Source organism: Talpa europaea, assembly GCF_964194135.1.
Source record: "Talpa europaea genome assembly, chromosome: 4".
Classification (NCBI taxonomy): domain Eukaryota; kingdom Metazoa; phylum Chordata; class Mammalia; order Eulipotyphla; family Talpidae; genus Talpa; species Talpa europaea.
In genome coordinates, this window is record NC_140070.1 from 109,620,037 (window position 1) to 110,196,752 (window position 576,716).

The following is a 576,716-nucleotide window of genomic DNA, read 5'->3' on the forward strand; positions in this document are numbered from 1 at the left end:
TGCTTCTCAGCACTTTAAGAAGCAACTATCATAAACCACAGGATGTTGAGAGAGTAGAGAGAAACAGATGCAAATGCAGCCTTTTCTTATGCTTCACCCTGACTCATGATTAACTGTAGAAAAATCTGGTGTATGGCACCAGATCCGATACATTCAAAGTTGGATGAGTGTCATCCATTCAGCAGTTGAAGCGGATATCTGGATCAAGGTTATGACTACTGTCCACAGTCAACACGCCAGTTATGGAAATAACAAATATCGAGAGTTTATAGCCTTTTAACTTATTTTACCTACTTATACCCTAATCATTAAAAGGAGCCTAAGGGCAGAAGAGAGTGAGACAAGCTCCATTCAGAAGGAACACAGAATTTCCAAAGTAAACTAACTACATATTCTGTCCCTTAAGCTGGATGCCCATTATAGCTCAGCCCTGTGCCCTTTTTAGTATCTTCCTCTTTGAGCCTGCTTCACTAATCTGGTTCAATGCCAGAGTATGTGGAGCTGACCATGCCATTGTAGGTTGCTTCTGCATTAAATCTTTCAGAGCTGGTATATTTGACAAAGTGAATAGCCATGCTATGTCTGTACTGCTTATCAAATTGACAGAAGGTTTAGAGTCTTAAAACTGGGACCTGGATTTTCCCAGACAGCTGAGATATTTAAACATCAGCAATCTTAAGATTCACAGTAAAGTAGAAATAATGGAATAATCTACTTCTGGATATAAAAGTGACTTTCCAGAAGGTCAGAAGGCATGTGTAGTCTTTTGTATTTGCTGGGTGGCCTGGGTACTGTCTGGCATGACTTGATTATCTAACCAGATATTCGAGAAGATTCTATTGCAGGAGAGGAAGTTTTGTACAAACCTCAAAGGCAAATCCTGCTTCTTGCTGATGGCTCCTTGCAAGGAAAAAAGCAAATTTGATACATATTCCTGTCGTTCTGGTAAATATTCTTCCACATAGCTGTGGAGTTACGCAGTCATGGTCTGAATCATGCTGCTACCACTTACTAGATGTATGATTGAGCAAGCTATTTTTTTCCTCAGTGCCTCAGGTTCCTTTTTTCTACAATGGGGGTAATAGGGGCACCTCTCTAGCATGGCTGAATTCAGTCTCTCTGGAACTGTGACTGGCTCAGATTAAGTGCTCAGGGAATGTTAACTGTTCTTGTTTGCTGGTGATAAAATGGAGAGGGCTGGCAAGAAAATTTCCACCAATAACAGGTTTATGTCTTTTCCTTAAATTGGCAAAGTTCTATTGACATAGATGGAGAGCATCAATAAAATTAACGAAGCATGGACTCGAGTAATAAGAGTAATAGTCAGCATACTTTCAAAACAGTGGATTGAAATGAAACTCTTTTATTTCAGCGAAGAAACTAGTGTATCTGTGAGTGGGCTATGTGTCAGGCATACGTAATTGTGATCCCATCACACTTTGCTTCCCCTCACCCTGTTGCTGCTATTTGCATTTCATAATGAAACTGAAGCTCCAGTGAGCAGCAAGATGAAAATTCAAGTGTGACATCTCTAACAGCCTCCCCTTCCACGGACTCCATACACTCCATTCATTCTTCCTCCCCTTCTTGTTCCAAGACTCAGTTTCCTTCCCAGGTGTTGCAATGCCCTCCCTTGGGGATCCTAGTAGGGTCTCCCTGACACAGGTGGGTTTTCTGGAACTGCTATGAGAGGTGGCAGTTTGGTATGGGGGTTTTACCAACCTTAGCCAAATAGCTGACTAATGTTCAATAGTGAATGACTAACTAATGACTCACTGTGTGGGTCCCACAATAAAAACATTTCAGAAGTTGTAGAGAAGCAATCAGGAGGTGAAAGGTAGAACTGTGGCCAATTGTGTGTCTGTGTATGTGTGTGTTGTCTTTGACATTGTGCTTTTGCCTTCCTATTATGTTCCAGTAATAAACATTAGCATTCACATGGTTTGCTCAGCCTGCTATGGTGATTGCTCTAAGATTCAGCACCGAGTTTGGAAAAGGAAGATTCCCACTCTCGAGTCACAGGGAAGGTAGAAGTTTGAGGGGGCAATTGCTGGTTGGAAGCTGTTTGGCAGCCTGGAGCTGAGAGTAGCACTAACCTGAGTTCAAATATTTGCTCTGGTTTTTAATAACTGCATGACCTTGGATAATTTACATAACTTCTTAAACCTCCTTTCTTCCTGTGTAAAAGGAGAATTCCCATATTTTTGTTCCCTGAGGTGGTCCGTGAGGGAATAGAGTCATAGATTAGATAGTGCCAGGCAAATGGTGGTGATGACTAAGGAAGCTGATTTAATTGGACAAGGTAATATTCATAAGCAGCAACATGCAGCCTGCTCATCTGCTTAGTGGTGCCCTACCGCTCTCCTGAGCACATACCTTTACTTGTGCCCTTTAGAAACTGAATCACACACAAATATAGCAGCAGTGTGCGCACCCCTTGAGCAAACACTTTCGTCAGCCCAATTCAGCTCCACATCTGTGAGAATATGTGTAACCTTCAACGTTGCCTACAACATGAACTTGAAATCTGAGGGTAGAGGTGAGGGTTAGGTTTATATAGTGGCTTCATGTCATCATTCAAATGTTGCAGACGCTATCTCCTCAGAGGGAACCCACCTGATGACCAAGTTTCAAATACTTCTTACCCAACCAAACCCTGCCAGCTTTTCTCTATCCCCTTTATGCTCTCCCACCCCTCCTTTCTTTCCTTCCTTCCAAAATATACTTTGTTTTTAAAAGCAGTTTTAAGTCTGCAGCACAATTGAGCAGAAAATGCAGAGATGTTTCCAAATAGCCCCTGCCCACACTCACACATAACCTTCCCCAGTACCAACATCCCCCCAGAGTTTTATTTTTACAATGAAACTATATGACACATCATCGTCACCCGAAGTTCATAGAATACGTTAGTGTTCATTCTTGTTGTCATACATTCTGTGGGTTTGGACAAACGTATAATGCATGTTTCTGCCACTGGAGTGCCCGTTGGCATAATTTCACTGCCCTAAAAATCTCCTGTGCTCACCCTATTCATCTCAAACCCCTGTCCTCGTGGGCGGCTGTGGATTTTTTTACTGTCTCTATAGTTTTGTATTTTCTAAAATGTCATATAGTTGTATATTTCATTTTTAAAAGCTTTTATCACCATTTGTGCATATTTATACGTGTATTTATTTGTTGTTTTTTCCACTAGAATGTCAGCTACACGGAGATGGGATCAATATTTGACTTTTTTTTTTAAAGATTTATTTTTATTTATTTATACAAGCACTGGGTACAGTCAGAAGCGTGGGAGGGTGAGAGAATTCACCAGAGCCAGAGCGGGGAGCAGAGCAGGCAGAAGGACCGAAGTACACTGCTGAGGGCAGTAGCGGGAGGCAGGAGAGGTCTGTGCACCATGTGGGACCCTCCTCCGGTGGCCAGGGAGCAACCGGGGATTGAACCGGCGCTCCAGAGGCTGCGGGCAGCCTCACAACCCAGCGCTCAATCGCTGTGCCACCGGGGAGGCCCAATATTTGACTTTTTAAATGCAGTATCATCACTGCTAGAATATGCCCATCTCAGATTAGCTCTCAATTAATATGTATTTGTTTAGTAAATGAGTTAAATCTTTTCCCCATCAAAATTATGCTCATCCTTCTACTAATATTAGAAAGTGGTAATTGGAGATTCTTATATGCTACATAAACATTACATACTTATATATTTACATAGTAATAATATTGGTTGTCATTTGTACTATCTCCTAGATACCAGGCCCTGTGCTATATATTTTAATTGTATTATTGAAATTTATTCTCTTAATTACCTTCTGAGATAGGTACAGTTTAATAGATAATAGAGGTAATATATAAGCAATTTACAGGAAAGAAAATGAAATTCAAATATATTAACTTATCCAAGGTGACAGAGTTAGTAAATAGCAAAGTTATGCTTAAATTCAGGTTATAAGATTCCCATGTTGCCATTCTTTTTTTTTTTTTTGAAGACTTATACAAGAATTGGGGTACAGGCCAGTAGCACGGGAGGGTGAGAGAATTCACCAGAGACAGAGCAGGGAGCAGAACAGGCAGGAGGACCAAGAACACTGCTGAGGGGAGCAGCAGACTAGACAGGTGAGGTCTGCTGTGCCCTGTGAGTATCTCCCTGGCCGGCCGGAAATCTAACCCAGGCTGCAGAGGCTGCGGACAGCCCCAAAGCGCTGCACTCAACCTGCTGTGCCACCCAGGAGGTCCCCACATTGCCATTCTTAAACAGGACATCATGTTGGAATTTAGAACTGGAGGAAGTTAGCTCTTCCACTCCAGTCCTTAGATGTGGAACATCAAGTGACTTCAGTTTATGCTGATCCATTTCACATTTCTTGAGCATCTGCTGCTCACTGTGCCAGGTGCTCCAGGGCATCACCTGGATATTCTTAGAAATGCAGGGTCTCAGGCTCTACTTTTATTACTGCACTAAATAAATCCAGGGTTATTTGTATGCATGAGATATGGATGTCTGAGAAATGCTGCTATGCAGGGATGCCAAGAGTGAAAGCTCCCATGCCCTCAGCTAATGCATCAACCAGGGTCTCAGCATAATGAGAAGCTTGTACTTTGGAGGGGGAAACAGTGGTCCCTATACAGCACTTATCCCATTTCATAGCACTTTTAGATATTTGGAATTATAAATTACATGAGTAATGAACTACTTTTAGCCTTTAGAAAGACTAAAGGTAGCTGAGTGTGAACAAGCCAGCCTCTTGGTCCCAAACAGTGTGAACTATTCTCTTTCACAAAGTCACTGGAAAGGCAACTTGTTTTTCTTGCTGTGATTCCGTGGCGGTGTTGATATCTGGAGGACAGTGGAATGTCAGGCTTTGGTAATTGTAGTTGGTTAGATTTCTGCAATCCAGTTTAGACACTGTATCTGCAGTTGTGCAGGAATGAGAGTTGCTAGGGAGGGCTAATGTTTTATTACAAATCACAGAAGTGCTATTGCATTTCCACCAGGGAAGTTGTGGGTGGTCAATTTTAACACAACTGAAGGCTGCAATGTTCTTACAATAGGGAAAAATATATTGCGTGTTTCCTAATATCTCTGTTCCAAACAATCTCAACCTTTACTTCACATTATGAGCATTGAATTTAGCTACACCAGGTATGTCCTCTACCCCAGCATTGTTTGCATCAAAATGCCAAATCTCCATCCAGCTGAGGCTCCTGTCTTCTTGTAAGTTGTATTTGAGTCAGAGGATGAATTCAGCACTTTAATCAGTGCGTTTGTTTTCTGCTTTGTCATACACATAACTGGCAAGTCTGGCCAGGGTGCTGTTTGCAGAGGAAATCTTCCTGTGTCTGGAATGCAGAGCGGCCAGTTTCTCAGATTTCTCTTCTCTTTCCCCTCACTCCAGTCACCCTTTCCGTTTGTTCTCAGTTCAATGCAGACTATAATTATGTATATTTCCTTTCATGCCACTTATAATTGTATAACATTTCTGCATCCAGGATGAATGCAATTCATCCAATTTTCTCCCTTTTTCTCTTTGTAACTCAAGCTGTTGCCTTGTTCTTTCTCATTGATTCTCCTACCATAACACAATCAGATGAAAATACAATATGCTGCACCTGACTTATCCATTTAAATCACCTGCCACAGTGCTATTAGGCGCTGACAATTTCTTAGTCACCAGTCGATGGCGTATTGTATAAGCACTGCAATAGTAGGCCTGGATTTGTTTTTTTCTGAAATATGCTGTGGTTTGATGCCTGAACAATTCAACAAAACATAAGAATTCATGATGATTAGCAATATATTTTCTCCCAGCATCTTTCTTATTGTTTAAATCCTAGCAGTTCCTCCCTGTTGGAGTGGAGGCAGGACACAGCCCTTACTGGTGCTCTTAGGCTCAAGATCCTGGACTGGGTACATTATATGTCCATTCTTACTTTTCTGTGTAGTTTTGCTTGATCCTTCCAGGGCATTTTGATTTTACTATATACATGTTATATATTTTAGAGGCAAGGGCATTGGAATTTATAGATGCAAAATGATTTTCAAGGTTTCACAACGGGTCAGTGATATACTAGAAATTTGTTTGGCTCTGGCTAGTATCCATCCCCTCTCCACATACTACTTCTCTCTTTGAAAAAAATTTTCAATGTAATTTAAAAAATATAAATTTAAATTCCAGAAAGTTCAGTACACGCCTTGCTATCTGAAACTATTAATTAGATAATTACTAAATAAGATAATTAATAAAATACCTTTTATTTTATTCTAAGTGGTCACCGCCACACTGTGGTGTGTAATGATTTTTTTATATAAAAATCATTGTTTTCTGCTATTTGTGAACAAATGATTAACATGGGCCCAAGTGTAGTTAAGAATCTTTTAGTTTATCATTAGCTCTTACAGTCTTATAATTCATATGGTCATCATCCTGTGTCAGTGAATACTCCTGCTGAGCAAGACAAAAAGCCCAGGTACTAACCTTGGTGTCTGCTGTGTTTTCCAGGGAAGCCACAGGAGCCCTGGAGACTCAGCTCATTTTTTTAATAATACGAGGTAATACACATGCTATTTAACTCACAGAATTGTTGTACTAATCGAAAAGAAAAATGACTATGACATGCTTTGGAAACCACCAGAACACATACAAATGTATCCAGGTTAATTAGTCCCACTCTATGAGTGGATGTTAGACGTTGCGCCAGGGAAGGCTGCTATGACTTTCCAGCCTTTAACGAACTTAAAATGAAGAAAAAAAAAATGAAGTAAAAAATAAATAAAATCTTAAAACTCCAAAAAAAAAAAAATGAAGTCACTTAGCTGGGCTTGACTTTATAATAAATTATAATAATTGCTCTAGCTGTTCCTTTAGAACCATCCACTGGTTCTCAAGTGAACTAAGCATCCTGAGAAAAAACTATCAATTATCTGAAATTTAGTAATTCACATTTCAAGAGTTTTTAATGAATTTTACTTTGCTGTCTCTTGCATGCAACTTGCTAAAATGTAACAGTGGGAAATACCTTCTCTCCTACCAAAACTAAGCTGGAGTTCCACCATCTACTACAGCAAAGATTTAATAAGTGTGGTCCCTGCTCCTGCAGGTTCAGCATCACCTGAGAACTTGTTAGTCATGCAAATTCTTGACACCATTGCAGGCCTAATGAGTCTGAGATTCTGTGGCTAGAACTCAGTTCTCCCTGTTTTAGCAAGTCCTCAACGAGTGTTAGCAGGCAGACTGAGTGGTATGCCAGGACCCCCAAACTTGAACCTTCCCTTTTTATGGAGATGCCCCCATTACAGGAGATTATACTACATGTTCCAGTGTAAGAGCTACTGCTCTCCTGAGACCTCAAGGTGCACACCAGAGGTTATGAACTATACGGGTAACAGAAGTAGGAAAGGACACAGGTATGGTGGGGTGGGGGTGGGGTCTGGGCAAAAGATTATAAAGAGTGGGAGGAGGGTCCTGGGTTGAACTGGAGAACTGCCTCTGCTTCCTGGGAGCTGTTGCTGATTGTTTCAGCTGCTGGTTGCCACTAGGGATGAGAATGAGATCTAGATATAATTTTCCAAAAGATAAGAATTATCTTGCAAACATATAGTGAACACATGTCAAAAATGGATTTAACTCATTAGTGGGAAATTAACAAGATGATAAAGCTATTCAAAGAACAAAATGAGAGGTTGGCATATTTATATAGTCAATAGAAGAAAAGAATACTGAATTAGATTAAGCTAGTTTGAAAAGTGATTAATAGCTTATGCAACTTTCACACTAATTCCTACCCTGTTATTTTTTTCCTATGGGGCAAAAACAAAACAAAACAAAACAAAACAAAACAATTTTGCAATGAATCAATCCTCTACCGGTCAACATCTAAACTTTAAAGAGTCTTGTCCCTAATGAACAGTAAAAATTGAATCAAACACTACTGTATCCCTAGAGCCCAGCGCCTAGATTGTCTAGGACTAAGAATTTGTGTAAATCTTAGACAGGCTTGTCAGACAATGCTCTATTAGGCATGAAAAAGCATGTAGGAATCTCTTTTGCATTGTTTACAAAAGAGGTTTGGATAATTTTTATTAACAAATATGGGAGATGTTCCAATCTTAAAAGGGAAATGAGAACTGGGACTTACATGTGAAATTTTCTCATTAGAAATACAATCTAAATAAAAAGTGCTTTGAGGACTGATAACTGTGGATTACAATCTCACCACCAAGGTATAAACCATTATTGAATTTGCAAACCCCAAAACCATCCTATTCAGCATTTGATGTCATACACTCCATTCATTTTCACATAGTGTCCCGTTAAGCACTCTGTTTTTCATTACTAAACCCTATTTTGAAAGCAGATCTAACAGGGAAGTCTCTTATTCAAATGTTCTTACCAGATATTCCAGGCCTCAGCTTCCCTTGTGTTCTTCAGAAAATTTCAGCAGCTTTGCTTTCTTTTACAATTCTAACCTAGGAGACAAGCTGCTTACCCTATCAGTATTTAAGGAATTCAAGGCAAGATTGAGAATGAAAGAAGTGTTTAGGCAAAGTCAGACTAAAGCCATTTAAATCCTTATTGCAACATCCTTAGGAATAGGGAGGTGATCGAGGATTTTCAAAAAGAGGATTTTTCTTCCTGCTTGTTTCCTTGTCGTTCTAGAACCTCTACCCATTGACCTTTCAAGCCTATGCTCAGCTTTGAGTTCCAAAATAGACTTTTAAAATTGCACAAGAGGAAATAGTCTTAAAACCTAATGCAGGATTTTTGTGAGATTTTTTTTTTCAGTTTAAAAATATGGATTTTGCATATCAAGAATCAAAGTTTGATGGCCAAATAGTTTAGAATTCTTTCATTCATTTATTCATTCACTCATCCTACCATTATTTATTGAATATATAAAGTGTACCAGGCACTGGGCATACAGTAATGAAAAGAACAAAGTGTTTTCATGATGGAATTTAAGTTCTTGATACTGGAGTCGCACAGTAAGTACCCCACAAATAAACATAGGTCAGGTGGTAATAAATGCCTTGAGGTAAAAGGGCAGAGAGACAGAGACAAAGAGTGTCACAAAGGGGATAGAGTTGCTGTTTAATATGTGGTTGTGAGGGAAGGTAGGGCTCTCCAATAGGATAACTGATCAGTCCTGAAGGCAGTGAGGGCAACATCAGACAGATGTCTGGGCAGGTAGATATCTGAGCAAAGGAAACAGCCTGTGCAGGGGCCCAGCTCAAGAGCTAACAGGAGCCCAGTGTCAGAGAGAACGAAGGAAGGACACGCCACATAGCTTCACAGCACAATGTCAGCACTTTGGCATTTACTCTGAGTAAAGGGGAAGCTAGTGGAGGATTTTGTAGAGCAAGGACTCATGATCTGTAGTTTACATTTTAAAGTTCTGAATATAGTGCCTGGTCTATATTCAGGAAACAGGGACCAGTGTAGAGGCAATTACATGATACACCTGAGTGAAGCACAATGGTCGTGGTGGAGGGCGAGGAATTATCAGCTTCTGGATGTATTTCAAGTAGTGAGTCAAACCCATTAAAAACACAAAGGAGACATAATTCTGACTAAATGGCAGAAAGGGGCAATTAGAGGAGCTCTGAGTTGAGCTGACAAGCAGAGTCTCCAAGAAATTCCCAGGACCCTTTCACTTTGCTTCAGGCCAAGTTCTGGATATCAGAGGGAAGAGAAGAGCTCTTGGATAACTTTGAAAGGATACTGGAGCAGTGGGGGGTTGTTCTGCAGGGGGTGGCTGCACACCCGTGAAGAAGTGCACGATGGTGCATGGTGCTAGGATGGCAGAAGAGCATAGCTGCATGAGGAGTTTGAGAAGATGTGCAACAGAGCCACTTCCCAGTCTCAGATATGCACTGAGTGGTGAGGACCCCCAAATTTCCCATACCCGAGGGAAGGAAACAATGGTGGAAGGAAAGAAATCCTGCAGACCGAAAGAATCTGTGAACAGGAGAAGTCAAGCACAATGTATAAATATGCATTGCCTAGGATCCATGACAGGATTGGATATGCTGGGAGAAGCAAAGAAAGATTGATCTGAACCAAGATCCAGGGGAAGGCAACAATGACAGGGACAGTTCATGAGGACAGAATCTCCTATCCCAAACAGGAGAACTTATCCTAACAGAGCTTTGCAGAAACTAAGCAGTCTTTCACAACATCGAGATAATACAGATAAACAGCCACACCAAACTGTTACTAGGGTTTAGTCCATGGAAGAGTGCACATAATTCTGGAGTCTTGAATTAGGGAGGGGTGCCAGGTATCCAGGGTTATTTGCCCTAGTAGAGGTTCTTTTCTTTGACTAGTCTATTTTTATTGTCTACATAGCCTATAGCAAAATATATAGAGTGAGAAATGTAGTCACTTCATTGATGTTATAAATTTTCCTAGCTAAATCCTTGAGATTAGGTACCCTTTTATTTGTGGTAGAAGCATCTAGGCCAGCTTCCCTCCAACCCTTCCCATATACCCATCCTCACTCAAGGTCTTACATGCTCTCTGTGTAAAAGGATTTGTGCAGAGAATCTTTAGAATTCCTTAAACCTTAAGGGTATTGGGCTTTCTGGTTACTGAAATTAAACATTTTTAACCACACTATACACATTCTGATCACTTGCCCCAGCATCCAGAACAGTGCCTTGTTCATATGCATTCTAAATGTCTTTTTTACCTTATGAGTAAATGATAAAAAGAAGGGTGAGTGCTCACTATGGGGCCTTGTACAAGGCCAAGGGCATCTTCAACCATGACCTGAATACCCTGGGTGATGGGGTTGGAACTGGGCACCATGGCCAGTTTATCCCATAAATTTGTCACCAAAGTGCTATCACCTTCCTACTTGGTGGTTCAGTCAAGTAGAAAATGCATTAAGTACATTTCAGCCCTTCCTATCCCTTCTATTTTCCTTTACTCTCAGCTATTCTAACACATTAGTACTGAGAGCTGAATGGGCCTGAAGTAAGACTCCACAGTGGTTGCAAATTGAGTCTCTATTTTTTTTTTTAATGTGATAAGGATCTAACCAGTCATCCAAAGGCCTGTCTAGAAACTTCCCAACCACAGGATCATTCTCACAGGGGACAGATGATACTCTTCATAGACAAAAGCTATTGCACTGACCTGGTTGTATCTGAGAAGGAATTGGGTTCTGCCCTGATCTGTATAGATGCCACTTTCTGTACTGATTTTATCTCCCCAAATGAAGTAGAACCCTTGGGTGTGAACCGGAGTATTTTCTAATACTACGTAGAAACAGATATGAATAGAAAATGGAGAGAGGAGATTCCACTGAACTTAGAAGGCAAAGCATCTGGAAGAGATGTGTAGATGGGCCGGTGTATTATTAGGAGATACAACTGAGGGGGCCGTTGAGGGAGAGAGCTTTCAAAGCACGGGAAAAAGGAAGGAGGCAGAGCAGAGATACATAGGGAATCCCAAGCAATCAAGTGACCATGACTTAGATTGAGGTCCTTATCAAGCCAGAACCATAAGTCAATGGTGTCATTTTTAGAAAGGTTTAAGATCTGAGGCCAAGAAATGTGTATTTCACAAAGCTAGTAATTCAAGAAAATGTGGCAAGGTCCATGTGATCACCTGCTGGATGTGTGGTCCTGAAATAGTGGAACAAGAGTAATTGTAACCCAAACCTCCCTCCATCTTTGGTCTTTGTGCAGAAGGAAGGGATTTATTTTAAAGACGGGTGTGAAAATGATTTTTGACAAATTTCAAGCAGTATTTCACTTCTGTGGACTTTTTGATTCAGAGTGAAAAGGTGTCTACATTATCCAATTTCTATTGCTGGAAAGAAAGTATTTTGCTGCTGAAAAAAAATCTCACATTTGGGCCTCCCCGGTGGTGCAGCGGTTAAGCGCTGGGTTGCGAAGCTGCCTGCAGCCTCTGCAGCCGGTTTGATCCCCGGCTGCTCCCCGGCCACCGGAGGAGGGTCCCACATGGCGAGCAGACCTCTCCTGCCGCCCGCTGCTCCCCTCAGCAGTGTACTTAGGTCCTTCTGCCTGCTCTGCTCCCCGCTCTGGCTCTGGTGAATTCTCTCACCCTCCTGCGCTTCTGACTGTACCCAGTGCATGTATAAACCAAACAAACAAACAAATAATAAATAAATAAATAAGACATGCCTCTAGAAAATTAAAAAAAAAAAATCTCACATTTTAAAGAAATATTCTGAACTCTGACATATTAACACAAATTTTAGTTAAGAATAAAGGAATTATAAGGATTTAAATTTTTGAGAAATATATATATATATATATATATATATATATATATATATATATATTTCCTGAGTGAACTAAGTCATGTATAACATCCCAGCAGTGAGCAAGCCTTTTGGGCTCACTTCTTTTTTTCTTTGTGTTCTCTCTCTCTATTTTCTCTATATTCTTTTTTGATACACCCCCCTGGTTCTATACATAAACTAGTCCCAGAATAAATCACCAGGGTGTCTGGACTTGACATTCATTCCATACTGTTTGCATGAATCGGATAACTGTAGCTCGAGTTTTAGATCAAGTATAGAGGTAGGATGGAAAGAGGAAAGGCCATGTTGATGAAAGTACCAGGGTCAGAATCCTCACTTTACTACTTGATGGTTTACTAACTTTGGGCAATTTTTAAAAACTCTCCCAAGATGACTTTTTTCATCTGTGTAGTCACACAAACAATGTGAAGCTCCAGATTGCAGAGATTGAAAAAGCGAGTTTCTCTCATTGAACCTGGCATATGATAGTGCTGAACAAGGTTTCTTTCTCTGGCCTCCTCTCCTTTGTACACCCCACTCTTCCCATAAAATGCAATCCTGGCTTGCTCCATCCTTTTTCTCAACACTCCCGTTTTCACTGAATACCACCACCCACTGTGTGACCTTGAGAAAATAATTTCTATCTTCTGTGCTTCTGTCACTCTCTCTTTAAAGTGAGGGGACTAAAAGTGATTGCTTAGGGGCCTTACATCTATCACTGTCATTCAGCGAGTTTGGGGGATCTCACCTCCTTCCTGGCTCAGCTTTTCCAGGGCCTGCCATTCCTCCCTCCCTGCAGCTCTTGAAGGCTGTTCCCTCCGGTGTAACCTGCATAACAGGCGCTCTGTATCAGACACTCTGGGCCTCTGATAAGACTTAGACTTTGAAACAGGCTAATAGAATTTGCTGAGAGCTACACATGGAGCCGTGTTTTTCCTCTTGTTAGCTTACTTTCTTTTTCGTTTTGAAAAGCTGGGATTTGCAAGTCTCTGAGAATTTTATATATCCTGGCAATTTGACACAATGTGTCTGTGTATGTGGTTTTACCTACTCTTGGAGCAACTGTTAGGGCAACTACAGTGGATGTATATGTTTTAAACTCAACAGTTGAATGGCAAAGCTTTGAAAATAAGCTAATAAAATAGGAAATTCTCCTTTATACCTGGACGACACAAATGTCCAGAGACCTCAATCATACCGCTTTTTGTCTCAGAAGCTGGATATTAAAGAATCTGGTATCAGATCTGAGAAGTGATCATACATACATATAACTGCTAGTAAGTGAAATGATAATATGTTTCATTCTTTTCATCTCGGGAACATTATGAATTACTTCTTTACTTTCTGCATAAAGAAAAATCTCAAGAATTCGCAGAGGCTTTTATGCAGTGGAAATAGTCCTGAACTCAAATCAGAAGATTTAGGTATCAATACTACCTTCAGCTTTCTAGTTGTGTAGACTTGAGTGAATTATCTTTCTGACCTCGAATATCCATATGTATAAAGTAGGCAAATAATCCCTTATTCTAGGGTGTTAATTGATAAAAAGAATTGATCAATATAAAATAACACTGTAAAGTCTAAAGTCCAAGAATTGACTTTCTTAAAAAATAAGTTACTTTCTTTCATAATAATACGTTATTATTATTATTATTATTATATACTATCAGTTAATATGTCACTGTTTTTAAAAAGTGCTGGAAAATCCAAAGAAATCATAGATGCCCAAAGAAAATCAGGAACATTCTCTGATGCAATAACTAAATTAAATAGGCAAAAGGGTGGGGGGCGGGGAGGGATGAGTTTGTTTCTTGTTTTTTTCAGTCATCTACTATGAAGGCAGTGCCTAAGGTTTCTAGGATAGAGATCCTTTTTCTTTCCTCACATTTGCAAAGGTACCTTGAGATGATTTTGAGCAGAGCTGCAATTTATGTGTCACCTACCAATACTATTGTCCTGAACATCACAATAATGAACATAACCGTATTCCACTTCCCAAGACTGTTCCATTGCCAGCATCTTAGCCTCTGCCAGGGTCCTCGTCTCCAAGCTGCCATACTCCAGAACTTAATGGGTTAGCTCTTGGGGCAGTTGGGCCCTCCAGGAACTACTAAAGCACTAACCAGCATCCACTCTGATTGATTGATGCTCCTGTAGGACTAATTGGTAACCACTCTGAATACCACTCTTAACTAAGTCTTATATTGAAAATTGAGTGACTCCACTATTACAAGAAGGTAATATCTTTTCACTGAGAGAAGTGCTAAATGGAGAGAATATGAACAGTATTTTCCCTTTGAATGCTTTGCTGGCATTAATCTTAAAAGATATAAAGTGATTCTGAAATTGACTTAAGACCTGAGTTTTTCAATTAGGATTTGAGTCTCCAGAATTTAGACAAGATATTTTGTGTAGGAATATATGTGTGTAATATATACATTATATATGTATGTGTACATATATATATATATAATTGATCCAGACAATTACCTACATCAATTGGAATCTTGAGGCAGACAGAGTTACCTACATTGAATTCCTGGGTGAATGTGTGCATGTATGCGTGTGTGTGTATATGTATATGTATATAATATATGATATATAGTGGATATATAAATATTCATAAACATAAATTCATGAACATAAATTATATGTTCATGTGAAATGTGTACTATAATAATATATAAATATGTACTATAATAATATATAATATAATACATGATAACAATCCACAATAGACATATACATATATATGTATGAATATGGGTTATTAGTCCACATTATTCTGAGAAGACCCTCGCAAAAGGTCAGTGACTCCAAAAGGCTTAAGAATCATTGTTTTACAAATGGCCAACAGGCATATGAAAAAATGTTCAACATCACTTGCCATCAGGGAAATGCAAATCAAAACTACCATGAGATACCATCTTACACCAGTGAGAATGGCACATATTAAAAAAACTAGCAACAACAAATGCTGGCGAGGGTGTGGAGAAAAAGGAACTCTTCTGCACTGTTGGTGGGAGTGCAAACTGGTCCAACCACTGTGGAGAGCTGTGTGGAGATTTCTGGACCTACTAAACATAGAGCTTCCATATGATCCAGCAATTCCACTCCTAGGTATTTACCCAAAGGACACAGAAACATCGATTCCAAAGAACACCTGCACCCCTATGTTTATAGCAGCACTGTTTACAATAGCTAAGCTTTGGAAACAACCCAAATGCCCAAAAATAGATGACTGGATCAAGAAGATGTGGTACATATATACCATGGAATATTACTCAGCATTCAAAAAAGATAAACACATGCAATTTGCAGCAACATGGATGGCGCTGGAAGGGATCATGCTCAGCGAAATAAGCCAAAAAGAAAAAGAAAAATACCGGATGGTCTCACTCATAGCAGGAATCTAGAAAACTTAAATAAGGGACCAGGAAAATGAATAAGAAAGTGAAAATCAAAATCAACAAAAAACTATGAACCAGAGACACTTTTAGGGGGGCGGGGGCGGGAGGGGAGGGATTGGGGTCAGAATGGGGGGGCTGCAATTGTATGGGGAATATAACAATAAAATTTATAAAAAAAAAAAAAGAATCATTGTTTTAGACTCTTTCTAAAATAATAATTTTTTTAGATTTATAGAAGAAAGCCACAGGGGGAAACATGTACAGTGTATACTAATAAGCAACATAGTTGTTAACTTTAATAGAAAGATCTTTCATAAGAGTTTAATGATTTAAAAATAAGTGAAAATGAGTTTAGTCTGCATCCAGGCATTTCTACTTTTCCAATAGAAACAAATGGATCTTGATAGGGTTTCAAATATATTTACCAATGTTTCTCTACTAAAGTAAGGAGATAAAATTTACTCTCTGATACTTCATTTTGAGAAAAATAGAGATCTAGTTGCTGACTTTCCACTCTCTATTAAGTTCAGGTGAAGTTATATTGCAATAGATAATGTGTTACAGGCATTTAAGCTCTTTCTGGTGATATTTAAATCAATTTTTAAGCACCATTTTTGATTTAATTATTATAATAATAATGTCAATAATAACAGCTGATTGCACAACTACTATTTACTAAGACTTTACTATGTAACCACACAATATACTGGTCCTTTATTTACATTATTTTATTTAATTTTCTAACCAGTGAGATGGATATTACCATGTAGATGAGGGAGTTGGGGTTCAGAGATACAAACTTTTATAACTTTACAAAACCAGTAAGTGGTAGACCCAGGAATTCAGTGTAGGTAACTCTGTCTGCCTCAAGATTCCAATTGATGTAGGTAATTGTCTGGATCAATTTTAGGGGATTTTACATGTTATTTTTCACTCATGCCTGTCTCATCTGAGTGTTCTAACTCCTCCTCATAACAAGTGATCACTACTGCATAGCACTGATTTTCTTCTCCGTCATTCATTTTTTATGATACTATTTCACACATACATTTGGTATTTTTATGTCCAATAGCCATGATAATAATGATTTTTTTCTTTGCAATATTCAACTTTTGAATTTTTATGACATAGACGCAATAAAATATATATCTTCATATATTATTATAGATACTATTATATGCTCTCTTCACTAGTACTTAGAAATGTACTTAGATTTCATATCAATATATAGAAATATCTTCAAGTCAATGTAAGTAATCATGGATTTCATCAGCCACGCTGGTCTCTCAGATGTAATATTCCGTTTCTGTAATGACAGTCATTCCCCTCCCCTACATTCAAACAAGGCCATTGACTGTGGGCTCCAGTCTTCCCACTACAGTTATTGTTTTGCTGGGTGGTGGTGAGGGTGTATGTACAGGAAGTTCATGGAAGGCAGAGAATGCAGGCAACCCCTCCACAGAAAGTGGGGAGCTGAAGAGTGGGTCCTGGAGTCCCCTGAATTCATCAGGCCCAGTATCCTTGGGCTAAACTGGTGAGAGAGGTGCCAGCATCACTGCTGCCATCTGGAAGTCCTCACCAGCCTCTGGGCTGCACTCCCCTAGGACAATTAGAGGGGCAGGAAATAGCCAACAGGTGGGGCTAAACCACATCTGAGAGTTGGGTTTGATCTGAGAATTGCCCCCTAACCCCCACTCCTGAAGCTGCTGGCTGGAAAAAAGGCACTTTTCATTGTCCATTGTAGAAAATAGAGGATTTGGAGTTGTATAGACGAGGGTTGTATCCTCTTACTCTCAAGGTTATTGTGAAGTCTAAATGGCATAGGAGAGCAAGTACACATAATCCAGAGGCCCAGCATTTGTGTGTGTTAGATACTTTATACAAGTTATTTGGCACTGACCTAGAGTGAACTGACTTAGCCTGCAATTTGTTGCTTAAATATTGAATTAACTTTCGCTATTACCATTCTTACTTTATTGAGCGCAGAGTGACCTTTCTCACTTGATGTTGCTTCCAACAGAATAAGCCTGTGTCTATAATGAGAATTAATCTATAAACAATTGAATCACATTTTGCCTTTCACCGAGGCGCCAGCTTCAACCAGGCATCCAAAGAAGACCTGGCATAAACTGTCGAAAAGCCAGTGTTGTATTCTGGGAGATGTCTGGGGATGAGGATGACATTCTGTGGAGGAGCACAGTTTGGTTGGCAGCTTTACAGAAATTGGTCAATAGAGGAAAAGCAACATTGAGTAATAGCTTAAGAGAGCAAGACCTGAGGCAGTGCCTTGGTCAAGCAGAGGTAGCAGAGAAAGGAAAGAAACTAGAAGTTGACAGTGAGATAGAGCAGACAGTGAAAGACAGCCTGGCACAACCTAGATGGGGAGGGAGGCATTGTCGGAATCTGTCTAAACATTTTGATGACAAGGTCAGGGATGGAAGATGAATATAGGAACTATGCAAACATTCCAGTGTTAGCAAAAGAAGCCAAACCCTATATTTGGGAGCAATGGTAAGGTAACCCATTAGGTAAAAAGAGCTTCAAACTCTGAACCCACACGTTGGAATTGGCTTCTGGACACAAGGTAACCCTGACTGGGATTGAGACCTCAGGATGCAGATCTTTAGGCCTTTCTGGGACTTCATTTCCCAGAAGGATCCCTGAGACAGAAATTCTTAAAATTTTATCTTCAGGGACTGGAACAAGAAGGGAGTGCAAATAATATTCGTCATCTAAAGATAGGTGGAATTTTACAGGAGGTAAAAGAAAATTAGGTACAGTAAAGAAAAGAGGGGAGGGATGAAAATAGGGTGGGGAGCATAATGGACTATGGTAGAGGACGATGGATGCTTTGGTGGTGGGTATGCTGTGGTGACGACACCTGAAGGTGAGACCTATTCTTGCAAATTACTAACAATGATGTAAACCAATGGTACTTCAATAAAAAATGTAGAAAAAAGAAGAAAGGTAGAATTTTTCCCTATGTGAAAATCTAGAGTCAAGAGAAAACGAGGGATTGGAAGGATTAACAAAGGTATCAAGGAAACAACATACTATGGCTAATCTGCCAGTACTTTTTTCCCCATCTCTTCTAAAAGGCAACATAGAAATATTAGAGGAGATGGATGTGTGGGACAAGGCTGATTCCAGATCCCTGAAATGGTTTCTTATTGAATTCAGAGACACCTTAGCGATTCAGCCCCATGATTCCATGGTACAATAGTTTGATGTTTCTACGTATTTTCAAAGATTATGGCTCAGATTTTCTTTTTCAAGCGAACCTTATTCTTCAGAGCAGCATGCTTTCTGAAGCTACTTAGACCAAATTTTTCCCAGGACTTAAATTACCAGAGAAAAAGATAAAATGATGATTTCAGAACCTGATTTTAAAAGACCTATAAAACAAGCTCAGTTTGAAATTCAAGGTTAGGAAATAACATCTTTGTAAGAAGGTGTCTAGAGCAAGGACCCTGGTAGTGATGCCTCCACCTGCCCCAGTGTGGGCACAGCCAGAGGAAGTTCAGGTGTCCTGGCTCTGGCCAGGCTGACCCTGCAGCTGTAAGATTAGAGGTGCTGAAAGGTAAAGGCAGAGGATCCAAACATTTAGGGTTATATTTTTTTCTGATCCATTTTAAAAAGAGCCATATTTGGCACTTGCAAGCTCAAAACTGCCCTAATCTGTTTCTGTTGTTACCTGTGACTTAATACCCAATCTTGACTTTTGAGAATGTTCTTACCATTTCAGAACTGCTGAAAAACCCCATGAAAGCAAACCCAATTGACTTCAATGGGAGTCTCATTCTCATTGCTAAAATTATCCTTTTAGGACCAATGATATTTTCTCTAGAAAAGGAAAAGGATCACATTGTGAAGCTGCCTGGAAAAGTATAAATTATTTCAAGCAATATATCATTAAACGATCAGTATGTGTCAGCTTATGTCCTGTGTACCGTCTACTTTTTTCACACTACACAGTTAAGTCTTCATTTAATATCCTTGACAGATTCTTGGAATGGCAACTTTAAGCAAAACTACATAGAACAAAACCAATTTAACATTGTCTAATTGATGTACGCAAGAGTTAAGTTCCCAAAGCATATTTCTGATGACAAAAACATTACCAAACTTCTAAACAAAGACAACCCTACCCCAACACTCCTGATAATAAGCAATAGTTTGTATTCATTCATTTTCTAACCCACTTATTCCCATTCAGATTCAGGGTGACCCGAGCCCACCCTGGCCCCTCTGGGCTCAAGGTAGAGGCAGCTCTGCTCAGCTCTCCCAACCTTGAGTGTGGGAGGAAACCAGGATGCTAGGAGAAAAACCATGCAGATATGGGGAAAGTGTGCAGACTCCATACTCACAGTGGCCCCTGGCTGGGAATCTTTTTTTTTTAACCTCATCTACCTTACACAAAATTACATTGAATGAAATAACATTATTCTAGGACGTGATGTGGAGAATGTGCTAGAAGATGAGAGTCCTGTTCACCAATGACTGGGAAAGAACTCAAAGATGCATGTTGTTTGAGGAAATGTAAAAGCTGATGACAAACTGAGTATCATTTAATGATGTGTAGATTTAGAAATGGGAGAAATTAACATGACCCACAGTAGTCAGGTACCACTTGATGCAAGTGATGAAATGTCAGCCCTTGAAGGAAAAAAGGTGTTTGGGAAGATGGAGAAACAGACAGAATCTCATTTAGGTCAGGCTTCATATAATGAGAGGACAGTGAAGGAGAAATGAAACCAGAAAATGATAGTGAGCAACACAGAGTGTGGAATGTGCATATTTGTGTCAGGACTGGGAATGAAGAAAGGACAGAGCGAGGCATGGCCTGGGCGTACCCTTTGGGAGAAATTAACATGACCCAGGTGGGGGTCAAAAGAAGCTTGGGGGCCTCCCCTGGTGGCACAGCGGTTGAGCGCTGGGCTGCAAAGCTGCCTGCAGCATCTGCAGCGCCAGTTCAATCCCCGGCCAACAGCAAGGGTCCCACATGGTGCAACAGACCTCTCCTGTCTCTCCCGCTGCTCCCCTCAGCAGTGTATTTCCTTGGCCTGCTTGTTCTGTTCCCCGCTCTGGCTCTGGTGAATTCTCTCACCCTCCAATGCTTCTGACTGTACCCAGTGCTTGTATAAGTAAATAAATAAATCTTTAAAAAAAAAAAAAGAAGCTTGGAAGGATGGCAGAGGTCTCTGAACTCACGTCAGGCATCTGACACTCACTTATCTATGCTCACAAGGATGGTAGGAAAAGGGTTTTCTTGTATAAGCTATGGAAGCATTTCCTGTCCCGTCTTCTAATCTTCAGCCATTAGCTGTGCAGTGACCTTGCCTTAAAGTTATTCAAGCCATCTTGGCTCCAGACCCCCAAGTCTGCTTCACCTCTAACATGGCATTTAAAGTCTCATTTTTTGGTTTTGTTTTGCTTAAAATGCTTAGTGGCTAGAGGCTTCATCCTTGTCAGAGATCAGTTCATCCTTTTCAATTCTATATTAAACTGAGAAATAGATACAAACTTTAAAAAGATAATTTTCTCCCTGTTAAGGCCAATTATTCCCATTCGTATTTATGGTATGCACTTTGGAAGGAGACAAAAAAAATACAACATAAAATTGTGTTTTATATTAATAGTCTAAAACAGATCTGCTAGAAGTCTATATATAACTTTCTAGAGATTCTAAATACACAGCCATAATTATTTTTAAAAGTTTAAAGCTATTTTTATTTTTTATTTTTTTTAAACATTTATTTATTTATTTATATAAGCACTGGGTACAGTCAGAAGCACAGGAGGGTGAGAGAATTTACCAGAGCCAGAGCGGAGAAGAGAACAGGCAGACTGAGGAAGTACACTGCTGAGGGGAGCAGCGGGCGGCAGCAGAGGTCTGCACACCACGTGGGACCCTCGCCTGGCAGCCAGGGATCGAACTGGCGCTGCAGAGGCTGCGGGCATCTTCGCAACCCAGCGCTCAACCGCTGCACCACCAGGGAGGCCCTAAAGCTATTTTTAAATCTGTCATAATTTGAGTAATTTCAAAATAAAAAGGCAACGCTTAATGCAAAGTTCAATTATATTGAACTCAGTTTAGCATCTGCACTGAACTGTTAGACCTAGCTCCCATAGTCTGGGGTTCGGAAGGAAAGTATTTTACTGCACCTAGAGTGATTTTGTTTTCCTACATATCCTGAGCAGGTCCAATGTAGCAGAATATTGTCATTGTTAAGCATTAAATCCATCAGAATGCTTGACTACTCCCAAAAAGAATAAGGCATTCGTAGTTTAAGGCATTTCGTATCTACTCATCATCTTTTAGCTAATTCAACGTGATGGTATTTTAGAGGTAAATGCAATCATCACATTGATGGATTAAAAATTCACCATGCCATTTAGATTCTGAAAGATGTAGGAAAATTTTGAATTATAGTTTCCTCAGATGGGTTAAGACGCCACCATGCCATTTGGATTCTGACGGGTGGAAAATTTTGAATTTGTCTAAGATGTTTTCATTTACATTTTAACGAGATCCTCAAAGGCAGTAACAACATATACAACATTTATCTTTTTTTCTACTTGTGAAAGAAATATAAGTTTATTGAAGAAATTGTGTATAATCCAGAAAAGTGATAAGAAGGAATTAAACTATTTACTCCATTCATAAACTTTGTTTTTGAATATGAGCCCTGTGTGTCAGTTGTGGGTACCAAAAATTTAAGCAGGACAGAGTGGAAGTTTTTGAGGAATTAATTATCTCTCAGATAAGTGAACTAACAATTGAAGTGTGGGACAGGGGCAGATGGTACAGAGCCATGTGCCATGGAGGGATAGGACAGAGCCCTTGATGAAAGGAGATGCCATTCTTGTCTCTTTAAAAAGATGCAGTGCGGGCCTCCCCGGTGGCGCAGCGGTTGAGCGCTGGGTTGCGAAGCTGCCTGCGGCCTCTGCGGCGCCGGTTCGATCCCCGGCTGCTCCCCGGCCACCGGAGGAGGATCCCACATGGCGCGCAGACCTCTCCTGCCGCCCGCTGCTCCCCTCAGCACTGTACTTCAGTCCCTCTGCCTGCTCTGCTCCCCACTCTGGCTCTGGTGAATTCTCTCACCCTCCCACGCTTCTGACTGTACCCAGCGCATGTATAAACAAAACAAACAAACAAATATAATAAATAAATAAAAAAACATGCCTCTATAAAAAAAAAAAAGTTTAAAAAGATGCAGTGCAACATATTTTAATACACTTTGGATCATATACTTTTCCACTGACTTTACTCATTAGTAATAAATTGTGTTTTTGGCTCACATCATTGAAATTCTTCTATATATTGTTTAGCGACAGGACAATTATCTATGTAATTACAGCCTCATAATAAAAGCAGTCCCTTTTGGTTGAATATTTGTGCCTGATTTTTCTCCATTATATAAAGAGAACACTTTAATCAACATTTTTTTAAATTTTTTTTTATAGAGGCATGTTTTATTTATTTATTTGTTTGTTTGTTTGTTTGTTTGTTTGTTTGTTTTGTTTATACATGCATTGGGTACAGTCAGAAGCGCGGGAGGGTGAGAGAACTCACCAGAGCCAGAGCAGGTTGCAGAGCAGGCAGAAGGACCGAAGTACACTGCTGAGGGGAGCAGCGGGTGGCAGGAGAGGTCTGCGCGCCATGTGGGACCCTCCTCTGGTGGCCGGGGAGCAGCCGGGGATCGAACTGGCACTGCAGAGGCTGCGGGCAGCCTCGCAACCCAGCGCTCAACCCCTGCGCCACCGGGGAGGCCCCCTTTAATCAACATTTTAGACACATCTCTGAACATTTCCTTAGTATTAAATGTACTGTGCATTTCCAATAACAACCCAACACCAATTCAACATTAACCAACATGTTATGAGTGTCATTTAAAGTTCCTTATTGGGAAGCATTTTTTTGAAAAGTCTCTCATACGGGACATTGACTAATTGCCCTCAACAGCGTGAATGGATTGACTTCCATAGTCTAAGACCCTCGTATTTGAATTTTAGTGCACATTCCCGTAGCAAAGTCTGCTCTGTGATTCTGTGCTCTATGATAAGATTTTTAAAAATCTTGAGTTGACCTTCAGGGAAAACTGAAAGCAGTTTTTGTCTCAGAAAATAGTGTGCACTGACTTAGGTGCCTTTGTAGTGAGTGTGGTGTAATAACATATACCTGAAAAGGGTGGTCCTTATCTGTAAATCATATACAAGGTAGCATACAATGTTGACTCAATTAAAAACAAAAAAACAAAAAAGAACATGTGCTGAATTAAATGTCAGAAGGCTCAGTTCAGGCCTCCCTCTCTCCCAAGACAGTATAGTCCTCGAGGTCAGGGAGCGCAAGCTGTCATCTCTGCATCTCTCTATTGCTTATGAGAATGCCTAGCAAATGGCACTCAGTTCAATCAAATGGAATGAATGAATGTTAACACTGATGCTCTTAGAAAAATGAAATATGATTCATAACAATGATGACACAATTCTTACAGGTCCTGAGCCTCCCCAGGAGGAGATATTTATTTTCAAAGGGATAGAAGAGGGTATACCCCAACAATTATCTCTACTCCTTTGCTTGGGGTCATGTAGATACAATTTACTTTTTAGTCTCTTAAACATATCTTGAAGGAACAAACTTTGAATGAATCAGGGTTGTCTGTAAAAATTTGTCCTTTTTTGTATTTTTAAATTTAATTTCTTGATATTTTATTTTAATTATTGGGTTACATTTTTGATTTCCCATATGTGCACATGTTCCACTCACCCTCCATCAGACTGTCCCTGTCAATACCTTATACCTTCCTTCATTCCTTCATTCTCTTCCCTTCCTAGATCCTTTCTACCCCCTCCCACTCCCACACCTGTTCCTCTGGTAACCATTATATTCTTTCACTGAATTCAAGATTTATTCCTACTGTATTTTACCTGTGTATGTTTTTTTGGTTATTTGTATTCTGCAGATGAGTTAAATCATCCAGTATCTATCTTTCATTTTCTAGCTTATGTCACTTAAACATGTTTGTATATTCAAGAGTTGTTTTTCAGTGTTATTGACACCAAATTTTGTGGGGATATAGAGCATCCTAACTCCCCTTCCTTGAAACAGGCTTAGTGCCACACTGCACAATAGCCTTTTCCCAAATAGTAGAAATTTTTCTCAAAAGGAAGACACATCATAGATGGAAGTAACAATGAAACGAACTCTACAGGTCATTGTCTAGTATAGAAACCTTAATGATGACCATCAAGTACCTTAAAAGAAAAGTGAAAGGAAAAGATATCATAGACTTGAAGAAGTCTTGGAATAAAGATTTGGTGATAGACATTTTACAAATCAGGCAGCGTAGGAGGTCTTCGATTTATATTTTTAAATATGAGCAGATGGGCTGAGCATTCTTATAGAAAGTGGATGTGTGTGTCTAAGTGGTGAAAATGTAGTTCATGAAGGCTGTTCCTTTGCAGGTGGGAATAATATGAGCTTACTCACTTTGCAGTGATAGAAGAGCTAAAATCAAATCTCCAAAATGTTTCACATATGGTGACCCAGTTTTTATTTTCTTAATAATTGTCCGGAGAGTTGTTTTTTCATTACATCTGACATTCTGAGTGAAAAAGGTAGTATTTTTAAATGAAATGAATGTCAAGCATAGAAAGATCAGACATATCTTAGCAGAACAATATCTAATGTGTGACACTAACAACACTGGATGTCACGGGAATGGGGATTTAAGGGGATGGACAGGGAGGAGATACACCCAGCTCACAAACCTACTTTGTGAGGTAAAACTACTGCAGAATTAAGAATAAGGGCAACTAATAAATAAGTTCCTCCTAGGTGCATAGGTGTACACATTGTTGTTTTTGTTTGCCCTTGAAAGACAGTACAGGATTAAGAATGCAGACTCTGGAGCCTGAAGACCATAAGTTCAAATCCTGACTCTGCTACTATTTAACTGTGTGACCTTGAGCAATTCACTTAACCTTCTGTACCTTCACAATAAAATGGAGGAACTGGGAAGGAGAATACTAGTACCTATGAGCAGGGATGTTTGGGAGTATTAAATTAGTTAAAATATATACATTCAGTACTGAGAACAGTGCCTGGCACATTGTAATTGCTATATAAACATGGTGATTGCCTATGCTATTACTTATTTGCTATTATTTGGGAAACTAGAGTCTGACTTTCTTTTGTAGACTAATGTACCAAAAAGATATTTTTGTTTCCATAGAGAACGTGACCATCCTTCATGATGAGGTGACTGTGCAATGGTGTAGGCCTCACATCTCACCCCATTATCACCATCTTTTCAACCAGACTTTGTTATCTTCCTTCACCTTTCTTTGAAACAGATATTTGCTTACATTTATTGCTTATTATTACAGAAAAATGACCATTTTTTTTAAAAAGGAAACATCCTTCTAGCTCTTCATCAAACAACCTCCATTAGTATTTTAATATTTATTGGATAAATTCATGTTCATTCAACCTGCAAACTGTTTCAACTCAGGCAACTACAATTTGCCAATACTATGCCTGTACCATGAGGTTCGAAAGATGAATCAAACAGTTGCTACCATATAGATCTAGTGCCATTCAGACATTAAAATCTATAATTTTATAAACTTCAATCATTTCAGTCATATCCCCTAAGTTGTAATGGAGATACATTTAAGATGCTTAGTTTTAAAATGAGTTCCTCTATGCCATATGGCAAAATTTCCTCTTCCTTTGTTCTCTGCTCCAGCTTCAGATCCAGCATTTCCAAAATGCACACAGTATTCCAGGTAAACCTGGCAGGATCAGGTTTCCATTTTGCTACAGATACTCTTCGTAAGGATTTTCCTGCTGGACTTGACTGCAGCAGTACAATGGGCCAAATGTGCAGGGAACCAAGCACAGAACTATTTGTTCATTTAAAAAAAAACTATTTTTTTCGTCTACTAAGGACAGCAATATATGTTCGTAGTTCAAAAATAGGAAAGCATAAAATAGAATAAAGAAACAAAAACCATTTATAGTCTCAGCACCAGAAAGAACACAGCTAACATTCATATTTTGATGTATTTCTTCTCCTATGTCTGCTAACAGATTTGGGACTAAGCTGTTAATTTGTTTCTCAAACTTAATATTATTAAAATGTGGGTTCTTTCCCTGTGTCATTAAGCATTCTTAAAGGATTCATCTGATGGATTTAATTATGATTTATTTAATCATCCTCTTTTTACAGAGGCTATTCTATTTCAAATAACTCACACGCTAGCCTGGCTTCCCCTGAGTACTTAATAAAACATCATTCTTGAGCCACCTGGTAATTCTTTATCTCGGGTTCTTTTCCAATCAGCCATTTTTCTTTATCATTTGTGTGCTATGGAAAATGTACAAGACTTAGGATACTGCTTCCATTTGATAAGTCACCTCGGCCGACTTACTTTCAGCTCTCTCCCCTGTGAGATGGGGTCTCTCTCCCTTTCTAACAACATAGTTTCTGTGCAGATGAAATGAGATTGTGAATGTGTAATTGTCCTATAAATTATAAAACCAGTTCCTTCCCCTGTACATGACTTTTCTAACCCGAAGGCAAGATTGATTTTTTTTTTTTTTTCCGGAGAGAGAGTTGCTGAAAAAGAGCATTGTCCAACTACTGGCCTCCCAGAGGATTTGTTAATGTTTAACTCCAAATCACTTCCTTCCCACGGTGACCTGGTTTACCTGACTATTTAAAAATAAGGTTACTTGAATGGTGAAAGTACAATTCTCATGTGCCCATGAGGAAGAGCTATGGTATTGATGAAGGAACACCTTGGTTATTTATTTCCAATTATATTTCCTTTACTTATCATAGTGTATAGCTCAAAATAGTAACAATAATATTAACATAATTACAATGTATTAAGTAACTCCATGACAGGTGCTTCAAATATCAGTTTAAACCTTAATAATCTTACAAATTATATATATATATATATATATATATATATATATATATATATATATATGGGGTGTGTGTGTGTGTGTGTGTGTGTGTATGGGGTAATAGACTACCATTAGGCCATGTCATTTGGAAAAGAGACCCCAAGTAGCTCTTAAATATATAGGTATAAATTAGAGAGAAGTTAGGCTTAAGGGGTGATACCAAAGACAAACCTAATGACTAGGTGGAACAAAAGAAAAAGAAACCATACAGACAAGACTCTAGCATTGTCGCCCTCTAGTGGGAGGCAGAGAGCATGACTTCTCTGACAGCCTTGGGCAGGTGCTGGTGTAAGCCCTCTTCCCAGGGCACGAAGGTGGTGGCAAAGGGAATAAATGTCCTCCACCCCAAACCTGAATATACTAGGACAGGATCAAGACCATGGAAGCATTTTTTTTCTATTAATTGTTTCTGTACCTCTAATAAGGTATAGTTGGCATATTATAAATGGCACACAAAATGTATAACTTGATTAAGTCTTGGCATGAAACATCATCACAATAAAATTAATGAATATAACAATCATACCTGTTTTCCATTTTTTACTCCTCCATCTCCTTTATACCTCTTCTCCATCTCTAGATGACCCTGTCTTCCTTCTCATTGATTAGCTTATCTTTCCCAGAATTTCATGAAAATGGAGTCATAGAGTAATTATTCTGTCTAGCTTATTTCATTCAGTATAATTATTTTGAGATTTCAAGCATGTTGGATGTATCGATAGCTCAATTTTTATTGCTGAATAGTATGCCACTGTGTGGATATACCAACCTTGTTTATCTATTCATCTGTGGATGGAGGTTTGACTATTCCATTGTTGCGTGCTAGGCTTCCCCAGAACTTAATGTCTTAAAGCAAACATTCATTATCTCAGTGAGCCAGGAATTTGGGGGTAGCTTAGCAGGGTAGTTTTGATGCATGTTCTTTCAAGAGAGTGCTGTTGAGATATTGGCCACAATTATCTGTGCTTCAGTAGGAGTGGAGGAGTCACTTTCAAAGAAAATTTTCATCCACTGACCCAAGTACTGTGCCTTATTCTGCAATGTATTGTTAAAAGTGTGTGCTGTAGTAGGTTGAGCTCTGATCATGGACATCCTTAAGTTTCAGGCTAAGTGATTCAAACATTTGCACCTTCCCTTCACCTTTTCCAATGTTAAGCTATGGGAATCAGTTGTTATGAGAGTCTGGTTTCAATGACAGGAGTTGGCTTATATGTTAGTGGAATTAATACTACCAAGTGGGCAGTGCTATTCCAGGAGTTACTGGATTTTATTTTCTTGCTCTTTAAACAAAAATTTCTATGGAAAGGGATCAGAATGATAGATTTTCATGAGAGAGAAATCCAACCATGCTTTTTAAAAATTCTTAAATCTTAGAGACGTACCACTTCATTATGTATTTTGGGCTTTACAGATCTAGTAAGGATTGCTGTGTGTGGTACAGACAGGTTACTGTCCCCTCTTGGAGTTTTGGTTTCTCCTTGTTGAAAATAAACAGTGTTGCCTTGCTAACTTCTGCATTCCTTTCAGATATTAGAATTAGGTATTAGAAAAAGCAGATAGAATTATGAATTTCAGAGGTATCACCAAAATACAAGAGTCCTATATATTTGACACCTCAATGTGATGCCTTCCCAAAACAGAATGATGGAGTCAATCTGAATGGAAAGATATTTCCTGACTCCTGTGATCCTCGCAAGGGTGTGACTAGACAGGGGCCTTTGCTTCAGATGACCTTTGGGCTGGAAAGCCTGGGAAAGTGGAGAAATAGGATAATCCTTTTACTGTACTTCCGCTCCTAACCTGAAGAGGACTAAGTGACATTCAATGAGTATGGAAGTGGAAGGGCATGATGTCAGCTGCAACTAATGTTGCTGGCACACCAGCAGTGTTGATTTTCTTAAATTCAGACCCTTTAAAACATCTTCTTGCCCTGTTAATTTTGTAATCTTTACAAATCATAACTTTGTTGAGTTTTATTTTATCTGGTGGGTATTATAAAAAATGGGCATTATGGTAATCAAGTTTCTTCAGAGAAACACGAAATACATACACATACATATATACCTTTTATTCTAGTCAAGCCTTCAACTGGTTGAGTGAGACCCACCCACATTTCCAAAAGCAATCTGTTTTTAGTCAGTCTACCAATTTAAATATTTGTCTCATCTAAAATGTCCTTACAGAAACACCCAGAATTATAAATACCCCAAATCTTGGTGCCCTATGGCCCAGCCAAGGTGACATATAAAATTAAAAAGTAACCATTACGAATGTATATTAAATATCCTTCTTTTCTGTACAAGGCACCACCTCCTTCCCAAGACTTTCTTTAAGGCCAATCCGGAGGTATGTTCTATAAGCATTTGAGAATAAGAACCCTGTCCTAAAATGAGGGAACATCGTCCCAAAATTAGCTTCCTATATCTGACCAGCAATGCAGAATGGCTCTCCTTAGTACCTTTATTCATTGTTTCAGACCTTTACTGGTATTTTTCTAAATACTATCTCTTCTTCCTTAGAGCCATTCCATCATCCTTCACTCTCTTCTCTCTTCCTTCGTCTCACATTTATTTCATACATATTCTATGCAAAATAATTCCAATGATTAGAAAAAAACTATAAGGATGACAATGCACTGGCCCCTCTTTTTTTTCCTCTGTAGGCTTCTAAAATGTTCTATAAAGTGGCATTGAGAAGAAAGTGAGTCTCTCTGCATTTTTAATTTTACAGAAAAAACAAGAAGTGTTGGTGTTAGTTGTGAATGGTTACTGTGTGCTCTTGTAGATCCGTAAAGGTGTTCTAGTAGAGGATTTCCAAAATAATCTAAGAGGCCAATTTTTATTATTATATTACTGTGTATTTAGACACAATGAGTGGTATTTGTGGGTACATAATTTCAGCAGAGTCCTTAGATTTAAATAAAATGGTTAAATACTATACCAGCAAACTTTGTATTCCTTTGGGTTTTGCTGGTTTCTGTAAAAGTTTGGCTGTTCTTCTCTGGCACATTCTCCTTTACTATGTCCTTCTGGTAAGTGTTAGGAGCCATCATTCTTTCCTAAATTACCTACAAACTTATCAGCACCATTAAACAACAATAGATACATAGAACTTGAATTTGTGTGTCATCATGTGGACTTCCCCTTACAAGAGTTTCTCAAATGGGCCTAAGGAAGATGAACTGGGTACTCAGAGAATAAAATCTAATTAAGACCAAGAATCATTTAGAGAAGGTTGTCCATTTTATGTTCTTGGAAGAATAGAAGGTAAAGAAAACATTTTATGTAATTAAAAAAAAAAAAACCCTGGGCCTCCCTGGTGGCACAAGGGGTTAAGACGCAGCCTGTGAAGCTGTCTGCAGCTTCTGCAGCAGGAGTTCAATCCCTGACCAGCCAGTGAGCAACCCGCATGGCACAGCAGACCTCTCCTGCCTCACCGCTGCTCCCCTCAGCAGTGTATTTCAGTCAATCTGCCTGATCTGTTCCCCTCTCTGTCTCTGGTGAATCCTCTCACCCCTGCACTTCTGGCCTATACCCCAACTCTTGTATGCATAAATAAATAAAATCTGTTTTAAAAAAGAAAAAAAATACAAAAAGAAAATCTCAAAACAAAGCTCTTAAAAAAAAATCCCTTTCAAGAAGAAAAGAAGATCAAGGAAAGAAGGAAGGAAAATAAAACTTGTAATTATTAATAACTTCCATCCAGGATCTAGATTTCTATATGTGAGGCTTCAGATGAATCCCAGTTTCCTAACTCATCCCCAATATTCTGGCTTATTTATTTGTTCAGTAAATTGCCCATTGTATACTAGACACTGGATATTTCAGAGATAGATAAGGAAGTTTGCTAAGAATAGTTGGAATATAAAGAAAACAGCTCTAAACACCTGCTGTTTTGCTGGAGAAGGGTAAAGCGGAAAGTTCCTTTACTTTGCTAAGACAGGGCACACCCAACTGCCCTGAACCCAGATTTCAGATGAGCAAATAGAAGTGAACCAGTGGTCGATTTTTCATTGTCTCCAAGAATACCATCAAGTACAGAGAGGGAGCAGCTTCTCTACATTTAAGCAATTTTGTTTGTTTCTGATTGTTTACTGAGTTTGTTTTCTTAAACAAAATTAAAAGAAATAAAAATCAGATGATCCAAGTTCAGTCCTTCCATTCACAGAGAGTAAAAAGATGCATTTCAGCTTCACACCAGCCTGTGGCACAGGGTGTGGGAGGCAGTGCCAGGGGTAGCTGACCCAGCAATGGGTCCAGGGTAACACAGATAGATGGCGGGAGCAGCCAAGAGCCACTCACAGTCCTGGATGAACAATTCACATTTTAAGATGGTTGGGGCTGGAGGGCAAGGTCAAGGATCACTGAGGTTCTGAGAGAATCAAGAGTTGCCCTGGGCAAAGAATCAAAAGCCAAGATGCCCTCTAGCTTGTTAAGAGACCAGGGTCTACCCTGGCCCCTGTATCCCATCCCCTAGCCAACACCCTCCTCATCTTCATCTTGTGCTCTGGGTCCCACTCTCCAAGAGGCCCAGGTCAAAGGGGAGTCGCTGGCTGACCTCGGGGCTTCCTGCTGGCCTCCTCAGGTAGAGAAGACAAAAGATGGTACCTTGAGATTCAGGGGAACCTGAGGGGCCCGAAGAATTCCGGGCCTCAGGGCAGACCACCAGGTGAGAACCCCAGAGCTTCCAGATTGCTGCAGGGGCAGCCTCCTGGAGGCTGCTGGTCTGGCCTCGGGGGTGGAAGAAGCAACTCGCCTTGCTTTCGTGTTAAGGATCAATCAAGTACAGGAAACGGGTATAAGCTAACCCACTTTGGGGTGGGGGGGCAAGTTTGGAACAGGGGCAAATTCCCTATTCAGAATGGGAAAAGGGCAGATTGCTTTTAATAGGCCCCGAGAGCCCTAGTAAGTGTGTCTCCTCCAATAAGAGAGGTACCGAAAGCCTTAGCCTTCCCGGCGGGGCCCGGGGGCAGGCCTGGACCCTCGTGCCATGCCGAGGCTTCACCTGCGGCTGCAGCCAGCTCGCGTGCAGGCGCTCACCCTGGCAGCGATCCCGGAGCTGCGTGAGTCAGTTTTGCGCTGAACCTCGCATAATGGAGGAAGGTGCTATTTTGGGATAACAGGCATATGATCAGCTCTTTTTTGGGCAGATTTCACAGGCAGCGATGTTTGCAGAAAGAGTGACTTACCAGAATCCCTCCCTTTCTGCCGGAGCACAGAGAAACAATTTCACGAAGTCATTGTTGCCTCTCCTGCAGAAAGGGTTTCACATTTGACAATGACAGTCCATTAATTGTGTTAACAACAATAATAGCTTCGGAGCAGTTTAATGGCAGCTGTTTATGTGTGGTTAATAAGCTACATCCTTTTTTTCAATGGTAGAAATAAAAGCGGAGACTAATTTGGAAGGTGTGGAGAAGCTCTGAAGCGTCAGAAGGTTAATGGAATCATGGAACCCTAAATGTATAGACCTCCCGGTCTGTTTCCACTCCCTTCCCCATATTACTACGTCATTTGCTTTCCTAGTCCTCCAAGGATGCACTCCAAAGGGACAGCTTCCAGCTTACAATCATTAAGAGGGGATAAGCTAAGATTACAAGCAGTTTTATTTACCTTTTCTTAGATATATTGGCGATGCTTATAGTAATCATCTCTTCTTTTGTTAATAAGCCCAAAGCAATAAAAATATTTATTAAAAATGTGAAAATGTTGTGTTTGTGTCGGGGGGAGGGTATCTTCATTTCTAAGATGTGAACTTTGTGGACCTACATTTAACTCGATGTAGAAAATCTGGCGCTTCAAATACAGTGGGTATTAATCTTATTTCCAGATGGTCTACACTCTGGTGTGGTTTCTGTTTCATAAATTTAGCCAAGCATATTGGGAAAATCTTTTGGACCCAGGCCTGAATTAGTCTGAGAGATCAAAGGTGATTATAATCAAGTCCCTACCGTCAGAGATATTTTAAATCTCTGTATTCCAAAGAGGTTGCTCCATCCTTCCCTGTCTTTTGTTCTCTTCCCTGACAATGTCATCAATCACATGATTTGGACCATCTCTTTTGCGTGGCCTATCCTCCCAAATAATTATCTAAAATTTTTCTTTTCTTTCTTTCTTTCTTTTTTGATAAATGTAAGATTCACATACCTAAATGTCAGCTGGAGCTCTCCCCTTAGATTTTTCACAGGCAATTCTAATTCAGCGTGTTTTAACCGCTTATGTTCCTCCCTCTCTGTTGAAAATAAAAGCAAATAAACACAACCAACCGGAGGCTTGACTTTCATCCCTGTCTTGGCAAATGGTGCCTCTGTCCTCCTGGTTGCCAGCCTGAATCCTGATCATCATATTCTGCCTCTTTCCTTTTTCATCACCATTTATATCAACTTGGTTATTACACCCTCTGCACTTCTGATTCTTAGCCACCCTTAGATCTATCTCCTGCTCATGAGGCTCAGTCTAGGCCTGCTCAGTTTAAGGTCTTACTGTTTCCCTTCTGGAAACCATCATAGCAGTTCCACTGGCTTCACATCCTTTGTCTTGTCCCTCCTCTGTCATGTTTTCACACATCTTACTAAAATATTACTATGATTTGTATTGTCCTGATAATAGCTTTCCAGTAACTCCCTAATATCTGTGGAATAAAGTCCAATTTCATTTATGCAGCATATATTGAATGCATGTAACAAAGAAAGTGACCGCTCTCGTGTCAGACAGACCTGAATTCAAACCTAATGGTAGGGTAGACTCTAGTGGAAGGTCATGGATGCTCTGGTGGTGGGTGTGGTGTGGTGGCATACAGCTGTGTGACCCTCTGAATCATATACAATGTTGGAAACCAGTGATACCTCAGTAAAAGAAGAAAAATAAGGAAGAAACAAACAAAACAAATCCTAGTTCTGCCCCTTACCAGCTGTGTGACCTTGAGTTGCTTTGTTAGGGGGAAAGGATGTTCTGGCTGCCCTATAACAGCTTCTCTGTGTCTCCACCTCCCTCTCCACAACAGGAGAATAATAAAGGCAGCTCCCTGTGGTCAGCCTCCCTTCCTTTCCCCAATAGCTGCTTCTCTTCTAATTTTGAACATTATGTTTCTCTCACTTGAAGTAAGATGGGACCAGATGACCTGCTTAGCCAGAAGTGTGTGTCCCTTCTGGGTAGAAGCCTGCAGGTATCAGACTCTTCAACCCACTTTTTCCACTATACAAGTGAAAACACGTATTTGTATGAAAATGCCATAAATGAAGGAGACTGAATGCTACTTGTTAGAAACAACATCTGTGCTGGAGAAAGGCTAGATGCTGAAGAAGCAAGGGAAGGTTCTTCTTAAGGCATTGGGAGGGAGTTCAGCCCCTTGGATTTTGGACTTCTGGAACTGTTGTTTTAAGCCCCTAGGTGTTTGTAGTTTGTTACAAGGGCCTTAGGAAACAAAACAAGAGGATAGGTATGTTAAGTAGGTATGTTAAGAGGGATAGGTATGTTTTCCCCTTCCTCAGGCAGATTTCTTTCCAGCTGTGCTTTTAATTATTCACTAAGAATGTTTTTCAGTCTTTGTTATATGAAAATAAAGGCATTTTCTTTTCCTTCTTTTCTCCTTTTTTCCTCTGGTTATGGTGGGGGATTTCTTACAGCCCTCAATTCCTTGAAAATGTTTTCAGTTCTATCAAAAGGATTTTTTTCCCCACTGAAACTGAGGTACAATATCCACATTCACACTCATATTCCAGGGGAAACCTGGAGAAAATCGTAATAGAAAAACAACAAGGTTTCAAGCTTTATCTCTCTTTTGAGCTTCTGAGATACTTCTGGGACCCAGAGTAACACTGTTTATTCTCTGAAAAAGTCATCTTGGCCTTGTGGATTTCACAGAGTGGTGGTGAGGATCGGATCAGAAAAGAATTGTAAACTTTGTGAGCTTTTCAGTCTGTGAGGTGCTACAGGAGATGGTGGTACTGGAGATTTTGTTGTTGATTAGTATGTACAAAATATCAATACACACAAAACATGAAATCTAAGAGTCATGCTAGGAGCCTTCTAGGACGCGTGCTCAGGCTGCTTTTACACTATGCTTTGCTGCCATCTTGTGGCATTTCTGGTAATTATCAGCATTGTTGGTTTTAATAAAGTTTAATATTTAATAGTTTTAGCAATACTTATTCTAATTGGAAACTCAGATATTAACAAAAGGTAATTTTTATCTTAGGAGAAAATTAAGAATTCAACTTTGAAATCAGTCTAGAATCACCTATTTGGTAGAGACAAAAGTATGGGGAGGTCCCACAATGGTAAGAAAAGGAGATGAGATTAAGAGCAGTGTACTTTTTCACAAGAGTTCATATTCTTTTTTTTTAACACTAATATTTTTATTTTTATTCATTAATTTAGTGAGCACTGTTGAGTTCTTTCCATCTGTAACATCACAAACCAAGGGATAAAACAGATCTGGTACAAGGCAAGGTTTTGCACTTTCACTACTATTATTCAACATAGTATTGTAAGTCCTAGCTAGACCAATTAGATAAAAGAAGGATATAAAAGAATCCAAAATGAGAAAGAAAAAGTAAAGCTATCACTATCTGCAGACACATGATAATATGCATAAAAAGCCCTAAAAACTGCACTTAAAAAAAGCCTAATTGAAACAATAAATCAGTCAGCAATGTGGCAGGTTTACATACAAAAAAATTATAACTCAAAAATCATTTGCCTTCCTGTATGTGAACAAAGAACTAGAAGAGAAAGAAATGAAGAAAACAACCTCATTTGCAATCCTATCAAAAAGAATGAAATACATTGTACTACTATTCATCATAGACAAAACATGCAATTAATCCAAGAGCCTGACAACAGATTATTCAATAAAGGAGACATGGTATATGCACACAATGAAATACTACTTAGCTGAAAAAAATTTGCCATTTGAGACTCATGGATGGGCGTAGAGGGTATTTTGCTAAGTAAAGTAAGACATACAGAACAAGAAAGACCAATACTGCATGGATTCACTCACATGTGGAAGATAAAGAAAGAAAGAAAATGAACAATCAAAAACAACACAGACTTTGCATTACAAGAACAAAATGGGGCCTCCCTTCCCTGGTGGCACAAGGGGTTAAGACACAACCTATGAACCTCACCGAAGCCACTTCAGCAAGAGTTCGATCCCCAGCCAGGGAGCTACCCACATGGCACAGCAGACCTCTCCTGACTCGCCTGCTGTTCCGCTCAGCAGTGTATTTCAGTTAGTCTACCTGTTCTGCTCCCCACTCTGTCTCTGGTGAATCCTCTCACCCACTGCACCTCTGTCCTATACCCCAGTTCTTATATATACAAATAAATAAATCTTAAAAAAAATGATAATTACCAGAGGGGAGTGGGTAAATTGGATAAAGGAGAGTCAATTGTATGATGGTGGATGGAAACTAGAATTTCAGTAGGGATCATAAAATAGTATGTACAGATATTGAATTATAATGCTGTATACCTGAAACCCTTATAATACTTTAAGCCAGTGTTACTTCAATACAAATTTTAAAAAATAAAGGCTTTCTTAATGTTTTACCAAAAAAAAAAAAAGAAATACCTAGAAGTAAACCTAATATAGGAGATGAAGAACCTATACAAAGAAAATTATAAGCTGTTATAAAAAGAAATAGAAGACACACAAAAAATGGAAAAATATTTTCTAATCATGGAATGGATGAATGAACATTATCTAAATTACCATCTTACCCAAAGCAATATGAGATTCAATGCAATCCCTATCAAAGCTCCAATAGCATTCTTCAAAGACTAGAACAAATATTACTGACATGCATATGGAACCATAGAAGGTCCTGAATAGCCAAAGTAATCCTGACAAAAAAGAGGACTAATGTCAGTGTTAGAAATATAAGAAAAGCTATAATAATCAAAATTATATGATGTTAGAACAAAAACAGACACACAAACCAATTGCATAGAATTGAGAGCCCAGAAATAAACCCACACCTATATGGACACTAAATCTAAGACAAAGCAGCCAAGAGTATACATTGGAGGAAGGAAACCCTCTTCAATAAATGGTTCTGGGAAAACTGGACATGCAAAAGAATGAGATTAGATCACTGTCTCACACCATACATAAAAATTAACATGGATAAAAAGACTAGAGGTAATAGCTGAAACCATAAAATATATACAAAATACATAAACAACATATAATAGCCGTGCACTCAGTGGGCAGTTGCTGGGTCATTGCAGGCCCCTGTCCTGAGTTTCACAGTTTTCAGTAGACAAGTCCCAGTGGGTTAAGGCATGGAAGCTCATGGATGAGGGGAGTGTGATATTGTAACCTTAACCTTCAAGTAAACTCTGATCCATTTCTTTTTACTGTGATTCATTTCTCTCCAGAATGTTCTATAACTCTTTACCATCTCTCTTTCCATGCCACCAGGCTGATCTAGATTGCTGAAGATAGCATGGAACCCTGACTTAGAGCCAGATGTGCCTCTTTACTCCTGGCCTTCTCTCTGTTCCCTAATTGAGAGCTACACGGGGGTTTGTCTTTGTGGTTTGATGTCCCAAGAGCTCACATTATTAAGTGACTGCTATGCTATAAATATGTTCTTCTCTAATGTTTAACTTCATTTCTGCAATGATGTTTCTGAACATCAAAAGACAGAAACATTTTATAAAAATTCCTAGCCAGTGGCAGGCTCACTGCTGTATTCTTGCTGCATCAGGTCTCAACTTGAAATAGCCTATTTTGTGCACAGTGCTCTATGTGATAATGAACTGTGATCACTGGTTTCTCTCATACTTGGATTGTTGCAAGTGTGGAGATGGTCTGGAGACCACAAAAGCCAACTATTTTTAAGTCTGTTACAGTAAGTCAATGATTCCATTCCATTGCCATCTTGTTTGATTTCATTTAATGGCATCTTGTCTGATACATCACAAAACACCTGCTGTTCCAACTGCTGACTTGTGTTGGAAAGTCTTGCTAAGAACACTGATACCCCAAAACACAAAGTGAATCTGGAAGAGTACATTTCCCAAGGTATGTTGAGTCACCTGAACTTCCAGAATTCTAATAAGATTATACAAACTTGTTTTCATTGTCCTGATTTGTTACCTACAGGTACCAATTTTTTTGGTATATTCATCATTTATTCTATAAATAATGATCAGGTATCCTCTAAATTCAAGGAACTTTAGGTGACATAGAGACAAAGAGAATTTCATCTATCTGATATACCTTACTGCACATAATAGTTCTCTCATTTATTCACTCATTCAAAGTTTCTTCTAAACTACATGTGATCACCAACTCTATAGAAAGTGGTCCCAGGAATCATCAAAACTTTTAAAGATGTTAAAGGTATAAAAATAGTAAATAAAATTCTTTTCACCAAACTCACCATGTGGAATTTCTCATTAACTTCTGTTCTTCTCTACCCTCCTCCAAAGCACAGGGTTCATTCTTTGTGTTGTATATCCTCTGGGTTGACAACTGTACAGTGATGTCTATCCACCCATGTAACACAGATTACATCCTCTCTGTCCTACCTATTCATCCCTTCCTCTCCAAACCTGGTCCCCACTTACCCTTTCACTATCTCTATAGTGTTTCTTCTCCAGAACGTCATGGACTTTAATTTATATAGTGTGGAGTCTTCAGTTTGGTGTTTTTAATAATATGCATTTCAGTCTCTTCCATGTCCTTTCCTGGCTAGGTATCTTCATTTCTTTTTAGTGCTGAATCATATTCTGTTTGTCTGGATGTACCACTGTTTATTTAGTCATCTATCTACAGAAAGTCTACACTACTTCTAAGCTTCAGCAGTTATGAATGAAACTGCTATACACATTTGTTTGTAAGCCTTTGTGTGAATATAAGCTTTCAATTGTTGGCATGAGTATGTTTAGTTTTGTAAGAAACTGCCACTTTTTCAAAGTGCCTGTACTACTTTACATTCTCATCAGTAATGAATGCTTGTTCCTGGTTTTCCACAATCTCACTAGCATTTGATGTTAATGTTTTGGATTTTGGCCATTCTCATAGGTGTTAAGTGGCACTTCGTTGTTATTTTAATTTACAATTCCTAATAACAGAGGATGGTAAAAATCTTTATGTGCTTATTTTTCCATCTAGATATCTTCTTTGATTAGGTATCTGTTTAGGTCTTTTTGCCCATGTTTTATTTTTTTTTAAAGATTTATTTATTTATTTATACAAGCACTGGGTACAGTCAGAAGTGTGGGAGGGTGAGAGAATTCATCAGAGCTAGAGCAGGGAACAGAACAGGCAGACCGATGAAATACACTGCTGAGGGAGCAATGGGCGCAGCAGGAGAGGTCTGTGCACCATGTGGGACCGTTGCCAGCTGCCGGGGATTGAACCAGCGCTGCAGAGGCTGTGGGCAGCTTTGCAGCCCAGCGCTCATCCGTTGCGCCACTGGGGAGGCCCTGCCCAATTTTTAATTGAGTGGTTCATTTTCTTATTTTTTTGAAGATTTATTTATTTGTGCATACAAGAGCTGGGGTACAGGCCAGGGATGTGGGGGGATGAGAGGATTCACCAGAGACAGTGGGGAACAGAACAGGCAGACTGACTGAAGTACACTGCTGAGGGGAGCAGCGGGCGAGTCAAGAGAGGTCTGCCTCGCCATGTGGATTGCTCTCTGGCCGGGCCGGGGATCGAATTCGTGCTGCAGAGGCTGCAGATTGCTTCATAGTGCAGTACTTAACCCCTTGCACAACCAGGGAGGCCCTCCTTTTCTTATTACTGAGTTTTGAGATTGTCTTTTAACATGTGAGTCTTTTATTTTTTTAAGATTTATTTATTTATTTATACAAGCACTGGGTATAGTCAGAAGCGTGGGAGGGTGAGAGAATTCACCAGAGCCAGAGCAGGGAACAGAACAGGCAGACTGACGAAATACACTGTTGAGGGTAGCAGCGGGCGTGGCAGGAGAGGTCTGTTGCGCCATGTGGAACCTTCGCCAGCGGCCGGGGATTGAACCACGCTGCAGAGTCTGCGGGCAGCTTTGCAGGCCAGCGTTCAACCACTGAGCCACCAGGGAAGGCCCAACATATGAGTCTTTTGCAAATATTTTCTTAGTATGTGACTTGTCTTCTTATTTCCATGGCTTTGTCATTCATAGAGCAGGAATTCTAATTTTTTAATTTTAATGCAGTTCTATTATCAGTTGTTTCTTTCATAGATTCTTTCTTTCGTGGATTCTGACTTTCATGTTGTATCTAAAACTATGACCTAGCCATACCCCACGTCATTTAGGCTTTCTATGTTATCTTCCAGGAGTTTTATAATTTTATATTTTATATTCATGTCTAAAATCCATTTAAGTTAATTTTTGTAAAGGATTGTGGTCTGTATCTGGATTTATGTATTTATTTTCTGCATTGAAAATCCCATTGTTCCACTGCCATTTATTAAAAAGACTATCTTTGATTTATTGTATTGCTTTTGTTCCTTTGTCAAAGATCAGTTGACTATATTTATGTAGGTCTATTTCTGGGCTCTCTATTCTGTTCCATTAATCTACTTGCCCATTCTTTTCCCAATAACACACTGTCTTGAAGTTGTATAGTGAGTGCTGAAATTAAGTAGTGTCAGTTCTCTGACTTTGTTTTTCTCCTTTAATATTTTGTTAGCTATTCTTGGTCTTTTACTTCTCTACATAAACTTAAGATTTAGTTTGTTGATAGCCACAAAATAACTTGCTGGAATTTTGATAGGATTGCATTAAATCAGGAAAAACTCACATCCTGACGATATGTGTCCTCATTGCCTTTCATCAGAGTTTTGTAAGCTGTATCCTTCTACATCTTCTGTTATATTCATACCCATTTTTATTTGCAAATACAAATTAGAATGTGTTCTTATATTTCAAATTCCATATACTCATTACTGGCATAAACATTGATTTTATAAATTAACTTTGCTAAAATCACTTCTTACTGTTAGGAGGTTTTTTGGTTATTTTTAAAATGATTTTCTACATAAGCATCATATAATCTATGATCAAAGACAGGTTTCTTTCTTTCTTCCCAATTCATATGCCTTTTATTGGTTTCTTTCTTTTCTGTTTCTTTTATCTTTTTTTTAATCTTTCTTTTTTTAAATTTAAATTTTATTTTTATATTCCCCATACAATTACAACCCCCATATTTTGACCCCAAGCCCTCCTTTCCCCGCCCCCCACCCCCCATAGAGTGTCTCTGGTTCATAGTTGTTTGTTGATTTTGATATTTTCTTTCTTATAGTTATTCTTTTTCCTGGTCCCTTATTTAAGTTTTCTAGATTCCTGCTGTGAGTGAGACCATCCGGTATTTTTCTTTTTTCTTTCTGGCAATTTTCTCTGAGCATGATCCCTTCCAGCTCCATCCATGTTGCTGCAAATTGCATGTGTTTATCTTTTTTGAATGCTGAGTAATATTCCATGGTGTATATGTACCACATCTTATTGATCCAGTCATCTATTTTTGGGCATTTGGGTTGTTTCCAAAGCTTAGCTATTGTAAACAGTGCTGCTATAAACATAGGAGTGCAGGTGCTCTTTGGGATTGATGTTTCTGTGTCCTTTGGGTAAATACCTAGGAGTGGAATTGCTGCATCATATGGAAGCTCTATGTTTAGTAGGTCAAGAAATCTCCACACAGCTCTCCATAGTGGTTGGATCAGTTTGCACTCCCACCAGCAGTGCAGGAGAGTTCCTTTTTCTCCACAACCTCCCCAACATTTGTTGTTGCTAGTTTTTTTAATATGTGCCATTCTCACTGGTGTAAGATGGTATCTCATTGTAGCTTTGATTTGTTGTTGTTGTTGTTTAGTTAGGCCTTCCAGTGTGATGTTGAAAATCAGTGGTGAAAGGATATCCTTACTTTGTTATTCCTCTTCATGGAAAGCTTGAAGCTTCACATCAATGAGTATGATATCAACTGTAGGATTTTATAGATATTTATTCAATGAGGGAAGTTCTACTCTATTTTGAGTTTGCTTAGATCGTTTTTTTTTTGCCATAAATGCATATTGGTTTTTGTCAAATGATTTCTTTGTGTCTATTGATATGATGGTGTGATTTTTTTTCTATTTTTAGCCTGTTATTATGATGGATGACATTAGTTTATTTCTAAATGTTGAATGAGACTTTCATAGTTCAACTGCAATTGCATGGTTCAAATGTTGACCAGTCTGGGATAGAGTCCACTTGGTCATGGTGCATCATGTTTTTATGCTTCATAGGATTCACTTTACTAATATTTTGTTGAGAGATTTTTCACCTATGTTCATGAGAGAGATTGGTCTGTATTTTTGTTCTTGTTATGTCTTTGTTTGATTTTGCTATTGGAGTAATGGTGGCCTCCTAGAATGAATTAGAAAGTATTCTCTCTTTCTATCTTCTGGAAGAGACTGTCAAGAAATGGCATAATTTCTTCCTTAAATGTTTCATAAAATTCTCCAGTGAACCTATGTGAGCCTCATGCTTTCTCTTTTGATTTAATGTTTCAATGCATATATAGTTATATATATCATGTGTATATGTGTATAAATATATTAATATGTAATACACATACTTATTCAGATTGAATAGTTCTCCTTCTGTGAGTTATGGCCAATTTTATCTTTCAAGGAATTGCTCCATTTCATATATGTTATCATATGTGTAGCATAGGTGGCTCATCATATTTCTTAATTATCTTTTTATGTCCTTTAGATCTGCAGTGATGTCCTCTTCATTTCTGATATTAACAATTAATGTCCTCTCTCTCTCCTTTTTTTGTTAGCTCAGTTATGGGCTTATTTTCAAAGAGCCAGCTTTGGGTTTTGTTACTTATCAAATGAACACAGGGAAAGTGGACACAGGGCAGTACCTTCAGAAAGGTTCTTTCCAGTCTAGAGGGAGACTTAAGCATGTAGACACCAGAGAAACCACAGCGTTCCTCACTCAGGACATAGATGGATTGACATTTGGACTCATCCATGATACAGTTTAATAAACTAGAAGTGATCCCAAGGACATTCTTGGATAAGGAAAGAAAATTAGCACAGTCTCAAAACTTCAAAATATTTTCAAATGAAGCAAGTTCAGGCTCATGATTCACTTTGTAATTTCTAAATTCAAGAATTCCTGAAAATCATCATTGCTTACATTTGCATCATACTTATTTGGTGGCGTAACCTGATCTGAATTGACATGATGTTGCTTGTAATCTTTATTTAGTCTATTTGTGAGAACAGTTGAAGATTTTCCTGCAGAAGTATCAGCGTTGCTATTATCTGCGCTGCCCCAACAAACAGACATTTGCTAACATTGTATACAATGACTGTATTACTTAAAAAATACCACATTGAGCTCCCACACCTAACTGACAATACATACCTAGCACCCAGTGCTTCAGATATGAGATTGTGAATCTGAGGTAATTGTGGATGATTTAATATTACGGAAACTATGGCTATAAAGCTAGATAAAGAAGTGTGCTGTCCCTTGACTGCTAAATTGAAGATACTGGAAGTTCTACTTTAGGCTATCAAGAACCATTATAGGGTTTTGAAGAAAGGAGTGAAATATTCGACAATGTGAGCACATGCTATTTTGAATTTATTTCCTCTTACAATTTCAAAGCCTGGGATATTTTCCTTTGAGTAAGATAATGATGTCAGATAAAATGCCTTTTGAAAATAGATATTTACATCTATTGTTTGTTTCTTTGTGAAGGTGTGTGGGAGAAATAGGTTTAGAGAAAGCAATTTCAGATTGTGTTTGCAGCTTGCTAAGTGTCATACTGTATAAATATGGTCAGGGTTTGATGTCCTCAAATGACTTAGCTTTGAAGCTGCAAAAATTGCTTCCTGAAAGAAAAAATAAACCAGGAAGCCACAGGAAACAGTAATTTAATTCGCTTTTGTTCACATTCCTTTAAATATAATTTTATTCTAACTATGTTAGTAAAATTAATTGAAAAATTAAAGATGTCTGTGAAAACTGTGTGTGTGTGTGTGAGAGAGAGAGAGAGAGAGAAAGAGAGAGAGAGAGAGAGAGAGAGAGAGAGAGATACTTAGTATGTTTTTAAACTATACCTTTGGAAACATGGAGCAAAGGCTTGGGGATTAGAAAATTTACCCATCTTACTTTTTTTAAATAGCTGAATAACTTGTTGGTCTCCTATCCTTCCAATATATGTAATAATTGATTCTGGGACCCCAGGAAGAAAAGTACACTTTATTTTCATTTTTTAAAATGTCATTTGTGGTATTGGAAACAGGTAGATTTCTGTAATAAAACTGTAATTGGTACATTTTTCAAAAAGAGTGCTTAATAGTTGCTTTAGGGATATTTATTGCTAAATCTACTCCCTAGAAGTAGCATTTCAATTCCTACATGTGTGTGCAGGGAATGAGAAATTCTATCTAATTCATATCTTAGGCTTCCCAGACAATTCCTATGTTTGACTTCATAGGGACTTTAAATAACAGCATGTTTCCAAATATTTTATGGCTTTCATTGGAGTCCAGGGATGAAATGTATTTTTTGATGTTGCAATCTCAAGAGTTATGGTCTGAATATTTGACATTTTTATAAGTTAAAACAATGACTTATGAAAATACAAAAGATGCTGATATTTTATAAAACAAATACTTTTTTCTGCTTTTGAAAGTATTCATCATTAACTGTAGAAAAATTAAAAATGCAGAAACACAGGAACAGAAATTGATGATGATGATGATGATGTGCCACATGCACTGTCCTCCATGTTTTATGTTCATAACTTCAACTAAATATTGCCCTGTGATATATTATCGTTCCTGTTTTATCTAAATAGAAATGGAGGCTAGAAAAGGTAAGTAACTTGCATCAAGTCATCACCTACCAGTAAGTGGTAGAAATCTTGCCCAGGAAATGCAGTTCCAGAATTAGTTGTCTGAGCACCAATGTTTCTCTTCTCAATCACTAATAACAACCAAGAAATATCCAGTGATATATTTCGTGTATATGTTTTCAGTCTCAGCCCAACCCCAAGTGTGTGTGTGTGTCTTTTAAAACATAATTAACATCCTAGTGCAGGCTATATTTTTCACCTTCAGTGTTAGTTTTGATAGATAAACCTATTAACTAATAAAATGACTGAGGTGTAATCTTGGTTCTTGCAACCTAGACAGTAGCCCTAATGCTGAGTGACTAGATAATACCTTGGATTTAAAACAAAAAGCAAAAAATAAAGAACACTCTACAAACAAGTGGGCATCATGTTAACACCTCTTCTTAAGCAAAAGCTACTGATATTCTCCAGCTTGAGGTGTCACTGACGGCATTCAGCATGTGGTAGAAAATGGAAGGCACACTGATTTTCCAGGCTTTACCTTTATAGCCTTCTTTTTCCAAATATATGAATCTGAAACATTGTTAATAAACTTAAAGTTTTAGAATTTACCTCTAAGAGAGTTATTTACATTTATAGGTTTTAAAATTTAAATGTAGGAATGGCCTGATTTAAAAAGTACTATTCCCTGTTCAGCAAAGTGCAGATCTGTGGAGGAGACAAGACACTCTTGTTTGTGGACATTTGTAAGTGTTAAACTTTGCCCTAAGCATTTTCCTTTTCTTTTCTTCCCCCATATTTAGTTGCTACAACAACTCTGCAAGGGAGACTGGAAGTATATGCACAAAAATATATAAACTTTCATCAGCCTCAGTTTGCAAATGAGAAATATGAAGTTTAAGTTAAAACACGGTCCCTGAACACACAGAGTTGGTAACTAGTAGTGCTGGGATTTGAACTTGGGACTGTACGGCTCTGATGTCTTAAACACTTCCCGTGATGTCATCTAAGAGTCAAATAGCCATAATTTTTAGGACCCAGAATGGATTATCATCCAAATAGGAGAGGCAATTAAAATGGAAAGGAAAAAGTTGGGGGTGATCACATTTTGGACCAATTTTGTAGTTGTACATTGTCTTGCTGAAGTCTAGTTTTTTACTTATATAGTTTTTTTTAAGTGGGATATAAAATTCACCCTTTCAAAATGTACAGTTGAGTGAATCTTGTGTATTGATGAATCTATGCAATCATTTAATTCCATAACATTTTCATCAGCTCCCAAAAGAACCTCCAAATCTGTTAGCAATCACTTCTTTTTTTAAAAAAATATATATTTATTTAGGTATACAAGAGGTGGGGTACAGGCCAGAGGTTTGAAGGGTGAGAAGATTCACCACAGACAGAGTGGGAAACAGAACAGGCAGATAGCCTGAAATACACTGCTGAGAGGAGCAGTGGGTGAGACAAGAGGTTTGCTTCACCATGGGGGTAACTCCCTGGCCTGTGGGGAATCAAACTTGTGCTACAGAGGCTGCTGTGGATTGCTTCATAGTCCTGTGCTTAACCCCTTGTGCCACCAAGGGGGCCCAAGCGATCACTTCTTAGAGTTTTGATGAAGCAAAAAATCTTCAAAGCCTTTCTTCTAAAATTTTCTTAGATTAGTTCCTCAAACAAAATGGTTCCTAATTAGTTATATAGATTGAGGAGAAACATTGTAAAAGTCATCTCAAATAACAGATGATGGATGATACTGTGGTAGAATATATATTTAAGTATAAAAACAATGACTGAAGGCAAAGTTTTCCCAATTTAAATCAATGTCAATACAATTTCCACCAGCACCATCATCATTCCCACCATTTATTGAGTATTCACTTTCTGACTGACATTATCCTCAGATATTCTATTTCATTTAATTCAGATAACAATCCTACAGGTCATCATTAATATCACTCTAGCGTACAATTGAGAAACACTGAGGTTTGGAGAAGCCAAGTGACCTATTGAGTGTTAGGGCTGAGAAGTAAACCCCGGTCTGGTTTGATTTGAAACCACGAGCAGTGATCTCCACCAAGTAGAGAGAAATGGACCCAAAGAGAACATATGTGCACATGTGTAGGAGTGAAAATGTAGCCCTCAAGTTATACAAGCATGTCAAGGAATAAAAAAAAAGGACATAGATGTAAAATGAAAATAACATTTGAATCCAAACAGAGAATTCACACAAGCCCAGGATTCTGAAGCAGGTTATCCAGAGCTAACTCGTGCCAGCATTCCCAGCGCTGACGTGGCCATGAAATCAGATACTTAGAATGTACTTGCATAGGGCTATGGAAACTAGATCTTTGTGATCCCTTCATTTTCGTTTAATTTTAAAATTTGTCTACCATGCCAAAAATGGAAACAATTAGATAGTCGTATGACTCCATTAGATTGATTCTGTAGAAACTTCTCCAAGTTTTTGTCTTTTGGTGTTTCAGGATCATTGTGTTAGGCTAGTCAAAGGTTCAAAAGGCTACTTTTGTCCTGACTTGAGTTTCTTCTTATTTTAAGACTTCCCTTATTTTTGTCATACCTGAAACCGTCTGACAAGATTTTCAGGAATACAATACTTGACTTTTGTACATAACTGTCATTTAAGATTATAAATTCAATGAATTAGGTGAATTAGATGTTCAAGTCCATCTTGATAGAAGCATTTAACTTCTGAAACTTTGGGTGAAATTTTCAATTCAATAGGCATTTATTAACCATTGTTAATGTGTTAGGCAGAATCTGTATATAGAGGAAAGTGGGAATGGTGCTATTTCATGATGAGTGAAACTCAGAATTGTCATGGGAGTGAATAAATTGTTGAAGAGTGTGTGTGTGTGTGTGGTGTGTGTGTTAGAGGTGACTAGTGGGAGGTGTCTCAGCTTTTCCTAACTCCTCCTACCTCCTACTTTAGACACAATAGCACCTGTACTTCTCTCATTTCATTTTCTTGCACCTATCATTTTGCAATTGTTTGTATGACTAATGGATGAATTTTCAACTAGTTTTTTGGTTCCTTTATTCTGTCAGACATAAAGGTTTAAGCTATACAAATCCAAGATAGCTGTGTGAAAGTTTATGCTAAGAAATATGCACAGGTAAGCTCCAGAGGGGGAAGCTAACCTAAAGGAAAGGGTTCTTGGTGGAAGTGGCCCTGAACCCACTTTTTGGAGGATGAAATATGTATTCACTGGAAGAAGAAAGTAGACAAGATATCCAGGTAAGAGGAACAAGTGTTTCCAGAACATACGTACAGTGGCTCAAGTATATGAGTGACGTTAAGTTCATGTTCTGTCATCTCCCATGTTTTTCAAGGTGGAAGAAGACAGGAAAATCATGAAGGGTCTTTTGATCAAGCTTAAATTTATCTTGAATACTATCAGGTTTCTGAAGACCATAATCTGTCAGGGATTTGAGTTTGGGAGTTATTATTTAGCAGTGTGAGGTTTGATTGAAGATAATGGAACTATTTTTCATAAGGATAATATAATAATAGCCAAGAAGAGATGAAGTACTAAAAGAAGATTAAGAGAGAGATTAAAAAATAGTGTCTCTGATATTATTCTGACTCTGAATGATTGGAGATAGCTAGAAAAAGGAGTCCACATGGCTTACACATTTTTGAATTTGGAAACTGCATAGGTGATACAGTCTTTTACTAACATGTGCAACTCAGTAGGCTTGGGGGAAGAAAGGTGTGTCTAGTTGTAGATTTGTCATTTTGTAATAATAACCTGTGGATCATTGAAGTAGAACTTTCTAGGAGAACTTGGACATAAGTGATTAAACCTATGGAAGGATTGCTTAATAGACACAAATCCAGGATTCATCAATAGTGTAAGAAATTTAATATAAAAGGGGATGCCCAAGAAGAGTCTAAAAGGATTAGAAGCTGCAACTCTCAGAAACAGAACTTCTTGGGAAGATGGACAAAAAGAAAACTGTGAAGTTAAAATATAGAAGAGGGAAAACTTAGAGGGAAATGGATAGTGTCTCTGACAAGGAGGGAGAGTGTCATGAAATAAAAAGTCATCAATAATATTAATACATGTGAATACTGTTTTATGTTTAAATTGGACAAAATGTGTCCAGAACAGTCTAGTTCATGGTGCTTTTACAAGAACTTCAGTGGGATTATAAGGGCAAAAGGCAGTGTCCACAGATTTAAGAAAGAACAGAAAGTGCTGAAATGGAGATAGTGTGTTCAGTATTTGTATGTTTATGAAAAGAAGGAAAGTAAGGACAGCTGGAAAACACAGTCAAAGCATTGGTCAGAAGGCTTGAAAATTCCACAAGGGCCTCCTGCCTGGTATAGGGGAATGGCTTTAAAATACATTCCGCAAGGCTCAAAGATGTGTGTCTGTGTCTATTTGTGAATGTATTTGTATGTAGAATAAGTATTCTAAAGTATTCTCTCAGAGTATTCACTCTTCAGATTACCACATTTCCTTCAAACCTTCAATAAGACTGTAACCATTGGCTCCAGTTAGCAATTTCTCTCCTCCCCCCACTGTCCAGAATGTAGATCCATGACCATGTGTGTTAAGACAGTTAGAGCTCACCATGATGAGAGCCAACCAAAGACATTAAACTAAGGCCCTCTCCCATGCCTTATTAAAAGTGGAAACTAATAAAAACCTCATAGTTTACTGGAAAAGCAATACTTATTTTTATTATTTTTAGGTCTTTAAACAAATGGCTGCTCCTTGTTGGAAAGTCAATAATTTTCAGAGAAAACATTCCAAAGAAGAATGAAATACTTTATGATCATTTACATATATTTTATAAAGTGAGTTCAAATGCTGTGTTATCAAAACCAGAAGCAACTGCATAGCACCTTGTGGAGAGTGTTCTACTAGGAGACAGTGCACTGACAGGTACAGCTCAGCCACTGTGACCCGTGTGACTCTAAGGGAATTCACTGGCCCCTTTGTGCCTTCTTTTCTTTGAAATGATTGGCTCAATGTTGATAATCTTAGTTTTGATTTACATTGAAACTTTATTCAATTTATTTATTCATCTCTAAAAAAATTAGAGATACCTGAGTTTGTAGGTAAATGGGTTAATAATCTCTTGGAAGTTAGTTATGTGCAGGCAGAATAAAATAAATCCTATGGTAGAAGGACTACAGTGTACTCTGGGTGCTCAGAGGAAGTTGTGATTGATTTGGGGTAGGAGAGGGGAGACATGAGAGAAAATTTCCCAGAGAGAGAACAGTGATATTTGTGGTAGGTTTTAAAGAATGTGTGGGATTTTTAAGGTCAGAGAAGTGTTCAGGTGACACAAGTGAGAACACCCATTTGGAACTGTGCCCCTATTTTAGTAATTAGTTTTGACTAATAAGCAAATGCTGCTTCTTTGAAATACATCAGTATTAGCTATCTTAGATTGATTGACTTCATGTTTCTCACAATAAACAATTCAAACAATTCATATTTGGCTATGATTAGGTAAAAACATTTTCTTCTATTTGACTCAGATAACTCATTTTTAAAGTTTTCTTGTAAATGAATGACAAGTCCTGTATTTATTCCAAAGAATGTGCTAAAGTGTTAATAGAAGAGAATGGAAATCATCCAACCAAAGCTGAAAATCCTAAATATTATCAATTTGAAGATTTTGATCTGGGGGTGGGAAAACTGGAATAAAATATGTGGAAGACTTAGTCACTAACTTGATCTCAATAGATCTTATCAGAAAAGAACTATAAAATGGCATTACTGCCTAACCCCACCTTTTCTTTTTTCTTAAGTGTGGTAAGAGAAGATGCTCGAATGGTGAGTGAGAATCATTACCTTGCAGCTAATAGTGATGCCATAGAACATAGAGTTAAACAGAGAACCTGAATTCTGGGTGCTGGTTCTTCTCAGAAGCAGAGTTTGGTTTTGAGTGGAGAAAGTACCTTGTAAATGTGGTTAGTAAGTAAGGTAATAGCATTTTTTAAGCACTGGACATTGTGTATTTCAATCAGATTCACCCCTTTCAGTTCATCTTACGTGTCTTAGTCTATGTGAACTGTTTTGCAACTGCTTACCTCCCCCTGAAAAGATAGAGTGAACCACTTCTTCGTACTTTCACTGAGCTCTGCAGTGCTATCAGGATGACAAAGCTGTATTTTTCTTACTATATATATATATATATATATATTTCTCTTCTTTTATTGGTGTTTTAGAGCAAGAACTGAATTTTAGTTTCTAAATATTTGTGCAGAGAGTGAACAGATGAGGGAGTGGATGGGTTAGTTGCGCTGAAAAAATATACCTCTTTTCAGTGACCATGGTGGGCTTTGTTAAATAATAATTTACTCCAATGTCCAAATTCATTAAAAAATTGATTTACTATAATTTAACTTACTTTCCACATCCTCTTTAGTGATAAATATTGGTCATTTAAAATAGGGTTTATTTTAATAGGAAAATGACATGCATAACCCATTCTCCAGAGAATATAAGATCTCAAATAAATGACAAAAATGTTTAAATTTACTCATCATTGGAAACATGAAAATTAAAATGACATTTCAGTAAAACAGAAATTGTGAAAGTAGGACAGTACATTCTGACAGTAGGGAAACAAACAGCCTTATACATTGCTGGTAAGAATCTAAACAATACAAACCTTCTAAAGGGAAATTTGGCAATCCCTAACACACTTTTGACCCAGCAGTCCCATTCCAACCTGAAGATTTACCTCCAGCAACAAAAAGTACTGCATATACATTATTTACTGTAGCAATTTTTTAACACAAAAATATTGGAGATAGTTTAAAGGCTACTACATAGGACAGTGTGTGCTCTTTTGTGCAAAAGAAACATGGAAAAGGTGACTGGGAAAGTAGTAGAAAGAGGAGGAATGGGAACAGGCCTGGGGGTGTTGATGAGGGAATAATAATAATTGGAGTTGACATTTTGTAAAACTTTAACTCTTAGAAGCACAAAATGTTTTACATATCCAAAATCTAAATAAATAAAGATTAAATAAATAAATTCACCAGTATGGAATACAAGCAATAATAAGTGAAACTAACTGAATTACAAATGAAAACTAAACCACATGAAGAGGGTGGAACAGAAAAGAACTAACCTAAGGCCCTTTGGAAAGTAACATTTTTACTACTGTAAGACTAAAGATAAAAACAACAATATATACACAATGTACTCTAGTAATAAAGCTGTTTCTCACAGAAATATTGATTAAAATTGTGTCATTACTTTAAACATCTGCTAAGATTGTATAAATACAGGAATACATTATAAATGATAAGAGTCAGGCTTCACTGTCAGAGAAAGAAGTTACAAATAAGGAAAGGACACTGGCTAAAATGTAACCTGTGGTGTGGGGCTGGAATCACAGGTACTACTAGCTCTCTCTATCTATAGAGGGAAAGAGATATGAAATAACTATGACATATTTGTATGTGGGGGGGTCCATACATAAGTATGTCTTTAGTTCTCTGCACTGAGAGAGCTGAGAAACAGACTCAGCCCAGTGACAGTGAGCACACTCAGCACCCACTTGCTTCCTATTACTCTCCAATATAAACCAATAGGAATCGTTAGAGATTTAGTTGATGTTTCCAAGGGTTGGAACAGGGGAAATAAAAGATATATCTGAAACATCTTGTGATGCCCTAAATTAAGGAACTGCTAAAAAAAATAATGGAGACCAGAAGGACCTCCCCGTGGCTAAAGCTGTGGGACAGTCTGAGCCACAAAATAAATAATGCTATGATGAAATAATACTGAATTATAACCCATGGAATAAATATCCATGAGTCCATACCTATATAAGCAAATAATTTATTTAAAATATACATGGAGGAGAAAGTACAACTCTTGTAGAAGAATTTCCATTACTGCAGAAAGAAGGAAATATAAAAATCCACTGCTGAAAAATAGCACTGTAATAATTATTGTAAGCAAGAGTCACTAATGGATACTAAAATCAGTAGATAAAAGTTTGTAACAGAATATTAGCACAGTCTCAAAGTTTTTTCCTCAGGATATTTTTCAACTATAAATGAAAAAAAAATTAACTTTATAGTATAGCAAACTAGCAGACGCTACTTTCATCAGGTGAGTAAGGTTAATATCACTAGTTGATATTATGTCTCCCCTTGTTAATCCTGTATTGAGAAGGATCCAAAATCACATCTGACATTCTTGCCAAGATGAATAACCTTCAACTAATCATTAGCAAACATCATATCACCTAAAATGAAAGACATTGCACAAAATATTTGATCAATATTTATTAGAAATGTCCAGGTTCTGAAAGACATGGAGAAGTGAAGAGACTAACAAAAATTGAAGATGAGGGAGACACACTAAATGCAATGTGGATCTTCATTGGCTCCTGGAAGAGAAAAAGGATATTAGGAGAAAATACTAGTGGAAAACCAATAAAGGTCTAATTTATTTAATTGCAGGCTACCTGTATAAGTGTTCTGGATTTGGTAATTGTATTCTGGTGATGTTTGTTATTAACATTACGAGCTGGGTGATGATTATACATGGCTCAACTTTTCTTTAATTCTAAATTCATTTTAAAATAAAATGTGAGAAGAAAAATAAGAACGACAACAAGTAAAAAAAGAACAAAGGGGAGAAGATAATCAAAAAAAATGTTTTTTTAAAAAATCTCAGTGTTACTTGGACCATGTATGTTGTTAATAAAATAAGCTCTCCAGGGTCTCTTTCATAAGGATACTAATCCCATTCATGGTGGTGCTGCTTCCCAGTGGCCCCACCTCCTAATACTTTGGAAGTTAAGTCTGTCATATAATAATTTGGAGGAGGATACAAACATTCAGAATGAGATTTGAAGGCATTTCTTTTATTTTAAGATTTATTTATTTATTTATACAAGAACTGGGGTACATGTCAGAAGTGTGGGAGGGTGAGAGAATTCACCACAGACAGAGCAGGGAGCAGAACAGGCAGCAGCAGGCGAGGCAGGAGAGGCAGGAGAGGTCCGTCCCACCATGTGGGTCTCTCCCTGGTTGGGGGGAAATCGAACCGGTGCTGCAGAGGTTGAGGACAGCTTCGCAGCGCAGTGCTCAACCACTGCACCACCCGGGAGGCCCAGAGATTTGAAGGCTTTTCTAAGATATGAGATACAGGTCTGTTGTCCCTCCCTGGTTGTAGTGGGCTAAACATATAACATAAAACTGACATACTATGTTTATTATCATGCTGATCTTGATCTTTGATTTATGTGTTGGTTTCATTGTGAAAATTTGATTTCATTGTGAAAATAAAACTGCTTTCTATTTGATAGACATCTTTTCATTATATATTCATTAGAAAATTTCAGGCCTGGCAAAATTCCAAGTATATTATTACTGAGTTAATATAGGCTTCCAAGCAGATAAATACACTAATTAATTGCACAGCTAATGCCAATAGTCAACAGATTCCTATGTTTAATGTGAACAGAAAATATCTTAAGTCATTATTTAAAAATCATAGCATCCCTCGTACAATTATTAATTTCTACATACTGTAAGTTTTTGTAAAAAGGAAAAATTTAGATACTAGAAATCCAAACAAGTCCACCAATCATTATGTATCAGATATTCCATATTTTCTCAGAAAGTGATAAATTCTTTCATTTTGAAACGACACTAGTGAGTCATTTGCTAGAGTTGATCCATGATCATTTAGAACACCTAATTTGAAAATTCTTTATTTGAGACAGATAACATACTTTAAAATTGGTCGTTAAAATAATGAACTTGAATTTAAGATAAAGATTATGCTTGCTGGGCCTCCCCGGTGGTGCAGCGGTTGAGCGCTGGGTTGCGGGGCTGCCCGCAGCCCCTCAGCGCTGGTTTGATCCCTGGCTGCTCCCCGGCCACTGGAGGAGGGTCCCGCATGGTGCGCAGACCTCTCCTGCCACCCACTGCTCCCCTCAGCAGTGTACTTCGGTCCTTCTGCCTGCTCTGCTCCCCGCTCTGGCTCTGGTGAATTCTCTCACCCTCCCGTGCTTCTGACTGTACCCAGTGCTTGTATAAATAAATAAATAAATCTTAAAAAAAAAGTGCAAAAAAGTTTAAAAAAAAAGATTATGCTTGCTAGTAAAAATTTGATTTTGACTTATGGAATTATATACAGAAAGTTGAAAATTGGAAAGTTTTATAAAACCTAAAATGTGCCACTTTCCTACCATCCATTGGACTCCTGGCTACTATTTGTTCTCTTGCTTTGTATTGGTTTTGTATGTTGTGATTCATGTAAAAATGTGTTCTCCTTCAGTAAGTTACTTAAGTAAATTAAGATACATTGGGAAAACTAAATCTCTGTGCCTAAGCATGTAATAATACTTTTTAAGTCTTGGTAAATATTAGAACCTTTACTTTTTATTTTTTTTATTTTATTTTATTTTTTTTGATTTATTTAAATTTTATTTTTTTTTTAATTTCTTTTTTTTTTAATTGTTATATTCCCCATACAATTGCAGCCCCCCCATTCTGACCCCAATCTCTCCCCTCCCACCCCCGCCCCCCTAAAAGTGTCTCTGAGAACCTTTACTTTTTAAAAACGAAGTCTTTGTATGAAAAGTTTCGGGATCAATTCTCTTTTATACTTACTTTGATCAAGTGTCTATAACAGATAGTAAGAAAATATTTTGCATCAAAAGGTGAGATGCTGTCTTTGATTTAATGTGAACTCATGTGAGAACTTTGGTGACAACAAACAACCTGTAACTGATCACTTGGTTTGTTTTTCAAGAACTGTGATGATCCATTTTCTTTGAGATGAAAAGTAGCTGACTACAGGAATCACTGTGACAGCCATTTACATCAGACAGTGGGTCATTTGAAAATTGTGACAGAACTGACATTTCTTGCCTGCCTTCTAAGAATTGACAATTCTGTTGAGGAGGCAGATGATTCACATATCAAATAAATTGTTAGATCTTCAAGAAACACTTAGAACTCATAGAAGTTGGTAGTAGCTCCTCATCTATTGCAAATAATTAGACTCTTCAATGCACTTTACTTGGTTCACCTCATTGAATTCTTCCAGCAACCTCACTAGGTAGGCAGATGCTCATTATAAACATGAAAGTTGATACTCAGGACATCACATGTGTTTTAAAATCCCACAAGAAGCTGCTCACTCAGCTCAATTTCCCTGAGGGAACTAGGGCCTTATCCTATTCCTGCACTACTTCCCAAGGAATGGTGTTTGTCTTCAAGAAACTTCTGTAGGTACTGGGATCCAGAGCAGGAGAGGGCTACCTGGAAGCCCTCTGCCTTTGCTGCAGCATGAAAGACTATATTTAGATGTTTTCCTTTAGCTAATTGTCTCATTCTCCATGGGGAATTTCTATGGGTAGAATCCTCAGATGAGCCAAGTTTCTCACTAATTCCCGCGGAGAACGGAAAGACAAAGGTTCTGGCTTAGGTTGCTGTGGGGCCTCAGAACCTCCCTGGTGATGACAGTGCCATGGTTTTACCCCGATCTTCAAGGACCTGGAGCCCAATAAGTTTTAGCAACCCCATTCAACAATGGGACTAAGTGGGAGCTGCAGGGATGCTCTGGTCATATCTTCTTGAGACCTGAAACCAGGGTAAATGGCAAGGCCTGGAGTTCAATTCTAAGGGAATTAAGAGGATGTGGAACCAGGGGTGGCTGAAGATTTAAAAGGCCCTTCAAATGTTCTGGCTTTCTTTCACCACCTTTGAGAGTAAAAGGGAAGAGACTTCTGAAAGCATATTTTTTCAGGTAACTTCAACCTTAAGTTTCAACCTTTAGGGAACATCACAGGAACTGTGAAGGTTTAGCCTGTAAAGGAGAAAAAGGAGGGCCTCCCGGGTGGCGCAGCGGTTGAGCGCTGGGTTGCGAAGCTGCCCGCAGCCTGTGCAGCGCTGGTTCGATCCCTGGCTGCTCCCCGGCCACCGGAGGAGGGTCCCACATGGCGCGCAGACCTCTCCTGCCGCCCGCTGCTCCCCTCAGCAGTGTACTTCGGTCCTTCTGCCTGCTCTGCTCCCCGCTCTGGCTCTGGTGAATTCTCTCACCCTCCCTCGCTTCTGACTGTACCCAGTGCATGTATAAACAAACAAACAAACAAACAAACAAATAAATAAAACATGCCTCTATAAAAAAAAAAAAGAGAAAAAGGAAAGGGGTTACGAAAACCTCCCCTTGCCAGGAAGAGCTAACCAGCTAGTCCTAGATGAAGTTAATTTTTGACTCCATGTCAAGAGAAAATGTCTAATAGTTTTTATGCAAGAACTATCAGGGGAGCTGGTAAGTTCTCTATCATCTGCACTGTTCAGGCAGAAATGTGGACATTAGTATATTTATTGGAAAGTGAAAGTGTTTCAAAATCATATAGGATAATGATATTATCTAAGTGATAATGGTTGACACTATTATAGCCCTTATTTTCTATCAAATATTTCTTAACTCTCAACTACGGGTGTATAAGTTAGATAACTATTATTAACTCTCTTTCAGATATGAGGAAACTGAGGCACAGAGAGGTTAAGTAGTTTGTTCAAGATCACACAGTAGTTTGGATTTTTTTTTTTAGAGATTTATTCATTTATGCATACAAGAGCTGGGGTACAGGCCAGAGATACGGAGGGGTGAGAGGATTCACCAGACACAAAGTGGGGAACAGAACAGGCAGATTGACTGAAATACACTGCTGAGGGGAGAGCTGGTGAGACAGGAGAGGTCTGCTGCCCCATGTGGGCACCTCCCCAGCTGGGGTTTGAACTCGTGCTACAGAGGCAGTGGATTGCTTCATAGTGCGGTGCTTAACCCCTTGTGCCACCAGGGAGGCCCAGTAGTTGGAATTTGAACATAGACTGCTTGTCTCCAGGGTCAGGAGACCACTTGCTGTATTGCTTTGTTCTCTAGCATCCCATCTATCACTGAGAGTCCACGTATGGTGGAGGCTGGGCCCCATGGCCAACTTTTTTTGTAGACAGCATTCATTAGATTTGCAAAAATGCATCCGTGACATCCGAAAGTAAATAAACAAAAGGAACCACAGAGAAGCTCAACGGACATCTTTAGGACAGGCTGGCAGAGGCAGAGCTTACCAGAATACAGCCCCAGAGTGAAGCACTGTCATTTTCAGATTTCCCGCCTCATCTGCCGCTCCCTCTCGCCCTGGCCGTCACTTCTGGCCTCCATTCCCCTTGCACCTGTCTTCCCACTGCACCTGGGCTGAGCTTTTCCAGGAGACTGAAAGGCGTTCGGACAATCCCGAAGCTGCCTATTCTCTATCCACACCCTCTTCCCCGCCGTGATTTATGGAGGAGCAAAGTGACGCCGAGGGTGGTAAGTGACTTACCCAAGGTCACAGAGCCCGATTCCGAAAATCGAGGCGTCTAAGCTGCCACATCAGAGCTCCGTCCACGCCTAGGCACACCTTCGCCCCCACTGCCCGCACCCAGGAGCTTTCTTTCTTCCACATCCCCGCCTTCCCACCCCCACCCCCGGGTTCCCTAGAGTCGCTTCTGACGCTCGGCAGCCTCCAGGGTCCAGCCCTTCCTGCGGGCGCTTTCCTTCCGCCGGATTCCCACGCCGGAGTCGCCCTTGGACCGCGCGCAGCCCGCGGGAGCGCTGCCTTCCGGGCTAGCTCGGAGGTGCCGCGCGTCCCCCCCGAGGAGCTGCTTTATGCGACCCTCAAGCCCGGACGGTGGGGTGACTGAGGGCGGCAGGAGTCCAGGGTTCACCGCCCGACGTAGAAAGCAGGAGCTGAGGGGTTGCTCCAGCGCCTAGTCCAGAAGGTCAGGTGCCAGCGCGGGAACCCGCCCGCGCCCCTCGGCGCGCAGGCACCTGGAAGGGGGCATCGACCCCTGGCGACGTCCTCTGAGTAGCGGGTCCCCTCATCCTCCCGCCCAAAGACCAGTCTTCGCTTTCGGAAAGTCCCAAAGTGTCATCTTTGAGCCTCCTGGGGGGTGGCCGCGCCTCGGGCTCCCTGGGGGGCTGCCCCCAGCCGAGCGGCACTTTCTTCCTCTCCTCCCTGGCGCGGCCACAGCGCCCGCGGCACTTCTGTCCCGCGCCCCGGCTACCGCCTGGTCGATGTGCAAACTGCTCTCGGTCTGGGACCCGCGCACCATGGACTCGGGACCCGGTTTACGAAGACAGGCCTCCTTTTGGTTGGACAATTAGCGGAGGTGGGCGGGGAGTTGACGAACCCCACACAAGCGCTTCTCCATGAAGATTCTTGAGCTTTCTTTGAAGAAAGGAGTGCATATGCTGCAGTGTCTCTGTGGAACGAGCCTGAGGTCCAGCAACAGCCTAAGTGGTGAGAAAATGTCTTTACCCCAGTCCTGAAACACTGCAAATGCCCCACCCCACCCCGTGCCCTTCTGGCCCCCTCCGAGCCTTCCTGCTCTTTATTCAGTGCTGTAAGTGGTGGAAGGTAGGGTTAGGGCAAAATCCTGGCTCTGGTTGTGGCTTGGGGTGATTCGATTTGGGGTTTGTGCGTGTGCGCGCTCGTGTGTGTGTGTGTGTGTGTGTGTGTGTGTGAGAGAGAGAGAGAGAGAGAGAGAGAGAGAGAGAGAGAGAGAGAGAGAGAGAGAGAGAGAGAGAGAGAGAGAATGCGTGTGAATATCAAAAGTCACCAGAGGCTTTATAGATAGCTTTAGCTCTCTCCGAGCTCCTAAAACTGGAACTTGCCGGTCTCTTTTAGAGGGGTTCTTAAAGTGACCTCCTTTCGCACTTCCTCGCGGCTCTCTCCTTGTGACTTGTGAAGGTGGCATGAGAATTGGAGTAGGTGTCTACTCTGAGAAGTTGCTGGTGCAGTCAACTGGAGAGGGGACTTTTAAACAGGTGACTGGTGAGGCAGGTTTTATTTATTTATCTATTTATTTACTTACTTATTTGCTTTGTCTGGAAGGTAGACAGAAGGCCTTTGCAGAGGACGTTTCTTTTTTCCCCCTTAGAGATCAAGCAATTTCTGTCCTCGGTACTGAAACAGGAAAGTCCCAATTAGCCTTGGGTTTAACCAACCAGGTCCCTTAGGAAATGTTCAGGAAGGGAAAGAAAGAACATCAGACCCTTTTTATGACCTGCAATATTGAGAAAAATGGTTACAAATTTTAATAAAAAATATCATACTGAAACCAAGTAAATGTGATTCTTTTCTGCTGGTGCCTTACAAATGGTGTGCTGATTCGCCACACTTTCTATCGTTCAATTCTATCTTTTTAAAAGTGTTATTATGCCTATTTATCTTGAAAGAATCCAGCTTTTGTGTCCCTTGGTTTTCGCTTTACAAAATGGAGTTAGGGTGTGAGGAGAAAGGATAGCTACGTCTGATTCGTCTAAACAAGTGTGTTTTGTAAATTATTTTTTATCCAGAAATTTCAAATAACTTTAATGCTTAAATATTTGCCAATATTATAATAGCTCTCAGGTTTAAAATTTAATATATTATTTTGGATGATCTGAATTATTTATGTACCTATTTTCACTCTATTCTGGAGTTTCTGGAAAATGATGTTTGGAAAGATTAGAAGATATATATAGATATATATATATACACTCTGTCTATATATATATTAATCCTTTCAAAAATTCAACTTTCTGGTTACTCACCACCACTCTAAATGAAAAATAAAGCTACTTTTAAAACTAGATAGATAATTTAACTATATGTGAAATATAAAAAAAAAAGCATGCACTTTTAAAATGAAATCAGCTATGAGATATGTTTTCATTCAATTTAAAGATTATTAGACTTTATGCAACCATATTTATATCTAACCATTACATTCTAAATGCAAATGCTTTTTGCTGAAGTTTTATACTTTAAAATATGTACTTCAGGAAGCCAATACAGATATATCTTAACATTAACATCCTCAGGTTATAACTTGAATGTGTATTTCCCAGAAGTGAGAATTTTTAAGGAGTGTATGATGTATAGTAGAAACAGTATAGTTCCTTGTATAAAAATAGTTAACATGATCAATTTACATGCAAAGTCAGTTTCCCAAACATTAACAGATCCAAATAGAGGTGATAACATATGTGATATGGCACCATATGTTATTGAAGGTAACAAACTTAGGGTCAGAACACCTAGTTATAAAGCAGTCTCAATAAAATAACTAAAAATCTGTTAAATCAGTATTTTCATTTGAAAAATGAAATAATGACATCTCTAGCCTGGTTGTCTTATTTAATTCTAGGTTTAGCATGTGAGCCTATGAAAACTGTTGCACTTTGTTTATATATGCCTTTTTACTTAGTGGAATACTTGGTTATTTTCAGGAAATATACTCTTGTAAAATGGTATATAACAAGGAGTAAAGACAAAGTTTCTTCAAACCCTTGCCACAGACAGAGATACCATATAGTGCTCCTAAGAGATTATTTCTGGAAACTGTTTTATCTTCATTTAAATTGTGACTTTAAAGGGAGGAGGTGCTCAGTGGACTATGGTGGAAGATTATTGGTGTTTTGTGATGGCTTTGGTAATATCCATTTGTAGAGGTATGAGCCCGCACCCCTAAAACATATACTATTGTAAATCAAACCTACCTCAGTAGGCATAATTTGAAAAAATAAAGTAAGTTGTGCTTTCTTAGTTTATGATTTTGGATAACTTACATATCTTTGCTTTTCCTAAATTTATTGCATAAATGTAAAATACTATGCTAATAGTACATATCTCAAAGTTTGTTTTAAAAGTTAAATGAAGTAATCATAACTAAAATTTTATTGAACTCTCACTATAGACTCAGCATTGTGCTAAAAGTTTGAGTGCATGATACACAACATACTTAACATTTTAAATATTAATATTATGTTCCATTTTAAAATAATTTATTTCATGGACATTAGCATAACATCACAGCAATTTTGCTTGAGATTTGTTGTGCTCAGTGTATGTATCTTACATTGCAAATTGAAGTGAAGAGATTAGAAATATTTTAATGGAGTAAGTTTTTAAAAACAAAATTATAGTATGCTATCTTAATTTTTCAAACTTACCTAAAGAGAAATACAATGATATTTTGTAGTGTGTCACCATAGAGTGAATGATTTGATGCCAGCTACTCCTTCCCCGTTATTTTACAGGTGAGGGAAGTGAGAGCAATAGCAGAGAAGTGACAATAAATAATATATTAAATTTGTTACAAGAGATTAGGAGCACCTCCTAATAGATTACTCAGTTTCTGGAATTATAAACATTTCAGCATTTTGTTTAGATTTTGTTCAATAAATGATGTTAAGAAAATATAAAATTTTCTTTACAATTTTTATGTTTCTACAATGGACCATGGTGGAGGACTATGGGTGCCTTGGTGGTAGGAGAGCTACAGTGACCACACCTTGGGGGAGAAAACCTTATTGTAAAAATATTAACAAGAATGTAAAAAATGGTACTTCTTCAATAAAAAATAAATAAGTAAACAAAAACAAAACAACGTTCAGCTTTTAGTATAATTAAAGTATTCTGTTGCTTCTGCAATATCAAACATTATTATCTTATCTAATATACCCATTACATTACTTAATAAAACCTTTGGACTTGGATGTACATGGCCGAGCCACCAAATAGAATACAATTTTAGACAAGTTGAAGTGGCTTGTTTAAGGCTATTTCCCAGTCTCTTCTGATCCTTCCTTTTTGCCATTTCTCAAAATAAAATTACTTTTTTAGACTGTGAAGCCTATCTATAAAAGAAAAAAGGGAGTTTAAAATTCTAAACAATTCTGCTCCTATGACATTTGTATTAATCTGATAAAATACCACGTTTTAGGCTCAAAAGGAGAGTAAAACAGGTTAATCTTTCTCTAGTGCTGGGCCCCTTACAAAGAAACATCAACTCACAAAAGAGTAGGGATTAAAACTGTGGTTTAATAGCCTTTCCCATTCCTTTCAATATGTAGTAAAGAGGACAACGAAAGTGTAGTATCAGAGAAGGGTGTAAGGTTCTAACTTTTTCATCACTTCATTAGGAAAGCTTATTCTGGTGTTGTAAAAGGCTTCTTGTCCTTACAACCAGGTTTCTGAGAAAACTGCTAGGTCTCACCCGGACAGAGCAGGGCACGTGTGAGGAATAGGTCCCTAGGATGGGAACAATGGCAGTGTGTGCGCATGCGTACAACCAGAGACAGGCGCTCTGTGCTTGTCTTATTACTCGAAGCTTTTCGTGAAAATCTGTCATGGGAATCTCCTCCTTCTTTACAATCACGACTCTTCGGTAATATTCAGGCAATTAGGAGTTACTCAACCCAGTCGCACAGAGGATTGTCATCTGTCTAGAGATTGAGTGAGGCGATCATAAGTTACAAGTGGCCCTGATGTGGGAATAAAACACCCCAGGCAAAAATAATTTACCAACCATATAAAAACACGGAACTAAGACTCAGGCACAGAATTACTTTCAAGTACAGTACTGGCATATAAATTAAAACTGCCCACATGCAGTTAACTTTACGACAATCAAGTGATTTGATAAAGAATGTTCAGTAGCAAAGTAGTTATTGTTTTAAGCTTATATTATCATTTAATCTCTTTACATTTTCTTCAAAGATGTAGGTTACAGGTACCCTCCAAAACTGTGACAAATGACAATAATGCATTTATAAATTGAGGCGCTCTTAGATTCAAATTCATTCTTCAGAAATCTAGTATATCAAAAAGTAAATGACAAATTCCACCTCTTAACCATGTATTCTGATGTTTACATTTTAGATTTTTTTAAAATATGGATGATTTTGGTAAGTAACTATCTTTCATTGATGTATTCATAGCAATTATTATTGTGGTGAAATCTTTCTTTGAGCTGATTTTTATGACATAAGCTTAAAATTCTTAACTATTTTAATGCTGCTCTCATAGCTAAAATAAATATGAATTATACAATACACAAAATGTCCATCCCTTTCTTATTATTTGTTTTCAAAGGGGTTTTTGTTGTTTTACATGAGAGTTTCAATATTATGTAAGAAAATTTGAAAACTAAGTGCTTATTATTAGTTCAATAGTCTTAAAGTACTTTTTAAAAATGGCTCTGTGCTTCCAATGTGCCAATATAGTCATCAATAATACTTTTACCTAATATTTTGGACGTTCTTCTCAGGAATATTGAAAGATGGCATTGCTCCATTCCTTTGAAGAATGGCCACATGTCTGGCATCAGCAAATGCGATGTAAGCAGAAGTGACATTCTTCACTCCTATCTTGAAATTTCAGTAGCTAAATCACAATTCACTACAGGTTCTGTCTATGACTTTCAAGATAGCGGTTCCTCCTTCAGCCTGTGTCCCCATGTATCTATCCTCAACAGCGTCCAAAAATGGGAACCATGATGGACATTAAACACAAATGAGAAGTTAAAACTTTTTTTGTTAAGTATTTATGTTTTAAGGCCTATCTGGCCTATCTTGACTGATGTAATAAGATTACAATCAGTAAAATGGAAGGTTATTAAATTTATTGCTCTAATTTCTCAGTGATATCATCTCTAGTATATAGTGAATAGGTACCTTTCATTATCTTTGAGTAATTAGTTTAGCATACCAAAGTATGAGGTGTGTCATCACCCTTCTAGTTAGTTGGCTTATGTCTTGAGCTTAGAGGGTACCTTATTTCTTAAATGATGTTTCTTTCTCCCAAAGTTGTGATGAAATCTCCACTGATGTTTGTGATTATTCTTTCAAAGTTGTAATTTAGTTGCAAGTCCTTTAAAGACTCAGTTGCTCCTTCAATTTACCCTGAGATACAGAAATTATCTTTTGATGCATCTAAGTATATCCTGGAAAAAAACAATTTGCTACCTGAAAAGTAGCATGGTGCCTTTCATTCATCACTATGGCAGTTTTGTCTGACAATGGAAACAACAATTAAGATTGTTGTTCTTCTCCCAGCTTATGAACTAGGAGCTGTTGCATGGGAAGAAAATCAGAGCAGTTCTTCATGGTAAAGGGATTAGGCTGAATATTCTTGTTTGGGTCATGGACCTGCAGTCCCTTTGCCTGGCTCTGAGTTAAGTAGAGCAGGAGAGAGGAGATAAGTCATATTTTCCCTAAGCCTAGGATACTTGTATCATGCCAACTAGGCCTCCATATTTGGCCTCTCCCTTCTTTCTGCCCTTCTCCATCTGAGGCTATAAAGTTAAAGAACTATGTCTCTGGTTTCACAGATTACCATTTTTCAAGCACTGCAGCAAACACTTATTTTTTTTATTTATTGAGGACTGATTACATGATAAAGTCTATGTTAGTCACTAGAGAACCATCAGGGAGATATATATGTACGAGCAAAAGGTATACTACTATAAGGGATATGCTACATGCCCAAAGTTTAGTACTCAGAAGTCTCTGTTTCAGTTTACAACCTCTTGCCTGGGCTAATGTTCTAGGGAAATGATCACCCCAAGAAGGAATGATTAATTCTTCCTAAGATTCATGTTAATCTTTTAGATTGTGAAAAGTATTTAGAAGTCAAAAGATAATATTGAGGTTGGATAGGTGGGGCTCTAGTGGAAACTATTAGTATCTCTGGATTATTTGCTGGCAGAATTCTTTTGAATTAAAATAGATGAAATAGAAGAAAGCAATATTTGCAAAAGCAATTACCCTATTACTCAATTCAGGTGTACCCAAGATTGTGCATATTCAGATACTCTCCCTTTTTATCTGTTACACCTTTCTTCTGCCCCTACTTCAACTTAAGGCCACTTATTCAAAGTGAGATATATCTAAAAAGATCCAAGTTCTATTCTTTGCTATCAGAATTAGATAAATATATCCAGGATATAGATAGTTCTGTTTTCTCAATTTCCTTGGACTATTGTAAAATAATGAAACTTTTCATTGGACAACTTAGTGTATGAAATTGCTGTCTTTATGTCATGTCATTTCATTGCACAATGTTAAAGAATGCCATATATGAGTATTTCTCCTTATGCCATTTAATGTTGCATTTGCATTCCCTAAGGTGCCAATCAGAAAGATTCTGTGAATCTGCAAGACAATCTCCCTTGCTGAAATGATCTTTTTTGTTTATACATAAGCTTCTAGTACCATCCTACCCCCTCCACTCATTACTGTTTATAGAAACGATAGCATTGCAGTTGGTGTCACTGATTGCCCACGTTGTTGCTTCAATGAAGCCAGCTGGGATTCGATTGCATGGTCTTTAAATAAAACTTAGTGTCACAAAATGAATCTCTTTTATGAGGGGAGGGGGGTTGTTGTGAGCTGGATCATTCTTTGAGACACTAATTATTTGCTTAACGTGGAAGAAGTTGAGAATCAGTGAATCGCCGTGTTGACTCATTGTCTGACCTTGATACTAAAGAACTTGTGAGTAGATAGTACAAGTGTTTAGAAAGCCATTCTCAAAATGATAGTGATGAACCTTTAACCCCAACCCACTCTGACACTCTGAAAATAACTTACTGACTGGAGATGGTGGAGCCTATTGTTCCAGCTAGTCAAAGACTGAAGACAGCATTGTGACCAGGACTCCCATGCAGTATTTTTCTGTGACAGCCTGGTGACAGACTTTCGGTCACAGGTGACATAAGAATGACCAGGATTTGTTTAAAAAAAAAAGAGTCAGGGCCTCCCCGGTGGCACAGCGGTTGAGCGCTGGGTTGCGAAGCTGCCCGCAGCCTCTGCAGTGCTGGTTCGATCCCCGGCTGCTCCCCAGACACCAGAAGAGGGTCCCACATGGCGTGCAGACCTCTCCTGTCACCTGCTGCTCCCCTCAGCATGTGTACTTCAGTCCTTCTGCCTGCTCTGCTCCCCGCTCTGGCTCTGGTGAATTCTCTCACCCTCCTGCGCGCTTCTGACTGTACCCAGTGCTTGTATAAATAAATAAAAATAAATCTTTAAAAAAAAAAGAGTCAAATGTTGGCAGAGCATGACCTAAAGCCACTACAATGTGGCAAACTGAGGAGGTCTTTCACTACTTTTGTCTCTTGACTTTTGAACTTCACTGTTGGAAAAACAAGACAGGCTTTGTCTTTATAGTTATTAACATACTAATTAGGGAACTAAGGTTTAAATTTATATGTCTATGCACATTTATTTTCTCTGAAAACTTTTAAATTTATAAGTTTATCTCCATCTAAAATGTTGTTGTGCTTATGTGTATATGTGTACATGTGTGTGTGGTTGGGGGTTAAAATGCATGCACTTTGTTTATGTCAGGAAACTTTAGGGGGATTAATGCCAAAATGGAAAAATACTTGCTTTTATTTCAACTTTTATGAAAATGTTTTCCTTTTATCATAAAAAACTAGTGAGATATATATATATATATCAGATTATACAATTATCTGCTTGTAGCAGAAAACTTTGAAAATAAGCAGTTTCTACAGAATAAGAAAATTGCTTGTAAAACCCACATAATACTTTCCATTTTTTGAATTTTTAAAACAAAATTTATCACAGAAGTTATGTTTTGTTTACTTATTCTCATTTGAGCGTAAGCAGTTATCCTAAATATGGAAATATATTCTCCTATTGAAATATACGGAAAATAGGGCCTCCCCGGTGGCGCTGCGGTTGAGCGCTGGGTTGCAAAGCTGCCCGTAGCCTCCTCGGCGCCGGTTCGATCCCCGGCTGCTCCCCCGCCACCGGAGGAGGGACCCGCATGGCGCGCAGACCTCTCCTGCCGCCCGCTGCTCCCCTCAGCAGTGTACTTCGGTCCTTCTGCCTGCTCTGCTCTCTGCTCTGGCTCTGGTGAATTCTCTCACCCTTCCATGCTTCTGACTGTACCCAGTGTTTGTATGAATAAATAAATTAATTAATTAAAAAAAATGATGTTTAGAAAAAAAATGTTTAAAAAAAAAAAAAGAAATATACGGAGAATACCTTTTTCCCAGAAAGAATGACAAAAAGCTGTTAATAGTGGTTAGTCGGAAACAGAGACTCAGGACAGTGAGAAAAAGAGACATTTTCTTTATAGCTATTTTGCATTTCTGGAATGTTTCTAATGATTTTATATATATATATATATTGATTTCATTTACTTATATATGTAAACTAGGGAGAAGCTAGGTGGGAAATTGTGGACCATTTGTCTTTTTTTGAGCAGTTCTAACAGATATGTCACTTTAAAAGAGATTCTTAAACATTATTTTAAGTTACTTTGTAAAGTGACATCAGGCCACATTCATTTTTTATGCCTTTAAATTTTGCTTTTTAATTTTTAATGAATATCCTTGTGTAGACCTCTTTATGTGTGGTGGTCTTGAAGAATGGCAGTCAGTAATAACTCTTTTGTCTCTTCCTTTCCTCTATCTCCTCCTTTAATCTTGAGCTCAAAATATTGAGAAAATGGACAAAGTTGTCAAATGGATAGCAATCAAATTTATCTGCTTTCTTACTGGATTACTGGAATATGAAATCAGAGAATGGTCTCACTTGAATTTAATACCTTTATCTCCAAACTAAATCTTGATATATAAAGCCTCTAGAGGGAAGATATTGGGTCTACAGGGCAGACCTTCCTGTGAGAATTCCAGCCTCATCCCAACTGAGCCCCAATAGTGGAGTCATCCTACAAATCTGGTGTTTCTTTAAGATATCTTCCAGTTTGCTTCACTCTGAACCACTGCAATGTAAGAGCTCTGCCACGCTCCTCTTCCAATCTTAAGGAAAACCAGGCTATGGTTTTACAGAATAATTTACTATATATGTTATCCAAGGAAAGAAGAAGTGTGTAACAGGGCAGAGAATGGAAATTTGAAGACTGGAGTTAGATATCACTACCCCTAGGGTCCATAGGTCATGTCATTCCCTAGGAGAGCCTCCAGGCATCTCTCCGCAATCCATAGTCTGTCTCCACAGAGTGTCTTCTTTCCCCTCTTTGTTAGGCATTGCTTCTCCAGTTCCTGTTCCAGAGAGACAGTGAAGTTATTCTTGTCTCATCCCAAGGCTCATTGCTTTTCTTACTGCAGGATGGCTGAGAGTGTAGTACCCATGTCTTTTAAAGGAAACACTCACTCCCAACACACGGTATGGTCTGGCCACTCCTGGTCAGAATAAAAAAATCATGGTAGTAGGTACATTTCTAAAGGCTTAGATTTTTACATTTTTTAAATATTTATTTATTTATTTACTTATTTATTGTGTGGAAGTACTAGGATGTAGGCCAGAGGTGTGGGGGAAGGGTAAAAGGATTCACCAGAGAAAGAGTGGGGAGCAGAACAGGCAGAGCTACCAAAATACACTGCTGAGGGAGCAGCAGGCAAGACAGGAGAGGTCTGCTGTGCCATTTGTGGGTCAGCTCCGTGGCCATGAATTGAACTCAAGCTGTTGTGGTGATAGCGCTGAGACTTAACCCCTAGGCCACCATAGGGGCCCTTGGATTTTTACACTTTGAATAATACCAGATGAGGGATGTTATGTGTACATTCCAGTAGTATTGCACTTTTCTCTTCCTCAATTAAATACCTTTCTTTAGTTCCTACTCCCTGAAATAAATTAGCTTCTTCTAGTGTAAACATGCAATGCATTATGCATAGTGCATCCTCTCTGTCTCTTAAATTATATCATTTTTATTGAGGTAGCATTGGTTTACAACATTATATATGACTATAGGGGGCAGGAATGGACCACAGTGCAGGTTTTCTATGACCCCATGCAGACGGGGTAAAGGAGGAGAGAGTCCTGGAGACCTCAGTGAGTTTTCAGGCTTTTATTGGGATTTACCAGGTATATGGCAGGTAGTGGTGCTGGGGGGCTGGGAGGCTGGCATTCCTCCCAGCGCCCCAGCAAATCCTCACTCTATCTGGGCTCTCTGGCATTCTCTCTGCTTCTCTTCTTCTCTCGGCTTCTGTTCGTTCTTGGTTTCTGCTGGCGTCCCTGAGACGCCTCCCTTATAAACTCAGTCTCTCAGGCCAGGTGTACCCACTTCAGGTGCCCGCCATCAGGCATGCATTCAGGACCACAGGGTTCCCTCATCTATCCTAATGGTGGGAGGGCAGAAATGCCTGATACTTTTTTACCTTACCCTACACCTTATTGTTATTACGACAACATAGGTCTTAGGAATCAAACATAAAACCTGTGTTGTAAACTTCTAATGTGAAGGCACTGATTATTGTATTTTACATGGAACATAAATGATTCAAAGTGTAGAAATATAATATTTGTGTGCTAGCTACAACTCTAAGAATTGAATACATGCCTTTATTTGGTAGATGAAGAAACTGCAACTCAGGAATCTTGAGCCAATTGTTCAAAAGTGGCTAGATCATTAATTACATGCTTTTAAACTCTTGTTAACCTAGTATTTAGATACTAATGTCCTGGGTTGGAATCTGGCTATTTTGTTCACTCAATGCATATCACCTCGTGAGCTCCAAAATCCTCATCTATAAAGTGGGTCTGTTCATCCTTGCCCTTGTCTAAATGAAATTTGAAGTCTGAATGAAATAGTGGCAGTGAAAAGCAGCAAAATCTAGGAAGCATAAAACATCTACAACTCATTTATTATTATTGTAATTATATTTGATGCATTTATGACACAAGGCTATATGAGAGATAAGATAAAGTTTTGTTTTATGTTATCTTGGAGAGGAGATTCAAGGAAGAAACAAGTGTTATCAGCATGAAAATTACAAATTCTTTGGAATAAAATTTTATCTTTCAATAGCTATCACATCTTGTTGCACATACACATACACATGCACATCTGGTGTGCCCTATTGTAATGTTGCCAGAAAAATATTTTGTTTTCATCAACAATTTACAATCAGTTTAATTCTGGGCATCTACAGACTTTTTGTCCACAAGACAGAATAAATGAGCTATCTTTAGGGATAGTAACCACATTAATGAACATCAGCTTCTAATCAAAGTAATTTAGCACAGACGAGGAAATAGTAAAATTTCATATGACACCAGTGACCAGACATATTCCAGACGCTATTAAGTTCCCTAACGTGCTTGATATTGAACTTATGAAGAGAGATTTAAATCCTGCCCCAGTTTTTTCACAGCATGGCAAGGGAGCAAAGATATAAGCAAAAACGCCTCTTCAAGTGTAGGTGCTAGACTCAGGGTAGGAACAGTTTATCATGGAAGCAGAGAAAGATGAGAACATCTCCTACTTCTCCATGTTGTGTGCATTGTGTGTGCACGTGTGTGCATGTTTCTGTGGTGTGAGTGTGTAGTCAGGGAAGCTTATGGGGAAGACTGCCATCCGAGATGAATTTTGATGAATAAATAGGAATGTACCTTGCACAGACAATAATAAGAAAGGGCACTTGGAGAGAGGGGAAAATCATGCTTTAAGGCATGGGACCAAGAAAGAGCATGTGCTTCAGCTACATTCTTTCCTTCCTTTAGTCATTTATCAATGGTCTATTCTTTGCCAGTTGCCTCTTCTAATTGTTGAGGATTCAAAGGTGAGTAAAAACATCTATATTGAGAGCTTAATTTCTAGCACACATATAATATCATGTGGTGGTAAGTGCTATGGAGAGAAATAAACACATTAAGGGGCCAGAGAGTGAAAGAAAGAGCTCTTTGGATATAGCAGTCTTTTCTGAGAGAATGGCTTTTTGGTGGAGACTAAAGGAAGTGAGGGAGCAAGCGTAAATACCAAGGGAAAACTTGCTCCAGTGGGAAGGAATAGCAAATGCAAAGATCCCCAAGCAGAAATAAGTTTGGCATGTTTAAGGAAGAACAAGAGTGCATGGCAGAAGCAAAGTGTGGGGGAAATGGTAGGAAAGCAGATTGTTTATGGACTTCTAGACTGTCGCAAATACCTTGGAATGTATTTTGAGGATGATGGGAAGTCTCGAAAAGGGTTTTGAACAGGAGTGTGATAAGCCATTTACATTTTAAATGGATCATTCTGGCTGCAGTATGAAAATAGACTATCAGAGAGACTATTTAGGGGCTTATAATGGTATTTCTGGTGATAGGGTTGGAATAGAGTCATGTGTTAAGTGATAAAATATGGAATATATTTTGAGGTAGAGCTAACAGGATTTGCTAATCTATTGAAAGACCGAGGTCAGTGGTTACTTCAGTAATTAGTCCTGAATCACCAGGTGAAGAGAGAGCTCTTGCATTGACCTGGCAAACAAACACAAGTGTTCTGTTTCAAATATATTAAATTTGATGTAGAACAGAGTAGAGACATTGAATAAAAAGATAAACGTCTAGAATTTAGAGGAGTCCAGAACTGGAGGTTTTTAAAATATGATTCATCAGCTGAACCCCAGAACTGCACTTAGTCACATAAGAAGTCAGTGGCAATATGAAATATAAGAGATTTAAGACTCAGCTTGAGGTATTACTTTATTTAGCTATTAGGACTTAACTCCTTCCAAAGAGACTCAGAATGAGTAGCTTGAGAAATGGAGCTCTTTAAAGAGAGTATGATAACAGAGAAGGTAGGAGAAGAAAGTGTCAAGGAAGAGTGACCCGGTCACATGCTGATGAGAGTCCAGTTATATACAGACTGAGAATGGCTATTTAGCTTGGGAAATGTAGCAGGCAGTTTCAATGGAGTGGTGGGTATAAAAATCTGATTGGAATACATTCAAGAGACTAGAAGGTGAGATATTAGAGATAATGAGTGTAGAAAAATCTTCCTAGCTGTTTTGCAGTGAAGTTGTGTGGAGAAATAAGAAAATGTAGGGTCATGGGAGCATTGTTTTCATAAGAAATATGACCTATTTCTATGCTGATGAGAATGATTAATGAGATGAAAGAAAACTGTTGTTGAAGGAGAGAGAACGGTGTTAATTCAAGAGTAAGTGGCTTCCCATGCTTAATAAATTTCAAGTTTGAACCAGCTCTATCATGGTCACATTACACTCTTGCCTGGAAAAATAATTCCCTTGTCATAAAGATCCCATGTGTTTGCATTGTTAAAAAAAAAAAAAAAAACTCCCCCTCCCTGCCTGCCCCAGGTGAGAATTGTATAGAGGTAGGTTTGGTAATATAATGTATTGCAGTGGTGGCAAGAGTCCATCGCTTGGGGTGGGAGAAGATGAGGCTGGAAATATCTACTTTTCATACAACTTTAATCTCATAGCTTTGGCATCTTTTAGTTTTGGATTTGCACTCTCAAGAAGGATTTTAGTGTTAGTGACTGGAGGCTGCTAATGATTTTTGGAGCCCCTGTGGCTTCTCTGGGGGTTATTAATGGAAGTGTCTGGATTTCACTGTTTGTCATTAGAAACACTTAAGAGTGTAAATACATAGTTACCCATTGAGAACTAATGTTCATGTGTTTTCCTCTTTTGTAAGAATGTCTTATAGGAATACACATAAATAACCACAAAATCAAGCTTAAACATGTTCTAAAAATTGGGTCAATGAGGATGATTAAGATTTATATCTGATATACTGCAACTTAGAACCAAACCAGATGCTCAGATACTTGGTTATTTAGGAGATACGATGTGGGGTCTAAAGACCTGTGTTCTAGTGTTGGCCTATGATTTATAAACTGTGAATTTTGTTAAGCTTTATGTTTGCATATGAAAGTGAGCATATTAATTTATTCTGACTTCCATTCTAGAGTTAAGAAGATTAAATGAGTGAAATACATTTCGTAATTGGTAAAGACTTACATATATCTGCAAGGATACATTGTGTATACAAATGCATACATTTGTATATATTTGTATATATGTATGTTTGTATATACATACATGCACATACAGTTGTTGATATGAATTTTGAGAAAAAGATATTTGTAAACAGTTTCACAATATGTGACATAAATATCTTGGAAAAATGACCTTCACATCTCATCACCATTTGTGATGCAAAGTAAAACTGACTAAATATATGTATATATAGACATTATATGTATATATATATACAAATATGTATGTAGGTGTTTATATATACAAATATGTATATATATATACATATTTATACAAATATGTATGTAGGTGTTTAGTTCAGTATTATTTTCTTAGGTTCCCTCAGATATTAGGATGATGTTTGGAAGAAATTATGTGTTAGTCTGCACCCCAAAATACTTCCCACAACATTTTTCAAATATGATGATTAGCCCTAGAACTTCACTGGTGCCTTTTTCTGAGCTACAGCTGTGTTTTGATCTGATTTCTTGCCACAAATTTGGGCAAGATATCACAAATGATAGAGGAAATTAGATTATAGATTATCGAAAATAGGTTGTATTGGTGCGTTCTATACTTGGAGATACTTGCAGGTGGGAAAGAGATTATTGCCACCTTACAGGGCATCAATGTTGGAAGCGGTGGCACAGAATGAAGGAAAGATGACTTGGAGTCCATGGAGATCAACGAGAAACCTAGAGGGGCTACGTGGTGCAGTAACATGCAGCCCTGATCCAAAGATAGTCTCACATTTATTAATATTGAATATAAAGGTGGGGCAAGAATATAGGGAGTGGGCCTCCTCAGTGGTGCAGCGGTTGGGTGCTGGGTTGTGAAACTGCCCGCAGCCTGTGCAGCACCGGTTCAATTCCCAGCTGCTCCCCGGCCACTGGAGGAGGGTCCCACATGTTGCGCAGACCTCTCCTGCTGCCCGCTGCTCCCCTCAGCAGTGTACTTCGGTCCTTCTGCCTGTTCTGCTCCCTGCTCTGGCTCTGGTGAATTCTCTCTCACCCTCCCGCGCTTCTGACTGTACCCAGTGCTTGTATAAATAAATAAATAAATCTTTAAAAAAAAAAAAAAAGAACATAGGGTGTGTACATGCTTGGGGTAAGCAATTATTGGGGATGTAAGCTAGGGTGGAGTGACTGGGGCTATTGCCTGGGGGGCTCCATTGTTCTTGCTGGTCAAAGCATGTTATCTCTATTATCTGCCTGCTGTTTTCAGCAGATACTGGCTTCCCAGCATGTTCCTCATACCAGGACTTTTGCCATTGGTGAGAGATCCCCTGCATGACCCTATATCTGGCTGACAAGCAAGAACTCTGGGCACCAAGACAGTATCTCTGAGAACAAGGGGATTGGGGATCCCACGGATTATATCCAGGTTTGAATAACATGCTTTCCAAAAGATATTATTGTACTAGGGTACATGCAGATGATGACTAACATGTTAGTAGGATTTTAAGTCATAACTTATAAGGAGCAAATAAAGGCTGTAAAGATAGTTTAAAGAGAAGATTGAAGTAAAATTTGGTATTCTGGTGAATTCAAGGAAGTAGAAGTAGGGTTGATAGAGTGAGTTTGAACACATTTCTAGACTTAACAAGAAGTACAATTGTTAGGGGGAAGTAATGTCCTAAGTTAATCCCATACAGGCTTTGTGGACTCCACCCCCACTCCAGACTAAAGCCATCAAGACTCTGGGAAAGACAAATCCCATCACCACCAAGGGAGGGTGGCTGGGACCTGAGGGTGGAGTTGGGCAGCCAGGTTGGATATAAAAAACCAAACACGTGGGCCTTGGTCTCTCTGGCTCGCTCTCTGGCTCGCGATCGCTCGTCTCCTGGCTTCACCGCTCCTGGCTGGTGGCCAACTCTGAGAGCGCCATTTTGGGATTCCTGATCGGCGGATCAGGTAGGACTCATTTAAAACTTTGTCTCCCACTTTTCTCCCTGAGCTGTACATTTCCTCATTTCCCCTTCCCTTGTAAATAAACCTTTTATTAACTTTCACGTGTGCCTGCAGTAGAGCATTGATAAGTCCTTTTAAGCGCGCAGGTGAGGACCCACAGTCAGGCACCCCGTTTTGTATCGGGGTTGCTCTACAACACAATGGTTACAACTCGAGAGAACAATGAATTTCTAGTTCCTGTCATTGTAGAAGCAGGTGTTGTATGATTGTCAGGATCTTGCAGTGATACTGCATATGCCATAGACAACCTATGAAGCTTTTCTAGCTTTAATACTCTGTCAAATCTAAGACTTTCTGTAAGGAAGAGCTAGTGAATTTTCAGAGCTTTAATGGAGATATGGGAGAAGACCACTAAGGAAGACAGAGAAGTTAGAATGGTGAGTTATACTAAACAACAGGAAGATTGTAAGTTGTGTTCAGAAGGTGTCTAGGGATACAAAATTTGCCATTTCAGCTCTCCAATTTTGAGGTAAATACTGCATGCATCTTGTTCTGTTGCTCTATTCTGAACTAGGAAATCAGAAGAGAATCTTTGGTGTGAAGTTCAATCTCTTCTAATTGATAGAAAAATTGTCAACTTCTGAGATTTCTTTATATCTTCATTTGATAGGAAATTTACTATAAAATAATAAAACCCTTCAGTACATAACTCTGAATAAGTGGATAAATTAAGTGAAAGAGGCAACAATTTAATTTATAGGCCACTTAAACAGTAAGTCCACTTGACATACTTAACAGCAAATTGTGCTCCAAAGCTGAGTTAATGTTTTATACTTTAACTCATAGATTGATGTTTATGGAAGGAATCTTGGAGATAATTTAGATCTTTTATAGCTGAGATTCCAGGGGGGATCTGCTAAAAGGCACATAGTCTTAGAAGACTAATACTCTGGACTCCTGCCACCTCTTGTCCAAGGGCCACCTCTTGTCCATTTGTCTCTTAAACATGTAATTCACATAATCACATGTTGAGATGTTTATTTTTCAGTTTTCACAGTGATAATTTTAACTCACAGCATTATTTATAAATTCTACTGTCCTGTATATGAATGAGAGCAGTCTTTTAGAACTTATTTCCTGCACTTAATGATATGTAAGGAGCAAATATGACCTAACACAGTCACCTGAAACCATACATTCATGCACCTCCTGTAAAATTTTGCTCTATGCATTACCTATATGATTTTTCTTTAAATAAACACATTTTAAATAATAATTTAGCCCTATCCTAGCAAGTACAGATATAAAATCATAAGTTTTGTATGCTGGATTTTTTTTCTAGTATAATAGCTACTCTAATATAATTGTAATCGCATAAAGGTTTCATCTGGATGTTTTCTAAAATAATTTTGCCTACTATGCTTTGGTATATACTAAAGTGAGACTATTTTAACAAGCTCTCTAAAATAATGAATGAGAGTCATATCTTCCTCTCTACCCTACCCATCCCACTACTGATAACTCAGTAATTTAGAGAAAAGCATCAAGCCCTACACTTGTTTAGTCAGTGATAGACGCTGATAGATAGATAGATAGATAGATAGATAGATAGATAGATAGATAGATAGATAGACAAAATAGACAGACAGATAGATAAACCATGTTTATTTAGACATTTTTTATCTCCATGGAAATGGAGGAAATAGGAAAAAAATGAAGAAATAATTTGTTAGAAAATGAATGAAGTTATATTCATACATTAACTAACTAGACTAACATTAACTAACTTTCCTGAATGGAAAAGGTGATTAAGAAAGTTTATGTGAATTGTAATCAGGGAAATGCGAATCAAAACTACAATGAGATACCATCTTACACCAGTGAGAATGGCACGTATTAAAAACACTAGCAACAACAAATGTTGGCAAGGTTGTGGAGAAAAAGGAACTCTCCTGCACTGCTGGTGGGAGTGCAAACTGGTCCAACCACTATGGAGAGCTGTGTGGAGATTTCTTGAACTACTAAATACAGAGCTTCCATATGATGCAGCAATTCCACTCCTAAGATTTACCCAAAGTACACAAAAACATCAATTCCTAAGAGCACCTGCACCCCTATGTTTATAGCAGCACTATTTACAATAGCTAAGCTTTGGAAACAACCCAAATGCCCAAAAATAGATGACTGGATCAAGAAGATGTGGTACATATACGCCATGTAATATTACTCAGCATTCAAAAAAGATAAACACATGCAATTTGCAGCAACATGGATGGTGCTGGAAGGAATCATGCTCAGTGAAATAAGCCAGAAAGAAAAAGAAAAATACCGGATGGTCTCACTCATAGCAGGAATCTAGAAAACTTAAATAGGGGACCAGGAAAAAGAATAACTATAAGAAAGAAAATATCAAAATCAACACACAACTATGAACCAGAGACACTCTATGGGGGGGGCGGGGAGTGGGGAAAGGAGAGCTTGGGGTAAAAATAAGGGGATTGTAATTGTATTTAAAATTTAAATTAAAAAAAAAAGAAAGTATGTGAAATAAGTATGTCGTTCTTGTTGAAATATTGGTCCATTTTTTTTAACAAACTCCCTAAATAAAAATGTAAGATATATATGAAGTTTGCTTAAAGAATTTTTCTCCCTGTAGTACCACCAAAAGTTTGACAAAAATAAAAATAAGCACAGTTTTCTGTGTTCAGTTGAGAAATTGAATCTGTGTTTTTTAATCTAATGGATGACACTCCTATTTGGTTACAGATGATGCTTAGGACAATCTATCTCATAGACCTACTTTTTGTGTTTGAGATTAATTTACTAATGGAGACAGATCCAGCACTTGAAGGAGAGACAAAAAGCCCCACAGTGTCTGTGTCAGAATTTTTACTCATTGCCTGGGATTAAGCATAAAGTCTTGAAGAACATTGGGACTCTTTTAAGCAGAAAAGAAAAGGAAATGGATACTAGGCAATTAAATGGGTCTTCTATAGAAATGATTGTTTCAGAGAAAAGAACAGATTAGTGAAAAAGGTTTTATGTAATGTATAATTTTAGATTCACATAGAAAAACTGGAGATTTCATAAAGACAATTTATATATACTTATATATGATGTATTTTTTGATGATCTATAACTCACTAAGGCTTTTTGTTTTTTCTGTTATTTTTTATTTTTATGATATTATTAGTGAGATGAGATAAAAAAATCAGATAATGTCTCTGAAGTGAGCTTGCCCTAGGAAATTATCAGTTATATAAAATGACTTTTTACCAGCTTTTCTAGAATAAAGGGAAACCAAAGCGCAAGCAAGCATTGTGAGCTGCTGCATTTACAGGTAGAGTGGTGTAAAGAGATTTCTATGATGCATAAATTAAAGCATCCCATCATAAGGCTAACAGGTCCAAAATAGCCCCAAATTGGTCTTTCATGTGACTTTATTTCTATCTCTAACCTGCAGTTGTTGATTTCTGACAAATTAATTTGTCATGAAATCAGTCGAGTTAGTATATGGAAGCATAGAGCATTGGTTCAGAGGTTATTTCCAAAACTCATACGTATTTGCCTGAAGAGGAAAAATTGTCATGTGATTTTTTTTCCTTCCAAACAAGTCTTAGAAATCAGATCAGTCTATAAATTTGGTTTCTTGGCAATTTACTTCATTCCAGCAGCAAAATAAGGGATTTATTTAATTAAGGTTCACAAAACACACATCTGTTTCTAGTAGTTATTCATTGTTTATTTTGATGATATGTTCGTGTTATTAATGTTGCATGGGTTAATGCTTTCTGTATTTGGGTAAAATTAAAGAGAAAGAGCATCATAATCTCTATATCATATCCAATGTGTTATTATAAAGATAGAGTTAATGGACTGAGAGATTTTATTTCATACTGAGTGTGATGAATGGATGTCTCTTCTGTCCAACTAGTTTTGTTTAGAGACAGGAAAAAGAGTATGAGTGTGATTGAAAGGCACAGTTCAAAACTAGTTCAACAAAATTTGGATAACTATTTTCATATGTGATTATTAGTGATGAATGAAATGTTTCTGTATTAGGAAAAATTCCCTAGATTGTTTCAGAATCTCACAATTGTAGTGCCCACTGGCCTGTGTCAAACTATGTGTAGAACCAATAGAAGTGTTGTTTTTTTTTAAGATTTATTTATTTTTGTGTAGAAAACGGTGGTGTAGGCCAGAGGTGCAGGGGTAAGAAGATTCGCCAGAGACAGAGTAGGGTGCATAACAGGCAGGGCTACTGAAATACACTGCTGAGGGGAGCAGTGGGTAAGACAGGAGAGGTCTGCTGTGCCATACGTGGGTTAGCTGCCGGCCAGGATCGAACTCAGGCTCTCGTGGTGATAGTGCTGAGACTTAACTCCTAGGCCACCAGGAAGGCCCCAGATGTGTTGCTTTTATCAGGAGGTAATTAGTGGGCAGATTTCACTAGAAGGATGTTGCAGATTCAGAATATAAATAGGCTCAGGAAAACATGTGAGCTGAAAGCTCATAGTTAAGTATTTGGGGAAGTAAGATATAGGGACTATACTTGGACTATTATATCAGAGATTTTTGTTTCAAAGTACAACTTTGTTTTTTCATTTTTTACCTTACATGTCCAAAACACTGGCTGTGTAATATTCTGACATTCATTCATTCACTTATTCAACAGAATATTTATTGAGTAGCTTGCCTTATGATGTTGTTCTGGGTAGTGGAGCAATAGCAATGAGCAAATTAAAATGCTTAGCCTAATGTTCCTGCATTCTTATAGAAGCAAATGGTTGTCATGAAATTTTCATGACTTAACCAAATTATCATGATTTCTATGTAGATGTAAGAAAAAGGATAAAACTAGAAGCAGGCTTTAGTGTATTTCAACCCAAGATGTTACACACAATATACAATAAGATTTAAACATCCTTAATTTTAAATTTACCATTGTTATAAACAAAACACTTTAAGCAGAATATATTATATCCTAAAGCACGTGATTGTGCATATATTATAACACTCCTCAACACTCCTGAGCTATGAATTGAGCAGAAGATGTAAATAATGCAGTGTCCAAGTGTGAATATTTTCAGCGAGAAGCAGGTCCAAATAGGTGAACTTGAGTAATAGGATAGTGGTACCCAGAACTGAAGCTGACGACTAACCTATACATGAGAATTAAGACAGTTAAGTTGGTATTTAATGTCTTGGTCTTATCTTGGGGGAACAAATTAACAAATAAGCTGGATTTACTAAATGAATAGTCAGATATTAGAAACTGATCAAGTGAGTATGATCTCAACCAAGGTTTCCAGCCAGTACCTGAAAGAGCTCCCACAGTCTATCTGTTAGTTGCCGTAGTTCCTAAAAGGAGGGAACAAAAATCAGTGTTTCTTGATCATCTAACAGGTGAGAAGAGTGACTGAGAAGTCTATGCGGGAGAACTGTGATGAACAGGGAGTTCCAGCACTTTCCAATGGGATGTGGGGCAGCCACTGTCTAGCTCCAGCCAATTGGTTCTCAGCAGGAAGGCAGACTCAGTATTGAGAGATTTTCTAGAAATTAAAAAAAAAAAAAAACACAGAAATGAAGGAAATCCAGGCATTTTAGGAGAAATCTCATATATTTAATAATCTTGGGAACCAAATCTAAAACATGAAGCACACTTGTAAACACTGTGAGTCCTCAGCATTTTGTCAATTGCATATCTTGCTGTTTTCCCCACATCAGACTGACATTTTAAAAATACAAATCAGATCATGTTTTTATAATGTTTGTACAAACTGTGGCTTCCTATTCCACTCAGAATAAAACTAAAAACTCCTAGTATATCTTATAAGACCCAGAACTAAGCCCCTTGCCTACTTTTGAATGCTCATCTCATCCCATCCTTCCCCTTGCTGTATTTCCCAGACATATTCTTCTTTTTCCCAACGTCCTTGGATATGCCAAACTTTCCCTACATTAGTTGATGTTATAGGTGATGTGTTGAGGACATACAATTACCTCAGGTTAGATGTAGTTCTATTTTTAATGCGCCTGTGCTTTAATTTCAATAGTACTTATGCAAAGAATACTTGTTTACATAAGTATTTGAAACAGGATTAGTAATTTCTTAGTTTTGTTTCTTAACTGAGGATATTTGACCTTTATATTTAATAAATTTCTGCCTGCTAGAAATCCTAAAATGTTCACTTTTATTGCATGTCACCCTAAATTTGTTTTCTTTTTTCATTGGAAATTAATAGGGTATCATTACTGAAAAAGACATTGAGATGACTTGTGAAATAGTTGCTGGAATTGAGAGCAGAGAAATTTCTCATTGCACATTTGCTATTTATTCTTACTGTGAATGAGTTGTTGCAACAGTGGCATGCTCAGAGCTGGGATTTCTATAATACATCTGCCTGCAAAATAAATACCTTTTAACCACTGAAGCATGAAAACTTTTGAGCTTTTAGAAGTCAGATCTTTATTCCATTTTTGACTATTTGAGCTATCACAAACAATTGCTTAGTCTATGCTTTGTGATTTCATCTGATCTTTACTTGAGTGAAACAATCATAATCAAAAGCCAGAACTATTGGTTCCAAAGTTTTGTGGCACTAATCATGTATAAAGTCATCAACCAGATGCCCCAGCTGATGTCTACCTGCAAATATGTAAACAAACACATAAACAGACATGCATACGTATATACATATACACACATTCACACATACATAAGTAGATATGGATGAATATATCTTTGTGTGTATACATATAAAATTTAATTAGACAAGTCCTGCCCCACCCTTTGCCTAATTTGCAAAATAGTATAGAAGAAGATCTGACTGTTTCAATTCCCAGAAGAACCAAAGCATATGGGAAGAGAGGTTTTAGACCAGTCTTAAACATGTAGGTTTAAAATAAAAATACAAATAAGAAAATGAAACTGTCTTTAGTAAATGAATTACTTTCTTCAAACTGGACTTTGGTCTGGGGAAGGGCTGCAGTTCTGGGGACACCATTCATAATGTTTTCCTGAACTGTGTTCAGAAGATGCCATTTATATGCACACAAAATGAGCAGTGTTCCCTGGAGCTGTGCAAGGTGGGCCCCTCCATGCTGTCCTGGACATCCACCCAGAGAAACCTGTGCTTTTCCCACTCTAGCTCTCACAGCCAGCCATCTGTTTTGGTAATTGTTTAAATGAGAATTCCCTTTCACAGAAATATTCAGCTCCTGAAAGCTAATTCCTATACAAAATGCATATTTCTCATCATAGCATAATAAAGGTATAACAACTGACTGTTTTGCTTTTTTTGTGGGGAGATGTGAGGTGTTCAACATACAACATACTTTTTTTTTTTTCATATGTGAGCCTGGATTGAAAAGTCTGTGTGCTGTTTCAGATTCTACATGTACAAGAGTTTCAAGAGCAAATCCTAAGTCAACAGAAACAGATGTCTCCTTTTTTATGAGCGTGGGATGATCTCCTTTGGGTGAAAGGAGCACCTGATGGGTGGTTATTCTTTCGTGTGGCAATTAGAATTTTTGCACATCAGTGGTGATATTAGAGAGTGCTCTCTTGGGGACACACTTGCTCTCACTGTATCAACCAAGATGCCCTTTCTCTTCAACTCAGCAAGACCAAAATAGAGTTTTCCATCGCTACTTAAGTGGGCTACTGTAGATATTCTTCATTTCTATCAGGGGTGTAATCAGTCCCAAATTTCCAAGTCTTGAATTCTTGGACATTGCTTTAATGCTTCAGTTTATTTTTCTTTGCCATTGGTAATCACATATCATTAATATTTTTTCCTTACAATGTATATTATGCTACAAGTGACTTCTCAAGAATGCAATTTTCTCCCTCATACCTATAGGATAAATGTCAAAATCTTAAGCTTTGGACTTATTAATAATCACAATAATTCTTATTTTGTCTTTCTATTTTGCATAACCCATGTGATTGCACATCGATTACTTCCCTGACTTTACCACATATAAAACTCATTTCCCTCCTAGGTTACTGTTTATGTATATATTTTTTCTTCTTGTAATGCTCTTCAAGTTCCACTCAGTTAATCCAAATACTGTCTTTCTTTCAAACTGTCCTCCATCTACACTTCGACTTGTTGACAATTGACATGGGAATGATCACTCCTTGGTGTGAATTCTCATTATTTACATATATAGCTCCTCACACTGATTCATCCCTGTATTTGAAGACTAGTTTTCTCCTTATATTAGTTATGCTTATTAATTGAATAAATATTTACAAAATACTTATTTGTGAATTCTCATTTTAGCATCTTAAGGAGGTAAAACCATATCAGACATAATTCTACCCATGGAGGGCCACATCAAGTAAGAAAAATAAGATGATTAAAACTGTTTTGTTTTTAAGGGCAAAGAATTTACATATAAAGGGATGTAGGAGCTTCTGAGTATAGATAGGCTAAACTGGAACTACACTTAGTAGGGCAGTTTAGGTGCCACTGAACAAAAATAAATCTCTGGCCAGAGAATTATCATTTATTGACTAATATAAAACTAGTTTATCTTAAATAAAGTGGGTAGGATTGCCTTGGCTGATATATATTGATTAAGATCTGTCTCTGAATTGGGGGGATCATGGTAAATCTTATCAAAACAAAATGGCTGCTGTTCAATGGATACTGAAAAGAAAAAAGTGTTTACTACATATCAGGATAAAATATATTTTTAAACCATTTAAGCCATTAATGCTTTTTCTAATTTCAAATAAAAGGGTTTTTTTTTGAAGTTATGTTAATGTACCTTTATATAAAATAAATTTATTTTGGAAAATGCATATAAGATCATTACTCAGTCAACCCTAGAGTTCTTTGAAGTGAAATTTCTGTTATATATAGTGATCTGAGCAAGACACAAAATGAATAAAAATAGTTTTGTCAGCATTATAGTTATTTCACATTGGGGGAGTATTAAATCCAGCGTGTTCTTTAAGAAAAATTAATTAAGCATATGGAGCATTAACCAGTCCTGTTCTCTTCCCTGCTTTATGATTAGATCTAACCAATTATAATACTGTCTCATTTGATTTAATTTTAAGGAGTTATTGGAGTAATTAATCTGTGTTAGCTCAACATATCAACAATAAAAACACATTGATCAATCTCTAGCAATTGGCAAATGTCAAAAGTTAATGAAGAAAGGGAAAGACAAATATTGTACAGCTTTACCCATATGAGGTATATAGAGAAATCAAACAATGAAGAAACTAAATAAAATTAAAATAAAATTTTATACTATAAAACCAAATTAGTGTTTATCAAAAGAGAAGGTGGAAGGTGTGGGTGAATAGGGAAAAGCGGGTCAATTTATAATGATGCACACTTAAAAGTTATGTAAGGTTGTAATGCAGTGTTACTTCAACAAAAAAAGCATGTTAAAAATTTAAAAGATAATGTAGTTAAGCTGATTTTGATTCCCTTATAAGTTTAACCTCCCTCTCTCTCTTTTTTTTTTTTAGATAGAATAACATTATATATGGTGTAAGACTGCATGATTTTCTGTGATTCATATTGCTAATCATGGACTCTCATACTAATATCCAATACTTTAATTGTATTCAGAGACTGGAAGGAATTATTGTTGAGATTTAAGGTATTATTATACCACGTAGAATGTTAGGACCTATAGTCCTGATTTTGTGAGGGAAAAAAATGAATATTTTGAACAAGGATGAGAAAAATAGTGAGGTTCCTTTTCAAAATCTCATGATTATCTAGTTTTGCATCATCAATATCTTTTTTTAAAAAAAAATATTTAAACAAGAACTGGGGTGCAGACCAGAGATGGGGGAGAGTGAAAGAATTCACCAGAGACAGAGCAGGGAGCAGAACAAGCAGAAGGACCGAAAACACTACTGAGGGGAGCAGCGGGCGAGACAGAAGAGGTTTGCTGCGCCATGTGGGTAGCTCCCTGGTCTCCAGGAATCCGAACTGGCACTGCAGAGGCTGTGGACAGCTTCACAGCACTGTACTCAACCTGCTGTACCACCAGGGAGGCTCATAAACATCTTTTTTTAATTAATGATGTACCATTATTGTACATCCTTCTCTGTTTTTCACAGTATAGGTTTTCTCCCTCAGGTTCCCTGGGGTGACCACCATAGTTTTCCCACCAGCGAAGCACCCATAGTCCTACACCATGATGTATTGTGCTCTCCTCCCCCACTCTTGTTTCCCCTTCCACTCTCCCCCTGCCTCCCCACCCCCTCCTGTATGGTCAGATCTATGGTCAGCTTTCAAGAGTTGATTTTAAAGTTCGTCTTTTTCTGATCCTTTGTCTGTTTTCTCTATATTCCAGACATTAGTGAGACCATCCAGTATTTATCTTTCTCCTTCTAACTCACTTTACTTAGGATAATCCCTTTTGGTTCCATCCACATTTCTACAAATGGCATAAGTTTATCTTTTTGGATTGCTGAGGAGTATTCCATTCTGTGTATATTGCATATCTTCTTGAGCCACTCATCTGTCCTGGGGCATTTAAGTTGTTTCCATATCTTGGCTATTGTGAATGGTGCTGTTATAAGCAGGAGTGCATCTTTCCTTTTGAATTAGTGTTTTTGTGTTCTTTGGGTAGATAACTAGGAGTGGTATTGCTGGGTTGTGTGGTAGATCTATTTTCAGTCTTCTGAGGAATCTCCACACTTCTATCCATAAAGGCTGGACCAGTCTACATTCCCACCAGCAGTTTAATCTACACTGAGATTATTACATTTGGGTCATCATTTAATTATTTGATTCCCTTTTTTTAACTCTATCTTCACAGAAAATAGTTCTACATTCTGGTGTTAGCTGAAAATAACCCTTTAACTTACATGCTATGCCTAGTCAGTACCCATAATTTTTATTCTTTTTTTTTAAGATTTATTTATTCATGCATACAAGAACCGGGGTACAGGCCAGATGTGTGGGAGGATGAGAGGATTCACCAGACAGAGCAAGGAGCAAAACAGGCAGACTGACTGAAATACACTGCTGAGGGGAGCAATGGGTGAGATAGGAGTGGTCTGCCATGCCATGCGGGTGTCTCCGCAGCAGGCCGGGATCAAACCCGCACTGCAGAGGCTGTGGACAGCTTCACAGCGCTGTGCTCAACCACCTGCACCCATAATTTTTATTCTTTAGTCCTACCCATCTTTTTATAAATATCAAGCAGCTTGATATTCTGTGGAATGGGGAGTGTAATTTAAATTTTGCACACCTCAAAACTGAATATATGGGAGGCATTCAATCAGTTAAAGTGGACTGAATGAATTAGTCAGCATTATTATGAGAATATACCACATGATTATGTTTAACCAGACTAGGTTAATAAGCTTTTTTTTTTATTTTATTTATTTTTTTTTTTCTATAGAGGCATGCTTTTATTTATTTATTTATTATATTTGTTTGTTTGTTTTGTTTATACATGCACTGGGTACAGTCAGAAGCGCGGGAGGGTGAGAGAATTCACCAGAGCCAGAGTGGGGAGCAGAGCAGGCAGAAGGACTGAAGTACACTGCTGAGGGGAGCAGCGGGTGGCAGGAGAGGTCTGCGCACCATGTGGGATCCTCCTCCGGTGGCTGGGGAGCAGCTGGGGATCGAACCGGCGCCGCAGAGGCCGCGGGCAGCTTCGCAACCCAGCGCTCAACCGCTGCGCCACCGGGGAGGCCCCAATAAGCTTATTTTTTTTTTTGTCTCCCCATTTCCCTCACACCCATCATTCAGGAGCAAAAATTAAGTCTGCATATGTTTTGTTTTATTAGGGAAGATGGGAGAGTTTATAGACTTAATTTATTATTTTGTTTGAAAAAAGACACTAGGTAATGCTTACAATCTCTCACGTATTTTGAGCTGAACAACTGAACTAGCTAAAGAAGTTGACTAAATCTGTTACTAAGATTCCTTGTGACTTTCTTTATTGGACCTCATACCCCTATAACATCTGACCCAGATGGACACTGCAATTTGGGGGAGGTGGGCATCTGTTCTGCCTGGGGACCTTCCTAATGCTCTGTCTTTAGAATAGCTGCTGCTGCCTGCCGGGAGGGTGATGGGGTTAGACTCTAAGCATAAACTACACTAATGTAGTCTCCTGTTGCCTTGAAAGAGACTTGGAATTAGAATAATTGCCATTATTGTGAGGAACAGGAAGTGGGCTCAGACATTGCCTGTTTAAAAGGGAATGTTCTCCCTACATCTAGCAAGAGGCATCAACATGCATATCTTGGGATTTATTCTGTTTTCATAATAACTTACCAGAGAAAATATGGCCTGAGTAGGTTCTGAGTAGAGAAATTTATGGTATTAAGTATATAACATAACAACAAGATGATGCCAAGAACCTGTATGATCACTGTAATTTGAGAAAATGTTTCTTTTGCATTTAATGCAAGTCAACAGTCATACTGAAACAGTGAATTCTGAAGAGCAACTACATATATACTGTGAAATTAGTGAAAAGGAGTCTAAATTTGAATTTTCTAAACTTCCTTTATCTTTTAATTAGTATTCACCTTTTAATTACTTCAAGTATGCTGCCACATAATCTAAATTTGAAAATTTGCTTCCATCACAAGAAGACTGCAAGTCACTAATAAGGAATAAGGATATTTATGTGAAGAATGAAGAGATCTCTTTGAAAGCTATACTTAGGGAGTGGTGATGGATGTCAGAATTTGTAAATCAGAAATCTATAAATCTGATTTCATAAATCTGTACATTTGTCTAATACTTCACCTTTATGGAGTATTTTAACAGATCTTCTTTCCTTCAATTGCCAAAGCACTATTATGGAGTAGGGAGAGAGTACAGTGTTCTAGTATATAGTGGAGTGACACCAGGGCCTGGATTCAAATCCTGGCTTTATCACTTACTGGCTACAAGAATACAGGTCAGTAACTTAACCCGAGTTAACAAGACTCAGATTCCTCATTGTTAAAAATGAGAGATCGGCAGTACCTTCTTCCTGGATTGTTGTAATGAGTGAAGGAGATAAACATGGTACTTGGAAAGTAGAAAATACTCAGTATATTTTTCATGAGAGCTTAGATACAGCAAAAATGATAGGTTTAAAAGTCAGAAGACTTGTCCGTGAGTAGAAATGGGGCCCAGGCTTACTGCCTATCAAGAAAACTTAAATTTTACCAATTTGGGACAGAACAAAATATAGAACTTTGATCTACATTTTTCATAAGCCAGTGTGTTTATTGGTGTCATAAGACTGCAACCTCTGAGTGCCTATGTGGAAACACATTGTCTCAAGAATTGAGGAAGGTATCTAATTAAAGATATAAAATATAGTCATTTAGATTCTGATGAGGAAGCACCAAAACTTCTGTTTGTGAGAACTTTCTATTCAGTCATGAATATGAAAGATAATTGATTAAACAGTTTGTTAAACTATTTATATCAATACATGGCTTCAAGTGAAGTTGATGCTTAATTATCCATGCTCAGTTGTCTACTATGAATAATTCTTTGCTAATTTTCACAGTAGATCAAATTACCTCATATATTCTTCAGAGCCCATCTTGACTCTCGCACAGTCTTCACCCCCCATCATTTACATGGGGATCTGAATAACTGTATACTTCTAGAAACTTGAAATACAATATAAATGAACATGCTCGAAATAAATATAATTATGTTACATAATTATTAGGAATAAAGTATCTTGTATACTGTTAATCATTTCAGCTGTTCTATCATTGTTTGTACTCGTCTTTGTTAATACAAATAACTAAAAGTTGTTAGTGAACTATAATAGAATTTTGTCCATTTTTTAAAGCCTTTTAGGTCAAATAGCTTCTGTTTGTGGGTACATATCCCCTCTCCACTCTCTTTCCTCCATGTTCTACCTGGAAGGTTGGATGTGAAGCCTTCCAGGAACTCCCATATACTCTTGCTGCCTTTCAGGTTTGTTGGTGGAATCCTTGGAAGGAGATGGGGGAGGGAGAGCGAGATCAGAGCATTTATTTTTCCAGCTCCTTTCTGTGGAGCAACCTCTGGTAAGCCAAGAAATGCCATTATTCCTTTCTGAGTAACCTGTATTGTAGAACTTTCTTTCCTCCTGGATTCAAGTAATCATTTCCTTGACCCTTCATGCTATTGTAGCTCTGCTGGCACTAGTCCTCAGTTCCCACATGCTCCTTATAGCTTCCCTATACTTTGATTTCCTGGTAATTTCCTGGAATTCAAATTTTTTTGAATTCCTGGTAATTTTCCCTTTTGTAAGTAAACTATCCTCAAGTTATTCGAATTTAAGGGTGCCTTATGTTTCCTTTTGGAATCTAACATGGTACCAACCTTCATCATTTAAGCTGGTTTCTGACACATGCTTGTGTGTGGGGTGCAGTCCTGTTACCCCTCCATTTAGGGTTAGTTTATGACTACATTTTGGTTTTAGAATAAAGATCATTGAACCCCACTTACAGTTTGGTTATAATCATATTTTTCTTCTTTGTTCTCACTAACCTCTTCCAGATACCTTCTATTCTAACAAAACTAAACCACCCAGCACCTCTCCAGTCTTCAGTGAGTTACTTTGAGAAAAATCACTCTGTTCTCAGATCTTAAATTTAAGCTTCTTTCCAACAGTTTTACAGGATAGTGGTACTTGTGGTGATAACTGCATGAAAAGTCACAGTGAGAATTAATACCAGCAATGCAAGGAACATGTCACAGATGGCTTTGTGGACTTTGAACTTAATACCATGGATTCATTCATTCATTAAATATTTAACAAGTACTTCCTGTGTGTTATGATAAACTAGGAGCAATTCATTAAACATCATGTTGAATGGCAGTGAGAGTCAGGCTTTTGAAGTCAGAAAATTGGGGTTCATATCTGCATTCTACCACTTTTTAGATGAGGACCGCTGAGCATCACTATTTCATCTCAAAGAAAATATTTTCCTCGGGGCCTCCCCTGGTGGCGCAATGGTTGAGCACAGTGGTTGAGCAGCCTCTGCAGTGCCAGTTCTATCCCCGGCCATCTGCGATGGTCCCACATGGCGCGCAGATCTCTCCTGCAGCACCCGCTGCTCCCCTCAGCAGTGTATTTCGTCAGTCTGCCTGTTCTGTTCCCCGTTCTGGCTCTGGTGAATTCTTTCACCCTCCCGTGCTTCTGACTGTACCCAGTGCTTATATGAATAAATAAATCTTTTAAAAAAAATAAAATATTTTCCTCACAGGTCACTATGAGGAATAAAAGAGATAGGATTGAATAGAGCCTTTTAGTAAATGGATGGGGGGAGGGGAAGAAGCATCAAAATTTAAGCTACCATTATTACTTTTATACTTTCCTACACTTTAACATATAGATCTTCGCATGTGAGTCATGAAGCCAATGTTTAGACCATGCATGGAAAGCCTTGTCAAATCAGTGACCTCAGATCTGCCTCAAACATGGTTCAGTATTAGCTGTCATCTCCTCAAGAGCTCTGGGCTCTCACGGAGATTAAATTTCTCAGCTGTTTGATTCCATTTCTCAGTTGTCACCTGAACAATTTCATCACTGATTTTTAACCCTCTCATTCCATTATCACTAAAAATCATGACATGAACATATTAAGTCTAGAAGAACTGAGCTTATCCTAGTGATACTGTAATCCATAATCACTCAGGCTCTTTCTATTTATTTTACCTTTACAAATGCTCATCAATGGATAAAAACATGTTTGAATATGCACTTTTCTCATATTTTCTGCATTTGTTTCTATATTTCTGAAAATAAGCTGGTATTCTATATCCACTAAGATTTACAGCCATGTTCTTTATACCCCCTTATAAGTCTCCTTGACATCTGCACAACTCAGTGTGTTTATAGATGCATCACTGAGCAGTGTCCCAGATTGTCAATGCCATGCTTGCCAGAGCATCATGCTTCCAGCCCAAGTTTTTTGATTAGATCAATTCCATGTTTTGTTCTATTTTTGTTTATAAAATCAATGGCTGAAAAACTTTAATTCTCATTGTATTCAATAGTATTTCTTTGGTTACATATACAGAACTTCATTTTGAATTTACTTAAGTAATGAGAGAATTTTTAAAAGGATACCAGGATTGCTCACAGAGCAAAAGAGTTTCTTGAATGAAGCTATAAAAGAGATCCCAGGGGATCTCTTGGGCAAAGGATTCCGGTCTTGGACATCCGGTCTTTCTCTCTCTTTCTCCTTTTCATGCTGTTTGGGCAGGGTTGTAGCCTGCTGTAGCTGTGAACCTGAAAAACAAAACAATATGGGTATTTTACCCCACCACTTCAAAATATGAAAATATAAGATGGAGTTATCATTTCACTCATGTTCCTCACCATGCACCAATCACTCTTAGAGAGAAAATGGGTCCTGTGATTGGCTAAATATGGGTTTTGTGCCTCCTTCTGTGGCGGGAAGGCCAGTGTCTTGATTAGAGCTTTATAAGAATAATTTGCCCCTAAAAAGAGATGGATGTTGCTGCTGGAAATAGGAGAAGAGATTCTGAACTGACAAAAACAACAGATGTCTAATGCATAAAAGGAAACTATTTTTTTAATTTTTAATTTCTACATAATTAAACAAAACCTGTTTTACCTTATTGCAGAGTAAATCCATCCAAAAATATTTATTTAGTACTTTTTATGTGTCAGATTGTAAAAATACATATTTGATGTTTCCTACCCTTAAAAAAGTTTTCAATAAATTACACTATGTATTAGCCTGGTTTTCTTCTGTGTGCCATACAGCAATCACAAACCTCAGCGGTCTACAAGGATAAATCATGATTCTTAAGTGCATTCTGTGAGTGCCACGGGTTAGGTGTGCCAAGGCTGCTGTCACTGCTCCAGGTACCTTTTCATTCTGGACCACACACTGAAAGAGCAACCTCTACGTGAGACATGATAATCTCATGGTGGTGGCAAAACAAGAAAGTTTAAGCTAGACCACACAGTTACATTGGAAACTTCTACTCAGTCAAAAGGAACATCTGTTCACAATTCTTTTGACCCATGTGTATCATGTGGCCAAAGCCAAAATCAATGAGGCAGAATCATTTTCTTCTCCCAGAATGTATGACATTCTCCACATGTGTATGCCAATGTGCAGAGATGCCCTAATCCTGTTACAGAGAGGGAACAAATGATTGAGAAAACCCAAATGACTGCACTTCACAAAGCAATATCGCATTTTCATTCTTATTCATTTGGCATGTGTTTGAAAAAGTTGAATATTGATAAATAATTAATAATTATCATTACTTTCCTTTAGGGTAAATGGAGATTAGAGGTAGTCCATCTTCCTACTGTCACATATGTATTTAGTTTCCTGGATTTACCCATCTATGTTTAGAACTTTTGAATACTATTATAACTTTAGTTACCCACTAATAATCATTTACTTGGTATGATAGAGAATTTCCAGTGCTGTCAGCTGGTCTGGAAAACTTTGCAGAAGTAAGGCATGGTAATAAATCAGTACAAGTGTGCATTGCTCAGTCTCAGACATCCTTTAGGTTAAGTCAGACCTCTGTGGTTTGAATGGCGAAGTGTGATGGAGAATGTCTCTCCCATGCTAAGTTTCAGGTGTCTGCCAAACACACTCTGCCTCCTTAATTTCCTCTGTTCAGTCAAACTAATATTCATTTGTTAAACATGTAGTAAGAGTAGTATTACAGAGATGGGTAAACGTAGACCCTGCAGTCAAAGAAATGCATCAGTAAAGTGAAAGCATGTAAATTGATGGCATTTTTTTTCAACTATAGAAATAGCATTAAAGAGAGAATAACTAAATCTCTCTGGAACGTGGCATGAGAGAGCAGGTGTGGAGATAGGGAGACACTTCCTGAAGCAGGTAATAGTTGCAGTAAATTGTGAACTATGAACAGGAAGTATTTAGGTAGAAATCGAATTTATGTTTATGAAGTGACAAATAGTGGACATAGTGAGTGAAAAATCAAAATCACAGATATAGAGATAATGTTTGTTTGCTTGTTTATTTGTTTGTTTTTAATACCCTTATAGGAATCAAGGATATTTCATGGAAGGAAGGAAAGAGATAGAATTGAGGCGACAAACAGATGAGAGCAAGAGAGTGTAGAGAAAACAAGATCATTCCCCATATTGGAGTAAAGAGAGTATTATTTTTTTCTCCTAGCCTTTTCTTCTTTGAAACAGCTGGAGTTCTTCGGGAGTTTCAGGTTATTGGTTTTGTGGGGAGTCCCTGGGAGATTTTAAGTCTTCAAGCTTTTTTTTTGAGAGATCCTTGAGCTGTGGGCTTTTGGGGACCTTAGGACTCTAGGAAATAGAATAAATCAGAGAGAGGAAAGAGCAGATAACGATATTCAATGACATCCAGATTCCATGTGAAAGGGAAAGAAACATTTCTTTTAAGTCTAACTATTTGAGTTTCCACAACAGTATAGGAGGAGAGAAGCGATGGGCAGATACATCCCATATAGGAAGCCAGTGGGTGCAATGTCTAGAAATTTAAAAACATTAATCAAGTCAAATGAAATCCATGTGCTTTTTATTATCCGTATGTGCAGGGGATTCTAAACATTGGCGGTGATAATACACTCTTCCCCTAAAAAAAATCTGTAGCTGCTCCCTGTTTAGTTTTTTTTTTTTTTTCATTGCATTTATTTTTATTGAGGTAACTGATTGACAACACTGTATATGCGTCAGCGGTATATGTTTCCACCTCTTCACATGCGTGTTACCACACCACACCCACCATCAGGGACCCTATCCTCCTCCTAATGTACTTTTTAGAAAAGGGAAAAAGTGTGGTCCTTCAAGCTGACATATTATGTATGTCAGTTTAAAAGGAGTACACTTTAAAAGTAACTCATCAAAATCAGTGAAATAAATACAAACGGTAGTATGTACTTCCCCCCTTTCTTAAAAGTACATTAATGTATTTGTGTTTTGTTGTATTATTTTTATATTATTACTGGATTGATTATTCATAGGGGTCAACAAAATAAAGTTTTTGCTCTTGATAAATTTGTCTTTATTGCTATCATCACTAAAAATAGTTCTGTGACATGTAATAATCTTCTCAGTGTTTTCAGATGGGCTATTTACATCACTAGCTGGCTCCGGAAGTAAGGACTAGAAGAACTCAGGAAAGCGCCATCCTGGAGATGTTGTTTTGTGTGTATGTGTGTGTGTGTGTGAGAGAGAGAGAGAGAGAGAGAGAGAGATGCCTTTCCCCCAGGGTCTGTCTCTGCAGCGTGAGCAGGACACTTATGGAAGCTTGACAGCCTCCCTTCTACAAGTGCCAAGGAAACTGTGAGCTACCCTTGATGGGTCCCACAATCAAGTAGGGAGAAAGTGAAAATAATCATGTAAAATAATATAACAAAATATACAGCGCTGGAGCCATGTGACGAGGAGGAGGTCCTTTAAAGAGGTGGTCTGGCAAGGAAACCAGGGGTGAGCACATAGGGAGGAAGAGCAGTCAAACAGAAGTTTTGGCTTCTGCAGCAAAGGCGCAAAAATAATGGACTTCTTTTGCCCAAAAGATGGATAAAGGTCAAGTGCTAGAGTAAAATGAACAACAGGAGAAAGAGATTTGTTGTCTCTTGTGGAAGGAAGTTGACCTTATAGAGCCTAGAGGAATAATAGATACACTCTCCGGGTAATGACAAATAAGTCAAGAGTCCTCAAACCCCACCATTCTAATGATCTAGTCAATAGAATCTAATGTTAGAATTTCAAAACATTTTAAGGCATTTATGCAAATTCTCATATACCATCTTTAGTTAAAACATCTTCAGTGTTAAATTTGAAAAAAAATCCTTTCTTACCCTTTAACTTCTTAAAGATTTGAATGACAATAAATTTAATATCACTAACAATTTTATTTTCTAATTAGGTATTTCATTATTTGGGCATTTGATTATTTCACTGACTTCTTAAACAATTATGCAATATCTGTTTTCTTTTACCTAAAGGGAGGAAATTAGAATTATACTTTTCAGTCCACTTTATCAATTTGGTTTAATGAAAATATATCTCATTTTATCCTAAAATAACTTTTCTCTTTATATCCAATTCTAGTTTCTATTGTATTTCTACAGGAATAGATAAATGGCAGGTATATACATATATCTTTGCAAAATATATACTGTGTTGTGAAAGTATGTGGGTTTTTATTTTTTTTTAATTGTATCATGTTAAGGTAGGTATGTGTTTTTAATTTAAATAAATGGTATTATTTATTTCCTCCTGTGTATACTAAGGAGACACTTAGTATTAAAGAATTTTAATAGAATGAGAGTGCATAGAGACAAGAGAAAAAAAAGATAGCCCAAATAAAACACCCCAAATTACCCATCCCCTCATGGGTAAATGCCCAGCCAGACAGGATCAGTCTGAAGCCCAAAAGTTTGTCACAAGTCTAAGGCACTTTCTGGGGGCAGTGGGGAGGGGGCAGCCATAGGAAGAGGCTTCTGAAGCAGATCCCAGAAAGGGTAGACAAAAAGAACAGAAAGTACAAATCAAAGTAATGACTGCTATTATCAGCCTCCCCATGTGTCTCTTCCAAGTGTCTCTTCATGTCTCTCCCACATGTGTCTCCTTCCATGTCCCTCAAAGTCCGTGATGCAGTCCAAAGCTGAGGAATAAGCAGGTCTTATTCAACATGTGTCTCTCCTGCTTTCCATGTTAAATAGTTTGGCCTGGGGGCTCAGCTCTGCCCTTAGTTAAGTGTGAGTGGGGAATATAGCACCTCCCTTAACAATGGAAATGTGTCAAAGAGACTCTTCATAGCCAATGCTGGGACAATTTGAGGAAAATGACAAATAATGATAGTAATAGAATTTAATCCATAAGAGAAAGTAAATGTATTAATCTCATACTCATAAAAAATTATCAAACCAACAAATAAATGAGAGAGAAGGGATTACTCTTCTTGTGGAAGGTGTTCAACTAATACAGAGGGGAGAGGGAAACAGAAATACCGACTCAGATGAGGTGCCTGAAGGATGCTAACACCAGCGGTGAATGTTCAAAGAAACAAAATATTTGTGTAACTTCAAAGTATCTTCTCCAAGATATTTATTAACTCCAAACAGAGATTTTAACTTCACATTATAAAACTCCAGAAGACGTCACTTTAACCAAGTGATCAAAGTTCACCTTGCTGGTACTGAGACACGCTGACATCTCTGACATCCTTAACAACTTGACATGATGCTCTGACAAGGATACCCCATAAATTTTTATTTCCTTCTCTCCCCAACAAATGCCTAATCTCAGCCTCACCATGCAAAACCAGCAGACAGACCTAAATGTGGGACAGTTTATAAGATTACTGATCAATATTCCTAAAAAATGCCAAGATCATAGAGGAACTGTTACAGATGGGAGGAGATTAAGGAAAAATAACAACTAAATGCAACTTGGGGCCCTAAATAGGATTCTGGGGAAAAAAAGGACATTAGTGGGTAATTTGGTAAAATTTGAAAAAGTTTTGCAGTCCAGTGAATAATATGGCACTGCTGTTAATTGACTGGCTTTTTCAGTTGTAGGGTGGGTGTTTAAGCTGTTAACCTTAGGGGCTGCTGGATGAGCCTTATTTGCGAACTCTACTGATTTTTCAACTTTCCTATTAGTCTAAATTAATTTGAAATAAAAAGTGAAAATGATGATGTTATCTTTGGATCCACCAGAGAGAAAACCTACTCATGGATGCCTTATGTAGTGGCAGGAGGACACAGCAGGTTCTCTATGACACAAGCAGACAGACTGGGTAAAAGAGGAGTCCTGGAGCCCTCAGTGGCTTTTGCAGGCTTTTATTGGGATTTACCAGGTACACCGCAGGCAGGGGTTCTGGGGGGCTGGGGAGGCGGGACGCTAGCAGGCCTCCCAGCCCCCAGCAAGTCTTCACTCTTTCTGGACTCTGCAGCATTCTCTGGTGGCCTTGTTTTCTGTTTCTCTCTGCTGTCTTTTGGTTCTTCTCTCTGTTCCTCTGCTCTTGTGGTTCTGCTGGCATCCCCGTGATGCTGCCCTTATACTTAGTCTCTCAGCCCAGGTGTACCCACTTATGCATGCCCACACCCCACTCCAGGTGCCCGCCATCAGGAATGCATTCAGGATTGCATGGATCCATCATCAGTCCTAATAGTGGGAGGGCAGAAAAGCCTGATACTTTTTATTTACCCTACACATTATCTCTCACATGCTCCTATAAAAGACCTTTAAATCTCTTTGGTAAGATCTGCTCACTGTCCAGACACACTCACACTTGGTGTGTCCAGTGAACACAACCTCAGCTTTCAGTAGGCTGAAAGCAAAGAACTGCCCTGCAAACTCTTAGAATTTTTTATTCAAATGCATTTTCAGAGGAAACTTTGCAACGGGTTTTGTAAGGATATTAACTAGAGAATCAAAAGAGCTATTTTCCAATTTGAGCTCTGCCATTCCCTAGCAATGAGGTGTTAGGCATGTGGTAGTTCTTTTAGAAAAATATATAATCATCAAAGACCTTTCAACTTAAATAATTTACAATCTTGCAACCCTCTTTTACACTAGAAAAACAGAGACCTTCTCTGTGGTTGTAGCTGTGTTTCCCGACACAATGTGGGAAGCAGCTAACATGTAAACCTTCCTGCTTAATGAGGTAATTGCTACCTTACCGTCCCTGTTTTTCCCTTTGGTACAAGCTGCAGGTGTCTTGCTCACCGGCTTGGCTTACAATCTGACCAAAGTATCACTTTGCTGCCACCCTGTGACCAACTCTGGTACTGTAGGGCCAGGAAACAGTTTCAAAGTGAAAACAGATGCAGGAATAATAGACTCATAGACTTTAAAGGTGGATGATACCCAGATTCACCTAAGCAAACTCCTTTGTTAATAATGAAATTGATGCCCAGAGAAGAACATTGACCTTCCTGCGCTGCTTAGGGATCAGTGGTAGAACCAAGAGCAGAACCTAGGCCAGTAGGTTGAAATTAATCTTATATATAATGACAACTAGATAAAGCTTCCAAGTCTTTGAATTTGACTAACTAGAAAAATTCTAAAACCTGTTGTAGCACATCCATACATATATGCACATAGTGAGCATATGTGTACATGTATGTATATACCTATCTGTGTCTTCCTTTTTTTCTATTTGAAAATGTTTCAATTAGGTAAAACAACTAAAAATATATAAATAGAAAGTCACTATCTATTCCTGTGCAGGCTTCTAAAAGCGTTGATATTTTAACCTAAAAAGGCAGAGCATGACTAAGAATCTATGGCAGTTCTTTTGTGTTGCATCTTTATTTTTTCACCACTTCACTTGGGGCTAATGTAACTTCTTTGCTGGTATAAATATCTGTCCACAAACTATATTTGAGGGAACTACTGCGGGTCCTGAATTAATGGCCTTTTGCTCAACATCATTTTATTATAACACTAATGAGAAAGAAAAAAATCCTGTTGAAGGAAAATGTTATTTAAGGATCTGCTTCAGCATATAGTTCTTTACTTAACTTTCAGTCTTAGTTTCCAAGAATATATTGATCTTCAGTGAAGACATTATACCAGTGAAGAGAACGGGGCCAGGATTTGAAAAAAAAAAAACTCTGATTTCAAGTCCTGCGCATTATATTCATGTTGTCTTATTCAAACCACTGCTTTGCTCCTCTAGCCCTCCATTTCCTCATCTGCAAAAAGAAATGCCTTACAGAGGAGTTTTGTGAAAATTAAGAAATGTAAGGTAAAATTAGTTATAAACTGTTAGGTTCAATAAATATGCTTAATATTTTATTGTAATCATGGGACCAAATTGAGTTGAGGCAAAGAAATTCATCATGTTAGTGGGTGGCTGCAGGGTGCCCCAGGACCCCCAATCTTGCACGCTCTAAAGGGGTCTGGCTATCCACATGTACAATGACAAAGAATATTCCTAGTGTGAAAGAACTTTAATACAATTAGTGTGCACAGAGAGAGGAAAAAAGGAACAGTAATAGTTTCCCAATAAAACACCCCCAAATGCCCATCCCCTTGTGTGTAAGTGCCCAAACAAACAGAGTTGGCCCAAAGCAGGGTCACTGAGGCCTGAAAATTCACCACAAGTCTAAGGTACCTTCTGGAGGGGAACCACTGGAAAGGGGCAGAAGGGGGCCAGTCAAGTCTGGGGCAAAAGAAACAAAATCAAAGTACAAATTAAGGTAATGCTGCCATTTTCTGTCTCCCTGTGTATCTCTCACCCACATGTGTCCTCCAAGTCCCCCAAGTCCCCAGTGCAAGTTCAAAGCGGAGAAGCTAGCAAGGCCTTCTCCCATATCTCTCTGTGAGCCCACATGCCTCCTGGATTATGGCCACTCAAGTCCTGGACACTTAAGTCCACCCCTCATTAAGATGGAAAATGCCCTTATTAAGTGGGGCAGGGAACATGGTATCTCCCCTAATAATCAAGGCTCTAGAAAGCCCTCAGCATCTGCCGTTCCTCTCCTGGGGAGTTGGCAAACTTTGGTAACTGTCAGAACATTTAGGCTCACTTTTTTTAATTAATTAATTAATTTTTTTTTCTTACATAGTTGTAGTCTCCATAGTTCTCCCCCCCACCATATCACCTGTGAACCATCACCATATTGTCTTGTGTTCTCACCTTCCCTATTTTGCCCCCTCCCCCGCTCCTTTGCCACATGCCTCAGTTCTATGATCAGCTGCTAGTTTTGATGTTTTCTTTACCTTTTGTTTAGTGTCTCTATATCCCACTATAAGTGAGACCATCCTGTATTTTCCTCCTGACTGATTATGGCTAGCATAATCCCTTCCAGCTCCATCCATATTGCTGCAAATGGCATCAGTCTGTCTTTTTTGACTGCTAAATAATATTCCATGGGTGTGTGTGTGTGTGTGTGTATGTATATATATGCATATATATGCATACATATATATGCACCCAGCAGGGTGCATGAGTGAATTTATCATTAGCTTATTTTATCTCTGAGGGCACATATGTTTTTAAGTGACTGGGGAATATTCAAGACCAGCCACATAATCTGTGATCCCGTATGATGACACAGAGGGCTCACCACATAGTTGTGCTCAACACTGAAGTTTATTGTGAGGAAAATGTCCATCGAAGGAGGCAGAGATGGTGGACAACTTAGAATCCATGCCCAGGCTTCTCATGTGGCTCCTCTCCCAGGAAGAGATACACAAAGTTCAGTCCTTTCTCCAGCAGAAAAGAGATGCAGTGACCCACTGCCACATTTCTGCCCAGAGAAGTTTGGGCAGGACGCAGTATTTAGGACCAGACATTTGAGATTCAACACCCAGGCATTTCAATGTGGTACTGGTCTTGAAGGCACCCTCTTGCCTGTTAATCTACTGAAATTCTAGACTCACAGAAGGGGGTTGGTGTTCAACTTAAATCCCAATGCGTATAGGAGCAACTAAGCTCAGTGAACCAGCATTTTCAGTTAGAAAACAGAGGGCACATTCCAAAAGCCAGAATCCCAGATTTCCAACCATGCAAGCCAGCCTTTTTGGGGACAGAAGCCTCAGGTCTGTTCCATTTACTGTTTTCTATGTAATGCCCAATTTCCAGCCTCTTCCTGATGTTTTCAGATTCTAAGCATGGAGTAAATCCTGGGTTTATTTTATCTATGTTGTCATAGAACTTCATGTCACATGATGTATGTACTTATTCTCTGTATACTTATTCTGTATACTTATTCTTAGCTGTATCATTTTATTGTTTATATAATTATATGCATCATTTATATATTCATATGATTTTTCACAATAAGTACTTCTTGAAGTAGTTAAGTTTTTCAGTGGATTCACACACTGAGGAAAACTTTTTTAGGGCTTCTTAAGCAGCTAATTTGGATTTACTTTAACAGGAAACCCTATAACATAAAAATTCTCCCGTAATCTTTAGTGAATAATTAGGACTCCCTGCCCCCAGCTCTACTGAGCTAAAATTGACATAAAATGTTATATGAGTTTAAGCTGTCCAATGTGTTGATTTGTAATGCTTATACATGGCAAAATGACTAGCATCATATCATTACTCACATTTCCATCTTGCCACATAATTACTATTTATTTTCTTGTGATGAAAACATTTAAGGTGTTCTCTCAGGAACATTTTTGCACACAACACTAATGATAAAGGACTGATCACAAAAATCTACAAAGAGCTCATGAGACTCAACAAAAACAAAGAAAATAATCCTGTCAAAAAATGGACAGAAGAGCTAAAAAGAAACTTCTCTGAAGACGAAGTGCAAATGGACAACAGGCATATGAAAAAATGTTCAACATCACTTGTAATCAGGGAAATGCAAATCAAAACTACCATGAGATACCATCTTACACCAGTGAGAATGGCACATATTAAAAAAACTAGCAACAACAAATGTTGGCGAGGATGTGGAGAAAAAGGAACGCTCCTGCACTGTTGGTAGGAGTGCAAACTGGTCCAACCACTATGGAGAGCTGTGTGGAGATTTCTGGACCTACTAAACATAGAGCTTCCATATGATCCAGCAATTCCACTCCTAGGTATTTACCCAAAGGACACAGAAACATCAATTCCAAAGAGCACCTGCACCCCTATGTTTATAGCAGCACTGTTTACAATAGCTAACCTTTGGAAACAACCCAAATGCCCAAAAATAGATGACTGGATTAAGAAGATGTGGTACATATACACCATGGAATATTACTCAGCATTCAAAAAAAGATAAACACATGCAATTTGCAGCAACATGGATGGAGCTGGAAGGGATCATGCTGAGTGAAATAAGCCAGAAAGAAAAAGAAAAATACCAGATGGTCTCACTTATAGCAGGAATCTAGAAAACTTAAATAAGGGACCAGGAAAAAGAATAACTATAAAAAAGTGAAAATCAAAATCAACAAACAACTATGAACCAGAGATACTCTATGGGGGGTGGGGAGCGGGGAGGGGAGGGATTAGGGTCAAAATAAGGGGTCACAATTGTATGGGGAATATAAAAATAAAATTTATAATAAAAAAAGATGTTCTCTCAGGATATAAAATCAAATTATTAATTATAGTCACTAGGCTGCAAGTTAGATCCCTAAGATTTATTCATCTTATAACTGTTTGTACTCTCCAACTGAGATTTTATCTGTGCAAATTTAGATGACAGAAGAACATTTATAGTAATACACAGCCACAGAAATGTCATTATATCATGTTAATTAGGTATTGTACTAAACGGTACTTGTGTAACCTATGTGCTTTCTAGTAAGGAAGCACCTATCATGGAGATTTTAGACCTTTTCTCATTAACTTCAGATCTATGAAAATAAATTAGAAACTTTGTTCCCCTATTTTATGCTTAAGTGTTACTAGGTCAGTTACAGGGCATTTCTCATAGCTAGACCTCTCAGAGGCATAGTCACACTACTTCACACCTCTCTCGTGTGTATGTGTGTGTGTGTGTGTGTTGAGGTCGGTTTACAACACTGTGATTTAGACACATAGAATCACACCTCCTTAGATGTACGTGCTCACACCACACCCACCACCAAGGTACACACAGTCCTTCACCATTATCCATGGTGCCCCCCACTTTCTTTGCCTACCCTCTTCATCTGTAGCCTCAATTCCACAGTTAGATTTATAGGATTTGTTGTTGGTTTGGTGTTGTCTGTCCCTTTATTTTCACTTTCTGTCCCTTCGATTTCACATGAGTGAAATCATCTGGCATTTGTCTTTCTCCTTCTGACTTTTTTTTCTTAGTCATCCCCTCTACTTCCATCCTTGTTGCAAATGACAAATAGCAAGAATTATCTATTTTTATTATTTTTGTAGCTGAGAAGTGTTCCATTGTGCATATGTGTAAATGATATTTTTCTAAGCCACTTGTCTGTCCTTGGCATTTAGGTTGTTTCCATAGCTTGGCTGGTGTAAAAAGTGCTGCAATGAATGTAGAAGTGCATATATCCCTTCAAATTTGTGTTTTTACATTCTTTCAACCTATAATTAGGAGCTCTCACTCTTTTCTTAATACTTTCAAATGGTCTTGCACTACCCTCTTCCCAGTCATATGTATAAAACAGAAATCCTTTCTGCCAAAGGAAACTACCCAATACAGCAGATGCATAATATCAATAGCTGCACTGGCTGAAGTGAGTAAGGGGCTGAACCCTGACCCTGAGGCTCTTCCTTCCCTTCTGTCATCCTTTCAAGTGACTCATTATCATACCTAGAGCTTCTAGAAGCTTGGCTCCTGGAGTACCTTCTTGCTTAGAGCTAGCCACCATGTCAGCCTGAAAAGATGTCTAATGTTCCTGAAATGAAATGGACAAATGGTGTGTGCAATCTCAGGATGTGTGATGTCTGCTGAATAACTAAGTAAGCATGAAGAGTCCAATCTCTACATTTAATAATATTTAAATAATAATTGGGTTTTTTTTTAAGCATCACACATGTACACGCATTTCTATTTAAGGTTAGATAGTTGGAAAAGTGAATTCAGATATAATCCCAATTATTTACCTCCTAGGGGTGAAAACAAAATTTCTTAAAGAAAAAAGAAGCCACATGGTATAAAAATATTGTTTAGGATTTGGTATATATCATTTTTTAATTTCCTTTATAAATAAAATATTCAAATCACTACAAAGCTTTCTCGTGATTTTTTTTTTATTTTACCTTAAGAAATTTTATATTATTTGGGAATGTCCTATAGTGCTGATCATTTTTTACATCATAATGCAGTGTTTTCAATTTGCCAATATTAATTTGGCAAATCTGTTCCAGAAAAAATATATTTTTTATGATTTCAAATCAGTATATTATGAATTTGACATGTGCCTTTGGGTCATGATTTGGAATGTCTTCAAATCTTAAAACAAGTCATTGTCAAAATAATTCAAGGTTCATTTGAACAAATATAACAAATGTTTTACAATGTTCATTCAAAGAAAATCCCATTGTTTGTCTGATTGCATTTTTCATGTAAGATTTAGCCTGCAGAAAACTGTATCCCTAGTGGTGTATATTTTATCATACTAAATAAACATTAGGTTCCTTGAGGTAAAGACCATGGCTTATTGGTTTTTAAATTGTCTTCCCCACATGTCACTTAGCACAAGTTCTAGAACTTACCAAGTGTTTGATAAAGTCATGCACTTTGGAGTTGTAGGTATGTATTTTGAAATATTTTTTGAAGTAATTTTAGACTTGCATGAAAAGTTACAATGATAGTTCAGAATCCAGTATACCTAACTCCTCATACAGTAACATCTTAGTACCCAGGTGCATCTGTCAAAATGAAGAAACGGATGTTTGTGTACTACTATTAGCTAAACTCCAGACTTTATTTGGATTTCAACTCTTAATGTCTTCATTCTGTACTTTGGTTGAAAGGAAAGGTTCGTTACCAACACCATATTATGGGACATACATAGAAGTTAAAATACTTGGCTTCCTATTCCGAACCAAGTGACTTTGGGAAATTCATTTAATCTTTCTGAACCCTGTAATCCTTCCCTTACCATTTCAAAATGCTCTTATAAGAAACATGTTAGGGCCTCCCCTGGTGGCGCAGTGGTTGAGCGCCGGGCTGTGAAGTTGTCCACAGCCTCTGCAGCGCTGGTTCGATCCCCGGCCACCGGTGAGGATCCCACATGGCGCGACAGACCTCTCCTGCCATGCCCGCTGCTCTCCTCAGCAGTGTACTTCATCAGTCTGCCTGTTCTGTTCCCCTCTGTGGCTCTGGTGAATTCTCTCACCCTCCCGCACTTTTGACTGTACCCAGTGCTTGAAGAAAGAAAGAGAGAGAGAGAAAGAGAGAGAGAAAGAAAGAGAGAAAGAGAGAAAGAAAGAAACAAGTTAAATAATAGAAAGGAAAGAAGTTGCCAATTATAAAGCACTTCTTAAATTTGCATTCACCCATCTTCTGGTGGGTATTTTTTAGGGTAAAAAAGGACTAGTTTTCAAATGGACAGGGGAGACAAAAATGTATTTCTTCCACATTCCCTGTGTCTTTTAATGTTAGAGTCAACAAACTTTACTGAGTATTAATACTGAGTATTGTGCTGGTCATTTGATGGTAGAAGAAAAATTATATTAGAACTTGAAAGACATAGGCCTTGAAACCAGAGTCTAGAATCCAGGGGGAGAAAACTAAGGTGTACAACAAGATTATCAGGGACTTAGTAAAGGGATGTCTGGAGTCCCCAAGGGCAGATTACACATTATGGTTCACATATTTCTCCTGTTGAGCGTGACTCCACCATTGATCTAAGGGCCATAGGTCTATGTGGCATATGCTTGAGTGGATTCCCAAAGACCCAGTGCACAGGTCTTATATACTCCATCTCCCAGCATTGAGTTTCATGTCATCATGCAGGCCATCTTCATATTTGTGTCTTACTATTGAGCAAAATCTGTGAAAAAGTTTTAATCCAGAAAGTGATGATTTCTTCCAGTTAATCATGTCATCTACTTACAAACCCTCTCTCCCCACCCAGCGTTCACAGATGCTACATTGGTAGCTTGGGCTTTTACGTCTCTGGCTATTTCTCATGGGCTTAAAATCCTTTCTTCCCACCTTTGTAGCTTGCTTCAGAGCAAAATGGTAGAAAATGTATATTCTAAGGGTCTCATGAATTGCTTGCTCAATCTACAATTTCCAACTGAAACATCTTATCCCAATCAGCTTTGCAGAAAACTTTTGCTGAAATCTCTTCCCAGGGTGGAAAATAGAACACTATAAACACAGTACTGTCTTTGAAAGGATGGAGAACAGAACATGTTCTCTCCCCTGAGGGTGCTTTCATGCAGCAAGGACTTTCCTGGTAACCAATCAGAGCTGCCCTGGGGAAAGGCATCCTTACAGTGAGGCAAACACAGCAGGGCACAGGTGCCTGGCAGACACTTGGATCCTTGGAGAGGTGAGCATGGCTGGTAGAACAGGAAATGTTGCATTTATTACAGTCAAGGCCACACTACTCACCTGTATTGATTCCCAAACTGCTGTTGACCCCAGCATTTTCAGAACACCCATTGCTGGGTTGTACTGTCTCAGGAAACTGAATGCATTTCATTGTGAGCTTAAGCAAATATAAGGTGAATGGAAGCCTAAGGTAAAGCTGGGTCAGGTATGTTTATGCTTCTGTCCCTCCACTTATTGAAAGTTGTTAAGTTCAAGGGTTAAACATCTTCCAAGAACTTGAAGAAAGTCCATTCCTTAGATGGTGTTGTGTGATCAAGAGTGTGTTTATTGCTGACCAACATACTGGAGGTTTAGCTGGTGATGTAAGCCAGTACTACCTAGAATACCCCAAGTAGGACTCAAGTCAACTCGTTTTCTTTTAAGATTTATTTATGCATATAAGAACTGGGTACAGGCATGGAGGAGTGAGAGGATTCACCAGAGACAGAGTGGGGAACAGAACAGGCGGATTGACTGAAATACACTGCTGAGGGTAGCAGCGGACAAGGCAGGAGAGGTCTGCTGTGCCATGTGGGTCACCTCCTGGCTGGGGATTGAACTCGTGCTGCAGTGGCTGTGGACAGCTTCACAGGTTGTGTCTTAACCCCTTGTGCCATCAGGGAGGCCCCTCAAGTCAACTCTTGTGTTCTATAGACCTCCTTTTCACATACAGATGATTTTACTTTTATGTCAAGAGACGAAGTCCTTCTCTGGTCAGAAGGTACTAGATGAGGTTGCTAACCAGTGACCCAGCAGATCTACTTGATTCAGTGGATATTCTGAGCTTCATTGTCATTTGTGTAGCTCAATTATGAAATTGGGGCAAAGCTCAAGACAGAACATTCAGGCAGGTTTCTGAATTTAGAAAGAACCCTCTCTTCCTGCCTAATTTGAAGATGAACAGGGATGTTTGTATGATATAAGACAGTGATACAGCAAGCTCAATTTTGGAAAGGAATACAGTCAAGCAAGGAAGAAGAAATTGGACCATGCTTTATATTTTGCCTACATACCTAAAGATTTAATGTTTTCAGGTCCTTAAGAGTCAGAGCAGATTTGATGCCTATTAATGATCCACTTCTTGTTTCATAGATGGCAATCTTCTGGCTTTGTCCTTACATGATGGGAGGGACAGGAGAACTCTCTGGAGTCATTTTTGTAAGAGTATTAATCCTATTTATGAGGGGTTACCCTCATGACTAATTGCCTCTCAGAAGTCCAATCTCCAAATACCAACACACTGAGGAATAGTTTTCAATATATGAATTCGGGGTGACAAACATTTAGTCTATAGCAATTAGGCAGGATAATATAAAGAAATACATATCCAAATATAATGAAATAATAGAATGCCAAAGAAATTGTAGTGAAATTATAAAACTCAAAGGTAAAAGAGGTCTTAGGAACTACCAGAGAGAAAAAAGGCTGATCTATTGGAAAAGAACAAAAATTCAGTAAAGAGAAGACTTCTCAAAAATAGGAGCTAGAAGAAAGTAGACCAACAAGTTCTGAGTAAATCACAGCAAGGTTAGTGTATGTAGCCAGAAGGGTCATGCACTGAACAACTCTGGAAAGGGAGGGTTTGCCACTCACTCACATGTCTGCTTGTATAGTGCTCCCTGGAATTGGCTGATGTGCAGGAAACAAAATTTTGTATCCAAAAAAAGATAAGTAAATTTTAGCAGATTTGCACAATGCAATATTATAGAATCATGAAATGAATAAATTAGGGCTATGTTACCACATGAGTCATAGAAACAGATTGTTGAGTAATAAAAGCAAATTGCAAAAAAAATAACTGCAGTATAGTGCATGTGATACCACACCAGATCTTGAATAGTCTTTGCAGGAGGGGTAGGGGGGGCTTTCTAGTAACCTCCTAAGCTTAGTAACTTCCTGAAACCCCCACCATTAGTTATCTCAGTTTATTTGATACCTGAACACCAGAAACCTGGCTTTTTAAATAGCCCTTCCATGCTCACAAGCCATGATCACACCAAGTAAATTAAAAGAACTGCAGACTGGTTTTAATTCTCATATTTTGTCAATAATGATCTTTTTAAAATTTTCCTGTTACCAAGGATGATCTGTGTCTTGCTGTCAAATGAATTCTCATAGTCCTTTCCTACTTTCAGCTCTTTCCTCCCCAAAGCCCAACAGTATCTTCAAATTCTGCCTCCTGGCATTTAAAATGGAATAATACAAAGAGAGTTGTTGGACAGCCAGGAGGTATGGAGTTTATTCTTGGCCATTCCCTAGAAGTTATATGTGACTAATGAAAGGCTTTCTGTTTCTGAGTAATGGACAGCTCCTGGAGAGTTGGTGGGACACACCTACAGAGTGGGGGCAATGCAAAACCCAGTACCATGTGTATTTTAAGAGAATCCCAGATCAGTCTGCAGGGCTTCCAGCGATGGAATGGAGTGAGTGGAGACTGAAAAAACCTTATGCCTGAGGCTGCATTTAGAGAGGAGGAGAGTATTGAATATTGTCGGAAGTGCATTCCAGGTAAAGAATAGATCGTGCACCCAGGTTCAGAGGTGCATGGAACATGCAGAGCAAGCTGCAACCTAGAGGGAGGTTTAAGTGAGGTTCTGGAAGCTGAGGGAAAAACAGAATTAACATAGAGTTTGGATTTATACTCTATTTGAAATTAAGACCATTGTGTACATTGGCTAAATGGTCTTTTCACTATCAGAATTTGACATAAGACTGTGCCAGCTTGGTAACTCTTGATACTTAATCCACTGAACTGTGTTATATTGAGTTTTCTTTTTTCTAATTTTAGAAGCCAGATTTTCTTTAGATATTAAGTAAATGAACCTTGACTCCTGTGAAGAGTGAAACATCTTTTCTATTCAGTTTGGTTTATTTGGATGAGCCATAAAAGGAGTGCTTATTACAACTGTGTACTCTTCTCATCAAAAGTTGGGATGTTCATTTATCTGCTGTCTTATATCTCATTTTGCCTGTGATATCTGTTGAGTGTTTCTTGGTGTCCTGTGTTCAGTCTTACCTGCATTGTATTTTGCCTATAGCTTTTGGAATTTCCTTTGTGAATAAAATAGGAATATAGTGTCAGTCTTCACTTTGCTCTTCAACAGGGTACTGCAGTCCTACTGGTGCGCAGTAGAACACCCCAATATAACACATACTATGATGTGATGCTTTTGTCATTTAGTGTCAAAGAACGAGTGAAAAAGATGTTGCTATAGAGTGACATTGAGAGTTCTCATTTTATAGAACCAAGTCTTTCATTCTTACTTGATATACTTTTATTCGTGGGAAAAGTATTTTGGTGTAGTAGAAAAATGAGATTTGGGATTTGGGAATGAGAACACCTAGGCTGTGGTCTTGGGTGTGTCTGGAATGTACTTGACTGTTTCTATCTTGTAATACAGTGTACCAGCTAGAGTTTAATCAAGAAGCAGAAACAACATGGTGATTTGAAAAGCATAAGTTTAATATAAGAATTATTAAATATAATGTGATTGATGTAACAGAGAATTGGCTAGTAAGAAATAAAGAAGTTCTGTAGAATTTGGAACTAGTATATAAAAGGAGCAGTTCCTATCCATAGGGCTAATGAAGAGTGCCACGGATAAACTCCTACCCCCAAACTAGGCTGAGATCCAGGCCTCTTTGGAGAAACATGGCCAAGGTTCATTGGATGATGCACAAGTCACTGAAGTATATCACATTGGAACTTGGTAGAACTCTGTCTCTATGATACCGGACTTGCTGAAAAATTACTGGAGTTAGTGTTGAGCAATCTGATTGCTTCTGAGCACTGCTGGTCACCAGAGGGTGCAAGAATTAGGAGCCAGAGAATGCCTCCTCTATAGGAATGGGGGATCTGCACTTTACAGAAGGCTAATGCTGGAGAAAGCAGAGGTACTGCAGTAGCTAAATATGCATCATGAGGCAGGCCTGGGGACTCCTAGGCCGCTGTTTCTGTCTCCAAGGTGGTCTCAGGATAACTGTTGTGATAACATCAGCACATATACTTTGCTGACGCAAATATTTTTGACGTATGGTCACAATGTCCTCTTCTCTGTTCCCTCTTTCCCCCCAGAACTTACCCCTCATACCATTATCTCATGATCAGGTTTTACTAGCCTGTATGCTTTCTGCTCAAGTAGCAGAGTCTTGCCTTGCAAACCCTCTCCACTACTGTTGTGTCCCTCATCTAGTTTCTGCTGCAAAGCATCAGCAAAGTTCCTGTCACAATAGCTGAACACTGTCAGATTCATCGAAAGTCAGGGTGTCAGGAGATTGCTCACCTGCAAGGCAGGATAAGGTTTGGGGTGCATGGTATCTACATGGGGAGAATGCATGTCAACATGGGCCAACGTTGGGACCAGGACCACAGGTTCACTAAGGAACTGTATGTACCTTATGGACACATGACTCAGGCAGAGCATCCCTGGATCCCCCTTATATACTAACTGTTGGCTGCTATGCAGTAAGAATAAGAAGAAAACCAACATAATGGCACACTGGAAGTATGAAGACTTCCCCCTTCCTCTCGCGCCCTCTGCTGACAGAGCTTAACATGATGCTTGTTGTAAAGGAAGAAATGAAAGAATTCAAGTCTATTACGACACAGCTGATAATAAAAATGGATTTGAGCTGAAATACAATAAATTGATAACTTGCATAGATGAGGCAATATCTGCAAAGGTATTAGGAGGGTTGAATGATTTTTGAATTTAAAAGCACTACATGATGTCTCAATACAAAAATTTATTGTTGCTATATTTATGATTTGCTGTAATTAAACATGATGCTGACATAAATTTATAGGCCTAAAGTGGGATTGGGTAAATTGCACTGAAGAAAATCTGCCATTTTAGGTTTTAAGGGATTTATTTCAAAATTATATTTGAGCAATGTTCATCTGAACTTAAACTTAATGGAACCTTTTAAGCTAAAATAGACTGCATGTTGGTGGTGATTAGTTAGTATAAAAATAATATTTGCTGAAATATAATTATATGTCAGGCATTACAAATATTGCTCTTGCTAATATTAATATTGTTAGCCTCGTTTTTTTAAAAATGAGGAGCTGATGTAAAGTCATTTATTAGGACTATACAGATAGAAGGAGTTAAACCAGGATTCAAATTGAGTGCATGTGACTGGGCACCAGAGCATAGGCTCCCCAGGACCAGTCCAGGGTCAAAATTTTGTTACGTATTTATTTTGGACTTTTGGTGTCTCTGCACTGCTGACCAGTCTGGTATGGTGTTCCCCACTCTGCCTTTTTTTCAGGTGACTATTTCCTTTTGCACCTGCATGGTCCAACTCAAGAATATGGCTCTATGAATAAGAAGCAGATAAACAAAATGATTTAGAATCAGTTGCTTCACGCTACCATCAGAACATGATTTAGTACTGAGTGCAGAATAAACTGGATGGGGCACATTCAGGAAAAGCAGTCAGTCCTTCAAAGCATTGGTAGATTTCTGCAATCCACCTCACTAAGATGTGTTTTAGCCTAAAAATATGACTTGATCAAAAACTTGGTTAACTGTGGGAACTTAGTTGTTATAGTGCTTACCTGGAAATTATCCCTGTGTTCATCAGTAGCGGAACAGATAAATGTGATATATTTATTCAATATATAGAGTGAAATACTTTAAAAAAGTGGAAATCAATGATGTGCTGCTACACGCAACAGCATGAATGACTATTGAGCACAAAAGAGTATAAAGTTTTGGCCTCCCTGGTGACTAATGGGTCAAGTCTCACCGCTGTCACCTGTCACCGCTACAGTTAGAGCTTGATCCCCAACCAGGACTCTCCTGTCTCCCTGACTGCTCCCCTCAGGAGTGTATTTCAGTCAGTCTGCCTGTTCTGCTTCCCACTCTGTCTATGGCAAATCCTCACTCCCCACACCTCTGGCTTATACCCCGGATCTTCTACACTAAAATAAAATAAATAAATAAAGAGAATAAAGTTCAAAAACAGGTAAAATTAAGTTATGGTGTTAAAAGTGGGAGTGATAACATTGGGTGGTAATTCCTGGGAAAGAACAAACGGGGGAGGCTTTGGGGGTGCTGTTAACATTAAGTAATTGATTGGGGCCATAGTTATACAGAATTAGATATTTACAGATTTCATAGAACAGATATGATTTATATATGTTTATATTTCAATAAGTGATAAAATGATAAAACATCTGAATTTTTTAAAAAATTGAAAGTAGGGCCTCCCTGGTGGCGCAGCAGGTTGAGCGCAGTGCTCTGAAGCTGTCCTCAGCCTCTGCAGTAAGGGTTCGATTCCGGGCCAACCAGGGAGACTCCCACATGGTGTGGCAGACCTCTCCTATCATGCCCACTGCTCTGTCTCTGGTGAATTCTCTCACCCTCCTGTGCCTCTAGCCTGTACCCAAGCTTTTGTATAAAAATAAATAAATCCTTAAAAAAATTAAAAAGTAGAAAGTAAAAAATGTCTTTGAATGTTAGTCATTGAAGGAAGTTTACTATAGGCTTTTAAACAGTAAGAAACAGTGCTTAGGTTACACTGTTGAGAGGAGACAAAATAAGAATCCAAGCTTGAATACATTACAATATTCTCATCTACAAAACAGATGTCTAGAAATTACTAGAAGAATAATTTCTGTTTTCTTGGTTTCCAGTCCCTCTCTTGGGGAAGACAAAGCATAAGTCATCAATCTAAAGACTGATTAGGTTAAATCATTTAATTGATTGAGGAGAAATTCCTAGAATACTACAAAATTAAGTATGGCAGTGAGATCACATCTGGTCTAAGGAGACAGGATTATTGCTGGAAAAAAGTTTTGTTTAAGCAAAAGCCACAAAGATGAATAAAGTTTGTTAATAGTAAGAGGAAAAGATGTGTGATATGGGCAGTGGTGAGAAAGCTGAATTATGGAGGTCAATTAAATACAGGAAGAGTTGGACAGCAGAAAAGAAGAATAAGTTGGTGTTGAATAGCTGAAGTGATGACCTCAGAGAGGGCACATGATGTGGAACTGTGTTTCTAGGTGGGGTGGGAGAGATTATTCAGGCTAAGGATGAGAGATCTAAGAGCCATTTTTGGGTGGTTATATGTGTTGATACTGGCAGCACTGAGAAAGATGGTAGGGAAGGAGCAGAAAAGGAAGATCTCTGCTTTGCTGGCTGCTGTTGATGTGATTTCCTCTGCCTCCAGCACCTAGATGAGTATCCTTTAAGATAAAACATGACATTCTGCCAGATCATCCCTGATTTAACACAATTTGATGCAGGTTGTGATTCCCTTAGCTACATAATATCTAGTGACTCAACACCCGATTGGTCCTCAATAAACTCTTGCTGAATGTGATACTTCCAAGAGGCATCTATTAGAAATGGACACATCCAGCCCACTGAACTCTGCATTTAACCTGAAACTATCATTATGTTCCAGTTATTCTGGCAAATTGACTTATCTATTCTAAAATCAATTTTATCTACAGAAGAGCAATCCATGTTTTTCATCTTGCATACAGCAACCTAGTTTAGAAAAATGGTCTTTAACACAGTTGTGCTAAAAAGGCAAAATTATGCCTTCTTCCACAGTCACTTAATGTTTGTACTTCTGTTCAGTGTCTGGCTATCGTCTCACTTTTCTGGAGATAAACCTGCAACGTCAAATAGGATGCACGGATTCCAGACAGATGCCTCCGATGTCTGGGATCAAGACAATTTATATCACTTGGCTGTCACAAAGAATGCTTCTTCTGACACTACGGAGCAATTTGTTTAATGACACAATTGCTAGGCTGTGGAACAGATGACTGTCTCCTTTGTCACCAGAATTTCTGGGACTCTGCAGAGAGTCAAGCAGTTGTGACATGATTGGTGTGTGGGTAATTCTGCAGCCCTGGTGTCTAAGTGGGGATGAGGGCATGGCTCTGGGGCGGCAGTCTGCTGTTCTTAGCATTGGTAGGAGGCTGTTTTCTAGTGGATAGGTGCAAGTCTTCTTGCCTGGCTAAGCACTTGACATTGGAGTTTCTAAGTGCAATTTGCAAGTAACAGAGTTTGGGGGTTCTTTCACCCTTGTGTGCACAGTGCCACTGTGTTGTGTATGGAGTCCCATGAATGGATGAAAGAGAGCCCCTGCCTTCCAGGATGTATCAGCAAAGATACAGAGTTCAGATGAGCTAAAGTAGAAAGATGGAAAAATGACTACTTGTATGTAAGGATGTGACTAGACTGAAGGACTCAGGGGAGGGGGCATCAGTTTGAATTTTCTAGAGTAAATCGGTTAAGCTTCTGGGTGTTTCCAGAAGCTGGGCTATGAAAATCTAATAACAGTCTAATATGCAGAAGCAAGAGCAATCTTCCTCCTAAATTGCTTAATTTCTGCAGGCAATGCAGAGAACAGTAGGGTGTCTACCTGGATGAGGCAGTATGCCAGAGAGTCAACTTCCTAAATTCCAGTCCCAGAAACTGTGATTAAATTGGTGAAGGTGAGGCTCAAGAAGCTGCACCAGAACAAGTATTGCAACTGATTTCAATGTAAATGGCCCCTATGCCATGTCTTTGACAATCGTTGGTGTCAAATATAAGAAGGTAACTGGTTTTTGTAAAATAAGCAGTACCTCTGAGTAACAAAGAGATTTCTTCAGGTAAGATAAAAGGAGGAGTAGTAATTAGTGCTCTACTTTAAAGCCTGTGTAGAATTAGCGCTCAGATACTATGTACATTTTAATTTGAATTTAATCTGCATAATTAGCGCTCCTTTTTCTTATTTGTACTTCTGACTGCCACACTTCTTTCATTTAAAGAAAGGAAGGTAGAGTTGTCCTTCACCCTAAATTTTTCCTGAGGACAGATTCATTGTACAGATATTTCTACTGCTACTCAGAGAATGCCGAGGCTGGAGAATTCATAAATTCAGGCTTCGCTTCAGTGACTGGAAGGTGTTCAAGTCATTTTTTTTCCCAAGCCATTTTAAAATACAGTTCTCTTAAAACGTGTTTTGAGAGCTAAATTGAAACAGTAGTTTGCAGAACAAAGCATTTTCCACGGAGGCCACGAGGTGGCACTGCCCCACCACTCCCGGACTCTCCTGCCGGCGAGCTGGCCTGAGACTGTGGGTCTATTACCAGCAGAGAGAATCCGGGGAGACCCGGTCAGCCTCATGGAACAGACTTGTTTGAATTATTCTTAGAACATTACGGATGCCAATATATTGTTCTCTTTCCCCACTTGTTCCAGACTAAATGTTGAAGGTCACGTTATACTGTTCCTAACGATGTGAAGATCAATTGAGCAATTGAGTATATAGAGAAAACAAAAAACACCCCACACAAAGGAGGGAGGGGGGGGGCAGGTGGGGGTGGAGAGAGAAAGAGATAAGAATGCAATGAATTCTGAGAGTGAAAACAGAAATTCTTCCAATAAACACACTGAAGAGAGGAGGGAAGGGAATTCATATTAGATGCAACTGAACTCAAATCTTTCTGCCACTCTTCCCAAGGTCAACTCTCAAGGTTAGACTAGAGAGCACTAGGAGAATGTGATGGAGTTTGCTACTTTCAATGGCATGTGATGGCATGCCATTTTCAATTCCACGGTTGGGCTAAAGGACCCGAACAGCCAGACAGAGGGTCCTTTTCCTATTTTCTCTTCACAATCAGTTCATGCCAATGCCTACGTTCCAGTTAGCTGGAGGAAGTAGGTAGTAAGATCCAGTCTTACTACTTCATAAAGTCCTGAAGCACTAGTGCAACTGGGGAACTCCCTGGTCACCAAATTAGAGGTCAAATCTGTGAGTCCGTGGAGGAGCCTGGTACCTGGCGCTGTGCCACACTGCACCCCTAGAACCTGTGCTTCTCAGCCATCTTGTCGAGCCGCTTCTCGCTGCCACCTGGTCTTGCTGTTCTAATAATTCCCAGAAATTGGTCTTATACGTACTTGGGTCATAGAGCAGATCTTGACCGTTAGGGGGCGTTTTCATCCAGACTTATTTCATGCGAAGCAAATATCTGTGAGAAAGAAGAGTAAATAAAACAAAGCCGACAGCAAAATGAAGACTTTACTGAGATACAAATGACCTTTAAAGCAAATTTTGTTTTCTAAGTTTATAAAGACTGTTGGGGAAAATTTTGACCTCAGTCCCAAAGCAAAATATTATTTGAAATGTTGAGCCCCAATAAAATGATCTAGGTGCCCTTCCAAGAGCAGAAGTTGATTATGTCACATCTGCTTTTCAAAATCTTCAATGGCCTGAATGATAAAATTAAACAATAAGCTAAATATTCAAAGTTGTCCATCAAATTTTCCAGTGCTATTTCTTTCTGCTGTCCTGTTTTTATTCATGGTTTTATGAAATATATTTTATACAGTAACATCTAAATTTTTGGAGATTTTTGTATGAGATAAAGACTATTCCATTCTGCTAACTTCCTAGGTTCAAGTCCCAGGAACTCTGATTAAATTGATGTAGGTGGGGCACAAAGACCTGCACTTTATAAAACACCAGTCATGCCACATTGAGTGAAATCTGGATTTAAGAGCAACTGTAAAACATGTGCACAGAGCAGTCCTTGAGTAACTATAGTGTTTACTCATTTTACAAAGAATGAATTTCATTGCAGGTATTTGAATTTCTGGGTAATGTCTTAGCTAAAATTCAATCTTCCCAAATAAAACTCATCTTTTCAGTTTACCGATAGATCCCATTAGTAATGGAGAACATGTGGCTTCTGACCTTCTATCTGATCATAATAATTGATTATTTAGGTAAGATTCATCTCATTTACCTGGCACCATTATTTTGATATCAACAATGAAATTCAAATTTTGGTCTCTGTAATATCCAGTAAATCAAAACAAGATTTCATTTTTAATGCACAATTAAGGAGAGGTAGCTGCAAAGTTTTGTATTATCTTTCTCAGAGAAAAATAAATTGTATTAGGCTAATCAAATATAGAGAATAAAATTCTTATACATCTATGGACTTCTGAACAGGGAAATTCTTTAATACTTGGAGTTACTCACCTGAAAGCCCAGGCAATCTTTGTGAGGTAATTGGTACCTGTATATCCTTGTTCCACAAGTTTCTGGCTTGAGAATTGCTAAGAATGCACTTGTTAAACAATTGTGTTTCCTAAAGTAGATTTTTTCCTGCTATCCTTTGCACAAGAGGAAGAAAATAATACAGCCTGAATCTAAGGGATGAATCTAAGTGCTGTCATTTCCTGTTTAAAGAGGCCTTTTCACACTGGAAATGAACAAAGCTCTCAGCTTATTGTCCATCTTTTCATTCTCAAAAGGATGTAACTGAGTAAAGAGCTTCTCTCTGACGCTCCCTGGCTCTGGGGTTTTGACAACAGGATATCTGAAAAATGTGCAGAAAAAGAATGTGCAGCTTCAGTGGGAGAGGTTTCACTGGAAAGAAAATAGAGGCCTAGAAGAGACTGAATTGAGATGAGAGAGTGAGTAAATGAGTGACTGAATGGAGGCTAAGACCCCAGTTTACTTACCACCTAGTTAACCCCTTTCTACTCACTACATCCTCCTTCCGCTTCTCTCAGTCAGCTATGCATTCATTCATGCCTTAATTTACTCAACATTTACTCAAGAAATGCAAAGAAACTTTTCCTGGCATCTATGATAAATGCTTGTGCTTTAATGTACAGTATCCCATCTAACTGAATCTTCAGAGATTAATAATTAAGCAACTAAAGCCCAGAGAAGTGAAATAATCTGCTTACTTTTGCATAGCTAGTTAAGGGGAAATTTCAGGTATTGGGATTCAAATCCCCAAATACAATTCTCTGTTTGCTATGCCATTGATCACTATAACCTTGCTAATATTCAGAGCATTGTTCCCACTGGGAAACACATGGTATTTATTGTGTCTGGATAGAGATGCTTTATCTGGAGCATTTTCTATAATGTCTTAGGAATGTAAGATGTGATTTCTACTATCAGTGAGCTTAAACTTAATTTGACAGAAATGCTATATACATTAAATGTTAAGTAAAACCATAAGCCATATGTCATTATCTAATTAGTTTGTAAGATTTTATGGGATGAAGCAATACCCTCAGTCTCACGACGGATGCTCATAGGGACTGATGAGCGAGGTTGCGTGGCTGGTGAGAGCCACCACTTGTTTCATTTTCAATTTGTTGAGTGATTAACACATATTAGAAGAGTAAATAGAGCTGGGTTTTCAAATGTAGCAGATGTTGAAAACCTCTTACCATCTGCGGAACAGATTTAAATGGATGCTGCCCTGTACCCTCTTTCTTTTCAATTTATAGAGATTCCAGGAGAGAAAAATTAAAAGACACTTAAAAACTAGGTAAAAGAAGAAGTTTAATGAAGGAAACTCTTGAAGTTATCGACATACCAACAATCAACTTGTGATCTAAGCCCTCACAGAGTGTCTGTGGGCGGTGTTGCCACGCTCAGTGAGTGGTGCTATGCTGTCCTTTTAGTCCCAAAACCCAGAGATCACCCTTGACTCACTCTGTTCTCCCACCCAAGCCCCATCTGACTAAGCATCTATGGTTCCATGGCCCCCTATTTAATTTTACTGCTTTCACCCAGACTCTGTTGGAAAATACTCCAAACCAGTCCACCCTGGTGCTAGGTGCCCCTACCACTTGATATTTTCCCAGAGGACAGTCAGAATGCTCTTCCAAATGCAATTTTCCCCCATTTTACCCTACTAATCATTTAAAACCTTTTAATAGATGTCCTATTGCTTCTTTGCAAAGATGATCTTCCCCAAAGGGTCTACAAGGACAACTCTTTTCCAGGCTTTAAGGAAAATGTGTACTCTGTTCTCAAACCAGAGTCACCCCACAGTTCCTCTTGCTTGAAAGAGTCTTCCCTTAGGTACCTAGGAATTTAGCTTAACTTTGGCTTCTTAGCCCAGTCATCCCTGGCTCCTTTCCTGTTAGGATACTTCTGTACAATCGTGTGCCTTTTTTTTTCCTGGAGGAAAACTCATTTAACCTTTGTGATCATTTGATTCCCACGTTCCTTTCCTATCACTAGACTGTAAGCACAATTGAGGCAAGAATCAGATCTGGTTTTGTTTATCATTGTGTCCTCATGTCCAGCACAGTGCTCAGCACATAGAGAGGAGTTACTATTTGTTGAGTGAATGATCCAAGAAAATGGGAATCTTCTGATTCCAGAAAGTGAGCGTGGAAGTGTAGCTTAAAAAGGACCTTTATCAGAAACTATAATACACTGAAAAAAGTTTGAAGTTCTTTCCATCTCTACCAGGAATGGGTAAAACTCTACATTATGTGGGACATAAATAAATTTGAGGGTGAATTACTAATGGAGATTCTAAAATCAACATAATGATTTTTACAGTGACAAAATGTGTATTAATGGGAGGGAGTGAAGTCTGGATCATTGGACCCCTGACAGATCTAGTGTAGCTAACAAAATCACTCATTTTAAATAAAAACCTCTAAGCAGTTTTAAACTCGGCTAAAATCTGAAATCAGCTTCCCTATACAAGCATCCCTAAGACAGGCCCACAATCCCATGTTGACTATGCTGTGTCTTGGATGGTACTTAAGATACACCAGAAAGAACACCCACCCTTGTGAGTAGGCCCAGGTATGTATACACATGTCTTATAGTTCAGGACAAAGTGGTGGGAGGGCTGCCCGCAGGCCATGATTTATAGGCCCACACTCTTGGTTTAGATTCAGCTGTGTGGAGGTGCTTCTTTCAGGTAAACTTCCAACCCTTTGAAATCAAAGTGTTACATAAAGCCAGAGAGGCCCAAGCTGCTCTGAAATGTCACAGCACAGGCTAAATTCCTTGGACTACCACAAATGCTGTGAGGAGGCCCTGCTTACACATGAGCTGCTTTTGCTAGAGTTTTCTGGAATCATCTATCTTTGAAATATGTCTATCTTTGAATGTTTCCATCACAACATCTGCTTAATTAGGGCAGCAAAGCTCTCTCTTCTCTGGGTACTCAGCTCTGACTTTTCCTCCTCTGAGCTTGGAGAAGACTTTCTGGGGACCTGACTCCCTGGCACCTGAGAGTCTAGAGATGGGGAGTCCCTGCTTCTGCCTCCTGACTGATGAGGAGAGCCAAATCTGATCTGCTAGTTTCCTGAGCCCGGCTTCCTCTGTATTGGTCACACATTTGAGGAATAGGCCCTTTGCAGCAGTTTTTACCTTCCCAAAGCAATTTATCAGGTGTAAGTGTGAGCCTCAGGTTGCAGATGTGCAGACTTATCATCCTCAATGACTTTTAAATCTGAAGAGAGTAAGACTAGGAAGTCCTGAACCATCATTATATTGTCACCGAAGTGAAGAAGGGTGAACGTTTGGAATCGTATCTAGTTAGAGTCAGAGATGCTCTTTGACATTTGTTTTAAAGAATGGTAGGGTCTTGTCAGTGGGAGAAATGAGTGCAATATTCATAGTATTGTCCAGTTTGAAGGGCCTGTCGGGTAATTGGGAACTATAGCTACAAGTAACAGGTTAGTTATGCATATTTGAGAAAAAGTTCAATTTATCATGACAAATGAGATTTTTTTGGTTGTTGTTGTCACTTGAGATGATAGGCCTGCCAAAGAAGAACAGAATTCAGTGAATCCATTTATTTTGGGACTAAAGAAAGAAGGAGAAGCAGACAATGGAGCTGAGCAAGAGATGGACAAAAAGTAGGAGGCAGTGTCTGAAGTTCAAAGAGGCTGGAGAGGTTATGGAGGAGAGGTTACTCAATAATATTTCAAGGTTATGGTGAGTTGAAGAAATAGGTAAATTTGGAATGAGGGTTATAGTAGGAAATAATTCTCTCATTCTTCTTATAAATTCCATTAGATTCTCTTTAAATTTTCAGGCTAAAGGGCAGAGCTACTACCCATCTTGTTCTTTATGCAGGTAGCATATTTCTCTTTTATCTTCTTCTTTTCGCAGATGTCTTTTAACAACAACAGTATTTCTATTTTATGAATGATATAGAGACTGGGACTGTCACTGTTTTTATTGTAATCTTTGCGTTTGTATCAGCCTGTTCCTTCAGACACTAGCTTAGCTGATAACTTCTATTTCTTCTTCCTTTTCCCAGAGAGTTTTCCTTCTCCCTTTGCTTACTAACTACAACCCTTTCCCTCCAACATTTCTTTCTCCAAAAGACTGTCTAATCAATCTGAGATGTAATATACAAAGATGCAATTCAGATTATATCACTCTCACCCTTAAATTCCTCTACAGCCTCCCATTTTTTTTAAAGATTTATTTATTTATGCATACAAGAACTGGGGTACAGGCCAGAGGCGTGGGGGTATGTGAGAGGATTCACTAGAGACAGAGTGGGGAACAGAACAGGCAGATTGACTGAAGTACACTGCTGAGGGGAGCAGCGGGCATGTCAGGAGAGATCTGCTGCACCATGTGGGTTGCTCCCTGGCTGGCTGGGGATCAAATTTGTGCTGCAGAGGCTGCGGATAGCTTCATAGGTTGTGTCCTAACCCCTTGCACTACCAGGGAGGCCCTATAGCCTCCCTTTTTTAAAGAGGTAGTCCTTGGCAAAGCATAAAGTGAAAACTAAAGGAGCACTTTTTGAGTACATTAGTTAATCTCTGTGTTCCTCAGCACTTACCCAGTTTGTGGAGGTCCCCAACTTTGTGTCCTCCAACAGCATCTTCATGTAGTCGGTGGTCAAAAGATATGGGCTGCATCCTGATCTCTTCTGGGAAATGTCATCTGAAGCATACCTAAATGGAGACATTTCAACCTGCAGGTGAAGAAACCATCATTCAGGCAAGCCACTCAGAAAAAGACATAAACTTAAAAGTGGTGGGAAGTGCAATTATTTTGGGAAAGTAATCTAATATCATTTCACCTAATCCAGTGGTTCTCCGAGACAACTGCACACAAGTCCACCTGGGGAGTTTTTTTAAACCCACCAATGTCAGACCCTTCTAAGCTACTTAGCTAAGTTCATGGTCACTCAAGTCAACAGGGGTTCTCCAGGGGGCCTCCCTGGTGGTGCAGGGGCCAAAGACATAATGCTATCAAACAACTGCCAGGCATTGCAGCACAAGTTTGATCCCAGTCAGCCAGGGAGCTGACCCATATGGCACAGCAAACCTCTCCTGTCTTGCCCGCTGCTCCCCTTAGCAGTGTATTTCAGTAAATTGTCCTGTTCTGCTCCCCAGTCTGTCTCTGGTGAATCCTCTCACCCCCCCATGCCTCTGGCCTATACCCCAGTTCTTGTATGCATAAATAAATAAATCTTAAAAAAAAGACAGAGGTTCTCCACATGTGGATCCCACATCAACAGCATCAGCAATAGCACCTAGAAACATGTTACAACCACAAACTGTTGGCCCTCCCAGGCCTTCTGGATCAGAAATCTGGGAGGGGGGTGCAGTCATCTGTGTTTTACCAAACCCCCCAAGTAAGTCTGTTCTGATCTGTATAAATGTTTAAGAATCACCGATTTTCAGCACTAAATCAATACATCTCTTCCAAGCGGCAAAGTTAGACACAAAAGAAGGTGAGTGTGTCCTTCCAACACCACTCTATAACAAAGCATAGCATTTTGGGCACCTTGGGCCTCTGTTTCTTGTTTACCTGGATCACCATCTAGAATGAGAGTGGGCTTCTTGAACGTGGGAGCTATGGCTACATCTTCCTTGAGGTCATATTGTTCTCTTTCCCTCAGAACCTTAGCACCTGGCACAGGGCCCAGCACAAAGTAGGTGTTCAATAAAAGCAAGAAGAAAACTTTGAGGATTTCTTGAGCTAATTGGAAATAATGCACTAGTTTAGTTTGTTCTTTCCTTTAAATTGTATTGTTTTAAAAATACTTTTTAAAGTAAATTTTCTTTTTTAAAATACCAGTGAATTATAAAACTCAGATGTTATTTATCATTTGTGCTTCCAAAAACACAGAAGGGGACCTCCCTGGTGGCACAGGCAGTTGAGCGCCACACTGTGAAGCTGTCTACAGCCTCTGCAGTGCGGGTTTGATTCCGGCCAGCCGGCGAGAATCCCACATGGCGCAGCAGACCTCTCCTGTCTCTCCTGCTGCTCCCCTCAGCAGTGTATTTCATCAGTCTGCCTGTTCTGTTCCCTGCTCTGTCTCTGGTGAATCCTCTCACCCTCCCACGCATCTGGCCTGTACCCCGGTTCTTGTATAAAAATAAATAAAGTCTAAAAAAAAAACCACACAGAAGGGATTGGGAAGATTAGCATGGTAGCACAATGAAAGTTATTCTACATGAAAAAATTATAGAAGCAGATCATATCAGTGAAGACCAAACATAACAAGGAAAGTAAATGCTTATTTTGATTAAGACTTGGTATACTTTAGCAATAATACAATAGTTTATTTCATTTTTCAGAGTAACTTACCTTTTAGAAAGGAGAATTTCTGTTATGGAAAGACCCAAAGACATAAGCCTGAAAGTTATACCAAAATGGTGCAATGACTTTCTGAAAATATGCAAGTGGAGGAGACGACTGATCTTGGAGATTGTTACAATGAGAAGCCTTAGGAAACCAGAAGGCCAGGGCTCTCTCAGAGACTTTTGCTAAGATTTTTCTCTCTTCTAAGTAAGTGACTTTTAATTTCACAGTCAAAATTCTCACTGCTTTTAAAAAATAATAATAATTAAAAATTCATTTTTCCTTTAGCATTCAAAGAAATCAAGTAAGTTTGTGCTTGAAATGAGAAAGCAATTTGAGATAACTCCAGGATAATCCCTTGCCCTGCAGCTTTCGTGAATTTCTTCTGAAGCTTTCAATTTGTAGGTTAGAGATAAAAAACATAGATCATAGAACACTGTAACAGCTAACTCCCATTTCCACTGAGGAAACCGAGACTAAGAGAGGGGTAGGAGTTATCCATAGCATCCTGCATGGATGTAATCCTTTTGAGAATGATACATAGGCCATTTTTCTTAATTCTTTCTTCTGTGTTCCTTGGACCCTTCAGTAGCTAAGATGTTACCCTGGAAAAATTGCTTTCAGATGAGGAAAGCAGTTGACTGAGGGTACTGTTGCCCCTACTAAATGGAGAGAGGAGCCATTGTGAGTGAGTTTACCGTCCTGGTTTGGATAGTCTGAAGACTTTTTTTTAATTCAAACTTTATTTTATTTTATATATTTTTATATCATTTTTCATTTTTGCACAATATGCATTTTCATCTTGGTTATATTTCCCATACAATTCCCACCCCCCTTATTTTTACCCTTATCCCTCCTCCCCAGTGTGCAGTGGAGTAGCAGGAAATGCTTTGAGATGGGCTTGCCATGAAACCAAGTCCAGCTAGGATCTAGGTAGTAGTGATTAGTCATTGTGACTCCTTAAAAATCTCTCCACAACCCCTTCTCTATCCCTATAGGCTTTATTTTTTTAAAGATTCATTTATTTATGCATACAAGAATTGGGGTACAGGCTAGAGATGCAGGGGGACATGGTGAGAGTATTCACAACAGACAGAGTGGGAAACAGAACAGGCAAATACACCAAAATACACTGCTGAGGGGAGCAGCAGGCAAGACAGGAGAGGTCTGCTGTGCCATGTGAGTAGCTTCTGGTCAACTGGGGATTGAACTCGAGTTGCAGAGGGTACGGATAGCTTCACAGTGCTGTGCTTAACCCCTTATGCCACGAGGGAGTCCTTATTCCTATAGGCTTTAACTGTAATCAAGTAGAACAAATCAAAACTCAAAAGGTCAACTCCACATTAAGATTGAATTATAGAAGTCATGATTCCTTTTCTCCTGCCAAAGTCGTGCACACAGGTACACACGTGTGTGCAGGTCTACATGCATGCACACACATGTACAGTCACAAGCTGGTGCCTATGACTGTGTGTGGCATGTTGGTGAGACATGGAAAAGCTGGGTTTGGACTTCTGGGGTTTAATTCCACTTCTACCCTTTACTTGCTTTGAGACTTTGGAGAGTTATTTAATTGTCCCATACTTTATTTTCCTCATTCCATAAAAACGTGTCTTCCAGTTTTCAAGGTTAAATCTTAGTCTCTACTGAACAGAGACCAGTCAAGGTTTAGCTTCCAGCATTGTCGCCTGCACAGGCCCTTCCAAGTCCCTGTGAGGGGCCCCGGGAATGTGTTCTCATGTTCAAATGTTTTTGTAAATTTGCAAAAGTAGGATATTTTGACTACAGTTGGTAAAGGTGTCTAGTTTTTTCTTAGCCATTTCCTTCTCCTGTTGAATGACAGTGGCAGGTGCACTGCCATTTTAGGTGCTGTTAAGAGAAAGTTGAGCTGGTGATAAAATTTAATTTGGGGGCAGTAGAATTATTATCATTAATGTGTGCAGTCCTTTGACTAAATCACTGTCATTCATGCCGATGTTGAAATGGCCAAAATGCTGCAGTTACCCCCTGTGCTGACTCACGGTGGGGGGTGACACAAAGACACAGGGGACAGAGATTGTACATAGCATGTGGACTTGTTTCAGGTAAGGAGCAGTGTATATAAATTCATAAATGAAATACTGTTTATAAATGAATGGCACAGTGTAATTTTTGTTATTTTTTTAATGAAGTAGCATTATATTACATCCTTGCTAATATTTTGACAGGAGAGAATTTCTCCTCTCAGGTGTGGTAGCTCTTCCACCACCACGGCACCCCTAGTCCTCCCCAGAGTCCACTGTGCTGCTGCCCCATCCCATCACCAATGGCACAGTTTAAAGGTAAAGCACCTCCTCCACCTCCCCAACATTTCAACTTGTCCAATTTTTTTCAATTTAATTTAGCAAACATTTCTTGAACTTGTCTGTGTGGAAAACAGTGGGAGAAATAAAAATTAGTTGGTATAACAAAAGGAAAAACAACGTAAGAAAATAATTTTTAAGAATTTAATTTGTAACGCATTCTAATGGTTTTGGTAAAAATCATCATGGCACAGTGAACAGAGCACTGAATATCATCTGGAGACCTGAGTTGTATTTCTCAATCACTTCAGCCTTTTAAACCTCAATTTGTTCTATTTATCAATTTGTCTCAAAAGAATGTTTGTGAGAATCAAGCGAAAGGATTTGTGAGTTAACATGATACTCACTGTAAAATATTACAACTCAGGTTTTTCTTTTGTTTGTTGTTGTTTTAATGTTGAAAGTCCTAATATCTTTTCCCAATCAGAAGACTCGGTAATGTCTTCTGATAAACTTAAGTCTATAAAATGAATGCAGTGTGAGACAGAAGAGGTCTGCTGTGTTATATTTAGGTTAGTTCCCTGTTCGGGGATCGAACTCAGGTGATAGTCTTGATAGCATGATAGCACTAAGACTTAACCCTACACACCAGGGAGGCCCATAATTAGCGAACTTGTTAAATTGACATTTTAAATTGTAATATTTTACCTACAGATTATAAATCTTTTTTCCTGTATATACAATCATGTTGCCTGCAACCCAAATTTTAAAGGTTATCACACATAGGTTATTCAGGGTACTGCAGAAGAACTAGGGAAGTAATCATTGTCCTTGAGGGAAATTAGAATATTCTAATCTTTAGGAAGTTGCTTGGATGAGGCTGAATTTACACTAGGCCTGGTTAACAGGTCTAAAGACCCTTTAAAGAAGAAAGGACTTCTAGAGGAAAGGCAAAATGCTTGCAATTAATTTGGTATTATTTATGAAAATATCTCTGGATATTGAGTCATTTCCACTGTATTGGAAACCTGTATTTCATATGCAGCCCTGATCCATTTAATTACTTGAAATTCACTGGGTGCCTCACTGTAATTATAGTTATGATCACTTAAGTGACTTTCAATTTGAAAACCACCCCACCACAAACAAATACACGTACTCACATACACACATTTCCAAACAGGTTTTTTTTTTTTTTTTTTTCAGATTTCCATGCTCAAATTAGTTTTCAAAGATATAGAGTTTAAAGTCATTTCCTTCTCATATCTTGCCTGGAAAAAATGAACAAGCAAAACTGCTTTCCCCTTGAATAACATTAAGAATGGTAGAACTGATATCTATGCAAGTTAAAGAATGTATAAATGTATGAGTGAAATAGAAACAGAAGCAAACAAACAAATACTTGGAATTGGCTTTCTTATTTTAAGTAGGGAGTGTTTAGTTCAGGGGATCATGTTATAGCAATGGAGGTTTTAATATACATATTTTCTCCCCTGGAACTGTTAGGAAAGACTTCTTGGAAGAAGTGGGCTTTGAAAGAAGTAGATAGTGTGATATGAATGGGTGAAAAGGAATGAGAGGCTGTCGAGGTGGAGGGGTATATGTAAGCAAGATTGTGCTTTGGAAGAAGGATGCTTTCTGGGGAGAGGAAAGGATAATAGGTTACTACACAGAGCTTTGTAGACCAAAGGTAGTCCAGGGCTTTATAGGTTAAGTGTTTCATCCACGGCCTCCTTGGTAGCCCAAGGGGTTAAGCACAGCACTGTGAACTTATCTGCAGCCTCTGCAGCATGAGTTAGAACCCCGGCCAGCCAGGGAGCAGCCCACATGGCGCAGCAGACCTCTCCTGACTCACCCGCTGCTCCCCTCAGCAGTGTACTTCAGTTAATCTGCCTTCTGTTCTGTTCTCCACTCTGTCTCTGGCGAATCCTCTCACCTCTGCACCTCTAGCCTATACTCCAGTTCTTGTATGCATAAATAAATAAATAAATATTTTTTAAAATGTGCGTCATCCATCATCTCATAACAGTCCAGGAAGGTAAGCAGGAAACATGTTCTTATTCCATTTTACAGGTAATGCAAGGGCATATCAGTGATGGTGATGACACATGAAGAAGGGCTAGGTGTTCTGTAGACCTGGTTCTTTGCATTTTCCTATCTCATTTCTCTGATTAATGTAAACGGACTATTACCCTGAAGGAAATTATAATTCTTTGAGTGCAAAAGGGTCATGAGAAAAACAGGACTTCAGGATTATTGTCTGATAGGAAAGAAGGCCTATAAAAATAACAAATGGCATTAAAGGAGAGTTTCTTGGCCTCTCTTCTAGCTGTATCCCTGCTGCCGGTTCCTAGGAGGTCAGAAAATATTGAATGGAATGAGTGAGCAAACTATAAGAAACAGTTTTAAAAAGTAAATGAGGAATCTTATTATTTCTTTTGCAGTTATTTCATCATGATAATAATGAAAATGTGTTATTTTCTGGTAGTGACATTGATCACCATCTATTACAGATCTCAAAGTATTAAATGTTTCCCTTTGCAATTTTTTACCTCCAATATATCTTCGTTCTGATGCCCACTGAAGATGGGAATCTTGATCTTCTTATATATTGTATTAATAAGAACAATATAAAACTATTGTTTATCATCTTTGATTAGAATGAACATTCTTCAAATTCCATGGAAAAACAATCCACTGAAAAGCCCCCAGTGTTCTAACTAAAACTTAACGAACTAATGTTGAGTAAGTTACATGATGCTTCCGCTGGGATGGACCTCACAGCATTCCCCTCACTTACTTGCTTCTCATACTCAGTGGCACAAAAGGTTCTCTGCATAGAGTCCCTGTGACCACTTGCACATCGCTATTTCTTCATTCAAGTCTTATTTCTTCTTTAAAAATAACACATAATGCCCTCCTCTCCCCCCCGGTAGCACAGGGGCTAAAATCTCAGCACTATCAAGCTATAGCCAGCCACTGTGGCATGAGTTCAATCCCTGGCCAGGGAGATAACCCACATAGCACAACAGACCTCTCCTGTCTCCCAGCTGCTCCCCTCAGTAGTGCATTTCAGTAGATCCTCCTGTCCTGTTCCCCACTCTGTCTCTAGTGAATCGTCTCACCCCTGCACCTCTGGCCTAGACCAGGTGCCGAAAGAATAACATGACTCTACAGACAGGCTGCTCAGTGGAAGAGGTGCTAGGTTAAGTCTAAGATCCCATTAGGGAAACCAGCACCAGGGGGAGATGCATTTTCTCTTAATGTTATGGAAGACATTTTTACAGTCATGGTTCACCAAAGGTAAAGGAGGGCCTCAGGAGGGAGTGCCAGTTAGCAGTGGAGAGCTTCAAGAAATGCTTGTCACTTGATCCTTGGTTTTCCAAACCCAGGACCCTGTGATTGTATCAGAATTGTTTTCTGTTCAACAAGATTTATATTTTGAACCAATTAGCTTGGTTTGCCATTAAGTGACTTTGAAAGTCACTGATTTAACCATAATCGCAAGCTTGGATGTAACCCAGGTGGATGCAAGGTAATTGGTGGTGGTGGTTTCACCCAAAATAAATAGGAGTCAAAGACTCCTATTGGTTTGAGAACGTGGTCATGGCCCCTCTTTTTAAGGCATCACGTTGAAGGAGAATATTCTCTTTATTCCTAAAATAACTTTGAGTTGCTCAGAATATAAATTTTGTTGCCCATTCAGGCTTTAATATAATTTTTCAAATCAGTCAATTAGTAGGAACTTATTACATGCTTCCTATGGCAACAGAGTGTCTAGGAGCTACTGAACAGTTACTATCTTCCAGGTATTGCTCTAGGCTATTTATGTTCAGTAATGCTGAGGCGAGAAGGGGAGGAGGGCAGGAGGGACTGCCTTACAGGTGAGCTCAGGCCAGATGGCCAGCGCCCCAGGACCCACCCCATGGGGCTGTGGAGCTCTTCTCTCTGTGTCCAATGCTTTGCTGGGTACTATGGCAATAAATGCATCACCAGGCATTTTCCAATTAATATTAGACTTGGGAAGCTTTCTTCACTGGCCAGGCTGAACAATTTCCTTCTATTCTTCCTTATCAACTCTGGTTTCCCCATTTTACCTCAACTCTTGCCATCACTTGAAATTTCCCCTTGTGATAGACCCTATCATTGCTTGGAATATCCTGATGTTCCCATCTTGACTCTCTCTCTCTCTCTCTCTCTCTCTCTCTCTCTCTCACTATTGCAAAATCTGACATTGTCACCAAGTTGAGGGTATATGGGGTGCCTGGATTTGGAGTTATTCCATCATCTCCTGAAGCATTGCTCCATTATGAGAACAAGAGATGCCAGGTTTTAGGTCCTTTAGATGTTGATAACATCCCAAGTAGTTTTTTTTTTCTTTTTTCTCATTGTATTTCTAAGATATGAAATATTTTATAATTTTAAGAGGGAACTTATTCTGAATTATCTTTGTGTCAAATCAGGCATGTAAGTATCAATATTGTTATCAGAGTAGTTGTTTTCAGTCATAGTCATTTGTTCCTCTTATTTTCATACATGTGAACTTGTTTTCTCTATTACACCTTCCTCCCTGTGTCCTTCTTCCCAACACACATTTAATTGGGACACCTGCTTCTAAATGAGGGCAGTAGATTCCCTGCCTTCTAGGAAATTGCAGAGGAGCTAAGACATGGGGAAGACACATATCAATAAAGCACAAGGTAGGAATCTCTCTTTGATAAGAGAAAGTCAGAAAGTGACCTTGACATTCAGAAAGGGAGGGAGAATCTTGAAGGTCTAAGATGTTTTCTGTGGCTCATGTATGCACTCTGGTCTCAAAAATAGAAAAAATTAACAGGAATATTTTTTTCTGATGCCATTAGGCTAGAAACTAGTCCCCCACACCTGCTGTTCTTCTGCTGACTACAGTAAATGGACTGTCTCTCTGACTTTTGGAGAGGACATAGAAGGTTTCTGCTCCCAGTTGCCAAGTCAGTGACATGGATGCTCTGTCCAGGCAGAATGAGGAGGAGCACTTTAACAGCTGCTCAGATCTCCTCTTCAAAACAAAATGTCTTTTCTCATTGTGGTCCTTACACCTCCTTTCACAAATACATACTGTTGGAGTACTAACTGAAATGATGTCAGAACCACTATACCATTATTCTTATTTTTCTCAAATGAAGGAACTGTCTGCCATATTGATTGGGATTAACTTTGGATTGTCCTCTATATTGTTTCTTGCTCTACCCATATAACACAAATTATAGACAGAAAATCCCCTGATGATTTAAAATGTTGTGTTTTTATGTTTATTGGATATTGACTAGAGACTGTTACATTTATTCTAATCTATTCTTATAGCTACACTCAAATGTTACTGAAAATTCCAGATGATGGCATCATGATAAAAACAGCTACTGTTTATTCAGCACATATTCTGTGGTATCAACCATGAAATTAATTTAATGAATTTTCTCACTCCTTAAAATCATATTGGTAGGTATACCTATTCCCATTTCTATGGTCTCTACCAAACTAAAAGGCAATAAATAAACAATTAACCTAAGTATCTATACCTATTTAGTTAAGTAACTAAAATGGAAATCAGAATTCTAATTACAATTCAAACATTCTCCTACTCTTGAGACATTTGGTTGCTTTGAATCTGGATACTTCTTATGTAAGTGTCTCTCTTTCAGACATAGCTAAGGTTAAAGTAAATGTGTGCATTCTCTCCAGCTCTTAATATAGTTACAGGGGTGTTACCATCTTTCTTTTGTAGCACACTTTTTATCTCCTTCAATTCTGAAGTAATTTAGGAAGTGAAGAATATACATACGCTATACATATTGGATTGCCTTCCTTTAAAATAGGGTCATCTCTGGAGTAAAATGAAACATCATCTCAACAGCTACACAAAATTTTTAAATTTAAAACCCAATATATTTTCAAAGGTAACATTAAAAATAATGCAGTATTACTATTGGTTTAGTTGCTATAACAAAAATATCATAGCTTGTAACTGGATAGCTTATGAACAATAGCAATATATTTCTCACAATTCTTATTAGTAATAGATGGTGCCTTTTAGTTATGACAATAGTGGTGGAAGGAAAGGATTAGGAAGTGTTCTGAGGTCTCTTATAATCCCAAAGGTAACACCTTCAAATACCATCACATTGGATATTAGGTTTCAGCATATAAATTTGGGGGGGAGGGCACAAACATTCAGTTCATAGCACCTATATGGCCTGTATAGCTTCCTGTCTCATCTTTTATTCTATACCTTAATTTGTACTTTTTTAAAGATAAACAAAGATGAAGTATTTTTTTCCTAGGAAGATACCATGGGGTTCAGCACTCAACAAGGTAACAAGGTATATTTCCTCTCCTGCTTTTGCTAAGAGTAGCAACCTCAGGTGATGGCTGAGGTCCTAATCCCACCTATGTCTTTTGAATCATAGATCCTCAGAGCTAAAGCAGACTATAGAGTACATCAGGCTGCCTTCCTTTTATTGATGAGGGGACAGGGGCTCAGAAAGGAGAAGAAAGGCCCAGGGTCTGAAAGCAAATGAATAGTAGTATTAGGACTAAACCTAGATCTTATACAGCTAGTCCTAAGCGGTTTTCCTTGTATGACCTTGGGAGAATTTATGGACAGCCTTACCTGTTCTTCTGCTTTTAAAAACAGACAACTGTGGCCACCTGGGATTTTCAATAACATTTACAGAGAACAGTTGAGTGGATGTGAGTAAATGGAACACGTTAGAATACAGACGCTTGGAACTCTGTCTCATATACTATTTATACCCACTTAAGAAAGTTGTAGTAAGGGGCCTCCCCTGGTGGCGCAGTGGTTGAGCACAAGGCTGTGAGGCTGCCCGCAGCCTCTGCAGCACCGGTTCGATCCCAGGCCACTGGTGAGGGTCCCACAAAAAAAAAAAAAAAGTTGTAGTAAGACATTTATATCCCTATCTAATTTTAATGTAGGTTGAAATTTAATTTAATGTAATTTCATTTTAATGTACAAAAAATTGAATCTTATTACTACCAACTATGTTGTACCATGAGTATCTCATTCATTTTTATTAAAAAATGCAATAGTATAAAATGTATCTATTAAATTGCAGTAGTCATTTTGAAAACTTTCTATAGCTCTCTGTTGCCTTCAAGAGGAGGCACGGATTCCATTGCAATACATCCCATTCTCTAGCAGTGTGTCACCAAACATACTTGGGGAATTGATTTCTACAACATGTCTTCATATTTCTTATTTTTTGATCCCAGTAAACTATCAGTGCTTCAAATCCTGTTCACTCATTTTTTGCTTTATTTGATCAGTTTAGTCTTACTAATCATGAGTTGGCACATGAGATATACTAAGTGCAAGGTGCACATGGTCCCCAACCTGGATGATTCTGATGTTTGACATTTCTGTGCTTCTCTACTCACTGCCCCAGGTCTTTATTAGCACCTTTTCCCAGAGATCACATCCAACTTATCCTCCTTGAGTAAGTTGTTCTCATGTCATTCCCTGAGGAAATATTGCGTGGTCCCTTCCAGTTGAAAAGAGTGGTGTTCTTTCCCGAGCATCTCAGAACAGAGTCCACCTCTCATTAGCAAGTGTTTCCTTCTGACTGTTATCACAAAACATATTGGGTTCATTCACTAGACAGTACATTCTTTGAGGTAATAAGCAATGTGTTATTTTCCTGATGTCCTCCATGTGCCAAGCATTTAGGCAGGTGGTACGTGCCCAGAGTTGATAAATAAAAACATAGGTATAGAGTGAGGTAGAAGGAAAGGAGAATAAATATCTTGATAGAAAACTTGGAAATAGGGCCTCCCCGGTGGCGCAGCGGTTGAGCGCTGGGTTGCGAAGCTGCCCACAGCCTCTGCAGCGCCAGTTCGATCCCCGGCCACCTGAGAGGGTTCCACATGGCGCGCAGGCCTCTCCTGCCGCCCGCTGCTCCCCTCAGCAGTGTACTTCGGTCCTTCTGCCTGTTCTGTTCCCTGCTCTGGCTCTGGTGAATTCTCTCACCCTCCTGTGCTTCTGACTGTACCCAGTGCTTGTATAAATAAATAAATATTAAAAAAAAAAAACAAAACTTGGAAATAGCAGATTAAGAAGTGGTGTATATACACAATGGAATGCTACTCAGCTATTAAAAAAAGGAAAGAATCTTGCCATTTGTGACATTATGGGTGGAACTAAAGGGGTTTATGCTTAGGGAAACCCCTTAGTGTAAACAGGTAAACAGAACAGACAAATACTGGATAATTCCACTCATTTGTATCAAGAAACAAAACAAATGACAGACAAAACTAAATCAAAAAACAAACCCTAGACATGACTATGGAATTGAGGCTACCAGGGTGTGGGTGGGGAGTAAAGGAAGGAGGGAACCCTGTAGTCTGTGGTAGAAGATTATCTGTGCTTTGGTGGTGGATATGGTGTGGTAACATACATCTGAGGAAGTGTGAATCTATACCACTAAATCATATGCATTGTTGTAAACTAACAGTACCTCAATTAAAAAAGATACAAATTAAATAAAACTAAAATTTAATACAAATTAAATTAAATAAAAGTAAAGTAAAAAGATCAGTTTCCTCCCTTCATCAGTCTCTTGCCTAACATTAATTTTTTTTTTTAAAGCATACACACACACACACACACACACACAGAGACATAATTATACATACTGGAGGAGGGTTGTAGAGAAAAAACATGGCCACTTAGCAGTCTTTTCTCTTCCAACATGTGGTTCAAATTACATGTGTTCAAACCATAAACTCATTCAGGGCCTCCCAGGCTATCCACCAGCCACTGCGGCATGATTTCCATTCCCAGCCAAGAAGGTCACCCATATATGCCACAGCAGATCTCTCCTGTCTCACCCGCTGCTCCCCTCAGCAGTGTATTTCAGTAGATCTGCCTGTTCTGCTCCCCACTGTGTCTCTGGTGAATCCTTTCACCCCTCCCCACCACACCTCTGACCTACACCCCAGTTCTTGCATGCATAAATGAATAAAAATAAATCTTAAAACACACACACACTCACTCACACATTCATTTCTTCACTGAATTTCCTCTAAGCTTTGGTTGTCTTTAAAGACGATTTGCAAGCTGTGTACTCCAGCAATGAGTTGCAAGTTTTACATGCAATTTAATGTTTGCAGCCAAGAAGCACAAGGGGTGAGCTAATTAAACAAATTATTTATGTGACTATAAGTTGCTGCAGCATCTGATATATATATTAAAAGCAATGACATGACTGTCATGAAATTACCTGGTAGAGAAGAACCTGAGGCAAGGTTAGTGTCCCACCTTTCAGCTCACATGTATTCTTAGCATGCTGCACCAGATGTTTTGTGAGTGGCAGTACCTGGTGAAGAAAATTCTCACTAGCATCACAGTGAATTCTGTACTTTGATGATATTTCTATGATTGCAAAAAAAATTATGTGTCTTTTATCCTATGCAACAAATCAGTAAGAGAAATTCCCATGTTATAAAGAATACTGTTTTATTTGAAAATAGATGTTCACTGAAGAGGATGAGGGTAAGGGGAGTGAGGCAAGACAGAAGAAATGCCTACTTATTATGTTATGAGGGGGGCATTTGGGAGGAAGCATTCATATTTTTAGTGCAGATTTTATAATTCATTTGACTTTATCTGAATCAGGTAAATTTCAAGAGGGGAAATGAGGAAAACATAGAGATGGAAACAAAGAATTTCAAAGCTGGAATATAATTTTTTCTCAAATATGACCTTCGCTTATTCCCTCAGCAGTCAGAGCTTCTATATATGTGCATGTAAATCAATCATATAATAATAACATAAAACTATCATACTGGGTAGTTGTGAGGGTTGAATGGAAACCATGCTATACAAATTAGTTTTTATATTTACATTCTTAAAAAGAAATAAATTCTGAAATATGTGATTCATTAAAAAATTAAATCATATAGCATACATCACTGATGTCAGAATCTGGGAGACTGAGATACTGGGACAATTTTGGCTTAGGTCATTAGTAACTGTGTAACCTAAGATTAAGTCCATCTCAGTCTTCAATTTTCTAATCTTTAAAATGAGGGTTCTGGGGGCCTCCCTGGAGGCACAAGGGGTTAAGACTCAGCACTATGAAGATATCCACAGCCACTGCAGCACAAATTTGATCCCCAGCCAGGGAGGTGACCCACATGGTGCAGCAGACCTCTCCTGTCTTGCCTACTGCTCCCCTCGGCAGTGTATTTCAGTCAATCTGCCTGATCTGTTCCCCACTCTGTCTCTGGTGAATCCTTTCACCCCTCACATCTCTGGTCTGCATCCCCACTCTTGTATGAATAAATAAATAAATCTTTAAAAAAAATGAGGGTTCTGGCCTGGATGATTCTTAAGATTCCTTCCTGTACTTAAGTTCAGTGATTCTATGTCTAAATCTTTGTAGTAAAAATCTACTACTTTCATTTTCCAAATGATCCTAAGGAACATAAAGATTAAACTGTTTGCTCAAATAGCAATTATGAATTAAAATGCAAAACCTCAGAACTTAGTGACTTAATGCTGCAGTAAGTTGCTTCTAGATACATACTTATCCTGGGCTCCCTGAGGCCGAATATTCTGAAAAGAAAATCAGAGGTTGGCGTTTTATGTATACTGCCGGTGCATTTCTTTTAACTCTCACATTTTACTGCCTTAGCTAATCTGTACACACTTTAAATACACAGATTTTGCAACAGGGGGCTCTCTAACAAAGACAAAAATTAATGAGACACACATGGCGGTCTGATTTTGCTTCAGAAGCTGCATAAGTCTTGCTTGCAATTTTCAAGAAAGTAGAAGGTAGATGCTGTGCTATTACATGCTATTACAGGACTCAGGGTTATAAACTCATGGGGATGTCAGTATCAAGGATTATTTTTTGATGATTGCTGGGCAACAATGCAATATTGGATGGCTGGTATTCTGTCTGACAAGGCAGCTATACAGCAAATCACAGTATAGCAACTCATACCTGCCATCATCCTCTCCTTGGTGAATTTCGGGTTGAGCAATAAAGAAAGAGAGTAAGAAGATTTGTTCAATGGATCAGAAGAAACTGTCAGATGTGGAAGAGGTCAGTAGGACCCATGTAGTAGAGTGGAAAAGACATCCTTTGGGAATTCAACAGAATTAAGTGCTAGTTTCATCACTTATGAGAATCCTGGCTAATTGAATTTACTCCTCTTTCAATGTTTTGTTCTGAAACAGTATAATAATAATAATCTCAGGCTTCCCTGGTGGCCCAGGGGTTAATGTCTCAGAGCTATCAAGCTCACACCAACCACTGCAACCTGAGTTCGATACCTGGTCAGGGAGCTGACCCACATGGTGCTGTAGACCTCTCCTGTCTCACCCACTGCTCACCTCAGCAGTGTATTTCAGTGGATCTGCCTGTTCTGCTCCCCACTCTATGGTGAATCCTCTCACCCCCTGCATCTCTGGCCTACACTCCAGGTCTTGTATGCATAAATACATAAAATAAATCTTTAAAATAATAATAATAATAATAATCTCCATCATGCTCATCCTACAGGATTTTTGTGAGGATAGAATGCTTAAAAGCACAGAGGTTAGTCACACAACTTTCCATGTAAAACACCTCTTAGTGGTATTCTTGTTCACTCCCCAATTTTGAAGATAATACCGTGGACATAGTAAGTTAACAATTGTCAAATAGGAAATGAGATGGCTGCCTTTTAAAATTCCTATCTTTGGGCCTCCCCGGTGGCGCAGCGGTCGAGCGCTGGGTTGCGAAGCTGCCCGCAGCCTCTGCGGCGCCGGTTCGATTCCCGGCTGCTCCCTGGCCACCGGAGGAGGGTCCCACGTGGCGCGCAGACCTCTCCTGCCGCCCGCTGCTCCCCTCAGCAGTGTACTTCGGTCCTTCTGCCTGCTCTGCATCCTGCTCTGGCTCTGGTGAATTCTCTCACTCTCCAGTGCTTCTGGCTGTACCCAGTGCTTGTATAAATAAATAAATTAATTAATTTTAAAAAAGAAAGTAATCTTCATTTATATAAAAAATAAAAAAATAAAATTCCTATCTTTATGCTGTGACAAATGTCAGTCAACATCTAATCTCTCTCCCTATTCTTCATTGTACCTTGGAACATTTAGTTGATGCCTTGTTTTATAAGATTTTTTCTCGGTTTAATAGTAAGTTTTTTCAAATTGTTTCTACCCCAAAGTTGTGATTCTCTAGTTTCTTTCTAAAAAATGAAATCAGATACTATATTAAAAGCTGTGAATATGTGCATAGATTAATATCCTTATTTCTACCATATATTGAATCTCCAGATTTCTTAATGATTACTGGGAGTAGAAATTGTAGATTTTATAACAGACAACTTATAACAGCTGACAAAAGTGTTCCCTTTTCACACTTTTCAGTGAGAACCCCACAGCCTTCCTACAGAAAATCTTATGTGTAGGGAGCCATTATAGAGCTCCTGATACTATTCTTTGCCCTCCTAATTATTTTCTTTGGTTCTCTGTTCACCTCTCAGTTCATTAGCTTTTATTTACTTTAAAGTCTCTTACCTCAATATGAATCTTTCCTACACAGGAGCCCAGAAGGGTCAAAGACCACAATCCACTGTGGTTTTAGCTAACACCTAGGCATTTTATACTGGTTATTGGTGGGGGGGAGGGCGGGGGAGTGGGGGTTTACAGGTGACTCTCCTCATTTATATTTTAATAGGTTTGTTTATTTTCTTTTCCTTGATCTAGAATGTCACATCTCAGAGGAATATTATCATTTAACATTTCAACCTTTTGACTGTTTAAGCCCTCTCATTAGCTGTGCAGCCTCTGCTACACACACAAGAGCCATGTAAAAATATTAACCCTGTGCTTTCTTCACAGGGTGATCTGAGATGCTTTCCTTGAATCTTGCTCTGTTCTACTATCACTTTTTCCTATTAGCAATCAGTTTCACCATTCATCCTTATCTTTTTACTTTCTAAAAGAAAAAAAGTGCCAATAATTACCTTGGAAGCAACCTAGAATGGCTGATGTTCCTCCATGCCAGCATTGGTGACCATTTGGTGACCATTTCATAGAATACCTATCTCACTTCCTGGTCTTGACTTAGATTCTCTGATGATGGGAAATTCATTTCCCTATTTTGGGAAGCAGTCTATTCCATGGTTTGTCGCGTCTCCACATATGTGTATATGTACCTATGTGTATACAAATGTGTGTGTATGTGTGTACCTGCTTAAGGGAATCTAAGTTTGCCTCAGGACAAACAGATAACTTTTATTATTCAAGTACTTTTATATATTATATATATAAAAATATATATACATACTTATATGTATATAAAAGATTTATATATATTTTATATACATTTTATATGTATATAAAAGATTTTGTGTATTATACACGTAAGATTTTATATATTTATATTTTCTATTTATATATTATATATTACATATATCATATATCATATATTTATATATTACATATTACATATATCATATATTTATATATTATATATTTATATATTATATAAGAACCTTTCAGACCCTTAAAGACTGACATTACTTTCCTCATTTTCTCTTTCCCTGCCTCTAGTTATTATTAAACTAGACCTTCAAATGGGGCTGTGATCACCATGGTACAAACAGTATGGATGTCCATGGTTCTATGACTTAGATTCTGAATGGCCTTAACTTGTGGGTTAGCCTAACTTAAAAAAACAAAAAACAAAAAACAAAAAACATTTTAAGAATATCATCTAAGAACGGTCATGAAAATAGCCTTGGATTTGAAGCTAAAATAGATTTTTCATTGTTGCCCTGACTAACCTGTACTTTAGACCATTAATTAACATTTCTGACCTTCAGTTTTCTCATTGTAACATGTATATAATAATGTTGGCCTTATTAAGATTTTGTGAGAATTAATTAAAACAATCTATGTAGAGGCAGTACTACTGAGCCTGGTACATTACAGGTGCCTAATAAATGTTAGTTTCTGTTCTCATTCCACCCCAACCTTCCTTTCACTCAAACAGTTTTTTTTTTTTTTTTTAATAAAGAGGCATGTGTTTTTAGTTATTTATTCGTTTGTTTTGTTTATACATGCACTGGGTACAGTCAGAAGCGCGGGAGGGTGAGAGAATTCACCAGAGCCAGAGCGGGGAGCAGAGCAGGCAGAAGGACCGAAGTACACTGCTGAGGGGAGCAGCGGGCGGCAGGAGAGGTCTGCGCACCATGTGGGACCCTCCTCCGGTGGCCTGGGAGCAGCCGGGGATCGAACCAGCAGCCAGAGGCTGCGGGCAGCTTCGCAACCCAGCGCTCAACCCCTGCGCCACCGGGGAGGCCCTCGCTCAAACAGTTTTAAACTATATTTTGAACATGGAGTTTTCAGTTGACATTTTTGCATCAGTCAAATTAAAGGCCTAAGATTTGGCTGAAATTATAAAAGGACCTTAGGAAAACCCAATGACTTATTAATGAAAACAAACTGTGAGCTCTTCATAGTTTGCATTGCAGGAGAAAATCTTATAGTAAGTACTAATTCATCTCAGAAATACACCACGGAGGCTAATAATTTCTGCTATTTCCATGGTGCCACAGATTATGTATTTTGGCCTAAGGACTGACATAAAATTTTCCCATTAATTATCGGCTTCACAAAAGAGACTAGGCAGGAACATCAGTATAAAATAATACTGGAGAGGCCAATGTGTAACAAAGGACATTACAACAGGAAGGGTAATTTACACCCTAGGTGGTATCTAACACCACCTAGATAACATGATTAGATTCATATTCTGGAGTCCACAACTCCACATCAGTATCTTAGGTGCTCCTATCGTTTTTTTTTTTTTTTTTTTTCTTTTCTGTATAGTTTTTGTCCTGTTTCTGTTTAGTAGAAAATCTCTCCCCTTGACCATCTTAAACATGGATGAGTTCCTCAAAACCCAGGTACAAGACAGAAATGCACATCCTCTTTTTAAAGTTTTAAATACACCTAACTAGGCCCATTTTCACAGTGTCCATGCAAAGACAAAAATATGAATTTATTATCATTTTAGTAATATAGTTTGAGTGTCAGTCATGTGGTAGGTATTGTGAGAGACTGCTATTTAAACAAGATCTGTTCCCTAAAAGTTTGGAATCTAAAATTAGAAATAAGAGCAAGTAGAAATGGTCCACAGAGAAAGCAGCTCACCAAAGATGGGTGACAGCCTGACCTTAGTGTCACCAAACCATTTCAAAGTCATTTTGATCAGATTCTGAGATTTAAAAAAATCTGCTACTCACTTTATTTGCTGTCTGTGTTCTTTTTTTTGCCTTCCTTTTTGTTATATTTATTTTCTTCATTGAATGTGATCGAGGCATTGTGTGTGTGTGTGTGCGCGTGTGAAAGTGTATGTGTGTGTGTGTGTGAGAATTTGGTGATTCAAATCAAATCAATGTAAACTTTTAAGAAGGGGAATGTGTGTGAGAGAGAGGCAGAGACAAGAGACAGAGGGACCAGAACATAACAGGCCTAAAAACCAGAGAAGGGATTTGTCGGTCAGAAATCTGGGTGCCATGTGCCCTTTCAGCTTATCATATTTTAAAAATGGATTGAATGTGGGAAGATAATTTTAAAGGTTACTGCTAATGTGAAGAGATTGGATTGGAAATGCGGAAGTTGTTCTGGGATTAACTGATTTTGTTTCTCGATGTAAGTTTAAATGTCTTTTTTTTACTTTAATAAAGATGGATTAATTAATTCAAGTATTTAATTAATTGCTTAATTAATTGACTAATTAATTGATTCAAGTATTTATTGAGTATCTGCTATATGCTTAATGATATTTTAGGTACTGGTGATAGGAAATTTTTTTTTAAAGACTAGAGAATTTTACTCACATGAAGAGTAATGGACTTCATTTTATCCAACTTATTATTTTATAATTGAAGAACTGAATATCCGTAGGTTATGTGACTTATGCACAATCACCCAGGTATCAGAAATGATCCAGAAGTAGAGCCCAAGTAATATAGTAAAAGTAAAATCTACTAACGGGAAGTACTTTTCATAGAGAACATTGGCTAGTGGTGACTTGCTGGCGAAAGCTCTTTTCAGCAAGGTGTTTGTATTTGTCTTTTTCCCTCTTTTCTTGGTGGTAGGAAATCAAATAAAATGATGACTCTCTCTCTTTATAGGTTATACAGTTTAATAGCCATCTTCTAGCTGTTTCTTTTCTAGAAGAAGGGATACCACTGGATCAGTGACAATGAAAATTAGAGAAAGGCTGACATAATGAGGCAGGTTTTCTAATATCCTTAACCCAGCTGGAAAGGAAACTAACCAAATATTAGTGCTGTCTTCCAAGCCAAACCAATGTAAATATTTAGGGAAGGGGAATAGAAAAAAATACAAATTTTTGGGGTCAAATTTACATTTATAAATTATAAATTTCTCAAATTCCTGTTTTGATTTAGTTTCCCTATAGTTTTTTTTATGAAGTTTAACTCAAATTACTGAACTGAGGAGAGTTTCAGAGGCCATCTTCTCATGGTAAAGACAGGGAAAGCCACATCCTATCTCCCTGGCCCAGAAAGAGAAAAAGCTGCAGAGGGAAAAGATTTGAGACACATGGGTCCCCTTCTTTTCAACATCAAATGATATCTTTTTAAGATTTATTTATTTATGCACACAAAAATTGGGGTACAGGCCAGAAGTATGGGGTGGGGGTGAGCAGATTCACCAGAGACAGAGTGGGGAACAGAAGAGGCAGATCTACTGAAATACACTGCTGAGGGGAGTCAGGAGAGGTCTGCTGTGCCATGTGGGTCAACTCCCTGACTGGGGATCAAACTCCTACTGCAGTGGCTGCGGGCAGCTCTATAGTGCTGCTTCTCAACCCCTTGTGCCACCAGGGAGACCCTCAAGTGATATCGTTAAGGTTTCTTGAAACCCTGTGAAATCCTGCTGGGAGAGCTCTAGAGGTTGATGAACAAAAGGGCATCTGACATTCCCGTTTTTTCTCTGTATGACCTAAGTTAGAACATCAGACACATTGAGGTCAATAGGACTGTATTAAGCTCATTAAGCTCAGAGATCTTCACTCACATTTATGTGACATGGGGAGGTATATGTCACTTGTTGGAGTCTCATTTTGTCTGTTTATTGCTTTATTCTCATCTCCTTAACTTTCCTCATGAGGTTATTTATCATCTTACTGAGATGCTTACTAAGATAATACATGGGAAGATGATTTCCAAACAGTAAAGGATTAAATGTAAATGATAATTATACTTTACATGCATTTTAACATAGAAGATAAAAAGCAATGGGAAACAAATGACATGGGTTACATTTGAATTTTACCAATTTGGAGCTGGGTGACCTTGATTAAACAACCTAACTTTTCTTTGCCCCAGACTCTTCGTTTTCAAAATGAGAATGATGACAGAAATTACCTCCTAGGACTGTATAATAAGGATTCAATTTGTCAATATTTGTAAAGGACATAGACCTGGGCAGGAAGATTAGCATTAGCTCACCTTAGTTTTATCTTTTCTTACCAAAACAGATATTGTCCAAAACATTGATAATTTCTCAACTTGAGCAGTAAAGATACTGCTCTGTCATAAAGATGAATTAAAGCTATTTTCTTTCCTGTTTTGAGAGATGACCAAACAAATATATAACATGTAGTAGTAATTCAGTTGTTGAATAAAGCACCAAAAGTGAATTTGGTGTATAAAGGAATTTGTAAATTATTAGAAAGTAACTGTTCGTATTGCTTTTGCCAACCTATTTTAACTGACAATCTGGCAGAGAAAAGCAAATGAAAGTACAGCAACTGTTTGGGATAAAATCCATGGAGAAAATGTCTTCTGCTTGTCAAGCTCGCAGTGTCAGAGCCCAGTGAGCTCACATTGACCAAGCTCTGCGTGAAGGGCCTGATCTCGGCGGGATGAGGTATGGGCAGAGCTGGCCTCCTCTGTGTTCCCAACAGACCTGGACATTGACAATATTCCATTAATGAAAGTTGGTTTGTCATTACAATATCATGATTAATCATTCATTTCAAGTAGATCTCTGGCCTTTGTTAAATACATTATGTCCATGAATGAACGATGATATGTATGAATCATAGGGTATGTTTTCCTGTTTGGAGAAGTCTGAATTTTAAAGCTCGGGGTGAGATGGGCCTTGATTTGAATGGATATTTTCCTGTTTGTTCTAAAGTTTTACATTATTATCACATCATTCTTGAGTCTTAAAGTAGCTCAGTTAGGTAGGTACTGGTAGTATCATTATCATTGATCTATTTTGAAAATAGGTTTTAGACATATTGAATAACTTGTCCAGTAGCACACAGCTAGTGGTGATTAAGACAACAACAAATACATGGCAGGAACTATGAGCTTGTTGAAGGTAAGGAAGAAGAGATGGAATGTAGACAGTCCCACTGGTAACTGAAACAAAACTTTGAAGACAATTTGTGATCAACACAAGGTTTCTGGTGAATGTGTACAAGAGCCCTAATAATTTAATTTGGGAGTTGGAAGATTTGGCATATGAGTAAGGGAAAGAAAAGTGAATGTATTTTTTTTCCTTTTAAAATAAGGAGATGATTAGTTTTTTATTAGTGTTTTATTAGTTTGACTGGAGGCCAGAAATATAATTATATAATTACAGTTTTGATGTGTATATGGCAACTTTCTCCAAAGTAATTAAATCTGCTTCCATCATGATATTTTAGAATTGCAAAGGGAAATTCCCAAGTTGTTCAAAGAAATACTGAAAATCAAAGTATTGTTATCCCTGAGATATTATCCTTTAAAATAATCTGATTTTTAAAAACTAAATCCTAAGTAGGTTGATTTGACCTCATTGACCCCCAAAGGCAAAGATATTGGAAAAATCCTAGTAACCATGGAGGGAAACTTATGGAAATTTTAACGACTCTGGAAAGAAAGTTATGGATTTCTGGATATAAAAAAAATTAGCTTAAAACTATTTTTTAGTTCTGTACATGGCTTCTGAGCTTAAGAGCTAGGTGCATAGGTTCTAGATTACTTCTCCAATTTCTCTATATTTACCTCTTCTCATTGGGGAAATGGAGTAAATGATGCAGATGATGACTAAAAAGGACTAAACAGCCAAAAAGCACTCTGACTAGCTGCAGGAGAACAAGGAAAAACATAAAGTCTTTGTTGTCTAATTGAATTGAATACACCACATTCTTTTAATAGACATCTAAAGACAGGACTAATGTTCTCAGAAAGCTGGCATTTATTGCTTTTGTTTTATTCCTTAAATGCCTAACTTGACACAGTCTTTGAAGACAGAGAGAAGAACTTCAAACAGCAACTGCTCTCTGCTTTTCATGTCTTCCCCCATTATTTTCTTCTATACTGTGTCACTACATTCGTTACCTTCTGTATCAAAAATTTCATTTTTCATAAACCTACAGAAAAAAAAGTCAACAGTTCCAAAGATTACAGTGCATGTCTCTTCAGGTCATTTTTTCTTTCTTTTTTTTTTTTTTTAGCTGGTGAGTAGGATAGGATTGCAATTTGGGGGAATATGACAGTGAGTTTATTTTTCCTTTTATACTATTTTCTTTACAGTATATATATGTCTATTATATATCTACATTTATATATCTATCTCATCTCAAACTTTTACACCTGAAGAACTTGTTAAAAACTCAAATTCCTAGGCTCTACTCATAGAGATTCTGTTTCAGGTTCTGAAAATCCATCAGGAATCTGAATTTGAAAAAAAAAAAATCATCTCAGAAAAAATCATGCATTTTTTTTTTAAATTATCATCATCTCTTCATTCATTTGGCATTTTCCAGTTTTCAAAATGCTTGCGCATACAATCAGTTCTGTGTGGTAGATGGAAATGATTATCCCCATTTGGAGGATAAAAAAGAGATTCAGAGTTCAGTGTGATTACCTCAAGGCCTCACTATATCCCCCTACCCTTTATCCATTTCTCTGGATTCCTTGCCTTAACTGACCTTTTCTGTTTGGGTATTGAAATACAAAAGGCAAGGAGCACTTAAAGCCAGGCAGCCAGATCTGTGCCTGCCTTCTTCAAGAATGCTAGTCAAGGAAGGAAAGCAATTTATTTATAGAATGTGAATATTCCCTGATTGATAGTGTTAGCAATTGATTTAATTTTAAGTAATTCCCCTTGTCCCATCCATGCACTTTTGAAATTCTTCACTTTTGGAAAAGACCAGTGTGTGTGTGTGTGTGTGTGTGTGTGTGTGTGTGTGTGTGTGTATCTTTTTTGGCTCTCCTGTTCTATATTGTTAGAATCCCAGGTTCACTGTCCTTATTCAGCCACAATGATCTGCTGGAAGGGATGTGTCCTCCCCATCTGCAGTAGGCATTTCCCTGCCTCTGAGGTATCTCCCCTGTGTAATCTTCCTAATTGTCTGCCCTATGAGCACTGTCAGTGTTATGCCTGGAGGCAGCATGCAATGTCCAAGCCTCCAGCACAGTAGGATGACTCTGTGTAGATATAGGACTTGGTCTAAACAACCTACCAGACTGCAATCCTTCTCATTGCTAAGTGAATTTCTGCTAGGCTCACAGGCTTGTGTCCACATCTAGAAAGTTCTTGGGGCATCTCCAATCTTCACATTCATTCTCAGTAGCTTCCAGTGTTTGCTTTTTTTTTTTTTTTGCCTTTCATTAGGGTATTTCCATCCTATACCTGTCTCTACTTGGAAATCATCCTTTTAACCTTATGACCCTACCCTTGAAGTTTAGTGAAGTGTCCCTGAAGGGAAGGAATTAGGTTATTTCAATACAAGTTGAAGAGATCTGTAAATGTAAGGAATGAACAGTCACTTCCAGGCCTTAGTGTGAATGGAAGGTGATTACTCCTTTCATGTTTCCAAAACCTTTCATGCTGCATTTTAACTTGGAAGACAGTATCTTCAGTGCTGAGTTTTCAGTAACATCCAGCTGTCATCATAAATACTCCTGGAGACCTTACTGCAATTTAGGGTGTTAGTTGACTGTCCTTGTCACTGTCACTCTCACACCACCTCTATTCTCCAATCTGTGCAGGGTGCTCACTTAGCCCCTCATTGAGCCTGCTAGGCAGTTTTCCAGACAGAACCAAGAAATCTGGGTTCCAAGGATGCCGAAACACTTGCCCCAAAATAAGCTGATGGTGGGGCCCAACATAGGACCCAAGAGGCCATTGTTACTTTCCCCAGTGCCCACTGCCTTCCTCCCTAAACAGAATCCTAAGTGCTTCAGCTTATTCCAGGGAAGGTGGACAGCTTCCTCTCAGCATGCCTCACCCCCTCCAATCCCACCCCGTCCCTTCTTTGTGCACCCAGATTCCTTTAACCGGTTGGTAGTTGTGTTTTCTCTTTTCCCTGGGGGGAGGGACGGGACAGAGCAGACCCGAGCTGCAGTTCCCTCACTCTGCCTCTGAGAATTTCTCATCCAAACCTCAATCACGTAGGATTGCGTAGAGAGGAGAAAAGGGGAGAGACAGAAGACAGAGAAGGGGGAGAGGGGTGACGGGAGGGAGGGAGGAGAAGGGACTCTGGGAGCAGAGGGCGCGAGGGAGGGCAGGAGGACCCGAGTGCGCTGCGCTACCCTAGCTCCAGAAGCCGGGCCCCCAGCCTGGCCCCACCTGGGCGCTCCCGAGCTCCTGGGCAGGTGGGCTGGCGCTGAAGGAGGCACCACGTCGACCGCCGGCTCTACGTCCCACCCGCCTTCTCGGAGGCTGTCTTCCCTGTTTGGAGTTCCCTGCGGAGCGGGCGCTCCAGTCGAGCGAGTCGACCCGGCGGCGGCGGCGACGGTGGTGGAGGTGCCCGGGAGCCGGTGCGGCTCGGCGCGCCCCGCGCCTCTGCCCATGAATGGGACTCCGCCCTGAGCGCCCCCTCCGGGGCGGGGAGGCGGTGGCGCGGCGACGGGGGGCGCCCCAGTAGCCAGCCATTCGGAGCGGCCACCCGCGTAGCAAGTTGGGCGAGTTGACGGCAGCCCGCACCTGCTTCCCGGCCCTGGCTCCAGAGTCAGCGTCCGGCCCCGAGGGCCCGGGTTGCGCACTCGGCTGCCTCCCGCCGTCGCCCCGGGCGGCCTAGGGGCCCCGCCCGCGCCCCGGCGCCAGACCATGGTGGGCAGCTCCGGCCGAGAGCCACAGCCTCCTCGGACCGACGTCTGCAGCCAGCACCCGCCCCGCCCGAGCCGAAGCGCGGGTGTTTGCAGCGCGCGGGTGACTTGCGTCCTCGGCCGGGATGGGCCGCGCAGAACTGAGTGATCGGCCTTGCGTCGGGCGGGCGATCCCCATCTGATCTGCCGCCTGCGACCTGTCGACTGCCGGGCCGCGCGAGCCTGGGGGGCCCGGGCAGCGCGGCGATGACCTGATCCCGAGCCCGCCAGGGCGCCCCTCCTTCCCTCGCTCGCTCTGAGCCTGTGCGGAGACCGGCGCGGCGCGGCGGCCCCGGGCGCACCATGGCGGGGAGCTCCAGTTAAAGGCGTGTGGGCGCCGAGCTGGAGAGGACACCTTCGGCATCGCTGCCTTTTGAGGGGGCTTATTTAAACTACTGAGTCATTCCAGATTTAGGATTCCCTAAATAATCACCAACTGTGCCCGTCTCGTGCCAGAAAGCCAGCGGGAAGAGAAAGAGCGCCCGCTCTGGGACCGCGCGTATCCTTGGCGCTCGCCTCTCGCGGGTTTCTCCCCGAGGGGTGCTTGGCCCTCGAGGATCTCCCTCCCTCCCTCCCCCACACTCTCCCTCTCCCCCCCCCCCCCCGGACCTTGCATCCCGCTCTCTTTGCAGCGCTACTGGCGGGGAGTCGCGCTCGCCGCAGCTGGAAACAGCTGCCCCCGCCCGGCTCCCCAGCTCCGACTCCTGCTAACCGCTCCCACTTCGCGCCTCTCGGAATTCCAGAACTCGGGCGGCGGGCCCCGGGAGAGCCGCAGCCGGTGCGATGCATTCCGTAGACCTCACTCAGCCGGGACGGAACTCCTAATCTCCAGAACTGCGGGCTGCAGGGAGTTAAATTGCTGCCTTCCTCTCCTTCTGTCTAGCGGTTGGTGGCTTATTTTCTAAAGGAACGTTTCATTCACTTTTTAGTATTTTCTACCGGGGGCACGCTACCCGCCTCGGTTGAGACTCTGCTTTGTAAACGGGTTTTCTATGTATGTGTAGATATACTTTGGACACCTGACAACGCTTGCGCCTCTCCACCGGGGGCACGGCTTGTTGTTCTGGACATCCTTCTACCCCTTCCACTTGGTACTCCGAGCGCTGTGTGACCCAACTCCCCATTGCCCCTGGACGCGGATCGCCTTGGGGTGCAAGAGTCTAGTTAGCTGGAAGGCCTGGGACCGCCCCGCCCCCAAACGCCAGCGGTTGGGGAAGTTTACATCTGGATTTTCACACATTTTGTCGCCACTGCCCAGACTCTGAGTAACCTTGTGGGCGCCGGGTTTTCGGTACTGCAGCCTCCTCAAATATTAGCACTGCCTCCCGGCGCCTGCCCTATCCCTTCAGGCCGCCGAGGTCCTGCCCTCGCCCCGGCTGAGCACGATACCGAGGGCGCAGTGGAGCCCGGGGCCCCGGGCCCGCGCTGAGCAGCTATGGCTGCGGCGATAGCCAGCTCCTTGATCCGACAGAAGCGACAGGCGAGGGAGTCCAACAGCGACCGGGTGTCGGCCTCCAAGCGCCGCTCCAGCCCCAGCAAAGACGGGCGCTCCCTGTGCGAGAGGCACGTCCTCGGGGTATTCAGCAAAGTGCGCTTCTGCAGCGGTCGCAAGAGGCCAGTGAGGCGGAGACCAGGTCAGTAGAAGCCCAGGCCATGGGGTCCTCAGAGATCGACTCCTCCCTCCCCTCTTCAAAGTACCTGGGGGCACCCGTGCGAGGGAAGGAGAAACTCCCTCTTCCATTCTGGGCCACCTTCTCCCCTAATTTTCAGACATCTCTCACTCAGTAATCTTCTATCAGTTAATAGCTTTTTGTCCCATATTCAGGAAAACACAACACCTTGATGAATCCACGTTTTGTGTAGGATGTATGTTACTTGTATAGGTGTTCTTGGTTCCAAATAGCCTGTAGAGTCCTTGACCACCTCATTCAGCCTCAATAGTTCTCTCTCTTTCCAATCCATCCATCCATCCGTGGATTTCTTATACTGCCTACTCGGGACCTAACTATGAACATTTTTTTTTTCTATCCCTCGTATCATTTATCATAGTTTTGGACACATACATTTCGTAGACACCAGAGGAACTTAAATTTTTCTCTTTTTCTAACTCTTGCTCCAGCAACACATGATATGCATCTTTCAGACATTGGATCAATTTCTCACCTCTCCATTTCCCCATATGCTCTTTCACTTCTTTCTACATATAATGCCCTAGTCTCAGTCTTCAACAATTGTCATGGTTTCCAAGGACTCTGCTCATTAACTTTTCTTTCCTTTGTACACTCACGCTTCCTTTTGGGACATTAAGAGACTGATAGTATCTGCAGTTTGGGACCAAGGAATGTAATAAGAACTTCAAACTTTTCAGAGATTTTCCTGGCAAGGCTTAGATGAAGCTGATTCTCTTCCCTAAACTCTACTGGTTCATCTTTGATGTTTTTCTGTTTGCAAAGGGAAATTGGCTACCATGAGTTTCAGAGTGATTATTCCCAGCTCAAGCCAGGTCAGTGTCCCAGCTTGAGAGAATGAAAGCAGTACTGCTGAGATCTGTGCTTCACCAGACTATCAGTCCTCTGGATGGACCAGCAGGGTCATTTACACTCTGTAGATCCTCTATCCTTACTGTGGATAATTTGAAGGAAATACTGTCTAGAAAGAAAGTCTACTTTGTGATCAGTGGGTTGAGATTGTTGATTTTGCAACCCTGGCTGTTATCTTTCTGGGTTCCAGGAATGAGGTGTGTGGGTTAGAGTCATTGGGTGAGGAAAACGTGGGAATTCTGGATAAGGAAGCTCAGAATTAGTTTAGAAATTTGAGATTAAGCCTTACAAAGAAGTCATATCATCTCATTTTTCCATTGGGTTTTTGTGACTTTGTTCACTCTGTAATGTTCTAATTTTCTTATTCTGTGATGTTCAGGAAAAACTAAATTCAGGAATAATAAAAAAATAATTATGATCCCAAGGCAGGAGTCACTAAAGTCTCTGTTATCTTACATGTTATTAGCATAACTTGTGCATTTCATAAAGTGAAGATTTATGCAGAAACTATAGTTATTTAATAAAACAGTAAATAATTCATTTTAGGGGAAAATAGAAATGTCATGTATTATTGTACAGAGATCATTTGGAGGCCATCTCCTCTCAGGACTTGTGTGGTCTACAGGAAACATCAAGGCTCTGAATTAAACGTGACTCTTAATCCCCAGTCTCTGAAATGTCTTCTTGTGCTGCAGTTGGTTAAATTATATGATTCTGTGACTAGATACTACTCAGGTCCTCAATTAAAAGCAAGGCAATACAAATAACAGGAAGAATATATTTGTGAATGGATAAGATAAACCCACCTGATCTTTGTTGAAGCTGATTTGGAGATAGGGAAAGCTTGGAGTGAGTGCATTGCTTCCTGCGGGCCTTTCCTTAGCACCTCATTAGAAAACAGATTTTATTGTTTTCTTCAGTGTTCATTTAATCTACTCTGCTTTTTCATCTATTTTGTATATATACCTCTTTGCAGAAAGGATCCTGATGGGTAACTTCCCTTAGCGAAAGTGTCAAAGTAACAATCTGGCAGGACATGACAGGACTTGTTAAGACATGCCCAGTGCAAGGGCAACACCTGTATATCTGTACACTGTGGACTTGAGTTTGTTCTGATGCTCAGCTTAAAAGAATAAAAGTGTGGGGTATTGAAAAGCTTTTAGGAAGATGATAGCATGCTATTATCATTACTAACAAAGCCAAATAATTAATCGGTTGATTTGCTGTCAGCAACCATGATTCACATAGCATGGGATGAGCCTATTTATAGAGAGATAGCACCTTCCACATCTCAATTCCAGAGAGGATTCTTTAGCTGGATTGGGAGGAAGTTGCAAAACATCAAAAAGAAAAAACTATTTGAGAGAATCTGTTTTATAAGCGCTTTGATGTTATGTTCGCTTAATATTTGAGTTACTCTTAAAAATCACTGGCCCTTCTTTGGTGTAATCCTTGTGAACTACAAGCTGGATCACACTTGGTGAAGTGGTGACATAATTCCTTGTACTGATAAAGAATTACCACCACCAAGACACATTCCCCCATTGACCAGACTTTTCAGTGGAGTGAGGCTGAGACAGTAAAGCTAAGCCAAGTATTGGATGGGAAGAAGGTCACGGTTATATTCTGATTTCAGGGCTGACACATTGAGTGTCTCTCAATTTCTTGTGTTAGCTCACCAAGTGCCGAGGTGTATAATGTTGAAACTTTATAAACACAATGGGAATATAGAAATTACAGGGTAATGGACTCAGGTTTCAAAAACCCTGATATTTCAGAGTGAAAATGTAAGAACTAGTAAGGCAAGACCTCGCATCCTGCCAGTCCAGGGCTGTGATGCAAATCAGATGCTTTTTGAACCTCATCCCTGGAGCACAGTGTCATGGCTTACCCTGGGATTGTGCAGTGAAATCTTTACTTGGGTGAGAAATCCTAGAACTAGAGCAAGTGGGTGATTCATGCAAGCTTGCACAGCTCGACTGTGGCAAAACTGGGACCAGCACTAGACTCAACGGATTTTTCATGCCTGTGCTTGTCACAACAGAACACTGGAAAGAGTAGAATGAAGAACGGGGTATTTTGTCAAAGGATAGAAATGATTTCTTTATTTATAGCATTTGATATTGGTATTATTATTCTTAATATTTTATAACTAGAATAGGAGTAAATGAATGGAGGTAACTGGTTGAAGGAGGTTAGTAGAGGCTGAGTCAAGCAATTGGAGTTCTAAAATTACTGATTTATAGCAAGCATACGTTATAGGAATAAATCCAATAGTGAGGACATAGAGACAGCACAGGAATAGTTGGTCCCTTAGGGGTTATATAGCTCTGGATATGAAATACTGGAGATGTTGAACTGATAAGTTGACTGAGGTCATTGAACCATAAGAAAACCTTGAGAATATTTCTGTTGGAGTACCTTCTCATGAGGAAAGGAGCATTCTTAGTGGCATTATTTGAGTTATTAGGTGTGAAATACCTGCATGAGCCAGGCCTTCTAGAGTATTTGCTTAAATATTGATGTCACTTAATTTGCTATAGCTAAGCTGTTTGTATATACATGTGCATTACATGGCTTCTTTATTTCCAACATTTGTTTTAGTCTGAATAGAAATACCTGTATCAATGATTGACTCCAAAATAATTTATGTTTTGACTCAGAAGTTACTGCAGGTAATGGATATCATTCCTGATCAAGAAAGGAAAGGTGTTAATAGAATCTTTGGATGTTGAGGTAGCTGTGAACCTTGGAAGTCATATCGTAACTCTCACTTTTCAAATAAGAGCCTCTCTGGAAACTGCAGATTAATTAGATAAGTCAAAATCTATGTACTTCAAGTTATTTTGCGTCATTATTTTTCTGTATAATTTAATTCCTTCCAACAAACCAGAAAATTTAAAAAAATCAGCAATTAAACATAATTTCTCTTCTAAAAGATATTAGTTTTCATAACTTAAGTATTTGGTTTTACATGCCCCTCTCTTTTTCAAAATGATGTAGTATATTTACACTGACTGGATAAAATAAACCAGTGAAGTGATTTTAATTTTATATACTATTGTTGCTTTTCATTTGTCTTTTTTTTTTCAGAGTACTATTTCTGCTGTTATAAATTGTGGTTATTAAGAACATTTTAGTATTTTTCCACCTCATTTTGGTAGATGGATAGTATTTAATAACACATGCATTCAACATTTTACTATTAAGCATACCCTTTTAGGTAGATGAAGAAAACATCACAGAAAATACAAACTTCAAGAAGATAATGGTCAAAAAAAGGGAAAATGTTTAATCATGTGGTTTTTGGATTATTAATTAGAATGATAAATTGAAATAATTTTGATTAATATATTGATCAAGAACAGATAGATCCATATGCTAGGTATATTATACCTTTATAGTAATTACTTTTTTTGTATTTTTTCTTCTAAAAATTTGGCTCATGTCTACAAATCAGCCTAATTAAATGATATTTGGTGTGATGTCTGTGAAACAAAAAAAAAAAAGTTTTTTTTCTTCAGAAACTCACCCTAGGGTTTAAACTAATATTTTATACCTGTGATTTTTTTTTAGTTCCATTTCTCTACAGCAGTGCATTCTCATCAACAAATTATGTTTCCATTGTAAGAACATTTTATAATAGCAGATACTGTGATCTCTTGATTTTTTTTTCCCATCCCACAGAGATCTCATCAAGTCATAACTCAGGATTAAGTCTTTAACGTTTTAATGAAGTTGGTATTCATGAACAGAACAAGAAAAATTAATTCCAGGGAACGAGGCAGTCTCTGTAGTAGAGGAATATTTTGGAAGAGCTTTAGAAACTAAAGCTTTGTTTCATAAAATTACATTTAAAAGGAAATACTGGACTTACTGGTAATATGGCGTCCCATTGCTTTAATTTTCACAGAGAGCACATTTATGTGTGAATTTCACAGGATAGATTTGGTTTGGGAAATTTGTTAGTAGGGATGCATTCTTTTTCTTGTCTCTTTTCCTTGAATGCTTCATTATAATTTATGTCTTCCATCTAGAGTTAGTATAGGTTTTGTGAGGACTGTCCAAAACATACTTGCTAGGTCTAGGGGACCCGTTGATATGCTCCATTTTGGAAACAGTTTATAGGTACACTAGTACCTATTGAACTAGTGAACCCCACTTGCCCAAAGAAAGATGCAGCACATCTAAAAGTCTCTGATTCTAAGGTCACCTACTAGGCATAGTTACAAAGTGTCTATAAACTAATCACCTACAAGAGTAAATTTTAATAATAATGCGTAAATCGACTATGTGATGACAGGATTTGCGGAATTTCTTCACAACTTTGCCCTGTACTCTGTGCTCGCTGACATAGTTAATTCCATCTTAGAAATTAAAAAAAAAAAACAAAAAAAAAACTAAGCTTCACGGTAGCAGAGACACCTGATCAGGTTCCTCGAGTCAGAAAATGGCTTTGTAGTCACATGCACCAGCACCCACACTGTGGGTAGCCTGTGTTTATCTTCCACCATGTTGAGCTAAGAAGGCTGAATCTAAATAACTCAGTTTGATTTGAAACTGGGAAACTCTTGTGGGGGGAGGAGGAGGATTGCTTCACGAAAATGTGAAGTCTGATGACACGCTTAGCTTTTCTCTGTGTGGGAGGAGAGCCAAGTGGGAAGGCTGCTGGAGATCTTCAGGTCAGCACCAAGAGGCCTGTGGTTATGCGGTTCTGTGTAATGCCAGGGTTCCGGCTGGGATGTCCCTTTGTGTGTGTCAGGAGCCTCAGCCAGGAGCCTCAGTGACATCAAGGGATGCCACCTGGGGCACCTAAGAGCAGGCTGGGAGCTGTGTGTCCCAGGGGACAGACTTCCTTGACTGTAAACATAAACAACTGCTTCAGATGTTTTCAAATTTCAAGAGGTTGATACCAATATAAGGAGAGTCCTATATGATTTAATCTTTCTTTCTTTTTTTTTTTTAAAGTTGCTGTTTAAGTGACAGTGTAACGGAGCCATTAAGTACATGGACTTTGTGGGATGTGGATTTAAATTCTGAATATATTATTTGTAAGAACATTAGGCAAGTTTCTTCTTAATATCTTTAAGTCTCAGTTTGCTGATTTGTAAAGTGAAACTATTATTAAGATGGTGGAACCAGAGAAACATTTGCTGACTAAAGCAAGTTGAGTTCTGAAGGATGAGGCAAACAAAGAGGGAAAGATGAGGCAGGCAAAGAGGAAGAAAAGAACAAATTGCAAAGACTGAGGTAAAAGGGGGAACATTGCTTTTAAAGAAACTGACATGACAGTGGAGTAATGAGAGCAAGGGGAAGGGGGAACAGGAGACATTAGGAAACTTGACAAAGTCTGAGTTGTGCCTTGGAAATCCTTGGCGTGATTCTGTATTTTAATCTAGTATCTAAAGAAGAATCAAAGTAGGGAATGATAGAATGTGACTTGCATTTTCAAATGGGCATCTTGACTTTGGAGTAGATAATGGATTGCGAGAGTGCCAGAATGGAAGTAAAGGAAGTTAGGACATTAGTCTGGGTCAGTAATTCTCAAAATGTGCAGAGGCCTTGGGAACTCCTTGCACACTTTTAGTGGGTCCACAGATCAAAACTATTTTCATAATAATACTATTTGCCCTTTTCACTCATTTTGTCACAAGTATCCTTTGGAGTTTTGCAGAGACTATGTGATATGTTTGCAATCATCTGAAAAGCTATTATAATTTCCTCTCTTTTTAGCCACATACCTGTATGAGGCCAGGTTATCTTTATATACTTCAAACACAACAGCATGTCACAAGAGATTAATATAGAAGCAGGCTTGGGACTCTAGCTGATTTCTGTTAGGCCAGGCATTAAAAAGATTTGGAAACACATAAACTACTTTTTCACTCATCTTTTTGTTTGTTTTGGAAAATATAGTTATGTTTCATGCTATTTATGTTAATATATAATGGGCATTTTGTAACGTTTAACAAAATTTTGAAAACTTATTGCAATTTCTAGACATAGTAAACATTAAAAGATATAAGCCACACAAACAAAAGTTTTTGTGGGCCACTCAGTGATTTACAAAAATGTTAAAGGATTCTAAGGCCAAAAAGTTTGAGAAATGCTAGTTTAGGTTATAGATAATGTTGACATGAAATATTATGGCCATGGCCATGGATGTGAAACAAGTAGATGGAGGCAGAATGAGCAGAACTTGATAATAGGTAGACATGAGTCAAGAGGTGTGCCTTGACGGTTCCTGGCTGAACAATCCAATAGTGAGGGGCACTTGTGCTGAGATGGAGGCAAGCTAGGGAAGATGAAGTGTTGATACAGAGCATATCATTTAATTCTCAAATTACAGTGCACTGTAGAATGCTAAGGTAGCGGTAATATTTATTGTTTAATAGTTTCATTATATGAAGATGGGTATAAATTTATATCCCTATCTGTATAAGGCTATCTGCTTTATTCATAAACTCTTAAGGAAATATTTTAGAATTCTCATCTTTCCCTGTTGATCTAGAACCTCTATCTATAACGGGCAATTCTGAAAGCAAATATGTTTTAGGCTGAGAAAAATATTTAGGAAGATAGAAAAACCTTGATAATTTCTCTAGACTTATAAAATGGAAGCAAAATATTTGCTGTTTCACAGGATTTCAAAGACATTTGACCTGGTTCAATCCTGAATGTGCCCTGAATATAGATCTAAGATGTGTGGCACCTGGGTGAATTTCATGTGTTAGTTTGCATCAAGTTCATTGGTCTTTGCATAACTGAGTAATTGTGAAAAGACAACCTTGGTAAAGTCCTACTTGTTTGTCTGCCTATCATTAGTCATTTGATTTCTTGTGATATTTACACATGCCCAATCTCCCTGACTTCATCTTAATTCTATTACGCCTCTTAATTGGATTTTAAGTGTATATGATCTTTTAGAAATGACTTTTCAGGGGTCAATAGAGAGGGCTCCAATACCTAAGACCAAATTTGGTTCCATCTAGTGAAAGAATGACATGGGACAAATAGGATCTGCACATCAAATCACAAAATATTAGAGTTTAGAGATTATACAGGCCGTGGTTCTCAGCCCTAGCTGCAAAATGAAAACAACTGGGACTTTTAAAAATGTGAAAATGCCACATACCCAGAAAATCCAATTTATGATGTCTACTCTGGGCCCCATCTATCCGTCATCTGTTTTTTTGTTAGTTTGTTTTTAACCCCTTAGATGATTCTAATGTGATGCCAGAAATGAGAACCACCAACCTGTTCCAATCCAAAGATTTCATACTTTGTGGCCCTGAAAAAATAATTATATTATTCATTAATGCCTTTAGAAATATGTTTATGATACTTAGAAACAGCATCATCAATTTTAATTATATAGATGATCCTTTCTTTGGCTTACTGTTGAATTTTTCAAGTGTTCAATGGCATCTAAAACCTTATCTGCATTATACGTTTGCCTGCCTCGTCTTCCTGACTATAATGTGCGTTTCAAAGGACAGGACGGATTCTTAACACTTAGCATTCTGCCTGTGTCACTGCAGTTCTTCAGTCAACTTTAAATACATGAGTAAATGATACATTGACTCATCGAATCTTATCTATAAGTAGAGATATTCTTAAATCAGTATCTCGAGTTCTCACATAGGGATGATGAGGTAGAGCAAACCTGAGGCTTCTCAAGTTCACGAGACTAACAAAAAGAAGTTTCTGTGTTTAAACTCAGGTTTGTTTTCCCTAGTCTTGCTTTTTTCTTTTCACTCTGCCACCCCTGGAAATGGGCCTCAGTTTCTTCCCTTGAAAAACAAAGGTGGTATATTAAAGGATAGTGTAATGGCAGGACAGGACACTGAGCAGGTTATCTATGATCCAAGCAGACGAGGTAAGAAGAGTCCTGGAGCCCTCAGTGGCTTTTCAGGCTTTTATTGGGATTTTACTGGGTACACAGCAGGCAGGGGTGCTCGGGGCTGGGAGACTGGCAGGCCTCTCATCCCCCAGCAAGTCTTCACTCTTTCTGGGCTCTCCAGTGTTCTCTGGTGGTCTCTGCTTCTCTTTCGCTCTTGTTCTCTCTCAAGGGCGTCCCCATGATGCTGCCCTAATAAGCCCAGCCTTAGCCCAGGTGGATCCCATCTACATATGCCCACACCCTACTCCAGGTGCCCGCAATCAGACATGCATTCAGTACCACAAGGATCCATCATCAATCCTAATCACAGGAGGGCAGAAAAGCCTGATACTTTTTCACTTACCCTACAGATAGCTAAGGGCTCTTTTAGCTTGAACAGCCATTGGAGAGCTCACTTTCCCCCAGGAGAAATTTCCGTGGCTGGCCACATTGACCACTTTGAATACCCATCATTCCCTGGTTCTGACTTAGACAGGAAGTGTAAAAACCTGTTTTCCTAATGTGTTAATTTGGATGTTCCTAACTGCACCCCATGTTTTAATTACCTACACCGTGCTCACATCTCTTTGTTTAAAATATCAATCTTTATTTCTTTCGACCCCAATTTAGGTCAGAATCTGTCCATTCAATAGGAATTAAATCCAGTGCACTGTAGTGTTTCAGACTTTTTTTTTTTTTTAACTAAGGTCAAAAAGGGGATTGAAATGAAGTGTGAAAGATTCAGGAGGAAAAAAATGTGAACTGATACGAGTTATTATAAAAAGAAAAAAAAATTAAACATCCATCAGAGACATTCTTTTAAACTGCTCAGTACTCATGTTTATTTATAAAATTACATCCTAAAAATGTTTCAAATAAATCATTTTAAACAGAAGTTGGTGTTATATACTTTCACCTGCTCTAAGACTTCTTTTCTGGAGCCAAGGAGAGATGAAATAGAGGATTTCTGGAAAGCCCCTTCTTCTTAGCAGCATGAAACAAAAATACCCATTCTGAGTTTTGCTATGGGTGACTTGAATTCAAAAGATGACCCAGATCACCTTCCTTGTGCCCTAGAATCAGATAATACTCCTCACATAATTAAGAACCAGGGGCAAAATTTAAATAATTACCAAAATTAGTTGCCTTGTTATAATACATGTCAGATTCTGTTTTTAGACAAATAGCTCTAGATATACTGTCCACATAATATCCATACAATATGTGATAGTATGTCAAAGAGAAGACTTTCAGAAACTATAGACACCCTGATTCACCTAGAGAGGGTTAACCAGCAGGAAAAGTTGGTCAGTGAGTAATTAATAAAAAAAGATTAGGGCCTCCCTGGTGGTGCAGGAAGTTGAGCACCGCGCTGTGAAGCTATCCGCAGCCTTTGCTTTGCTGGTTCGATCCCGGCCGGCCTGCAAAAATCCCAAATGGCATGACAGACCTCTCCTGTCTTGCCCACTGCTCCCCTCAGCAGTGTATTTCAGTCTGCCTGTTCTGTTCCCCACTCTGTCTCTGGTGACCCTCCCGTGCATCTGGCCTGTACCCCGGTTCTTGTATAAATAAATAAATCTTTAAAAAAAATTAAAAATGATTATAAACAAGTAGAATCTCAGATTTAAGAAAACCCAATTTCTCACTATGAGAGAGTGAGAGAGTTGCATTGTTGTTTTGCTTTAATGCTTGAAATCAGGTTTATGTTAGGTTTTTGTAACCAGAGAGACTAGCCCTGAGGTAAAGGGTAAGTGGCACATGAGGTGGTGGCCCGAAAGCTTAGAATTCTAGGGAAGGAAATCCTCTTCATGTGGGATATCCCTCCGAGAGACTGGAGATTTACTTAACCTTCAGAACTGAAGAAAGAGGTCTCTAATAAGTCCTGAGACCATTATCCTCCAAAGATGGGGAAAATAGTTGGCAGCTTCTTGGTTGGGCCGCCTCCATATTCTGCTGCTCTGGTTTCTCTACCACTCTCTCTCTACCTACAGACCCTGAGAAAAGCAGTGCCCTAAAGAAGCTCACTTTGAAATCTTACTTTATGTCATTTTTTCCACAACTCTTCTTCAGGGTGTTCCTGAGCAGCATTTCTGGTTTACTACCTGACCTAAGTTATCTGACTCTTGGCGCTTTCATTGAAAAACAACCCTGTCTGTTCTTTCTCATGCCAAGCAGCCAATTTGGTCTGATGCTGTTTTGCACTGAGCTGACACACCTGCAAGGGGGAGAGGGGATAGCATACTCCATGCACCTGTGTTCATTATTTGAATCCTGACAATTGCCTGAAGACTTGATTAAAGACTTTTGTTGGAATTGGCATTTTAAGGCTTTGTCTTATGCCATTACATATTCGAACTTGAGGATGAATGTCTGTGACTTTAGCCTTGGGAGTCCCCTCCTAGTGGAGTATCGGACTTAAAGTCTTGGTGGGCTTAAATTGGAAATCATCAAACCTCATTAGGAGCACCCACTTTACAGAAGAGGTTGCTGAGACTCTCAGGTGAGGTTAGTTATATCATCCAACTGTGGAAGGCCAAGTTAGGGCTGGAACTCAGGCATCTGCCACTGCCTGACCATCTCCCCAAAGTTGTTGCCCGTGGGATGGTGCCTACTGCTGGTAACAAGATCTACCTGATCTTTGTCTTGTGTCATTTTCATGTGGGTAGTTGCTTTCAAATATCTAGAGTAAATTTTTATTGCCAGACACCTATTGAATATATGCTTGTCATGTGCTTGGGAACAGGATACAGTAATAATGAGGAAGTCCCAGTTCTTTTCCTGTAGGGAAGTATATAATTAAGATTTATAAATGCTGGCCAGATTTGTATTACTGTGTTCCAAGTTGTAGTTTTGCTGTGTTCTTTTTGAATGTCTACATTCCAAGAAAAATAGCAATTCATTAATTAAAAAAATTAGCCACAATCTATCTTTTAAAAATGCAGTGTGGGTTCAAGGGCTGACTCGGGAACATGCTGTTTTATTTATACATATCATCAAATGAATAGGTTGCACAGTCAAGGTCAGTTCTCACCCCTCCTCACATAGTCCCATAGTGCACCCAACCTTGTGGACAGTCCTAGTACATTTACTGCATCTATCCAGGTCTGTTCCTTTAGTTTATAGTTGTTGTTTTGTATTTTTTTTTTCTCATAAGGGATGCCATTTACCTCTATGCCTACTTTTTACTTATCCAGACATGGTTCCTCATTTATCCACCCTACCGATTGTTTTTGTGCCCATTTTTGGAAGCTCAGCTCACTTCCCATCTCTTTCCCAGATCCTCTTAGATACTCCTAGGTAGAATGAATCATGCCCGCTTTAGGCTGCATTGGATTTTGTGTCTGTGATTGTGGTACAGTCTGTTTTGTCATGTAGTTACAGTGTAAGTATCCATCTCTGCACTTAGAGTGTGAGTTCCTGTAGGAAAAGGAGCCTGTCATTGCAATGCTTTCTCCATAGTAGGTGGTCAGAAGAACACATCAAGATGAAATGCATTTCACTGGTGACAAACGGGCTTATGGCACACCAGTTAATTACTACTCAGGTTCCACATTTCACAAATGTGCAAATGCTGAGCAAGAAAAGGAATTTATATTTCAGACTAATATTAATTTCCTTTCATTTGACATTAAGATATACAAATATTAATCCATTTTCATTTGATATATAGCTAGTAGATAAAAACTTAGAATCTCATTCCTTACCTTCCTTCCTAACACAACTCTCAATTGCTACCCCTGCTTCACTCAGTGTATACTTTTTTCTTTCTCAGCAGAATAAGCTACTGAAAAGGGTCAGTCTTAATGGGAATGCAAAAGGAGGGAGTTTCTTTATATTAATTTATATCTCTGCCCCAGAAACCAAGGGGAAGTGGGTGGTACTGCTAATTTGGAAAAGGATCATTTTCTCTTTTGACTGGCTTTAGTTTCTTAATATTGAATTAATGAGGAATAACCTTTGCCGTTGATTTCAAATTCAATCATGTCTGGTCCTTACATTTGCAATTGAGACCAACAAGTCATTTTAGTGTTAAATACCCTTGAGGGAACATATTCACTCTAGTTTTACTTTCCTTCCTGGAGCTCCAAGTGATGGGGGAATACGATATTGATTTGGGCTAATGAAAAAGATTCTCTCTGTCAATTCTTTATTACCTCGTTGGCTTTTCTTTCGTCTTCTCTTATTCTTAAAGCTATTGATAGGAGCATTAAGTAACTCTTCCATGTATGCTGCAATTCTCTGTAGTAATTCTTTTGCTTGGGTGGATGCCCAGCTTCTTTCCTTAGGAAGCTATGAGTAAAAGAAGACTCCGATACAGTCTGAGGTAACATAGTGTCATCAAAATGAACTGGACTTTGACCTTGGGACAGTCCTTTTTCTTTTCAGCTAAATTTCCTCATTTTCAGAGCAAAGTGGTTATATTTGATGGTTCTTGAGATTCTTTTCTGTTTAATCATTCTTGATGTATACTTCCAGTTTTAATTCTTTAGCCAACAAGTGGTAGGATTTCAGTATATTTGTATGTTATCAGATATAAGAAAATAGTATAATATAATGTTGGGTAGAAAATTCTAAAAGATTTGACATAGATATTAAATGGAACATATTTAGTTGATCTTTTTTATATTATTCGTTTGTTCTTAGATCCATTATGTTAGCTGACTACAACTGAACTGTATTTCTAAATTTTGGTTGTATTTAGCTTTTAGCATTTCTTTGGATATTCAAGATAGACTAATCTGTAAGTTTAGATTTTAGCATGAAGGGATTTATTAAGATTGTGGAACCAGATTTTGTTTTAATGGAAAATACATTTATTCATTTATTAATGCAGCCTCATTGAGAACATAACAATACAAAATAGATAAGAAAACGAACTGTGATGTTGAGTGAAAGTTTAAGACTTATTTCTGAGAAAGATAATACATGAAATGTCATGTATTATAGTATTAAATTAAATTATAGTATTAAATTCATTATAGTATTAAATTAATGAAAATGTGTTAAGTAGAGGATGCCATAGGAATTGGAATGATGGTAGAGAAGAAAGTCATGTCTTAATTATCAAGCTTATAGATTTCCCAGACCTTGTATATGTTATATCTTTTTTGACATGTTTTCCACAAAAATTTCACCAAAAAAGGAAGGAAGAAACCACCATTTATATAATGTCAGACTTAACAGTCATCACATATACATAATAATGGACAGTTGGTGAAATTTAATTGAGCTCATTACTGGTAAAGTTATAAGATTTAGAAAGGAAAGACATATTGTTGCCTAAAATGAGAGTGAGAATTTCTGTGAGTTAGCATTGTATCACTAATATCTGTTCTCATAAGTATTATCGGTATTTGGCCTTTTTCTTTAGTTCTTTCCCCTTATTTATCTGTGCAGTATGGTTATAATATACATAGGGGAATTTCAGTTTTATTTTATTTTATTTTTTTAAAGTTTTTTTTTTTTTTTATACAAGCACTAGGTACAGTCAGAAGTGCGGGAGGGTGAGAGAATTCACCAGAGCCAGAGCGGGAAGCAGAGCAGGCAGAAGGACCGAAGTACACTGCTGAGGGGAGCAGCGGGCAGCAGGAGAGGTCTGCGGGCCATGTGGGACCCTCCTCCGGTGGCCGGGGAGCAGCCGGGGATCGAACTGGCGCTGCAGAGGCTGCCGGCAGCTTCGCAACCCAGCGCTCAACTGCTGCGCCACCGGGGAGGCCCAAATTTCAGTTTTAATCTTTTGAACATTGATCATGTTATTTCACTGTAAAAAGTTTGTCCTGCTCACTCATGAAGTATAGCACAAAATCAATTTTAATCCTTCCTGAAAAGGACTTTTATTGTTTTGAAGAAAATGACTTAAGAATCATTAAAGGCTGTCTCACAGTGTTAACTGAATATGAGGAATCTCTAGAGAAACAATTTGGAGGGTTCTTATAGGATTGTATCTATCTAAATGTGAATTGACAGTGAAAATAGGATTCTCTAAAGTCATTGGTGACTAACTTACTGTTTGATTAGTGCACAGGGCTAATGAAGTTATCTTTTTGAGGTTAGTTCTTATGTTGAATATGGTAATTGATCTATTTAATGTTGAAAGACAAAGTCTAATGTAATGCTTAACACAAAAATGTCATAGAAAATATATTTGCTGAATAAATAATTTCACCAAATGTCATCAGCCTAACTAAACCAGTAAAGGTAGTTAATTTATTTGTAATTATAAGAATAAATACCAATAATTTCTCCTGGTCAATAGCAAGAATGGGGTCACTCAGTGAGGCTCAAAGGGCATTGAATTAAAATTAAAATTTTACTATTTAACATTATAATGATAGACTCTCAGGGTTATAGGAAACTACAAAAATCATCTAACTTGTTTGATATTTGAATACCATTTGGTATTTGAATACCATTATTCATTTATTTACATTTTCACACAATTACTTGGCACATATCTTCTGTCTTTATACTCTTAGTTAGCACTGTGCTGTGGAACAATAGAAATAAAAAGATGCAGGTCTCTCTCTTAAGGAGATTATAAATTAGTGGAAGGTACAAAGCACCAGGAATTTTATGTGTAGTCCAGCTTTTTACTTGAACAGTTGAAGTCAAGACCTTACTATCTCCAGTGGCTCACCATTTTATATATTATTAACTGATTGTTAAGTGATTTCTTTTTTCAATGTCGCTCTAAAAGCTGTCTCCTGGATGCTTCTTAATTCTAGTCTTTTGAATTGAAAAACAGAAAAAAGCTCTAATCCTATGTATATAATCCTCTCTCTCTCTCTCTCTCTATATATATATATATATATATATATATATATATATACACACACACATGCACACACTTAGGGATGAATACATATACATATAAATATGTTGTATATATAGCTTTTTAGATTAGTACATCTCAAGCTAACATGCATTTGAAATCTATGGAGAATCTTGTTAAATGTAGTGTCTAGAGTGGTGAGGTGTTTGTTGACTGTCCTGATTACCTGCCACTGAACAAGTTCTAGTTTCCACTATCGTCGTAAGCATTGCTTAGTATCAAACATGATAATCCCAGTGTTGTCTGAAAATCCCAGAATAAATAACCTTAGTAATTAACCTGATAGAGAGGGTTACTTTATTCCTGCAATATTTTGTTAACTGTTCTTGCAACTGCTGTTTATAATAAACCTTAGGAAAAGGATTTTATAATTTCACAGTGGGAATTTTCTTATATATTTTTTAAGATTTATTTTTTATTTATGCAATAGCTGGGATACAGGCCAGAGGTGTGGGAGGGTTAGAGGATTCACCAGAGACAGAGTGGGGAGCAGAACAGGCAGACAGACCGAAAGCACTTCTGAGGGGAGCAGCAGGCAAGAAAAGAGAGAGGTCTGCCGCACCATGTGGGACTCTCCCTGGCAGACCCGGAATCGAACCTGCACTGCAGAGGGTGTGGACAGCTTCACAGTACTGCACTCAACCCGCTGAGCCATGAGGGAGGCCCCTCTGTAGAAACTCTTACCATAATCCTGCTAGCACTTTATTCAAATTGTTTCTTAATTTTTGTTCTTTGGAAAAACTTTGAACTTTTTGGCAACTCCCTGAAAGCAGTCATTCATGTGAATATTAGGGTTTGGTGTTTGCTAAATGATTACCTTTAATAGAGGTATTTCTGTTATTCTCTTTGTTGTGTTTGTTTTTCTCCTTTGCTATGATTTTTCCTTGGGAGAAGCTCATTTTCATTGACTTCTCTGGTCTTGTAGTTCTGACGCCCATATTGTTATCTGTATTCTATTTAGATTTCCAACTACAAGCTAGATTACCTCCATGTGTTTCCACTGGTAGCATAAATATAACCTGCCTCATCTTGAATTTATAATTGTCCTCCAGATCTCAGCCTGCTTTGTATCTTGAGTTTCCCATCTCAGCGAATGGCACAACTTATGATACACAAATGGGCACTTAGCAAATACTGGTATCTTTCTGACCCCGACCTCCATGTCACTCTTTTGGGACTCCCACTTATTTTTGACTCATTTCTTCTTTATCCTCATGTCCAGTCGTGTACCTCATTGATTTAATCTCTGCAGTTTTCTCCCTTTATTCATCAGGCACTAACTGAGGACTTTCTGGGAATTATAAAACATAGTAAGGTGAATTAGGTCCAGTCACTAACATAAATAGACAAGTTTTGTTCCATATTATTTATCTCTTTTTCATCTGTCTTGTCACTGGCATGATTTAGGGCTTGTTACAATCTGGAATATTGTTAATGCTCCCACCTAATATCTCAACCTCCTTTTTCTTGAATTCTTGATTGTTCTTCATACAGAATTTAAAAAAAAAAAAAAAGATTGTGTTTCTTCTCCATACATATCTATGGAAAATTTCCCAGTTGCTTTCAAAAGCATCTTTAAATGGTCTAAACATGACTATGATTTCCTGAGATCTGTTTTGTGTGTCTCTTTATCCTCTTTAGCGCATTTATCCACAGCCCCCGTGCTCTGAGTGTGGCATTTGAGCCAGGCCAGGGAGGATGAGAAGGATTTCAATAGGAGTAAATGTGGGCGGTAAGCACAGGAACAAATGAATAGAGATGGGAGACAGTATGGCTGCATGTCAGCAGTTACCGAGAGTCAAAAATACATGGCCCAAAAAGGCTTTCTCCCACTCCTTGGTTTTGATAGTTTCCACGTGGTTTGCAAACATTCAAATGTCCTGTGAAAGGCAAGCTCACAGACATCTGAATGTTTTCTTCATAAACCAAGGGAATTAAGGCAGGATTATGAGTCAGCCTACCACGGAGCTCTTACCTGATACACCTGGATTACCGCAGTGCCTTACTTGGTTTAAATTTGAGAAACTTAGAATATGATATTTAACTAGAAGTAATTCTTTTTGCCTGCGTAGTATGGATGATGTTTCCAGTCAGACACATAGTTTACTTATTCATTTGTTCCTTGGGTTGAATTTTCTGCTATCAGCTTGTCTAATTGTAGCTTGTGCCTCATACTCCTGGTTTATAACCTCTCATCAGAAAGAAAGGTGCATGTTGATAGGTGACTCTTAGACTTAATACACTTACAAGAGAATGACTATTTTTAACCCTTCGTATCAAGTAAAATTTTAAATTGACTTAAGTAGAATCAAAGTAAAGTGGAATTGATCTAAAGTTTTGTGGGTTTTTTTTTTTTTTTGCTTCCTTCCACTTTATGAAATCAATTCAACACTAAGCACTAGGAATACTCAGTTTCCTTTTTAAAATCTAGTATTAAAAAAAAGGATGTGCTCACTTTGAAGAGATAACATTAAAATATATGTAAACAGCTCCCTATCATCCCCTTGAGAAACTGTTCAGACCAGATGGTCTTGGATCCCAGGGGGAACTATGGAATAGATATTGTTAAATTAAGTCTTTTAACATTATGAGATTGTCTTCGTTTCTTTTTTTTTTCTTGGTTGTCTCTGTTTCTTTTTTTATTTCTTTTTTTAACATCCGTATAAGGAAATAAGTAAGAAGTTTTGATACTAGCTTATATTTTGTAAGATAGTTTTTGCTCAAGTTTTCTCTTTCATGTTTCATTAAATAATTGAATATTTTTTAAATGTGTTTCCCAAAATTGACTATTTATGCATAATATTTCATAATTGTACAACATATAGAAAGCTGTTTTAAAAATGTAAAATGTCTGAAAATTAAAATTATACCTTTAATTAAAAAGTGTTATTTAAAAATTTTTAGTTTTCCTTCAGTATTCTCTTTATATCCAACTCTTATTCCAAATATCACTAAGTGAAAGTGAGAAATTATATATTTGTAAGTCACATATTTCCCTTAATTGACTGTAGTCTTTCTTAAGGCATGGGTTCTATATGTAATGCTCACAGAAGCTAGTATAGTACTGGCACATCATTATTTTTTAGCAGACAAGGCAAGTAACTAATATACTTCAATTTCTCTAACTTCACACATTTAAACAAAATGCAGTATAAATCCTGATGCTGTTCACTATAGCATTTCATTTCTTGTAGTTAAGATCCCATTACATTGATTTGGACTGTCTTTGTCTTTGCTTATTTTCATTGACACATTTTATGTACTTTTAATTACATAAAATAATTAAGAATAGCTACAAACTTTAAAGGCATGCCATTTCTGTTTTGTTACTCTGCTTATTGAAAATAACTTCTGACTTATTAGAAAAATGAAGTAAAACATAAAATAAAATCTAATTTTAGAAATGTATCAAAGTTTATCCAAGCAGATCTTGGCTTTATAAATTAGATTATTATATTTTTAAGGATTTATTTTATTTATGAATGCAAGAGCTGGGGTATAGGCCAGAGGTGTGTGTGTGTGGGGTGGGGTGGGGTTGAGACAGTTCACCAGAGACCAGGTGGATTGACTGAAATACACTGCTGAGAGAAGCAGCAGGTGAGACAGGAGAGGTCTGCTGTGCCATGTGGGTCAGCTCCCTGGCTGGGGATGGAACTTGTGCTCCAGTGACTGTGGATAACTTCATAGTGCTGAGGCTTAACCCCTTGCGTCATCAAGGAGGCCCAGCTTATTAATTATTAATTTTAATAATTTTCCTTCTTCAAACCTGGAAAAAAATGACATTCCTGGATGTCTAATCATCTAACATAATAGTAAGGTAGACTTTTAGTTCAGGTGAGCCTTAAAATTCTAAGCTTCTCAGTAACTCCAGGTAGGCTTCCACTTGTCACATCTATTCTATGAAATCACAAAAAGGGCAACGATGAGTTGTCATTTGACTTCTTCTTGTGTGATACCATCATAAATATTCACCAGCTCCTCTGTAGGGCTTTCCCACATGCATGTGTGCCAGAGCACCTTCTGATTCAGGAATAATAATGGTATCTGATTATGATCGTAGGGTTTGCAGTGTGCTGTCCTCATCCTATGTGTGAGACTATATTCTTTCTCAAATACAATACAGCTCCCTTCTAGTAATTGTGCTTGTTCATATACATATCATTGTTACTCACAGTATTCTCTGATGTCATGTAAGTTAGGCTACTACAACCATCTGCAGTATTTAGAGATAAGGGAACAGCAGACAAGTTAGGTCAACCTTATGGAGACAATGAAGTATATAAAGTCACTAACACTTTGCCAAGTGCTCAGTACATTTTATTTCTTGTTTGGCCTCAGCTTATGATTCTAATGCTTTTGACTCTTTTCATTATATGAGGTTTGTCTTTCTCAGTAGTCTCTAATTGGGTAGATCAAAAATAGTTTTCTTTCTAACCTTAACCAGTTGGTCATTTTCAATTTTCGTTCTTTACATGTTTATTTCTGTTCATGCGTTGCTGTCTGTGTAGAAGGAAAAAGAGAAACAAACACACACATACAAACACACACATACATATAACCGCTCTAATATTAATCATATCAGAATCTCTTTAACTTTAGCACTTATTTTATTCTGAATATTAGTAGATGATCAGACTTTACATCTACAATATACTCAAGAAATGAGAGAGGTAATTTTTGATGAGATTTGAGTGTTGTTTTGGAGGGCAAGGTGTATAAACATTGCATCCTTAAGTCATAAACCAGTCAGAACTTATAATAGATGAAATCTGTGTAGGGAAAACATAAAAAAAATGAGAAAGGACTCAAAAGTAATTTCAATAAACCATATTTAAGATGTGTTCCTAAAATAGGCTGAATCTAGAGCACAGGAAAGTGTGTGTACCTATGGAGTATATATCTACCTACTGCTAAAGGTAAATATCTGAGTAAATGGACATCAAGAATATACAAAGCTGTGAAATCCTCATGTAACAGTATATATTTAAGTCAGTTTGGAACCATAGAGTCAGCACTGGAGAGATAGAAATCATGTTTGTGTTTATACATTGTCACTAACTAGTTATAAGTTGTATACCCCATATCGCAAGCTTACCATGTAGTAATAATTTGGCTGAGTAACATTTATTTTACCTTTCTGAGCCCCAGTTACCTAACTATTAAAATAATTTATTAATGACTTTTTAAAGTCTTTGATAGGGGGCCTTTGTCCTAGATTCCACTGTGGCTTTTTTCCAGGCTTGTCTGTCTCTATGGGGCAAAGGGTTGATGGTCACCTGGAACCTGCAATTCCTCATTCTTTATCACAATCTAGGTGCCTGGGCCCTAGAATTCTCTACACAAGAGCAATGAGGCCCCTTGCAGGACTGTTTGGTCTCTTCCTAGCATCTTTATACCCTAGAGCAAATTGCTTTGAAGGAGGTAGACCTAAAGGTCTACCTGAGCTGAGGGGCAAGTTGTCCAGTGGTGCCCTCTTTGGCAAAAAAGACAGGATTAACAGGCTTCTAGGCTTTTAGGAAGGTGTAGCTTTCAATTAGCAAACCCAAGTGTATGTTATTAAGCATATAACTTTTTTTCTTTTGTCCTGGGCCATAAAGATATTATGGATGTGTTGCAATATTGCCTTAAAAGTATGTTTCATGAAACAATATGATATATCTATGCTAAATTGTTATTTAAATTACCAAAAATACTATATAAATTTAGCATTTGTTATTATGTCAGAATATAAAAATATGTGGTAATATTAGCCTGATGGAAGTTAGCTGTTAACAGTTTGTACAATCCCAGTACATAGTACTCAGGACATTGTAGGAACTCACTGCCACCAAAATGTTGAAATTCATTGAACACAACAAGCCTTTTCATCACTGTCTTTGCATGTAAAATCTATTTCTTCTCTCTTCTTTCCTGAATCTCTCTATCCATCAGCACCTATCTTTCTCTTTCTGTTTTTCTTTCTTTCATCTGTCTGTCTATCTTCATCATGATCATGATCATTTTCTATCAATCTATTGCTGCTCTGTTCAGATGAAGACAAACATAGACAGTAAGTGACTTACTAAGCATGAGAACGAGAGTATTGGAAATCAAGTCAAGTTCTCCCAACCCTTAAAGCTGTCCTCTGCTCTTCTAGCCTGCCTTAGGGACATGTAGGTAACTGGCCTTCTATCTGGGCAGATGGTGTTCTGAAAGGCAGGCCTGGCGCTTGGCAGTGAGAAACCTGGGTGACTCAGTGATAAAGCTGGGTAGCTACTCAGTAGATATTCAGTGTAGTTTACTGTGTTTCTTTTTTAATTTTTTCAAAATTCTTACATACGTACTGGAAATCTCCAGTGATTAACTTAACACTGCTAGTCAATCTCTCCTTTTGAAATTCTGTTTATGCCCAACTTTCTGATTTCTCTGTATTCTCTTTCATAAGTTTATGTTCTTTTATTCCATCTTTAGAGATTCTCAAGTATCAGTTCTGGGTCCTAAATACTCACAATATATTTTCATGGCTTTACTTCCCTGAAGTCAGCCACACTGAGATCCTCAATAAAGACCTCTCTTTTGAGAAACATATGCAACCTATATATCCAACTTATACTTGGTGCCTCAAAATGAAAATATCCCAAGCTGAATTTGTAGATTTACTCCCAAACCTGTTCCTCTTCTCAAAATAGTGGTACTAATATCATCTTGTTTAAATCAGAAACTGTGGAATCATCCCTTTACATGTTAAGATAGGTCTGATCACAAAGGTTTATCTGGGTTAAAAACGGGCGAGGAAGACCAGCTGGACTTGTTTTAAGATTGCGTGTTCATCCTCTGATTTATTACCACACCTTCATGTGATCATACAAAGGGTACACCCAAGAGAAAAAATTCAAGTTGACAAGCGTGCTCCCTGCTGCCTCCCTAGTACCTCACACTCAGTGGTCAGTGTAGCTCAGAAGGGAAAGGCATGCTCATTAGGTCAGAGAAGTATAAACTCTGGGTTTTGTCTTTCATGCCATGCTGGGAAGAATATCCTATTTTGGGGGAAATACGTCAGTTAAGGATCTACTCTATTTTCTTTTAAGAAAATTCTGGCTGTGCCATGGATTCATACTTCCACTTTCTATTTTTACTGCCCTCCCACGCATCTCCTTCTTTGCCCACACACAATTAATAACTAAGTCAAGACAATTCTATATTCTAAACTATTTTCTGTCACTAGAACATTCTTTAATCCAAGTTTGTCATCTTGTCATCAATCTCCTGTTGCTATTTCCTGACTTGTCTTCTTATCTGTCCTTTTATGAATCTTCTTTCTTGCAAACTCTATTGAGCTTTTTAGATATGGGTTAGATTATATCACCCTCTTGCTTAGAACTTTTCAATGTCTTTTCATTATTCCTTGTAAATGTTAAAAGTTTGAAACATAGGAATTCTTCCCATAGTATAATTTTCATAATGCAAATTTTGTAATTACATATTGGATTGATACAGTTGGGAATAAGGTGATATAAATTATATAATTATGAACTCTTCTTGTTACATAATTATAATTTATATTGGCTGATTACTTACTCTAGGTTAGTAACAGCAAAGAAGGGAAAATATATTGCTTGGGAAAGCCAGCTGCTTTTTTGTACCAACTTTGTACTTTTTTTTTTTATAGTAATGAACTTTGTTATTGCTACAGGCAATACATAGAAGACCACACTAATAATTGGTACAAAAAAGATTTGTACAATGATGTGTAGGCTTTTATAGCTACTTAGTTGAAGTTCTACACCATTGCTAGAGATGCAAAGGGCTGGCCAGCTTGGGTAGAGATGGACTGCTGTATCAGTGGTTGGATTTGGGCAAATTGCAACAAAAATTGTTAATTTAGATTGCTCCTTCTGTGTATCCACATGGCTTCTGTTTTTTCAGTTCAGAGTTTACTAATGACTATCGCTTTCATATTGATTCTTCTGCCTGGTCTATAACATTCTGAATGCTCTGGTTTCTTCCATAGTCTTAGTTTCTAAATTGCAACGACAATTTTAATAGTTCAGACTCATCCAAGTTCTTTTTGTCCTTCAACTTCTTTCCTTATACTGTTCCCCTTTTGTGGAATGTTATTACTTTTCATTTCCCATGGTTTCTGTCCCATCTGCTCTATCTAGCTAATTCTGTTTTATTCATTAGCACCCATCTTTAATGTTCTGTCTTGATAGAAGCCATTTTTACTTCTGTCTTACCCCTTTAGACAGTATTACAGAACTACCTTAAACTGCATGATTTATAAACAGCAGATCTTTTTGTCTGAATGGATGAAGGCTGGGGAATCTGACGTCATGGTGTTGACAGATTCTTACTGATGACCATCTTCTTACACTGAACTCACATGGTGGAAGGGGTGAGGGATCTCTCTAGAACCTCTTTTACAAGGAAACTAATCCCATTTATGAGAACTCTGTTTCTCATAATCTAGTCACCTCCTGAAGATCCCACTTTCTAATACCATCACTCTGGAGGTTTGAATTTCAGCATATGAATTTTGGGAGGACATAAGCATTTAGCCCCACAGCAATTCCTAGAGACTAGATAAGATCTATTCTCCATAGTGGCCAGGACTCCTTCAGAGCCCTTCACATATTATACTTAATTATACAGTTATTTAACTAAGTTATCTTCTTCCCACTAGAAGGTCAACTTCACAAGGTCACTCACCATGACTGTCTCGTTCAATTTGTGTTTCTTGGCATAGTTCCTTGGGCAGTGTGTTGGAGGAAGGAAGGATCAATGTCAGGATTAAAGGAAAGAAAGCTGGTAGGCAAGAAGGAAGGCAGCATGCTTAGGATGTACATTTTGCCCTGCATCTCCTTTGATATGTGTTTTTCAGGATATATGTGATCTTTTGTGACCTCTACCTTGTTATTCCAAGAATTCATATTATGGGTCACTGGGATTGTTATTGCTTTATGTAGCAGGTATTTAGTTTCTGTGTGAAGAAATATCTCTATGAAGATGTGTAACCATCTGTACCTGTGCTCTCCTATATGGTACCCACTAGCTAATGTAGTTTTTGAGCACTTGAAAATCACTAGTTCAAATTGAGATGTATTGTAATTGTAAGATACATATCAGATGGGAAGATTTAGCATAAGGGAAAAGAATGCCAACTATCTTGTTTTATTGATTATGTATTTTGGATATCGTTAAATGAAATTGTTATCCAAATAATCTCAATCATTTATTTTCCTTCTTAAATGTGTTTGACTCCTATGTGACTTGCATTATATTGACTTTGGGTAGCACCATTGTAGAACATGGCGTTCTTTCCCTGGGTCCCAAACCCTGAGGGAGAGGGAAGTCAGTTCTGAAATGATGTAATTGCCTCCAATTATGTTGTGCTATGACATCAAAGTGGTTCTACTGTAGTAGACTAGACAGATAGGTTTTCCCCAGGTTATTTTTACAACTTCACTGTCACAGATAGAATTTCTGGAGAGAAACACCATTTTTGAAATAACATCATTGTTGCCCTCTCATAAATGTTCTATAGTTGAGATTACTTTTCTTTTATGGATTTCTGGCCTGATAGCTACTATCTCTATCTCCTCTGCTAGATTCTGGAATTTGGTTTAGGGTGATTTCACTTAAGCAAATGAAAGTTAATAAAGTTTCAGGCTTTGAAATAGCCTGAGAGTTTTCATGATGTGAAAAAGAATGAAGTTCAACCATAAATTATCTCGCAAACAATATTAAGTGCCAGAACTCTGAATTCCAAGAATATGCCAGTCCATTAAGCAAACATATGACATATGCTTTGCCTAAAGGTTTATCTGCAGCACAGTCAATTGTAATTCTTAATAATGAGACAAGAAACGGAAGCTTGGGCACCTGGAACTGAAACTACACATCACCCACTTAATTATTAGTGGATATTAATTATTATTGTTGAAAGTTGGAACTGATTTAGTGTTCTTACAGATTTCTGGCACAGCCCTTAATTTAAATCTTGTTATTAGTTTCTAGTTACTTCCCCTGCCCCAAGTACTGAGCTGTGAAAAGTCTCTGATGTCTACCACTGTGGTGTTTAAATCTGTTCAAATCCTGGTATTCCATGGTGCCCAATAACTAAAACATAATAAAATATTCATCAAAAGTACCACTAGTATTATCTTAAAACCGTAGAAAAAAAAGATATAAAAAAGATCTTTAGGACCCAACTCCTTTAATCTTACATGAGAAATTAGAGGATTCCAGTAACTTGCCAAAGTGGCAGAGGTAAGACTAGAACTTAAATTTTCCTCTAGTGTTATTTCTAATAACGCCTGATGGTCGTGTATTGGTGCCAAGTGTAGTGACTAGAAATATGTGTGTGTGTCTATATCTCTCTCTATAAAACATGTATATATATATATTCATATAGTTAAAATGAATAACCAAGGCAGAATCCATAGTGTGTAAAATTTAAGAAAAATTCACAATTATTTTTTGAGTGTGTGTCTGTGTGTGTGAGAGAGAGAGAAAGAGAGAGAGAGGTGTGATACATGGGAAATAAACACTTTGAAAACTTCATTGCTTTGTTGAACTAAGCTAAAAGACATTCCCCTCAAAGACCTAAAGCTTTTTTAGTATCCTTCATGTTCTTAAACTTCTTCCTTTATCATTGTGGATATTCCTTTGTATGTTGCAGATATCAGCAACAAATGGGCATCTTTGACATTTTGCCTAGGTTATCCCTAGAATATATGTTTTAATTGGATCATTGGAATTACATAGATCATTAGAATTACATAGATTTGTATCTCTGATTCTGTGGAGTTTGGGAAAGAAGATTAATGAATCAATAGCAAAGAACAAGTAAATGTTATTTACTTAAATGAAAAATGTAAAACTTTGCTAGTCAGAGAATGTTCTTTGAAGGTATTGAATTGGATCCCCAGAAATTAAATCCCTGCTCTATTGCTTATGGAAATTTTCAATTTAAGTTGAATGAAATTATGTTTATCAATAATCTGGAATTTATCTATTTAGCTTCCAACTGCAGAAATTGTTACTATTCTTATCTTTGCATTTTAAAAATAGCCATTTTAGTAAGTATGAGAGTCAGATTTTGATAAATCTATTATATCATAAAAGTAATTTTTTTTGCACTGGGGCTTCATTTCCTTAATTGTACAATAAAATATAATAAAGCTTAGCTTTCCCAACTGATGTTTTGCAATATGTATTTGTTTATATATATTATTATCCTTAAAGCAATCAAATAAATTATTTGAAATTTGGTTTTCCTTGAAGATTTAAAGTTTGGGAATATTTAACTAACGACTTCCCTCTTATCTCCTTGTATTGGCCCTGGTAGACTCTTAGTTACTGAATGAAGAGCTGCAGGTATTTAGAAGGGGTCAGGTAGGTGTGTTTGTGACTCAGTCCTTCAAGATATTATTTTATTATTTTCCTTTTTGATTGTACATTTCTAACTAAAATGATAATTTTGAATATTATACAGTTTTAATGTTACCTGTATAATCTACAATTTGCTAAAGACAGGAGGCAAAAAAAATTGATATTGAAATGATAAGACTTTGACTATTGTAATCTGAGTTGTTGCAAAAGGGCTCTGCCTCTCACTAAAAATAGGTGGATCTGATAGAGAGAATACAGCAGTACCAAAAGTTCAAATGCATCGTTGAGCTCAAAACCAAAGATGGAAACTCCTCAAGTGCCAGAAATCTAGAGGAAATTTATATTCAAAGAGAGGAACAGGGACAGATTTCAGGTGCTTCAAGAAGTATTATCAGAACGAGGCATAGGCTTTGCTAGTTAGGCACTGGCTTTAGTCCTCATGTCAGCACAGGAGATGAGGCCTAGGCCTGTATATGCAGGCAGGCAGGCACCTGTAGCAGAGATGTTGCTTTCTTTGAGAAATAGTGATTAAGAAAAACTTTCCACCTGCCAAGGAAAACTGAAAGCAACTAGATACCATATCTGCAAAGAGTTGCTCATGAGGAATTGGAAATCCAAACCCAGACCACTTCCCGGTCCGACGACACACTTTTAAATAATAGTAGTATCTCCTCGTTTGTTCTAGAAGTTCCAGTCTGAGAAGTTAAGGTTAAAACTTCTCTGAAGTTGGAGAAATTCACAAAGTCATCATAGACAATACAAACCCTTCTTTTTGGTTTCAGAGACCAGCAATTCAATGTGGGTGCTTACCGTTCTTCAGGGATCTGAGAGCCTTCCAGTCCTCACATGTACAATACAACACAACACAATAAGAATACCTTTTCCAACTGATGGCTTGCAATCCTCTGGGAAAGATCACATCTGTTCATATTTATTATTACTCTTAAAGCATTCAGATTAGTTATTAAAATTTTTTTCCCTTAAGATTTAAAACACAAAACATGCCCCTATAAAGACAATGTCATAATCTAGAAATAGAAACAAAAGCATGAAAAATGGCAAATTGAATAATTCACACTCCCAAATTCTAGATAATAGGTGTATCTAGAATAAATTTTACAATAAGAATATTTTAAGTGTTTAGTAGTTAAAAGAAGCAGAAACCATAAGGTAGGAACAGAATAGTTTGAGAACAAATAGATTTGAAAACATCTAAGAATAACTACATAGTAATTGCAAGATTAGGAAAAAAATAATCTAAGCATGTATTCGAACTAGGTTGTACACAACAGGAGAGAAAATGACTGAATTGGAAATGAAATTAGATAAATCACTCAGAATGCTTCTCTGAGAGATTGAGAGGTTGGAAATATTGAGTGAGGATTAAAGAGATAGATAGTATATGAATTTGATAGGAATATGGGAAATGAAGAGAGACAATGCAGGCTAAGAGCATTTGCAGAACTGAAAAATTCACATGACCGTATTCCATCAAGTTCTAAAATCAATTCCCACCTGCAAATGTTGTAGTAAGACCATAAAGCTTAGCTTTCCCAACTGATGTTTTGCAATATGTATTTGTTTATATATATTATTATCCTTAAAGCAATCAAATAAATTATTTGAAATTTGGTTTTCCTTGAAGATTTAAAGTTTGGGAATATTTAACTAACGACTTCCCTCTTATCTCCTTGTATTGGCCCTGGTAGACTCTTAGTTACTGAATGAAGAGCTGCAGGTAAGACCACATTACAGTGAAGACATAATATCTTAAAAGTGGCCAGAGAGAAAAGATAGATTACAAAGGAATGATAGGTAGATTCACAGTAGACTTGTCATCTGTAATAATGTGAGCTAGAAGACAGTGAGGAACATGAAGGCTACATCTTACATTCAGAAATATGTTTTGATCTGGTCAGGACAGTAATGGATTGGCATTAAGTAGATGACTAGAATGTTTTGCTCATGTAAAAAGATTTGAAGCAATTATGGAAAATGTTAATATTTATTAAATGTAGATGGTTCAGTTCATGGATATTTGGGAGCAACATATAATGACATTCTTCACTATGGGTTCTAGAGTTCATGTACTGGGCTCAAAGATCCTCAAAGCTCTTTACATATAAAATGTGGACCTTGGGCAGTTACATCACTTTGTACCTCAATCTCATCATCTGTAGAATGAGAGAAAAGAAAAACAAACCCACAACTTCATAGAGCTTTTGCAAAGATTGAGTGAATAAGCATTAAGCATAGAAATCATTTAATTGATCCTGGTTCATGGTAAGCACTTACTGAGGGTTATTGTTTTCTCTATATTTTTATGTTTGAAATATTTCTTGTTAAAAAGAGAGTTCAAAGAAATGACAGTTAATGAGTAGTAGAAATATTAAAAAAAACTGCAAATTGTAATCAAGGTAATTTTCACCAAATTATCAATTAAAATCACTGATCAAAATTCTTATATGACACATCAAAAAGTTTTTAGAGCCTCACTATCAAAATTAAAATAGAAAATATCATGAACATTCTAATTTGGTTTCCCGCTTATGACAATAAAGATGGTCCACATGCAGAATGGGTTTTGTGTAGAGGCATACTTGCAAAGAGCTTCTAATTTATTCCCTTATCTTGTCATTTAGAAACAAAACACAGAGATTCTAAAATTAAACCAGTTTTTTATAACATACAAGTACAAGACTTTGAAACAAGTGAAAAAGCAATTTTCTCAAATTTTGGTTCTGACACATAGATAAAATTTAACATACATACTAATGTTTAGCTGTTTTTCTAAGCAAACATATGAGACATTAAAATTTTATTTGTTGATAAATCATGCCTTTTCCTTAGTAGCTATATCACATATAAATAAGAAACTATTGAAGATTTTTACAACCACGGGTGTTAAAGTCAAGCTGGTCTCCTCTGCAAGGTTGGGGAGAATCATTAGCTATGGGTGGATCAATCCCTGCTTCGGTGAAGCCTAAAGTATGCTTCTTAGAATTGATCATGAGAGGAGAAGAAGGCTTCCTCCACTCTCCCCACCTCCCATCTGTGGCTGTCTGGAATTATAGTGGCCACCCTGTAGAGTATTATCTGAAGCCACCAGCTCATTTCTTGGCCCATGTATTTTTTCATCTGTGTCTGTAATGACCTCTCGCTCTCAGTCACAGTGGTAGTTCATGTATTTCTGTTTCAATTGTCTCGAGCATCACCCAAAGTGAATTAGAGGTACAGCTCACGCCACACTGATGTCACAAGTGTGCATCCACATTTGATAAACATTTCACTTCTTTTGGGTCTTGGAATATCATGTAACAAGTTAATTGCATTATTATAGTTTATGGAGACTTTAAGTGAGATTTAAACCATATTAACATATAGTTTTGACATGTTATCTATTAATTTCTTTCTCCATGTTCAATCCTATCTCACTGAAAAGAGCATGTAGGTATCTTTTTCTACTTGAGTTCTTTTGGTTTCTGGAATATGTGATCTGAAGCCCCTGAACTGTTCTAGTACTTTCATTTTATAGATGAAAGCTGAAGCCCAGAGACAGGAAACTAATTCATTGAACCAATATACGTATTTGCTTCCTATGTTGTGTTAGTAGGCACTATGCTAAGTACTAGGATATTGTGATGAATAGAACTAACATGACCTCACCTTCTTGCCACAGTCTAGAGAGAAAAGAGGTCTTAAACAAATAAAGAAAAATAGGTATCTAGTTACAAATTGGGATAAGTATTATGAAAGGGAAAAATATAGTGTGCTGACAGATTTATATTGGGGACCTAGGTAAGACTTCTCTGTAATGATATTTAAGCTAAGATTTGAATTTATTTTAGGAAAAAAATCAATCCAGGCAGAGGGAAATGCATGTGCAAAGATTTGGGTTCTGAAGGGAAGCTTTAGTGAGTCAGGGAGAGAGTAAATTGAGATGATGATGGAATGGTAGGCAGGAGCCAGATGGTGCAAAACTCTCCAGGCCATGCTAAGGGGCTGACATTTTATTGTAAATGAAATGGGAAGCTATTAAAGAGTTTAAGCAGGAGAGTGACATGATCCAATTTATATCTTAAAATATTACCTCTACTGCAGTATGGTTTGGAAGGGAAAAAAGGATAAAAGTGTTAGTGAGAAATGAAGCTGTTGTATAAATCTAACCAGGAGCTGTCACTGGCCTGGACAAAGGTAGTTGTCGTGGGGATGGAAAGAAGTAAACAGTTGGGATCAATCTGAAATTTCCGCGTCCACCTGACCTGCACTTCACACTGCACCCCACTGCTGGAACTTGCCACCGAGTTGAATCTGATCGATGTGCTCTTGGAACTCTCCCCTGTTCTTTTGCAGAAAGTGCTATTACCTCTTCAACTCACTCTGGTTGACTCTGCACATTTTTCTTGGTGGATGCTATAAAAAAGATGATAGAAAAGATCACATTTTACAACAATCACATTTTACCTTCTGGTGATTTAGATTTGTGGCATGTGAGGAATTCCCCTGCCTTGCCAGCTTGGAGGAGCAGGTCTCCTCTGAGACAAAGGACAATTTTAGGATAGGTCCTACTTTGAACAGCAACTCTGATGTCAGGAAACTGTGATGCCACATAATGTGTACTGTTCATTTATTTCTGGTGCCAAAGGATGTGTCTGTGAAAAAGAGGCTTTAAGATGAACTGAGAAAATTTTTCTGTGCCAAGTGAGGATGCCACCATCACACAAGATTTTCTGTATGAATAAAGGCGGCTATACCCCCGCTCCCTTTTTTGCACCAGGAGGTCAAAGGCCATGTCTTCAACTCTACTTTAACATTTGCTGTTTATTCCTGGCCCCTTGCGTAATGGATTTCTACTGGGTTTGTGGGCTGATCACAGTTAAGGAAGAAGAAGGGAGGATCAACTTGTTACATTTCAAGAGACTGCTGATGATTGACAATGAGAAATTTAAAGAGAAGAGGGATCTGGCTTAGACACTTAATGTTTATTAGCTCTGTGATTTAAAGCACGTGACTTAAGCTCTATAAGATTCAGTTTCCTATATATAAAAAAAAAAGGCCCCATGATGGTGGCTGCCTTAAATTATTTCCTTGAGAATTCAGAGATAATCCACATAAAGCATCTGGCCTGTGGAAAACACAGTTGTTACCTGTGAATGACAAATTTGGAGAATTTGCCTACTGTTCCTGCTTCTAACCCTTTTTCCTCCTCCTCTTTAATTCAGCATGAAAGTTAAATCTACTATAGGAGCATGACTTCTTTCTGGTCATACAACACACTCTGATGCATATGCTTAATTCCTTAGAACAGCCTTCAGAAGCAGGTCCTAGTATTCCAACAGTGTCATAAGAAGCAAATTTTGTATTTTGTATATGAATGAAGAAATGAAGTTGCTTTGTAGATACTGTACAGCTAGTTTAGAAGAAGGCCAGAATACCTCTGGGAGGTATGAGATGGCTTTTATTTTAAGGGGTACAGCACAGAAGAATCGTGGTATGTGAGAACCCCAGACTGCAGGAATTAGAAGGTGAGCTGCCATGGGTTTTCCTATTCCTGGTGTTCTTCTTTATCTGCACAATGAACCTGGGTTTAGATCATCCTGGGTGACTTTTCTGGTTCTAAAATCTTAATATTCTAGAATGATATGGTTTGTGCTCCTTATTTGCCAGAGCTTTTTCTTGAGCAGCCTGGCAGGCAGTGTTCATTTCCGGTCTGTTTTCCAGGGTGATAGTCTAAGAAAGACCAGGGAGGTTAAGCAGAGTCAAACTCCCCTTCATAAGCAAACATCTTTATAGTGAAGATATAATTTGGCTTCGTGAAATCTTCTCCCATACCTTCCATGGTATTCTACACTTAAGCAAACCTTTCCTTAGAAGCCTATTGATAGATTTGGATTTAGGGCCAAAGAGGTTGCAGTTTTCTAGAGCTGAGGGAGTCTACTCGTCCTATCATCGACCAAGTGCAGTCAGTCCTCAGGTGGATGCCTTCTCTTCTCTCTCATTGCCACTGCCCACCTATGGTCTTTATTGTATGTGACAGCTCCCTAAGTGGTTTCATGGCCAAAGTCTCACCCCCTCTAATTCACCCTTCTCCATTGCCCCCCAATTTGACTTTCTAAAACACTGCCCTCAGAACTTAGTGTGACTTAAAATCCTACCCTGTTTCCCTATTGCCTACAGCATGTGGTATCTAATGCTTTTCTTGTCTGAAGTGGGTGCAGCAAGCTGATCCTTCAGCATGTAGAAGGCAACCATCTTAATTTCTGTTTATATTTAGTATTCATCTCATTTAAATATTTCAAGTTTGATTAGTTATTTACACATCATTTATGGAGTAGTGCATACATGCAATTTCTAAATAATAAAGATACACAAATGGAGACTTTAGCTTTTATTTTATTTTTGCTAATAGGGATGTATAATTAAGAATTTGGACATTATTGATTTAAAGATTAAGTAAAATTGCTAGCTTTTCTTAAGAAGGCTCAAAAGTCCTGCACCTATATTTTCCTTCTGGAGTTCCTCAGCCACTGTGTGCACCCCTTTATTTTCCTACACCCTGCACACACCCATCTACTTGCCTAGATTTTGCATATGCTCAAAATGTGTTTCCCACTGGGCTTTTGCTCCCGCTGATGCCGCTTAATGCAAAATTTCCCTGCCTGTTCAAGACTAAGTCTAAAATGTTGCCTCATCATCTTGCCCCAGAACTCGACATCCCAGTAAAATTAGCATCTCCATGCTGTGATTACATGGCACTTTGTTGCTTCATGGCAGTGCTTTTCATGCTCACTGCTCAAAAGATGAATTGTGTATGTGTCTCCCTGAATAGGCCGTGGGTGCCTTCAGGCAGGAATTGCATCTTACTCATCTTTGTACCCAGTATGTTGAAGTCAATACATGGTGTTTGAGTTATTTTAAATTTTCATGAACATGTTATAGAGAAGAATCTGAGAGGGAAGGGGCCAATGGTACAAGGAGTAAAATTGGCTCAGTACAAAAAATCCTGTGCTCCTAACTCAGACTGCTTCAGTAAAGACTCTGGAAAAGCATGTATTTTCTTTTCATTTAGCTTTGAGGTAGCATTAAGGTTATGGATTGCCTGTCTCAAGGTCACTTGAGTCCCATTGAAGTGTTAGGCAACTCGTTGTTTGGAGACTGTGTAGCTTATGGAGGATGACACTGTGTGTGTCAGATTGTGTTCAGTGTGTGGGGGTGGGGGGAAGAGGTTGAACATGAAAAAAAGTGCACTGTAGGTTGGAAGCATTATATTTAAACAACTTCCTGGAAAAGAGTAGTTCCTGGTGATAATGAATGAAAGATCATATATATAACTTATTTCCTTCTTTCTTTCCATAAATGAACCCTTCTCCCTACCCTTTGCCTGGCACTGTAGTAGGTACTGGAACAGTGATGAAAGTTCAAGGACCCCAGCCTTGAGGAGCTTATAGTTCAGCACCAGAGAGAGACATGTTAGCAAACAATTGTAACAGAGTCAGAAGTTCTCTCTTGTGCACAAGAAAGCTCTGTGAGGGAGTGATTAATTTTGCCTCAGGGTTTCAGGGAAAGGCTTCTGGAAGAAAGCTGAGCATAGAAGTTTGGAGAGTTCTGAGCACAAGTGGAAGGCAGGAGTTGTGCTTTTCAGGCAGAGGGAACTGCAAAATCAAGTAATTAGAGCAAGGGTTTGGCAAAATTTCTCTATAAAGGATTTGCTGGTAAGTGTTTTAGACTTTGCAGGCTGTAGGACTCTTTTGCAACTACTTTTCTATAATGTTGTAGCACAAAAGTAGCCATGGGCAAAGTGTGAATGAATTGGCATGGCTGCGTTCCAATAAAACTTTGTTTACAAAATTGGCAGTGACCAGCATATAATTTGCCAACCCCTGGTCTAGAAGAAGGATCTTCAGGGAGCCTTTATTCTGATGGTGCCTAATCTTGTCAAGTATTTGGATTACTTTGCATTTACTGTCGCCTGTGCCCAGAAAGCTCTCCTTTATGCTCTTCCTTTAGATTTTCTCAATGGCATACTCCTGTTTATTCGGGTCTCTGTGAAGTCACCATTGAACCTTTCTGTCCACTGCATATGTGCATTCCCCATATGCTCCATCTGTTTTCACCGCTGTGGTTTTCATCACAGCATTACACTAAATCTCTGTTATGTAGACATTGTTTATCTGTTTACTTTCTGTCTTTCCTACTGTAATTGTCACATCTTATTATCTATTCTATTCAGTGGTGTGTTAGAGCTGATTGTGCACCATTCTCCCCAACTCTAAGTCTGTTCTCAATCATGTCAAGTGGTAGTTTTATATCATCCATGGTAGGGATATTTATACTAAAGAAATCAGCCTCAAGGGAAATTTTTTTTTTTTTGAGACCTTGTGCCTAGAAGAAAATCAGCCACAAAGTCTGATGCATAATAAGTACTTGTTTTGGAAAAATATGTGTCATTACTACCTGTTGATTGAGAGAACAGATATGCACTTAACAGACAGCCCTCTTGCAATTATTAGCACTTTACAAGAATTCCCATGGCCTTCACTAGGTCACTACTGAAGATGAAGGAATCAGGACAGAACACTATACTACTCTCTTTATCCCTACAAAACTGATTCTTTTATATCATCACAACATGGCTCTGGTTTTATGCATTCAGTTCCACACTCCTTCCTGTGTGTCCACTGAAGTCTACTGAGTGAATGAGGGGCCTCGGGCTTGCTTGCTTCTCTTTTACTAAACAACATGCATTTTTAATGAATTCCCATAGCTCAGTGTGTTTTAATTTTTTCAGTGTGTTCAAAGCCTTGATAAGTTCTAGCCTCTTTCAAATGTCTTACTATATCCCGTTTATGATCTGTCTGAGACTTTGATTTATGGTATGTAAATAGGCCCTAGTCTATACTTTAGAGCTGTGATTGGTTAGAAATGTATCTGTTTATGAACAACTTCCAACCCTAATAGTCTAATTTTGAAATCTGTATCAGTATGAGGCCCCAGAAGCACTTGACAAGAATCACATTTAACAGCCTCTTCAATCTCAGTTCCTTTAAGTGAGCAACATTAAACCTTAATACTGCAGGCCCATTTGTAAACCCACAGAGACTGATTAAAAAATCCCATCAAATTACTCTGAAATCCACATTTAACATTTACAAAGAACTTTGCATTTTCAGGATGCCTGCTAAACAGTCTTTTAAATTCCCTGTCCTAAGCAGGCACTAAAAAACAGCAAAGTGAGCTTGTATTTTGTCAGCCATCTGGCTTATCCCATAGCTTTTCCAGGACACCTGGGTTGGAGATGACTTTGGATGGTCATGCAGAATACCTTCGCCTTCAGAGACATCCACGTCCTTCATAGCTGTTCTGATCTGTAGCTTTTCTGCTTCTCCCTGTTTGCATTTGTCCAGTGAAAGAAAATTCACTCTTTAAGCAATCTGTACAATTTATAGGAAGTTCTTTTTTATCTTCATCTCTGTAACTTTTACCCAGTAGTTCTATCTCTGCGGAGTTACTCAGATTAAATTGGCTTCTTACTTCTGTCTGATCTCAAGAAAGTGGGGACAGTTCTTACGTCCCCTGAGTCCTCTCTTCTCCAGGCTGCATATCGACTGTTTGTTCAGCCATTCTTCTTTTGACAGGCCTTTGTGCCCTCTTTATTTAGCTACCTTTTCTCTGGACATGTTCTGGTTTTCAGTGTCCTTAAAGTAATTGAATAATGCTGGGGAGTGGCTAGGACCATAGACTTTTAAGTTAGAGCTGCCCCTTCATTTATTCCTTCTGTGACCTTGGGTAAATGGTATACCTTGTTTGATTGCCATCATCTCATCTGAAAATTGAGCAAAAGTATACTTTCAGTTGTTGTGAGTACTAAATAAAACACAGTAAGATAATCAGGTGACTGCCTAGTACAAAGCAGATGAGTTCAAAATATGGTCAGTGCCACTGTAATAAGTATTATTATTCTCTGGGTGTGGCTTCTGTGACAATGTTTGGATCACTATTACATTTTTCATTTTAGATTGTAGTTTACGTGGGGACATTAGACTGGCCTAAGAAAAGCACAATCCAATCCTATGTTAATGCCATGTATATGTGTGTGTGTATACACACGCACACTTGTATGCTTTTTATAATTTTCTATAACCCCATTAATCCAATAACTGATGCACAGCTTGGCATTCTTGCCCTTCCTTTACATTCCTTCCCCTACCTGCCAACCCCCCAACTTATGTGACATATGGATTATATCTTGACTCTTTGGAAAGGAAAGAATGATGATCATTCAGTATATAGGAGAGGAATTCTTGTCCTCATTAATCCATCTGTTCACAGGGTAACCTTAGACAAGACATTTGAGCCTCAGGTCTTTTTTTTTTTTTTTTTTTTTTTAATCTCTGACAATGACGAAAGAAGGTATTTTCATGGAGGAAGGTGTTAGAATCCCAGGCCCTTAGCAGTTCTAAAATTCATTTTCCCCCTGCAATTTAGTATTCATCCTCAAATGTGTGATCAGGTCCCCTCAGCTCTGACTGTCTTCTGGGTTTCCATTGTGTATCTAACTGATTCATAGTGCTACACGAACTAAAGCTGTTTTGCGTGGCTTTGCATTCAAACCTTCTGTTAAAATTGCCATGTCGTCCTCAAGGGAAGCAGTGTTGAACTTGAGTTCCTGTGCTTAATCTTCTTATCCATCCTCTTTGAAAATAACATATCTTAGTTTTGTGGATATAATGATTGTTTTCAATTTACACTAATTTTAGAATGGTTTTAAATTCACAGAAATGTTAAGGATTTCTCATATACCTGACAACCAGTTTCCTATATTAATATTTTATATTATTTTGGTATATTTGTGATAATCAATAAATCAGTGTTGATATTCTGTGATTACCTAAAGTCCACTTTATTCAGATGGCTCTACTTTTATTTTTTCAGCTCCAGGATTCTATTTAGCAGTCATGTCTCTTAAGATTTCTCTTCTTGGCTGTGACACTTTCTCAGACTTTTCTTATTTTTGATGGCAACAGTTTTGAGGCTGCTAGTCAGCTACTTTATAGAATGTCATTTAGTTGAGATTTGTCTGCTGTTTTTCATGATTAGATTGGGATTCTAGGTTTTGGGGAAGAGGATCTTAAAGTGCTGTTCCTATCACATATCCGAAGTATATAGTTTGAGCATGATGGAAAACTATTGATGTTAACACTGATCACCTGGCCCAGGAAGTGTTTTGTCAGATTCTTCCACTGTGAAGTCACCCCACCCGTTTTCATATTGTCCTCTTTGCTCAGAAGTGACTGTGTACATGCAACAGAATTTTATTTTGTGTTCACCTAACTGTCCAAGGCGAGTATTTCTGATGACTGTTGTCTTTTTTCCACCTGTTATTCAAGGGCTCAGTGTTCTTCCTTTTATTGACATCCCTAGGGCTTTGCCATCTAAATCCAGCCAGTGCTAAGGAAAAGAGAATGTGGAGGAGAATGTTTGCTTTTAAATCCTTGGCCTGAAAATGGCACATATCACTTCCACTTACATTCCATATGACACTCATTCATCTGCCAAACCTAACTGCAAGGGAGGCTAGGACATATGGTCCAACTGGATGCCCAGGAAAAAGAGGAAATGGATTTGGGAGGAAAGCTAGTGGTATTTGTCATACTCCTTTAGAGAATAAAATATAAAAAACCAAGCACTACCCCCTATTATTAATAATAGAGCATTACTTCATTAAAAAATGAAAACAAAATGGAACAATGTGATCATAGAATCAAAGAGAGTCCTATAAATTGAAAAAGAAAGCTTAATAAAAAACTTCCCCACTGATCATATTTTTCTTATTTCACTGTTGACCTGTGAACATTTGTGAGAATAAGCCTGTAAGCATTTGAGAACCTCTGCCATATATTATGTTGATACCAGACTGTGCATTATTCCTAGAGTTGGCCATGCTGATTTTGCCTCCATTCATTGTTTGTCTGGAATGCCCTTCCTTTTGTTTCTTTGCCTATAAAAGTGACAGATGATTTGTCTTCACCCAGCCTTGAAACAGAAGTATGTCCTTGCTCCTTGGTGCCATAATGCCACTGTGTATTTAGTCCTCATTTAACAGCTATCCCACACTAGTATTACATATAAATATTTTTCATCCCTACACTGGTGCTCCCTAAGGACAACACAGACTTTATTCGTCTCTTAGATACCAGGCATAGTCTACAAATATAAGCATGTTTTTCAAATGTACACAGAATGCTCAATATGTCAACAAGTGTTCTCATTTTGGAAACACATTTCTTTACAATACAACAATTATAAAAGTGAGTCTTATTTATGATAGCCAGAACTTCATGGAAGGAATCTGTAGTCCATCTTGGAAAGATTGGCAGGTTTGATTGCTGGTAATAAGGGTAATGACCTGTTAGGAAGGCTATGCTGCTTTCTATGTTTGTCAAGCAGATGGGCAGAACTCCTTTGAAATAAACATAGTGCAAAACCTGTGTGTTCATAAATCATCACTTTATTAAAACTCAGACTTGGAACTCATACTCTGAGAGAACTCCACTGCTCTTGGGCAGTGGGGCATGGTATAAATGCTTGATGCTCATTATCCTGAACAGGAGTTAGCAACCTGAATTCACAGGGACCCAACAGGGAGATAGCTTCACCATAGCAAAAGAACTGTTTAATTACAGCTACAGAAAGAGGAGCATAAAAAAAAGCAATCAATTATTTGCAGGTATTAATGACTCAGCTGCTCTGCATCTCTTTACCAAAGAAAATATGACAACTTAGTTACTTTATCAAGATTAGAAATAAAATATGAATTAAAAGACACTTGTCCCTTCCTTCTATCCTTTTATATCTCGTCCTCTTAGCCCAGTGTTTACTTTCAAGACTTTACAAGTTCAAATAATATTTTACTAAAGCATAATTAGGCATTCTGTTCTCAGAATGCTCACTGTGCCTCACTTACATACTTCTTTGAAAAATTAGACTTTAATTAAGATTTATATTTTTAAGGGATTTTCAATTCAGATTATTTTATCTACTTTTAAATTCTCAATGACAATAATTATTATAGAAATTATTTTTCCCACAATGCAGATGGAAAAATTAAACCTTACATGTTAAATGACTTTCTCAGGACCACACAGCAATAGGGGATCAAAGCTGGGTCTCCGACTATATCTAGAGGCAAGTGTGCCAGACCAGCACCTGCTTGCCCACAGTTAGCCCTCACAGCAGAAACACTTGTGTTCTTTTTATCCCCCTCGATTATGTAACCCTTGTAACACAGCCAAACCTTCATAGAAGAGGTGATCTTCAGCTGGACTTGGATTGGTTCGTAGGGTTTGATAGATGGTGATAGGGCTACACACTTGTTTTGTTTTGTTTTGTTTTTCATAATGTGGTTAGCTAGCCACATGCTCCTCTCACTGTCCCTGTTATGTTCGATTGGGTGGGCCTATGGAGGCAGTGATCAGAGATAGAGCCATTCCATAATATCTGCCACCACTCAGAGCAGTGGAGTCTGATGTGCTCAGAGTCAACAGAGACTCATAAAAGGAACTGTGGATCACTAAGTTTACTAGATATTATTTAGAAGGAAATCAACTCATAAATTAAATTGAATTTTTAATTTACAAATATAATACATAATTATTAACCAGAATGTCAAATTTCCTCATGTGTGTAGTAAGTACGTGTGTGTGTGTGTGTGTGGACACTGACTTGTGTAGTACTAGACTCTTCAGCGTCAAAGTAATTGCTGAAGATGACCTCTGTTTTCACATATTTTTCAGGGACATCTCATGGCCATGGGGGTTATACTTTTGCCTTTTTTCCCTCACTTAAGTCATTCTTCTGATCTAACTTGATCAGAATTTCAAAACCCAGGATTTTCTGATGGATAATTGAGTAGAAGAAATTTAGCAGAAATAGAAATCTTCCAAGTCCTGTTGATGACTGCTGGAAGCTTAGGACTTACAGTGACAGTTTGTTCTAAAGAAGTGATTCTGGAATAGGAATGGACCCTTAAACTTGGTGGCACCTTGCGGTCAGACACTGCATGCACCAGGGGAAAAAAAAATTCACATTTTAGCATGCTTCTGCATTTTCCTAATCATAATTAGCTTTTCCTTTTTTACGTATGCTTTACTGCAGCAAATTATTATAGCTTTGCTTTTATTTTTTATTTTTTTTAAGGTTTATTTATTTATTTATACAAGCACTGGGTACAGTCAGAAGTGCGGGAGGGTGAGAGAATTCCCCAGAGCCAGAGCAGGGAGCAGAACAGGCAGACTGACGAAATACACTGCTGAGGGGAGCAGCGGGCGGCAGGAGAGGTCTGTGCGCCATGTGGGCCCCTTTCTGGTGGCGGGGGATCGAACCGGTGCTGCAGAGGCTGAGGGCAGCTTCACAGCCCTGCGCTCAACCGCTGCACCATCAGGGGAGGCCCAGCTTTGCTTTTAGAAGAAAAAAAAAAAAGTAAAGATATATTACTGAAATGTCCCCTTCCCAAACACTTATTTTACTGTGTAAGCTATTGGCATGTATGTATTTACTTAGAGAATGTTTTTGACAATTTGCAAATTTGCATTTTTTTTTAAAAGATTTATGTATTCATGCATACAAGAACCAGGGTATAGGCCAGGGTGAGAGGACCCACCAGAGTCAGAGTTGGGAACAGAACAGGCAGACCAACTGAAATACACTACTGAGGGGAGCAGCGGTGGAGACAGGAGAGGTCCGTGCGTCATGTGGGCATCTTCCTGGCTGGCTGGGATCGAACCCACACTGCAGAGGCTGCAGACAGTTTCACAACGCTGCGTTCAACTGCCTGTTCCACCAGGGAGGCCCCAAATTTGCATTTTTTATGAACAAAATAAAAATTGGAATAATCATTTCATTTTGTTTTGCAGAACCCCAGCTGAAAGGAATTGTGACAAGGTTATTCAGCCAGCAGGGATATTTCCTGCAGATGCACCCAGATGGTACCATTGATGGGACCAAGGACGAAAACAGTGACTACAGTAAGGAATATTAGGTTCTTGCAATTCATTTACAATCAAGTGTATGGCCCAGAGTATCTTAGACTTAAAGCCTGACCGACCACAATTACTTTTAAACTATTTAACTGCTTGTAAGCTAGTATAAATTTTTTTAATCCTTCTTGCTCTGATTCCCTATGTCAAAGGATAGTAAGGGACAGAGTTTTTATACCAAATGGGAAGGTAAGGAGGCGCAAAGGAGTTTCAGTTTGTCAATCAACAAGAATATCCTCTCATTCTATTGTCTATGTTCAGATGATAATAAGTATTCATTGGAACAAAGGAGGACTTCAAGCACAAGATGCTCGAAAATCTTTAATTTTTAATCCTAGAACCAAATAGCAAACACCTTAGAATAATTCTCAATTTTCATAAATTCTAGATGTTCCAAATTACTTTTTAAGGTAAACCATTGAATACATACATATGCATATTATGTTATTTTCTTTTGATTGAAGACAAAGTTTTAAAAGAAAAACATTGAAATAATTAAAATTTATTTTATACAGTATATTTGAATAGAACAGAATAATAAAGATTTGTAGACTTGAAATTTTGTTTATAATTTTTTGAAAAAAATCAAATATTAAAAGATTATTAATAACACCTCTGGCATCATCAAATTGACAAGTTTAATAACTAAACAAAATCATCATGGTGTGACAGAGTACATTTGTGTTTCAGAAAAAAATGGAAACAAATCTTAGAACTAAGAATGTATCTCAGAGCTAAGAAGAGCTAAGAATAGTATCTTTCAATTTCTTAATAATCATATAGAGACATCAAGGGGAAAATTAATATTCTAAAATTATGTAGGGTGTCATATTGTTTTTTAAAGTTTGTCTGGATTCATTGCTAGAATTTCAGTTTTGAATATATAGTAAAAGTTCACTAAATATATGTCCAGTTGAGTTATCTTCTGAGAAATGTGATTTATGTGATCAGAGTGACAATCTTCCAAACTGCATAGGTAACCTAAGATATCTGATATTTTGTGATGAAATATCTTTTAAATTAAAAATGAAGATTTGAGGAAATAGCTATAATCCCTTAAGTGTGAAAATGTTCTTGTCCACCCCTTTCTAAATTAGTTTTTGTTCACTTAATATTACACATTACAAAATACAAATTACAATGAAGAAAAGATCTTATTATGGAGAATTTCATCCCAGTTTTCTTGCTCTTAGTTGTAAAGTAGTTGATTAGCTTATTGTGGTTATTGTTGGCTTGTGTTTGTGTGAATGCATTCTTTAAATGATTCAAGTTTTTAACTCAGCACAGAAGGATAAGGATGCTTTTCTTCCCATGTAGGATTTTCATCTAACTACATCTGTACTTGAATGTAGGTTTAGCAAAGGTACAAGTATAGATGGAAAGAATCAGGGGGACTGTATAGCTGTGTCACTCATACTCCTGGGCTGTGATGTCAGAAGCTTCCCAGGTATTATGTGAAAGTGGTCACCAAACAGAGGCCAGGGAGAGACCAACAAAAGGGGCACATCACTTCTGATTGGTAAGTTATAGTTCTAATGAATAAGGGAATTTACTTATGAGAACTTGCTTTGGGTAGCCTCAAAGCATGTGTTTTTCTGTACCTCTCCCTTCTCTCTACCCCTGCCAAGTTTCAAAACTTTTATGGAGGATTTAACTGTGTCCAGTCATGTATGCAGTCCAGAGAGTGTCAAGGCTTTATCCTTGGAGGAGCCTTTGGGACTGTACATTCCAAGTGGAAGTGGATAAGAAGCCTCCAATTGCTGAGGCTTAAGGCTGTACCTCACATTCCAAGAGTCGAGACTATAATGCACGTTCCAAGGGGAGGGAATGAGAAGCCTCTGATTACCTGGTTCCAGCTCTTCAGTCAGCAGTCCCTCATGTTCTTTTGATTGCCTCCCTCAATGCATACTAATTCTGAGTTATTGATTGATATAAATTTATTTTTGTGTAAGATGAAGTGATTGTAATATTAACATCTATCTATCTATCTCTATATATATACGTACACACATTGATGAAGATAGATTTAATTCTCCAACAAGTCAAATAACCATACTCAGTTCATAGGATGCAACTGTAATCCAGATTCCTGTCCTACAGGTGTGTGACATTTATCATGGGTTGGGGGGGTGGGTAGGAGGTGGAGGCACAAGTGTGGAGTCAATTAACACAAATCCTTCCTTTACTATTTTTAGAAAAATAAGTAAAAGTGCTTTCTCTGCTGATGCTGGTTCAATGTCTAGTGTAAACCCATACCCACACATGAATACACATATTTATACACATTTACTTATAAATGTATAGTAAGCATATATCTACTAGCACAATCACATGATGGATAACACAGATACACTGAGATGATACATTTTAAGTGTTTTTAGAAAATGACTGAATTCACGAAATTAAGATATCTAATTTTTTATGAAGAGAAACTACTGCACACACTTTTTGATTAATTGATATTAAAAATAGTTTAGAAGAACAAAATGTGGAGAATAAGATAAATTCATCTGTGCACTTAAAACCAGTTTCTGGTTTAAAATTTTGTTAAAAATATGAATGAAGGGCCTCCCCTGGTGGCACAGCAGTTGAGCGCTGGGCTGTGAAGCTGCCCTCAGCCTCTGCAGTGCCAGTTCGATCCCCGGCTGCCAGCGAGGGTCCCACATGACGTGACAGACCTCTCCTGCCATGCCTACTGCTCCCCTCAGCAGTGTATTTTGTCAGTCTGCCTGTTCTGTTCCCTACTCTGGCTCTGGTGAATTCTCTCACCCTCCTGTGCTTCTGACTATACCCAGTGCTTGTATAAATAAATAAATAAATCTTTAAAAAAATATATATGAATGCATCTGAGTCCCCACCTGAGTTCTACCTCTAATGGAATTCTGTTTTTTTTAACCAGATATAATAACTACCCTGATTTTTGCATTTTTATTTCCATGAAGTTTTAAAACATATTTTTACATGCATGTATATTAAAATCACTCATAATATTGTGTTTCTTGTTTCAGAACTTTTTGTGAGAGCATGTACTTTTCCTCCCAATATTATGGTTTTGAGATGCATGTATATAGGGTGATACGTTTACTTTATAGTGTTTATATTCATTTTTGTAAAGTATCCCATTGAAGGAATATAACCAAATACATTTATCTATTCTCTTTTTGGTGAATAATTATAATTTCTATTTCAAGTCAATTAAAAACAGTACAATTAAAATATTTCTTATAGTTTTTTTAAAAAACTTTTTTTATTTATGCATGCAAGAGCTGGGGTACAGGCCAGACGTGCAGGGGGGGTGAGAAGATTTACCAGAGACAGAATGGGGAACAGAACAGGCTGACTGACTGAAATACACTGCTGAGGGGAGCAGCGGGCGAGATAGGAGAGGTCTGCTGGGCCATATGGGTAGCTCTCTGGCCAGTCAGTCAGGGATTGAACTCATGCTGCAGAGGCTGAAGATTGCTTCATAGTGTGGTCCTTAACCCCCTGTGCCACCAGGGAGGCCCATTTCTAAATAGATTTTGAAGAGGCCTTCCCTCACCATAAATTCATCAGTGTATTTTTACATAAAATTTTTAAATAAAAAATATAACCTTCCAAAGTTGCATATCTCACCTTGGCATTCTCTATTCTGATACTCCAGTGTTTTTCTACTCATACCTTCTTCAACCCCTGACATATATTTTGTTGCTTTTTTTTTTTTTTTAACTTTTGATCTTCTTCCCAGAGAATGTAGTTTCCATGAGTGAGGAAACTGTTTTGAAGTATCTTGAGGTATCTTTATAACCTTAGGCTGGTCTCTAATGGTTTTATCTAGTGTGTACTTCATGAAAATTGAACAAATGAATAATTGCTTATGTATATGTGCAAAAGTTTCTCCAGGTCTTTGGTTCCTGGACTCAAAGCTATGAGAGTGTGGGTGGGTGTTTCCCTACACCAACAAACACATTTTGGATACCAGCAGAGTATCTAAGAACTCAATTTAGCTTAATTCTGATACTAGTTAATAAAGGATAGTGTTAGATCCCATAGAAAAGACTTGTGTCCTAAGACCACTCTCCTCTTCAAAGGCTAGTTGAAAGTCCAGGCTGTTCTCTGTGCTTCGGACTGATGGATTACAGTTTGGGAGTTCACAGGACCCCTCCCACAGATTTGATTAATTTGCTAGAGTACTTACAAAACTCAGCAAATCCACCTATCACTAGATAATTGGGCTTATTACAAGGATATTATTCAGCCAGGTAGTGTTAGATGCATAAGGGTTGGGGTGCAGAGACTCTATGTTTACTCTGGAGGTTCCATCTTCCCCAAATCTACCATATTTACCAAGTGGGATGCTCTCTGACACCCTTCCTTTTTGGACTTTTATGGAAGCCTCAGTTACATAGGTATGGTTGATTAAATTATTGGCTATTGGCAGTTGAACTCAACCTATAGACCTTTCTCCCCTCCCCTGATAATGTGGAATGGGACTGGAAAATTCCAACACTCCAATCATTTGGTTGGCTCCACTGGTAGCCAACTTCCATCTACAAAAGTCACTACATTCATGTAACATAGAAACTTTTTTCAGTCTCAATACTTAGAAAATTCCAAGGCTTTGGAGCTGTGAACCAGGAAATGTGGGTAAAAAACAAATATGTGTGAGAAATATATTTTCTCATCTGAGCAAACACTGAGATAGATACATAGAGAGAGATAGATATAGGAATAGATATAGATATGGATATAAATATAAACTCCAAATATTTTTAAAATTTGTCTTTTGAAATAATTTTAAACCAGAAAAATTACAAGGTAATACAGGAAATTCTTGTGTACTCATCATCCAATTTTCCCTAATGGTGCTATTATGTAACTATAAGAACAGTACAATTATCAAAGCCAGGACATCAACACCAGTTTTTCCCTGGTTTATTCATATTTCACCAGTTTTGACTAACGTGCTTCTTATTTCACAGAAATCAGATTTTAATTGAAAAGTTTCCAATGAAAATAATTTTACTTATATTATTATGGGTGGGGGTTATAGGTAAAAATATCGGAGAAGGTTTTAAATTCTGCTCAATTTTTTAAATAGAAAATTATAAGACCTAAGATGTTAAAATGCCTTTTTGTCACCACTTTGTGTGGGTAGGAGAAAAAGCATTTAATTGCTTAAAAAAAAATCCTGTTACTATGAGCATCTGTCAGAAATGTGTTTAATTCACTAGATATCATTAGGTCCAACCAACCTTACCATGATATCTTGGATAGAATTGATAAAGACACCTGTTCTTTTGTTCATGGAGAAAAGACTAATTACATGTAATTGACTACAAAAACAAATGGGTTTGTCAGCAGCAACAGATAAGAATCCCTGCAAATGAATGATAACAAAAGATGCAAAGCAGGGTTGGAACATTGGCACAGAAAAAGACAATTGCAGTTTGGAGAGTATTAATAGGAATATTTTACATAAATTTAGAAAGGTAATTATTCTGCTCCACTAGTTACCATAAGAGAAGATATGTTTGAAGAGGTCAAACACGCTGAGGTAAAAATAATTATTATAACCAAATGCATTGTTCTCTTTTCCTCTGAACAAAAAATACTTAGAGCCAGTTGAGTGTGGAATGAGCTGTCTGACAAATTTGTGTAATGGTGAAACTGGACATATTCGAGCAGATGTTATACTAGCACTGGGAGGGGGTTTTACAAGAAAACCACTCTGGTAAGGGAGAGGGAAGGAGGTAGTGGGGGTTGAGATAGTCTCAGAACTAAGTGACTTTTAAGATTGTAGTCCTGAGTTTCTTTAAAATATTATTTTGAATTATTTTAAGATAAGTATATGGTACAGAATTGTAATGACACAAAAAGATATACAAAATAGCAAAAATTGTCCCTGAGAGCCAGAGAAGCCAACTAAGTGCTCTTGGCAGGCCTTGTGTGCTTCTGTTGAATATCAACAGTATCACAGAACACCAAACAAGGCCACTTGTTTGGATCAAGACAAAAACAAGACAGTTCTATAGTCATGTCTGAACACAGACAGACACAAAAATGTTGTCCAGACTACGAAACAGTCAAATATTTCTCTATCCTACTTTAATGAGCATGTAGCTCTTTTCTTCTTGCCTTATACTAAGAATTCTTGAGATAGCCCATCACAGAATTATATCTGTTTCTGTAGAACATCCAAGACAGAGTAAACCCATATTTCTTTGAACCCTCCCTAAAATCACTCAACGAAAATCCATATCCTATAATAAACCCTTTCATACACTTTAAAGACATCCCAGTTTTGCCATGGGGTGTACTTATTCTCCTTGCTGTAAGTCACTGAATCCAACTTTTCATTCATGGGTATGATTCTTTAGCTAGAAGTTGCTGACAGTCAAAAGCAATTTTATCTATGTCTATGGTGTGTGTGTGGTGTGAGAGAGAGAGAGAGAGAGAGAGAGAGAGAGAGAGAGAGAGAGATCTTTTTTCTTCCCAGGAATGTTTTAAAATTTAAAATGTTCTGTACATAAATTTTTTCCACTTAGTAAATGTTTATATGGGATTATTAAACCTAATGAAAAGCATTTCATTTTTTCCTCATATTTTTCTAATACAAACAATGCTATAAGAATATTCTGTAAGCAAGTCATTCTATATGTATGCAAGTGTATTTATAGGATAGATTCAAGTGGAATTGTTGGGTAAGTGTATGTGCTTTTTTAATTCAAAAATATCTGTTTGCTTTCCATCCTACTCTTCTTCTTGTCAATAAAATTTTATCAATCTTTTGTTACCTAAAAATATAAGCTTTCATTTTCTTATCAGTTAGGTTGAGCACTTATTCATGTATTATAAGAGTCACTTGCACTTCTTTATCTATTAAATATCTGTTTATATCTGTTTCTATGAATGTCTGCTTTTTCATTTTCAAGAAATCTATATTTAAAAATTATTTATTTATCAGACAAGTTGGAATATTTTTACTCATTTTGATGTTTGTCTCTGAAATTTTGCCATTTCATTTATTTTAAATAAGATTTTTTGCCCTAAGCTTTATCTTCCTATTTAGAAAGAATTATGAATTATAAAATATGAAATTACAGATTATCAACAATGTTCTGTTTTGTTTTAGTAATGTATTGCTTCATTTTTATACTTAATATTTAATTACTCTAGAATTTCTTTCGTGAGATATTTTGATGCTAGAGGTCGAATAGTTTTCATTACAAATTACCGGTAAAGTACAAATACAGTTTCTTCAGAGTTTATAAATGTATTGAATTCTCCATGATTTCAACATAAAGAAACACATTTCAAAATGATCTGTCTGACTTTTCAGTAACCCAATTTGAAATATAAACATTTAGTCATTCAGTTATGTTTTCTATACAATACCAAACATATGATGTTTTGATATCACCAGTCATAATTGTATAGATACAGCCAAAGACAACAGAAGCTCTGTATTGCTAAACTATGAACAAAAACATGAACCAAATGGTTGGCTGGGGGAAATAATCAAGGACATAAGGAATATTGCAAAGAATGATGGAGATGTTCTCTTTTCTGGACAAGAGCTCACATCTTTCACCTGTTCAAGCATTCACTTTATGGTACTCATGGGAGAGTCAGGACTATGCATATCCAATTATAGGGATATTATTTTCTTCTAGTGTCACCTAAACTTTAAGAATATGTCATCAATTTGTATGTGTGAAATCACACCTACAAGTTAGATGGAAAGAAAAAGAAATGCATGTGTTGTCTTGCTGAGTTTCTGTAAACAAGACTAATTTACATAATCTCTGGCTGTGTGTGCAATGTTGTTACTCCTATAGTGGCATATCTTTTCAAAAACAAAATTAATATTCAGGCTTAACTTCTGTATGTACTTACTTTACTTGATTTGTTTTTTCATGAAGGAAAAATATTACCTTTTGATTTTGATAGCTGGAAGATAAGTAACGGACATTTATTAGAAATTGTTTTTTGTTGACTGTATTAATTTTAAAGAGCGTGCCTCTGAATAATATCTGTGGCAAGCTTGAACAAGAACCAATTATTTCCTTGAATAGTTTGTCCATTCACACAAACTCATAAGGGAATAATTCCTCAAATTTCTTTTTTTTACCCTTGGTCTCTTACCTTCTTATTGGCTTTATATTTCTTTTTTATTCTAAACCTTCTGTCCTCATATGTCCTGCTGGTCATTGGAGTGAAACATGAGTCATTTGAAATTATGCTTCTTCATAGTTGCTCTATGACTATTTATAAGCATATTAGTAGACAATGTATATAGTGGTTAAGAATTTTTTTTTTTTTTAAAGATTTATTTATTTATTTATTTATACAAGCACTGGGTACAGTCAGAGGTGCGCGAGGGTGAGAGAATTCACCAGAGCCAGAGCAGGGAGCAGAGCAGGCAGAAGGACCGAAGTACACTGCTGAGGGGAGCAGTGGGCGGCAGGAGAGGTCTGTGCGCCATGTGGGACCCTCCTCCGGTGGCCGGGGAGCAGCCGGGGATCGAACCAGCGCTGCAGAGGCTGTGGGCAGCTTCGCAAGCCAGCACTCAACTGTTATGCCACCAGGGAGGCCTATATGGTTAAGAATCTTAAGGGAGCTACTTAACCAAGTGTGTTCCTAGACAGAATGAGGACTGAGATTTTCTTTATTCTTGGCTATATGAGGTGACCAGTGTTTTGGACAAGTCACATAAGCTTTTTCAGGTTTATACAATCTCTGATTGTACAAAGTGAAAAAACAAAGAATCTCTAAGATTTTGATAACTTTTTGTTTAATTCCTATATAGAAGTAAAAGTATGGTCAGAAAAACTGATTGACAGTTTCCATTTGCATAAATCCCATTTGGGTTTTTTATTTTTTATTTTTGTTGAAATAACATTTCAATGTAACATTTAAGTTTCAGATGTGAATCATTATAAATCAAGATGTGTGTATGTACTATATTAAAGTCCAGTTCTGTCCTTCCCTATACAATTGACCCCTTTAAAACCTTATTTACACATCCTTCTTTCCCTTTGCCTTTCTAGTTACCACTAGTCGGTGTTATAGTCTAAATGTTTATTTTTGTTTTATTTAGTTCATTCATTTGTGTTTTTTTCCCCACTTACAACATATGAATGAAAGCATATGACTTAATTCACTTAGCTAAATATCCTCTAGATTTATCCATGTAGTTGTAAATAGGAGGATTTTACCTTTTTTATAGGTGAATATTTTTCTATTATATATGCACGTCATATCTTTCTTATCACTCACCTGTTGATAAGACACTTAGATTGTTTCCAACTCCTGGCTATTGTAAACGATGCTATAATAAACATGGGGATACATACATGTCTTTGAATTGGCACTTTGTATTTTTTGGATAAATACCCAGAAGTGGGAAAACTGGATCATATAGAATTTCTGTTTTTAATTTCTGATCCCCTAAAAGGATCTTTTCCTTTTCTTTCCTTGATGGCTGAGCCATTTTGCATTCCCATCAGTAGTGTTCTCTCCACATTCTTTCCAACACTTGTTGTTTCTTAACTTTAGGATAATAATTATTCTCACAGGTGCAAGATGATTATTGTTTAGATTTGTGTTCCCATAATAATAGATGAACATCTTTTTATTGGCCAACTGTATGTCTTTGGAGAAGTGTTTATTCAGGTCCTCTGCTCATTTTTTAATTGTGTTGTTCATTGTTGAGTTTTGTGAGTACTTATATAATTTGGATATTAAACTGTTGTTGGATGTGTAAAGCACAAGTATCTTCTCCCATTCAGTAGGATGTTTTGTTTTGATGTAAATCTCCTTCTCTGTGCAGAAACATAGTGTGAGGTAGTGCTATTTGTTTATTTTTTCTTTCATTTTCCTATTTGGAGTTGAGTCCCCTAACACGTCTCAGTCCAATGTCAAGAAACATATTACCTGTGTTTTCTGTATAATTTATGGTTTTAACTCTTGCATCAAAGTTTTAATTCAACTTGACTCTTTTGTGGGTAGTGTTAGTGTGTCTAGTTTCATTATTTTATATATAACTGTTCCATTTTCCTAACACTATTAATTGAAGAGGCTATTTTTGCTCTAATGTATATTCTTAACTGTTTTTAGTTATCCATATGTATGATTTTATTTTAGTATTTATTTTTGTTCCCTTGATTTATGTGTCTGTTTTTATTCCAATTTGTTCTGAAAGGTGTGTTACTGTCAGGAAATCTTCAGTTCACATATAACTATGTGATATTCTCAAGGTGTATAGAAATATCTGGAGAGACACACATATAAGCGATAGAGCCAGAATTTGAATGCAGGCTGTATGACTTGAGAGTCTTTGCCTTTGGGTTAGTTATTTAAACTCTTCACATCTTAATTTCTCCATTTATTAAGGGGAAATAATAATAGCATTTAGATCATAGAATTGTGTCATTTAAATTGGTTGATTCATGAAAAGTGTTTAAAATAGTAACTAAAATATAGTAATTCTTAATAAATGTTATTTTGTCTCATCACTAGGAGTGAGAGTCCTTGTTTGCAAGGAGTTCATGGACAGTGGTCATTTTAACAGGAGTAAAAGTCTTCATGGTCACATAAAAGTGCTTAATTGGGGGTCGTGGGAGGAAGTGAATTTAAGGGTACTCTTAAGTCAGTGGTTCATAAAGCATATAGTTCCCAGCATCAACATCATCTGGGAACTTGTTAGAAAGACACATTCTTGAATCTCATCCTAGGCTTGCTGAATCAGAAACTGGGCTGGGGTTCAGAAATCTACACTGACAAGTCCTCCAGATGATTCTGATGCATGGCAGTAGATATAACCAGTAACTCTGCTTTCAGGATTTGGAGTGTTTACATTTGCTAATGAAAATGATCTCTATCTTGTACTATCATACTCAAACCTATGGGTGTCTGTTCTCTAACAGGTCTACAGCCATTCTGTAAAAGCACACTGGAATTCTAACAATCTTTCTAACAGTCTTAAACCTGTAGAGTTGTTACATTTTTGTTCTATTACCTGGAGAGAGTCAGAACTCAGTTCTAGACAGATATGTGATTGAATATAGGTTTGGGGAATAGCTACCTACCTACCTACCTACCTACATATAACAGATATGGAATAGCTAAACCTATCATGCAGTTTAATGTCTTAGAGCTTTTACACATACAATCTCTTTTGCTTGGAATGACTTCACCAATTCTTTCTTACTGCTAAGCCACCACTACCTTTCAGATTCCTTTGTCTGTATGAAGTATTCTCCCTACCCCCACTCCACTGCCCCCTCCTACCCACCCCTGTTATTACTCACTGCATTTGACTGTGTATGTATGCCCATTTATAACTTCACGAGTCATACTACACTGCAATTCCTTATCTGCATTTGTGTTTCCTCTTTTAGAGTGTAACTTTCTTATTGCCCTTCTGCCTAGCACAGCAATGGACGTTTTCCAAGATCTCAAACTAGAGAACTACGCAGATGTTTCATTTAGCTGGCATGCTTTAGGGGGAAAATGAGTGTAATCAAGCAATGGATGCATCTGTTTCCTCTATCCGCCCCCCCCCCCCCCATTTTTCCTCTTACCTGCTTAGGCCCTGAAGTCATTTTGAGTTTGGAGTCACTCACTGTTTATAAATTCAAAATAACTGAAAACAACTCTAACGGGAAAGTATAGATCACTTAAATACCACTAACTGTAAGGCAAAGTACATTGGACTGTGAGTCAGATAACCCAATTTCTCGTTCAGGTCTTGTTCCTAATTAGCTGTAGTATCTAATTGAAGTCCTGTAAGCTTTCTGTTTCTTAGTTTTCTACTCTAAAATGACATGCCTTTGAAAAGATCTCCAGTACCCCTGAACACACCTAAAACTTCAAGTTTGTAAATTGACAATGATTTTTGCTTTTACCTTTGAAAAATTTGAAACGTTCCCTTTCTAACACATTACAAAAATGTCAAAATTGCAGAAGCAGATAGTACAATAATTTTGGCACTGAATTTGAATACAAATTCACCTCTACTTTAAAAATATAGACAGAATTTGATCACTTCACAATACTCTTATTGCCACTAGTGTAGCCTACTCCCATCTTCCAACTTTTGCAGTAGCCTCCTAACTGCTCTTTTTTTTTTTAAGATTTATTTATTTATGCATACAAGAACTGGGGTACAGGTCAGAGGTGAGAGGATTCACCAGAGACAGAGTATGGAACAAAATAGGTGGGTTGACAGAAATACACTGTTGAGGGGAGCAGTGGGTGAGTCAGGAGAGGTCTGCTGCACCATGGCGGGGTATCTCCAGAGTCAGGGATCAAACTCATGCTGCAGTAACTGTGGATAGCTTCATAGGTTGCGTTTTAACCCCTTGCGCCACCAGGGAGGCCTAACTGCTCTTGTTCTCAAAGCTTCCTCCCTTCAGTGTGTTTTCACATAGCAGCATGAGCCAGCCATTAACACATAAATCAGATAAGCTGTCTTCTCTGGTCAACATTTTTCATCACACCTCTTTAAGGGTGAAAGCCAAATTTTATCTTAACGCAAAAAGTTTTGACATAGTCCTTCCCATTACCCCCGGTTTTCTCTCTTTTCTTATCACTAGACTCCTTGTTATTCCTCTAAAAACCTCACTCAGCTCCTTCCTCAAGATGTTGGTACCAGCTATCCCTATCTTCCTGAACTGTCTTCTGCCAAATATCTATATGCCTCCATTCTTTTTCTTATGTTTGCTCAAAAGTGAGGCCTTTTCTTGTGGAGGTTATTTCTGGTTAATCCCTATAACTTTTACTTCCTATCTAAAACTTTTCAGTCTCCCTGGGTACTTAGGTTTTTATTCCTCCAGAATAGTTACCACCATCTAATATACTTAATTATTTTATCATGTCCTTCCACTAAAATATTTCCCATATATACTATACTTGTTTATGTTACTTCATCTCACTAATTACATCATTCTCTAAGAATAAGATCAATTTCCTATAGTCTTTGAAAACATTTTCTGATTTCTTTAACTGCAAATCCTACTTTTCCCCTTCACATACGGCACATGTCTTGAGATACTTATGTAGTTTCCACTGCTTATATTTATTATATATGTGACTTAATTAGCTCTTTTAGGTTTTTAGGTTCATGAGGCTATAGATTATACCTGATTTATCTGTTTGGCATGAGATAAGCCTTTATTAATGGATAAGGTTTAATAATGTAGGCTAATTCTTAGTAACAATAGAGTAATCAGATTTCCATTTAAATTGAAAGACTGACTTAGACTATATGCTCTATAGTGAATGTTCCCTCCATAGGGGCTGCAGCTTTGTCTGGTCTGCTACCCATACTATTACATCCCCAGCCCTAGAACAGTGCCTGATACATATTAGGTTTTCATTAGCTTTTGAATTAATGGATGAAAGTAAGTTCTCAGAACAACCCTGTCAGAAATGAATATGATCTTGTCAAACAACACCCAGCTTGAAGGATTAATGCAAATTGGATAACATTTGCATTTTGTTTTGAGAATGACAGACAATTGAAAAGAATTCAAAGGATGGATAAGGAAGTCATTTTCCATTATGAAAATAGGAAGAAAATTGAGTGTGCTTAGTCTGGAAAGTGATCTCTATAGCAGTAATAGTAAAAGAAAGCACTCGTGCACAGTATTAAATATATCTTCAATGTGTTGTATGATAATTACAGAGATATCATTTTCTGAAAGTATGTAAATGGTACATTTATCCCTAAGATAGAGAGCCATTGTTTTTATTATTCAGCTAAGACCAGCAACTAAGTTTAAAATTACAATGCAGGAAAAAGAAAATAAGTAAGAAAGAAAAAGGAGGGGAGATTCTTGAAGTAGTGGAAAGGGTATTAGAGTTGTGATGAGTTAAACATTATTACAGGACCCCTGAAATTACCTGACTCTGAGGCGCTATAATGGGAGTTTCTTTTCTTTTTTTTAAATTTAAATATTTTATTTTATATAATTCTTACTTTTTTTTTCATCTTTGCACAACGTATGCATTTTCATATTGGTTATATTCCCCATAAAATTGCACCCCCCCTCTTATTTTGACTCTAGTCCTTTCTTTCCCCACCGCTCCCTCCCCCACAACCCCACCATAGTGTGTCTCTGGTTTATAGTTGCTTGTTGATTTTGATTTTTACTTTGTATTGATTAGTCTTTTTCCTGGTCTCTTATTTAGGTTTTCTAGATTCCTGCTATGAGTAAGACCATCCGGTACTTTTCTTTTTCTTTCTGACTTATTTCGCTGAGCATGATCCCTTCTAGCTCCATCCATGTTGCTGCAAACTGCATGTATTTATCTTTTTTGATCACTGAGTAATATTCCATTGTGTATATGTACCACATCTTGATCCAGTCATCAGTTTTTGGGCATTTGGGTTGTTTCCATAGCTTAGCTTTTGTCAATAGTGCTGCTATAAACATAGGGGTGCAGGTGCTCTTTGGAATTTTTTCTTAAGATAGAGTAAGGGCCTTTCCGGTTTGCACAGCTGGTTGAACCCAGCACTGTGAAGCTGTCCACCGCCTCTGCAGTGTGGGTTCAATTCCCAGCCGGCCAGGGAGATTCCCACATGGTGTGGCAGAACTCTCCTGTCTCACCAGCTGCTCCCCTCAGCAGTGTATTTCAGTCCTTCTGCCTGTTCTGTCCCCCACTCTGTCTCTAGTGAATCCTCTCACCCTCCTGCACTTCTGGCCTGTACCCTAGCTCTTGTATAAAAATAAATAAATCTTAAAAAAAGATAGAGTAAGAAAATTCAATACTGCTGTATCCATATCCTCTGCTCTTTCCTCTATATAGATTATTGCTTGAGAGGTTATATAGATTTGCCTACATTCTCACACTTAATTTAGGTTGCAGTTAATGATAGTGGGTTATATTTTTTGCAGTTGGTTTGATTAGGCATCCAGCCTATAGCCCCCAGCAAAATAAGAAATAAATCGTAATTGTATACTCTCGTGGACTGATGTTTCCCAGGGAATACTACCATGAAGTAAAAGGAAAGATAAATATTTTTTCAGTGAGGGATTTGGAAAATAAAATTATCACCTATATGCCAACCTTTGTTTCTTAACCTAGAGTTTTGGGGCATATCAGATAATAATGGCTAATGTTTACTGAGTACTTACTAAGTGTAGATGTTTAGAAAGTTTATAAATTTCATTCACATAAGATCATAACAATCCTATAAAAACATTATGTAATCATTCCTATTTTGAAGGTGAGTAAACACTGGGCATAGGAAGTTTAAAGAAATGGTCAACCCAGGATATGGATGGCTGGTTTACTTCTGGAGTTGTTTACTCACTCTACACTTCCACACTGAGTGCCTACTCTTTCTCTCTCCTGGTTAGTATTTCCTTGTGCATAATAAATATTCCCTTAAGTCAGTGCTGCATTCTTTTGACAGCAATTGACAAAAGTAATAAGAAGGGGATGTGGTTTACTTTAAAAATATTAAGCTGTTTTTCTTTATATAGTTTAAACACTGAGCTTGAGAAAATTTTTCTTCAATATGTTTGATGTATTTAAACTGTAAATTGAAACATTATTGTGGAAATAGTAAACCATTATACAGTCATGTGACTGTTTCATATATCTGACTTGGAAGTTTGACGTGGGTGTGTAGGATGTGTGTGTGTGTGTGTATGTGTGTAGATTTACATGTATTATTCAGTAGCCTAGATAGTGGTGCTGAGCAGGCATCCAGCCAAGATCTAGTGAGGTTGCACTCAGTACATCTGCTTCCCTCACATTGAAACAGAATGCAAAACACAAACCCATGTCACAATATGTCTGCGCAGCATAACTAAGCCCACTCCATAGGATTGTTGAATTTAAAAACATGTCCCAAAGAAACTTCCTGTTTGCTTCCTCTTACTCAGGTACTGGCAGCAGGCATCCACTTTTAGTGTGTGCCAGGGATCAGTGCTGGCACTTGTGGAAGTAGTGTGCTGTTGAGAGTAGCCCATAACATTTTTTTTGTTTTTTTTATTATATTTTTATTATATATATTTTTTACATCATTCTTCACTTTCATACAATGTATGCTTTCTCATCTCAGTATAGTCCCAGTGAAATTCCCACCATCAGTTCACCTGTGTACCATCACCATAGACCCTTGTGCTTCCCCCCCACCCCGTTTGATCCTACTCCCTTTTCCCCCTCTGCAGAATGTCTCTGGTTTATAGTTGCCTGTTGATTTTGATTTTTACTTTACTATAATAACTTTTTTCCCCCGTGATCCCTTATTTGGATCCTCTACATTCCTCCTAAAAGTGAGACCATCTAGTATTTTTCTTTTTCTTTCTGGCTTATTTCACTGAGCATGCTGCCTTCTAGCTCCATCCATGTTGCTGCAAATGGCATGAGTTTATCTTTTTGATTGCTAAGTAATATTCCATCTTGTATATGTATCACATCTTCTTGATCCAGTCATCTATTTTTGGGTATTTAGGTTGTTTGCATAACTTACCTATTTTAAATAGTGCTGCAATAAACATAGGGGTGCAGGGTTCCTTTTAAATTAATGTTTTTGTGTCCTTTGGGTAGATAGCCCATAACATTTTAGAGGCAATCAGTCATGGATGTTCGTGTGCATTTCTCCATTCAAGCTGTGTAAACTTGGACAATTTGCTTAGCACTTTGAAAGCATAGTTTCTTGTCTGTAAAATGGGAATAACATATAAAGACATACATCATTCAAATTTGCCTCCATGAAAGGAAGTGCTTTGGAAAGTCTAAAAAGGAAGAATCTATACTATCTGAAGTATGATTGAGAAGAATTTCAGTGAAAATGTAGAGTTTTTGTGAAGCAGTACTCGTTCTGATTCTAGATCCTGCCTTTTCAAATCTTTGGGGGACTTAAACCCCAGTACATTTGAGGTTTCCTTTGCAGGGGTTGTAATAGATGTAGTTGCATTGGATCTCTCCTCAGTCTTTAGCTTCTGCTGATAATCTGAGCAAGAAAGTGCTGCTGAGGTGCAAAGGAAGATGGTCCTTGAGAACAATGGTTCCAAAGTTTTTGCATACTTGAAACACCTTGGTGATTCATTCATTTATTTTTTTTTAAAGACTTATTTACTTATACATACAAAAAATGGAGTACATGCCAGAGATGCAGAGGGTGAGAGAATTCACTGGAGACAGTGGGGAGCAGAACAGGTGGATCTAATGAAATACACTGCTGAGGGGAGCAGCAAGCCAGACAGGAGAGGTCTGCCTCACCATGTGGGTCAGCTCCCTGGATGGGGATCAAACTCGCTGAGACTTAACCCCTGCACCACCAGGGAGGCCCCGTTTTTAAATAACTGATTTGTCAAGATCAATAAAATCAATCTCTGAGGTTGGAACTCAGACACCAGTATTTTTTAAACTAACAGATAATTCCAGAGTGCAGTCAAGTGTAAGAAAAATGGCTCCTTTAGAGCATTGCTTCTCATATTTTCGTTTACATCAGAATCAGCTGGAAGACTTGTTAAACAACTGCCATTTAATCCCAGTGTTTCTAATTCAGTAGGCTTGGAAGTTTGTGTATCTAAGTTCACAAGAGCACATTTTGAGTACCATTGCTTTAGAACAGTGCTTCTCAAATCTACGTGTAATCATTCAGTGTTCCTACTAAAGTGCAAATTTTGGTTCAGGAGGATTTGATGGGACCTGAGTTTCTGCTTTCCAGTGAGGTACGGAAGATGCTGATGATGCCCATACCAAGCTTTTGTTCACTAAATGATATGGCTTGGTGAGCATCTGTATAACCTAGGCACTTGTTAGAACTACTCCAGACCTAATAAACGTGAAGTTGCTTTTTAATAGTGTTGCATTTTGGAATCATCTGAGGAGTTTTTAAAAAGTACTGATGCTTTAGTTCAAGTTTGAAAATCTTTATTAAATCGCCACCATATCATCTGAACATCATATTAAAAAAAAAAAAAAAGACCAACCCAGATGTTGTAACCTGCAGCTAAAATCTTTCAGGTAGATTTATAGATGTATATACTTTTTAAAATACAGTGCAGATTATTGTTCTTGTTTTTTTTAATTTTTTCCTCATATTTTGTTGTAAAAAGAGGCCCTCAAGCTGGATATGAAAAATATATGGCCACATGCTGCCTCTCCTGCACCATGTCCACAGCAGACATCACTAAATTGTCACAAAATATTCATTGTGGCCTAGTTTCAAATGTCTTCTTAAGACATGGTTTCGGCAGTTGCAACTAAATGATTGGAATTCCCCTTATGCCTGCCATATGTATCATTCATCTCCTTAAAGACAACATACTGAGGACCAACTGTGTTCTCCTTACTGGGTTATAAAGATGGTTCCATAGAATTCCTGCCTTAGAGCTGCTTCCAGTGTGGTGGAGGAGGTTGGATATTTATGTAAGATGAAACAATGATGCAAGGTTGCACTGGTATTGTTAGGTGATTAGAAAAAAAATCATGAGATTTCAGAAATGGGGGAGTTCCCCATAGCCAGGATGTTCAGTTAAAGTCAATTTTAAACTGAATCTTGAAGAATAGTAATCAAATATGCCAACTGAGATTAGGAGAACTGAATTTCAAATAAACGGGCACAAAGTCACCTAGTGGAGAAAGTTTCTGTAATGTTGGGGAAAAATTAGCTGACTAGTTTGGATGAAGCAAGGAGATTATGTAGAAGTTCCGTGGGACCATATTTTACAGTACCTTTACTGACACATAGGGTAGTTTAAGCTTTATATGGTAGGACATGAGCAGCTAATGAAAGATCATGAGCAACTGATTGATAGGTGAAATGTGGTGCTGCAGGAAAATTTATAATTTGGGATTATAACAAAGATGTATTAAAGAAGAGATTTTAAGGTAGAGACTAGTAATGACAAAATAATTTTTATTTTTCACATTCTTTTTTATCATTTACTTATTTAATTGAGGTAATATTGGTTCACAAAACTGTATGATTAAGAGGTATAGGATCACATCAGTTCAGATGTATATTGTTTTCCCTCTATTTCTAAAAAATCTTGCCACTTTATTTCTATAGATACAATTAACATTTTTGGAATAAAGCAGCTATAACTCATCTATATCCCCCTCTCTTTCTTTTTCTATATATATATATCTTAATATATATAGATTAAAATATAGAAATTACAGTTGGGTATATGCATTTTAATCACGAGTAGTAATATAACATTTGAGTGTCAACACCGATGAAACTTCAATGGAAACTTAACTTTTTCTCATGACTTCTTCACTAACTTTCACCTATTTAAATGCATTTGCTCATCAATATTGTGTCCATACTTTTTTCTAAAGTGCTTTCTTATTTGTCATTAATAATAATGAAGGGCTAAGCTTTGGTTGAGCATTTCTCTAAACCATCTCTAGCAAGTTTACTTGTGTTGTCTCTGTGTAAGTTTAACTAAGAATAAAGGTTTTGTACTTTCTGGATAGAACATAGCTGGTTGGATGAAAAATTCCTTTTAAGGCTTCCAAATTCATCATAGTTTTCATTGTTTCACTTTCTTTACAACTATGTAGGTTATGGTTATTAGAATTTCTCTTATATTTTAAAAACAACATAGAGCTTTATAGCCACTAGAATCTAACTCTTGGCTGACTTCATGGTCCTGAGAAAACCATAAGTCTTCATGCATCAGTGTCCTCTGCTTGGTGATGAACACAGAGAATTCACCTGAAGTTTTTTTTTTTCTTTCTATTTTAGACTTTCACCTCCATGATGACAGGTACAATATCTGTCTTTTTCACCACTGTAATATTACAAGTTCCTAACACAATGTCTGAATACATGTGACAAATTAATGAAATAATAGACCATGTCAATTTTGGCAACATAGTGTATGATGTAAGATTCATAGAAGATTCAAATCTAGAACCTTCAAAACAAGCAGAGATTCCTTGGAAGATGTTTTTGCCCATTGATCTTAAGGACTGACATCTGTGTTGTTCCCTGAATTCTTCCAGTGGACTGTGAGACAGGTCCTCTTTGTAAGACAAATTGGTTGTAGAGGATGAGTGATGGCAAGCATTTGCTTTCATTATCGATAGTGATATGCTTCATTTTTCATCTTAAGGAAGAAAAAAAGAATCACATTGAATTGCCTTGTTAATTATGCAAGCTTTTGAACATTTCTGAAGTAACACAGGAAAGGTTATATGACAATATCAGGATTAAAAGCTAGGGACAGCATTTCTATCAGCACTAAGGCAAATATTTTAACTAGCTTTTGACAAAGAAAGGGATCATCGTGTTGCTCATTTTCACATTGAAAATCAACAATGTTTGCTATCATCCAGTACTTAGAGAAACATTTTAAGCATCTAAGCCCCAAACCACTAATCTTTTCCTTAGGTTGATAAATTCAGCAGGGAGAAAAGATCAGAGAGTCAGATTATGCCCAGTTGTTGGTAAAATAGGACATGAGACTGAATGCACTGAATCAACATAACCAAAAGAATGTTGACTTTACATTCCTTTTATTATTTGATTTTAAAAATATAGTTGTTTCTTCTTCCTGGGTCTTATATATGTAAGATGAGATACACTTTTGTTTTCACTGTTATGCTATTTTCAGAAATTTAAGTTGAAATATGAGATAGTGATTACCCAGATACCCTCAGCCCAGCCCCTATTAAGAAAGCTCTAGATTTGTAGGTTTAAGACCACCACCGAACACTAACATCAATAGTGATACTTTAATTTTGCTTTAATAGTTCGACGGATGTTTTACAAAATATTGTCTTAACTGATCACCATAACAAATTAGTGAAGTGTTCAGAGCAGACACTGAGGCTCAACGAAGCTAAGTTATTTCTGACTCACCAAGGTCACAGTGTTCTTACATTTTAAAACTAGGGCTCATAATTGAAACCAGTGTCCACTGGACTGAAGTTCAGACCTCTTCCCAGTCTGTTTTTATCACTTAAAAAAAGCTAAACAAAGAGATGATTGCATCTTTTCCTTGTTTTCTAAGATATGCTGTTTTAAGATAGTTAAATTTATTGACCACAATTGTTTATCTTTCTAATGTGGGTGAAAATAAACCTATTTTATTACCTTGAAGAATTCCTACTTTTCAGGGAGATTCAGGCAAACATATAAATATGAAAAAGCAATGTGATGAGCACTATTATTAAAGTGCTTTGGAATTAGGATGAGGGAGCAATTAACTTACCTGGATGTATATCCATTGTACCGTAATTTTAATTTATGTTAACAACTTTTGTGTCTCAGGATTTAGGAGTTCAGACTAACTCCTGGTTTGCCAACTATTCAATAGCAGCATTTTCTTGTTGAAATGGGGATGGAGGAGGAATTGACTTTAGTAGATGATAAGTAAATGGCATAGAGAAATGTTTATTTCATAACTAATTAAAGACCAACTGAGTAGTCTGAAAATACTGTTGTGAATTTTACAATTATAATCACTATGGCAAGAGAATATAGGATTATGTGGGATAATGATCTCATTCCAACTTAGTTTTAGGTTAAATTTTATGAATATAATATTATTCACACTAGCAAACTTTCTCTCTTGAGAGATGTACGGGAAATGATACTGAACTTTCAAGACAATCTGATGAGAGTGTATAGATTAGAAATTCAAATATCTCCATTCTCCCAGTATCTTCTACCAAAAATGTTCTTGGGTGTTAAGTAGGTCATAAATTGCAGGTTTTTTTCATTGTTCATTCTATAAAATCAAATCATATTTTCGAAACATGATCATACTCTTTTTTACCTATTCATTACTACAAGTGATAAGAAATCTGATTTTAGAAGTTACTTGGCAAGACACTGAATTTACTTTTTGTAAATAAGAATTTTTAATGAGCTTCTTTTTACAGTCCAATATAATTTTACAAGATGTCTAATATTTCACTAGTAGCACACTTCTCTTTCAGATCATTCCATCTAAAAACTTGCATCATCCCACACCACCCCTTAACCTCATGCACACCAGCCCCACGCAACCTATGTTTCTGCCTTCTCAGATGTCATATCATTTAGGTTTTCTGGCTTTCCCTTTATATTCCATATTGTATTATATTCTGTTGTGGTATATATTATATTCAATTTTTTGCATGCTTAATTATGTAAATATGACCTAGAAAAGCTGTGAATAAGCAAGCTAAAGAGAAGCTATGACTGATTCATTTATTTGCTTGGTACAGATTAAATATTAGCTTCTAAGGCAAAGATATGCTAAACATAGAGGATAATAATAAAAATTTCAGGTACTTTCACTTCCCCCTGCCCCCAGGACAGGGGTCTCAGAAAGAGTGTGAGACGAAGGTATAGTCTCCAAAGACCACATCTGTTGGACACATCATTATTTTCCTAGACTAGGCATAAACATAGGGGTACAGGTGTTCTTTTGAATCAATGTTTCTGTGTCCTTTGGGTAAATCCCTAGGAGTAGAATTGCCAGCTCATAGGGTAGCTCCATTTTTAGTAGGCTGAGGAACCTCCAGACAGCTTTCCATAGTGGTTGGACCAGTTAGCACTCCCACCAGCAATGCAGGAGTGTTCCTTTTTCACCACATCCTCTCCAACATTTGTTGTTGCTTATTTTTTTGATATGTGCCATTCTTACTGGTGTAAGGTGGTATCTCAATGTGGTTTTAATTTGCATTTCCCTGATGATAAGGGATGTTGAACATTTTTTCATATGCCTGTTGGCCATTTGCATTTCCTCTTTGGAGAAATGTCTTTTAAGTTCTTCTGCCCATTTCTTGACTGGATTGTTTATTTTGTTTTTGTGGAATCCTGTGTGTTGTTTGTATATCTTTGTGATCAGTCCCTTATCAGTTGACTGTTTTTTTTTCCCCAATCAGTGGGTGTCTCTCTGTGTTGGTTAATGTCTCTTTTGCTGTACAGAAGCTTTTCAGTTTGATGTAATCCCAGGTGTTTATCTTTTCCTTGACTTTCCTTGCTTTGTACATGGTGAAAGGTAGTGGTCTAGATTCATTTTTTTGCATGTGGTGGTCCACTTTTCCCAGCACCATTTATTTAATAAACTGTGTTCCATTGCATATTCTTTGCTCCTTTGTCAAAGATCAGTTGTCCATATAAGTGTGCTTTTATTTCTGGGCTCTCTATTCAGTTCCATTTTAAATAGTTGAAAACTTTCCAAACATATAAAATCCAGGAAAATAATATTTTTGCTACTTGATGAATGCATGCCTATATATTTCTTTTCCCTTATTTTGTATATGTATGAACTTTTTTCATATAACAACAATATTGTATATCTTCTGTAGAAAAAAAATTCAGTCTTTCCTGATTAAATAAAATCAATACATTATTTCTTTTCAATTTAGAGAAGTTTCTTTTACTTTCGTAGTTCATAATTGGCCATTTTATGTCCATGTTTAGTTTGTATAAATTATAAATTATTGTATAAATTATTCCTCCTATAAATAACTTGCTACTTATTTATGTATTACTACATAACGCTGTGTATCCAAGGATCACAATGTCTTGATGCATGCAACAGCAACAGTTAATGTCTGGTGAATTGGCTAGAAAGGTGCTACTGATCTTCTCTGGGCCATATATTTGAGGTTCGGTTTTTGTCAGTCCATTTAGAATGACCATGGCTGGATTACTGACGTTACTGGATTTTGTTTTAGATTATTTTCCATCTTTTCCTAACATCAATGAGTTAGTTTTTTTTTTTTTTAAGATTTATTTATTTATGCATACAAGAGCTGGGGTACAGGCCAGCGGTGTGGGGGGTGAGAGGATTCACCAGAGATAGAGTGAAGAGCAGATAAGTGGATCTACTGAAATACATTGCTGAGGGGAGCAGCAGGTAAGGAGAGGTCTGCTGCGCCATGTGGGTAGCTCCCTGGCAGGCCAGCGGATCAGAGGCTGCAGGCAGCTTCATAGGTTGCATCTTAACCCCTTACACCACCAGGGAGGCCCATCAATGAGTTAGTTTCTGCATGCTCTTCTCAGTGCAGTGGCAGAGGAGAAATGTACAACAGGAACTCTCAAATCTACTCCAAAACTACTTGCATTTGCTATCATCCTATAGGCCAAAGCAAGTCACATGTTTTAACCCAGTGTCAAGTACCCATATGGCAGATTGTCCTTCCAGAGCTACTTACAATTCTTATATTGTAAATTTCTATGAAAAATCCCACACATATAGGGAGGCATAAAAATCTGGGTTTGTTGATGCAATTCATCTACAAGTTTTTTTTTGTTTGTTTTGTTTTACCATTTCCTTCCTTATCTCTTTGTAAAATAGTGTCAATGAAGTATAATTGATACACCAAATCCCACTATACCTATTTAATGTATAAATTTGATTAATGTGAACAATTGGATATATGAATATACCCATAAAATCATCACCACAATCGGGTTAAAAGCATGTCTTCTTGCTTTGTTTTTATTTCTTTGTTTGCAGAAAGAACACTTAACATAAAATCTATTCTCTTGAAATTTTTAAGTACACCATGGATTAAATTGTAGGCCCTACATTATATAACCTGTCTCTGAAACTTATTCATCTTGAATTACTGAAGCTTTATATCTATTGAACATTCTTCTTGAACCTGTTGATGTTTTGCATATAATCTTTAGAAAAATGTCAGTTTAAGTATTTTGCCCATTTTTTTTTTTATTGCTGTTGTTTTCTGCTATTGAGTTGTAGGAAATCTCTAGTTTTAATATTAATTCCATATCAGATATATGGTTTGGAGATATTTTCTCCTACTCTGTAGGTTGCCTGTTCACTCAACTGATCAGTTTCTTTGCTGTGTTGAAGCTTTTATTTTGATGTAGTCCTACTTGTTTATTTTTGCTTTTGTTGCTTATGCTTCTGGTTTCATACCCAAGAAATCACTGCCAAGTGTCTTCAAGAAATTTTTCTTTTACATTTGCTTCAGTTTCAGCTTTTATGTTCATATCTTAATCCATTTCATGCTAATTTTTGTACATGATATAAACTAAGAATCCAGTTTCATTTTTTCAGTATGAATATTTGGCTTTCCCATGCCATTTGTTGAAGAAACGGTCCTTGCCCTTCATTACCTTTTCCCCTGTGGCTCAGTGCTTGTTTAGTTTCTGGATCCCAGCAACATCATCCCCATTATTTCATTTTTCAAAACATAAGTGTCAGATTTACATAAAGATTTAGGATGAGCTATTTCTTTTAGAAAGCAAAAGATTAAGAAATGTCAGATTAGATGATGGACTTTACTTAGCTTGTATTTATTGTCTTTGTTTAGCAAATATTTGCTGAAATTTTGAATATAAATAGCATGTATATGACCCTACTTATTTTCTCAATGCCTTCTCCCTCCTTCTCTGTCTTTCCTTTTTCTTCCCCTTCCCTCATTCTGTCTCTCCATATTATACAAGGGTAGTTTAGATTTGATCCTTGTTTTATAACATAATTGTGTTGGGAGATAAAACATATATTTTTTCAGGAATAAAATTATAACTTGTAATTAAATAGTTTAGATCCAGGGCTAAGAAAAGTGAGCAGTGAGAGGAAACACTGGACATTTGGTGTCATTTTAGGAGAGTTTAGTATGAAGATATGAGGAAAACAACATTCCAAACAAAGGGAAAGAAGTAAGCAAAAACATGGGCTAAAAGGTAGAAGGAGGAAGGTCAAATAACTAAAAATAATAAATATATTAATGTCAATAGTGCCATAAAGCAGAAATAGATCCTGTGATTGTATATAACCAAGAATCTTATGCTGACAGGTTTTGAGTTTTAGATTAAATTTTGTCTTAAAAACACTTTATCCCATGAGAAAACATGGATTTCTAGCTTAAATGTTTTCTTTATAATTCTTATATTGTATGTATTGTAATTATTGCATTTTGAGGATGGAGACAGGAGTATAAACAAATAACTATTATTCCATGTTCCAAATGTCATTACAGAAATATGTCCATGAAGTAATGATTATGGAAAGGAAACCACTATCTCTGAAGGATTATTTAAAAAGAGCCATCAATAAGATAGATCTTAAAGGATAAAAAGAGTTGATTAAATTTAGAGGTGGGAAGATAAGCCTTCCAAAAAGAGAGGATAAATGAAAAAAAAAAATCCAACTTCATTGAAGATCAAGAATTAAGAAATTGCTAAAAGTTCTATGAAACTGGTGATGGTGGATGTGTGACAAGTGATAAAGTGAAATGTATATTAGATCCAAGTTGAAGAAAGGGTCCATAGGCCAAGGTAAGACTTTGGAACCATCTAGTAGATAATGAGTATCTACTAGAGATAATAGATACTGAGATAGTCTCAGTAGATAATGAGTAGATAATGAGTATCTACTAGAGATTGTAAGCAGGGAAATGACATCTAAATGTGCAAGTGACTTGAAGAAAGATATGACCCAGTTTTCCTGAGTTAAGACAGTGGCTTTGAGGATGGACAAGAAAGATGAAGGAAGAATTCTCACCTCATAGCCAAGGATCTCTGTGAGCTAGAGCCAATGTTCTCCATTGAATATAAATAATAGATAAGTATGAGTAGTTACTTTTTGAGATTTTCGGATGCAGATAAAGACTTTTGCAAAGAGTATAGTTTTTAGCTTTTATTAGTAAAAAGTCTCATTCGTAATTATTTATTGATATTTTTTTTTTCTTTTCAACAGACTTGCTTACTCTCCAAAAGCTTACTACTTAAAAACCATTATCTTTTTGTGGTTCATATAAAACTTTTTTTTTAAAGATTTATTTATTTATACAAGAACCAGGGTGCAGGCCAGATGTGCAAGAGGGTGAGAGGATTCACCAGAGACACAGCGGGAAACAGAACAGGCAGACTGACTGAAATACACTGCTGAGGGGAGCAGTGGGCAAGACAGGAGAGGTCTGCCGCGTCATGTGGGTTTCTCCCCAGCAGGCCGGGATCGAACCCGCACTGCAGAGGCTGCGGACAGCTTCACAGTATGGCGCTCAACTGCCTGCGCCATCAGGGAGGCCCTGGTTCATATAAAACTTTCATATAATTTCTTATTTTTGTTCTTGCCTATGTTTTTTTTTTTTTTTTTTTTTTTTTTTGTGAGACCCTCGCCGGTGGCCGGGGATCAAACTGGCACTGCAGAGGCTGCGGGCAGCCTCGCAACCCAGCGCTCAACCGCTGCGCCACCAGGGGAGGCCAGAGAGGTTTATTTTTTATTATTATTATTATTTTAATTCTGTATTTGTTAAATGAACCAATTTAACTGCATTTGTCTTGGGAAAACTTTGCTTTTGAAATGCGCTATGCAACATTTTGGATTTTATTTTCCTTTCTAGTAAGAATTGCCACTGGAGTTGGTATTTTCTAGTACTTGCATTTATTTGCAATGTATAAGTATTTTACTTACGGTTTTTCTTTGCAAGTTATCTCTGATTTCATTAGCCCTCTCTATTAGTTAGGAATAAGGTAGGTTCTGCTTTGCACAGACTAAAATAACAAGAATTTATTTTCTCACATGAAAGCCAGACCTGGGAACTGAATGTTGGACGGGTGCCACTGCTTTACAAAGTCCTCAGGGACCATCTTGTTCGAGATCACTTTCCAACATTCCCTCAGGAATAGTCCTTGTTTTCACAGTCTGAAATGATTCAGTCATCACACCCCCATACCCACCCAAACAATAAGGCACATGGCTGAGAAATGGCAGTAGTATCCTATAAGCTGTCTCTCAGAAAGGAGTCTTTAAGTGTGCAAAGATCGGCCTGCATCTCATTGCCCAGTGCTTACTGCCCAGCCACAGCTAACTTCAGGGTATGTAGGGAAATGTAACTAAATTGATTATTGCTTTGGATAAAGGTGAGAATATATATTAGGGAAAGTTAAATGAGAAAGTGGAAATATGATATTTTAGGCAGATAACCATGTTAGAGAGTCACAAAACCTTTGTTGAGATGGAGTTTCACCTGATTGCCTGTCTGAACATGCTTCTAAAAATTAAGGTATTCCTTCTATCCTAAATTCTTCTTAATGTTTGTGATTGAGGGTCAAATGCAAAGATGAGTATATCAAAACTGGGAAAAATAATTATTGCACAAATATAGAATATTATTTTAAAGTATTAACCAAATTTCTGAATATAAACTCAATAATACTACTGGAGTCATATGTCAGTTATTACATCAGACCCTATGGTAATCTTATTTGACAAGGAAAGAGACAAATATTAATGACAAATAGCTCATGCAGAGAGAACACATCTGTGTTTATGGAACTCTCTCAAACATATGATGAATTTGATTTTTTATCAACCATGCACTGTTTTATTATGCCCATTTTACACAAAGGAAGATTAAAGCAGAGAGGTTAAATGAATGGCTCTAAGACATGGATCTACTGAGTGGTGAGTTTAGAAATGATGTTATCTGCAAATCTCTCACATATTTCTATAGTCTTGCTGACTTCAGTCTTTGTATGTCATCTCATTCCCCATTTGGTAAAATCTAGATCTCTAAGTTAGAGAGAGTGACTCAGTAATTTTGTCCCTACTTTATCTACCCATTTTTCCCCAATATGAATCAAATTGTCCAATTTTCTGATCACTTCCTGTATACACACATTACACAACCACTTAACTTCCTGCCCCACTAAAATGTCTGTAGGTTCTTGGCTTACTCGACTTGTGCCCTTTGTGTTAGTTCAGGTCCCATCTTCTGTGTGAGACATTTCCTGAAAACTTTGGGCCATACAGATCTTTCATGTCCCTAAACTTCTGCAACATAGAAAATATATAGAGAGAATGCATATATTACATTTAATTATAGAAATAAATTATACACTGTATCAGAATATTCCATATGTCTTAGCTTTTTCTTCCTAACGAGAGGAGACATTAAGGTCTTGTACTTCCAAAGTTATTTCAGTAGCACAAAGACAATGGTAAGAACATAAGAAGAACAAAAGCTAGTTAAGATTCAAATTGAGTCCGTTATCCATTCTTAAGTATCTACTGAGATGTAGTCTTAACTTTCACAACAAAGGAAAAAAACATGTTAAAAGGGGTAAAGACATTGCACAATGTCAAACATTTAGGAATTGAATCTTGTGGCCTAAGACTTGTCCTCTACAACTGTCATGTGAACATTTGATTGTGTGTGTGTGTGTCTGTGTCTGTGTCTTATTATCCCAGGTTAAGAGAAGCCCAGAAAAATGGAAGCATCCCTGATTCATGGTAATCCTTGGGTTAATTTGTATATCTTTATATTAAAAATATTTCATATTTAAAACAGAGAAGATGAACTGAACTGATGGGAAATTCTTAGTGGAAAATATGGATAAGAGTGTATATGTTAAAGTGAACCATAGAGATAATCTCTGATGCTTGCAGTTAGGAAGTATTTGTTTATATCCATGTTACCATCTACAGAGCCTAACTATGTTGATTTCTTTTCTCCATTCAGTAAGACACATCCTTTTAGAATAGAGGCAATGTTTTTATGCTTTTGCTTTTTTCAAATCCCAGTAGTAACTAGAATAGTGCTAGGGATATACAATTCATAGAAATGCATTTTTGGAAGAAAAATTGCCTTCTTGCTTATCTTCTTTCTGATGTGTAACATCTTCAAATGATATGTAGACTGTTGAATATTTTTAGTGATAGCTAACCTATATATTAAAAGTCTGTAAGCATATTCCCATTTTATCTTAAGATACTGAGTTAAATTTACAAAGTACATATTTAATGATTTTAATGGTTTGTACATAGATATACATACATATATCCCAAGATATAAAATATGTCCAGTACAGTTTAAGCCCTCTATCAATCATCAATCTATTATCTGTATTACATTTCTATTTACTTATAAAAAATTGAAGTATAAAGAGAAATGTTCTGCTGATGTAGTTTACAGTGAGTCAGTAATTTGTGTGTTCATATCCTATGTTCAAGAGAACATTCAGGACTACAGAGATGAAAACAAGAAGTCTTGGCCTGTGTCTTAAAGATCACATTTTATCATTACTTATCACTACAAATAAGTTTTCTACTGTTGAGATTTTTGTAATTCAAGCTGTTTGTTATATTGCCCTGTTTGAGGATGCATTCATTTTGTGGAGCAGAGATCCTGAACACTAAGATCCAGGTGGAGCCTTTGGAGACCTTGTAAACTAACCCCTTTTAAAAAAGTAATTTATGTGACTTACCTGAAGTCACACAGGTGACTAGTTGTGGTGCAGAGAAAAGATATTTTCTCTCTCCTTGCCACCCTTCTCCCCCTCCCTTAAAAAGTAAAATGATTAATATAAAAGATCACTGACCCTTTCGCCTCTATCTTCTTTTCTTCTCTGATAGCCCTCTTCAATTTAATTCCCGTGGGTCTGCGTGTGGTGGCCATCCAAGGGGTGAAGGCCAGCCTCTATGTGGCCATGAATGGCGAAGGCTATCTCTACAGCTCAGTAAGTACCTTGTAATGTAAGAGTGTGTGTGTTTGTGTGTGTATACATATGTGTATATATGTGTGCACTAACTGCCATTGACAGGTAATGGAACAACAATTATTTTAGGGAAGAAAATTGGAAGTTGAAGTCATTTTGTATTTTCTGCCCCAGTATGTCAGAATTACTATGAAAATTTTATAATTTAAAATGTTAAAGATCATACACTGATGAAAAGAGCTGGTTTCTCCCCCACACAATATGAATTCTCTGTGTTTGGCTTCCATTTCTAGAAGACAGTCGATCTTTTGATTTTTAACTGTTTATTTTATAATTTTTTAATTGGGGTAACACTGATTTACACGATACGATTCAGAGGTATAGGGTCATACATTTTCAGATGTGAGTTACCATACCATACCCAAAACCAAGAGAACCCACAGTCAGGAGCTAAAAAATTTTGTTTCTCCTGTTCCCTTTAATCACAGTAGAGGGTATAGAATCTAAATTCTTCAATCTGTCTATGAGTTTTCTGCCTTATTTGGGAGGAAGAACTTTCAGAATACTGTGATTGTATTTGTATTTGATAAATCTCTGTAATACATAGTATGTCAAATTCCTGGGGTAGCTGGTCACATCAAAGGCAACATGAATTTATGAAATGGATTCTGTATTATGGGCCAAGATATTTGAGTTTTATTTGCTGGTTAATTATTATTCCATTTTGGACAAGTAACCCCCAATTTTGCTTGAGTTGATTTCTAGACCTTTAAAAGGGTGTTAGACACCATGTCATTTAACATCTTTTTAAAATCTATACCAGAGGGGGGAAATCCTATATTGTCTGAAAATTAAATGAAAATAAAAAAAATCTAACACTGATATAATTAGGTTGTATTAATGCTTATATTATGAGCAATAACATATTTAAAGTAATTCTGATGCCTGCTTCACTCTCAAGATAACTTATTTATTGAGAGAGTGTGACTGCACTGAGTCTTGTGTGTGTGCATATATGTATAAAGTATATGTGAATCCATAGTATATATATTTTAGATATATACAAAAATTTCTGTTCTCTTATAAGGAAATTGTCTATTTGTAGCTCATTAAGAAATATCCTTGAAAAACATAGTTACAGATTTCTACCCTTACTTTCTATGATCACAGTAAATTAACAAGGTTATTCTGGAAGTTCACTTATGCCTACTGGATTCTTAATTAATTATTGAATGGTTTTTATTAAACTTTTCCATATTCAATTAAATGAATCTCTGGTGCTTATTTATTAGTAAAACATCTGTGATTCTTATTAGAATTCTTAAAGTTGCAATTTTACTTTTCAACATATTTTGATCTGAATATGCCTTTATATATTATATATGCACATACACATTTTTCACCATTTTTTCTCAAAATAACACTAAAAGGCAAATATGGTTTTTGTTAAAACAATGGGTTTTATACTTAATGTGTTATGATTTTAACAATTCTTAATGTCTCATTGTTGATTACACCTATAATCAAATTTAGAAGATCGTTATTCACTTTTATATTCATCTTATGGTATTAATTCCTATTGTAATTTTATAAAATCTAGAGTTCGGATTCTCATACCAGAGTTGATTTTCAATGGCTTGAGAAGAAAAACAGAGTCAAGTCACATACCATGTGACTATATCTTTGTTACCTTCATACAAATGACAAAATTTCTGAGAAATTATATATTTCTCAGAATATATCCACATGCTTATCAGAATATATCCACATGATTAAATTGTGTAGGAGTGTGTGTTGGGGGGGCAGGTGGTGGCAGGGAGGGATCACCCATATTGGTTATAATTCCAAAGATCCTGGGAGAATGCTCTTCAGAGTTTTCAAAGATACAATCTTTCTATTCTTCTTCTCAGAATTAGGGTTGAAACACAGGGAGCTTGAACCCATAAGCGAAGGAAGGTTTGAAGAAAATCTTGATGAAAAAATTTTACTATAGGTAATTTTTTGTAAGGCCAATAATTACCTGTTGAGTTACCTGTGGGGGTGCCTAGATTGTCAGTTTTCCTTTTCACTTAAATCAAACTTGCCTCATACCAAGAATCACAGTGCTTTCCATGCTGGTGCTGCTGCGAAGTCACTGGGAACAATTTTGCTTTCATTATAAGCATGGTGTCCCTGGTGTAGCTCATCAGGGTCCCTACTTTTTAAAATCACCCTCATTCTGGATAAGACCAATAGGAGTAAATTGTTTTTCAATTTTAAACAGTGGGGGCAGTCCTGAAGATTATGTTTCAAGACTAAAGGGGGCCAATCTTGGGTGAGGCAGGCCTGAACAAGAATTGGGCATCAAGGCGTCATCCCATTGTGCAGTGGTCCCCTGTGTGTCTGTGTCTCCACAGGCGGTTAGAGCACCGACAGCCATGAGATTGGTGCTGAGTTAAAAGAAGGCTGTTAGCATAGGCTTTGCTGAAGGGTATATATTAAGGCTTGAAGTCTTTGCAAGGCAGTTTCCTACTGCATGTGAAGTAGTATGATTAGGTACACAAATAAAAGCTATATATTTGGTATATATGGCATATATGGCATATATATGGCATATATGGCAGAGTGGAGAGTTGGTATATATGGCAGAGTGGAGAGTTGGCTAGAAGTAAATTGAAGAGATCCTAGTGAAGCTGGATCTCAGAAAGTCACAAATGGCATCATTTACCTAGTGTCATTTACCTGGTTTGTGTTCATATTTACATTATAAATTAATTCCCTGTTACCTCTGATTTCTCCTCCATCACCCTTACACTGGGAGACAGAGTGGTTCATTTGAATTATCTGTTAAGTTGCACAGAGCTAAAGTTTAAAGTTCATGCTGAACATCTTGTGTTTTAATAGGTGGGTTTAATAGTAGGTATTTAATGAGTTATTGATGTATCCAGTCTTATTTTTACCATCATAGTTTGTAATTTTTTATCTCTTTTTTGTTTCTCTGATCTTTCAATTTCTTCTCATTATTGCAACTTCAGTTTTATTCTTCTTCTGATTTATGAACTTAGATTTTATTTCTATTTCTTTTGTGTTTTATCCCTTTTTTAACATACACATATAAGTATATTGTTCTGCTAAATATTTTTAGTGTTTCTGTTTTCCTTCCAAACAGCTGACAGACATAAGTAAGGATGTTTTCTTGACCAGTAATTACTGATGCTCTTCTTGCCAATTCAATTAGGTGCACTTTAAAATAAAATAATATGCACAACTGGTTATTATTCTATAACAGTTAAATTTGCTGATTTTTAAAATGATTTCTATGAACATAGATTGTGTGTGTGTGTGTGTGTGTGTGTGTGTGTGTGTGTGTGTGTGAAATTGGGTCCCTCTGACTTGACTTTTCTTCTATGTGAAATCTCTAATAATTGTTTTATGTTCTGGAAGCTGTAGATAGTGAATTCATTTTGTCCTGATAACTACAAAAATGCCTTACATTTACTTTCATTCTTGAATTACAGTTCAGTTAGTTATAAAATTTTCAGTAGACCAAAATCATGTATACCGACTTGTGGAATCTATTGAGAACTTTGCTGACAATTTAATATTCTTTCCTTTGTAGGCAATCTGTTTGGAAAATATAAATGTTATTTGCTCTTTATATTCCATGTCTTGCAAATGCCCTAGAATGTCTCCTTATGAATCTATCATGATTTATCTTGTTAGGAATTTGGAATATACTTTTAATCCAAATAATCATATATCTCAGCCCACATACATTTTATTTATCATGTTTTATAGTCTCTTGTGCCAGCCAGTACTTAAATGGCTGAGCTTACACATGTTGAAATTCATCTATTCTAGAATTTAACCATCTATTTTGTGATTTCAAATCAGTATTTTTCATTTTTGAATGTCTAATAGTTTCCATTTAATATCTACATATTCTTGATTTATTTCTTCCTGTTTTTACTCTCTGGCTTTTTTTCCAGAAAGTCATTAACTCACTTATGATTTATAAATGAAAATTATTACAACACTTTGTCATACTTTTCCATAAATTAATTTCTTTTTTAATAAATTCATGTTTTAATTATTGATTTTGTAGACTGTCACTTTCAGAAATGGATTTCTATTATGTTAGAATTTAGAAATTAGTTCTTCGTGAGCTTGGAATTTTGGTCTGCAGGCACATTTCTCTCCATCTCCCCCACCTATTTTTTGCCCCCTGAGATTGGCCCTCACTTTCTAGCAATTTTTTGGTTCCTGCCATTCAGTGCCCTTAGTATAGAATAGTATTTTAAGATTCATTTCAAAACTTCTTTCCTAAGGTGATGTTGAGGCTCTGTAAGGGGACTTGGACTGTAATACAGCTTGGCTTATAATTCCTTTCATTGTGACCCTTTGTCTTTAATTACATCTGCTTAAAGTAGTAGTGGCACTTATTTAAAAAAAAATATTTTGTATTGAGGTAATGAGGGTTTACAACACTATTTATGATTTAGGGGTATATTTTCACGCATCTTTAGCTCTTTATGTATGTTACTATACCACACCTTCCATCAATTGCAGTGTTTTTTTATTGCAGCCTGTTCAGAGCTGATTAGGAAAATTATCCCAACCCCATACGAACAGGTAGCTGGGCACTGGTTCCTCATCCTACATCCAGGGATTTTATTTCTGTGGACCTGGCAAGAAAGTAACCGTGGACCATACTCCCCGCTTTGACCTGGGATCCCCTCATTCTGTACCTGTAATCTGCTCAATACTTTGTGTGCAGGACCTTTGCTTAATTTTAGTTGGATTATTTGTTTGTTTTTCTATTGAGTCATATTAATTTTTTATTTTAGAATTTAATGCATTATCAGATATGTGGTTTGTGAAAGTATTATCTTTTCTCAATTTGTTGGTCATTTTTTTATTTTGTTCAGTTTTTTTTTTTTTTTTTTTTTTTTTGCTATGCAGAAATATGTAGTTTGATAAAGTTCCATTATTGCTAAGTCCCAAGTCATGGAGGTTTTTTTGTATATGTACTTCTAGGAGTTTTAAAGTTTTAGGCTTACATTTAAGTTTTTAATATATTTTGAGTTTATTTTTTTGTGAGTGATGTAAGGTAGCAATTTTTTTATTCTTTCACAAGCGAATATCCAATTTCCCCACCACTATTTATTGAAGAGACATATTTTTCTTCATTGAGTCTTATATTTATTTATTTATTCATTATTGTTATCTGGTCGAACAGCAGAGATTCATCATAGTCTGAATCTCTGCTTTTTTCCATTTTTATTTTTAATGTGGAAGAAGACAAAATTCTTCATCTTAACCATTTTTAAGTGTACATTACAGTAATCTTAACCATATGAACATTGTACAACAGATCTTTAGAACTTTTTCATCTTGAAAAACTGAAACCCTATGAATATTGAACAATTATTCTTTTCTCCCTCACCCCACCACCTGGGGACCACTGTTCCACTTTCCATGAAGTAGAATGACTGCTTTAGATACATCATGTAAGGGAAAACATGCAGCATTTACCTTTTTGTGGCTAGTTTAATTTACCTAGTATACTGTCTTTAAGAGTCACTTATAATGCAGTATGTGGCAAATTATTTCTTTTTTTATGGCCTAATAAAATTATGTTTATCCTACATTTTCTATGTACATTCATTTGTGCATGGGCATTTAGATTATTGTCATATCCTAGCTAGTGTGAATAATGCTGAAATATACATTAGTGTGTAAATATCTCTTTGAGACCCTGTTTTCAATTCTTTTGGAAATTCAACCAAAATAGAATTGCTAGATGGTAATTCCAATTTTAACTTTTTGAGAAACTTCCATCTGTTTTCCATAGAGACTGCACTGTTTTAGATTCCTATGAACAGTGTACAAGGATTCCAAATTCTCCAAGTTCTTGCCATTGCTTGTTATTTATTGATTTGTTTTTGATAATGGTGATTCAGGCGTGAGTGAGGGGCTCTCATTGTGGTTCTGACTTGTATTTCCCTTGAATTAGTGATGTGGAACATTCTTTCAGGTATGTATGGGGATTTGTGTGTCTTCTTTGGACTGTTTCAGTCCTTTGCACATTAAAAAGTTTTTTTATGGTTCTTGAGTTGTAAGATTTCATTACATTTTATTTAATGTTCCCATCAAATCTGTATAGAATTTTAATAGGTTTAAAGGGTTGTTAACTTAAGCCCATCTTAGTAACAGAACTAAAACTTAGATCTAAATAGAAGCTCCAAAAGTATGAAATCTTCATAATACCATCTGTTTTTAGTCTTATAACAATGAAATCTTTCCACTGTGTATTATTCCTCAATATTTCCCTGAACTTTCACAGAAACATTCTCATTTGAGCCTTGCAACAACTTTGATATTATTATTAATCAATGACAGAAAGTACAGCCGGGACACAGAGTGGTTAAATGACTAAAATGAGGTCTCTCTGTAGAAAGGTGAGGTAGGTCAAGAAAAAGGAAATTGTAGTTTAAAGTTTATTTTAAAAATCCACATTGCTTTTCCTGTTTACTGTTGTAATAGAGGCTGTGTCCCTCTATACTGTTCCAGTGTAGTATGAAAAGCATAATTCTTTGAAAACCAGGGGAGCCTGTCACCTTGTTTGTGATGACTTCATTTAAAGGCGTCAGTAATAACAACAGGGAAATTATGTGATAGACTCATATTGTTTTGTATCATTTAGAATTCTATACCAAAATCCTGTGCTTCAGTGAGAGCAGAAAAGCCCTGCTCCAAGTTTTCAATGAGATACTGATTTTATATTGAAAAACTGAGTCAAGAGTTATTGGGAAACATGGAAGTGTTCACTGAGGAAAAAGAAAAGTGAAGGACAATATTTTTGAGAGTAATGAGAAGACTAGTTTATGCCCACAAGGTTTATGATTGGAGAAAGTATTTTTTCCTTTTATTTGTCTAATTTCTTTTGCTTTCCTACTATCTGGATATTCCCATCAGTGATGACACAATAAAATTTTTCTCAATATCTGCATCCAGAAATGACTTCTACATTTTGCACTTTTGAAAAATTGGCTGAAGGATTCTGATTGTTAACATTTCTATGTTGAGACTGATTTCTATGTTCTATGTTGACTCCTGTTTTCTCTTCTGTACTAAATAGTGCTTATTAAAGTGGGCACTGGGGAGCAAAGATTGGCCAGAACATCTTCCTTGGAATCTCCCTAGTCATTACAATTCATCTCTAGGGGATCAATTTCTATAACATGTTGAAAAGAAGTGACAGATTTTTTAAAACAAATCTAGAAGGGAGGTACAAAACAGTTACCTACTTTGTATGTTGAATCTCCTCATCAACTGAATTCTTCATGAAATATTATGAAATCTGAGGCATGTTTGTAACTATTTCTTGGAGTAAGAGTATCTGGGAAAAGTCTCTAACATCGAAGGAAAGTGAGAGCAAGAATGGGAGGGAGAGAGGGAGTACACCTTAGCCATTGGTGCCAAATGAATCACAATTGTGAAGTAAATGGCACCTGAATAGAGAGAAGTCAAAGATTCAATAACAGAGGCTTGATCAGCAAATAGATTGTTAAATACTCAGTTTAGGACACTTACAAAATTTTTCTTCTATATATTTGTGGTTTCCTTAGATTTTATAACATTTTCATTGTGGGTTGATTTTTTCCCATAGCATTTATAAAAGAACAACTTATTTTATGACTGTTTCTTTCTATGGGTATATATTTTAATTGACTGAATTAGGGTATTTTTTTCAACCACTCCCCTTCCAAAAAATAAAAAGGAAATATGGAGTTCTGCCATCCCAAGAATGTGGCTACTGTTGCTTGTAAATATGTGACCTGAATTATTTTCTTGGAATTAGGTTGCTTTTCTTTGAAAATAATCAAGTTGTTAGTTATCCTTTTAGTAAGAGTTAATTGGGTAATGGGAAGTATCAATTTTTACCTTATTTATGATATTTTATGTTGTGAGTAGTGTTCCTTTGTGTCATTGGTGAAATTTCTTAACCTCCTAGACATAGTTTCCTTATATGTAAAATGAGGATAATAATGGAAAACCTGATGCATAGGATTATAGTAAGGATTAAATAAAAAGACAATTGTAAAGCCCTGGTTTTGTGTCTCAAACTTAGTCTTTGCTGAACGTTAACTATAAGTGCAGCAACAGCTGTAGTCATAGTAATAGTAATATTAGAAATAATTGATATATGAAAGAAGATCCTCAGTGTGTCCTCAGTCAGTTCCTTACCATCAATTCATAAAATTCATGTAAGAGTAATTCCACTATCAGTTTCAGCAATGATATACCCAGTTTGCCTATCTGATAGCTTTAGCCACACTGACCATGGGAGGTTGACTATATTAGTTGCAGAGTATTTGCCATCTAATTAAAGCCAATTGACTTCAGGTCCAAGACTTGACTTTTTTGAAAAGAGAATTGCCTTTTTTTTTTAATATTAATTTAGAGCTGAATGAATAAAAGTAGTATTGCTATCTTAGAAGCACCAGGAAAGCTCCTGCCTTAGAATGTTTCCAACTTCAAAGGATAGGTCATGATGAAAATATGGCAAAGCCAGGTCTCATTTTCATCCTTGGAAGCTACACATGAAGAAACAGTGGAACCAGCCCTTCTTTTGGAGTTTTCGGTCATGAATCAAGCAAGAATTGCTTTTCTTCTTTGAACCAGTTTGAGTTGTATGTTTGTTTGTTTTTTTTTTTAATCTGACAAACAGATAAAAAGATGAACCAATTTTCAGAGTAGTCAGACTTTCTGAAAAGCTAAATCTCCTTTTGCTTCTTCTCACTGAAGGATTATCCAGTGTTCTCCTGAGGAATTGTGACTTTGCAATGACTTCCTTGTCCTATCTGAATCTCAAAAGAAATCCCTGTTCTTGTTAGTTTTTCTTCTCTTGCTTGTTCACCTCCAACACCATGTAAGAATTAATAATTTCCATTTGCAAATGTTTATTGGGCTTGTAACAAAAATGCAGCAATTCTCCATTCTTCTTTATCCCTAAGCATAAGCCAATTTTTCAACTTTTGGGGACTTTACTTTTTCAAAATATCTCTTTATATAACTCACCTCGAGGGAAATATGCTACATAAAATATGTCTATAGGCCATGACTTTCATGGAATTTAGGAAGGGAAAAAAGAAGGAAATTATGAGTGCAAAATACAAAGGGAAAATCAGTGTTTTTTTTTTTTAATTTAAATTTTATTTTTATATTCCCCATATAATTGCAACCCCCTAATTTTGACCCTATCCCTCCTTTCCCCACCCCTCACCCCCCATAGAGTGTCTCTTGTTCATAGTTATTTGTTGATTTTGATATTTTCTTTCTTATAGTTATTCTTTTTCCTGGTCCCTTATTTACGTTTTCTAGATTCCTGCTATGAGTGAGACCATCCGGTATTTTTCTTTTTCTTTCTGGCTTATTTTGCTGAGCAGATCCCTTCCAGCTCCATCCATGTTGCTGCAAATTGCATGTGTTTATCTTTTTTGAAGGCTGAGTAATATTCCATGGTGTATATGTACCACATCTTCTTGATCCAGTCATCTATTTTTGGGCTTAGCTATTGTAAATAGTGCTGCTATAAACATAGGGGTGCAGGTGCTCTTTGGAATTGATGTTTCTGTGTCCTTTGGGTAAATACCTAGGAGTGGAATGCTGGATCATATGGAAGCTCTATGTTTAGTAGGTCCAGAAATCTCCACACAGCTCTCCATAGTGGTTGGACCAGTTTGCACTCCCACCAGCAGTGCAGGAGAGTTCCTTTTTCTCCACATCCTCGCCAACATTTGTTGTTGCTAGTTTTTTTAATATGTGCCATTCTCACCGGTGTAAGATGGTATCTTATTGTAGTTTGATTTGCATTTCCCTGAAAAATCAGTGGTTTTTTAATGGAGATACTTATGACGAAGTGTGCAGAGCAGTTGACTCTTTCAACAGAGCACTGAGAAAAAGAACATTAAAAAGTAAAACAAGGTCACAGCAACTTGGATGGAGCTAGAAGGAATTATGCTCAGTGAAATAAGCCAGAAGGAAAAAGAAAAATAGCTGATGGTTTCACTTATAACAGGAATATAGGGGAACCAAATAAGACATCAGTGTAAAAAAATAATAATAACAGTACAAAATACCACAAAGCAAAAACAGACAATTATAAACCAGAGACATACTGCAGGAGAGGAGGAGGGAGAGGGCTGAGAGGGAGGGAGGGAGGAGGAGAGGGGACTGTGGTGATGGTGCATGGGTGCCTTGGGGAAGGAAATTTTATGGGGACTCAATCTGAGGGGATGGGGGGAAGCAAATATTGTCTAAAAATGTAAAAAATGATAAATGTTAAAAGAAAAAATATAAAAAACAAAAAAAGTAAAACAAGAGTTAATAGTTGCTTGTTGATTTTGATTTTTGCTTTATTATAATTAGTATTTTTCCTTGTCCCTTATAATAAAGTAAAAATCAAAATCAACAAGCAACTATAAACCAGAGACACACTACAGGGGGGGAGCAGAGAAGGGAGTAGATAAAAACAAGGGGGGGGTAGGAATTGTATGGGGACTATAACCAAGATGAAAATGCATACATTGTGCAAAAATGAAAAATAATGTAAAAAATATGTAAAATAAATTTAACAAAAAAAGTAAAACAAGGAGCCCTCCCGGGTGGCGCAAGGGGTTAAGATGCAACCTATGGAGCTGTCCGCAGCCACTGCAGCACGAAATGAGTTCAATCCCCTGGCCAACCAGGGGGCTACCGATATGGCACAGCCGACCTCTCCTTACTCGCCCGCTGCTCCCCTCATCATTGTACTTCAGTCAATCTGCCTGTTCTGTTCCCCACTCTGTCTCTGGTGAATCCTCTCACCCCCCCCCCCCACTTCTGGCCTGTACCCTAGCTCTTATATGCATAAATAAATGAATCTTTTTTTTTAATTAATTTATTTATTTATACAAGCACTGTGTACAGTCAGAAGCGTGGGAGGGTGACAGAATTCACCAGAGCCAGAGCGGGGAGCAGAACAGGCAGAAGGACCGAAGCACACTGCTGAGGGGAGCAGCGGGCGGCAGGAGAGGTCTGCGCGCCATGCGGGACCCTCCTCCGGTGGCCGGGGAGCAGCCGGGGATCAAACCGGCGCTGCAGAGGCTGCGGGCAGCTTCACAACCCAGCGCTCAACCGCTGCGCCACCGGGGAGGCCCCAATAAATGAATCTTTTTTAAAAAAAAAGTAAAACAAAACAACAAAACACTGTGATAAGTGGCCAAATGAGAACAGTGGCAGACAGGGACAGATTTCAAAATGCTACCTTTTAAAAATATATATTTTTTCCTTACATCATTGTAATCCCCATAGTTCTCCTCCCATCATATCACCCATGAACCATCACCATATTCCCTTGTGTTCACCTCTCCTCTGTTTTGCCCCTCCCCATCCCCCCCACTTTGCTCTATACCTTAGTTCTATGGTCAGTGGCTAGTTTTTACTTTTCTTGACCGTTTGTTTGATTTCTCTATATCCCACATGTAAGTGAGACCACTCAATATTTATCTTTTCCTCCTGACTAATTTCAGCTAGCATAATCCCTTTCTGCTCCATCCATGTTACCTCAAATGGCATGAGGTTGTCCTTTTTTTTTTGTTCACTGAGTAATATTCCATTATATAAATAAACCACAACTTTTTGATTCATCTATCTATTTCAGGGCATTTGGGTTGTTTCCATATGTTGGCTGTTGCAAATCGTGCTGCAATAAACATAGGATTGCAAATTTCATTTCAAATTAATGTTTTCAAGTCCTTTGGGTAGATTCCTAGTAGTAGAGTTGCTGGATCATATGGTAGATCCATTTTTAGCATTCTGAAGAACCTCCACACAGCTTTCCAGAGTGACTGGACCAGTTTACATTCCCACCATTAGTGTAAGAGGGTTCCTTTATCTCCACATCCTTGCCAGTATTTGCTGATTCTGATTTTGTTAATGATATATCTCATTATGGTTTTGATTTGCATTTCCCTAATAACTAGTGATTTTGAACATTTTTTCATATGTGCCTATTGGCCATTTGCATGAAATGTTACCTTTAGAGAAGACTTCAAGCTTACTGCATTTGTGGTGAACCTAAAGTTTTCTTCTGTACCACAGAATGTTAGAGTTTAGTCAAATTGAGGAAATGGTTTTGATACATAGAAATAGGGCCTCCCTGGTGGCACACGGGGTTAAGACACAACCTATGAAGCTGTCTGCGGCCACTGCAGTATGCGTTCAATCCCCGGCCACAGAGGTCTGGCGCAGCAGACCTCTCCTGACTCACCCGCTGCTCCCCTCAGTAGTATATTTCAGTCAGTCTGCCTATTCTGCTCCTCCCTCTTTCTCTGGTGAATCCTCTCATCCCCTACAAATGACAAATTTCTTGAGTTCATTTTCCTGTATTAACCAGGAAATGAGCTAAGCTGTTGGTAAAAGAGATACACAAACAAAGGTTAAAAGGGATCAGAGGTTCATGTTTTCTCACTTAACTACAAGTCTGGAGATAGACAGTTACTGGAGTTAGTTCAATGATTGACTCAGCAAGTCCATGAGGGTCAAGGTATTTACATTTATATGGCTTTTCCTCATGATAAAAGATAGTTTCTGTATCCCCAACTAACATGTATATTTTGGGTAGTTGAAAGGAGTGCAGAGAAAGAGATGGTATATTTATCTAAAAAAACACTTTTCCAGAAGTTCCAGTGATGTGCACTTATGGACAGAACTATTACATAATCATCTGTAGGTGGAAAGAATATAAACACCTTTTTTTTTAAAAAAAATATTTAAGCTACTTATATTGGCATTAAGTCCAGGATTCTATTAATATGACGGAAAAATGGATATTGGATAGGTATCAAAAATTAGCCACACCTCTTTGGACTGAAAATTTACTATGTAGGGTAAGATTTGAGCATAAGAGCAAGGCAGAGAATGCGTCATCCCATTAAAGAACAGGCATATGTCTGCAGTTCTCCATCAGGTTGCATAAGATATTTTAAATATTAAATTGCAGAGACTAGAGAGAGTAGAAGTTACCTGTAATTTTATTTAGATACAAATGGATTAGTAATCACCTGAGATTTGGAGACAGACTCCCGCTTATTGAGTTTTCATAGCAGATTGCTGGAGAATTTCTTTTTATTTCTTTTTATAACTGTGGGAGATATATCTATAGAAGATGAATCAGCATTGCTACTTCAAATTTAATTCTTCTATTTCACTGGACATGAAAAGATTCCCTCTGTAGTGAACTGTGAGAAGTAGTGAAGGAGCTAAAAGCCACCCTGGAAAAGATCATAGAATTTGACTTTGATTGGGTGTGTTTGTCTGCTGTTTCAGGGTAGATGTTCCTGAAAACACAAGAATCAGCAGCTTTTCCATGCTTCCATTTATCCAATAGTTTACAAATTATTTATGTAGAATTGGTTATGTAGCATGCATTGTCTTATGAAAAACACTTCTACAATAGTGGGGAAGTAAGACAAAAGGTAAACAAATAAATACAAAAACGTGTAATTTAGGATTAGTGCTGTGAAAGAGGTAAATGTTTTTCTGTGATAGAAAATGAAGATGAAACTAATTTAGATAGGATTGCCAAGAGCATTTTTTATAGAGATGATATCCAAGCCAAAACCTAAAGGATGAAAAGAAAGAGAATCTTGCACCAAACCAGGGGACAAGGAATATTAACAGAGGAAAAAAAAAACATGAAACAGTCATAGGAACAGATGTTTGTAAATCTTACAGTTTCTCACTATCCTGTCATATTTCTTCAATCTGATTGCCAGTTCTAATATCATCCATTTTCGTTAGTTTATTCAGTTTAAAATACATTCACATATTCATGTCAGAAGTACTGTTTTAAATGCTCTAATCCTGAAAGAGGAAAAGGACAAATACTGTTCTTTAATACCATAATAAAAAATTGAAATTGTTAATTGTCATATATCTTAATGCTTTTAATTTTTAAGTTTGCATTAACTCATCATGAATTTCTGTTATTTGTGTTAGCCCTATATTTTGACTCTTTTTTACAGAAAGTCTAGGAATACCTCGTATGTTTTAAAAATTGTGCATGCAATTTAATTAAATGCTTTCATGATTATTACTCTTAGAGGGATTCCAAGAACTTTCTTAGTTATTTCAATAAAGAGTTTGTTGATATTATCTTAAGACCCTGATTAGTATCATGTTACCAAAAAGAATTACTTTTAAAGCATCACGCCACATATGATGAAGAAGTAACTCAGAATGGACCATGAATTTAAATGGTAGAGCTAACTGAAAAAGGCATTTAATAACAAGTGTAGTGAGGATATGGTGAAATTTGAATCCTCATTGCACTGATTGTGGGATTGTAAAACAATGTAACCATTTTGGAAAACAGTCTGGTAGTTCCTCAAAATGCTAAATATATGACCCAGCAATTCTGTTACTAGGTACAGACCCAAGGGAAATGAGAACATGTCCTCACAAAAACTTTTGTATACTCATATCCATGGCAGTTTTATTTATAATGTCAAAAAGTGTAAACGATCGAAATGTCCATAAACTAGCAAATGGATAAACAAAGTTTGTTGTATTCACACAATGAAATACAACTTGGTTAGAAAGAAGGGAGGTGCTGATACCTGCTATAACATGGATGATAGTGTCAACATTGCATTGAATGAAAGCAATCACAAAATGCAACATATTGCATAATTTTATTTATCAGAAATGTTCAGAGTAGACAATTTTATAGAAACGAAAGTTGATTAATGATTGTATAATGCTGAATGGCAATGGGTCACAGCTAAGAGTGTAAGGTTGTTTTTGGGGTAATGAAAGTGTTCTAAAGTTGGTTGTGAGGAAGGTGTACCATTGAATTGTAGACTTTAGCTCAGTGAGCAGTATAATATTGATTTTTATTTTAAAAATGCTGTTACTTAAAAAACTAATTCTTTTTCAGATATCAAGTCAAAGGTATAGTAGAGATTTAGAAGTCAATAAAATAATTTTTCCCTAATAGATTTAAGAGATTTTAATTGAATTGTATTTTTTATTTGCTTAAGTAATGCAAAGGTGTGAATTTCCTCACAAGTGGAGAGGTGTGACACAATTTTAGCACCATGTGTGGGGGGCAAAATGTGGAAAAAGGAGTGAAAATAGAGAAGATTCTGTTTTCATTGTGAACCAAAATACAACTGTAAACAACATTGACTTTACCACTAAATACTTAGTATGAGAGAAGAGATTTTATGAGTACTTTCTAGGACTATAGTATTGATTTTATTTACAGAACTTGGACTTTTAAATTATTATTGTCAGGTCTCATATATATTATACATATATAAACATATTATAACATTATAACCATTATAACATACATATTGATGAGGTGGCACACATTTGGATCCCTACATGTTGAAATCATGAATATATTTTTTCTTCCTCTCTCTGGCTCACTTTGTAAGGTTTTCTGAGCTATTCTTAAATATTTTGTAACTTAAAATTTCATTTTGGAGCTATTTGATGAAAAAAGGTATAGATATGTATATATCTATTTCACAATGCACATTTTAGTGCCTTACAGCAGAGTTCTTTATATACATTTGGAAATTTCAAATTATGGTGCAGTTTTGAATATGAATATTTTAAACAGACGTTAACTGAAATTTGAAACCCACTGGAATATTTAAAGAAAGATACATAAAAATATGCTTTTTAAAATTAAATGTTTATTTTTGTTTTTGCATATTATGATGGAATTACTTGAAGATCATCTAAAAGAAACAAAATAGCATACAGTTGAAGGGGGGCATATCTTGGTTCTCAGTTTACTTGTTCACCTTTCTCATCACTAGACATCATAAGCACAGCTCAAGTCATAATAGAATCCTATTTTGTGAAACATGGTTATTAATCCAATTTTTATCTCATGACATTGTCACAATTATTTTACCATCATTCTTTTGTATCCTTTATAGCATTCAGTGTGTCTGTTTTCAAGTCCAGAGCATGGCCCTGAAATCAATGTTTCACTCAATGAATTGAATGAGGTCTCATTCTCAAAGATACACCAGTTGAAATATTTTATATCTATTATAGTTCGACTTGTATAGTTTATTCAGGTCATCTAAAAAAAGAAAACGTAAAAAGAAAATACATTGAAATGTTCTAAAACTCACCCTGAATGTATAAAATTTTAAGAGAGATGAAAAATTTCAAAACAATTTGACCAAAAATAACATACGGTGACTGACTCCCTATGTAGCCATTCAATCTCTGCCTGAACCCCTTACATTCTAGAGGTGCACACCACTCTGGTGCAGTACTGTGAAGAGCAGGATTTGGAATTAGTCATAGATTGTAATTTTGTTCTTGTTGCTCGTTGAGTTTGGGTTATTTGCTTAATGTCTCTGAGTTATTATCGTGTAAAGAAAAGAATGCTTTATATCTACTTTATGTTTCTTAGAGGTATTTAAAAAGATAAAATGACAAGTAATACAACTCCAATCAATTATAAACACCAGTAAATGTGTTTTCTTCCTTCCTCCATAAATGTGGGAAGACCTGGCAAAATACAAGATGTATGTGTGTGTGTGTGTGTGTGTATTTTGCATTTGAAAAAAAAATTACTTATCTATATTGATTTTAGTGGGAATATGGTGATGCTTTTATCTATGTTTATCTTCCCTCTTAATTTACATCCTTACCTCTATTCTCCAGTCTCTCCTTTCCCCCAAATCTCTACCCTTGCACACTCTGGAGGGGTACCTTATGTTGCTCCCACTACTTTATATTTCACCACCTTATAAGGTAAATTAGCATTTACTGCTTCCAAAGCCTTCAATGAATTCAAGTAAACCATACTATAAAATCCAAACTTCTTTGACCTTCAAAGCCCTTTAACAGTTTGAGCCCAACATAAACTCTGTTTTCATCTTCATTTTCATTTCTCTTTATGTTTCCCTTTCTTTTCAGTTTTTTTTTCTTTTCATTTTGAGTTCCTGCATATATATTTCCTTTCCATACACCCAGTTCTAATGACTTTTTCTGTTCTCTCTCTTTATCAGTGTTCCATTCTTTCCTTAAAAAGCAGTAATCCGGCCTCCCTGGTGGCACAAGGGGTTAACTCTCAGCACTATCAAGCTGTCACCAGCCATTGCAGCAAGAGTTCCATCCCCTGCCAGGGAGCTGTCCCACATGGCCCAGGAGACCTCTCCAGGCTCTCCCACTGTTCCCCTCAGCAGTGTATTTCAGTGGACCCACCTGTTCTGCTCCCCATTCTGTCTCTGGTGAATCCTCTCACTCCTATACCTCTGGCCTATACCCCAGCTCTTGTATGCATAAATAAATAAAACAAATCTTAAAAAAAAAAAAAACACCAGTATATCTCCAAAATGAAATCTTCCCTATTAAAGGTAAACAAATTATTTCTACCTTTCTTTATCCTTTCATAACATTTTGCTTATACCTCTCCCCCAGTTCTTTATACTACATTAGGTTTAGTTTGTAGGCCTTTTCCCCCAGAAATCAATTACTAGCATCTAAGTAAGTTCTGTGTAAGATTTGTCCTCTATAAAAAACAATAGAATTTCAGTCTATTGTTTTCCTGCAAACTCTCCCAGCCCACACAACACACCTCCATGGGGGAGGATTCCATGGGGGAGGATTCATTTATGACCACTGTTGTTTGACCTTCCACTGCTCATCAAGTACATGGAAGTTTTCTGACCTGACCATAGCCATTTCTGAGATCACATCAGAATGAATATTTGGGATTTTGATCTTAAGTTTAGGCCACAAATTATGGCATCAGTCTTGGTTTTTCCCTTTGCGATTTAAGTCATGGAGGCAAATTTTCTTTCTGTTATCAGCTATGTAGGACTCTTCATTTTGTTCTTTTCCTTTGCCCTTTGTGCGTTATTTTTTATAATCAATTTGATATATTTATGATTTATGCCTTTGCTTAAAAGTTATGTGATACCCAGGACAAAGTTATTTTATTACATGATAATTTGAAGGTGATTCTTCAATTTATAAAAAGCTAGCAATATTTCTATACATGAATTATAATAGTTACATTATATTTTATGGATTATGAAGTATGTTTGCATTCATCATTTCACTTGCTTCCTACCCCTGAGAAGTAGGTAAAGGCAAATGTTGTGCTTATTTTGTGGATTATGGCTGTGGGAGCTTAAGGGATTTACCTAATGCCACAAGTTGGTGACAGATCGTAAAACTAATTCCTCATGTCCATTCATAAGACAGTTCCACTGAAGAATACTGGGATATTTAAAATCACACAATTTGATTTCTTATAATGATTTGCCTGCAGTGTCCCTCTAGTGCTACTTAAATAAAATGGACTATTGTTATTTGGTTTGAAATATGCTTTGATATTTTAAGTTGTCTGTTTTGCCATTAGATCTGTCAAGTGTTACTAACTTTAATGCTCAGATGATAATATGAGGTAATATGTAATTAGGAGAATTGCAAATTTGTTTTTAATTTTTTATTCCTCAGGGTTTATTTGCATGCTTTTTTAATGGCAGGTTTTAATGAGGGTACTGTTGGGGCATAGTTTTTATTCTTGAAAATCGTTAATAGTGTCTGATAATTCATGATCCCAATAGTAATTTGGTTTTATATTATCTAGAATAGAGGTTTGGTATATAAAGTAATATAATAAGATGCTTTTCTTAAGACTTCTTAGCTGTATTTTTGGCCCTCATCCTCAAATCTGTATTTCCAAACACACTATGGCTTTGGTGTCTTATTCTTTACACAGACAAAAATAAAGACAAACGGACCAAGTCCCCATTCACTAAGATGCATTGTGTGAGAATGGAAAATGGAGTTGTACAGACTTTAAGTCTCAGATGAAAAATGCAGAGGGAAATAACTGGCCACAATCCAAACTCTTTTGAGAGACTGATCCAGTAGTCCAAAATGGAAAATGAAGTTTCAAAAAAAAAAAAAATTCCCCTAAGAGGCATGATTCATCTTCTGTGGCAGTAAATATAACTCTTTGGGCACTGTTATTTATTTGACTATTTCACTGGAGTCCAAGTGTACCTATCTCTGCAAATCAGCTTCTCAAAAACTCTTAAAACTCATCTCAAGTGCTTCCCCTAATAATCAGCTGGTTTTTGTTATTCTTGTTTCAATCCTCCTTGTAGAATCGAGAGATCTTCCAAATCTACCAATTTTCTTTCTGCAATCTAGTACTGTACCTATTCTGACTGTATTTTTTATAGACTCAGAAATGATCACAGAGGTCAATTAGACTAAATCAGTAGCTCCTTTTCTAATATTCACCATAAGCAGAATCTAATCTTTGTTGAAATGTCTCTGAGATGGAGGTCTTTATTACCTGTTTTGCACACTGATGATGATTATTAGAATCTTATCCTCTTTGGTGCACCATTTTTGGCCCTAGATCTACAGTCAGGAGTCACAGAGAATATATGTTAATTGACTGCAGTGCTTGATACATAGTTTTTGAAAGTTTATTATAAAGATGAAATGAGTATAACATTCATTTTGATGTGTGAATTTATATCCCTAAAACATACACAGTGTGGTAAACCAACTAACCTCAGCAAATATTTTTTCCAAAATTTATTTATTTGTTTTTATTATACTTACATTGTTGTTCATTTTGTACAGTATTTGATTTCTCCCCTCAGGTGTAGTCCCTGTAGTTCTCCCACCACCATATACAACAGAATCATTAAATTTTTTAAACTTAAGGAAACATAAATCACTTGGTCCAATCCCTTCTTTTTTTCACATTGCGAGATAGAAATCTGTTTTCTGGATTTTTTTCATTCCTTCATCTCATTCAAAGTTCAGTCTTTTTTATACACTCTTAATTACACACAGTTATACACATTTATACACATGTGACATTATAATCTATGCAAGTGATGTTTTTATTAGTTTCTGCCCTGGCTTAGCTCTTGCTGAAATGAATATTTGCTGACCCTGGGGGGCACTAAATGCCCATTCATGGTTAGTATGTATTGGTCAGCATGTTTAAGAAATTTTATGTTATTGCTTTATTTTCAAGCATTGATAATTTTCTCCCTGAAAATAATGATTGTTTTACTATTGCTTTAGTGGTCTCCTGATTTACTGATATATGGAACCTGATTTTACCTGATTTTCTGATATATGATAACTCTGCAGAAGTGTAATTTTTCACTGACTTTATGCTTGCCCAGTATAATAGCCTTAATTTTTCTGACATTTCAATGAGTGACTTGAATCCATGATAAGCTGAGTTCTTGTTAAGTACAGTGTAGGGAAACTAAGATATTGTTCCCAGCATGGTCCTCATTATATGTGCTTTTATTTCCATTTAGTAGTCATTTCTGAAGTCCAGAGGGGATTTCATGCTGTCATAAAAGGTCTTCCCTTGCCAATATCAACTCTTTAGGTCTTTCTTAGGTATATTTTACTTTTACTATTTCTTTTCCCCCATGCTGGCACCAACTTTTCCTTATCTTTTTTTTTTAATTTATTTATTTATACAAGAACCGGGGTACAGGCCAGAAGTGCTGGAGGATGAGAGGATTCACCAGAGACAGAGTGGAGAACAGAACAGGCAGACTGACTGAAATACACTGCTGAGGGGAGCAGCAGGTGAGGCAGGAGAGGTCTGCTGCACCATGTGGGATTCTCGCTGGCCAGCGGGGATTGAACTGGTGCAACAGAGGCTGCCGACAGCTTAGCTTCACAGTGCTGGGCTCAACCACCTGCGCCATCAGGAGAGGCACTCTTTTTTTTTAAGTAGAGTTCTCCCCATCTTTGTGTCCCATTACATTGCACTGCACACAAATCACTGCTTTGTTCCACTTATCATCAAAGCCTTTGAATAGCCCAATCTATATGTAATTATTCCTCATATATTTGCCAAAACCCCTCTTCTAAAGGGTCTCACTATCCACTTACCCAGAGGATATTTTCTTGGCCAATATAGGTCAACATGAGTCTTCTGAAGAACCTTATGTCTTTTCTCTGTCTTAAGGAAGTAAGACCTCCAACTTCTCTTAGCAGGGTGTTAAAGCATGTTTTCACATACATACCTGATTGAGGTGGTGAGAATCAGGGCTTCTATAGCATGTGAATCTATGCAGGAGTTCACAGCTTATTTTTTTTCCTCTCATATAAACAAAAACTTGCATCCAGAAATAATTTCTGACTGCATTTTCGTACACATTGTTTTATGTTCAAGGAACTTTCATATTCACAATGTTATTGGATCCCAGAGAGAATCAGATCAGAGTAATTGTCACTCAAAGGTGATAGGGTCACAAATACTTGTGCCCACTCTAACATTTTCATATTTCATACCTAAAACTTACTGCTCTCCTTTGCTTTAAAAAAAATAATCTATTGTTTGCAGTGGTTTAAGATCTCTAAGAATATTATTTATTTGCTTATTTTTTTAATTGAGGTTAGAATATTGTCTGGGCTGTGTGTCTGAGAGGATAAATACTGTGCTTTGAAGATGCAAAAGCTGAGAATAGACAGTCTGGCTAAGGGATGGAGTGGGAGGGAGACAGTAAAAGGGCAACTCAACCTGGATTTATGGTAAGGAAAGGGAAAAAAACAAACAAACACAATGATATTTCTGCCTCAAAACTTGTTTTTTTATATTAGCTTTTAAAGTTTGTATAGGGCCTCCCCGGTGGCGCAGCGGTTGAGCGCTGGGTTGCGAAACTGCGCGCGGCCTCTGCGGCGCCGGTTCGATCCCCGGCTGCTCCCCGGCCACCGGAGGAGGGTCCCACATGGCGCGCAGACCTCTCCTGCCGCCCGCTGCTCCCCTCAGCAGTGTACTTCGGTCCTTCTGCCTGCTCTGCTCCCCGCTCTGGCTCTGGTGAATTCTCTCACCCTCCCGCACTTCTGACTGTACCCAGTGCATGTATAAACAAAAAAACAAACAAACAAAAAACCAGCAAAAACAAATAAATAAAGCATGCCTCTATAAAAAAAAAAAGAAAAAAAAAGAAAAAAAAAAGAAAAAAAAAAGAAAAAAAAATAAAGTTTGTATAAGCATTAAAAATCCTAAATTTATTCTTAGTATCAAGAAATGGTATAAAGATCAGCAATAAAAAATAATGCTCTAATGAAAAAATGATCTAAAGATTTTATTTGAAGTAACCAAACATCTTTTTTTTTTTTCAAATTTCTTTATTTTTTAAGTATCCTTATTTATTTTTTCACAGTGGAGGATTTCTCCCCTCAGGTGTGGTCACCATAAATTTCCCACCACCACAGGGCACCCAGTCTCCACAACATTCCACTGAGCTCTCTTTTCCCTGTTTTCTATTCCCTCCTTCCCCCACCCCATCCCCTCCTAGGCATCTAATCTCAGATCTACAGTCTGCTTTAAGGGTCAGTCTTACAGTTTGTCTTTGTCTGATTCTTTGTTTTCTCTAGATTTCATGTGTAAGTGAAACCGTCCAATATTTATCTTTCTCCTTCTGCTCTTTTCTTTTTTTTTTTTTTATAAATTTTATTGTTATATTCCCCATACAATTGCAGCCCCCCCATTCTGACCCCAATCCCTCCCCTCCCACCCCCGCCCCCCTAAAAGTGTCTCTGGTTCATAGTTTTTTGTTGATTTTGATTTTCACTTTCTTATAGTTATTCATTTTCCTGGTCCCTTATTTAAGTTTTCTAGATTCCTGCTATGAGTGAGACCATCCGGTATTTTTCTTTTTCTTTTTGGCTTATTTCACTGAGCATGATCCCTTCCAGCGTCATCCATGTTGCTGCAAATTGCATGTGTTTATCTTTTTTGAATGCTGAGTAATATTCCATGGTATATATGTACCACATCTTCTTGATCCAGTCATCTATTTTTGGGCATTTGGGTTGTTTCCAAAGCTTAGCTATTGTAAACAGTGCTGCTATAAACATAGGGGTGCAGGTGTTCTTTGGAATTGATGTTTCTGTGTCCTTTGGGTAAATTCCTAGGAGTGGAATTGCTGGATCATATGGAAGCTCTATGTTTAGTAGGTCCAGAAATCTCCATACAGCTTTCCACAGTGGTTGGACCAGTTTGCACTCCCACCAACAGTGCATCCTTCTGCTCTTTTCACTTAGAATAATCCCTTCCGGCTCCATCTACTTGCCACAAATGGCCTGAGTTAATCTTTGCTGATCAATGAGTAGTGTAATCAAACATCTTTAAGATTTCTGCCCATGAGCCCACTCTTCTTTTTGTTTTTTTTTTAACCCACACTGGATTTTCACACTGGATTTTTTACTTATTTATTTTTAAATTTTTTAATTTTATATATTCTTTGCATCATTTTTCATTTTTGCACAATGTATGCATTTTCATCTTGGTTATAGTCCCCATACAATTCCCACCACCCTTGTTTTGATCCTACTCCATTCTCCGCCCCCCCCACACCCCAGTGTAGTGTGTCTTTGGTTTATAGTTGCTTGACTTCTTTTACTTTGTCTTTTATCTTTCCCCTTCCTCTGTCCTTTTGTCCCCCTCCTTCTTTTATTTTCGTCTTTTTTTCCATCCTTCCAATCTCCCTCCTTCCTTTTTTTCTTTTTTTTTTTTTTGGAGAGAGATTATAGGTATATTTACTTAATAGATATTCTTTGAACATGTGCTATATACAAAGTGAGGTAGATGCTTTGGATATATATAATATAAAACTGGATATAAAACGTATGCTTTCAAAGATTATATTCTATCAGGATAGGTAGACTGTAAAAATAAAGACATTTTAGTTGGAATCGGCCAAAATTCTGAGTATAGAATTTGTAACTTCTCATGTATTCAAAGTGAAGTACTAGGGTTATGGAATAGAAAGGGTATTTTGGAATCTCGGTCTGAAAATGTAGTTCATATCAATAAGTCCTGCTGATTTGAGTCCAGAAAAATACTGGTCATTGTAACCTGTTCTAATCTAGATAAAAGATTGTTATTGTACTACAGTAACAAATATGGTATATGTGATAATATCTATCATGCCTTTTTAATAGTAAAGATTATCATATCCAAATGGAATTTGAATGTAAAGAGAGAAACTGAGTACTCTAGTTCTGTTAAAAAATCTCTCTCTCCTATGCAAGAGTGAGAACTGGTAGTAGGATTAAAAGTCTGTGCTCTATTTAGAAAGAACTATGAGGAACCGTGTACTTGACATATTTATTTTTTTAGCCAAACATACAAGGACTAGCCCGTGTATTTATGTGTGGAGAGGAGGGAGAGAATAATGGACACAGGGAAGAAATAAGGGAAAGCAAAATCGGTACTTAATAGCGACAGTTACTGTGGAAATCTTGTGGATAAACCTCTAGTATGCACAAATGTGTCCAAAAGCTATGGAGGGTTAAGAGATTACTGTGCCAAATCTCTTGGATATCTGTGTCTTGAGTTCAACAGCTTATTGCCTTGGGGCCCTTTAGTAGGAATAATAGCTCTATCCAATTTAACAATTCTTCAAGTTCTCACAATATTAAATGGTGAAATGAAAATGATGATAATAATTATATTAATTAACTTTCTTGACTGCTTTCTACATATTTGGATTCTAAACTTATTCACTCCATTTTCACAGCAACTCCCTGAATTTTGCCCTAGCATTATCTTCCTTGCTCAGGCAAGGAAATGACCTGAGATTATCCAGATGATAAAGCTATTACCTTTATCAAATACTGATTCTGTAATAATAAAATGTCAGCACCATATTTATATGGTGCTTGGTGGTTTCAAAGGGTTTTGACATTATCTTGTTATTTATAACACATACACATACACATCTATAAGGTCAGGTTATTTATCTCTTTCAGGAGATGAAAATATATTAAAGTCCAGGGAAAATAACCATGCTTAAGTGATAAAACTGACCTTCAACTTCAGGTCTGTTTACTCCAAAACCTAAGTACACAGAGTCCACTACACTATGATGCTTGTTCACAATTTAATTTTAGGCAAATTTCCAGTCAAACTGGCTAAGATCTAATCATTTCTGGTGCTTGATGTTTGGGAATGTCAATTTCAGTCTCTTAGTAATTATCTTAGGCATTATACAGTCTTCACTGGAGGTGCCAGATAAATGAGATGTCACTGCACTGAATGGCAAGGATCAGTGCTGCTGGCTTCCGATTGGCTTCATCTGTTGCTAGGAGGGGTTGCCATCTCTTAGCAGCTGCCAGCTAGGCAGGCATTTCTGAGTGGAACTGAGCCCAGGTTGACAGTAGCTAGAAAAGGAATGTGTCCTCACCTGGCAAGGACATCCTTCAAGTCAATGCTTTTGTTGACTAGGCTGACAGAATCCCCAATTTTGATGCATTCATTTCTTTTCATGATGCCCATTTTGTCCTTTCTTACTTCTTTTCATCGCTTAAATTTGTTTAGTTGCTGACAGACCATATTCCTGCACCTTACAAAAGAATAAGTAAATTCCAATTAACATCTGAAATGCAGAAGAATTTGGTTCCAGCTCTAGTGGGAGAGTGATATATTGTTTGATTAAAGGAAGTAAGGGCTAGTTCTTCTAAATAAGAAGAAATAACATCATTTTCCTGGCAATTACAAAAAGGAATTTAAAATAATCCCTTTAGGATTTTGATAAAAGAATGAGGATTGTTCGATTTGGATGGCTTCCCATGTTCAAAATCTGCAATGTAACTGAAATAGATGCTAGGGAAAGAAGAGCATTATGTGCAGTCTTACCCATCTTGCCTTTATATATATTATATATTATGATCTATTTGCCTGGAATGTTCTTTGCCCTGCTTAGTTAACTCCTCTTCACTCCTTAAGATCAGGCTCCAAAGCAAGATTTATGGCAATACTTTGCACAGGCACCTCTGTCACTGCCACTTATTCACTCTCTCATGTCTTCCCAACACTTTCTTTCTATTCTATTTTGGGACTTCCTGTAGTAAACTGTCTTCATAGTCACTTTTTTTCTGTGTGGTCATTTCTATTACTAACTGTTGAATATCTAAAAGTTTAAGATCCATATTTTATACACCATGTTCAGCCTTTAGCACTGTGCCTGGATGGAGCAGGTAGCCTGGACCTAGCAGATAGTCCTCTGCACCCTCATACCAGCCTCAAGGTGTTCAGTGAATTAGTAAGTGCACATGACCAGGTGCTGTCTCAGTCTTCAAACAGCTCATTTAGGCTTAGGAATCTCAAATGCCAAGTTTGAAGGGGAAAAAATGTATCTTCAGTGGCTAAAATGTGCTAATGGCCTCCATCATATCCATACTCAGAGGTATTTGAGCATACTCTTATTAAAGAGTCTGGGAAATGGAGTACAGTCTGTTTATACTGGAAGGATGTCAGAGTCAGTTGGCACAGATGTGCTTTGACAGATGTGGAAAAGAAAGCCCACAGAAGAGACTCATCCTGCCCAGGGCCAACACCCAAATGCGTGGCGGCTGGGCTGTGCTCCACTCCCAGTGAGCTTTCATTAGATTTTTCTGTCTCATCTAATTGTTCTGCAGTGCAAGTGTGGTGCCTTACTTACTTTTGAATTCACATTGGGAGTTGTCCATTTTGATTCCCAGTAAGTATTGAAATGAAGTACATTTTCTCTTATTTTTTTAATCACAATCATACATTCTCTTCGTTACAAGAGAGACTAAGTGAAACAAGTTTGCCCAGCCCCCAATGAACGGGTTATGAAACAAAATTTTGCCTCTTCATCCTGTTTCTTTCCCTTATCCTTTCCTTACTGGCTTCTACTCCTTTCCTCTCTTGTCTTGTTTATGAAATAGAGAATATATGCAAATTTCCATTAGTGGAAAATACAGTAATTTATTTCTTTTCTTTTTGTATTTGTGCTCTTCTTACCTGGAACACTCTTCCCCCCACTTGGATAGGTCAGAGATTGTTCATCTTACAAATCATCTTTAACACAAGAGAAGGAGAGAACTCACATCCCTGAGGTTTCTCCTAGAATGATTCCACTCCATGACCCGGGATTAATTTATTTTTGCCCAATGCTAATCCGTTCCCTTTCTGGTATCACAAACTCCTTTCTGTTGCCCTTAATTTTTTTCCCACAGTAAAATTTATATCCTTTTGTCTTTGGACTTTATTTTTCTTATGAATAGTGACTTCTTTCCTCTTTTTGGCCCAATGTATTTGGATGCTTGCACACCGGCTGATTTCTGGACAGCCTTTAGTTATCTTTCTTTTCATCTATAGATCTTATTGGCAGTCTCCTGAAGCCTATGGATTCTCTTTTAAGAATAATTTCAATGCATAAAGGATGCATAAAATTAAAAACAAGTCATATTGAGGTATATTTACTCCTCTATTTTCTCATGACTATCTGTGAAAAAGGCCTAGTTTGATAAAAATAGACTCTTTTCACCTGACTCCCAGGCTCTGGTCCCAGGGACAATTGAAAAGTGAATAGGGTGGTTGTCAGGATGTGATGTTGGAAACATCTGTTAGGGCTTCTATGTTAAAGGTAAAAAATTGAGGTAAACTGTAAGGTCACTTCCAAGCAACTCTATTGTTAATTTTTTAAAATAGCCTTTGACAATTCCTCAACAAAAGAGAATATTTCGACAAATATTCAGATTGTGTTTACGGTTGGTTACACATGTATTTTTTGACATTTAACGTGTTCATTATAATCCCAGAAGTGCCACTGCTGATAAGTGCCAGGAGGAAAGCTGCCATGAGATAGATTGTGTAAGATTTTCCAATCCAGGACACTGACTTTGCAGGTGCTAATAGCAGTGGGACCCGTGTCTGGCTGAGGTAGTCCAGGGTGGCAGAGAGGATTACCTGTTCTCCCTGAGGCTTTGCTGGCATTTCAGTTGACTTTTGTGAGCCATGAAATGAACCATGTAGAAAATGGGCCCCAAAGGGACAGGGAGAGCAATGAGTCTATGAAACAAACAAACAAACAAAAAACCCAGCACAAACACCTATGGCAGCTTTGTAATTCCAATACTGAAGTTTAAGTCCTGCCAATAAGGAAATACCCAGTAGCATCCTTGTCTGTGGCACATTGGCAAGAACCTTCTTCTTGGAATTGGAAGAATTGAGTTCAAATAATGACTCGGTGCTTCATAATTGTACATTGGGCAAAGGGTACTTAGCTGAAATTTTGTGGAGACACTCCAGTCATTCACTTGTCTGAAATCACATCAGTCACTTTAGATTATAAAATCATTGGGGAATATTTAATTTAGTAAACAATTTATTAAACATTTAGTGTGTTCAGCTATGTTAGGACCTCATTTTATTTTAATTTTTTCTGGGTATTTTGTCAGACTTTTTGTGGCCATAATTCATGTACAACAAAATTCACTCTTTTAATGAATTTGGACAAATATCAAATATCAAATAACATGACATAATTTTACCAACGCCGTCACCCCCCCCCCAAAGCTCTCTCTTTCCTGTTTGCAGGCATTTTCCCATCACCAGAGCAATAACGAGTTTTAGATCATCATAAATGGAATCATACCATGCATAACTTGTGTCTTCTGGTTTATTGTTTTTTGAAATTCGTCCATGTTGGTGCATGTGTCATTACCTGTTCCTTTTTATTGATGAGACTGTCCATTGTGTTGTGAGACCTATGACCTTATTTTAGACCAGATCCTGCATAGTGCCTAGAGCAAAATTAAACATACATGTATATTTGAAGCAATCCCATAGACTTGTTACATGTTTCCATATAACCAATCATGGTGTCCTGTCCCATTCTTTTAGTATTATATTCAAAAGAAGATTAAATTCCATTTTATACAATATGCATTTGGAGGGCAAACAATCTTAAGAATATTTAAAATATTTGAAGGAATAAGCTGTATCCTCAAGCACTATAAGGACATACATTTACATACAATCAATTTGTATGATAATCACAAGTCATTCTCATCCAAAATTCTCAGCAACACAAATGCAATTTGAATTTACAGGGTATAGTCAAAGTGATATTATTTTAGCTACAAAGTTCCCCAAATTAGTGGGAGCAGGAAAACTGTTCTTACGTTTAGCCTTCCCTTGGTCCTTAATAACCTTTTCTGATTTCTTATGCTTATCAAAACCATGTTCATCTACATGTAAGTACAAACTACTTTTGAGAAGTGTGGTTTTGAATTCTTACCAAACAGACATATTTGTTCCTTCTTTTGCACTCCCAACCCTGCATTGTGTTAATCTTCATCTTTTCACTTACCTATCTGTTCCTGGTTAATTATAAACTCTGTGAGATCAAGTGACAGATTTATTTTTTCTTCTTTTTGCTAAATCATCTAATTCAGTACCTTCCACATAGCAGTGCTCAATTAATAATGGTTGAGTAATGAACGAGGAATCAATGAGCAAATGAAGCTGAAATAATATTAGCTCTTTTTTCGACAGAGATTTGTTGGAAGACCTCTGGATTACTGTGTGTTATGCCCTGTGTTCAATCCTAGATATACAGATCAAGGTAAACTTGTATCTGCAGTCACAGTACCAATGGTCTAAGATATAATAGCACTTATAAATTCCCTATCATTGTTAAAGCATATATATCCAGAAATGTAGGATCCTACTACCACTTTTGAGAATGGGAAATCTCAATGGGAAAATCTGTGCTTCTTGAAAGTTTAACCCTTATGGAAGTACAGAAGTGAACTTTTGAGAAATATGGTGGATATTAACAGTGTGATTCTGCTATCACTGCCCAAAAAATATTAGACATATGAATCATATCAAAATGACATTTCTGATTTAGAGGATGTTAGAGATTCTATTTCTGTATTACAACAGGATTCCTTCAATTTAAACCATTTCTTGGTTGAAATCCTCTGTTTTAATATAATCTGTTTCTTCTTCCCTCCACAATGAGTATTCTGGGGATTAATTTTTGTAAGCACTTTGTAAATAAAGGCCTATATAAATTTTAAATGGTGTTGTTATATTGTGGGTGATATGCCAGTGAAATCTTGACAAAAGCCCTGTTTGTTAAAACCAGCATTGGTATATTAAACTCCTGTGGTAGAACAGTACCTCTGGGGAGCTTTATACATTCTTTTCTTTAGATACATGAATTGGCAATTAAAATAATTATATTGTGGTACTCCTTGTGATGCCAGTCAAGAGATCTGCATTGAATAACATGGGATGTGGGCTTTGAGTTTCAATTACCAAAGAGTATACTTTTCTATTCCCTCTTCAAAGTATTCAGTGTAACAATCTACAATGCTGCTATCTCTTCTTTTTTTAAAATTTGATTTTATAGCATAGTTTCAAGAAAGTGAATGAAACATTCTTGTTTGTGAACTACATACTCAGGTTGCAGTATTCTAATCAAATAGTTTCTTTATCTTCCTTCCTTTCTCCATCCCTCTGTCCCTCCTGTCTTCCACCCTCCCATGCCCAGGTATAGTTATACATTGAGTATAGTACTTTAATAGTGCTTGATAACATGTAATGGTAGAAAGGATTGTAAAATTAACAATATCTTTGAGATGCCAGAAATGCCAACACAATTTCAAAGAAGTTGGGTTATCTAATTTTGGGGTATTGTGCTGACTCCCTGGACTTTATTATATCTGTAACTTTATATGTAGCCTGTGTTTGTGCTGTGTTCAGGTGTTCAGGTTCAGCCTGTGTTCAGGTATAATTATATCAGCACAAATGAGACAAGAGGATTACAAGACTCTAACTTGTTTCTCTTTTAAAACATAGAGTTTTGGACTTTTGGGATCTTTTCTTTTGTTTTCAAATTTGAATGTGTCAAATTTGCATGGAATTTCCAAGGAATTGTAAAAGTTTCATGCAAAATTTAGATCACTTGTGTGCTAGATTTGTAAAAAGCAATTATTTCATTCATCATGAAGGCACAGTAATGTTTTTCATAAAGAGCTAAAGAATCTAGGAAACTGGGCCTCCCTGGTGGTGCAAGGGATTGGGATGCAGCCTGTGAAGCTATTTGCAGCCACTGCAGCATAAGTTTGATCCCCAGCCAGGAAGCTAACCCACATGGCCAAGCAGACCTCTCCTGTCTAGCCTGCTGCTCCCCTCAGCAGTGTATTTCAGTACATCTGCCTGTTCTACTCCCCACTCTGTCTCTGGTGAATACTCTCACCCCACCATACCTCTGGCCTGTACCTCAGTTCTTGTATGCAAAAATTAATGAATCTTTAAAAAAAAATCTAGGAAACTAAACAGGATACATATTAATCTCATGTTTTGAAGTTTTGTTTTCTTATTAAATCATGAGTTTTTTTTTAAAGATCTAATTTAAAAATACAGTGAATTATTTGTATTATGATGTTTTATAAAGTGGGCATCTCTTGCAAAAGTCAAATATGGACATATTTGTGATAAAAATAGTTTCTGTTTAAACTCTTTTTTTATATTGAAAGAAAAGCTTTTATTGGGAAAAAAGAAACACAGTTTGGTTTATTTGTTTCTTATAATGACATCATTGTGGGGAAGAGCAAAAGGGGGTCCGGGGAATCAAATCCCTTTGTGGGAAGACTCAAGCTTCCCAGAATCCCTTGTTCCTCCCCACTCTGGGCACTGGGGTCAGGGGAGTGAGAGGGAAGCAGCAGGGCATGATTGATAAAGCTACCTGAGCAGACAAAAGGCACTGGTAGGCTTTCCCTGGGCCAGTGGTTGTTGGGCCAGGGCTCCAGGTGTCCAGCTGGGTCACTAGTCCTTCCCCTTCCCTTTCTTTGCTTTGGCCTTGGCTTTGGTTTTGGGGGTGCAGGGCTTGGTCACACAGATGGTCTCCTGGCACTGGGCATTGTACCACGCCTTCTTCAGGGTGCCTTGGTGCGCTTTGGTGTCTGTGCCCCCACCACACGCGCCCCAGCTCTCAGACTTGTAATTGCAGTCGGCTCCAAACTCCTTCCAGTTGCAGGGCACTCTGCACTGGATGCACTGAGTCTGGGCCCCGCAGGTACCCTCGCGGAAACCCACGCCGCAGTCCTTGCTGCTGGGAGTGCAGGGTCCCCAGGTCCACTCCTCACACTCGGCCCCAGGGCTGCCCTTCTTCACTTGGTCTTTCTTTTTGGCCACAGCAGAGGTGAGGTCAGCCGGGCGAGGACTAGGAGGAGGGCGCATCTCCCTCACCGCAGTGCTTTGCTTTCTCCCGCGCTGGGGCCATTGTTTGAACTCTTGGTTAGTAATTTAAGAAAAAAATTGTTTGATTTTACAAGATTGACTATAAAAGAAAAATCTAGATTTACCTTGAAAAATATTCTGTCAAAAAAAATTCTGTTTGATGCATTTTGTTAGCTTCCTGTTGAAACACTTCGTGGTGTCCCTACTGTGATCCTTTTCAGCTCCTCACCACTGTACAAAAAATTAGGGGAGAAATGTAGAACTTAATCTGATCTATCCACATTTGGATGTTCTGTCTTTTAGTATTTCTTTAACACATTTTCGGTTTTTGTGGTCATTCATCTGCTGAATTGTTCCCAGGAGAGACAGCATCTAAAGAGACAGCATCATTTATTTGTTGGGTTGTGATTATAATTAGCTGAGACTTAAGGAGATGCCTGGTATAGAGTTGATGTCAATGATTATTCAACAGTCATGATAGCCCAGTAGTAGAAATATTGATAAAGTTATCGCATTGCATTGAAGTGGATAGGTAACTAAACTAGTAGAGAGGAAATCCTTTTCTAGTCCCAATCCTGTCACTTCCCAAGACAGAGATATGCATTACTAGAAGGCTCCAGGTAGGTTTCTCTTAGATACACCTGCTTTTATAAGCCAAAGAGAGTATCTAAGGGCTCGCAAAACAACAAGGAAATTAGGCAGGATTCATGCTGCCCTTCTCTGGATTATTCTGAGACTCAAAGTCCCACCATTTTGTGTCACTAGAAACAATACACTTAGCATCCACTTAGACTCCTAGTCTTTGTAGACTATTTATCCTGCTAGAGTCCATTAGTATTATTTGTAGAGTCCAATGGCCAATATTGAGAGGGTCTGTGTCCCAAGAAAGCTAGTTTTGAGGTGACTTCCTTATTCTGTGTGCCCAAATGAACCATCTTAGTGGTAAACAGTTTGTCCTTATGGGAAGATAACATTTTATCTAGTAGTATTAACCCAATCTAAATAAGATTCCTATGGAAGCCTGTTTATCCATTTGGAAGATCGATGTTACTTACTTTGTTCTTTTATTTAATAGTTGAAAGCTCTTACTTTACCACTTATTATTCTCTACAAACAAAAAGAAATTGGAAAACCAGGAAGAAAGCCAAAAAGAGAGAGAAAGGATACTTTAAACATTCAAAAGAGAAATTATAATCTATTTGTATGAAATCTTTTGTAGTTTGCTTGTAAGTGAAAACATTATTCTGCTTTCATATGATATGCAGTTCTTTCATATATCTGTAGTTCTACCAATCCAGATTGTTTTGTTTCCTTGTTCAAAGAGGCAGGAAGTTATACATAAAAAGGAAAGAGTAACAGCAATAACAGGAAGTGAGAACTAGGGAAAGCAATCTTGAATTTAAAGAAAAGACAGGGGAGGAATTTTACATGGGCTATACCTGAGAGGTGAAAGCAAAGATTGTACAAAAATGAATGATGTAAAATATATATATAAGTAAATAAATTTTAAAAAAAGACAGGGGAATGACAAATACCAATAGAATAAATTCCACATGCAAAAAAGAGGAGAGTTTGAAAGGTGCAAAATCTCCAAATCTTTAATTAATAATAAAGAGCAATCCAGTGTAGATGCTTCTGACAAATCCATTTACTCTGATTTTACTGAGCTTAACTGTTCTCTTCAAAAGTTCCCCCAGTTTGTAACTCTTTTGAGAAGAGGTCAAATTGGTAACAAATCAAACAGTGGAATAACCCCTAAATCAAATTGCCAGTGAAGATGTGAGAATGTAGTAAAATATATCTTAAGTTTTATTTTAGAACCCCCTTTAACATTAGGTGAGAATTTAGCAGAAGCGAGAGGACTGGAAATCCCCAGACACACTTCATTTTCTCTTCTGTTAAAAAATTGTAACAAATAATTTTTCACATAATTTAATTTTATTTCGCAAGGGAAAAGATTTTCCCTGTTCCATACCCTGCCTTTATTTTCCCTTCAGAAAACATTGCAAGGTCACAGAATTAGATTAACCAGAGAAAACTTTGATTGACTTAAGGGAAATCTCTTATTCCCCACTAACATGTCTCCTTGTCTGTCTACAGAGATCTCTAAATGACATTTTGAGATGGAATTTACTCAGAATCACTTATTTAGAAGTCATTTGTTCCACTATGATAGAATGTGTATTTACATACATACACACACACACATATATATATATTTTTATAGTTTTAGATAGATGGGAGAATCAGAGAGCAGAAGAGAGATTGACTTTACAAAGCAGAAAATTATATAGATCTTTAAAATATTTTCCCCCCAAACTGTCTTAGTACCAGTCATTAAGGAGATTATATAACTATTTGAATAAATGAATAATTTTCCCTTTAATAGCCCCCAGTTATTAGTTTCCTTTACAAAAATTGGAAAAGAAGAATGCTGACTCTGTGGAGCATATTGTTTTGTGTCTGTGACTGTTATGCCAGACGGAGCTGTGAACACTGAAAAAAAATTGTTTGATATTCTTGATACTATGCCCAACACAAAGCTACTACACATTTGAAAAGAAAACACATGGTTTGGCAATAGCTTGTTGGGTCAATTTGTGAACAAAGTAAGCTCTTAGAAAGTCACTTATATCGTGCTGAACAGACTTTTGCTTCTGAGTAATAATAGGGAAATTAATATGGATATAACTAAAATTTGGTTAATTTTAACCATTTTTGTGTTTTGGTTGAGTGTTGCTGCACATATTTTGAGCTTCAACTGTGAGATCATTATCCATTGCCTTCCTATTTCCATTTAAATGGTATTTTGAATTGGGCTAGACACATGGTTCCTATGCTAATTTGATACAAATATTGTCAACTACAGCACATTTTGCTTTTATGAGGACTGCAGGAAAATAATTTCTTTAGTCCTTTTAATTAAGATTCACAATCTGTTCCTCTAGGAGTTTATTGTCGAAGGTTATAAAATTTTGGATTTTGTCTTAACACTTGGAAATAATGCATTTGTATAGCTTATTTCCCTTATTTCCATAAGTTTCTCACATCTATACCTATTAATATATCCCTTTCAATTCATATTAGTAAGCCAGTACTTCCCAGGGTATTTATTTAAGAGAAAATCAGATTTTTAAGGAACTATCCTGAATGCTTCTTTGGCTATAGTGCTAATTAAAAGAAAAAGTAGCACTCACAGGTCCCCAAACTCTTTTTCCATATACCAATTAATAAGTTATGACTTTTATATATATCCAGACATGTTTAATAGTAAAAAAAACCTATGCTAATCAATGGTATTAAATCACCAGATGGTTATAGAAAAGGTAATTTATTCACATACAAATTATGTATAATCCATGAACTGGGGAGAAGATAATTTAATGCTATCTAATAGGCAAGGATTAATCAGAGGTACAGGTAGAAACACATGTATGCATACATGCATATATGTTTATATGTTTATATGCATCTATGTACAGATGTTTATGTATGTTTTTGAAATACATAACTTTTTAGTTTACCAGAGAACTACCAATAATTCTAAGCCCTCAGATTATTGACAAGGATACACTATTAACTGAGTGGAGGCATCTTTATTTTTTAACAAAGATTCACTTTAATAAGTTATAGCATGAAGACCTGTCTGTATTATATGGCAAGTGAAATTTTTCAGTACATCATATGAAGATGTTAGGATGTGGAGAATCAGGGATCAAGTCAAGACCCTGCGGCTTACTAACTGTTCTGATTGGACAAATCAATTCTGTGTGATTCTCTGTTTCCTATTCTATAAAATAGGCATTTTAATCTTTGCTGTACCACCTAACTGGGTGGTGAGGCTCAAAAGAGGTAATAATATTGAAAGAATTCTGGAGCCATAAAATGCTGCCCTCTGTACATGGTGATATGGTTATTGATTGCTCTAGAGCTCTAGTTATAGGGTGCATTAAAAAAATAAAGGGCCATTATAATTTTTGCAGGCCACTCAGAACTGAGGTCAGAACCTTTAGTCACAAAATGCCTGTTCTATCTTGCACATTATCTAGGAATATCCCATTATAAGAAGATTTGCAACTCTTGCAAATGACTTGACCTCATGATTAATGTAGTATGAACCTCACTGTATTGCATTAACCTTGTGACACCAAATGCTGGGCATCATTAACAGAAACAATGGTAATTTTACCAGTCATTCATCTATATAGTGTGTCCAAGTCAGCATCAACAATCTGTATGGCTATTTACTTCATCGGTGTGTTGTACAGACTATAACATCAGGCACATTATTTAGTTTGATTATGAATACTACCCTCATGATGGTAGTATTACTGTGCAAAACTGGAAATTCATTCTTTTCTAAAAATAACAGTTATATATATTGGTGAAATCTTTTAACAATATGAGAAGTGGCCTTCTATTAACTACAGCTACTACTTCCTGAACACTAGTTATACGCCACATAATGTGTAAGGTGTTTTACATGCAACATGCTATTCAATTGCTGGCACATTTTTGTGCTATAAATATGGTTATTAACTTCAAATGAGTATTAATGGACAAGAAGCTGAAATTTTTTTTTTTAATTTTTCTAGAGGCATGTCTTATTTATTTATCTATTTTGTTTTGTTTGTTTGTTTTTTGGTTCACACATGCACTGGGTACAGTCAGAAGCCGGGAGGGTGGGAGAATTCACCAGAGCCAGAGCAGGGAGCAGAACAGGCAGAAGGACCGAAGTACACTGCTGAGGGGAGCAGCGGGCGGCAGGAGAGGTCTGCGCACCATGTGGGACCCTCCTCCGGTGGCCGGGGAGCAGCCGGGGATCGAACCAGGGCCGCAGAGGCCGCGGGCAGCCTCGCAACCCAGCGCTCAACCGCTGCGCCACCTGGGAGGCCCAAGAAGCTGAATTTTTGATAAGAAATGAAATTTTGGGGGTTGCTTGGCTAATATATAGTATGTCACAAGGCTGGGCTTACCTGACTTCAAAAACTTGTCCTTAATCATATTGTACCTGGAGATGTTCTCCATAGACAGAGAGGTCGCTCTGACCTAGGGTTTATTTTGGCATCACTATTGTTGGCTCTTTTCCATGATATAAAGCTAAGCATGTGAGATATAGTATACATGAAAACTCATCAGGAAGTTTTGAATATTCAAAAGGCAGAGAAGAGCTTATATCTTGTATAAACTATTTGTAGACAATAGTTAAAGAGCAGATCCAAATAGAAAAGTGGGTTAATAAAAATCATACCTGTGCCTAGGTAACTAACACAACTAGTTTAAGAATAGACTCACTGATGAAGATTTTGTCAACTTTGTTATTGAAAGCTCATTACTAAAAAGGTTAGTTTGGGGCCTCCCTGGTGGCACAAGGGGTTAAGTTTCAGCACTATCAAGCTATCAGCATGAGTTCCATGCCTCAGCCAGGGAGCTGACCCACATGGTGCAGCAGACCTCTCCTGTCTCACCGGCTGCTCCCCTCAGCAGTGTATTTCAGTAGATCTGCCTGTTCTGCTCCCCACCCTGTCTCTAGTGAATCCTCTCCTCCCCCCCCGCCACCCCCCCCCCTACTTTTGGCCTACACTCCAGCTCTTGTATGCATAAATAAATAAAATAAATCTTTAAAAAAATTAAAAGTTTAGTTTGCTATCTACTTGCTGTAGTGCATTTATCGTAGCCAGAATTCTAATTATGAAAACTGTATAGTTGATGTTTCAAGAAATGGTATGGTCATGGATGAATTTTAGTTGAAAATGTAGACTAAACAATTAAATATCATTTGGATTTTGAACATAAATTTAATCTTGTTTTCACATATAACAAAAGCCCACAGTATATTTTAATGAAGATTTTTAAAAAATTAACCATAGACAAATATCTCATTCTTGAAGGAAGATTCATGAATCCCATAGGAAAATAAAGTCTCTCTTTTTTTGTTCTTCTCAAATGCCACACAGATGGTTTATGTAATTGTGCTTTGGCTTTGATAATATTTCTTGATAACTAGGTGTAATCTGCATTAATTGCTATAAATTGCTCTGGTTCCTTGCTGTGAAATATTTTTCTTCTGTTAGATAATTGCTTGCATTCTGTGAATGATGGATCATTGTCACACAGAGTAGTATTGCAATTCACAATTTATTTTTCATTACCCACAGTTTGCTTAAAACTTGTCACTTCTGCCTAAAGTTTCTCCTTTAATTATATCCCAAATCCAGGTAGCAGTTTCTAAAACAATTCTTTATCTTATTTCTAGGAATGATAATGCCTTATTAAGCAGTGACAGGCCAAAACTTTACCTTTCCTTGAGACCTGAGGTCATCAAGGTGTTATTTCATCAGGGAACCCTTTTTTCACTCAGACTAGGTTAAGAGATCTTTCTTCTGTGTGCCTATGGGGTGACTATATCTACCACAACATTTGCCATTTTATTTTGGAATAAAACATAATATCTCTCTTTCTACCAGTAAGTAATGAATTTCTCAGGAACAAATGACCCAGATGCTGTGTCAGTCTTTGTAAACTTGGCTTCTAGTATTGTTTTTGGAGCATACTATTAGATAAGTAGTTGTTGAACTAGAAATTTAAATTATTATGTGCTTTCTCTAGTTATGTTCACTTTGACATTTAAGATTTTGCAATTATTTACTCCTCTACTCAATGATCCCTGAATATTCTGGGGTCAGTGATTTTACTGCTTTGGCAAGCTTTCCCCACGTAATCTATTATTTGTGTAAGTTTTCAGACTCTTTCTCATGGTTGTGTCTAATCTTCTTTGATGCAACAGACCAGATAACTAAGCACATTAAAACAATAAGCTAAATTTTACAGACTGTTAACTTCTGAACAACTTCTGAACAAAGCTTTATGCTTAGCTTTGTGTTATGCATCAGGATGGTACAAAGAAAATACTAGGCATGGCCTCCCTGATTTATTTGGAGAGGCAATCTGTAAAAAAAGAGAATATAATGGAGAATGAGATTATATAAATATATATATACACACACACACATACATAGATACATACGCACAATATACACACACATATCTCTCTCTGTGTGTGTGGGTGTGTATATATATATATATATATATATATATAATCAGTACTGAATTGTGCAATGCTCATGAGTATAATGGATATAAGGATAGAGGAATTGGGAAATAAAGGAAGATTTAAATTATCAAGGCAAGCTATATGATTAAATCTAAACCTTGAAAGTTAAGCAAAGAGAGATGGAGTGATCAACAAGTACTAAAGTTTATTTGAAGGTAAAAATAGATAGTTCTTGTTTTAGACCTAGAAACCTCTAATATCTTCTGGGTCACTGAGGAATTCCATTTGTGTTTGACCATTAATTTTCTACTTTACCATTATATTTTATTTCACTATTATCTGTTTGCCTTGTAATTTAGCATTGTATAGAATATAAATTCTAAAGAAAATAATTTGAAAGTCTAGAATGATGATGATGCTTTACACAACAGGACAACAGGTCTGACTCACATATCATAAGATTGTATCTCAGCAATAAACAATAACACTTCTCTACACTACAAGGTATATGTAGCCTGTTTTAGCATACTTAACACAGTAATAAAAATAGTCAAAATATTTTAAAAATAGAAATTACTGCAATTATTAGGAATTTTTTCTTTGTTCTGCTTTATGAATGTATCTATACCATCCTCTCCTGTGGGCCTATTTGAACACCTTTTAAAACTTCCTTGAAGAAACTTCAATGTTCTCCATTCTGAATGCCTAACACAATAAAAACTCTGATCATGAGTTCATAAATTAAGAAATCGATCAATTCGTCCAGGCTGTAGATAATTCTGGGTAACTGAAAAAGAAGAACATATTTATGGGTGTTTTAAAATTTTCCATAGCTTAAAAATACCACAGTATTCAGAGCAAGTTATTGTGTATGAAAAGTCTTTCTGCCAGTCTACCATTGGTACAAATTTCACTTGGAGGATTTTAAAACTTGGCGAGAACTTTATGGAGACTAACATATTGAAAAAAGAAGAAAAAAAAGACTCCTAATAATTCCATCATAAAATTCACTTCTGATGGATGTCTGCTGCACCATGAAACACCCGGTTAGGCATTTGATGACATACCATCTGGAAAATTGGGATTACTCATCTACGTTCAGATTGTAACAAACACATCTCTTCACAATTCAATTAAATTATCACTTCCTTTTTGAAGTCTTCACTTGCACTAGCAGAATTATTGAGTTTTCTTCTCCAAGAAGAAAATTATTTCTATCAACAAACAGGACACGTTTTTATTCAATTGAATATATATCCATTTCTCCCTAGCTGTGATTTTCTCAGGACTCAGAACCAGGCTGTACACTTTTTTTTATGTGCTTGAGATAGGTACTCAAACTTGAGGTAGGTGCTCAAACATTTCTTGACATTAAATGAGCATACTTAGTTGTTAGTTGGCTTGACTATCTCTACTTATTTCCATTAAAACGATCAAACTTAAAATAGACTATAATCTTACCTAAACACTCTTGCAACAGGATGTATTTTCAAAGAGGTGTATTTCATTTACCTTTTGCAAAAAGTTTTAATTGCTCCCACTTTATTCATGAAAATAATCATGTTATGTGATCTAATAAGGGAGACTCAGTCTGAACACCAAAATTAAAAGCATAATTACTTTCTGACATTTCAATTTTATTGGGAGAGGTAGTAGGGAATGAAACAAGAGCTTCAGAATTTAAAGGAAGTTCAAGATATAATGAGAAAATAAAAGAAATGAAACTGTATTCACAGGATGGGTTCTTAGAGAAATGCCTATTTACTTACATAAACTTTTTCTTTAAACAGGAGCAAATTACATCTAATAATATTTCATTAGCTCATTTCACTTACTCTCTATAATAAGTTGATATTCTTCACAACTCACTGATCTAGAAAATAAGTTCTTGACACAAAGGAATTTGTTTGGGATTGCAGTGGAAACAACACTCCAGTTCGAGTTAGGAAGCTCAAATTTCAGAACAGACTTGACCCATTAACAATTATATGGCTATGAACAAGTCCCTCTATTTATTAGATAATAAGATGCTTTATCTATAAAGTGGAGATAATTCTACTCTCGTGGTAATTAATTGTTTACTTATCATAAGGGTCATAGTGGTTAAATGGGTGATATGTTATACTTTATATCATAGGAGACCAGTGTATAAAGGCTCTCCATTAGTGAGGTCATATGAAATCCCACGTACTGTTATACTAGAACAGCTTTTCTTCTAGATTGTAATTTTGAATATGATACTTCACCCAGCCTAACAGGGGTAGCTGTCAAGCTGTCCTTTCAGTTTGTCTAGTGTAAGTACTGTGAAGTAAAGGTTGGTGGTCTTTGCATAACAGTAGGGCCAGTAAATCAAAGATTCAGCTTCCAGTTTCAGGGACTCATTTTAAGACTTCTAACTCAATAATATTATGACATTGTGAAAGTCAATAATCGCAATAAAATCTGTCTAGAGTTCAATAGTTTCTGAATTATTGGGAACTTGTGATTTGGATTTCTCTTCTTTTTACTCCCTAACTGTATTGATCTACCATGAGAGTCACAATAAACATTACTCTCTTCCTAGAGAACAGTAGTTTAAAGGCAATCTTGCAGCATGACCTGCTTTTCAAAAATCCAAGTAAATAAGTACATTTTGTTCTTCTGTTTACCTGTTTTGCCCTTTTGCTCCCATTCTCCAGAATCGAATCTTTGGAAAGGCAAATTTTGTAGCTATACTATATTTTCTAAGTTATGTTAGTAATTTCTGGTGTAGAGATTATTTGAAGAACAGGGTAAGGAAAAACTATAATTGGAGCATATTTCAGCAAAAATCTCAACTTTATTTTATTAACCAGATATCAATTTAACATTATTCATTGATCTTTCATGATGGGCAAGAAGTCATGTGATCATCAGGATACCATGAACAGTGTAAGGCAAGTACTCCATCTTACCATCAAGAATTTTCCAACTTGGAAATGATATTGAATTTTAGAGCACTGATTATTTGGTAACTATAGGGACAACTTTCTTCTTATTGCCACTAGCCAGGAAACCGGTTCTGAGATAAGGAGTTTCCACTTCATGTCCAAACTAGGCAAACTTTTGCTCAGATTTCTCATTCAATCTAGTTTCTTATTGATTTGGTGAAATAGAAAGTGATTCTAATTCTAATCTAAGTAACGAACCATTTAGAATGGCAAGATGAGTGATACTAAACTATGTTAATATACCAGTGAAGTTTGGGATCATCTGCAAACCCATTTTTTTTTAAGATTTATTTATTTATGCATGCAAGAACTGGGTATAGGCCAGAGGTGCAGGGGATGAGAGGATTCGCCAGAGACAGAGTGGGGAACAGAACAGGCAGACTAATTGAAATACACTCTGAGGGGAGCAGCAGGCAAGTCAGGAGAGGTCTGCTGCGCCATGTGGGTCACCTCCCTGGCCAGGGATCCAACTCAAGCTGCAGTGGCTGTGGATAGCATCATAGTACTGCAGCTTATCCCCTTACACCCCAGGGAGGCCCCTGCAAACTCTTTTAAAACTTATCAAGTAATTTAATGAACATTGGATAATAGTAATCTGTCTTCAGAATCTCTTGAATATATGTTTTTAAAATGCATCATTCTCGGGCCTCCCCAGTGGCACACGGGATGAGTGCAGCTCTGTGAAGTTGTCTGCAGCCTCTGCAGTGCAGGTTCGATCCAGGCCAGCCAGCAAGAATCCCACATGGTGCAGCAGACCTTTCCTGTCGCGCCCGCTGCTCCCCTCAGCAGTGTATTTCGGTCATTCTGTCTATTCTACTCTCCACTCTGTCTCTGGTGAATCCTCTCACCCTCCCATGCCTCTGGCCTGTACCCCAGCTCTTGTATAAAAATAAATAAATCTTAAAAAAAATGCATCATTCTCTATAACCATCTTACTTTTCTGTAGCTTTTACATAAAAGATGAGACAGAACCACAAAGATTCCATTGTAAATTCAAAAAATATCACCTGGTGGACTATCAGACCTAGTTCATGCTGAAGGGATCGAATGAATTAAAGTCAAACCTGAGAGAAAAATCCTGAATTCAATAAACTAGTAAATTATTTATTTGGATTTAATAAAACATACAGTATAGTCTATAGTCACTTCCTATAACACTCACTTGTAACACACATAATGTTATGAATAACACAATATAAATATGAGAGAAGTGATATAATCATCCTACGGGCCTAGTGGTATGAAGTACATAGTTAAAAAGTGATTAAGTCTCTCCTTAAATCTCTGAGTGAAGACCTCAGAATTGAAGTAATACATGAACTGGGTTCGGAGAAATGTTGAGATCCTTATTCTGTGAAAGGGAAGAGGGATATTCCAGAAAGAAGTAATAGCACATAAAAAGGATAAAAATACAAAAGTAGAATAAAAATCCCTTGACTGGTTTCTAATCCCACATGGAGATTGCTATGAAGTCGCCACTCCCATCCCCACAACAAGAAAAAAAGCTGAACAAACTAAAAATCAAAAACTTTTCTTGGATACATCACAGAATTGAGGTCACAGGGCAAATTGCCAGCTGGAAACTGGGGAGATAGGAAAATACAGAGTTTCGAGCTTCCTCAGAGCAGAAGCTGCAGCTAAATCCTGCAAGGACTACTTAAAGGGAAAGGGTAATTGACTAATTGCTAGAGATAGAACATGGGATAGCATGAATGAGAAAAACATGGAGGTGCAGTCCTTGTGGGTGAGACAATCTCATTAGTTTTAGCTTCAGGAGCCCCATCAAGCTCTCAGGGTGAAGACAAAAAAAAAAAGTCTTCTTGCATGTTTTAAGGGGAGGGTAAAGTAGCCATTTTACAGTATGTCATGAGCATTTGTTCTCATTGACAAAGACATCCCCTCAGGAAAAGTATTTTATCAGTCTCTAACCAACATGGTTTTCAACAGAACTTAGCCAAGACAGCTTAGGTCTGCCAATCTCAGCTCTGCCTAGTTTTCCCATCTCACATAAGCATGTGTGGGAGAAGCTGAGAAGCACTTGTGAAGGTCACAGCCCAGGGACACAAGACCCTAGTTTGAAACCTAGTCATAGTAATATAAAATATATTCCTTCTCAGTAGTTTCTCACTATATCTTCAGGGCTCCTCTGTAATAATAGGCAGTTACAACTATCAACTATTCAACTATAAACTGCAATTCTATTTAAGAAGGAGCTTATGGGGAAAACCAGACAACAAGGGAAGCAAAAACAAAGACAACAGATGCTTCTGATACCTACAACGATAGCAAATAGTAAAAGCATTGTAACTCCTAGCCAAATGGATATATAATTTGAACTGAAAGCCTATATATCCTAGTTCCTTTTATACGACACATCATGTTCTAGCTTTTGACAAAATTTGTAAGGCTTGATGATAGGCAAAAAACACAGAAGAGACAGGTCAAGTTTCAGAACAGAATCAGCAATGGCAAAGAAACTGGAATTATGGGTCCAGCAATTGAGCATCCCTATGATTAATATGATAAGGAATTGAATGTAAAGTGGATAACATGCAATAAATAACAGATGTGTAATGTAAGCAGAAAGATTAGAACTCTAAGAGAAAAATCAAGGGGAAATTCTTCAGATAAAAAACATTAACAGAAATGAAGAATGCTTTCATAGCCCATTCGTAGACTAGTAGACTAGAATGAAGCAAAGAGTTTGAATATATGTCAATAGGAACTTCCTAAACTAGAAAATAACCAGTGAAGGGGTGAAACACAGCACACTAAGAACTATGGGACAATTAAAGAAATGTATAACATGTGTAATAGTAATGCCAGAAGGAGAAAATAGAAAGAGAAGAAATATTTGAAGTAACAGTGTCTGAGAATTTTTAAAATTAATGACACAGAACAAATTATATAACCAGAGGCTCAAAACACACCAAGCAAAAAATATCTGAAAGTTTACACTATATCATATTCAAGCCACAGATAATGGAAGGAAAAAGAGAATATCCAAAAAAATTCCAGAGGGAAGTGGGGGACAACTTTTCTACAGAGGAACAAACAAAATAATTATATCAGAGTTATTTTCAGAAAACAGACAATCAAAGCTAGGGTACTGAAGGGGAAAAAAAAAAACCCACCAATGTGGAATTTTGTATCCAGCAATTTGTCTTTCAAAATTATCAGGAAACATAAAGACATTCTCAGACAGGTAAATATTGACAAGATTTGTTGTCAGTAGATCTTTCTAGCAAGAACACTTAGGTCTTCAGAGAGAAGGAAAATGATATAGGTCAGAAACTCAGATCTACATAAATAAAGGAAAATGTTAGGGAATGACTAAATGAAGATAAAATGAGATTTTATTTTTTCTTATACTTAATTTGTTTAATTCATTTAAATTAATAAAAACAACCATGAGTTTGTTGATTATAGCTTATGGATTAATGAAAGTAATGACAAGAATGTTATGAGAGGAAAGGGAGGTGTTGGGAATGCTGTTATATGGTATTTGTAATAACTGTGAAATAGTACACTATTGTTTGAAAATGAACTTGGATAATTATAAATGTTTATTACAAACTCTAGAGCAACACCTAATTTTTTTTTTAAAGATTTATTTTTTTTATTTATTTATACAAGCATTGGGTACAGTCAGAAGCGCGGGAGGGTGAGAGAATTCACCAGAGCCAGAGCCGGGAGCAGAGCAGGCAGAAGGACCGAAGTACACTGCTGAGGGGAGCAGCGGGCGGCAGGAGAGGTCTGTGCGCCATATGGGACCCTCCTCCAGTGGCGGGGGAGCAGCCGGGCCCGGGGATTGAACTGGCGCTGCAGAGGCTGCGGGCAGCTTCGCAACCCAGCGCTCAACTGCTGCGCCACCGGGGAGGCCCCACCTAATTTTTTAAAAAGTAATATGATAAATATGAATGAAAAGATAATAGTTACAAATATGGTTGATATTAATCCAACTTTGTCAACAATCACTTTAAAAGGGAGTGGTCTGAATACAGTGATTAAAAAAAAAAACAGATTTTCAGAGTGGATTGAAGTAAAAGAAGAACTAATTGCATGTTATCCATGAAAAATCCACTTGAAATAAAGACACACACCTATGACTAAAAAGTAAAGAGATGGAAAAGGATATACTATACTAACACTAGTAATTAAAAAACCACGAACTGTTTTCAGTTCAGACAAAGCAGACTTTAGAGCAAGAAAGTTTATCAAACATAAAGAATAGCTTTACTTAATAATAAAGGAGATAAAGGAGACAATTCACCAAGAAAACATGATATTCAATGTATCTGTGCCTAAACACAACAGAATGTCAAAATAAATGAGGCAAAATTTTATAGAACTACAAGGAGAAATAGATAAATCCATTATCATAAAGACTTCAATGCCCCTCTATCTATAATAGACAAATTAGAGGCAGTATCAGTAATATATATATATATATATATGTATGTATATATAGAAAAGACACATAAATCAACTAGCTCTAATTGCCTTTTATAGAATACTACATTTAACAACAGCAGCATACAAGTTCTCAGTTCACACGAAACTGTCCAAACATAGACTACCTGTGGAGACACCTTAACACATTTAAAAGAATATAAGTAAAATAAAGTATGCTCTCAGACTCAGATAGAATTAAACTCAGAATAAATAACAGAATGATAGCTGGAAATATCTCAAAAGTCTTAGAAATTAATCAACATGTTAGTCAATAAATGAAGTTTCCAGAGAAATTTTTAAAATATTTTGAATTAAATGAAAATGAAAATACTTCAAAAATTCATGAGATATAGCAAAAGTAGTGCTTAGAGCGAAATTTATAGTATTGAATACAATATGTTAGAAAGGAAGAATGATGTTAAATCAATAATCTATATTTCCACCTTGGAAATACTAAAATGAGGCAAATTAAATCCAAATTAAGCACAGGAAAAGAAATAAAAATTTTAGCAGAAATCAATGAAATTGAAAACAGATTCAATGCATAAAATCAACAAAATCAAAATGGATAAACCTCTAATTAGACTAATCATGTAAAAATCAGAAAAAGGCAAATTATTAATATCAGAAATATACATTTAAAGAATAAGAAATATCAAATATATCCATAAATTTGATGGCTTTCATGAAATTGATACATTCCTTTTAACAGTACAAACTATCAAATTCACACAAAGAGAAAGAGATAATTTGAATAGGTCTATGTCAGTTAATAAAAATAAATATTAAAGGAATAACTTCACAAAACAGAAAGCACTAGGCCTGATCATTCAACTGGTGCATTCTGCTAAACATTTTAGAAATTTTCACCAAATCTCTACAAAATAAAACAGAGACATACCCCCCTAACCCATTCATTGTGACTAGCATTATCCAAATACCAAGAGTAGATAAAGACATTACAAGGAAAATTACAGACTAATAATTATCATGAGTATAGATGCAAAAATCCTTAACAAAACATTAGCAAATGGAAGCCAACAACAATTTATAATAATATATATACCATGACCAAAGGATATTTATTGCAGGTATGTAAGTCTGTTTAAACAATTGAAACCTAATTAATGCATTCCACCAAATCAGTACGTTTAAGATAAAAAAATCTATGTCCATTTAAGAACTTGCATATGAATGGTTATAGCAGCTTTAGTCATACTTGCCAAAACTTGGAAGCCACAAAGATATCCTTCCATGGATGAATGGATAAGTACATCTCCATACAATACAATAGGATATTATTCAATGGTAAAAAGAAATGAACCACAGAAGGATATGAAGGAAATTTAAATGCCTATAGCGAGTGATAAAAACCAGTCTGAAAATAATATATACTGTATGATTGCAATTATCTAAGTTTTTTGAAAAGACAAACATTTGAAAGATCATTGGTTTCCACAGGTAGGGGAAAAGGGAGGAACAGTGATGAAAAATTTGTGCATAGAGGATATTTAGAATAATGACACTAAATATAAAACTGTAATGTTCAACATGGCATTATACCTCTCCCCCACACCTCTGGCTTCTACCCCAGTTCTTGAGTGCTTAAAAAAATAAACAAATAGGGGAGACTCTGTCTGTGTATGTGTGTGTGAATTCTTTTCTGTAAATCTGAGACTTGTCAAGAGTGAACAGAGCTACTTGGTGTAAGAGATAAATGGAAATTTAGAGGTAATTTTGTGAATGATATATGAGAACTTGATCTATTAAAAAATGCACTGTCTCTTAGTCCACAACAGATTTGAGATTGCTAATGGAAATTGACAATACAAGGGTAGCATGTCAATCATAAATGAAAAAAATCAAACCATAAAACGTGCGGATTAAAACACTAGGTTAATAACATATCTACAAAATGCAATCAGATATATATAGCCAGTAGGCATAAAGGAATTATGGAACTTCTATAGTATATTTGACATGAAATTAACCCAGAACTACTGGAAACCACAGTGAAAACAGAGATATAGTGATTTACATAACTTTTATTGTTTAAGGTCATATCAAACATAGCTAATACTTAGAGAAAAATTTCAAATGGTATCTCATAGAGGGAGTTTGAGTGTTTCTGTAAACAGAAAAGAGTCTGTTTACTAGTATGAATTATTTTTAACTTTTTTCATATGTGAGCATTTATTAATTTTGTGCTTTCCTATTTTTCCTCAAGTTGTTTATTAAATCATTTATTTTAAAAATGCATATGGGACACCTACTATGTCTGACATCTATCTACAAATTAGTCATAAATCTGGGAACAAATGGAGCTTTTGCTCTAGTGAACTACTCAATTATTGAGAAATATTAGTTAATGATAGGCTCAAGGATATGTATTGGAAATGTAACTATAATAATTTAAAATATGTATTTTATTCATTTATCCTTATTAAAAGCAATCAAGTATCACTTTTCAATGTTTCTTAAAGAAGAAAGAGACAGAGCAAATAAGTAAGTAGAAATTTGCTGTCATGTTATCAGATGAGTTTAGGTTGCTCTTGTTTTTTATGTGTACTGTTATTGGAGATCAATGGGAACAGCTCTGTATGAAATCTCCACATGGACAGTCACTTGTATGCCAGCATCTTCAGTGCTGTCAGGAGGCCATTACAGAAAATATGAGGACTGGAAACACTGAACCTTTCCATCCCAGGATTGCATAAGGACTGTAGGGAATAGATTTGGAAGGACTGAAGCCACATATTTGTTATGTTTTAGGTGAGCCCTGGGGGTTTTTCACCCAGAGGACTACCCATCATTGCTCTAGTCCAGTCTTGGGAGAGTTCTGATACCTGTTTTTCCCAGGCGTTGCTAATTGCCCAGGATGTGCTCACAGTGCTATCTTAGCAGGCAGGGGACTTCTCTGTGAATTAGCTATTTGGATGTTGTACTGGATGCACGAAATCTTAGAGGTGTTAGAAAGTGACATTTTATGGCCAGCTTATGATATCTTCATACTGCCATAGTGGGTTGAATAACGTTCCTCCAAATCCATGTACACGTGTTGACTTTAGAATGAAAAAACAAAAACACATAACAGGAAATGAAATTCTGAACAGCAATATTATCTAATCATGGATGGTATCATCAAAATGTACAGAGAGAAGTTAAAATATTGAATTATTTCCTAATTTTATAACTAGCAAGTAAAAGGTCCAAATACCATGTTTCAAATTTCAAACTATGAATTCTTGCTGCATTTTTTATTTAATGCCAAGCTTTGACAAGGAAATAAATATGTTATCTGCTCGATTAACTAAAATTTGTGTAGAAAAAAAGTCACTACGTTTGCAAAGTAGGATTCACAAAACAAGCTGCCAAAACAGCTGTGCAGTTCTAAAAATAATAATAATGAATCTAAGCATAACCCCATCATATCTTAAAAAAATTACATTTAAGCTTCTTCGATCCTTGAAATTGTTTTATATTTTCATACAGTAGATATATTATAAAATATTTTTGATTATGTATTATGTTAAGGTAATATTTTTCAGAGAGGAAAGGAGGGAAATGTAAAATTTATAAGTATCTCATCAGCCATACCAGTCACAGTCTAAACGAAATTGCATAATTTAATATGCATTACCTGTCTACCACACACATATATTTTCAGAGCTCCACATCAAATCCAAAGCTGAAAGGGACCTTTGGAGACTCTCGAGTTCATTTCCCTAATTTAATAGATGTGGAAACTCAATTCCAAACAAGGAAAGTCATTTACCACATGTCACATAGCAAGGTGCTTGGCAGACCTGCTTGCTCCCTTCCTCCCCTTGTATCTTATGCTTTATTGAGTTGATACAGTTGAGTCCTTACTGATAAATATAGGGGAAAACTCACTGAGATGGCAGTTCAGATTATAACTTTGCTGCTTCCTCTACCCCCATACCTAATACATAGTGCTGTGTGCTCTACAGTCAGGCTGGTTGGATTTGATTACTAACGTATCACTTGCATATTTCTGAACCTCAGTTTTCTCATATGTAAAATGAGAATTAGAATATATATAATATGGGGCTATATCATAGTATTGTTATGTGAATTAAATGAGGTAAATATATAAAATGCTTGGAAGAGTGTGGCATATAGTCATTTAAGTGAGCTATTAATTCTTTTATAGGACATCTTTTAGACTAAATTTCCTCAGCTAGACAATGAGAGACATATTTACATTGCAGTACTGCCCGGGTTAAATAAAATTCTCTGTGGAAATGTGCATGGTGCACATATAGAAATATGTATAAATTCATCTGCTAAACAAGCATGATATATAAGATGAAGTCAACATGGGTTTTTTTAGACCATTCTTTAAAAATGTATACACTGGGAGCTTGGGGGGGGTTTCCTATGTGCCTCAAGGGAACCCACTGCTTTCTTAAAGTTGCGTGACACTTCTACATTTATAATAAATTGAAGTAGCCCAGTACCTTGTAATGGAAGCACTTATTCAAAGATTACTCATTCTCCACTCCTACCCTGAGTGAGGCCCTATTTGGGTCATGTTTGTGGGGAGGCTGCCTAGCTTTTCGCTCACCTCTACTCCTCCCTCTCACTATGACATAAATATGTGCAAAATCAGGGCTAGAGAATGGGAAGTGAGGAGCAAAAGGGAGGCAGGACTTCTTACTCTATTTGTATTGCCATAAGAAATGGGGGGGGGGCACTTACTGTCCTGTTTTGTTTGTTTGTTTGCTTCTTGTTTTAATGGCTTTGCAGAGATTTACCCAACTGAACTTTTTACCCACAATTCTGTCAGTTCAGTGATGGTTTCTAATCTTCAAACCACAACTCTTCTGTCAGCCCCAGTTTCCAATTTAAAGAGATTTCTCCTGTTGAAGATCCATTACCTTTCTATCCTGTCCTCTTGGGTGGGAATTGCAATGACTCTAGGCTGACTCTTTCTACCATGTAGCCTACACCCTATCTGTGAGGAACACTCAACCCCCGTTGTCTTCACTAACTTTGGGAATGCAGCTCAGTCAATACATAAGTATCAATCACCTCCCCTCCCTTGTTCTCTAACTTTCCCAGGTGGAATGTGTTTTGCCTTGTTTGCTGTGCTCCCAATATGGCGAGAAAATCAAGGTCTCTGTATAGTCCTATAGAAGCCTTTTCTCTAGGTTTGACATGAGAAATTATCAAGCTCTATTCCATACACAACCTTTCTAGATCTGTCTTTTAAAATCTAGATCAGTATAACCAATTTTCATATCATTTTTAAATTTCCACATATTTTGCATCATACTGTGAATTCAGATTTATTATGCTTTGAAGCCTTAAAGTTTATAATTTTAACAAAATCCATCAAATACACTGTATTCAGAATTTGTTATTAAATTGGTGATTGGCACAGCAGACCTCTCCTGACTCGCCCGCTGCTCCCCTCAGCAGTGTATTTCAGTCATTCTGCCTGTTCTGTTCCCCACTCTGTATCTGGTGAATCCTCTCACCCCCCGCACCTCTGGCCTATATCCAGTTCTTGTATGCATTAATAAATAAATCTTAAAAAAATAAATAAATTGATGATTTTCAGTTTCCTAAACATGTTCAGGTAAATAACTATACTACAGTTCAAATAACTACTACAGGTATGCCAAAGTGCTTATCACAATGTCAAACTACTGGGGGAAATGTGTGTATGTGAGATGGGGTTGAGAACCTGACAGTCAGATACCCACGTAAAGGGTAGGCAGCCGGTTCTACTGCCCTGAACTCATACAAGGAGTGAAGAATGTTTATTTTAAAGACCCATGAAGGCAGACTGAGTCCTGCAGCATAGCTATAGATTCTGTAAGAAGCACCCATTGTTACCCAACTACAATCAGTGAAGGTTTTTCCTCTCTTAAAAAAAAGGAGAGGGTGATCTCATTACATGCACGCACAAACACAATGTGTGGGGGAAACCATATGTTAATTAGCTTTAATGTAGTAATCAGTTCAGTATGTATAGAAAATCATCATGTTCACATTTTATTAAAAAAAGAAAGCTTCAGATGAAGTTCCCAAAGGGCGTTGGCCAAATAGATGCTTTCACTGCAGACAAAGCATCATTCTTCCTTCACTTTTGGAACCACTTTTATCTTCTGCTAGTTTTGCAGTCATGGTTGTGCAATGCATGGAGATAGCTACAAAGTGCTTCCTCATTGAGTCAAAGAAAAGAAATATGACTATTCCCCACAGTTGGCTCTCCCTGCCAGTTTGTGACTTTTTCCTTCTGGCACAGCTTATTTATTATATCTGAATAAACTCAAAACAACACTTTTACTTAGAAACATCCTATTCTCTATTCTATTTCCCATTAGGCACTTTGGTTTTCTGTGAGTCTATGAGAAAACATTTATTTAAAAATAAGTGAGAACAAAAAAAATTAACAAATCCACACCCTAAAACCTTGTCAAACTTCATTAATAATGTGATCTGTTCTGGATGGGAGTTGAAACAGGCATGTTCATTTTACTCACACTAGATTTCTAGAATTCATCTATGTGGCTGTACAAGCCTGGGATGTCCATTCATTTCTCTCCCACATTTCTCCTGATAGGTGTGCTATTAGAGCTGTTTTAAGGGGAGTGAGTCTTCAGTGCTATGTATGGGCCACAGTCCCCAGGGTGAATATTCTGCATCTGGTTTATCCGTTCTCTTCTCAGTAAGCATTTGGGAGATTTTGAGGTTTTTGATTTTGAACACACTTGAATATATGAATCACTTTTAACATCAATATTTAGTGACTTAATGAATTGCTAACTTCACAATGATAACCTAGAAAAATAAGTAATTGTGGTTGCACTGTTCATCAGTAGGGTCTAGCATACAGGATGCTTTTGACGATATAATTTCTGTTAGTTTCAGATTCCAGGGAAACAAAGATTCCAATCTAGGTCAATAGGGTGACATTAAGGAGAAATCTTTAGCTAGGAGTTTGGGGAGTGGGAGTATCTGGAAAATATGATCACATTGATATCATGATTGATAATTTGAAGTGATTTTCCAGAGAACAAGAGATAAATTCAAATTGTTTGGTCTGATATTCATTAGTATGTTATTTTACAGAGTTTATGTATTTGGGAGATTTTTCCCTGTTCTCTCTAGCGAAGTAAGATTGTATGAGGCAAGTTTATTCTGTCATTTCAATATCTTTCTGGATATAGGAAATAGTCTTTATTAACTCCATTTCCTCTTATTTTTTCAGACTTCCTTTCAAAGCGGAGTGTAAAAGTGTATATAGGATGTCATAAAAGGCAATTAGGATGTGTTAACCTTGAGGCATCTATTTTAGGTTTTATGTTTGTAACATCTTCCTCCGCTTGTATAATTATCTGGCTAATGGTGATCAATCATTATGATGCTGATGACAGACATTTTTTCATTGTTTCCCGTTCTAATTTTTTTAATCACTCACTTGACATCCTGAAGACACAGGTCCTTGAATCAATTCACTGAGCAAGAAGGGCACAGGCTGAAGCAGACAAACCAATCTCCCAGCTTTTTGTCTCAAGGTTGTGCTCAGAGATTGAATCCCTTCATCTATTATTTTTGCCATCATTTTTTAAAGAAAAAGTTTTATAGAAGTGGAAGTAAATTTTTCAAATCCTTGACACCCTCAGTGTCAGAAATACATTCACTCATCTAACATTGAATGAGACCTGCTATGTGCAAAGCCTGGGAAGAATACTCACCGCCTTGAAAATGGTTTTCTGTCCACCCACACACAGGACCAGCAAGTAAACAACCAATAATGTGAGGAGATGCCATTTGACTCCTGGAGCTTAAATCTGAGTACAGCAAGAGCTAATAGTGAGATAGAACTTTAAATACCATTTCACAGGCTGGACTCTCTGAAAGGCTCTGAATTCTTTTGTGTGGAGAATGCACCTTCAGGTCAATGGAAAACTGACCCAATCACCTGTTCTTCCTCCCTCCGTCCCTCTGTCTTACCCTTCCTCCCTTTTTAACTAGTTAGTATATTGTTAAATCTTCTTTCTCTTTGTGTTATTTTATATAGTACATTTTTGCCTTTTTGCAACATAAGCATTTTAACGTGTCAGTGCCTCTGAACCTTATACTTATCTATACGTAGTGGTATGTTTGAATGGATTCCCCATTAACTCATTTATGTAACCATGTGAGTGGTTCAGTAGCTTTGTTAGAAGATTGATTGATATTATTATGAAAGGAGCAAATTCTTTGACACAGAATTCTTTATACAGAAGTGGTAATACTAACTTGCTCTAAAGTCTGTGGATACATAGCCCTGTAAACTTCACCCATTTTTTTCCTGCCCTGATTCTAATCTAATGAAACTAGTTCTTAAAATATATTCATGAAGGTACTTCCCATTCATCTATGAACATTTGGAAAAAAGAGATGAAGATTAAAATAGATGATCTCTTTCTTTGAAAACTGGTCAGGAATTATTCTATGAAACAGGATACTAAATTTGAAGTCTTGTCAAGTTTAGCAGAACACAATTCAATGGATATCAGTGTAGGGAGCACCTTCTAGTTTCATCTTGGAATATGTTTACAATGACTAGTTAATGGGACTATTTGGGGGCACTAGCAATGACAGAGAGCTCTTTCCTCCTTAAATTTAGAGATTGTCTAATACACAGGAAAAAAAATAACCAATTTGGAGAATTGTGACAAATAAGCCATAAGCACCTAGCCTCACATCAATTAAAAAACTCTAGCCTTGTCTATATGTAATTTCTTCTTTACTTTACAAACATATCATATGCATGTACAGTCCCCTTTTCATTGCTGTGGATTTATATTCGTTTAGTGGCATGGGTTATAAATTTCTGATAATTAGGTTCAAGCTCCTTTGCTTATAATCATGCAGCAGTATTTCATAGATTACATTTTGACATAACAATTTCACAAAATCAGATTATGCATACACATAAACTTCCCCCTGCCCTCTCCCTGTTGGCAGGAGTGCAAAGGTAGGCTTGAAAGGCAATGAGCCTTCCATGAACCTTAGCTGCCACAAAAAGCAATAACAGTTATTGAAAATTTCTGGTGTAAATTGTGTTGGTATGAAATGTTTTTTCATTTTAGATTTGTCCCTGAGTGATTATTTCATTTTCAGTTGGCTCAAAGAAACTTGGGCCATTCATTTTTTTATGTAGCACTATGAATTTTCCAGGACTTGCCCATCATTTTTATTAGTCATTGTTAACAATATCACTAGGTAGAGAGTCAATATCCTTCCCTATTATGTCCACTTGGAAAACTTGAGACCTGGCAAAGAGAAATGAGTAGAGCCAGGTCAGATTACACAGTTCTCTGAAGAACAATTTTAAAAAACCATTTATAGGGCTTGAATAAACCTGGAAGTTCATAGCCCATGAGATGTTGTCCTAGGCGTAGTTCATCCTATAGTTTCTCAAAAATGATGTCCCCAGCTTCGATACCTCTTCCTTGAGACATTGGGGAAATTTTTCAGACTCCTGTATTAAATTGCTCTTGTGTTTGTTTCCAAAATATCAATCCACTTGAGAGTGGATTGATCTAATTTGACGGTGGGGTTTGGGAAAGACTTCACTAAAAAAATACCTGAAGTAAAAATTAGTAGTAAACAGGGAAAGGTTGGAAAACACCATTAGCAGTAAGAAGGTAGACATAAAAAGGTGATAGGGGAAGATAGGGACATAGGGATTAGATAAGAAATGGTCAGTTGGGTTTTGTAGGTAAAAATTTAAATGTGGGTGGGAGACTTTGATGGAAATTTTAACTTTAGACCTTAGAGTCAAATGAGACTTCTTCAGTCATATTATTGTAACATTCATCAAATGTATAGAGAATGGTTGATAAATTACTTACAGGATTCAACTATGTAGATATTGATATAAGCTCAGGAATTGTTTAATGAATGACATAAAATATAGGATTAAAGATTCTGAAGAGAATTTGAACCTCTAAATTCATATAAAGCTAGTACATCTTTTGGATGTCAGAAAATACATTGACATGAAGAAGGTGCTGTAGTTTCAAATGTAAGACTCTTTTCTCCTTGGTATTCCACAATAAATACATGCATCTCTTACTTATAAAATGGCCATCATATTTTGTGCCCAAAGTTAATGACTTTTAGATGACAGTTGGATAGATATTTATGCATTGTCTAATTGATTGCCCATGGTCTAGTTTTCTAAGAATCCTCTCCTTGGCATAGAGTGAGTTAGCCTGCTAATAATCCAGCTAAGAAATTCAGAATGGCAAGAAAAAATTTCATCAATTCAATTTGAATTGAATTGAGGTATGCTTAGTAGAATTCTACTGTCATGTTTAATCCAGTTGTATGTCCCTGTTATTCTTCCCACTGTATTAGTGATTGCTTTTTTTGTTTTAATTTATTTTTAGCTTTTTTTTAAAATCTCAACATTATCCTTTCTATAATTTGGAAGTATATACAGGCTATATAAGTATGAAAACATATTTGATTTTTGTTTGTCTTATACATGAAGTATATATAGAGTATAAGATATATTTATTCTCATAAGCCTTTTTGATTTAGTTCTTACAGAATTAGTTTATTGATTCCTATCATGCACTCATTTCTCTCCCAGTACCTTTCATGAGTCCTGTTATGTTTCATTATAATTTAGATAGAGATTTTTGTTTGTTTCTTTTGCTCATGTTGTCAAATGATAGAAAGGGAAAAAAATGGGAATTTTATAAAATGTTGATGTAATTGGCTATTGAGTGGATTATTTCAAGAAAAGTTCAGTTCTTTGCTCATGAATTGATTTAACAGTGGCCAACTAAGGTGCAGCAAATTAAGTGCCATATTACATGCAGCCTGAGGCTCCTTGGCGAGAAGAAAAATGCTTTCACTTTTCAATGAGCTGTGGGAAATTGTTCCAAGGCCATCAGGAAAAGCTTTATTTCTGTGAAAAAGAGCTCTGTGGTCGTCAGAGCAGAAGGGCATTGAAATTTACATTGTGAAAGGTTTCCACTGAACAAAGGACTGGATCTTGACTCTGCTAACCTTGGGAGGTGAGAGGGTCTGGAGCACAGAACTGGAATTGTGATCATGAAAGTTACTCTCTTTAAGTGATACTGCAGTGATACAGATATTCCATCCAAATGAATGAAACATCCAGCCACTACCTTTGTGAATGCTATTTCTCTTTATCATTAGAACACAAAGATGTTCAGACACTTTGGCTCATTTATTCAAATCATAAAGAAGCATTTTTATAAAATAATTTCAAACAAGAAAAATGTTTTATATCTTTGCGGTATTATCTATAGTAGTAAAAGATGGAAACAAAATTACCTGAAATGGTTTTTTGAATGAGCTTGAATAATATAAAATTCTAGTTTATAATTTAAAATAGTCTTGTAAAAACCTTTTTAACTTGGGGGGGTCATTGAATTGGTTCAGATTGATATATTAATGACCTGAAATTTTACAGAAAGTTTATTTAAGTGCATCTGAGCATTTTTAGGAGGGAAGCAACTATGGTTTTTTTAATCAAATGTTCTTAATTATCTGTGATTCCAAATACTACTATAGTATCTCCACTGATGTCTTATAGGAAGAGACAGCTGGATGCTAATCAGATAGATGATAGATAGATAGATAGATAGATAGATAGATAGATAGATAGATAGATAGATAGAGTCTACTGCAAATAGTTGGGAATTCTTATTGACTCCTCCTAATGTGAATTTTCTAAGATAGATAGATAGATAGATAGATAGATAGATAGATAGATAGATAGATAGATAGATAGATAGAGTCTACTGCAAATAGTTGGGAATTCTTATTGACTACTCCTAATGTGAATTTTCTAAAATTATTATTGGAAACTCTCCATTAAAATGGAAATAAATAACACAAAAGCCTTTGATTTATGGCTACTGAGAGTATAATGTATAGAAATTTTACACTTGGGGTACAATGCTACCTTGCACCATGTGTTTGGCATAAAGGTGCCTCCAGGCTTTAACATGATGTTCTGGGATTCTTCCTGTGGATACCATGCTGCTGCCTGTCAAGCTTAGCTATCTGAGGTACGTTAATCACTGTGACCTATAATGCCCTCTCAGATGAAGTCACCTCTTCAAGGACTGAGGCTCGATTAAATCTCCTTTGCATTCTTTGGTGACATCTGTTCTTTGCTTTTTTTTTTTTTTTTTTTTTTTTTGCAATTTGTTGGAGTGCTGTCTTTCAAGTTTCATATAATCAAAGCCTACCACTACCAAAATTTTAAATGACCATGAGGCATCATCTGATTCCTTAAGCTATCAGTGTATTTGAAGTACATAGCCAATGAGAAGATATTTGACCTTGTTTTATAATGTGGGGTTTATTGCTTTTTAGCTGCCTTTTTTTTTTGCTTTTTTTTAAAGATTTATTTATTTATTTATACAAGCACTGGGGTACAGTCAGAAGTGAGGGAGGGTGAGAGAATTCACCAGAGCCAGAGCTGGGAGCAGAACAAGTAGAATGATGAAGTACACTGCTGAGGGGAGCAGCGGGCGCAGCAGGAGAGGTCTGTCGCGCCATGTGGGACCTTCCCCTGGTGGCTGGGGATCAAACCAGCACTGCAGAGGCTGCGAGCAGCTTCGCAGCCCAGCAGTCAACCGCTGAGCCACTGGGGAGGACCCTTTTTAGCTGCTTTTGTGAGATATAACTCACATTCTTTATTTCCCCTGCTTTTTCTTTTTACTAATTGTAAAAATGTGTGTGCATGCATATGTGTGTGCATATGTGTATGTGAGAGAGTGTTAAAGATAGAGCAAATTGGCCTCCCTGGTGGCACAAGGGCTTAAGCACAGCACTGTGAAGCTATCTGCAGCCTCTACAGCATGAGTTCGATCCCCAGCAGCACAAGTTCAATCCCTGGTCAGCCACAATCCCTGGCCAGCTATCCACATGTCACAGCACACAGTCTCCTGTCTCGCCTGCTGCTCCCTTAAGCAGTGTATTTCAGTCAGTCTGCCTGTTCCGTTCCCCACTTTGTCTTTGGTGAATCCTCTCACCCCCCACACCTTTGGCCTATACCTCAAGTCTTGTATGCATAAATAAATAAATCTAAAAAAAGATAGAGCAAATTGACTTTTGAGAAGAATATAGCCAGTAGAACCACTTATTCTTAATATAAAATGGAGTAAGATTGATTATATGCAACAGAAAAAAAAGAAAGTTTTCAGTGTCTAATTAGCATATTAATTTATTGCTTGCCATTCCCCCCCCCCATACTGCCTTTCCTGACTTTGACAACTACAACTACTATCGCCCTGGCACTTTATAATTTAGACACTAAGTCCTAGACTGGAATATATATCTTTGTAAGGAATATATAGTAAGATTATATGCTTGACAAACAGTATTTTATGTTGATTGGTGATAGTCTTTCCCAGAGGAAAGTCTTTCCCAGATTGTATGTCATCTAGTATTTGGGAGACCAATAAATCTATTTAAACATCCCCCTCCTGTTTGTCACTTGTGCATTCATTCAGTGCTGCATTTATTCACCAAACATTAATCGGCTGTTTCTTATACATAATGACATGTATCTCTGATATTATGGGCATTTTATATAGCAGGTAATCAAGTTTCTAAAATTCAAAGGAATCTCTTGTTGAGAGGTTGGTTTGTTTAAGCAATGCAAGGCTGCTAGAACACTTAGCCTCCCATTAGAAACTCTGAACCGAAGATCATGGGAATTTTTTCAGAAGAATTTGTAAATTTTACTCAATCATTGATGAGAATTCTCTAATGTAAGGTTTATTACTTTATTTCTTATTAAGCCAGCCATTTCTTTGTTTTCATTTTATAAATGACTGAATTCAAATACTAATACTCCGTAATGTAGTTTCAGGATAAGAAATTATATAACCTTTTGATTACTTCAGGGGAAAAATAAATATATTTTCTGTTACTTTATAATACTACCTAAGTATCTTCAGCTGGATTTAAAACCTGTTGTGAAAACTTCTTGTTACAGTGTAATTTTCTGTGTTTTAGACATGCTCAGTTGAAGATATTGTCTTGATTACTTCCTTTTGTCCTTAAAAAATAGTTTTCGAATATCTTTCAAGAAATTAACAAAGTGATCACCAGCTCAGTTGCCAAGGGAGTTAAGAGCAAAGTTTATGCCTCCCCACTGCCAGCTAACTTGTACAAAACAAATGTCAGAGCCAGCACGTGGGGAACTTGCAATGGTTTAATTTACATGTATGGAGTCAGCACAAAATTAATAGCAGTCTGTCACTAAGGTTTGTTAGCTAATTGCTGGGTTTAATGTTAAGGAAATGAGTGTGAATTTTAACAGCATTGTTTAAGAACCTCTATGGGACTCTGCTTTTTCCATTCCTCTTGGCATGCCTTAGGTTTCAAGTTATTTTTTGAATACATTTTTTAATTTTTGAAGTATTAGGTGGCAGCTTTTGTAATGTTTGGCATTCGACTTAATGAAATCGAATAGTCACTTTCTCAGAAAAACAGCCCTCTAAGGCAGAATTTCCATGGACTACTGCTACTGTTTTCTCCTTTATATGCCATTGCCTGTAAAGGAAAAACAATTCAGATTATCCTACAGAAATGACTTATTAAGTTTTCTATAGTCTGATTTTTAACATTATTATAGGTAGGGAGAACTTATTTTACTAATTAAAGCTTAATCTATTTTTAACCAATATGTTAAAAACATGTATTGTGATATTAACAAAATACAACTATTTTTCTGCCACTGCACCCCTTACGCTATAATTAATGGGGACTAATTTTTATCTTTTCCTGGGTATAGCAATGGGAAGCCTTTGGCATCTTTACATCCCCAGAGACACTTTAAGTCACAAATTGTGTCAGTTTTATAATTAGAACAGAGTTGCAAGTTTTATCCAAAACTTCTGACTTATCAAAAGTTAAATCCTCACTTCTTACAGTGAGGATACATACTATCCTTACATACTATCTCTTGTCATCTTGCTGCTGTATTATCTCCCCCAAGGGCAGAGGTTTGGTTGAAGGTAAGGAGATGTGATAAACAGCCTTGTTTGTCTAAGTGGCTGTATAACCCTGTGTTTTGGCTTATGTTTAAAGTTGATGTCTTTTGTATTAAACCAGAAATCAACCATAAAAAGAAACCTGGACAAAACCCAAATGTATGGAGACTAACCAAAATGCTTTTGAATAGCTTCTGGGTAAGTGAAGAAATAAAACAAATAAACAAACAACCCAATACCTAAAGAAATAATAAAAAAGAAAGAAATACTACTATATCTAATGGGATACACTAAAAACGGTATTAAGAGGGAAGTGCATGGCAATATAGGCCTACACTAATAAACAGCAAAAATCTCAAATAAAGAATCTAACTTTACATCCAAGGGAACTAGAAAAAGAACAAAGAAAACCAATAGTAAGTAGAAGGAAGAAAATAATGAAAACTAGAGCAGAAATAAGTGAATAGAAAACAAAGACCTGATTAAAAAATATCAATGAGGGCCTCCCTGGTAGCACAGCGGGTTGAACGCTGCACTATGAAGCTGTCCACAGCCTTTGCAGAGTGGTTTCGATTCCTTGCCAGCCAGGGAGAAACCCACATGGTGTGGCAGACCTCTCCTGCCTCACCCGCTGCTCCCCTCAGCAGTGTCTTCGGTCTGTCTGCCTGTTCTGCTCCCTGCTCTCGCTGGTGAATCCTCTCACCCTCCTGTGCCTTTGACCTTTACCCCAGTTCTTGTATAAACAAATAAATCTTTAAAAAAAATCAGTGAAAAGTCAAAAAAAAAAAAAGCTAATGCCTATACTTCTCAAACTAGATGGTTACTTAGCTCTGTGCACAAAAATTAATTCAAAATGGATTAAAGATTGGGATATATGACCAGAAGCCATAAAATATATAAGGAAATCATAAATGATGCATTCTGGAACATCAACCAAAGAAAATTATTTGAGTACGCAAATCTAGTGGCAAAGGAAACAAAAGCAGAATTCAACAGATGGGTCTACATCAAGCGGTCTACATCAAGCTTAAAAGCATTTTTTACTGTGAAAGAAACCCACCACACACACAAAAAGGTCAGATGCAGGGTAGAAGAAGAAATTTTGCAATCTTCTGTCTGACTAGGAATTGATTTCCAAAATATATAAAGCATTCATACAACCCAATAATAGCAAAAACAAAAATCCCAATCAAAAAAAAAATGGGCAAAAGACCTAAATAGGCACATCTTCAAAGAAGAAATGCCAATAGTCTATTGAGGCATGAGAAAATGCTTAGCATCACTTATGATAAGGGAAATGTAAATCAAAACCACAGCATGAATATGGCAAAAAAGAAACATTCACTTGTGGTGGAAATGCAATTTGGTGCAGCCTCTATGCACAAAAGGTATGATATTCCTTAAAAAAACAAAAATGGTAATACTGTAATACTGTTGATTCAGTAATATCGCTTCTAAGTATTTACCCAAAGAATATAATAATACAAAATAATATATGCATTCCTATGTTCATAATAGCATTATTCATGATAACCATGTCATGGAATCAACCTAAATAATCATGGACACTTAATTATTAAAATAAATTGTGGAATATATGGATATTATGTAGCTATTTAAAAAGGTGAAATAGTGCTTTTTTCGGAAAAACTTTATGGATTTTGAGGTGGCTATGCTAACTGAAATAAGTCAGAAAATGAAAGACAGTTACTGGATGGTTTCACTCATTTACTGGATATAAATAACCAAATAAAACAAACTGTTAAAAAACAAGAATAACTCATGCACTTAGAAAAATATGCTGACTACTAGCAGTGACAGGGATAAGGAGGAAGGAGAGATAGGAGAGTGAAGGTGGTGTACTATAAGCACTGGAGCTTTGATGGAGGGTGAATGAGACAAAAGTGTATATGGAGATGTGGAGCTGTATCCCCAAAAGTATACAGTTATGTAAATAATTGACAAATCATGATCCATGAACTATGAGATAAAAAAAAAAAGTTGAGGTCTTTGGGTAGACTAGACTAAAATAAAAGCTATTTTCCCCACATGAGCACTTTCATGGAAACTTGAAGGATTTCTTACCTGCAGTTTCTTTAGCTGGCCTCTCTATTGCAGGCGTTTTCTTTGTAGATCCTTCTTCAGCTCTTGCATACCCTGTTGTGCAGATCCAATCTTTCTGGTGAGGAACCTCTACCTCTGCACCCCAGTTTAGCCTATCCAAAGTCTCTCTCCCTTTCACACACACAGAAACACACACAACCCTCATGCACACACACACAACCCTCATGCACACATACACAGAGATCTTAGTAAAATTCTAATTTTTTAGATGTGAGTCAGGCCCCAGTTTTCTCACTGTCTTTCCACTGCAGAGATAGTGTCCCCACCCTTTCCCCCAAAGTAGAAAGGAGGACTTAGAGCACAGCAGTAGCTTTATCTGGATAAAACTGTTGATCAATTGTATCTTATTTCTGACCCTTGGACATCTGTTTATATCTTATAGTAGTTGAGAAACCCAACAGTAATGAAATATGTTCCCTTTTATCATCTATGTATATTCTGCATATGGGATCTGCAGATATAGTCTGAAAAATGTAATAAGAGTCACCATATTGAATCCTCTACTAAATCCGAGGCAGGAAGAATCCCAGTTATTAAATATGTAATATATTTGAAAAGTTGAAGATGTAAGCAATTCCGTTCATTGTGGTTCTAAACTACTGATTTGGCAAAATTACACAAAATAAGAATTTTGTGAAAGACTCAAAGATTATAAAATATGGAAATTGTCTTCATGGGTATATAACCTACATTCCCACTAACAGTGTGCAGGAGTATAAACCCTGATCAGAAAGCTAGATATGCTATAAATAGCCCAATTTAGATGAACATGTCTATAATAGAGTTGATAAAATAACACTATTCTGGCATCTTATAGTTTTATAATCCAGATGGTTTGGTATTTGCCAAAGGGTAGAGGAATATATTGTATGGGGACACTTTGAGATGATTATTTTGGTTTGGGAATTGATGGCATTATTGATACTTATAGACATATTTCAAACAATGAAAGATTGGGGTGAATAAGTAAAAGAGAAACCTAAAGAAATAAATTCACCTGGAATAGGTTTCTGGTGATATTTATTTATTTTATTATTTTTTTTTTATAGAGGCATGCTTTATTTATTTGTTTGCTGGTTTGTTTGTTTGTTTTGTTTATACATGCACTGGGTACAGTCAGAAGCGTGGGAGGGTGAGAGAATTCACCAGAGCCAGAGCGGGGAGCAGAGCAGGCAGAAGGACCGAAGTACACTGCTGAGGGGAGCAGCGGGCGGCAGGAGAGGTCTGCGCGCCATGTGGGACCCTCCTCCCATGGCCGGGGAGCAGCCGGGGATCGAACTGGCGCCGCAGAGGCCGCGGGCATCTTCGCAACCCAGCGCTCAACCGCTGCGCCACCGGGGAGGTCCAGGTTTCTGGTTTTAAAGGAAGCTTATGCTCAGTCTAAATATTTTATTGTAATTTCTGTCTGCAGATAGCATCTACAATGAAGAGTGTTAGGCATTAGAGATATGTCTAATGGAATATCACATAAAATATCTTCTACAAGTTAGGTTAATGATTAAAAATACTGGCATAAGATCCAAAGTACTAGTTTTGAATCCCTGGTTTGATCATGAACTCCAACACCTGCCTTAATTTCATTACTGTGATCTATGATTAGGCATACTTTCAGTTTATGGGTTGCCTTAAAGAAGAAAAATATAAACTCCTCACTCTCCATTCTACTTATAAGAAGTTCCTTGTAAACATTTTTTTTTTCTTTTATCCACAGAAATGAGCATATTCATACATGACATGTCAGGGACTTACATTTTACCCAATTTCTTACAATTTCTTTGTTCTAATCTCATGGTTTTTGAAGTTTTGTAATAACATGATTGTGTTCACTCACTTTTTTCCTCTATTTTATAGATAAATTGTTCATTGTATTTCATATATAGAAATTTGCTTTAAAACCACTCAGGCATGGGATCAGCATCTATTTTATTATTAGTCACTTAAAAATAACAAAAACTAAAACATTACAGTGCAATTGTTAGCTTATTGTACCATAAATATTGTAAAACTTTACCCTTTCAAATTTATTAACAAAGAATTCTTTGTTAACTAGACAAATATTTTCCCATTCTGATTCTATTCTGCAGCCATATTAATCAAGCTCCATGCTATGACCTTGAAAATGAGACTAAATAGAAGAATTGCTCTTGGGTATGAATTGACAAAAGATAAGTCACTCTGGTTAGATCTTAAATGCAACAAAGTAGTTTGTTTGGACTCTTGAGAGAATGACTTATTTTCTATCAGAATACATTCAGCTGAATAATTGCAGTTACATAAGGAAAACTGCTAGTATTACAGAAGAGGGAATATATATATACCTATATGTACACATATAGATACAAACATATATACTTGCAAACATAAACAACACATATACACATGATAAAATTTGATTCATCAGTGGCACAGACATTTCTTGAATTGCTGAGCTGACATTATGTAATTTTCAGTTTATGTAGAAACGCAACTCTTTTATTATGCTTTTTATGTGGAACAAGAATTTCTTTCATATATCATCACTAGAGTAACTTCTAGCCAGCAATCTGCCAGTGTTTGCTATTTTGCTCTGGAGGAATACACACATTTTTATACCTTTTGTTGGGACTTGGGAGAGACCACCTTGAAATATGCCAAGTGGCACATTGAGTATTTTGAATTGAAATAGCTTGAGAATTAGCTGGTGCAAAAAGGGCACTCTGACATCCTATCTAAATCTCCCATGTGAAAGCTGTGTAAAAATCTCAGCTTCTGGGGGCCTTCCTGATGGTACAAAGGATTAAGTCTCAGCACTATGAAGCTATCAGCAGCCACTGGGCACAAGTTTGACTGGGCATGAGTTCATTCCCAGTGCAGGGAGCTAACCCACATGGCACAGCAGATCTCTCTTGTCTCACCCGTTGCTCCTCTCTACAGTGTATTTCAGTAGATCTACCTCTTCTGTCTCTGGTGAATCCCCTCACCACCACTCCTACACCTCTGGCCTACACTCCAGCTCTTATATGCATAAATAAATAAAATAAATTAAAAAAAAAACTCTGCTTAGGATCCTTGTGAATTAGAACTCAAGTCTTTAAGTCTCTTTGTCTTCTCAATTCTTCACAAAATTTTTCTTTGTGTAAAATATATATGAGCTCTGGTCATTTTGTAGGTCGCATATCTGTGATTTAATAATATGGATTATTAAACTAAATTTGTTTTTTCTTCCTGTTTATTTTATGTCAAATTATGTTATGTTTTGTTCATTTTTAGACCAGCCAAAAGAACTCAGAAGGAGAAAACTAGTTGGTAAACCACTAAAATACTTAACTGTAATTTGAAAGTTCATATGGATTATAACAATATTAAAACAAATAACTACATATTAGAGAAAAGAACTATTTAAATTCTCCAGATACTGTGGCAAAAAAATTAACTCTAAACTACTAGTGATTTAAATGCAGTTTATCATAAATGAACATCACTGATTAAATCAACAATGCCAAACTACTATATTGTTTTACACTTTTTATATTTTAAGAGTATATATATATATATATATATATCCCCATGTAAAACTTACTGATTCCAAAAAATACTTTCACACAATTTGTAGTGACTTTATTTTGCTGTTAATTTACTGCTATTTAACAGAAAGGGGAGCTTCAACAGTCCTGAATTACAGGCTAGGTTGAAGTTAGAATTCAGGAGTTTGCTTCTTAAGCATTTGCTATAGACTTCTCAGAAGTCAAACCCAAGTTTAAAAATAGTATATTTACTATTCCAAATTAACTCACCCCACAATAACCTTTGTAGTTGGCATGAAATCTGGAAAAAGTTAGTATTTACAGGGACATCAGTCCAAAGGAGATTGTTAGCAAGGCAGTATTTTCTTGTTTGAAAAAGAATTCCCTAGCCAAGTGTCTAGAATGCTTGTTTTTCCAACCAATGAGCAAAATCAGGACCAACAATTCCTTCATAATACAGATGAACTACATATACTCATTATTGTACCCAAGGTGAAAGCCAAAATGGCTCTGATCAGAAGGATATGGCTAAGCCGTACACTGAGAAAGAAAAAGTTAAAACCCTAGGATAATTTGGATAAGGATTTAAGAGAAATTACTCAAAAGTCTGGCATGCATATGGTGACAGGAAATATGTGTGCAACTGATAGCAGGATTATAGCTTTTATCTCAGATATTGGTGTAGAAATCATTTAGGTGATGGACAGGCTATATTTTGATGACTGTTAAATAGGAAATTGAGTCTAAATAACAGAAAACTGAGTCATAAATAGAAATTCCTGGTTCCACAGCCAGTGCCAATGCTGACACTCTGACAGTGGTTTTAATACCAATAAGATATCCCCTCTAAGGAGATGAGATAGTACTTAATGAATCTAATAAATCCCAGAAAACTAGAAAAGTAATGTTACTGATTTAATATTTTGAAGAATAAGTTACATTATATTACCATTGCATATTGGTTTATAGTTTAACAAGGACCAACTACTAGAATCATAAATTTTAACCTATCAGAGTATAATTACATTTTATGAGCTTATGGAAAACAACTGTTAAAGTGTGAGAATTTTCTGAGAGGCAATAATACTTGAAATCCACACTGAAAATTAGAGTTGGTAAAAACTGATATTAAATTCCTCTTCCTCACTTACCAGATCAAAGTTAATAAAATGAAAGTCTAAAAGTTCAAGGTCCTTCAGTTCAAATTGCCTGTTCAGAAAAACTCATTAACTATATATACTATCTATTGGCACATCTATTCATAAACAACTATAACAAATAATACCATAAAAGAAATTATTTTCAAATCAAAGTTTTAGAACTTACTTTACAATTTTTTATGCTGTTACATGGGAATCAGTTGCATTTTGATCCTATTAAAATGATCCAAAGATGCAGAAAACTGAAGGGAGCAAAAAGTTAAAATATTGTTTTTGCTTGCTAAATGGCATACAGATTAGTATGCATCTTTTTAAAAGTAAATAAACATGATATGCATGCATATCCTAGTTTCTTTATCTTACAGAATATTTACAAATTATTTCTAAATGAATTTATAATTGTGAGTAAATATTGTATAAGCATTGTGTAAGCATCTATATGTTAACAATTCTGTCAGCTATAGTGTGTATATATGAGTAAATGTAGCCCTAGATTTGAACAGAGGGCACACAGCAATAATAGGATAAATGTAATGTATATTTGGTCAGATTACTGAATTTTCCAATTATTTCACTATTATAAATTAAGTAAATCTTACAAGTCAAAAAATGGAAAGAAAAGAAATAACTGTTACATGGAAAATAAGAACCTGTCTCGCTGTAGCTACTTGGATACAATTATGATAGAAGACAAGGACAAGGACCAACTAAATTCATGTTCTCTGGCCTGGACCTGAATATTTATGACAATGAATTAGTCATCCAGAGACAACCAGACAAGTCATAACAGAAGTGACATGTAGTTTCCTTTCCCACTAGAACTCATGTCAGAAAGCTCTGTTTTTCTGACTCTGGCAACCAGAGTCCTGCCAGATGAGTCCACTTCTGAGATACCATATAACCCCAGAAAGGACAGTGATGGCCACTGTGGAGGTCCTCATGAACTTAATACACACCTCTCTAGGAAAAAAAAAATGTATCTGCTTGGTAATGTGTAGAATAAATCCAATAGATTTCACTTGTAGGTTAAAAAGTAAGAGTCAGACATAAAAAATATGGAAGTGTAACCCTTGAAAAATACAAATATTAATGATTGCTTTTAAAGAATGCAATTGGGTTTACCTTTGATTATTCAGAGTTTGCAAGTTAAAAAAAATAGAAATGAGTCAGAGATCAAGTTGTGCTTATTTTTTTTTAAACTTTTCTTTTTTTTTTTTAAGATATATTTATTTTCACAAGAACCAGGGTATAGGCCAGATGCATGGGAGAGTGAGAAGATTTACCAGAGACAAAGCGGGGAACAGAACAGGTAGAATGACCAAAATACACTGCTGAGGGGTGCAGCAGGCGAGACAGGAGAGGTCTGCCACGCCACGTGGGACCCTCGCCAGCCGGCCGGGATCAGACTGGCGCTGCAGAGGCTGCGGACAGCTTCACAGCGCTGCCCTCAACCGCCTGCTCCACCAGGGGAGGCCCAAGTTGTGCTTATTTTTGGTATGCTAAATAGATTCTGGCTTGAATCCAAATTCTATAACAATAAATATAAATTTAACTCATTGTAAAATTTTATACTATGGGTCGGACATATTAATGTCATACCTATAGTGCACTGATAATTCAAATTATCAAAATATCAACATGCTATCTTATTATGGATAGAATAACCATTTTCCCCTGTAAATCAGCCTACTCACATTGTACCTAACACACTCAGAAATGTTTTCTCTCCTCTGTTTCTAGTTTTAGAATAATGCCTTGCCCTAGACCATGCTATGCTGGAAAGAATGTCACTTGTAAAAGTTTATAGTGATTGTAATATTAATAATTAAAATTTTTCTATTTTAATAGTAGTTGTGATCTTTTATTGAGGTCTTGAGTGCATGTTCCTAGTAAGAAAGATACTCGGTCTGCAGCATTTTCTTCTAATCCTTACCATTGCATATTTTGGTAGAGATGCTCTTAACTTACTTGACATATGAGGAAACCAAGGCTTAAGCAGATAGTGTACACCCACCGCTGTGAGACCCTTAAGGTCTCACAGATGGTAAAGGGCAAAGTCAACTCATCCCCTGATCAGAGTGCCTCCTGAATTCAAGCTCTGCTCATCAGTGCCTCTCATCTGTCCTAGCCCATGGCAAGGATTGCCACAGAACCTTAGCAGAAATCATGCAATGTTACCTAATCTTCCAGAGAAGTTGGAGGCTTTTGTATGTGTTCAGTATAAACCAAATCAAAAAAATGTATTTTCTTGTTTACTTTTCATAAATTCTGTTTATTGAATGGTTAAACTTTTGACACTGTGAACTACTAATTAAACTAATTTTAATAGATGAACATGTAGTATCTTCCAACTTTTTTTTTTTATTTATGACTTTTTTCTTAAAGGAGTTTTGTGTTCAGAGCAAAATTGAGGGGAAATTAGAGAAATTTCCCATATAAATCAAATTGATTTGGGTATGTATATAATTCATTTTTATCTCTATGTGGTATCCTTTTTACAAGATAGTGTAGTTTGTTTACTAAATCATCTGATGATGAACATTTGGGTAATTTCTACTTTGGGGCTATTGTGAGTAAAGTTTCTAGGCAAATTACAGTGATTGTCTTTTGGCGGACATGTATAGTCATTTATCTTTGGAACTTATATAGGAATAGAATGACTGGGTCATGGACAAGATATGTTTTACTTTGGTAGACAGCATTTCAAATATATTTCCAAAGTTATTAAATTAATTGATATTTCAATGTTATATTCAAACTTAGGAATGCAGTATTTACAATAGATTCAAGATCAGTATACAGCATTCTAATAACAAAAAAAGTATAATTTACTCTCTAGTAGAATTAAGGTAGGCACTCATCATGGATAATATTGGCATGGAACTTTTACTGCTCTTGGTGGAAGAAAATGGATTACTAGATTTCAGGTGCTCATAACACACACAGTATTATGTGAGGAGAAGATACGGCTTGACTATTGCAATTGCTTCATTGTGTATATGTTTGAGAAATCACATGCTGTATAAATTAAATATGTACTTATTCAAAAAAGGGGTAACTCATTTTGGAGAATCTTATGTTGTATGAGTTGGATGAGCCTAGAATCAGCAGCAAATATGTGCTGTGGTAAGACAGAAGAGATTCCTAAGGGAGGAATATAGTTTCATTTTTGGCCCAATAGTTTTTCACTATCGATTTATATTCAGCTTACAACCTTTAATTGCCTTCATCTAAAGCTCACTATCATAAATAATGATGTGTTTTCTCCCAGAAGAAATAGCATCTCCTGATTTTGCTCTTTCTGCATAAGAGATCTACATATCAACAGTTAAGTCTGGTCAGCCTGTTTCTACACTTTTTCTCTCTCCAAAAGACCAATGGTATTTGACTTTTGTGGACTTTTATCTTCTATATTTGATTTTAAATAAATAAACCTCCAAATTACATCCTTTTTGTATCTACCATAAATTTAAAACCTTCAAGTAAGACTTATTTTATTCCATAATTTCTTAAATTATTTACAATAACAAGAGAGCTGCTATTTCCAGTGTATTTAAATTCTCCAGAAAAAGAAGGTGGTAGATAAACTCCCCCATTTTTTTGTTTGACAAATATTTTGCAAAACTATTTTCTAGCTATATTGTAATTTATATATCATTGAATTAGATTAACCAAAAAATTTAAATTATTCTTATTCATTTGATGGCTGTTACAATCAGAAATTTAAAGGAGAAATTAATATTTTTACTTAATTTCTGTAATACTTTCATATTATTTACTTATCAAAAATTATTGATGCTGGTAATTATGGCATTATTTTATCTTAAAATATATAATTCTAATTTAATTATGTTTAAATTTAATTATAAGTTTATATTCTCTCGTGACCATGCATGAAGGTGACATGTTTGCTCATCCTGACTGTAACTTTTAGCAAACCCATCAAAATCATGAATCATAATTTTTCTGAGTACTATATAATAAGCTAATATTTGGTGTTAGAAATATATCCCACAATCAGAAATATATTTCTGAAAATGTTTTTCTTTAGTAAAATGTAACATATTCAGGATCAGAGAACCAAATGTAAAGTGATGTCAGAATAAAGAGAACTAGAAAGACTTTGCCATCCCTTAAAAAGTTAGATAATGTATCAAATTTAATTTAAGCCCAGATTTTATATAAATAGTATTTGAATTCTCAAAGTTTCATGCTATCCACCTGACTAAATACTTCAAGTACAAAGAAGAATGGAGACTTGAGGTACATACAAATCAATAATAATGTTGCTTTGAAAATGTATTTTAAATCATCCGATCAAAGACATCATATCTAAAACGTTCTTGTGCTGTGACTTAAACCCCAACCTCTCTCATTGGTTGGACCTTTTTTTTTTTTTTTTTGCAGGATAGTAAAGGTAATGTTGCCATTCAATGTCTTTTGATGCAAACTGCTTGAAAGGAGCCCAAGATTGCCTTTGGTCAGTGCCTTGTAAAAATGGACAGAATGTGAGTTATAATGATTGCCTCATTGTTCAGACAGCATTGAGAAGGTCACCTCATACACCTCTTCTTTTTTATGTAGTCACAGTGTGACCAGAAGAAAGGAACGGTTTGTTCTTTCCTTTCTGAAGATACTATGTGGATAGTCTAAATTCATTAAAAGAATCAAAGCAAATAATGTCTTTTCAAGCACTGCACAAAATAATCTTTGTTCCCTAGCAATAAAAGCTGGAGTTTTCACAAAGTCATTCATAAGAACAGGATTCTGTGTTAGAGGAAAAAAAATATCTCCTTTTCTAGCATTGCATATCCAAAGACAGTGTTGCAGATCCTACCCATAGTTCATGAAGGGTAGAGAAATCTTATAATAATGTTACTGTGTTTTAAATATTCTGAAAGGGCTGAGCCAAGAAATTGTGTCACAAATTTGATTCACAGTAATTGACCAAGCTTAATCTTTTATTCACATATGTTTATTGAGTACCTGTAGTATGCAGAATTGTATATAAGTATAATTACAAGCAAGTTTTTAAAATAGAATACTTGATTTACACCTGAGTTTTCTACAATATAATTTTATTAATTCAACTGGCATTTAATGAACATTTGTTTTGTGAAAAACACTTTGCTAAGAGCCATCAGGGTTATCTCACATACCCTGTTTCAATTATAATAGTACAGTGGGTTGTGTTTATACACACTTTGCATTAAAATGTGACATGACATTTATTATTTAATAATTAGAACATGTCCTATTTACTCATGGTTGAATGATTTATCATGGCTTAGTGAAATCATGTTGAGTGCAAACATAGCTAAAGTAAAAGTATTGAGAACTCTTAGCTAACCAATGCATAATTACTGATTGTAATGATAGATTAAAAAGTAGCAGTAGTAAATTTGGTTCATAAACTAGGTAGGATTTCATGCTAAATCAATTTAATTATGTTAAACAGTAACACATTATTCTTTAAAATATTTTCTTCTAAAGGTTTTATAATTACCATGGTCCAGAAGATTATTAAAGAAAATTAAAGGAAAACTTTTAGATCATAAAGAAGTCATAACTACCTGAAATACTCAGGATCGATGAAAGTCACATTCCAGAAAATGTGTGCTCAGTGTTAATAGTTATATAACATGAATAGTGATACTTCCTATATTCAAATAACTTGAATTTGTCAGGATAAGTGAAATCAGTTGCATAGAAATCATAAAAAAATGACATATTGGGAAGTATATACACCTTAAAATACCTTCAAAGAATATATTTGAGAATCATCAAGAATATATTTGAGAATTGTCAAGAATAATCTCTGTAATAATGTTTTAAGTTTAATGTATGGCTTTAAACTTGTTCAGGTTCTTTAATGGCTGTTTATTAATTTCCCATTTGTGAAATTAAGTCAACCCCTTTTGAAACTGCATATCATACAGGATATTTAGATTAAATTTGTTCCCTGGGAAGTAAATGTTAATAGTTTGACTCCACTACTACCAAACAAGAAACAGGAAAAAATGTATTGCTGAGCCATTTGGCTCTCCATAAGAGTTCTCATAAATAACCATAAAAGTTCAAAGAAGAAAATCTTGGGGTGTCAGATAGTTTATTGATAGTACACGTGTCCTACTTAAAAATATGATTATGTATTAGTCTATCATCTGCTTTATACGCTACTTTCAGAAGCTAACACATTTTCCATTTTCAGTATTTGTCATTATTAGTAAAGTCTTAATTGTAGCCCAAATCTACCCTACTCATTTGCTCTTGATTTCTCCACTAAGCCACGTGGAAATTGTTGACTCTCGATTCTTTTAAGTTTTAACATGAGGGATGTTTTCATATCTCCCTCATTAAATATGGTTAAATCAGTAAACATATAATAACACCATTGATTAAAAATTTGACCCTTAATTATCATGTTCTTGCCACTAGTCTCCAGATGTGGATTTCAGAAAGTTCTCAGCAAAATATGCACCATCTTACAGACCATGTCGCTGCTATTCTGTTTTTACTGTTTTGACATAGTGAGAGTTGGCTGACCTTTAAACAGTAATAGCATTGTATGCATGCTTGTGAGGTGAGCAGTTGATTGAGCCAAATCTGATTGCATGCAAGGGTGACTGCAAAATACAATGACCTTTAAGCTAATAGGTTGAATGAATGTTTTTGTAACTAGGTAGAAAGACAAAATTACCTACTAATTTAATACACCTCACAATGAAGAAATGACTCCAGTGCCGAAGTGTTTGGGATGCCAATTAGTAAATCTGTTTGTTGAGTGTTAGGATTAGGCTGGAAATGTGCCTACAGGATCAGGCAGTCGGCTCTTGTCAGTAGGTCATGACATCTGCCAGAACATCAAGCCTCTATCATAGATATTGTTTTGTTTTTTGAAAGCTTCTTTAGGTTTTTGTATCCATTTAACATTTATATCAACTAGAACTAAACCTTTCATGGAAAAGGCTGTCATAACATCTAAAAAATGAGTTCTTAAAATCTTTAGTCTAGGAGAATATGTCTTCATCTACAAAACAGTAAAGCTTTCAGAAATCCTCTGACAGCACTAAAGATTTGGTATAATTCGTACTTAGAATTTCTTTGGCAGGTGGTGAGCCCCAGACAGTCACTATACAAAAGGAGTTGTCTCATTTGTATATTGCCCCATATTATATAATTATATTAGCTCCATTTATGTTAAAGATTATTTTAGTAGAACTGATGACACAGAGTGATTGTTTTGTTTTCCTTTTAATATTTTGGTAAACTATTCTAAGAATAGAAATTATGATACTCATGTTTTTGATTGATGAGTAATTACCTGGGATTGGCATGTTTTTTAAAGAACTATTTTTATACTAAGGTTATTATTTTAGATAGATATTTTGAAACTCTTCTTATGTTCTGAAGGCATGAATAACATGGAATTTTCTAATGAGATTCCAAGAAACTAGGAATTTTAGACATTTGGATATTAATTATTCCAAAGTACCAAATGTTTTGGTTTTTATGGCTATTAACACAACTACAATACTTTCTAAAGCAAATTTTTGGAAGTCAATGAGTAAAGTGGATATGAAGTGGAAATATCCAACTGTGAAGTCAAAATTTCATTCATCTCACTAAGCATGTATTTCTACTATTATATTTATTAAATCTTTCAGTATTCAAATAGCATGAAGGAAGGTCTTTATTGTCACTCTAACTTTAAATGATCTGGCAAGTAGAATATCCTCCAGTTTTTGTAGCCATCTCTGAATCATCAGGAACAGTTTTTGCCTTCTTCTCCTAGCCTCCCACTGCATTTGTTGTTCATCACTACTATTCAAACACAGTCTAATCACATTAATTTCTACCATTTTCTTATTTCCCTGTATGATTGCTATGTGATTTCCTTAAGAGCAGGGGCTATGTCTTTGCCTCTTTCTGTTTCTAGTGACTTCCATCTCACCTAGCATGTAATTGATGCACAGAAGGCAGTTTTTTAGTAAATATCAACAGTAAGTTCTGTTCAAACAAAAGTATAATATACCTGCTTAAACATCATGGTCGTTTGTTCACACATAGCAGAAAAGGGCAATGAAGTCTTGGAATTAGAATTTTCCAGTGATAAAAAATGTTATTTGTTTGGGACATAGAATCCTGTCTATGTGGAGAAAATGATCATTTGGGTCAGAGAAAACTCAGACTTGTACTGTTCTGGATACATAGGGTAAAGCTATATGAATAATTTTATCTGTTGAATTTATCTGTTAGCATGAAGTTTAAATTTAAAAAAAATTGAGTCATATAGACTTGATTTCTGGATTTCACAAATCAACATTTGGTTTGACTTCATTTGGTTTTATTGTGCATATGTTTATCAAACTTTGTATTTATCAAGCTATACGGTTGTCATATTTAAAATGACTTATTTCCTTTTCAAGAGGTGTTATGTTAATTTAAATTTCTACTCCACTTGCATTCAACCATTCTTCCCTACAGCCTCTAAATGCAAAATTTCTTATGCATAGGCTAGAGTGTTTTTTTTTTTCATATACAAAAGATGTCCATTTACCCTCACTGTGTTACAAAAGGTAGCCTCAGTCACATTATCAGTTTTGCTCTTTTCACTTAATTCCTTTTCTTAGAGATGACTCCTCATCAGTACATAGCTACTGGATTGCTATTGTAATGATTCTGACTGATAGGTGAGGGCAATAGAGATGGAGTGACTTAACCAATTATAAGCTGCAACATGTTTAGGAAGACACTGATAAACAGAAGATATAAAAAAAAATAAGGATAGGTAGAATCGTGATTGTGCAGAGAGACCAGCCCAAATTAAAATTAACCAGTGGTTCTGGTAATATACTTCTGAAAATTAGTATAAATCTAGGAGACAAATTAAGCTACTCTGAGATGCTTCGGACTACAGACCTGGGGAATCTCTGACGCCTTCTCCAGAGACTTTGCTTAGAGAAAGCAGGACTCTCCCTCCTTGTGAACTGATGCTGCCAGAGACACCCTGGACCAGAAGGGGTGGGTGTGCTGGTCTACTGGACTTGCCAATGTGTTTGAAACCTGTGCTTACATTGTTGTATTGTGAATCCCCCTCCCCCCCCATAAGACTATATTGTGATTATGTCATTGGCTTGAGATGTAAGTAAAACTTCTCACCCTGGCAGAACTCAGCACTTTTAATACCTAAAACTAATATTAGATCAGAAAGTTTGTTCTTTTTAAAACATGTGCATCATGTTTTACTATACATGATTTTTTCAGTCCCACATTGGTGAAGTTGTGTTTCAATTCTTTGTGAATGTAAACAATATATAGCATCATTTGAAATAAGTATTTGTACACATTTCAAAGTATACCCAGAACAAATTTCTAGAAGTGAAAGGAAAGCAAAGTATTTGTAAGATATTGTCAAAATATTTGCTAGATATTGTCAAATTGACTTCCATAGCTATAGTACACTTTCTAAAGCAAAATGACAGTGTAAATTTTCCACAGCTTCACTAATACTGTTTATTTTACTGAACTAAGACTATGTCATTCTTCAAATTTGATGGATGCAAAAAATAATTACTCATTTTAGTGTTAATGTTTGTGTGACATAGGGTATACGGCTTTTAGTATAAGTGAATGGTCAAGAGTTTCTTTATTAAAATAATTTTTTTGATACTTCCCTTCTGTCCTATTTTTATTTAGATAGTAACCTTATTCTTATTGATTTAAAGGAACTTTTTATGTATTAGGACAATTTGACCTTGAAAATGCTTAGTATTTTTTTTAACTTTACACTTACCCATGTTTTTTGTAACAGAAATGTTTGTGTTTTTCTGAATACTGTGTGATAGACTTAACAACATAAAGATGCTAACATTTCATTAATATTCTTCCAGCTTTTTTCAAATTTTATTGATTTGCTAATTGTTTACCATATAATTTTGTTTTTCTAGTTTCTGAGATTTAATCAAATGCTTTGAGAATGACTTCTATACTACAATGCCATATACTACAATGCCAGAAGTGTGAGGCATGAGAGGACTCACCAGAGACAGAGAGGGGAGCAGAACAGGCAGATTTAGTGAAATATACTGCTGAGGGGAGTAGCAGAGAGACAGGAGGGGTCTGCTGTGTCATATGTGGTTTAGCTCCTTGGCTGGAGATTGAACACAGGCTTCTTGGTGGTAGCGTTGAACCTTTCTTTTCCTCATTAATATGAAGTACCACCTTAAATATATACATAATCTTTACTTATTTGGATTTCTGTGTTTCTAGAGTATCTCACTGTTGACTTTTCAAGTCCCAGTATCACTCATTTAATCATTAGTTTTACATTATTTTTTAATATCAATAGTCACCCTCTCCCTTTCCCCCAATACTCTTATTTTTTCTTGATCTTGCTGTTCTTTTTGATTTATTTTTCTGTATGAATACAGAATAAGCATTTCCAATTTTCTCAAATTATCTGTGGTATTTTATTTACAGATTGCCTTAGGGTTTGTTCATATCTTATGAGGTTGGTTCTGCTTATTTAAGCACATGGTGGTATTCATTTGTTTCCCTCAGAAACATTTTTAGTATTTTCATTATATAGATCCTTAAAATTTACTCTCAGTATTATTCCTAGATGTTTTGTGTTATTTCCCCATGATCTCTTATAGTAGAAGTTATTAACATGCATACAGGAAAATGATTTTTGTTTATTAATTTTATACTGAACCAACTTATTAAATCTCATTGTATTCAATAGTTGCTCAGTAAAATTCACTTTTTTTAAAGTAAGCAATTATATTCCTGCAGTAGCATCTGAATAATAGTATGATTTTATTTCCTTAATATTTTCTTCCTCTTTTTTTCACTTATTCAATTATATGTCCAAGTATATCCAGAAGTATGGACAGTGTTTAAATAGCAGAATGAATTTTTTTAAGATGGTTTTATTTTGACAATTATTTTCCTTTGGTAATCGATGTGTTATATATCCTGATTTGTCAATTTCATTTTGCTATAGTATCATCAGTTTTATCCAAGCTTAATATTAATTGTAGTTTATTAACATGGTCTCTTGATTCTTTTATTTTCTCTTGCAGATCATTCCTCCCTTATTATTTCTCACGACAGGTATTTATGTCTTTTCCCTTTGCTTTTGATTGGGTAGGTTCAGTGTCATCAGTTGGGGCAGTTTTGACAACTGTTTCTCCAGAAGACAAATGGCAATTTCTATAGAATTTGGTTGTTAAAACAGGGCAGGTGTTAAGAGTGACTACATACTGGCTTCTATTAGGTAAAGAGGCCAGCTATGCTGCTAAACATAATGAAAAGGATAACACCTAAAAGAAAGAATTATCCTCTCTGACTGCAAAGGGTGCAAATCCTTGAAGCTAACCATATTATATATTCAAGTATTTGTAGTGGGGAGAAATTTTTGGGTGAGGCTGGTGTTACAGGGGTTAAAGAATTCACCAGAGACAGAATGGAGAACACAAAATGTGGATTTGTTGAAATAACACTGCAAGGACGAATAGCAGGTGAGACAAAATGTCTACGCAGGAAGGATTTGAGTCTCTCTTTTATATTGTTTTTGTGGGCTTTCTAACTTGTGGTGCTAATTTGCTAATTTGCTTGGGATGCTAGTTATCTGCTTGGGTGTCTAGTCGTGGGTGCTGGCCTTTGACATAGAAACATGCCCTGGCCTCTTCTTCTGCGTGGGTGGAGCTGGGCTGTTTTTTCTAGTCATGTGGTCAATCTTATATCCTTTTCCTTAAGGCAACCTTATTATTTCCTTATCTATTCAAGCTTTCCACACCTGCCTGCTGCAAAGAGAGGGGACTTAATTTTTCAACTTACTAAATTGTGCCCCACCAGTATTTATTTTTTTGTAAAGAATCTGCTTTTATTAATTTTCAAAAATAATCTGGATTTATTTACTAATCCTATCATTCTGCTTTCCTTAGGTTTTGTTAATCTTTTAATTACCTTCTCAAGATGGATGCTTCATATATTTATCTTTCTAATGTAAATATGTAAAGGAGTGACTTATTTCCTTGCTCATTGTTTCATCTCAGCTATGTCCTGTAGGTTCTGATAAAATATATTTCATTATTGGTTTCTAAATATTGTAGGATTTTGGCATTGATCTCTTTTTAGGCGAAAGATATACTTAAAACATTAAAATATCATTTTTTCTGTTTTCATCATTAATTTCTTATTTCTAATATAATCAGAAAATGATGGATTTTTTTCATTTTGATTTTATTTATATTGTGTGCGTAATCACAAATAACTTAGTTTTTTTTTTTTAAGATTTTATTTATACAAGCACTGGGTACAGACAGAAGCGTGGGAGGGTGAGAGAATTCACCAGAGGCAGAGCGGAGAGCAGAGCAGAGCAGAGCAGAGCAGGCAGATTGACGAAGTACACGGCTGACGGGAGCAGCCAGCGGGTGGCAGGAGAGGTCTGCGCGCCATGTGGGACCCTCGCCCTGTGGCAGGGGATTGAACCGATGTTGCAGAAGCTGTGGGCAGTTTAGCAACCCAGCGCTCAACCTCTGCGCCACTGGGGAGGCCCACAAATAACTTAGTTTTTAAGAATATTCTATGGCCATTAGTAAAGAAGATGTGTTTTTAGTTTTTTATTGTTGTCTGCCCTTTTACATGTTTGTGTGTGTGTGTGAGTGTGTTTACTTCCATTAACTGGGAAACATAAAAGAAAAAGTTTTATGTTTTAGATGCTTTCAGTCTTCTATTTTTTATGACAGTGTTTGACTTTCCACTATAAACATTGATTATAAAATAGAATTTGTTATATGGTAGAATTCTTATCTTTCCTGTTCTTTATATTTTTCCTTGTTCTATTCTTCCACCTGACTTTGGTAAATTACATAATATTTCTTAGTGTTTTACAGTTTTTCCATTTAAAATTTTAGGTGTGCATCATTAAAAGTCTATGTTTATACTACATTAAGTCCACCACTAAAAGTCCAATTCTGTCATTCTATTCTTCACTTTACCATTGACCCCTTATTCCCAATTAACTCACCTCTTCCTCTTTCCATCTGGTTAGCACTAATTAAGTCTTTGTCTAAAAGTCTATTTTTGTTTTATTCAATTTGTTTGGTTTCTCTATATATCACATATGAGTAAAATCATGTGTTTTTCAATCTAAGCTCTTAAATATAGTTGTGCGCCTGTACTTATTTTGAGTATTGACAATATTCTTCAACACTGGGTTTGTAAGTGAGAACATTGTCTTTTATTTGTTCTCCCCACCATGGTGAGGGCATGTAACATTTACATTCCATTTTGTCTTGTCTTTGCTTATGGTCATATCTTCTCCCACAAATAAGAAGATTCAGCTTTCACTACTGATCTTTTTACATAGTCTTTCCAAAATTACCTCTTGGCTGGGTGAAATTCTTCCTCAAGAACTATTCATGGAACAATAGCTGTTAGATTCTTGTATGTTAACAAATTTTTGTTGTCAGTTAACAAATTTTTTGTTAACAAATTTTTGTTAACAAATTTTTGCATGTGAACAATACTCTGCTGGTTATTAAAAACTTAGGTTATTATTTTCTTCCTAGGAAGATTTTGTGGACATTGTTCCCTGTCTTCTCAAATTGAATGTTGTTGTGGAGATGTCTAAGGTGAACTTTTTTTTTCCCCAGTGGTAATTGACTTGTTCTTATTTCCTGACAGCTATATAGGATCCTTTCTTTATCCTTGAGGCTAGCTGCTTTAAAAAGATATATCTTAAAAAATAAAAGATATGTCCTTTTTTGTGACAAGAACATAATGATAACATCATAAAATGAGAAATTATAAGTAACATTTAAAAAGTAGAGATAAGGATGTGAGAAATTGGAGAGAGAATTTTTTTCTTAAAAAACATCAGGCTAAGTTTTTCATAGAATTTAAGCTGAACTTTGAAGGATTAGGACATAGGAAACTGGGAGTCAATAGGATCCAGGGGGATTGAAATGAGAAATTGTGTGATATAATCATTGTGTACTAGGTCATTTTTTTACTGAATTCCAAGCACCTTGAAATAGCAAATATTTTGATATTTTTTTTTGTCCCTTGCAATTCCAAGAATAATCTTTTGCATTCCTTTTCCCCATTGCTTATTGCCATCTTCATGTGCAGCATGGAAGCCTTATTTAAATTAGTTGTCAGAGAAAGAAATGATTTTATCATTAGAAACACATCTTAATTCAGTTCAAAATCAGTATTTCTAAATAGATGTAAGATATTTAAGGAACCAGGTAAGCATTATAGCCATGTCCTAATATTGATTTCACTTACCTATTTTGAATGAAAATTATTTTCAATGTTAGGCTAGAAAAACTCTAAAAACCTCTCAAATATATGGTAATTAGATATAGGATTCATCACTCATTGAGCTTCTATTGAATAACAAACATATGGAAAAATCAAGCATGAATGCATCTGTTTTTCCTTATTTCCTCTGAGCCTTCAGCACTCTGATGGATTTCCATAAGGGTAGGGACTTAACTTGCACAAGGTTTATGAAAAATTTATAAGACATGTTTCCTTGTTGAGTTCTGTTTTACCAGTATGGCCATATCTTGAACTTCCATAAAAGACTGTATTATTTATGAGCTCTCCACCCCTGCACACTTACTGTCAAATATAACTCACTTGCCATTCCTTTTCCCCACATCCCACTAAGCCCCCACATGGGACTTTCCAATGTTAAACTTCCTTATTACTTGAGTTACACAATTAGCAGGATGAAGAGTCTATCATATTTAGAGAGCTCTTGATAAAATAAACTTCACATAGCTAATGGTTTTGCCCCAAATTGGTATTAAAAGAACAGACTGAGTTGCAATAATTTCTCTCATCATCAGTGTTTTCACTAAAATTTAGCATAGACATTGAGGGACATGTAGTTAGTTTCTTGGATGGAAGAACAAATTGACAGAAAAGAATAGTTCTGAGATAGTGAATACAAACAAAGTTGAATCCATTTGTGTTTTTTATACCATTAATCTTGATACTGTTAGAATGTGTGAGTGTTTAAAATTCATAAACAAATAGACAACTTCAAGGAGCTAGCATTTTATTTACTCCATGGATATTTATTGTGCTTATGAATACATTAAATCTGGCACTTTTCTAGGTGCTATAACATGACCATTATGTCATTTGGCAAATACAAAGACTGAAAATTTATGAACTGAATTAGCTCATTCTGTGGATTAGAAATTTGATTTATAGATTCTGAAACCTCTGTGTTTTCCAAGATTATGGACTGCCCAGTTGAGTGCTGTTGGTGGAGAATTTACTCCCCACCAGATTTGAGAGTCTTAGAGTAGCATAGGCTTGATTCTGCATGAGCATCTGGCATCCCAGCACTATCAAAAGATCTCCTGTGGTAATGTTTTCCAAAGGATTAGATGTGGAATGACCAAAGGATTTCACTGAGTTAGGATAAACTTGGGAACTGTAAAGAACCTTGGAGCAGCTGTGAGAGGATAGAAAGAGCAATGCACTTGTACACAGAAAGACCTCAGATCCTTTCTAAGCTCTGTTCCCTTCAAGAAATAACTCACTCATTTTCTGAGCCTCTATTTACTGTTTTCTTGGTATGTTATTCCATCAAATAACATAACTAAAGTCTTCCTGTTTTTTGAAATCTCTATGTCAGTCCAGTCATTATTTTTTTTAAAGATTTATTTATTTATGCATACAAGAACTGGGTATAGGCCAAGGGAATGGGGGGTGGGAGGATTCACCAGAGACAGAATGGGGAAAAGAATAGGCAGTTTGACTGAAATACACTGCTGAGGGGAACAGCGGTCAAGACAGGAGAGGTCTGTTGTGCCTTGTGGGTTGCTCCCTGGCTGGCTGGGGATCTGGCAATAGCTTGATAGCACGGTCTTTAACCCCTGCACCACCATGGAGGTCCCAGTCATAATATTTTATAGGTAATAAAACAGACCTGGAGAAAGAAAAAGGACTTACTCCAGGAGATTGAGATCATCAGAGAAGTAAGCAGGACAAATACAAAGAGGTAAACTCATTCTTTATCCACTGTGTTCAATAAAATGGGAAGGAGCAGCCATGCGTCTTAAAGTCTATGTCAAAGATAGGCCCCTGTGAATGCAAGTCACAAGGGGAACCAAAAAAAGAGGTGCATTTATATATCAAATGAATTTTTATATTATTTATATATATATAAATTCAATAATTTATATATTATTGAATTCTAGAGATATTATGGAGCACTTTTGGAATTTATTTCAACTGATTTATTTATTTGTTGAGAATTCATTATGCCTTAGGCATTGAACAACGTGATGAATCTAGAAGTCCATCAAAGGAACAAGGCCTACATATCATAAGTAGTAGACAGTACAGAGTTTAGTCTCCTTTCTGCTGGTCGATAGTTCATATTATATGAGCTGATTAATCTAAGCTTGCTGTATGGCTGGGTTTCTAGTTTTACATGTATCTCTTTTCACTATGACATTTAATTTATAATTTAAATACATGTAAATATGAATTTAAAGTATTTTGAATTCTACAGAAAACCTCGTAACTCAAATTTTTACCTTCTCTCACTGCTATTGATGAGCTGTGATTCTTGATTTTTAAATATTAGTTTAGTAAAAAGGGGGCTTGTCACCTGTCCAAATAGCCATTTTCAGGTTTTCCATACATTTCAAGATTTGTTCATGATGATTGAAAACTATATCAATAATATATCAACAGCATTTAAAATAAAGAGAAGAATTTAGAATTCTGTCAGAGACAATTGCTAAGGCCAGAGAGAACAATGTAGGTTTTTCCCTTCACAGATAAAATTAATCAAGGATATAATTCGATATGAACTTCCAGTATTTCACATTTAATCAAGTTTAGCAATATCTAGAGACTATAAATATAAACTATTTAATTCAGGTGCTTAAAGATTAGAAAAGTAAATGATTTTCTTAAGTAGGTCATCCTTAGCTTAAAGTGCTTAGTTTTATTAAAGTTTTAATTTCTCAGTTTGAAAATTCTCAGACAATATCTGCTATATTTTTCTACTCTATTTCTACAACTTGAGAGGTCATCTTTCCTGATATGCTGAATTAATAGGATTTGTCATTCCTTGAATTTCAGGGTAGACTCCTGTCCTTGTATGATTTTACATTGAGGCTCTAATTCTTATTGTAGTAAAACTAAAGAGATAAAAAGGAAGAATGTGTTTTTTTATTTTCCCACCTGAAATTACAGGTCAGTTTGACATAGGATCTCATCAAAATTAACTGTAATTGCTTAAGAATATTAAAATACAACTTTTTGTTTTCTATTCTGGTACATTGAAATTATTAGCACTACATCAAAAGCTTTTTTTTTCCCTCTAATTCTTGCCAGATTATATTATCATCATTTCTCAAGGTTTGTTTTACATATTTTTTAGTTAATAAGCTAAGTATTTGAAGGCAGCTCTTGCTCTAAAATATTTGCTGCAAAAATCTAAATTTAAAAAATATATAAACCAATATACTCTTGACTCTTAGAAGAATGACTAATTAAAATATAAAAGATTAATGTGAAATATATATATCTGTGTAAGTGGTCATGGCTTCACTGAATTTCCACATCACATAATTGGAATATTCACACATTCCTAAAATTGTCCAATAAGATTATTAAAATGCATGTTATGGTTCATTTGGTCTGGAATGGGGTCCAGGATTCTTCAGTTCAGTTCAATTGGCATGATGATGCCATGATACTGTGATCACAGTTTATGTAATGAGGTATTAGATAATAAGTTCCACAATGTGCACAGCACTTCAAAGTTTACAACATTCTTTTTCATGTCATGTATCACCTAATTTTCACAACAATTATGTAAGCATGCAAAGGAGATGTGTTTATTTTACAGATGAGAATATTAAAGTTAGTGTGTGACTTTTTTTTTTTTTAAAGATTTATTTATTTATTTATTTATACAAGCACTGGGCATAGTTAGAAGCGTGGGAGGGTGAGAGGATTCACCAGAGCCAGAGCAGGGTGCAGAACAGGCAGAAGGACCGAAGTACACTGCTGAGGGGAGTAGTGGGCACAGCAGGAGAGGTCTGCGCACCATGTGGGACCCTCGCCGGGGGCCCGCAATCGAACCCACAATGCAGAGGCTGCGGGCAGCTTCGCAGCCCAGCTCTCAATCACTGTGCCACCAGGGGAGGCCCATTAGTGTGTGGCTTTTATAAGCTTCTCAAATGTGTGAATTACTAGTTAGTAAATATAGCATGAGAACTCCTCAGACTCCACAAACAGATCTCTTTCATTTTATAGATCTATATATGTAGATATGTAAAATATATAAACTAGATATATATGAAGTGTTGTAGTATATATCTAGTATATATTATATATTCCAAAGCTGTATGAGAATGATAATCTTTGACCATTCAAATTTTTCATATTAAACATTTTCATATTTTTCAAAGGAAAATATTTTTACTTCATATTAAAAATTTATTCTCAGTCTGCACAATATGTTGTTAATTCTCAAATTAATTCTCAAATTATTGCATGGTATTATTCAGTGATAAGTGATATTTGGCCTCTAACCTGGTAGTACTACTTTAAAAACAATTTTAAAATTTCTAAGAAATTAAAATCTATAATTATCAGTTCATACAGCATTATCTAATAAACAATTACAAGACAGTAGAAACATACAAGAATCAAATTATCTCTGTAAAAATTTTAACTCTTTCACATCCTGTGTGAATGAGGACCATCAATTAAAAGGGAAATGTAAAGGGCTGATAACTCACAATTGGAAAAAAGATACCATTTTTTTCTTTCCTTGTTCATGAAGTTATTTATTTTATACAGTAAAGAAACACTACATCAACATGACTTGGTAAGTAGGAAAGATATTTTAGATCTCAATTCTTCTATCAATTAATTTTGTGTATTTAACTCTCCAAGACTCATTTTGTTGTAATTTCAGTCATTTAGATCTATAAAATGTATTATGTTTCCACTGTGTGCCAGATGCTAGACTACTTATAGAATGGTGTAGGGAGGTCCTTACTCTCAAAGAATTCACGTTTGTGGGGTGGGAAATCTCACAATATCTTATGTTTTATATAGTCTGAAGTTATTCAACACAGTATAAAATGAGGATTATGCTACCTATGTAACACAAATTGTTAGTGTTGAATAGTTCCACCAAACAAATGTGATAGATTTCTATCACTGGAAATATATAGACTCTCTTAATGCCAGTTTTTCCTCCTTCCTTTATTTCAGACACAGTGTTAGACAGTTGTAGTAAATTATTTCTTATTTCTTGTAACAAAATCTTGAATATATATCAGTGGAGCAAGTGATATTCTCTTATATCAATCTTGACAGTTACAGTCCCGTAAGCAAACATGGATTGTCAGTTTCTTTAGCATATGACATTCAAATCTTAGTATAATTTCTTTCCTAAAATAGTGACAATGATTCTGCTGTTTTTTTTTTTCTTTACTCCTATAAGGATGTATCATTTATTGCTCTGAGGAAAAATATACCTGAGGGCATAGTGGTTGAGATAAGTTCCCATCATTTTGAAGGATCTCACCTTTGCATACTGTACAAGGTGATGAGCCTTGACAGGCTGAGTTGGAAGTCTTGCTGAATAGACAGAATACAGTTGTGATGGAAGCAGAGTTAGTTACATTTAACCTAGTTTAATTTCTCTGTATCATGAATGTCTGTAAAGTATTTGCCATTAGTGGATATGCTTAGCAAAATGACAATTTCAGAAGTCAGATAAGAGAAGATATAGAGGAATGAGGTGAGTGGTGAATGATACATGCTCAGTGTCATATCTAATCATTTAATTCTTACAAAATTTTTTAAATAATATGCTTTCTTGTAGAAAATATAGAAAAGTTGAAAAAGCAAACTAAAAGTTTCTTCACAAAAAATTTCCTCTTGCTTCAACTATTTATAATACTCTTTCAATGCTTCTAAATATTTTTTGTTGAAGTTGCACTGATTTTAAATACAAATTAGAAATAATTACTGTGTATCACAGACATCAATAAGAAATAATTGAGCATTTTTTTGCCGGAACATATTCTTTCAGTCCTCTTTGGTATAGACTGAGGAGTAGAATTGCTAGTTATATGGTAACTCCATTTTTAACTTTAGGGATTACCAAACTGGTTTGCAAAACTGCCTCACCATTTTACACATTTGTATCAGCTACATATGAAGATTTCAATTTTTGTCACATTCCCATTAGCGATTAAGTAGCACCTTGATATTTTGAGGTAGAAGAGTCATCTACATAAGCAACAAAGTTTTAAGGTTTAAGATTATTCATTTGGGGACAGACTTGCTGGAAGAATGTCTCAGAGGGAGATGCCAAGTGGTTAGCTATATATTTTAAGGTGAAACGTGAGCCTTGAGGTTGTGACTAGCCTTCATTTTTTTCCCTCTAACTTGCACTTTTCAAGTATGGTCTGTAATAATGTGTAGGCAGATGCTTGTAAGAAATTAATAAGGGCCTCCCTGGTGGCACAAATGGTTAAGACACAACCATGAAGCTGTCCCAGCAGCCTCTGCAGCACAAGTTTGATCCCCTGGCCAGCCAGGGAGCAACCCACATGGCACAGCAGACCTCTCCTGACTTGCCCTCTGCTCCCCTCAGCAGTGTATTTCAGTAAATCTGCCTGTTCTGTTTCCCACTCTGTCTCTAGTGAATCCTCTCACCCCCTCCACACCTCTGGCCTGTACCCCAGCACTTGTATGCATAAATAAATAAATCTTAAAAAAAAAATGGCTCGGACCTCTTCCAGATGTAGAAAATCACAATTCTGTATGTAAAATTAGTTGTATTTCAACAAGTAATTCTGCTGATTCATTTACATGCTGCAGTTTAAAAACTGCAGTTTTAAACTAAGAAGTGGCTAAAAGTGGGTCATTACTGGCATCTCACTGATAACACTAACCTGAGGACTCTGGGGATTATGTACGATTAAGAATTGACCTTCAGGTTCAGTTTGACCGGCATCATGCCAGACACAATTTTTTTTTCTTTCATTTCATTCTAACATTTTTATTGGACTATTATAATCTTCATTATAAAATGAGAAACTTACATTGGAGGGTTAAATACACAGAACTAAGAGGTGACAAGTGAAATTTGAACCTTACAATATCTTTTCACTCTATCAAGTCACATAGTATAATATTGATTTACTATCACAAGAGTGGCTGAAAAAAGGAAAGAATAATATACTTTCCAGCTTCAAGTGGGGTGTGGTGGTAGAGGGGTCATTCAGATTTGTTTTTAACTAATGAAAGTAGAAAAATAGATTTAAAGAAACACAATTCTACATCATTATTTTTATCATTTTCATCATCACTGCCTGCTTTATCCAAAAGCACTTTTCAAGTTTCTTTTTGCTGAGCTGTATGTGCATCACACTTGGTAGTTATCAGTTTGCCTGGTGGTAACAATGAACATGGTAATTGATTTCAGAAAACCCTGCAGTTGGATTTCAGAAAACCCTGCAGCTCTCAAGGTATCTTAGAAAATCCCAACCCCGAGGCAATCTCTCATTGGTAGATGTAGGATTGGGTAGTAGACAAAGGGATGTTAGTTTTGTTGCTAACCAAGCTACTATGAGCTTGCTGAATCATAACAATGATTTTATGCATGTTATGTGTCATCTTTGTCTCTTTATATGTCTGTTTATGAGCTTTAGAGAAGTGTCTTCTTGACATAATATTTTACACTAGACAGGAAGGTTTTGAAAGAGCTAATTTTGTCACTTTGATAACAATGAATAATACAACATCACTGTATTATTTTAGTAGTAAATATTGTAAATAATATACTATGCTACTTTTTTGTTCTTCCGTTAGATTATAGATATTTAGCTCTATAATTGTGCTGGGCCTCCCCGGTGGCGCAGCGGTTGAGCGTTGGGTTGCGAAGCTGTCCGCAGCCTCTGCGGCGCTGGTTCGATCCCCGGCTGCTCCCCGGCCATGGGAGGAGGGTCCCACATGGCGCGCAGACCTCTCCTGCCGCCCGCTGCTCCCCTCAGCAGTGTACTTCGGTCCTTCTGCCTGCTCTGCCCCCTGCTCTGGCTCTGGTGAATTCTCTCACCCTCCCACGCTTCTGACTGTACCCAGTGCATGTATAAACAAAACAAACAAACAAATAAATAAATAAAAACATGCCTCTATTAAAAAAAAAATCTTTGTTAAAAAAATATATATATATATAATTGTGCTAGCTAAATTCTATATTCCTCAATGTATTTTATTTATAATAGGCACTTCATTCGGGCAATCATATAATTTATCAAAAACACTTCAAAAATTTTTCAAGTAAAATGAGGTATCATTAAGACTTTTGTCTGAAGGGTCTCCCCTGGTGGCACAGCGGTTGAGCACTGGGCTGTGAAGCTGCCCGCGGCTTCTGCAGCACTAGTTAGATCCCCAGCACCCCGCGAGGGTCCCACATGACGTGCAGACCTCTCCTGCCGCGCCCCCTGCTCCCATCAGCAGTGTATTTTGTTACTCTGCCTGTTCTGTTCCCTGCTCTGTCTCTGGTGAATTCTCTCGCCCTCCCGCGCTTCTGACTGTATCCAGTGTTTGTATAAATAAATAAATAAAAACCTTAAAAAAAAAAAAAAGAATTTTGTCTGGACCTCAGGGAAAAACCAGAATCTTACCAGAAAAGTTACATGGATGGTCATCCTACATAAACAAATGCTAACATGGCATAAAAATTATTTATCATAGCTCTGAGGAACCACAAAGTCAGATCTCATGAATTGTGTTGTAGCAAGTAATAGAAATTGTTGTTCTTGATCCATTATTATATTCTTTAGTAACTTATTTTAAGTGCAACACAGTTGTAGCAATAGAAGGCAACCCAGATAGAACACTCTCTGTGTGCTAATATTTACTTGTTAATCACTTCTTTTAACCATTCCCAAAATAGAATTTTTTTAAATGGCACTCTGCTTCAGTAAGAGGGCTTTGCGTTGTTTTTAAGTGTAGTCACTAAGTTTCCTAGGTAACCTATAATATTCAGTGTTCAGGCGCCTTTGATAAGTAAAATGTGTTGAAGGAACAAGCTATAAGAAACTGGATTCATCTTAGATGATTCCAGCATTTCTTTAATGTAATTTTATTTGAACTGAAAATATTAATAATCTCATATTCACTCTACTAAGCTGCCTATCTCTAGTCCAGAGGAAAGTATGATCAGATTTACAGTGTAAGATATTTGGAAGGAGGTAAAGATGCTGTATTCAAATGAAAAGGAAAGACAGAAAATGCCTGCTGCATCATAATGGAGATATTGAGGTTCAATTCACCATCCATTTTTCTGAATTCTAATAACTAGTTTCTACAGGAAAGGTAATGACAGTGTGCTGAACTTCAGCCTATGTTTGTTACAAAGGTCCAGAATCAGCAGTCAATTTGTTGAAAATAGTAGCCGAATTCATTGATTTAATGTCTTCCATTTTTAAGTTTTATAGATGGACTAATTCATATCAGTCAATGTAATCATAACAATACATTTGAGTTTTCACCTGTGTCATACACCCTGGAAGTACCATCTTTTGATATAACCTTTTTTATCTGAGTATAGAGAATATTTTCACCATTATCTGCCATTTCTGTCTTGCAGGAAACACCACATGAGATTAAGGTAAAATCTGATATACAAGTAGTTCTTTTTATTCTTTCCCCTTGGGTTTCCAGATGCTGACATTTCACTGTTGAAAATTCAAAGCTGGAATCCAAGAATAATCATGTCCAAGGAATTTATAAAATTCTTAAGAATAGATGCTAACCCAACTGGAATGGAAACTGATTCTCCTCTGGACATTCTAATGATCTGTTCTCGGCCAAAAATCCTTATCTGTCTTTCCAGTGGAGTTGATTATTATGAATATTGTCTCCCCAACATTTTTGTTAAGCACAAGAGAACAAAAAATCTGGCTTTCTTTGTTTTTTTCTTTACCCAGTTAATACTAAGCTGTTCTTCCGTTCTGATCCTACTCAATATGGGCCCACTGATTTTTCCAATCTCATCTCCATTTCCTTTCTCAATGTATATGTATTCATTGATTTATCACTAATGCCAGAATATGAATCCTCTCTCTCTTTGTCTCTCTCCCCTCTTGTCTCTGTACTTTCCACTTCTTACTATTTTTTTCTGGTCACAATTGAATTTGAAGCATAAAGGTATCTCAAATGCCTATTTTTCCTTTTGACAAAAGTTATTTTTTCCTTGCTCTCATTTTTTTATGCTTCTCCAAATCCTCACACCTTTTGGTCTTTATGATATTTAAATGACAATTGTTTTATAATTATTATAGCCTAGCATTTATTGCTATTCATTTCTGAGAGCAAGGAATTCATCTCAAATATCTTTTTAATGTTTTTAATATTTTATGGATCAGTATTTCTTGACATGAATTGCATTTTACTTTTAGATTTTTAGGACTTGGTTTTTATTTCTTTCCTTATATTATCCATGCACATTGTTCTCCTAATTTCCTTCATCTTTAGGTATCCTGAATCACTTTGTCTAAAATTCAGTTATTGATGGACTGTTTATAATGGGCCTGTAGAAGGTCCCAGAAAATTGGTTCCTTTGTTGTTCATATCTCTTTCACCCTCCAATATGACTGGTGTTTGTAGATATATCATAGTCTAAAAGTACCGATACCTCTCTGAGCTATCATGATGCCCACAGACACACTAGTATCTCTCATTTGAATAAGGTCTGTGGCTCATGAAACAAGTCCTTTTAAACTCTAGTTACTATTAGGTCAGCATTACCTTTAAACCTAGTTGCTATTTTCTCATGGGCTGGTCTTATTTCCAATTTCCCTAGAAAATGCTTAGAATAAAAAGAAAAGCTGACTTTGTATGACTAGGAGACTTAGTTTTAGAAGTAGAGCTTCATCAAAGAGAAGTCATCCTATCAAGTAAAGAGGGAACCTGGACAATTGCACATACTTGATGAAATCCAAGTAGCACCATAGGTAGACAAACTGCCAGGTTTGGCTAAGACCCACTCATCGCATTACCAGTACGCTTCCTTTTGACAACATCTCATAGCATCACATAATTTGCTCCTCTTTTTCACCTGTTTGGTGCAAGATCTTCTAAGGCATTTGTGGATGACACATATTCAGAAGACTCATTGAATTTCATGTCACTTGATAGAGGAATCACCTTGAGTGTGGAAAGGAGAGTTTCCCCAAATTATCTTCTTTAGTAAATAATTGTGATGTTGGATATCATGTTTGCCATAGCTTTTTAATGTTTTAAAGGTAATTTTGGAAAATATTTTTCTGTTCATATTTAGGACATTGTTTATTCAATGAACATATATTTACCAATCATCTAGAAGAGGTTAGTACAGCTCATAGGAGGAGTTCATTTTTGTTAAGTAAATAAGTGGATGGCCATTTCTGATTGGTTATGAACATGTATGTGTTTGCTTGTATTCTAATATGTCAAGTGATATATGAGAAAGGAGGTATAACAATTATGTTAGATTTGGAGCATTGGGAAAGATTTCAGGGGAAATTATGTTTGGAAGTTATAGCATATAAAGAATTTAGAGTTTGTAGTAACAAAAAGCAAAATTAAGGCAGTCCCATTGAAAGAATGAGTAAACCAAAACATAAAATTCCTAATAAATATGGACTAGAAATGTTTGGGGCATAGTAAATCACTTGAGTATAAGGTTAAAAGCAAAGTGGAGTGGTACAAAAAAGCAGTGAAGAAGGGTTTTGATGCTAGACAGAGAAGACTTAACTTATTCAATGTGAATCTCTGAAGAATTTTGAGCTAAGGGAGTTTATGACCTGGCCTGCACTTTAGGAAGATTATACTGTCAACAGTATGTATGATGTATTAGAGTGAATTGGTACTAGAGGCAGGGAACTTAGTTAGGAAACAATTTCAATAGTCAAGATAAGAAGTAATGAGATCCTGTACTGGGACCTTGGCAATGGGGCATTAAAGAAAGAATGATTGTAAGTAATACTGAGAATATAGCATTAGCACCAGAAAGGAAAATGATTCTGATGCTTGGGTTGGTGTCATAATCAGAAACTAAAAAATTACATTTGTCTGTCATAAATAGAAACAGAAGGCATAGGAGTGGGGAAATGAGAGTTAATTCAATTCGGGATCTTCAGATGCAAACTAAGGTCTTAGGAGGGTCACTAATTGAGTGAAAACAGAATGTACTAACAATACAGCTGTGGGGTCTGTGATATAGTGCAAGGGTTATAAAACTTGAGAGTTTGTCACAATCACCTGGACTACTTATTAAAGCAGATTCCTGAACTTCATTCCCAGAGGTTCTGATTGTGATGGTGGAGGCATGGAGTGATCATTTGCATTTCTAGCATATTCCAAGGTGATATTGATGTTCTTAGTCAACAGTTTTGAAAACTGTACTATTCTGCCCCAGCTTATAGTTCCCAGAAGCAGAGAGAATCAACTGAGAAGACTTATAAGCATGTTAAGTAACAGGTCTCATACTACATCTATTTAAGAATTCTGAGTCCCTAAGTTCATTCTAGTGTATAACCTGATTGAAAACCAATAGTCAGATCTTCTGCTATTTAAGAAGTTATAATTTTGGATTTTAAGTGAATTTTCTAGTTTTTTACAGTATTGCATCATCCAAGTAAAACAACTATCTGTGCTCCCAGTTTGGCTAACCCAGATACATGAGTAGGTGAGACATCTGGCTTAGGCAGCTGCAATGTAGGACCAGGACCTGAAAGATGAGTCTAGATTGTGACTATAGGTTTGCATATTTATGTGTACTTTATAAACATGGAACAAATTCAGCAACCAAATGAGAACAAGAAAGTTTTATATTATCCAAATAAAATAACAATTTTAAAAGCTCTTCCTCCTTTTTACCCTTGCCATTTTTAGGCAAGTACATTGTATATAAATCCATGAATTATTCATATTACTGACTCCAAAGATGCCCTTATTTCCTTTTCATGTACAGCCCACATGTCACAAACACCTTCTCACAAGAGGTAGTTGAAATGAATTTTACTTTTTAGGCCTATTGATACAATTTGATTTCCTGATATAGAATATTGACAAGAACTCAGTATTTCATAAGTCCTGGGTTACTGGTAGAAGCAATCAGAACTTAACCCTTTTAAAAATAAGATTGAAGAAAGAAAGAACTAGATATAAATTTGACTTTATATCTCATTCTTAATAAAATGCTAAGGCTTTATTATATGATATTCATGAAAGCATTTTTTAAATGATGACAGAAAGAATTGGTAACTTTAAAACAGCTGCAATGTAGGGCCAAGACCTGGAAGATGAGTTTGAATTGTGACTATAGGTCACAGTGTACAGTGGCAGAGATGCTGTACTATTCCATTCTTTGATTTCTGTTCATTTCATCAAATAGAGAGCATTTACAGACAGCAATAGTGTCAAGCTCCTATGCTTACTTCTCTTTCTGGATTAGTCTTCTTTGCATTGACTTCATTTGATCAATAGCAGGTACCAAGTGAAAGAAATGACAGAACTGAACTTGAGAAGAGTGTGGAAGAAGTTAAATTTAGAGACTAGAAATAATGGCATTAATAACAACATAAACAACAGCGGAGACTTAGGTAGTGCTTACTGTGTCATGCTCTGTTTTATGTGCATTTTATCCTCAAAATAAGCCTTTGAAGGATGAAGAAATGGTGGCTGAGAGTGGTGACTTCCCCAGTGTCAGGAAGTCAGTAAGTGGCAATATGGGGATTTGAATCCAGGATCTGATTCAAAGGAAATGTTTTTGACCATGTCCGACTGTATTCTTTACATATTGTAAGTGCCACTCAGTAAACATGCTGCCTTGACACACAGATTATAAAATAAAGCAAACACAATAGAAACATCCAATTATCTTGTCACACCCTTAATATCCAATTATTAAAGAATTCATCATACTGTATAGTCAAAGAGAACATTATTGTAATAGAGTAAATAAATACTGCACTTCTCTAGACCTATGTTTTCTCACTTCAAAATGATGGTCTTGAAGATACTTTTCAACTCCAAAATCTTAGGAATTAAGTATTTTCCAAAGACAAAATTTTCAAAAAGGACATTATCTGGGAATTGTTTTCTATGCTGGCTGCTATTGCCTAGAAAAATGTGTTGATAATTTTCTTTAATATGAAAGTTTTAGCAGGAAAAGTTTATGATTATCTGGCATTTAAAAGAATTGTTTATTATAGGGTAGGAAGACATTTGTATTTTGAGGGAGAGCAAAGTTTTTAATATATGCAAATTATACAATGCATATTGCATTTTAGAGAACAATGTGTAAATTCATTTACTTTCCATGCAAGAGGGATCCTGTTTTGCATTTCAGACTAAGCCCTAAGTGCTGAGAAAACAATTTCCCTGTTATTGTTAAAGACAATGGACAGTGAAGCAGGGAGGGTCAGGGTAGACAAGGGATAACCTCCATCACCTGGGTAGGTAGATAACAAATAGCTTGATGTGACACAGCCCAATTTATAGTAGTTCAGGTTAACAGTAATTTGGGAACAGTTCTTTGTGCCTGGAAAGAAAAGTAATAATCACTTAGAGGAATGTAAATGAGAGGAGATAAATTACAGATTTTGTGTAGGAAAAAAATAGGGTTATTTTATTGCAGACGATAACAACACACTGCATTGTCTTGTCACCGTGATCTGGAAATTGGTTTCAGAGAGGAAAGTAAAATATTCCTAAACTAGTTTTCTGAGTTTCTTGTGGACTGTATTCCTAGGATCCAGCATGGTGCCTTTTCTTTAGTAGAAAGTCAAATATTTGTGCAATGAATGAGCTGTGACAATATTTAACATTTTAATACTGAAAATAACAAAGTAGGATGCATACAGAGGAGGACTGAAGTGTGTGAAGAAGTCTTAAAATATTAAGTCCTATGAAGAAAGGTTTAACTATCTGAGTGTGTTAGGTGAAATTTTCAGGAAAACTAAAAAGCTGTTTTTGTGTAGCTAGAGAATTATAATATATCAAGAAGCTGCATTTGTTTCATGTGATTTTAGCAACAGAATGAGAAAAAAAAATGAATCTCTTCTATTGGGGAAAAAGATTTTGGATAAAATAAGGGTGAATGTTTTAAGCTGTCCAAAGATGTCCCTGGGCTATTGAGGAGGCCATGGTAGGCCCATAATTGGAGACCTGCAAAAGGGAATGGATACAAATCCACAAGAGTGTTGTGGAGGGGGCGCCAGCATTCAGGATGCTCCAATTTATTGTCTGTTGTTGGTGTTTAAGGTTTAAGTGACTAATTACTTTGACACTTAAGGTACCCAATACTATTGGTAATGAATCAACTATGCAAATAAAGAATTCTGATGAATAAAGATTCTGATGAAATATTGCCATGATTTATGTGGTGTCCATCAAGTATAATGTTAAGGGTAAGTCCCATGTAGTAGTGGGGTGAGGGTGAGACAGGTTTCTTAAATTGCTGGAAGATAAGTATTAAGAATTTCCCTCAATATGTTACAGGGCAGGGAGAGGGGCAGCCCAGACCCCTCAAACCTTCCTGCTCTTAATAGGTTCTGCCATCTGCTGCATCAACAAAAAACATATGAGACTTTAATGGGAAGGAACTCAAATACAATTAGGAAAAAATACAGGAAAGGCAAAGAATATAGTTTCTAAATCAGGCACCCAAAGTTACCCGTCCCCTCATGGGTAAAAGTCCACCCAAACAGGATTGGCCCAGAGCAAGTCCCCAAATCCTGCCACAAGTCTAAAGCATCTTCCAGTGGGGACCCACAGAAAAGGATCAGAAACAACCAGACAAGTCTGGAAGGAAAAGAGCAAAATCAAAACAAGACAAAAACCACCATTGTCACCTCCCCACAGGTCTCTCACCCACATCTCTTTCAACCACAACCAAAAGGCCAGCGCAGTTTCTACATATCTCACTCCACTCCACGTGTCTCCTCCAGGTCTCCTTCTGGCTCTCCATCCTGCTTCCTTCTTTTCTCAGTCTCCTCTGTAGCTTCTTCTCTCTCTACTCAACTCCAACCTCCTTTTGGGTGGGGCAGGAAACCTGGAACCTCCCCCTTTCCTGAGGACTACTCTGTTACAACTTCACTTCATCATTGGCACAGGGAAACAGACTCTAAAATGGAGTTCAGGTTGCGTGGAGTTACTAGAGAATGGAGTGTTTGAATTAAGGGAGGACTCATCCAACTCTACAAGAAGTGGAATGTGAGTAATAATTTAAGAGTCCTGAGTTGGGGTGAGGAGACTGAGCCTTTACTCCTTCATGTAGATCAGTCATTGATCACTGAAGAAGCCATCACCTTGGGTAAGGAAACTCCCTCAGCAGACATTTGGGGAAAAGAGCTATTTCTTAGTATGAGCTGTTTCTACCAACAGTGCTCCTAGCAACAAATGAGTGAATTTTTCATTCCTGAGGAGGGCATTGAGTTGCATATAACAATGTCCTAAATGATTGTTTTCATAAAACAAATTCAAATTAGTAAATATTTTTCTTGACAGAATGATTCTAAAACCATTCCTTTCTGACCATTCATATATAGTCATAGCTATTCTTACTATTTAGCTTTGTGCAAATGTTGATCGTTAAGCCAACTGTTGTTGGTCATCTAACTCAGTTTCAAGCTGGAAAATCTAAGGATGCTTATGATTTTATATTTTTGACACATTTTCCAGTCAATTACCAACACATTCACTATGTTGTTTTTCACTCTTGTGTAAGTTGCTTAATTGTAACAACTAAAACTCTGTCATAAGAAAGATGTAATTGATCTGGAGGTCAGTCTGTAGTAAGAGCTCCATTTCCTACTGTACCCTACAAATACAAATTGTAATACCTTCATTCTAGATATTTCTTTATCAAAAATATTTGACTGCATTGTCCCCTCTCCTAAAAAAAAAAAAAAAAGGAGAATTTGCAAATAAAAGAAGTAAAACACATCAAGACATAGGAAAAAAATGGATTGTGTTTACTCACGGGTCATCATTATCTTTACCATGTTTAGCTCTGGTTAAGAGTTTGAGAGTCTGGAAACATAATTCATTATATTTGTAATGTGCATAGACACAAGCAGAAAAGTGGATGTTTAGGTAACATGGTATTCCCTGCCCTTGACTTGGATTTATCTTTACACTCCGGGAAGTCCCCAGTTGTGGGTTCAGTTCAGTTCTTGGAAACCAAGCTCACTTAGCTGACTCATGACCACAATCTCACAATAATCAGTGGAACTGGAAGCTCATGGGAATAAATGGTTCACAAATATCCAATCTTCTAAAACGAACCCCCCCACCACCAGTAATGTTAACAAGGAGATAATTTAGTAGTATCTCAAACTCTCTTGGTAGTCAAAGTGTTGTTCTCTCTCTGGGACCACAGGGAGACATAACTCTTACCATATTCAATTTTTTGGAACGTAAAATCCCATACTAATAGATAATATAAATTCCTTAAGTGAAGCAGTAAAGATACAGTGAAGAGCAAGACTGTATTTACTAATGGTCTTGCCCCTTCTAAGTTGGGTGATCTTGAGTAGGTCACTGCACTTATTAAAAATCCTTTCCTATCACAAAATTTGTGTAACACTTATCTTAAAGATAGATTTCTAAATGAATGAGATGTATATTTTATAGGAAGAAATATAATCAGATAAGAACTTCTAGAATACAAGAGCTTGATAATTCTTGCTAGGGGATATTCTTATTGGATGTGGAATTCTAAACACTTAGCAGGTGTCCCCTTTTCAAAGGGTGATTCCTCTACTGATTTATGCACAACCCCCCACTGACTACAAATGTGATTTCCCAGAAAAAGAGTAGGAGGAATGCTTTCAGCTCTGGCTCTGCCTCCTGGCAAAGTTGTGCTTTGAAGGGAGAGAAGAGAGTGACAGCATGCAGCATTTCCTTGTCTAGGAGGTTTAGAACATTCTGTGTGGAACCCCCTTCTACAGAGCATTTCATGAGTTTATTGATTAAAGAATGGAAAGCATATCATTCATCCACCACTGGGTACTTCAGTTGTTTCTATATGTTGGTAATAGTGACTAGTGCTGCAATGATTATATGTGTATATCTTTATATTCTCAACATCCAGAAGTGGAACTGTTGAATTATATAGTAATTATATTTTTAATCTTATGTCAATTGCATCTCAATAAGAAAAATTAAAACAAATAAAGAAAAAAAATATAATTTTACAAAATAAAAATAGAAAAGGATTGACATATAACCTGGCAAATTATGCTGTAGGAAGAACATGGGATAAAGATCATTGGTTTCATATGGTTTTGTTATAGGGCAGGGAAAGGGGCAGCCCAAACCCCGCAAACCTGCCTATTCTAAATGGGTTCTGCCATCTGCTGCATCAACACAAAACATAGGAGACTTTAGTGGGAAGGAACTTTAATAAAACTAGGAAACAATACAGGTAGGGCAAAGAATCTAGTTTCTAAATGAAGCACCCAAAGTTACCCATCCCCTCGTGGGTAAAAGTCCATCCATATGGGATCGGCCCAGAGCAAGGCCCCAAAGCCAGCCACAAGTCTAAAGCATCTTCCAGTGGGAACCCACAGCAAAGGGTCAGAAATAACCAGACAAGCCCAGAAGGAAAAGAGCAAAATCAACATCAAGATAAAAGCTGCCATGGTCACCTCCCCACGGGTCTCACCCACATCTGTGTCACCCAGTCCACGACCAAAAGACAAGCGCAGTTTCTTCACGTGTCTCTAGGCTCCATGCACCTCCTCCAGGTCTCCTGGCTCCATCCTGCTTCCTTCCTCAGTCTCTTCTGCAGCTTCTTCTCTCCCTGCTCAGCTCCACCCTCCCTTGGGTGGGGCAGGGAACCTCCCCCTTTCCTGGGGACCACCCTGTTGCATAGTAATAGTGACTAGTATTCATAGTAATCCCAGCACAGACATAGAGCACATCACTCAAAGAGCAGTTGCCTTTGTAGACAAGTCATTTTCCTCTGCATTTCTCTTTGTATTGCACTTATTGATGCTAACCATCTTATCTCCACCAAAATTCAAGGACTAGCTTTTGAAATCATAACAAATATTTTCAAGTTGTCTTTTCCCCCCACAAAAACTACTTCTTGTCACCTACTGTCTTTGTCTCTTTTTTCTAAAATGCCCCATTTGTGTGAATTCCTATGTTAAAGAAAATATGAAAGATTCTTTGTTTCCAAAGACTACAAAAAAAGGCACATTATTTATAACTTTTAAATGAAAAATCTTGAAACTGCATTGAGTCCAGTTAAAAGGTTGGTATTAAATGTGACCTTTGATTTTAATGGTGGTGAGCAGAAACCTTCCTTTTGGCTGTGCAAATTGCACTGTAAATTATTGGCCCAGTTCATTGCATTTTTAAGCAGCGAGGGAGAGGGGGCGGGTAGACAGCAGCAAAAACTACTTCTTGTCACCTACTGTCTTCAAAATAACAAGTAGTTTGAATTTAACCATTCTTCTCCCCACACTATTTTTACATAACACATTGCAATACAATTTTTACTGAAAGTAGCTGGCAGAGCTAAATAAGACCTTAGAATTTAGGATAAATCCATTTGGTAATCTAGTCGTCAGTTTCCACATCTGCAAAGTGACAGTTTCCATCCATATGGTCAGAATCTTCATTTCCAATTCTAAATCTTGTGGCTCTTCAGCCTTCCTGTGTTTATCATCTGTGAAAGGATAACTTTTAATCATGAAAACAACCTAACAGTTTGCAGTCAAGTTAGTAATGTAAAGAGCAGCAACTTCTCCGAGATCTTAGTATTTAAAGGTAGGCCTCCCTGCGGACCTCTATGTAAAATAAGTGTTGCAACACGAAGAGAGTGGATTTACAAAATAATTTAAGCAAAACAGAAGTTAAATTGCAAATGCATGTCACTGAAATTGCACAGTGGGCTATTTGGGGGAATACTGTAGGCTGTTTAATGTTCCTGTGTATAATGTGAGAGATTTTGCTTTGTTACAAGTGTTGAAACTTTTGTGTTTTCTTATTTCTTTTAAAATATGCAATTATTATGTTCTTTGGGTAAAAAGATTTTGAGTTGCAACATTTTAAAAGTATTTAGAAACTATCATGCAGCCAATCACACAGACTTTCTTTGGAATTTCTTTTTGAAATAGAATTATTGGCACTGCTAACTCAACTGTCATTCATTGGCATGTCTAAAATTGATCTTTTGTTCCTAATACTCTCAAACTGCCTTCTCCTTTTCACTTAGTGATAACTCTACCCTTCCAATTAGCCAAAATACAAACAAATAAACCACAGTAAAATTGTTAAAATCATCCTTTAGTCTTTTCTCCTTTCATGTTCCACATGTAATCTCTTAGGAAATGTTCATGGCTCTATTTCTTTTAAATATAAGCATAATCTAACAACATCTCACTTCCACAGTTTCCACTATAATTCAGACCATCAGCAGTTCGCCACTGGGGTATTGTAATCACCTACTAACTGGTTTTCCATCTTCTACCATTGTCCTTTAAAGCCTAATCCAAACAGTAGTCAGATGATCCTTTAAAAATACAGGAGACATCATGGGGTGCCTTTGCTTTAATCTCTGCTGTCTCCCCTTTAACTTTTTTTTAAAAGATTTATTTATTTATACAAGCATTGGGTACAGTCAGAAGCACGGGAGGGTGGCTGGTGGCTGGGGATCAAACCAGTGCTGCAGAGGCTGCGGGCAGCTTCACAGCCCAGCGCTCAACCACTGAGCCACCAGGGGAGGCCTTCCCCTTTAACTTATATGCGGTATCTTTACAATCACCTTCTAGGGTCCCTTCCTGCATTTCTGACCTAATATTTTTATTGTTCTCCTCTTTGTTTATTTCTCTCCAGGCATTCTATGTCACTGTGGGAGTCTCTTAAAATTGTAGCACTTTCCTCTACCCCCACAGATCCCAAACCTTAGAGCTATTTGTATTTTTATAACTTTTCCCACAACATTTATTATATTTATTCTCTTTTTCACTCTGATAAATTATAAACTTCTTAACAATACAGATTTTTCTCTCTCCCTTGCTATACCTCAATATATAGAACAATGCTTGGCTCATAAACAATGGCTAGTAATTATTGCATTAATTCTATGATAGAGGGGCCTCCCTAGGTCCCCAAGGGGTTAAGCACCACAATATGAAGCAATCCGCAGCCTCTGCAGCATGAGTTTGATCCCAGGCCAGCCAGGGAGCAACCCACATGGCTCAGTAGACCTCTCCTGACTCTCCCGCTGCTCCCCTCAGCAGTGTATTTCAGTCAGTCTGCTGTTCTGTTCCCCACTCTGTCTCTGGTGAATCCTCTCACCCCGCTCATCTCTGGACTGCACCCCAGCTCTTGTGTGCATAAATAAATAAATCTTTAAAAAAAATTCAATGATAGCTATCAAGGTCAAGCAGAAGTACTGAAGTTATCATTCATTTTCAATTTCATGGGTTCTAGGTGGCTATGCAATTGTCCGTTCTTCTGTTTTCTGCAACTATGTTGTTAACTTCTTAAAATTTCACTAACATGAAAATAAAACTTCCCCTCTTAAAGTGTTCTGCATAGACTTGGTATTACCAGGTCTTTCCATTCTGATATATCAGGGCATGAACTACTCCCACTTCTGTGCAAGTTCCAAGAATCATTTGTCTTCCTGTTTCCTAATGGTTATTTCCCTAGTCTTGAGTAATTTTCTCCCACACAAGTGCAGTACTCATCCAAATACTTAAGGATCTTTGCAGAAATCGAGAGTGTTCTTCATCCTTTCCAGCGCTCTGAGCTATGCACTTAGACCTATCTTTGCTCCTTGAACTCTAATTTCAGTTTCCTCAGTTCTATGAGTTTTTGGGGTCTCGGGTTCCTTTTTCCTTCTTTTTCACTACCTAGAAACTTCCTCCTAGACAATGGTAATTCTTACCATAGTTGTTCCCCTGCATATTATCAACAGAAAAGCACTAAATTGTAAGTCAGAGGATTTAATTTCTGACTCCATCAATTGTAGCTGTTTGACCTTGGGCAGGTCATTCTGAGATTTAATCTCATCACCTGTTTGCTTGGGAAATAGGAGTCCTGCTGCTTTATCACAGTTACATCAAGGATTAAGTGTGGTCATGAATATAAAAATTCCTATCTTTAAAAACCTGTACTCATATAAAAGGATATCCTTTCTCCCATCATCACTATCTGTCAAACTAGAGAATTCAGAATGATAGAATATTTCTCCTAAATTCATTTTATGCATGCTTATGCTGATAACTTATATAGACAACAATGCATTCTCTTCTGATACTATATGTGTCAGTTAGGATTTAATTTTGACTTTACTATAATAGCAAATGTTCGTGCTAATGATTTAAACAAGATAGAAATTTATTTCTGTTACATAAACGAGTTCCAAAGGTATACAATCACAGCTAGCATAGGATTTTCAGAGAATATCAGTAACCCAGGTTTTCATTTTTCTGTTTTTCATTCTGAGTGTTAAATTTCATCACCTCTTGAATCAAAATGACTGTTGTAATTCTAGTCATTACATTTCACAATGGCTGCAAGAAGCAGAGATGAACAAAATGTTTTCCTCCTACCCAAATTAGCTATTTTTAATCAACTTTTCTAATTGTCCCATAATTACTTTTGCTATATCATATTTTAGCCCTAATTTAGATATATGACCACCTGTAGCTACAAGAAGGGCTAGTTAAAGACATTCTTTCATTGTTTTTGTTATAATGTACCTATTTGAAAGTATATATTTTGTTACTGAAGAAGAGCATAAAGTGAATAATGGAAGGAACATTTGGTTTAACAACAAGAAATTTTCTGAAATAGTTCAATGTAAAGAAATGGATAAGGCATACTCTATTCTTATACTTTCATATATATATTATATATATATTATATATTATACATACACACACACACACACACACACACGGACAAATACAAATGAACAAATAGCTACATGAGGATAGTTCAAAGAATATTCTGAAGGAATTCCTCAAAGAGATTTCCCCACAATGTTTGAGCTGTGGTTTTTGAAATTTGTTGGCTCCATTCTATGGATATAATAGCATACATGTTTTCATATTAGAAATCCTTCATCTAAATACTTTTGTATATCGAAATCATTTTCCCACTGGTAAACAATAACTGCAAAAAAGTACCATCTTCATACCATGATTTTTAATAATAACTCTTGAAACAATGTGCTTAAGAGTCTCTATTTTCTCCACCTCTGCCTAGAAGCTAATGAGCTGTAAAGGGATGCCTAAGTGCACGAAGAAATTTGTTATTTAAAGGAACTCTGGGATCCTGAAACGAATCCCTTTTTAAAAAGAAAGAATGTTCCTGCAATGGAAATAATTGCCCTGTAATTTATCTGGACTTAAGTGGGATTTCCTATGTTTAGCTTAGTGAGTGTGCTTTGCACTGGATGTCCCACAGACACCTTGACTTCGGCGTGTCTGAAATGGTGGCAGAAAGCCCAGTTAGAACAGTAATGCTATAAGTCTTGACTCTAGTTTCACTCCACTCTAATTCATCAGCAACTCTGATACCAGAGAAATATTTCCTAAAAACAAATACACTCATTTCACTCCCCTACTAAAAATCTTTGCTGTATCTTCATAGCCTTCTGGATAAATGCCAAGCTTTTCAGCAGTGCCTTCATGGCCCTTGACATTTTGGCCCAAGCTGCTTTTCCAGCAACATCTTCTGTCATTCCCTGATATATGCCATATGCTCCAACCATACCTACCTTCTTTGCACTCTCCAAATATGCTGAATATTTCCAACTTCTCTGATTTACCTTTGGCTATGCCTGGACTACAATGACTCCAACAATGTCCCACCTAAAGAATTTCACCTTCTGAAAGCCTTTGCTCACATATCTCTGTTTCAGTTCCCCAAAGAAAGTCAATCATATGTCTCTTCGGTCCCATAGCAATCTGCTCATATCTGAGAGCGCTGGTTGCATTTTATTGTAATTACCATTATATGTCTGTTTCCTCAACTATAAGAGTTATGACTTAATAATTTTTCTCTGTTGGGTGTGGGTAACATTTGGATGTTTACTAAGTCCCAGAGATGTTTTACTTTACAAATAATACATCATTAATCACTATCAATAAAATTATATGGCATTATTTCCACTTCACTGATTAACACATATTCAAAGATGCTCAGGCACATTTTCATGATCATACTGCCAGTAAAGTATATAGCCTGAATTGAAACCCATGTCTGATGCCAAAACCTGGATATTTTTTCTTAACATGTTCCATACTCAGAAGTTGGCACCCTGATTGATAACTAGCACATGAAAAATGTATCAAATTGACTTTAGTCTGTCTCCAAATGTTATATTCACCCAGAGAATAAAATTTCCCATCACTGAGGTTAATTTGAAGGAAACTCCTATTTCTTAAAGGGACTTTCAGGAGTTTTTAGAGACATGGTCATATTTTACAGTGAGATGCTGCTATCCTTTCATCATTATTTCATTTTCATCACTAAATGTTTGTTTCAATGGCAAAGAGGCAGGGTTTTTCAAATGAAAAATAAAACTAAGATGATTCTGGGCCTCCCTGGTGGCGCAGCGGTTGAACGCTGGGTTGCGAAGCTGCCCACGGCCTCTGCAGCACCGGTTCGATCCCCGGCTGCTCCCCAGCCACTCCCTGGCCACCAGAGGAGGGTCCCACATGGCGCGCAGACCTCTCCTACTGCCCACTGCTCCCCTCAGCAGTGTACTTCGGTCCTTCTGCCTGCTCTGCTCCCCACTCTGGCTCTGGTGAATTCTTTCACCCTCCAGCGCTTCTGACTGTACCCAGTGCTTGTATAAATAAATAAATAAATAAATCTTTTAAAAAAAAAAAACTAAGATGATTCCGCATCATCTACCCTGCCTAATGAAAGTTTTTTTTTTTGTTTGTTTGGTAGAATACACAGTAAAAAGATTAGTGATGTGTGATAAAGCATTGTGATATGGTTTCATTCATTTATTAATGTAGATTAAGTTTGAGCACTTAAAAATGAACCAAAAGGCAAACAAGAAGTACAGCTGTATTTTTTACGTAACTGATGGATATAAACATCAACGCATACTTATGTTTTGTTTTGATTTCTTCTTCCTGTCATTACTTTTAACTTTATTTTGTCAAATTACCCTTTCCTGTTTTTTAATGACTTTCTAGGTAGATTCTGAGATTCTTACCTTTTGGTCCACTTTAGTGTAGAATTCTAATCTCTGTCCGATTACTCTTCCCCTTTCAAAACTAAAACAGCTTTGTGGAGTGGAGGAAAAGTGAGTTCTCAGTAGTAATTTCTCCTATGACCTATTGTGGGCCTAGCCTTTGATTTTGCAAAAAAGGGGAAGGATAAGGAAGGGAGAGGCCTCTTTATGAGTATACATAAAGACAGTAAACTGCTGCTTATGGCATTGTTGTGGATGAGCTGGCGTATCTGGCACTAGGACTTAAGCTGACGGTTTTATTGGAGTACTATTCAATTTCTCTGCTGGGGACACTGTCAGGGGGGCAAATATATCTCTGATTATCCTCATCAATGGTACACAATAGTAACAACTTCTCTAAGTAATATATTCAATTCTTTGCTTATATCAGCTGGGCCTTCAGTGAGGAATAGGGGGAACACTAGGAGTCATTTTCTGTGTCCTCCAAATGAAACAGAGACTGGAGTGGAGTGGATGTCACCCCATCTTCTTTCTTTGCACACCTCACTACTGCAAGACCCCCTCTCATTCTATTCTTTTTATTTATTTATTTATTTATTTATTTATTTATTTATTTATTTATTTATTTATTTGTACAAGCACTGGGTACAGTCAGAAGTGCAGGAGGGTGAAAGAATTCATCAGAACCAGAGTGGGGAGCAGAGCAGGCAGAAGGACCGAAGTACACTGCTGAGGGGAGCAGCGGGCGGCAGGAGAGGTCTATGTACGATGTGGGACCCTCCTCCCATGGCCAGGGAGCAGCCAGGGATCGAACCGATGCTGCAGAGGCCTTGGGCAGCTTCGCAACCCAGCGCTCAACCGCTGTGCCACCCGGGAGGCCCATCATTCTATTCTTGAGATAACCTGATTTCCAAGTCTCTATATCAGAAGTGTGCACTATTTTCTATATCCTATATCCTAGACCCCAAACTTCAGATTACATAACTTAAATTCTACCAATAACTGTTTAATCACTCCCTACTTTAACAACACTATCAAGATGGAGATACTAATTTGCTTAATTTAGTTAGTTTCCAGACACAGAATAAGATACCAGTCTCCCGTTGGCAGGGACTTGTATTTTTATGAGTGGTAGTCTTGGAAACTCCTTTTTTGTCTTTAGGGAGGTGAGATAATCTCCCTTCCCCTAACCCACATAGGTAGAATAGAATTCATTGTGTTCATGAACACTGCATTCCTTCAAAGACTAGCTCTAGGAAAACTCTCATTATTTCTTTTCTTACATTCACTTTGGAGGTAGGTATGAGATGGTTATTCATCGGTTTCTTAGTAAGCCTTATAAAGGAAATATGGAAAAAAAATAAAATGAAAAATAAAGGTGATATGGCACTAGTCCAGGAAGTTTATTTAGAATTTGGGGGTGCCTAATGCTGAATATTTTAATCTTGGATTTAGATACAATTCTGAGTCCATATGAAAATCTACACAAGCACCTCTAAGTTACATTAAATATTTTTCCAATGACTGCCATTAGTCCCTCCAAAAGAGAGGGGGGGCACTGCTACCACTCCCCACTCTTAGGCTAAGTCTAAGTCAAGAGAAAGGAGCAGCCCAAACTTATGAGAGTAGAACATCAACATTAGCCATCTCTAACAAAGAGGAACACAAGGGGTAATGCAGTGAGGATGTACACACTTCTGAGAATTAATCATAAGTCATTCCCAGTGCAAATATGAGGAAAGGTAAACTCCTTCTATATGGGTCCTGGATAAAAGGCAGTAGCCCTACTTCCAAGGTTAGTATAAGGCAGCCTATATGATTGGACCATGGAATTTCATAATTTTAGCTAAGTCTGATCAATTTGTAAGTAAGTCTGATCAATTTGTAGTACTTTAAAGCTGAGATGTCCATTATGGTAGCATGTATAGATTTTTAAATTTTATATTAAATAATATTAAACAAAATTTAAATTTAGTTCCTTCATCATAATTACCAGTTTTAAGTGTTCAGTAGTCACAAGTGACTTGTGGCTACTATATTGATTGGGCTGTGCAGAAATAGACCATTATCATCACAGAAAGTTCTATCAGAGAGTGTTGCATGCTGGGATTCTTACTTGTGATGTGATAAGGGAAATGGAATTTTCCTCCCTCTTTGTACTCAGATCTGCTGTGTGGGGCAAAAATGTGAACAAGGATTGATATGAGATAGATCATTTCCTTTCCAAGTTGTTCCAAGTTTTTTTTTTTTTTTTTTTTGTTTGTTTTGTTTATACATGCACTGGGTACAGTCGGAAGCGCTAGAGGGTGAGAGAATTCACCAGAGCCAGAGCGGGGAGCAGAGCAGGCAGAAGGACCGAAGTACACTGCTGAGGGAGCAGCGGGTGGCAGGAGAGGTCTGCGCGCCATGTGGGACCCTCCTCCCATGGCCAGGGAGCAGCCTGGGATCGAGCCGGTGCCACAGAGGCCGCGGGCAGCTTCACAACCCAGCGCTCAACCGCTGCGCCACTGGGGAGGCCCCCAAGTTGTTTTTTAACTCAATTTTTGGGTGGCTTTTGTCAAACACCTTAACTAATTGAAAAGTGAAAACTCCCATTTATGAAGTTTGATAATTTGGATCAAAGAATTATAAATAATCAATGTCAGTTTTCCTCTTCTTGCCATTTAACAAATTACTTAAATCAATTGACCAGTATGATTAATTTTTTTAGGCCATATAAAGTATCTTGGCCTTTATTTACTAGAAGTATAATACTATCAAGATAGAGATACTTATGCTCCCCACTCTGTCTCTGGTGAATCCTCTCGCCTTGCCCCCACCTCTGGCCTGTACCCCAGTTCTTGAATGCATAAATATTTTTTTTAAATAATGCTTAAACTCTTTCTAATATAACATATATCCATGTCCTTAGACATAAAGTCATGTGATATTTATAGGAAAGTTCAACTTGGTCTTCCAAATCTTAATTTTATTGACATTTTCAATAAAGGCCTTGTGCAAATGAGTAAAAATGAAGTACCTCATTAGTCGATTTCACATAAATCTAATTACTTTTCACTAGAGAAGATCTTGTTTAGAAAGATAATTAATTTAGGTCAAGGTGAAAAGCAGGTTATAGGTCAAATGCAAATGCAACTTATTAGGAATGAAAATTCCCTATTAGTCCTACTAGTCAGTTATACTAAAGAAAAGTGTTATTTTATTTTTTAATATTTTATTATTTTTTAATTTTTTTAATAATAAATTTTATTTTTATATTCCCCATACAATTTCAACTCCTCCATTCTGACCCCAATCCCTCCCCTCCCTCCCCCCACCCCACAAAAAGTGTCTCTGGTTCATAATTTTTGTTGATTTTTCACTTTCTTATAGTTATTCAATTTCCTGGTCCCTTATTTAAGTTTTCTAGATTCCTGCTATGAGTGAGGAAAAGTGTTATTTTAAAATAGTGCACATTCTCTCTCTCTCTCTCTTTCTCTCTCTCTCTCTCTCTCACACACACACACACACACACAAAAATACACATAGATGATTATTTTTTAAACTGTTTTTTTAATAATCCAAACAACTGTTTTGTTTTTTTCAAATAAATTTTATTTTTATATTCCCCATACAATTGCAACCCCCTTATTTTGACCCCCAAGCCCTCCCCTCCCCACCCCCCACCCCCCATAGAGTGTCTCTGGTTCATAGTTGTTTGTTGATTTTGATTTTCACTTTCTTGTAGTTATTCATTTTCCTGGTCCCTTATTTAAGTTTTCTAGATTCCTGCTATGAGTGAGACCATCCGGTATTTTTCTTTTTCTTTCTGGCTTATTTTGCTGAGCATGATCCCTTCCAGCTCCATCCATGTTGCTGCAAATTGCATGTGTTTATCTTTTTTGATTGCCGAGTAATATTCCATTGTGTATATGTACCACATCTTCTTGATCCAGTCATCTATTTTTGGGCATTTGGGTTGCCCAACAACTGTTTTGACTAGTCATTTGCACCCTAATCCATGGACCAATTTTTAAAAACTAAATTTATGAAATATTTTAACATTGTTTTGTCACCATCAAACATTTAGCAGATTGTCACTCCCACTTCCTTCACTGATATAGAAAACACTAGCAATATAAAAGGTAAGTATAAAACAACCATAAATTCCTTGCCTTATTTTTTAAAGTGCTATTTATAATCTCTAAATTGATAGCTTCTCACCATGTTACAGCACTTTCGAACTCTAGCTCTCCATTTCTATATTCCAACAATGTGGTGTTTCTGCTACTCAGATATGAGCCAAAGTTAAATATTTTCTTGATTTTATCTTTCCATTATAGAAACAAGTTGCCAACAGTAAAAATAAAACCCCATCACCCATTTTAATACTTTCCTCAAGAGTGTATAAAAACAGCAAAATAGTTTGGTGCTTCAATAAAGATGGCATCTTTGCCCATATAACTTAGTGAGAACAGGCACATAGTAAATCTATATTTGACCAAAAGTGGAAAATGTTTTCCAACTTACTTTATTTTTTATAAAACAATTTTAGCTTCACAGAAAAAGGAAAGTACAGATGACCCACTGTATATAGTTTACATTTTGGTTCAGTGTTGGTATTTTACATTCTATGAGTTTGAACTAATGTATGTGACATGAAGCATTCAGTATTATAGCTTCATACAGATTTGTCGATTGCCCTAAAAATTCATCTGTGCACTCCCTATTCATTCTTTTCCCTTCCCAATCCCTTGCAATCTTTTGACTGTCTCCATAGTTTTGTCTTTTCCAAAATGCTATATACTTGGAAGCATATGGTACGAAGTCTTTTCCGATTGGCTCCTTTAACTTAGCAATATGTATCTAGGACTCTTCCACATCTTTTTATGGCTTGAAAGCTCACTTCTCTTCAGTACTAAATAATATTCTATTGCCCAGATGTACTAGATTTATTTATACATTCATACTGAAGCAACATGTTGCTGCTCCCAAGATTTGGCAATTATGATTGAAGCTTATATAAACATCAATGTGCAGGTTTTGGGGTAGACATAATTTTTCAACTCTGTTGAGTAAATACCAGGGAGAGTGATTCTTACATTGTATAATAAGAGTATGTTTAGTTTTGTAAGAAACTGCCAAATTGATTTCCAAAGTGGCTGTACTGTTTGGTATCCAGCTGTACCATTGTGCATTCAACGATGTATGACAATTCCTGTTGCTCCACATCCTCACAAGCATTTGGTGTTTTCATTGTTCCAGACTGGTATTCTAATAAGTATGTAGTGACATCTCATTATTTTAATTTGCACTTTCCTGATGACATTTGGTGTGAAACATCATCTATATGCTTATTTGCTATCTCTATATATTCTTTGGTAAGTTGTCTGTTAAACTCTTTGACCCAAATTTTTTTTTAAGATTTGTTTATGCATGCATACAAGAACTGGGGTGTAGGCCAGAGGTGGAGGGGTTTGAGAGGTTTCACCAGAGACAGAGCGGGGAGCAGAACAGGCACACTGACTGAAATACACTGCTGAGGGGAGCAGCAGGAGATACAGGAGAGGTCTGCTGTGCCATGGGAGTTACCTCCCTGGCCAGGGATTGAACTAGTGCTGCAGTAGCTGTGGATTGCTTCATAGTGCTGATGCTTAACCCTTGTACCACCAGGGAGGTCCTGACCCAAATTCTTAACCAGTTGTTAAGTTTTAAGAGTTCTTTGTGTATTTTGGACAACTGTCCTTTCTCAGATGTGTCTTTTACAAATATTTTTTTCCCAGTATATGGTTTGTGTTCTTATTCTTTTTGTTTCTTTCATAGAAGTTTTAAATTTTAACAAAGTCCAGCTTACCCATTTTTTTTTTCATGTAACTTTGTTGTTACATTTAAAAGTCATTGCCAATACGAAGGTGATCCAGATTTTTCCTATTTTATCTTCTATAGTTTTTAAATTTTATATTTTACATGTACTTCTGTGATCCATTTTGAATTAATTTTATTAAAGATCTAGACACATTTTTTTTTAAAAAATACAGATGCATGTTCATTACACTGCCATTTATTGAAAAGACTATCTTTACTTGATTATATTACTTTTGTTCCTTTGTCAAAAATAAGTTGACAAAATTCATGTGAATTTATTTCTAGACTCTCAATTATATGTCATTGATCTGTTTGTCCATTCTTACACTAGTACTATACTGCCTGATTTTTATAGCTTTTTAGAAAATCTTGGATAGTATCAGTCCTCCAACTTTGTTCTTCTCCTTAAATAGTTTGTTGGAGATTGTAGGTCTTCTATCTCTTCATATAAACTTTAGAATCAGTTTGTTAATATCTATAGAAGACCTTGCTGAGATTTTGATTGAAATTACATTAAAACTATAGATTGACTTGGGAAGAACTAGTATATTGACAATATTGAGTCTTTCTCTCTACAAATATTGTACATCTATGTATTAAGTTTGTCTTTGATTTTATCAGAGTTTTCTATTTTTCTTCATATTTATTTGAAATACCATTTGTTCATTGCCGGTATCTTTGAAAGTTAAGGAATTATGTATATTAACCATATACCCTGTGACCTTGCAGTGGTTGCTTATTAGTTTGAGAAGCTTTTTATTGATTCATTTGGATTTTCTACATAGATAATTATGCTATATATTTTAATTTTCTTTAATTACATCACTGTATATTTAAAATCCAACTACCAACTATAGAAGACATTCAGTAATGATGCCCTTTATGCATAGCAAGTACCTTTGTGGTATCTACTTTCATTATCTGAGTGAGTTAAATGTAAAATTTTGACTTCCTTGAGCATATTTAAAAGCCACATAGGTTGTTGACATTGAAGGAATGTCTAGATGTAAGATATAACTAGGGATAGAACTTTTAAAATAATTTATTTTTAGTAATTGTTAGTAGATTGATTCTTGGTAAATAGAAGAATGTTGTTCCCCAGAGATTCTAAGTGTATATTCCATTTCTGAAAATCAATGTGCATGAACACAAAGCTGTTATTAACAACATCATTAATTATAGTCCTGCTTGTCCTTCTGTTGTGAAGGATATTCATTCATTTTCTCTTTCTGACTGATAGGCAGTAATGACTCAAATAAGCTAATGAGACATCAAGATAAATATGATTTTAAGTTAACAAAAGTGTAAACATGATTTTAATGATTTTCTATGCTAATAGAGTACCCTATTTAAGTGCCAATGCTGGTGGCATACATAGACGGATGAATAGAAGACTGGATTCCAGGATCAACCCTGTAGTTCACCAGATCCATGAGCACAGTTGAGCTGTATCAACCCTCTCAGTTTTAATAATTTTACTTACCCCATGGAGTTGTGAGAATCAAGTGAAATAACAGATGTTGACAGGTTATATTTTAAAAAGACAAGTATAATTTAAATGTATGATATAAAATTTATAAATCTGTGAAGTAGGTATAATCTGATGACTCACATTTACTTTTATAGCTTGGTTTTTGCCCCTTTTCATCATATCTCCCTGTCAGTAGTTGCTTTCCATTTCCAGTCATTCAGTCAAACAATTATGCATTGACCATCTGTTAGGTATCAAACGCTGTGCGAAGCTCTGCTTATCTCTTTGAATCCTATATACTCTTGATTTTATTCCCTAAGAATTCAAGTGTTAGCTTGCTAACTCAGTAAGCAAATACAGACCAATGACCTTCTCTAGATGACCTTTTACAATTAACAGACTGTGGATTCTTATGGAAACTTTGTATGCTTTTATTACCTTTTTCATCTAGTTATCAAAAACTAAATGTTTCATCGTTCATTAATTTCATCATGTTTGGTTAATTACCTGCTCACTTTATCTGCACAAAAGCCTGGTTCTTTTGTTTCTAGTAGGGGTCTTACTGAGCTTCTGATCAATAATATAAAACATAGAACCTCTGTTCTGTACAAGATCATATTTCTTATAGAGTTAGATCCATCTCATGAAACATTTATTGACCGTAATCTACATTTTGAGGCTTTCATAACTGCTGGCATGTGAATGTGATATAAAAATTAGGGTACACAGGGCCTCCCCTGGTGGCACAGCAGTTGAGCGCTGGGCTGCAAAGCTGCCCGCAGCCTCTGCAGCACTGGTTCGATCCCTGGCTGCTGGTGAGGGTCCCACATGGTGCGACAGACCTCTCCTGCCGTGCCCACTGCTCCCCTCAGCAGTGTATTTTGTCACTCTGGTTCCTGGCTCTGGCTCTGGTGAATTCTTTCACCCTCCCGCGCTTCTGACTATACCAGTGCTTGTATAAATAAATAAATCTTTAAAAAAAATTAGGGTACACATAAGGGGGAAATAATTTCAGAATTTAATATTTTATGTTCTAAAATGTGAGTAATTTCCATTTATTTTTTTGATTGATCTCTTTAGAACTGCTGTTTCCTAGAGAAAGCAAACAAACCTTTTGTTTTTAAATAATTCGCTTGATAATCCCTCTGTCAGTTTCTGTAGATGATAGACTTTTGCCATATGAGTCATTCTGGTCATAGACCAAAAAAATGCCCCTCCTTCATTCCAGGTGGTGATGGTTAATTCTTCAGTTTTCTGTCTCTAAGAGTTCCTGATACAATTTCTTTCATCTTTGTTTTCAGGGAGAAAAGTAAAGGGAGCAATTAGATCTCATGAACAGTCAAAGTATGTTTTTTCTTCACCTATCCAGATTGACAAGGAATATTATTTAATTGGTCTTTTAATACACAATGAAAGATTTGTCTTTGCCCAGGTGGCCAAATAATTCTCATTTCCCACCCTAAACGTCATGCACTGACCCTTAGAGCAATCACTAGGAAGGTGGGTTTTCTGTATTCCATGGCATGCTTCTATAGGAAGAGAATGTATATATCTCACCTCCATCTGCCTGCTGGCTTCAGAAACCTACTTGTTATTTTTAGACACTGCTTTTATTTCCCCCTAAACTCCCTACTCACTCTCTCTGCACAGAGTAATAAACCTCATATATGGAAGACTTTGATCTGATCTTGGTCTTATAAAATGTTAGCCTGGGATGAAATGCTAAGGTGGATGAATACAACAGACTGGACAGGAGCACAGTTGGGTCCAGCCATTACTCAGTTTTCCTTCCCAGCCTTGTTAGCATTCCATTCTGAGAAGAGATCTTAGCGATTCTTTGGCTTTTTCTTTTCTTCTGCCCATTTTACAGATACAGTAAGCAAGGTCCAAAGAGGTGAAGTAACATTTCATCAGTAACAAGTTTAGTCATCATTGTTACTGACCCCAGCTGTTTTCCTCTTGTTCATATATCTTGTACATATTTTCTTTTTTTTTTTTTTTAAGATTTATTTTATATAAGCACGGGGTACAGTCAGAAGCACGGGAGGGTGAGAGAATTCACCAGAGCCAGATTAGGGAGCAGAGCAGGCAGAAGGACCGAAGTACACTGCTGAGGGGAGCAGCGGGCGCGGCAGGAGAGGTCTGCGTGCCATGTGGGACCCTCCTCCAGTGGCCAGGGAGCAGCCGGGGATTGAACTGGTGCTGCTGAGGCTGCGGGCAGCTTCGCAACCCAGCGCTCAACCGCTGCGCCACCAGGGAGGTCCTATCTTGTACATATTTTCCTTGATACTCTACTGAGATAGGCTTAATTATCTTACTATTTAAGTTGATTCTAATTTATTTAAAAAGCCTATGAATAATGGGGCCTCCTAGTGACATAGGGGTTAAGTCTCAGCGTTCTCATGCTATCACGACTGTGGCCTGAGTTCGATCCCTGGCCAGGGAGATAACCCACATCGCTCAGCAGTCCTCTCCTGTCTTGCCCACTGTCTCCCCTCAGCAGTGTATTGCATTCAATCTGCCTGTAATTCTTCCCACTTTGCCTCAGTGAATTCTCTAATACACACCCACCCTCCACCCCCCGCACCTCTGGCCTGCACCCCAGTTCTTCTGTGCATAAATAAATCAATCTTAAAAAACAAGCATATGAATAAACTTTTCCAGAATAGAAAGTGTACATAGTTGCAAATTGTCTATTGCCCAGCAATGAAGAAGTCACCTTAAAAGGCAGTAAGATCGATGTTATTGAGAGTGCCCCCCACATGGGCTGACTATACCAGAATGAAATTTCTCTTTGAGAGTAGAGAGTAGCATGTTGATCATATTTACTTGTTCATTATAAATACTTCAAATTTCCCCCACATATTCCTCAGTTGCTTACATATGCCTAGCTAGTTAAGTGAAGATATTATTAAATGCTTCAGGAATTTGGGGGACCATCACATATAAAAGAGAATTTTCAAAAAATTTTTAACTCTGACATCTCAATTTCAACTCAATTTTTCTTTCTAATATTCCTAACATTCCATTTTAGACTCATAGGCTCTTATGCCCATAACAGCCATTAGAAATTATCTCTTCCTCTTCCCTCTTAACCCAATTTTCAGATCTCACTAAGGTTATGGGAGGTAATGTAACATTTCAACACTTACAAATGTACTGACTTAGTTCTTTCCCATTTTCTCAGTAATTTTCATCTTCACTCTAATGTGCAGGTTTATTTTTAGTTAGGTTACAGGTTATAGAATATTCAGTAAATAATGTAATGAAAAATATATATTGTCAGTTTTAAAAGTCATTAATTCCATAATGACCATCACTGAACATTTCACTGCTAATTAGGTGCTTGAAAATATTTTGGTCTTAAGAAAGTTGAACATCCTCTCCTAATTTATTTATGTGATTTATTTGATAAGCATAACTTTATCGCAGTGCAATATGCTCAACTCTTTGTGTTTGTGTTTGCATTTTTCTGGATTATCTCTGGGTTCTTCTATTCAAAATATGTAGTAAAATGGATAAAAATTAAGAAATCTGTAAATGTATAGATATTATGAGAGCTAAAATTTTAAAGAATTTAAATGAAAATTTAAAATATCTTTTAAGGATAATCACTTTCTCATAATAACTGTATTTTTCACAAAGTCTAAGAATTTTGTTATATGTTTGTTTGTTTTTATTCTGCAAAAGAGTTAAACCACCCATATCCTGAAGGAATTATGAAGAACATAATCTCTCTTCTTCCCAGGAGTGACTTCAACCAGGCCACCTAGAGAGTTAGACTATTGCCCTAATGATCTCTCCGGTGTTTACTTGAGATTATTTTATAAAAGCCTGATAAGAAAGGACATACAACAATTGTCTTCAAATGATCTTACATTCACCATGATTTTCATACAATTCAGACCACTTGTTTCAGCCCTAATATAAAAAATTCCAATTGAATATTAAACCTATTTAAAGATTTATAAAATAAGACACCTGGAAAGTATTAAATTTGATTGTTTGATCCTGAGGTTAATAGTATCTTTATGTAGATGCTGACAAGACTACAAAATTAAATAACAAAAATGATACTAAAAATTCATTTTTCTTTCTTACTAGGACTTTCCAGAAAGATATATAGAAAATTGCGTGTGTGTTTTATTTTTCTTCTAATATAGTAGTGAGGAGTTTTTAAACTTTTTATTTTTTTCCAAAATATATTGATTTGTTATTCATCTACATAACCATATAATTTTGGGAGTACAAATTCACATCTTTTACACATCCTACACCAAAGCTCCAGTTTCAATACCCTACTAGCTTTCCTCCATTATTCTCTCCATCATCACTGCCCCCCACCATCCCCTCTAGTAATAACTATAGTTTTCACAAAGTCTAAGCATTGTATTATATCAGTGTGTTTTCTTTGGTTATTTTTATTCTATAAAAGAGTCAAATTAAATTATCTAATTCTCTCACTTTCTGACTTATCACTTAGCATAACCACATCAAGATCCATCAATGTTATCCCAAAAGCACTATTTATTTTTGTTCATAGTTGAGTAGTATTCTATTAAGTATATATTCAGCAACTTCCAGTCATCCATTGATGGGTATGTAGGCTGGCTCCATCACTTGACTATTGTGAGTCAGGTTGCTGTGGCCAGAGAAGTGCATAAATCTTTTCATATTAGTGTTTTCATAGTCTCTAGATAAAAACCTAGAAGTGGCATTTTTAGATCACGTGGTGTTTTTTGAGGAACCTCCTTGCCATTTTCCAAAGAGGTTGCATCCAATTACATTCCCACCAACAACAGATGAGTGTTCCTTTTTCTCCACATCCTCCTCAACATTTGTTATCTCTCGCCTTTTTAATATAGACATTCTCAGGGATGAGGTGATATCTCATTGTGGTTTTGATTTGCATTTACCTTACCATAAGTGATGTTCAGCTTTTTTTTTTTTTTTCAACATCTCTATCTCCATCTATGTCTTCTTTGGAGTAGGGGCTAATTGGGGCTAATTAGATCTTTTGCCCACTTTTAGATTGAGTCATTTCTTATTGTTGTTGTGGAGTTCTCTTGAGTTCTTTATATATTTTGGAAATTAGCTCCTTGTAGGACACGTGATGAGTAATATCTTCTCTCAGTCTGTAGGATGTCTTTTTGGTTTTGTGGTGGTTTATTTCATGGAACAAAAGCTTTTTATTTTGATAAAGTGGAAACTTGATTTAGTTTGATAGTATTCCCATTTATTTTTGCTGTTGTTTCTCTCACTGTTAGAGTTCAGTAGCTCAAATTCACCTCTACAGCTAATCTCCAGGAGAATATCATTTAAGTTTAATGTATTTTATAGTTTCAAATATCCAGGTTTTTAATCAACTTTACATTATTTTTTGTGTGTATGGAATTAAGAAATTTCCTAGCTTTTTATTTTTTATTTATATTTTGCATACATATATTTTGTCCATGTTTCACAATACCATTTGTTGAGGAGGTTTTCCTTTCTCCATTTTATGGTTATGTATCCTTTGTGAAAGATTAACCATATATATCCATATATATTTATGTGAGTTTATTTCTGTTCTCTCCATGCGATACCATTGCTGTTTCTGCTTCTATTTCAATGTCATACTGTTTTGATTATCAATGCTGTGTAGTATAATTTGAAATTTGGGAGTATGATATTTCTGTATTTCTTTTGTCTTGGGATCACTTTGAGTATTTGGGGTCTTTTGTGGTTCCTTACAAATATTATAATTGTTTATTTCCTTGAAAAATATCACTGAATTTTGATAGGAATTACATTGAATCTGCATATTGCTTTAAATAATATGATCATTTTAACAATGTTCTTCCAATCCATAACACAGGATATAATTCCGTTTCTTCATGTCTAATTTTATTTTCTTAGAGTTTTCAGTGTATTAAGTCCTTCAGCTCATTTGTCAAGTTTACCCCCAGATACTTTATCTTTTTGGTGCAAATGTCAATGGGATTTTTTTTTTTTTAATTTCCTCTTTGTGTGTAAAAACAACAGATTTTTTTTTATTTTTATTTTTTATTTATACAATAGCTGGGGTACAGGCCAGAGGTGCGGAAGGGTAAAAGGATTCACCAGAGACAGAGTGGGGAGCAAAACAGGCAGACTAATCAAAACACACTGCTGAGGGGAGCAGTGAGTGAGACAGGAGAGGTCTGCTGCGCCATGTAGGAATCTCCCTGGCCCTCCAGGAATCGACCCGGTGCTACAGAGACTGTGGACAGCAGGTTGTGCTGCGCTCAACCTGCTGTGCCACCAGGGAGGCCCACAACAGATTTCTTTTGCATTGATTTTATATCCTACTACTTTACTGCATTCATTTACTATTGATAGTAGTTTGTGGGTTTGTTTTTTTTTTTTTTTGATAGAGTCATGGATTTTCTATGTACATTGTCATGTCATTTGCAAATAGTGATAGTTTCACTTCTTTTACAATTTTGATTCTTTTCCAATTTTATCTTGTTCTTGCCTACTGACTCTGTTCTCTGACTTCAATATTATGTTGAACAGTAGTGGTGAAAGTGGACATTCTTGACTTGTTCCTGACCTACAGGAAATGTTTTCAGTTACTCCACACTTAGTATATTAACTATGGTTTTGCCAGATATGTATTTTATTACATTAAGATATGTTCATTTTATACCCAATTTGTTGTTTTTATCACAAATTGGTTTTGAATCTTGTCAAATACTTTTTCAGCATCTGTTGAAATGAGAATTGATTTTTATCTTTTCAGAATCAATTAATTGAATCTGATTTTTCCTTTTGATTACTTAAATGATACCTAGTTGCAATAGAGCCTTTATGAAAAGTTAACTTAAAGCCATTTTAAATTAAATGTAAAAGAAGGGTTTTTGATTCTGCTTCAAGGTGAGGTTTCAAGATGTCTTTTTGAAACAGATAAGAAATTGGTGGCAGACAGCACATGCAGGAAAGTGCGTCTCCAACTCGCCATTTTAGAACAGGGACCTTCCTTCAATAAAGACTGCTTGAAACCAGCAGAAGGCTCCCCACGGAACCAGAGGTGAGCTGGGAAGCACCCCCATGCCAGGCCTCGCCTGGCCAGCAGTGTGACCCCAGAGGGGGAGCAGGCCTCCAAGGCCAGGGCAGACCGCCCGCGCAGGAAAGTGCGTCTCCAACTCACCATTTTAGAATAGGGATCTTTCTTCAATAAAGACTGCTTGAAACAGGGAGAAGGCTCCCTGTGCAGCCAGAGGAGAGCTGAAGGCCCCCACCATCCTGGTCCCGCCTGGCAGGGAGTTGGAGCCCAGAGGGTTTGGAGCACAGAGTGCAATACAGCTGCCCCACCTCCAGGGAAATCTGTGGGACTTCAAGACACACCTTTGGAAATTAAACAAACACAGAAGGAGGAGATATTCTGTGACAGTGACCATTAACACACTCAAAGTACCACTCCCTCACTGGACTTCTGGCATAACAGTATTTGACTCATTTGGACCACCAGTTTTTGAAATCCCAGAAAGAGCACACCAAAAAGATGCCGGCCAGTACCAATGTCCCAACGCATAGGGCAAATTATAAAACAGGCAGCAGGGAGAAGAAAAACTACATAACACCTAGCAGGTGTTATGTTTTTCTACATAACACCTAGCAGGTGTTATGTTTTTCCTCAGGAAAAAGACACACTACAAGAAGAAAACCACCCACCAGATTGCAATGACAGTGACTTGGGACAACTTCTGAGCCTTCCAGAAAAAGAATTTAAAATTGCCATGATTAAAAAACTGACAGAAGTCATTAAGGAAAACAATGCTCAGAAGAATGAAATTGAGTCCCTAAAGAGGGAAATGAAAAAAATGCAGGAGATGAAAGGATTAATAGAAGAGCTAAAGAACGCTGGGAAAAACAGTGATAACAGAATAAATGAAATGGAAGAACGAATAAGCACTCTAGAAGACACAGAAATAAAAAGAACCAAACAGAAAAGGAAAGAGAAGTATGAATGAAAAAGAGTGACGAAAGACTTCAGGAACTATCTGACTCCATGGAGGAAAGGAAATACAAGAGTTATAGGAAGGAAGGAGAAGGAAAGGAGAGAGATCTAGGAACAGAGAAAATATTCAAGGAAATAATTGAAGAGAACTTCCCAAATGTGAAAAAGGAGCTGAAAATAGACATACAAGAAGCAAGAAAAACACCAAACTTCCAGGATGAAAGGAAAAATACAGCAAAACACATAATAGTAAAGTTCCCAAGAATCCAAGACAAGAAAAAAAATAATGAAGCTGACAAGAGGGAAGAAACAGATAAATACAAAGGAAAACCAATCAGACTGGCATCAGACTTCTCCGAAGAAACACTACAGGCAAGGAGAGAGTGGAGGGACATAGTCAACAGACTCTAAGACAAAAAATGCGAAACAAGGCCAAAAAAAAAATTATTAAAAGAATAAGTAAATAAAATCAGAGGAAAGACAAACACAATGGCAAATACAGATGCTAACATATCAACATTAACTCTAAATGTAAATGGACTAAACTCTTCAATAAAAAGACACAGAGTTGCAGGCTGCATTAAGAAACAAAACCCAACCTTTTGCTGTCTCTAGGAAACACATTTAACTACAAAAGATAAAAATAGACTCAAAGTTAAAAGATGGAACACAATCCTACAAGCAAATAGACCAAAAAAGAAGGCAGGAACAGCTATACTTAAATCAGATAAAACAGATTTCAAACTCAAAAAAGGTAAAAAGAGACCCCAACAGTCACTACATTATGATCAAGGGGACAATACTTCAAGAAGAAATAACACTCATTAACAAATACTCACCAAATGAAGGAGCACCAAAATATATCAGACAACTATTATCATCTCTGAAAACACACATCAGAGAAAACACATATGTAGTAGGAGACTTCAACATACCACTATTAACAATGGATAGATCAATGAGACAAAAATAAGTAAGGACTCCAAAGCTCTAAATAAGGATCTAAAGCTCATGTGCTTAACAGACATCTATAGAACACTAAACCCAAAATAATCTGAGTACACATTTTTCTCAACCGCTCACGGATCATTCTCCAGGATCGATTACATATTGGGATTCCAGACAAACATCAACAGATACACCAAGATTGAAATCATACCAACCATCTTCTCTGAACATAAAGGCATCAAACTAGAAATAAACCATAAAAAGAAGGCAAGGAACTCTTCTACCTCATGGAGATTGAAATCCACACTACTGGAAGACCACTGGACTAATGAGGAGATCACAGAAGAAATTATAAAACACTGAGTTGAATGACAAGGATGCAGAAAAAGCAGTAATAAGAGGAAAATATATAGCAATAGAGGCTCACATCAAGAAACAAGAAAGAACTCAAAGAAACAACCTAATCTCAAAGCTCAAAGAACTAGAAAAAGAACAACAACAACAACAAAAACACAAAACCCGGCCTCCCCTGGTGGCACAGAGGTTGAGCGCTGGGCTGCGAAGCTGCCTGCAGCCTCTGCAGCGCCAATTCAATCCCTGGCCACAAACCCCAGCCTTCGGCGAGGGTCCCACATGGTGCGCAGACCTCTCCTGCCACCTGCTGCTCCCCTCAGCAGTGTACTTTGGTCCTTCTGCCTGCTCTGCTCCCCGCTCTGGCTCTGGTGAATTCTCTCACCCTCCTGCGCTTCTGACTGTACCCAGTGCTTGTATAAATAAATAAATAAATCTTTAAAAAAAAAAAAGTACAGGCCAATCTCTCTAAAGAACACAGATGCAAAAATTCTCAATAAAATTTTATCATGCTCAGTGAAATAAGTCAGAAAGAAAAAGAAAAATACCGGATGGTCTCACTCATAGCAGGGATTTAGAAAACCTAAATAAGAGACCAGGAAAAAAACTAATACAAAGTAAAAATCAAAATCAACAAGCAACTATAATCCAGAGACACACTACCAGGGGGAGGGGAGAGGAAGAACTAGGGTCAAAATAAGGGGAGGGTGCAATTGTATGGGGAATATAACCAAAACGAAAATGCATGCATTGTGCAAAAATGAAAAATGATGTAAGAATTATATAAAATTAAATTAAATTAGAAAAAAAGAAATTGGTAAACCCTGCTGGCCATATATGGAACTGTTAACATTCATTCTAACTCTGACTTTAAGACAGTCATAATGATAGATAATACAACTGATTGGGATGTTTTTCACTATTTAAACTATTAGCTCTATTAGGACAGTTAACCACTATTTCTGGTTTGCTCCAATCCTGGGAAGTGTCTGACCCAAAGTAAAAATCCTGTAAATCCTTGCTTTATAAATTAAGTAATCTCAAAAACTAATACTGATTTCACCATGAATATTTTAATTTGTTATTGGTGAGAAACCTGAAAAATATATTTTATATAAAAATGATCAACTTTCTTATTAAAATCATGTGTATTATTTTTTAGAATGTCTTAGATTACAGTTTAGTATAGAGATGATGAGGTTTCAAGAATAGTACTGACTTCTAGACTGCTAAGAAAGATGCATTTCTATAACTATATTTTCAAGAGAGAAATGGAACACTCTCCATATATATCTATATGATATTTATGTATAGAAAGAGAAAAATTCCACTAGCTACCCAGTGTTTTATATTTAAGGTTCCCAAACATTAAATGTATGAAAATAAGCCCATATGGAAATAAGCTGATGTTTAGAGATGTTACGGAAATTTTTTTCCAGAGTAATATGAATGGGAAACTCAATACTATTTATTAGTATAAACTATATTTAATTTTTTATATTTTTTATATTTACAAGTGAAAATAAGGTATATTATAATTTATAACATCTCCTGGGCTCTACAACTCCCCTCAGCTTGATTCCCTAAACTAGTGAATTACCTGGTCCTTTTTGGCATATGCATTTATGATTCTTGCACTAGACTAGAACATATTAATCTCTGAGCCAGAAGGCTGAAAAGGCTTAGTGTACTCTAAGCATGTGTTTTAGCAATTTGGGCAAGCCACAAGAAAAACATAATGTGCTAAATCTCTTATTATCCACTTTACAGATTCCTGACCTATTTGAATGCATTTCTGCTTTATATAAACCAGCTTCTTCAATAGAAAACAACATGCTTTTTAAAAATTATGCCTGCATTTTATTTTGTCACTTTTTCATTCACTTCATTTACTTATTATTTCACCATTTCATTTATTTATTCATTGTTATTTATTCATCAAAGACTTACTGTGTGCTTCCTATTTACAAGACACTGTGGGAAATGCAGATACAAGGAAGAGAGTCTTTACTCTCAAGTACTTAAAATCTAGAGTAGGACCAGGTAGTCCATATGCCTGAGTTCTAAATTCTAAAGTTCATTTTCTACAGTTATGTCAAAAGAAGCTCAAATCCAACACTATGTGAATTGTGAGTAGAGATGTTTTAACTAGAAAAACACTGCTTTTCTCTTTTTCTAGATACTACACACACCTACTCATACAGTGTATGCCATTTGGTAGAAAGGGAACTTGTGAAAGACCAACTACCATTTACTCATAGCAGAACTCCAAATACACAAGGATAAGCTAACAGCAGATACTTTGGATGACAAGATAATAGTACTCCTGATGGTAGAAGTACAAACATAGTAGCTAAAATCAAAATGTTTTTATAAAGGAGGGAGGACAAAGCCCACTTCTCAACATTTGAAAATGTTTCAGTATAGATTGGTACTCATCCCACTTTAAGTAGAATTTGAGATATTAGTCCCAAATGTCAAGATGACATAGGATGAGGTCATGAGGCTTAGCCTTGAAATATTACATTTTAACCACAGCAAATCTTATTCTCAATCTTCAAGCAAAGGGGACATATTTATTAAGAGTGTGTCAAATAAAAGAATTACAATAGTAGGATTTTATAATTATAATAGAAAATTGATTATGACACCTACTTAAAAGAGAATGAAATTTGAATCACTGTTGAGGAGTGAATCTTTTATTACCTCAAAAATAATGAAGATATTCCATGAGGTCTAGTTGTCTGGGTCTAAGAGAATAGTAGAGTGATCACAGAAATGGGGGATCCAATGTATGAAAAGTGAAGTAAATTTTTTTCTGTCATCAGAGCACATAATATAATAGACATTCTTTATTTTTTTAAGATGTATTTATTTGTGCATACAAGAACTGGGGTGTAAGCCTGGGGTGTGGGGTTGAGAGGATTCACCAGAGACAGAGTGGAGGCAGAACAGGTGGACCTACAGAAGTACACTGCTAAGGGGAGCAGCTGGCAAGACAGGAGAGGTCTGCTGCACCATGTGTGTTAGACCAGAAAGTCAGTCAGATCATATCATGTGAAATGGTTGAAATTTTGTAAATATTTAAGAGTATTTGTGATACTTATGAAATCTATTGTCTGAATAATGTAAAGCTTTGGAGACCAGATCATTAAGACCAACTTTCTGATTTATGTGAAGTAAACTGTGTCCTGCTCTATGTATTCTCTACCTCCCAAGAGGACTTTCATAACAGCCAAATCTAATATAACTCCAGTCATTATGTAGGTACTGAAAGTATTCTTGATATTGCTATTTAAATGATTACTATGTTGTCACTAATTCTATTTTTTATTGGCAGTTCCACAATACAAAATATTTCCTATTTAAAATAACATCTCAATGCTGCAGTTACATAATGACATGTATACACTGTTGTATTATGTAGATAACAGATAGCTGCAGGTGTTCATAAATACCTAATGAACCTACAGCTAGTAATGTAATATAAAATTAAAGATGCTTCTTTCATTTCCAAAGTGATCCTTGAGGAAATAATTACCCCTTTCAGGGCCTTATTTCTTTGTAAAATCTAATGGTGTACCATTTAAGTTTCAGAACACTGTGATTCTGATTGCATGAATTAAAATATGTAATATAAGTGTCGAAGGGTGGAAATTATTACTACTAACTTAAAAACCTCTTTTGAGTGAGAAGACCTTACTTGTGCCTTCCTTATTTTTTCAATATTTACTTTGTCCAGGGAAAATATGTCTGCATATGTAAGTGTGAGAAATAATGAGAGTGAGAGAGAGAAAGGATTTTCCTTTCTACTGAAAATCCCATAATAGGTAGGCTCACTTCTGTCAGTTTATCAGAAAATCACAAAGCCAGTAATCTTTGATTCCTTCTCCTCAAAGTTTGGGAACCAAGACTTTAAGCTCAAATAGGACAGATCTTTTAGCATGTAAGGATTTTATGTTAAATAAGATTGAGTGTGATTTCACCAGTTTGTCCTGAAAATTTACATAGAACCAGAGATTACCACAACTGTTTTTCAGTGTAACTTTCTTTTTTTCTGGGAAACCTTTCTCCTAACCTTATTTGTGCATTTCTCTCTAGAACCCTGTTATTTGAATGGGATTTCATTATTTTAATTATGTAACTCTAGTGTATTTCTCCATATTGGTGACTTCCAGGGAGTCACCAATGCTGGAAGTATTAATGAGGAGAGCTTACCTCTCAGAGAAAAATTGTCAGGTTTTCACTACAATATTCTTGTCTAATTTCACAAGATCTACTATTGCATTTGCGAGGGTGGGAGGGCTCCCTCTTATGAAACTCTAAAGACATGAACATAAAAGCAGGTTATCTTTCTTCAAGAATAAATCCACATGAACGATAACTGCTTACACAAGGCATGGCATAATATAATTTACAATATCTTTTCACCAACATTATCACATTTGAATTCTGATGTGTCTCATGGGGGAAATATTGACCTACTGGGATTTGGGAAGATTATTTTGGAAAAGAGTTGAGATTAGAATTTGTCAGAATCCAGTCATCAGTTAAAAATTGGTTTGAATGGAAAGCATAGTAAAGCTCTATTCAATAATAAATTTTTTCTTCTAAAACTTGATTACTTTAGAAATAGTAGCAATGACTCAATCACTTGCCAACTAAAATAGTTTTTGATATTTATAGGAAATTTTGAAATGTAAAACTTTATGCCAACCACACATTTTAATTATTTTTCTCTTATTACTGGGAGATATATTTTTTATTTAACGTATTAGTTCCTCTTAAAAGGTCTGTATCCAGGATGAGTGAGACACGTATATGGAAATGTGAAGCTGTGCTCCCCAAATCATGTATTTATATAAACTAGTGGCAAAGCAATAAAATTTGAAAAAGATATAAAAGCCCTATGTCCATATGCAGTCACATTATAGGGATTAGAATTTCATCATATCAATTTTGGGGACACAATTCAGCTATTAACAGTAGGTGAGGGAAGAAAAGCTGGTTGGATTTATATTTATAAATCCAATTCATAAGCTAATGAATGAATATGATGATCAGCTAATTCTTGGGCAAACAGGTGAAATTTCTCTCATTTTGAAATGAAAAACTATGCCTTTGTCACAGAAGAGAATGTTAATCCTAAAAGGATGGCCTAGTTTATAGTCTTTCTCAGTTGGATTCCTCCAGGTGTGGGAAGTAAAGTGGGAAAATAAAACAGAGAAATCAATGGGAATTGAATAGTCCCTTTCTGGTAGCACAGGAGATTTCATGAAACTGAGGCTGAGGCTCAGAAGGACTAAATAGGCTTGACTCATGTGAAAATGTTGAAGTTGTTTCTTTTTTTTTTTTTACTTTAATAAATCAGAGTCCCAGGCAAGTATACTTATAATCCTGTTGGCATTCTCAAGTGTCAGGTGCCTGTGTTGGAGGACAGGACACCTATGTAATAGAATTGCTGTAATTTTTAGATGGAGACCCAATGTTACCTGAACTTCAGACTTTTTGTAAGAAATCAGAAATCATATTTCTTTGTGATTTTTTTTTAATTTTAGAAAACCGTAGGGGTTAAATCAAGCATATCCACGGGTCCAAGGACATTTCTGCTTGTGACCCATGTTCTTCTCAGAGCACAGTGAACCATATGACTTTCCTTACCATCTAACAAACTTGTAAAATAGCTATGATGATTCAAAGTTTTCACATGAGAAACCGAAAGCCCAATGATATTAAAGAAATTGCTCACTTTCATCCAACTAATAAATGGCAGAAAAAGCATTAAAACCCCTGTGTCTACCATCAAAACCCTGGGTTTTCCTTTGTTTCATGCTGCCACTTAAAAATGTATTTAAATCCAGGTATTATATGCACAGTTAATTATTTCTGAACTTAATATTTCTGAAAGAGTATTTTGAATTATACTTCTTAGCTAGCCAATATAGTTTGTAAAATAAAAAAAAAATTGAAATAGGAGTCATGGAACCCATAACCCTCTCTGTCCAGTCAATCCATGCCTATTAAACCAAGTCACCACTCCTCTACCTAGTGGCAGCAATCTGTAATTGGAGGTTAAGTGCCATTGGAAAACAACTTCAAAATCCAAAGAAAAACAGGTATATAGTTTCAGTGTGTGATCTTACCCTAATCATTTAAAGGCAAGAGTAGTCTCCTAAATGCATTAGATTGTATAGAGCACCGAGCATGGAAGTCTTATGCTTAGAATTTGAGCCATCTGACCACATTTTAGGTTAGGCTATCTCATCAGTGGGCTCCTTGAAGTATTGATTTCATCCATAAAATCATATGAATATTGGAGTATTAAGACATTAAAAATTGGTTATTGTGGGGCCTCCCCGGTGGTGCAGCAGTTGAGCGCTGGGTTGCGAAGCTGCCCGCAGCCTCTGCAGTGCCGGTTCAATCCCCGGCTGCTCCCCGGCCACCAGAGGAGGGTCCCACATGGCGCGCAGACCTCTCCTGCCGCTCGCTGCTCCCCTCAGCAGTGTACTTCGGTCCTTCTGCCTGCTCTGCTCCCCGCTCTGGCTCTGGTGAATTCTGTCACCCTCCCGCGCTTCTGACTATACCCAGTGCTTGTATAAATAAATAAATCTTAAAAAAAAAATTGGTTATTGAATTAATAAAATATTTCCTTCTTTTCCTATCCAACATGTCCCTTTCCCTTCCTTCCCTTTCCTCTCCTCATTCTCTAAGTGCCAATAAATTCTCATTCAAGGAGATTTTGTTATTCAAATCTTATGCCTCAAAATATTGTAAGCTCTTTGACTATAAGGAATGTCTAATCTCTATATCATTAACTGATTAGAACACAAACAGAATTTAAATGTTAGCTGAAAGAATGCATGACTTATATAAATATTTCAGTGGTTGCAGGAATTAAATACCGAATATGTTTTCAACTTCACAAATATGTTTCAACCACCCCTTCCTTTACCTATGTTGACTGGAAATTTATAGCTAATTTACAAATAAAGCATATATTGAACTTGAGAATTTAGGCAAATATATGCTTACAGTTTTGTTGATCTGCTTATAAGTATTAAAAGATAGGCTACATAAATTTTACCTCTGCTTCAAATGAAGACTATATGTGTCAGAAATGAAAACTTGTCGAGTCTAGCATAATATCTCCTTCACATATTGTTCTGCTCTCCCACACAGTAGTTTTAAATACAGCTTTTCAAAAATTGAATGCTAGAAATTTGCATGCTGATTCTATTAGCGAAAATGGTCAGATTCTATTCAGATTGAATACAATCTAAATTGGTGAGATGCTGTGAGACTTTGCCACTTGGCTTCAAGAATAATATGGCTTAAGAGAATAGCATCAGTGTTGAGGTTGGCTCCCAATACTGGATTTTTCCCTTTTATAAAATGATGGGGTTGGTTTAGAACAATTTCAAGTTTCTTTTCAGCTCCATTTTTAATAAACCAGACTTCTACTAGGAGGAAAAGAAATATAAAATGGCAAGCTGCAAAATATCTGAAATGATCCAAAACTCTGAGCATCTTTGGCACACTTGAGCGAGAAACCAAAGTCTTACCAAACAATTGAACCTCAAACCTTGAAACTGAAGTTATTTAAGGCAGGTAAAAGAATTTGAGATTAACAGAAAAGGAAATATGACTCATATTAGACAATTGCTTTCTAATAGTTGTTTTTTTTTTTAACTGTCAACCCATTTATTTTTTTACATAAGGACATGAAAATCAAAACAGGAAATGAATCCAAATTAGATCCCTATTAAATGAACATTGCACAAAGTAAAATTGAAGAGACATTGAAAATTGATGCATTTTATATTCAGTGATCTGAAAATAGAATTGTTTATTCATTTCCTATCTCCTAAAAATGACTAATAGTTGAATTTATATAAAAAGGAGAGCATGTCGCCCTTTTAATAATCAGCCTAATCTGTGCAAAAAGACACTCATATGTAAATAATTTATATAAATTTCACTATATACTAAAGAGATTTTGATGTAAGGTGTTATTCAAGGTAATGGGAGTATATAGGCATGAATTGAATGGGTATCTTAACATTTAAGAGTATATCCAAAGAATGATTTTACTCTTAAATTCTTATGTAATTATGAAAGTGTTAATATCAAAAAAGTATCATTAGCATTCTTCTTACATTCTTCAAGATCCAAAATAACATTTATTTACTTTGATTAATTCAGGCTAATGGCTTCTAGCTATTTATCAAGTTAAAATGTATTTGAATTTCTGTATAATTGCTTCTCAATTCAAGAAAAGAATAATATCTTTTATAGACACCTTATGTGAAATCTTGATCTTTTGTAAGGAATCACAGAATGTGAAAAGGACGTTGATTCATACCTATGTTTATTCTCTCATATTGCTAGCTCTTGAGAAAATATATCCCTGTGCATTTTCTTTAAAAAAATGTTTCTCTCAGATGTTTTCTGAAAGAATAAATGGTTATTTCTTGTTAACCTAGTGATTTGTTGCTTCTTAGCTGCAACTTTTAAGCCCCAACTGTAAGACACTTTTAAAGACAAAAATAAGAAAATGTAAATAGTTGGATTCTGAATTTTGTTTGCATACCAAAGGAAGCTGAGCTCTGGAAGCTACCTGTACTAGATTGAATGAACTGTGACAACTTGTGTTCAGCAAACTATTCCAGACATTTGAAAGTGGATATATTCACTCTCTCATTCATTCATTGAAATGCATTTGGAGAGAAGATACCATAGTTAGATACTATGCAAGAGTAGGAGAGATAAGACAGCTGCTGATCTCAAATAAGTTGTAATTAGAAAGGTCGTATTTGCAAGTACACATGAAAGAAAGGTCATATTTGCAAGTACACATTCAATATTCATATGAAACAAAAAGTGATCATAGTGTTAAGAAAACCACAGTTAAGAAACTGAAAAGATTCTTTTCAGTTGACAAGATGGGAAGATTTTGTCAGTGGAGTTGAATTTGAACTAGATCTTTAAGTGAGATTTGGATTTGCAGATATAGGTAGGAGAACTTACCACATGAAAACACAGCAGAAACAATAGATAAAATATGTTTTAAATGACAATGATATATGTGGAGATGAAAAGGTATATGGCCAGGGCAGGACCTCCCGGTGAACGCTGGGTTGCGAAGCTGTCCACGGCCTCTGTGGTGCCGGTTTGATCCCCGGCTGCTCCCTGGCCACCGGAGGAGGGTCCCGCCCGCTGCTCCCCTCAGCAGTGTACTTTGGTCCTTCTGCCTGCTCTGCTCCCCGCTCTGGCTCTGGTGAATTCTCTCACCCTCCCGCGCTTCTGACTGTACCCAGTGCATGTACAAACAAACAAACAAATAAAATAAATAAATAAATAAAACATACCTCTATTTAAAAAAAAAAAGGTATATGGCCAATAACTTGTTAAGATAGATGCATATGCATGAGGTAATTTAGCAACCTAATGGTAAAGATAATTAACGAATAATCCTCATATGTCTGAATCTTTTTTTTTAAAGATTTATTTATTTATGCATACAAAAGCTGGGGTACAGGCCAGAGATGTGGGGGGTAAGAGGATTCACCGGAGACAGAGTGGGAAACAGAACAGGCAGATTGACTGAAATACACTGTTGAGGGGAGCAGTGGGCAAGATAGGAGAGGTTTGCTGCACCATGTATGTTGCTCCCTGGCCGGCCGGGGATCGAACTCATGCTGCAGAGGCTGCAGATTGTTTCATAGTGCAGTGATCAACCCCTTGCGCCACCAGGGAGGCCCGAATCTTTTATTTGTATGGATTTGTTTTCAAACACTGTACACATGGGAAGATAGGCAAACATTCTCAATGAAAGCATTTCATCTATCAACCATTTTTGTACCTTCTGAGATGCTTTTGAATAAGTGACTAACATCATTTAGTTTGCAAAAAAAAATATTCTAGAATTAAGTCATAAGTCCTGAATCACAAGTGAATCAAACTCAAAGGGTGTATTGACAGGACCATTAATAGTAGAAAGCTATTAAGCTTCTGATTTGGATGGACCCAGCCCTTTCCTTTCACCCAGTCTTCTCTTTGTTCACAAATGAAAACTCCACTTAGAAAAATACAGCGACTTCTCCATTCATCAAAACCATCAGTCAAGCTTACGTGTTATTTTATATATATATGAAAAGATTCACCTTTTTGTGCCTTTTGCCCCCTGTCATATTACCATTCCCTGCATCATGGAAACATAAAAGCAAAATGCGCACTGCCTGCAACCAAATGGATAAATAAAAATAAAGTGTGTTCATTATGACAGTTAAAATTATAATTGCTGTTACAATAATTGAAGCACTTTGGTCAGTGATTTAATCAATAGAAAATATGCAGACTTATAAGTCAGGACCTATTTTTCCTGATAAATCTTAATCTATGAAAGAGCATACTTATAACTAAAGCACTGCAGCACAGTAAGGGCTGGAGACTGAATTCTCATGCTAATTCTGCTATAATCTAACTGCACATGATCTTGCCTGGGTCCTTTCCTCCCACTCTAGATCTTCTTTCTTTGTTAAATGGAGAGTAAGGGGCCTTCCCTGGTGGCGCAGCGGTTGAGCGCTGGGTTGCAAAGCTGCCCCCAGCCTCTGCAGCACCGATTCTATCCCCGGCCACCAGGTGAGAGTCCCAGGTGGTGCGCAGACCTCTCCTGCCGCCCACTGCTCCCCTCAGCAGTGTACTTCATCACTCTGCCTGTTCTGTTCCCCGCTCTGGTTCTGGTGAATTCTCTCACCCTCCTGCACTTCTGACTGTACCTAGTGTTTGCATAAATAAATAAATAAATCTTTTAAAAAAAAAATGGAGAGTAAGACTACAAATTTGCAACTCTAAATTCCAAGGATTCTATACTTATCATAAGGAATGGAACTTATGAACTTCTTTTGTTTTTAGTAACTTTCATGAAATTAAATGTATGCCTGTCATCTTTGTCTTAATGCTTGTATATTCAAAACATGATAGAGATAAATTACCAATAACCTGAGACTTTAGAGAAAAGCATAAAGTGAACAAAAATCCTCTCTTCATTCCTTTTTTTTTGTGTGTTTACTTTGAATGATCCTTCTGAGAACTCTATCACAGCAAGAAGCATTGCAGCTAAGATGTTTTTAAGAAAACACAACCCTAGTGTCTGCGTTCTGTCAGAACTGTTTGTCTAGCAGATCACTCTTTAGGCTGCTGAAATGAAAGTGACTTGTGTGACAGTACATACAGACTTGATTGAGAGTGAACAGTACACACCTGTGAGATATGTTTTTACTAACACTGCGAGGGATGTAATGTGAGGGCTCACTCGGCTCACACCTGCTGGGTTCCTGCACGATACCCAGATTCTTTTGCTTTGCTTTAAAAAAAATCATTCCTTCCAGATTAATAAAAGGATTTGTGATGTTTACTATACCTCTCAGCAACATCACAGCAATTTTGCATCACAGGTGCTCTGCAGCCATAGTGCATACAGTCATATTTCTCATCCATTGGCCATTACAGTCATTCCTCACTGAAAAATGTCTCAGTCACTGAGCATTGTAATCACTTCCAGAAAGATCTTTAAATGAAACAATTCAAGCCCAGTGAACAAGCAGCACAAGCAAATTCTAGGGTGGTTTCACCTCAATGACAGTAGGGATAGTTATATAGCATGTCTATTGTGACACATTACCCCATAAAAGCAAATGGTAGCATGGAAAAATATATGGGTGCCGGCATTATGGTTGTGTTTGTACTTAATACACATAACCTTTTGTACAAATATGTATACACTTACAGATTGTTTCTTTTATTTGACAATGTGTCTGGGCCACCTCTCTATAGCAATACATAGTGTGCTGCTTTATTGTCTTCAGCCATTGTGTAATGCTTTCATTTCTGAGGATATGACAGAATTGACTTAACTGATCCTCTATTAAAGGGAATTTAGATTGTTTTCAGTATTTTGATATTTAAACATCTTAATGTTAAATATAATGTTGCATATGCTCCATTTTGTATCAATGCTACTATATCTGCAGGTCAAATTTCCAAAAGTGTCAAAGGGTAACTAATGTGCATTGTAAAATGAGATTTATTTTCATTTTCTGATAGCACTTCTTTGATTGCATTCTACAAATGTTGATATAATTTATCCTGCCTGGAGTTTATTTTTACCATTTTTCATAAATTCTAATAATTTATTACAATTATTTTTCTACATCGTTCTGTCTTTTTCTTCCACACGTTTTAGACTATTTGATATTGCTGACAGGTTACTGAGTCTGTTTGTGGTATTTTTAAACTTTATTTGTCTGTGTATTTCAGCCTAATTTCAATTATCTGTTTTCAAGTTCATGATGCTTTCATTTGCCAGTCTTAAGTCTGTCAACAAGTCGCCCGCTATTTTTTTTCCTTCAGATATGCTACTTTTCAGGACTAAAATTTTAATTTGGTTCTTTTTTCATCATATTCTTTTTTTCTAAAGTTCTTGTTTGTTCATTCTAACATCTGGGTCATCTTGTGGTCTTTGCTATTTTTTAAAATTATGTTTATTGAGGTAATGTTGATTTACGACACTGCAGAAGTTTTAAGTTTATAGATATATACCTCTACACCTGTATGTTATGACAACATGCCCACAACCAAAGCACCAATAATCTTCTTCCACACTCCACTGCATCCCTTTCCTCCTTTGCTGCCACCTCTCCACCCTCCCTTGTGGTAGCCTCAGATCTGCACCCAGGTTTAAAGGCTTTGTTTTGGTTTGCTTTTGTGTATTCCTTCGCTTTGTTTATCATATTCCACAAATGAGTAAACTGACTGCTCAAGTGACTAATTATGGGTTAATTTGCCTTGCTTATATCCATGTTTTATAAATTCTCATTATATGGTAGACATTTCTATGATACATTGTTGAGTGCATTGTATTATCCTCCAGTAGAGTGTGTGTTCTGATCTGTAATTCAGATAAATAACCAGTTAATTTCTTCATCTTTGCAGGTTGTGTTTGTGTTTAGGTCTTGACTACTTTGGTTCTGTCTTTAGGCCTGGGAATGGACAGATCCATACTTGGAATGTGGTCATTAATCCTAAATGATCACTTTGTGAGGTTTCTAATGAAAGATTGATGGCAAAAAAAACATTCTCTACCAGAAAAAGAGAAGTGCTCAGATGTCTCCGTGTGCTTCATAAGTAGATGTCCAAACTGAGCCTTAAGCAATGCAGACTGCAATCCGGGCCTACCAGCAAGGGTCCCACATGGCATGGCAGAACTCTCCTGTCATGCCTGCTGCTCCCCTCAGCAGTGCATTTTGTCAGTCTGCCTGTTCTGTTCCCTGCTCTGTCTCTGGTGGGTCCTCTCACCCTCCCGTGCATCTGGCCTGTAGCCTGGTTCTATAAATGAATGGATAAATCTTTAACAAAAAAGGGGGGGCACTGGATTGCCCAGTTTGACAGAAACTTCTCTTTTACCTTTAGGGGAACAGAAGGTAATGTATCTTCCCGTTTGGGACACAAATTAGAGATATAACGAGATTAAAAAATCTAGGTCTCATGATGTCTCTCACCAGATTACTTTGTTGGAATAGTTGTTTTTGTTTTGTTTTTTTCCTTATTCCAGTAACTGTTGAGAATATGAGATGAATATAACAATCATGGTTCTTACCTTCAAGGAAATCACATGGATTTATATGTAAGCAAATAGTAGTATTAGTATTACCATATAGTAGTAAATTTTATGAAGAAAAAAGCAAATATAGGGTTGGACCATGACTGAAGGGAGACACTATCTTATGTAAATAGGCAGAAGGTCTCTGAAATAGTCACACTGGAGTGGTGCCCTGAATAAAATGAGAGCTCATGCTATGTTAATTTGTGATTGAACAGACCTTCCAAGAACAAAGGATGTTAATTCTGAAGGGCTTTAAATGGGTTATATTTATTGTTTTTAGAAAGAGCAAGGAGACCAGTGCACATTCATTGCACATTCATCCTGAGGATTATTACAACTAGAGTAGTAAGAAGTCGCGGTGAAGTTCTGCAAAAAGCAGGGTTAAGGTAAACTGTAAACTGTAATTATGGTACTATTTAATTATATTAACTTAGCAAGCCTGTACTTGAGTTGGAAATCATACATTTTACAAATAAAACTAAGGGGAGCAAAATGAGTGTAAGAAAATCACATAACATCCTGACAAAAAAATGTCTTCTAAATGGATTTCACACTAAAATGTAGAAACTTAAAGTTATATCAAGTCTATGTATAAGACATAATCTCAATTATATAAGCTATTTTAAGTGTCAAAAACTTGTACACATGTGTAATTTGATCTTTAAGTCCTCATGAATATATACCAAATATGTCTTCAGTTTACAGTGGAGGAAGCAGAGAGATTACTGATTTGCAAAAAGCCAGGTGGAAATTGTCAGTGGCTAATAACTCAGAAATTTAGAAAATCCAAATGCTTTTGCAGAAAACGTGTACTGTGCTTTTCTCCATGTGTTGTGGACATTTCTCTTATTTTACTCTGCTCATCTTATGTTTTGATATAATTAGTATTATAGGAATTTATAAATTGCTAGTTTGAACTTACAGTTTTATAAACACTATTGATAAATGAAACATGTGAGTATGTGCATTATATAACAGCTTAGAATTAAAAAAAAAAAAACAAGCAGGGGCCTCCCCGGTGGCGCAGCAGTTGAGTGCTGGGTTGTAAAGCTACCCGCAGCCTCTGCAGCACCGGTTCACCTGTTCGATCCCCCGGCTGCTCCCTGGCCACCAGAGGAGGGTCCCACATGGCGCGCAGACCTCTCCTGCTGCCTGCTGCTCCCCTCAGCAGTGTACTTCGGTCCTTCTGCCTGCTCTGCTCCCCACTCTGGCTCTGGTGAATTCGCTCACCCTCCTGCGCGCTTCTGACTGTACCCAGTGCTTGTATAAATAAATAAAAATAAATAAATAAATCTTAAAAAAAAAGAAAAAAGAAAAAAAATAAGCAGAATGAATAGTTGGAGAAAGAATGGAAACTATTTTTTTTTGTAAATGAGTTGTATAATTCCAGTTTTCAGCTGGAAGAACATTTACCTGCAACCTATGAATTGAATAATTGTTATGGATATAAAATTGCCATCTATCACATGAACTATATGGGAAAAAAAACTTGATTTTGAAAGGACAGTGATTTAGGGAAATAATATTTATCATTTCACTTAATACCACATTTTTGACCATTATTTGGATTTTGTTGACAAAGTACATAAATAAAATAAGGCTCAATGAATTTTCAAAAAGTAAGCACATTTGTATAGCCAGTTTCCAGATCAAGAAATAAATTCTCCTCTTGCTTCATCCCAATAACTAACTTCTCTGAGTTCTACTTGAATTCTATATTAGATTAGTTTTACCTGCTTTTGAGTTTTATATAAATGGAATTATACTATGTAGTTGTCCCTTGGGGGGAGGGGTGATTCTTTTGCTCTGCATTATGTTGGTGAAAATCATCTATATTATTACCTATAGTTGTAGTTTGCTTAGTCTCACTTCTTCTTAGTCTCTAATTTCTTCATTATACTACATATACATTCTACTCCTCATGGTCATTTGGGTTGTTTTCAGTTTGGGACTGTTATGACTAGTGCTGCTCTGATCATTCTTACACATGTTTTTTGGAATGCATTTCATTTGGCAGGATGGAGAGAGAGAGAGAGAGATAGGCAGACAGACAGATAGACCACACACACAGAGTTCACTTTGTATAAATCCAGAAAATGATGTATCAAAGAATATACTTGTATTTATAAATACTGCCAGTTTCCAAAGTGGTCTTACCAATTTATTCTCATGTATTCTGTATATATGAGAGATCTACTTTTCTATATCTTATCAATACTTGGCATTATCTATCTTCTCATTTTAGCCATGCTTGAGTATAATCCATGATGGATATTTTACAGAATTTTTAAGCTATGTTTACAATTTAAAAATATGTAGATATGTAAAATGTACATACCTCATGATGATTATTTGACACTCATCTACATTGTGAAATACCCACACAATCAGTTTTGATTAGTGTCATCTGTCACCTCACTAAATTACCTTTTATTTTCTTTTTTATTTCTTGATGGTGACACTACATTATATAACAATCATTACACAATAATCCAACTTGGGTATTTATCCAAAAGAAATAAAAGCAAAGTCTTGAAAGAAATGTCTGTACTCCCCTGCTCATTTTGGCATTCACAATAGCCAAGATATGGGGCCTCCCCGGTGGCGCAGCGGTTGAGCGCTGGGTTGCGAAGCTGCCCGCGGCCTCTGCGGCGCCGGTTCGATCCCCGGCTGCTCCCCGGCCACCGGAGGAGGGTCCCACATGGCGTGCAGACCTCTCCTGCCGCCCACTGCTCCCCTCAGCAGTGTACTTCGGTCCTCCTGCCTGCTCTGCTCCCCGCTCTGGCTCTGGTGAATTCTCTCACCCTCCTGCGCTTCTGACTGTACCCAGTGCATGTATAAACAAAAACAAACAAACAAATAAATAAAACATGCCTCTATAAAAAAAAAAAATTAAAAAAAAAAAAAAAAAAAAAAAGAGAAACAACACAATAGCCAAGATAGGGAAACAATCAAAGTGTCTGTTGACAGACAAATAGACAGAAAGTGTGTGTGTTGGGGTGGGGGAAAATGTTTGTATAGTTGGTTATTATTTAGTGCTAAAGAAAAGGAAATTCTGCCATTTGTAATACTATGAATGAACCTAGCCTACATTATGCTAAGTAAAATAAACTAGAAAGACAAGCACTGCTTCATCTCATTTACATGGTAAATGTAAAATAATGAAGCTCATAGAAATATAGACTGGAATGGGGGTTACCAAGGGCCAGGGGAGGGGAAAATGGGGAGATGTTAATCAAGAGGCACAAAATTCTAGTTATGTAGGGTAAGTAAGTTCTGGACATCTGATGTACAACAATGTGATTATATTAGCAATATTGTATTATATACTTGAGGTTGTCTAGGAAGGCCAGTCTTAGGTGTCTTCACCAAGTTTTTAAATGTGAGAATTACTTTCTATAGTTAATAGAGTATAAGACAAAAAGCAAACATTTTAGAAAAAAGTCAGAAAGAGAAAAAAAAAATTAATCAACATTAGGTAGTATGCCCAAGATAATACAACTAATAAAACAGTCAATACTGTCACTCAAGTCTATCTTACAACATAGTCTTTGCTATTTCTTTTACTTAGAAGATTCTTGTTGTTTACTTTAACAGGAATAAAGTGAATGCTGAGTGTGCTAGTTTTCCCTAGTAACAGTTAATGAGAAACATGACTTTATAAGCCAAAACTCATATATCTTGGTTAGGCACCATGATATAAGGCAGAGTGCATTATACCACCATCAAACACACACACACATAAAAGTAAATACTAAGACAAGTTTGAGGAGGCAAAGTTCACAATTCCCTGAAATGCCTGGGTAAATCATGTGTCATAGCCATATGAGACAGAGAAGGAGAAAACAACTTAAGCAAAGTACAATTTGAGGATTAGGAAATATTGGCCTGTCAAAGAATTATCATGTGATGAAAATATTGTTGGCAGTGAAAGCTAACTGTAAAAAAAATACATTTTATCCTTATAATAATGAAAATCCCTAAATGTTTGTCTTCTTATTTGTCATGATATTTATATCTAAAGGAAAATATTATTCAAATGGGAATGGTAAGGGCCAAGATTGGCCCATGAGGAAGGGCCTCTTCCTGTGAAGTGGCAGAACAAAGATTGGAGGAGAAGCAAGAGCCTTTGTGGCACATCATTGGCCTAAGTTCAGAGAGAAGAGTCAGGAAGGAATCAATATGAAAGAGGTGTCCAGTCTGAGTATGATACTGTGACATTGCAGATCAGAAAAAAAGAATTCTTGGGAGAATATGTTAGAATCAGATTGACTAGGAGGAGACTGGAATAAGTCTCGAGTGGTCGTTGTGGGTCTATGTAGTGTAATATAGTGTTCCAGCATTTATTCATAATCTAGGCTGAAATGGGTAGGTGTTCTTTACTTTCTGGATAAGCCTGAGTATTTGGAATATGAAAAAGAATCAGTCACATAATGACTTTATAATGCTAGAATGAAATCACATTTATGCAAATACTGAAAGGAATGTGTACTCAACAAATGATTTCAGAACGCTATCAGTGGTCAAATTCGTATTCCACTAAAGTCAAGATCAGCTTGAGTTGAACAATGGAGAGATTTTAAGGCAATAAATGTGAAAAACAAAACCAGCATTTCGCATATCTATACATATAAAGCAAACATGAAGATATTTCTGATTCATCAATAATCATTTCTATAAACCTTGCTATGCTCTTCTATTGAAAGCAGAGCTCAGGAATATAGAGACACAAATAAAAATTCATGAGTGGGCCTCCCTGGTGGTGCAGGGATTAAAATCTCAGCTCTATCAAGCTATTGCCAGCCACTGTGGCTTAAGTTTGATCACCGGCCAGGGAGCTAACCCACAAGGCAAAGAAGACCTCTCCTGCCTCTCCCCACTGCTACCTCAGCAGTGTATTTCAGTAGATCCACCTGTTCTGTTCCCCTATTCTATCTCTGGTGAATCCTCTCACACCTACTCCTCTTACCCCAACCCCCCGCACTTATGTGCTACACCCAGTTCTTGTATGCATAAGTAGATAAAATAAAATCTATTAAAAAAATTTCATGAGATGCAACATGACCAATGGTTAGTCTTTCAAAGGTTAAAAAAAAAAAAGAAAGAAAACCTCCTTACTATTCTAGTTTTCATTGCTTTCCTTATATGCTCTGGATTGAAGAAGTCTAGAGTTTTATCAACTTTAACTTTCCTGTGTCATTACATATTAGAGTTACTGTCATTCCAAACACAGTTTTTATGAACTCATAACCCCCCCACCCCGAAAATATGTGACTTCCCAAGTCTCTGCAAATGCTTTAGATGATTATTTTAAAAGTGCATGTGTATTTGTTTTTTGGCTTTAGTTACAGTAGGAATAATCAATTCAGGATAAACCTAAATTTATGGAATAGAATTCTGGATGATGGAGCAGATATAAATATGTATTACAAAAACACAGAATAAAATGAATTTTTATATAATTGGTTGCATTTTTCTTGATATAAGAAAAAAATTAAGAATATAGAATCAGCATTTTTGTACATTCTAAAAACTTACTACAGGTTTATCCATGATGGTAAAACTTAACATCATGTTATTTCTGCTTAAAATTCAATTTACATTAAAAATGTCCAATTCAGGGCCTCCCCGGTGGCACAGCAGTTGAGCGCTGGGATGCAAAGCTGCCTGTGGCCTCTGCAGCGCCGGTTCAATCCCCGGCTGCTCCCCGGCCACCGGAGGAGGGTCCCACATGGCGTGCAGACCTCTCCTGCCGCCCGCTGCTCCCCTCAGCAGTGTACTTCGGTCCTTCTGCCTGCTCTGCTCCCCGCTCTGGTTCTGGTGAATTCTCTCACCCTCCCGCGCTTCTGAGTGTACCCAGTGCTTGTATAAATAAATAAATAAATCTTTAAAAAAAAAAATGTCCAATTCAAAGAAATTAAACCAATCACCTAGAGTTCCTCAACTGATTTCTTATTACACGAAAGAATGATAATGACAAAATTATAAATTCTGTGATTCTCAACCCCATACTGAAATTGAAATTGTAAAGCTTGCCCAAGTTGACTTAGTGCTCTTGTGGTTTCCCTCCCCATTTCTGAGAGACTTTTCATATCCCATAGACGTGTCTTCACTAAACTCTTCCTGAAATTTTTTGCCCTGGCCAGACATTATTGTCTCATTTCTGAATTCTGTCTCTTTGCATTTCCAATTTGCCATGGCATTAAATGGAACTTTAATATCACTTGACTTTTCATTTCTGATTAGAAGCTGGATACTATCTATATATGGGGTTCCCATTTGCCAACCAGGACCTCAAGACCCAGCCCCTACCTAGCGCTGTTCTGGCTCATGCTCCCCAGGACTTCAGTTCCTGCCCAATATCCTGGGCTCTTTCTGTCCCAGGAGCCAACCTTTAAATAATTGTGAGACTAAACAGAAAGTTAGGAATTCAACATATATTAAATAAAAATGCTATTTTTCTCATGTAAAAAGTATAACATAGTAATTATACCTGTCTGATGTGGTTTTTGTATTGATGACTAAGACTTGACTCAAATTAACAGTTTGGCACCAAAAGTAGGCTTGATTGTGCTGTAGGAAAGCAACTGCAAATAGCACTGGCAGCAACACTGAACTAGTGTCCAGAAGCCCATGGTTCTAGCCCATGGTCTAGGTCAGCCTCTAACTTCCTATGACTCTCAGAATAATTATTCCACTATCTTGGACTTTCATTACTTTGTTAGATAAAGGCACCAAACTGAACTATCACTAAACAGCTTTATATTTCTCTCCAAATTTTCATATTCCTATGAAGCATGCTTATAAATATCGATAAAAAGCTGTGTCACCATCTGCACATATGATAATAAATTATTTATACACAATTCCTTGCCCCATATTCTTTCCCTAAATCTTATTGAGATCTGAAATCTTATATGTAGAATTTATTCCTTGAACATTCAAGAGTCTCTTTAGTTTGACATAGAAACAAAAGCTTTAGGATTACTTTAATAGGTTTGTTCTTAAAAAGATGGACTACTCAATGATCAAAAAAGATAAACCCATGCCATTTGTGGCAACATGGATGAAGCTGGAAGGGATTATGCTCAGTGAAATAGTCAAAAGGAAAAAGATAAATGTCAGAGAGTTTCGCTTATATTTGGAATACAGAGAAACCAAACAAAGGGTCAGGAAAAACACACACAACCTGCAAGCTGGCCAAAGATCTGAGGCATACAGAAGGGGAGGAGGAAAAGGAGGGGTCAAGCCAGGGAAGGGAAGAGCACAGAGAGGGACTGTGGTGATGGGAGAACTATGAGGACTACACCTGAGGGGAGAAATCAAAAACTGTCCAAAAATTAGCAGTGATATACAACAATAAATACAAAAAAAATTAAAAAGTAATAAATAGTAAAATTTGTATGAAATATCTAGCATTTCTAAGTCTTTTAACATAGTCCTAACAGAAAACCAGAACTAAAATTGTCTTACAAATTGAATCTGAATCACCTTGATTCCTGTGTTTGGCAATGGTTAAGCTCTGTCCTAATAATCTTTTTTTTTTTATTTTTTTTTATTATTTATTTATTTATTTATTTATTTTATAAATTTTATTGTTATATTCCCCATACAATTGCAGCCCCCCCATTCTGACCCCAATCCCTCCCCTCCCGCCCCCGCCCCCCTAAAAGTGTCTCTGGTTCATAGTTTTTTGTTGATTTTGATTTTCACTTTCTTATAGTTATTCATTTTCCTGGTCCCTTATTTAAGTTTTCTAGATTCCTGCTATGAGTGAGACCATCCGGTATTTTTCTTTTTCTTTTTGGCTTATTTCGCTGAGCATGATCCCTTCCAGCGCCATCCATGTTGCAGCAAATTGCATGTGTTTATCTTTTTTGAATGCTGAGTAATATTCCATGGTATATATGCACCACATCTTCTTGATCCAGTCATCTATTTTTGGGCATTTGGGTTGTTTCCAAAGCTTAGCTATTGTAAACAGTGCTGCTATAAACATAGGGGTGCAGGTGTTCTTTGGAATTGATGTTTCTGTGTCCTTTGGGTAAATACCTAGGAGTGGAATTGCTGGATCATATGGAAGCTCTATGTTTAGTAGGTCCAGAAATCTCCACACAGCTTTCCACAGTGGTTGGACCAGTTTGCACTCCCACCAACAGTGCAGAAGAGTTCCTTTTTCTCCACACCCTCACCAACATTTGTTGTTGCTAGTTTTTTTAATATGTGCCATTCTCACTGGTGTAAGATGGTATCTCATGGTAGTTTTGATTTGCATTTCCCTGATGACAAGTGATGTTGAACATTTTTTCATATGCCTGTTGGCCATTTGCATTTCCTCTTCAGAGAAGTTTCTTTTAAGCTCTTCTGCCCATTTTTTGACTGGATTATTTTCTTTGTTGTTGTTGAGTCTCATCAGCTCTTTGCAGATTTTTGTGATCAGTCCTTTATCATTAGTGTTGGGTGCAAAAATGTTCTCCCAGTTGGTGGGGTTTCTCTTTGTTTTTGTTATTGTCTCTTTTGCTGTGCAAAAGCTCTTTAATTTGATGTAGTCCCAGCTGTTTATCTTTGCCTTCACTATCACTGCTTTGGGTGATGTGTCTGTAAAGATGTCTTTGATGTGCAAATCACGTAGTGTTTCGCCTATATTTCCTTCTATATATTTTATGGTTTCAGGTCTTATGTCTAGTTCTTTAATCCATTTTGAGTTGATTTTTGTGTATGGTGTGAGGTGGTGGTCAAGCTTCATTCTTTTGCATGTAGCGACCCAGTTTTCCCAGCACCATTTATTGAACAAACTTTCTTTGCTCCAATGCATATTCTTTGCTCCTTTGTCAAAGATTAGTTGACCATAAATCTGTGGGTTTATTTCTGGATTTTCTATTCGATTCCATTGGTCTGTATGTCTGTTCTTGTTCCAATACCATGCAGTTTTGATGATTATGGCTTTGTAGTATAGTTTGAAGTCTGGGAGTCTGATGCCTCCATTCCCTTCTTTTTTTTTCAGGAGAGCTTTGGCTATTCGGGGTTTTTTGTGATTCCATATGAATTTCATCAATAATTGTTCTATTTCTTTGAAGAATGACATTGAAATTTTGATTGGAATAGCATTGAATCTGTATATTGCTTTTGGAAGGATGGCCATTTTAATAATGTTTATTCTTCCAATCCATGAGCAGGGGATGTCTCTCCATTTCTTTGTGTCTTCTTCTATTTCTTTTAACAGTGTTTTATAGTTTTCTTTGTATAGGTCCTTTACCTCTTTTGTTAGATTTATTCCCAAATATTTGATTTTTTTTGTTTCAATAACAAAAGGGATGGTCTTTTTGATTTCTTCTTCTTCAGATTTATTGTTTGTGTATAGGAAGGCTACTGACTTTTGCGTGTTGATTTTGTATCCTGCCACTTTACTGAACTGATTGATGAGTTGAATTAGCTTTTCTGTGGAGTTTTTGGGGTTCTCTATGTATAATATCATATCGTCTGCAAATAGTGATAGTTTGACTTCTTCTTTTCCTATTTGGATTCCTTGGATGTCTTTCTCTTGTCTTATTGCCCTGGCTAGGACTTCCAGTATTATATTGAAAAGCAATGGTGAGAGTGGACATCCTTGTCTTGTTCCAGATCTTAATGGAATTGCTTTCAGCTTTTCACCATTGAGAATGATACTGGCTGTTGGCTTGTCATAGATGGCCTTTATGATGTTGAGGTATGTTCCTTGTATCCCCAGAATTTCAAGGGCTTTTATCATGAATGGGTGTTGCACTTTGTCGAAAGCTTTCTCAGCATCTATTGATATTATCATATGGTTTTTATATTTCTTTTTGTTGATGTGTTGGATAACGTTGATTGATTTTCGGATGTTAAACCATCCTTGTGCCCCTGGAATGAATCCAACTTGGTCGTGGTGAATTATCTTATGGATACATTGTTGGATTCTGATAGCTAAAATTTTATTGAGGATTTTTGCATCAGTGTTCATTAGGGAGATTGGCCTGTAGTTTTCCTTTTTTGTGTTGTCCTTGTTCGGTTTTGGTATTAGTGTAATGTTGGCTTCATAAAACGTGTTTGGTATTGTCCCTTCCTTCTCAATTTTTTGGAAGAGTTTGTGAAGGATAGGCACTAATTCGTCTCTGAATGTTTGGTAGAATTCATTTGTAAATCCATCAGGTCCTGGGCTTTTGTTTTTGGGGAGGTTTTTGATTACCATTTCAATTTCGCTAATTGTAATTGGTCTGTTTAGGTGTTCTATTTCTTCTTTATCTAGCTTTGGGTGATTGTAGAGTTGTAGGAATTTGTCCATCTCCTCTAGATTGTTAAACTTGTTTCCATATAACTGTTCATAGTAGTTACTGATTATTCTTTTGATTTCTGCTGTGTCCGTTGTGATTTCTCCTCTTTCATTGATGATCCTGTTTATTTGTGCTTTCTCCCTTTTTTCCTTTGTGAGCCTGGCTAGGGGTTTGTCTATTTTATTGATTTTTTTCAAAGAACCAGCTCTTGGTTTCATTGATCTTTTGGATTGTTTTTTTAGTTTCAATTTCATTTATTTCTGCTTTGGTTTTTATTATTTCTTTTCTTCTACTGGTTTTGGGGTTTTTTTGTTGTTCTTTTTCTAGATCTTTGAGCTTCGAGATTAGGTTGTTTCTTTGCGTTCTTTCTTGTTTCTTGATGTGAGCTTCTATTGCTATATATTTTCCTCTTATTACTGCTTTTGCTGCATCCCATACATTTAGGATATTGGTGTCCTCCTTGTCGTTCAATTCAAAAAATTTTTTAATTTCTTCTTTGATCTCCTCATTAGTCCAATGGTCTTCCAGTAGTGTGGTTTTTAATCTCCATGAGGTAGGAAAGTTCCTTGCCTTCTTTTTATGGTTTATTTCTAGTTTGATGCCTTCATGGTCAGAAAAGATGGTTGATATGATTTCAATCTTGGTGTATCTGTTGATGTTTGTCTTGTGCCCCAGTATGTGATCGATCCTGGAGAATGATCCGTGTGCGCTTGAGAAAAATGTGTACTCCGTTTTTTGGGGGTTTAGTGTTCTATAGATGTCTGTTAAGCCCAATTGCTCTAGGTCTTTATTTAGAGCTTTGGTTTCTTTACTTATTTTTTGTCTTGTTGATCTATCCATTGTTGATAGTGGTGTGTTGAAGTCTCCCACTACGTATGTGTTTTCTCTGATGTCTGTTTTCAGAGAGGACAACAGTTGTCTGATATATTGTCCTAATAATCTTGAAGCAGGGTCACAAAGAGACAAAGAGCCCATTTCCAGCAGTTTACTCATTTAATTTTGTGTTGCCAGACAAGGACTGTATAATGGTTTCCTTCTTTTTCCTCACTTTCTCTAGTCATGTTATTTTTGTTCTTTTTATTGAGATACAAATCACATACCAAAGTCATGTTTTCAAAATGTATGCATTGGTAGTTTTAATCACAAATCTATGAACACATTGCTTCTACCTAATGCCAGGACATTTTTAACTCTAAAAAAAAAAAAAAAAGTGATTACTCCCCATTTCCTTATTCCTCAGTCCTTAGTGACATTAATTTGCTTTTTCTCTGAGTAGTTGATATAAATGGAATCCTACAATATGTGGCCTAATTTTTCTAGCCTCTTTCAACTTGGAATAATGTTCTTTTTTTTTTTAAAGATTTATTTATTTATGCATACAAGAACTGGGGTACAGGCCAGAGGTGTGGGGGTGAGATGATTCACCAGAGACAGAGTGGGGAACAGAATAGGCAGACTGACAAAATACACTGCTGAGGGGAGCAGCGGAAAAGTCAGGAGAGGTCTGCAGCACCATGTGGGTAGCTCCCTGGCCAGGGATTAAACCTGTGCTGCAGTAGCCACAGATAGTTTCATAGGTTATGTCTTAACCCCTTACACCACCAGGGAGGCCCAGAATAGTGTTCTTGAGGTTCATGCATGTTGTTACATAGAACAGTGCTCCCATTGTTTTTTTATGGCTAAATAATACTCTCATATGTTTATGCCACATTTTGATTATCAGTTCATTTGTTTCTCAGTGTATAAATTGTTTCCACATTATGAGTAATGCTGCTATGAACATTTCTGCATGGATATATGTTTTTGTTTCTCATAATTATATACATGAAGTAGAATTAATGGATATGATAACTGTACATTTAACCTTTTATGGCATTGCAAACTATTTCCCAACTGTGCATTATTTACATTCCCACATCCTCACCAACACTTTTCATTAGCCTTTTTTTTAAATCACCATTGTAGTGGATATGAAGTGGTATCACATAATCTTTGGTTTTTCTAATTAAGTAACATGATTTAAAATGAAGAGTATGCTGGAACATATTTTATTGTTGATATAATAATGATCATTGAAATTAGTTATTCACATTTTAATACCTACAACCAGCTCTCCAACTCCCCCTTCTCATTTTTTAGCCTTTTTATTCCAGTTTTTAATTTTAGAACCATTTAAAATCAATGGAGCAGCGTTAGCTGTGTCTTGTATCATTTCATCAGTTCCCATAGATAGAATATAGCTCTCTGCAAATAAAGACAGGGGATAGGCCTGGGATTATTACCTACAAGGACATGGTTACAGCCAGTTTTCATCCCTATATTCCTAGCAAGTTAATGCCAGATTAATGCATTAAATCATGGGGCCTTTCATTCATAGGATGAAAAGAAAGATATACTTCCAGTACCTAATGTAGGTGACAGTAACTGTTTTGGGTCTGTTAGATGTGTAGGAGTATTATTTATCTGTAGCTAAAGAAAATAACACTCAAATTTGTTTTTCTTCTGTTACCAGAAGGGAAGGAATTGTTCTTCCTATGCAATACATTTTGTCCATTTGTTAGGCTGTGATGTGATTATAAAATTTTATTCCAAGTCACTAAATAAGACCTAGGCAAAAAAAAAAAAAAATACTAAGAGGCCTAAGTAAAAATAGCAATAAATGTGAGTTCTAACATTGATGCAGTTGGTGTAAATTTGAATTAATCATATAATCTTTTGGTTTTCACACTTAAACAATGTCATTAGAGGATTTTCAGGATTTCTTCTTGAACCAAATCTCTCATTCCATGTTTCACAGGAGGTCATAAAATATAATAGTCACATATTCTACATATTTTTCTACTCCTGAGTATTTTTAACTGAGGTTTTGATTACTAAGAATATTTCGAAGAAATTAAAGAGAAAGCTACTTGCACTAAGTCAATGTGTAGTATCTCTGGTGATTTAGAAACAAATTTGGTTGGGTAACATGTTTCTACATATAATTTGTTCCTTAAACATTTGGTGAACCTGTGTTTATTGTAATTCAACTTGATCTTGAGCCCCAGGACACATTTCACATGTTAATGGACACTAAAATGTGCAGTGTGGCCTATCTCTAAAATTTAAAAACATTGTGTGGGATCAGAGCTCAGACCTGGGCAAAGCCTTGAATGGTCTTATGAATGACTCAAGTCTGAGCAGCCATGTTCTTTGAAGTAAAAGTTGGTTGAAAGGAAATCTTTGTTTCTTAATTTTGTGCAATGAATCTTTCAAATCAAGTGCTAACAGAAGTTACATGAGGTTGCCTCTCATTTGTTCTTAATTTCAGGTCATTAGATTTAAGCATTTGACAATTCAATTTAAAATCCCTTTTCCTACTTTGTCTCTTCTGCAGGATGTTTTCACTCCTGAATGCAAATTTAAGGAATCTGTGTTTGAAAACTACTACGTGATCTATTCTTCTACCCTGTACCGTCAGCAAGAATCAGGCCGGGCATGGTTTCTGGGACTCAATAAAGAAGGTCAAATCATGAAGGGGAACAGAGTGAAGAAAACCAAGCCTTCATCACATTTTGTACCAAAACCAATTGAAGGTACGAAATTATCTTCTTTCCTTTAGACCATGATCTGGGTGTTGATGCCAATTCTGTTGCTTGTCCCTCCACTAAGTGGTATTGGCCTGGAATGCAGCTGATTAGAATAAGATTCAGAAAACACAATAGTGCTTTTTCCTATTTTAGAAAAAATAATCATAGCAGAAAGAATGAATGAAAAATAAAATTCTATTTAAATATTTGGCACTTAGAAAATAAACTGTTTGCATATGGAAGCTGGAAAAATCCTGAAATTAATAAAGTACTAGCTGCCATTAAAAATATAATTTCCTTCTTTATTGAACACAATCATTTAATTTCTTAGGCCATACATTTGAGTGCTACTGATACCATTACTGTGCTTAAAAGTGTGCAAAAGACTTTTGGAAATATGTTTATATCCTAATATCTATCTTTAAACAAATGTAGCAGTATAGTATATTTATTAATTTTTATTTCAAGGAGAGAAAATAGTATGCTGTTTACTTTGGTCAATACATATTTACAGTATTACATATTTTCCTTCTCACTGGAAACTATACTCTTCTCCTTTGACAAAATGTTCACTTTTTTCAAATTGATCAGATTTGATGCTAAGATACCATCACTTTGGGTGACTTGTTCCTTAAGCAGGATGAGGATATACCATTGAGTTGGCCACATTTACTGTGATCAGCAAGACTTTTTAATGCAGGCAAAGAAAGCAACAGTGTTCTGGACATTTACCGACCTGACATTCTTCTCTTCTAAAAGTCACACACTCACATATTACAATCCTTTAAAACACTTGTTCAAGCTTTTTGTTTGCAAAACTGCAAAAATTGGTGCATTGAACTCCATGATAGATAGATAGATAGATAGATAGATAGATAGATAGATAGATAGATAGATAGATATAGATAGATAGATAAAGAGCATTAATGAGGCTAGCTGACCTCTAAATATCTACAAGGCATGGTGAGGTCAAGGTATATCTTTGGAACTAGACTAGGCTCAGTCCATTTGAGATAAGAGGTGGGAAGTAGGCAAACAAAACACTTCAGCTGCAGTGTGAGTAAATCCTTAACTGTTGCATGGTTTATATTTGTGTATTTAAGTCATTAGTGTGTAATAAAAGTGGTACATACTTAGGGACATTCAAGAAAATAAAAGGGAAATGGAAAAAATCATGTACTTATTTCTTTTATAGATAATGCACATTATACTTCCCAAAAAAATATAAAATACAGGAATAAAAATAAAATTACACAAAAACACTTATTCCTAATCTCCAACCATAACTACTATCTGCACTTTTGTAGTCAAGTTTCCTCTTGGGTTATATATGCCATTACACATTTCTAAGAGATGTATAAAATGACCATGGCCCTAGTTCTAAAACTGCCTTAATATTATTGCTGCATTTTAGTACAAATGTGGAAACAACTAGACATTCCTAGAAGTAAGGTTAGCAGCCAACAACACAAGACCCATGTCAGGAAAAGCCTAATCATACAAAGTTTTATTCTCTCGCAAACCAAATGCAGAGAACAGCTGCCCACGGCTGGCACTGTGGCTTCCCAATTGTTAGGGACTCTGGCCATGTCCAGCTTTTCATTCTTCTTCTCTTCATAGTGTTGTGTACAACTGTGCCCTGAACTGTCAGTGCCACCACACACAGTGGTGCTGAGTATGCCCTTATCTGCATGCTTACCCAGCATTCATATTCTAGTCAGAGACAGAGGAAGGGATGAAGAAGATAGCAGCAAAGCCTATGTTGGTAGCTGTTATGTGATACTTTTATCTTACTGATTACTTAGTAAGTGATCAGACATACACACACAAACACACACACAGTAGAAAAATTATAAATTATCCATTTTGTCTGTTAGAACTGTGATTTAGGCCATGTGTACACAGGGATGTCTACAAATGTAGTCTTTTTTTTTTTTCTGGATGGCTACATACCAAATAAAGGTTCCATTAGTTTTTGCCATCTTTTGGTTGTTTTAGTTTTATTTTTCTTATTTACCAATGCTTTATAATGATTTTCCTTTTGTTCTGTGGGAAAAATAAAATCCAGTGTAAATCAGATTCACTAATACTTGGAATTAATTCCAAGGCTCTTTGTGTCTTTAGATTGTGGGAATGAAAACTTAGGTGTGAATTTTATAGAATACCATGAGAATCACTTTAGAAAATGAAGAACTTAATTGATTTCAAACAAAAGATCTTTTAATTCTCTACAAATGTGTATTGTCTTACAGAGCAAGGTTCGCTTTCTGTACAATATTAGCTGTGTTTTGTAATTACTGTGAAAATGTAGTATGCTAAGTATTTCTTAATTATTACCTCTTATTTTTTATTCCATTTCTATAAACTAGAGTCAAGTATTATCTCTATTTTACAAAAGTGGAAAAACAATGCGCAAAGACATTAAGTCATTTTTCCCATATCAAGCTAGTAAGTGGCAGATTCAATTCAAATCAAGGTATTCTGAGTCAGGAGATCAAGTGCCTACTGCTGGTGGGAGTGCAAACTGGTCCAATCACTATGGAAAGCTGTGTGGAGATTCCTCAACCTACTAAAGATAGAGCTTCCATATGATCCAGCAATTCCACTCCTAGGTATTTACCCAAAGGACACAGAAACATTAATTCCAAAGAGCACCTGCACCCCTATGTTTATAGCAGCACAATTTACAATAGCTAAGCTTTGGAAACAATCCAAATGCCCAAAAATAAATGATTGGATCAAGAAGATGTGGTATACACAATGGAATATTACTCAGCATTCAAAAAAGATAAACACATACAATTTGCAGCAACATGGATGGAGCTGGAAGGGATCATGCTCAGAGAAATAAGCCAGAAAGAATAAGAAAAATACCAGATGGTCTCACTCATAATAGGAATCTAGAAAACCTAAATAAGGGACCAGGAAAAAGAATAACTATAAGAAAAAAATCAAAATCAACAAACAGCTATGAACCAGAGACACACTTTGCGAGGGGGCAGGGAAAGGAGAGATTGGGGTCAAAATCAGGGGGTTGCAATTGTATGTGGAATATAAAAATTAAAAAAAAAATTAAAAAAAGAGAGATCAATTGCCTAATTACCATGAAGACTGGTAAGATTTACCACTGTCAGTTCTGAGATGTAACCTTAAAATATCCAGTAGGACCCTAGCAAATGCTCTTGAGTAATATCTCTAATTTCTTCTCTTCTTTTTAAATCAGTAATATACTTGTTTCTTAGAAATAAATGTCCTTTTGGATTCATGAAAACCTTCACATTCTTTTATCATAACTTACCAGTTAAACTATAAGATTGGTCAGTTCCTGAGCCTCCCTGGTGGCACAGGGGTTAAACACAGCACTATCAAGCTATTGCCAGCCACTGCAGCACGAGTTCGATCCCCAGCCAGTCAGAGAGCAACCCACATGGCACAGCAGACCTCTCCTGCCTCACCCGCTGCTCCCCTCAGCAGTGTATTTCAGTCAGTCTGCCTGTTCTGCTCCCCGCTCTGTCTCTGGTGAATCCTCTCAGCCCCTACTCCTCCAGCTTATACCTCAGTTCTTACATGCATAAATAAATAAATCTTAAAAAAAAGATTAGTCAGTTCCCTTATACCTCATCTGTACTTTAATATCATTATTATATACCAAAAAGGTGACCAACTTACCCAGCAACTCGCCATATTTTATGTCATTAAATGATTTTTATAGGTTACCATTATTATCAAAGGTTTGTACACTTGAGGTTTTGTTAAACATCATTCTACTACGCACTGAGAACTTTTTTCCCTTCTAGAATTCAAAGCTACTTTTGCTACCACTATGGTTACTACTATTACCAGTCTTACGACTTTTACATGCAATATATTAATTTACCATTGGCTAGGAAGGTTGCACACATTATCATCATTAAAAACCCACATTATTCTAATATTTAAAGATGAAGAAATTACTGTTTAAAGAAAGCAACCTGTCCAAGTCACAGAGCTAAATAAATACAGAACTAGGATTAATGACTACAGTGCTCAGTGTAGAAGTCTATGCAACTACTCTCTACACTATAATGCTCTACTGTCTGAAGTAAGGCTATAGAAACTAAAATACTCAAAAATCTCAGAGATAGCAAGAACAAATGTTATACCATGACACAACTTGAGTAAGCTAATTCTAAACCATGCAAAACTAATATTTAAAGAGATGGCATAAATTCATTTTGCTAGATGATGGGATATGGAATGCTGGGTGGGTAGGAAGAATTAAGAATAAATCACTTTTCTGATGAATTTTAACATGCCTGTTTGGTATTCTGTAGAAGGAATTTGGAATCAAGAACCAGTTGATTCCTAAAGTTCTTTCACAATGAAATTCTGTGGAAGTCTTTGTTACCACTTCATTATAAAACCATGTTCTTTCATGGAAACTAGCTTAGCATTTACATATTATTTCAAATACATTTCCCTTTATTGCAATATTGAGTGAAAAAGTACAATGTTATGAGGTATTTCACAATGGGTGAATTGTGATTTTGGACAGGGCAGCTTGATGAAAGGCATTCTAGACCTAATTCATATCTGTAAATAAGTTTTTGATAATATTTTTCCATAAGTCAAGTATAAAGTATATAACTAGAAGACTTTTTAAAAAAGATTTATTTATTTCTGCATATAAGAGCTGGGGTGCAGGCCAGAGGGTACAGGGAGTGAGAGGATTCACAAGAGACAGAGTGGGAAGCAGAACAGGCGTGATATACCAAAATACACTGCTGAGGGGAGGAGTCGGGAGACAGGAGCAGTCTGTTGTGCCATGTAGGTCAGCTCCCTAGTCTGAGATAGAACTCCTGCTGCAGTGGCTGCCCATAGCTTCATAGTGCTGAGACTTAACCCCTTGTGCCACTAGGGAGGCCTACTAGAAGACATTTTTAAGAAAAAAATAGAAAATATTAGCCTCATAAGATGTCAGTATATTGTTGGCTAAGCAAAAAAGGTGGTCAATTATTTTAGTTTTTAAATGAATTTTTAGAAACCTGTTGTTTACAAAAACAGTTTGTAAACCTCTGCAGCAGCATAAATCCCCCTGCCTCCACACTGCCAGTGAAGGGAACTGATTCTTTACAGAAGAAAACCCAAGTAGGTTTGTATTATTTTTGTGATTTTTTAAAATAGTCCGGCCTTTTTCCCAGTGCTACTGGTGATATCATTTTGAATGTCAGGATTCTGAAAATTAGGCTTGCCTGTTTGAGGATCTTAAGTCCTGTACTGACTATGTGGTAATAATCATGCACCTTCACAACTTCACCCTCCATCCTGTGTTTAGAACATAGGAGGTGTTAATAAGGGGTTGCAAGGACATCTATTCAGACAGATGGATGGACTTGATATTTAAACCCGTTACTATGTACACTGCACATCAACCTCTATTTATATGGGTACCCTCCTCCTAGATTTTAAGACAACAGTGCAGGCTTCACAATTCCCAGTTTTGCCCTTTCAGAGCATTGTTCACACCACAGATAAGTAACTCCCCCAGATTTAAATTATCTCAGTGGTGACCTCCCTCTAGCAGATAGAGGAGCCAAATACTCTTTGGCAAAGAACAAGATACAATCTCCTCCTTTTCTCCTCCCTCCTCCTTCAAGAAGCTCATTACTCAGCTCCTGCAGGTGGTTGGTATTCAAAATGTAGTTCTTTCTCCTAAAAGGAGTATGTGCTCTTTCCAGAGATTTAAACTTTGGAAAGTTAGTCCTGCAGAGAGAAATCTGTTTCCAAAGTAAAATTAGTATCAGTTGAGAGACCACGAAAGTATTGACTTGGCATCAAGGAGCATTTACTCATTTCCTCCAGTGTATTTTCTAGCGGGGAGACAAAAGTAACACACACACAACTATAGGGAAGTTAAAAATTTGCAATTTTCCTGTTAAAACTGTTGCTTTAAATTAACAGAATCTGGGCCTCCTTGGTGGCACAGGGGTTAAAGACAGCACTATCAAGCTACTACCAGCCACTACAGCATGAGTTCAATCCCCGGCTGGCCTGGGAGCAACCCACATGGTGCAGCAGACCTCTCCTGTTTCTCCCACTACTCCGCTCAGCAGTGTATTTCAGTACATCTGCCTGTTCTGCTATCCACGCTCTCTAGTGTATCCCCTCACCACCCAAACCTCTGGCTTACACATCAGTTCTTGTATGTGTAAATAAATCTTTAAAAAAAATGATTAAGGGCCTCCACGGTGGCACAGTGGTTGAGCGCTGGGTTGCAAAGCTGCCCACAGCCTCTGCAGCATCGGTTCGATCCCCGACCACCGGGTGAGGGTCCCACGTGGCGTGCAGACCTCTCCTGCCGCCCACTGCTCCCCTCAGCAGTGTACTTCGTCAGTCTGCCTGTTCTGTTCCCCGCTCTGGTGAATTCTTTCACTCTCCCGTGCTTCTGACTGTACCCAGTGCTTGTATAAATAAATAAACAAATCTTTAAAAAAAAAATTAACAGGATCTGATTAAATCCCAGCAGTTTGTTAGGGATCAGACCCATGTGGAGTATGCCTAAAAGTCACAAATTATCAAACCAAATTTTCAAAATGTTCTAAGTTATTCAACCTGGGCCTGAACTACAAATCAACAGGTTGAAAAATTATTGAAGTGATTTGGGTGAAACTAGGTTTGAGAATTAGCATTCTAAAGTGAATTGGTGTTTCTGACTCATTTCTGGATATTTCTGGCCATAATTATTTGATTTATTTAAATTATTGTGATAAATATATTAGAGTAAGCCTAAATTAATATAGAGTAAATTTTCAATCTGATAACAAATACATTAAGCTTGCTACATTTTTAAATTTCCTACTGCCACTATATGTGTGTATTTCAGTTCTGGTTTAAATTATGATGTGGAGTTAACTGGAGGCAATACCAATTATTTTACTAAATTGATGGCTGAAAAAGAGTAATCTAATAGACATCAATTAATCAAGTATAAATAAATGCCTAATTCTTTTGATAAAATTTTGCCAACAATTTGTTATGTAATTTTGAGAAAATAATTTATGTTCTTTGACCTCAAAAATCTCTGAAGATAAAGTATAAATTCCATCTATTTCATAGGAATAATATGAAGGTTGAACAGTTAAAACATTGAGTTTTTTTAATCTATCAGATGAATGCAAAGTGCCTTTTTCATTTTCCCTTGGATATTGGATATTGTGTTGTGTAGTAGAGAAATGCTATAAAATGTAGCATTGAATAAGGAATCAGAGACAATGATAATTGAATTTGGAGGGAAAATATTACCTTCCAAAACTGTGTTAAGGAACATGAAAGAATAGAACAAATTAGGTCTCTGGATGTGGTAAAGCTCCAGTAGGGAGCTAAAGGCAAATTCATTATCATATATTTATTTCAATTAACTGAAAAGAGAATTAAATTGTTTGTTTTCCAAGATCTCTTTTGCACCCAATTGTAATAAAAGATAAAAACTGAAAGATGGAGCAAAAAAGTACTTCTGATTATTTTAATTACAGGAAAAATAGTAGTTGCCGCCCCCATCTTTCACTCTCTCTCCCTCTCTCATCTTTGCTAGCCTGTGCCACATTCTTCTCCAAATCACTGTAACTATTTGAAGCAGCTTTTTCTGATTTTTAATTTAGCCTTTAATAAATTTCTCCTGTCTCTTTTCTGTACATTCCTCTTCCATATTTGTTTCTCTTGTAAACACAGATTTTCTTCTGATCTCATTCTAAATGAAGATATGGATTTCATTTCATTAGATAGCTCATTCTAAATGAAGATTTGTTCACAGTGTCTCTTAATCCACTATACCATATATTTATGGCACACTGGATGCTGATTTGAAAACATTGCTTTCAAATCAGCACTTAAATTTCTCCTACAGCTCCAAAGGGATTCCATGTGACATTAATTAAGGTGTGAAATTGCTTCATGTTAATTGCCCACACCCTTCCATGATCTGCTATTAAGACAATTAAATATCTTTAATGGTACATTAACTAACGGAGCAGCCTAACCTTACCACTTCTCAGAAATTATAGAGCAAAGGAAAGTTCAATTAAATTGGTAGCAATAAAAAGATTAGTCATATTTCACTCTTCTTTGATGGAAATTGATATAGGATGGGGGTTCTTTCTAGAGTGCCATTTATGAACTTTGTTAGTAACCAGAAATATATTGCCTTCACTGGAAAACAGAATTTGTCAGCAACAACTACAATTGCCCTTCTCCCAGGTTTTCCAGCTTTGTTAGAAAGGAATGTTGGCATCCAAAGACTTACACCTAGTTCACCCCATAACTTCCAGAAATCTCAGTTTTTAAATAATTTGAAAGAATTCACTAGGAATATTAAAGTAATAATTGGTAACAGTTACACTGCTTTATATTCCATTTGCATTGCCCATTATAGTCTCACCATGCTTCCCTAACCAGAATATTATTTGATGGTCACTAATTCTTTAGAGTATGCAGGTTAAAATTACCATCCTATTTTAAAGATGAGTGTAATGCAACCAACCCATACCAGGTAGGTTCTTTACCGGTTCTAGCAGCCATGTTGTCTTCATGCTCTCGGCTGTTAGTAGTCCTGTACTCGTTGTGCTCCACCGCACTCCTCTGCCCTCTGCACCGCACCAACACCCTGCACTCCGCTGCACCACCCATATAAGCCCAGCCTTAGCCCAGGTGTGCCCACCTATGCATGCCCACACCCTACTCCAGGTGTCCACCATCAGACATCCATTCAGGGCCAATCTATCATTATTCCTAATGGTGGGAGGGCAGAAAAGCCTGATACTTTACATACCCTACAATGAGGAAACTGCATTTAGGAGAGGTTACATAGCTGAGCTAGGTCCATACACCTACAAAAAATATCTGCAAAGAGACAATACTATACCCAGAGCTGTGACCTTATGAAACACTGCTGGAACATCCAGGAAGTGCCTGAAAAAGGGCTGAAGATTTGGTTTGTAATATGTAGTCAATGGCAACTTGGAAAAGGTGATCTCAGTGAAGCAGAGGGGATACACCTAATAGGAGTGAATTTATATTATAATAGGAGGTAAAGAAAAGAAGAAAGTAATATCAAAGGCCACTTTTGAGGAGTTCTGCTATAAAAGAGAAGTAGAGAAATGGGGAGCAAGCTAGAATAGAACCTGATCTTTACACAGGGGATTTTTGTTTGTTTCATGTTATTACAGCATATTTATAGATAGATGCGAACAAATGGGGAGAAGTAAAATTGGTGAGAGGGTCACTGAGTAATACTGACTCCAGGGGGTGGGATCAAGTACACAAGTGGCAAGTGGAATGCTAGATCTAGATAGGAACAGGAAGAATTCAATCCTGTCACAAGCAGGAAGCCAGAACACGTGCCAGCGGATGTGTTAAAGTTGGTAATTTTAGTGGCAGAAATACGAAAACATTCGCTTTTCTAAGAGAAACACAAAATAAGTTAGTTTGTTGATAAAAAGCAAGGGAGGGAGGTGGGAGGCAGGTAGGGAGGAAAGGGCTAGGACAGGGGAAAAGGAGAGGTGAGCAGAGGGGAGAAGGGAAAGGGGCTGGAGGGGAGAGGAAAGAAAAGCAGAGAAAGGAGGCAGGCTGATTACCGCCTCCATCTGAGAAAGGCTGAGAAGTGTTGGAAGTTTGAGGAGGAAAGAGAAAGAATGGAATAGACACCATGGAGAGGGAATTTGCCATACTAATGGAGTAGGATTTCGGGAAGTAGTGAGCACCTGTATGAGGTTTGAGGTCAAGATTTAGACTTGAGACCAATAAATGAACTTTTTTGTTTCCCTTCAGCCATGTTAAACCATTTGACTTTTAAGCAGAGACCCTGTAACTCATCACATATGAATTTCATTGCTGACTCTGCCCTTCATCTGGGCACTACTTTCAACAAACTATCCTTTTTGTTGTTCTATTTCTTTAACTGCAAAAAGGCATATAAAAATATCTAGCTTTTAAGGTCATTTAAAATAATCTTAGTATGTTATAAAGTGCATATAGCTAGTAAGTAGTCCATTAGTATTAGCTTTGATTATGAAAAGTATTAGCTTTGATTATGAAAAGCAAAGCTCCAAAATATTAGCTTTGGTTATGAGGCTGGTTATGAGGCTGCCTAGTACCCCATTTGTGCTAATTGTCTGTTTGTAAATTACAGCAACTCCTGAGAGTTCACCTTTTTATACTTTTAAGTGAGACATTACTTTAAGTTTTCCAGGAGAAGTTTTTGATAACTCAAATAAAAGTGATTGTTGAATGTTAAACATTGCAAACAGGGACTGAGCTATTACAATAGCAAGAAGCACCTGCATATTCTGATAACTACATTTGCAGCAGGAGCACTAGTGAAAAGAATATAATAGAAAATATTAAATGGAAAACCTGCCCTGGAAAAAAACTCATAGCTAATCTTACAAAGAGAAAATGAATTATTTTTTTTAACAAGACTTCAAAGTCCAATGATACATATTTGGTCTTTCTCCTTTCAAATGCCATAATCTTAAATTTAAAAATAAGGCAAAAAATAGAGAAAATACCATATATTGTTACAAATTTGTGGTTTATGGTCTTCTTATGACCACGTGTAGCATTTTATTTGTGATACCAGAATTGCAGGGCTTTCTACAGCTCCTTGACCAGTGCTACTCAGGCAGCTGTGAAAATGACAGCCTTCACTATGAAGGAGAGGAGGTGACTTATCCACCAATCAAGTGAGATCTGCTCATATTAAAAAATTGAACTAGGGATTTCTCTTTTTTAAAGATTCATTTATTTATGCATACAAGAGCTGGGGTATAGGCCAGAGGTGTAGAGAGGTGAAGAGGATTCACCAGAGACAGAGCGGGGAACAGAACAGGTAGACTGACTGAAATACACTGCTGAGGGGAGCAGTGGGCAAGACAGGAGAGGGCTGCTGGGCCATGTGGCTTAAGTCCTTGGCCAAGGATTGAACTCATGCTGCAGGGGCTGCCTATGGCTTCACAGTGCTAAGACTTAACCCCTTGTGCCAGTACGGAAGTCCACAAATGCTTTATCTTAATGTTATATATGATATGGTCTGTGTTATTAGGGAGCTACACTTGTCCTTGTGTCTGTAAATGAGGGAGAAAATTCTCTCATTAATCTCTTTACCTCATTTGGACTGAATTCCTCTTCTTAAATATAATGGAGATCAAGAAAAGTCAAAATATAAACAGAGGGAAATATCCAGAAGAAGAATGTGAAGAGGAAGGGGAAAGGGAAGAAGATGAAGAATTTAAAACATATCAGCATGGAGGGAAAATCATAAGAAAACTGGTTTGGAGGAAAGATCCAAACAAAAATGTTTTCCTTTCAGAACATTAACTTCTTTCATCGTTTATCCCGAACTATTATGCCATCTGTGTTAGAAGAATTGTGTTTGTCTCAAAAATATCCTGTGGGAGGGCCTCCCTGGTAGCCTAGGTGTTAAGTGTCAGCACTACCACCATGAAGGCCCACCGTGACAGCCAGTGTTCAATTCCTGGCCAGAGAGCTAACCCACCTGGTGCAGGAGAGCTAACCCACGTGGTGCAGCAGACCTCTCCTGTCTCACTGGCTGCTCCCTTTAGCAGTGTATTTCAGTCAGTCTGTCTGTTCTGTTCCCCACTCTGTCTCTGGTGAATCCTCTCACACTCCCCAGCTCTGGCCTATACTCCAGTTCATCTATGCAAAATAATAATAATAAACTTTAAAAAAAAAATCCTGTGGTATGAAATAGAGCAAGCATTTTTTTTCTACATTAAAAAGGAAAGAGAGCAAGAAACATGATAAAGGGCTATCCAGAGGAATCAGGTGAAACAGAGGGAGCATTGTTCATCATCCGGATATTGCATGATCAGGACACTGAACATTCTTGAAATTTAGATGTTGAAATTTTGGGAGTAAAACAGTGTAAAGTGAGATCAGAAAGAAATAAGTGAAATCAGTTTCAAACCAAGTGCTATCCATCACTTCATGCCCACTGAAAAGAAAATTTATATCACAAACTTAGCCGACAGCAAGAGTGTCCTGAGTGACATGGTTAAAGAATCACATCTCAGGTTGTCTAAATCAGAAGATTTGTTTCAAATTAGCAAATGGGCAGTGACACAGAATCTGACTTTCTGTGAAGCAGCATGGGAAGCTGGGAGGACAAGAAAGTTGGGTTTTGTTTCTTGTTTTTTTTTTTTTTTTCATTTTATTCCCAGTCTGTAAATTATTACTCATCAAAAGAACTAGAATAACAAACTTTGCTCTTACAGTTCTAGTGATCCAGAATGCATAACACAGAGGGTGTGGGAAGAAAATACTCAAGAACAAAGAGATTATTTTAAAAATTCTAAAAACTCCTAAAGGAAAATAAATCTATTCTTAGTGAAATAATAACTTATTATAACAGAAAGTAATTGAAAAGCCCCATTATTAAACATCATAGTACTTTTGACTACTGCTAATCAAAATGCTGGGGAGCTGTGCAATTACTAATAAAGTCCTGATTATTACAAAGAGGAAACATCTATGGGATAATTTGAGAAGCACAATTTAGAAACTGTAGAACATATGTAACTATTGAAGATTATGATCTAGACTGTTTTCCACACTTGCTTCTTAAAGATTTCCCTCAATTGCTTAGCAGTATATGATTGGGATATTAATAACAAAATTCTAAATGTAGTACTCTAATAGAATATTGTATAGAATTATGATTCGTTTTTACTGTAAAGTATGTGTGATTCTCATATATGGAATTAGTAATTCTGGATTTATCATTTGTTGTTTGTTTAGTTTTCTTAAGCTCCCCACAAAATGATAGCCCTTCTCAACATGTTTAACTGAGGGAATCCCACCTTTCAATTGCAGCTAAAATCCTGCACTTGTAGTGGGTTAATTAGATAAGCAGCAGTTCTAATACAGAATGGTGTCTCAACTAAGATTGTTCCTAAGAAATTAAGATTGTGTTTGCAAGGTATCAAACTACTCGTAAATGTTTCAAATGCTGCCAGCCATTTCTTATGGAATCCATGAAGTAGGAATCCATGATGTTTCTTGACTAAACTATCTGTTTTCATGTCATATAAAAACATATTAGATATTTTTCTAGATACAGAGAATAAGTAGATTTTCCCTGTACACTCATGTATTTGATGGGCATATTAACTCTTCATTTTGAAATGAATGATCATGGCATTAATCTTCTGGTCTGAAATTCAGGAGATCTGACAGAAGTTAGCCCAGAAGTTTACCCCATTCTTTGACTAGTGACTACTATTTTTTTTAAAGATTCATTTATTTATGCATACAAGAACTGGGGTACAGGCCAGAGGTGTGGGAGGTGAGAGGATTCACCAGAGACAGAGTGGGGAGCAGAACAGGTAGATCTACTGAAATACACTGCTGAGGGGAGCAGTGGGCAAGACAGGAGAGGTCTGCTGTGCCATGTTGTTTAGCTCCCTGGTTAGGAATCAAACGCGTGCTGCAGTGGCTGCAGATAGCTTCATAGTGCTGCATCTTAACAACTTGTGCCACCCTCGAGGCCCCTAGTGATTACTTTTCTGATATAACCTGAACTTATTTATTAGCCTCTCCATCTCTCCAAATATTCTGCAGCTTTTAAGGGTAATTATGCCAGAGGCAGTCAGGTGATAGTAAATGCAATGATTGAAATACTTTAAAATCTCTTAAAAAATATGTGTTCAATAATTTTACATAATATACTTAACAAGCATACTGTGTGTATGTGTGTGTGTGGGGGGATTAACACCACCTGGGAATGTATAGTTTACTACAGAACTTCTGAAGCAGAAGCTGCTTTTTTTTTTTTTTTTGTGGGGCCCTCGCGGGCGGCCAGGGAATGAACCGGCGCGGCAGAGGCTGCGGGCAGCCTAGCAGCCCAGCGCTCAACCGCTGCGCCACCAGGGGAGGCCCAGCAGAAGCTGCATTTTAACAATATCCACAGGTGATTCATATGTACTTTAAAATTTAAGAAGCTCTACTACTAAGTATGTTAGAATAAACCTTTCTCTTCATCACTGAACTAGCCTGAGGAAAATCATTCTTGTACATTAACTCTCCTGACCTAATTTGGAATTCAGACTAATTTCAGAAAAAATAACATCACTATGTTCTGATTGTTGGGGAATTCTCACAAAGAAGTCAGCTCCTTCATTTTCTTAAACAACAGTGGATGCTGACTATATGCCAGGAATTGAATTCATAATTAATTCTCATCAAAATGCTACTTTTCAGTTATAAAAATGTGTCCAAGTTGTCAGAGCTAGAAAGTGACTGAGTCCTCGCACTGTGACATCCACTCAGTCATGGCCATGCTCGGATCCCCAATACCCAAGTAAAGCCCAAGGAGGGAAGCAGTTTGATTGGGAAAAATTTCAGATTACAAAGGCATTGTAGAGATACTTCAATAGATGGAGACACTTAACTTTGTGTTCCTAAATCAATAATAAAAATAACTCTTGATATTTAAGTGAAATATTTCATATTTTCTTAGAGTCACACTTAGCGATCACAGCAATATAATGAAACTGTTTTAATATACTCAGTATGCTGATAGACCCTACCTTACAAAAATAACTATGGGGGCCTCCCTGGTTAGTGCAAAGGGTTAAGTATCAGCACTATGAAGCTATCACAGCTACTGCAGCATGAGTTTGATCTCCAGCCAGGGAGGTAACCCACATGGCGCAGCAGACCTCTCCTACCTCACCCACTGCTCCCCACTCTGTCTCTAGTGAATCCTCTCACAACCCCTCAGCCCCGCACCTCTGGCCCGCACCCCAGCTCTAGTATGCATAAATAAATAAATCTTTTAAAAAAAAAGTATGAATTGAAATACATTGTTCTATGTAATAATCTAGCAACAGCCATGATAATTCACAGATGACTGAGCTTTAGAGCCAAACAAAACAATAGATGAAAAAAAGGAATTGTTTATATATATGTGAACTGAGGTCTCATGGTTGCATAATCACATTTCTTATTGACAAATAGCTAAGAAGCCAATATATTCATAAACTTAGGTAAAGGAAACCTGGAGCAACAGGGAGAATTGTGGATCTGTTTGTTTGTTTGCTTTGTTACTTTTTTTCATTCTTATCTGTTCTCTCCCATTATTTTTTCTTGTTATTATGCCCTGAAAATAGGCAGTAGCTATTTAAATTTAACACAACAACGTTCCTATTTCTTGTAGCAGGGTAAAGTTTAGGGAGAGGTAAATAGGGATTTTTTCCTACCCAAACTATATTACAGATTAATAATTAAAAATACCTGTTTCTGTACATTCAATGTTCTACACCCAATGTCCCCTCTAACTCCAGGTGAAAATCCTGTTACATAAGTTATTATACAGTGAAGAGTCTACCTTTATCTATAAGAGAAGAGATACACAAATATGTCTTCAGTTCAGGAATACTGAAAAGGTTGTGAGTGACAGATCTGAAAGAAAACCATGTTAAGCCACTAAGTTTATTAGCAAGTTAAGTCTAACTTATACAATAGGGAGAAGAGATTGCAACGAAAGGGAATAATATTACATAATCAAATTTGACATGCTTATTGAGGTAAAATTCATGTCCATTTTTATAACAAATAATTGCTGTGATTTTTCTTTCCAGTGTGTATGTACAGAGAGCCATCACTACATGAAATTGGAGAAAAACAAGGGCGTTCAAGGAAAAGTTCTGGAACACCCACCATGAATGGAGGCAAAGTTGTGAATCAAGATTCAACATAGCTGAGAACTCTTCCCTTCGTCCCTTTATCACTCCTTCCCTTCTCTTCCCTCCCCTTTACCCATGTCCTTCCAATAAATCCACCCAAGGAGAGGAAAGTAAAATGTCATCGCAGGACCTAGTGGCTAAAATTCTGCACTCAAAATCTTCCTTTGTGTAGGACAAAACAATTGAACCAAGCTTGCCTGTTGCGATGTGGTAGAAAATGCACATGCACAATGATTAGCACATGTAAAAAGCAAGGGAAAATTAATCAAGACTTTACGAACACTAATCCGTGCTGTTATTAACAGAGGGCTACTTGTAATGAAGACATAACTATAATAAAGATGAAATTAAATCATGACCTTAAAGAAAAGGCTTTTAGAGAATTGAACTTGCAAATCAATGTAATACCCTAAATAGTTTAGCTATGGGTAATTCTGAGATGTGTGTTTTGTTTTGATTTTGTGCTTTTGGGATCATCTGGAATTGACATAAGTAAATCCCTTTTCCTGGATCTTTTCACCATGATATTGAACATGTACGAGTGACGGATTCATCTAGTGCTTCTAGGGTATAAAGCCAGAAATCACTTGACATCAAGAAATGTTTAAAATTTTATTATTATTTTTGTTTGTTTTTGTTTTTTTAATGCCATGTCTGTAATGTTAGCATATATCTATATCTATATATATATATATATTTTATTATTGAGGTAACATTGCATTATAACATTATATAAAATTTATTCTTAAATTTGTTATTTAATATTGTTTATTCAAAGGATAGTCTTATGTTGAATCTAATGGGTATTTGCTTATTCTATTCTTTCATAAAGAGCTTCAAATTCTCCTAGGAGAATATCATGTTTTTATTTTATCAAAAGTATTTACCTAGGATCTCATTTTTTAGTCATTTAGGGAAAAAAATGCTACATGCAGGTTGTGGGGTATAAGTTATATGCTTTTATCATTGGTCTGATTTTTTTTTTTTAATTTTTGGACATCTTTGAAAGTATAAGTGCATGTCTGTCATCTTGGAGTTTTGTACCATCTCTTGCAGCAGGAAGGAAGGAAGAGGGGTTTTACAGAAGCATATATGTCCTAGGAAATTGGCCAAATCAAATTGTATTTGCCTTTGTAGCTTACCAGAGTTTTATGTATATAGTGCTTTCCAAATTTGGCAAAGAAATTGGGAGGCCTGGATGTGAACTTCCAAACTTACTATCTTATGAAACCAGTGGGTTGTTTGTTGCTATGTATTCTTGTTTATAAGTCTAGCTGACAATATGTCTGTCTCCTAGAACACAGAAGGGTACTTGTAATACACTGAATCTTTAAGAGTCATAGAGAAACAATATGGAATTAATAACTGTGGCTCCAGTTAACAGGGTTGTGTGAATGATTTAAATTAGTTTTAGGAAAAAAAAAAAAATAACAGTGTAAGACCTGGCAAATGTTTAGTTGAGAATACTGATGTATTCAAACACTTTAGTTGAGAATACTGATGTATTCAAACACTTCAAAATAGGAAAGAAATAAATGTTTTGCAATTGACATGGAAGAAATAGATTTAGTCCTACAACTCAGGAACGGTGTAGAGACATCCAAATTAAAACAAAACAAAACAGAATGTTAAAAAATGTATGCAGATTTATGGATATAACAATGAGAAGACTTAGCATGTTACTTCTCCTATAGCTCTACTGTCCAGCATGTATTGTTCCAAATATGACTCCCTAAAATATATAATCTTTGCAGAAGCACTAGGCCCTCACTTCAATGACCTTGCCATTGGTTGCTGTATTCTTTCAAGGTCAATGTAGTCTCCCTCACTCCACACAATCATTATTCCTCAATAGTGGTTTGTGTCCTTCACCAAGTGTTTTATTTATGTTTTCAGGAAGTTAGCAGAAAAGAAAATGGAGGAATTTGCCTCATTAGTCAAAAAGAGTAAAAGTTATGCATCTAGACAAGGATTTTGAATATCTATTTGCAAGAGATATTTGGAAAGTAGCAAATAAATTTAAAGTATAAAAAATCTAAAAAGAAATGTTGCTTATCTAGGAAAAGAACACTCATAAAAAAATTCAAATCTGGTTGTGCATTTCTCCTTGTCATTCTTGATTCAACTTGACTATATAGGCACCTGTTACTTCCCCAAAACCAAATTCTAAGCAACAGGCATCATTTTCTTAAAAAAATTAAGACTGTGTAAAATGACTCACAGGCTCATTTAGAATGAAATCACTTGAACGTTTATGGTGGTATGCAGGTAGACACCTACACAAACGCTTTAGTCATGAGCAAAAAAATTGGCAATTTCAAAAAATGTTATCAATTACATTGATGATTTCATGACAGAATACATTTAATGCAGGTAAATATTATGAGAAATGTTACAGATTTGAATCCCCAACAAAAATTTTCCCTCTATTTTTAATGGCTGTCCATCATCATATAGACGCATTTATCTCCTTGATAGATGTTTAGAAGCAGAGTTCCAATTTGTATATTGTTTTCTCCATATAGCTTAAGCAAGTGTTCACCAGAATAAAATGTTTTAGAAATTAGCTTTGTCTAATTTACAATTTAGATGAAAAAAGTTAATTTCAATGAATAATTGGGAACTTCATATTTCTTGTACACATTAACCTGTCAAAAGCTGTAGTTTAGAACACAGGGTGAACATTTCCTTAACTTCTGTTTACTTTTTAAGTACATGAAACTTTTAATAGGAAAAGTCAGTATTCACTGTCTAGGCTTTAAAAAATTACCAAATATAAACATATAATTAATATGTGAGCCAGTTTAAATAGGTTTTTCTGTTTGTTTTATTTCAAGTAATATAATGTTATACTCTGATTTTCATCATTCCAATTTCTGGGTCTCAATTCATTCATCATTCACTCTCCTATAAGTGAAGCAACTTTTTTTAATGCATTGGAATTTTCTCAGGAAAAATACAATATTTAGTAAAGCTTTATAATCAGTTATATATATGTGAGTTAAGACACATGTATTCTATGAGTCCTTATGTTAACATTTCAAAATTAATATGCTTAGAAATGAAAACAAAGCTTGAGAATCTCACAGTTTTCTGTTCAATACCTTGCCAGATTTTTAAGCCAGATGTTTGAGGTATAGAAACAAAATGGTGCTGAAGTTGCAGGAAACCGCAGGACAGCAAGTCAACCTACAATCACAGTTATAGTTTGGGTTATGAATTTTACATATGAATTTCATAGCACATGTTTAGCCACTCTAGATTGGCAACATCAAATTGGTTGAAACATCATCAATTTGATGCAAATTGTGAAATTTTATGGGCCTCATTTAATCCAGATTGCATTTTAGAAGAATTCTTCTATTTATGAAAATGATAATGTTGTGGATAGGTATTATAGGGGAGTAGGTGGCCCTGTGGTGCCACTAGCAAAAGATGAGACTATTAGGACAAGAATAAAGATTGAAGAATGAGTTATAGTGTACTGAAAAGTTTAAAGGTCCAAACTAGAGACCACTATTTCTTGGTGAAGAAGCGTGACTTCATCAACAGTAATTTTTTTCAATACAGACCCAGAAATAGCAAATCTACTCCACCTTCATGGCTTAGTCTACAAGGCCTTGCTCTGAGAAGGTTTTCCATGATGTTGCTTAATTTCATCTGCACAAGGTGAAACACATTCAAATATAAAAATTCCCTGCTCATTTTAATATCACTAAAGGCTGAGATTATTTCTCTGTCATAAAATGTAAATAGCATTTTTTAAATCAGAATCACATTTAAAAGAGTGGATTGTTCTACAAATATATATGTGTATATATACATATGCTTCTGAAATAAGGATATATTATATAGAGTTTTTATTTGATTTGTGGTCTTTAGTCATAGGTAATCAAATAATAAAGAGATTTGAATGCAAAACTTTATATATAAATGTATATTTCTAATGATAGTATAAATTGCCACTTTATAATAAAAGAAGAAACAGGTAGGAATATAATCAAAGCACATGCTCCTTCAGAATTTCAGTGATTCTGATCCCCCCTCTTTGATGCACAGGTAACTATTTTTTATTTCTGAAAAGTTATCTTTAAAAGCTATACTTCCTGACACAGATTCCATGAGAAGTCATATATGTTGAAATTTTATGCTTGAAGGCAGAAACCAGTGCTAAATGTAAATCTTTATTTTTCAGGATTTTTCCTGGAGCCCAAGTTAAAAACTTATTATTTATGATCTAAATTAAATGAAAGTTGCTAATGGTCAAAGTTGATATACTGGGCCTCAGTAACAAACAAAAGCAAAAAATACATTCAACATTATGATAATAGCATTAAAATTATGTCGTCATAAAAATGCATCATTAGATATTTTATTAGTTGGAAAAAATGATTTGATATTTCTTTGGCTTTGCTTCAAGCAAATGGAAAGCGAATAACATTCATTTATTAAAAGTTGCTCAAAAGTCCAAAATAGACTCCCACGAAGAAAATTGTTATTAGCTCCATTACAAGGTTAAATGATGCAATCTTAAGAAATTATTGACACCGAAATGTTTAATAAATATGTTGTATGAGAAAATGGACAAATTAATGTTTTGTTTTTGCATTAAATAACAGATTATTCAAATCATTGTTTTTGGAGATCAGATTTGTAAAATGTTTATACATCATAACCTTCCTGAAGTAAAAAGTAATTAAAATCTTGAGATGCTCATGCATGTAGACAAAATACTTGTACTTTTTTTTTAACATTAAACTTCTTTGGGAAGTCTCTCTTTTTGTTAGTGTGTTTGCCCTATGTTTCACTGAAAAAAGTGGTATAAATTATTTTAAAAAAGAAAAATGGATTTATGGATGGGAAATAAGTCAAGTTTTTGCACTGTACAAAGTAAACACTATTTTCTAAATATGAAACTACTGGTAAACCTAACACCTTTTTTTTTCAGGGTAAGAACTATGGTACATTCATTTAAAATTCATAATTTACTAACTAAATTCTCAGTTGGGTTTAGTGATCATAAACTACAATCTCAAAATATCCAAGAAAGGCAGAAACATAAATAATGTAATACCTGCAAGTATCATACAACAGGCCTATTACTCATTGTATATATAACAATAAATGATGAGCAACAATGAGGCCTATAGCAAAGACAAATTGAAAAGAGACTAGATTACTGAACAATAAGAGGAAATATTTTGAAAGAAGTTGTGGATACTTTAAAAGTAAGATTTATTTGGAAAATATTTGTGAATGAAACAAGGGGAGAATATTCAGGGGAAGAAGTGAAAAAAACTGAGTTATGATGAATAAATGAAAAAATTATCAAAAGTTTGGACAATATACTTTTTGAATTTATTGGGGCCTCTATGTCTATAAGGATCTTTCTGGTTACTCATAGCAGAACCCCCTAACCAAACTGATACTTCATCTAGAGGTTTACCCAGTCACCATTGTGGCTTGATTTTTCTTTTGTTCTCTTAGCTCTGTCCAGTTCAGGATATAATAACTTCACTCTTGGAGTCACAAAATTTTTGATAAGTTGAAGACATGACATGCTTATATCATGTAGTCTCCCTTACAGTTTTTTAGAAAACATCTTTCCAAATCTCAATTTCCCAATTTGGGTCCTATGTCCCTATTTAAATGGAAGACTGTATCCAGGAAATTGGAATGTTCAAGTCAACTAGTTTTGATAAACCAGGATTTTATTCTAGACTTGTAGGTTGCATGTATTTCCACAACGATGCAAGTCTGCATAGAAGAAGAGTGACTATTTGAATAAATTTCAGAGTCTGTTTATCAAGAGGTAATGGAAATGAATGTTGAGTAGCAAAAAATGGTAAATTTCTATTATCTGATAATAAGTGTATTTTCTCATTGGAATTTCTAAAAACCAACAGAGAAATGCAAATATTGATGAAGTAAATTGACTGGCATAAACCATGGGAGACAACAAAAGCATGGACAATTCCATTCCTCAAGCATTATTAAATGCCTTCTTTGCAAAGGCACTGTGTGTGGGCTACTGAGGAAGAAATTAAAACCTGCAATTTTAAAGAAAAGTGGTGCATTTGGTAACAAATCAATATAGCTAGTATGCCTAAGGTTTTAAATAATCATCATAGAATTAGAAAATGCAGCTTGATTATTCTAGATCAGATGTTTATACCATATCTACCTTTTCATACTCATGAATATGCTCCTAGAATTAGGCCTTTATAAAATGTTTCTCAAAAGATTATTCAAGTAGTCACTCTTTGTCTTAAACTCAGAGAAATTTGGGACTTCAAAATCACCGGGGGCAGTTACATGTGCCATTCTTGAATTTTCTCTGCAGATTATAGCTTATGTTTGAACATTTTGGGTGATGGTAAAATATTTGTGGGAAATATTGGTTTTATAAAGTTTTCCCTTGTATGAGGTAATTTGCTTTTCTCTAGCTTCTACCCATTATTTCAAGTTTCACTCCTGAGGACTATTCAACTTCAATTACTCCTCCACCTACAAGGAAGTCATACAGAACAGATGTTTGATGATCATTGTCTTACTTTTCTTCCTTAACTATTCTCTATTCATGTGAAATAGTTTCAGACACTTCGTTTCATTCTATTTACTTGGAACAAACTCTAATAACTTGGAGTGCATAAGAAAACATGATATTTCTGATGTAAATAAAGACTGGTCCAAAGACATTTCCTCTTTTATGATATAGTAATATTATCAAGGTTGTATTGCTCTAAGTTCAAGTTTATTTCTACTAAAACACTTAAATGCTTTTTCATCTTTTTATCTCTATGACTCTAGCTAAGGTGGAGGTTTGTTAGTGGACTGATAAAAATCATTCTGATTTGATTATCTCTTTGAGAAGCATAAACCCCAAGAGAAATGAACATCCAATAAAATGTTCAGCATTTTCAAGATATATCACAAAATTCTCATTCAATGCCTAATAATTATGAACCCTTACTTAACTGTGTATTCATACCTAATTTTGTGTGCACAGCTCAACATTTTCTGGGATTAACCACAATGTATTTTATCTCCTCTCATCTGGGGCAAGTTTTCAAGGATGATCACTCTGATGGCAGGTAGTCAGGAAATACGTGCTCTTATGGAAGAAAGAAGATTTTGTTCCATTTTTAATTCTCCTCTTTTAGTCTCCATTAATTTAATGTCCCTTTCCAAGAATTACAGTAATTAGACTTATCAGAATGATTACTTTCTCACTGATTCATTACTTTATTCCCTACTTTTAATTTTTTACTTATTTTAATAATCGTTTTAAAAACTCTTTAGTTCCTATTCAAACATCACTCAGCAGAGTCAGCTTGTAGTATTCTGGGGCACACTCTGAGACGCTCCTAAGCTGATGACATCCTGAGGCTGTGTTGACCTGAAATGCCTTTTGCTCTGCCTTTTCTAGGAGCAACATCTAGGCAGCCATCAAATCCTTCTTCCGTAACATTCTTTTGATTTTCCATTACTTCCACCTTTATTTTTCACAGAGGAGTTAATATGCTTTATTCAGATGTAATATATATTCTCTGAGCACAGTTTTCACATTTTTCATAGGAGTTAAAAATATCATCATGTTGTCTTTCCATCCCTTTTGACAAGTTTATCTAGAAGATAATATATTCTATTTTTTTAATAAATTTTATTGTTATATTCCCCATACAATTGCAGCCCCCCCATTCTGACCCCAATCCCTCCCCTCCCGCCCCCGCCCCCCTAAAAGTGTCTCTGGTTCATATGTTAACATCTGTATTTGCCATTATGTTTGTTTTCCTTTGATTTTATTTATTTATTCTTTTAATAACTTTTTTTTTTTTGGCCTTCTTTCATTGTTATTCGTCCCTCTGAGGTTCTGGCTTTAGGACTCCTTGTAGTATTTTTTGGAGTGGGGGTTTAGTTGCAATGAAATTCCGGAGTTTCTGTTTGTCTGGGAAGGTCCATATTCTTTCTTCAAAGAGGAAGGAGAGCTTTGCGGGATAGAGTATTCTTGGTTGGCATCTGTTTTCTTGGAGTCTGTTGACTATGTCCCTCCACTCTCTCCTTGCCCGTAGTGTTTCTTCGGAGAAGTCTGATGTCAGCCTGATTGGTTTTCCTTTGAATGTTATCTGTTTCTTCCCTCTTGCCAGCTTCATTATTTTTTCCTTGTCCTGGATTCTTGGGAGCTTTACTATTATGTGTCTTGCTGTATTTTTCCTTTCGTCGTGGAAGTTTGGTGTTCTTCTTGCTTCTTGTATATCAATTTTCAGCTCCTTCTTCACATTTGGGAAGTTCTCTTCAATTATCTCTTTGAATATTTTCTCTGTTCCTACATCTCTCTCCTCTCCTTCTGGTATTCCTATAACTCTTATATTTCCTTTCCTCATGGAGTCAGATAGTTCCCGAAGTCTTTCCTCGTTCTTTTTCCTTCGTACTTCTCTCTCCTTTTCTGTTTTGGTTCTTTTTATTTCTGTGTCTTCAACATTACTTATTCGTTCTTCCATTTCATCTATTCTGCTTTCATTGCTTTTCCCAGAATTCTTTAGTTCTTCCATTAATTCTTTGATCTCCTGCATTTCTTTTACTTCCCTCTTTAGGGACTCAATTTCTTTCTTCTGACCATTGTTTTCCCTCTCTAGGGACTCAATTGCATTCTTCTGATCGTTGATTATTTTTCCCTTATCATTGTTTTCCTTTATGACTTCTGTCAGTTTTTTAATCACGGCAATTTTAAATTCTCTTTCTGGAAGGCTCAGAAATTCTTCCAAGTTATTGTCGTTGCAATCTGGGGGCTGGTTTTCTTTTTGTGGTGTGCTTTTTCTCTGGAGAGTTGCTAGGTTGCGTGTGGTTCTTCTCCTCCCTACTGTCTGTTTTCTAATTTGCCGTATGCGTTGGGACACTGTGTTGTTGGGACTGGCCGGCATCTTGGGTGGGCTTCTCTGCTCCCCTCTGGTTCCTCCAGGAGTCATCTGTCAGTTTCAAGCAGTCTTTACTGGAGAAAGGTCCCTGTTCTAAAATGCCGATGTGGGGACACACTCCCCTGTGCGCCTGGTCTGCCCCGGCGGTGGGTTCCTGCTCCCCCTCTGAGCTTGGACTGCAGGCCAGAGGGGGTCTGGTGTGGGCGAACTTCCCCCGCTCACCTCTGGCTCCTGAGGAAGCCTTCTGCAGGTAGTCTTTACTGAAGAAATGTCCCTGTTCTAAAATGGTGATGTGGGACACACTCCCTGCGCGTCTGGTCTCAGGCATACTCTTCTGCGCACCTGGTCTGCCCCGGCTGTGGGTGCTCGCTCTCCCTGTGGGCTCAGACTACTTGTTCGGAAGGGGCCCAGTGTGGGCTAACTCCCCAGCTGGCCACTTCAGGAGCCTCTGCTGGCTTCAAGTCGCTAGGTGGCGCCAGAGATCTCTCCTAGAGCCCTTGGGGAGCTGATTTTCCACCCCGTGGGACAGGGAGCAGAGCGAGGATGGTAGGGTACACCTCAACGGCTTTGGGGTGCTGTGTCTGCCTTGTGCCCCACCGTCGTGGGGAACCCACGCCCCTAATTTCGTGCCCCGGGTCTCAGTTCCAAAGCCCTCAGTTCCAGGACGCGGGCTGTAGCCCAGATCAGTGGCGCGGGAATGGCACCTTTTGAATCCCGCTTCCCTGCCTGGGCGCCTTGTTCCTGCTCACTCAGGGAAGGCCTCCGCGGTCTCCCCGCAAGCCTAGGTCGCAGGCGCGGGGACCTGGGCAGCTGAGATCCGATCTGGATCATCGCGCTGCTTTCTGCGCAAGCTTACCTGGCGGCCGGGGCTGTGTGCTCGTGCTGGTCTCCTCCTGGGGGGCGGGGCTCTCTTTAATGGCGCCTGGAGCTCACCTCCGCGGCGGATCCTGCAGGGTTCTCCACAGCTCCCGTTCACGGGGTGTGGTGGCTGCAATAGTTCCTTTCCACTCACAGTCCCACTTGCTGCGTCCGTTTTTCTTGTTGGCCGTTTTGGTTTGTTGTTTCCCTCCTCTCTGCCGGTCGGAGAGTGCCGACTTTGTGGGCGGGGGAGGGGAGCAGGGTTCTGCGCTTCCCTCCCTTCTGGTCCTCTTTTATGGCAACTTTCTTCTTCGGGCAGTTTGCTGGAGTCGTCCGTTTATCTTCTGTGTCCCAGTTCTCACTGGGACCTGCCGCTTTTCCTCCCTATTAACTTTTTTTAATGGGAGATCTTACTCGCAGCGTCTCCTCGCCGCCATGTTGCTCCAGATAATATATTCTAATTATTATGTCTCACATACACACTGAGGTATTAGCAGTGTTGCAGTTTGTTGTCTTTAAAAATATGTCCCTGAGCCAGAGATGTACACTAAGACATATACAGAGTAGCTTTTAGTTGTTGTTTTGCCAGATAAACTCTGGAATGAGCTAGCATGGATTCCATTGGCTCAGTATATCTGGCTAAGTACAACAGCCACTGTAATACTGCCTTTTAATGGTCTCTCTTAGGTATATCCCCACCCACACTATCACCAAATAGCCTGAGCTAGCACATCACATAGCACACGCAGACCAAGTGTGGAATTACGACAAGACTGTCATTGACTTTCTTGACTAACCCACTCTCCACCTGAAATTTTACAGCTATTTCTGACCTTGATACAAATGACCAGGCCTGTTAGAACACAGCAAGCATTGTGGACTTGTGGGTGTCTTTGCACTTCTGATGCAGAGTGTGTAGTGATCTGGAACTTGGCTCTAAATTGGAGGGGTTAGCTCACCCCTTTTCATACTTCCCCCAGCTATAGCCTCTACAAGTAGATCTAAATAAAATGTATGTATTCATCATCCTGGTGAAGGACTCCAACAAAATTAAATCCTCAAAGAGAATGCACCTGGTAATTGAATTTTCAGGCCTTCTCCATCTAGTTAACGAAGTGAAGGAATTTATTCAGTTCCTAATGTGGGACCTTTTCAGGGGTTCTTAAACTTGCTCATAAGAATCACCTAGACTCATGCCCCACCCTTTCAAATTCTGATATAACTGCCTTAAACTGAAGATAAGAAATTCTCATCTGTAAACTCTGAGAACAACTGAATTAAATGAAATCCTACAAATGCGTTGCCAATATTTACTAAGTGCCCAATCAAGGCTGGATGAATTTGGATTTCTAAACTTGTAAAATGTAAATATCCATGAGTATTCTAAGCAAAGTATCCCTTTCTGATGAGACTTAGACAATTTTAGTAGTAAGAGATACTAGAAGCTAAGTCACTGCAATGCCCCGGCCACATTCTCACATCTTAACTAATATCCTAGAAATGGTGAATGGCATATACAGAGATTTCTTGATGAGGAGTTTAGCCATATGTTATTCTTGTCTATATATAGGGAGACAATCATTGCTCTCTGAGTTCCAATTGATGTTAGTTTAAACAGCCTTGTTAAAAGGGTGTTTTTATCTGCATAAGATATTTGGATCTGAATTAGGTCAATTGGTATGGCCACTGGCTTGAAATAGTGCCCCCCAAATCATCAAGGGCATACATGAGAAACCTGAATCTCTACAGAAAATTGGTTTTCTGTCTTGCCACTGTGTCTAGTGTGAACAGCTGAGGCAGGCTTCCCCTGCCCTGTTCTTTGGAATGAAAGTTCAGTTCTCCTGACAGTGCAGTTCTACCTAAGAAATACCTCTTAATGTCATGGTTTGTTTGCTTTATTCTCTTGGTCTAAAGCATCAGTTCCCTAGATAGAATTAAGTTACAATAGCTTTTTCCATATTTTCTCTCAGCACACACTGTCCTCTGCAAACAAAATTGTCACCCTTGATATTTTCTTCTCCACCAGAAACCAGATAAGAGGCAACATATGACATATGACATACACGCTGACTAACTCTGTCACAGAGCTTTCTGTGTCTGTTCCAGAAAGCTGGGTAATTCAGTGGTACTTGTTTCTGTATTTTGCCATCTAAGTCCATCTGCCCAATATTTCTCCTGTATCTTTTCCATCAGAAACACACCTTGCCACAGTTCATAAACCCCTTTAATTTGACCCAATGTTGAGGAATGAAGGGTTAGAAATTTCCTCTGTTATTCTCAGTTCCAATGCACAGAACCCACTGATTGCAAGGTGTGTGCATCTAAAGAACATACCTGGAAATCAGCTTACTTTCTCTGCCTCTGTCATATTGCCAGCTAACTCCTCCCAGGAAAAGCCTGGGGAAGCTGGCCCTTTATTTTGCAATAGGTGGAGACTAGAAATTAGGTCAGGCTAGTAGATCACTCTAGGGCTTGGTGCCATTTTACCCATTTTTTACTCTCTCGTGTGGTTATTAGGTTTTCCAGTGACTCTCCTAGTAAGCAAAGTTCTGGCAGGTCTCCCATCCCAATGAAGTCTGATTTCAGTCCTCACAGCATGCAGCCTTTTTGTCCCCATTCTCTCTCTTTTCAAATCAGTAATATGATATGGGCTAGAAGAGAATATTTTGTAATGTAGTAGGCAATAATAACTAATAAATTAGAAAAACTCATCTAAATCTGGTTGCAGTAGGATCTCGAACATATTAATTGCCCACTAATCTTTAGCTCTTCATTGTAAAATGGAGAGAGTTTGCAGAGTTTGGAAGGATTACCAATCCTGAAAATCTGTCTTTTAAAAGGTATGTTTTGACCATTTGCTTTATTTATTTATTTATTTATTTATTTTTTAAAGAGGCATGTTTTATTTATTTGTTTGTTTGTTTGTTTGTTTGTACATGCACTGGGTACAGTCAGAAGCGCGGGAGGGTGAGAAAATTCACCAGAGCCAGAGCGGGGAGCAGAGCAGGCAGAAGGACCGAAGTACACTGCTGAGGGGAGCAGCAGGCAGCAGGAGAGGTCTGCCCGCCATGCGGGACCCTCATCCAGTGGCCAGGGAGCAGCGGGGGATGGAACCAGCACTGCACCACAGAGGCCAGGGCAGCTTTGCAACCCAGTGCTCAACTGCTGTGCCACCAGGGAGGCCCCATTTGCATTATTTAAATGCAGTGTTTGGATTTCAGTTTACTACTGTATTATTTGTTTTCTATTTTTTTCCTTTGTTAGTTTCCTCTCTTTTGCATTTCTGTTTCCCTTTCCCTGACTTTTTTTTTTTTTTTTTGGATTATTTAGTGATTTCTCGAGGGACTACAATATATAAAACAGACATTTTATAGTCTATTTAGAATTAGTATTTTACCACTTTGGATGGAATGGAGAAAATGTACCACCATATTGTTCCCTTTCCCTTTCCTCTTCACGTTATGGTTTTAGCCATAATTTGAAATACCTAAAACATAGTTTAAAGAACTCAAGGCTAGGAGGATCAATCATATTTGCACAAGTGTTTTCCATTTTTGTTGTTCTTCCTTCATGCCTAATGTTGCAAGTTTTCTTCTGATGGTATTTCCTTTCAGTCTAAAGAACTCCCTTTAATAATTTCCTTAAAGCAGATCTGTGACCAATGAACTCCCTTAGTTTTCCTCCATGTGAAAATGTTTTTATTCATTTTTATTTCTGAAGCACATAGTGAATATAGAATCCTGGGTTGGCACTTCTTTTCTTTGCTATGTTAAAATGGTGTGGCACTTCTGTCTGGCTTCCAGGGTTCAGCTCCTATTGGTAATGAGTCATTTTTCTCTAAATGCTTTCAGGCGTTTTTTTTCCCTTTCTCTTTTAATTATCAGCAGCTTAATTATGGTGCACCTGGATGTTACTCTGTTTGTGTTTGGGCTGTTCGGCATTCATGGAACTTCTTGAATCTGTTGGTCTAGTTCTTTTGCCAAATTAGGAACATTTTCAGTCATTGTTTCCTTAAATATTTTTTCCTACACTTTACTTTTTTACTCTTCGCCTTCTGAGATGCCAAAGATATAAATGCTAGGTTGCTTTGATTATTATTCCAGACATTTCCAGGCTTCTTTTTACTTTTTCCAATTTTGTTATCTGTGGTTCAGATTGAATCATTTTTGTTGACTTATCTTTAAGTACACTGATACTTTCTTCTGTCATCTCTATTCTGTTACTGAGCAGAAAGTTTTTGCTTTTGTTTTTGACTATGTACTTACAGTTCTAAAATTTTGTTTGGTTCTTTATATGTTTTATTACTTATTTATGTACCCTTTTAGTTTTTCCTTTCGTTCCAAGAATCTGATAGTTGCAACATCTTTGTCATCTCACCATTGATGTCTGTTGATTGTCTTTCTCTTGAAAGTTGAGATTTTCCAGGCAGTTCACATGCCAGCTAACTTTTTAACTGTATCTCAGACATTGTGAACATTATATGAGATTCTGTGTCTTCTGTATATTTAATGGATAATGTTGGCATTTTCATTTTTGCAGGTAGTCAACCTGGTTAGATTCAGACATTCAAGTTTCAACCAGTCTCCCTTGCTCTTGGTTCCAATTCCAGTGTATATTTCAAAGCATCCCCAGTGTTATTTGAATTTGTCCAGTGTATATGCCACCTAGTGGCCAGTCTCAAACATGAACATCTGTTCTGTCGTCAAATTATTTTTTATGCTTATTACACAGGATCAATTCCACATATGTGAAATGAGTTCAAAGCTTAGCAATTATTTGGGTTTGACTGCTCAAGTTTCTTCCATTTCATGACCTGGGACTCCTCTATTTTGTATTTCAGCTAAGAAACTAGGATTTAGTTATTCCTTCCTGCAGTACACTTCTAAAGTGTGCCCATATCTCATGCCAAACAATGGAAGGACAAGCAAGAGAAAAAAACTGGTAACTGGTCCCATGCTCTTGGTTCCTCTGCACAGAGTTTTGGCTCCTGTTAGCATCCACTATTTCACAAGCATGCTTAAGAACTGGGCCATGGGGAAACAGAACAAAGAGAGAGGTACACAACAGGGACTTCTTGCACCCTCTTTACACAGTATGAGTTTCCTTTCTGCTCCTTGAGTCAGTCTAAAGAACTTCTCATCAGCTCTCTCGGTTTGCTCCTTTGTGTCCACTGCAGTGTTGACTGGGGGATATTGGAAGCAAAAATGATAACGTCACCACAAATTCAACAACAGCTAAATTTTGGATCTCTTCCTCAATTTTCTAATTGTTCAGAGTTTACAGAGGCTCTCCATGCATTCTGTCCAAATTTTATTTTGTGAAAAACACACAGTAGCTGACATTTACTCTGTCTTGTTTAGACTGGTCCCCTAGTTAAGTATTTTAATTATTTTATCAAGTCTGTTTACCAAATTAAAGTTTTCCCCTTTTCTCCTCAAAGAACAGTGGTATGGGGGCTCCTTGGTAGTGCAAGGGGTTAAGCACCTTACTATGAAGCAATCCGAAGCCTCTGCAGCACGAGTTCCATCCCCGGCCAGCCAGAGAGCAACCCACATGGTGCAGCAGACCACTCCTGTCTCACCCGCTGCTCCCCTCAGCAGTGTATTTCACTCAGTCTGCCTGTTCTGTTTCCCGTTCTGTCTCTGGTGAATCAGCTTACCCCCACCCCCCACCCCGGCACATCTCTGGCCTGTACCCCAGCTCTTGTATGCATAAATAAATAAATCTTTAAAAAAACAAACAGTGGTATGTTAAAAGTCCACGTGCCAAGTGAAAAAGTAAAACCCAGAAGAAATGGGAATCAAGTAAACATCAAATAGGATAATATTCTACTGATTCAATATGATTTGAAGAAAAGTGAAATGTCTCTATCCAACTCAGCTGCTACGTGAATATAAAATGTGATATTATATGACTTTCAAGATATGTCGTTATAAATATTTCTTTAAAGAAGATATGAATAGTAAAATAGAGCTTTCAGTTTAGTTGGCAGATTCAGATTTAGAAATCAGGGAGGAAACTGGTCCTTACTTGAACATTGTTAAAGATTGTTATAAAATCATCATACAAGCCATAATTGCAGCTTAGTGCTTCAAAAGAAATGCAAGCACTGACTACATATAGAAAATGTGTTGTCAAATACCAGGCTTATTTTCCCAACACCCCTACAGCATGGCTTAGAGTTGGTGGGACACTAAGGGGCATGCTGGGAGTGATCACCATTCAAGGTACAATCCTTTTGTAAATCAATGACACTTTTCATATATGTGAGTATTACATGGAGTAGTGAAGTCTGCAAAATCTTGTTACAGAACATTCAAAACATTAGGGAAAAAATTCCTTCTCTGATTCTAATTATTAAATATAAGATACTAGGGTGCCTCCCTGGTGGCATAAGAGGTTAAGCAACACACTGTGAAGCAATCTGCAGCCTCTGCAGTGCGAGTTCCATCCCTGGCCAGCCATGGCAAAGCAGACCTCTCCTGTCTCACCCACTGCTTCCCTCAGCAGTGTATTTCACTCAGTCTGACTGTTCTGTTCCCCACTGCCTCTGGTGAATCCTCTCACCCCCGGCATCTCAGGCCTCTTCCCCAGCTCTTGTATGCATAAATAAATAAATCTTAAAAAAAGAAAAAGAAATATAAGATACCAGTTAAAACACTTCTGCACTGTGTCATTCTTGACAGATCCTCCAAAGAAAACATTAATTTATTCAAATTAAGGGTCAGTCATTTCCATATTTAGCTATGTGAGACAGCTTTTAAATGTAGCTAAAGCATTTCTGGATGATATGTAATCATCTGTTTTATTTTTATCCCTAGAAAAATGTTCACAATATAGGTACAGAAACTAAAATGCTTCCTCTCAGAGAGCACCAGGTTACATTTGTAGCTTTAGATGTAATTTGATTCTTCAATTTTTCACACTGTTTTATTCCTTTGTGTGCTAATCTCTTCTATTGAACTGTGAGATCCCTGAAGGTCGGAAATGACATTCGTTCAGCTAGGTAGGCATAAAACAGTTTAATAAATGTTCTTCAAATTGTTTCAAATATGCAAAAGATCAATCATGAAATTTCAATGAGAAGTATTTTTTTAAGCTGGCCACATCAAAGGAAAAGGATCTTGGCAAGTCATTTTTTAAAGAACACTCATGAAAAATTCATTTTTTGCAAACAATCTTTGCCATTTAACTACTGTATGTGGCATTCACTGTACTATTGCTAGTTTTTTTTTCCTCTTTTATTCAAAGTGACTTTACTGGTGGAAAAATTTAAGCCAGTATTCTAAGTGGTGTGTGGGAGTTTTCTCTGAGCACATATCTTGTTGATATATAATGGGATATGTGCATATATTTTAACTCCCACATAATCTTCTAAGCTGCTCTCCTGAAGTCTGTAGAGCATATAATCTAGTTAGATGGTTTCTGCCTGAGATTTTGGTTGAAATCATCATCTCTGTAGAATTCAAATTTAACAGAAAGAAAATCCCCCCCTTTTGGTCAGGAACATCTTCACACCAGATGAATCTTCAATATTCTGTGACTACCTAAGAATCAAATGATATAGAATGACATTGTCCAAATACATAAATAATAACACCAATATGTAATTTAAAATGTTCTAGTAGCTGTGTTAAAAAAAGTAAAAAGAAATACATGAAATAATTTTTTATGATACAACATATAAACCAATATACCTAAAGCAATCTCATCTCAATATATGAATCATTAAAAATATATTTTTGTTTTTATAATGAGACTTCAAAAGTTGCTCTATTTTATAATTGCAGCACATCTCAATTCAGGCGAGCCACATTACAAATGCTCAATAACCATGTGTGCCAAGGGGTTACTTTGTTGGAAGCATAGATTTAGAAGGAATAGAACGCAAGGGTTGGAAGAAATTGTTGAAGTTCTAATCCTGCCTCTTGTCTTATATTTGAATTTTCTCACACTCTCCATACACACTTTTCTCCACTTCAATATGTTTTCCAAGTACATATTGGGAATGTGCTCTGGTACCACCTCCCCACCTCTCTGAGCCTCCTGCTTCTGTCTCTCTTCCCTCTCCTGCACTTTTTCCATCCCTGGATGCTGGCTTAGGGTGTGTTTCTCCATGTCTGCTCAATGTTACCTTTATGTAGAATATACTCCTTCCTGCCATGTTCAGTCTAACAATTATCTCTTCTTAATTTTTTACTAACAAATTTGAGTCTCAAATTATAGCAATATTTATCTGTCTCAGAGTGGAAATCCCTGAATCTCCAATAATTCTCTTGGAGCAAGGAAGGCCCAACGGATAGACCACCACCTTCTAAGCACTTAGTGTAGAGATCCCCTTCTACTGAAGAAATATACCAGCTGATACAGTGGGAAAATAGGGGTGTGGAGAGTGCTTAATTAATATTGCTTGAATGAATGTGTCACTGATTAAATTTTTTAATTTTTTTTCTTTTTAAAGATTTATTTATTTATGTATACAAGAACTGGGGTGTAGTCCAGAAGTGCGGGGAATGAGAATATTCACTAGAGACAGAGTGGGTGGAAGAACAGGTGGATTGACTGAAATACATTGCTGAGAGGAGCAGTGGGGAGACAGGAGAGGTCTCCTGCCCCATGTAGGTCAGCTCCCTGGCTGGCCAGGGACCAAACTCATGCTGCAGTGGCTAATGATAGCTTCATAGGGTTGTCTTTAACCCCTGAGCCATGAGGGAGGCCCCCATGACTGATTAAATTAATGAAAAAATGGAAAGAGAAAATGACTTGCCAACAATCTCATAATGTGCAGTGGGTAGGTCCTGGACCCAAGTCCAATTGAGCTCACACAATCCAAACATCAAAAGAAGTTATAGCTGAAAGGACCATTGCATTATTGTTTGTGTTGGCAAAGAATAATAGCCAGGTGGAGGTGCCCTTCACTGTGTGGGGGTTGAATAGAATATAGTGGACACACACCTCTATATGCTACACAAAAATTAGACTTTTCTGTGACAGAGATGTGTGAAGGACACTGTTGAAGATATGCTAGAGACAAATCCTATAATGACATTAATGAGAGAAAGACTAGCACTAATTCCCAATAGGTTGAAACGATAGGTTTAATACTACTAGTAGAGATATAGGAATGTTGCTTCACTTAACAATTGATTGATAAACCATGCCATAACATCAGTGAAAAAAGAAAAGGGCTCTAGAAATCATGACTTTTTAAGTTTTATTTAAGCATATTATATAGCATTTTATCCTGATCAAATCTTCCTATAGATAATTTTACATAGTTGAGATTTGTTGTCTTACTCATGAGTCCCCTTTCACAATAAGAATATTTAGTGCCCTTCTTTTGGGTCAGTCAAGCTGACCAAAGCTCATCTTTTGTAACAAATCTTGAGATTTATCTCTTTCCTGAATCAAAATGTTCTTTTGATGTTTTTACATTCAGTGCCCTGAGGGGTGACTTAAAGAGCATTTTCATTTACCTAAGATATTAGAGAATAAAAGTGACTTGGTATGTAGTATTAATCAAATGAATTGACATCACCACTTACTGCTCTTGGATAAGTTTAATTTTGCAATAGTGGCTATTTTAGGGGCCATTTGTTTCCTGTTTCCATGGTGAAAATTCAGAAATATGCTCCCTGGTGAAAGCTGGTCATTGGTAATGGATAAATTGCACTGCCCTGTGCTCCCAAAGATAACCCAAAGTGTTATCTTTGGGATTCATAACCCAAGATACTGTTAGTCCAAATGTAACTAACTGATAAAGTCAGCATATTATATAAACCATTGCTTTTTTATAACCATAGTATCTTACTTCCTATGGATTCTTGTTACGTTGATATAAATGTGAAATCTTGTTATCCACCTTCCTCTCTGATTGCTAAATATTACCAATTATATTCAACGTATATTTATAATTTTTCCTGGCCTTAGAAATTAATTTCCAGCCAAAATATTTTATAATAAAACACTCTCTAGATAATACATTCTATTCAGTTGATGACTATTCAGTTTATACACTAATGTTTCAAAGAAAGTTGAACTTGACGAGTCTGTGATTGTTTTTTTCTTTTTTTTTTTTAAAGATTTATTTATGCATACAAGAACTGGGGTACAGGCCAGAGGTGTGGGGGTGAGAGGATTCACCAGAGACTGAGTGGGGAACAGAACAGGAAGATAACTGAAACACACTGCTGAGGAGACCAATGGGTGAAGCAGGAGAGGTATGCTGTGCCATGTGGGTTAACTCCCTGGCCGGGGATTGAACTTGTGCTGCAGTGGCTGCATATAGCTTCACAGTGCTGTGCTTACCCCTTTGCACCACCAGGGAGGCACTAATTTTTCAAAGTTTCTTGATGATTATTGATGAATTGCATCTTGCAATCATAACAAGACCCCTAAGGAATGGTCCAGTTGTGATATTGGCTTGTAAAGGGGAGTCTTTGTGGGAAGACACAGACACCCAAGTAGGTGCCTCCAGGCACTTCTCGCAGATGGCACTATTACCAAGCTATTTTACTGACACAAATCACAAATGTGCCCTTTGAAATGTTCTGAAAATTTTCTTCACTATCTAGCTTGGGGGGAAAAGTAACACTAAGATCTATCAAGTGCTTAGAATTAGTCTTTAGTCAGTTTCTGTCTCCTACACAGATTTGTTTAGTAAAAGAAATATGTGTACATATGTGTATATAATTTAAATACATATCTAAAAAGTGAAATTTTAAAGATCACTTCAAAATATCTTTTCAAGTTAATTTCTCCTAGTAAATTTCGTGAATTTTTCAACAAATGGAAGAGATGATGAGACATCTTTGTGAAAAGTGATGTACAAGACTGGTATAAAACTGGTCATCATCTTAATATAAAATTTCACCTAGAACTGTTAGAATTTGTGAGTTAAGAGAATAGGATGACATGAGAATTTACAGTAAAAAGTAAGAAGGCAAAAAGACATTTGTAATTGGGAATAATAATTATAATAATACCACCACAAATAATAATAATTATCTATCACAAGGATGAAATGAACTAGAGGCAAAGAAATTATATGGAAGTGGCAAAATTCTATGCACATGATTGTAATGGCTATGAAGATTTCCCCTTTCTCTCTTTCTGTTTTATACTTAATATCAGTTTCTTACTGATATGAGCTAATTTGATAAAATAATCCACAGAACACTGTCAGTGGGCCTTGCTCTGTTCCCAGGCAACAGATGCTTATTTTAAATGTGGTCTTTCAGAAGCCATGATTCATCATTGCTGCCTAAGTCTGAAGTGACATTTAACAATGGAAACCTTGAGGGAGTTGGATCTTTCAGTGGCCTAATCAATTCAATTCAACAAATAGTAACTAAACACCTACATTGTGCTTTCACATTCATTCACTCTTTGGGAAGTATGAGGCAGGCACTCTGCTTAGCACAGACAATCAGAGATACATCCTGCAGAAGCCCTCCTCTGATGGGATCCTGACACTGCAGGGTAACAACTAAGCCAGAATGATTTTAGTACATCATAGAGTATATACAAATTATTTTAGTCTGTTTGTACTAAGGTCCTCTTTTATTTTCCAATGTAACAACACAAATTCAGCACTAAAGGCAACACAGCTTTATCATTTTACATTTATTTCCCTTTATTTTTTTAAAAGATTTATTCATTTATGTATATAAGAACTGAGGTACAAGCCAAAAGTGTGGGGGTGAGAGGATTCACCAGAGACAGAGTGGGGAACAGAACAAGCAGACTGACTGAAGCACACTGCTGAGGGGAGCAGCGAGTGAGACAGGAGAGGTCTGCTGTGCCATGTGGGTAGCTCCCTTGTGCTGCAGAGGCTGCAGATAGTTTCACAGTGCTGTGCTTAACCCCTTGCGCCAGCAGGGAGGCCCAGAAAGGAAGTGATTTTTAAAATATTTTTTTAAAGTGAACGTGTGTTCTCTGGCTAAGGTTCAAATTACAACACAGATTTTACCATGCAGGAGAGTTTGAAGACATAACTTCTTGGCCTTGTGTGTTTACCAACTGATGTATGTAACACACAGAGACTGCTGATATATTTTCATTTCATAACATGGCAGTGTGCATTTATCTGCTTCTTATTTATACATTTTGCGAGATACCACCATTTCAAATTTATGTTGACAAAGTGTGATACCATTCCACTATTTTATAAATGGTAAGAGCTCAGTGGAAAGGGGATCAGATTCATCATATAAAGGTTAAATAATTCTGATTTTGAGCAATGAATATCGATTGCTCTTTTAAGATGTGCTTGAAGAATTCCTGTCATTGAGGAAAACATTTATCAAAGGTCTCAAAATTCATTCAAGTGTAAAGAGAAAGGTGAAGAAGATAAGTAAATAGATGACTATTTTGCATATTAAGTTGGTTTGAAACACACAATTCCTTATATGAATAATGAATGTCTCTGAGGATCACATACTGCGAAATTGTAGCATAGCTTTGTGTTAACCTGCCATGCACAGAAAAAGGATTGTTGAAAAGAAAAAAAATTATTACAAAACATGAACCCCTCTAAATCCTAAGTAGTTTAGGTCATTTGAATGAAATATACCCCATGCTATTAATTTTATACTTAATTTTCTCTGCTTTGTGTAAGGCATATTCTGTTATAAAAAGGATCATATACTATAAGTAGTACATTAATATATCTCATTGTGTTCTAGATCTGTATTTTCATATATAATTTGAATGGTTAATTATTTACAATCTTTATATTTGTTTTCTTATTTATAAACTGAAAGACTTAGTCTGAATGAACTTTAAACTTCTGAGACTATAGGTAAATAATTAAAATAGAGATGAATTAAATATTCAGCAAGATGGCTTGATTTACAGTGTGTAGATCAAGGCAAATAGATGTAAACAGATGTTACCTATATATAAATAGTAGGTACCTACATATAAAAATTATTTATATATAGTATACATACATTATATATGTGAAAATAAATAGACAACTCCTTCTCTACTCTTTGGGAGGTAAGTTCCTTTGAGGCTAGAAGCACATTTTTTTTTTTTTTTGAGGCATGTTTTATTTATTTGTTTGTTTTGTTTGTACATGCACTGGGTACAGTCAGAAGCGCGGCAGGGTGAGAGAATTCACCAGAGCCAGAGCGGGGAGCAGAGCAGGCAGAAGGACCCAAGTACACTGCTGAGGGGAGCAGCGGGCGGCAGGAGAGGTCTGCGCGCCATGTGGGACCCTCCTCCGGTGGCTGGGGAGCAGCCGGGGATTGAACCAGTGCCGCAGAGGCCGCGGGCAGCCTCGCAACCCAGCGCTCTACCGCTGCACCACCGGGGAGGCCCTAGAAGCACATTTTTATCACTTCATCTTCTTATTTTCAGAACTGACCCCTAGTCCTAATGTTGAATACAGCTAAGTTCTGTTCACTTGTCATTTGCATACAGACATATTTACCTCTTCATTAATATAAGGTCATAACTTCCTACCTATTCTCTCACCATAATAATTTTGACGTATCACCTGGTAGTAAGAGTGCTCATGGTCAGAGGTGTGTTTAGGGACAATTTATTTGAAGTATGTTAGAAGCTGCTAGGTGGAAAAATAGAACAGGAAAAGTATGATTTGATATGTATGTAGAGGAAGGTTTTGGGGTGGTTTTTTTCCCTATCATTATTCTCTTTATTCCTTGTAATGTTATCTGCTGACTAGTCTGCATTTTTGATTCTTAAATATCCCTTTATTTGTCTTCCAAGACCACTCCTTTTGTTTCTTGTCTTATCTATTCAATAAATATTTTCTTCTTCACTCACTCTGCTTGCCCAACCTGAACATGGAAATGTGGATATTATACAGCTATTTACCAAAAATGTGCCTATGACCGCCTTCATCTCTTGCTTCATTCTCTTTATGATCTACTTCTATATTATCATTCATCATCTTGTATACGAATCACTTCATCTGATGGTGACAACTTTTCATTCAACATTTTGGATATTCTCACATAAAATTTTTGAAACTGCTATATCCAAAATGTAGCCATGAAATACATGTGACTGTTGAACATTTGAAATGTGCCTAATAGGAGTTGATATCTTCAATAATTATAAAAATACACATTGGTTTTAAAAACATACTATAAAATCTAGTATAAATATCTAATATTGTTATTGATTACATGTTGAAATAATATTTTGATAAACACTGGATCACAGAAAATATTTTTTTGTAAAGATTTATTTATTTATACAAGAATCTGGGTACACAGGCCAGATGTGCGGGAGGGTGAGAGGATTCACCAGAGACAGAGCTGGAACAGAACAGGCAGACAACTGATGTACACTGCTGAGGGGAGCAGCAGGCGCGACAGGAGAGGTCTGCTGCACCATGTGGGACCCTCGCCGGCCAGCCGGGATCAAACTGGTGCTGCAGAGGCTGCGGACAGCTACACAGCCCGGAGCTCAATTGCCTGCACCACCAGGGAAGGCCCCACAGAAAATATTCTATGAAAATTAATTTTAGATCTTTTTTCCTTTTAGAAATGTGTCTACTAGAATATTTAAAAGCAATATGGGATAACATTACATTTTGATTGAAGATCAAAATATACTGTTTGAAGTAACCAAAAATAATTCCCACATTCCTTCTCAAAACTATGACGTTACCTGATATTTTATTTTGGATGGAACAGTAGCTCTTTTCTTGTGCCCTTTGACTTAGTCCTGGATCTTTGACATTTCTGCCTTAGAACCTTTCTCTACCACATACTGTCTTCCCTACCTTGTCCCAATTCAATCAGTCATCAAGCATTATACTTTTTTTTTTCCTTTAAACTTATTTGATTCCACCTTTATTTTCATTTCTATCTTCAGGCTTTTTTCCTACTAAACATATTTCAGTAACTCAAGTCTCTCCACCTGAGGCTTCTTGCTTCTTCAAATTATCCCATCCAACTTCTCTTTAAAAAATCTCATTAAACACAGCTTTCTTCTACTCAGAAAATTGTAATGCCTTCTTATTACTCAGTGAGTAAAGTTCAAACTCTCTATTTTTCAAAACTGCCAACTTTTCCAGTATATTTTCGTTCTAGATAATTGTTTTACCTTCTATTTTCTTTATTATCTCTAGTGTTTATGTATTTCCAAGTTCTGCCACCCTGACTATCTTTTCATATCCATTTATTGAAAGCAACTTAGTATTCAAGTTCAATCTACTTTGAATGCTACTTTCCCCATAAATTTGTTTACAAATAGTCTTTCCCATGTCTGAATTTTGACACTTAAACTTACATGTATTCCCCATTTTTTATCTTCTTTTGAGTTTTCCCATTCATTATTCATTTTCTTCTAAAGAGGTTCTTTAGAGCAGAAATCATAGCTTAATTATGTTTATACCCATCTTCAAGTGGCTATCACTGTACCTGTCATGAAAGGTTCTCAAAATTATTTATTGGATAAATAAATGTATAAATGAATTAATAAGTAATGATATAATCATGCTTTCTAAATTTAAAGATTTCTTTTGGAAGACTTCCTCTCCACAGCAATAATGGTCCAAGTTTTTAGTTATTGCTTTATGCTTTTTCCCATCACTGAATATGCAAATCATTGACGTTAGCCAAACAAGTGTTTCATTTACTGATAAAAATGCTACAACAAAAAAGTACATATTAAAAATCAATGGAAGCTGCTACGTATGTATCTTTTTAACACCATCTGTCTCCCAAGTTGCTAGATGAATCCAAGCCCCACCCAATTTTGTTGGTCTGCAGCAGTAAAATGCTTCAATGGCAATTTCAGACAGATTGAACATATTTCAATAAGACAATTAATTGTAAGAGCATTGTGTTTTGGTGGATAACACTCCAGGGTTTATAATGAATACAGTTTGATTGGTTTATTAAGTAAAATTTACAAAAGCTAAAAGCTTAACACTGAAAATTCATTGGGTATCAGTGTGTCACAGAAGTTTCACAGGTTAAATGTGATGAACTCTATTACAGAAGATTCGGCAAGTGGTGGTGAAAGTTAGATGGCAACTTTAGATGACTGAGAAACAGCATCTGTAAATACATGTACATTTCTTAAATAGTTGAAAACAATGTGTACCTAACATGAAAGCTAAAATTTAAGGCTTGGTACAGATTCTTATCAAGAGATCCTGGTCTGGGAATCAGAATTCCCAGATTCTAGGTCTGAAATTGTAAAATATAATTAAATTGCTTATCTTTTTGACAGTATCATAATCACAAATATTATCACTATGTAACCCTGAAAAATAAGTATTAATTGTTGCATATATAAGTATACAAAATAAGGTTTGGAATTTAATCCCTAGGTAATATATCTGTATACATAGAATTTAAGGTCTATAAATAAATTGATAAATAAATAAATGTAATTGAGTTAGTGGTACAATGTATGTTCTTAATGTGGGTTTGTTAAGATCACATATGTAAGGCCATATGATGATATGGATTCGTCATAGCAAGCAAAAATCACTTTGAGTTGATAAGATTTTTTTTGTATATTTTCTTAAAATTTTATTTATAAAATGGGGAAAAGAGAGGGTCAGAAAGAGCAAGAAATTCCTCCCATGCAGCTGAGTCTCCAAAATTACACATCTAGATAAGTTGTCCAAGTTGGTTTCAAAACCCATGTAATCAGCTTCCCACTTGGCTACTTAGGTGGCTTTTACAAGTGCTTTCAAGCTCTTGTCTCCAAGCTGTGACACAGTAAAGAAAATCAATACAGTCTCTAAAGGTGAAACAGTGCTTTGGGAAACTGAAAAAAAAAAAAAATGCAAGACTACTACTAGATATTTATAGCTATCACTAGGATCAGATATCTTTTTACATTTAGAAATTTTTCTATTGTGTTATCAAGGAAATAACGTAGTTTAAATCACTATGGGACTAAAAATAAAATAAATTCAAATCAATATATGTTTTAACATCCTGCTATGTTTAGAGCATTGTTTCAAACATCTTTAGCAATAAAGATATAAAAATTAATTTTTAATATCTGTGTTAATGTTATATTTTACCCAGTTCCTTGTGGGTTAAGTTTTGCTTCCCTCAAAGATGTGTTGAAGTCCTAACCCCTAGAAAATATGAATGTGTTTTTGTTTGGATAAAAGTTCCTTGAAGGTATAATCAAGTTAAGAGGAGATCATTAATTTGGCTCCTGTGCCCTTATGACAGGCTTTCCTATAAAAAAAGGAAAATGCCCTGAAAACAGGGCCTCCCTGGTGGCTCAAGGGGTTAAGACGCAACCTACGAAGCTACTTGCAGTCACTGCAGCACGAGTTCATTCCCCGGGCAGGGAGCTACCCACACGGCGCAGCAGACCTCTTCTGTCTAACCCGCTGCTCCTCTCAGCAGTATATTTCAGTCAGTCTGCCTGTTCTGCTCCCCACTCTGTCTCTGGTGAATCTTCTCACCTCCCACACCTCTGGCCTATACCCCAGTTCTTGTATGCATAAATAAGTAGAGCTTTAAAAAAGTAAAAAAGCAAATGCCCTGGAAACATAGACATAAAGAGAAAAAAGAAAGTGCCCAGAAAACATAGACATATAGGGACAAAGCCAGAGACAACAGGCAGATTACAGTGATGCAGCTATGATGCAAGGGACGCCAAGCATCTATAGTCACAAGAAGCTAGGAAAATGCAAGAAGAATTCTAGCCAGTTGTTGAGGGAGCCTAGTCCTGCTGACACTTTGAGTTTAGCTTTCTAGTTCCTAGAACCGGGAGATAAAATTCCTAACACTTTAAGTCTCCTCGACTGTGATATTTTGTTACTGTAGTCCTAGAAAACCACTCCTTTTCAAAACTATCAAATTTTGAATCATTCAGAAGCTTCCCTAATGTGATCTTAGATTTCCAAAGATTGCCACAGGTCATTTAAAAAAAAAAAAAAAAAGGGAAATGGCCTGAAAAAGATCACAGGAGCAGGGGTGAAAGTAGCTTGGAATCTGGTTGGTTTCAGCACTGTTTCCAGTGGGACATATGGAAAGTGAAGAGGCCACTGACAAAAACAAGAATGGCTCTTTCGTAAAATGAGTACCAAAGCCATACTCAAATGGGTTTCTTAATTCAGATTTTATTTATTTCCATTCTAAGGAAGAAAGGTATGATGTGTCCATGTTTTATTATCACTATTTCTAAGAAGTTTAAAAATAAGGGTTAAGCCTTCCTTAACCCTCCTGATCACTTAGAACGGAAAAATCTTATTTTCCCCACCTCATTAGATCCTAAGATTATTGGAGAATAGGTGAGAGAAGCAAGGAAACTACTAATTATATTCCTGATGTACCACAATCACATGAATCTCAGGATTTATAAAGGATTGGGCAACTCCTGACAGCAGCAAATGTAATTCAGAAAGCTCTGTGTACCTGAAGCTTACCTCTTACTCTTTATTTTTGGTCAATCAGTTCAGGTTGATTGGAGATTAATCATTGAATTTACCAAGAAGAAAATCTCCAGCCATAATCAAGTCAGACATGTGTGTATTACCAAACCTTTTGTGAGAAGATTACAGTTTTATAATAATTTTCTGGGAACATGTTAATGTTAGAATATTGATGCTTTTGAAATAGTAAGTCATATACCTTTTGTGTATTTTTCATGTACTGGGAACTAAGTGTACTTTATATAAATTTAAATTTAAGCAAACATTCTGCAAATTTTTGCAGGTAATGAAGCAAATTTAAGATAGTGAAGTAATTTTCCCAGACTCAGTTTACAAGAGACCAAATCAAGTTTCCCCAGCAATCTTACGCCAAAGCCAAGATCTGATTCTGCCTTCCAGCCAGGAATGGATCCCAGGCTGTGAGGGCAGCGCTGAGTTCCAGCCACTAGACCACCATAAGTTGGTGTCTCATGAAGCTGCAGCAGGAACTTCGCTGATGCCCAGGAAAGCAAGTGAGAAGAGGCAGATTTGTTTAGAGAAAGGAAAAGTTTATTGCGGAGAAAAGGAACAGAAATAAAGTGGAACTCCCAGGCCATGGAAGCCAGGGAGGGGCAAGGAAACCAAAGTGGAGTTGTTTCTCAGGGAATATACACCTCTTTTCCCTAAATATTCTAAAGCTCGACCAGTCTCTTTGTGATTGGGTAGTTCTCCGTGGTCTCACTCACTGCTTAAATGTCTCTGTGTTCCAGCCCTTACATTTTTTCTTTATTGTTCTCTATCTGGAATGTCCTGTTGACCTTAGTCCTGGGGGTGTTTGATTATCCCCTTTGGAATTTGTTGTCCTTATCTTTGGAGCCTTCCTTAACTCTCCTGAAGTCCCTGCACTGTCCTTGATGCTGCGTAATTATCCCTAACTTGCCCAAGGACTCAAGCTGATGTTGTGTATACCAAATACCAAAATCTCCTTTAATTACTTTCTTGAACATTTTTTTTTCAAGTCAAATACCATTTTCACGTATACATAGTCATCTTCAAGAAGCACAGAGTAATTGAGCCTGCTTCTGATCAATTCCCTCTTAACTGCCATCCATTCTCTCCATAAACTACAGGTGATATCTTCCTGCCTGCTCCGTGAGTCTTCCTCCTTCCTCCATAAATGAGTCATAAAATCCACACAGGTGTAGCTATCTTGACATGACATCATCTTTTACAGCAGTGTAAACTCTTTCATATCATGTCTGGAGGGATCAGATTCAATGTGAGTGCGCCCAGAGTGACAGAGGGAATACATTTTTTTTTTTTTCAGTGTATATATGCTCTTTAAATCATGTGGTGGGTAAATTAAAGAAAATTAGATCATTAATACATGAAGAGTTACACAGATTAATGCATGTAGAATATTTCTGGCTGGGAAAGAGTATCACTCTCCATCTTTATACTTTATGAATTTCAGCATCAATAAGAATCTTATATTATCTGTTCTGACAATGTCACACACAGATGGATGTAGATCAAACTCTAAAGTGATACATAAATAAATATGAGATGATGTTACCAATGCCTTGCCACTATCCTCTGCTGTTTACTTTGTGCTTGTGCATATTTTATTGTCTCTTCTAATTTCATTCTCTCTTCTGAGCTAAATGATAAAACAGATTTCTCATGGTAACATTTCTCCCTACTTTACTTGCCTGTTTTGACTCAAATGTGAATGTTAATAAACTTGACATTTTCAAAGAAATAGATATTTTATTGCCCCAAGGAAGCAGTCGTTTTGAAAGTACAGGTATATCTGTAGAACTGTTTTCTCTGTTTCGTTCTTTGAAATATAGTGTGCATTCTCATGAACTGCAGGAGATGGTAGCATGGGGGAATAAATTGTCCCAGCAAAAGAAAAGGTTGTTTAGCACAGCTGGTATGCCTGTGTGAGTAATCATCTAGGACATCACTGAGCTAAGTCTTCTCCCAACGATCTTCAAAATAGTACCTTATACTGAGAACAGAGAACTATAATATCTGTTGATTCATTCACCAAATAAAACAAGGGGATCTCATGGCCTCCCAGGTGGTGCAAGGGGTTAAGTCTTGGCACTATGAAGCTACTGGCAGCTACAGCAGCACAAGTTCAATCCCAGCCCAGGGAGCTGACCCACATGGAGCAGCAGACCTCTCCTGTCTTGCCCGCTGCTCCCCTCAGCAGTGTATTTCAGTCAGTCTGCCTGTACTGTTCCCTACTCTATCTCTGGTGAATCCTCAACCCCCACCGCCAACCCCCACGCCTCTGATCTGTGTTGCATCAGGCAACACCACACTGATAAAGAAAAGGGAGTGATGGAGGAGGCTACATAATGCAGGATGCTGCTGAAGAGCAAGATCCTTTGGCTTTACATTGTTTTTGCTCTATTTTATTGAGACCAAGCACATTTTTAAGACAATGGAACAATTTTTATGGACCATGCATAGGGAAACAGGAGAAGAGAGGTTAAGATTTTATTTTATAGTTTGTTTTTAAATTTTTAGAAATGTAAGTTTTGGGATTTAGTTTAAAATAAGTTGCAGTTTTACTTTTTAGTTTTTATCAGGTCAATTAATAAGAAACTTTTTATAGATCCAAAAAGCAAGTTAGCAGTTTTTACTTAACCAATAAGCATTTTGTAGGAAAACACAGGGAAATAGAATTATTTTTTGCCTACAGAACAGACTAGAACAGTATCTCAAGGTGGACAAAAGCAGAGTCCAGTTTCCCACAGCAGGAAAGCAGCAGAGACCTGCCAATGATCCCAACACTGGAGCAAAAGGTCCAGGCAGCTGCTTGTTGAGACCAGGGGCAGCCCCCACCCCCCAGCTGCAGTGGGTTGATCCTGTTTTGATAAGAACCTTACAGTCCCTTGAAGAGATAATATACCCATTTTTTATAATCTTTAACAATTTCTTGTGTAAATGAATCTTGATTACCATTTTTGAAAATACCTTTTTTAAATTCCTTAAAAACAGCAAATGGCAAACCCTAGTGTCAGGGACCCTGGCCTGCTCTTCAAATATCTAACTGGAAAAGCTTGAAGCACTTTTCCCTCCGATTATTTTTATGAATTTTTTTTTTTTTTTTTTTTTTTTTTTATGAGTGGCTCAAAATTTGTTGGAGGCGGTGGTCCTGCTTTTGGGTCTCAGCTGAACCCATACTATGGTGGTGGCGCAAGAGTGGGAAGAGGTCGAGCATTGACCGAGTTATGGCCTCGCTCTTTTGGACTCAAAAGCTTCCTCATCTGGTGACTGAATAGCCAAATTACATAAATTATATAATTTGAGACACAGGTGTTGTCTCTAAGTCTCTCTGTAAGTGATTTTCTACATTTTTTTAAGCTTTTAAATTTTTAGATTCCTTTTTGAGGAAGCCTGGGACTATGGGTTTTAATTGCTGTTAAGAATTTAATGAACTCATTATCAGACAAGTTACATGCCTGGGTTAGAAGAGTGCTCGGGTATTTTTTATATTGGATCTGAGGGGGTGTGAGATTATTACCCATGTTTCTAAGAGAAAGGAAACATTTAACTGAAAACTTTACAGAGTCCGGGTCTGTTTTTTACCAGGCTGATTTGGAAGAAAGTTAATGTCACAGACTCAGTGTCTGTGGGCCTATTATTAGGCTGATTTAGAAGAAAAAGAAGATAGGAAAGACATGACTGAAAATACCTTCTTACCACTTTGTCGCAGACTCTGGGTCTGTGAAGCCTTTGGCAGGCTTGGGAGGACGTCCAATTCCCTTCTCCTGGCTTGAGAAGCAGGGTGTGGGGTCCCTGTTCAGGGGGCCATTTGCTTCATTGGGCAACACCACACTGATAAAGAAATGGGAGTCATGGAGCAGGCTACATAATGCAGGATGCTGCTGAAGAGCAAGATCCTTTGGTTTTACATTGCCCCAGTTCTTGTATGCATAAATAAATAATCTGGTTAAAATACCTTTTTTTCCAAAAATCTTGATATCATATTCAGGAAGGAGAGAAATTTAAAATAAACATGAGGTAATCCACCGTAAGGGCAGGACAGGCCACGGAGCAGGTTTTCTGATCCAGCAGACGGGTGAAGGAGGAGTCCTGGAGCCCTCAGTGGCTTTTGCAGGTCTTTTATTTAGATTTACCAGGCATAGGGCAGGCAGGGGTGCTGGGGGCCAGGAGGCTGGCAGTTCTCCCAGTCTCCAGCAAATCCACACTCTATCTGGGCTCTCTGGCGTTCTCTCTGCTCTTCTTCTCTCTGCTTCTTCTGTCATCCCCATGACGCCACCCTTATAAACTCAGTCTCTCAGCCCAGATGGACCCACTTCAGGTGCCCGCCATCAGGCATGCATTCAGGACCACAGGGTTCCCTCATCTAGCCTAATGGCGGGAGGGCAGAAAAGCCTGATACTTTTTACCTTATCTTATATCTGCTTTTCCCAACGAAGGTTCATTCATTCTAGAAGTTGATTCCTTTTCTAGCTTCTCCTTTCCAAAGCTTTTGTTCTGTAAGGTTCTAAGCAGAAAAGAAATGCTGAGAGGTTCACTAATGCTCACTCCTATGGAACCACTGACACAAGGGACACTTGCATTTCTTGAGAAAAGTGCCTGAGAAAATGAGATCCACCCTAAAGGGCCTGTGAACAATGATCAGTTATCTAGTTCTATGTTCACATTGTATTTGGTTGGAATGTTCAATCTCATCTTCTCCCTACTGTGCTGGAATTCATAGAGAAATATGGGTCATCTTGAGCCCCTAGAAATTCCCATATTAAAAAAGTATCTGGAGATCCTTAGCGTCTTGGTGTCTGAAAACTTTAATCAAGATGGAGCAACAAGAAGTTCTTGAGGAAGATATAGAGAAGAAGCACTTGCTCTGTCAGGGAGAGACTTGGAGGATAGCAGATTCTATTCTAATTAGCTTTCTCTGGATTAGTATTATGGCAATGTGGCTCATTAGCTCAGCATTGCTCTTGTCGATTGAGGGACTGAAGTAAAGCACTAAATACCTTTTAGAATTATCAGTGAGGTTTTAAATCTACGAAATTTTTAACATACCATGGTGGCCTTGCTTGTGAGGATTTCAGTATATGGGAAAGAATCTGTTGGAGATGTTTGAAGGAATTCAACAGCAAAGTAGGCAATAACATTTACATGAAGTCAAAGGGGCCTTTTATTCTTTAACAACCAAAATGTCTGTTAATACTAGACTTACTCAATACTTCAACAACTCATATTTAAATGAAAAATTCCTAAGCCTCTATTTTAAATTCTAACACTGTAACTTAGCACGTATTGGCCATTTATATGAAGTTTTATATTAAGCAATTTGGGAAAATAAAGAGATAAGAGCCATGCTTTCAAAAAAGCTTTTATCATTTTGAATTTTACGTCTCTTTGAAAACATACTGTCTCCTAGTGTTACAGAGCAACCCCGATATAAAATGGGTTGCCTGACTGTGGGTCCTCACCCGTGCTTAAAAAGGACTTATTAATACTCAACTGCAGGCACACACAAAAGGTTAATAAAAGGTTTGTTTGCAAAAGAAAGGGAAAAAATGAAGAAATGAATGACTCAGGGAGAAAAAGAGGGAGATAATCTCACGGATGTGTCTTACCCCATTCCGCCAACCTGGAATCCCAATGGCATGCTGAGAGCTGGCAAAGAGCCAAGAGCTGTGAGGCCAAAAGAGCAACCCAAGGCCCACATGTCTGGTTTTATACCAAAGCGGGCTGCTTAACCCCACCCACAGGTCCCAGCAACCCTCCCTTTGGTGTTGATGGGATTTGTCATTCCCAATGTCTTGATTTCTTTGGTCTGGAGTGGGGGTGGAGTCCACAAAATCTGTATGGAGTTTACTCAGGGCATCCTTTCCCCTAGTACTAGGAGTTGAGAAAACTCCATAGCGTAAGTGTAACTTGTCTTTATTTATTTATTTTTTGGACTTTCAAATAATTAGAATTGTCAGTTATTATAAATGAATACCAAAAAGCATGACTTAAATGTGCCACAAGTCATTTTTTATGTATAAACATATTTCTTCATCTTTATTTTTCACATTTAAAAGAAAATGACCAATACTTTGGACATTGACACTATGCCACTGAGATATCTTGTGGTAGCTTCTAATGGGAAAGACTATGAAAAGTAAGTCCAAAATCATAAGGAAAAGTGCTTTTACTTGAAAAATAGCCAACTTAGATCTGGCATATACAATAACTCTCAAATAAACAGAACATTTTATAGGCTGAATATTCAATTCCTGGGATATGCCTGAAGGCAGTTTAATATTTTAATATTTTTTGTACCTATACTTGTGTTTATATTTGCATTTTCTCCTAAGTAGTCCACTTTTAAAATGTTTTTTTCATGATGGATTCTGTTCAAATGTCCAAAATTAAAGCCTTGGTTTTTACTTTCCATTATTCCAGTACCTAAAATTATAGGATTTAAGCCAGAAAGAAGATGTGACTTTCAGTCTACTTAATTACAGATGCTGATCATATAGCCTACTTTTTGTGTCTTTCTCCTAGTCCTCTTCATAAACTGGCAGATAATTATTCAAACAGTTCTGCTCCTGCACATGCAGTATGATAAAGACTAGCACGCCATGCTTCAGCTGTTTCACAGTCACTTATTATCAAGATTAGAGATTCCCAAGAAAATCATATTTTAACTAATTCTACTTTGATGATTCAGTAGGGAGGGGAAGAATAGAATGAAGCAAATTACATTCTTTAAAACGCTTGTGCTTTTCATTATTCAAGAAACAGTGAGGAAGGTATTGCGTAAGGAAAGGAAATATTGTTTAAGCATTTTTAATGGAAATATACATAGTTAAGTTTAATTTCTAATTGTAATTACATAAAAGGTTATTTATTTTTTTCTGCCAAAAGTCTCCTTGAGGCTACAAAATGGTGTATGCAATGGAATATAATGGAATATACTAATATTAATATAAAAATAAGTATAATCCTATGAATAATTAAGAATGTTAAACTTGGTTTTAATGGAGCTATGGTAAAAAAGAATGTTATCTACTTGTCTATTCAGCCATGTATTAGACACCAAATAAGTTTGCTCTCAGGACATTTGGAAATCAATCCTCTGTACACACCCCTCCCCACCAGAAGTCTTGATAATTCATCAAGGTTGTCAAATATTTTAATGTTTTCTAGAACATAACATACATTATTGAGCTGTATCTTAGAGCAAAACTGTTAGTGAGATACAGGTGGAAGAGCCCTAGACATGGTCACAAATATTGTTTTCAAGTTTTAGATCCCTTAGTTGATAACTACAATGTTTGACAAGAATTAGTTTCTCTGACTATTGGGCTCATTTTCTGGAACACAAGGATACTGATTTTGTTTTGCATTCTATAATACACTGTATTAAAATCACTTCACAATCTAAAATACATTAAACACATTAAACAAACAGAAATACATTAAATACTTACACAAATTGTTCATGTGTGCACATTAATAAAGACAAATTGAACTGGATACTTGTTAAAATGACACAGAAGACTTTATTTGTGACTATTACAGTAGAGGTAAAAGTTATTATAGTAGGGGAGAGAGAAAGTAATTGTGCTAAAAAAAAAAAAAAAAAAAAGGAAAGGTGTGGCCTCCCTGGTGGCACAAGGGATTAAGATGCACCACTACAGTGCAAGTTCCATCCCCAGCCAGGAAGGTGACCCACAAGGTGCAGCAGCCCTCTCCTGGCTTGTCTGCTGCTTCCCTCAGCAATGTATTTCAGTCAATCTACCTGTTCTGCTCCCCACTCTGTCTCTGGTGAATCCTCTCACCCCCACACCTTTGGTCTGTACCCCAGTTCTTGTATGCATAAATAAATATTTTTAAAATATGGAAAGGGCTTAAATGTTTGAGAAGCACTGGAGAACTTTGGGGGAAGATAGTTTAGTATGATTGGTCCATTTGTGTTTGCTAATTGGCACTTACTGTAGTTAGTCTCCCGTCTTCCCAGCTCAACTGGGAGACAGAGGTTCTATCTTCCCATAAGATTATATTTTAAAAAGAAGAGATTGGGAGAAGATTTACATCTCAAAGAGGCAGAAAAAGAATTCACAATGGCAATTTTTTTTTAAGTAAATGCTCTAAGACAAAGGAAATTAAGAATCTATAGCCAGAAGTGTTACAGGGCAGGGAGGGGGCACCCCAAAACCCCCAAATCTGCCTACTCTAAATAGGTTCTGCCATCAGCCACATCAACACAAAACATATAAGACTTTAATGTAAAGGAACTTTAATACAATTAGTAAACAATACAGAAAAGACAAAGAATATAGTTTCTAAATCAAGCACCCAAAGTTACCTATCCCTCATGGGTAAAAGTCCACCCAACCAGGACTGGCCCAGAGCAAGGCCCCAAAGCCTGCCCCAAGACTAAAACACCTTCCAGTGGGGACTCACAGAAAAGGATCAGAAACAACCAGACAAGCCTGGGAGGAAAAGAGCAAAATCAAAATCAAGACAAAAACCGTCATTGTCACCTCCCCACAGGTCTCTCACCCACATCTGTCACCCAGTCCATGACCAAAAGGCAAGCACAGTTTGTTCACTTATCTCTCTGCTCCTTGTGCCTCCTCTCGAGGTCTCCTTCTGGCTCTCCATCCTGCTTCCTTCCTTCCTTAGTCTCCTCTGCAGCTTCTCCTCCTCCCTGCTCAGCTCCACCCTCCTTTAGGTGGGGCAGGGAACCTGGAACCTCCCCTTTTCCTGGAGACCACCCTGTTACAGAGGAGTCTGTCTAAAGATAGTTAAACTGAAAGAAACTTTAAAAAAAGGAACTTTGGTCAATGTATGTCAAGATCATAAAATTTCAGAGGCAAAAATAAGCAACTCAATCAACAGTCAAAAATCTACCCCACATTTCTTGTTTCTGTTCGCTGTTCTGTTCACTGACAACAAACAACATCAACTTTATTTTCTTCTGAAGTTTATTTTTTATTGTTGAACTTGTAAACACATAATGAGCGACAGACAAATATTTAATAAAATAACAAAATGACAACAACTTTGGTAATAAGTTTTTTTCTGAAATATATTGACATTTGTATCAAGATGAATTTATGTGGTGATAAATACATGCAGGTTTCATCCTTTGTTTCAGATAAACAAAGAGAAGCACACAGAGTTGATAAATGCCTCCAGACTCTGCTCTTGGGGACTGTAATTCATGCAGTCACAAGTCTCTGTTCGCCCCCTTACTCCTGGGTCCTCCTTCTATGATTCTCTGGGTAGAGGTAGGCTTCCTTCCCCATCCTTCAGCAACAACTTGCTTTTGATTACATGGCTGAACTCAGAGCAGCTGAACAGCACTTGTTTCCTATGGCAGGGTGCCTCTGAACATGTTAAAATGTTGTATCTTGACAGTACTTTTTGAGTTAGCCAGTAACGCAGGCACTTGCTGACTTAGTGAATAATGAGATTCAGAGTTAAAATTCCAATAATTCATAATAGTGAGAAAATAAAAAAATAGCAATCACAGTTCTAAAGCACTACTGATGCTTTTTTTTTTTTTTTTTTTGGAGCTTGTTGGTTTGGAGTGCGGGGTTCTTGGGAAAGGTTTCAGCAGAGTTCTCCTTTCAGCAGCACATGGTGAGTTTCCCAGGCAAGTTTCTCCATGACACAGAGACATTAGTTATGTTTAAAGAACAGGTTCATTAGTAAGAGGGGACAGAAGAATGAAGGACACGTGCATAGGCACAACTGGGCAGAAAGAGCTGCCCCGAAAGGGACAGATTTGCTGAGAGAAGCCTGCATGGTCACAGGCAGGCAGCCTAGAGGAGAGCTGCTTCCACTGAGGGAGGCCAGTGAGAAGTGCCAGCATGGCACAGGTTATAGGCAGACAGGAAAACTGCTGCCCTGCAGAGGGACAAAGAGTTGGTGAAAAGAAGCACCTACATAGTCACAGGAGGGGAAAAGGACTGCTGCCCCCTGCCAGTGAAGAGACTGCACTGATATAGTCTTTTTCTTATGGAGGGGCTCACTCCTTTGTGGAGTGGCCTGTTTGCGGCTGATTTTGGAGACCTGAGATAGACTGGAGATTCCACAATGAGCCCAGTCTCCATATCTTAACCCTCAGGGCAGAGTGTCTGTCCTCCATACACTCTCTACAGCAGTCTGATACCTGCTTGGGTCTTTTGCCTTGTGATAAGGCACTGGAGCCTAAGAATCTTAACTTCTATAGCTGGGTTAATGGTCATATTAATCCCCTCTATCCCCACCTCAAGCTCTTGGCATTGTGTGAGCCATATTTTTGTCTGTGGTGCCTCCTTTAGTTTTATATTCTTTCCTCCATCATTACCACACACATAAATTTATGTGTTCCTTTCAACAACCTTATATATGTTCAGTAATTTTTGACTTCATTCTGAGTCAATGCCTGAGACCAGATGCCCCAGAAGATAACTAGCTCAAACTGGTGCCCCAACAGCATGTAAATGAGAGCTGATGCCCTTCTTCGTACACAGGCAACATCTCCCATCTCTCCCCCTGTCCCCTTGCAGGGTATTCAATGAATCCACCTTTTCTGTTCTCCACTCTGTCTCTGATTTATTCACATCCTCGCCTCAGGCCAGAACTTGATTTTCCCACCAAGACATTGTTGTGCCCAGGGTCAGCAGACTCAGTGAGCATAGCCTCCAAGAACCCAAAGACAGCCGATGCAAACACAAAAGGGAGTTTATTTCAGACTCGAATCTGGGTTCATGGCACTTACCAATGCAGTGGCAGATACCGAGAGCCCCGAACAAAGGAAGCAGGGGTCTTTTAATAAGGTTAAATTATGCTGGCAGTTACTCATTGGCTACAAGGATGCGTTCTCCAACTTGGCCCGGCTATAATTCTAAGTTGACTGGCCAGGCCAACATGCAGCTCCAACCTGCAGCTCCACTTACAGCAAGTTCGCCCTCCTTGGTGACTGGAGAGTGAGGGTGGAGTGAGAGTCGACACTATCTCTGGAATGCAGTCTTTCCCCAGCAAAACCTAAAATTCTAAAATGGCAGTTACACAAAGCAATGGCTAAGAATACTTATGCTTGGTTCCACAGACATAAATGACTTTATTAAAATATTCATGAATTGGGCAGCATCCCCTTTAGTTATGGAAAGTTCTGCAAAGTGTTGCACAAAAGGAAAGTTTTTGTAGTCAGAAAGAGAATGGGACAAGAGCATTAGCAAACCAAAATAAAAGACTATTTCAGGCTAAACTACCAGGAGAAAGCAGGGTGTTCTAATCACTAGTGTTAGCAGGGTAACTCCTGGTTGATTTGTTAGTGTTCCACCTTGGGGAGAGGTTGCAACTACAATCAGGTTAAGTATGAAATTGTCTCCCCCTTCTCCAAACCCATGAAGAACTCCATTTGGGGTGCACATGTGTTTGTGTGAGTTCTTACAAGGAGAGATTGAGAAACTGCCACATCCAAGGGAAGCTAAGGAGACTTGACAACTAATTGTAACCTTGTACCCCATATGGAAACTTAAAGCAGAAATGATGGAGGATGAGAATAGAAAAGCTAGAAAGGAGGTGCAGCAAGACCAGAAAACTGGCTCACACAATGCCAAAAGCTGGAAGTGGGGTTAGGGGACTAGCATAGCCATTGGCCCAGCTATAGAAACCAAGATCCTTAGGCGCCAATGCTTAGATTACAAAGCATAAGATCCAAGCAGGTATCAGACTCCTATAGGGAGTGTCTAAAATGCAGACCCAAAGGTAAAGAGATTGAGCCCATTGTAGAATCCCTGGTCCCTTTCAAATTCTACATAGTATCCAAAATCAGCAACGAACTGATGGCTCACAAAGACGAGCCCCTCCCTACCAAAGGAAGATGATAAAACCTAATGCCGCCCCCACTAAGGGCAGCTCTTCCTGCCCACTTGTGTCTATGCAAGTAGCTTTTACTTTTCTGTCCCTTTTCTAATAAAACAGCTCTTTAAATATAACTAACCTCTCCATCTTGTGGAGAAACTTGCCTGGGAAACTTACCACTGCCCCTGGTGAAACTGTAACAGGGTGGTCCCCAGGAAAAAGGAAAGTTCCAGGTACCCTGCCCTATCCAAAGGACGGTGGAGCTAAAGAGAAGAGAAAAAAAAATGAGAAGAGACTGAGAAGGAAGGAAGCAGGATGGGGAGCCAAAAGGAGACCTGGAAGAGGCACACGGAGCAGAGAGACATGTGAAGAAACTGTGCTTGCCTTTTGGTCCTGGACTGGGTGAAACAGATGTGGGTGAGAGACCCAGAGGGGGGAGGTTAACAATGGCAGCTTTTATCTTGATTTTGCTCTTTTCCTTCCAGACTTGTCTGTTTTTTTTCTGATCTTTTTATGGGTCCCCACTGGAAGGTGCTTTAGACTTGTGGCAGGTTTTGGGGGCCACGTTCTGAGCCAATCCCGTTTGGATGGACTTTTACCCACGAGGAATGGGTAACTTTGGGTGCTTGATTTAAAGACTGTATTCTTTGTCTTTTCTGTATTGTTTACTAATTGTATTAAAGTTCCTTTCCATTAAAGTCTTATATGTTTTGTGTTGATGCGGCAGATGGCAGAACCTGTTTATAGCAGGCAGGTTTGGGGCTCTAGGGTGTCCCTCTCCGTGCCCTGTAACAAAACCTTTCCCAGAGTGAACCCAAGGACCCCGCTCTCCAAACCCATCAACTCCAAAAAACAACATCACTGATGTTATGGGACAGGGGTTCTAAAAAGTGTCACTTGGTCAGAACCTCTCTCCGTGGTTCTAGGTAAGGTCACCTGCCACAAGCAATGTAAACAAAAGGGTCTTTGGTGCAACAACAACCCAAAAAATCCAACAATTTAGTCTGACCAACAGGGAGAGAGAGGGTTTCAGGAAGTGGTGGTGTGAGGTGGAGTTGCAGCTACAGGACTTTGCAGGGTAGGCAAAGACCTGAAGCTGCCATGGTCTGGGGTTCCCCAAATTGAAGAAGGGGCTGAGAGAGAGATTAAGGCCCACCCTGCAGTTGGGTGGCTCCCTTCCACAGCAGCTCCAAGGAAAAGGAATGAAAGCGAGCCCATGTGCATCACTCTCCTTTAAAGGCTCACAAAATGTTCACTCAGTTCCACCCCCTCCCAGCAATCCCCTCATTCAGGATGTCAGGGGTGGTGTTTGGAGCTTGGCGCTGCACAGGTGTCATTGCCTCCTGCTCAGGCTGTGTATGGACATGGGGTGTGCAGTATGACCCCTCTTCTGTGCTGGCAGCTCCAGTGGTGACATGAGTTGGAAACAAACAAAAACTGTGATGATTAAGAAGAAAAGATTAATTAAGCTGTTTGCTTCCTGCTTGGTTCTGTTGTTGCTCTTACACTGCTTAACTTCCTCCTGGTTTACTAGAAATATCTCTCCAAGTTCTTTGTCACAGTATCATTTATATGACTATGATGGAGGAACTACGCTGTCATGAGAACTTTCTTCCAAGTTAAGACATTTAAGTGCTTTGCTTTAACTTTAGGACCTTGGTGTTCCAGGCACTGACAAATAAACAGTGATGAATATTCATATTGTATATTTGACAGTCTAGTGAACTTCCAGGAATTATTATTTAAGTGATTTAAGTTTGGGTGTTTCCTGGAGCTGGAGTGAATTCTTTATGATGTAGCAAATAGCAATAATTTATTTCACTATGTGTTTTTTAGTGAATGCCCAAAGATAATGGATATTGTCTATGATTGCCTATTGTGAGTTTTCATATGAGAGAAATAAATATACATTGATTGCAAATTATCAAGTCAGCCTTTTAAAAATCGCAGGCCATGATATTTAAATTTGGCTTCTAATCCTCTTCTACCTTTGTGTTAGGCTTCCATAGTTACAGTGCAATCCTATGACACAATATGATTCACACCATAAATATTCATGTTCATTAATCTTTTTTCAGGTACACACTTAATGCTAAAGGGATGTCAGGTTGCACTGGCTGTGTTAGTTGTTCATTTGCACAAAACCACACCTGTTTTCTAGGTAAACTATTCATTGATCTTAATACGGTTAAGAGATTTTGTTTTATGATGTCAGTCTTGGTGTTTCAATCAGTGGGAAGGTTTGACAAGGCAGCCTGAGGGGATAGCACGGAAATATTTGATTTTGAGGCTCAGACTTTTTTTTTTTTTTTTTAATCTGGAAGAGAGTTAAAATGGCATCTAACAGCAACTGCCCTTAGCTGACTTCAAAACTCTGGCTGAAAAAGCTGCCTTTGATTTCTCTTATCTCCCTGTAAGGCACACTTATCAGAACAGATTAGGAGCTCAGAGTTAAGGCTACTAGCACAAATGCTGTCCCTGACTCTTTCATTAACCAGTTACCACATTCAATTCCTTCACTGTTATGAAACAATTGGTAATATGCTTTATATTGTTAAATCTACTTGGCTTTTGTGAATATTCACTTTAGAGATAAAAGTCAAAACTGGAGTCATGAAAAAGCAGACACCTAAGGAAAACATTCTTTGTATTTTGTGGGAAAAGACGTGAACAAAGATGTCCACAAATAGTAGAGCGGAGGGGCAAGGACTGTGTGGAGGAAGGTATACCTGGGAAGCAATAATAAATTATTTTGTCAAACAGAAAGGTTGAAAAAAAAAAAGAAAAGAAAAGAAGTTCCAACCAAGGTTAGAATGTAATTAAATTGTTCTGAGAAAAATTAGTGTGAAGGGAAGAAATAGGACAAATATTATGAATGGAAAGAAAAATAGCATCCAGTCATTGTTCCCTTGCCAAAAGGAAGGGAACCCAATGATAATGTGACCCCAAAGAGCCCCAAAGGCAAGAACTGACTGCTACTTCTTATCTGCTCCTGGCTTCTTTGTAATTCCCCTGGAGGCCATTTTTGCAGCCCCAAGGTTCACTCATTCCTAGCTTGGGGGGGGTCCAGGCTCCTCAGGCCAGGCCATCTGCAGTGCTAAGGAGTATGTTAATGTAAGTGATATTGAAGTAGCTGCTTTGGGGGGATAAATAGGCAGAGAGGGATACATAGAGTCAGGGAGGAAGAAATGCTATCAGGTTATCATAGGGCAACCTCCAATCATGGGTGCAGGTTGAGGCAGGACGCTATTGCTCAGCAGTCACCCCTAGCACCCCCTTCCTTTATTTCCTTTGAAGAAGGTCAGATGATATGCACAGCCTTTTCTTCCCCTCTTATCCTCCCCAGAGTAAAATGGTTCCTTTCTAAATTCAAGGGTTCTGGAGAAATTCACGAACCTACACTTTCAGTCTGCTACCATCTACTAGACATAGGAGAGTAGTCCAAGGGAATTTTCTACACCAAGGGAATGTGGGTCAGGGGTCAGAATGGCCTTTCCTCCCACTTGGATTATTCTGACAGACGGAACAGCTACTGAGTCATGATTCAGCAGGGGCTGTCATTAGTGGCAGACCAAACAGTCAGGTGCCACAGTTTGCCATCAGCTTCCAACCTCCCCTTCCAGCTGCCAGGAAGTGGAGGGGGTGGTAGAGAGGCTGGTTCACTGGAGCAGAGCCAGGGGGAGTGAAAGGCTGACAGGCACCTCTCTGCTGCGAAAAGCCAGGCTGCAGCTGGGCCACTCAAACAGCTCCACCGAATGCCTGCCCTGTGACAAGCTGGGTAAGGGAAGGATTAGCCACGCCAGGTTCTACAGACTAAGTGCACTTTTCAAGGTGGCAGAAATGGTGGAACCCCTGAAAGAATAACATGGCATGCCAAGGGGTCTGATCACTGAGTTTTATTGTTGGCTTCTGAAAAGAAACCACCAAGCATGCAAGCTGAAAATTAAAGTATGCTAGGCAGAGATGATGAAATAACAGTCATTAGGCTTGCCCACTGCACTGCAGAGTGATGTAAAGGACTCATTGCCAACCTGCAGGACTTTTGCCATTAAAAAATAAGGTGAATTTTCCTTTTACTTAACGGTCAGATTTAAAAACACTGTCCTATGTCTCACCACAGCCCTGTGAGGTGACAGGGTAAGGGTTCCTAATCAAGGTGAAAGCGATGGGATCAAGAGAAGCTGTACTATGATTGTTCTCTGACTATCAGTCTATCCATTGCTCTTTCTTCTACCTTATCACCCATCCCTGCAGTTCATCTTCTAAATAAAGTTGCACAGAGAAGGAAGAGTTCTTTTTCAGTGTGGCACTTTCCAAATGATTCTTAGCAAGATGTAGGCTGGGTTGATTGAGGTTTTGCTGAGGAACAGGTCACAATTTTCCCTGTTGTCTGTGCTGGTTCACTGGAACAGTTTGGGCTTGATCTCTCTCATTTCCCAATGTGATATTTTAGTTTCTGTATAATCTTGGACTTTAGCTTCCCTTTGCAGAAAATGAAAGGTTTAGGAATTTTTTCTATTTCATATCTCCCTTCCTATTCATATTTCTGCAGAGGCACACCAGCAACCCCCTTGGTGGGAGTAATTGGGGAGTGACATAAGCCGTAATATTTTATTTTGAAATTTCACTGACCTAACAACAGGTTGCAACTCAATGTAGGTCTCAAGTGTACAACATTATAGCATGACATCTGTATATGTTATGTTAAATTCTCCACCAAAATCTCATTCCCACCATCACCTACAATTGACCCCGTTTGCCCATTTTACTCTCTTCTCAAATCCTTTTACTCTCTGATGACCCCTGCTGTGCCATCAGAATCTATGGATTTGCTTTGTTCATTTGTTTTGTTTCTTGATCTTTCACATGTGAGTGTATGAATGAAATCATATGATATTGGTCTTTCTTCTTCTGATTTATTTCAGTTAGCATAATCCCCTCAAGGGCCATCCATGTCGCTGCAAATCAGCCAGTGTATTAGATCCCACTTCACTGTAGATAGTGAAGCCCTCTATGTAACTGTTTAACATGGGGATCTTCTGGGTGAAATTTTGTTTGGGATATTCCCATCCCACGTATAAAACATTTGAAAATGAATGAAATGACAATTTCTAAACTCCCTCTGACTTTGATGTTCTATGGTCACATGGCCCCAATCTATATTTTAGATTTAGCTTGTAATGTGCTAATTCCTTTAAGATACAAATATCCTGCTTGGTACACTAATAAAATACAGCACATTATAGAGAATAAACCATCCTAATTTCTGTAGCAGGAGATATCCTGGCATGGGACAGCTGAAAGCACTCAACTGATCCCCTTTTGCCTCCCTTAATCTCTCCTATTGGCCAAATCTGCAGCCAATGTAGCAGAGAATGAGGAGTTGCCATCATTAAATCTACTGCAGGGGTGTGCACTCTTTCTCCTGAATACACATCTATAAAATGGAATGAATAATGCCTAAACATGATATCATTACCAATAGTAAAAAAAATAAAATAGTTAATGTGCTTAGCACAATCCCACACATTTTAGTGCTTAAAGATTGTTAATTCTCTCTTACTCTTTCTTCTCATATACCCCATCCTAAAATTTTTGCTCAGCATGTTACTCACCCAAGGTTTTTTTGTGTTACTTTTCTTTTTTCAGATAAAAAAACATTTTCATTGCAAGGAATGCATACTCCTGAAGATGTAATCAGGCATTTAAAACCCCCTATAATTATAGAAATAAGGCAAGTAATGTAAATGAATGTCTCTAGTGCAAGGAATTATGGGATGGTTTAGATTGTGCTAAACATTTGTTTTATCTGGTTGAATTTTACCATTGGATCCAGTATTTTAGAGGGTCTAGATATTTATACATACATTTTCATTAAGGATTACCCATTTTTAAAGGTGGTTTCATTATTTTTAAACCAAAGAATCTCTCTGGGCTGAACTGATGTGGGACTTGGGAGGTAGGTGGGAAGATTTTGAATTTATTTCATACGTTTACAATTTTCCCTTCTATATAATTGTACTTGAAGTTTTGGGTGACTGAATTAGGTGAGAGTAGACACTGAACTTCTTATTCACATCTGTCCTCCATTCTCCAAGTGACAGCTAATTTAAATGAGATGTTTCAAGGTCTGGATTCGAGTCAAGAAGACAGAATAAAAAGGAATCATGGTACTGAATTTTGTATGGCCATTTTCTAATAACTTACGCACTCCAAAAGTGATTTGACTTGCGCAAAGACATCTATTTCCAGGGAGGGTTGAAAGAGTTGCTCTTTGTGCATACATTAATTTGTCAGTCTTCACATTCCAGCACTCACACAGAGGATAGGATTATTTCACTTTTTCTAACCAACTCTTATGTGCTATTCAGAAATTGCCTAGGATGTCCAGAACTGTAAAGTGACTGCTTCTGGGCAGATATTCTCAAAATTTAAAATGTGTAAGAATCACTTTGAAGCATACTTTTTTGGTGGCTTTTAAATTTTTTCTTCTGACCATAAAATTAGCAATTATAAATCTGATCTTGAAATAAAGAAAAAAAAAAAACAGGAATAATATATCTATATGCAATTACCCAGATAAAGGTATTATTTTGTTACTGTCTCTTTCATAAGGAACATCAAAAATCCTGCTCAAACAACATATGGGTTTGTGTAAGCCTATTTTGTATAAATGAAATTTCTGGAAAATAAAAGTAAATTGCAACTTATTACATTCAATAATTTTTGACCATTTCCATTGTTATTCTCATTCTTTCTGATTTCTGCTTTAGAAAAGTGGAGTTAGTGCTGACTGACAGTAGAATCTACAGGGACCTTTAGGAAGTACTACTGCTTCTCCGGCTTAACATCCAGGTTAAACAGGATATTTAATCAGGATCTGGGAAAACAATGGGTATTATTTTTTTTTTCTTAAAGATTTTAGGCTTACATGACATTGAAAAAATAACATAGGAAGTTACTATTACCTTTACCTAGCTTCTCCTATTAACATCTAATATCATGGTACAGTTATCGAAACAGAAATTAATATTAATTCAATACTATTTCAATTACAGACTTCATTTGAACTTCACCAGTATTTCCACTAATATGCTATTTTTCTGTTCTTGTCTCATCATCTTCACACTTCTGAAGAGTTCTGGTCAGGTATTTTGAAGAATGTTTCTCAATTTGGGTTTATCTGACATTTTCTCAAGACTATTGGATAGGCAAAACACCATAGAGATAATGTGCCCGTAATGTATCAATATATTTTACTACTAATTATATTAACATTAACATCTTAATTAAAGTGATGTAAGTCAGATTTGTGCACTGTAAATCTTGCTTTGCTTCTTCTCTTTATACTTAACTTTTGAGACCCCTCCACATTGTTTTCCAGGGGCTGGGCCAATCTACATTGCTACTACCAACAGTGTATGAGGGTTCCCTTTTCTCCACATGCTCCCCAACAATTGCTTCTAACAGTTGTGAAGTAATATCTCATCATGGTTTTTATTTGTATTTCCCTAATTATAAATGGATGATAAACATCTTTTCATGTGTTTGATGGCCATTTGTATGCCTTCTTTGATGACATATCTATTTATCTCCTCTGCCCATTTTTTTTTTTAAAGATTTTATTTATATATGCATACAAGAGCTGGAGTGTAGGCCAGAGGTGCAGGGGGTGAGAGAATCCACCAAAGACAGAGTGGGTAGCAGAACAGGAAGACTGATTGAAATACACTGCTGAGGGGAGCAGCAAGCAAGACAGGAGAGGTTTGCTGTGCCATGTGGGTTAACTCCTTGGCCGGCTGGGGATCAAACCTGTGCTGGGCTGCAGTGGCTGGGAATAGCTTCATAGTGCTACAACTCAACCCCTTACACCACCAGGGAGGCCCCTCCTCTGCTCATTTTTTAAATTTGGCTGTTTTTGTTGTTGTTGGGTTGTGTTAATTGTTCATGTATTTTGTATAGTAACCCTTGCCTGATAAATTATTTGCAAATATCTCTCCCTTACTAGGTTGCCTTTTTGTCTTGATGAGAGTTTTTCTTTCACTGTGCAGAAACTTTCTAAATTTGCAATGTACCAATTCAATGCAATCCATGTCGATATCCCAATGGCATTTTTCAAAGAAATGGAACAAATAAAATCACAAAATTTGTATAGAACATAAAAGACCTCACATAACCAAATAAGCCTGAAAAAAATAACAAAATTGGAGCACAATTGACTTTAAATTATGCTACAAAATGATAACAATCAAATAAGTAGGGCATGGGAACAAAAACAGACATACTGGTCAATGGAACAGAATCCAGACTCCAGAAATAGTTTCACATATGTGTGTACAACTCACAACAAAGAAGCTAAGAGCATACAGTGGAGCAAAGAGAATCTCTTAAGTGGTATTGGGAAAATTGGACAGCCATATACAAAAGGATGAAATTAGACCACTCTCTCACACCATCCACAAAAACTAACTCAAAATGGATAAAAACTTGAATGTAAAAACTGAAATCATAAAATCCTTAGGAAAAAAGCATAGGCTATAAATTTTGATGTTAGTGATGTCTGGATTCATCTCCAATGGTAAATGGAACATAAGCCAAAATAAATAAATAAATAAATAACAAAACCATGTATGGGACAATATCAATCTATAAAGTCTTGTCCATTTTATCTAGAGTATTTTCTTAGAGTTCTTTATTTTGGATATACTTATCAGATATGTGTTTTGTTAAGTTTTTTTTATGACTTTATGTTCACTGTCTTAATAGTTTCTCTGGTAGTATAATATCTTTTAATTTTGATAGTAGTCCCGTTTTATTCATTCTATCATTATTGGAAAGCTGTATTGAGGTTGTATAAATACTGTGTATATTCTCACATTTTAGTCTACTAATATTCATATTCCTTGAGTTTTGGCATTGCATCGAGAAAGAAAAAAAGATTGCCAAACCAAAACCATGCAGACTTTTCTCTTAAGTTTTATTCTTGATGTTAGAAGTTTCACAATTGAACATTTTATATCTATGATTTATTATAAGTTAATTTTTTAAGGGGCAAAATATGTATCAAGGTCAATTTTCTTACATATAAACATCTGCTTTTAATTCTATCAGTTTTCACTTCATGTATTTTGAAAGTGTCCTTAGCTAATCACACATTAGAAATGATTCTCTCCTTAGAGAATTGGCCCTTTATTCAAGTAATGTTCGTGTTTAACCTTGACAACGTTCTTTAATTTGTCTCTTATTAATATAGCTCCTGCAGCTTTCTTTTATTAATGTTAGCATGGGAGATATTTCCCTGTCACTTTACTTTTAATACATGTTTTTATATTAAAGTGATTTTCTTATGTATAGTAAATGGTTTGGTGTTGCTCTTTTATTCCATCTGAAAACCACATCTTTTAACTCAGGTGTTCAGCTGATTCCTATTTAATGTGATTACAATTTAACTTAATAAAAAATCTACTCTCGTTAATTATTATGTATTTGTTTCATCTGTGCTTTATTCTTATCTCTCGGATTAGATGACCATTTTTTAATTTCATTTTACCTCTTCTATTGACTTATTATTTATATCTCTTTATAAAGTTTTATTAGTGGTTGTCTTAAGGGTTATAGTATACATATTTAATCAGCTTATCTTCAAATAAGATTATACTGTTTCACGTGTGTCACATATATTTACTTTGCTTTACTCCCATCCTTTGTGCTTTTATATACTTTTTAATTTCAGATAGCATATGTAAACACAAACTAGTATGCTAAAATTTTTGCTTTCAACACTCAGTTATATTTTTAAGTAATTAAAAAGAAGAGAATGAAACATATTACTCTTATTTATTTTTTAATTTTCTTTATGTCTGTGTAAATCCAAATTTCTATCTAGTGTCATATTTTTTTCTAACTGCAAAATTCCTTTTTCATATCACATAGATTGTGCCTACTAGCAATAAGCAATAAACTTCCGACGCGTTTGTTTACTAAGGAAAGTATTTCTTCATTCTCATATAAGATAATTTTATTTGGAATGGAATTCTTGTTTGTTAGATATTTTTTGTTTAGCATTGAAAAATGCTACTCCATTGTTTACTGCATGGTTTCTGTAAAAGAAATGTGCTATCGCCCTAATCTTTGTTCCCCTTTGTGCCTCTTTTTTCTGTGGTTACCTTCCAATTCCTGGATTTTGTTTTTAGCCATACAGATACAGCCTGCTGGGGTGTGTGCGAATCTGTGTGTGTCTGTGTGTGCATATGCACGTATGGTTGAGTGTGCTCCTGTTCCTTCCCAGTGGCACCTCAAAGAGGCGAGTTGTTTGGTTTTGTTTTTTAAATGTTTGTTTCACTAAATCTCAACCTAGGTAAATGCTTTGAGGCCTTTATTCTCTGGCCTACCCCAAGACTTTATGTCTTTCAACACAAGACAGAAGTTAAGAGGGCAGCACAGCTCCTTATGGATCTGTGTTCTTGGATAAGTACATTAACTCCTTTTGCCTCACTTTCTTTACCAGGTTACATTGGAAAGAAATACAAAGTCTTCCCCAAGAAGTCCTGTTCTTCATTGACCCAGCAAATTCATGAATTGTGGTTCAATTATTTATCTACTAGGAGTCATTTGATAAGAAAAAGGCAAAGAGGCAGTGGTTTTTACTTTGCCCCAAAATTTCTTAAAGCGAAGATTCCTGGCCTTCTACTTAGATATATACCCTGGTTTTACAGAACTGAGATTAGCTCAAAGTCTGTTTTTATTCAACTCTACTGATATATATATATATGTATATGCTGATATGCACACATACATACATATATGTATATATACAAATATATATATTTATATGCTGATATGCACACATACATACATATATGTATATATACAAATATATATATATATATTTGCATATATATATTTTTTTCACCCTCCACCAAACCACCCAGGACCATACAGAAGCAGATGGGGAATAAGCTTGTTAGCTGATTTGTACAAGCTGAAGAAGGGGCAGAGGGTGTGCTCTGTCTTGACGGAAGCACTGTGTCCCTGGGGATTGGATGTGTGCTGTTCAGTGTTCCTGTCCCTTGTCTGCATAGTTCTGAACCCAGCATGCAGCATTTAATCCTCATCACAGCTGCACATGTTAATTATAATGGTTGTGAATAATTTCTTTTTGGCAGGAATTTTCATTCTATTTAATATCAATGAGACAGATTTGCAATTATATCTGTAAAGTTCCAGATACATAGTAGGTATTCAGCAAATGATCGTACTTTTCCTTGTCTCCACTTCCATGTTGGAAGCTTAGGATATTTTTAGGAGAAAATGGGTCTGTGGGCAAGGAAGAATTTTCTTTTATGCTAGTATTGCTTTCAATCTAGGCAGAATGTGAAGTCTCTTTGTTTTGTAATTAAATAAATCCTTATTCATGAACTCAGCAATTGGCAAGGTCACTCTAACCTTCCTTGAGACAAACTGTCCTGTTAGAAAGCCTGCTGAGCTCTAGCAGTTTGGCTAATGTGGTTTCTGGGGTTTGTGGGAATTCTGCCACATGTGGAAGATTGTTCATGTTCCCTTTGCATTCAGGTGCACAGGTAGCCTAGTTCACATGCATATTCCATAAACATCTACTCCAAGGAATGAGACATTTCTGAATAATGACTTTTGTTTAGTGAAAGTGGGCTACTATAGATATTTTTCCATTTCTGTTTCAAATATTGTTATATTCCATGTCCATTTCTATAGTTTATAGAATTTATGAAGGTATAGAACATTTATAAAATCATTTTAGTATTTTTGGCAGTTTTCCTCTCTGTTGTTTGCCTATTGATCAAGTCTGATGAACACTGGAATTTAACAAAACTGAATTTAATTACCTAATTAGAAAATAAAGGCTTCCTGCATAGTCAGTTAATTCTTATCTAACTTTTCCAGAATAAATTAATCCCATTTATTATTTGAAAAGTGGTACTTTTGAGACCTAAATTTATAGCTAAAGGGTGCTAAAAATGTCAGAGAAATGGATAGAAGATGAATCATACGTATTTTTGTACTCATTTATAAGGACACATTGTGAACTTGTTCTATTGAAAACAACAAGGAGGCCTCCCTTGTGGTGCAAGGGATTAAGACACAATATATGAGGCTCTCCATGGCCACTACAGCACGAGTTTGATCGGGGCCAGGGAGCTACCCACATGGTGCAGCAGACCTCTCCTGACTTGACTGCTGCTCCCCTCAGTAGTGTATTTCAGTTAGTCTGCCTGTTCTGCTCCCCACTCTGTCTCTGATGTATCCTTTCACCCCCCACACCTCTGGCCTGTACCCAGTTCCTGCATGCATAAATAAATAAATCCTTAAAAAAAAAGTAATCTAATCTAATCTAATCTAATCAATAATACATCTATCCAAAAAGTCGTTTGTTTTGTTTGAAAGTGATAAATGCGGCTACTGGAAATAAGGAGATTAAGGAGGAAGGAGATTAAAGAAAGGGGAAGAATGTAGAAGATCAGGGATTGTGCATCTGCCCTCTAGGCACTTCTCATCTGCTTGCTGATTTGGTGTTGTAATTGAGATCAAACCCTAGTTCTCCAGCCATGGTTTCAATTTTATCAACATGGCGTTCCACTGATCAGCTTCTGGGGTCCCTTGTTATACATTGGTCCTCAGCCCCCCGGGTGTTCCCGGTCATACCTCCTGATGCATAGCCTTCCCAGTATGATGCAGCTTTGTGCTCTTGTTTAATTTGAAAGGCACCTTGCAGTGTTGTGCTCCTGTACCTAACTGAGTGGGTCATTTTGACCTTGCTTAGATTTTAGATCAAAATGGTGACTGAACAGGTTCCTTAGGAGTAGTAGACCTACAGTATGCATAAATAAATAAACCTTAAAAAAAAAGAAAAAGAAAAAGAAAATGATAGGTCTACTTCAAAATACTGAGGTTGTAACAGGGTGGTCCCCAGGAAAGGGGGAGGTTCCAGGTTCCTGCCCCACCCAAGGAAGGGTGGAGCTGAGCAGGAAGAGGAGAAGCTGCAGAAGAGACTGAGGAAGGAAGCAGGATGGAGCCAGAAGGAGACCTGGAGGAGGTGCATGGAGCCTAGAGACACGTGAAGAAACTGCGCTTGTCTTTTGGTCGTGGACTGGGTGACACAGATGTGGGTGAGACCCGTGGGGAGGTGACCATGGCAGCTTTTATCTTGATGTTGATTTTGCTCTTTTCCTTCCGGGCTTGTCTGGTTGTTTGTGACCCTTTTCTGTGGGTCCCCACTGGAAGATGCTTTAGACTTGTAGCAGGCTTTGGGGCCTTGCTCTGGGCCAATCCCATTTGGATGGACTTTTACCCACGAGGGGACGGGTAACTCTGGATGCTTCATTTAGAAACTAGACTCTTTGCCTTACCTGTATTGTTTCCTAGTTGTATTAAAGTTCCTTCCCATTAAAGTCTCCTATGTTTTGTGTTGATGCGGCGGATGGCAGAACCCATGTAGAATAGGCAGGTTTGCGGGGTTTGGGCTGCCCCTCTCCCTGTCCTATAACAAGGTGTCACATGTGACCATGGGGGCTGTGGGATTCTGCCTGCCCCTGTTACAGGGTAGCCCCGATACAAAATGGGTTGCCTGACTGTGGGTCCTCACCCATGCCCTTAAAAGGACTTATTAATACTCTACTGCAGGCACACACGAAAGGTTAATAAAAGGTTTATTTACAAGGGAAGGGGAAGTGAGGAAATGTACAGCTCAGGGAGAAAGTGAGAGACAAAGTTTTAAATGCATCCTACCCGATCCGCAGATCTGGAATCCCAAATGGCGCTCTGAGAGCTGGCCGCGAGCCACGAACCGTGAAGCCAGGAGGGGAGTGAGGGAGAGAGAGAGAGAGAGATCTCAAGGCCCACGTGTTTAGTTTTTATACCCAACCTGGCTGCTTAACTCCACCCTCAGGGCCCAGCCACCTTCCCTTTGGTGGTGACGGTATTTGTCTTTCCCAATGTCTTGATGGCTTTGGTCTGGAGTGGGGGTGGAGTCCACAAAGCCTGCATGGAATTAACTGAGGACATCCTTTCCCCCTAACACCCCCAGCACCAATGGCATTGGCCTTTTTTTGGTCTGGCTGCTTTAAGGTCTTGCTAGAGCAAATCCACTTCTTTATGTCAGATTTGTATTTCATGTGTATGCTCTTTGTTCTCCAGAGATTGTGTCTGTCATCTTTCAAAGAGATAAGCTCTTTGTGTGTGTGTGTGTGTGTGTGTGTTTTTCCCTAACAGTTCTTTTTTTTTTTTTTAAGATTTATTTATTTATGCATACAGGAACTGGGGTACAGGCCAGAGGTGTGGGGGGGTAATGATTCACCAGAGACAGAGTGGAGAACAGAATAGGCAGATTGACTGAAATACACTGTTAAGGGGAGCAGCAGATGAGTCAGGAAAGGTCTGCTGCACCATGTGGGCAGCTCCCTGGCCGGGGATCGAATTTGCGCTACAGAGGCTGTGGATAGCTTCATGGTGCTATGCTTAACCCCTTGACCCACCAGGGTGCCCTCCCTAACAATTCTTGAGCATAACAGCCTATTAGCTGCCCCATCTCCTGTGTTATCAATTATTCTCTTTTTCTCTATCACTGACATCCCACAGTAACCAAGTTCATATACATCTTTCCTGTTACCCCCACAGCACCCCCACACACATTTAACTTGCCTTACCTCCCATCAGTAGTATGTCTTTGTTTGTTTATTTTCCCTAAGAACATCAAATTAAATCTGAACTACATTTTCTAACTACGTGTTTTAAGCTTGAATTTCATAATTGTGTACTCAGTTTGTTTATAGGCCAAAAATTCTATCAAACTTGTTAAGATAAATAGTTACGACTAGCCTAGACCATACTCCATTTTACTTTTTCCAGAGATATCATTTTCAATGAAACTCATATATATATTATATATAATATATATATTCCTATCTCTGAATATTTTATCTCCAAATACCAAGGTTGATTCTTTTCTTTTTTTGGTTTTGGATTTGCACACTATCTATTGACTATCCACTATGCAAGATGAGAAGTGAACTTCCTCTTCCCTCCACATCTCTCCGATCATAAGGAAATTTGAATATTATCCTCCCTCAGAAGAGATTTATTATATTTTTTGGTTTAATAATATTCAATCTCTGACATTTGTCTAAAAAGACTTCACTTTTTTTTTTATTCTACATTCCCCATTGTTTTAAATATCATGAAACTTATAAAGATACCAGAGCATCGTATATTTTTCCTCCTACTACTTAATGTGTATAGGATATCTCCTTGTTTTCTGAATCATTCTTTTTTCATAATATCCTGAAGTTGTTTGATGAATGTGTTTTCATGTTTCTTTGAAAAGATCAATGATGCTTTAATTTTTTTCTCTACATATCTCAATTTTCTACAAGTTGTTTTGTTCAACCTATAGTTTGGGATTCCCTATCTGTGTTTAGAGCATTTCCTCAGATATCTAGCGATCCTGTTGTTTCTTCATATTTGAGAATGTTACGAACTAAAAATCCTGCCTAGCAATTCCAAGCATTTGGATGGTTCTTAATCAACTGTTTTCACTGGAACCTGACTGAGCTAGTCAATTGTCAGGGAGCCCCTGATGTCCAAATATTTAGGTTTTTCTTTTGCCAGACTCCATGGGAGAATCCTTCCTATCTCTAGTCTATAAAGTAAAGGATGGTCGTGGTATTTGGGGATAGGGAGAAGCAGACTGGGAGATAAGTATTTTATATACAACAATTTATTTCATCTCCCTGCTTGTACAAACTAAAGCAGCTTTCAGTTATCCTTGGAGTACCTCAGTTGAGAGTCCCTCAGTGGTGAGCTGTAAATGCAGTTATCAGAATCTATGTCTCTGTCTTTTTTGAGGTTAGATTTGGCCACAAAAAGAAACTAAAGTAAGATTAAAAGGAAGACATGAAGTACCAGTGAACACATTCTGAAATTCTTTTTGCAATCAGATAGTCAAAGGGACATTGGGCCTCCCAGGTGGCGCAGCCGTTGAGCGCTGGGTTGCGAAGCTGCCCGCAGCCTCTGTGGCGCCGATTCGATCCCCGGCTGCTCCCCGATCGGAGGAGGGTCCCACATGGTGCGCAGACCTCTCCTGCCGCCTGCTGCTCCCCTCAGAAGTGTACTTCGGTCCTTCTGCCTGCTCTGCTTCCCGCTCTGGCTCTGGTGAATTCTCTCACCCTCCGGCGCCTCTGACTGTACCCAGTGCATGTATAAACAAAAACAAACAAACAAACAAACAAATAAATAAATAAAACATGCCTCTATTAAAAAAAAAAAAGGGACATTGAGGGATTTGGCAGGGTTCCACTAGTCCTTAATCTCCTGAACTCATCCAGTTTTACTTCCTGAGTGTTTGCCATACTGAACACAAGGAGCCCAGACCTGCTTCCAATGGTATTTTGAAGATTCACAAGGGCAGCAGACACTCACTTAGTTGCAATAGCCTCTCACAGACCTTATCACAACATCCTCTTTGCTGTTGGACATGCTTGACTTCTTGCATTGACTGGGTGATAATGTCTCAGATATCTTCTCCTCCCAAAGTTATGGAAAGACCAATTCCTACAACCCAAACCCAATACTTTAACACTCGTCGCCCCCTTGCTCCCAAGTGTAAACCTTGACTGATCGACTTTCACCTTTATCTTCTTCAGTGGATAAACATGCCATCTTCTGTTCAGAGATATGATAAAACATAAGAGATCACTGAAATCTGCTTTAGAAACAGTTGGATTTCTACATGGTACTCATCTAACTTGAAAGGGGATTACCACCACCACCATTCCCACACATCAAACTTTACCACTGCTTCTAGAGTTCTAGTGTTGTTGATTTTTTTCAAGATGAGTACTGGCTCTTCCCTTTGCCATCTCAGAATTTGGCTTTCTTACTGCTGCTAAATCAGTTGTTTCCATTCCATCTGCTTTGTAGCATCTACAGTTTTGACATAAATTCTGTGCTCCTATTATTCCCATCCTTGTAGATTTATGCCTTGAAAATTACTTGATATTTCGGTAAGGTTTTCATTTCAGTGGAGTTTCAGGAAAGAGTGCATCACATACATGTGTTCAAGCTGTTATTCGTGGCACCCCCTGGTGGTGGGTGCTGGTGAGGATGGATAGCCACAGGCGAAATGCAAACAAAGTATTGGTGGGGGTGGGGATTCTGATAAGAAATATAAGGGACTGCAGAAGCAGCCCTCAGGATTCAGCATTCAGGATTTCAGCATTTTTGGATCTTCAGCGATTCTGGGGTCAGCCATTTCTGCCCCCACCGTGCTGATCTTCCAGAAGGGTGTTGCAAGCCTCTGAAGATGTGGAGAGGCTTCTAGCAGCCAACCTCAGAGAAGAAAATTTGGGAAGCCTTGCATGTAGCCAAGCAACTGAAACTGTTCCCAGTTTTCTGCTGTTATAGCCTGGAAGGGAAGGCCAAGACCCGGAGCTGGGCGGCTCACTGAGATACGTGAGTGTGGCTGTTTGTCTGGTTGTTCAGCTGCTGCAGCTGCTGTTTGAAGTGTTGATTGTCTGGTGCTGTGCTGACACATCTTGGCAGCTCCAGGATCATCTCCTGTTGTGTACTCTGATATCTTTGTGAGTTGGCTCCCAGCCTATAGTCTGGCTGCCACATGCTCCAGGCCCTCAGTCGTGGGAAGACACTATCCTGGGAGCCTTTGTGTTTAGAACTTTAAAGTACTAGACACTGCATCCAGTGAGTAAATGTCCATTTGTGGCCTTAGTGACTCTTTGTTTGCCCTTGTTTGTTAAATAAACCCCATTATTGTTGTTCTCTGAACCAGAATATTCTTGCAATTGTGTATGTGGGTGCAGAACTCAGTGACCTCTAAATTATTTGGGCAGTGTACTCGGCCAGTTTTGCTGCTCTGTATCAAAGCCACCATCTTTACTGAAATACCCCCATTCACTTTATAAACTTTGTAACTTAGCTGCAGGTCCCTAATCTGTTGTCCTTTTAAAAAAAAAATTGACGTATGGTTAGTTTATAACACTGTTTAGGTTTCGGGGTACAGTTTCTCACGTCCCACACCCACCACCAAATGTCCAGTCACCATCCATCACCAATTTGCCCCCTGTAGCAGCTCCTCCCAATCACTCTTTTCTTTGGTAACCACCATTCTGGAGTCAGTCTATGGAAACCCTTGTGCACTGTTGGTAGGAATGTAAGTTGGTGCAGCCACTGTAGAAAACAGTATGGAGTATCCTTAAGAAATTAAAAATATGGGCCTCCCCGGTGGCGCAGCGGTTGAGCGCTGGGTTGCGAAGCTGCTCGCAGCCTCTGTGACGCTGGTTCGATCCCCGGCTGCTCCCCAGCCACTGGAGGAGGGTCCCACATGGTGCGCAGACCTCTCCTGCCGTCCGCTGCTCCCCTCAGCAGTGTACTTCAGTCCTTCTGCCTGCTCTGCTCCCTGCTCTGGCTCTGGTGAATTCTCTCACCCTCCTGCGCCTCTGACTGTACCCAGTGCATGTATAAACAAAACAAACAAATAAATAAATAAATAAACATGCCTCTATAAAATTAAAAAAAAAATTAAAAATACTACCATATGATCTAGTAATTCCTCTTTTGAGCATTTATCCAAAGAATATTGCTCCTTCTTTTTGAATGACCTAGTCGAAAGCCCTGTATTTCCAGTCCTTGTGACTCTTAGATTTTTTTTTTAAAAGATTTATTTATTCATGCATACAAGAACCAGGGTACAGGCCAGATGTGCGGGAGGGTGAGAGGATTCGCCAGAGACAGAGCGGGGAACAGAACAGGCAGACTGATTGAAACACTGCAGACGGGAGCAGCGGGTGAGACAGGAGAGGTCTGCCACACCATGTGGGATTCTCGCCTGCTGGCCAGATTGAATGCGCGCTGCAGAGGTGGCGGGCAGCTACACAGTGCTGTGCTCAACTGCCTGCCCCACCAGGGAGACCTGACTCTAAGATTTTTAATAACTGTTAACACTACTCACTCTCCTGCTCATGTATTTTCTTGTCTTCCTCTTTTCTTCTCTTTCTTCCTCTATCCCTCTTTCCTTTTCTACTATCTTTGCTACATCAACATTTAAGAAACATCCATTTTTGTCAGCTTTTTAGTTAACCATTACCCTTTCCCTCCAGAGGATGGAGGAAAGTGAAACCCAAAAGGTTGGAGAGTAGAACATTTTAAATTACATTGTGCCTTCATTGACAACATGTGAAGAATTCCTCCCACTCAGTGAGGAAATGACAGGTTATAAATTACCTCATGCTATTAGGGTCTAAAGCAGACAGCAAATCAGTCTGCATGAATGCTTCCTTCTTAGGGGGCCTGGCTGTCCTTTATTTCAGGGTTTCTAATTCTCTGTGGAACATCTGGTTAATAGCATGTGGGCTTTGGTTCTGCTAGGCTAAACACTGAACAGGAAAATCCAGCGAGGACATGGAGAAAGGTCCTTTAACAATACGCTGGAGACAAGCATTCAGTCTGAGGGAGAAGATGGCCTTCTGTTTCTGTCACAAATCCTGAACTGAAGGACAAAAAGATCAACAATCACCGAGTGAGTAACCACCACCTACTGTCACTGTGTGGCACGCAAAGAGGAAGTAGTTTCTTGAAATTAGAAATCCAATTTAAAAAGAACTTTATATTATCTTTTTGTAGGGGGAATCAAGAATTGTTTTTTTTTTTTTTAAGTTTCATTTTTCTTCAGCAAAAAAATGTTTGCAGAAACAAAGGGAAATTTTCAAAGGAGATTGGAGTCAATAAAAGAAGAATTGCTGGTCCATTACAGAAAAGGAAGACTTTTTATATGAGAAAATTCAAGCAGCAGCCATTTTCATGACAAGTATCAGTGATTCAGTCTTCTGTGCTGTGGTAGAATGACAACTGATCCAGCTTACCTTCATAATTTTTTATTCCTTTCTTGATAACTCCCTGCTCTGACTTAGGTATTCCATACCTAAAATAATTGACCTTTCCAGGAAAAAGAAAGCAACCAAATGTAGGTGAAATAATGTCTTTTATGTTTTGAGAAAATACTGCTTGCTGAAACAACATAGGAAAATTTTCATTTCTCTCCTGGATATTCCAAAACCCAAGTCTATTCTCTTCTGTATTTACAAATTTGCACTAAAATCAATACTCATAGCTCTTAAATGGTCATTCCAAGATAAGTGCAGAGTAGCATCTGACATACATGTTTGCAACTGAGATTTTAGCTCTTATACAACTGTCCTTTCCTAGGTCTATTTAGTGGCGTTGTGCCTATAGCATCTTGTGCTTTTTGTTGTTTATTATATATATTATATATACTTACTTTTTATTGAAGTAACATTGCTATAATTGCATTATTACATTTATAAATATCAGGTGTGCATCACTGTAAGTCAGTGTTTGTTTATTACATTAAGTTTACTGTGAGAAGTCCATTCCCATCCATTCTACTATGTCCACATTTACCTTACTTACCCATCCATCTTCTCCCTTCCCTTCTGGTAGTCACTAATTGGTCTTATTGTCTAAAAGTTTATTTTTGTTTTATTTGGGTCATCCTCTATATACCCCACATATATCCACTACATACCACATATAAATTATTTCACTGTTTACTATAGCCCTACCGCAGTGCTGAAGTGTTGTCTAGTATTCCTAAGTGCAAAGAGGCTGCAGTATGACTTAAGAAGGGCTTTCATATGTTAGATAACTTCACTAAAGGTTAATTTCATTCTGGCATGAATTATAGTGATTCAACATTACTGAAGCAATATAGAGATTAAATCAGGTGGCTTTAAACAGAAACACATATAAAACAAGGTTATATATTAACTGGGTGACAAAAATTTTATAAGCATGGGTCCATAGGAAGTTAACACCACATTTCCTCCAGGAGCAATTGTCCAGTGTTTGCTAAATTAGAGTTCACTGAAATTCTATGGAACATAACTATTGCTAATGATGAAAACGAATTGTATTATACAAAGAGAAAAGACCAGGAGTCAAATCTGAAACCAATAATGTCTAAAGCACACCAAGTATCTTTTCTCATAGTATGTTTTCACATTTTCTTTAAAAAAAAAAAAAAAACTGAATTTTTTAAAAAAGATTTATTTATTTATTTGTACAAGCACTGGGGCACAGTCAGAAGCGGGGGAGGGTGAGAGAATTCGCCAGAGCCAGAGCAGAGAACAGAACAGGCAGACTGACGAAGTACACTGCTAAGGGGAGCAGCGGGCGCCAGGAGAGGTCTGTTGTGCCATGTGGGAGCCTCGCTGGTAGCCGGGGATGGAACCGGTGCTGCAGAGGCCGCGGGCAGCTTCGCAGCCCAGCGCTCAACTGCTGAGCCACCGGGGAGGCCCTGTTTTCACCTTTTCTTCAAGAATTTCTAAGTTCCCTCTGTGGATCAATTCTACATGTTTCCCACGTCCCCAAACAGCCTATAATAAACAAAACAGCCTTTACCTAAAACTGAAAGGTTTTCTCCATTTTTATTCTTCCATTTCTTTCCATTTTTTTCCATATTGCATCATATCAAACAATGAAATATATTATTATTTTTTCGAGAAGCTAGAATATTACAAAGGACATTTTAAAACTGTATGGCGAGGGTAGGGTTCAGGAGAGCTGGGGAAGCGTTGGGTGTGGAGGGGGAAGGGGGAAGAGGATTAAGAGAATGCTCCTAAAAATAGACAATGGTTTAATTTCATGATGGGAAGGATTAAATAAGTGAAAAATGAAAGGGGGGGATTTCTAGTGAAGAGAGCAACAATGCAATAAGGAAGGCACATTTGGGGTGAAGGTAGTCAGTCACATCCTTTTAGGATGTGACTACACACTGGGGATGTGGGCAGAGGGAGGGATGTCAAGGCACCTAATATTTGGGCAAGGGGTTTTGTCAACACTTGCAGAGCTGGGGCATTATACCTTCTTTTTATGACTTTGCTCATATTTTTTTTTATTTTAGAATGAACTCTCTAGTTACTTTCTGAAAGAGGAATTAAGTAAACCGAATTAAGTAAAAGTTAATATTTTGAGCTAAAATAATGAATGCCTTTATTAAAGCAGTAGCAGTGTAATGTAGAGTACAAATTATAAGGACATATAGGCCTTATAAAATGTAACAACTGACTAGGTATTGAAATAGTACAAGAAGTGAAGTAGCGGATGCCTCCCCAAATTTAGTTTTATATTTTAATTTTTCTTCCCCTGATTTTTCTAAATTCTGTGAACAAGTACTTTCTAAATAACTCTCACATGCAGAGACTGAATAGAAAATTAGAACATGACAATGATTTTAGATAGGAATCTGTCCTCTCAGAAGGGATCAGAGAGAGAAAAACATCTAAGCAAATACAATATGTAATGTAAATATAACACAAGTAGCTAAGATTATAAAATTGAGATGAGTCCATGGTATGCTGTATATTTAAACCTTTAAAATTCTGCTAATCCTAGAAAACTGATGAAGACTAATTCAGACTAAATACCAGGCCCTAACTTGTTTTTAAGTTATGTTATTGCAAATATATTAAGTTTATATAGTGTGAGATCCTTATGAGAAAATATTACTGTATTATCACTTTTTATTTCTTACCCATTGTCAGAACTATATCATGTATGGAAAAATTCTAATTTTCAAACTGAGATACTAAACTAGGGATAACAATATGTGAATAAGAGAAGAAGTATTAATTGTGAAAGGAAATTAAACTTTGATCTAATTAAAATCGAGGTCCTGGGCCTCCCTGGTGGCACACTGGTTAAGATGCAACCTATGAAGCTATCCGCAGCCACTGCAGCACAAGTTAGATCCTGGCTGGCCAGGTTGCTACCCACATGGTGCAGTACACTTCTCCTGACTCCACTGCTGCTCCCCTCAGAAGTATATTTCAATCACTCTGCCTGTTCTGCTCCCCACTCTGTCTCTGGTGATTCCTCTCACACACACCCCCACCTCTAGCCCGTATCCCAGTTCTTGTATGCATAAATAATCTTAAAAAATAAATAAAATAAAATAAAATCGAGATCCTAGTCTACTCAGGATGGAGTGATGGTTTCTGCAGCTGGGATGGCTGTGAAGAGTTGACCCAAATATAGGCAAGCAGTCTGACTTTTGTACTCTCTCGTCTACTGTTATTCCAAGCAGATCGCCCTTATGAAAGATTTGTGAATTGACTCGCAACAACTCCTTTAACTAAGGACAGCCTGGAGAGCTGTGAACTGTGAGACATTAGCTGTGAACTGTGAGACACAACTCACACCACTCACTTTAACCCAGATCTCACCAACACAACTCACACTGCATGCCCAGACCATGAAAGGGAGATCTGGATCGGCCAACACAGTGTCTTCTGAAAAATACATAGCTTGTTAGGTCAAAACAATCAGCCATCCACTAGCACTCCCATTTCAATTCACACTTCCATGGATGGATATTCCCTGTGTGTCCTTTGTACCTTTGTACAGCTGCAGTTTTTATCCCTTTTATATTGTACCTCTTTCTTCTAGGTAATGAGATAAGTTTTCTTTTTCACTTACCACTTTATCTTCAGCAAATGTCTTTCTATCCTCTTCACTTTTCTAGTAATCTTTTGTGTCTCCATTTTTTGGTCCAAAACTGACTCCTCCCTTTATTCCCAAGAATGTGTCTTTTACCATTTTATCCTTCTTAACAATTAGCAATGATTTTATATGCAAACTAATATTTCACCAGTTTTGAACAAAATCTAGAGGTGACTCCCCTAAAGTCCAATTACTCTGTAATATTAGAGATTGTCTATTCTATCTCTAGTGTTCAGCAGAGTAACTGGCACAAAGGTCAATACAATAAAGATCAAAACTGTTCCCTTCATATTTTAAATAATGGAAAATTAAAGTGTTAGGTGAGTAGGTCAGCACCCTCCTAATAATTGCTGTAGCAGTTATATGTGCCTGTGTAACCTATATGCCATGAGTGGGAGTAATGCTCACACCTTCCCAGATATCTCCATTAAGATGCTTAGCCTGGATTTGATGCTTTTTCTTCTGTGGTGGCAGGATAATGGTGATGACTTAGGGCACATAGGAAACTACCCTACTAGTCTTCGAGTGTTCACATCTAACCCACGATCGCATTTTTTTAAATAAAAAGTCACTACATTTGGGGATTTTTTTCAGATCTCTAATTGTTCTGGATTTTCTGAAAGAAAAAAATAAAAGGTACTTAGAAGTGGGATGTTATTATAAAAATTATGATCATACGTGACAAGGACAAAGTTGGCAGATAGAAAATTCAGAAATGTTATGAGTTGGAAACTGGAGAATGTCATTATGTTGTGACAAAAGTGTTCAGTAAAACTGTTGTTGCCATAACTTGGAAGACTGACCACATGCTCCTGAGACTATAATTCTACAGAAATTAGTTGGCCAAATTCAGAATAATTCTTAGTGTTGGCTGTTACTTACACTGTGCCAAGTGACTGTAAGAAGGATGTAGAAACAAACAAGAAGCGTCCAGGTTTCACGAAGAGATGGGCGTCAAGGAGAACTCCAAAGTTTAAAGTGGCTAGAAAAGTGATAAAATGAATGAATTAAAGTTATGGAAAATCAGAAACTTGGGGCCATTGGAAGTTTAAAAATTCTAACTATATCTGTGCCTTAAGCAGCAAGAGATACGAGACAACCATTACCTTTCTAATATTTCAATTGCTTTCATTGGGATCATTTTACATTTTTTACTTAAAGAAGATAAGCCTATCATAAAAGCCAGTAAATAGAGGAAAAAAATACGTGCCATTTTAGCAATGATGGCCTATTGAGACGTTTGGGTGAGCTGCTTTTCACATAGACTGACTAGAAGTACATAGATGGGAAGTTTATTATGCCCCATCACATTGCCAGTGAAATGACGTGTTTCTCTACAAGAGTTTATGCTTAATCCTAGAGCAATCCTTGATTCTCAAAACCTTCACTGTGAAAACACCCCAATGCCCAGAAAGGGAACACTCTCCAACTTATCCTATTTCAGATTTGGTCACACCAAGTAAAGGACAGGATGAGACCTGGCAAAAAACAAAACAAAACAAAAACAGATTAAGGACTTATTTCCAGAAGGTAAGACCAGGGGAAGCCAGATCAGTTAACCAAGCCTGGGGAATGGAATCCTGATTTCCATCCAGCAGACTTATAACTGATACAGAATACTGGTGTAGGGGCAGGAATGACACGGAGCAGGTTTTCTGATCCAGCAGACCGGGTAAAGGAGCAGTCAGAGTCCTCAGTGGTTTTTTGCTGGTATTTTATTTAGATTTACCAGGCATATGGCAGGCAGGGGTGCTGGGGGGCTGGGAGGCCTCCCAGCCCCCAGCAAGTCTTCACTCTATCTGGGCTCTCCGGCATTTTCTGCTTCTCTCTTGGCTTCTGCTGTTCTTTCTCGGCTTCTCTTTTGGCTTCTACTGGCATCCTCATGATGCCACCCTTAATAGCCCAGTCTCAGGCCAGGTGAATCCCATCTACATCTGCCCACACCCTATTCCAGGTGCCCACCATCAGGCATGCATTCAGGACCGCAAGGATCCATCATCTATCCTGATGGTGGGAGGGCAGAAAAGTCTGACATTTTTCCTCACCCTACAACTGGTTACTTTGTGTTTTCCATTCTTTTCTCTTTCTGAAGCACATTTTATTATAGTTATACCATTCCTGGTCTATCAACATATATTAGGAGAAAGGGAATCAAATATATTATCATTGTTTTCTAAGTTTTGTTTGTATTTATTTATGCATACGAGAACTGGGGTGCATACCAGAGGTGTGTGGGGGTGAGAGGATTCACCAGAGATAGAGTGGGGAGCAAAACAGGCAGATCCACTGAAATACACTGCTCAGGGGAGCAGCAGGTGAGACAGGAGAGGTCTGCTGTGCCATGTGGATTAGCTCCCTGGCCGGGGATCCAACTCATGCCACAGTGGCTTGATAGCACTGAGACTTTAATCTCTGCACCACCAGGGAGGCCCTAATATCTTGTCATTTAGTTAACAGATAGCTTGATTTTGAAGAGTCAATTCTCGATACGATGAAGAGGGTTGCACATTCTAGATTTTTTTCTATGCTTTCTTTTAGAAACAGTTACTCTGATTTTCAGCTTGACTCCTTATCATCCCAAAACAGACCATGTTTCCTTGTCTCTCTCTCTGCTAAAAGTGATCCTCTGGCCAAATTTTGGTCAGTGTCATCTCCTTAAAGATGCTTTTGCTCAGGGCCTCCCCGGTGGTGCAGCGGTTGAGCGCTGGGTTGCGAAGCTGCCCGCGGCCTCTGCGGCGCCGGTTCGATCCCCGGCTGCTCCCAGGCCACCGGAGGAGGGTCCCACATGGCGCGCAGACCTCTCCTGCCGCCCGCTGCTCCCCTCAGCAGTGTACTTCGGTCCTTCTGCCTGCTCTGCTCCCCGCTCTGGCTCTGGTGAATTCTCTCACCCTCCCGCGCTTCTGACTGTACCCAGTGCATGTATAAACAAAACAAACAAAAAGACCAGCAAACAAATAAATAAAGCATGCCTCTATACAAAAAAAAAAAAAAAGATGCTTTTGCTCAACTTTCCTTCTCTCTTCGTGGGCTAAGAAGTAGCTGCAAAAAATGGAATTACTGTAAAGGTGTTATGTTTAAGATGTTGGAACTTCCTCCCAAACCCAGAAATACAGAACAGAAATGGTTCACTGTGGATGCTGGATTGAGCACAGATTGTAACTTGGCAAGTATGAAAACAATGCAGTAAGGAGGTTAATTCAAGAATTTGAGTAAAAGACTAAGATAAAACAGTGGATTGGACAAGTGTGGTAGCAGCGAGGGTGAGGAGAATTAGAAAGAATTTGAATATGTTTTAATCTTGGAGCTAACTGGCTTTCCTGACATACTGTAGGTGGTGTTTGAGAGAAGGAGTAGTGTTAAGAATGTTTTCTAAGATTTTGGCATAAACGACTGGAAGGGTAAAATTTCCATCATCTGAGGTTGGAAGACTGCTAAAAGACTTTGGAAGGAGAGACAAGGAGCTCATATTCATCATGGAAAGTTGAAGATGCTTATTAGATATCTAAATTGATATTTCAAAAAAGCAGTTGACAATAAGCATCTGAAGCTCAACAAGCAATCCTGATTGGGGAAATTGTCAGCAGTTCTTTCTAATTAATTTTCTCAGCTCTTTATTATAAATTATCCAACATACAGAAAAGTCATTGCAGACATCAAGACTATTTACTCCAAAGTACTTCACATGAATTTCATAATCAGACATACATTCTACTATAAAAACATCAAAGTCATATTTAAGGAAGCTCATGTTTTTTCAATATCATTTATTGCTGAGACCATATTTAAATTTCCCCACTTATTCCAAGTATTTTTTGTCAAGGTTCAAACACTCACATACTTATTATGTGGGTTTCAATTAAGAGGAGTTCCTTTACATTTTTGCCATGGCTTCAAATCTTCTAAATTGAAAGTTAGGTCTAATGACTTCTTTCTGTTTGGGTTAAACACATTTAGCAACACAACTTCATTGATGAAGTTATGTAATTTATGTTGTATTGTAATTAGAAAGTACAGCATTTCAGTTTTTCCCAATATTTGGGATGCTTAATGTAATCATTCCTCTAAGGGTATTAAGAAAAGATATTTACACTTTAAGCACACACACACATTTTAGAATGTGTGTGTGTGTGTGTATAGAGAAAGAAGAAGAGATGATTTTGTGCATTTCTCCATTGTTTTTTCCTAATGGCTGCAGTAATTGATGGTCCTTGCCTGAATCAATTATTTTACTGTGAATTGCAAAATAATGACTTTTAAATTATAGCATTGTTATTAATATATTTGCTAGCATTCTTCACAAAGAGCTTTTTGTCATTGTATAAGAAAGAACTCATTATTTTCATATAGAATTATGGCAAATGCTTTTTTTTCTTAATTACCAGTTTCTCAGAGTAAAATCTTGGTGAAGTAGTCTTCTCCAATGATGACAAATTACTTCCTTTCTTCATGAATTCCTGGGTCCTCTACATGGATTGGTATTTAGAAATTAAAAACTACCTCTAAGCATGCTCATTGCTGCCAATATCCTTGTTTCTAGATTCTTTCAGTGGATAAAACTGGAAATATAGTTTTTAAAAAGTAATGAGTCTTAAATTTATATTTGCACTCCCAATTCAATATTACAGAATTCCTCATAACTTGCTGAGTTTTCATTAAGTTGCTTACATTGGACAATGTCTTTAGAAAATGAACTTTCCCAGTTGGGTAAATCTCCACACAGAGCTGTCTGAACTCTCCCATGCCGAATTTGCCTTATTCCCTTATCTTGGAAGAGGTTGATGGATAAGAAAAGGAGTAGAAGTGTCTGAAACAGATTGAAATATAACAGGTACTTCTCACTCAGTGACATTGTTTTTCAGAATGAGTTTCTGAAAGAAAAATGGAATAGAAACAGAAAGCGAAACAGGAACAATCTTTTTTGGCTGCTGTAATTTTGGAAATTAGCATAACAGACCTTATATAAATAAAAATACATTGTAAAAATAAACATTCTTTTGAAAATTTTCAAGATTTTGTATTTATTAATCGCAATTTGATATTCTTCCTTTTCACTTCTAAGAAAAGTTGCTCTCAGTGAGGCCCCTGGAGAATTTCAGATTTCCAAATCTAACTGACCTGTTTAAATCCTGTCTCGCTCATTGCTCCCCTCAGCAGTGTATTTTTGTCAGTCTGCCTGTTCTGTTCCCCTGCTCAGTCTCTGGTGAATCCTCTCACCCTCACGCACATCTGGCCTGTGCCCTGGTTCATGCATAAATAAATAAAAATCTTTTTTAAAAATCCTGATCTTAGTGACATCTTTGGGACATTTGCCTTAGCTCACTTGCATATGAAGTTGCACTGTTACGCAGACTTTGGTTTCTGTGGTGGTTTTCTTCCCTGGGCTTCTTATCACTCCCCACCTTTGCTTTTTCGTAACTTCTTGTCTATGCTTTTCTTTTCCTGACATCCCTTGGAAGACATGATGCTTCTAAATTCATCCACTGACACTCTGCCCTTTTCCGTATGTGAATCCCTCTGGTGATATCAGACCATTTTCATGTGTTATTATTTACTAAATCTTGTATAAAAGTTATAATGTGTTACTTGTTTATATAATGAAAACAAATAGAAGGAAAAGGGAGCAGTTCGAAAATTTTCTTTAGTTTATGAACCAATTCTGCTGTAGAGCAGGTTGCTGGCAGTTAAGAGAGAGGTGAGTCTGAGTATTTGGTGCTTTTCACAAGGAAGAAAGTGAATTTTTTTTTGTATTTCAGTTGGACGGCATTTCATAATAATTTCAATTAAGACTTAGACACTTTAAATGCGGTGCATTCATCTTGGCAGAACTTATTTTGTGAACAAAAGATATTTGGATTCTAATCTCATTTTCTAAATGAAAATAGAATTTTAAAACTGATTTTTAATTTATCTCTTAAGAATGATTGCCCTTTAAATACATTTGGAATAAATGCAGAGGAGACAGACGCTGCGCTTAGAATGAATCCTCATACATTACATGAATAATGATAATTGTGGCTCCACACTTTCACAGTTAAGATAAATGTAATCGACAAATGGGCTGCCAGGAAAATGACTTTCAAACTCACCTCTCACATATTCAAGGTCATAACTATGATCTGTTTGCAATCATAATAATTTCTTGTTTCACTTTGATACCATTTCATTTCTCCTTTATGATTCATACTCAAAAATTATACAATTATATCACTAAGATCTGGTGTTCTTTAGAAGGGGCATTTATACTTTACATATTTTAATGAAAAACAAAATTTACTAAATAGAATCACTTAGGCTGATTATAATAAGCTTTTAGGTAGTTATGCAATAAATCTTTACAAATATTCTGATTTGTGCAGGCTTAAAAGCTGGGAATTCTGAGGGACTTGTTAAAATTTATGTCTTTTAATATTTCTACTAGTCAGTTAACTGCTTTATTTCATTGATTTGTGTTAGTGTCCAATTTATTTTCTTGCCATATATGTGACATAGAGCATTATTAAAGTCAATGCAAAACATTTGCCAAGATGAACAAAACCATTCTTTATTCTTTCCGATGCATTATTCTAATCTAGGGGAGGTTTATTTAACTTGGGAAAGGGAAAAGTAATGCCATATCCAGAGAAGCAAAATAAAAGAGATTAAAAAGTCACGCTTTATACCAAGGAAGATCATACTTTAGAACTGATACTAACAGGAATATCACAGAATACATTTGAAGGTTACTTTGGTGATTTTAATATATTTGAAAATAATCATCTATACATCCTGTGCCGGTGTAACCCGTGGCTGAAGCAAAAAGACTGTGACAGATGGCGCCCCCTGGAGGGGGTTGCTGGTGAGAATAGATAGCCTCAGGAAAAATGCTGAAAAGTATCTCATTTTGGGGTGGAGAGAGGGATAAAAAAATATAAGGGACTGGAAAAACAGCCACAGATTTACTGAGTCTTCAGGATTCAGTGTCCCGGATTCAGCTTTTGAAGATTTAGTGTTTCGGATTTAGAAAGCTGTTGTGGGCCTCTGAAGGTGGAGACCTCTAGCAGCCAGCCTTAGAGAAAAAAGTTTGGTGGTTTTGCAAGTAACCCATTGCTGCTGTTATAGCCTGGCAGAGAAAGCCAAGACCTGGAGCCACACACCTCACTGAGATGCGTGAGTGTGGCTGTTTCTCAGGTCTTTTAATTGCTGCATCTGCTGTTTTGAATGTCACTCGCCTGGTGATGTGCTGGGACATTTCGGGAGCTCATCTCCTGTTGTCTTTTGCTGTCTTTGTGAGTTGGAACATGGCCTATAGTCTGGCTGTTGCGTGCCCTCAGTGGCAGGAAGACACCATCTGGAACATGTGGCCTATTGTGGGGAGAGGAGCTCTGTTTCCTCCGTGGCAGAACTGACAAAATTTTAGCTGCTTTTGTTTAGGACTTAAAAACACTGGACATGGCTCCAGGTAAGGTAAACAGCCATTTTTGGCCTCAGGAACTCTTTATTTTTCCCTAGTTTGTTGAATAAAAATAAGTCCCTTTGTTGTTGTTTTCTGAGCCTGAGTAGTCTTGCATTTGTGCATTTGGGTGACCGGTAAACTATTTGGCCAGTGTCCTTGGCCAGTTTTAGTGCCCCTTGCTGCCCTGTATCACCAGGATATATTTATACGGTGTACACAAGATCATTGATTGATAATATTTGTCCTTACTATCTAACTTTTAGGTTGGCTCTAAATTTACAGAATTTCTAAATAGATGGTGATGTCTAAATGGTGGGGCTATTGTAGAAATGACTGTCTCAGTACTATCCAATAGGAAGATAATGATAGTCACATACATCATTTAAAATATTCTGGTAGTTACATTAAAAAAAATAAAATTGGGCCTCCCTGGTGGCACAAGGGGTGTTAAGACGCATACTATGAAGCTACCACAGCCACTGCAGCACAAGTTTGATCCCCGGCCAGGGAGCTACCCACATGGTACAATAGACCTCTACTGACTCACCCGCTGCTCCCCTCAGCAGTGTATTTCAGTCAATCTTCCTGTTCTGTTCTCCACTCTATCTATGGTGAATCCTCTCACCCCCCCACACCTCTGGCCTGTACCCCAGTTCTTGAATGCATAAATAAATAAATCTTTAAAAAAATTAAATTAAAGGCCTCCCCGGTGGCACAGTGGTTGAGCACTGGGTTCCGAAGCTGCCCGCAGCTTCTGCAGCACTGGTTCGATCCCCAGCTGCTCCCCAGCCACCAGAGGAGGGTCCCACATGGCGCGCAGACCTCTCCTGCCGCCCGCTGCTCCCCTCAGCAGTGTACTTCGGTCCTTCTGCCTGCTCTGCTCCCCACTCTGGCTCTGGTGAATTCTCTCACCCTCCCGTGCTTCTGACTGTACCCAGTGCATGTATAAATAAATAAACAAACAAACAAACAAATAAATAAATAAATCTTAAAAAAATTAAATTAAAGTGATGAAACTCATTTCAACAACCTATTTTAATTAACTCAATCTATCCAAAATACTACCATTTCAACATAAATCATTGTCAAATTATCAATGAGAAATTACATATATATATATATTTTATACCATTCTTCCTTTTTGTACAATTCATGCTTTCTCCTCTCAGGTGTAGTCTCAGTAAAATCCCACCACCAATTTGCCTGTGCTCAATGAAAGATTTTACATTGTTTTGATAACTTTTCTAAATTTATTATGTGTTTTACACCCTCAGCCCCTTTCAATCAGGACTAAGCACATTTCAAGTGCTCAATAGCTACCTGCTCTAATAACTACTATATCGGACCACACAGGTGTGCCTTGTTGAACAGTATAAATTGTGGAGTTGCTTAACTTGATATTATCCACTAAAAACCTTCACAGTTGCCATGCCCTTATCTCTGCAGTCTGTAATAAGGTCCACTTTTATTTTCCAACATAACAACACAAATTCAGTGACTAAAGGCAACACAGATTTATCATCTTACATTTATTTTCCTTTTTTTTTTTAAAGATTTAGTAATACAAGAACTATGGTACAGGCCAGAGGTGTGGGGATGGGAGGATTCACCAGAGACAGAGTGGGAAACAGAACAGGCAAATTGACTGAAATACACTGCTGAGGGGAGCAGCAGGCGAGACAGGAGAGGTCTGCTGTGGGTAGCTCCCTGGCCAGTGATCGAACTCCTGCTGTAGTGGCTGTGGACAGCTTCATAGGTTGAGTCTTAGCCCCTTGCGCCACCAGGGAGGCCCAATTTTCCTTTATTGAGGTAACATTGGTTTATAATACTCTATATGATTTAGGGAACAGGCTTATAACCACCCCCACCATCCAAACACCCACAGCATGGTACAGACCTCAAGTTTCAAGTCATACATAGGGCACCAGGGCTGTGCTCTTTCTGGATCCTCTCAGGGAGAATCTGTTTCCTGCCCTTTTCAGCATCCAGAGTCTGCCCTCATCTTTGGTTTGTGAGAGGCTCATTCCAACCTCTGTTCCCACAGTAACTTCTCTGATTCTGACCCTCATGCTCTGCTCTTGAAAAGACCTTTGTGATTACATTGGGCCCACCTGGAAAACCTGCACCCACCATCTCAAGATACTTATCTCAATCACATTTGCAAAATCTCCTTTGTCATGTGTAACATATTCATAGAATCTGGGGATTAAGAAAATGACATTTACATCTACTGTTTACAGTCTATCTACCACAACATCCAATCTGTTCAATGCAAAATTAAGTCTAGAAAACTCTTCAGTAACTACATCTTGTAGTACTACTAACTCAGACCTACTTTTTGAGTTCAAATGACACTGACATGAGTGTAGTCCTTTGCCATAGATGAATCTAAAATGATATGAATATTATCCTTCAATTTGCAAAATGCAGTAAGTAACCCATTAAAAGTTCTTTAGTGATTAACAATGGGCAGATGTGTCAATTCTCAAATTTAGTCACTGCATCACAACTTATTTGTAGTTGTTTGCATGCAAGCTCTCCCACTTTGTCTATCACTAGTTTCTCCAATTGCAGACTCTCGTTTCCTCACCTCCCTCCCCACTAGACCTCATTTCAATCCCCAAATTCAAATATGCCTTAATTCCTCCTATTAAAGAGTCTCTGCATATGCTTTCCTTCTCACTTCCTTGTTTTTTCCTTTTTTTTCTCTTGTTTAGGTAGTCAGTAACCTGAATTTGTAGTGTGTGTGTGTGTGTGTCGTTGTGTGTATGAAATAAATATGAAGTGTAGGCGTCTGGCCACAAAATCTAAAAAGATCTTTCAAGCCACATTAGAAACATCAGTTTTCCTAGCTTATTATTCGACATGATGGTCATCTAGATATGAATCTAGATGTTGAATTAGGATCTTTTTTCTTTTTTTTTTTAAAGATTTATTCACCTATGCACACAAGAACTGGGGCATAGGCCAGAGGTTGCGGGTACGGGTAAGAGGATTCACCAGAGACAGAGTGAGGAACAGAACAGGCAGATGAACTGAAACACATTGCTGAGGGGAGCAGTGGGCGAGTCAGGAGAGGTCTGCTGCGCCATGTGGGCAGCTTCACGGCTGGGGATCAAACTCGTTCTGCAGTGGCTGCTGACAGGGAGGCCCCTGCATTAGGATATCATTTTATACAGAGATCAAGGTTCCCTCTGCTCCCCATGCTTGGCCATCAGAGCACAAGCCCCAGTGCTGCATAACCAGCCCATTGGTTAAGGCCCAGTGCTGCCTCAGCTCACTGGTTCACAGCTTTGATATCAGATGTCCCTGAATTTCTCATCATCTACAATTTCTCTTCCTTCCTTCCTTCTTCCCTTCTTTCCTTCTTTCCTTTTCTTTTTTTTCTTTCTTTCTTGCAAACTTAAACATACACACCACTGCCCTGCTGTGTATTATGTGTTTTAGCTGTAGTCATTCAACACGCAGCTACCACTCTTTAGACTGGGAGCCTCCAAGGGTCACAAAGCGAGGAGGAGAAAAGAGAAACTATTTTATGCAAGGTAGGAGGGAAGGAAATTCATACCAATTTCTAAGAATTAGTGCATACAGAGGACCCAAGGAAACACTGAGAGACTGGCATGCTTGGGACTGCTGTATGCACATTGCAGTATGTGGTGTATTGTATGCGCTTTGAACATTGAGGTTTCCCAGGAATTTTCACTAGTACATTTTGCGGTAGACACACTTATTAACAAATGTGTTATATAGTACTGAGCCTCTCACATACATTTGCAGCAATGATTACACGTTTTATTTGTTGGCATGCTGGGAAAGAGGAATACAGAAATCATTTTTAAAATGCTCAGAGTATATCAGTTAAGCAAATTCAATTTTATAAATATATCAGTAAAATATAATATAGGTGCATCTCTGCATATTTAGTTAAATTTTCAAATTGCATTATATGGCCTAACTTTCATTCTTAATCTTCCTTTCATTCCTCCTAGCTCTCTCTCCCCACCCCTCTCTGATTTCTCACACTATTTAATCTTCTTTCTTGTTGTCATCCTCCTTCTCATAGAGGGTTTGAAAGATGATGGTAGCTGGCCTGGGATTATAAATATATAGTATGACTATTACTTGAAGGTAATACTGACAGCATTTGGTGAGAGAGAGAGAGGGAAAGAGAGATTTCAGAGAAGGGAAAGCAGGACATCAAGGATTACCTAGGGTGGTTTTGGTCCCAAAGGGTAGGGGCACATTTACTGAGAATAAGGAGCAATTTTGGAGATGCAAGTAAGGGAAGAGGCAAAAAAAATTGGAAGTCTATTCAGAACAGACTAAGTTTTGTGACACAAAGTTACCAAGTGAAGATATAAAGTAGATAACTGAAACAGTGGAGTTCAAAGGTAAGGTCCAAACTGGGGTGTAAACTGAGTTTTCAGCCTGAAAATGGGCTGAGCTCACCAAGGGGGTGAGGGCAGAAAGGAAAGGGACATGTCTGAGGTCTGCATCTGGGGTCTATAGTCCAAATATTTTCAGTTTAGAAATTCCTCCCTCTCTTGGGGTCTCCCTGGTGGCGCAGCGGTGGAGGAGGGTCCCACATGGCGCACAGACCTCTCCTGCCGCCCGGACCTCTCCTGCCGTCCGCTGCTCCCCTCAGCAGTGTATTTCATCAGTCTGCCTGTTCTGCTCTCTGTTCTGGCTCTGGTGAATTCTCTCACCCTCCCAGGCTTCTGACTGTACCCAGTGCTTGTATAAATAAATAAATAAATCTTGAAAAAAAAAAAAGAAAGAAAAGAAATCCCTCCCTCTCACTCTCCTTTTTCATTTCTTGCTCCCCCAGCATTTTTCCTTTCCCCTCTCTTTGTCTCTCCTTCCCCTCTGGGTAAGCTTAAACTCCTGGGAGGTAAGAAGTTAGGCTGAAAGTCTAGAGGAGGCAACTCATCTAGCTATTAGGACCCCACTTCACCATTTTCATCAGTATCTGACTCTTCACGAATACTTTAGATGCCAAAGAGAATTAGAAATTCTAGCATAATGCATTTTAAGAATTGTATCTATTTTTCACATTGGTAAAATTTTAAATACATTTTGAAAAACATTCCCTTATGGGCCTCCCACGTGGTGCAAGGGGTTAAGCACAGCACTGTGAAGTTATCTGCAGATTCTGTAGCAAGAGTTCGATTCCTGGCTGGTCAGGGAACTGACCCACATGGTGCAGCAGACCTCTACTGTCTCACCCGCTGCTCCCCTCAGCAGTGTATTTCAGTAGATCTGCCTGTTCTGCTCTCCACACTGTCTCAGGTGTATGCTCTTACCCTCCCGCACATCTGGCCTGTACCCCAGTTCTTGTATGCATAAATAAATAAATCTTTTTTAAAATTCCCTTAAACTCCTCAATAGCTACTCCTTATCACTCTTCATGTCAAAATTTCTGTTGCTTGTGTAACTTGATTACTTACTAAAGAATAGCATTGAAAGCAGACACATGGGTGACAGTAAGCTGCCTCAGTAGCACATTAACTGTGACTTTCTGTTGGAGTTACCCCTCTCTTTGCAGGTACAACTATCACTGCAGTGAGGGTTCTGAGCTCACCCAGTTTGTCTTGGACTTAACCAGGATAAACTATTAGCATCGAAAAACAGATTTCAGGTCCACATTCTTTGTGCTCTTCTAACCTGAAAAGGACCTTCCTCCATTCCTGCAAACTGTTGTTTCCACAACAGTGTGCTGCTTACTCAGTGAGCTCCTCTGTCATTAGAAGAGTAAACTGATTTAACGTGAAAACAAGGAACTGGAGGAGCAGAACTAGCAAAGAGAAGTTCATGAGTAAAGAAACTTTAAATTGAAAGTCTACACCTAGGTACAGATGATAACTTGTTTCACTTGTATAAACTGAGAAAACAAGCAAATTTATATATTTTTGTTAGGCAAAAGTGAAGAAAAATTGAATTCTTTTTTACTGGTGAGAAATATCTGTGAAAATGATTCAAATTTCACTTACTATTTTCGTGAGTCTTGCTTTTCTATGCATTTGAATTAGAAACAAAAGAATCTGAGATTGAATTTTGTCTCTGCAGTTAAATAACTGTGTGACCCTAGGTTTGCCTTTTCAATTTTCAAGCTCTTAGGTTCCTAATGTATAAGAAAGAAGGATTGACTACAAAGGTTTCAAAGACCCCCTCCAGCTCTAAAATCATTTTATGTTGTGGCATAATAATGTGTTTGTTGAGGACTATAACAAAATAAAATCTTCATTTTTCAGACCAGTTAAAAAGAGGTAGTTTATTCTGTGGCCTAAATCAGTGCTTTTAAAGTATTAATGCCCATTTGAAAAATTGGGGACTTTATTGAAATGATGATTCTGACTCAGCAAATTTGGGGTGGGGCCTGAGACTCTGCACTTCTAATAAATTCTGAGAATACACTGATGTTGCAAATCCAAGCCCCACACTTTGATTTGAAAGGACCCAGATAACTGTGGGGTTTAAGCTAATACAGGCACACACATGCACACACACAAACAGATTTCTTTTTTAAAAAAATACAATTTTGATGACCCAGCGTTTTATTTTTCTTACTAAGAGAAAAAGCCAAAAATATGTTTACTAATAGCACACATAGCTCCCACATATATGGGAGGGACACAAATGACAGTGCTTGCTTTTAGATTAAATTTTGGCCTCCCTGGTGGCGCAAGGGGTTAAGCACAGCACCGTGAAGCTATCAGCAACCACTGCAGCACGAGTTCAATCCCCACCGGCCAGGGAGCAACCCACATGGTGCAGCAGATCACTTCTGTCTTGCCCACTGCTCCCCTCAGCAGTGTACTTCAATCTGCTCCCCACTGTCTCTGGTGAATCCTCTTACCTATGGCCTGTACCCCAGTTCTTGTATGCATAAATGAATAAATCTTTTAAAAAATAAAGATTATGGCCTCCCTGGTGGTGCAAGCAGTTGAGTGCAGTGCTGTGAAGCTGTCTGCAGCCTCTGCAGCACGAGTTCGAGCCCTGCTGGCCAAGGAGCTACCCACATGGGTAGCAGCAGACCTCTCCTGTCTCACCTGCTGCTCCCCTCAGCAGTGTATTTCAGTCAGTCTGCCTGTTCTATTCCCTGATCTGTCTCAGGTGAATCCTCTCACCCTCCTGCTCACCTGGCCTGTACCATGGTTCTTGTATGCATGAATAAATAAATATTTAAAAAAAAAGATTAAATTTAACTTTTTTGCTCCCAGCTAACATAAAATACAACCACATACATTTAGAATAACTTAAGTTAGTCATCTGAATATTTTATTTGCAATTGGAATTAAATTATTTTTATAATTACTTTTTATGTAATTTAGTGACTTTTTTAAAAAATCTAATTGTTCTATATAGAGTGAAAAATCTGATGCACTTTTTTTTTATTCACCAATAATGTATAAATTTATTATTTGTTCGTTACACTCCATTACTACACTGTAAACTCCATCAGGTAAAGGACCATATCAAGTTTAAATATTATTGTATGCTTGCATCTTGCACAGGGCTTAGAAAAAATTAGCATCAACACATATTTTTCAAGTCAATGAAAGGAATGATAAATTTAACCCAATGCTTTTGCTCCCAACTCTGGTTCAGGGTTTTAGATTATTAAAGTATGAAAAATGTAAAATTTGTAGACCAAAATCCCTCCTTTAGAGCTTATCATTCAGTAGGTTATCATGAAATATATGCACATAAAATTTTAAGGAAAACTAATTAGACTTTGATGCACTTTTTTTTTTAAGGATTTATTTTATTTATTTATTTTATACAAGCACGGGCTATAGTCAGAAGCGCAGGAGGGTGAGAGAATTCACCAGAGCCAGAGCGGGGAGCAGAGAAGGCAGAGGGACCGAAGTACACTGCTGAGGGGAGCAGCGGGCGGGCAGCAGGAGATGTCTGCGCGCCATGTGGGACCCTCCTCTGGTGGCCGGGGAGCAGCCGGGGATGGAACCAGCGCTGCAGAGGCTGCGGGCAGCTTCACAACCCAGCACTCAACCGCTGCGCCACCGGGGAGGCCCTGATGCACTATCTTAAGTTGCCTCTTTCCACTCCCCAAGATGCCAGGTTCACGCTTTAGAAAGTCATTACAATGATTCAGCTGGGAATAACTACTGCAAAAAACCCCAGTACAGGTGCTGTGGGATTTACTTTCAGTTTCCATTAAATTTTCTTCCTCTCAGTCTAATTTATGTCAGGTTCCAAATGTATGAGTTTCATATTAATTTGGACAGCTGGTCCCTGCCTTGAAGTCAAAGGGATAGACGATGTTTTATTAACCACTGCTCCCTCCTGCAAGTCCTTGAGTGTGAGGGCGTGCGCGCGCACACACGCGCGCACACACACACACACACACACACACACACACACTCTTCCCTAAAAAAAATCAGTTAAAAATGTAAAGACAGGGCCTCCCCGGTGGCGCTGCCCGCAGACGCCACGGCGCCGGTTCGATCCCCGGCCACTGGAGGAGGGTTCCGCATGGCGCACAGACCTCTCCTGCCGCCCACTGCTCCCCTCAGCAGTGTACTTCGGTCCTTCTGCCTGCTCTGCTCCCCGCTCTGGCTCTGGTGAATTCTCTCACCCTCCCGCGCTTCTGACTGTGCCCAGTGCTTGTATAAATAAATAAATAAATCTTTAAAAAAAAAAAATGTAAAGACAACATATTGCTGAGTCAATTAAAGTATTGCTTCTGGAGGGAGTTTTGATGTTTTCAATTGGCTAACGAGGCTCTAACAACTAACATTACTAAATCTTTCTTGTAATTCCCTGTGATTCTCACTCTATAAGGACTTCCTAGACTTAAACTCTTGTTGGGAGCAGTTTACTAAGTCATTAAATTCACACATTAGATAGTCTTTCTAATGAACTGATAAGTTAAGTCAAATCAGGTTCTACAATAATTTTGTTATTGTTACTGTTACTATGGTGGGATAAATCTGAGAGGCTCTGATGAGCTAGAATAGAGTGGAGTCTTCTAGATGGAGTGTGTGAATGAAACATCATACGTATATTTGTGTTTAGTCTGTGTTTAGATTGTAGCTGGACACAAACCTATCATGCTCTCAAAAATGACAATGAAACCTTCATCAGACAGGTTTAATTTAATTCTGGATGACAAAGGACTATGGGATATATGAAAAAAAATTTTTTGAAATCCAAGTTATGTTCTGGGTCTAAAAGAGACTTTTGACCCAACTGACTCTAGATGCTTAAAAACCATTCTCCAGATATTGCTTAGATATACACACACTCCCTCTCCCTCTCTCTCTCCCCTGAAGATTGCCTTTCTGTTTTGAAGATGAGGTGATATCCTTTCATTTTAACATGTGTTATTGTTTAAATTACTCTGGAAATTTTGCTATTACTTTTAATTTAATAATGAAAACACAAAAAGTTATTTCAGCCTGCAAATATTCCTCCTACCTACTTAAAATTCCTGGGATGGGCAAAATGGTTTCTGGATACTGTTTATAAATACACAGTATATGTACACACTATAGAGCACCTAAGGATCCTTCAGAAGTTAATATGCTATATTAATTCAAGTTCAAATATTTTTGATGAAATGCAATGATATTGGAGGAGAAACAGGATATAAACTGAGTTATTAGAATTAATTATAAAAATTTTGTGTTCCTACATATACTTTCACATATTTATTTTAATACAGTTTAAAAATAATTATAAAGAAAATGTTAATAAAATGTGTCCCTAGACATTCTATTATGAATTATTCCTTTGACTACAGGAAGCGCTAGGAATTCATGACTTAAGTTTTTAGGCTGTATTTGAGAGCGTGAATGAGATGTAGGTTCCAGCAGCATACCTCGGTTCCTGAGACCCAGTCACCAAATGCAAGTTACCTTTCTTTTCTAGAACAGTTTTCTTCTTCTCTAGTTTGACTTCTTATGAATATGGTTCAATCTAGGTTGCAAAAACCTTCAGGAACCACATAGTACTTTCAATATTCGAAAAATACCTGTTTAAAAAAAACAAACAAATAGGTAACACAATGTATGTTGCACACATACACACAGAGGTTATACATTCAAAAAACTAAAACACAGGGATATTAAAATGCAATATATTTTTATCGTGGTTAGAATGAAAGTTGCTTACTGGGACAATATTGAATATTTTACCTTACACAAATCAGAATATTTATTGATGACCTCATGAAAATTGATAGCCTTGGAAGATAGGCTAATTACTTTTACTATTATCACAGATGATAGAACTCAAATTGAAAAACAAACAATGACAAAAGCAGTTGTTTCAGTGAAAAACTGGGGAACATCATTTAATTTTAAGTTTATTCTACATTTATTTATAATGCATAGTTCAGTGCCTCAACTATAATACCAGATTCCTCATGAGTTCCTACATTTTTTTTTTTTTTTACATTGTGTATGAAATAATGACAAATGTGTAGACTTTTGGAAGGGACCCATAGTTAACTTGAGATTCAGGTCATTTGGAAAATTCTTGCATTGAAAATAAAGCAAGTCCTTCATTTTAGACAATAGGAAAGTTATGTACCCTGATGGTTGATGTGATACCTAATGACAGAGCCAGGACAGACAGGCTGGATGTTTTCTGCTATAGAGTCCCATTGGTATCTCTTGCTTTTGAATACACTGTGAAACTGTATTTGTTTCAGTGTACATTTCTTACATGCAATTAAATTTTTTTAAACTTGCTTGGAAATGCATGAGTATTGTAAACCCCAAATCAAAATGATTCATCTGATTGGGAAGGACAATGGCATAGTGATACTGAGTGACATGTCGTGGGTGACTTCAACTATGTTAGCAATATTTTATTTCTTAACCTGACAAGTTAGTAGAAACAGTTGCTAAGTACTTTTTAGAAAACACCATAAGTAATCTTTGCCAGACCCACATTGCCACTAAATTAGTTTTTGTTTCATATATTTAAACAAATACAGTCAGGTGATTCTTATGTACATTGTTTTGAGATACACAGCTTCAGGTTTTAAAGGTTTTCAGATTCTGTGAGGAAGCTCTCTGAGGAATTTTGATTAACTTTAGGCTTGAAAATTGTAATAAGGATTTTCTTTTCTGCAGAGGCTCCCACAGTTGTATGATTATCATACAATATACCCCTTGCCACAGGGAAGACCTGATTCTTTTTATTTTACAGTTCCTGATTAACAGAAGAGTTAAGTTCTTTTTTAGTCTGGTTTACAAAGGAAAAATCTGAGGGCTCTGATACCAAGAAAGGTCAAATTGGTGAGGGAACCCTTGCCCAAGTCTGGGTGTGTGAAATCCTGCACCATGAGTATGGAGTTATGCAAGGCTCAGACACTGTGAATAAAGGCAACCATGTGACTGACCTAGTTATCTATGCTAGTGGCAAGCCTGGATTCTTGAGGCAAGTGAGATCCAGGGACTGAACTGCTATTCCTGTTTCTCCTGGGAAAGCAGGCATATCTTAGGTATCATTAAGGTAGAATTTGTATCATAGAGAGAGAAGTCATAGGAGATAAGGGCTAGGAGAGTGAAACTGAAGGAGGGGGAGACATAGGTTGGCAATACAAGTAGAACAATGTGAATAGATTTTACACTAATTTACACCCATTATTTTATATAACATGGGCTCTGACCTACAACCTTGTGTTCCTGAGTGAAACATGATGAGACAGTGAACATCTGTTGACATTACTGTGTGCTGGGTACTCAGTCAACTATTTTACATAAGTTATTTCATTTGCTCCTCACAAGAAGCCTAGAATGTCAGTAATTTTATTATTTCATAGATGAGAAAAAATTGAGGTTTGGAAATTATTAAAAACTTAAAATTTCAAGTTTGTCTTATTTCAAAGACAATAAAACATTAATATCATGCTACATGCATTGCTATGTGCTTGTTAAGGAAGCACAATATAAAGGGAGCAGTTTTCTCCTTTTTAGATCAATGGATGGGTTCAGTTGATTTAAACCATCTCTGCTACTAACAGGGTCAATTATGGCTCATAAATATCTAACAGTTCATCCAAATTTCCCTTCATAGCCAGTACTTTAACTGTTACCCCCTATAGTGCTAATGAAATTTTGTAATGTCCTGAGTAGTTGATATTTCCACTAAAATTTTTACTGTGTGGATATTCTCTTGCTATTGTAAATGGCCCAAAATCGAGAAACTTTCTTGTGTACTTTCAGAGGAATGCACTCTATGAAGATACTTAAATCTTTGTAGGAATGTTATTTACCCTAATTTCCAGTGATTTGCTTAGTTATCATCCAATATGAAAAAATGTGGTCTTTTGTTATTGGACCACAGAGATTCTGCACTAGTTCAGTAAGATTACTAATTTTGACAAATAAAAATATGCTAATTGTGGAAAATTAATAAATACTTTGAATGAAATAATGAAGTATGGAAGGCTTAGGTATAGTGGACGGGGGCAGAAGTGAGCTTAGAGTGGATCTACTGGTAAAGACCATGGTAAGACAAGTAGAGAGGGCAATTTAAAATCACAGAACAGTTGAGCATAGGGTTCAGTGTGCATGTCCTATGCAGTAGGTCTAGGTAATGGTTGGACTTCCCGGTGATAACAGTGGGGCTAACCAGCACTTTGAATGAAACAGTGATAGTTTTAAATTGCAGACATATAAACAGTAAGTAGTATAGAATCTGGAAATAGGTCAAAGCTCAGGATCAATTTTTTACCAGTATATAGAATTAAGAGTGCTTTTTCAGCAACAAGTATAGCTGAAGCATCAGAATACTTTAAACATTTATATTAAATAATATTATGTCAGCATTATTACAGTTCCAGGACTTCACACACACAAACATACACACACACTTAGTATGCCCTCACATTAGCAAAATGAGGTGAGTGGGAGGGACTTGCTGAGGATTTTTTTAATAAATGTCAATTAGGGCAATTTGATTTATAGTGCTATTCAGTTTAATAAATGCTTGCTGCCTGATAGATCTATCAATTACTCATATAGATGTGTTGAAGACTCCATCTATAATAGTGGATTTATCTGTATCCTTGAATTCAAGTTTTTTCTCCTTGCACATCAGTTTTTGTCTCAAATATTTTGATGCCTTGTTGGGTGCATATGTGATAAGGGTTGTTATGTCTTCTTTGAGAATTGACAGCTTTATCATCATCCAATGTCCCTTCACCCTGATAATTTTCCTTGTTCTGAAGTGAGCTTTGTCTGCAATAAATATAACTATTTGTCTGCAATAAATATAACTATTCCAGCTTTCTTTTGATTACTGTTAATATGGCATATTTTCTTTATCCCTTTACTTTTACCTGTTTTGTATTTAAAGTATATTTGTAGTAGATAGTTGCCTTAGCATCCGCATATCTGTAGGTTGTGACAACTTAGAATTATGAGTTCTTCCTACAAAAATAATTGCATTCTTAACAACAATGACTCACTGCTTCTACCTATATAAACTGACCTCAAACTTGTGTTTATTGGACCAACTCTCGCAGAGTAAAATCTATTGCACTTCTGGTTTGAATCCTCACTTTGATTATCTAATAAACTATTTGTCTAACTGAGAGGGGGCACAGGTTGCACACACACACTATATGACTAATGATCTATTTTCTTTATTTCAAAACTCTTGCCTTGAACCTGAGAGTCCTGCTCTAGTGTTGCCTAAGGGAGTGCCAGCCATTGACGCCACTGGATGTACCAGGGTCCAGATAACTGGGAGGCTGATAGCAAGTTCTGGGGGCTGATAGCAAGTTCTAGGGGATGAATGTTATGAATACCAGGAACTTCAACTGTCGTTGTGTTCTGGTGGGCTGTTTGTTTATGACTGTCTTTGTTTAGCCTGTAATAGAAAGGTTAGCTTGAGATGAGAGGTCAGAAAGATTTCTTCAAGATGCTATGCCCACCCTTCTCTCAGATCCCTGGAGATGAAATGTAAGAATGGTTTCTTCAGGGCACTATGTCCAGCGTTCTCTCATACCGATGGCCAGCAATCTGAAAAATAAAAGTGCATAGTATAGACTTCGGCTTATTGGCTTTTTGGTAGTGACAGGCAACAGAACCCAGGTCTATTCCAGTAAAATAACTATCATGGAGACGTTATTTCCATTTAACAATACAAAAGAAAATAAGAACTGATTCATAATTACTAGATCTAATACAGGAGAAATATGTATGGATCAATCATGTTTTGTGATATGTTCCATTCCAGATGTACATAAAAGTGACTGTGTTTGGAGATGATTTAGGCAGAATTGAAGAGAGGTCAAGGAAAATTACAATGGAGAAAATATGTCTCAAGGAACAATGTTGTTTTTCCATATTGAGAAATAAAAGATGTACCATCAGTACAACTGGTATTGACTGGCTTGAAATTTAATAATTGAAAGAAAAGCAGGGCAGGAAGTAAGGTTGGAAGGCTAGAGAGGTACAAAATTATAAAACAAGCTTTATATGCTTTATTGATAAAATTCTATACACCAAACATATTCAAATGTTTAAAACAAATGTTAAGGTAAAAATATTGGATATGGTTTAATACATTTCTTTGGATAGTTTTCCTTATAAGATTTCTTTTATTTTCTAACCATTGTGAACTATTGCTTTAAATTTTAAGAAGTGCATTTTTAATTTTTATTTATTTATTTATTTATTTTTCCAAAGATTTATTTATGTATGCATACAAGAACTGGGGTACAGGCCAGAGGTGCGGGGGGCCGAGAGGACCAGAGACAGAGTGGGGAACAGAACAGGCAGACTGACTGAAATATACTGCTGAGGGGAGCAGCAGGGGAGACAGGAAAGTTCTGCTGCACCATGTGGGTAGTTCCCTGGTCAGCCTGGAATAGAACTTTTGCTGCATAGGCTTCGGATAGTTTCACAGTGCTGTGCTTAACCCCTTGTATCACCAGGGAGGCCGAGAAGTTCATTTTTTAGAGAGTATAAGTTAACAGTATAAAAATAATTTTTGTGCTTCGAGCTGTATTAGAACTGGAAGGAACTGTAAAAGTTGTGGTGGACAGTCTTTCCCCTGAGAAATTTGAGACTAAAGGAATCTTCTCTATAAGAAATGCTTTAAGGAAAGCTGACTAAAGATAGGTTAATGAATGTGTTAGTGAATGACCTTACTGGGTCCTCCAACCAAACATTTCAGTGATTCTGTGATTTTTAGAGTTGCAAACAAGCTTTGCAAGTTCATGATAAATTTGCAAAGCAGCTTATAGTTTGCTAGGATTAGTGGGACTCTGAGCCCACAGATTAGCCTTTATGTTTTAATGTGGCTGCCCTTGCAGACAGAAATGACACTGCTCCTTAAGCTTCAATAGGCTATGTACAGTCAATTATTTTTCCAGTCCTGGCAATATTGAACTCTTTATACTCAGCCAGGTCTGTTGTGGTCAAGGTCATACATAGTGTTGCTAGCTGGCAAATGTAGGAAAAAAAAAAATGAAGCTAACTGACCTTGTAAGAGATGATTAGGAGTAAATTCATAAGGGCATTGAATCTCTGAATGGGAAATCGACTTAAGGTTGTGTAATTAAATTTCCAGTTGAATTCAGGAATCTGCTCAGGGTTCATTTGACCTTAACTTCAGAAAGATGAAAGAGCATGGAGAGTCTTCACGGGGAATTCCTTAGGACACTTTTTGTGCTTGCTCAATACATAACAGTGTTATTTCAGGTCACCCTTTGGAATCAAGGACTTAGATACTTCCAAAGAAGGAAAATAGCACACAAAAGGAAGAAATTCTAAGAGAAAAGATAGCTGGGGGTTGGGAATGATTCATATTCAATTACTAAGCCTTAAGGACACTAATATCAAAGAATGTCCTACATTTAGCAGAGGACTATGTAATCAAGGGATTAAACTGATTCCAGGATTCCTCAGATGTGTCCAGGCAAACCCTGCTGGAGGTTCAGTACAGGAAGAGCATTGTTTCAGTCTCCTGCCAACTTCAGAGACCTGAGGGAAGGGAAGAAGAGTCCTCCTACCCAACTTTTAAGAGGCTAGCATGTTTATAAGCTAAAATGTTATTCCACATGTACCTGGGTGCCCCAAATTCATCTTCACTTCTTATTACTAACAAGTATCATCCAGCTGTGGATCAGAGTAACCATTCATGGAACACACTTGAACAACTTGAGTTGGTGTGAGAGGCTGTTGATTTTCAGGAAAGTGTTACTTGATAATTAAGCATAATTGGTGAAAGCAACCTCTCCCCATCTGTGTTAAAAATGGCTCATGAACTTACCACGAGAACTATAATGCTGCATGTAACGTGGATAGTGATGCTGCATGCTCTCTGTTCTTCCCTTGTGGTCTTCTTGTTTCTCTCTGAAGAAGCCACAGGAGTCTGGGATTCACGGACCTTTTGTACTTCCTTTGATATCAACTGAATGAAAATTATATAAATTCTGATTGGGTATAATTGTGACATATATATTTATTTTCTACTACTAGATGCTTGCAGATCATATTTTTAGATATGTGCAACACTAAATGTCAAACACATTGTAATGATTCTTGTTTATTAATTTCTTTATTTTTAATTGAGATGATATTAGGATACTCCCATGAGGTATTCTTGAAGGCTTATAACACCCTCTATCCTCCAGCCTTTATCACCCAGACTGAATCTATATTCAGTCCAGTCATGAACAGATGCCTGAAGAGATTTCACTTTTTAACTTTGGAAGGAACTTGTTATATTTTTAAATAGAACTCAGTAAATGATTGATATTATACTTTTGAAATAAATTATCTAATTTATTTTTCTCTTTGCTTTTCAGGATCATGACTTTTTTGTAACTTTTTGAAATTGAAGTAAAATCCATTTGCAATACTGTGTATGATTTAGGGGGATAGATTTACACAGGTTTCGATATACTTCACCATACCACATCCACCACCTAAGCACCCATAATCCTCAACTACAGTCCATTGGGCCCCAACTTTCATCTGTTATATATTCACTTTGCTTTTACCTATGTTTAATTTGGATAGTTGACATGTCTGCCTTGCCCTATATACTGCCCCCAAATGACCAGATATCATCAGTTGAATTTTCATAGAAAAGAAAAAATTAAGTAGTGTGCCAATTGCAGCACAAACTTTGGTGACATAGTGGTTTTCATGAGCCTTTCTGTGTTATAGATAGGATTCTTCTATGCTGATAACAAGGTAATTGGTAAAGCCTGCTTACTGACCATGATAAATAAATGTCAGTCAAGGCAGAAATGGCAGGGAATTCAGGGATGCTGTCCTGATTCAGAGCAGATTGAATTCAGGTGTCCTTGCTTTTCCCCCTGCTGCCTTACCTTAAATGGAAAGACTGTTATTACTAAAATAACTCCCAAATCTTATATTATTAGAGCTTCAATTTAAGGAATGTTTAAAAACCAAGAAAATGAGAATTGGGGGAAATACTTTAGCTTTGAATATCATTGTGATGTTTATGAACTTGTTTTTATCAAACAATTCATCTCTACCTTTGAAATGAAAAATATGAACCAATACTATGAGACAGTTTTATGGCAAAATTTGCCTGATAAGTTTCTTTTTCCCCCTTAAAGAACCATTTCTTTGACACTATTTGGAAATAAATTATTTTGACCTCTACAGAACACACTTAAGACTGCAGAGCTGTGTTTGGGGATTTATATAGAAATATATGTCAAGGTAACTGCAGAGCTAGGAAATGCCATTGCCAGAGCTGATTCATTAATTTCTAGACAGGTTCCTGGTTTGTGAATCAGCAGTTAAGAATTCGGGATCTGGGCCTCCCCGGTGGCGCAGCGGTTGAGCGCTGGGTTGCGAAGCTGCGAAGCTTCCCATAGCCTCTACACCACCGGTTCGATCCCTGGCCTCTGGGCAAGGGTCCCACATGGCGAGCAGAACTCTCCTGCTGCCCGCTGCTCCCCTCAGCAGTGTACTTCGTCAGTCTGCCTGTTCTGTTCTCAGCTCTGGCTCTGGCTCTGGTGAATTCTCTCACCCTCCCGTGCTTCTGACTGTACCCAGTGCTTGTATAAATAAATAAATAAATACATCTTAGAAAAAAATTAAAAAAAAAAAGAATTCGGGATCTCTTGGTTAAGTCTAGGAGTAATTTCAGTCATAGGCATACATTATGTCTGCCAAGGAGTAGTATAGTTCTGTGCATTTCTGGAGTTGAAAGACAAATTTATTTAAATTGAATTAAGCTACAAGAAATTTTAACATCAGTCATGACCTGATCATTTTCTTCAAATATTAATATAAACAGTATCACTGACCCAGACTGGTATTGATATAAAATGGCTAATTGTTGTATGCATATCACTACTTTTCCAATTAAATCTGTTATATATTAATTATCATCAGTAGCTATAATTGAACTTTCTGATTATAAGAAACACAACCTACTATATAGTTAACAGACTAAAATTAATTTATTAGTAATACAGTGACAAAACTTTGAAGAATCAAAGGAAAAATTGAATAACCAACACTCAGAAAGAAAAATAAAACAGAGTAGTCCCTTAGAGTAGCTGATTAGTGGTGATGTCTTTGACAGTGCACCCAAGTCACATTGCACAGTGGGGGAGGTAATTTCCTAAATGAAAATCAAGGTGCTTTTACCAAAATAAGAATGAAAGATGCCAGCAGTCAAAACAACAAATGTCCACTACAAAAACATGCCACTGTAATATTCAAATAACTTCTGTGAGGAAGGATTGGCATTCATCTCATTAGTACAAGTTTCTGTCATTCATTCATTCATTCATTCAAGAAACATGTCAATGCCTCTTTTTTCAGATCCTCTTCAAACTGTAAAAAGAGAAATGGAGCTCCCACTCTTATAGAGTACATGTGTATCTTATAGAAATGGTCTCTTTTTATCAAAAATTGTCATTGAGCATCAAATTAGACTTTATTAGGTAGAAAGACTAAAAATGTTCCAAATGGTCCCTTTATTGTCATTTAAATCTAAGTGGGTTTCCACTAATGGTTTTGGGAATAAGATAACAATTTAAATAAAAATGTCATAAAGGAAAATTAACTTGATGGTGGTCACCAATTATGTATGAGATTTATGCTTTCCTTCAGATAGAGTACAGAAAAAAAATATAGAAATGAAAATAATAAAATATTAACATTTACTTATTGAGAGTTTAAGTGATTTATATACATAAGTTTCTATTTCTCACATCTTTTCCCTGTGTAACTGTACTTGGGAGGCAGTTTAGGTAATCGAGACAGAAAGATTTATATTGAGTTGCTTATCTAGTAAGTGGCAGATGTGTCAACATTTTGATTCTTTAACTATTTAACTATTCTATTAATAGTGGAGAGGGTTAAAAGGATTCATTATTTAGAAAATGGAGATATTAGACAATGAGCTACATATTTTTGACTGTAACTATTGTAAGAAATGGTTAGGTTTCCATCTTTCATTTAAAGCTGGGACTAAATAGGGAATAACATTGCCCTGGAACCTTTGTAATAAACACAAATATTAATGTCTACTTTATCAATTTTTAATAAGAATTACTTTATTTTTTTAATAGTGGATCAAAATCTGTGATGGAGAATAAGATAAAACAGCTGAGATCTTCTGTCACATTTATTTTCACTTCTACTTACTCATTCTCTAGAGAAACATGAGCCTATGAAGAATGATTTTCACTTCATAGCTTAGTATTTTTTTTTTCATATATAAAGGATAGTATTTTCTGTACTGGTTCCATTTGCATTTAAAATGCCTCATTTGAAAGACTTTCACTGACATGTTTTCCATATGTGGAGTGGTATTTTAAAGATTCTTTATCATTTTGCTATTTATCATTTTGCTATTTATCATTTTGCTATTTCCATTTTCTACAAGTCACACTATCTTTAAATTTGGCAGGCAAGAGAGTGACACAGTTCTTCATCTTAAATAAACATTTGACTGTGTTTATGTAGGTTTAGATGATACACCCAAATTACTCAGCAAGGGATAATGACTACATTTTAAAAGGACAGTTTTATTAGTAAAAGGAGAAATTGAAAAAATAAAGGCAACCGCATAGACACAGGTGGGCAGTCTTCAGACAAGAACAGCTTATTAAGCTTAGTTCTACCATTGTAGTAACCAAACACTTCTAGGTTTTTGAATAAAGTTAACTTTTGGGGGAATAATGATTGCCTGCCATGGCATATAGGGAAGGAAAAAAAAGAATAAATCTATGGCATATAATATAAAATAGTGTTTTGTATATTACACTATATCAGTTTGCAATGTGAAGAAAATATTTAGTCATCCTTGACAGCAGTGATAGAATAAGAAACTACGGACTCTATAGCATGACTTAGAAAATAAAAACTATAACCTCCACTGACATCATCAATTTATTTCATAAATACTGTTTAGCTACTTGTATATTACTGCAGAGATATAATAACTATTTTTTTCTATCTAGATACAAAATGAAATAAAGCAATAACAGTAAAATAAGCTGTATATTTTTAAATTATTTTTCATTCTATTTAAGTTTGAGAATTTATTTTATAAAGAGGTAGTATGCAAAAGGAAAAACTACTACCTTAGAATCAAATTATTTTTTCTGTTGCTTATTTAATTTATGATATTAGTTTGAATGGATGCACTTTTATGGTTCTACTAAAGTTAGCTTGGAATTTGTAAACAATGATAGTAACAATTACACATGCCACTGTTTAATTAAAGTCTCACATTGAAGTACCACAAAACTGCCCATCCCTGGGAATCAAATATTAGTGATAACATGTTCCATAAACAAATGGACTCTAAGGTCAAGAATCTCAGACCACTATAATGAATAGGGGGAATGCATGAAATAGCAATTTAAGAATATAGACTCTGTAAGCCAAAAGTCAAAAGTAAAGGATAAATACCTATGCTACAGCCAAGAAAAAAGCCTTACTCCTCCAACTCACTTTTTTTCCCCCCATTTTCAGGCTCCCTTTCCAGCTAAAAACAAATTTCAATTTTGCAAATAAAGAATTCTTTTTGTATGAAGGAAAACATTTTAATAGTCTCCAATATTCCTGTTTTAACCTTTGATGAGTCAGGGCATTGATAAACAAAAATGTGTCTACATAAGGAAAAAAATATGGTAAGAGGTCAGTAATTACCATGTTTAAAGTTAAAAGGACAGAACAGAATTAGTTCATAGAAGAAAAAAGTGTATTATAAACTTCCTATGAATATCAGGTTGGTCTTGTAAAGATGGAAAATGCTAATGCTGTGTAGTTTTAGAAGATAAAACTAGCCTAAGTATCCACAATTAAAGAGGGGATTTGTTTCAGTTCAATATAAAAGAGATATCTAAACAAATTATATTGTTATTATATCCACATATTAAGTAACACTTATTCAGTGCTGAGGATGAAAGTTAATAAAACATGGACCATCATGAAATGTGTATTCCATGCAGAGGAAAGAGAGTGTCACATTTGTGATAGAGTGTGATTAGTGTCGTAGTAGGGATAAGTACCAAGGCATCCTTTTGCATTTTGTGGACAGTGAATGACTTGATTCATTAAACACCACCCTTCTCAGTTTTGTATTAGAGGATGCTCATATTTAAATAGAAGAATTGTATCCATCTGTCAGAAATACTAGCTTACCTTGCAGTACATGTGCACTCCATCCCAAGGAATGTTCAAGAAATATTCAGGACATGACCCAGTATAAGATGTATTGAAGGAATAAGACGTGGACAAGTTTGAGATGCTGTTGAATGTATTTCAATATTAAGGAGAAGTTTAAAATAGATGAGAATAACAATTAAAGACTCATAACTTTTTGTTTATGTGTTCTATGCCTAAAGTAGTAAATTGGAAATGTATTCTCTACTTTTTTATTATCTCAGTCTTAACAGATATAGTTCTCTACAGACAGCTCAGGAGATAAGCTACTCAGAAGAGATGTGCAAATCATCATGATAACAGTTTTGGTGCTAAGAAGGTAATACAAAAATAATGGAATATTAACCCCAATTATAATGTTTTATTTTAATATTGAAAAGATTTTCTCCAAATAATGTAATGCCATGTGAAAACAAAGATTGGCAATAAAAACAGTCAAGTACTCCCGTAACATTGATTATGTTTGTGAAAGCCACTTTGTGAAATATGTTCTTCTTAAAATTCACAATCCCAAACAGGAGGTTAGAATAATGAGGCCATTAACATGATTTATGCTGACTGTGGTCAATTAAGATATATTATAGCAATATAGACCTTCTGGAAACTTGCTTCATTGAGAAGACTACTTGTAGGACACAGTTCTTCATCTTAAATAAACAGTTGACTGTTTATGGATGTCATTTTGTAGGCTGAGATAATACAAGCAAAATCCTCAGCATAGAAGATAAGAGAGGGAGAGTGAGAAAGAGCAAAAAGAGCAAGAATCCTAAATAGGCAACTGCTCCTTGCAGGATGATTCTGTTTGCAATTTAGTTGTAGTAAAATTGTGGTAATATGACAGGTGTTTACAAAAAGGGATTATTTGTAGCAAAATTTAGAAGCTTGGGGACTGATCCAATTTTAGAGTTTCTGGTAAAATAGTGTTAGAAGTAAAATAATTTGAAGAGAAAATATTTTATATGACCTTTCATTTTACATAGCATTTTGACAACAAAATGTAATCTTTCTCATGAATCCACAAGAATCCTGTGAGTGTTGCATCGGGCCAACACCACACTGATAAAGAAATGGGAGTCATGAAGCAGGCTACATAATGCAGGATGCTGCTTGAGAGTAAGGACCTGGCCGTTTTTATTGATAGAATAATCATATAGTATCAGCTACATGCATTAGGAGGACACGGAGAAAAGGATGGGTGAAACTCAGGAATGTCATCTAGGGCTTGGGGGGACATGAGTCTGTGGACTATGTTATCAGCTTGATGACCAAGTGTTGTAATCGAAACTAGACCCCAGACCCCTGGCCATGGCACTAATCTTATCAACAAGATATTCCACTGATCAGCTTTTGGGGTCCCTTGTCATACATTAGTCCTCGGCTCCCCAGGCATTCCCAGTCATACCTCAGGATGTATGAGTCAGGAGTAAGTTTATGCATCCATCATCAGCCCCCTGGGCATTCCCAGTCATACCTTGTGATGCATATCCTTCCCAGAGTAATCAAGCTTTCTGTTCTTGATTGATTTGAAAGGCACCTTATAAGGTTTGGCTCATATGACTGATTGACTGAGCAGTTCTGACCTTTGTATAGGAATGCAAAACTGCAGGTAACCATAATGGTGGCTGAACAGGCTACTTAAGTCTAGCACACCCACACGTGAGGATTTGATAAAGATTTTTAGAGATGAGAAATAAGCCTCAGAAAAATAGTAATTCATTAAAAAGTACATTGTTAGAAAGGATCAGACCAGAAATAAAGTCCAAGCCTTCCAGCTCCAACTTTTTTTCTTCACCACCCTACCTTGGTGAGGATGTCCTCCCTGAAATTATTTATAAAGACTGCAAATTATGTTTAAAGACATGACTCTATTAGGCAATATCTGTTTACTGCCACTACTGCATACAGATGACCACATAAGATACTTTGACCACATTTTTATTTTAATGGACAAAAATTTCCCTTTATGAGGACCATGTGAGTTTACAGAGGAACGTAGAAATATGATAATAGTCTAAGAGGAAAACTATAAAAGAAAAAAATACTAGTCCTCAATTTCCTTTCTTTAGTATTTTTGTTTCTTTTACTTTTTCTGATCAAAAGGTACATCAAGGTCATACAGATATTATGAATAATCTAATCATTCAAAGGCAATCACTGTTGTCATTTTGGGTTTTTTTTCTAGTTTTTACTTTATGATTTTTTACATAGTTGAACATGATATAGTTATATATTATATCTTTATGTATTTACATAATACTGTCATAATTTCTCCACATCACTAGAATTCTTTGTGAAATTGTTATTTCATGCATACTATTCCATTTAATGGATAAGCAATTTAAATTCAACACTTACATAATGTTAGATAGTTAGGTTGTTTTTAATTTGACATTCTTTTAGCTAATACTATGATGAAATTATTCTTCTGAAAGCAGAATGCTATTCTCTATTGCTATGTCATATAAGTAATGAGTTAATGCAGTAAGTAATGCTTTGTATAGCATGATTAATATATAATATGTAATTCTGTATGATTTCTAATGGAAAAATTAAACAGAAATTATGGAATTAGTCTGGAGAGACTCTGATTAAACAATAAACCAAGAGACATAGATGATGAGGGAGAGGAAGGGAGGGTGGGGGAGGGGGACACAGAGAGAGAGAGAGAGAGAGAGAGAGAGAGAGAGAGAAGAGTGGCTTAAGCAAGGAGGCATAAAGGAGGTATTTAAAAACCATATTTAGAGAAGGCAAAGGGGATATATTTTCTTGGAGGGTAAAGGGCATTATTGGTCAAGTAGGAATAAGAACTGTGTTTGGGAAAATTTTGTGCACATATTTAGTATGTATACATGAAAATAAGTCAATTAAAGTCCTCTTTAGATACCTGATTAGTAGGAGACTCTTAGAAACTGATGTGTTAGGGTCCAGAAATATGACATAGCAGATGTAACATAATTTTAATTAGCTATAAAATTACCAACTATTAAAAGAGTATAAGAAGAATTCTAAATTGTTAGAGAGGTAGCCAACTGTGAAAGCTGCTACCATCTTCACAGCTGAGGGAACAAAGGGAAAGAGAAAGGAAGGGTCTTGTCATCACAGACTACAGCCCCTCGGCTCCTGGCGGGTCTCTCAGCATCCAGATTAGCGCAGGGGCCTCGTCGGTGTGCGACATACACCTCTGAGAAGGGGATGCTGCTGCTGTGGGAACAAACGTCTGCCTTCATGAGGAGAAAACCTTGCCATCGTGTTACCAGAACCACAAGCTGACAGAAAGATCCCTCAGGGAAACAAACAAAAAAGCAAGGAGCAAGTCTCTCCATGTTCCAACTCTGCATGCTCCCTCCAGCGCCCTCTACTGGAAAATTCTCTCAAGGAAAAGCTGCGAAAGCAGGACTCCACTATCAGACTCAGCATCCCAGAGCAAGGTCGCAGGGTTTTGAGCTCAAAAATACCTTAGTTGCCCGTGCAGCTCGTGTGTTTGGACATGGATTGAAGAAATAGGTCACTGAAATCAATATATCTATTTAGGATGAGTCATTAAACCCCCTCCCTTTCTTCCTGGATACTAGAAATGGAAAACTTAGTTCTGACAAGATTCCCATTACCATCTTCCTGTGTCTGTAAAGAGAACAGGGAAAAGCAGAAGACATGGGTCAGATTTCCTATTCTGCCTCTGGATTACCTGTTGTGACCTGTTGTGAACTGTCTATCTTTGTATCATTTAGGCTCATTTCATTCTCTTAAGAAAACTAAACTATCCTTTTTATTTTGTAAAGTTTTTCTAAAAACCAAAATGAGATATCACAAAGCACTTTGAATGTCATAAAATCATTGGTTTCCTTCCAAATCCAATAGCTTCTAAGTATGACAGGATGAATTTCTACAACAGCTCAAATCTACTTTTTGTGTATTTTTCTTATAACCACATTAGTATATGTATGTAGTAAACATTTCCAGGTTACTTTAATTCTGGATTTTAAATTATTTTCTCTACATTATATGTTGCAAACACTGTTGGAATAATTTTACATAGTATTGTTAAAATATGTCACTCTCTTGCCTCATTGTAATGCCAGTCTGCACTGCACACATCGTATTCCATATTATTGGTGCAACATCTTATTGCATCTTAACCACCACCAACATCTGCTGAAGTCTTTCTCTATAACATATTTTTGCTTAATTGAAACTAAGACAGCCTCCTTTAAGCTTCTACAACAGTTTATTCTGTGTGAACATACGTTGCATGCATGTTTGTATTTAATGTCTGTATTCTATACAATATTAATAAGTTTTTTGTTTGTAGCATACTTCTTTCGATATTTTAAGACCTTTGAGATTAGAGGTCATTTTTGTTTTGGTGTCTTGGAGATCATGAATATGTAAGTACTTGTTAAGAATATGTTTGCACAGGAAGATTTGGCAGTACCTTACGTTTAATTTGATAGCAGGTGTGAAGGAGACAAAACAAAGATGACTCATGGCTGTCTTTCTAGGAATGATGGAGACTTTATGTAATATAGATATTTGGAATGAATGATTGATTAGAGGAAGGTTATCAATTGTAAAAAAGCTAAAGTTGTGTAAAAACGCTAAGGTTATCCATTTGTAAAAACACTAAGGTTTGGTCATTAGGAGAACATTTAACTGCAGTATTTTATTCAATTAAGAGACTGCTTTGAAAGATCTGGCAAAATAGGAATAAACAATAATGTTAGCAGGCAGATTGAGGAGCATCCCAAGACCCTCAACCCTGGTGGCTCTAAATGGGTCCTGCCATCCTCCACATGAAGACAAAACATACTCTTAGTGCATACAACCTTCAGTAGAAAAGAACTTTAATACTTTTATAATTAATAATTAAAATTAACATAGTTAATAATTAATAAATTTCAATAATTAATGTGCAATAGAAAGAAGACTACAACTTCCAAATGAGGCACCTAAAGTTACCCATCTCCTTGTGGGGAAAAGTCTAGCCAAACAGAGTTGGCCCAAAGCAGGTCCAGTGAAGACCAAAAGCCTGTCACAAGTCTAAGGCACCTTCTGGTGGGGAACATAGAAAAGGGGCAGAAGGTGAAGGTAAGTCTGGAAGGAAAAGATCAAAATCAAAATGCAAGATCAAGGCTGCCATTGTCATCCACCCCAAAGGTCTCTCACCCTTGTCTCTCTCTTTTAGGTCTCTCCTTCGATGTTACATAAATCTGGTACAAGCCCCAAACTGAGAAGTAGGCACAGCTGCTTCTTCACATGTTTCTGATCCACATCCATCCTCTAGCTGTTCTTCCAGTATTTTTGCTTCTTTTTCTTCAAGTTTTCTTCATCTTTTCCTCGCCATTCAGCTCCATCCTTCCCTGGGTGGGGCAGGGAACCTGGAACCTCCCATTTCTATGAATTTCACACTGTTACAAATTTACATTTATGAATTGTACAGGTTTTGAACTTGAAAGCAAATACATAGCTGCATTTCCTGAGAGATGAGGCTTAGAAAGGCTAGGAGAGTGTCAATGACATAAGAAAATTTATTGAATACATACTGGTGTTGGTGGGGTTATACACCCTTTGCTGCTACCTTCATTTATTCTAGTTAAGTAGAATGGGCTATTTTTTATTAAGTTTATAAGATGCCTTGCACGCTAATGTTTCTCATTCCTTCCAACTCTGCCTTTTAGAGTCCTCTGTGCTCCTCAGATCATCAGGAGTTTACAGTATATTTTCTTTTTAAGATTCATTTTTTTATTTATACAATAGTTGGGGTACAGGCCAGAGGCGTGGGAAGGTGAGAGGTTCACCAGACACAGAGCCAGGAGCAGAACAGGCAGAGGGACCAAAAGCACTGCTGAGGGGAGCAGCGGGTGCAACAGGAGCGGTCTGCTTCACCATGTCGGAATCTCCCTGGCCAGCCGGGAATTGAACCCGCGCTGCAGAGGCTGCAGACAGCTTCACAGCACTGTGCTCAACCTGCTGCACCACCAGGGAGGCCCTACAATGTATTTTCAACTGATATTTTGTTTCCCTGTATAAAAGTAAAGCATGTGGGAAACAAAGAGGAAACAAGAAGACAAGGTATATATGCCAATGAAGCGCCAGAAAAACAACTAGCTTTTGTTAATTATTGATCTGTTTTTCAACTTGATTTTTGTCTCTGCCTCATTTAAATATATCTCATTTACTTGATTCATATTTAAATATAGTTTGCTGTATCACTCAATTACCAATGCATGAAACCAGAGCAGGAATTCATGTTCTGAAAAAAAAAGCATATTAATAGCTTCCATAAAAACAGCAATTTTGTGAGGAAAGGAATATTGATGTATCTGGGCATGCTATTTAAGTGGCATAATTAATATATCTCTGGAATTAGTTGTGCATGGCAGATCCTGATGTCTGTCAGCAAAGTATAATCAAAGTCACTCTTAGGAATACATTAAATATGTCTAAAAACATATTATGGAGACTAATTAATTTAGTGGGAAAGCTTGCTTCTTCATATTGACACAATATACTAAACTATAACAATGAGAATATAAGGAAAATGGATTTGAAGAGGGAAGTTAAATAAGATAAGGGAAATTTAGAATACAGAAAAACCACAACCTGAGCCCAAATAAGATAAAATTTTTGAGCGAGTTATATTTTAACAATTATTTGATATGCCAACATTTTAACATAGGTGTATTTAACTTGGCATTTGTTATTAACTTTAGATCCTGGGCATTTGAGAGAACATAATAAATAATTGGGAAATTACAGATAAATGACTATCCTGACAGTCACTTCTGACTTTAGAAGGACACTGAAAAGTCATTGATTTAGTCAAGAGATAAGGGTTTTTAACTAAGTTTTGCCAAACATTTGAGACCATAGACAATTAATATTCACTCACTCTAGCCCTCTTGCTCTCAGTGTTTCTATAATTTGGGTAAATTGAATTAGCTATGTCTAAAGGCCTTTCCAGCTGAGTCATATGAATTATGAAGGAGGATTTTGGATGCTTGTGTGTTGTGTATGGTGTGGCAACATACCTCTGAAGAGGAGTGAAGCTACACCCATAAATCATATAGTGTTGTAAACCAAACAGCAATAAAAAATAATACAGCTAAAAAATAGACTGAGACAGAAAGCTATGGATTGTAAGAGTTAACATGATTAAAGTGGCCATTTTATCTTAAATAATGTACAGATTTAATGCAATCCACATCAAAATCCTGTATAGATTTGGTCTGCATAGACATTCTGTACAGAAGTAGAACAAAATATCATAGCATTTATCTGGAAATATAAAAGACACTTATTGGAAATGCAAAAGACAAACACAAATACAAATAGAACAATACAAAACAATTCAATGAAACAAAAACAAACTGACAATTATAAACCAGAGACACCCTGCAGGGGGGGAGGAGGAAGAAGAGGAGCACCGGGGACTGAGGTGATGGTGCACTGGTGCATTGGTGAAGGAAATTCTATGGGAACTACACCTGGGGTGGGGGGAAGCAAACATTGTTTAAAAATGAACAATAATGTAAAAAATATATAAATAAAAAAAGACACTAAAAAAAAAGACAGATCAGTCCTGAGTAAAAAGAACAAAATGGAGGTGTCATGCTCGCTGACTTAAAATTATATTAAAAAGGAATAGTAATCAAAACAAGTGAGTACTGGAAAACAGGATGGTACTGGAACAAAAACATACAGATCAAAGAAATTAAGAGCTCAGAAATAAACTCACATATACACTGACAACTAATCTGTGACAAAGAAGCTAAGAGTATAAAATAGAGTAAGGAAAATCTCTTCAAAAAAGGTACTGAGAAAACTGGACAATTGCTTGCCAAAGAATGAAGCAAGATCACTATCTTACACTACACACACACAAAAAAATAACTAAAAAATGGTCCAAAGACTTAAATGTAAAGATTTGAAACCATAAAACACATAGAAGAAAGCATAAGCGATACGTTCCTTGATATTGACATTAGTAATGTCTTTGCAGTATGTTTTCAACAGCAAAGAAACAAAACCAAAAGTAAACAAAAAGAACTAAATCAAACCAACAAGCTTGTGCACAATGAAAGAGACTTTTGCTAAAATTAAAAAGTATCCTACTGAATAGAAGATATTTGAAAATCACATATGAGACAAGGGGTTAATATATAAAATACATGAAGAAATAAAAACAACAACAAATATATATAATAGAAAAAATGAGCAGCATGTCTGAATAGACACTTCTCCAAAGAAAAAAATACAGATGGCCATTAGACACATGAAAAGATGTTTCTCTCCTATTATTAGGGATATGCAAATCGAAACAACAATGAGATAACATGTCACACCTGTGAGAAAAAGTATAATAAAATAGACAACAAATTAAAAAAATGTTGGCAAGAATGGGAGGAAAGGGAAACCTTATGCTCTGCTGGAAGGGATATAAATTGTTGTGGTCACAATGGAAAAACAGTATGGAGATTCCATTTTCCTAATATCCTCTAATGTCAATATTTTTTCTTACAATGATACAAATTGCTCTTATGAAATGCCAATCATTTTTGGTACTATTATTTATTAGTAAATAAAAATGTCAGATTTTCTATTGTTCTATTCTGAAAATACTGAGAACTGTGGCTTTGTGATTTATCACACAGTAACCAAGAAAAAGAAAACGGTCTTCATGAAGTTCCAGCATGACAGACAAAGACTGGATTTTGAAATGACAATTTTCTGTTTCCATGTTATAGGACAATGTTTTATTTACCCAGAAATGTTAAAACCAATTGCAATTCCAAAGACATGAGGGATTATAATACAAGGTTTGAATTGACTTGTCAAAAGTGCTAAGCTCCAGATTTAGTTTCACGAGAAACTTTGATTTTCCCAAAGTGATGCATGAGCCTTTGAAATGTTTTTACTCTGCTCAGTCATCTGATTTCCCTGTGGAGTATATAGGCTTTGTGGTAAAGATTTTTGATCCCCAAAGCACTCCCTTTGGGTATTACCAAACCAGCACAAATCATAAAGCTCAAAAAAGTACCTGCTGCTCCACTACTACTACCATGTGTCTTGTTGAAGTTTCTGTTCCTTTATATACCTCAAAGAGGTTGAAATGCATCAGAAAGTTATTGCCGGGGGTGAGGGAAAATAGGAGGAGAGATTGCACTTTGTCAGTTCTTTTTTTCTTTATCTCTAGTTTCTAGGCTTTTGGACAAGTAGTGAGATGAAAGACAATCCCTGCTGTCTCACTGAAAGACAGTCGTGGTTCCTGGTGCTCTGTACAAGCCCTGGGGTGAATACATCACAGTTAAATCTTGGAAATATCTTAGTTCAATGCTAGTGGAGGAAAATGCAGCAGTGTGGTTTTAGGGTATGCAAGAGGAACAACAGAAAAAAAAAGTGACTTGAGGATTCTTGTGGCCACCGAAGTTTCAAAGGCCAACTGAAATCCAAGACTTTATTGGGTTATTTCCACCATATATACTTTGAGACTTCTTCACTGTGATGTTGAGAGGGGTGTGTTGAACTAGGATTAGTGGAATTAGGCATCATTTCGGCCAAATCACTCTTTTGTTATCTCTTCTCCATTTCAATAGAACAAACTTGAAAACATCAATCTTTTATAACTCACAGGGTTATTGTGAGACTCGAGAAGATAATGGATGATGAAAGTCTTGGTATCTCATAAAGCACCAAAGAAATTAAGAAGTTATTGATATTATAGCATAAAAGGGAGTCCATCAAATTTTTGCTGGTTTATTACCCAAAAAACATTAGCTTTTGCTAATCCATGTGACACATTGTCTTACTGTATATTTGTATAAGAAGACTGCAGCTTTTGACCAGCACATTCACAAAATGGAGAATTTGAAACTAGGACAGTATTCTGTTGTAAGGTTTTCCCTGGTTGTTTGGGACTTTACCAACAGAACATTCAGATTTTAGGTGTTCTTCCTTGTTTACATTTTTCTTTGGGTACAGTGTGCCAAAGGAATATATCATAACTTTACAAACTCCCAACACCATCTGGAAGACCCTTTCTCAAGAGGCAACTAAAGAATAGTAATGCAATGTTCTTCTCTCCTCCCTATTTCCTTCATTCCTGCCCCCCAAAAGCACATACTTACAATTTACCTGCATGCATAAATTTTTTATTATAGTACTCAAAAATGTAAAAGAAGTTAGAATGTTTTACCATGAGTTTCTTAGAAAATGGAATATCAGATATCCATTTAGTTTTTTAACCTATCCATTTTATTGATGGAAACTCATTTTATTACAATAGAAACATTGCAGAAATATTAATGAGATTTGATACACTTATTTTTAATTTGACTACTTACATACTTGCTGAAGCAGGAGAAATAGTCTGCAAAGAGACAAAGATACCTGCTTAGGATAAACTGGAGTCACGGAAAAGAAAATTCTTTTATTTTGGTAAAAGAGGGGAAGGGGCTTAGGCACCTTGCATTTTTATTAAGTATGTCATTTCATTTGCTTCACCAACACCCACAGTTCCTATAGTCACGATTTTATTCAGGGTATGTTGTAAAGCAAGAAGGGGAATTTAGAAACATACATATGAATAAGTGTAAATCATTGGATAGATTTAAGTAATGTCAGCATAAACAAAAATCACTCAAAAAACCAGTCTGCCCTGGAAAAATAAATGCAATTCATGGACAAAAATTAAGTAAAAATCTAGTTTGTTTAAATCTTCGTATGATTCAAACATATATATCATTCAAATAAACAATAATACAACAAATATACTCCTTTTAACTAGGAGGAATAAGGAAAAAAACAAGGAAAAAAAGAAACAATACAGATTGGCCAATTTAAAAAAAAATCAACAGCAGAAATTGAGGTAAATTTCCTTCTCAGAATATTATTGAAAGATGAAACATTTGGCAGAAAAAATTGAAACAGTGGAAGTCAAAATCCATTAAAATTGAAAAGGGGCAAAACTGTGGGGAAAAAACACAGAAGAAATATGCACAGTGCTAAGAAAGATTAACAAAGAGAAAGTGCAATTGATGAAAAACCAAAGATACAATGTAGTGACATTTCATAACCATACATTAAAAAAAGATAAATCTATAGCGCAAAACAAAGAAACAACAAAAATGGTATACCTATACACCAGCAAAGCATATCAGATTTCACATCAGCACATGATCTCTTAGTAGACACTGGGCTAAAAAACGAGAAGGAAAGATTTTTAAACCTACAAACCTCTTTACAGAAATTATTACTCAAGTGTATGTGTCAACTAAAGGCTTTCTTGTTAGACATTCGAGGACTCAAAAAGTGAATGTAAAAATAATAGGCAGATATACAGAAGCAAAATTATAATGAAATCCAAAAATGAGGGGGAAAAATGAAGCTCTCTGGGAAATGGTCTACAATGCTTATTTTACATGCTAAGCCCCCCCTTTAACCCCCCCACCACAATCTTAGTATCTGTTAGTGAATATGCTTAAAGTAGTATTTAATCTTGCCTTACTAATGAAGGAAAATAGATTCTTGTAAAGAAGACTGAAGAAATACTATGAAAATGACTGAATATTGATATTTTAAAAATCTTTCTTCTAGAAACCTTGTATTTCCTTGTAAACCTAACTACTTGACTTCTATGCCTACTTCTGATGTCAATCCATCAACAATAAATCCTTGCTATATGAAAATTAGTTGACAAAAATTTCAACATTACTCTCAATTATTTGCTAAAAGTTGAATAGACAAAATTGCACTGACAAAAGAATAATTGGTTGGGATTCTTGACTGATAACCTTCCAGATCTGAAGTAACTATTTGAGTGGAGGAACTTGAAAATTATTACAGTAAGGAATACACATGTTATCTCACTGCCAGAGCACCGAATTCTGCATATGTTTTGTTGGCTATATTTTTGAAATTAAATGGAAGACATAAAAATGAAGGAAAAAGAAGTCATAAGGATCCATATTGCTACTTCGAAGCCACTGAAGCAGAGATACAACTCTGAAAACAATCTTATTTTAGTGATTTTTCTTTATTAGAACCAGTACATGTTTTCTAGCTTAAATGATGAATTTTAACTTGCTCTTTGGTCAAAGCCCAAAGAGAAAATATAAGCCAGTGTCTGAAGGGAAGGGGATATTTATGTATAACTTCAGAGTCTGGAATAATAGACTATTATAATATGAATGTAATCCCTCATTTAACAAACATCTATTTAACACTGCTCCGAGCACTCTTCTGGTCCTAGTAATACAAGCAGTGACAAAACAGGTAATACTTTTTGCCCAATTCTTAAATTCTAGTAGTAGAAGACAAAAAAAAAAGTAATACAGAAAAAGTAAAGTTTATGATATATTAGAAGGCGATAAATGATCTAGATAAAACAAGACAGGGTTGGAGACCTGAGTCCCAATTTGAAAGAGGGTTGTCAGGGCAGATACACTGAGAAAATCATAGGCCCAGCAAGAAGTCCAGTGTGGCTTAAGGATGCATATTTGAAGATGAGTTCAAGTTGTTGAATGAAAGGGGTAAACCAAATGGGATGTTATAGTTCTATGTTTTCAATATAGTAGCCACTAGCTCCACCGGGTTATAGAGCACTCGAGTGAGTGTCTAAATTATGCTATTCAAGTGTAAAACACAAACTGACTTTTGAAGACCTAGTTTAAAACTGTAAAATGTTTCATTAATAATTTTTATATTAATTACATGTTGACCTGATACTATATTAGCTATATTAAATAAGCAGAATATATTTAAAATTAATTGACATTTTTCTTTTTTAAAAATTATTTACTAGAAGTTTGTGGGTAATTTTATATTTCTATCAGAGGGTATCACACACCATTTTAAGGGTTTTAACTTTTACTCACTGGAATTGGAGAGTCAGTGGTAGGTGTTGAGTCTAGAAATAGTGTGATTTTATTTACATTTTAATAGTATCATAAAGACAGAACAAAGAGACAGAGAAATAACCACATTTTTATTTTAACACATAAACAATGAAAATCATAAAAATAAAGGATGTGAAATTTTCCAGTTTTCATAATTTTTCTCCATTAGTTTTTTTTTATTATAAATATACATAACATCAGCTTTGCCATTTTAATCATTTTAAGTATCCAGTTCCGTGCCATTAAATACACTAACAATGTTGTTCAACCATCACCACCATCTAACCTTTCTGTCTTCCCAAACTGAAACTTTGTGTTGACTAAACAATAATTCCCCACTCTTCACATTCCCTCTCCTCAGGCCCTTCTAAGCACTATTTTATATTCTGACTGTATTCATTTCAGCAATCTAGTACCTCACAGAAGTGGAAAGATACAGATTTTGCCTTTTGTGTCTGCCTCCTTTCATTTAGTATGATGTCTTCAAAGTTCATCCTTGGTGTAGCATGTGTCAAAATTTCCTTCAAGTTTGAATAATTTTCCAGTATTCATTATCCACATAGAATACATTCTTGAATACAGATATTCATTATATGTATATATATGTATATATGTATATATGTATGTATATGTATATATAATGTATATATGTATATGTATATATAATATATATTATATATATAATGAATATATATAATGAATATATATATAATTATATATATAAAATGAATATCGGAAAACTATTCATATATATGTACAATGAATATTGGAAAATTATTCATATATTCTTATTACATTTTTGCTACCCACTCATCTATTGATGGACACTTGAGAGTTCTATCTACCTTAGGATATGGTGAAAATGCTGCTATGAACATAGGTGCAAAAATATCAATTAGAGTTCCTATTTTCCATTCTTTTAAGCATAAACCATCGCCACATTGTTCAAGGATCAATTGTAAATCTAACCTGTAGTTGTTCTAGCTTGAGATTTCTTAGAGTTCCACTTATATCCACTTTCTTCAAATATTTTGAGAATAAGTATTTCATGTAAGAGTAAGACTTTACCTGGGGAGTAGTTTATAATTTTATAAAACACAAGTGTTTCCCTTTAATAGGCTTCAGAATGGTAGCACTAGTAAAATTTCAGAGCTGCCTTTTTTTGCTTTACGCCCAAGGTGCCAACTTTCTGAACTGAGGGAATATTTCTGCATTAAAGCCTGGATTCCTCTTGTCACTTGTGACAACATGGATGAGCTTTTGAGGAGATGATGCTAAAAAAAATAAGTCAGAAGGAGAATGAAAAAGACATATGATTTCACTCCTTTGTGGAATATACAGGAATATACGATCAAATGAACAAATAAAACCAAGCTAAAAGAAACCCTGAAATTCTGGCAACACACTGGTGGGCCAGAGATAAAGGTGGCCAACCAGTTGGTGGTAGTTGCTGACTGAATATTTGGTGGTGGGTGTGGCATGACAGCTACAAATGCTAATGTGAAAGTTATACACCTGAAACTTACAGTGTTATAGACTAATGTGTTATTCAATTAAAAAAAAAAACAGCCAAAAAAAAGACTGGAATCTAAATTTTCTGGTCACTTCAAAATTATCTTGCTCTCCAGCCCTGCCTTGATAATTATGGGCCTTGGCAGTGTTCTTTGTGTCATTCTGTCATCCCACCTGACTTGAGGGGGCAACTTCAGTGCATTGCAAGAAGGCTCAGTGGTTTCATATATTCATGTTTTCTGCTGCCCTCACAGCCTTTGAAGGACAGCTGCAGTGAACTCGGTGAGGACTGCCAGAGCCTCAGAAACCTCTTCCCCTTGCATATCCTTCCCTGCCCTCCAGCAAGCTGCTCCCATGGGATAAAGAAATTGTCCCCTTCCTAGACCTCTCTCTTAACTCTTGTTCTGCTGCCACACTCCTGCATGCCATGACTGTCTGTGAGAAAGAGCAGCAGATATGAGCAAATCATCGTGAGTCTGCAGCTCCCTGGATTTCTAAGTCACCAGGGCAGGCTGCCCCTGCCCATTTTAAATTTGCTAAAAACATTAGCTGGTTGTTTCTGTTCCCATTAAACCATAATTCTTATTCTCTACCTTCCACTAGGTAAGGATGAGGGCAGTCATGGACCTCTTTTCTCCTAGATAGAAATGTTTACGTTTTGGAATTCATTTAGGTTTCTTTCTGCCCTTTGTTATCAGGTGGGTTTAAAAGTATATAATTTTGTTGCCTCTCTTGCTTATTTATTGTTAGTATCAAACTGAGACTATTCATCTATTGCAATCTTGTAGCTTTTAACCTAGAGGAAGTTCTCAATTGTTACACCCTTGAACTTCAAAAAAATAAAATCAAACAGAATATTGAGTTTTCCATTCAGTTTTATTTTTTCGTTACTAATATGTGAAATTATGCTATCTGCTACCATAGTCCAATCTTGTCTTTTTTATTGTCCCATTATATGATTAGATCCATCTGTTCTTTTTTTAATGGATGTGTGATTTTTTTTAATTTTGAAGCAATTTTCTTGTGTGTCTTTTGATGAACATGTACAATATCTTCTTTTAGAAATGTATCTCCAAGTACATATGCTATGTCATGGGGTTGGCACATAACTAGCTGAGTGGATATTATCAAACTATTTTCCAATATGTGTATAATGAGTTAACTTCCACACAATGTATGAGAGTTCCAGTTGTTCTGTCACATCACCAACACTGAGTATTGTTATTTTTTATAAACTGTTATCTGCTGGGCATGTATTGATCCATTGTGATTTCAATTTTCATTTCCTTAATGAATAATAATGTTAAGCACCTTTTTTTTTTGAAGATTTATTTACTTTTGCATACAAGAACTGGGGTACAGGCCAGAGGTGCAGGGGGTGAGAGGATTCTCCAGAGACAGAATGGGGAACAGAACAGGCAGACCGACTGAAATACACTGCTGAGGGGAGCAGTGCGTGAGTCAGGAGAGGTCAGCTGTGTCTTAAGCACCTTTTAATTACTTATTGGTGACTTGAATATCCTCTTTTGTGACATATTCAGATCATCAGAGCTTCTGTCTATTTTATAATTTGGGTGGCTGTTTTATACTTAACAAATTTGAAGAAGCTCTTTATATATAGTTGGAATAAGTGATTTTCAGATATCAATATTGTCTTTTCCAGTGTATAATTTGCTTTTTCACTCTCTGATGCTTTTTGATGAATTAACATTATCATTATCTTTCAGTAATTAGTGTTTATATATCTGTAAAACTATGTGGACTGTGGAGTTGTGCATGTGTTTACTTTTCTTTCCAATATTGTTCATCTTTATCTTTAAAGAAACTAACCCATTGTCTTTATTGTTTTGAATAAAATCCTTTTAATACTGTTTGTCTTTCAGTAAATGATTCAATAATATAATTTTTATTTTCATATTTGATAGAGTTTAATGTTACATTTTACAGAAACTGAGGTTCTTAGAGGGAAAGTGACTTCCCCAAATTCTCACACCAGTTGGTGCTAGAGCATATTTCAAATCAAGATGCTTTGATTGCTGATACTTCTCATGCATTCCACTAACAGTATCTAAATAATACATTAAACACATCTAGTAAAAGGTTTTTTTTTAATCATACTTGTCTGCAATTTACTCCTTCAAAATGCAGACTATTTAATTTTTTTGGACAGTTCTAATGATTTCCATAAGTGACCTAATACTTCTAAAAGCTTCCACAAATCCAAGGCTCTTTATCTTGACTTGACAGAACTGTAGAACAGACCCCTTAGGGTAATTTTGCATTTAAGGGAATTGACTATTCATGCTCTCAAAAAGTACTCTTATTTTTCTTTTGCTCTCAAGTCTGATGTTTTAATCTATTCAGTTGTAAAGGAAAAGAAGATGAAAGCAAGGCTAGAAATCACAAACAAAAAAAGCTCTGTACCAAGGAGGAAAATAGAATCTTGTGATTGTAGCAGTAAATAAACACTTGATTTTAGGAAAAAAAAAAAAAACTTAGAGATATATTTCAAATAATACAGCAGAAGCTATTTTAAGTGAGGCTGTGAAATCCTTCACATTTCCTATTAGCGTGTATAAGTTATGTATAAACAACAATGGTTATAAATAGTTCTCAAAATGAATTTGAACACACAAACTGTACTATTTTGGTCACTAGGATATCACAGAACTTTCAAACTACAATTAATGCAAACACTTCAAATGTCATTTTACATCCTGGGTTAATCACAACTATAATTACCAGAGACTGACTGGCTCAAATAAATTTGTATTCCTTTGAGTACATAAAAATGCCTTGACATAATAGGTAGTCATACCACAGAGATGCCATTTATTTTGCAGCTCCTTAGAAATCATATACTCCCTATTACTCATATAGATTATAATGGGGTTAGCTGAGTTACCATTTCCAGGCAGGCACCCATTCTTGAAATATTAATGTAAACTTTGACTTCCTCATCTCCCTTGGGTCTGATACCTAATCAGTTGCCAAATCTTGTTGATTTAGTAGCAGTAGTGAAAATGAAGAAAAATGGAGATTTATCATGTGTTCTCTATTTCCTTAGCTGTTACTTTGAAGGAGTTACCTTTATTGCTTGCTTGAGAACTTGCAAAAGTTCTATTCTGTTCTCCATTCCCCCCCTTTAATCTCACCCATTTTTTGTCACCTGCTTAATTTTTCAACAACATGACAAGATGCTGCTTTAGCTTTGTTCAGTATCTTCTAATGGTTTCTATTTCATTTTGAAAATATAATCCTAGTGCTTAGACCCATGACATGGCCTTGAACCTTTTTGCTTCTCTAAACTTGCCCCCCATCATTCCCCTAATATACTTAACATTCAATTTTCTAAGTCTCTAAAATTTTCACACTATGTACCATTTTTATTAAAATCTTAAATCATGAGAGTTTTAACCACCCCCTCTGAAAATAACTTTAAAGAACATATTGAATTATTAAACTGCTTTTAAAAATGATTTTAGCCATTTTTTATAAACATGCATGCACATACACATACACCCTACTAACCATCAGCCGCTAAGGAAGATTATTTCAACCCTATGAAGCATTTTTTTTTGGGGGGGGGATGTTAAAGTAAAGCAGACTCTGTGCTAATGTGTTAACTTCTCTTTGTAGTAACAAATTAACTTATAACTTCTTTCTAAGGTAACTCTTCTTTAAACTATGATGTTTCTTCTGGCCACGGAATAACCATCATGTTTAAATGTTTAAATATATGTTTAAACATATTAGATAAAAGTGAAGACACCTATATTAATTTGGCAGAGTGAGTTCATTTCTCTACTTTCATCTGCCTTTTCACTCACATTTTGAGTCTGATTCACATTTTGTTGTTGTTTTTCCTGAGAGGTTATCATTATAAATATCTATGTGTTATTATAGAACAATCTCATCTTTCCTTGGTTACTTTAACATCTTCTCTAATGTTGGGTGGCTGCTGGCATTTCTTTCATAATAATTTTCCTTTCCACTCATTTCCTTTTTGTTTTCTTTCTTCCTTCATCTTTATGAGAAGAAAAACTGGTGACCAGTAAATCAAGAATAATATAATACATAAAAAGGCAAAATACCTTTACATGGCAGTTCACAATTTGCAAACATTTTGATATACATTAAACATCAGAGCAAATCTGAGTGATCAATATTTATACAGGTATACTTTATAAATAAGTAAATGGAAGGTAAGTAGAAAGCATTTCATAAAATTATATAAACAGTATATTTTAACTACAGACCTTGAGCCTAAACCTTTAACTGCAAGTATGATACATTTCACAATGCAATATAGTGGTCAGTAAGTTGATAATGTGAATTAAAGATCAAAAAGTAGTAGGCAAGAGCCTCACTGGTAGTGCAAGTAGTTAAGTCTCAGCACTATCAAGCTATTACCAGTCACTGCAACATGAGTTCTATCCCCGGCCAAGGAGCTAACCCACATGGAGAAGCAGACCTTTCCTCAGCTGCTACTCCCCTCAGCTTTGTATTCCAGTGGCTCTGCCTGTTCTGCTCCCCACTCTGTCTCAAGGGAATCACTCCCTCCCCAATGCACCTCTAGCATACACCCCAGTTCTTGCATGCATATGTAAATAAAAAATAAGTCTTAAAAAAAAGTAGTGGCAAGACTTAGTGAAAGCAATTTCTTGTTCTCAATGACTTTATTTTTAAAAATTGGGCTCAAAGCTGTTTTGAAGAGAGGTAAAGTCTTCAGAAGTAAGGTCACTCTTAGCTGTGTACTGTGCTGTTTTTACCTATTTAGTAAAAGTTATAATTTAGCTTTAAAAAATTCTGGACATTTTGATTATCAGAGTCAGTTCCTGAAAAGAAGTGGAACACAGATGCTAATGGACTTCGAGTTTGTCTGTGTCACATTCATGGGGACTGAAAACATTATTTTGATAAATAATTATTAACAACATTAAGAACTTCCAGTAGCGGAGGTTTCCATCTCAGCACAGTTAGAGCTGACACACAGCAGGGGTTTAAGTTTTGAGGACTGACCAATGAAATGGGAACAGGCTTCTTCCTTTCCTAATTCCATCTAATCCAGCGGCAGAGCAAAAGAAGGGAGCAATGAGGGTAACAGGAGACTTGATGTAGGCTCTGCTTCCTCTCTAAGGATAAACTCGATGCCCTTGAAAGAAAAAGATGAGTTTGAAGCTACAGAATATACCTTCATAAAATATTTTATAAATCTCTAGGCAGAAAGAGTATTATTTCCTCGTCCAGATGGAAAATATGACTCTTCAATTTAAAAAAAGGCCATTCTCTCTCTACTTTTACATGGATGAAACATAAATTTTGCATTAAGAATACCAAGAGTGTTCTATAAGACTTATTTTCATGGTGACTTCTTGATAGGAAAATGATTTATATGACACAGAGAATAAAAACATGGGGAGCCTCTCATGGTGAGTGTAGCTGACTTGCATTTGTGAAGCACTATTTAGGATTCTCTGAAAGACAAAGCAAGATTTATGTAAGGAATTAAAGGCCATACATGAACACAGTGTGTGGAAAAAGGGGAAGCAGAAGTTAGTACTGTAACAAGCTGTGTGTGCATGAAAAAAGTACTAAAATTTTGGTTTACTGATGAGTGTTAGACTTCATCAGTAGCTATAGCCTGGAGACTCCTGGCAGTATTGTTCCACACTTAAAATACAGATTCATGTCCCACACAGAAGGGTCGGTGGCATATTGCGGAACCTTTCCATTAAAACTCAGTGGACAGAATTTTTTAACTATTACAGGTTTTTATTTGAGGAAGATTCTAGACAAAATAAGAAATAGCTAAATTACTCAGTAAATATTTACTCACCTAGTTAGCAAGAAGATACACAGGTTGCACCAAATGGGAAAAAAACAAATATCTTAGGCATTTTACTCAGGATTAGAAACAATAGCTGTCTAATTTTTTAAAATGAATTTAAGATCCCTGTGGTATAAAATTATAAAATTATTTAACAAGGAAGTTTGGAGAATCAGGTGTTTGTTTGAAAACTAAGTTTATATGGAAAGTACTAAATACACTAAAGAAGAGTTACCTCCTAGAGATCATAGAATAGTTAGGTAGTGAAGGACTCAAAATGTCAGGTCTGAGCCTGTAGACATGGGGAGAGTAAACCAAAGAGACAGAAGCTAATTTGGCACATATAAATCCTAAACAGAAGTATAAAGTTCACTGGTTCTGCTTATTAATTGTTCTTGTTTGTCAGATTCTTGTTGTCTTAAGTGTTGTCTTAACCCAGTCTCACCGCATTATGAATCAATCCGCAGCCTCTGCAGCATCAGTTCAATCCCCAGCCGGCCAGGGAGCAACCCACATAGCACAGCAGACCTCACCTACCTTGACCGCTGCTTCCCTCAGCAGTGTATTTCACTCAGTCTGCCTGTTCTGTTCCCCACTCTGTTTCTGGTAAATCCTCTCAACCCCTATCCTCCCACATCTCTGGCCTGTACCCCAGCTCTTATATGCATAAATAAATAAATCTTTCAAAAATTAAAAAATAATTTAAAAAATGAAAGGTAAAATACACAAATTTCTAAAACCAAAGTTAATCATTTTGATGCTACAGTGGGGTAGCTCATTATTATGAAGAGAATTTCTTAAATCTGTAAATTGAATCTCATTGATGCTTCTAATTTTGACTTAATCAACAAACAATACATCTATCTCTACAAAGCATTATCTCATATATTATCACTAAACCAACTAGGATAACTTATCATCACTTTAGATACAGGGAACTGGAATCAGAAACATCAAGTTTATTTGTGAACTTTATAATGCAATACAAGAAACAGAAAATTAAGATTGTAGATGTTTTTAAAGTTAAATACTATGAAGGGACAAGATGAAGAAGGAAATTATTTTGCAAAAGAAGAGCTATTAACTGGTCAAAAAGGTGTTCACACTGGGACCAAAAAGAATGTAGTTAGTTAGCAAAGGTTTTTTCCTTTACTCAAGTGATATAATTCTTTGCTGCTTTAATGATAATCTTGCAATAACTGCATTTCCCCAGGAACTTTTTATGCAAAAGAAGTTGCCCAATACAATTTTCTGTTAATAGAACATAACTCATAAAGCAATAACTTATCTGGTTATATCAACAAAGGAAGTAAAAAATTGTACAGTGAAACCTTCTGGTTGCACTGACTATTAAAGAACATAGTTTATGGCTTTGAAAATGGAAAATGAATTTATAGCTTGAAGTGCCAAAAAAGATAAGCTTCTACCTGAATGTTTTATCCTCAATCAACTGATAACATGATTTCTATTTTGAGTAAAGGTCTAGAACAAAGCTTAATATAGATTGTAAAATGTTGCCTTATATTTACCAAAAAATCAAAACATTAGAGAGTCCTGATTTCTGCCTTGACACTTTTATTGAAAATATGCTTCAGTTTAAATTTTATTGACCAAATATGTATACTGTGTATCTTTTATGTGCTATGTGGTCAGAGAGATCAACTTCAGCCAGTGTGTGATTCTGACACCAACATCACCTCTTTCCTCTATGTCTACTTCATGAAAGCCCTTCATGGAGAGGAGAGAGCTTTCCAACTTTCCTTTGGTTTTTCCATTCTCTGATTATTCTATTTAAAGAAAAAATCCATAGATGATTTAGAGATCACATGTGCAAGTTAGGAAGTAGAATTAAAGTGTTCCTGGAGGGCATATTCTATATTACCTATTGTGTAATAAGGAATTTGACTGACTTTGCATTAAGCTCCTGGGAGAGAACTTTAATCCTTGGAATTTCCCAGAGATTTTATTAACCATAGTGAAAAGACATTGATTCACAGTGGGCCCCCTAGTAATTTCAGGGAAGAAGATCACTCAGGGTGGGATTTGGCTATGCCAGAAAGACATGATTAGAGGAGAGGGTTGAATCTTTGAGCCATGTGATATCAATCGAATCCCTGTGGAGGTAACTGGGACTGGATACTGAGTTCAACTGTGTGGCCAATGATTGTATCAATCACTCATATAACAAAAATCCAATAGAAACTAACTTTGGATTCCAAAGCTCAAGCATGCATAGCAGGCATCCCTAGTTGGCAATATTTGTAATGCATGAGCTCTTTCTCATTGTTCCATTAGTTGCCTTCCTTTTTTTTTTTTTGTAGTTCTACTTAGCCAAAATGACATATATACCATCTATTTATCTACCCCTCTTTGGAATTATTGCCTGTGTAAGTTTTCCATATGTAATTAAATGATTTCATTTTTCCCTTTTATCAGTCAGTGTGATGTTTATTTGATTATTTGCCAGCCTACAAAAACCTGAAGGGGTAGGGGGACACATTTCTTCTCTGAGAGTAGTTACTAATTATGGATGTCTCAGTAGGTACAGGACACTTTGCTAAGCTCTTTACAGCCATGACCTTATTTAATCCTCACAGTTCTTTAAATATCTCTTTTAATTGAAAAATTGAAGTTCTTGGAATGTAAATAATTAAAGTACCTCAAGAAACAAAGATAACTAGAGTGTTAGGAGGGAATATTGAGTCTTAAGATAATATTCTGGTGGCAGCCAGCCTTGGCTCCTTTACTGGCTTGATCTAAATTATGGGATGTTTTATGATTCACCTTCTAATCATTTCTAGAGAGAAATGTCAGATTTGAGATTTAAAAGGTATTTTTAAAAAGCCAGTACATGAATGTAGTGCAATCTCTCCCTCCCATCATTTCTCCCATTTTGTTTTTGATAATTACATTGAAGAAGTCAAGTTTAAGAAATACAATTTACATAAGATTTTTGTTAAACACAGTAGTTTTCTTTAAATTATGAAAGAAATTTGAAATAACACCCATTCAAAATAAGGACTTGGACTGGAATTTTGTGGACTTGAGCAAATTCCTTAACCAAATGATGAATCAGATTTTTCTTCTGTCAAATTGACTTACTAATGGAATGTTCTTCTTGAGGCTTCTATGAAACTTAAACTCCTGAAAACTGTTCCTGGCACACAGCATGCACAGACAGCTATGGTTAGAGTTTGCACTGAATTAAGAGTAATCATGTGACAAGTGTTATTGCTTCACAAAATACTTGCTCCAGTTTTGTATCCTTGTTTGGTATAAAAACATGAGGAAGGAATCAAATGATAGAGGTTTAACATGATGCTAACTTAGCTGACTCCAAATTAACTATATACTTTAGATAAGGAAATTCTGAGTCAAGTGTCAACTCAAATAAGAAGGCATGTCCCCATGAAATCCTTCAAGTCAAATGCCTCATAGATCATGTTATCATCATCAAATAGATTTAAATGAATTTTCAGAATTCATCTATAGATATTGGAGACATAGGAATATACTGTTAACTTCACCATATATATAATAAATCTGTGAGATTTGACTAAAAAAAATAATTATAGATTATAGCATAATTCATTGATAATTTGAGGCAGTGCATTTAAGTGAAGGACATATTAAGATACCAAAAGGGACGCATGCAATGGAGTTTACAAGGGAAAACAAAGGATCCAGGATTCATTCTCACTAATGCCAGATCCTCCCTGCACTGCTGCTTTACCCAATTCCTTCTGGCATCTACATTGTCATGATTAAGTAGGATAAATGTTTCACACTGAGCTTTGGAGTGTGCAATAGAAAAAATAAGGCTGAATTACCAAGAATAGCAAAGAGCCACTCTAAATTACTTTGTGTCTCAAGGACACAAGTCTGTGTGCAGAGGTGAAAAGCGGATGAAAGAAAAACAGACTCCTCACACAGCAAACACAAGTGGTGAAATTTAACTTTTCTCAGTTGATAGAAAGAGCTAAAAAGAAGGCCTACTCATTGCTTTTAAATAGTCTAATGCCTTTTTTCTTTTAAGGATATGTGCTAGGTTCTCATTTATTTATAAAAGTGACAAAGCTATTAGCAGCATAATGTGGAAAATAAACATTTTTTTAATTAGAAGGCATCTCACTAATTAGAAGATTTATTAGACAGCCAGGTGGTTCAGAGAATCAGTTATGGTTAATTCAAGGAAAATGATACCGTCATCTAAAATACGGATGCATTTGAGAGGAAACTAAAAAACAACAAATGATCTGGTTAATAGTATTCATTAGTCACTGGAACTGTGTGTGTGTTCTTGGTGTGTATGGAGAGACAGTCAAAGTTGTCAGCCTGAGAGAAATCACTGCTAGCCTTGAATTTAGTATTTTAGAGCTTGTGTCATATTCAACAAACCTGTAAATAGTAACCTGGCTACCCCTGGCTTATGATCCTAGCATTTAGAACCTTCTCAAGATTTTCACTAAAAAAATTGAAAACTAAATTTGATGAAAAACTAATAGTTTAATCATGAGTTGGGTACAACAACTGAATATGAATAATCTTGCTTTCCTTCTTGAAACGCATTATTCTCCTAAATATAAAGTGATTCATCTTCACTTTTTGAGGCAGACGATACATAGCCCAGAATTCAAGTAGGCACTGTGGAAATAAACAAATAGCACTCAAATGGGAGCAAGCAAAGACTTTTTATTCAGAGTTTGCTACAGCAAAAGAGTCAGCTCTAAGGTAAAGAGAGAGGTGTGGGAAAGTTTGATAGTAGAAAAAAGGGAAGTGATCAGGTAAGCTCTCAATGGGACGTTGTTGGCCTCGGGAAGCTGGAAGCAGGCTGACCAGAAGCAAGACAACTTATTGATTGCTTGGTATACATATTTGACTTTCTCTGATTAATCTTAAACCGCAAATGGGGGGAAATTTGCAGAAACTGTCAGTACTAATCAAGTGCTAGCCATTGTGGTCTAATTGCTATAGGGATTATTGTTTAACTTCCTGGATTTGTTGCTACAGAGAGTAGTCTGCCCTCCTGGACTGGTTACTGTAGACAGGAGGTGCGTGTCTGGGCCTGGTTATAGCAGGTTGTGATGTCAGAATTCTATTTTCATATATGGACTGGCCACATTTTTACCTGCAATCTTTCATTAATATTAGAATCACACAGTGATATGTGACAATTGAAAAGGATAATCCCACAACAAACACACCATAAAAATCAACAGACAACAGAACTCTACTTCTGCTATATTCAAAAGCAGTTCTTTTGCCATACTTACCCAAGCATGTTTTTTTCAAAAAAGCCAATGAATGTAAACTCTACAGAACTGTTTCAGTTTTCCAAGTCTTCAACCAGAACATAAAGCGCAGGGTTACTGGAGTCAGTTTTGCTTTAAGTACGGATTCTGTTTTCTTCCTATTTTCTATGTAGTCCTGGACCAGGTCCCTTATCTTAGCTAGAACCTAAGTTTGCATCTCTGTAAAATGAGCATAACATGGACTCTGGTGAACTAAAATAATTTAGATAATTCACAATACTTTCTTGCTTATTTCAGTCTTTTGTCTGTGTTAGGAAAGTGGGCCCAACAGGAAATGTGCAGTAGAGGGACATCACAAAAACCTAATGAGACTTTACTGAAATAGTCTTACATAGACTTGGAATAGACTGCTGGAAGAATCCCGGTCCTATTTATGAAGATACCTTAGTTAAGAGGTCAGTGCAGAGCACTGGGCAAATATTTTTTTAAAAGATTTATTTTACTTATTTATGCATACAAGAGCTGAGGTGTAGGCCAGAGGTGTGGTGGTGGTGGTGAGAGGATTCAACAGAGACAGAGTGGGGAATAGAACAGGTAGACTGACTGAAATACACTGCTGAAGGGAACAGCGTGTAAGACAGGAGAGATCTGCTGCGCCATGTGGGTAGTTCCCTGGCCTGGGATCAAACTTCTAATGCACTGGCTGCTGATAGATTGATAGTGCTGAGACTTAATCCCTTATGCCACCAGAGAGGCCATGGGCAAATATTCTTGAAGGTTACCAAGTACATATTTCTTTTCCTCACTAATAACCATCCCCACTGATATCTAAAAATAAGAAATCTTCTGTTGTACCTTTTCCTTCCCTATAATTATTTTTTTTTCTTTTTCTTCTTCTCTGCCTCAAAAAGTAGAAGGGTAATGAGTAGTGGAGGTGTTGGCTCTAGTCATTTCCTATGAACCAGGGCTCCTTGATGAGGTCAGGCTCTTTTTTGATGAATCTTGCACATTGACCCAACAACACTGATAAATCAAATGGGATGGGGAGACTGCTTATTAAATGACATCACAGGTTTGCCCATAAGGAACATTATCCAAGACACCAGTTAACTGTCTTGGAATAGCTGAGATTTATTCTCTTTCTTTTTTAAAAATTTTCTTTCTTGATAAAAAAATGTATGTTTATTTTCTTAAATATTTTCTTGGAAAGCTAAGTAGTTAAGTGATAAACGGCTGTGTGCCATTTTGCTGAGGGTTTAGCCCTGCTTGACCTAGGTGATCTCAAAAAAAATCTCTTTAGAGCATTTCTGAAGTTTTATTTCAGAAAAAAGAATAGTCAACAGAAATGGGCAAGCCATGAAGAACAATGTTCATTAGCAATTTATTAGGCTCTTTATGTGTTGCGTCAATTTGGATAAATAAAGAACCATCTAGGGGGTGGTGGAGGAAGATGATGCTCAGTGGTGCAGTAGTACCCTGAGTGAAAACCACCCCAGTCTCACATGCAGAGCTGAGCACACCAGCTGCTCCTCAGCTACGGGTCTGAGGAAGATAGCAAGTCCTCATAAGTGAACTGCAGGAATTCTGAGGGTTGGTCTTTACCAAGAATCCAGTGGGTAAGAAAAAAATGTTTTAAAAAGTAGCACATACTTTTAAATAACATTTTAAGGAATAAGGACACACTGAAAAAAATAAGAAAGCAAACAGCACCCTGCAAACTCAGAGGAAACAACTTTTGAAGATGTGCTATCATGGGATCTTTGATAAAAACTTCAGAAATCTGCTCTAAAATCTAATTAGTATCAAAGAAGACATGGTTCTGAAAATGGAACTAAATGTCATAAGGGAAAATGATGAAAATGAAAAAGGAATAGATGAAGATAGATCACATGGACAAAGGTAGAAAAACAACAAAAATAAAAGCAAAATATGAATTTTCATTGAGAGCATCCAATCAATGATATTGCTCTCAAACTTGACTGACTCCAAATTAGAAGGAAAAAGGCAAATCTCCAAAGAAGTTGAAAGGCGTGATTGATTTGGCTGGTGAATAAACCAACAGCCTACAGCTAACTCGTAGTTCTGAGGGAGAGGCTGTCAAATATCGATGATAATGATGATGACAATGGTGATAATAATATGAAATAATAACAGGTAACCTGTATAAGTGCCTACTATGCCTCAAGCTCTGCACTCTGCATTTTATTTGAAGTATTAGATTTAATACACACAGTGGATCTATAATTAATTTTATACTAACCCTAATGCACAAGCGAGAAAATTGATCTTAGAAGGGAATATTCTTCTAAGTTATTAAATAATTTTTTTCCTGAGTTTTATTTAAAAAATCATAAATGAACAAAAATATCCTGTCAAAATAAACATTTGTTTCCTGTCAAAATGTTTGCAATTTGTAATTTTGTAAAAACTTTGTTAATTAAAATTATAAATAGTGAAGCTTCATTTTTTTTTAAAGATTTATTTTATTTTTATATTTATTTATTTATTTATGCAAGCACTGGGTATAGTCAGAAGCGTGGGAGGGTGGGAAAATCCACCAGGGCCAGAGCAAGGAGCAGAGCAGGCAGAAGGACCGAAGTACACTGCTGAGGGGAGCAGCGGGCGGCAGGAGAGGTCTGCGCGCCATGTGGGACCCTCCTCTGGTGGCTGGGGAGCAGCCGGGAATCGAACCGGCGCTGCAGAGGCTGCGGGCAGCTTCGCAACCCAGCCCTCAACCGCTGCGCCACCAGGGAGGCACTGAAGCTTCATTCTTGTTCTTTCTTTCTCCTTTGCTCTCTCTCAAAGCCCTCCCACTTCCCTCTTTCATGAAACAATTTTGACTTGATTTGTCCCACCACAAGAACAAGAGATTGAGGAAGGAATGCTGTGCTTCCCTAACCAGTACACTGGACATATTGGCTGTTTTTGCCACTGCTGATCAACATTTCTTCTCAACACACTCTGTTTCCTTGTGTAGGGTAAAGAAAATGTCAGGCTTTTCTGCCCTTCTGCCATCAGGATAGATGATGGATCCTTGTCCTGAATGCATGCCTGATGGCGGGCACCTGGAATAGGGTGTGGGCATAGGTAGATGGGATTCAGCTGAGCTAAGACTGTGCTTTTTTAAGGGCGGCGTCACAGGGGGATGCCAGCAGTAGTAGCAGCAGCAGCACCAGTAGAAGCCGAAGCAGAAGCCGAAGCAGAAGCCGAGATCACCAGAGAGCCCAGATAGAGTGAAGACTTGCTGGGGGCTGGGAGGCCTGCCAGCCTCCCAGCCCCCCAGCCAGCACCCCTGCCTGCCATATGCCTGGTGAACCCCAAATAAAAAACCTGCAAAACTACTGAGGACTCTGACTCCTCCTTTACCCGGTCTGCATGGGATCAGAAAACCTGCACTGTGCCCAGTTCCTGACTTTACACCTTGAATTCTATGTTGTTACACATTTCTACTGTTCATGTACTATCATCTCTTTTTAAGCCTCTTTTTGGATTTGGGGATGGGGGGGGTTGGTGTTTATTCTTTACCTAGGCATTCATTTTCTATTTTCAATTCCCATATCATTAGTCCCCCCAAAAAGTTATTTTGTCTTTGTTATTTATATGCTGATGCCTCTCAAGATTTCCAGATCTGCCCTCTGAGCTCCAGACTTTGTATTTCCTGGATGTCAATATTCATCACATACCAAAACAGATTTATAGATTGCTGGCATAGTTTCCCACCAAAAGTCTGCATCTCTTTTAGATTTTCCTGACCCAGAAAATGGCAGATCACCATTGGATGCAATTGCCCCGGCTAAACGTCTTGGCGGTATCTTTGCCTATCTGCCAAATATTTCTTTGATACTGGTCTTTAAACCACCACATAATTCTCTCAGCACTATGCTTAGATTACCCAATTCGAATCACAAGTCTCCTTCCCTACTGCTACCATCAAGCACTGAGCCATTTGGATTACTGCAATAGTCTCTTAAACTGTTCTACCTACTTCTATTTCTCCCACACATCAACTATCCTTTACTCAGCACCAAGGGAATCCTTTTTAAAGGATAACTTACAGCACATCACTCCTTGACCTCAAAATTCCAATATTTTTTTTATCACGCTTAAATAAAACCCAATATTTTTGACCTTTCTTTTAAATATCTCTCTACTTCATCTCCCAGATGTTTCTCATTCTTCATTCCATTCTAGTCATTAGCACCTTGCTGATTCAACAGTCTCACCACATGGACCTCATACTTGTTCTTCTGCCTACAGTGCTCATTTCTCAGATATTTATATAGCTCATTCCACGGCAGTTAGGTTTCTGTTCAAATATCACTTTATCAAACTATATCTCCTCCTCCACTTATAATGTTCTATTAAGTCTATTATACTATTTTATAGTAATATTGGCTAGAACTTAAATGATGTCAAATAAAATTTTCTTTAAATGACTGTATGACATTTCTACCAACACTTTTTGTTCCGATTTTAAATTTTTTTGTCTCTATCACAGTGAGTAGGTTGCTTACTAAATCTTATTACCCTTTATCAAGTTTTCTGGAATATATTTATTATAAATATTCATATCATATATATATATAATACATACATATGTTGTATATATATTTTGCATCACCTGTTCAGGAGTCTTCTTCCTTCCTTGGCTGGTTTATTCTGTATCCAGCACCCAGAAAGCAGTCAAAATGATAGTAACTCTAGGCTAGAAATAAAGTAAACAATGGTTTGTTAATCCTTTCTAAGAATGTTTTTACATACGAATAGGAGAGGCAACTATTAGGGTTAATACAATGCCTTCAGGAAAAAGGTGTCAATATTGAGCTTCCTCAGAACAAACCAATGGCTTTTACAACAGATTACTTGGCTAGAATTTCTAAAGTTTCTGATAGTGTAAATCTGGGGTGACCCCAGGATTTTGTGTTTCTAGCAAATTCCTAGTAATAGTGATAATAGTGGTTCAGCAACCACATTTTGAAAATCACTGTGGAGTAAGGCTGTACTAGAAAAAAAGCTTATAGCTCTTTGAAGGAGAAAGGAAATGGAAGGGAAGTAAGGTATCCACCAAAACCAAAACCAAGATTCCACAGACTTCTCCACTCACGTCTATCTGAAAACATACTCTGTTAGAGAGAGAGAGAGACAGAGAGAGAGAGAGAGAGAGAGAGAGAGAGAGAGAGAGAGAGAGAGAGAGAGGAGCAAGAACAAGAGCGAGAACAAGAACAAGAACAAGAGAGAGAATATTACATGACCTTTCAGAAAACTGGATCTCTAATTCAAGTTTCACTCTAAACCAGTTGAGAACCCTAAACAAGTCTTAACAACTCTTTGAGACTGAGATAGTTGATGGGTAAAGGAACCTAACTAAGTATTGTCTTACTTCAGTTGTTTAAGAATTAAATAATGCTCCATTGTGAAAAACTTCTTTTTAAAAAAGATTTATTTATTTATACAAGCACTGGGTACAGTCAGAAGCGCGGGAGGGTGAGAGAATTCACCAGAGCCAGAGCAGGGACGAGAACAGGCAACTGACGAAATACACTCCTGAGGAGAGCAGCGGGCACGGTAGGAGAGGTCTGCACACCATGTGGGACCCTCGCTGGTGGCCAGGGATCAAACCGGTGCTGCAGAGGCTGCAAGGAGCTTCGAAGCCCAGTGGAGACATCGCTTAAGGATGTTTTCAGCTGTATGTAATACACCCTGTTAACCTGGTTTGAATAAATAGGGCTTAATGGCTCCCTGTTTTTTAATAAAGGAACTCTTAAAAAGGCAATCTGTATAGTTAATCAAGGATAGAGTTCCCTCTAACTTTCTGCTTTTGAACCTTTGGTATAAGGGTTCACAAACTTTTAATCTATAATTGGCTAGAGAATAAATATTTTAATTTTTATGGGCCATAAGGGCTCTGTTGTAGCTGCTTATTTTCCCCCCAGGACAGGAAAGTAGCTATAGGCAATATGTAAATGAATATGACTGTGCTCCAATAAAGTTTTATTTACAAAATAGGCCATAGGCCAGGTTGGCTGGCAGGTTCTAATTTACTGAACCCTCTGACCTCAACAAAGTTCCAAACCCACAGAAATCATATGGACATTCCAATTAAGAGAAAGGGTATGTTGAGGAGAGTAGAAATCAGAAGAGGCATGTCTACCAACTGTTTTCCTTCCTGGAAGTCCCCACCCCATAACTTTGTCTTACCTTGAAGGTCAGAACTGTATTTGTGCTGAATCTTATCTATGTTCACTAGTAAGCACCTTCCACCCTACCCTTTCTTCCCCAGAATTTAAATGTGACAAATCACATGCATTGGTCAATGAAAGGTAAGTGAAAATTTTATGGAATATCTGAGCTGTACTTTTTTTTTAAATTTTATTTATTTTAATTTTTTTTTAAAAGATTTATTTATTTATTTATTTATATAAGCATTGGGTACAGTCAGAAGCGCAGGAGGGTGAGAGAATTCACCAGAGCCACAGTGGGGAACAGAACAGGCAGACTGACGAAGTACACTGCTGAGGGGAGCAGCAGGCGGCAGGAGAGGTCTGCGCGCCATGTGGGACCCTCCTCCAGTGGCCAGGGAGCAACCAGGTATCGAACCGGCGCTGCAGAGGCTGTGGGCAGTTTCGCAACCCAGCGCTCAACCACTGCGCCACTGGGGAGGCCCTGTACTTTTTTAAAAAAAATGCACACAAGAACTAGGGTGTATACCAGAAGTGTGAGGGTGGGGGGTGGTGAGAGGGTTCACCAGAGACAGAGTGGGGAGCAGAACAGGCAGATCTACTGAAATACACTGCTGAGGAGAGCAAGGGGTGAGACACAAGAGGTCTGCTGTGTCATGTGCGTAGCTCCCTGGCCCAGGATCAAACTGATGCCACAGTGGCTGTAGATAGCTTGATAGTATAGAGACTTTAACCCCTGTGCCACCAGGGAGGCCCCTCTGAGCTGTACTTTTTAGATTGCATTATACAAGTTATCACACCTTTGTCCCTCTGACATTATCTACAGGAATATTCAAGACAACTGTATATGCCTAGGTCTAAGAGTGAGAACCCTTGGACCCATGAGGCAGAGTTCACAACAATTCTCCTTGTATATGAAACTTGAGTTGAGATATAAATCACTGTTCTTTTAAGCCACTTATATTTGGTATTTGTTTGTTGCTGTAGCATAAACTGTTCCCTCATGAAAGACAGATACAGGGTCACACAGACACTCAGGAAGGTAAATGTGGATTTTCAGCCTCTGTTTAAAGTAGTGATATTCAAATTGTAGATGAGCAGTAGCATTGTCATTTGACATCTCGTTGGAAATGGAAGATCTCATCTCTAGCCCACACTCACTGAATCAGAATCTGTGAGTTATCACATTTTCTAGGAGATTCTAGCGCATCCTTCACTACTCTATAGAAATAGAAGAGGTTAAGACTGTAGTTTGACTTGATACAGTGTGTGTAAGAATAATAAAAAAGAAACCAAAAGTGCTACCTTATTTTGTCATTTGCGACTGTATTATATTATTATACTCAAGGAACAGGATAAAGGGGGAAGTCAATGCTAGGCATTTCGTAACCTTGTTCAAACACTATCACTGTAAACTTTTATTTTTTGTAAATAAGCATTTAATTTGTAACAACGGGTTTATTTTTCAAAAAATACATACTTTCAAAATAATTTTTTTTTAACAGTTGATGTGCAAAATGCTAGTTCTATAATGATGTTGTTCATGTTGTTATAGGGCAGGGAGAGGGGCAGCCCAAACCCCGCAAACCTGCCTATTCTAAATGGGTTCTGCCATCCGCCGCATCAACAGAAAACATAGGAGACTTTAAGGGGAAGGAACTTTAATAAAACTAGGAAACAATACAGGTAAGGCAGAGTCTAGTTTCTAAATGAAGCACCCAAAGTTACCCATCCCCTCGTGGGTAAAAGTCCATCCAAATGGGACTAGCCCAGAGCAAGGCCCCAAAGCCTGCCACAAGTCTAAAGCATCTTCCAGTGGGGACCCACAGAAAAGGGCCAGAAACAACCAGACAAGCCCGGAAGGAAAGGAGCAAAATCAACATCAAGATAAAACACTAATAAATTAGGAAGTCTTCAGTTGAATGTTATCCTTTTTTTTAAAGATTTATTTATTTATGCATACAAGAACTGGGGTACAAGCCAGAGGTATGGGGGATGAGAGGATTCACCAGAGACAGAGTGGGGAAACAGAATAGGCAGACTGACTGAAATACACTGCTGAGGGGAGCAGCAGGTGAGACAGGAGAGGTCTGCCTCGCCGTGTGGGTTTCTCCCTGGCCGGCCGCGGATTGAACTCATGCAGCAGAGGCTGCGGGATTGCCTCATAGTGTGGTGCTCAACCCCCTGCACCACCAGGGAGCACCCCCCAATGTTATCTTTAACTCAAAACATATTTGTTGAAGTATCTAAAGTCTTGAGCCCAAAATAAACTGAAATGGAAGATTGAACCTGCTTTCATTCTGTTTTACTTTTTAAATTCTGTGTAAATGTCAGAAAAATCACATTTGGAAAAGTTAAACATATGTGATAATCTTATCTTTAAACTTGTCTTTGTCAGAGTAGGAAGAAATAGGGGATAGCTTTGAACTGAGATGAACATCATGGGTTTGAATAGCCTTTTCCTTCCTGACATTTTATCTTGGTAATGTGGAAAGAAAATGGAACTGGAAGAGCAAGTGATAAGAGTGTCTCCTCCCCACATCAGTGTTACTTTCTCCATCTGAAAAATGGAGTTCTACATATCATAAAAAGCACTGTGTTTAAAGCACATAGCATGAAGATGCTCTGATATGAGATTTTTAAGCAAGTTGTTCACTTATATACCAGTTATATACACAATTAGTGTGTGCACACACTTCGAGAAGCATTGCAAATGCACTAGTCATGGGGAAAGTATGATTCTCTCAAAGAGCTTGTATTCTGGGAGAAGACAGACAACAAATGACAGAATAGTTTAATAACTACTATGAAAGAGAGATGAATAACGTGTTTCTAAGTGTCTTAGTTTCTACTCTTAATTTTACCAGACCCCTATCAGTATCTCAGGTCTGGTCCTCACCACCTCTTAAGTGATTAGCACAGTTGGCACCTCACTCCTCTCTATCAGGTTTGAGCATGGCTTCCCTGCAACATACCTTCCACTCACCTGGAGATGAATGCAGAGAAAAACAAATCTGAACATTTATTCCCTTGCTGACAATTCTTAAAGAGTTTCCCAATGTTAGTAAATAAATACAAAATTCCTTATTTTAGCATATTGTCTCCTGGTCTGGCCTCTGTCTAGCACACACGTACCATCTCCCTTCACTCCTCTAGAGACTTGCTTAGCTCCAACTGTATTGAAATAGTTGAGGTTTTTAAAAATGGGCAGACTGTTTTCCATACCTGGCATGCCATTCCCTTCTCGGTGGTTAGTGTGCTACTACACATGATTTCAGCTTAATTATCATATTTCCAGAAAGACATTCTTCACAGCTCTACTTGCTCCCATTACACCCTATTTCCTCTTTATCCTACCACCCACCCAGTCATGGCCTTCTTATTTGTTTCCTTGTGTTATATGAGGCTCTCCCATTAGAATATTGTTTCTGAAGGTAAGAAAATAGTCTACTGGTGATTGTTTCATCCTAATTTTCAGTGCAGTTTCTATGACATAATGGCTGTTGCATAAATGAGGGTTGAATGAATGAAGTAAGGAAGTCTGTTTACATAGCAACCAGATTCAAGCGCTCATTCTACTCTGCATGACTCATTTACTTCTGAGAAAGTAGATTTTAGAGGCATTTGATCTTGTTTTTAATTCCAGTTTTCCAGTAAAATAATCCTGTACTAAGAGTATTTATATAATGATAATTTAAACTGGAACAAAGATGCCCCCAAATGCCAAAACACATACCCTCATTTTATGATGGTTAACTTACACTTATGCACACAGTTGTGTTTCCTGGAGTAAGATTCTTATTAATTTCTTGACTTCCGACCCATTCAGATTAAAATTCCATTCCTGCCTGATTTATTTTTCTATAGCAAACTGTTCTACATAACTTCAAATTAATATTGTCACTTCAGAGGGACAGATAAAGTAAGAACAAATATGGTAAATAAAAATTGGGTTTGCTCAATACTTCTGAGTAATTTATTTTGGCACTGTTTATTTGGCATGTGATCCATACACTTATTTAATCATTCAGTACATATTTACTTGAAAAATGTCCTGTGCAAAGCACTATGGGAGTCACTAGGGGAAATATTGTCTCTTCTCTGAAAAAAACTCAGCATAAAGTAAGGGATATAACATAATTAAACATAAATACAATTGACAACAACATGGTAACATGCAAAGAAATTCAGATGAAGTTGGAAGAGGGAGACGTGACTTTTTCCTGGATTGGACAGTAAATTATCGTGACATTTGATATTTGACATTTCACCTTCCTGGACCTTAGTTTGGTATTTATAATGAGGTATTTGAATTATATAAATGCTAAATTAGCTTTCCAGTTTATACAAGTCTCTGTAAATTTAGGACATTACAACATAAGTAATACAATGTTTGTCTAACAATTTGGCAAATATTAAATAATAATTCTCATCAGCAAATTTCTTTTGTAATGCTTATTCTTATAAACTGGTAGCAGATATATAAATTGGCATAATCTATTAAGGTTTAAAAATGTGAGTTGAGCATGAAATTATAAAGATTTATTGCTAAAAAAGAATATTAAAATGGTTAATAACTACATATTAAAAATTAAGAGAATAAATTACTATTTCAGCCATTAATTCTATTTTTAGAAACTATTTAGAGCCTTTCAAAGTATTAGATCCTGTTCTAAGTGATACACATGTATAAGCTAATTAAATTCTTACCACAAATGTGTGAGGTAGACATTACTAGTATAAACATATTGCAGATGAGTTTATGATTAAATCACAACTTAATGTCTGGCTAAACATAATGCAGTCAGAATTTGCACTGAGATGCAAGTTCCATTCTATCATAGTGCAAAGTAACATGGCATTAAGCAAAACATAGTGTGTGAATCCAAGGTAAATCATAGCTGGAATAATTCAGAAATAATAGGTGAGAATTGATGAAGGTATAATGACAACAGCAATGGAAAAAGGCAGTTAGGCTGAGATATATATGGCAGGCATAATGGGAAATCAATAAATTGAATGTGGAGAGAATGTAAGGGGAATAATTAATAGCGATATTAATAATTACAACAATGGTGCAAGGACCTACTATGTTTCAAACACCATGTTAGTCATTTAACAGTCCTATTACAAATTAATACTTGATTAATAGAGATAATTGAGTTCAATTCTTCTGTTGAGAAGCAGGAATCTAGAAAGCATCAAATTTTAATGGTATCTATATCACTTTATATAGGTCTATTTTTCAATTTTAAAGGTAATAACTTTTTGTTACAAAAGAACTTGAATTACAAACAAAAGAAGTCACCTCTTTGTTTTTGTATAACTAATCTAATTTTTCTCATTAATCTTCATTCACTAGATGACAAAATAAACACACAAACACAAATAAGCAAACTATTTTAAACCATTCCAATAATTTGAACTATTTTTGTCTTATTAAATTTTCAAAATTACATAATCATAATAAAACAGTAAAACCCTCTTTTACCTATGAGATACATTTAATGGTAATTAGCATTTTACCAATTGACTTTATCTTTTTTCTTGCTACAGCATTTAATCACTAACATTATAACATTTCACCTAAAATATTTTGTTGCATCTCTAAAAATCAGTACTTTTTCCTGTATCTTTTCAATAGCTAATGTACTTTAAAATTAATATTTGAATATCATGTACTTTTTTTTTAATTCTCCAATTGTCTTCAATGTGTATTTATGCACGTTCAATGCAAGATCATATTAAAGACCAAGTGCATTTTGCTATACCTCTAAGATCTTTTTAAATCTGGAAAGATTGGTCTTACTTTTTCCATTTATACCATTAAATTATGGAAAATACCAGGTCAGTTGAACTGTAGATCAACAGAAAATTTTGCTTGAAACCTCTTCATGAGCATACTTTCTAGATGATGCTGTATGCCGCATGTTGCATAATCAGAAGATGCATGTATTCTGTTTGTATCCTGTTAGTGATGTTAAGATTGATGACTACATAAAGAGTTTGTAAACATAACTTTCCCCCTTTCTGCAAATATCCAGTTCTATGCCAACAGTTCACTTAATAGATTCAGTGTCCACAGATGATCCTTGTCTAAAAAATTATTTCACTGCATTGCAAGACAATCTCTTTTGACTGCACAAAATGAATAAGAGCCTCCACATGGCCAGGGTAGGTTCATATGTCATCATGAACCCCCACTGGACTAGTGTAGGGTATGAATTTTGCACAAATTTGTAATATGCAAAGTGCTTTGAGGTCTCTGAGAAACAGCATTATGGAAACAGAGGTCATTATCATTCACCACACTTTTTTGAATGAATGCTCAAGACTCTCAGACATTCACTGTAAATGAACTATTAACTTCAAAATAAACACTGACAATTTATAATATTTTATTCCTCTGCTAAAAGTAAAATAAAATATTAATGTAACACAAAAGTTATGACATGATTATAAATACTGAATTCAACCTTTAAGGTAGTATTAACCTCTTGCAAATTATATAATATGGGAAATTCTAATAAGGAATCTTGCCATCATTGACAATTATAGTCAAAGTCCTGTCTATGCACATTTGAGTTATGTATATTTCCTTGCTATTATATAAGCATCTTATATTTGCAACAACTTGGGTTAGCATTCAAGCATATTTATTTTTAATTCTCATAATTATCCTGTGAAAAGAAAAACCAGAATTAGTCTTTTATTATAAATGAGGAAAAAAGGAGGCATTGAGAGCTTCAGTTACTTGTTTGTGGTCACATTAAAAGAGTTTAATTTCACACTATATTAACTCCACTGATGGGCATGTGTAGTGTATGTAAGGGGAACCCTGATTATTCCAATTTGACTGGAGTGCAGATTTGAGGTGTAGGCTGAAAGAGTTCTTGAAGTCAATACCAAGAACTTTGAGTATCTTTATGGCTATAATTGAAAAAAAAAAAGAATGAAGTCTCATTAAATCTAAAATTCCTTTTTTAGAAGTGTGCTATGATGGATCAATAGATGCAGAGACTAACAGGATGACTGAAGTAGTTCAGAAAATAAGGCAATAATGAGAAAAATCATTAAGCAAGCTGTGTCAATGCTGAGAAGGCTATGTTAAAAAATTTGAGAAAATAGGGATTGTTTACAGGATGTAACTATTAAACTCCTCACTTGAGTTATGAACCATTTGTGAAATAAGATAGAAGATTCTAAAAGATGTAGATGAATAAATCTACTTAATGGCTGGGTTTGTGGTTTAGTCATAGACTATAGTCAGTAAAATTTCCATTTGAATTAAACAATTTTATACATGGGTAACTGGCATGCCTGGATAACTGTAGATGTCCCTAGTGTGGATTGCTTTGGGAACCAGACATGGAGGAGAAATACCTAGAAAATATGCATTTGTGGGCAATCTGTTTCTGAAAAAGGAGGAAAGATTGAATTGAAATATGAAGTTCATTTCTTTTTTTCAAACTTTTTAATATGAAATCATCTCTCTTCCTTTGATAAATGGAGATTAAGAGGTAAAGAGAGAAAGATGTCACCAAAGATGATTCTAGGGATGTTCCTCCACAGGGAAATGTAAGATGTTGCAATAAGTGAGATATAACAACAAAATAATCCTCAAATGGTTTCTGTTTAACTTAGCCTAGAGGGACTAATCAATGATATACCCAGCCTAAAGCAAGTTTTTTAGTTACAGCACTAATGACATATTTAATAGATAATTCTTTGTTTCACTTGTGTATTCTTTGAAACTATCTTGTACATTGTAGGTGTTGACCAACATCCTAGACTTCAGCTAATATTACATTTCAGTTTTCACACCCCAAAATGCCTTCACACATTGCCAAATTTCCTCCCTCTCATTGAGAAACATTGGTTTAAATCAAAAAATGTTAAGAACCAGGGCTTTTGTCATTTTCATAATTTAGGTTCTAATCTTTATAAATTGTACATAAGTACCTGCAAGTGTATTACTGCACCTTTTAAAAAAAAAATTTCAAAAACCCATGTCTATATTGTGAGGGAAATATTATCAGAACTGAAATTTTAGTAAAGACATTGATAGCTGGGAAAGTGCTAGTGGGAATTGATTATACATGATTCTTTCCCAGATTGAAAGGATATTCTTTGGTTTGTAAAATGTTTTTTAAATCCTCCTTGTCAGAGATAGAAGACTATACTTATTTTACAAGGAAGTAGGTAGGAAAATAGCATTCAAGTGCTACTATGATTAATAACCCCCTTGTCATCATTGCCATTCTTTGACAGGCATCCAATTATGTGTTCTCTGAAGATATTATTTTAGTGTTGGGCTGTACTTATATCCATCTGGAATAAGAGCAGAAGCCACTGTAGGAGATAGGAAATTTTTAAAAAAAGCAAATAAAAAGCTCTACAACATTCCACAATTTGTGTTAGTGCAAACAGCATTAGGATTAAAAAGCAAGACTTAGAATAAGATCATTTTTGTTTCTGATTTGCTTTTTCACCTTGAACAAGTCTTATCATCTGTCTAGGACCAAGGCAATAATGGGAGTTGAAGCAATCTTCGCCAGAGCTGTGTACTTGGTAGATGAATTTAAATATTTCCTGATATATATTTGTCCTGTCAATTAAGGGAACTGCTATAACATTCCTCCTCCCCCTTTTTCATAGATCAGTATAGTTCTGTGATTACCTAACAGGAATCTTTAATCAAACTGCCTGAGTTAAGCCCCATTTTACCTCTAGCTATTTGTGTGCTTGGACAAATTCTTAATCGCTCTCTGCCTCTCCATTTACATATTTTTTGCATACAGTGATGCTAATAAGTACCTATTTTATAAGGATGCTGTAAATATTTAATGGAGTAATATAATTTATATAAACATATAATGTAAAATATTTAATAGAATACATGTAAAATATTTAATAAAATACCTGCTTGATAAATGTCAATAACATGAGCTATACTCAGAACATATCCTAGTGAATATTCATTTATATATTTTATAAAGTCTCTTATTAATAGCCTAACTCAAAATTGTATTCTTATTTTAATTTTCATTGCTTTATTAGTTATTTCCTATATATATTAATATTATTATAAACCAGAAATGCATGCCTTTTCCATTGATATACAGGGATACTTTTATTCTTATGGATTTTTATGAGCTCCCTAATTACTGTTGCCATACTAGGAAATATAAAATGAAATGAATAATATAAAATACATGAAACAAGAAATTATGAAATGTGTTTCATATTCTTTCTCCCATTTTATACTTTGTCATTTTTTATGATACAGATTTAATTTTCTAACATAATAAAATATTCAGTTTTTATCTTGTTGATTTCACCCATTGATATTATGTTTAGAATGTTATGTTTAGAATGTGTGTTCTCATCTTAGGAAAATTAGTCTACATTTTCTTTCAGTTAAGCAGTTTTATTTTCAAAGTTAAATAAACCAGGAATTTACTTTGGCTTGAGCTAGTATATTATTTATGCCCTAATTAATTCCAAGTGCTTCAGAAGAAATTCAAGGTTTTGAAGTAAAAGAAATGATTCTTGGAAACTGATGTTAGTTTCTTTCCAATAGCTAGAGCTCTTCTTTTTTGCTCTTATTGTTATAGGGTAGCCCCGATATTGAACGGGTTGCCTGGCTGTAGGTCCTCACCCGCGTGCTTACAAGGTACTTACTAATACTCCACTACAGGCATACACAAAAGGTTAATAAAAGGTTTATTTACAAGGCAAAGGAAATAAGGAAAATGTACAACTCAGGGAGAAAATAGGGAAGTAAAGTCTTTAATGCGTCCTACCCTATCCTCCAACCTGGAAACCCAAAAAGCACTCTCCGAGCTGGCCGGACGCTGAGAGCTGGCGGAGAGTCAAAATGGGGGAACCCCTCCAAAGCCCACGTGTCTGGCTTTATACCAACCTGGCTGCTTAACCCCACCCTCAGGTCCCAGCTACCTTCCCTTTGGTGGTGATGGGATTTGGAGTTCCCAGTGTCTTTGGCTTTGGCCTAGGGTGGGGGTAGAGTCCACAAAGCCTGTATGAAATTAGCTTTAGGACATCCTTTTCCCCCTAACATTATGTCTATTTATTTAGACTTAAGTGTGTGCTACCAGTATTTATCAGTTAAGTGTAACTGCTTACTGGATTTCATAATGACATTTCTTATCACATGAAGAAAACATCCTTCTATTTTCAATGTGTTTAGCATTTTAACCAGGAATAGCTATTAAATCTTAATTTCTCTACGGCATTGATAGCTTTATCTTCTTGGAGGAGCTATCTGGAACTATACACTATTATGATGAGTTTTTGAGGAAGGTATGTAAACAAATAGTCCAGGAAATTGCAAAATTTTTGTTATTAATTAGGTCTTTTAACCTAATGTTCCATGTTTGGGTTTGCACCATGTCTATTCTCTTACTGAGCTAAATCCTTACTACTAATTATTTTCATACAACAATATAAAGCTTTAATGATGACAATGATGATTATCATCATCAATGACTATAATTAACGCTGTATGTTTACTATATGAAATCACTATACTAAACTTTTCACATTCTGTATTTCATTTTAATTCTTATTAAATGAAGAAACAGTGACATAGAAGATAAGAAATATAAAAAGATGTAGTTTATCAGTGGAAGAGGTGTTTGGAACTTAGACTCAGTACACTCAACTTTTTCCCTAGTATCCCAAATTTCTGTAATTCTTTCTGTGAATGGCTCAGTTTACAAGATCTTCTTTTTTAATTTCAGTGTCCCAAGACCAAATGTACCACCTTTTGTACGTGTTCAGGATTATTTTGATAGTTGAAATCACTAGTGGGATTTTGAAAGGGTAGGATTGGTAAAGTATAAGGGCAAATAAATGGGAAAATAAGATTCCCTACTTATGACTACCTCATTAGAGACTTATGTGCAATTAGAGAACTGCAGTTTATTTCTCAGGTTAGTTAAGACTTTCCATTCCAGAATCATGGGAACAGCAGATTTTAATGAGTGTCTTTTTCTAACTCTTTTGATGCTGTACATACAATTTTCTATCAGAAGATGGACCATATGGTTACTAGTTTATGATAGTGTTTCAAAAGTTTTCCTCATAATTAATGTAATTAGAGTAAAGTCCCTCTGGATTTTGGCATATGCTTTCTTCCATATTTAGCTTATAGTTACGTTTCTTTGTCTTTCTTTTGTTTCTTTTGATATGCATTTGGATAAGATAACTCGACCAAATTCCCTGGTCACATAACCAAGAATTCTCTATAAATCTAGTTTGCTACTTAACTATAAAGTAATAACTGGATTTGTTGAGTCTTACATCTATTATGATTTGGACAGATAGGATCATCTTGTGAATGTATTAAAAATTCAGTTAAGGCAAATATCCTTCCTGTACAACTTTTTACCTCCTAGGATATAATTCTAGCACTGCTAGTGTTAAGTGAGTTCATAAGACAGATCAATAGCATTTTAGTTTTTACTTGCAAATTGAAATAAGATTAACTAACTGATCTTTTGTCATGGAAATGTTCACATACCTTAAATGACTGAAATTGTGTGACCTGAAAATGACACAGGTTGAAGTATTTGGAATAAGAAAAACAGTTGTAAATTCTTTCCCTGAGGTATAAAAAAGAGATTTACATTAAAGAGTGAGATTTCCATTTTTTTTTCCACTGGAGAATAACTACAGCAATTTAAAAACTCAAGGAACTTATCTTTTATTTCCAGCTAAGATGAAGTACTAAGAAGTTGACTTACCTTCCCACCAGGAACAAGTTAAAAAACAGAACAATGTATAAAACAACAGTATTCAAGAACCTGGACATTAGGCAATAAAGGATGGTAATTCCTGAGAGAATGATTTCCCTCACTTTACATACTGAGGAAATTTCTAGGTTGTAGCACAGTGAGAGAAAACTAACACAGAGCCTGCAATAGAAACAGACAGTGCTCAGAGGAGAGGAAGAGAAGAGCTAACTGTGTAGACAGACCTTTGAGATCTGTAGTACATCCCCTTTAAGAATTAAGAAATGATGAACACAAAAACTAGCTGAGCTGGGGAAAGAACTGATGGAAGTCATTAGATGCATCAGTGTTGCAATCAAACAGGCCCAAGACTAGTGACTTCTATAAGACAGTTTGGTAAAACTCAAAATTGGAGGTGTGGAGAATTCGGCAAGTACTCGAAAGAGCCTTGCTGTGTTAGTGGAGATAATCAGCCCTAGAAAGAATATTGTTCAGGATCCAGCTATTGAAATGAAGCTTTTTGAATTCTCTATCAAATTCTTCACTCCTCCCCAAGTTTGAGTTTTTCCCCGAAAATCATAAAAGACTGTAAATGATTAAATAGTTTCTAAGTACTTTAAACTTAAATAGTTATAAGAATACATACATACCTCACATCTGACAAGATCAAATTCATGATGTCTAATAGCCTTAAAATTATCACATATACAGAGAAGAAGAAAATCATAGTCCATAATAAGGAGATAATCAACCAAAAAACCTGACTCAGACCTGTCACAGGTGTTAGACTCAACAGTAAGAGATTAACAGACTCTCTACCAAAGGGTATATATACACTATAAATAAGTAGAGGAAAGATGCTCAACATCATTAGTCATCAGGCAAATGTAAGCGAAAATCACAATGACATACCATTATACAACAATTAGGATGACTAAAGTGAAAATTACTGACTATATGAGATGCCAGTAAGGATGTACTAAAAATAGTGTTCTCATAATTTGTGGGTGAAAATGCAAAATGATACAATTATTTTGCAAAACCATTTAGAAGAAGGAAAAAAATTTAAATAGAGTCATTCCACCATTTAGAAAACAAAAATGTTATTAAAGCTTTATACAAATAAAACTGCCATGACCAGTTGTATATAATTCTTTGTATAGGTATGTGCTTTATTTTGAGGGAAATGATAAACTCCTCAAGGGCAGGGAACTTGCTCACTATCTCAGGTTAGTGCCTGGCGCTGAGTCTGCCCATAGTAGCAGTTCAAATATTGGTCAACTAAAATAATATGTTTCAGTTATGTAATCTAAAGCAATTTACAGATTCAATGGAATGCCTATCAAAATTCCAATAATTTATTCAAGGAAATAGAATAATTACAAAATTTGTATGGAACCCCAAAAGGCCCTGAATAGCAAAAACCATTCTGATTTATAGATACACATATATCAAAGCTTCTTTCCTCTGTGTCCTCACATAGTGGAAGGGATTGGGGGAGCTTTCTTGGTTTCTTTTATAAGAACATTAATTCCATTTATGAGGTCTTCGTTTTCACAGTGTCTTCCTTAAAGGCCCCTCATCCAAATACCTTCACATTGAAAATTAGATTTTAATACAGGAATTTTGGTAGGACATAAACATTCAGTCTATAGCATACATATTTTTATCTTAGTGTATTTCTTTTTTTTAAAAAAAAGATTTATTTATTTATACAAGAACTGGGTAACAGGCCAGAGGTGCGGGTGTATATATGTGTGTGTGTGAGAGAATTCACCAAAGATAGAGCAGGGAGTAGAACAGGCACTACTGAAATACACTGTTGAGGGAAGCAGGGGGCGAGACAGGAGAGGCCTGCCACACAATGTGGATATTATCTCCCTGGCCGGCCGGGAATTGAACCTGCGCTGCAGAGGCTGCAGACAGCTTCACAGCGCTGCGCTCAACCTGCTGCGCCACTGGGGAGACCCTCTTAGTGTATTTCTTGATTCTCCTAAATCACCTTTGTGTTACATAGTCGAGACTCCAAAGTTCAGCAACCATTTCCACCAAAGACTACAGGCTGATCTGATAACTCCTAAATGTGCCTTCACTGTTTTGGTCAACCTCCTGTGCTCTAGATCATTGACTAATAGAATCTAAATCTATCTTAAATTTCAAAGTATTTAAAAAGTCTAATTACATATATATTTTAAAGATTTATTTATTTATGCATATAAGAGCTGGGGTACAGGCCAGAAGTACAGGAGGTGAGAAGATTCACCAGAGACAGAGCAGGGAGCCGAACAGGCAGACTGACTGAAATACACTGCTGAGGAGAGCAGCAAGCAAGACAGGAGAGGTCTACAGCACCATGTGGGTAGCTTCCTGGCCGGCCGGGGATCAAACTGCTGCTGCAGAGGCTGAGGAGAGCTTCACAGTGCTATACTAAACCCCTTGTACCACCAGGGAGGCCAAAAGAATAATTACATTAAGGAACAATTTTTTTCAATTTTCTAAAGAAGAAAATTTTGACCAAGGAGTAGAACAAAGTCAGAGGCTTCAGAATCTGAAGGTGATTTTAAGTCAAAACAAAGGGCCAGCTAGTGGGATAAAAGGTTGTGCCTCAAGTGGAATGATGGAGTGTAAATATCTTGAGATCAGAATTTCCTAGGGGATGATGTATCTCAATCCAGTTTTGCCATACTTATTTGAAGAATTTGGATAATTTGACAATCTTGGAAAAGAAACAAACAAGAGATTGGCTGGAGAAAGTCCCCTGAGAATTTGTAATAAAGATACAGTGGTGTATCTGACAATTGCAAGAAAAAAGAGAAAAAAAAATTCATTAATGCAATGAGATTTGGTAAGGAAAGACAGCAAAATTTTAACATCTCAATAAATCTCAAACTTTTGTATGTGGAAGGATATGGAAGACAAATTTTGAAACTGCCTCCATGCTCTCTATTCCCTGGCATTTTGTCCATGAGTGGACTGAATTATATGCAAAAAGAATTTTGCTGATGCAATTAAGTTTTCTAATTAGTTGACATTGAGTTAATCAAATGGAAATTTTCTTAGTGACTGTGAACCTATTATCTGAGCAAGTCCTCTAACTCTGGATTCAAAAGTCAGTGAATAGGAAGCCAGAAAAATCCAAAGCATAGGACCATTACAATCATTTAACACTTTCCATAGTCCTTTGATTTCTTAACATTTTCTAGTACTTTCAGTAAATGCAGGAGAAAAGCAAATATTATCATAGGCTAAATATTTGAAGAGAAAAATATAAAACAATGTTTCATTGTGCTGATACTGTGTACTAGAAAAAACTAGTAAGTAGCTAGAATAAATAAGTGTAGTATATTAGACAGAAAAAAAAGCAAATGTATAAAAATCAGCTTTTCTTCTACTTTAGAAAAGAAAACAGATTTTAAAATGGGGGAAAGATCATTAAGAAGCACAACAGCACTATTTACAACAGATATAGCCACAATTACAGACTATTAAATGAAAATGGAGATCTTGAAATTAGCCATAGACAAATAACAGTTTATCTATACCAAGTTTGGAAAACACTTTCTGAAAAATCCAAATAGTATTTTAGGCTTTGCATACCACTTAATATTTTTATCACATATTTTTCTTTGCTGTTTCATATAACTATTAAAAAGGTCAAAGATATTCTTAATTGAGCAACTGAACAAAATCAGACACAGACACTTGGTCCATAGGGACCATTTTGCCAAACTCTACCCTGACCAACACTGGAATTAACACTTAGAATGACTTATTATGCTCCTCATTAATACTAATGGCAAATTGAAGAGAGTCTAGCAATATCTACAAAAGTCCAAGAGAAAGTTATTGTCAAGGTGTTAACAGGCAGATTGAGGGGTACCCACAAACCTTATACACTCTAAATAGTTTCTGCCATTCACAGCATAAGGAAAAAGCATACTTAGTGTATAAGGCCTTTAATAGAAGCAAACTTTAATATAAGTAGTGTACAACAGAAAGAAGAAAGGACAATAGTTTCCAATAAGACATCCAAAGTTATCCATTTATCTTTGAGTTAGATGTAGACCATGTACTCTCAAATATAACTGCTTGTCTCTGCCATAATAGCACAGACCATAGCAAACAATATTTATTTACTTATTTTTAAGTGTCTTCTGCATTTTACAATACATTAGTATGAAGGGGAAATATCTGGCAAAGTAAATGCACTTATCAGTACAATTCAATATAAAGCTAGTGACATCATTTGTGCAGCCAAAACAACCTGTAAATACTCCATATTTTATCCATAATCCCTGCTACCTTTATTTTTATTTATATTATATATATTTATTACATCATCCTTCATTTTTGTGGCAAACTATTTAAAAGAATGAACCTGGATTTCATCTAATAAAAATTAATTAGAAAAATGACTACCAGACTGCATTTGGCTTAGAAGCCATAGTTTACTTGCTGATCCTTCATATAGAATCCTGCCTCTTAACACAACATAGTGATGTTAGAATAGTCAAAAGATTTCTAAAAAATTATCATGTGTTAAGTAAAATAAATGACTGGTCAGAAAGGATAATAAATCACTGGTCATGAAGGATAAAGATAATTTTAAATTATTTAAAGTAGAACTATCATGTTACAGCTTATTGACTCCAAATTAAAGTCTATAGACCACTAGAATAAGTGATAGAAAGCCTTGAATAAAATTTATAGTTGTAAATGGAGGTAAAAAAAGAAAAGTGTCATTCCTATGGGTCTATAGAGTTTTCTATAAATCTTCCAATTAAATCTCAGTCTTACAGAGGGCCTGAGTCCCAGGCTGCTGGCCCACAGCAGTCACCCTTCTGTTACAGCTTTTCCCCAACCCTCCAACTTTATCTTTGCCAAAACATTCTCAATCTATTTGCTTCAGTCTCCGACCACTATCTATCATTTTTTTTCTCCTCAGGTCATGTAGGAAATCTCAGGCTCACTGGAATAAGAACTTTTTTAAATTTATTTTTATTTTCTTTTAGTTGAGGTAATACTGGCTTATAACACTGTATATGGTTTACAGGTATAGATTTACACTTCTTCAAACACATGTCACCATACCACACCACCATGAAGGCACCAGATTCCTCCACTATCATCCATTGGGACCCCTTTGTACTTTGCTTTCCACCATGCCTCCTGTTCCTCCTTTGGTAACCTCGATTTGAGAGTCAGATTTCTAAGATTTATTTTTCAGTTGGTATTGTCTGACCCTTTGTTTCATTTCCATTCCACATGAAATGATTAATTTAAGTAAAAATTGCAAGCTGGTCAGAAAACTGTCTCTGGTAGGAAAACTACCTCACATTTTCCTTAACAACCTTGGAGTTGTTTGGCCTTTCACTTTGAAGCCAAATCTGTCCCACTGTGAATCGCAACTGACACATGGAGTGCATCATATCCTGCCTCAGAAAGATGCATCTTATCACAGCTAGCAGGATTGTTTAGACATCTGGTCTTAACAACCTGAATAACTCCAACCTGGTGCCACATCTTGACAGAAAGTACCCTATATTTTGACAAAAGTTGTGGTCTTAGCATTAATTATCATACCGTATCCTGGGAGACAATTAGGAGTTCCATCTGCACAATTAGCAAAGGTCGTAACCCAGAAATGACTGGGTTAGGAATGCCATGCAGACCTAAGATAATAGAGACATGAGACAATGTAAAAGCATGTGGCTCTTCTACACATGTTCTAGTATAAACCAGTGGAAATATGTGATGACCTATTGCCTTACCCTGCTCTAATAGGTAGTCCCTTTTTAAAGTCTTTTAGATTTTTGCGTGTTGATGAGATGCCATCTCACACCAGTGAGAATGGCACATATTAAAAAACTAGCAACAACAAATGTTGGCGAGGGTGTGGAGAAAAAGGAACTATCCTGCACTGCTGCTGGGAGTGCAAACTGGTCCAACCACTATGGAGAGCTGTGTGGAGATTTCTTGACCTACTAAGCATAGAGCTTCCATATGATCCAGCAATTCCACTCCTAGGTATTTACCCAAATGACACAGAAACAGTAATTCCAAAGGGCACCTGCACCCCTATGTTTATAGCAGCACTATTTACAATAGATAAGCTATGGAAGCAACTAAATGCCCCAAAATAGATGACTGGATCAAGAAGATGTGGTACATATACACAATGGAATATTACTCAGCAATCAAAAAAGATAAACACGTGCAGTTTGCAGCAACATGGATCGAGCTAGAAGGGATCATGCTCAGCGAAATAAGTCAGAAAGAAAAAGAAAAATACCGGATGGTCTCACTCATAGCAGGAATCTAGAAAACCTAAATAAGAGACCAGGAAAAAGACTAATCAATACAAAGTAAAAATCAAAATCAACAAGCAACTATAAACCAGAGACACACTGGGGGGTGGGGTAAGTAGGGGTGGGGAAAGGAAGGACTAGAGTCAAAATAAGGGGGGTGGTGTAATTGTATGGGGAATATAACTAAAATGAAAATGCATACGTTGTGCAAAGATGAAAAAAGATGTAAGAATTATATAAAATAAAATATTTAAATAAATAAAAATAAATAAATAAATAAAAAATACTAATCCTGAAAAAAAAAAAAGAGTCTTTTAGAATTCCTCTCATGTCAGTTACCTTGGAAATTTTCTCCTTCCAACACTTGTGTTTGAACATAAGTCTAAGAAACTTGTCTGGATGTTGTCTTGCTTTCTTTTTAAATTCTTTTACAAGTAGCATGTTAAATCCATTTAAAAGGAGTCAGATCCTACTTGGGAATTTTGTGTGTGCTATAGGATACATGAGTGAAACCATAGGGTATTTGTTTTACTTCTGACTAATCTTGCTTAGCATAATCAAATCTAGGTTGTTGCAAATGGCAAGAATTTATCTTTTTTGGTTATAATTTTGATTTTTTCTTTTTAATAATAATAAACATTTTTTTTTAATTTTTAATTTTTTACATCATTGTTCATTTGTAAACAATATTTGTTTCCCCCCACCTCCTCAGGTGTAGTCCCCATAGAATTTCCTTCACCAATGCACCTGTGCACCATCACCTCAGTTTCCTGTGCTCCTCCCTCCCTTCCTCCCTCTGATCCCTTTCCCTCCTCCTCCCTTGATTTATAATTATGTTTTTGCTTTGTTGTGTTTTGTATTGTTGTTGTTTTTTTTTTTACACTGATGTCTTTTTTTTTTTTCAAGATTTATTTATTTATCCACATAAGAGCTGGGGTACAGGCCAGAGATGCAGGGGTGGGTGGTGAGAGGATTCATCAGAGTCAGAGTGGGGAACAGAACAAGCAGACCGAAGTACACTGCTGAGGGGAGCGGCAGGTGAGACAGGAGAGGTCTGTTGCGCCATGTGGGTTTCTCCCTCGCCAGCTGGGGATTGAACTTGTGCTGCAGAGGCTGCAGACTGCTTCATAGTACAGTGCTTAACCCCTTGCGCCAACAGGGAGGCCCTACACTGATGTCTTATTTGGTTTCCCTATTAGAATTTATCTTTTTTATTGTGGCCTAGAATTCCATTATGTTTCTATATCACCTCTTCTTAATCTACTCATCTGTCCTTGGGCTCTTAGGTTGTTTCCATAATATGACTATTGTAAAGATTGCTGTAATGAACTTAAAATTGCAACTATCCCTTTGAATTATGTTTTTGCATTCTTAAGATAGATACATAAGAATAAAACTGCTAGATCATATAGTAAATCTATTTTTAATAATTTGAGAAACCTCCATAATGATTAATGCTTAAGAAATAGGAAAGAAGGGATCAGGAAAAAGACTAATTATAATAAAGTAAAACTCAAAATCAACAAGCAACTATAAACCAGAGACACACTATGGGGCAGGGGACAGGGAGTAAGATCCAAACAAGGGAGGTAGGAATTGTACGGGGAGTATAACCGAGATGAAAATGCATACATTGTACAAAAATGAAAAATCATGTAAAAATATATAAAATAAAAAATAATAAAATAATAAAAAGAAATAAGAAAGAAATGATGATGTAAGAAAATAAGTAAATAAATATGGGGGGGGGAGAAATAACTCAAATAATCTAACCTTATGCTCTAAGTAACTTGAAAAACAACAATAAACAACACCAAAAGTAAGTAGAAGGAAATAATAAAAATTGTAGATGCAAATAAAATAGAAAATGAAAAGATGGTCTAAAATATAAACAAAAATAAAACAAAGTTATTTGAAAAAATAGGTGAAACTCGAACTTGGCTCACAAAGAAAAGCAAGGAGAAAACTCCAATAAATAGAATCAGAAATTAAAGAGGAATTATGACACCTCTGCAGTACAAATGATCAGAAGAGACAAATGACCATCATTTATGCAAATGAATTAATTAACCTACAAGAAATGGAAAAACTCTTAGAAGAATACAGTCACCTGTGATTTAATCAGGAAGAATTAGAAAACCTTAACAGACCAAGTACAGCAAGGGAACTGGAACAGTCATCAAAAAACAAGACCAAGATTAGCAGTTTTCAAAAATGAGTTCAGCCAAAATTTCAAAGAGGAACTAATATCTATCACTTCCAAAAAACTGAGAAAGAGGGAATGCTTGCAAATATATTTTATGAGACCAAAATTTCTCCGATACCAAAAGCAGACAAAGACATCACAAAAAAGAATATTACAAAAGCAATTATCTTCTCCCAGAGGGATTGAGTCTTCAAGATTAAGCACTGGCAAGTTCCTCTTGCCTGAGGAATAGACTGTTTTTATAGAGATGGTTATGGGACCATTTTACAATTATTAGTCTTCCTGTCTTCCTACCAGAGTCCTGAGGGGATACTTCTTAAATCCTCACCTTGAGAACTTGTCTTTCCTGGAGGGAAAACCCAATAGAATGTTGGGTCTTCCTGAAACTGTAGTTTCCTGGAGTTTCTCACTCTCATCTTAGTCCACATATAACTTTTCATAATACATAAATAATTATTATTTAGTTCTTCCAACTGTTAGCAGGCAGAATGAGCAGTACCCCAGGACCCCCAAACCTACCTGATCTGAGTTCTGCCATCTGCCACATAAAGATAAACATACTCCAATACCTAAGATATTCAATGGAAAGGAACTTGAATACAATTAGTATGCACTAGAGAGAAGAGAGAGACTATAGTTAAAATAGTTTCCCACGAAACTATACTCCCCTCGTGGGTAAGTGCCCATCAAAACACAGGATTGGCCCAAAGGGGGGCCACTGAGGCCCCTTCTGGAGAGGACCCATAGGAAAGGGACAGAAGGGGTCAGGTCAAGTCTGGAAAGGAAAGATAAACCTCAAAATACAAGGCAAGATAAAGGCTGCTATTGTTAGCATCCCCACAGGTCTCTCTCCCACATCTCTTTCAAGTGTCTCCTACCATGGTTCCCAAGTCCATGGTACAAGTCCAAGGCTGAGAAGAAAGCCTTTTGTCTCATTTTCTCTCTGCTCTAGGTACCTCCTACAGGTTTTCTCTGCATCTCCCTCTTTCTTTTCTAGTGTTATCTCCTGCTCCATTACAATTATCCTTAGGTGGAGCAGGAAACTAGGAATCTCCCCTTTCTATGGATATCACACTGTTACACTACCAGTATCAATTTCTAGCAGTTTCTGCTCTAATAAGTAGATGTTGGTTGCTACATCTTTCTGAATTTTCCTTTCTAAATGACATTTATCCATTTAGCCTGTTTTCCTATGGGTTTAAGAAAAGTTATTGATTATAAGGCTGAGAGTGACAAATTTTAATTTCTTTGCATTTCAGAACTGAAATGGTAAGTTTCATGCTTCTTTTCTTTAAAACATACTCTTAAAAGTAGGTAAAACAAGTCTAAGCTGTGAGAGAATATTTGTATACCATATTTTTTTTCTATAATACACGCACATTATAGAGGCATCACCATAAAAGGGCAGAGCTTTAATGATAGGCAGAGCTGAGTGGTCAGGTTGCTAATTTAACAGGGAAGGCAGGTGGGTGTGGAAGAACAAGAAGTTAGAAGACGCTGATGGTGACAGCTCTTCTACCTGCAGCCTGACACACACTCTGGTATTGCTTGGAAGAGACATGTGGAGGATAGACCTAGAGATACATGGAAAAGACTTGTGCATGAGAGACATGTGGGGAGGCTGATAATGGCAGCATTACCTTGATTGTACTTTAAGGTGCTCCTTTCATCATTCAGGCTTGCCTAGTCCCTCTCAATCCCTTCTTCTGGTTCCCTTCCAGAAGGTGCCTTAGACTTGTGGTCCTGCTTCAGACTGTAATTGTTTGGCTAGGCATTTACCCAAGAGGGGGTGGATAATTTGGAGTTTTATTGGGAAAAAATTATCCTTTCTTCTCTCTGTGTGCACACGTATTTTATTAAAGTTCTTTCATACTAAGTCAGCTCTACTTTTGTGCACACAGATGGCCAAGCCCCTTTAGAGTATCTAAGTTTGAGGGTCCCTGGGCACCTTTGGTTATGTGATAATACATAGACTTTCAAAACTCACAATATTCACATTTTTAACAGATCCCAACGTGAAAGACTGAAGAGGAGGAGAACATAGACAGAGAATCTACTTAGGGTCTATTCTCTATTGTTGACATGAGAATCAATTGAAGATTAAATAGAGTATGTGTAGTAAAATAGACAGATTGGGGCCTCCCTGGTGGCACAAGGGGTTAAGAAGCAACCTATGGAGCTATCTGCAGCCACTGCAGCACCAGTTTGATCCTCGGGCAGGGAGCTACTCACATGGTGCAGCGGACCTCTCCTTCTCGCCCGCTGCTCCCCTCAGCAGTGTATTTCAGTCAATCTGTCTGTTCTGCTCCCCATTCTGTCTCTGGTGCATCCTCTCACTCCCCACATCTTTGGCCTGCACCCCAGTCCTTGTATGCATAAATAAATAAATCTTTAAAAATAGATTGATTAGAAAGAGATTTTGAACAATTTTTTATTTAACATTTTTATATCAAAAAATTTATTAGATTTTGTAATGAAGTTCAGAAAACTGGTTTCTCATCAAGAATAAAATTATCTGGGTATAGGGTCAAATGTCTCATGCAATCACACCAAAATATAAACTTATCTTAAGTATTCTTTAAGATTATAGATTTTTTAATCTCTAATGGAAATTCCTAAAAAAAAAAAAAAACCAAAACAGCAAATCAAGATGTTGATTGTATCAAAGAGTGAAATACTGTCATTTTTAATTTACTCTGAAGACAACTGAGGTTATTAATTTCTATATTGTGCAGCATTTACATCAAATGTATTCCATTTAGATAGACAGTCAAATTTATGATAAATGTGATAGAAAATCATGGTTGATAACAACTGAGTAGAAACAGATGGGCTGGAAGTTTTCCAAAGGCCTTGCACAAAATATTTGTTATAAAAGCGTGAAGACAATTTGCCCAGAACACTGATTTAAAATTTACTGCTTTGTTGAGGCTTACAAATGACAGAATTTCGAATTATAATTTCCTTGTATTTTTTTCTCCTATTTTCCACATGTTTGCTAAAATTAATATGAAAAACAAACTTACTGGGGGTTGACCTTCAGTTCTAAAGTACAGATTTTTACACATGCCCTTCTGCAGGGTAAGGAGGGAAAAAAACACATGGGACTGTTCTTTCAGTGCTAAAGCATCTGAGGACATGTGCACATAGCCACTGGATCTATCAGAGGCATATACTAACCGACCATTGCAGACACTGGAAAGAATAATATGTTCTGTACTTAGTGAGAAATATGACTAGTTTTGAGAACATTTAGTTTTGGTGAAGTCATGGGAAATTAATGAAACCCTTTTGTGGACTATTTTATATAAACTGCCCAGAAAGATGGCTCTTTTCTTGCATCTTAACACAGATGACAGCAGCATCATAAAATAATTCAGAAATATTGATCTCAGGGAAATTTTTGTTACAGTATATAAATATTGGTTTTTCTATCTGGAAAAAATCTGCAGTGAAACTTATCAAATAAAAATGTAATTAATTAAGTCACTTTGGTTACTAAAACCCCATTGGATGTCTCCCTTCCCACCTGGAGTTAAAATATGGTCTTGCAGCTATTGGAAAAAGAAAAATGCAGAAGCCTAGAGAAATAATAAATGAGGAAGAGGAAAGTGAGGGCTATAAAAGTCATGATGGGAAATTAAGCTGAAAATGAAGCACAAAGAGAACAAACAGAGGCAAAACCCATACTCCCTGCCTGCCTTATTTTGCAAATAACTTCATTACACTTGAAGGTTCTTGCTTCTGCATCTTGGTGGAAATACACTGAGATATTGCTAATTTATGAATTTATTTCTTTATATACTTATGTGTGTATGTGTATAAATATTTACTTACCAGGTAATTAAAAGGAGTTTATTATATACCTGGTACTGTTTTAAATACTGACATCTTCTAATCTATATAATTTTCCTAGAAGACTCCTTTGAAGTAACTATTTATTCCAGCACCACTCTACACCCATTATCTCTTTTACCTTCACAATCCCCTGTGAGATAGATAGGCTAAGACTTATTATCCCTATTTGAGCATTGAAGAACCTGAAGCCCAGAAAGTTCACAGAATTTTTTCAAGTTTACAAAGCTACTGATGGATTTGTCATTCTACCTTAAGCTTAGGTTGTCATTCAGAAACATTTTCTTTTCACTCCAAGTCCAACACTCTTTCTGCTCTACTCCCAATAACAACTTGAAGTATGTTGCTAACAATTATGTACTTGGTTGCAAACCAAATGCAGGCAAACTTGGACATTATCATGACGGAGGTATAAGGGGTCCCTGAACAATCTGCCCTATGCTGTCAATTTCAAACCTTCCTTGCCTTCTTTGATGCCAAAGTCTAACTTTAACCCTGTGGCAGATACTGCTAGGATCCACTTTCTGATCATCTCATAGTAAATTTCTGAGGTCTAAAATACCAACCATTTGTATTCATGTTTTTATTGATACTAAAATAATCTCTGCCCCATTTTTGCTGAAGGAAGTCTTGACAACTCAAACAAATAAACAAAAATTTTGAATTGCATTCTTTAAAGCTTACCAACAGAGAAAAATGACTGGTAATGTCTAACATTGCCATCTTATCTTTTAATGACACAGAGTCCATCAGCTTTATTTCTTAAAAAACTGAGCAGCAAAATTTTGAGTATAAAAAGGAAATAACATTCATGAACTTAGAGTCACAGAAAAATTTCTCTTCCTAGTCCAATTTTCCACCAAATTTTCCTAGGCACCATTCACCACCTAAATTCCAAGAACAGGTGTTGCCTCTACAAATTGCTTATTTGCAGTTCTATTGGGAATTCATGCTATTTAGTCTACCAACAAAACACTATATTCTGTCTTTCCCTTTTAAATATTTGAAAACCCCTTAAGGCAGCTATAAAAGCCATCATCTCTGAACTCTGAGGGTCTGCAGACACTTGGCTGTCACCATCTCCTGCCTTGTCACAGTGCTCCACACATGCCTTTGTCTACATTCGATGAGGCTCCTCAAGTACAGCATTTTTCTAGACATCTCTCCCAGTGATATGGGTAAGACCACATTCAATTTACTGTATCCAAGAGGAGAGCAAAATCAGATATTTAACTGACCCAGGTTCTTTGGATTACTGGGCTACACTGGATTAAAAGTTGAAAAGAAAAAATGGGAAGAAAAGAAAACCAGCATACATAAGAAACCCTGTTCTAATTTTTCATTCAGAAGGATATACTGTTTATATTGCCATCATTAATGTGTTATTTGGAGACTAGCTATGTTTATATGATTTCAAAACCTGCTTTATTATTGTTACCTTTTTTTTTTAAAGATTTATTTATTTATTTATACAAGCTTATTTATTTATTTATACAAGCACTGGGTACAGTCAGAAGCACGGGACGGTGAGAGAACTCACCAGAGCCAGAGCGGGGAACAGAACAGGCAGAATGACGAAATACACTGCTGAGGGGAGCAGTGGGCACAGCAGGAGAGTTCTGTCATGCCATGTGGGACGCTCACCGGTGGCCAGGGATTGAACTGGCACTGCTGAGCCTGCGGGCAGCTTCGCAGCCCAGCATTCAACAACTGTGCCACCAGGGGAGGCCCTATTATTGTTACATTTTTGGACCCAGAAAATAAAACATTTAACTAAAAAGTGACATAGCACAGACATTAGTTTAAATCCAACACAAGTGTGTGTTGCTGTTGTTTTTTTAACATGGGTTTTACTGGCTTTTTTACTTTTCACAAAAATACAGACTAAATTTACTAGTAGCTTTCATTTGCAAAGAATAAGTCAAGAGGATTCATCTTATGACTCTGCTATAAAACATTAAGAATCACTTGTATCACTGGTGATTAGAAATCACTACAAAGTAAAGGGAGGTCAGGGCATCTTAAGAATGCAAATTAGTGCAGTCATTGGGGAGTTGGATATTATTGTATCTTCCTCTCACATTTAGAAAAGTGAGAGGAGGAACTGCAATGGATTTGGTATCAATTTTTATTGGACCCCATGGAGCATCCCTCCAAACACACTGTTCATCAAAGGTCAGCCTTCTCCCAAATTCTGCAGCCAATGTAATTCAAACTGGTAACTTCCACCAAAGTTCTTCATTGCAAGACCCTTCTTCTCAGGGGGACCATGTACATAGCAGAAACTTTTTTCATATTTTATATGAGTAGGAGACAAAAATCATAAATTGGAAGTAATTTTAGGGCATAGCATTAAACATATAGCAAGTATTCTCGTCAGATGACCTATGTATTTCAGCATTTATATAATACTTTGCAAACATAAATTACTTTCTAGTTTTTATTTTATTCCTAAAACACCTCATGGCATTTCAATTCCCTTCTTATTGAGGCAGATTAGTGATTCATCCCAGGGACACAAATAACTGGCATTTAAAATTAAAGTCTCTTAACTCCAGTTGGCTTTTATATGTTATATCTCATTTTCATTTTCACATTTAGGAAATTTTCATTTTCTCTGAAATAATAAATTTTGACCCACATAGAATTATTTTCTTGATTTCAAGCAGAAAACAGTCTGTGTTGTATTTGTGTGTATGAATGGGTATATTTTGGGTTATATTTCAACCTGCAAGAGAATTTATAGGGGGGATCACTTAAATATAAGCATAGACTGTACCCATAAGATGAAAACTTAGAAATAGTTGACTGACTTCTTTCCAAGTGTTAGAGAAAAGTACAGAACCAAGTTCTTAAAAGGACAATTTTCTCTGATTAATGTCAAATTACATTTATGTTTTTCTAATTAAAGCAAATTTCTTAAATGCTAATTGTGTCATATTTGAGTCTTTTATTTTTTTTTAATAGAGGCATGTTTTTTATTTATTTATTTGTTTGTTTGTTTGTTTTTGTTTATACATGCACTGGGTACAGTCAGAAGTGCGGGAGGGTGAGAGAATTCACCAGAGCCAGAGCCGGGAGCAGAGCAGGCAGTAGGACCAAAGTACACTGCTGAGGGGAGCAGCGGGCGGCAGGAGAGGTCTGCACGCCATGTGGGACCCTCCTCCGGTGGCCGGGGGAGCAGCTGGGGATCGAACCGGTGCGGGCAGCTTCGCAACACAGCGCTCAACCGCTGCGCCACCGGGGAGGCCCATATTTGAGTCTTTTAAAATTTACTCTGATGTTTTCACCTTCTCACAAAATAGAAATATATCTTCAGGCAATTCAGACTACCAATTTTAGAGAAATCAAAATATGTCCATGCTAAGCACCAAGCACCCTACTGATGAATGCAGAGATGAGAAGAAACACATCTCTATCTCCTCTACTTTTGAGGTGTTTATGGCCGATGTATAAAATTAGTATATGCATGCCTGAAGCATTAAATAAATGTATATTGTAAAGATATCATTCTACTAAAAGAACTGTAATGCTCCTTGCAGCCCTTAAGAGTTCAAATTTCCATACCTTTCAAAAGTAGAGGTTCATAGTTAGAGTTCATGGTTACATAGAGAATTACAGACTCCTCAAATAGCAAGTTCCAATAAGTTGGTATAGGGTTTAATAGACAAATGTAAGTGAAAATATAAAGTCAGAGGTGGGCAGAATACCAAAATTACTTTTGAATTAAGGACTTCTCCCAAAGAGTGTAAATATATTTCTATAAGAGACTAGCCCATGATGGGGATTCCCTAAGTTCACTGTTACATAAAGCTGAGAATCAAAGTTCACATTAGTCAACTCTCACCTTCTTCAGACTAGTCATAAGAAAAATACAAGGAAAATTTCCTTGGCACAGAATGAATAAAGGGAAAGAAGAAAACCAACATAATTATGTCCAGGATGTTGCATACACAGGCCAGTCATTAGATTGGCTTATCACTCAAATTTACATAATTGGATAGTTAACAACAACAATAAAAAAATCTATTTAAGGTGAACAATGACCACCAGAGGATCTAGTCCACATGAAGCTTATTAGGATTCCAAGGATTCCATTCAACATATTTTAGCAAAATATGAGCTCAGAATAAAATATAACTAAGCACACAGAGAAAACATATTATAAGCAAATCAGAAGGAACATATCAAAACATGCTTAACAAAGTTAGACACAGATAATGACATAACTGTGTTTACTGTTTACAAATATATAAGCAATGTTAAGTTTATAGAAATTATTTAAAAATCATCAAGCCACTAGAATTCCCAGGGGGAAAAAAAAAAACAACTTCAAGATCCCCAAGTAAAAACGCAATAGAAAGCATTAAATAGGAGATTAGACATAGCTAAAGAAGGAACTAGTGAATTGATTTAGCCTAGAAAACAATAAAATCAAGGATATGAGATGTCAATACTAAAATGCTTTAAAATTTTTATTGGAATTTCAGAAGGAAATAAGATAGAAGTTGGAATAGGGTAAAAAACAGTGCTAAGAATTTTCATGAATGGATAAAGGAATCTAATCTGCAGAGTCAAGGTTCTAGCCAATTCCAAGCATGACATGTTAAAACAATATCTATACTTAACATATGACCTGAGATATATAAATAAATGAAGTTCAAACATGGTAAATGTGTGGATAAAACTACACATGCATTTGCCACATAAAACAATGTATATTTAGGTGTTAAAATTACAGAATGAAAATGTGCAACAGTATGTCAGGAATGTGGGTAAATGGTTTGAAAGTGTTCCAAGTTCTGATTTTATGGGAAAAATTAATTTTATATACTAGAAAAATAGTAAGGTTTGCTCTAAATTCTGGAACATCACTTGATGATCAGTAGGTACACAAATTCTAAACAGTATAGGAAACTATGAAACAATAATGATAAAACGATCAATCCAGAAAATATGAAAAAGAAAAAAATGCAAGTGAGGAAATGAAAGGCAGGGCACAAAAGAAATGCAGAATAAAATAACAGATGTAAACCCAAATATGTATCATTAGAATAATCTGAAATAAACTAGCTTATTTATAGTTTGAAACTGTTAGATTGGACTAAAAACAAATTCATATGTTAAGTAAATGCTGCTCATAAAAACAGATGATCTATAATATAAGGTCACTAAAGGATTGAAAATAAAACATGGGGAAATTTTTCTCATGTAAATAATGATTTTATATAATTATGAGAGAAAGTTGATAGACTATATTAAGATTGAATGAAATGAATTTCAAGGAGAAAAGGCTTTACTTAATATATGGCATTTATTTAAATATAAAGAGAATCACTTCACAATGTTAAGATTTCTTTCACCAGAAATATCTAACAAGTTTAAAATTTTAAGCTTTTAGTAATATAGCATCAAAATAGATAAGATAAAGTTGACACGATTACAAAAAAAAATAGGTGTCACGGGGTGAAGTTTTAACACAACTTTCTCAGTAACTGATAAAATATACAAAAATTTTACAAAGTATTCCTAAATTATTAACAACATGATCAACAGGATAATACACCCACACTCACACAACACTGTAAACAATAACTTAGAATATAGGGATTATCACAACCAGTTGCGCAGATAATTCATCACAACACTCTAAGACCATATTCATTAAATAAACTTGATAGATACTCCCTGCCATTGTACAGGAAAGAAAAAGCATGACATTGATGGCAGCACTACATTCTTTTTAAAGCACATCCTGAAAATATATAAAACCAGACCATATTCTTGACATGCTTGTTATCTAAATGATTCCAAAGAATAGTTAAGTCTGAACTCCTGGGTTAGAAGATTTTTGTCTTACGTTACTTCAGAATGACCATCATTTCTAATCCACAAGGCATTATCATTGCTTAAAGTAGGATACAGGTTTTATTTATATGCAAATAGTAAATGAAGAATATTGAGATCTGCAGTCCACACTCTTGACTTAAGCACCTCTGCATGAATAATAATGTCCAGGTTTTAAATTTCTCATTTTGTCTTTGAGGAATTTAGATAAGAATGGGGCAGTGCACAAGAGACCATACATACTATAGGGAGTCTGCAAAGCCAAGTTCATACTACCATATTCACTAGCACATAAAAAATTCATGGCAGGGCATTAACATGCAGAGAATAACATTTTAGGATTTCTAGGATGTAATAGCTAGAGAAGAAACTGGAGAGAGAGCAAATCAGTAAGGAGATCATTATATTATAGTATCTATGCATTTTTAGCTAGTTTGTACTTTTTGGTGGTAATAAGACTTCTATCTTGAAGAAATTATTCCCACATAATCTTCAAGAAAAAAAATTAATGTCACCATTCTATTACAGAGAAAAGAGAAAGCACAGTATTTGGCATTAAAAAGAAACATATGATTTATAAAAAGACAAGACCCATAAAAATAATATGGTACTCAACTCAACTGAGATTAAGTGGAATCAACTTGAATGGAGAGAGCCAGCACATTTTCCTGGTGAATTGGTCTCTGAATAGTGAACAGGCTCAAGACATGATCTCACTCTCTGGAATACTCCAAATATGGGCAGGCCCCCAAATGAATAACTCTCTTCTGGGCTCCAGATAAATTTATGTAAATAATTAATACTTGTGCTTGTTCAGACTACCTTTAGCAAGTAAAAACTAAGTAAAAAAAAAAAATGAATGCTATCAAGATGATTTTGGGTGATGTAAAAAAAAATTGTTATTGGATCAGTGGTTTCGTAGCACATGGACCAATGTATTGAGGATAGATAAGAGGAGAGGGATCTAGCTTTTCAGGTACAAACAGTAAATTAAGGCAGTGAAGTTGAAGGATTAGCAATTCATATCTATACTACTCCTGTATATATTCTCAAGTTCAGGACTATTTTCTAATTTTTCCCACAATTGTACTAATATTTGTGTTGTAGCTAAGAGCTGTGTAAACCCTCCCAAAAGTACCCCTTAATCAAGGTGTTTATGTGTTTCTCTCAATCGAATGACCCACAGAAATGTAATGAATGGAATAATATTCCATTTATATATTATATTGAGCTTAATATAAAAGGATATTTAGGGTCAAGGACAATTTTTACATATACTGCATGAACAAAAGACTGTATATCATGGGGTGAATGTTGGGGAGAGCTCTATAATGTTTTTTTTATACAGCACCTCCTACTTAAAAAATTATTTTACACAGTTGTAATAATAGTCACAGATTAAAACTTTTAATTTATGAGAAGCTGAAACTCTTTATTTATGACAAGATATTTATATATATTTTGTTTCTATATAAAAAATATTGCTAGAAATGATGTTAACTGTAGTTATTGCAATAATATCAGTGATCCATTTTTTTATTTTTTAAAAGATTTATTTTTATTTATTTATACAAGCACTGGGTACAGTCAGAAGCGCGGGAGGGTGAGAGAATTCACCAGAGCCAGAGCGGGGAGCAGAGCAGGCAGAAGGACCGAAGTACACTGCTGAGGGGAGCAGCAGGCGGCAGGAGAGGTCTGCGCGCCATGTGGGACCCTCCTCCCATGGCCGGGGAGCAACTGGGGATCGAACCAGTGCTGCAGAGGCTGCGGGCAGCTTCACAACCCAGTGCTCAACCGCTGCGCCACGGGGGAGGCCCAGTGATCCATGTTTTGAGAGATAACAGTAAAACTCTAGAGGAGAAGCAGATTGTTTAAAATTAAGAAACTTTAGTTCTAATCCATTGTAGATCTTCTACAAACCACATTCAACCTCTTATTTATAAAGGGGACTCCTAACATGAAATCAATGTATATAATACTTTACCATTTCATACAGTTATATTACCCTTTCATTTACTACACTTTTTTACTGTGGCTCTAGCTCCACTCACTGAACAATAACACATATCTGCTGCTGGATTTCCTTTCTTCCATAGTTGAAAAGATCTAATGTTTTCAGATTAAATTCATTGATCATCTTTGAAAAGGAAGCCCTGATTTTCTCATAAGAAAATAGGCATTAAAATGGAGTGTTATTTAGCTATGTTATTCAGGGCTCAAATAAGTATCTGAAAATGTGCCAGATAAAATTTACTTTTCATTTTCCTGAAAGGGAAAACTGGCAAAGACATTTCAGCAGGTGTCTCTCAACCAGCCACATGTTCCCAAAGGAGTGTTTATGTGTGATTCTCCCTTTTCATTACCTTCCCAGAAAGAACACTGGATTAGATCTCTATGGATGGAGACTATACACTTACTGAGCTGTGTTTTTGCTGTTATTTAATTTTTTATTGTATAAAATCATTTTCTTTTTTTGAGAAATTAGATAACATTTTTAGTTGTCTTATTTTTAAATCAAAAGTTTAATGCATACATTTATAGCCCTAGTGGAAGCTATCTTTCTTTTCAAGAAGAAAAAAATTAACTATGAACTCCTTTTTGGTGATAATGAAAAAAATCACGTCAAGCACTTAATTTTTCATATTTTAAATCATTTTATCAGGGCCTCCCCTGGTGGTGCAGGCGGTTGAACACCGCACTGTGAAGCTGTCCGCAGCCTCTGCAGTGCCGGTTCGATCCTGTCCAGTCGGTGAGGTTCCCACATGGTGCAGCAGACCTCTCCTGTCTCACCTGCTGCTCCCCTCAGCAGTGTATTTCGTCAGTCTGCCTGTTCTGTTCCCTTCTCTGTCTCTGGTGAATCTTCTCACCCTCCCGCACATCTGGCCTGTACCCCAGTTCTTGTATAAATAAATAAAAATAAATCTTAAAACATCGTTTTATCATACCCCTTGCTATATTTAGTCAACACATATATAGGGTACCTACTATATGCAAGACCATGTGCATTGTGTGTTGTAGAAGATACAGTTTTTGTACTTAAAACCTCACTGCCCAGTGAAAAGGCATTAAAAGTGAAACAACAATGCTGTGTGTGAGAAATAACAGTATATTCTGGAAACAATAATGAATGACTAACTCTGCCAGTTTATGAAAAGATCTGGTACAATGAGAAAACAGTGGAGATTTTTTTTTTAAAGAATTATTTATTTATTTATGCAAGCATTGGGTACAGTCAGAAGCGCAGGAGGGTGAGAGAATTCACCAGAGCCAGATCAGGGAGCAGAGCAGGCAGAAAGACCGAAGTACACTGCTGAGGAGAGCAGCGGGCAACAGGAGAGGTCTGCGCGCCATGCGGGACCCTCTTCCAGTGGCCAGGGAGCAACCGGGGATCGAACCGGCGCTGCAGAGGCTGCGGGCAGCTCCGCAACTCAGTGCTCAACCGCTGCGCCACCGAGGAGGCCCTGGAGATTTTTTTTTATGAGAAAGAGTGAGATAATGCTGATAGCATCTGTTGATAAATACAGAATACGCTGAAGAAGGAGCCTATTGACCAAGAAAGCAGATCAGAGATAAATGTTGGTGAGATACAATTAGGGTTTGGGATGGAGTATTGGCACTAAATGCACAGGAGAGCAGATATAATTATTTCTTCAGCATAGTTGACAAGATTTTATAATGGTCTTTAAATGATTTGGTAGATAGTGAGTACCCCAGGGCTCACTATATGTGTTAGTGCTCAAGGCTCAATATCAGAGATCTATTTTTTTATGCTTTAAGCTAGCTCTATGAAATAAACAGAATATGTAAGAATGGATGGTGCCAATTGTGGGTCTTTCCATCCCTATCCCATTAACCAAATCAGTTTCTTCCCTAACCCTCATACTCGACTTCTTCCACTGGATGTCAGAACTTCAATTTATTTTTTTTAAATTCATTTTTACTGAATAAATCCTTGCTAAATGAACGGATTTGAAAAAATAATGAAAGATGGCAAAAACCCAACTGACCATATAGAATATAGTGCAGAGATATAAGAGAGATAATCAACCAGGTCTTTAAACAGGTTAAGACAAAGTAGCTCTGTAGTTTGTGCACAACACAGTCTTGATCCCTACAATAAATTGTGAATTAATTCATAGTCTACACAGGGAAACAAAGATTATATGAATGATCATTCCTGAAATGCTCTGTCCATCATAGCTGGCAAAGGGGAAAATATACTTGCACCAATATTAAGAAGCTAGGCAAGGACCAGAACATGCAGTACACTTCATATTTTTTATGATCTGTCCTTTATGTTGAACATGATAGAAAGATATTTAAGGATATGTGTAAGTCGACTACATTTGTCTTTCAAAATTACACTGTATATAGTGAAAACTTGATAAGGATGATAACAGTGTAATCTAAAGAGGAGAGGTTCCATGTTCCCTGCCCCATCTAATTAAGGCTGGAGTGAGCAGTGAGGGGAAGCTAAAAAGGTCTTGAGAAAGGAGATCTGGAGGAGGCATACAGAGTAGAGAGGCATGTGAAGAAGCCATGCTTGCTTCTTGGTCTTGGATTTGTACCAGGACTTGAGGGACACAGAAAGACACTTGGAAGAGACATGGGTGAGAGACCCATGGGTATGGTGACAACAGCAGGCTTTATCTTGACTTGTACTTTGATTTTGCTCCTTTCCTTCCCAACTTGCCTGTCTCCTTCTTCCCTTTTCCTATGGTTCTCCACCAGAAGGTGCTTTAGACTTGTGGCAAGGCTTTCAGGGCACAGTAGCCCTGCTTTGGGTCAAGTTTGGCTGGGCATTTACCCACAAGGGGATGATTAAGTTGGGTGCTTCATTTGGAGACTATTATCCTTTTTCTCTCTTCTCTCTCTCTTCTGCACACAAATTTTATAAACGTTCTTTTCTATTGTCAGTCTTACCCACAAGGAGTAAGCTTTGTCTTTATGCAGTGGAGGCAGAATCCATTTAGTATGCAAGTTTGGCAGGGGTCTAGCAGAACTCCTGAGTCTATTAACAGAATCAGAGCAGATGACAGGGAAATTAGATGCTTTTGTCAGAGATTTGAATGACTTTGGCTAGAATAATGCCCTTGGAGATGAGAATAGAGGATGGATTTAAGAGAGACATACAAGGTAAAATAGAGAAAAGTGATAATGAATTGGAAATAGGACATGATGGTGGAAGAAAAGCTAATGTCAAGATTTCCAGAATTTATAACTAGATGGATGGCAGAGTCTTCCACTGAGGTAGAGGAAAGTAACAAACAACCAGGTCAGGGGGATAATGGAGGCATGTGTATAATTCTGATTTTGGGAAACATCCAAGTGGAAATGACAGATAAATGAATAGTCATAATTAATTAATTTGAAAGTAATCTGAACACATGTAGCTGACAAATAAAATTCCCTAGGCAAAAAATATGTAGTACAAGAAGAGAAACGAATCTATGAGTAAGTCTTGAGGAACTCCACATGGATAGGCTGACACATAGCCAAGAAGTTAGGGGCAAAAGTAGGAGTGTGCTGGATCACAGATCGCAAAGAAAACAAGAGTTTCCAGAATGATGTAGTGGTGAACTATACCAGATGCTGCCAAGGGTCACAATTACACATGGACTAAAGAAGCCCAGTTGGTTCAGTGACTTGATTGCCATAGGGAGCCAAACTGGGCATGTTTTGAGCAGTAAGAAGTAAGAAGTGAGGAAATGATGAGTGTAGTATTACCGGTGAGTGTAGACTGAGGTCTTTCAAAAATCATTTTGAAGAGGCAGAGGGATGTGGAGGTAAGGAAAAGATATGGATTCAAGGGGAGATCCTTATGTTGGGATTTTATTTTTTCTTTTAACAAGAGACACCTGACTTTGTTTCAATACATGTGAAAAGCACAAATTGAGAGGATAAAAATGCTATAAGGCATTGGTTCTTTAGCACGTACAAGAATCAAAGGGAGGCAGAGAAAATATGACATTGGTGTACACATGGGAACAACATTCCTATGAGTATACCTCCATCTTGATTAAACAAATACAGAGTTTTGAAGGCAAATGAATTATAAAGTATATGGATTGCAGTCATTACTGGTTACAACACAGGTTGTAGAATGTGTCCATTCCAAGCAATTCCATAGGTTATATTAGTACTTTATTTGTCTCTCACTCAAGTAAAATGTAGATACCTCCACATTTTGGAATATAAGTACAATAAAATTGTTATAGGGATAACTTGAAACTTCATAAAGTTACTTTTAAAAATATGGCATTAATATTTATTATCATTAACAAATTACTTGTAATATACTTAAAAGGCAATGAAGGCAGAATAATATCAAAGACTGAAGATAAGAAGAGCCCATAGAAAATAGTCACTGCCATAGTATGAGTGTTTTACATCAGCTAGTCTTAAAGGAAGAACAGCTTTTGTTGTAGAATACAAAAATGTCAAGACTGGAACAAAAAGATCTTCAACAGCATTACTCTTAAATTCCTGTTAAAGCTTATAAAAAATGTATCAAGCAGGCTTATAAGACATCAGTTTAGTTTCTTCATTGTTCCTGAGTAGAAATATTGTTTGGGGAATTTTTTATATTTCTTTGTTTGAGCTGATATTCACATTTTATTATTTTAGAATTAGATGCACTCACCTGTGTGATATTTATAAGATTTTCTCAAGACTATGAATTTATTTTACCAATATTTGTAGACAGTGCATGGATAGAATCGATGCATCCTAAAAATCCATAGGGTTAAAATACTGAGCTGCCTCTTGCTGGAAAAGACTTGACATTCGAAATGAGTCTTGAATATTAAAGCCGGAAGGGATCTTAAAAGGTGCTTTCACGACCAATTACCCTGGGAGTCCTACAGGGAGTGAAATAGAATGACATAACCAATTAGAGTACAAACATTACCCTAGGATGAGCGAAGAACGCCATGCCATTATTTTGAGGAATTTAAGGACAGTAGGCAGATGTTACATTTTAGACCCAATGTATTCTAAATCTACTCTATAAAAGCAAATGTGAAAAGGTATGCAAATTCTATACTCACAGTGAAAGCATAAAAGAAGTGAATCATTTGTTCAGACATACAACTAGGCACTGTAATGTCTCACTTATTAAGTGACTGTATGTGAGGGTCTCAAAAACCAGAGGAAATGAACCAAGAATGACGGATGAAATTGTGAAATGGACTTGTCAGTCTGTAGTTGAAGTATTGATCAAATGGCTGAATAGCTAACAGAGAAGACCTTAAAAGAGAGATAGCCAAGCTCTGACTTTTTATTCAATACAATTACTATAATCGATAAATTGAAAATTTAAACTTACTCAACTTAGATTAGTCTGACCTTTGTACCAAGAAGATGACAACTTAATGATGGGTTATTCATACCACTAAGAACTCTTGCACAGTATTTCTTGAGAGGCTAGTCAAAATTTAACTTCATGATTAAAGGAGTTTATCAGGATATATATATGTTGATAATATTTGCATAAGTAAGATATTCCAAGTCTTTGCTTGTCAAACAAATATACTCCAGTACTACTTTGAATTTTCAGAGTCTGAATCCAATTTCCATCATCAATAAATGCTCATATATTGACCTATTTATATGAAGGAAAAAGTTACAAAAGCTGGAAGTCATCACAAAGTTGATAGCAAGTTTGTTCATAATTGTCAAAACTTGAAAGGAACAATGAAGTCCTTCTGTCAGTGAATAGGTAAATAAACTGAGGTACATCTGACAATGAAACATTATTCAGCAATAAAATGGAGTGAGTTATGAAGTAATGAAAGGACACAGAGGAAACTTACATGCATATTACTAAGTGAAAGAAAACAATCCAAAAAGACTATCTGTTGTATGATTCAAGTACATGACTTTCCAGAAAGGCAAAACTATAAAGACAGTAAGAAGATCATGTATTTCCAAGGTTTAGAGGATGTATGGGAAGATAATGAAAAAGCAATATTATGTTTAGGGCAGTGAAAATATGCTGTATGATGCTGTAAAGATATACATGGCATTATGCATTTGATCAAACATAAATATGCAATATCAAGAGTAAATTATAAAGTTTGTATTCTGGGGATAATTATGATATATAATGTTTATTCATTGATTGCAACAAACGTATCATTCTGAGAAAAATATTGTAAATGGGGTAGTTGTGCATGTGTGCAATAATTAGAATAATGAATAATAATAATAATAATACTCTCAACTTACTTTTACTTTTAATCTTCTATATGTCATTAGACACTTAGAAAGTGGCTAAAATAGTATTGAAACAGAGGTCTGACTTCCTAACAAAGTATCCTCTTATTGAATCTTTCTGTTATTTCCATAATAAAAAGAGAGATAAAGAAAAACTACATTGATTCATTTATTCATTGAGTCAAAATTCCAAAAAGAACCAGCTTTTTTATAATTTAAGAATGATATAAGGCTAGAGTGCTAAGATATTTAAAAAGTGCTAAGGATAAAGAATTAAAAGTGGGTAACAATGAAGGAATTATACAGCTGAAGGACATTTGAGTACTTTTGTTTGTCACATAACATCAGTTGTATTGTTTAGAATCTAGAAGTTACTTTTATTTGAAACATATAAACTATATCATTTGATGTTAGAAAGAAGCAAAACCCATAAGAAAATTACCCTCTGCCACTTTTTCATTTGCTCTTGGCTAAAACACTCCAAGTCTACCTGCTTCAGTTTCCTCATCAGCAGTATGACACACACAATATTCCTTTCCAGATTAACATGTTATAATTCCATGAAAATCACTTTAAGATAAAGTGAGTAGCCAAATAACAAAAACAAACAGAAGAAATAGATTACTAACCACTTGGAGGCAAAACAGTTGCCTAATCCACCATGTTTTCTATAATTTCAGAATGACTTGCTGTTTTTCATATTTATATTAAAATTTGTTGAATGGATAAATAAGGAAGATGATATGTAGTTGTGATATAGCACCTAAAAAATAAAAATTTTTCTTTGAGCTGAAAAAAAAAAACCTCACAATTTCATGATTTCCATTTGAAATGATTTTATAGAAAATGACCTGTATGCTTTCACCTTAAGTTACAGTATATTCTTCCACTGTACTAAAAAGATATATTTTTGAAGTTGAAATTCCCTTTGGCTCATTGAACTACAAAGTATCTGTAAGACTCAGAGCCTGCCAGAGGAATGCCGGCACCAAGAGAGGAAGATAAATAGTGGTAATAGAGTCCAGATTTGACCCTGTGATAATCTGAGATCGCAGTGGAATAGCTATCTCAAAATTACTGTTCCTCAGATGTATTTACAGAGAGGAACTAGGACAATGAGTAGAAATTTCAAACTTCAGCAAAGGAGTCTGGAATTTAATATTGAGGGAGGCAGGTATATATTAAGCCCTGTACTTTTTATTTGAATCACATTTCTAGAAGTAGTAGACAGAGTATAGTATTATGGGAACTCTTAAAGAGTATAGTATTTTATCAGATTTTTATTTTGAGATTCTCTAAAAATAGCCTTATCACAGCAGCTTCTAGTAATACGAACAGTGAGGAAAAAGCCTCGGAACATTTCTGTTAACAAAAATATATAAAAGCTTTTTAGGCCTTTTGGATGCACCATATGTCACTGCTGAATCTGCAGCTTTCAAAATATTCATGGCCAAGGTATAAATAAATATAGCTTATTCATTCCAGCAACAGGGATTTCTATTTGTAATGAAACATTTCGTGCAGATCCTTTAGCTCCAGATTTGATCCTCAGTAATAGGCATTTGTTATTGACTCAAAAGCCTTCCCCCAAATATCAAACAAGTTTCTGTAAAATTTAAGTCAATACATTTGGGGGAAGCAAATGGATGTTCCGCAGCCTGCTGCTACTTTTGGAACTGTCTTGCTTTTCAGAGTATTGTCACCGTAGGACTGAAACATATGTGAAAATTCTAATGATGGTACATATCTCTCCTCCCTGTTTATTTGTTACTTCTGTTTCTCAGACTGCCTCAGGATAGCTCACAGCTGAGGGAAGAGGCACACAGAACTGTTCACAGCTTGAGTCAAGGTAACAGACAAAACACTTGCTTTCACAATCTCCTCTGACATTTGATAGGATATGGAAGTTAGAGAAGTGTGTGGAAAAGAGGAAAGTTTAGTCTATGAATTATTTTCAGATCACATGTGAAGTGACAAAGAATTGGTGACTCTTTTTAAGGCATTTTCACAATAAGTTTAAGACTAGTGGAACTATGCATTAGCCTTGATTCTGTTCATAAACAGCTGGTGATTAGAACACACTTATAAATTAAGATAAGTTTAAATTATATAAACTATGTGGCTTAGGAAGGTCTGTGGATAATTTATGAAATTCGTGGAGAAAAGTCTGTGGAAAGGAATACCAACATTGCCTCTGTCTTGGTAACTATAACTTTAAAAAATCTGTTTGGGGGATAAACGAAAGAAGTTATACAAGTAAATTAAAGCATATTATTTGTACAAAGAGAGAAAATTGGGAAAGTTGATATTGGCAAGATTTTTACACAAGATAAAGCATTGCTTTAATTAGAGATGGATTTGGTGATTGAGTGACATTCATCCTTTGCCATCTGTGGTCTTGCTATCTCTGTTGACTGTCAAGTGTTTGGAAAAAAGAGCTGTAAACTCCTTCTACCACACATTCTAGGGCTCAACAGAAGTGCAAAACAAGGAAAAATTTTCTATACTAACTGGCTTCTCTATTGCAGTCGTTATTTTCTTTTCTGGTTTCTTTATAAGACCTGCATATTTATATTATTATAAACATATAAACATGTTATCTAAAGCTTACCAATAACTATAACAATATGCATTCATACACATTTTACATTCACTTGGAATCTCCACTATGCTGATATTTTGTAGGAAATATTAGTAGTCTATTAGTGACAATATTTTTACTTTAAATATAATTAAAACACAGCTAATTAAACCTTTAAAGTTTTCTATATAAAATTTATGCTATTATTTGCAATTCTTGTAAATAAAGAGAAAACATTAGAATATTTTATTTTATTATTAAATTCTATTTCCAAAATTAATGTTAATATGTCATATCCAAACATTTAAGGGATCCACTAAAAAGTATCTTTGTAGTGGCGACCTTCAGAATAATCTGAGGAAATAAAATGTTTTTGAATCATCTCCCTCGAACTCCCCACATACTAAAACATTTATGGAGCACCTGCTGTGTATGAGTAGCACTCATCTCTAGAAATGCTGTGATACACTCAAAGTGGTTAACCAATGACCCCTAATCATCAGGATACTCCATGGGGAAGAAAAGATAAAACCCATGAATCTGTATATGCACCAGAGCTTTGTTCCAGCTTTCATAAATAAAGACTCTTAGGCTACTTCAAAGATTGACTTAGAGGAGAAATCCTCTAAAGAAAAAGGTTAGCAAAACAAAGAGAATCTCTAAACAGATGAACTAAGCATTTTCAAGCAACATGAACACTTCTCTCCACCCATCCCCTAATTCTCCTTCTTTAGTTTTGCCCTCCTGGGAGTGTTTATAGGAAAGGACATGTGGAGACAGGAAAGACTGGCTGGCTGCTTCCAAAAACCTGTCTTGTGTAAGTCTCTGACTTTTTAATTGTGTTTTCCACTTGGAGGTCTTACAGACATTCTACAAAGACCATACATTATCCAACTTCAGAGCACAGTGCTGGTGTGGAATTATTTTTGTAAAGAGTGAAAAATATTTTATCAGGTTGATGATTAGACTAGGGTAATCTGCACGATGTGTTGACAATTTTCCTTATATATGATAGATTATAATATATTCCTTCGACAATACTATGTAACTTGGTGTGGCCTGGAGGATTCTTATAAGGAGACTACATCACAAATAACAGGAATTTATAGGGCATATTGAATGGAGTAAAATGAGAAATGAGTTAGCCATTTCAGTTTTATTATCAATTGTCTACACTAAGCCCATTTTATGAATGATTTGATTTCATCTAACATTTATTCCAAAGGCTAACATTATGTATAATCCTTTTTAATAATACATTCCATTATTTGTTCAGTTGTTGATGGATTGAAATTGATTGGTTTATTCAACATGAATTTACAAATATCTCCTTTTATAAAATGCTCTTTTAAAGTGAACAAAATATATAACATGCCCCTGGGTTAAATATTATTTCAGAGAAACAATGTGAAAGCAATTACCTTAACAAATATTAAAATATATAAACAGAGAGCAGAAACAAACTGACCTGCATCTGTGGATCACAGACATTTTCAGAGAAACTGTGATTAATATTCTACAGGATAATGGTAGAGAATGAAGTTTTCTTTAGTTAAAAAACAAGCATGTAAAAGGGTTTAAAGGCATGAAGTAAGAAATGTGCTTAGAGAATTGCAAATATTTTTCTATGGTTGGAATATAAGTTGATGGTTAGAGTGTAAGGTGATAGAAGGATTGGGTGAATATAAACTGGGAAACGCCAAATAATATTTGAAATGAGAACTATGATACTGAAAGAACATTGGGTAAAGGATCTTCTCTTTCTACACATTATAATTTAACTTGATTCTAATTATATGATAAAAGTATATTTGTTTACAATATAATTTGAGGATAATGGTTTCATCCACTTGGTTTGTATTTTTTGTCGAAATCATCATTGAGATCTTTTTACTGTTTTCTTTGGCTTTAGAGAAACCATTGAAAATTTCATATATTTTGTATTACCAAATTTGTAGTTGAGAATTTTTCCTCTCAAAATCAATTATGTAACATCAAATAAAATTTATTTTAGTATTTAATTTTACCAAATACTTTCTCTTTCTTGGTGAAATAAGGTAACTTTTCTGTGATATAAATTTATCTAATTTGCCAAGTCCTTTTATTTATTTACTTTTTTTCACAGAATACCAGGATATTCAGATGATGCTTTGCAAATGAAGATATTGATTTCTTTCTGTTAGCATTAGTTTCTGTTTTTCTTTTTCCCTTTTCATTGTTATATTCTTAGATAAAACTTTCCCCAAGTATTTTATGTGTATGTGTATGAAAATATATACAAAATCTTCCCCTCTAGTGATATGCTTCTATTATTACAACTCTGATCTCCCAATGAAAAAATGTTTATTATCCATAATTGTTCATGTTAAAATGCTCTACATAATATTACAGTGCCATTTGACTATTTGTAGAAAATAGAAAATATCCATTTTTGAATGTTTAGAATCTATGTTCATTTGATTAAAATTTCATTTCAGTGAGGTTTAGATACCATGTTTTGAATCTGTTTTATTTTAAAACCTGTATTTAAAATACGTATTTTTTTAATCTTGTTAGAAAATTAAATTTCTAATTATGCTAATATACATTTAATATAATAAATGAACAGCAGTAAATAGGCTCCTCTTTAACTATCATAGGAGACTATGTGTTCAATGATCTAATAGTTTAATTGATGAATATCTCTCTTATGCTTGACCTTACTTCTTGTTGCAATCTTCGAAAGGCAAGTGAAAGTGTAGAGAATACATATTACTTATGTATAAATCAATAGCTGAGGTTACTTTTATGTAAAGAATAAATAAAACACAGGTTCTGCTACAGAGTCTAGCAGCAGAGATAAGGGCTACTGATCACAATAATGCTCACTATATGGAAGTTAGGAGAACGTAACACTAACAATTTAGTCTCCAGAGACAGATGGTCTGGGCTTAGATCCCCATTCTGCCAATTTCAAATTGGATGCCATTGGGCACGTTATTTTACCTCCCTAGTTCTCAGTCTTCTTACTGTAAATAAACAGGGTATTAGTAAATACCTTTTAGGTCAATGCAAATTATAAATGAAAAAGTCAGTTTAAAGTGCTTGGCACTATACTGTTATTACTAAAAGAGACATCAAAAGAGAGCTCATAAGTCCTATAAGGAGAGGAAAATTATAATTACTGTTGAGGGATTCCAGAGCAAGTGACTGAACTAGGACACAGGATTTTCAGTTTTTGACAGGTGTGGACAGTTATCCCAGGCAGTGTGTTCAAAGGCTTGGAGGCAGAAGGACTGGCTGTCAGCTTGTGGTTTATGGGGAATTCGGTGTTTATGTGAGGAAATATAGAGAAATGGGGCTAAAACTGTAAAGATCAGACTGTGAAAGTTCTTATCTGTCATTTTGCCTAAAAGAATATTTAATTGTATATTAGATATCAGATTGCTTTTTCTACAGATTTTTAAGCAGGTGGCTTTATGATTTCCAGTTATATAACCCAGACAAGGTAGACTTCAGGTCCTTCTAAATGGTATATGACTTCTATACAAACATTCAGAATTTTTCACATTAACACCCTGCAGGTGTGCATGGGTGTTTGTTCACACACACATACAAACAAACAGTTAATAGCATCGTTAAGCAAATGTTACCAATAAAAATAATTTTATGAATAGGATAAGCTGCATAACCATATTTTGTGAAGGACAAAAGAGTCTTTTGAATACTCAAAATAATGAATGAATCAGTAGGTCATAACAAACTTAGGTCTTGTTTTGTGTAAACGGTCTTATGATTGATTTGTCCTTTTCTTTGTACATGGACTATAAACAGCAGTAAAGATGGATAATAAGAAAATGTAGACAATGTTTCTCCTTAATTTAAAGCCCACAAAGCAAGAGAGACTGCAAAGTGATGATCTGTCTTCTGACAATTGATTCTGTCAGCTGTAGTCTCTGTGGGGAATAAGAACATCCTACTTTGTATGTATCTCCCTAGATTTTAAGCTTCCAAGGATTCAAGGCTAAACAACTCACTTCAAAGAACTTCTATGGAGGTTCTAACCCAGTTTCCATGCAAGGCTCTGGTGAAGAGAGCTAGGAGGACAAAATTACAAAAATCCTCCAGAAACTCATATAACACATACAAAGCGGACTATGGTAAGTACAAATAAAATAGGCCAGTGGATTCAGGAGGGCAATCGACACCTCAGTGCAGGTCAGAGAAGGACCATGGAGACACAGAAAGTATAACACATAAGTAAGGATTTGAAGGATGGTTAAGGTTTTGAAAGCTTCACATGTCTTCCATACAGGGAATATTTTGAGAAATGATTTAATTTGAAAGATCTTCCAGGAAGAAAAAAAAGAAGTAAGGAAAAAAAAAAAAACAAAAAACTAAAACTGGAGACCTCCAAGAGTAATTTAGGAAATAGAACATGTTCCTTTGGGTTAGAAGTCCATTTTATACATCTCATTTTAAGCCATACAACTACATGCAAAGTAAAGATTGTCACCATTACTCACAGGAAAAAGAACAAAGAAAAAAGTGAAGTGACAGCAAGAAATTTGGACATTTTCTAAGTCTATGCTCTTGCCAGTACCATAGACTGACTCAGTGGGATAAAGGGAGATGTGTGGAAAATGGCTGGAATGAGGAGAAAGGAATCCAGCACAAAAGTGAGCGCCACACAATGGACTACACTAATGGAGAGGATTGACTGTGGATAAAACTGGGGTTCTGAAAGCTAGACTACTAGGGTGAAGTCTGTCACACCTTTTGTGCTTGCGTAATTTTGGGGCAAGAAATTTAACCTCCTAAGTCTTACATATCTTCTATAAAATTGAGGTGGTAATATCAGTAATGATCTTAAAGGACAATTTTTCAAACTAAATGACTTAAGAAATGTAAAATGATTATCACAGTCCCTGCAAATTTCTTAGTGATTTATAAATAATAGCTACTACTATGACTATTAAAATAGCATTATAATTATCACAACTATTTATTTGCGGTGTTCTAAATAATGATGTACTAAATAGAGAGTCTATATTTGGTTTGGTGCTGACTTAGAAAACTAAGTGTGGGATTGTCTTAGTTAGATTTTAGTTAGATGAGGGATTCCAGGACCATCTCAAATTCCAGCAGCCTGATGTCTAAATATTTAGGAGTCATTTTAACTTACATGCTATTTGAAACTCAAGAAGTCAAAAGTGTTTTCTCATTAATAGCACAGCATGATTCCTATACCCAATTACACTATATATTTAATTCTTCTTTATAGTGCTCTTTAAAAAGATTGTTGTTGTAGTTAATTATGTAAATACATTTTGCATCATTCTACCACTGCAAACAGAAAGCTCCCTGTGTGATAGACTAGACTGCATTCACCTTTGCAAGTATTTTCACGATTGACTTATAACAGACCCTTTATCTACATTTATATAGTAAGTAATTATTAAATTTTAGGAAAAAAAAAGAAGGAATCTGGTCATATTTTTACAGACACATATCTTTTATCTATTATGATTGCTGAGATTTTTGTAAAACAGTAATGTGAGTTCTCTGAGCTTTTGCTGGGGCACTTTTTAAGGACGGAGGAGCACTCTTAAAGAACTTCTCATTTCAGTCTAAAAATAATTAAGTTGATCTCTTAGTTCAAAAACAACAGACATTGAGTTAGGCGACCTTTCAAGTGATGGGGACTCATGTGCCTCTTATGTCTCAGCTGAATTACAAAGAGATTCACCAGCTTCAATGACCCTATTATCTAAGAGAGAAAAAATGTCAGAATAGGTCAGTTTTTTGACTGAGATCTAATAGCACATGGGAAAAATTAAGATGAGAGTTTTGTGAGACAGTATCTGGGAATTTGGATTTAATTTTCTTGCTATTTGTAACAGCACGATCTTTTTAAATTAAGAATATTTTTTTTTTAAAGTTAAAGGGGCACAGCAAAACTGAGGGGAAGATAGACTTCCTATATATTTCCTGCCTTCATATGCATAACATCTCCCATATCATATACCCACCAGAGGGGTTCATTTGTTACAACTGACTAATCTACGTTAGCACATCATATTTACCCAAAGTCCATTGTTTTCATTACAGTTAACTTTCTGTTTTGTACATTCTCTGGGTTTGGACAAATGTATAATGTTATGTGTGCATCATTAATGTCTCATATAGGGAATTTTCATGGCAGAGAAATCTCCTGTGTTCTACCTTCCCCCCCACCACCCATGCCAACTTTTGGTAACAACTGATCTTTTTACTGACATCATAGTTTTGCCTTTTCCAGAATAATATATAATTGCAGTTATACAGTATATAGCCTTTTTAAATTGTCTTCTTTTATTTAGTAATGTGCATTTAAGCTTTCTCCATTTTTTGATGGCTTGATAACTCATCATTTTTTAGCACTCAATTATATTTCATTGTCTAAAGGGCTACAGTTTAATTACCCTTTATGCTACTGAAATAGATCTTGGTTGCTTGCAAGTTTTGACATTATGAATAAAGTTACTCTAAACTTGTATGTGCAGGTTTATAACTCCTTTATATGCATACCAATGGGTATAACTGCTGTATCATATAAGTGTATATTTGATTAATGGCCAAACTGTCTTTTAAAGTGACTGTACCATTTCACATCCCACCAGCAATACATGAAAGTGTTTGTTGTCAAGTGTACTTGCCAACATTTGGTGGTGTTGGTGTTTCATGTTTTGGCCATTCTAACAGATGTGTAGTAGTATCTCATTATTTTAATCTTCATTTCCCTGATGACATACAATGTGGATCATCTTTTCATATACTTGTTTGCCATTTGTATGTTTTCTTTGATGCAGTGTCTATTAAGGTCTTCAACCCACGTTTTAAATTAGTTTATTTTCTTGTTGTTTTAAGTGATCTGTTCATATTTTTGATGATATTCTTTTTTCAAAAGAGTCTTTTGCAAAAGTGTCATTCTTTTGACATTGTCTTTCACAGAGCAAAAGATTCTAATGTTAACAAAGAACAGTACATCCATTATTTCTTTCATAGATCATGCTTTTGGTGTTACATCTAAAATATCACTAACAAATGCAGGGTGATCCAGGGTGATTTTATATTATCTTCAAGACACTTCATAGCTTCATGTTTACATATACATCTGTGACTCCTTTTGAATTTTTTTGTGACAGGCATAAGGTCTATGGCTAAGTTGTTTTTTTTTTTTTCCCATGTGAATGTCCAGTTGTCTACACATCAGTATATTGTCATTTCATTTTTGTCAAAGATCTGTTAGTTATATCAAAATGAGTCTATCTACAGGCTGTCTATTTATTATATTATCCTGTATGTCTGTTTTCTCACTAACATTATACTGTTTTGATTACTGTGCTTTTTTGAAGTTGGGTCACCTTAATTTTCCAACTTTGTATTTTCCTTCAAGGCTGCATTAGGTACTCTGGGTCTCTTGTCTCTCCACAGAAATTTTAAAATTTGCTTGTTGATAGACATAAAGTATCTTGCTTAAATTTTGGTTGGGATTTCCTTGAATCTATACATAACATTGGAAAGAACTGACATCTTGACAATATTGTGTCTATTCATAAATATGAAATGTGTCCATTTAATTAGTAATATGACTTTATTTATCAGAATTTTATGCATTTTCCTCTGAATAGATATCTTGCTCCTATTAGATTTATACTTTTACTTAAATACTTCATTGCTTTGATTGCTAATGTAAATACTGTAAATAAGGTATATTTTTAATTTCAAATTCCTCTAGTTCATTGCAGATATAAGAGAGGAAAGTGGTTGACTTCTGAATATTAGCCTTGTATCCAGAAAGAACATGAAAAGAAAGGGGGAGGAAGCACAATGGACTATGGTGAGAGACTATAATTGTCTTGGTGGTTGCTGAAGTGTGGTAGCATTCACCTGAAGACATGGGATCGTATATTTATGAATCATTTACAATATGGTAATCCAGTGTTACCTTAATTAAATACAATTAAAAATAATTTACAGTCTAATAACATTCAGGAGGTAGACATTAAAATTAATAAAATATTGATAAATGAACCCAGAAAACAATAAATGTAACACATTGTAACCCCATTTGATTTATCACAGGAATGCAAGATTAGTATAACACTAGATAATCAAATGATGTAATTGAACATAACTAGCCAAAAGAGAAAAAGAAATGCACAGTAATTTCAATAGATGTAGATAAATTAGGAGGAGAGGTATAGTAGTTAAATATCAAAAAAATCTTCATTAGAAAAACTATTCTTACCCATTCTTCTCTTTGAAAGTTTAAGAAATCTATTTAGTTTTAATACCAGTAGCAAATACTAGTTATCATGTTCAGGGAAGAAAGATGTGAATGAAACTGGATAAGTTGCTAGAATGTTTTCCCTTTATTTAGTCATTTAGTGAATGTCTTGGGCATACATTGTAACATGAAATTTTAATCCATTAATATTATGAAGCAGTAAATGATTATAGAAGTCAAAGCTAGTCTTTTCTATTGCTGAGCTTAGGACACATATAACTAGACTCTAATATACCCTTTCTGATATGCTGATATACATGAATTAGAGAATAATCTATATTATTAGTATTTGAAGTTAGGCTTTATTTTTACTCTTGCAAACATAGAAACCAACTTTATAGCATATTTTGAAGTAAACATGGGGTTTAATGTGCCCTGAAGTATCTGTTTTACAGGCTGATCATTGTGTTTATATTCTAGTAGGATGTCTAAATTCACCATTGAGACCATTTCACTAAGTTAGAACTGATAGGTATTTTGACTATCATCTTGCCTGCCCCCTAATTTCTCTAACTGGGTTCTCACTGGGTAGTATTTTCTTCATACTAATCATGAAATCTCAGTATGCTGTAACACTCAGATCTCTGAGGTGGTTGAATATATCTGACCAAGTTCTGCCTCACCAATTGGCACATGCCCTGGCTCTGCTTAACCACTGTCCGTAGGTGGATCCACTGTCCGCTCCACATGTCTAGGTTGGCCAGCAGGCTAACTGGACATATAAATTTCATAATAAGAACAGAAGCAGAAGAGAGCAAGCAAAAACAAACAAGTCTCTTAAGGCCTATGCTTATAAATAGCTTATATAAATATAAATAGCCTATGCTTATAAATGCTTTTCCATCTGCCAGTATTCTCTTGATTAATATAAATCATGAAGCTAAGGAAAAAGTCAAGGGACAGAGTAAAACTCTGTCCATAACAAGGCCATAGCATAGGTGTAGATGCAGGTTGGTGTGTGAAATGGGACCAATAATTAATTGTAGGAAAATGAAAGAGTCACTTTCCAGATAGCATATAGACCACAAGTACAAGAGTAATATTTTTTTAGCGTGTTATTATAAAATGCAAGTCTCCAACAGAGCCGTGTAGAGAGGTATAACCTAAGAGCATAAACCCAGGTAGCATATAGCATTGCATAATATATATTTTGCTCTACTTCAATTTCCTGGTTAGATCTACAGGTTCAAGTTCTATTTACCTCTACTATTCAGAGCAATGGTTCTCAAACTTTAAAGTCTGTTAGTCATCTTATGGGTTTGTTAATATACTAATTGTTGGGTTCCTACACCAGTGTCTGATTCAATAGGTTTGGGATGAAGTTAATGCTGCTGGAAATGGCACTACACCTTGAGAAATACTGATTTAAGAAATTCAAAAGAGGATCACTAGTAACTATGACTAGTAGCTTGACAGTTCTGTTTTAGGAGGCCCCAGGATTTCTATTTATTTTAATTATTTATGATTTTGAAGGTAAATGGTCTTTCTCTGTTCTAGTTGCTTCTTCTATTCATAGACATCAATAAGTATAAGGGGATTTTATACTTCAGCTTATTTTGAGTAACTTACAATCATCAATTTTAAACATTTGTGAATATCAAATAACTTTATTTTCCTCATCAACTGAGCAAATTTAAGAAAAAGTATCTACATCTATATTAATTAAAAATTTCCAGAATTTAAATATATCAATCTAAATGTGACTCAATTCAGCAAATAAATGTGTGTCTCACTCTAAATCTTCAGCTAAATGTTCTTGGGAAAATAGGGAAAGTTAAGAAAAGGATTTTACTAAATGTTTATAATTATTTGTAAATTCACACACTATTGGTGATGCAATGTCAACTAAGAATCTTTCATTTTTTGAAGTACCTTTGGGGGATGGTAGAGGATGAGCTGGCCAATGTAATAATTTTAAAAGAGCAGTGTGGGCATGGAGAATGAAGAGCATGAAAAAGACAGCAATGAAAATCAATTTATCTCTTGATGTTAAATGTGGCTGAGAATCACAACAACAACAAAAATTAGGTTTATTTAGGGACCTGACTCTGTGGAATTAATAATATCATTTTAAAATAATATTTGCCATCATGATATTTTAGTCTTGTTCGCATAACAAAATTGAATCTAATATTTAGGGACTGTAAGCACAGAAAATATTATGTATTGTACAAATGGATATATCAGGTCATTGGAAAATTTTTCTCAAGGTCAAAGATCAGCTCAGCAGGAGAGATTCCTGCTAAAATAATTTGTCACTGTCATTCTTAGACTGATACATTGAGCAAAATTTCTTTCACCTTTAGTGAAAAATGAGTATTATTTAAAATATTAATGCCAAAGGATTCATTAATCAGTCATACTAATGATATTAGGAGCAGCATTAGGAAAATTCTGATTTTTTTCCTATTGCATCATAGTTCAGCTATTGTAAACATAATCTGATTTTGCAAGTTTTAGTTTTGTCTTTATGCTCTGATAAATTTTTGTTGCACAGATTTTCATGGTGCTCATAGGTGATTGTTACAAATAATGGTTTATCCTTACAAGGCAAACCAACTCAGAATAAAACAATGACTTTGAAATAGCATAGAGATGGTAAATCTCTTCTTAGCTTCTTGGAATAAAAGAGGAAAAATGTACAGTGATTTGTACAAGTTGAAGAGAGAAAATATTCAAGTTGAAAGAAAATATTTAATTTAAAATGCTAGGACTGAAGAATCATTAAAGATATTTTACTTCAGTACTAGTGGTTTACAAATGAGAATAATAAAATCCTACAAAAATTAACTCGTTCAAAATGACAAATGTCAACTTTCATTTTATTTGAAACTCCCACAACAGGCTGCTACAGGAATTAAATTTCATTTAAAAAAATACTTAATGTTTCCTTTGTTCCCAAGACAGTACAGGATTCAATGTGAAGTAAGAAGTCTTGACTTTAGAGTTTATTCTTAGTGGTCAAGTTAAAACAAATACCCAAATGACATTAATTTTTCTTTTCACAGTGAATGCTCCAAATGGCTAAAGTCCTAATAAAGTGTATGAGAAAAATCTTACCAAAAGTCACAAACAATGCATATCAGGGTGACATGACATTCACATGCTTGGTACAGAAGAGAAAGGGGCTAGAAAATCAGGCAAGGCTTTCAAGGTTCCCTAAATGTGCACCAGATGTTTAGAAAGCATTTTAAAAGGAAGCATGCACAAAGCCACAGAAACATGTGAAGCATGTAAGAAAAGACAAATACTTTCATAGATTTGTGTATAAAGTATTGTGAGTTAGATTTTAAATGAAACAAGTTAGGTTTTGACAAGCAGACAGATGTAAGCATTTGGATTTTATGAAGTGTGTGTCTGCGTTTCTCTATATCTCCAATTGCAATGTTATGCTTAGAAATGGGACTCAATAAATCTCACTTAAACATTCAATTATCTTGTTTGTTCTTTCTAAATGTGCACTTATATTCGAAAGTATTTAGTACCCCATCATGTGATAAGCATGAAATGCACAAAGTTAGGTTATGAGAATGTAGAATTTCTCCTAGATGCCTTTTCTTTAATGAAGCTGCAGTCAAGTGACATGAACAGTTCTAAGCAATGAACTAAAATGCAATTTAATAAAAGGCAAAATGTAGCTTCGTATAGGCTGCTGAGAAACTTTTTTTCCTTTGGGAGGTTTCCTAAAGAAAGTTGCATATAATTTAATGCTTGAAGAAAGCAGTTTTTCTGTTGGACATAGGGGAGGAAGAACTTCCTAAGAAAGCATTCATAAAGGGCATGTGTTAGAAGCTGACTAAAATTAGGATAAAATATAATGATTATGCTCATTTAAATACTATTAGAGGAGTGCTAGGGATGCTGGGACTGATCTCTTCTATAAAGACTTTTTTTTCCTTTCTTCTTTTTTTTTCCTCTTCAGGTACCTGAAGGAAATAAATGCTCATAGGAAGCAAAGACCTGTAAATATATACTTTTTTAATAACTAGGCCCTTCACCACACATTCCGGTATTTTATTAAGCTCTCTTGTATCACAGAGTTTCTCTCTCTTGCCTAGAGGTTGAAATAGTTTTCTTTCCAGTAAGTTTAAACCAAAATGTTCACTTTTTCAATGAGACAAAAAAACCCATCCCTGCTATGACTAACGGAACAGAAACAGAGAGCTAATGGGGGCCAACAGGAGCTATCCACAGCTCAGTACTGAGCTGGCCAACACATCCTGCACCTGGACTTCTCAGGCAGGGAAGTTAACATCAAGCCTGCATGGGACCAAAGGGAGAAGAGAATCTTCACCAGAAGAGAGGGCACCTGAAAGGCTAGAAACCCAGGGCTCCTAATGTAACTGTATGTGAAGTAGCAGCTGAAATACAGTATTAGCTGATATCTTCCCTGTATTTGATCTCTTCTGCACTTTTTTCTGTAATGATCAGATTTGCGTACCAAATACAAAAACTTGGGTGCCAATGTAGAGGTTAATTCTTTTAAAAAGTATTGGTAACTAAGGTATTTCTATAAGAAATATTTCACATTTTCTACATTTTTTTCACATTTTCTACAAATATTTCATATTTTCTACATATTCTACAAAGGATTATCTGCAGAGATGACTGGGCCAGAGTACAACTGACTGATGTCTCTGGGTATGATTAACCTATTATTACAACCCCATGAGTGTACTGAGAAAATCAACATAAATTTCTATGGGAACATAACAGCTAATTTAGTATACTACAAAATTTAAATGGCTGTTAAATTCATCAATATTTACTGTAAATATAACTTTGGAAATAGGCCTTTTTTTTAATTTTCCCCTTTCAACTTTATTGAGGTATAATCAATAAAGATTAGGTATTTAAAGTTTACAATGTGATAATATGGCATATGTATATACTGTAAAGGAATATCCCCACTGAGTTAATTAGCACAGGTATTAAGTTCAAGTCTTTAATTCATTTTAAATTGAATTTTGTATATGATGCAAGATATATTTTTATTTTGAGTATCATTGTCCAGTTTCCCAAAACCATTGCTTAAAGAACTGCCATTTCCCTATTGTATATTATTGACCCCTCTGTTCTTCTTTCTCAAGATTAATTTGGCTATAAGTGTCTTTTGTGGTTTCACATATAGTTTAGAATTGGTTGCTCCATTTCGATGGAAAATACAATTAGAGATATGATAGGGATCACATTGAATCTCTACATTGCTTTGGATAGTATGGACATTTTAACAATAAAAATTCTTCCTATCAATTATCATGGAACAACTTTACATGTATTTGTTGTCTTTAATTCCTTTATCAAGGTCTTAGAGTTCTTAGTACACAAATGTTTTAACAACTTTGTTAAACTTATTTCATTTTTCTTGATGTAATTACAAGTGGTAAATGATTGTTTTCTTAAATTCTCTTTCTAATAGTTATTAGCATATAAAGACAAAATGATTTTTGTATATTGTTGTTGTGCCCTGTAGCTAATGAATTTGTTTACTAGTTCCAATAGTATTTTGGTACAGTAATTAGGGCTTTCTACATATAGTATCATGCTATCTACAAATAGAGAACTTTTGATGAGAAAAGTTTGATTTTACTGAGGCAAAATACTATCTAGGCATTTTACAGTAGATATTCACACACAGAGTCTGAATATTTAGATAAGGACTTGTGTTTACGTTTCCTAACCTAGGTTCTTAGTTTGCTTTTCTCAAGGAACGTTTTAAAAATAACCACTTAGAGTTAAGCTTGAAAAGAAAAAAAAATCAGTGACCTCTGCTCCAACCACATTATACATAAAATATGCTAGCTACCCTGATTCCAGCTCACTAGTGACGTATAATAGAGGACTTCTCTTCCCCTGACTTATTGCAGCCTCCACCCTTTTGGAATCTGTAATTAATATTGTGACTCTGCATACTTTATGTGAGTGTATTGAAAGTACACCTTAAATCAAAGTGACACTATGGGTTTTACTTCATCACAGTGAGAGCTTGAATGCTGAGTCACTACCTACCAAACTTCCACATAGGTGGGATGTGCCTCATTCAGCAGGTTGCAATCTGCACATTCTTTTTTTTTTTTTCTTATAATGGTGGCTGAACAGGCCGCTTAAGTCTAGCAGACCCACATGCATTGTTTGAATTTTTTAATAATATGCTTTAACCTGTAATCTAAAATTGAGGTTATTTTTAAAATTGCAAAGAAATGGACCAGTACTATGGAATCTAGAGTCCTACAGAAAGTTCTGCCCTTTAATAATGCAGATTTTTTAAATTTAATGAAATAAAAAATACCAGGACAACATGAACATGGTCTAGATTTTAGATGAAATTAGGAAATCATTTTGAGGGCTTTCTTCATTTCAGGTGTAATAATTGTATTGTAGATAACATCTTTATTCTTGGAAGATGGATGCTAAAATAAGCATTGAGGGAATAAATGTAATTTATTTTCAACTGTTCAGCATGTATATAGATATATCTCTCTATATTTATTCATTGCTCTATCACAGCATATATATATGTATGTATGCATACATACATAGGCACACATACATATATACACACGAGAAATATGTTAAATGCTAAAATTGTTCATTTAGTTGGTGTATACATTTGGATGTTCATTTATTTGTCCTTTCAAGTTTTCATTTTTTTATAATAAATTTTATTTTTATATTCCCCATACAATTGCAACCCCCTAATTTTTTTATTATAAATTTTATTTTTATATTCCCCATACAATTTCAACCCCCTCATTCTGTTATAGGACAGGGAGAGGGGCAGCCCAAACCCCGCAAACCTGCCTATTCTAAATGGGTTCTGCCATCCGCCGCATCAACACAAAACACATGAGACTTTAATGGGAAGGAACTTTAATAAAACTAGGAAACAATACAGGTAAGGCAAAGAGTCTAGTTTCTAAATGAAGCACCCAAAGTTACCCGTCCCCTAGTGGGTAAAACTCCATCCATAGGGGATCGGCCCAGAACAAGGCCCCAAAGCCTGCTACAAGTCTAAAGCATCTTCCAGTGGGGACCCACAGAAAAGGGTCACAAACAACCGGACAAGCCCGGAAGAAAAAGAGCAAAATCAACATCAAGATAAAAGCTGCCATGGTCACCTCCCCACGGGTCTCACCCACATCTGTGTCACCCAGTCCACGACCAAAAGACAAGCACAGTTTCTTTACGTGTCTCTAGGCTCCATGTGCCTCCTCCAGGTCTCCTGGCTCCATCCTGCTTCCTTCCTTAGTCTCTTCTGCAGCTTCTCCTCTTCCTGCTCAGCTCCACCCTCCCTTGGGTGGGGCAGGGAAACTCTCCCTTTCCTGGGGACCACCCTGTTGCAATTCTGACCCCAGTCCCTCCCCTCCTGCCCCCCACCCCCCAAAAAGTGTCTCTGGTTCATAGTTTTTTGTTGATTTTGATTTTCACTTTCTTACAGTTATTCATTTTCCTGGTCCCTTATTTAAGTTTTCTAGATTCCTGCTATGAGTGAGACCATCCGGTATTTTTCTTTTTCTTTCTGGCTTATTTCGCTGAGCATGATCCCTTCCAGCGCCATCCATGTTGCTGCAAATTGCATGTGTTTATCTTTTTTGAATGCTGAGTAATATTCCATGGTATATATGTACCACATCTTCTTGATCCAGTCATCTATTTTTGGGCATTTGGGCTGTTTCCAAAGCTTAGCTATTGTAAATAGTGCTGCTATAAACATAGGGGTGCAGGTGCTCTTTGGAATTGATGTTTCCGTGTCCTTTGGGTAAATACCTAGGAGTGGAATTGCTGGATCATATGGAAGCTCTATGTTTAGTAGGTCTAGAAATCTCCACACAGCTCTCCATAGTGGTTGGACCAGTTTGCACTCCCACCAACAGTGCAGGAGAGTTCCTTTTTCTCCACACCCTCGCCAACATTTGTTATTGCTAGTTTTTTTAATATGTGCCATTCTCACTGGTGCAAGATGGTATGTCATGGTAGTTTTGATTTGCATTTCCCTGATTACAAGTGATGTTGAACATTTTTTCATACGCCTGTTGGCCATTTGCATTTCCTCTTCAGAGAAGTTTCTTTTTAGCTCTTCTGACCATTTTTTGACTGGATTATTTTCTTTGTTGTTGCTGAGTCTCATCAGCTCTTTGCAGATTTTTGTGATCAGTCCTTTATCATTAGTGTTGTGTGCAAAAATGTTCTCCCAGTTGGTGGGGTTTCTCTTTGTTTTTGTTATTGTCTCTTTTGCTGTGCAGAAGCTCTTTAATTTGATGTAGTCCCAGCTGTTTATCTTTGCCTTCACTATCACTGCTTTGGGTGATGTGTCTGTAAAGATGTCTTTGATGTGAATATCACGTCGTGTTTCACCTATATTTCCTTCTATGTATTTTATGGTTTGAGGTCTTATGTCTAGTTCTTTAATCCATTTTGAGTTGATTTTTATGTATGGTATGAGGTAGTGGTCAAGCTTCATTCTTTTGCATGTAGCGACCCAGTTTTCCCAGCACCATTTATTGAACAAACTTTCTTTGCTCCAATGCATAGTCTTTGCTTTTTTTGTCAAAGATTAGTTGACCATAAATCTGTGGATTTATTTCTGGATTTTCTATTCGATTCCATTTGTCTGTATGTCTGTTCTTGTTCCAATACCATGCAGTTTTGATGATCAATCTGCATATTCTTAATTTAGTGTACCAGCTTTGGCTTCTCAACAAATAATGTTACTTCTTTTCTGATTTGTATGCTTTTTAATTCTTTTTCTTGCCTAACTACTCTGACTAGGAATTCCAGGACTCTGTTGAATAAAACAAGTGGTATTTATTTTATTGAGCTATATCCCCTCTATATCCACTTCACTGAGAATATTTTATGATGAATAGATGTTTTGAATTTTGCCAAATGCTTTTTCTGCATTTATTGAGATGGTCAAATGAGTTACATCCTTCATTTTGTTAACATGGTGTATCACATTGATTCATCTGTGAATGACACATCCTCCTTGCATCCATGGCATGAATCCCACTTGATCATAGCAAATGGAATTTTTTAATGTAATGTATTATGTTTGCTAATATTTTGTTTTATTCAAGATTTTTGTATCTACATTCATTAGGGATATTAGTTTTTGATTTTCTTTATTTTTTAAACATTTATTTATTTATAGAAGAACCGAGGTACAAGCCAGATATGCAGGAGGGTAAGAGGATTCACCAGAGACAAAGCTGGGAACAGAACAGGCCGACTGACTGAAATGCACTGCTGAGGGGAGCATCAGGCAAGACAGGAGAAGTCTGCTGCACCGTGTGGGTTACTCCATGGCCAAACCAGCACTGCAGAGGCTGCCAATAGCTTCACAGTGCTGACTTCAACAGCCTGCGCCACCAGGGAGGTCCAGTTTATGATTTTCTTGCAGTGGTCTGGTCTGAATTTGAAAGTATTTTTTCCTCTTCTATGTTTTGGAAGAGCTTGAGAAGAATTAACATTAATTCTTCTTTAAATACTTGGTAAAATTTACCAGTGAATTATCTGGTCCTGGACTTTATTTTCTTAGCAGGTTTTAATTACTAATTCAATCTCCTTATTAGTAATTGATCTGTTCAGATTTTCTGTTTCTTCATGCTTCAGTCTTGTCTGCCTGTTTTATTTGGGAATTTTCTCATTTTCACTATGTGTGGGAAGTCACTCAGCTAGTTTCTCAATTTGTTCCAGGGAGAATTTCTCTGTACAAATGTATCCTTGAGAAGAGAAAAGTGTAAGAGACTCTCATACTGCCATCTTGGTTGACTCTTTTTTGATACCTTTAAAATTTAATTGTCCATAATTTGGTTTGCTTTTGGCTACATGTTCTCAGTTTTAATAAGTTTAAATATTAGCATGAACAATTTACTTCTTATTTGACTTCAGTGAAAAACTAAATCCACAATTTACATACAAAATATAATAAGTATTTAATGTGTCTAATAAAATACATTCCTGTGGCTAATTTTAATTTAGTTAAATTTATAATTTATGCTTAGCTGTAGGATAATTTTAGGTTCACTTTCTGTTCAATGAACATGTGATAAGGTTTCTGAATTATAAGGTTTGCTTATCATTTCTGCTTCAGCAGTAAAACTTCTTGGGTTAGATTTGTTGTTTACATAGAAATTTTATTCAGACATTTTCATAATTACTTAGGTCATATTGACTAGTTTCCGTTCTAATTTCACTTATTTGGCATATTTACTAATTTGTTTTATTGAGATATAATTTTCATAGATAATATTTACTCCCTAAAGATGTACTATTCAGTGCCTTTTACTACTCACAACATTGTATAATCACAATTTCACAGTCTCTCTATCCTCCAAAAGAAATCTGTACCTATTTATAGTTACTACTCATTTACCTCTTCCTCCAGAATCAAGAAACTCCTAATCTAATCTCAGTCTCCGTGAATCTAAATGTTTCATATAAATGGGATAGTACAACAAATGGCTTTCTGTTTAAAAGATAAAGTTTATACAGATATAGACTGTTAAGCTCAGAAGTTAAGAAAATACAAAATGACTAAGGTGATATATTAGAATTACTTTTGATTATCTTTATACCCTTTGAAAATTAGTTTAAAATAATCTCAGATATATTATTTGATTAAATGTAAGGATATTGCTTAAACATCTGGAGTTAAGAAGTAGAGTTGAAAGTCTATGTGCTATAGTTTTGAATTGTACTTCCTATAACTGTGATGGTTGACTCTACTGACAATCTTTTTCTGGCACTTAATTAGGAGCATATAAACATGTCTTCTATTACAGGATAGTTCAATCAGTGCTCAAACTGGAACTTATAAAACAGCATGAGCAAGAGCAGGACAGAGGAAACTTAAACCAATAGTTGTTTGTGTCAGATTTTGTTTCTGTAATTTTAATCAGCATTGTATAATGCTAGTTCCTGTTTCATAAAATTGGTCATTACTTCAGTAGAAAATGTTTTGGTAAATGCTTTTAGTATGAAATCAACTAACTAGTCCTTTTTATGTAGAGGAATAGTGGAAAGAAACCTTTTGAGATGTTCCATTGTAATAGGCAATAAAATATTCAAACACTCATCAATGTTTGATCTACTGATTATTCTATATCCCATCAAATGTAATTGATCTCTGTAAAACCCATCACTTTGATTCTGAATAATTAAAATTTCTAGATTATTTTTTCCAATTGAGTTAGGAAATACTATCTTTGAAATCTACATGAGTAAAAGACAGGCTTTTACAGGCTGAATATTTTTCTGTTACCACAGAGACATAGATGTGTTTTATAAAAACCAATTATAGAAGAAAAAAATTAAGATACTTCTATGATTTTGTCATTGAATTAAAATAGAATTGAAATTAGATGTTCAGATTCTATAATCATTTCAGTAGGTTTAAAATCCATTATTTCTTTCCACAGTTCCTTCTTTCCATCGTCCCCCTCTCCCACATGGTTTTTATTGAATTTAAACACATACATATACAAATATGTAAGTATTGCTTGAAAGGAACAATAGCTACATTTCAAGCTGTACTGAACATTCACACTATTGTCCATATTTGAAACATCAGGATTGTTAGCTTTTGCAACTTATAGCCCAAATTCCTCACCTTACCCTTGTGTGGGATTTTAGAAGAAAAATCTCAATGCCATTATCAGGGCTCAAATGTTAGGGTTCAGTGAGTGGGGCCCTTGGGTCCCTCCGAGAAAGATTTTGATAGTTCCCTTTTCAAGAGCACACTAAGCAAGCTTACTGAAGACATTTGCTTAGACACGAACAGGTAAAGGCTGCATTTTAAAAGGGCAGGTTTGTTAGGAAAAAGAGAAAAGGAGGGTGGGAAGGCGCATGCATAGATCCCAGGTGTCCATAAAGTTAAATTTTGCCAGAGCAAGGGGTATTCTCTTATATTGTTCTTTGCAAGGACTTATTTCTTTGTGAAATTTTATGTTTCAGTTGGTTCTCTGTAACAGATAATGCTTCATGACTCCACCTCCATTGCAGGTTTAGCAACTGGTTAATTATCACTAACCCCACCTCTGGTTTTTGTCCTTGTGAAACATTCCATGTTAATTTTTCTACCCTGAGCTTCCACTATAATCAGCTTGCTAAATTATGAGATGACTGTTACAAATTTTGTAACCTTGCAGATGTTAGTGGGTCTTTCTGATACTTTCTGACTTCATCTATAAAATTTGAAAAAAATAAAGAATCCTTATAGGTAAACATCTAGTCTTTTTGATCTATAATCTACCAACAAATGATTCTTCTTACTTTCAGTGTTACTAAGTAGGGAAACCTGTCATTTAATAAGCATTTTTAGGATGGCATGAGGCCAAGGTAATTTTGAAAATTACCAGGGTAAGGTAACAGCAAATAGGAATTTCATTAAGATTCAAACCATTTGCTTTGAATAATAAACTACAATCACATAAAGAAACCAATATAACAAGTTTCAATGTGCTGGTGAACTCCAAGTTTTGAATTTGTCTAGAGAAAAAAATTTCTGAATCTCATGGCAAAAATGAATTTGAGTTACCTCCATGCCACAAAAATAAACTGTTTACTAAAGTCAATTTTTAAGAAGTGCTTAAACTAAAACAAATTTTATTTTTATAACTCCCAAACTTGTGGCTGTATGTCTTACATTGTTAGAGTTTCACTTTACTTTCTTTAACTAGATTTTATATACTTATAAAATAAAGAAATTTTGATATTTTATTCAATGGAAAACATTCAATGATGACTTTCATTTAAGTGTTGATAAAACTAAAACACACTGAAAAAATTCTTAAAATCTTTGAGTGATAAGAATTAGAAAAATTATAAATAAAATACATTTTGGCAAGAAATTACCAAATTTATCTTTGCTGGAATAAAGAGGGACACACTGTTTAGACTGCTAAGATATTGATGATCAATTATAAGAAAATATCTTTATAATGTCATAAATGCATATATTTTGTTCATTTTAATTTTTCTTTTTCTTTTTGCACTGTTAGAAACCTGCCAAAGCAGAGGTTACACTATGTATTTCATTCTCCAAATTTCATTCTTTGTGGAACTTACTATGTAATCATGATCGATAATTTGA

At 36.9% G+C, this 576,716-nt stretch overlaps 2 protein-coding genes across 3 annotated transcripts; one reads left to right on the plus strand and one right to left on the minus strand.

Moving 5' to 3' along the window:
- Positions 1-59,703: 59,703 nt before the first annotated feature.
- Positions 59,704-390,247, plus strand: FGF12 (fibroblast growth factor 12; the record flags this gene model as incomplete). Of its 2 annotated transcripts, none has more annotated exons than XM_084231018.1 (5): positions 59,704-59,794; positions 192,261-192,371; positions 222,677-222,780; positions 374,304-374,502; positions 390,129-390,247. In XM_084231018.1, 5 exons carry the CDS (start codon positions 59,704-59,706, stop codon positions 390,245-390,247), a joined length of 624 nt encoding a protein of 207 aa, XP_084087144.1. The 2 variants fall into 2 exon arrangements, with proteins under 2 accessions (XP_084087144.1, XP_084087143.1); XM_084231017.1 differs by lacking the exon at positions 59,704-59,794 and adding an exon at positions 150,157-150,355.
- LOC311169861 (midkine-like) lies at positions 254,429-254,842 on the minus strand (the record flags this gene model as incomplete). Its single annotated transcript, XM_084232107.1, has 1 exon — positions 254,429-254,842. The coding sequence occupies one exon, from the start codon at positions 254,840-254,842 to the stop codon at positions 254,429-254,431; it is 414 nt and encodes a 137-aa protein (XP_084088233.1).
- Positions 390,248-576,716: the final 186,469 nt, after the last annotated feature.